Raw genomic sequence first — 576,716 nt, 5'->3', positions numbered from 1 at the left:
TTAGTAGGGGAGAGTTACTACCATATTGGCCTAAGGAACCATACTGAGTGCAATAGAATTAGTTTAGAGAAATTATTTCTGAAAAGAAGTGTAACCCTTCTGATTATGGCAAATATTTTGGTAGATTCACACATTATAGTCCTTCGATGTTCTATTTGCTCTTGTTCTGTTAATCTGATTACTGCACATTTCAAGATACTTTCTTATTGGCATTCCCAGTTTGAAATATTCAGCTATCTGGAATCCTCTGTTCTCAAATATTATAATATAATATCCATGATTTAAAAACAATTTCTTCATTGTTTTGCTTAAAGCAGCCTTCCTCTTTTATTGAAAATACTAGGCTACAAATAGAAACCTAATGCTTTAAAAGCAACAGCTTAATTTTGAAATTAAGTTTAAATTACAGAGGTTCTACTAAAATAAAAAGGGGAAGATTGCATCCAATCTTATTAAATGTTACATTAAAATATCTTAATAATAATATCTATTTAAATATTTGAAGCTCAAGCTGGACCTAAAGGAAACTGGAAAGAAATATACAAAGGAGAATGCCCAGAGCAGGGAGTTACTTTGAATGCTAGCAATAAAAACTAATTACTAGCTCGAATGACACTAAATTCTACCCACCGTTCCTGTCTATTTAAGTTCATCCTATTATTCCTTTTTCATTGTAGCTGTTCTTCCAAGAAAGACTAGCCACTAAAGCTTACCTTCCTTCAATTTAACATATGTCATTCTTTAGCCCCTTGGGGAATCACCTCACCAATCCAGTGAGCCTATTGTGTAAAAACCTTTGTGAGCTTCTATTCTGAAGGATGCTATATGAAAGTACATATTGCTGAGAGGGTGTTTTAGTTGGCAGTCACTGGAATTGTGCTTTGTCTGTGTTCCTGTAATGAAATTGAATTGTTGGTACTTGACTCAACATAAATGGCAATTTAAAACTGTTTGGAGAAGCTGAAGAAAAAGACTTTTGGAGAAATAAAACAATTTCTTTTTCAAAATAAGTAATGTTTTTGTTGTTTACACACACACACAGTTTAATATTTAGCCTCTCAAAGAACTTAGGATAAGTGGTTCCTTTTTTCAAGGAAATTTTGGCTTAAACTTAATCACAATATATTGCTAATGTATTTATTTTTGACCCATTTGCATAAAGGAAGTGTCCTAAAAGCAATTTACTTTCAGACTGACCATCAAAACATGATCTTTTACATTAATTTCTTATGCATAAACAGTATAAATAAAAATTTACAGTCATTACTAAGCCTAAATATAATTAAATGTGTATAACACAAAGAATTTTGAACTTGTATCTGAGAAGTACGAAGTGATTTTAGACATCAATCTTTTAAAGTGATGGCATTTTACAAAGAACAGATTGAAGCACCTGATATAGTAAAATGATATGCAGAAGCTTAGAAAATATGGTTAATAATAAAGAGAAAAAAATAAAGAGAAAATTAGACGAATGAAGCAGAAAAGACATAAAATGATTAAGCATACTAGTGGCACTACTGAAAATGAAATATTATTCTACCATATCTTGATTAAGGTGTTCTTTATGGAACACATATCTTGTCCCATCACTTTTATATTAAAATGTTTAGTGACTCCCATTCTTATTAGGATTTTTCCAGGTTTCTTTCCATGTCATCTAAGGCTTTTGGTTTTCTGGTTCCTGTTTTCTCCACCATACATGCAGTTGATCTTTCTATTCCAGCATTACTATAATGAAGAGAAATCACTCAGCCTCACTATCTACTAATTGTGTTCCTTGTGTCAATAATCCATGGTCTTCCTTAGTCTATTGGAAAACTTCTGTTCACCCTTCAGTACTCAACTAGGACTGCACCTCCTCTTGTATAATTCATCCAGATTCCTCTAGATAGAGACAATCACTTTTTTGTGCTACTGGGCAGGTAGTTTTATCAGTCGTTGAATCTTTGTAATGTAAATGTCAATGAAAACTTATTAAATTAATTGAATTTTACATTACCTTCTTTATTAATTACTGAAGGTAGACTCATCCATTACCCAGTGTTTCTCATATTAAATTCTTAGAAAAATAATAAATAAACCCAATCTCATCATCAATTTTAGGGAGACGGTATTAAAACTTTGATTTTTAATTTTCTGTAACTTCTTTGAGATGTATTCCATTTTCTGTTATGAACTCAATTCAAATTTAGGGAATTCTGACCCTAAAAATGAGCATAAACTTTTTGAAAACTAGTTAGAGTCTAAGATTGGTAAAGCATGTCTTCTTGGTTTAAGGAAGAAAAGCTTTAAAAGGCTAACTGAATCATGTGATTCCTTGAACATTAAATATCACTTATAAAATATCATTTGGTGCCTTGGGGGGTCAATGAATCCAAATCATGGCGACTAAATTTCTCCTCAACTGCAAGTGAGCAGTACTTAGTCTTCTTCTACACACAACTTGAAGTAAAATTAAATATATATTCCCAAATTGTCCTCTAATTAGGGCTGCCCTTTGTGTAAAGTATTTAGGGCACTCAGATTATTAGGAGAGAGTAATTCTCTAAATAGCTCTACATAGTAGCTATTAATGTTAAATTCCATTATATCATCTGGCTCTTTGGGAAAAATGATATTGATGGGCCATATTCTGAATATATAAATCTTTTTAGAGTTTTATGCTCCATAATGTCCTTGAAAGTTTTATACAGCTTCATTCTTTATTTCTTTGCCAAACCTAAATCTTGATATAAACACAGTGAAATACACACAAACACACACATGCACACACACACAAAATTCTGTGTACTTGTGGGCGTGGAAGAAAGATGGAAGGCTTTGAGACAAATGATCTGTACAGTAAGACAACACCTGGTCCTTCCAGCCAAACTGTTTCCTAGGTTTCCATCCCATGAACTTCATTTATTTATTAAATCATCAAACACAGGGTCAGATTACTATGTTATAAACAATCTTGTTTGAGTAATAGTCTATCAAATTTAAAATGCAAATGTCTAAATTGGTAATTTTTTAGATCCTTATGATGATGCCAATTGAAATTTGCAGTCATTTTTATTTTTGTAACTATCTTTATACTTTAACAATCACATATGTCTAGAAAAGTTTACTCTGTTCTTTTAGCATTGTAGGTTATTTCGTAGTTAGGCGAAATGTTGCTCTGCTTGAGAAGTGTGCTACTTAAGTTAACTATATTGTTTGGACAATGTGTATGTCAGAATTTACTTTTAATTATTTTTGTTTCCCTAAAGTCAAGTATATTTCTGATTAATTATTCTCCTAATAACTAAAAACTGTTGAAATATGTTATTTTTGAACATTATGTCATAATTAGGGTACTCTGGAGGAGTAAAATTATTTAAAATTGGAAGATAAAAGAAAGGAAGGATCTTTTGCATTTTAGTGAAATGAAAATAATTATCAAAATCATGTCAAATCCCCGATTGGATTTACATCCTATTTACATTTACAGAGTAACAAACCCACAGTCCTCAACATTATGGGTAATTTATTTACGTAGTGACAAGTTTAATGTTTATTTAACTTCCCATCTCTGTACTTGCAAGTAACATTTGCAGTAGTATATAGCTCCTGGTAGCATATTTTGTTGCCTGTGGTATTTTATACTGGTTAACATCTATAGATGCTGTCTTGTTAAAGATGTGATTAGAAGGAAAGAGTCCATGTCCATGTCCCCACCTTACCTTATTCCTCTCAATCATCATTCCCAACAGTAACATTTAGGCAACGAAAATGTTTTAACTGCCTATTTTTTCTTTAACATGCCTTTATTTTTGTGTCATACTTGATCAGGGCATCTTTGGATGAGCTCAAGTTCTATGTCTCACAACTGAAGTGCTTGAGTTTCTATCTTACTTTTGAGGGGCTGTGGAATAGAATGATTGGGGCGGGAAAAAATTTGAACAGATACATTTAATCAAATGCACTAGATACATTTTTTAGTGTATGTCTGTCTTTAATTTATTAAATCCCAACTTTTACTCATGTAAAGGCCACAAATTGCCATGTTACATGATACATTGTATTGCTTTTTTCTGTTAGACACACTTGATAATTTTAAATTTTACATGTAAAATAGTTTAAAATACCAAAAAACTTGATCTTTTGCCCACACAATGCTTACAAAATGAACAAAACTGATGTTACTGAAAGTTTAAAATGTCCCACCAGTTAAAATCTTGAGGTGATCAATATTGATAAGAAATTCAGTGAAAACGCACTCAAGTACTTTGTAGCCCCAGGCAGATAAAGTTAGTAGGCAAAAATCATGTAAGTCAACATAGCATTATTTGGAGGCCCCAATAAAATAGGTGTTGCCAACTAGTAGCTTAAAATTGGCTAAAAGATGTTAAGTCCTTACCTGAGCTATCTTCAAATTGGTTAAAACTACTAGGTCTCTCTCTTCTTGAATTTGTCATGACTCCCTCTCGTGGGAAACTGAACTCCATAACAAGTGATACCCCTTTCTCCACTTTTCCTTTGTACTTCATCATACGTCTTACCTTGCTCAGAATCCCCCTACAGCTTTGGGGTAAATGAAACGCAGCTTCTGACACAGAGTTTTGATCCCTTTGGAGGTGGGAAATATCTGTTCTCCTTTTTCCTTCTCATTTAAATAATTTATAAACTTTTAAGCCAAAGAATTTAGTCCCTGATGACTTACTTATTTTTGACAGAGTCATTTTGTTTTGTATGTATTAAACTGTTTGTAGTTGCCTTAACTAATTTGAATTAATCAAGTTTTCTTTTCTGTTTGTTTATTGATGAATTATGTGTGAAATCAGTGGAAACTTAGTGGAGAATTTCATTAGCAGTCTGGAGGATAGGGATGCAAATGTTATATTAATGAAAATCACAGTTAATGCCATTTTAGGAAGTGTTCAGAAAATAAGTGATGGTAGATAAATAATATTTTTTAAAAAACAAAATAAACCAATGTTCAAATGAATTGAGAAGAAATGCATGAAAAAATTTTAGCTGGCTTTTAGACAACTAGAGTAGAATGAGTATTTTAAACCAATAAACCAGTATTCTAAAGAAGTAAACTATCTGATGTATGGTCAATAAATTTAAAATTGGATGTGAATATTCAATAAATTGTCAAAATATAAAATTTTGCATTTATCTATTTGACTACTCTTTAGTAAACACAATCATTTGCACATCTTTTTTTTTTTTTTTTTTGCATTTATAACAGCTGAGGATAAGTTCTCAAAGCTTTTAAAAGAATAAAAAAAAGCCAAATTCTTTTCAAAGAAGTAATAACTTGATGCCCAAGCAGAATAAGTTGCATGATTATCTAGGTGTATACAGTTTTCTATAGAAAAGGAGTTGTTTATTGAACCAAATATTGTAATTAAAGTTCTGTAAGTTGGTTTTTACTGTATCCTCTGGAGACTAAAATACTTGCATTATTGAAATTTATTAAACTATTAGTAGTTAATTATTTGTTGATTTTTTTCATATTGGTGATTTAGGTATATCAGGCAATTAGGCTCTCCTGCTGTCATATGTGTTTGTGTTCTTTGGAGCCACGGGGAGGTGCTGTGCCTGAGTATGATTATTTAGGGTAGCAGGTGGATAAGAGGGCTGTATTCTCTTGTACTTTAACATGTTCATGATGAGACTCAAATGATTTTCAGGAGAATCTTATTTTCCAAAGGAAAAACATATTTTATATATATTTATATGTTATATTTAATATTTTTATTTATATTTAAAATATATTTTATATATATTTATATGTTAAACTACATATTTGCTCAATGAATAACTGAGCAAATCCCCTTTTACAATGACAGGTAGTATAACATGGTGGTTAAGAGCACAGGCAAAGGAATTAGACTGCCTGAGTTTGAATTCTGCCTCTTTAGAGGTGTTTTTTTATCTTTTCTTTTCTTTTCTTTTCTTTTTTTGGACAGCATACTTGAGAGCTGTGTTTCTTTGAGCAAGTCATCCCATGTCTCCATGCCTCAGTTTCTTCATCTACAAAACGAGGATAACAACAGTACATAGCTGTATCATTTAAGAAATGCACAGATATGCTTCTATGACAATAACTCCCCAAATCTCAGTGGTTTAAAACAAACAAACAAAAAATGCTCTTGCTATGTTTACTTTGCTCATCAGCAAGGGGACCCTATTTGAAGTAGTCACTCAAGGACAAAGGCTCCATCTAGACAACGCCTCCTCAAACCGTAGAGGCAGGGGAGGAAAGAAAACGTGACACTGGCTTTTGGCACCTTTGTTCTGAATGACACACATCATTTCCACTTACATTTCACTGGCTAAAAGATGTCACATGGACATGCCATATACCACGAAATAGAAAACTAATCATCTATGAAAAGTTCCAATCACTATCACAGTGACTCATAGGGTTGTTAGGAGGAATAAATGATTAACATTTGTCAGATGATTAGAATAGTACCTGGCACCTAGTAATTGCTATGTATATATTGTTAAATATTAAATTTCATACCATTCTATCTATGATTTAAGACTTTGTGATTCTCATCTGAAAACAAGTATTCTAACTACTGCAATGTTCCTACTTATAAATTAATTTTGATTAGATTACTATATTCCACACATCTAAGATGATGCTTAGGAATAATTGAATATTAAGAGCAATATCATAAGATAATCTAAAGAAAAAGGTCACCTAAAGTTAACCTTTTATTAATTTAATTGACATTGTTTAAATACAATCAATGAAAATACTTTCCATGGTATCAATTTAAATCACTACAAAATTAAAATTTTTGAACAGCCATTTTCATGGAATAAGTTTTATAATTGAAATTTACAAATTCATATTGGAAACAAAAACTAGTCACAAACTTTTTGTTGTGAAGTTCTGCATCAGTTTATTTTTTTCAGAAGCTTTAAAGTAAACATCCCTATCTTCTAGCATGTAAATAAACATCTTACACAGTCATATTCATTAATCAAATTATCTATAGAAAAGTTTTCATTATCTTACCATTCTAGACCAAACAACATTGTAATCATTCCACATTTATTATAAGTTTATGTTTTGTAATGAGTCTTGTAGTGAGAACAGAGTATCTAAAATATTTTTGAGTTGTTTATTTCAATGCTATTAAATGGAAGTACAATATTCTTTGTTGGAATAGAGTTGAAATAGAGTCTCTTTGAACTGTAATTAAATATCTATTTTAAATGCAGCCAAATTAAACAGAAGTTTAAATCAGAGCCTAAATTTTAAAATTGGCCAGTTACAATAATCAAGCAAATTAGGGTTTTTCAAAGGATTGTGCCTTAAAAAGTGCAAGGACCATGGGATCCTTAATGAACAAACCAGGAATTGAATTTTATTCCTCCCTGGAACAGATTCTTTCTTCTAATTAGTCTGCTGTATTAGAGCTGTTGCTCCATATGGATTAAAAATAAATGAATAGCCTCTGCATCATCTTTCCCTCTGAAAGTTTCTTTTACCCAAAAGTCTTTTTGCCAAATATTGTTTTAAATTATGCCTGTCCAATTTCAAAGAAAAAACACATTAAGAACATTTAGATTTTTCTGAATCTCAAGTTCCTATACCTTTCCAATCTGTTCTCCAGCTACAAGTTGAAAGTCTAATTGGAAAGCTCCCATTTTTACTCACTGTCTATCTTATTTTATACACAAAGCTTCATGTTTGAAAGACATTTCCAACATCAAACCTCTGCATTTACTAAGTAAAGCATGTGAACATAAAATAACCGCCTTTTAGAGATGCTGATCAGCAAGGGACAACTAAAGCCACAACAGCATGAGCTCATAAACATCCATCCAATAAAAAAGGTGTTGAATGTTTTAGTAAGTCAGTACCAGCACATCAAGATTATGTCTATTTACTTTTTGAGGCTTTTTGAATTAGACCTGCATTATGCCTTAAAGTCACCCTAGGAATCTAGTTAACCAAATAGGGAACACTGTTCTAATTTCCAGGGAAATAAAATGTAAAATTATTAAGTTAGATAACTTTACTGAGTATTAAATATATGCTAGGTAATTTGGATGCCAAAATCCTCATCACATAACTAAGAAAATAGGCACAGAAAGCATAATTAAATTTCCCAGTGGTGCACAACTTGTAAGTAACAATTGTAATAACCCTGCTGTTAGGATTCTGATACAAGCAAACTGATAATACCTTAACACTCAAGAACAATTTCAAGGTCCAAATCAAAACACTTCATTCTTTTATGTATCCAAATGTCTATTTCAAAAACTTCCAAACCTACCAAGAAGTCAAAAGATTAGTAAACTGGATACCTAAATACCCATCACCGGTTATTTACACTTTTGTCACATTTTCTTTCTTCTATTTCCAAGAAGATATTTGGCTGAATCATTTGAAAGTAAGTTGTACACATCATGACCCCCAAGTATTTCCATGTGTATATTCTAATGACATTCTTCTACTTATATGGCAATTCTATTACCACAACTAGGATCCTGCATTGCTTTTGTCTTAAATACCTATTTAGCATCTTTGAATATTAAAGGACAATCCCTCCATTTTGGCCTTTCTTTTGTTTCTTTTTCATGAAATTGACTTTTTTCTTTATTTTAAGAATCCAGCCTAATTGTCTCATAGAATATGCCATTATCTAGATTTTTCTGAGTACTTAGTCATGATTAAGTTAAGGTTAAACCATTTTGGCAAGAACACTATAGCTGATATTGTGTACTTCCTGTGATATCACACCAGATTCTCATGATAGTTTGCCTCTTTTTTGAAGACGCTAGGTTTAATCACTTGATTGCAGTGATTGCAGGATTTCTCCATTGCAAAATTACTTTTTATCACATGAATTTATTAAATTATCTGTAGGACGTAACTTTGAGACTATGTAAATATCCTGTTCCGCAACATTTCACACAATGACTTTAGCATCTTCTGATGATCCTTGCTTGAATCAATTACTGCATTAGTGTTTTCAAAATCAAATATTTCATTTTAAAATAGTAATGTTTATGGGCAGTAGAAATACCTAAGGCAGTTCAGGATTGGGGCCAAGCAATATGTGCATAGATATGCATACACATAGCTTCCAAATCTTAAACAATGATGAACACATATTTCTCTTGAAAATAGAGTCCTTGGACTTGATTACAGAAAATATTTTTTAAAAAATATAAAACAGGTAAAAAATACCACAATTTACTTGCTTTTTAAGTAGTATCAGATACATTGTTGGGGTTGGTGATTCAGGTGTTAACTCATAAATATTGTTATAAATTGCAATAAAGTATCAGTTGATAGAGCTAAATAAGGAATTTATAGTGTGGCAGCATGTGTGACCTTGAACCTAATTTCCCCATCTGCTAAACTGAGAATAATAATAATACCTACTTCATAGGTGTTATTGTTTTGAGGTATTTAAGCTATTACATGTAAAGTACTGAACACATTTCCTGGCACATAACAATGATTTTTACATGTTATTATTTTTGCTATATTACATTGTCCTGTCACCATGTGATTTGCTTTTGTTTTCATATCAATGACTAATATGAAAATAAGGATTGATGAAATAGAGACTACTTGCAAATCCTTCCTCCCTACACGTGCTATTTCATGTGATGGATTTTTTCCTGCTTATGTTGTTTCTTACCTTAAGCCCCCTGTTCATTGTTTTAAATGGCACACACAAATGACTTGCATTGTTAAATATCATCATTTAGAGGGTTCTGACACTACAACTTTATTTTACCCTTATGGTAATAACTCTGTGATGTCATAAATACAGCAGTTATAAACAGAAATCCCTAAATGGAAGCCAGTATTCTAAAGAAAGAAATGTACAAAAGAGTAATGATTCCAGAAACAAACATGGAAAAATTAAATAAAAACCTGCTATTAAAATATTCCGTTTGATCATATGAGGTGGCATTTCTTTTCAAGGGTAGAAAAGTAGACTTATATTTAATTCTTTATTTTTGTCTTAAAAAAGTTGCATGATAAACTGAAATAGATGTTTGCTGTATGCACTGGAAATGTAAATGCGTTTGCACACGTATCTGTGTGTGGTTGGAGGAGGCTGTGCAACATCCTGATACAGGACTCTGTTTTCAAATTTAGACACGTTTTCTAAACTTTGAATCCTTCCTATCTAGAGCCTTGTATCAAGGGAAAGCATCATTGCATAAACTGTCTCTACCATAGTATTTGCTTCTGTTTAACATATTTTGAGTTAAAATGGAAGAAGTCATGGACATGAATTAGGAACTTTAACAGTCCCTCATAGACAAGTAAAGTGGCTTGCTTTAACAGTAACCCAGGCATATAATCATTATACATCTAGAGACCAACTACAAAGATTGCTCCTCAGGAAGGGATAAAGGGAATGTGTGATATTTCTTTGTAAATGATCTAGCTCTTGTTTTATTTGCCTCTTACTTTGAACCATTTCTATATCAAAGTCATGTCTAGTTATGAAAGAGCTTTGGGGGGATTTCTGACTGACAGGTACCATTATTAATAAATTGCCTCAGAATGTAAAAATGTGACCCCGCAGGTGGTTCAACCACATTGTTTGCAAACTGTGACTAAGTATCAAATTCCAGGGTTTTATTTTTTGTTTTTTTGTTTTTTGCCATGCACACCATGGAACAATACAGTTCCACAATTTAGTGTTTTGGTACTGATTGTGTCAGTCATGATTATAGATACAGCTGGGAATGAAGGGAGATGAATGCGGCTGTGCAATTGGCTGTAACCAATCTGACCCTCCTTGATCCTCACGTCTCAAAAACTTGTGACCTCCCGTAGCCTCTTGCATGATCCATGTATGTGGTTAGCACTGCCTCCCTACCAACCTTTTCATCAGTAGGCTTTTCAAGCCATTACTTTGCTTTGTAGGCTTACCAAGGCATTCGTTTTGAGCCATCATAAATAGGATCTAACAGTTCAAAGTTTGCCCAGCACAGTGAGAAGTGTCACTGTGATTTTCTTAGAAAAGAAGGTGAGATATGTAATCAAACTTTGTAGAAATTATATATTATAGTATAAGTGCACATTTGAATTAGAAGAGGGCTACAAGAGAATGGAATAATGGGGTGAAAGATAAAAGATCTATTTTATAGAATCTATTATATTTCCAGGATTCAGTTTCACAAGAATTTTATTTAATCCATCAAGATCCAGTTTTCAGGTGGTCCATGACCTTTTTTGAAAGAAAAAAGAAAGAAATGTGCATCCAAAATATCATTTTACTTAATCCAAATCTTTCATGTTGACATGAGAAAAAAATATCACCAGAAAAATATCCTATATATACAGAAAAAAAATATGATTTTCCAATGGATTTCTACATGCTCTTGTACTTTGAATGTTTAATGAATTTAAGTTCTCCTGATTTATTCCAGTTGTTTTAACAGTGGAATATAAAGATATATCATTATACACAAATGTCAATATTTTATGAAAGGGAAGTAGTCATATCAGTAGTCTATTTTGATATGTATTTAATATAAAAGATTATTGTCTCTTTTTTTTATGTATTATATATTATTATAAAGTAGAAACACCTTAATGGAAGTAACCGGACCTAGAATCAGTGATTCATAGCCATTAGGAATCAAGAGAAAACAGGCATTCCACTTTCTCTGGGAGATAAATTATTCCCAACAATAAAATTTCCTATTATGTCTCATTCAACTTTATACTCCAGTGACTGTTTTCTCCACTGTCCTTTAAATGTGATAGTTGCTAGAATAGACAGTCATAATCACAATCATCTTACATTATAAAAAGTATTCCAAGTAGGCTGCTACCAATTTTTCTCCTATTCCAGAAATTAGGCAACACAGGGAAGAGAAGGCAGTCTCTCCACTTCTCTGACAATGTCTCTGAGTTGTGATTAGGCTTTTTTTTTCCTTTCCCTCTGCCTCCTAAACAAATACCCACTCACGGACACACAAATGCACATGCACATAAACATTTGTGAATTGTTTATGAATACCCTGACCTATTCCAAGGCCTTTTTCCTCCACCTTAAACGTTAAGATTTGGGGGCAATGAAAAGTTACATCCCCTCAAGTAAAGCAAGGAGAAACTCTATTTAATTGTTTCCATTATGTCAAAATAAAGCTAGTCTTTTAGGTGCAGATATCCTGGGAAAGTAGTCAAAAGGCTTTTAAGAATACAAGTGCGGAGAAATACAAATACTTTGAAAGCACTAAATGTGCAGGGTTAAATGCTCCCCCAAGCAATTTGCCACTTCCGCATTAATTCAGTTTGTAGTAACATATAATTAGAATCTCTAATACCTGCATTTTCCTTTTCTTTATGAGAAAAACATGTGGTAGTGCACAGAGCAATGAATACACTGGGAAGGGAAGTCTTTGTGGGATGGTTTTACTTCTCCTGCTGAAAGGCCACCACTACTACACTTCCACCAGAAAACACTGCAAAATAACACTTTATTCCTTTATTAGAAACTAGCACCTCTCCTTAAAACTAAATAGGTGCTTTCATGTAGCATAAGTAATTTTCTACTTTACAGGTGTCAAACAAAGTAGCCTGGGGAGTATGCAATCTGGGTTGGGAATTAAACCCAGGTTGCTTTCTTAATAGTATAATACATAACCATATAGACCTGAGCCTGGCATTAAAAGAATGTCTTTTTTCTTGAAAATTATAGAAGAAAAGGGCCTGCAGATGAACAACCACAATCACTTCTTATAAATGAAAAAAATATGTTGTTTATGGTTTTATATGGTCTATTCTATGCATGTATATTAGTGTATAAAAAGTATAAAGAATTTGTTTTTCTTTACTAGCAAATGGTTATGTAATATAAGAAGATAAAATTAGTTTACTTTTCAGAGTCTTACATAGGATAAACTATAACCAGCTTGAATTTTTTGTTTACTTCTGGCTTATCAGTGGGAAGATTGTCTTTAAACTCTGCTATGGTAGACCTAATTCTACTCTATAATGTGATCTGCATTAACAACTTTTTCCAAACAAAAAAAAATAAAATTCTTAAGAGGAGAGTAAGTAAAATATTTGCATTTTCTTAACTAAGATTGATACTCCTGTAGTTTAAACCTCACAATAGAAGAAACTTGGAAACCAGTGCAAAAGTCTCTGAGAAGGGAATCAGTTACATCTAAATTAATGCTTCAAGAATACCTGTTTCCACAAATGATATGCCATAGTGTAGTTTTCCTCACCACCTTTATTGAGTCCAAACAGATTTGCTTTATCCTTCTTATTTGGGAATTATTAAATCAAACACAAAGAAACTGAGTTGTTGATTTTTTATAACCCAAGAAGACTTCAGATAGCATTAGAGAGAGGGGTGTTGGATAACCTTAAGGAGTTGTTTGGCATGTAAAATTAACAATCACAATGGGTGATTTCTATCTTTGAGTGAGTGATTGAGTTTCTTGGAAGAGAGCAATCTTCGACTATGAATCTCTAGTAAATCCTAAGTTAATTATTAATAATGTCAAAGTTGCTTTCCTCTCAAGTATCTATTTTAAAACTTTTGGCAGTGGTAAAATGCCAAGTAAGTGACACAGAGGTATATGTGAAAGGTGTTCTCTGGAGTTGTACAGTATGGCAGCTCTGGAAGATTATAGAGGGCTGGGGAAACAAGAGTCCAAAACCGAACATTGGGCTATTATGCAACTGTGGTTTTGAAGGCCACAGTGAGGAACTGAGAAGGAGGGTGATATATACTTGACATGTGTGTTACTTCCGAAATCAAGGTATAAGTTTCTTCTAAAAAGTGAATGGTCAGTAATGCCACATGCCACAATGATAATAATCATGGAAGTATGTGAGAAAAAGGCACCAAGTTAATTTATGTTATATGAAATAAATGGAGCTCCAGGTGTAGGTTCTGAGTAATTAGAAGCATACAATCCCTGGTAACTATTATTACTTTTAAATTACTTTTAATAAGGAAGAGTAAGATGAAAGTCAATTTTAGAGCCCTAAGAGACCAGTAGAATAGGAAAGTGAGGAAATAGCTGGATTATACATGGTTGAAAGTTGAGAGAAATTAATCCAAAATGAATAGTAGCCAAAATATCTTTTGGTTGTTTTGTTTGTTTTTATTTTTTAAAATAAGATTGCCTTGGTCATTATAATAAAGTAAATCAAATAAGACATAAATTGGCTAGGACAAGGCCTGGCATACAGGTGCACAGGGGAAACAAACTTTTTGTTTACCATGTGCCATGCTCAGTTTCATAAATTTTGCCTGATGTATCTTATTTAATTATCTCAAATCCTTATGTCGTGGTGCCACTGTAACAGAAAGGGTATATCATCCTGATATATCTATTTCATATAAAGAAACTAAGGTCCAAAGGGGTTAACTAAACTTCTCAAAAGTTCTCACCTAGAGCATTCTGTCTGACTCTCTTCCACAATGCCATATTAAATGTTAGAAGCTCCCCCATCTATGTATTTATAAAATACAAAAGAAAGAAATTTGTGGAGTGTAATAAGGCAAAGTTTATAGAGAGTAATTTCAGAGGAATGCTAGAAGATTCAGTGTAAAGGAAACTCTCAATAAATGTTTGTTGAAAAGTTAACTGATAGGTTTTTCATACTTACCTTTCTCTATATAATGTAATTTATAGTCAGAATTGGACACTCAAAAGTAACAAAGCCAGATAAAAAGATTGTTATTATTTGATATTATAAGCATACCAGAATTGCCATAGCTTTGTAAAATTTTGAATTTCCCATCTGGAGTTTTAGTACACCTTTAAAAACTTCTGTTAGAAACTTGAAAATGTAAATAATCAAGATTTTAAAAATTTCAAACCATAACCATCACATTTTGTATTCTCTTTGAAAAAGAATATATATGCCTGTCATTTATACAAATATTGGACACAGAACATAATGCTACATTTCTTTTGTTAACTTGCTCTGGACAGTGATACAAAGGCTCCAGCAAAATCATGTGTAGCATATACTCATCCCGTGTTATCTACTACTTACTCTGTTAACAAGTTGTGCTAACTGCAAGCCTGCTGAGGTAATTTTTGCCTTGAATGAGGAAATGGGAGGATTGGAATGTGTGTCCCAGATAATTTATCTAAGGCAAAAATAAATAAAGATTATACAGATCAAAAATCAGTGAAACTGGTTATTTTTCTTAGCATTTCTTCTTAATGTCAAATCTTCAACCAGGAATTGTTTTCCAGATATGTATATCTAGAAATAATTCCTGCCATTGAGTACACACATCCATTTTCATTTCATATGGAAAGTGAGCCTGTCTTCCACAAAGGACACAGCCTCAAAGTCTCATCCATTTATTGCATATGGCTCCATTTCCAAGATATCTGGGTGCCATACATTACTCCCTGACAGGTTAAATATGACGGCTCAGCATCTAGAGATTCAGGGCTAAAACAGAAGACATTTGCCTTGAACACCCACAACTTTTGATTGTAGAGAAGAAATGCCACAACTGAATTTTTCATTTTAAAAGTAGACAGTGGGAGACCCACAGTAATTATTAAGAGCACATATCTTACCTACTGGATAGGAATAGCAGAAAATCCCTGTCCTGACAGCAAAGTAATCTTTCAGTCCCTGCTTCTGTTCCAGAATCTTTAGTTCCATCCCCAAGAGAGGAACTTTCCTCTCTGATTTTCTTCCCAGACGTATCTGAGTTGGGGATGATGCTCATCCTGGAGGATCCATTGATGCAAGCTTGGAAGCCGAGAGATTTCCACAGATGCTGCCTACCCAGATTTAGTGTTTAATTGTTAGTATATTTTCCTTAAATTTTAGTACGTTTTGGTCTGTCTGCTTTTACTCAATTCATTCTCCTGAATCCAGGGCCAAAATAAATTGTTTAGACATAGTCCTTAAGCTAGGATGGGTAAACAAAGCCTGCAATTGGATCTTTGCTAGAAGTTTCACCCCCTTGATGAAAGCTGTGGAGGAATGTCTGGGCTACCAATTGTATCTCCCAATAAGGCTGATGTTTCCATGCTGGCACATACACTTGCCTCAACTTGGCAAACGGGAGTTGGCTTTTCCAAACCCGCTAAGCTCCAAATTATGAGGGTGGACTCAGTCACCCTGAATGTCAGGTCACAGGCAGAGAGTGTCTGTATTAACAAAGCCATATTTTCTTTCCTTTTTGCTTTCAAACTACCCACCTCAGGTCTAACTTCATTATTCTCTTTAATTTTCTTTTCCAAAAGCCTCAATAAGTCAATAATCACAGGCCAACGTTCTGATTTTTTTTCCTCATCATTCAACAGCAGTTTAGTCTCTCTTAGCACACTGTCTAACTCCCAAAGTAGTTCAAGCAACAGTTTGACTAAATGTTTCCCCAAATCCTAACTAGGGTCTCTAAAATGTCCACGCAGGAAATTGTTGGTTTCTTGCTCTTCTTCATCTAATCACTAAGCGATGCTGCAGATAGATGTATGTGCATCAACTCAATACTGTTGCCCTATTCCTGATTTGTATTGGCACTTATTGATGGTTTGGGAATCTTATTGATGATTTGATAACTCTGCATTAGAACATCAAACTTCGTGTGATGTTAATCACTAAGTATGCAGAGTTAAGAAATACTTCAGGGAGTAAAAAGACAGAAAACAGCGAGAAAGCTAATGTTCTCACAGATTGTATTTCATTCTAACCAGAAGGACCGTTTCTTATTTCTAGTAGTATAGGAATTAATACTGTAAACATCATTGAAATTGCTCCAGCAATTGGGTGCCAGCTGTTATAATGATAAATTTCTTGAATACCAACAGCTTTTGTCTGTTACCCAATATGTTAAAAGTATCAATAAAAAAATCTTGGGCTGCCAGATGTGCAGGAAGGATCCAACCATAATGGAATTGGGACTGGAAGAGCTTTACAAGCCTCAATAGAACATCCAAGACAACCAGTGGCTGTACTTGCTTTATAAATATAAAGTGTCTCAGAAACAATATCAAAAATTTTAGTGTCATATTTATTTATATATTAAATATATATTTATATATTTATGCAGAATAGACTTGGAGCTGTTACTTTGGTAATATATAATTGTGACACACTGAGTTTAATGTCAACATTGAGGAAATAAGATTGACAAAAGGTGGTAGAAAATTACCTATAATATACCACTAATCTCAACTTGCACAGGCAATGCCCAGTTATAAATTTTTGAATACTCTTGAATATATTGTAAATATTTTGCAGGATATAATTTTTTTCTTAACTTGTTTTGGTTTGAAAGGTTTTGGATGCCTGCAATTGTATCTGTTCTGTTTGTAGAATGAACATTCTTTCATCCTTATCCTGTATTAATTTACTAATGTTTTCTAGAAAATTTTTGTTGGTATATGGGAGCAGGAAAATAGGTAACACATTTTGATTCAAGTGCACCTAATGCTTTCCCTACCCGAAGAGTACTATAAAGTTTCCAAATGCATTTACTTCACTGAACAATAGATCCTATGTTATACAGAGGCAGGATATCTCCACTTTGTGTTCAGCACATATATTCCTCTGTACAGTTTTATTAAATTTGATATATTAGTGCTTAGTGTTGCCATGACTTTGGAGATGTGTGAATATTTTTCCTACCAACCTGGGCTAGACTACTCAGAAGCCAGGTGTGTACCATTCAGCTACACAATTGCATACTTCAGAATCAAAAGGGGGAAATGAAACCATAAAAGCTGCATAGACAAGGAAGCTAAATGCATTCTCAGGGTGCATCATTACACACTTCAAACTCACAAAATCGGCCTCCCTCCTGCAAATACGGAAATCAGAGAATGCATCACTTTTACCTCAGGAAGTGGTACAAAGAGATTAGAGTCACTATAGCATTTTTTTTTTTTCTAACAAAAGTGAGGACACATCCAAATACCTAGAAGGTCAAAGTCAAAATAAATTTTGACTCTATTTTATCTAATCAGAGAATCTCCTGATAACTTTTTTTTTCCTTCACTTGATTTTATATATGAAACAGAAAGATGCTTTCTTTGAAGAGAACTCCACCACCAATATTTCTAATCCTCACAGTGTGAGACATAAAAATGAGACCGTTACTCTTAGTTCTTTTTGCTCGTAATGTCTCGTTTTTGTAACTTGTTCCTTTGGAATTACAAAGGGCAGATTTTGACTTTGACACTCTAGATTGTCACGTATGATCATAGCGTTATGGCAGTATTCGCAATATCATTCACATGTTAATTTTCTTCATCATACTTATGAACTTTGTTTCTATATAGCTCTTGGGTACAGCTGAGTAATTGGAAAGCTTTTGTAGAATCATGCAAAAGACCTTCAGTGGAAATGTTCCTGGGCCTGTTATCAGAAAATGAAGGTTCTTTAGATACATCTTCTGTTAATCTACAAGCTTCTTAAAACACATTTAATTTTCTATTATTTATATTTCTATTCCTAGGGCTTAGTACAGTTTCAGTCCCATAGAAAGCATTTAATAAACGTAAATGTAATTAGTGTCCCTTGTCGTTTTGTGTTGTTATATAAAGTTGTATATAGAATTACTAAGAATTCTGGCGTTATTTAACAACCGAGCCCTCTGGAAATACAGAAAGTTATATAAAATTAAGGTACTGAAAAGTAAACAAATAACTTTCTAGAATTTATTCAGTAATGGTTTTAAAGGTTATGAACAGTATACTCATAAATCCCTGAAACAAAACGTGCTTTAAAAACAGCATGGATAAAGATCTATTCATCAGAAGGAATTATCCTGTAATTCTCTTAGCCTTCAAAAAGCACAAAACAATTTCCTCCCCTTTTTAAAGAGAAGTTTAGAAGCAATGAGGTTATGGTTACTTAACTACCAACTTCCCCCAAAACATCTAAATCCAAGAGGGCTTAAGAAACAGGTAAATGTTTTAGAAAAGCCTTTTAAGCTCAGGTTTCTTACATGAGCTAAGAACCCACCTGTCAGCTAAGAGACTTTTCCAGGGACACTGAAGTTCAATGTTTTGAGATCAGGAAAAGTCTGTTCATTGTATTCCTTTTTTTTTTTTTAGAGTGGTCCAGTGTAAAGGGATTGCTTTACCACAAAAATTCTTTGTTTTTGAGGCCGTATTTTAGCATAGGAAATAAATTGAGTTCTATCTGCATTTAGCATGATTCATTTAAATAGGTTTTCCATTGCACAGGTAAACTTATCTCACATGTTTTTAATAGAACAGCCTGGAACAGCAAGCCTTGAAGAGCAACATCTAATGGTATCATTAAAATGATTGTAAACATGTCTGTTGTGGCAGCTGTGAACTTTCTGTTGATATCCATTCAAATTGTTAGGTAAGATCAAACAAATGCAGAGTTTTAATATGTCGAATAAGACTACATTCTAACAGTTTCTGTTTTTAAAGAGACCTGCTTCTTTAGAAGTCAGGACAGCTATAAAAAAGCCAGACTGCAGATCAGATTCAAAGTCAAAACTCATTTTCTCTGATTAGAGCAGAAATCTCTGTAATTGTATCATTTAGCAAATTTCCAATGAAAAGAGATCAAGCAGGGAATAATATGGATTTATCAAAAATTTACCATAGAAAAATGCAGGTATTAAAATAAGATGTCAGTGGGGGTAAATATATCTATTAATTAACTATAATTTTTCCTTGACAAAATTTGGTATTTTGGGTCATTAAATTTAATCTATTCTCCTAACCTTTTCACATCTTCATCACTATACCCCTTTCCTCTAATTTAATAGTTTATTCACAATGATTTTACACCAAGTGTAAAGGTTGTTTAAAATTAATTCTAGGAAAGCCAGTTAAATTTGAAGTTTTCAAGCAAAAACTTGGCATTGGTTTTCCCACTAGCAAATGTAGACTGCTCTGGAATTGTTCCTTTAATAGGTTTTCTTAATATTAGCAGACAATTGTGATTTAAATATCTATTTTATATTTATGGAAGTAGAAAAATTGTGAAAAGAATGTGTTTCACAATTATAGCTAATATCTATTAAAAACTTCATAGATGTTTGGTGTTGTATAAAAATTATATAATTTAACCTCTCTGGGTCCAAAATCACAGGCTAATTAACTAAGATGGTTAAAAAAAAAAAAAGCGCCTTAACTCTTAAGTATTATAATATACTGCGTGTACTTTTCATTTAAGATAGTGCTAGTTATAGAAACAATTTTAAATTTGTGTAAAGATACTATGGGTGCTATGTTTACAAAGATATAGAGAAATAGAATATACTGCCTGTACTTTTCATTTGAGATAGTGCTAGTTATAGAAACAATTTTAAATATAGTAGAGGTATCATGTTTACAAAGATATAGGGAAAATTGTGGATTTTTCCCCCATCTTGTGGAAGAGAATGATGCTCGCCTAATATTGAGTTTCTTCCCCTATATTCCTGAGTATCCTTAGAGTTATGTTGGACTACATGACTATCTTCAAGAACAAAGAATGAGAAGAATATCATGAGTCTGATTTCTGGGCTAAAATAGTGAAAATACCAGGCACCATTTTTCAGTCTTTCTCTTCCCTTGCTGAGGTGACTGGGAGGACTTGTCTTGTGGAGCCATAGCATCAAAACAGCATGGATTGCTGAGTTGCTACAAGGAGAAAAACATCTAAAGAGTTGTTTAGATAGACAATGGGTTTAGATAGACAATGGATTCTGAATAAACCAGAAATAAGTCTTTGTTATGTTGAGCACTGAGCTATGAGCGTTATCTGTTTCTATAACATAAACTAGCTTATCTTGACTACTGTAGAAATCAGTACCAGAAGTGGGATGCTGTTTTGTTTGTTTTTTTTAAACAAGCAAACAAACAATGTATCTTGAATCAACTTAGTGATCCAATGGATGGTGAGCAGAGAGAGAACTGAACTGATATAGTGGCTGGAAAGATGGAGATTCATTTCATGCAGTAGCAAAATGATAAAACTCTTTTCTGTAATAATGTGAGCAGAAAATCATGTATCCAACAAATTTCTAACTCTGGTTTAACAGTGGGATGTAAATAATGTGTGTTAGTTGCTATTTGCTATATTTGGTAAGGTATTATGAAAAAGAAATGGGCTCAGTTTAGAATTGGTTTGTTTGTAAGCAAAAGTGAAAGGCGTAAAGAAAGTCCAATGCAAAGCCTTTCAATGTTGGGAAAATAATTTCTTCCTGACCTTGGCAAATGATAAGAGTGAAAAAGTCTGCAGATAAATGCCCAGTAATATATTTCTACTGATTAAATTGCCTCAGAGCAAAGAGTAGGTTAAGAATGTACCACTAAATAATTTGGTACAATGACACAGGGCAAAGAGCAGATTTAGATGTGCTTTCCTGGGAAATTCTAGTAGCCACTAGATAGTCCTCTTATATTAAGTGAATGAAGAGTGGAGTGAAAGAGTAAAGAGATACAGAAGATAGAGCTACATATGTTATGGATACAAGGGGATTATATTAAAAGTTCACTGGGTTTTTGAAAGTTGTATGGTAAAAAACTATGAATTTATACCAAAAAAGACTGTTATGGACTTAAAATTACTCTAAATTCCAAACTCCTTATGGACAGGAAGCTGGCTGGGAAAGTTCATAAGACACCAAGTAGAGAATATCCCTCCAAACTCGCTTTAGAGAATATCCCTCCAAATGGGGCAGGAAAACCATAATGATGGAGCCAGAAGGCATAGAAAACAGTGGACTCTCTAGGGGATCTAGAAAGCAATATATGTTTCCAATGGAAGAACATTCCCCATCCTCCAAGTAGGAAGCTTCTCAGTGCCTATACTATGGGACCAGTGAAAATGTATCTTCCATTCTTGCCCTCTCCTAATGGTATCTGTTTTGTTTCTGTTCCACCGTTTTTACTGAGTGTTCATGAGTGTGTATATGTGTATGTGTACATGTGTGTGCATGTGGAGCGGGTCCACTGGGTTTTTAGATTACATGTCTCTGAATCAGAAGTAGTAACATCTGAATCTGATATAGAGATTCTACCTATTATCCATAGACCTGGGTGATCTTGGAAACAGGGACTGGATTGATCCTTAGAGTTGGCTCACTTGCTATGGTAGATTGAATGATATATTCCATAAACAAACATACTCTTAAGCTTAATCCATTCCTGTGGGTGTGAACTCATTTTAAATAGGACTTCTGAAGATACTTTAGTTAAGGTATAGCTAAATGAACCAGGTTGGCTTTAATCTTGATTAATGGAATCCTTGATAAGCAGAATGAAATTCAGACAGTGAGAAAGCCACTAGAAGGAACCAGAAGCTGGAAGTCAATGGAAGCAGAAGACAAAGCAAAGTAGAGGACTTTGCCAAGTGCATTGCTGTGTGACAAAAAAAGTAAATGATCCGAAGAACACTGGTAGCAGTACCAGAACACCATAGTCTTCTGGAAGAAAGCATTGCCTTGCTGATGTCTCAATTTGGGCTTCTAGCCTCAAAATTATGAGCCAATAAATCCCCAATCTTTAACCCAACCCATTTTGTGATAAACTGTGATAGCAGCTGGGAAACCTAAAGACACTTGGGAAGCAGTTGAGTGTGTTTCTTTGTGAATTAAAGGAAACAAAAGATACTTGGTGACCAAAAAAAGTATAATACTCACCAAATATTCCATTTTCTCCTCTACATTTCTTTGCTCCAGAAGTTAGAATCTGGCCAACTAATTAGTCTTGGCCAATGAAAGGTGAGTAGAAAATCACATGTCATTTTCAGGCCAAGCAAGTTGGCTCAGGTGTGATTCTCCAATGTCTATCTTTCTCTTACTTGACAACAAAGGGTGCCTTGTGCTGAGATGATACAATCACAAGATTGAAGTAGCCTAGATAACCAAGTTGCTGCACAGAGGAGAAGGGCCTTGGAAAGTTACAAGAATCCATCATGCATTTGTAGGAATGAGAAAAAAAAAAACACCTTTGTTGGGTTACGTCTCTGAGTTTTTTGTTGTTGTTGTTGTTGTTTTACTGCAGCATGCCTGAGTTTTTCTTGATTAACACACTACTTTTACCACATGTAATGTAAATTATGGATAGACAGTGCTCCTTTCTGTTTTAAGATTCAAAAATTTTTGACTAATACTTCTTAACAGGTTTATAATTGCTCATTTTCATTTTATTATGAAATCTATTTCTCTTCTACTCTTATGAACTCACCATATTAGAATTCCTTTCTACATTTAGGATTTTGTAATAAATAGACCTAAAACAAAACTTAAAAAGTACTTAATATACCATAAGAAAATCAAAATTAGTGTGAAACCTTCAGGTGACAATTATTTTTAATTTCCCAATGTCACAGAAAAGTGATCTCTGCCCTAACATCTTAGGAAAAATAAATGGAACAAGGAACCAATGAGTTATTTAAAGGACTCATTAACTTTCATCTGACCCTATTTGTAATTGAGACAGTTGTGTCCTAGAAGTACCCTCCAAGAAATGATTAATGAGATTTCCAAACATTCTAAATTGAATGGCATGGAAGGGAGTGAACCTGTGCTGTAGCCAAAGCTCTGTGAGTCCCAGGCTTATGTCTTCAATAATTCATGATAGTGTCTAATACTAAGCATTGAAAAATGTACTTATTTTTCCTAAAGTTTAAAGAGCTCAATACACTTAAGTTAGTAAGCAGGTAATTTTATCAGCTTTCTCTCTAAATTGATCCAAGTCAAACAGGTTGAAATATAGAAACCTGTTAATCTCTCTCAAGATCATGACAGATTTTCCACAAATGCATTCACTAGCACAGAAGAATTCATTTATTAAACATTTTTCACTGTTTTATTCTATGAACTAGTTAAGACCTTATCTATACCATACAAGGTTGAATGGCAATCTCTTGTATTTGATCATGGTATGACTCTTTTGAAAAAATCATAATTAGACCCTTTCTTATTTATTTTAAATAATGGGATCTGAGGTGGAACTACCAGCATTAGTAATTAAATTCTCTCTCTCACTAATGTAGATTTGCTATAGATATAATTTTGAAGTGAAATGTTAACAGTTAATTTAAGAAAATGTTAATATTGCCATGTCTTGTTGCAAATGAACTAAGAATTTTTTTTTTTCAAATTCCGACTGCCCTTTGGAAGTTTCTTTGTAGTTAAAAATTAACAGTCAAGAACATTAACAGTTATTATAGTTTATCTTTATAAACAATATCCTCACTATTGAATTTTCCATCTGGTAAAGTATAAAAATTAGTTATTATGTAGTGGGATATTCAATTATATTTATCTGATTTATTTAATATTTTCTAGCATAGAAGTGTATTGGCTTAATATACTTCTATTAATCATAGTTTATCAGTTTCTTTTACAGGTATTACAAAATAACTTGGGTTTTCCAGTTCATTATTCAAATTAATAGCTTAGTATCAAACTTATAATTAATTTATTTCTATGTAGATTTTTTTTTTTAATTTCATGTTGACTTGGGCTAAAATTTTAGAGAGAATTATATATGGGTGTGTGTGTGTGTATGTGTATATATAGAGAGAGACAGACAGACAGATGGGTATTAAAAGACTATTTTAAAAACTTTGTAAATATCTGAATAAAGCCAAAATTTCCTCAACTACTACACAGACCTCAAACCTGGCCTCTTACCTTCATCTCTCCAATTCTTGTTCTTTTAAAGATATATGAGTAATCTTCCTAAAATATCAGTTAAGTCCTGAAGCTTCTTTTTCTTCATGTATTACCCCAACACTACAAAATTCTCTGCCACCATCTAAGCCTCTTCATAGAATATTCTCAAAATATCCAGTCAACTGTAATTGTTGCTAATTTTCAAGTTGTGACTTTTGCTTGTCAGGAATTAGAATTTAGCTTAAGCAGTAAGGGGTGGGCCAGATTGCTCAGGCCTGGGATTGGACACTACAGCATTATATAGGATGATGAGTCCAGTGTATGTAAATAGAAGATCAAAGTGTAGAATTTTGCAAGACATATTTTATGAGGAGTAGGAGAGGTGAATTGGCAGAAATTGAGTACTTTTAGCAATATGTTCAATATTTCTCTGTGTTTTGAGGTCAAATGAGTGTCAGAAGATACTATCTGAACTTACACTGTTTTGAAAAAGATATTGGTGACCCATTCTTTTTTTTCTTTTAAATTCATTTTATTGAGATATATTCACATACCACGCAGTCATGCAAAACAAATTGTACATTCGATTGTTCACAGTACCATTACATAGTTGTGCATTCATCACCAAAATCAATCCTTGACACCTTCATTACCACACACACAAAAATAACAAGAATAATAATTAAAGTGAAAAAGAGCAATTGAAGTAAAAAAGAACACTGGGTGCCTTTGTTTGTTTGTTTGTTTCCTTCCCCCATTTTTCTACTCATCCATCCATAAACTAGACAAAGGGGAGTGTTGGTGACCCATTCTTAAGGGACTCTCCATGACTGGGGACAAGTCCACCTTTTGCTCCACCTGAAAACAACTACCACCAGCGTCAGCGTCCATTATTATTGGGATGATGCAGGGATTCCAAACTGGACTACACTTTCGAAAGTGGGCTTAAGGTCTGTAGATTACCATCATGACTGACTTGATGCAAATCAGAAAACAATTAAAATTGAGGTCCTTATTTTCTCCTGACTATGCCCCCAATCTCTACACTCAAATTAGAATTCACCTCTCTTAATTGGGTTAGAAGTTAGCTTTTTGGTAAAGCGTAAGGAGCAACATGTTCAAAGTTAGAGGATTTCTAAGAACAGAGAAACATGGTACATAATTTGATTCCATCCTATACCAGTGATATTGTAGGCAAAGTAATGGCCCCCAAAGATGTCCACAACATAATCCTCAGAATCTGTAAATATGTTTCTTTGCGTGGCAAAAGGAACTTTGCAGATGTGATGTGATGAAGTTTCCCTTGAAATGGGAAGATCGTCCTGGGTTATCTGGTTGGGTCCAATCTGACTACATGAATTATTATAGGCAGAGGACCTTTCCCAGCTTTGGTCAGAGGAAGATGGCCATATGAGGAGGTTTTCATACCCCATTTCTCCTTTAGAAATGTAGGAGTCCGTGTGTGGGGACTGGAGAGGGGCCCTTAGAAGCTGGAAAAGGTGGAACCACGGGTTCTCCCCTAGGGTTTCCAGAAAGGAACGTGGCCCTGCTGATACCTTGATTTTAGCATTTGACTTCTCTGAACTATAAGATAATAAATTTCTGTTGTCTTTAAACGACTAAGTTTTTTGGTAATTTTTCACAGCAGCAATAGAAAACTAATACCCATGCCAAGTCCATTCCTTTTTCTTTGAATTTGTTCATGATCACAAAGTGGCCTCACCTTTCCACTCCATATCCAATGTGCATTGCTCATTCAGAGCTCTGGAAAACTCTTTGACTTCTCTGACTAGACCTCTCCCCTTTTACTCCATTTACTCTAACTTCATTTTTGAACTATTGTATCTGTAGCCATAATATATAACACAACCCTGAATTACCATCCAGAGGTTTTGTCCATTTTAAACTTGCTGCCAGACTATATTGTAAACATATCTCAGGTATGATTTATCTTTATCATTCTTTTCTATTGTGCACCTGGAACAATGTACATTTTTATCACTCTAAAATCATTTGGAGCAATAAAATTAGTCATTTTATTCTTCTTTTTAAGGGAAATGCCCTTTCATTTTCATTTATTCCATCTTTATGATATTTTGTGATAAAATGAGTAATTGAAAGATATTACAGAAGGTGAATCTCATTTTTGGAAGAACATATGCTGGGCTGAATAGTCTTAATGCACACAAAACTTGCCAGGGAAATTTCTCATATTGCCAAATAGCTCATAGAAACAAGTTTTCCAAAGTCTAATATGCTATACTCAGTACCATTCTGCAACCATAAATTTCATTTACATTTTAAACATTTGAATCAAAATAACCCCAAATTAGTTGCCAAACAAATCTATGTTTTTAGCAAATGTGTATGAATCATGCTGCAAGTGTTTATGCCTTACTTGTCACGAATTGTCCATAATTGGAAAGCACTTTGAGCAGAAAAATATGAAGACAAAAGCCACCAGTACTTTGAAGTTTATTGGTTACAAAAATTGGGTGGTTTGCCCATATTAATTTTGATGAGCACAGAGCTTAATTTTTCCCTGCTTCAGTTTTGTCACCTCATTCCAGTTATGAAATAAGCTGGTGATTTTTAGGATACTTTTCAAGACCAGACCACTTCGTCAAATGGAAGCTTTGTTCTTATAAATAGATACAATTATGTTCATGTGTTTGGTAGATGAATCCAGTGGTATGCGTGTTGAACAGAATCTGTCATGGGTAGTTTCCTCAATTCTTTGGATTTCACTCTTGAATTTGATCAATGGGGACAATTCAGTCAGAAAAATAATTTTTCTAGATGACAATACTTTCTCATAAATAACCACTTCATCTTGCATGTATGGATTTAATTATGTTGGAAAAGATTTGGAGATTTGAACCACAGAATTATAAAGTAACTCTTAACTATTATAAAACTTAAGCTTCCCTCTAAATTATTAAAATTTAGGACAAATGCTTGAAGATATGGTCATAGGTTTTATTTTTTTTATTCATTAGGACAAAGAAATTAAACAATATTGCGCTACATATAATCCTTTAACAATTTACATTTTGAGTTTTTAATGCGTATACTGTAAGTTATATAAACAGGTATTTTACATATAAGTTAACTTTATACATATTCTTTAGTTTCTTTATAAACTGAAGAAACTTTAGATTACTCCTGAATATCAACAAATTTATATTGTAGATTGCATGATATTATGGACAACTCCATTTCCCCCAAAATGTTGGGAAATGCGATTTTATGCAGAATTGTTTGTGATGAAGTATTTTATCATCTTCTCTTATCACTGCGTGAGACTGAGATTATCATCACTGGTGTTCTGACCTGGAACAAGGGAGGTCTTTGGGGTGCCTGGTCAGAGGAAGCACCTGAAAGCCTGATGTAAATTATTCCCTAAGGAAGCACAACCTACCAATGGAAGCATAGCTATGTGCAAGCAAATAGCTTTCAATCAGTGGTAGCAAGAAGAGATCCACCAATGTGGTAGATTCAATGTGTACCCAAATTTAGACATGTTCTTAATCTTAGTCGTCATTTTTGAGTGTGAATCCATTGTAAAAAGGACCTCTGGAAGACATTATTTTTAGTTGAGTTCAGCCCAAGTGGATGAGGGTGGGTCTCAACCCAGATAAATGGAGTCCTTTATTAGCAGAAGAAATTCATACTTCTTCATACTTCATTCTTAATTCGTAAGACCAACTTCAAACTTGAGGGTTGAAGGAATATACTCAAACTCTCTGTGGGAAGGGCTGCAAACTCATGTGCCAAAAGGCATGAAAATGAGGATGGAAGGAGAAATGGGACCACTAATACAGTGTACCACACAAACAATTGAGTTTTTATTTGAAATTGTAATCTAGTTCAAAACTAAAATATTAACCTGTATTATTAACCATTTGCCCATGGGGTACAATGATGCATCTGATTTCCCCGGGGCAGGAGAGGGATGCTGGAGACTTCTTGCTTTCTGTTCAGGTATTTTCTTCCTATGAAATGATATTTCTTGGGTTTTTTAAAAGCCTCTTTTTAGTCTCTCTCGATTCAGTTTTTGGCACTGAAACCTCACAGTGAATAATTCACTAAACCAGTCACCACTATATCCACCCACTCAACCTCATACCACAGCATCCAAATCTGTGGCTGCCATGTCACATAGGCATGAAAACTGTAGAATCTAGAGTTCCTATTCAACTTGTGCCAAAAAATCAAGGCTTAAAGTTTAAGAGCATTTGAGAATACTTGTCTGGAGGAAAAAATAACTTAATTGCTGAGACTGTTACTCACAGTGAGTTAAGTGGAAATTGAAGGACTCATAGCCCAGGAGTATGACTGAAGATAGAAAGCTGGAAATGTCTAAAACAGCTGAGGGGTGAACATAGTTTGTCTAAAAAGATAAGGAAGCTGAACAGAGAGTGAGAAGACATGAGCCAAATTTACACACAAATAGTGGAAACAATCTGTGAGTATCCAGCCTGGGAAGAAGTGAAGGAGATAATAGTGCTCTGAGTGGCTAGTGATGAGAGAACAAAGAGGCTACTGATGCCTGAGAGAGATCAGTGAAGTGTCCGAGGTGTCATAGAAGAGTTCATTGGCAGTAGATGGGAAAGGTTTGATGTGTGTATGTTTGTGTTTTAAAAACGGTTTACCAAGAAAGTTCAGGTTTTGATAAAGGTTCACATATAGAAGGTTTTTGTTTGCTTGCTTTGTTGTTCAGAGTATTTTAAAACACAATCCACTGGACCATCCTGGAAGGAGCAAAGGAAGGTGTTCACCAAGAAGCAGCCCTTTCTTAGGTAACTCGGAGGAAAAATTTATCTCTAAAAGGCATATGAGTCTTTGTTTTATGTTTGACTCTAAGTGAAATTTAAAACAGTTTTAAGATTATTAACAACTTTATATTCTTGTAGCCAAAATCTTCAAAATAATAATCTAAAAGCAAAATGAAAAATCCCAACTGTACAGAATATTGTTTTTCATTTTTCATGAGCTGTAAGGCTTATCTTGATACAAAAATTAAATGTCTATAATTAATGGTTGTATGGTTTAATATTTTATTTTCTTATACATTAATTCACTATAAGCTGAAACCATGATCTGAACAATTAAGTCCTAAATACTCATCCTATTTCTCATGAAAATCCACAATTTTGTGTTAGGGAATTACTTTTTAAAAAATCTAAATAGGCTGCATCAGGGTAGATACCAAAGATTATTACCAATTCTGGATGTTATTAAGGTAACTGTTCATATTCTACTTGTTCTAAAATATTTAATTTGTCTAAATCTCCCATATTACCATGGAAAAAAGGCTCTGGGACATGTTACACATTGCCCAGTAGTAACCACTGACGTGCTGGCACAGATAGGCATATCCAATTCTGTAACAAGTTTCTGAAGGAACAAGACAATAAAGGAACAAAGTACTTTTTACTGAAAAGAGGTTCTAACGATGACTAGTTGTATGACTTAGAGCAAGTTTCCCATGCAAGGATGGAAAAAGGAATTTGACACACACATATATATAGGCCAAAATATCAAGCCTATACGTCTGCACACAGATACACACCCACAGTCCTATCCTTCTGTCTGTCTATCTAATCTGTCCCCACCATCTATCTGTTTAGGTATTACTACCTACAGCTGATGTTACCATGGAGAAACTTTGTACCTGAGAAACTCGACCTCTGTCTGGGAGCTTGCTGTAGTAGTTCGTGGTTGATGTAGCTATCTTGTTATGTCCATCAACTTTTGTCAATAAATTAAACTTCACATCCTACAACTTCATCTCCATGGATCTGCTTCCTCCCCTGTAGAGTGAAATTGAAAATACATATTATAAAGGCATTTTTGAGGATTAAATAAATTGATATATCTTAAATGCCTTAAGAGGGCAAATGTTTATAATTAGAAATTGGGCAACTGTTTATGATTAGAAATTGAGATAGAGAATTGAAAAAATAAAGGAAACTAGAGTTGACCTATGACTAAAATATGAATTCAACAGAGCATTTTTTTTTCCTTTCTAACATTTGAACCCTACCTACTCTAGGTTATGCTGGAAATTATAAGTCATCTATGACTATTATAGATAGTCTATATTTTATTTTGGGAGGTACCTGTTAAACTGTAAAAATCTGGAAGGAAACTTACACATTAGAAAGTACAAGGTATTAGCATATGTGGATGAAGATTCCTGACTAAAATCTTCTGGAGTCATGGAGTATGCCACAATATTGGGATGAAGTTCATGACTTACAGTTCATATGTATTGTCACATTTAGCCCTCATACATTTTTTTAAAAATTTATTTGCCAAAAATTGAAAAAGACAAACAATAAAAAAAATTTCAAACAAAACCAAAACAAAGGAATAAGAAAAATGAATAACCTAAACTAACTACATTGCTTCCAGCATGTTCCTTTCATCCCCCGAGAAAGTAACAAACAATAACCAAACAAAGGAATAAGAAAAACAACCTAAAATAACTGCATTGCTTTCAGCATGTTCCTAACCTACCCCTCAAAAATTAGCCAACCATAATCAAAGGAATATGAAAAACAGCCTAAAATAACATTGCTTCCAGCATGTTCCTACCATACCCCCCAAAATTAACAAACCATAGTTATTCCCAAGCATTCCCGTAACATTAAGATTACCCTCCATAATTATCTGTTCTTATTAGATTATCATTCAACCTTCACTAGTTGCTATCTATCACTAGGTCCCCTATATTCTACATATAAAACATATATTTCATATTTCTCAGAGTTCACATTAGTGGTAACATACGATATCTCTCTTTTTGTGCCTGGTTTATTTCGCTCAGCATTATGTCTTCAAGATTCATCCATGTTATCATATGTTTTGCAACCTCGTTCCTTCTTACTGCTGCATAGTATTCCATTGTGTGTATATATACCACATTTTGTTTATCCACTCATCCGTTGAAGGGCATTTAGATTGTTTCCATCTCTTGGCAATTGCGAATAATGCCACTATGAACATCGGTATGCAGATATCTGTTCGTGCCACTGCTTTCAGATCTTCTGGGTATATACCAAGAAATAAAATTGCTGAATTGAAGGGTATCTAGTTTCCTAAGGAACCTCTAGAACTGTCTTCCAAGTAGCTCTACCATTATACAGTCCCACCAGCAATAAATAAGAGTTCCAATTTCTCCACATCCTCTCCAGCATTTGTAGTTTCCTGTTTGTTTAATGGCAGCCACTCTAATTGGTGTGAGATGATATCTCATTGTGGTCTTAATTTGCATCTCCCTAATAGCTAGTGAAGATGAATGTGTTTTCCCGTGTTTTTTAGTCATTTGTATTTCCTCTTCAGAGAAATGTCTTTTCATTTCTTTTGCACATTTTATAATTGGGTTGTGTGTACTATTGTTGAGTTATAGGATTTCTTTATATATGCAAGATATCAGTATTTTATCAGATACATGGTTTCCAAATATTTTTTCCCGTTGAGTTGGCTGCCTCTTCACCTTTTTGTCAAATTCCTTTGAGGTACAGAGCTTTTAATTTTGAGGAGTACCCATTTATCTATTTTTTCTTTCATTGCTTGTGATTTTGGTGTAAGGTCTAAGAAGCAACCTCCTAATACAAGGTCTTGAAGATGTTTCCCTATATTATCTCCTAGGAGTTTTATGGTACTGTCTCTTATATTGAGGTATTTGATCCACTTTGAGTTAATTTTTGTGTAGTGTATGAGGTATGTGTCCTTTTTCATTCTTTTGGATATGGATATCCAGCTCTCCCAGCCCCATTTGCTGAAGAGAGTGTTATGTCCCAGTTTTATGGGTTTGGAGGCCTTATCAAAGATTAGTCAGCTATAGATCTGGGGGTCTATTTCCGACTTCTCAATTTGATTCTATTGATCGATATGTCTATGTTTGTGCCAATACCATGCTGTTTTGACTACTGTGGCTTTACAGTAAGCTTCAAAGTCAGGCAGTGTAAGTCATCTTGCTTCATTTTTCTTTTTTATGATGTTTTTAGCAATTAGAGGCATCTTTCCCTTTCAAATAAATTTGACGACTAGCTTTTCCAAGTCTGCAAAGTAGGTTGTTGGAATTTTGATTGGAATTGTATTGAATCTATAGATGAGTTTGGGTAGAATTGACATCTTAATGACATTTAGCCTTCCTATCCATGAACACAGAATATTTTTCCATCTTTTTAGGTCCCCTTCTATTTCTTTTAGTAAAATTATGTAATTTTCTATGTATAAGTCTTTTACATCCTTGGTTAAGTTTATTCCTAGGTACTTGATTTATTTAGTTGCTATTGAGAATGGACTCTTTTTCTTGAATGTCTCTTCAGTTAGGTCATTTCTAGTGTATAGGAACATTACTGCATTAATCTTGTATCCTGCTACTTTGCTAAATTTGTTTATTAGCTCAAGTAGCTGTGTCATCAATTTCTTGGGGTTTTCCAGATATAAAATCATATTATCTGCAAATCATGACAGTTTTACTTCTTCCTTCCCAATTTGGATGCCTTTTAGTTCTTTGTCTTGCCAAATTGCCCTGGCTAGAACTTCTAGCACAATGTTGAATAACAGTGGTGAAGGTGGGTCTCTTTGTCTTGTGCCTGATCTTAGAGGGAAGGCTTTCAGTCTCTCACCATTGAGAACTATGCTGGCTGTGGGCTTTTCCAAATATGCCCTTTATCATATCGTGGAAGTTTCCTTCAATTCCTACCTTTTGAAGTGTTTTTATCAAAAAAGGATGCTGGATTTTGTCAAATGCTTTTTTGGCATCTATTGAGATGATCATTTGATTTTTCCCTTTTGATTTTTTAATCTGTTGTATTACATTGATTGATTTTCTTATGTTGAACCATCCTTGCATGCCTGGAATGAACCCCACTTGGTCATGGTGTATGATTTTTTAATGTGTCTTTGGAGTCTATTTGAAAGTATTTTGTTGAGAATTTTTGCATCTATATTCATTAGAGAGATTGGCCTGTAATTTTCCTTTCTTGTAGCATCTTTACCTCGTTTTGGTATTAGAGTGATGTCAGCTTCATAAAATGAGTTAGGTAGTGTTCCATTTTCTTCAGTGTTTTAAAAGAGTTAAGATTGGTGTCAATTCTTTTTGGAAAGTTTGGTAGAATTCCACGGTGATGCCATCTGTCCCTGGGCATTTATTTGTGGGAAGTTTTTTGATGAGTGTTTGGATCTCTTTGCTTGTAATTGGTTTGTTGAGGTCTTCTATTTCTTCTCTGGTCAGTCTGGGTTGTTCATGTGTTTCCAGGAAATTGTCCATTTCTTCTACATTATCTAGTTTGTTGGCATACAGATGTTTATAATATCCTCTTATAACTTTTTAAAATTTATTTGGGATCCACAATAATGTTGTTGTCCCCCCCCCCCATTTATTATTTTGTTTATATGGGTCTTCTCTCTTTTTGATTTTGTCAGTCTAGCCAGGGGCTTCTCAATCTTGTTGAGCTTCTCAGAGAACCAACTTCTGGTTTCATTTATTCTATTTTTTTTTTTCTATATGTCATTTATTTCTGTCTTAATCCTTGTTATTTCTTTTCTTCTACTTGGTTTAGGATTGGTTTGCTGTTCATTTTCTAGCTTCTTCAGTTGTTCCATTAGTTCTTTGATTTTAGCTCTTTCTTCTTTTGTAATGTATGCCTTTAGAGCTATAAATTTCCCTCTCAATACTGCCTTCACTGCTTCCCCTAAGTTTTGATATGTTGTGTTCTCATTTTCATTCATCTCTAGATATTTAGCAAATTCTCTTGCTGTTTCTTCTTTAACCCACTGATTGTTTAGGAATGTGTTGTTTAACCTCCAGATATTTGTGAGTGTTCTAAATCTTTGATGATCATTGACTTCTAATTGTTTTCCATTGTGATCAGAAAATGTGCTTTGAATAATGTCAATCTTTTTAAATTTATTGAGGCTTGTTTTGTGGCCCAGTCTATGATCTATTCTGGAGGAAGTTCCATGAGCACTAGAGAAGAATGTTTATCTTGGTGATTTGAGATGTAATGCTCTATATAAGTCTGTTAAGTCAAATTCATTTTTCACATTGTTTAGGTTTTCAGTTTCCTTATTGGTCCTCTGGCCGATCTATCAATAGGAGAGAGTGATGTAGTGAAGTCTCCCACAGTCATTGTGGAAACATCTATTGCTTCCTTCAGTTTTGCCAATGTTTGTCTCATATACTTTGGTGCACATTGATTGGGTGCATAGACACTTATGATTGTTATTTCTTCTTATTGAATTGTCCCTTTTATTGGCATATAGTGACCTTCTTTGTTTCTTATGACATCCTTGCATTTAAAGTCTATTTTATCTGAGATTAATATTGCTGCAAAGATGGCCACTGCAAAGATGGCTGTACGGGGCATGGAAACTTCCCACTTCTGCTGTCCTCCCCCTGCAGCAGCATCCCATTCCTGGCTTGGGGCTGCTAGCTGCAGGTGTGTAAAGGGCTATCACCCACACCAGATACTGAGGCGGGTGCCTGGGGCATGGAAGGCACTCCCCACTGTGCTCTACTGTAACTCTCGCTGCTGGCTCCCTAGCCAATTTCTGGATTTTTAAACTAACCCACCATGGCGCAACTCAGCTGCCATTTCCCCAGCAGCCTCAAACATTCACATGATTCTGAATACAGCCTCTCAGTTCTGCAAGTGCACAGTCACTGAGGATGTAGAAGACCTTCCCAGCCAGTAGAACCCTGTAACTACTATTCTGAAGCACTTTCTGTCTTTTATCTAGTGTTTTTCACAGAGGAGAATTTTGTTCCATCTCTCCTAATCTGCCATCTTGGATCCCCCACTCCCTCCCACCCCCACCCCTCCCACCTACATATTTTTTTAAATTTTTATTTTGAAATAATTTCAAACATATAGGACAGTTGCAAATACAATACAAACCCCATACAGAGAACGCCAACACCCCCCCACACCCAGATATCCGTATCTACCAATTTTACATTTTGCTACCTTTGCAGTACCTTTCTTTCTCTTTCCTTCCTTCCTTCCTTTCTCTCTCCCTCCCTCCCTCTCTCCCTCCCCCCTCTCTTTCTTTCAACTGTATCTATTAGCTTTCTATCAATATCTGTCTACTCATTTATCATCTTCTGAACATTTGAGAGCAGGTTGCATGCATCATACTCCTTGAACTCATAACACTTCCATGTACATTTCCTATGAACAAGGATATTCATTTATGTCAACTTAACTGCAGTTAATTCAAGAAAAGTAATATGGATATAAAGTTTAAATTCAATATTCCAATTTTTCCTTATGCCCCTTTGAGCTTTTCTCCTCCATTCTTAGATCCACGCCAGTATCATACATTGCATTGATTGTCCTTAAATCTTAATTAACTATTTTTTTAAAATTAACTATACCAAAAAGAATTATTTTTAAAAAAAGATATACAATAAAAAACATTTCAAACAAACCCTAACAGGGGAGTAAGAAAAAGACAAATAACCTAAAATAACTACTTTACTTCCAACATGTTCTTACTCTACCCCAAGAAAATAACCCAATATAGCAACATTTCTGTGAACTTGTTCCTACCATACCCATCAGAAATTAACAAACCATAGTCATTCCTGGACATTCCCAGAACGTTAAATTTACCCACGATAGCTTATCTGTTCTTATTGGGTTATCATTCCCCCTCATTAATTGCTCTCTATTGCTAGTTCTTCTACATTCTACATTATAAACCATTTATTTTAGGTGTATGTTGTTTAGCCTCCAGGTGTTTGTGAATTTTCTAAGTCTCTGATGGTTATTGACTTCTAATTGTATTCCATTGTGGTCAGAGAATGTACTTTGAATAATTTCCATTTTTTTTTTTTTTTTAATTTATTGAGGCTTGTTTTATGTCCCAGCATATGATCTATTCTGGAGAAAGTTCTATGATCACTAGAGAAGAATGTGTATCCTGGTGATTTGGGATGTGATGTTCTATAGATGTCTGTTAAGTCAAATGCATTTATCAGTTTGTTTAGGTTTTCAGTTTCCTTATTGGTCCTCTGTATGGCTGATCTATCTATAGAAGAGAGTGATGTGTTGAAGTCTCCCACAATTATTGTGGAAACATCCATTGCATCTTTTAGCTTTGTCAGTGTTCATCTCATGTATTTTGTGGGACCATGATTGGGTGCATAAACATTTATGATTGTTATTTCTTCTTGTTGAATTGCCCCTTTTATTAGTATGTAGAGGCCTTCTTTGTCTCTCCTTACATCCTTGCATTTAAAGTCTATTTTATCTGAAGTTAATATTGCTACTCCTGCTTTCTTTTAGCTGTAGCTTGCATCCTTTCACTTTCAATTTCTTTGTGTCCCTGTGTCTAAGATGAGTCTCTTGTATTCAACATATTGATGGTTCCTATTTTTTGATCCTTTCACTTTCACTTTCATATAGGACAGTTGCAAATACAATACACTTTCAATTCTTTGTGTCTTGTTATGCAACATATTGATGGTTCCTATTTTTTGATCCATTCTGCCAATCTATATCTTTTAATTGCAGAGTTTAATCCATTTACATTCAATGTTATTACTGTGAAGGAGTTTCTTGAATCATCCATCCTATCCTTTGGTTTATGTTTGTCAGGCATATTTTTTCCCTCTCTTTCTTAATGTCCTTTAATGAACCAATATTGAATCTCTTTAGTACTGAACCTTTCTCCATCTTTCTCACTCCTTTCTTTGTTTCTCTGTCAGTAGGGCTCCCTTTAGTATCTGAAGAAGGGCAGGTCTTTTATTAGCAAAATCTCTCAGCATTTGTTTGTGAAAAATTTAAGCTCTCCCTCAAATTTGAAGGAGAGCTTTGCTGGATAAAGTATTCTTGGTTGGAAATTTTTCTCTCTCAGAATTTTAAATATGTCATGCCACTACCTTCTTGCCTCCCTGGTGGCTGCTGAGTAGTCACTACTTAGTCTTTATGTTGTTTCCTTTGTATGTGGTGAATTGCTTTTCTCTTGCTGCTTTCAGAACTTGCTCCTTCTCTTCAGTAACAGTCTGATCAGAATATGTCTTGGATTGGGTTATTTGGATTTATTCTATCTGGAGTTTGCTGGGCATTTATGCTTTGTGTATTTATATAGTGTAGAAGGTTTGGGAAGTTTTACCCAACAATTTCTTTGAATACACTTCCTAGACCTTTACTCATTTTCTTTCCCTTCTGGAACAGAAATGAGTCTTATATTTGGATGTTTTATTTTATATATCATATCCCTGAGGTCCATTTCAATTTTTTTTTATTTTTTTCCCCATTCTTTCTTTTGTTCTTTCATTTTCCATTCTGTGGCCCTCAAGGTCACTGATTCGTTGTTCAGCTTCCTCTAGTCTTGTAGTATGAGTGTCCAGAATCTTTTTAATTTGGTCAACAGTTTCTTTTATTTCCCTAAGAATATCTATTTTTTTATTTACTTGTGCAATTTCTTCTTTATGCTCTTCTAGGGTCTTCTTCATGTCCTTTATATCCTGTCCCATGTTCTTCTTCATGTCCTTTATATCCTGTGCCATGCTGTCACTGTTTGTCTTTAGTTCTTTGATTAATTGCTCCAAGTACTGTGTCTCCTCTGATCTTTTGATTTGGGTGTTTGGGTTTGGGTTATCCATATTGTCTGGTTTTTTTCATATGCTTTAAAATTTTCTGTTGTTTTTGGCCTCTTGGCATTTGCTTTACTTGATAGGGTTCTTTTAGGATATGTAGGACTATTCACAGACTTACCTCTAACTTGTCAGATCTACAGCTTGGTGGAGTACACTGTCTCTAACCAACAGATAGTGTCCACGAGTCACCTATTCCCCTCAAGTCAGTTCTCCCCAACTTTGTCTTTGTGGTGTGTGGGGGTCTGATTCTATTGGGGTCCAATTGGTGCACCAAGTTTGGGTGTGTTGTTGGTGCTGTCCACCCTGAATGTGGGACGTGTGTCTGAGCAGTTAGGGAGGCAGGGCAGCTTTAATAATCAAACCTCCCAGGTGTTCCTGGAGGTTTAAGGCTGTTGCAAGAATCTAAACCTTCATTTCAGTCTCACCACAGATTGTCTCTGCCACTGACCCACTAGTCCTTGGTATTGGTGTATGGTCCCTGGGATTTCCAAGTGGGTCCCTTTTCTAAGCCATGCCCTTCTAGGGCCTCTGCTGAGGGAAGATTGTGTTACATCATAAGTGCATGCCATCCCTCCAGAGAAATTCTGGGCCACCGGGCCATGGAGGTGTGTTCCCAGCCTGCTGTAAGGATGGCTGCTGTATGGGGCATGTTAATTTCCCCCTTTTCACACAGCTCCGCCTTACCAGCTCCAGGACAGTTAGCTGTGGGTGCATGAAAGGCTGTTGTCCACGCCCGATATTGTGGCGTGTGCACATGTTGCTGGAAACACTTCCCGTCACACTGAGTTTTTTGGCATGGCTCTGGGCTGTGGCTCCGGCTTCAGGCAGGAACATTCCTAGCCCTCCGGGAAGATGGCTGCAAGGGGCATGGTTATTTTCCCCTTTTGGCTCACCTCTGCCTTCCTTGCTCTGAGACAGTTAGCAGCAGGTGTGTGAAAAGCTATCTTCCATGCCAGATACTGAGGCGTTCACACAGCCCGTTCCTGCTGCACTTCACTGTGCGGTTCTCGCTGCCGTATCTGCAGCTGCTGTTGGGGTTTTTTTAAAAACTAGTCTGCCTCCAAATGCAAACCCTCAGTTTCTCCACACCACAGCATGGCTGCTGGATATCCAGCAAGCTCACTCACTCACTTCAGAATGCAGACTCCCAGTTTCACTGAGTACACGGTCCCTGTGGATTTAGCAGACCCTGTCCAGCTGGTGCATCGCTGGAACTGGTGTTCTGGGTCACTTTCTGGCTTTTATCTAGTATTTTTCATGGAGGTGTTTTTTTCTTTTTTGCTCTGTCTCTCCTAGCTGCCATCTTAGGTTCTCTGCCTACATTTTAAACACAACTTTCATCATTTCATGTTTATGATTAAAACCTGCCATGGCTTCCTTTCTCTACAGAGTAGGTTAATTGTTCCTTAGATTGCCATCCCAGGTTCTCAGGAATCTGGCTACAACCTGCCTTTGTGAGGTTTTTTTCCTACTTCTGTCCAATAAGATCCTTTGCTTCAATCAGACTATCCTTTTCATTTCACCCACAATTCCACAGGACATTCCAGCTTCCTCAGCTTTGGTTTTCAAGCTCCCTTCCCCACCTTAACTGGCTTCTTATGCTGAGAAAACCTTATTTATTCTTTAATAGGTTCAGGCTCTGCCTACCAGCATTTGTAGATGATCCCAGCCCATTATTATTCCACCATTGCCTCAAAAAATTAATATTTATATTGCCAATTTTTATTCATAGTAAATTATTAATTTGATAATTAGTAATAAAATTTGAGGCTATTTTCTGTTAGTGGAAATTTAATATGAGTGTTACAAAAGGTACTATTAAGTTGGTAGATTATAAATTTTAATAAACTAATAAAGTATTCTTTGAGATATCTTACATTGTTATTCTTTTTCCATTGAGGTATATAGTCCCAACTTATTGAAAATGAATAAGAAAGTAAGATGAGTAATAAAATACTATATTATTACTTGAGAGAATGAAGGAAGTACAATTTCATATAGCCCCAAGTGCTACAGCATACCTTCCAAATAGTAGGAATTCAAGGAATAGCCCTTTGCTTTTGAAGTATTAATAGTTGGTAATGACATATAGTTGTACAGCTTTTCTGTATAAAATATACCATTTCTCAATAGCTGTACCACTCACTCTTCTGTCTATGAAGTGAGTTGCTGCATGGTGTGTCACAGGGATACAAGCTCGGGCACGCCAAAGACTTTCAGCAAATGACCGCTGTTACTTACATAGTACAAACGGTCTGAAAAGAGCAGGGGAAGAGATCCCACCATGGCCACGCCCCCAGGGAGGACCCTGCTTTGTGTCAGAGAGGAAAGAAGCTGTGCTGTTTGAGTGCTGTGTACTTGTATATCCCAGGGCAAGGGGCCCTGTCACTGAGCAAAAAGCCTGTATCAAGCAAACTTTGAACAGAGTTCTTACCCTGGCAAGCAGGTTCCCAGTTTCCAGGTTTATGGTATTGTCAGGTCATTCTATTAGACATGACATCTCACCCAGGCTGTGAAACAGAAACATATTAAAAAAACATCTGCACACAAAGAAAAGGGGGAAGGGGGGGCAGTAAGCAAGGGCTTGGAGATGGCTGCTAAGTGTTTCCATGACTTCCCCACCTCTGTCCCAGTAATTATCATCTTTTACATAGATCTTTCTCTCTGCTTTGATGTTTGCTTCAAATTTTTGTCTCCCCAGGGCAGCCAGATGACCATTTTGAACTGTCAACTGATAATTTGTCACTTGTCTAAACATTCAATGGCACCCTTGCACAGTTTAAAAAAAAAAAGCCAAACTATTCATGTGGCCTTAAAGTTTTGGCCCTAGCTACCTCTGACCACTCTTCCTACTAGTCACGTCACCTAGCAGTGCTTGCCTCCTTGCAGCTCCTTGTACGTGCCCCAGAATGTGCCTCCACAATTATCGGCTCACCCCTCTTCTCATCATGTCACCACCTCCTTTACCCTGACCATTATAAAGAAAATATATCTCCATCATTCAAAATCCACTCACTCTGTCTTAGTTTGTTTTACATCACCTATTATTACCTAACATCATATTTTATATATAGTATTTATCTGTTACCATTTAAAAGAATTACGTATCTGTGAGTGTACTGTCTGTTTTGTTCACCATTTTGTCCACAGTATTTTTATCCCTGGTCTGCACCTGGCATATACTAGCTGGCCAAGTAAACTTTTTAAATAGATGAATTAACATTTTCAAATGGCTAGACTAGAACTATGCACATTGTCCTTTCTTGTCTGCAGAATTAAGGTAATGAATATGATATTTTGTAAAAGGAGTGTCTGCTCTAAGCATCCAAAGATCTGGCTCTTCTCTAGTCCCAGCTCTCCTGTTTCTTGGAAAATTTCATAAATACTCTGAGTCTCAGTTTCTCTTTGTAAAATCTTTATACATAATACCTGCCTTTGTTCCTACCATTTGATGTCATGAGGCTGGTGAGAAAAGTACTTTAAATACTAAAAGTCATTTTCAAGAGCACACTATTATTAATGCCTGGTCATGATTTAAAATGATTCTTCTACTTGGTTCCAAAGAAAGATGATAATGCACATTTGGTAAAAATCCCCTAGTAATAAACCTATAAAGAGCATAAGATATTAAAATAATTTTTTAAAAGTTCCCAGACATGCTAAACTTATAAAATGTCTGGCTCTGTGTTGGCTTGAGGTTTTGCCTGGACTTCAAATATAGGTTTGTGGGTTAAACATGTCCATCTATATATTTATTGAATTTCATTGGGAATGGAATTTTGGCAAGTAGGCTTTACTATTTTCAGTGAAAGCAACAATAATCTATTAGTAAATGGAAGAATTAACATTGTGCTATAGTAATGTCAAGTTTTAGGGATGGAAACATATTTGAGATAAAATATAGACTAAAGATACATTATCCAGATCAAATCAAATACACACACACATACATATACAGGGAGAAAGAGAGACTGGGAGAATAGTGGCCAGATAATAACCAGTATTAAGATAATTTAAACCAAAAAAAAAAGTAAACATGGGCAAAATTAACACCCCACTTAAATGTTTAACAGTTTGTTTTAAATATTATAATTAATGTATAATTCAGTAGCAAGTACTGACTATTATGATTTGGCCACATCGTAAGATATGCATTGGATTCAATGTTTTGAGGAGTAACATAATCTCTGGATTTTCATCTTACAATAAGATTTTGAATTGTATGACTCTGTGACACTACGAAAAACCAAAATTCTGATTTACCAGTGTGATTTTTAAGTGATTCACAAAATAACTACTTTCTTTTTAAGATGATCTTTATCTTTGCAACCCTCACTACCAAGATGAATAACATGGTTTCAATTACAACTCATCTACAGAAGACAAGACTTTAATCCCATAAGTGGGTTTGACATATAGGTCACCTTCTATTATGTTGCATAAAAGGATTTGCATATCATGAAAAAATTACTGGGTCCTAGTCAGAAGCTCAGTGTTTTGGTGAACAAGGTTCAATAATGTACAATGAATAAATTTTCATACTGTTATTGAAGTTGTAAAGAAAAATTAACTTTTTTATATCTTTTAAATATGACATTTGTAAATAAGCTTAAATATTTTGTTATGAGCTTAACTTTTCAAAGCACCTATAACATTGTATAGTACTTCTTTATTTACTCAATCGAAAAAATGGGGTCCTTGGAGGGGATTAATTGTATGTTAGTTATGCTTTTATATTCAGTAACTTAGCATAGAAAGCATGTGCAATTACTAGTTATGGATGAAATGTGACTCAAAAAGTCCAATATTGTATAACCTTTTATTTTGAAAGATCGTTTTAAATAAACAAAATTATAGGCTCATCTAAGGGAAACTTTATGGCCTCCAGAGAATTAAGTCCAATATCCTTCACTTACCCTTTAAGGCCTTTCATAGTTTGATTTCCTCTTATATTACCAATCTGATCTCCTTCTACTCCCACATGAAAGGTTTCTTCTCTAACCCTCCTGGTCTACTCATCATTCCAAATGTGTCTCTTTCTTTCTCACCTGTATACCTTTGTCCATTCCATTTTTCTTTTCTGGAATGTCATTCCCCCTCAAAAGGACATCAAATTCTTAAACTTTTCATTAAGCTTCAACTTGCTTCTCTTCTTCCCTCTCTGAGATGGCTGGAATAGTTACATAGAGCTAGACTAGATCTTCACATTCCAGAATATCTGTAGCATTCTGTTCTTTGAATATCCAGTGTAATTTTGGCAAAGCTATCATTGGGCAGTTATTTTATAGGAAGGTATATTTTATTTATGAATGTATCTTAGCTCTTCAAATATATTTTAGTATACTTACAGACAAACTTAAATTATGTACATCATTTGGGAGAGTTCACAGGCCTAGTTTGAGACTGCTGATTTTAAAGGAAATTGTGTATAATATAAAATGTGTTTACTGGCCTCTGTTCCTTTACATGGCATTAAGTATTAGGATTAAAGACAGAAACATTCTCATAAATTATCATTCCACACATAACCTCTATTTTTTAGAAGTTTATTAGAAAATGTGTTTATCCTTACTTTTCCCTCTGTTCCTTAGCAGTTTTGCTGTCAATTCCTTTGTATACCCTGTAAGAATGTTAGAGTACTATGGTCTGAATGGGGAGAAATAGAGGAGAGATGAGTTAGTAGAATCATAGATGTCTTTCAGAGGGATGTCGTCAAGACCTTGGGCAAGTTACTTAAATTCTCCTGGACTCAGTTTGCTTGAAAATTAAACTTGGAATGGTTTGAGACTATCTTATTATATATGTGTTTTTAAGATTAAATGAGTTATATGCAAATTCCCTTGAACAATGTCTCATGTAGGACAAACTCTCAATGATTCTCTGTGTATCAGCATCATTAAGTGAGAGCACAGTGAAAAATCATATGTAACCAAGTAAATAAATTGGAATTATTATTTTTGTAAGATTGAATTTGGAATAACAATTCATCTGCTAGTATGCCTGTCATCTTAAATTGCCTCTGAAACTGACTTATGGATTTTATTAAACAGAAAAGCCTTTTCTTGGTGTTTTATGGTTGAACCAAGTAAATCTCTAGGGGAAATAGAAGTAATTCCACTTAGAGAGCTCATGTATTGAGGCAGAAAGTATATGTGTTCCATGTTCTTGCTTGATTGAGGGCAAAGCATGGTTGTAACCTACAGAGTCATACAAAGTGAAGCGAGAATTGGGTAGCTAGAATACATATTCTACTGTGGTAGTTTGTGCAGAAACTTAATTGATTGTATAGCAGATTGATATAGACAAGTACTTTATGATATTAGTAAATGAATACTGATTATGCCATTATGATTTACCATTTTCATATTAAACTTTTATACCATTTATTATACTTCTAATTATTTTATTTAATACCTAAATTTCTCCACTAGACTATCACCTCAATAAGGGGATAAGACATACCTGCCTTAGTCAAAATTATATTCCAGGGACCTAACTCAGGGCTGTGATAACTGATAGGCCCTCAGTAAACATTTGATGATGATACAAATTGTCATTGTTGAAGTACTACAATGTACTCCTCTGGCTAACTCATAAGAGGAAGACTAGGGTCGTGTATGTCACCAGAAGGAAAGCTAGAGGATAAAACTTGAACTGTACAACAGTGAAACCCAGAGTAGACAATGACAGTGGTTAATTGAAGAAATATAAAAATTTTTACATGAACTAGGATATATATTTGTTAATACAAGGTGTTAATAATGGGACAATATTTGGGAAAAAATACAATTAATACAAACTAAAGTCTATAGTTAACTGTAACATTGTCTATAGGTAAAAGTAACATTGTAATATTCTTTTATTAATTGTAACAAAGGCACAATATCAAAGGTAAATGTCAACACAGAGGGATATAGGGAAGAGGTTACGGGATTTTTTTTTTTTTTTTTCCAGAAGAAATGGGAATGTTCTCATATTGATTGTAGAGGTGCATACCTATGTGATTATACCAGGGGCCATTGACTTGTACACTTAGGATGGATTTTATGGGGTGTGAATAAAACTGTTAAAACATACACACACACCCCTACATAACTCTTTGTCTCTATTTCCTCAAGTATAAGATGGGAATAACAATAAGTGCAGGGAAAGCAAACCAAGAGCTCTAATACCAAGACAATTCTGAACATAAAACCACCCCCAAATTAGCTTTTTCTGGTCCCAACCTTTTATATATGTGGGATTTCCTTCCAAACAGGAGTGCTTGAGTAAACAGATTAAGACAATATTCTCTCAAGCACATAGGCTAAAGTGAACTCCTCAGTACATATCTTATCTGTCATTACGTTGTTTATTTTTCTGTGACACAAACTCCCCCCAAACACTTGTCAGATCCTGCCTGGAGGGTAGCACTGACTCTATCACCTGTAGTTCTATGCCCTTTAGCATTACTTAGATAGCATGTGTTTGTTGCTCCCTTTTCAGTGTGGCAATGCAGATAATGGTAAGACTAGGCAGTTGAGGGTATAGTCAATGTATAGTGCAGGCTTGATCAAGAATTGTAAATTCTTGGTCAAATGCATTCTGTGGTTTTAAATATCCTCATTCTTGTGGTTAAAAGAATGCAAACAATTCTACAGTTCTACCTGTTTGTGTGTATTTTCTTGCTCTCTCTTTTTTTTTTCCTCTCCTTTCTCAAGGTCTACTTCTGTTCTCAGGGACTGTCTTATCAATATAGTTTATCCTGAATTTATTAACTTCTTTTGGTTCCAAAAGTTACCCTTCTTTTCTTTCTTTCTTTTCTATAATGAATTTTACCTCTAATCTATAATTACTACTTTATTAAAAAACAACTCAGTAATGCAAATAGAAAACTGATTTTTGTTCTTTTGGAAAAATGTTTTTGTTCTTATGTCATACGTGCAGAATACATTTTGAGTGTTAAAATATTTAGTTTCTTATGCCATACAACAATATTGTAGTCTTGTGGCTAAAATAATTAATATAAAAATTAAAATAATTATCCATTAGACAAAAGAAAAAGCATATATTTCTGAAATCCCAAAGGATAATATATTTCTAAGTATAAATGACAAGAAGAAACCATAAAGAAAGATGCAAGTACTTAATACAATAAAAGTTTTCATTGAAGATGTTTTTATATATTTATGCCTATATATTTCTTCTAGTTAACCAATGTTGATGTGCAAAACATAAATTAATAGAACATATTTTCAGAGAATATGATAAAATGCTATGTTAATATATAAAACTTATTGGTATTAGGACTTTGTTATATTCTTAAAAATCATTGAGGGCCCTAAAGTTGTTTTGGTTATACCTGTCAATATTTCCTGTAGTAGAAGTGAAAACAGAGACATTTAAAATGTTTCTTACTTCATTTAAAATTATAAGTTAATTACATGTTAATGTAAATGACATATATTAATAAAATATCTATATTTCCAAAACAAAAACAAATTATTGATAAAGTAGCATTGTGTCATATTTTTGTACATCTCCTTAATGTCTGCTTAATAGATGAATTCTCATATCTGCATCTGCATTCAATACACAGTGATTGCACCTGTCCGTAATCTCTGGAAAAATGAACTGTATATTGACTGGAGAATGAGAATGAAAGAGGCAGACTACATCTTACATATTATGAAAGTAGTTTTGACCACTGCAGACCCCTTGAAAGTTTCTTGAGGAAGCAGAGGGTTCCCTGGACCACACTTTGGCCCAGACCAATCAGGACCACACCAGGAGCTGGGATTAGTAAAAATGTCACAAAAACAACATGACTTGCATGAAAATAATAATAATGATAGGTTGGGAATATGAGGAAAAAATATCCCTTCATAGACAATGGACCATAGTTAATAGTACTATTTTAATAATCTTTCACCAATTGTAAAAAATGTAACAACTTAAAAAATAATAGACTTACAAAAAAAAGTGCTATCATCAATTGTAACAGATTTTCTTTATCAATGCAAGTGTTGGTGGTAGGAGATATATGGGAATCCTGTATTTTATGCATGATTGTTTTGTAAACCCACAACTTCTCTAATAAAAAATTAAAATGAAACAACAAAACAGCATGACTGCTTCACAGTTAAATAGGGGTAGAATGGGTGTTGTTGAGGCAATTACAATGTTCCCTAAACCATAAAGTTTATTGTTATGTAGCCATCAAATTAGGCTAACTGTGTGTAATTAAATGGAAACATGTTTATATTATAAAATTAAACACAAAAAGATACAAAATTACATGTTTCATGTAGTCAGTTAAAATATCTAAGGATACAGTTTTATAATATCTGAAAATTAGATCTAAGTAAAGCTGTTAACTTTTATTTTTTATCAAAGTACTGGAAACAAAAAACATTGATGAAAATGTACCAAGAAATTGTAAGTGATAGCCATTGGGATGTGGATGTGTATTTCCAAATGTCTAATACTGAGAACGGTGAGAATCCAGTCTCTCTCTACTGGGCAATCATGGAATTTTAGGCCACTGAACTGTCTTCTCCCAGGGATCCTCTTTCTCTCACTTAATGAATCAATTCTTTGTTGGTTAGAGATATTCCAGAGTAGCCATTTGCCTAATAATTCATTTCTTTTATGTTTGATGGATGGGATTTTCAATAAGTTGTGTCAGGAACTTGTCAGATGATGTGGCTTTGCTGAAAGAGAATTTCAGCAGATGTCCATAGACTGACTCTCCCATTGCTACTTTGCTTGGCTCCTAAGGCTGCTTGATGATCTGTGTCAGGACACCTCATTCATTTCCTTCCTCTGGCTGGTGATTCAGTGGTACACTCTCACACTGATGTTTATTGTGTAGCTTTCTCATTGTGTCCTCATCCCTTTGATCTCAGCACATTTCCATACCTGGATTGATGAATAAGCACCTATTTTTTGCAGGCACAGTGCAGGATCTGGGTGCCCAGCCCTGTTGTTGAGTCTATACTGGCTTTTCAAAGTGTGGTCCTCTGACACTTGGTGGGTTCCCATAGCATATTATGGAATCTGCTGACAGATGGACTGCTTCTGAGGCAACGCATATGAAACAAGTTTGTGGACATGAAGTATATAAATTTTAAATATAAGAATTATTTTTTTCCACAGAAGTCTCACTATATTCTTTATAATCATTCTATTCTTAAAATTTGTCCAAGTACTATTGTTTTGGTTAGCTTGTCTCAGATAACATTCATTTATGGTATTATTTGTCTCATTAACCCATTTTTTTCACATGTGGACAATTACTTTATGTTGTTTGAATTACATTTCTATATTTATTGTGTTACACTGTTAAGTGGCTCCCTTACATAAAAAACTGGATAAAGATATCAATTTCAAAGGCAGTTGGTGGGAACTAAAAATAACCATGAAAATGCTACAGCTTTATGTAATAATGTAAACACAGGTAGTTAACAGAATTATATGACAAATATAGCATAGGATTTCATATTTGCTAGGCATGTGAAACGTAAAGGGTGTCAACTTGTACAAGAACACACAACTGTTAGGTGAGATTAGAAAGAATGACAAGAATGATCTGACAGGGACATATTTGCCCTTGGTAACTGACATGTTCATTGCTATACAACTGTGTCAAACAGCATCTTGGAGTTTTCTGATAATAAGTACTCAAAAATGCTTTGCAATATTATTGATGGACCTATAAAAGCCTAGAAAAATAATAAAACTAACGTGTTGAACATTTATTATGTGATTGGAATTGTGAATTCTGTGAGGTAGGCACTATTATTACTGACATTTTATGAACATGGAAACTGAAATTTTGAAGAGGTTAAGTAACTTAAAGTCATCTAGTTATTTAGTGGTGAAGGAATGGACTGTATTCAGATTACCCATTCTTAAATGATACATATACCACCTAAAAGTACATGAGCATCATTAAAAGATGTACTTCTTGTAGTTAAACAAAAAAACAAGTAAACTACATTCAAGAACTCAGACAGCTAGCTCTAGCCAAGTACACCTTCCAGTTCTCTCTTCTAGGATTCTCTGCATAAGAAGGAATGATGAATACAGGCTCCTCTCCAAGTCCTTCAGTTAACTGCCCAAGCCTACCCCTAAAGATTCTTCTCTCACTCTTTTGGTGATGGTGTAATTTACTTCCCCATGAATTCACACTAGGAAGTTTTCTTGGGATTCTCCTTTTTGTACAATGCACTTGTTCAGAAGGCTTAGCTTTCACCTCTGTCATAAGATTCATTATTATTGGGAAATCATTAGCATGAAGATTTCTTCCTAGACTTTCCTATTTTATATTAATCTTTCTCCCTAATGATGTCTATTCATTCATTTTTATTGAATTTTGAATATTGCTTCATATTTAAAAGACCTAACTTCCATACTCAGTAAAAGTATATATATTGATTTTCACATATGGATAACTTCATAGATGCAGTGGTAGAATGTCTTCTTCTGTGTCACAGTTCTCCACTTTTATGTTTTGTTGTTTTTTGCATTCTGACCCTTCCCACTGGTTTCTATTTTGTATCATTCCTTCCATGTAATATAAATGTTCTGTTTTTTTCAAGTCTATTTATTTTGTTCAAACAAGACAACAAGGTTTCTTAAAAGAAATAAACACTGTCGGCATTTCCCTAGAACATGGTCCTTAGTTTATCTCTCCTTTGGGATCAGAATCGTCAGTGGAAGTCATCATAGCCATTGTGGTTGTGCTTAGTGACTACTTAGGAAATGGTGAAAAACAGATTATTTCTTCCCCAGATCTAAGAGTTCAGTTCCAAGCTCTAAGAGCTTCTCCTTATCTTTTAGTTTTCTTACTATTTCCTGATATCCACCAGGAACCAATTAATACCAATTAACACTGTCCAAAAATCAGAGCACAAGATCTTTAAGAATTACACAACATTAATTAAACCCAACTTCTGTGGAAAGAATAAATCTTGGTTCATGCCAAATCTCCTAAGTTTTATGTAGGAAATTTGATGTCCTAGGTTTTCTTCCTCCCTCTGTGGTTTGGCCACCTGCCAGAAAAGGAAATTACGTTAATTTTTAGTTTGTAAAACTACCTCCATGTTCTCCATAATGATTAAACAGATTTCTTCCTAATTAAGTTCCTGGTTAATTCTTTACATTGGTTGTGGAAAAGTTTCCTGTTCCTTGAATTTACTCATCTTTTTCTATTATCTTTATGTCTGGCTAACAGTTTATTAACCAAAATGGTAGTAAACAAAAGCAGCTATTTTTTCCCTCCTGACATACTCATATAAAATGAGAAAGATAGTCATTTATCTATGTTTCCTCTCCCTTCAGTTCTTCTTTCCTTCATTTTTGTAGACTGCATGCTTCTTTACCTCATTTCTCAAAAATTTATCGTCAGTTACATTTGATGTGGGAAAGAATGAGGGACAATCGAGTTCCAATTTTTTTTGAAGAATGTCATTTCATTCCTTATGCTGAGTAGATGACAATCTGGAATACCCTGTTTTGAGTCATTCCTACTTTGTTTTTCTTCTGACTTATCACGGGTTTAGCAAAAGACCAGTATGTCTATATAGATTAAAAACACCTGTGAAATTGAGTTGTCTCACAATCAAATTTGTAATAAACAGATGAAGTTGTAAAATATTTTCAAGTACTCAAGTGAAAAGACAAAATACAGATAAATTATAAGCTAATTTTGAATTCCTGCTAACAAAATTCTTTAAAAAATTTATAGCTGTATATTTTAAAAATTCAAGTTTTAATTCCTGATGACATGATTTTTAAAGGAATATCTATAACTGTACATGTTTAAATATTTGTTAGTAAGGATTAATGGCCAAAATGTATGGTTTACTCCATTCTTGTTTGAAGTTAAACTCATTTAAGAACACTGTGTACATTAGCCACCATCTTCATAATAAAGTATATATTCTAGTCTCATTCTGAAATGTTCCAAGTAAATTTGGGGAAATAACAAATATGTTCACACATTGGCAAATATTATTTATTGTAATGTAATACCTTCCAAATCTAGCAGAGCAAAGAATTGAAAACTGAAGCTGTTAGCCTGTTCAGGGATTAATTTGTTCACATGAAATAGAAGAAAACCTGCCATATAATTTACCCTGTGTGTTTCTCAGATAGACAATAAAAATTGAAACTACATCTACTTTGTGTGGCTATTAAACTTTACATAGAAATTCTATTTTTTAAAAAATCTGCAGCACAATATCTATATCAGGAATTTCACAATCTATCATACTGCCAATCATATAAAAACTTAAATATCATTTTGCAGACCTATTGGAACTAAATTTTTGATAAATTTTTAAAAAGTGATTATAATAAAGTAGTGTTTTTTGTGTGTTTACTTAAAATGAAGACAATTTCAAAAATAAAAATAAGTAAAACAGTGAGACTAAACCCCATAATCGAAATTCTTCTGTAGTTAGATTTTATGGCAGGTGTAAAACTTATTTTAAATGAAAAAAAAAAAAAATCCTCAAACTTTCAAACTGCGTATTTTTCTCATTAAAATGCATGTTGAAAAAGTTTGATTTCACAGTGATTTGGTTTTACTTTATGGAATTCAATTTACAATCATTTAGTTGATTTCTACTAAATCAATAAATATAATTAAAAAACATGTTTCAGACACTTCCATGTTTAAATTGTATTTAAGTTTAATTTGTAAGGTCAAGTCCTTGTTATTTTCCTATAATATGGACTAGGTTAAAAAGTAGAATACTGTTTATGCTCTTCCAAATAGAGTAAACTCAAGTAAATAAGATCTACTTTTGAATTTGATGGTTAGACCTATATTAGAATAAAATTAATTAGCATTGAGATACCATAGATAAATGACTGTCTTTCTCTAAATTATCTTCAAAAAGGGCAAGTTAAAATCATTATGTTACATATGCTATAACACCAAATCCCTATGAATCATTTTTAAAACACTAAAATAATTTTCAAAAGAAAGTGTATTTTTAATGTTAAAACTTCTACATTTTTTCTGCGCAGGGGTAAATGAATTCTGTAAGACGCAAAGAATGAATCAGAGAAGTAGCAAAGATCTGTTAACTAACATTGCCATATCTTGTTAAAACAATTTCTGGAGTCTTTGTCCAGGATATTCCCTTTCATTCTAAAATATTTTTATTTATGCCTATTTATGGCACTATGAAATCCATGCACACATCAGCCAATCAGGTTTTTCACTCAGATTTTATTTATCAGTGAAGATGCCTTAGGAAATTATATATTCTCAAACACTCTTAATTGGTCTTTTGTACCTGGTCTTTTTGTTTAAAACACTTTAACTTGGGCTCATATTTTTTCAACTTTCTTCAATTTGCTCCTTATTTGATTATCTTAGATGCAGCAGACAGAAATTTTCCCAAGTATAACAAAATGATATGGACCCTTGAGCAGATTTTGAAAATACTCAAACACACACACAAGATTAGAATGAGAAATTATGGGAGAGAGTAATTTAAAAGTTAGCCCTAGACTTGGTAAGTAAGGCTTTTTATGAAACATTTATGTAGGTTCTAATTAATAAATTATTACAGAATCAACTTCTTGTTTTTCTTTACAATCTTGGCTACTTGAATTTAGAGCTTCAATATTGCCCTGTCCTTTCTCTGAGGGGTTGATATTTTATCAAAGAATATACAGTGTGTGCATGTGTTTACTCTATTGGTGATGAGTGTCCCATGTTCCGTGCATACTGTCTTACTAAAGACTCATTGTGAGCCTTTAATATCTTAAAGACATGTTAGCAGAAACTGAACACAGAATTACAGTGATAGACCACCATTTTTCACTTTAGAATCCAGAGCTAGGAGGAGAGAAACATGCATTTTGTCTAGGGGAAAGATATATCTATACTTGAATATGGCTTACATTTCTAGTTTTTTGAATAAGTGAAATCATAGTATCCTACAAAACAGAAATTAAGCAAAGCCAAGTCCTTCAAAAGAAGCTTTGTTTATGTTATACCAAACTTGTGAAACACTGGGGACATGGATTCTGGTAAAAGCGGTTGTTTCTGCTCTCACAGTGAGGGCATTCCTATTTAGAAAATTCTATTCTGTGTACTTAATTTCCCTGAGAATCTTAACTGGAAATGATCTTTGATGCCTTTAGCCAGTCCTGAAGGTCTGGTATACAGATGCTGTATTCCATGCTGAGGAAGTTACAGTGGTAAATTAAATTTGTGACTTGGTTGGGAGAGTAAAAATTATGATAAAGAGAATTTTTATGTCTTTTTTGGAGTAATAACCTGAATTTAGAGATTCTAAAGCATTTTTATCTCCTCCACTTCCCTACCATATACCAACTATACATCTATGTGCTTCTTGTGTGGTGCATACCTAATGCAATGACTTAGAAAATTAGGCATCTGTGAAGAATTACATCTAAAAAGGCCAGCATCATATTCTTCTTAGACCAGAATGAAAAAAATACTTATGATATAATTGACAGAATAGTTTTTTACCTCACCCCAAAGTAAAAAAAAAATATTCCACCAGTAATGTGTTGTCTCTTTCAGTATTTGGCAGGGCAAAACATTGTGTGCATATGATTTAACAAAAAGTGGGGCATTTATTTATTCATTTACTGTTAGTTGGCTACGTATTTTCATTTTAGAGAAAAAATCTCTTAAAAGAAACAATACTCTAAATGCTGGTAGTTTAAGTGGGGGGAGTGAGGGAAAGGAATAGAGAGTAGAAGAAATTAGAAGTCACTAAGTAGGAAAATGGTAGAGATACACACCCTCTTACAATTTATAGTAAAATCCATTTTCAAATGCTATATCTCTCTTGTGTAAAAAGGGAAATAAAAAACATTTTGTTTACTAAAGGAGTTAATGCAAAGCCATCTTCCCAGTTATAAGAAATAGCATCAGTTGAGTTGAATACAAATAGTTGGTCTAAGTTTTCTTAGCTGTGTAAACCAAATAGAGAATAAGCAATGACTTTCTAGTGAAGAAAACACATTGCCAGTACTTTCTGGTATATCTAATAACTTGTGGATTTGTTAGTACATCATTAGAAGTTTTGATTTAATTTTGAATTGTTTATAATATCATTTTGATGAAATTTTATTTTCAGCTAGCGCATAGTGACATTTTTATTTCTCTATTTTTTCAAGGCATTAAGCCTGCAGTATATGACTCGAGAGTAAGCGTTAGTGTGTCAAGGTAACATATGTTCTCAATAGGTAACTGACACATAAAAGAAAAATGTGATTTAATGATGCAATTTCAGTATTTGTAACTTAACATATGGTTTCAGAAGAAGATAAAATCAACAAACAATATAGACCTAAAAGCTCATAGATAAAACTACTTCTTTGGTTTGATTCCATGTTTAATGACATTTTAATGTTGCTGTGATCATCAAGGCTTTCTTATCCTCCCCCCAAAAATATACTATGGAAAACAGGCAACATTTCAGAATTTGATTTCAGATTTTGTGAAGAGTATAGCATGTAAGTTTCTATTCTAATATGGCAAAGAAAATGAAACACTTTTTCTTCATATTTCATATTAATTCACTCATCTGTGCTGAGCTATGCTTTAGCCATCTGAATTTTTATATCCACTATATAATATATGGTATGTAGGATCACAGAAATATATTATACATCTGGAAAATATACAAAGAAACAATGTATCTGATAGATCAGAATCTTTTTGTAAACCTAGTCCCTTCTGGATTGCTTTTGTTTAAAATTTCAGGATATTCTGAAAACTGGTACAACTGATGACCAAATTTTTAAAACACCTCTAATTTTTTAAAGCAAGCAGTATATGTGTGTGCATCAGTGCTGTATATTTAAAGTGTATATATGTATAATATATACTTATTACAGATTAATTTGAAATTAATTCTTACCAATCCAGTCATCCTTGTTAGCTTGCCATAAGTGGCATATCAGTTTCCCCTTAATTTGATGTCTGTAGATATTCGTGGATGTAAAGAATGATGAATGAATGGCATGACAGTCTGATTTCAACCTGCTTACTTCCTGATAGTCTCAGATGTTTTATAGGATGCAAAAGATGTTACAGAATTGCATCCTCCTTCCTACTCCCACTTCCCACCTTCTTTCCCCTTCACCCCCCCCCCCCCCCCCCCCCCCCCCCCGCTTTGTGGCCATGTTATATGACCACGGCCATGAAACAGCCTCCATCTCATACTCAGTCTTGGTCCTTAGTATACTAATTATATGAGCAAGCAACTTTTTTCCTCATTATAGGATGTCTTCTACTTTAAGAGTCTGGTTCAAAATTGGAAGTGCCCTTCATGCATTCTGGAATTGGGAGGCAAAAGATGTCAAGCTGGATCATATTAAAGATCAGAAAACCCACACAAATTACAGGCCAATGCCCCAATTTACACTTGTACAAACATTGTACTGGGGTCACGGCATTTGGAAAAATGAAATGTAGTAAATTTGAGAAGCTATGTCCTAGAGAGCTATCCGAGGTAACATTATCAATAGAGAAAACAAAGGAAGTCTATAAGTGTACCTGTTTGTGCGCAAACAGATGCTATGTATGAGAGAGTGCTTGAGAGCATTTAAATCATTCTGAATGTTGGCACTCACTTTATATAAGCACTGTGAATAAATGTTTACCCTACACAATCTTCTTTTTCTAACATGTTACTTAAGGTGTGTGGGTGTGTGCATGTGCATAAGCATGTGCATACACACATCCTTCCCTGAGTTCATATAATTTTGTGTTTATACTACTTATCTTCTGCCTGGAAAATAATGTGGTTTCATAGGAGGATAAAATTATATACAACTCATGATACCTTCAGTCTCTTTTCAATCACTAATAACTCTACAAAGATGCCAAGTGTCATGGCAGATCAGATTGACTACTTTCATAGGTTACCTGCATTTTTGGGGGAAACAATAAATGAGAGATAAAGACATTTGGGAATAAAAATTATGAAAATAAAATAACCATGTTGGTTAAGGGTTAAGTGTTTCTTGCCACATTTTGGCTCCGAATCAATCCTTGGTTACTAAGCAGCATTATTAATGATACTTTCTAAGAATAAATTTAGACTTTAACATGGTAGAGCAGAAACTGCATTTTAATACAAGGTAAAAGATACACAAAGATGAATATATCCAGTGTTACTAGTGAACACATCTTCAAAAGTGGGAATATAGAATGCCATGACCCCAGTACAATGTTTGTACAAGTGTAAATTGGGGCATTGGCCTGTAATTTGTGTGGGTGAATTTCTAATTGCAAAGAAAATATTTATAAAGTGAAGTTACTAAACACATAAAACTTTTGTTGGATTTTAAAGAAATGTTATAAACTATTTTTGTTGGTGAAAATGTTCTACTCTACATATGATTAAAAGGAATTCTTGCCTCTCCTACCACCCCATCCCCACAAATGACTTGACCAGGCACTGCAATATATAAGGCACTATGAAAAGTTACTGGCTAGTATTTTGTGGTACAAGGAAGGAGGAAATGTAGTGTGAACAAGAGCAATAGAAATCCAAATGGGAAATATGGATTGAGATGAGGAACACGTTAGTAATCTAAGAAATAGAGATTGATAGTCTGTTAAATGAAAGGCCATGAGAATATATTGATGTGGGACACAAAAGAGATATCAAGGTTAAATCCTAGGTTTCTGATTTGTATGACAAAAAAAAAAAAAGATGGAAATGGATGTAGTGAACACTAGTAGTTAGGTCAGTTTTAGTAGGGGACAGGACAGTGAGAACATTATTTCCATTTTGCATACATTGATATATCCTGGAAATGTCAAGTAGAAAGATATATAATTCTAGAGCTCTGAGGACCAGGCTGGGCTGGAGACAGTGTTGTGAAAAACTGTAGTTATTCATTGAAGTCATAGAGATGCATGAGAATGTCTAGAGAGTATGGTGGGAAAATAAAAGATGACCTACAACTAATTCTAGAAGAAAATATCAGCAGGGTCTATGCTGCTAAGATGCCAGGTAAGATGAGGTTTGAAAAATATGCTGTTGGAATTATTAATATGGAGGCCATTGAAAACATACATGGTACTATTTTGGTGGAGCCAGATTGAAGCAGAGTGAAAACTGTTGCCTCATACTGACATTTTTCCTCTGGCTGTAGTGTCTGCCCACATCTTGTACACTCTGGAGGCTATATTCTTCCAACCGCTTTTCATCTACGAATGCTCACTTCTTCAGAAAAAAAACCTTTTTGAATCTTATCAATTAGGTCAAACTCCATATTATATTCTTTAATAGAGCTATTTATCATTGCTTGAATAATTTCAGTGCTTTTCTGGCTAATATTTGTCTCCTTTCCTGGAATTTAGTCTCCATCTGCTTTTGTGGCTCCAAGTTCTTGTATTCCCAACATATACCACAATTTCGGATATTGTAAGGATTTTTTAAATATTTGATGAAAAAAAAAGGGAACTAAAGAAGGAAGAGTGTGCTGAAACTATGAAGTATATGAAATCACTAAGGGAATAATTGAAGAGCAGGAATCCAGTGGGAATAAATAGATTTTGTAGAAAAATATGAAGCAGATCATGTAATTCTAATACAAAAGAGTGCCTCATTAAAAACATAATTAAGTAAAATATGCATGTAGTGAAGTGAACAACATTAATTATACGACTTCATGTGTGTGTGTATGTGTATATACACCCATGTAACCATCACCAAAATCAAGATAGAGAACATTTATAGAAACCCCAAAACTGTTCTATCACGCCGGTTCCCAGACAATTACACCCCAAATAAACCATTCTGACTTTTATCACTAAAAATTAGTTCCCCTTTTTTTGAAATTCATATAAACAGAAACATACAGTATATACTTTGGGAATCTGGCTTTTACTCAGCATAATATCTGTGAGATTCATCCTGATGTTTTAATGGTTATGTCTTTTTTTGAGGAAAGGTAATCAAATATAAATCTCAAAACATACCTTCAGTAATTCTATACTGTAATTTTTATAGGACCAATTTCCTTATCCAAAAAGGAAAACAGAAATCCCAGCTAAGGGGAAAAAGTCACCATAAGTATAAAATTTCAGTTCATCAATACTTTTGGATTGTGTTATAGACAGTCTTTTAGAATACCAATGACTTGCTGATACAAATATTATGTATATAAAGTGTTCAGACTAAAGATCATCTAATGAAACTAATAAATGACTAAAATGTGGGAATTAATTGGAAAAAAAACAGAATATTCTGTTTACAAAACTGAGAGAGGACCAATCAAGTATATCCAGAAAAACAAAATGTTGTAAAGCTAACTAATGTATATTTTTAAATTAGGCATTTGGCTTGAATTCTATGTATGCTTTTGAACTTATATATAGCTAAAGAAAAATGTTCATGGTTTTATATTTACCATTGTTATATCATAACAAAATCTGACAGACATAAAATTAGTACATTTGGCTTTATTTAACAAATGTATAATCAGAGGTGTATCAATTGTAGAAGACACATATAATACTGAATGAATTTACCTTTTTCAACCTAGAGTGGAAAAACTAATGTAAACTTTGAATGCATATTGATAAATATTTGGCATTTTTCATATATAATATACTCACAGAAGCAACAGTTTCAATTTAAAATCCTGTAAATTTTATTTATCTACTTCAATTATAATGTTAAAGTATTTAGATTTGATCAAAGCCTTATAAATTTTTGCATTGGCTTTATTGAAGTATAATTTACATATAATATAATTCACCAATTTTAACTGTTTTCCTAAGTAGCATTCCAAATTTCAGCAAAGGCAAAATTCATATCCTCATCAAAAATTGGGTTTGTCGATATTTTCCATTTTTCATAAAACTGAATGTGTAGTTTTCAGCATGTATTGCATTACTTTACATGGGGTTGGATTTTGTTCTGGGATATGTTTAAGTTATTTTGAATCAGTTTGATTCTTTGGAGGCTTCCTTATAAGCTTTGTTAGTTATGTCCAGAGCAAACTTTATTCTAGGTATAATTTAACCCTACTACTAAGGTGTGATACACTTTTAAGGATTCTAACTGATGCCCTATGTCCTAGGAGGTCTTCCCACTCTAGCTGATGGAAACATGAATTTTTTTGTTCACTCTGTTTTTAGGCGGCTCTTTCTCCTTCTTCTGTAGTCTGCTCTCAAATATATTAGTACATCAGTCAGTAGTCAGCCAAAGATATGAGGATAACCCTCTGCAGATCTCAGAACTTTCTCTCTCTTTCTGTAACTATCTGCTTTCCAGGAATTTGGCTTGCAAAGTCTAGCTTCCTTGGCTTGTCTCGATTCAAAAATGTTAGTCAGTACTTGGGTTTTATTTTAAGCTTTGCACTACAGTCTGGACATTGCTCTCAAGCAATAAGTTGGTGCAATTATAGGGCTCACCTAATTAGTTTCTCTTCTCTGAGGGATCACAATCCTGCACCACCTATTGTTTAATGTCTGAAAACCATTGATATATGTATTGTGTGTGTGCATGTGTGTGTGTGTTTCTAGTTGTTAAGGCAAAGGGGTGAATCTAGTCCTTGTTACTCCACATTGGCCCGATATATTAGTCTTTACCTTCCATAATATTGGAAGTATTGTCAAAAATCAATATTGAGTGTATTGACAAACATTTCCATTTGAATAGAATGTAATGCCAGGAATAGTCATAGTCTAATATATTCTAATGATTCTTCAGGTAAGTAATAATGTGTTTTCCTAAGGAAAGATTGCTTCCTTCTTTAAGTCATTTCTGTGTGAAGACTCCTAACTCTCTGTCTGTATCCTGAGTGGCCCTCTCCTGATTCATATTATCAGCTCTTTATTGATATTGCCACTTAGCTGTGCCATAAGCACATCACAGGTGTCTCAATGTCAGATTATCTTCATCAGATATGTTTTTCCTTAGAGAACCAACAGTATTTGGCAGAGGATGAGATGGAATTCTATAATCATTCTAGACTACTTAGTTTGAGTAACTGGCTGAATTAAATTATCCTTAAATGTGCATCCTTCCCCCTTGAGAAGCCAGGGGAAAATGTGGAAGTGTTGGACTTCCTCACCGGATTGTTGCTGATGTTCTCACAAACACTGAGGACTGACGGTTTGGTATGCCAAGCCCTCTATCCTGGGGCTTGCCCTTACGAAGTTCATTACTGCAAAGGAGAGGCTAAACCTGCTTATAATTGTGCCTAAGTGTCTCCCCCTGAGTGCCTCTTTGTTGTTCAGATGTGGCCCTCTCTCTCTAGCGAAGCCAACTGGGCAGGTGAACTCACTGCCTCCCCTCCTAGGTGGGATCTGACTCACAGGGGTGTAAATCTTCCCGGCAATATAGGAAATGACTTCCGGGGATGACTCTGGACCAGGCACTACGGGATTGAGAACATCTTCTTCACCAAAAGAGGGATGCAAATGAAACAAAATACAGTTTCAGTGGCTCAGAGATTCCAAATGGAGCTGAGAGGTCACTCTAGTGGGCAGTATTACACACTATATAAATAAACCTTTTCAGGTTTTAATGTATTGAAGTGGCTAGAGGTAAATGCCTGAAACTATCAAACTACAACCCAGTTGCCTTGACTCTTGAAGATGATTATATAACAATGTAGATTACAAGGGGTGACAGTATGATTGTGAAAGCCTTGTGAATCACACTCCCTTTATCCAGTGTATGAATGGATGAGTAGACAAATGGGGATAAAAACTAAATGAAAAATAGGGTGGGGGGGATGATTTTGGTGTTCTTTTTTACTTTTATTTTTTATTCTTATTTTTACCTTTTCTGGTATAAGGAAAATGTTCAAAAAATAGATTGTGGTGGTGAATACGCAACTATATGATGGTACTGTGAGCAGTTGATTGTACACCATTGATGATTGTAAGATACGTGAATACATCTCAATAAAACTGAATTTTAAAAAAATGTGCGTCCTTGCTTCCCAGCTGCCTAGCTTATTATAGGTAATTTAGTCAAGTCATAGGCAAATTATTGAATTCTCAATTTGTTTCCTGTATGATCCACTATGGAACTCTTTCTAAAAATTACTTCGTATTATATAATTCCTCTACTTACTAGCCTTCCAGTGTTTTCCACTGCCTATGGGAGACACTCTAAACTTCTGAATATGGCATCCAACACCCTTCACAATTTGACAATGACTTATAGTTCCAGTTTCAAATTTCTCTAACTCTAGTCCTCAAGAACAGCAAAATATGGTGGTTAAGTGTATGAGCTCCAGAGTCCAGGGTTTTATTTATTGGCTATGAGACCATGCACAGTTTACAAAAATGTGTTGGGTGCACTTAGGCAAATGATTTAGGTGGCAACAATAATGCCAAAATCACGGGCGTGGGAGAATTAAATGACAGAGTACATTCCAAAGCATATTACATGATATCTGATACATGGAAGTATTCATTAAAATACTTGCAACATTTATTATTAATTCACAATTAACTACTTTGAGTTTCAAAAACATAGTAAGCACAATCCTGAGGCCATAATTTTTCTCATGTAATTCCCACTGCCTATATGGTTATTTTTCATTCTTGTGCCTGATAAAATTCTTGTCATCATACAAGGCTTGGTTAAAAATCAGTCATCTTAATAGTTCCTTCCTCACTGTCTAAAGGTAGAATTACTATTTTCTTCCTTTGCATCCTTTTAACTCAATGTTCATTCCCCAATTACAGGAATCATATTGTTAACTATAACTACATTGCTAGATTGTGTGTTAATTAAAGAGATGTGAATATTTACAATTAAGATGAGAGTATTGACAAATATTAAACTATGTGTTTAAATACATGCATATATGTATATATATGGATAAATGTCTCTTTATTCCTGTACTTCAAGACCTCATATTCCTTGCAATGGTCATTAAGTTGGAAAAAAAAAAATAGACTTTGAGGGACTGTTCTTTTTCTGAAACTTTTAACTTTCTTCATTTTCCATTCAATTCATTCCAAAAGACAAGGTTCTTATGCTCATAGAACTCACAGTGTAGATGTTAAATAAGCAATCAGAATAAGAAAAAGAAAAATTTAGAAAGATTGTATGGAAGCAAAGAACACAAGAATCTGATTTGAGAATTTAGGAAAGGATTCCTTGAGGTGGTGAATCATATGCTTACATGTGAAGGATGAATATAAATTAATTAATTTGGTGGTGGGGAGGAAGGAAATACAGTAGCATAGGCAAAGACTTAAGGTGTGAAGGAGGATAAAGTTCTAAAAGCTGCAATAGATATTTGCAGTTAAAAGGGAGGTTTCTGTAATCATACTGCTGGTTGCATATCCCTAAAGGGGTGGGGGGGCTGTGGTGTGTAGGTAACACGATCAGGTCTGTGGTTTTAAAAATCACTTTAGTGGCAGTATGGAGACTGCATCAAAGGATGACTAGAGTGAATGGGAGAATAAGGAGTCTAGTTTAGTCATCCAGATGTGAGATGATGGGGTACTGGATGGATAGGGACAGTGGAGAAGAAGAGTATTTGAATCAAGAACTATTTAAAAAATAATATCTGCAGAACCTGCTGATGGATTAAATGTGTGATGAGGTAGAAGGAAGAGGAAAGAGTGATTCCTACATTTCAGGCAGTTAGATTCATAAACTGGCATAAGGATTATCAGCATATTGACAACTTGCTCATAATGTATGCTTTTTAATCTAAAAGAAATTATCTCTAATTCTTTGTCATTTAGTTGGTGTGCCAGTTTGGGTGTATTATGTCCCCCAAAATCCCATGTTCCTTAAGGCAATCTTGGGTTGGGGGAGACTTATTACTGTTGATTAGGTTGGAATATTTGGATTAAGTTGTTTCCATGGAGATGTGACCCACCCAACTATAGGCGATAACTCTGACTGAATTGTTTCCATGGAGGTGTGGTTCCGCCCATCTAGCGTGGGTCTTGATTTAATCACTGGAGTCCTTTAAAAATGCTGGCACAGACCCAGATGCCAGCTGGCTTAGCTCAGAGATGCTTGGAGTTGTGGACCTCTGACATTGGCTGCAGCTTAGAGAGACATTTTGGAGATGGCCTTTGAAAGCAGACTTTTGCTGACACTTTGCCCCTGAGAAGCTAAGAGAGGACATATGCCCCAAGAGCAACATTTTGAAGAAAGCACAGGAGCTGAGAGGAGCTGGAACACAACCTGGAATCTGCCGACGCCAGCCACAAGACTTCCCCGCTAACAGATGTTTTCCACATGACAATGGCCCTTCTCCAGTGAAGGTAACCTATTGTTGATGCCCTACCTTGGACATTTTATGACCTTAAGACTGTAATTTTGTAACCAAATAAACCCCCTTTATAAAAGCCAATCCATTTCTGGTATTTTGCCTAATGGTAGCATTAGCAAACCAGAACAGTTGGTGATTTCTGAAAAGCAGAAGACTTAATCTTGATTTCAGTATATCCTTTGAAGATAAAAGAAATATACATGTTGATATTTAAAAGCAGTATTAAAATCCCTAATATTTTGCATTCAGAAATTACTTAATAAATTGGTTAGAGACATGATCATGCTAACTGCAGGGACAGCCAGAGGCAGAGGGAGAATGCATTTACCATATAGTTTATCTAGTAATATTTGTGTCTGCATGAAGTGAAATGGATAATCTATTTATCAGATTATTCCAGCTATCTGTCAAGAGGACTATTTATCAAGTGTTCCCAGGTTCTTTGGAAATTGACTCCATTCTCTATTTTACTTTGCACATGGAGATATATCCATCATAAAATGAAAGCTAAGAAAAATTGATTTTCAGAAGAATTCTGATTACCTATTTATATTCTTTTTTTTTTTTAATTTGTCCTCTATATCCAAAAACTTGGCCAAGTTCCCAAAGAGCCAGAACAGAATTAATTAATGCATTTTATTTTATTTGAAAATTTTGAAAATTTACACTCTATGCCCACCAAGCAACAATTTCCCCTTCCACTCTCTCTAACCACTGGTAACCTCTAATCTACATTCTGTCTCTATGAATTTGCTATTTCTAGATATTTTAGGAAATCATACTGTATTCGTCCTTTATTTCACTCAGCATGTTTTCAAATTTCACCAATGTTGCAGAATGTCTCAGAATGTCATTCCTTCTTTGGGTCCAATAATATTCCATTTTGTGTATGTACCACATTCTGTTTATCCATCATCTGTTGATGGACACTTGAATTGTTTCCACCTTTTGGCTATTGGGAATAATGATGCTATGAACATTGGTGTACAAGCATTTGAGTCCCTCTTTTCAGTTTCTCTGGGTATATACTTAGGAATGGAATTGTCGGGTCATATGGTAAGTCTATATTTAACTTTTTAAGAAACTGCCATACTGCTTTCCACAGTGGCCATGCCATTTTATATTCCCACCAGCAATTCATTATAGTTAAAATTTCTCCACATTCTCTCCAGCAATTATTATTTTCCATTTTTTGATAATAGTTACCCTTGTGAGTGTGAAGTGGTATCTCGTGGTGGTTTTGATTTGCATTTCCCTATTGGCTAATGATGAACATCTTTTCATGTCCTTAGTTACCATTTGTACATCCTCTTTGTTCCAATTTTTTATGAAATATATTTTTGATAAAAATTTATGATTTTGCTTTATTCATGATTCAACTACCAGAAAAAACTTTAAATATTTATTCCAAAAAGTTAGATAGATAAATGTACACACCATATATATATGAATCCAATGCATTTTAAGCAAAAATACTGAGACAATTAAATTGTTTTTTTAGTATTATAGTTTATGTGACACAAATGTAATTCCCAATATGTGTATATCTTTCTAACTACATCTAGATAAATCCTTCTTGCATTTAGTGTAGTTCTGTGCTTTGTAAGCTTAATGGCCTAGCATAGATTAACGATCACTAGAGTTAGAAAACATCATTCAAGTACAAATGTTATTCTCAGTCAAGGAATAGAGAGCTAATTGGGTTATTAATCTATTTTGAAATTTACACAGGAACATGCCACTCTCAAATTTTCTTGTAAAAGGATTAAAAATTCATAGTTTATAATTTCATTCCTATAAATATTCAATTAAATAGTCATTACAGTGAATGGTCTTCTCATGTTCAAGAATTGTATAAATGTATTAAATAAATATTTCTTCTCCTTTATAAGATTTAAATAATCTGACAATGAATATCATTATATCACACCATGGTAATTTTTGAAAATTTGTCTCCTTAAACTTCCTTGAAATTTCTTTCTAAAATGATTTTTTTTTTTAATTTCTAAAATGACCTTAAAAATCCTAAATGATTATTTGAGAATTAGGATCTTTTTTCCAAAATTAATGCATTTGAATAAAATAGTTTTTCTATGAATATCAAAATTTTCTTCAGGGATACTACAATTAATATGTTCTTTAAAGATATTGTGAATATAAATGGCCATGTTAAAGCTTTGAAAACTATTGTTAAAATTGAGACAGGGAACACTCTTTATGGACCTACTTCCGAACATTCTTCTATTTGCCAAATAAAACCCTCAATTTAATCAGAGTCTCTGAATATTTGCCCTCGTATTAGTTGTGGGAATGAGACCCAAATGCTCCAATCAAAATAACCACTCTTATATTTTTTGACTCCATTCCTCATATGCTCAGAACCACAACTATGGGGAAAAGTTTACGGACATACCCTTTCCATAGTTCTTGCCAAACTTCTATACAGTAGGAACTTTGAAAATGAGTGCCAAACCCTCACGTTCCTGATATAGCTTTGAACAGCTGCAAACCCTTAAGCTTCAAGTGCAGCTGCCTTGAGTAGAACCATTGAAAGGACCCACAAGGCAGATTCAGGAATTGCATACATTCAATAACTTTAGAACAATAATAAGGGTACGTGATTATATTAAGGCCATTTGACAAGAGGGAAATTGCACAAGCAGGCTCTGATTGACCTTGCAAGGAGATTCTGGTCTCCCTTATTGTATATTCATTAGTCCCCCAACAATCTACTTTTGTCAGGATCATGTATTTTCTTCAACAAATAAACCTACACAAAATAGAGTGCAATTACATGGGTTCAGTTGGTGCCTGCTCTCTGATTTATGATTTTCTAAGGGAATGCCATTGGAATAGTTAATTCCTGCAAAGTCTAAAGCAATTCTTGCCACCAAATTCTTACTAGAGACACTAGTGTGCATATATAGACATATATATATATGTATGTTGGTCCACATATGTGACAATTTGGAGAATAAAACCTACTGTAGACATCTATATTAAAACAAGGGGCAAATTCAAATAAAACCCTGTATCTGGTAGAAATAATTTAAAACGTGTTTTTTTGTTTTTCAATTTTTAAAAATTAGACTTGGCCAATACAGTTTTCTTGTTCACTTTCAAAGAATGAAGCAATTTCACTTAATATTTTAAAACTTTTCCCTTTTTTCTTTTAAGAAGGTTAAAAACCTGCATTTTTTTCAAGTTCGAACTAATTGTATTCAACTGAATGAACACTATCAGGAAGGTCCAATGAAGAGAGTAAGTTGGCATTATTTATTTATTTTTTTTATACAAGACTTGCTGAATCTCCATCTCTGTCATTTATTGCCATTGTATCCATTTATGTTCATTTTCTATGCATAAATTGCTCATTTCTTCAAACAAAGAATAAGCCTGGAGGTAGAAATAAGTAAAAACTTGAGAGTAACGTAATATGAGGTGATGCTAAAGTGTGTTTAAACTCTTAGGGCATCATGAGTTTCAAGCTAAGAAATACAAAGGATATTAACATATTTAAAAAATCAACTCCCCATTGCCTGCTGTAATGCAGAGAGGCAGAATGTGAATACTTAGAAGGGAAACATAATGCTAACCAATTATTTGTTCATGGTTTAACTTCTTCATCCACCTTAACCTTGTTATAATTTAAATGAATAGGGAAGCATACAGTTTTTGTTACTGAAGCTTTCTTAATGGATGTCTTATTCTCTTCTGTGGTTTACACCAGCACAAAAATTCTCATTCCTACATTTAATCGCTTACCCACCATTGGGGAGTTGGGATATGTAGAACATTTTCAAGATTGGATTAAAATATGGCTTTGGGGGGGGGGGGAAATAATATATATCCAAACATCATAAGCAAGCACTAGCCCAAGTTTTTGCAGCAAAGGTTGGTGAAGATTATGGACCTCAAACCTCAGCTGCACTTATGGATCTATGGAGATTCTTTATTATAGGAGTTTCCAATGATCAGAATGCAAGCTAGCTTCATTCATATTTCAACAGTGATCCACTACTCCAAGCCTATTTCTATTAAATTGAATGTGAACCTATTCCTAGATGAACTTTAATCTCGAGCTAATTAAGAGTCAATGCTTCTCAAGTTCAGTAGGCTTCTGTGACTTGCAATATGGTTTTGAGGCCCTGCTAACTGAAGCCAACAAAGAGCATGGCACCTTATGAATTATGTGCCAAATTGCATTTTGGGACACACAGTGAGAGGTGACTTCTGTGAGTTTAAATCCCTTGTTTTCTCATACAGTATCTGGTTTAATGGAGGGGTGACATGGATATAGATATAGACATGGATCTGTGTGCTTTTTTTGTGTTTGTGTTTATATTAAACATGTACCAACCAAAAATGTGCTAGACACAATAAAACATAATTTTAGTAGTTTTGTTGCCAGTTCTTTTGGAATTTCATGACATAAAGTAATTAATTGAATTACTTAACAATACCAATCACTAAAACTTGAGCGCTATGTGCCAGACACTTCTAATTTCTTTATATTAATCCACATATCAATGGTATGAAGTGGTACAACTTAACCCCATTTTGCAGGTGAATTAACTGAAAGTTAAGAAGTTCATGTAACTTGCCCATAGTCACCTGATGAGTTACCAGAATTCAAACATTGGCAGTCTGTGTGGCAGTCTGCACACAAACCCGTTCCTAACCACCACACTGATCTACTCTAGTAACAAAGATAGCTTTAAGTCTAGGGAAGGTGTTGGCATGATATAGCTATCAACTGTGCTATACTTAGTAAAATTGAATTTAGATTAGGCCTCCTGAAGGAAATTGAGATGGCATGTTTTTTTCAAACTTCATCCTAGACAGTTACAATCACCCAGTAAAGTGTGTGCATGTGTATGTGTGTGTAGCATTTATCCTTTCATAGACCTACTCTGGGGACATTTCTCTCTGATGCATTTTCTTAATAGAACCCCCTGTTTGTATGTCTGTGTAGATAATAATGTCTCCCTGGATTTCTGGTTCCTCCTCTTAAGGCACATTTCTCCCACAGGTTTATAGAACACTGTCCTACTGTATGTAGATAAAATGGAGGTTGAGAAATGCAGTTCATGTTTTCATTCTTACTTTGATTGAACATCTGCTCAACCAAGACCAGCTTTTTTTAGCAGCATCTACTCATTACTATGGTTACCGTGGTATCTACTCTATTTTAGGCCTGTATCTATTGGCGTGTGGCCATTCTCCCTTTGGGAAAAAGAAAGTTTTCCAGAGCCAAACTGGCCCTCTATTCAGTAAATATGGTAATGTCTGCCTATGCGAAGTTTCCTCTCCGCCCCTTTCCTTTTATGTTTGGTGTTCTGTTTGGAAGAGGATCTTTCCATCCAATTTTTTTGTGTGGACTTAACTACACATTTTCTACTTAATTACTCCCTCTGTTTTGAAGTTTCCTCTTAATTGCACTCATATAGGGTTTGTTTCTATGGTCATTGTGATATTTAAATGCTACAGTTGCCTGCCTATATTCCTCTGTACATGGTACTTAGAAAGAAGATGCTCTTGGAGATCATTCTTCTGCTGGATTTTAGCTACACTGTAGACCTGCACTACCTGATATGATAAATAGCCCTGTGTATGGCAATTGAGTTATTGAAATGTGCCAATCTGAATTGAGAAGTGCAAATTTGGAAAACTTAGTATGAAAAAAGAATGTAAATTAGCTCATTAAAATTTTTAGATCAATTGCATGTTGAAATGGTATAATTTTTGTTATATTGCTTTAAATAATATATAGTATTAACATTAATTTCACTTGTTTTCTGTTTTGTGAATGCTAGGAAATTTAAAATTAAATATATTGCTCACATTATATTTCAGTTAGTGCTGTTGTAGATCATGTCTGAAATTTGAGATAATGTCAGTAAGCAAAGAACAATAATACATCCATTATTTGGGGGTCATGTGTACATTTTGTCAGCTATCATTTCTTGGCTTAAATGCATGTATCCTTAGTTCATAAATACCTGTCTGTTTGAATTCCCCAAAAACAATGTGAATTATATGTTCTTAAATTTTTCAGCAAAGACTAAACTTATTGTGTGTGTATGTGTATATATATATATACATATGCATATATATGTGCATGTATACACATATATGTATGTATGTATATACAAACACATATATACCTAATTTAGTCATTTAGCTAACAAAGTATTATCCTTCACAACTGTAGCCTATATATAACTAACATAAAGATGCCTTTTTTAGCAGTGAGTGTACCTTCATATACAACAAAGACAAAATACACATGTGAAAGATCTGAAGAATAAAAGTATAAGGCTCAAACATTTTATTATGAAGGGGGGATGGCCCATCTATATATCAAAACAAATTTTGAGTTAAGTACAAATGAAAGTATATTTATTTTTTAAGTCTATTACCTTAGGTTCTCCATGCAACCAACAGCAACAAAAAAGTTTATAGTGAGGTAGACGAAAGAATAATTAGGAAACCCTAGTAATTTAGAGAATTTCTCCTCCCATCTCATATTTCCATAGGATAGACCTTAATTATTTCAAGTAATTAAAGTTTATCAGGGTGAGTCTAAGTCAGTAAGAAAATCCTTCAGTATTTACAATAAAATATGTATATATACAATATTAGAAATGGAAATACATTTTAGAATCATTTTCACCTAAAATAGTCAAAGTAAATTACTATAATTTATTTAATTTTATTTTTATTATTTGTTTTATTTATTTTACTATAATTATTTTTGAAACTTCAGTTTTCTGGGAAATGTTCTCACCTGTAAAACCTCATTCCGGGTAAAAAGTAGATTAAAATTTTCTCTAGAATTAACTGTGATATTCTTCCAATATTATCTTATAATCTACATCATATAAAAGATATTAATGAATCCATAAACATAAAATTTATTTGTATAATATCAAATGTATAAATAGCAAATAAATTTGCACATTTATGTATTTACTCCAAAATGAATGCAGACATATGGAATCTTACAGACAGAACTTTAAGAAGCAGTGATTTAGTTTTTGTCTTTGATTACTTACTGCCTTTGAGTTAATTGTTTTTTAAGAATAAACAGTTGTTTTGGCATTTAGTCAATTGTGAGAAAAGAGAGACATAGATATTCATTATTATTTTCAGTACATTTTGTGGACTTGTGGAATATGCCGAAATCTATTCAATTGGGGAGATGACACAGGAAGGTGAAAATTATGTGTGAAATTTGAAAGTCAATTGCCTTTAAAGTTTAAAAATAACTTCCCTGGTGTCCCATGGCTTAGAATTCATTTAAATTATAACAGATACTTAGTCACTGGGTATGTATAGCACATGTCTTTGATGAAAGTCACAAGCTGAAAACTAAAAAGAACTGTCACCACTCACAGGCATTAATGCCTTTGAAAATTTCCATTTTTCAAAACATTTAAAAATTAGACGACTTCCCAACCTATCTTCTGACTTCCCGGTCTTGGAGCTGTAATATTCTTCATTCTGTTTTTACTCTGGAGTGTGAGTATACCACAGCAGGCAAGAAGAGTTTGAAAATTTGGGATAATTTATAAGCAGTCTTTGTACCTTTCTATTAATGAGGCAACAACCCTCACCTCATCTTTTTGTTTGTTTAGTTTCAATTTCTCCTGTGAGTGCAAAGGATTATGTTAAAGAGACAAATGAAGTGCATAAAGAGTATATAGAATTTGTGTTGCGGTGTGAAATTTTAAACATCAACATCTTAAATTTAAGGTGTTTTAGGGTTGAATATTAGCCAACAGTGTGTTTTCTTTCTATTGTAGTTCTTATCATCTGTTGGAAATGTAAGCACCAGGTTAGGGAGGAGCAGGGGGGATTTAAAGGTTTTTGCTAAGAGGATCTTGATAGTAGCCTCTACTGAGACTTTTTAAAGATTATGCTTTTACAAAGTATTTCTAAATTAACACTCACATGCTTACATAGGTGCCAATGTTGTTTTCCCATTTTGCATAAGAAATACCCCATCAAGGCCAGCATTTTGTCTTAAAAATAAGATCAATGGGAATACTTACAGGACTAATTAACAGAGTCACTAAATCAAGGCTTGAAATAGAGGTCAAGACAGGATTCTTAGCTTGAATCATCAGTTTCAAGAAAATGAAATTACATTGTTTCTTTTTTTCTCTTCCGAATATTATAATGATCCATAATCCTAAAATGTCATTTGTATGTTATTTAACTTGCCTGAAGTGAGCAAAAAACACTTAAAAATAACCTATTTGGGTGTAGCAAACCTTAAATAAAGTTAATCAATATTTGAGAACCATAGATAGTAACTTTGGGGTGAGAGCTAGTAAATAGTTATCTCTTTAAGTATTTTTTTCTTCTACAATTTTTTTCTATGAATCACAAATCCAAATATATATACCAAACATATCTACACCTATTTCATTAGTAGGGTGTATGCAAGCAGACAAATATTTCAACTTATCAGTGCCTTGGGTTGATTACCTCACAATCATGTGTCAAAGTTATGTTCTTTTAACTCCTGTACTGAATTGGCACTGGCAAACTAAAGGAAATTAGTTTCTTTACTTAAGACAGTTTTAATTGTTCTTCTTAATTTTAGCCTGTACTTTGACTGCTTAATCCAGTTTGGCCCAGGAACTAATAACTTTATGCTTAACTTGGGAATTAATAGACTTTAACTTATCTAGATATTTAGATTTCTGCAGAGCACTGCCTAGGGCATCCTAGATGAGAATTACAGGCATCTCTTTCCTTTGGAAGTGTTTCTAGTGATGGGTGCTATGAAAAAATAAGAGGTTGATTACATTACCAAGTAGAATGGTACTTGTGATAATTATTCACAGTCACATTGATCACATTTTAATGTGCAGCAGATATGATGTCATCTTTTCCTGGAGATGAGTCATTGGGACACAGAATTTCAGATTTATTTGTAATATCCTGATAGGGACATCTGCTTTGAGCCACTTGTAAAATTCATAATGCCACGCCAATACTCACATTAGCATGTGGCATCATTCAATGATCTATATACAGTTTCTGGATTCTTTGTAGGAACTCTCTCCAAAAGGATATTCATGGCTGAGTAATGGTAAAAACAAATTATTCAATGTAAGCAGAAGATAACGCAACCCTGTTAAGGATAATTTTTTTTTTAATAAGCTGGAAAGAAACCACTAGGAGTCAGCTTTTATTGTTTTGAGTTCTGTATGTTTTTTCACACAATTACATACTTTTCCCAATGTGCAAGCACATTTCAGTAATAACTAGGAAATACCTCTCTGCCAGTGGGGTTGAACAGGCTCTCATTCACATTCCTATTTTATTTCGGCAGATTGGACTTCCTTTACTCTCATTTCTCCTTTCTGCCACTAATGAAGCATGCATGCACGCACATAGACTTCTTCCTCTCTTATTATTTGCCAGCTGCAATGCTGAAATGCCAAACTCTAAAATGTGTTCTTTCAAACAGCAGCAGCAACATCTGGATCTGTGAAACTTTAATCTTGGCTTGTTTCCTTCTTTTCCTTTTTGGCTTTCCAGGCACCTGTGGATGTCCTGTAGATTCACAATGACATCAAACCATACTTGGAAATCTGATTCTCTTGGTATAATGAACAATGATTAGCTAGAAGCATATAAAACAACAAACTGCTAGTAATAAAGAACAAGTTTGATGCATTGTAGGTAAGAGGCAATGAAAACAACTTAAAAATCAAGAAAATTTTAAAGCAGTTAACATAACCTAGAGTCACCTGAATATTTCTTTTCAAACTTTATTATAAAATTGTAGGTTGGGATTAAGAGCACTCAACAGACTTTTGTCTAAGCTGGAAGGCTCATGTCATAAAATATTAAGCCTTGATTTCAAGGTAAAAGAATATTGGAAGGAAGCCAAAAAATTCTTCCAACTACCCCTGGCAAATTTCTTAATCATCATAGATACTTATTTTTTTTTGATATTCCAGAGTTCCTATTATCTTTTTGATCTCCAAATTGAATGACTGCAAAGTGGGATTTGGAGATTATCTCTGAATAGAAATCAAAAGTTCTATAAAGTACACCATATCTGTCATAGGTATTGACTACATGAAAATCCATAGACTTCTATATCTGTCATGGCATTCAAATATAAAAAGTGAAATATTGACTTGATCTTCAAAAGTTAACAGTGTTTGATCCTGGCCTTTCTTTCCATGACATGGAATCATTGGTTTATATCTTGAATGCCTTGGTTAACCATCCTCAGATATGAATATCAAAGAGATAGAAACAGAATCTGATCCATTCCTATACTTTCACTCTCTTTGATTTAATAAAATTCAAACCATTCTGATCTCAGCATATGAAAGAAGGCCCATGGTTTAGTTAGTTGTTAGCATGAGTTTCATGAAAAGTATGAACTACTGTGCTTGTAAAATTATAAAATATCCCTTTGTTTAAGTGTGCAAAGAATAATTTAAACTGTAGCTACCACACCCCGTGTACCCCATACAAAAATGAGTGGTAGAAATCAATAAAAAGTCAATGGTGGAAGACCATTTTGGGTAGTAAAGGAAAAATAAATTAGGTAATATTCTTTCAATGATAAAACAGATAAAAGGGTATATTATATACCCCTTTCCACTTCACTTACCCACAAAATTTTCCACTGATTTATTCACAATGTATTCACCTAAACACATGATCTTCCTCAGAAACGTTTAAAAATCAGTGAATTTCATTACTTAAAGGTATATACGTTTTGTGGTCTATTGTTTAGCTTTTTGTAGTTGTTTGAAAGTTCTGATATTAGGCTCCATAATTGTTCAGTAGTACTTTTAACGCGTTAAAAGTCATTTAGACAATCCCTCGCACTCTTCCTTTCCAACCTGGTCTAGGCAGAATGGCTCCCGCAAAGAAGAGTGCTGAGAAGAAGGGCCGTTCTGCCATCAATGAGGTGGTGACAAGGAGTACACCATTAACATTCACAAGGGAATCTTCAAGAAATGTGCCCCTTGGGCACTCAAAGAGATCCAGAAATTCACCATGAAGGAGATGGGAACACAAATATATGCATTGATGAGAGGCTCAACAAGGCTGCCTGGCCCAAAGGGATACACCATATGTTTTAGTTTGCTAAAGCTGATGAAATGCAATATACCAGAAATTGGTTGGATTTATTAACTTACAAGTTTACAATTCTGAGGCCATGAAAATGTCCAAATCAGGACATCAACAAGACAATACCTGGACTCTGAAGACAGGCTGCCAGCATCTTCAGCTCCTCTGTCACATGGGAAGTCACTTGACACATCTGCTGGTCTCTGCCTTTTCTGCTGGGTTTTGTTGCTTTCAGCTTCTGGCTTCAGTGGCTTCCTCTGAGCTTCTGCATGTTTCTCTCTTTTAGCTTCTGTCTCTCTTAACTTCTGTGTGTCCTTCTCTCTAAGTTTCTCTGGCTTTTCTCTCTTGGATTCTCTCTTATAAAAGGCTCCAGTAAAAGGATTAAGACCCACCTGGGGCATGCCTCAGCTGAAATAGCCTAATCAAGAGGTCTCACCCACAATAGGTCTGCACCCACAAGAATGGATTAGCTCTACGAACATGATATTTTCTGTGGTACATAACAGCTTCAAGCCATCACACCATATCTGTGCACAATAGTCCAGAAATTATAATGAGGATGAAGTTTCCTCAAACAAGCTCTATACATTGGTTACTCATGTGCCTGTCACCACTTTCAAAAACCTGCAGTCAAAGTAGATGAAAACTAAGTGCTGATTATCAAATGAATGTATAAAATAACTACAAAAAAAGTCATTTAGTGCATCCATTTTTTTTATTTTTGAGGTAAGTGAGAGATACATGTACCCTGACTTTATGAACTGTGCTATAAAAATATTTCAGATTATTTCCTAAAGCATACTAATACCATATAAAATGTTTCATCATCATTTTGAGTACTCAATAAAGTACATTTTAGTAGACCAAACATAAAATTAACAATGGAACATCTATATGGGGTATAAAATATTTATTCCTGCTTAATATGAACCAGTGATGTCTTAAAATAAATTGAATATAACTGGCCTTTTTATTTTACTTGGGTTACTTCTTACAAGAATCGGTGTTTTCTGTATTATACCTTTCTCCTTCATCATTAGATAGGACTGTGGGCATCTGATATTGATCATTATGATTGGATCCAAATCCTGTTATTAAATTAATCATCTAGTGGTGTCCATCAATTCAGCCAGCAGGTTCAAGTGATACAGTCATTGATGCCAGATTTAACTGTAGCTGCCACAGATTAATTTTAATGTTCACTTTAGCATACCAGTTTGATTGACAATAGAAGGTGAATATGCCTTGGAGTTGAAGACTTTAGTAAATATGGGTGATCAATTTTTAGATCATTGACTTTTGAAAATAAACAGCAAATTCTGTAAATCTGTCAGTTATATTTAAATTTTAAAAAGTTTTCAGTGATGTTCTCTGTTTAAAATTTAAATTTACCCATACTAAAAACTGTCTTTGAAATGATAGGTTTTGAGTTGGCATGATTCACCTAAGAATGAGTATAGGAGGAGGTGTTCTTTTTGTAGCCGGAGGTCTGGAAGCAGGGGTTGTATGTTGCCCACTGTGATATGGTTCATTAGCTTAAAATTATATATTGTTTCCTAACATGCCTATTGAAAGTTTTTGTCCTCAGCATAAAAATTATTTTCTTACATTTTTCAATTTGAATATTTTACAAAATTTTAAGACAGAACATATGTAAAAAATAGAATCATCCAGTGAAAAGTTTCTCATAATGATGAGAAAATGTAAAAAATTTGGATTTCAATTAACAAATGTATTGTGAAAAAATGAAAAGAAATGACATGAAAAATTATGAAATGGTCATGTATGCCTGAGATTACATATATCAGTACTGTAAAAGCCAAACTAGGATAGTTATTTTCAGCAATTTTTCCCATGCAAACCAAAGTTCTTAGGTGCTTTTGCTAGAAATTTAAGACTTATTTTCACAAAAACTTGTATTAAGCTAAAATTAAAATGTGTACTTCCTTAAGTGAACAAACGAAATGAAAACAGAAACTGTAAAGATTTAATACTGTTTGCTACAAATACAGGTATTTGCAGAAATGGATTCTATATATGCAATGAGTGTAAAAGTACCTGTTTGGTACTAATTGTTCTAAGACTTTTCCAAAGATATTTCCCGTTAGGACAGTAAATTTTAATATTAGAAACAGCTATTAATATTCTTCCAGCATGATTGTTCAACTTCTACAAACCTCTTCAATATTTATAATGTAATACTGTTTTCTACTGTTTGGTGATGGCTGACTTTGTAGAAGGATCTATAGGAGACAAATTCTGGCCCAAATTTGCTAGAAAAATGATAATAAATTATTTCAGTGTAAAGGCATTAATTCATGTACAGGCCACTGTACATGAATAATATTCTCTCTTATATTTTTGCTGAAACACATGTTATATATTGTTGATTTAAATGATTGTTGATAAGGGAAATATAGGGTAACACTAAATTTTATAGGGGGTTGGTAGACAATCCTATGGCTTTCATCTTATTTCAGATTCTCATTGTTGTTCAGTTGGACTATTGTAACAGGTATCTGATCTGATTTCAGCTCATCTTCAAGGCTTCTGGGAGATTGTCTTCCTAAAATTCAGTTGTCTTCATGTTTCTCCTCTGCTTCAAATTTTCCATAAATCTTCTATCACAAGAAAAGGCCTTCTTGATTTTGTCTCTTCCTCTCAATCCTCATTTCTCTCTTACTTTTCTAATTGAAATTTATGTTTTAAAATATAGAACTATATGTAATTCCTTGAACACTCAATATTTTACTGCCTCTGTGTCTTATACATACTGTTACCTCTGCTTGGAATGCCCTTTATGATTTATATACCAGCCTCTTCACTATATCTCATGTACCTGGCACAAACTAATTTGTTCTTGAAAATCCCAGGTTAAAAATTACTTCTTCCAGGAAAACTCCTCTGAACCTCTTAGGTTGATGTTAATCACCCCATCCTCTGTAGCTGCTGTTTACTTTTATTTTTGTACCCCTTTGCCTTATGTATTTACACACCTTTTCCTTCTATGGGAGTTTGGGTTCCTTGAGGGCTGGGATTGCATTTTATCCATGTCTTTGTTTCTTATATCCAGTAGAGTATTTATATTCTTAGTTAATATTTGTTAAATGAATGAAGGAAGGAAGTGACTGTGTTAAAATGAATAAAAGTACAATAAATGATATTTTTGTTCTTTAAAAATGTGCCACAGATTGTAGAAATAGATTAGCTATAATCATTCATTTCAGTGTGGAAAAGGGATATCTCATCAGAAGAGAAACCTTCAAATATTTTATGTACCACAAGTAATGTTGTGTTTTGCACAAAGCCAGAAATGTTTCTTGTAACTGCCTCAAAAAAAAAAAAAAAAAAAAAAAACCTTCTGAAAATTGCCAATTATTATTTTCTTTCTCTCTCCTTCCTCTAGAAATATTTGCTAAACACTTACTATATGTCAGCAACTTCTCTAGGACATGATGGTTTTTTGTTGTTGTTGTTTTTTAAATTCAGTTTTATTGAGATATATTCACATACCATACAGTCATCCACGGTGTACAATCAACTGTTCATAGTACCATCATGTAGTTGTGCATTCATCACCCCAATCTATTTCTGAGCATTTTTTAACACCAGAAAGAATAAAAACAAGGTTAAAAAATAAAAGTAAAAAAGAACATCCAAATCATCCCCTCCTTCCCACCCCAATCTTCATTTACTCCCTGTCCCCATTTTTCTACTCATCCATCCATACCCTGGGTAGAGGGAGTGTGATCCGCAAGGTTTTCACCACCACACTGTCACCCCTTGTAAGCTACATAGTTATACAATTGTAGGACAGGGTGTTTTAAATTGGTCATTAGGGTTGATTTACAGTCATTATACTCTTTGGTGATGGTGCCAAGGAGTTTTTTTTGAAGTGTAAAGATAAGAGCACTGAAAATATGTTTTTTCTACACAGGCTGACATAAAAAAATAACTGGCTTCTATTATTTTTGATCCTTATTCATTTTACTCATTTCTTGTTCTCTGAGTATTATTTCTAAAGATTATACTGGCTTATTCTTTATAATATACAAAAACACTTATTTGTATGAAAGGAATTAATACACAATCCAATAAAAAAGAGACAATTTAAAGACATATGGAGCCTCCCATAAAGACTTTGTTCTTAAATCTCAAAATTGTAATCTACCAACCATCTTGCTAGTACATTAGAAAATGCTTAAAAATGAACTTTGTCTAGTATTATTCGTCTCAAGGTAAGTGTATGCAAATAGTATGTTTGCTGTCATTAATCCTATTTATTTTGAATTTTATCCCATGCTAGCAAAAAGGAAAACAGCTTTGAGGGTTGTTGTCCATTTATCAAAAAGACCATATTCCATAGTTGCTTTTCTGTATTGAAGTTTGCTCCATTTGGGCTTGAAATCTGCAATTAAATATTACATTCTTTGCATTAGCTAGCAGTCATAAACACAAAACTGGGGCTATTTCAAAGCAATGCTACCTTGAAAAATTAAACTCATATATCTATAAAATCAGATAGTTATAATGCACATTTAGTGATTTTATAAGTTTAAAAAGAACTCCTGTATAGAGTTATTCTAATAGATATAAAAATCAAGAATATTTCCACACACTTTCATACCGATCATGTACAAAAAGAAAATCTGTTAGGAGTTATGCATGTGTTATTTCTTTGATACTGCCATGAATCTATGTGAAAGACCCTAGTGTTGTTTTTGGCATACATCGTAGGTTCAGTGTTCCCCTGCTTCTTTGGCTTGTCTACTGTTCTTTCTCCTCCCTCCCTCCCTTTCTCTCTCTCTCTGCTTCATCGAGTGACGTCTTTCCTCCCTCTCTCCATCATTACTATTACATTTTTCATGACAGCTTTCCCTGATTATTCCAGTGAAAACTGACCACTTGCTTCCTGACTGCCATTACTTCCCTAATGTCCTGGAATTAAGTGATTTAATTTCAGAAGATCCTTTGCAGTTGTCTCATGTGTAAATGCTCACACACACCAGCACACACCCTGGAAATATTGTAAATCCACTGATAGCACAGATCAACTCATCAACAGATTTTGTCCATTTCAGACGAGTTATTTTTTAAATGAGTCTATAATACAGTGCCTATAACAACCTCAAAACTATTTCCAACACCATGATAGAATGTTTATCTCATATGGATGTTCCCAAAATGGAATAAAAAACAATTAAATAAATAAACATAAACATTTAATGTACATGTATCACTCATAAAATCCCAATTTTTTCAGAGGGAAAATGGTACAAAATAAAATGGATTATGCTTTATTTTTCAACTAACCATAGAGTTTGCTCATGGGATTTACTTATATACTCCAAAGCAAAAATAAATAAAAAAACAAATGATTCAACAAAATACTTGTAATTTAAAATTCATTTTAAAAACTCAAATTTGGTTTATAAAATTTCCCCTGAGTTTATATGATTAGCTACTTTAGATCTCTGGTAATATTGAACCATTTCCACTCTGAAAGCTCTAGCCCAGACAACCATCATTTCTCCCCTGAACTATTGTAAAAGGCTTCTAAACAATCTCTGTGCTTGCACAGGCAACTTCCGCAGTCTATACTCCACCCAGTTGCCAGAGCAGTTTTTTAAAAATATGCCAGATCACACCATTCCTCTGCTCAGAATCTTCTAGTTGCTTACACGACTCTCCATGGTCTGCCATGTCCTTCAGGTTTTCACGGCTTTACATGATAAGACTCACTTATGCCTCTCTCATTCCATCTGCCACCATGCCCCTTGCTCACGCCAGGCAGCCACACAAGCCCCCCGCTGTTCCTGGAATACTTCCACCTGTACCCTTGAGTCCTTCTGCCTCTAACTCTGCTCATAGGTATCCTGGGACTGGCTTTCTCCCTGTTCAATTCGGTCTGCAAATGTGATCTTAGTAGAAAAGTTCTCCCTGACAATCCTGTCCTAAATAATACCACCCATCATTCTCTTTCCTTTGCACTGCTTTAGTAGTTGTTATTTTCTTTATCATATCTTGATTTATTTTTTCATGTATTGTCTATCTCTTCTTCCTAGAATATAAGTTTCATAAAGACAAAGCTTTTGCCTGTCCATTGTCTTTTCTCCAAGGTCTAGAACTGGACTTGCCCCATAGTTGACACAAACTAAGTGTTTGTTAAAATATGGATCTGTGTGTGTGTGTGTGTGTGTGTGTGTGTGTGTGCGTGTGTTAGTGTGTGAATTCCCTTTGTTATAGGTCTGTAAGTATATAATAAAAGTAAATTTTTGCATATGTAGCATTTATTTATCACATTAGTTGTGCCACTTGTGTTCACAATCTTTATTAAGAGATGAATGATTTTTTTTTCTTTCCACTATATTATAAACTCCTGGCAGGATGGAGGATTGATTATATCTTATTAATTATAATATTTCTACAATGCTAAGTACATGCTTTAAACAGTTACCAATGAATAAATATCTACTGATGTTGAAATAATTGATTTCTATAATTGGTAATTGTAATGAAGTAAGGTCAATTACAAATCTTTCTTACCATTTCAGCCATATTTTAGTTCATTTATCTAAACATATTTTGATATGTACTTTATTTTTCATAAAGCTAGAGTGATTTTAAGACCATACATTTCATTACAAATTTCAGTCTCTTCAAGAAAGAAATTCAGGAATTATTTTTGAATTCATGTATTTTGGTATCTAGAATTTTAATTGGTAGAATATAATTGCTAGTGTATAAGTATAAATAATCATCATTTGCTATTTATCTATCAGCCAAAAACAGCATTTGTTTTGTTTCAACCATATGTTCTTCTCTTTTCGCTCTATAACAATTCTGTTTTTGTGCATTCATTGGGGCTGGCAGATACTGTAAGGGTTTGGATTCCAGAGCAATTCAGCATTAACTTTATAACCATGACCAATGTCAAATCTGAACTCTATCTAATAGAAATATTGAGTAATCTCATGTTAATCTTATCCATGTACTAGCTCTGACTAGCACTAATGGACAAGGTTTGATTGGAAATCCCAGTAGAAAATTGTTGTCCTATAGAGTTTGCTGTTGTAAGAAACCACCCTATGGATATATCCCACCCGCTTAAGTCAAGCTGCTATGGCTCAACAATATTTGAAAGGTTTTCATATACCCAGTAACTTAAAAATCCTTGACTCATGATGCCAAGAATGTAATACTGGTAAGCAGTTGTTCTTCAGATAATTTTTATTTATATACACGCTTTGACATTGTACTGATTTACCCTTCTTCAAAATAGTTAGGAAAAGAAATACATAATTAAAAAAATTAAAACATTTAAAACCACTTTTAAAAATTATACAACATACTACTACTCTCTGGAAATGAATAAGCAGACTTTGTGCCTGATTTTAAGGTAATTTAAAAGAAGATATTTGATATAAATATTTTTACTGTGCAGATGTTGTCTTATAACAAAGGAAAACTCACGGAGTATTACTTGTAAAAAAAAAATTAAATGTTGAATTAAAAAATAAAATCCTTAGCCTGTGTTGCATAAACCTTGAAGGATGGTAATCAACCATGATGCGTGACTAAGGCACACATCTGTCCATGTGATTTATGACAGAATATAATCAGAGAATAAGCTCTACATTTTTAAAGAACTATGGTTCATTGTAAGAAGGGATCATGTTTAGTATGGAAGCATGGAAGTATTTTTCATTTATACTATTTCTGCAGGCTTCTTCCTACTTTTTTTCCTCCAGATTTGCTCCTTTTTACTCATTACAGGCTGCAAGTATCCCCTTGTGAACTTCCACTCAGGAAATGACATGATTTCTCCTCATCAGAGCAATGTTTTCTTTTTAAGAAGGGAACAGTACTTATGCTCTACTTTAGCTGAAGGTGGTCTGTCTGTCATACTTGGCATGCTTGATTACTGTAGTGATTAGTGCCAAAAGAACACATAGATTAAGAGCTTTGCTAAAATGAATATTAGCAAACTTTAGCAACCTTACCACAGCGAATTGTGTCTTTTGAGAGAAAATCAAACTCTCTTGAGATGTGATGGCTTTGATTGGCATAAATGTTACAGGATAGAGACAAATGCACAATTAGTTTAATATCTATCAGTAGCTGATCTTCAGAGATCATTTTAAAGGAGAAGACTTAGCTTTGTTGGTAATATTGTGGAGTGTTTATATGTGTTTAATCACATTCAGTAGGTGATGATTACATTTAATTTTTTTTATAACCTGAAAAGGGGTATACTATTATTTCCCTTATTTTACAGGTGAGGAAACTGAGGCCATAGGTGTCATTTGCCAGAGGCTACCAAATGAGTAAAATGGTGAAGTCAGGTTTCCAATCCAGGCTATATGACTTGAGCAGCTATGCTCATAGCTTCTGTGCTGCTGTGTCTTAGCAGTAGGAATGCAATTCTCTTCTCACGTGCAAACTCCATCGGGAAGCCTCTACTAAGTTTAAATGTGACTGAGGTGACTTTCCTTTTTTATTTTGTTTTTCTCTAAATCCTCAAAGCCTTTTTTTTTTTTTTTTTGCTATTATTGCTTTTATTTTTTTATTTTTTTTAATCATCATTTTATTGAGATATATTCACATACCACGCAGACATACAAAACAAATCGTACTTTCGATTGTTTACAGTACCATTACATAGTTGTACATTCATCACCTAAATCAATCCCTGATACCTTCATTAGCACACACACAAAAATAACAAGAATAATAATTAGAGTGAAAAAGAGCAATTGAAGTAAAAAAGAACACTGGGTACCTTTGTCTGTTTGTTTCCTTCCCCTACTTTTCTACACATCCATCCATAAACTAGACAAAGTGGAGTTTGGTCCTTATGGCTTTCCCAATCCCATTGTCACCCCTCATAAGCTACATTTTTATACAACTGTCTTCGAGATTCATGGGTTCTGGGTTGTAGTTTGATAGTTCCAGGTATCCACCACCAGCTACCCCAATTCTTTAGAACCTAAAAAGGGTTGTCTAAAGTGTGCGTAAGAGTGCCCACCAGAGTGATCTCTCGGCTCGTTTTGGAATCTCTCTGCCACTGAAGCTTATTTCATTTCCTTTCACATCCCCCTTTTGGTCAAGAAGATGTTCTCCGTCCCACGATGCCGGGTCTACATTCCTCCCCGGGAGTCATATTCCACGTTGCCAGGGAGATTCACTCCCCTGGGTGTCTGATCCCACGTAGGGGGGAAGGCAGTGATTTCACCTTTCAAGTTGTCTTAGCCAGAGAGAGACGGCCACATCTGAGCAACAAAGAGGCATTCAGGAGGAGACTCTTAGGCACAAATATAGGGAGGCCTAGCCTCTCCTTTGCAGCAACCGTCTTCCCAAGGGTAAAACTTATGGTAGAGGGCTGAACCCATCAAAACACCAGTCCCCTATGTCTGTGGTGATGTTAGCAACCATGGAGGTGGGGTAGGCGAATACCCCTGCATTCTCCACAGGCTCCTCAAGGGGGCACTACATCTTTTTTTTTTTTTCCTTCTTTTTCTTTTTTTTTTTTTTTTTTTTAACTTTCCCTTCTTTTTTAAATCAACTGTATGAAAAAAAAAAGTTAAAAAGAAAACAAACATACAATAAAAGAACATTTCAAAGAGACCATAACAAGGGAGTAAGAAAAAGACAACTAACCTAAGATAACTGCTTAACTTCCAACATGTTCCTACTTTACCCCAAGAAAGTTACATAATATAGCAACATATCTGTGAACTTGTTCCTACTATATCCATCAGAAATTAACAGACCATAGTCATTTCTGGGCATCCCCAGAACGTTAAACAGCTTATCTGTTCTTCTTGGATTATTGTTCCCCCTTCCTTAATTGCTCTCTACTGCTAGTTCCCCTACATTCTACATTATAAACCATTTGTTTTACATTTTTCAAAGTTCACATTAGTGGTAGCATATAATATTTCTCTTTTTGTGCCTGGCTTATTTTGCTCAGCATTATGTCTTCAAGGTTCATCCATGTTGTCATATGTTTCACGAGATCGTTCCTTCTTACTGCCGCGTAGTATTCCATCGTGTGTATATACCACATTTTATTTATCCACTCATCTGTTGAAGGACATTTGGGTTGTTTCCATCTCTTGGCAATTGTGAATAATGCTGCTATGAACATTGGCGTGCAGATATCTGTTCGTGTCACTGCTTTCCGATCTTCCGGGTATATACAGAGAAGTGCAATCGCTGGATCGAATGGTAGCTCTATATCTAGTTTTCTAAGAAACTGCCAGACTGACTTCCAGAGTGGCTGAACCATTATACAGTCCCACCAACAGTGAATAAGAGTTCCAATTTCTCCACATCCCCTCCAGCATTTGTAGTTTCCTGTTTGTTTAATGGCAGCCATTCTAACCGGTGTTAGATGGTATCTCATTGTGGTCTTAATTTGCATCTCTCTAATAGCTAGTGAAGCTGAACATTTTTTCATGTGTTTCTTGGCCATTTGTATTTCCTCTTCAGAGAACTGTCTTTTCATATCTTTTGCCCATTTTATAATTGGGCTGTCTGTACTATTGTCATTGAGTTGTAGGATTTCTTTATATATGCAAGATATCAGTCTTTTGTCAGATACATGGTTTCCAAAAATTTTTTCCCATTGAGTTGGCTGCCTCTTTACCTTTTTGAGAAATTCCTTTGAGGTGCAGAAACTTCTAAGCTTGAGGAGTTCCCATTTATCTATTTTCTCTTTTGTTGCTTGTGCTTTGGGTGTAAAGTCTAGGAAGTGGCCGCCTAATACAAGGTCTTGAAGATGTTTTCCTACATTATCTTCTAGGAGTTTTATGGTGCTTTCTTTTATATTGAGATCTTTGGTCCATTTTGAGTTAATTTTTGTGTAGGGGGTGAGGTAGGGGTCCTCTTTCATTCTTTTGGATATGGATATCCAACTCTCCCAGCCCCATTTGTTGAAAAGACCTTTATGGCTCAGTTCAGTGACTTTGGGGGCCTTATCAAAGATCAGTCGGCCATAAATCTGAGGGTCTATCTCTGAATTCTCAATTCGATTCCATTGATCTATATGTCTATCTTTGTGCCAGTACCATGCTGTTTTGGCAACTGTGGCTTTATAATAAGCTTCAAAGTCAGGGAGTGTAAGTCCTCCCACTTCGTTTTTCTTTTTTAGAGTGTCTTTAGCAATTCGAGGCATCTTCCCTTTCCAAATAAATTTGATAACTAGCTTTTCCAAGTCTGCAAAGTAGGTTGTTGGAATTTTGATTGGGATTGTATTGAATCTGTAGATGAGTTTGGGTAGAATTGACATCTTAATGACATTTAGCCTTCCTATCCATGAACATGGAATATTTTTCCATCTTTTAAGGTCCCCTTCTATTTCTTTTAGTAGAGTTATGTAGTTTTCTTTGTATAGGTCTTTTACATCTTTGGTTAAGTTTATTCCTAGGTACTTGATTTTTTTAGTTGCTATTGAAAATGGTATCTTTTTCTTGAGTGTCTCTTCAGTTTGTTCATTTCTAGCATATAGAAACATTACTGACTTATGTGCATTAATCTTGTATCCCGCTACTTTGCTAAATTTGTTTATTAGCTCTAGTAGGTGTATCGTTGATTTCTCAGGGTTTTCTAGATATAAGATCATATCATCTGCAAACAATGACAGTTTTACTTCTTCTTTTCCAATTTGGATGCCTTTTATTTCTTTGTCTTGCCGGATTGCCCTGGCTAGCACTTCCAGCACAATGTTGAATAACAGTGGTGACAGCGGGCATCCTTGTCTTGTTCCTGATCTTAGAGGGAAGGCTTTCAGTCTCTCACCATTGAGTACTATGCTGGCTGTGGGTTTTTCATATATGCTCTTTATCATGTTGAGGAAGTTTCCTTCAATTCCTACCTTTTGAAGTGTTTTTATCAAAAACGGATGTTGGATTTTGTCAAATGCTTTTTCAGCATCTATTGAGATGATCAATTGATTTTTCCCTTTTGACTTGTTAATGTGTTGTAATACATTGATTGATTATCTTATGTTGAACCATCCTTGCATGCCTGGAATGAACCCCCACTTGGTCATGGTGTATGATTTTTTTAATGTGTCTTTGGATTCGATTTGCAAGTATTTTGTTGAGGATTTTTGCATCTATATTCATTAGGGAGATTGGCCGGTAGTTTTCCTTTTTTGTAGCATCTTTGCCTGGTTTTGGTATTAGATTGATGTTAGCTTCATAAAATGAGTTAGGTAGTGTTCCATTTTCTTCAATGTTTTGAAAGAGTTTGAGTAAGATTGGTGTCAGTTCTTTCTGGAAAGTTTGGTAGAATTCCCCTGTGAAGCCATCTGGCCCTGGGCATTTATTTGTGGGAAGATTTTTGATGACTGATTGGATCTCTTTGCTTGTGATGGGTTGGTTGAGGTCTTCTATTTCTTCTCTGGTCAGTCTAGGTTGTTCATATGTTTCCAGGAAATTGTCCATTTCCTCTACATTATCCAGTTTGTTGCCATACAGTTGTTCATAGTATCCTCTTATAATTTTTTTAATTTCTTCAGGATCTGCAGTTATGTCACCTTTTTCATTCATTATTTTGTTTATATGGGTCTTCTCTCTTTTTGATTTTGTCAGTCTAGCTAGGGGCTTGTCAATCTTGTTGATCTTCTAAAAGAACCAACTTTTGGTGATATTTATCCTCTCTATTGTTTTTTTGTTCTCGATGTCATTTATTTCTGCTTTAATCCTTGTTATTTCTTTTCTTCTACTTGGTTTAGGATTGGTTTGCTGTTCGTTTTCTAGCTTCTTCAGTTGATCCATTAGTTCTTTGATTTTGGCTCTTTCTTCCTTTTTAATGTATGCGTTTAGTGCTATAAATTTCCCCCTTAGCACTGCTTTTGCTGCATCCCATAGGTTTTGGTATGTTGTGTTCTCATTTTCATTCGTCTCTATATATTTAGCAATTTCTCTTGCTATTTCTTCTTTAACCCACTGATTGTTTAGGAGTGTGTTGTTTAACCTCCAGGTATTTGTGAATTTTCTAAGTCTCTGATGGTTATTGACTTCTAATTGTATTTCATTGTGGTCAGAGAATGTGCTTTGAATAATTTCAATCTTTTTAAATTTATTGAGGCTTGTTTTATGTCCCAGCATATGATCTATTCTGGAGAAAGTTCCATGAGCACTAGAAAAGTATGTGTATCCTGGTGATTTGGGATGTAATGTCCTGTAGATGTCTGTTAAATCTAATTCATTTATCAGATTGTTTAGGTTTTCAATTTCCTTATTGGTCTTCTGTCTGGTTGATCTATCTATAGGAGAGAGTGATGTGTTGAAGTCTCCCACAATTATTGTGGAAACATCAATTGCTTCCTTTAGTTTTGCCAGTGTTTCTCTCATGTATTTTGTGGCACCTTGATTGGGTGCATAGACATTTACGATTGTTATTTCTTCTTGCTGAATTGCCCCTTTTATTAGTATGTAGTGGCCTTCTCTGTCTCTCAAAACATCCCTGCATTTGAAGTCTATTTTATCTGAGATTAATATTGCTACACCTGCTTTCTTTTGGCTGTAGCTTGCATGAAATATTTTTTCCATCCTTTCACTTTCAGTTTCTTTGTGTCCCTGTGTCTAAGATGAGTCTCTTGTATGCAACATATTGATGGTTCATTTTTTTTGATCCATTCTGCGAGTCTATATCTTTTAATTGGGGAGTTTAATCCATTTACATTCAACGTTAAAACCGTGAAGGCATTTCTTGAATCGGCCATCTTATCCTTTGGTTTATGTTTGCCATATTTTTCCCCTCTCTCTATTAATATCCTTTATTGTACCCATACCGAATCTCTTTAGTACTGAACCTTTCTCCAAGTCTCTCTGTCCTGTCTTTGTTTCTCTGTCTGTAGGGCTCCCTTTAATATCTTCAGTAGGGCAGGTCTCTTGTTAGCAAATTCTCTCAGCATTTGTTTGTCTGTGAAAAATTTAAGCTCTCCCTCAAATTTGAAGGAGAGCTTTGCTGGATAAATTATTCTTGGCTGGAAATTTTTCTCACTCAGAATTTTAAATGTATCGTGCCACTGCCTTCTTGCCTCCATGGTGGCTGCTGAGTAGTCACTACTTAGTCTTATGCTGTTTCCTTTGTATGTGGTGAATTGCTTTTCTCTTGCTGCTTTCAGAACTTGCTCCTTCTCTTCTGTGTTTGACAATGTGATCAGAATATGTCTCGGAGTGGGTTTATTTGGATTTATTCTATTTGGTGTTCGCTGAGCATTTATGATTTGTGTATTTATGTTGTTTTGAAGATTTGGGAAGTTTTCCCCAACAATTTCTTTGAATACTCTTCCTAGACCTTTACCCTTTTCTTCCCCTTCTGGGACACCAATGAGTCTTATATTTGGACATTTCATATTATCTATCATATCCCTGAGGTCCATTTCGATTTTTTCAATTTTTTTCCCCATTCTTTCTTTTATGCTTTCATTTTCCATTCTCTCATCTTCCAGGTCACTGATTCGTTGTTCAACTTCCTATAGTCATGTACTGTGAGTGTCCAGAATCTTTTTAATTTGGTCAACAGTTTCTTTAATTTCCATAAGATCATCCATTTTTTTATTTAGTCTTGCAATGTCTTCTTTATGCTCTTCTAGAGTCTTCTTGATTTCCTTCATATCCCGTACTATGGTCTCATTGTTCATCTTTAGTTCTTTGAGTAGCTGCTCTAGATGCTGTGTCTCTTCTGGTCTTTTGATTTGGATGCTTGGGCTTGGGTTATCCATATCATCTGGTTTTTTCATATGCTTTATAATTTTCTGTTGTTTTTGGCCTCGTGGCATTTGCTGAACTTGATAGGGTTCTTTTAGGGTTTGTAGACCTACTGAAGTCCTTATCTCTAATTTATCAGATCTACAGCTTCGTGGAGTACTTTCTCTAACTAACCAGCAGGTGGCGTCCACGAGCCAGTTCTCCCCTGATTAGCCTTTTTGGTGAGTGGGGGAGTGAGTCTTGTGGGGCTCAATTGGTGTACCAAGCTTGCGTGTGTAGTTGGTGTTGCCTGCCCTGTATGTGGGGCGTGTTTCTGGGCAGTCGGGGAGGGGTGGTGGCCCTAACAATCAAATCTCCCTGATGATCCTAGAGTTTTAAAGCTGCTGCAATAGTCTAATCCTTCAGTTCAGTCCTGCCACAGTTTGTCTCTGCCACTGACCCACAAGTCTTTGGTATTGGCGTATGGCTCCTGAGACTTGCAAGTGGGCCCCTCTTCCAGGCTGTGCACCCCGGGTCCTCTGTTGAGGGATGACTGTGCTATGTCACAGGTGAGTGCCGTCCCCCCAGGGCAGTTCTGGGCTTCTGGGCTGTGTAGGGAGGCTCCCAGTCTGCTCAAATGATGGCTGAATGGGGCTTTGTTAATTCACACTGCTCCACCTTCCCAGCTCTGGGACAATCAGCTGAGGTTGCAGGGAAGGCTAATGTCCACGCCCAGTTTTGTGGTGTGTGCCTGTTATTTGAAGCACTTCCGTCACACTGGGTTGTCTGGGGCAGCTCTGGGCTATGGGGCTGGCGATGGGCAGGAGTGTTTCCTGTCCACCAGGATGGTGGCTGTGAGCAGACACCCCCCTTTTCTTGGGAAGTTGTGGTGTTTAGTGAATTTTCTCAGCCACTGGATTATTGCCTTTTGTCTCAGAGCTCTCTTAGTTCTGCTCTTGACTTGACGTGCCCAAATTGCAATTCTTTGAAGCTTTCTGTATTGGGCTTCTTAGAGTAATTGTTTTAGAAAAAGAAAAAAGGATTAAAAAAAAAAAAAAAAAAAAAAAGGGCCCTCCTCAGAGATCTAATGGGTTATTGAAATGCTAATAGACAAAGCAACCAGGGCCATTAGGGAAAGGTCCACAGGGCAGAGAGATCAGCTTTTCTTCGGGATTTGCATATGCGCCTCAAGGCCTGAGCTCCGCCCTTCCCCTTTCTGTGTTCACCAGAACTCCAAAAATCCTCTGCTTTTATTGGAGTTTTTCACGTTATTTTTTTTTTTCTATGCCTGTCTCCTCTCTGCTGGGCTGGCAGCTCTCAGATTCTCTGGTGTCTGGTCTCAGTCTATCTATGGTTGGAGTATGAATCAGTAGAATGAGTTTCTGAGAAGGGCTACCACTGCAGTTCTCCCTTCTCCTTCCCGGAGCTGACAGCCCCTCCTCCCACGGGACTGAGCCTGGCAGGGAGGGGCGCGGGTCCCCTGGCCGCAAAAACTTACAGATTTCGCTGATCTCAGCAGTTCGACATTTTCATGAGTGTTGTATGAAGTATGCCCAAAGTCAGATTCCTCTGTGGTGTCCAGTCCACGCAGTTCCTGGCTTTTTACCTACTTTCCTGGAGGAGTAACTAAAACTTACAGCTCACCAGTCTGCCATCTTGCCCCGCCTCTCTCAAAGCCTTTTTAAACATCTTTCTTAAACTATGGATATGGTTTCCTTGAATATAATTACATAAAAATGATGAAGATAATATTAAATGAAATTTTATTGAGCCTTTACTTTTGACAGGCATTTGTTCTACAAGTACTGTTTTAGTTTACTAATGCTGCGGAATGCAAAACACCAGAGACGGATTCGCTTTTATAAAAGGGGGTTTATTTAGCTACACAGTTACAATCTTAAGGCCATAAAGTGTCCAAGGTAACACATCAGTAATCGGGTACCTTCACTGGAGGATGGCAAATGGCGTCCGGAAAACCTCTGTTAGCTGGGAAGGCACGTGGCTGGCGCCTGCTCCAAAGTTCTGGTTTCAAAATGGCTTTCTCTTAGGACGTTCCTCTCTAGCAAGCTTGCTCCTCTTCAAAATGTCACTCACAGCTGCACTGAGTTCCCTCTCTCTCTGAGTCAGCTCATTTACATGGCTCCACTGATCAAGGCCCACCCTGAATGGGCGGGGCCATGCCTCCATGAGAACATCTCATCAGAGTCATCACCCACAGCTGGGTGGGGCACATTCCAAGCAAATCTAATCAGCACCAAACCATCTGCACCACAAGACTACATCAAAGATAATGGCGTTTGAGGGACACAATACATCCAAACTGGCACAAGTACTAACTCATTTAATCTCACAACAGCATTATGACATAAGTAGTATTACTGTCCTCATTTTATGTATGATCAGACTAAAATCATATGAGTTAGTTGCAGAGTGTTGATTTGAGCCCACACACTTTATATCATGGAGAGTGATGGCAACTTGTTCATCTTTGTCTCTGAAGCACGCTCATCAAGTAGTGTCCTAACATTTTATTTTTGGTGATAATTAAATCCCATCTTGTTTCAGAAATTATGTAAACATAAGGTAGGACAAACATAAGCTAAAAGCACACTTTAATTAGTTACTAAATATTTGGTGACATAAATATGTAGTGATAAGTTTAGAATCACCATGGTAGAGAAAGAGAAATGAAAATTATGAGATGAAATTAGGATTATCAATTTGGATTGACCTCATAATAATATTTCCTCCTCTATAGACTATTCAAAAACATTGTTTTTTCTAGGTAAAGTGAAATTTAGGACAACGTAATTGCAGTCACAATTATGATCACATAAGAGCTGTTATGAAGAATAAATTCAACTAGAAATATATTTGGCCAATGTTACATAATTCACCAATTTTAACAGCCACCAGGTATTCAGTAGACCTGTAGGACAGACACTTTCATATATCTTCTTATCTAACCTTCATCATAGTCCCCTATGGTGATTATAATAATACTCATTTTCCAGAAGAAAAGGAGGCTCAGAGAGTTTAAGTAATCTGTGCTAGGGTGACACAGGTAGTAAATTGGAGAAAGTCTGTGTGATTTCAAATTTCCTGCTTTCTCATTACAACAAAAATCCTCATCCTGTATAATCCTACTTTCATACATAATTTACAGTTTTGCTGTGAAATATAACACACATGCAGAAAAACCCATAACTTTTATTTCTAAGACATGTCATAGGTTTCCCTTATGATTTAATAAAGATACCTAAACTGTTTATTTTTGCAAATGGAATTTTATTGTCCATTTTACTTTTTTAAAACCAATCCACATATCCAAGTACATGCATTCAGTAATATAAGTAGCTGATGCTAGCAATATGAAATTAAAAACTTTGCTAGACATAGGAAACAACTTCTTAGATATGTTTAATATAATTTTAGAAATTCTGATTGGGAGGAATTCCTGCTAAAACTCAGCAATTTTTTTAGTGCGCTGGCAGGAACATTTCGTTTTTACTGTATGCCAACAGATGAAGCACAAAGTCTACAGTTGGAAAGATCAATATAAGAAAAACAACAAAGGTAATAATTCATAATGCCAGAGACAACACATTACTTTCTTCTGGCAGCAAGATTTATATGTATTTCCCCGGTCAGGCATTGTGAGTACTAAGATGTAATTCCAGTTATCAAGTGGTCCTGAGTGTGGTCAGGAACATCAGTGATTACATACTCATAATAATAGCAGGCCCAGGACACAAGACAGAGAATAGATTTAGGGCTGGTGTCAGACATAGCAACAGACATGTAGTTAAACTGATGTCTTTGCCACTACTGGGATCTGGACTTGGGTTCCCCTACCAGGATTCTTAACTCTTTTCAGGAGTATAAGGACCCCTTCCTAGAATGATGCTCTCAAAGATCATAAAATAAAATAAGTAGTATTGCAAAGAAAAGCAATTATAGAGAAAAACAGTTGGGAAAATATTAAAAGGAACAAACTTGTGGTTTAACAATATATATGCTTTTTTATTAATGCATGAAATAGTATGATCTAATGGAACAATTTTAAAGAAGTGATGAGTATAAATGGCATGCTACGATTTCTGAAAGAAGTATAATGTGATATGAAAATATCTGTGATTTCTTTTGGTGATAAAGTTACAAATATTGCTAATACCACTGAGGTTTGTTACAAATATTCACAAAGGAAAGAATTGAGAAATTTCAGTCAGAGGTTGGTGAAAATTGTTTTTTTTTTGTTTTTTGGAATTTCTATTCAAAGTTCATGGATCATCTGAATTTTACCCCAGCCACTTGGTGGTCTAGGAACCCCAAGTTAAGAAGCCTTAGGACTCTTTGGAATCTCTTTTCATGAGTTAAATAAATGATACACTGAAGTGTATCTTTGATATCGGCTGATTCTTTGATGCCCCCTCCCAGCTCGTTGCCCCTCACTTAACCTTAAAAAAATACATTTGCATATTTTAATAACATTGTCAAGCACTTCCTCAGGCTCTAGCATCATCAGGCTCTGTACACTGTAGTCTGTGTCCTTCCAGCCTCCCGTCTCCCCCGAAATGTACCTGATCACAATTTGATGATAAAATACCGCAGAGCCTCATGATTAAGTACTGAGTCTTTAAAAAAATCAGGTCAAATAATCTCATAAAATTCTGCTATTGATTGTCCACGTCCATTGGGCTTTCTCACCCTCAGTTTATTACCTAGAAAGTGAATTAAAAATGCCTAACTCACTAAACTGTTGTAAGAATTAAAATAGGCAATAGGTGTAAAGTGTTTTGAATAGTCCTCAGCTTGTAAGAAATGTCCAGTAATAGTAGCTTCTGTTATCTTTACCTCTGGGTGTTGGTGGCTGATGCATGATAAATTACTATACTAACATGATAGTAGATTAGGAGATGATCAAGCCATTGAAATTAGAGTTAATGGTTTATTCATCCTTGTTTAATTGCATTATCCGGTGAATATGTAATATTCATGAAAATCACTTACATAAATATATTTAAGCAAAGCGTTTCCAAGACCATACTGAAATCATGGTAATGATTTCCAACTGGTTAGATTTCAAAAATATTGGTTAGGTGATATTGGTTAGGTGGTGGGACTGTGTCTTATCACTCAAGTCACAACATCTAGGTGGCTGTATAAAAAATATTGTTCAGCAATGCCATGTTATATGAAAACTGTTTTACCTTAACTGACCTATTTTCTGTTTTCTACATATCTTATTGGGTTCAAAAAGAAAGTAATAATTTATTCATGTGATCAGTGAAAATCAAAGATGACAGAGCTTTGAATGATTTCCTTATTTAAACTGCAGTCAAAATTATATTACAAATAATTTGATTAAAATTTAGTTGATGATAATCAATTTGGTATTAACATTTAATAGCTAGAGAAATCATGTGAACAAAATATGAAAAAATATATTTATATTTTTACTGCTACCATTTTTAAAAACATACCAATTTACACTCAATTCCTAAAAATCAGTTTTTGCTTATTCATTTTAGTGGATGAGGAAACTGAGGTTCACATAGACCTAAAAGCCATTTGATGGATAACACATTTTGCTTATTTCTTCATTCATGCTATGTTTCTTTTAATGTATAAAGATGTAGCAAATTTTTCTAGATCTGTTGACTTTTAAGAAACAGATTTATCTACTAAAATCATATTTATTTCAAAGCTTGTTTAGAAACCAGTTATTTTCAGTTCAATTTTGCAGTTTCAAGACATTCTGAAGTAGTTGAATTTTCACAGACTATGTCCTAAGAAATGCTGCCCACCAGAGAACAGTTATTTCAGTTAAATAATTTATTGGCAACTCAGCTACCATAATAACTGATGAAATATGTTGAGACAAGAAGTAGTCAAGTATAGTGAATGTGATATGCGTTGTGAATTTTCAAGGAGAAAGAGTGGATGCCAGGAAAAATGAAGGATAATAGCTTTTTTATTTCATAATAGCTATGAAATAAAAGTTATATTTGTTTTTAATATTTTAAGCTGCAAAATGATAGCAATATGTGCAAGGAGCAATTTCAATAATATATATGTTAAAACAAAAGAGACAAACTATCCTATGATAAAGCTCTATATAAAAAAAAAATAACCAATTACCTTCAGGACCTAGGTAGGGTGAGGGGCAAAAATAAATGAATTGTGATAGAGTGTGCTGTCACTGAATACATAATATCATGGGTAACTATTATATAGTCCATATTTAACTTTCTTTACACAGTACTCTTGTATCTGGAAAATCACAGCGTGAAATCAAGGAACTTAAATGAAGAGGAAAGAGTAATGGTGAATTCTTAAGTTTACTGTATTAACAGTCATCATGAGTGACCCAGTTTTGTTTTGTCTTTTTCCCTTCCAAGGAAAGAAACTATATATTTATTCCTCAGGTTTTGTATGCAAGTCCCTCAAGGCTACATGTAGCTAATGCTTCTTTTGGACAAATGTAGCCTGAGGGATGGAAAGAATTTTTAGGGTCCACAAGCTGAATCTCACATGAATATGGAGAAGTGTCCTATTAGAATGATGGGTACTGGCTAATAGTAGAACTTTCTAATGTGTGTGTGTTTGAGGAGGGGGGAGAACTGCTGATATCACGAGCTTCATTCTGGGCATACTGGTTTATTTGGAGCCTGCTACTTGTGAAAGCTTCACCTTTTCCATTTTTAGAAAATGTGAGGCAGCAAAAAGGTTTTTGACAAACTGCAGATCCTGCAGAGTTTAATCGGCTTGATTGTGGGCACACCACCACCTCTACTTGCCCTATGTTTTATTGACCACCTAGCATTTTTGGAAAAAGTTTCTGCTCCTGAATTACAATTGTAGAATGAAGTAAAAAATATAATTCTGGAAGATTAAAAATCTGCTTTATGAAAAAGTCATCGACAAGTAATAGGAAAGAAGACGCATAGGAGTTCCTAAATGGTAACACTCTCAGTCTCTCTCTCTCTCTCTCTCTCTCTCTCTCTCTCTCTCTCTCTCTCTCTCTCTCTCTCTCTGTGTGTGTATGTGTGTGTGTGTGTGTGTGTGTGTGTGTCTGTCTGTCTGTCTGTCTGTCTGTCTCTCTCTCTCTCTCTCTTATTGTTTCCAGGCATGCTTTAAACATATGGACTTGTAACACCTATTTTACCTTATTACTGGTTGATTCAGTGGTAATATACTCTGTATGATGCAAAAATTTTGTATTTTGGTAGATTTGTGGATTTTTATATGTGTGGCTGCGTTGTCTGTGTTATGAGATAAGTCTTTTACTCAGTTTAACAATTTTAAATTGTTCTTACATGAAAATATGAACTGATTTATCTTTAAATAGCTCTTCATATCATTGGTTTCAATATGTTTACAATGATGCTACGTGTTAAGAATTGTACATAAAATTTAGGGCAGTGGTCTTTTGTAAAAATTGAATAATGTTACTCAGTTAGCCCTTCTCAATTAAAATCAAGACAATTAGAAGATGGTAAAAAAAAATTAATTAGAAAATGGGGAACTTTTTATAAATAATGAAAAAAGAAAATGAAGTTAAGGAAAAGGACCCAGAATTATCAAAATGAAAGGAAAAAAAATTAGTAATAAATTAAATGCCAGAGGGTGTAATCTCTAAATTTTTATGCAGTGCATACATTTAAATTGAATAATAAGATTATTGAATACATTTGTAATTAAAAACTAATAGCATCGAAACATCTTAATATTGTAAGACATAGCTATCAGGGTAAACTATTTGTTATTAAAATAAAGTTTTCTATAAAATATTGTGAAGACATTCTTAAACATAAACCTACTAATGCATTGCTGAAACATTTGCTAATTTTAATCATTTAGGACAAGTATTTGCCACTTTTCATCTGTATTACTAAGGGAGGACGAAATGTGAGAGGATTCTCTTTGGCTTGAGTCACCAAAGATTGGTGACAAAGACAATTTAGATTATTTCTAATTATTCATTCCCTGTCTATGATTTTATGACTTAATATTCCTGGCTGGTATTTTAAAAATTGGAGTTCAAGATACCATCTCTTGTTATTGCACCAATCATCTGAGGTGACAGCAGAAGCAGATAGACTTTCAATTCCTGTGATCTTCCCTCCATGGGGCTTGGGTCTTCCTAGAATGGTGATTTCATTAATAAATCAAAGATTTTCAGAAATTAAAAATAATTTGGGAAACATTTCAAGTGCTGTCCAACCTAATTCTCTGGTTTTTGTATATTATACCTACGTAGTATCCAATCCCACCACCTAGAACAATTAGTTGAAAACAAAATACACCACTAGATAGTATTTTTTTCCAGCTAATTTGTTATTTATTTATTCTTAATAATTCTATATACTGGATTTATTATGGATTTAAAAGAAATCAAACTGTTTTCTCCCATAGATTTGATTATTCTGTTCTCCCTTTCATATTCAGGTAAAACCAGTTTTTTACTCAGAAAAATGACTCTAAGTCTTGACTGCCAATTCCCTGGACTCTCTGCTGTCTAAGGCAACAGGGCATGAGTCCTATTTAAAGCAGGTGTTTCTTGACTGAGCAAAAGTCACTATCATTTCTGACATGCTGTTTTCTTTACGCCTTTATCTTCTGTGTATTTTCTACCATATTGTACAATCAGTGAGGCTAGACTAAGTTGTACTATGGTAACAAATGATCCCAACATCTAAGTGGCTTATAAAAACAAAGTGTATGGCTTGCACAAGTTATATATCCATCATGAGACAGCTTAGGCTCTGCTCCATCATTCCAAAGTGAAGAAGCAGCCCCTAGGTGAGACATGGCAGAGAGAAAAGAGCAAGAGCAGAACCATGAGCTGGCTCTGAGAGCTTCTGGTCAGATGTGGCACATGCTACTTGTGCCACAGTTATGTGTCATTGCCCAAAGCAAGTCATGTGACTCATTCTAAAGTCAATGGTGCCAGAAGTCTACTCCTCCTACAAGCACAGATCCAGCAGGGCATGGCAAAGTCTGGTCCCAAATATGTGCTTTCTGCTTTAACATGCAGAATTCCTATCAAATCACAGGATCAGAACAGTCTAGAACATCCTGGAGAACTAGGAACTAAAAAGACCATTTATTTGCTCTCTTCTTGTGCTGGTTTGAAACTGTTATATGTACCCCAGGAAAGACTTTGTTCTTTAATGCAGTTTCATGGGGGCAGACTTATTGTGAGTGGGATCTTTTGATTAAGTTATTTCCGTGGAGATGTGGCCCCACCCAAATGTGAGACCTTTTGATTAGATTATTTCTATGGAAGTGTGGCCCTACCCATTCAGGGTGAATCCTGATTAGTTTACTGGAGTCCTTAAGAGAGCTAAGAGCCAACACAGACCCAGACACTTGGAGATGCAGATGGAAAGATGTTTGGGGATGCTATGCTAAGAGATGAAGCCCAGAGTATGCCCCTGAGAAGCTAAGAGAGGGCCCCCAGACACTTAGAGAGTAATGCCTTGGAAGAACAAGCAAAGATGCACAGGAGCCAAGAGAGAGAATATAAGAGAGACCGAAGCCCACAGACATTTTTGAGAAAGCCATTTTGAAACCAAAACCCAGGAGCAGAGGACCAGCAGATGCCAGCCATGTGGCTTCCCAGCTGACAGAGGTGTTCTGGATGCCATTGGCCTTTCTTCACTGAAGGTATCCTCTTGTTGATGTCTTAGTTTGGACATTTCTATGGCCTTAGAACTATAAATTTGTAACCTAATGTATCCCTTATATAAAAGCCAATCCATTTCTGGTATTTTGCATGATGGCAGTTTTAGCAAACCAGAGCACCCCTCCAGCCACCCTACACACACACACACACACACACACACACACACACACACACACACACACACACACCACAGACACATAAACATACACACATGTTTCTAATTTACTGTGGTGGAACAGCAGCAAGATAATTTTATTCAGAAATAGGAAGAAATGAGGCACAGCAGTCATTGTGTGGATCATAGCAAATATGAAATTATAGTAGGCAGGTGATTTGAGGACCCCTTTTCCTATTACAGGGAGTGTTCCTTGATTGAACCCCAGTTCTGCTGCCTGAAAGTGGTTCCCTAAGTCTATTGTTTTCTCTGGCTCTTAGCCCCATCTCTAATAGGTCTTTCTTTCTCATTATCCTCCCTCCTTGACATTATCTGCAGAGGGCATGGGAGAATATGCCTCTTTTGATAGCTGAGCAATTTTTTAGCTTGCTTTTTCTGCAAGTAGAAATTTGGCAGGCCCAAAGATTATCTTCAATCTTGAACAGTCACATTCTTTTTTCCAGGCAGATGGATCATTTGGCAGTACAACTGTCTCAAAACATAGTAAGCTTATTGTTAACAGACTTTTATTTTATTCACAATCATGTACCAACATCCACACCCACAACATTCTCTCTAAATTGAATTACAGGTACCTTGAGCTTCGTAGGCTCTGGAAGACACACACCATTATTTATTCTATTTTCTCTGAACCATTCTGTCCAACTGCAAGTATTTATTGGCAGCTACCTTGATCTATTTAGAGGTTTTAACAAAGGCAGTGACAATCACCCCCTGATTTGTTCTTTGCTAAGAGGCTAACATATGAACAGCCATTGTGACTCAAAACTGCAGGACTTTCTCTCTTACTAGATGGAGACAAGAAAGAATTTCATCTTTAAATATTGCAATTCCCTTTCATCCAGTGTTTGGTTTGCTAAAGCTGCTGAAATTCAATATACCAGAAATGGATTGGCTTTTACAGTGGGGTTTTATTAGTTCACAAATTTACAGTTCTAAGGCCATGAAAATGTCCAAATGAAGGCATCAGCAGAATGATACCTTCTCCAAAGAAAGGCCAATGGCATCTGGGGTTCCTCTGTCACATGGGAAGGCACATGGCAGGAGTTGACTAGTCCTCTCCCAGGTTTAGCTTCTGGTTTCCGAGGCTTTCTCCAAAATGTCTCTGGGCTTCTGTCTCAGCTTCTCTCAGCTCCTGTGGGTCCTCCTTGCTTCTCCTAGGGGCAAACTCTGGATAACATATCTTAGTTTCTCTCAGCTCTCTCTAAAATGTCCCTGCCTTTGATCCTCTCATAGAGGACTACAGCAAGGGGATTAAGAGCCAACTTGAATGGGTAGGGTCACATCTCCATGGAAACAACCTAATCAAATGTCCCATCCACAATAGAACATAGGCTTTTCTGGGGTACATAATACATTCAGACCAGCATATGCTGCTTACAAACTAGCCACTAACCATGAAGGCATGACAGTAACTTGAAGCTACAAGCTCATTTAGAACATACCTGCTTTCCAAGTCATTGCAGTTTACAGTTTTACCAAATGTTTCTCCACTGCATTATATGAATCACCACCTCTCCAGACTTCAATAAAACATTTCTCACCATTCATGCATAGTTCAAGAATCAATACCTTTTGATTTAGAGTTTTGTTGTTGTAATACTCTAAGTATCAAATTCCACATAAGTTAGTACTGGCTAAGTTAAGTTGAGGTAATTAATGATCTGTAATCTTAGAATAAAGGTGTGTATGAGATTATTATAATCATTTTTATTTTAGAATACTTTAAAATTTTCATTCACATGTATCTTATAATATACCCCCATTTACATTCATAAGTAAAGTACCGTAAAAAAGATACATTATTTTACACAACAGATCACTCACATTATATATATTTTGTATGATGATTTCAGCTCTGCTCCATCACTTTGGTGCCCAGATTTAGGGAGAAAATAGCCTGTATTCCAGCAAAAAGAGGCATAGTAGAACCACGCTTTGGCACCTATGGTTTCTGCTCAGAAATGGCCCATGCCCCTTCAGTCACTTTTTATTGGCTGAATTAAATTACATTGCCAAGTCAAAAGGGTGGGACGTATAATCTTCTTAATAGGAAGAGATACAGTAGGAGAAGATGTAAATATTTTGACAATAATACAGGTTTACGTATTTGTCTTAGAGGAGACAATGCTTGAAACTTTGTAGGATTTGAAATTCAGAGACTGAGACCTGGTACTTACGGCATATGTTAACATGCCAGATGCTTAATGTTTCTGGGTAAGGAATATTTTTTAATGGAATTAATGCTGCTAAATATTTGACTTGTTGATATTACTAAGATGAGTATAATACAGATGTTCACTAATATATTAGACATTCATTGGAAAAAACATTAGAGTGCCTTGTAATATGCAATGTACAAGGTAGGTAAATGGTTGTCTATGATTCTTATGTTCCTGATGGTTCAAGGAATTAAATCACAGATTTATAACACTTGATGCTTTAATTAAATTTTTGCCTCATTATCTAATTGCATTACTAGATGGACTCACTACACCTAATGTTTTCTGAGGAGTTGTTGTAGACACTGATTATCACAGACAGTCTACAGACAAGTGTGAGGTTTAGAATAAATTTGGGAAGCTGGGGGTCACACAGTTGCAGGGAAGAAATGTAGGGTGTTATATTTGTAAAAAGATTATTCTCATTTCCCTCATCATAAACACATAGGGGGAATACAGCATACACTTCTAAACCTTTCTGTCACAGACTCCCTCAACACACACAGGAAAAGGTGCTCAGATGAAAGTATAATACAATTTTAAAAGCATAGTTTTATCTGTTAATTGAAGGGAAAATGGAATAGGCTATTCAATTTAAAAGGCCAGAAAACAATTTAATAAGTAATTTAAACACGAAACCCTGTTGTTGAAATGTTCAAGGCTATGTAAGAGGCAATAAGAAATGAATTTGATTTATCCCCAATGAACTTGTTATTCTTTTCCCCACAGAATTACAAAATAAATAGTTTGAGAGGCCTTATAGACTCATAATTTCAGTCAGTATGATTTTTAAAGTTTTACTTTCAAAAGCAAATTCTTTCAATTGTGATGGCAAATGAACTTCATAGAAAATAAATATTGTAAAATAACTCACAGTTGATATTCTCAAAAATAATAACAATCCCTGATGAAGTTAGAGTCAAAAGTGGCCAGTGTGGTTAAATAGATCTGGTATTTTATTCATAATGTTTCAAAGAGAGAAAACTATTAAATCTACAGTGCAAACAATTTTAGAACAAGAGCTATTGCAAGCATCAGGAAGCCAGAAAAAAAATCTTTTACCAAGTGTTTACAACTATGATTAAAAGATAAAATTAAAAGAAAAACAGAACTATACAACACTGTGTATCGTGTTATACACGATGGACTATAGTTACTAGTACAAATATAAATATGTTCTCTGATGAATTATAACAAATGTATGACATTTATACAAGTTGTTAATAATAGGATGGTATTTGGGAAAAAAATACACCTAATATAAACTATGGACGACAGTTAATTGGACTATTTTAATAACCTTTCATCAACTGTAGCAAAGGTAACTAATGTTTAAAAAATAGTACAATTTTAAAAAGTGCTATTATCAATTGAACAAATGTTCCATACCAGTGCAAGGTGCTTGTGGTGGTTTGGTGTATGGGAATCCTGTACTTTATGCATGTTTGTTCTATAAACCCATTAACTTCTCTAATAAAAATTTTTTAAAAAGAGAAATGATTGAAAAAAAAGGAAATAATATAAATTTAAAGTCTAATAAGGGATCATATAAATTCAGAATAAGGGATGTTATATATATACAGAATTGGTGGTCATAGATATTCAGAAGGTAATAAGAAATTCAGAAATAGTGATAGTACTAAGCATTTAGGTGATTTATGTTTAAAGTTCTATAATTAAAACTGTAATAAAGCATATACAAATCAGCTAAGGATTCTCCAAGAAGTGATGGTGTGTATCTACCTGCTCATACACACACACACTCATACATTCTTATACATATGTGTTGTGTAAATAACAAGTATTTTTAAGGTACATATAAATGTAAATGATGTGTATAAGATATAGGTGAATGAAAGTTTTAAAGTATTCTAATATAAAAGTGTTTTTTAATAATAATTTCACACTGAACACTGACATTGAAGGCATGTGGATTCTTTCTGTCGCATAAGTATGTACAGTTTAAGCGTCTCTACAGCCACTTGAAGATGTGGGTACTAAATGGGGACATTTTGAGGAAAGTGAAAGAATTAAAGACATAACAAAACTTGATTAAAAGCTTGTTGGAACAAGTTACACTGAATTTAGAAAGTAATGAACATCCATGTAAAACAACTAAACCACCAAAGTAGTTAAGAGTTAGCATGGTTTGTAATGCAAGGATTTATTAAGTTCATTCAAAGAGAAATGTTTAAAAAAATATATCACTGGATTTGGATTTCTTAGATCAAGGTCCAGCTGTACAACTCCCGAAATGTGCAGCCTCTCTTGGAGATCCCATGCTCTTGAGTATAAAATGTGAAAATATTAAAATGTAGCTGAACAACATCAAAGGGTATGTCTGAGGAATTATGATATGTTAAAGTATTTCATAAGCTCAAAAGCACTTATTTTTAACATGTGTGTAAATTCAAGCATTTAAGTGTGGGTGAGTACATAATTGTTCACAGACTTTGTTTATTTTCTAAGGGGAAAATTCTTTCAGTGTAAACCTATTTTTTTCATAAAAGCTTTTAGAAATCATCTGTTCCTCCTGGGCTCTCCTCATGAACTCATTAAGACCTAAAACTGTCCTAAGAAATTTGTCCAGACTGGTTTAAAATCTACCAAAATACGCACTCAGAAATTTAGAAGATTTCCAATTTAGGACGATTGCATTCATTTACTATTTGTATATATGTTGCAATGTCATTAGAAATTAAGATGATGAAGTTTTTAGTTTTAGGTCTCTATTCTAAACTATTGACAATCAATGACAGTTTGGGATTTAGAAATTGCCTACTAAAAGGATAGATATATACAAATATTTTGATCAGATTATGTTTATTTTCAGCCTATGTCAGTACCAGTAAAAGACTTGTTTTAGGTCTTCTCAAGCCCTAGGTCCCATTCCTTTGTTTTGGTGGCTTCACCTCATAGCACTTTAAATATTTTAAAATCTTCTCTCTCCCATATTAAATATATACTTTTTGTTTTAAAAATTTGAAAGGACTTTATAAATTTCTCCTTTCATTTCATTATGATATTCTGTGATTTTCAAAAATCATAAGAATATTTGTCGATACTTGCAAAGTAAGAAAATCTTAATTATAAAGAGGTTTCAGTTTAACAATTAATAAGGTTGAGAATTTATATTTAACAGGCATTTAATTAAATGTTTCTTAATTTCTGATTCATATATCTTTCGCCATAGTTTAGAGGCCGCCAGATTTTTGACAACTTGAATCTTTTTCTGGGCCCCCAAAAGTTCACAGCCATGTAACCATGAATGCCCTTGTAGTCTGAACTGGATCTTTATCTTATATGCTTCCAAAGCATTCAGTATATATGAACATCATACTCATCGCATTGTAATACAGTCATTCAATTACTTGTCCAACTCCCTCAGTAAAATAAAAGGAGGTAGAAGCATATTCATTCATTTATTCAAATACGTGTATATAAACATTCGTTCAATTTTTTTTTTTTTTTAATACTCTTTCCTTTTTGACTGCTACGCTGGCAGGTACTCTTCTAATCACTGGAGATGTAGTAGTAAACAAAACAAATCCCTGCCCTGCAGAACCTCATATATTATCTGTGTACCTAATTTAATTTCATATTCCGAGAACATAACACATTGTCAGACATGAATATGTTTAAGAAATATTTTAGTGCATTGATAAATAAATAGAAATATTAAAATGACATACATTAAAGATAAACATGTTTGAAGTTACTTAAATTTACAAATTTTTAGTACAATTTAATTATTCAGGACAACACATATCTTCAATTCTAATCAGAATTACTTGGAATTCTGAATGTTAAATTAATTTAAACCAAATTAATTAATTTTTCATTTGTTCACACCTCTTGCTTAAATTACATAATCTTTCCCATCCTGTCATGAGAGACAGAGAGAGGGAAGGATAGTGGGAGGGAGGAAGAGAAAGAGATTTTAAATTGGGAATCATCTATTCTAGAATTACTAATGACAGTTTTAAGTTGTTCCCATAAATTTGCCCTGTTATTTTTAAAGAAAACTCCCTGTTTAAGTTTCAATTCAGGTATCTCCCATTAAATCATTACTTAATGAAAACAAATACAGCAGAAAGAAGAATGCTTTCTTTGTTCTTAGTAGATTCCTGTAGAAATGAGCAGCCATTAGATTTGTCAAAGTCAGGACTCCTTTAGAGTTTCCCGGGATAGCACCAAGATCAAAGAAAAAAAATAGATAAGATAAAGAATTACACTCTATTTGCAATAGGAGTGTCCCATTTAAGTTTTGCCTGTTACTATCATCTTAGAACAAGTTTCTAAAAGTATGCTTGTTAGGAATCTTTACCTGATACTAATGGAACCTCTTTTGGCAAGTTATTTAATTTTTTTGGAGGAAAATTATATGGTGAGAACTGAAAAAAAAAGATCTGTCAGTGTGGATCAATTATTCTCTATCTGCAGGTATCTGCTTGGTTCCTATAATCTTCCCAGAGATAGATGGAAAAACTTATCTGTGCCAGCAGATATTCTGCATTTTCAGAGAAGATAGATATTTTATTTCATCAAACAAATATATTTGTACAGAAGTTATTACTATTGAATTATACTAAACTCCATGTAGTAAAGTAATATTTTTGACCACCAGATAGATTGCACTGTAGTCAATTTAAGATAATAAAAGTATGTGAAATAGTAAAACGTTAATTGTGAAAGGGAGCTACTTCAATTATTATATCAAAAGCTGCTTTTACAGTATTTTTTTATTTAAGTAACTCGTTGTTAGACTATAAAATTGTGTTCATGATGTAGGTATTTCCACTGTTTGCAATATATATTCTTATAAGTTGAAATTTGATCATGTTACATTTTGTTCTTCATTCTATTATGTTATATTATGTTCTTCCTCTTCACCTCCCTCCCATCACTCCTCTGACCCATTATTTGCTGACTCTCTTGATGTTTCTTGAATATTCTATATGTAACACCTCAGGGCCTTTGTATTCATTGGTTCTTATGTCTAGAACACTCTTTCCTGGATATCAACATGGTTTCCCCCTTCAGTTCTCAGATAAAACTGTGACCAACCCCAAAAGGACTTCTTCAACCATCTCAATCAAATTAACACTTCCAGTCACCTTTTATCCACTATTTTAGAGCACTTACCATTGCCTGCCACTGTATTGTGCATTTGTTTGTTGTTTGGTTTATTGTTTGTATAAAAGGTCAGGCACTTCATTTACTTTGCCACTGCTGCCTAAAATAGTGTCTGGTCCATAGTAATTGCTCAATTACTCATCCTCTATCTTCAACTACTATTGTGTATTTTCCCCTCACATTCTCTCTAAGTGAGCCTTGTTCTCCTCTAATTACTCTGTTTCTCCTGATAAATTTCAAGGGATGGCTATTTCCCTTGACACCGCACAAGTCAGTGACTTTGGAGATGGGCTGATGTTCTCATATTCTCTTTGCTCCTTAGTGTCACTTCCAGGTAAGTCTCCTTCCTCCTCCCTAAAATCCCAACTGTGATCACATACCACGTGTCTATACTACCTGCTACTACTCCTTGTAGAAGTCATCCACTGACTTCTGGTCACTGGCTCTCATTCCCTTAAGATTTTAGCTTTAGCTTATTTCACCCTCTCCAACTACATTCCTTTTATATATTATGATAATTTTAATATTGACATAGATGAGACTTGGATGCACTGCCCCTCAGTTAACTGACTCCTCTTCTTCAAAAATACTGTTTTCTACCTTGTCATTACCATTCAGTCCCATAGAAAGACTTGTCATTTCAAAATCCCCCAAAAAATGGCAACTCTGTTGTAAACTCAAATTTCTTATATTCCTCTTTTGATCACCACATTTGATGGTTTCAGTCCGCCACCTCATTTTTTTTTTAACCCTTACTCCAGCAATCATTCAGTCTCAGTGGGAACAAAAGTCCTTTTATCCTCCTACTTTTATACTGTTCCTCACACCTTACATGTTCTTACTTCTGTTCTGACCCAACATAAATGTAGGATCAATCACTATAGTCATTATCATGTTTACACCCTCAACTCCTTACCCCTCCTTTGCCTCTTTGCTCTTCCTTCACTAAACCCCCTCTTTGGTTAAATGCAGTTTTCCTACTATTCTACATCTGCACCCATAGGCTGAGTGTGACAGGAGGAAAACTTATATTCATGCTGACAGATTTCACTTTAATTCATGACCGTGGATTTCATGCGCATCTTTAACACTGACCATGAATTATGTCCTTGTCCTTTTCCTTCCCCACTGTTCTAAATAGCTATTTCATACTATCTCCCTCTTCTTAGAATTCCAAAGCCTCCAACATACCCTTGACTTATGACCTTGCTTCTACTTCATCAGGAAATTAGAAAGCAACAGAATGATTTTCTAGATGCTTCCGCAACACATACACACTTATCTGTGCCCATATAGTCTGTCTTCTTTCATGTAACCATAGTTCGTATACTTCATATACATATAGTACATATACTACCATACTATACTATCCCCAAGCTGAACCTGTCCACTTGTTGACCAATTCCATTCCCTCTCTTATAGTGAAATACGTCAGTCTAACAATTCTGTACTCCACTTTAGCCTCCAACTACTTTCCTATTTTTCTCCTTCCCTTTATAACAAACCTCTGAAATTCTTTAGATTAGATACATATCTCTTCCTTCATGTTCTCTCTCTAACTGCCACTCTGATTAGACTTTTGTTCCTACTTCTTCCCTGAATCTATTCTTTTCAGAATCACCCTGAAAAGATGCTTGTAAATCAGTGCTTGGTCCTCTCCTCATTTTACCTATCAGCATCATTCAACGGAGTTGATCAATTTCCTCTTTGAAACCCTTTATTTGTATTCAGGATATTACATTCTTGGTTTTCCTCTTACCCCTTTGATTGATTCTCCCCACTCTCTTTTGCTGTGTATGCCAAGCCTCTTAACATATTTGTCTACACTCATGTTTATCTACACTCACACTCTTGGTAATATCATCCAGGCTAACAGCTTTAAATACCATGTGCATTCTCATGACCCCAACACTTAATGCTCCAATCCCGCTTGGTTACCTGAACCATAGAGTTGTATATCCAAGAGCTTGCTCTGTATTTTCCTGGGATATCTATTAGATATCTCATGCTTAATTTGTCCAAAATGGAACTTCTGATAGTTCCTTCCAAATCTGGACTTTCCATGATTTTCCCCATTGTCATGAAGATGGATTCTATTATTTAAGTTGTTGGAGCCTAAAAATTTGGGGACATCCTTCACATATTGCTTTCTCTCATAGCCATTATCCAAATTGCCATCACATTCTGTCTGCTGTCTCTTGAAAATACGCAAAGAATCTGGCCCCTTTTCACTACCTCCACTTTCATATCAGTACCATCTATCAGTATTAGAGTAACTAATCTAGTTGAAAGTGAGAAAGAGGAAGTATACAATGGTCTAGGCATAAATAATAGCAGGTTGTGAGAGAAAGCCTAGTATGGTTGAGTTTGGAAAAGGACATGAGACCAATTCTAGATGTAAAGGATATTTCTCTCATGGTGATTATGTCAATGGTAGAAGAAATCGCAAGGAAGGGCTATTAACTAAATATGTGAAGCAATTGAAGAATTTTAAGGAGGAAAGGGACTTCATATAAAGAAACACATTGACTGCTATGTTATCTAATCTGCCATTAAGGGAATCTAAAATATTGGGGCAATTTCTCACAAATATAAGAATTGAAATTAGAAAGGAACCCATGAATTCCAAAATGTTTCATAGTGATACAAATAAAACAAGTGGATGAGTTTCAGCAAAGGAGTGGAGGCATATTTTATGATGAAGCTGTATGATATAGAAAAGAAACAGACTGTGTGATCAGATAGATTTCTATTTCAATTCTAGCTTAAAATTTAATTAATTCATGGACTTGATCAAGTCAGTCATCTACTCTACTTGATCAAGTTCTCACTTACAAAAGGTGTAAATAAACCCTCATAAAGTTGGGAGAATTAAGTAAAAAATAAATAAATAGCACATGATATATAATAAATGCTAATTTAGGGCATAAGCATTCTGAATAGTTTTTTTTCCTCTTCCTTGTAAACATGGATAAATTTTATTTATCTTTACACTTTTGGTGTTCTGGATTTTTATTAGAAAATAGGCAATGTGGGAGATTATTTTTTGGTAAAGCTGTTTTTATGAAATAATTTCAGCATCTTGTGATGCATGTATCCAAGGCATGTTTAGCATGGTATTGGCATTCAACATTTCAATATTTGTGCATCTGTTCAAGATAAAATCATCTTGTTTATATACCTGTACACATAGTATAAAAACTTGCTTAAATCAACTCTCTGAATTTTTTCTAATCCTATTGCAAAGAAAGGAATCTATATATATCTGTGACATAAATGTATATGGGATCATGTAGTTAATATTATAATATGGAAGTATTCTGTCTGCTTCTCAAAATTGCACAATACAAACACAGGATTGGAAATAACTATTAGAGAAAAATTCAGAATCTATCTTGCTGGTTTGCTTTTATGACATTTAATAAAATTAATAAGGTTAATACATAACTAATGAATCCCTCTAGCAGAATTCTTATATTTTTATGTGTTTTCCCAATTGTGAAAGTATTATGTCTTTGGCCTAGATTTCAATTGTGTTTATTTGTTTTCTGGAATGTTTTCCTTATTTATTCAAATGTGATAATATTCTGTAGCTAATGTTATAAAGTATCTATTTTAATAAAACAAAATCATTCAAAGCATATTTTCAATTTCATATTTGAAATGATCTGGTTATTTAAAATTTCCATATTACAAATATGATATATTTTCTTTATTCAAAAAAATATTCTGTTAAATTAAAATCTGGTTACTTGCTAGCAGCACCATGAAATTATTGTTTAGCCGAGAAGTCATAGTGAGCCTTTCATCATCAGTGGTTAAAAAATGTTAATGACATCATAGCCTATGGACAAATCAATAGAGCATGTTATTGTTTCAACTAATTCTCAAATAAATCAGTTATTCTTTAGCAAAGTCAAAGACTAATTAATGAATTATTTTAAATAACCTCAAATCCAATTAGTGATTACATAGTGTAATGTATTTGGAGGCACTGGAATGAAATATTTGTCAGATTCATTGTCTACTTCCCATATACCTTTTTCCTTCCTACATTACATTTTGCTATTTAAGATACTGAGGTTTCTTGAAGAAATTTATCTTGACTTTTAATTTAGTGAAGCATCAATTAATTGATTGGTAACTGATGTATATTGAATTCTAAGAAGGAATTTGTTTATTTCTACAGGGTACTTAAAGTGTCCAGGTACTTAAGGTAACCAGTTGGACTGAACAAATGTACCTCGGAGATTAAGATTTTTCTTGAAAGAAGGTAAATGATTTAAAAATACGCACATTTTATACATGAGTAAGTTTGGATGAAAATTTAGTTGTACCAATACATTTCTTTGGCATGTAACGTGGAAGATAATTTTTAAAAATTGAGAGCACTTTCTGTTTCTAATGATAGACCCTTCATTTTGTGGAATGCTTTGTGTATTTGAGGCCCCAACATTTCAAAAACATGGTTTGCAGGGAGGCGATGTTTCTATTTCAAAGTGTCAAGTTTTGGATTGCTACTATTTTCCTCTTTCTTTCTTTCTTTCTTTCTTTCTTTCTTTCTTTCTTTCTTTCTTTCTTTCTTTCTTCTTTCTTTCATTTTTTAATCCTCATACTTAGAAATTAGTCTGGGTTTGCCATGTCCCCCAGGAGCCAAAGAGCAGAGGTAGCTGGTGGTATGTAGGCAGATTGCAATCCAGAAAGATTCTTTGGCTAGCCTGCTCCTTCTACATTTCCTGGACCACATATGTTTACTATCAACCAGAATCCATTCAAAGGCTCGAGGGCCAAGCACAGAAGGGGGAGTCAGTTTTTAATGTGTTGCATTATCTTTAATTTTGATCTAAGATGTGAGACTGAAATAGTACCCTTAAAGTAAAATATAGTTAGGAAATCTGAATGTATAGGTATTACTTATTTTAGCCCTATTGAACTGTAATTTTTTTCTCAAGATTCATTTAGTAGAATGAAATGGGAAGAAAAAAAAGCAATGTTAGTCTTACCATTCTACTATGTTTTACTTATTGCTATTTGGAATAAATGAAAGAGCAAGGGATTAAAAAACTTCTACTTTAAGATCTATGAATAGTGTATAGGATTGTTAAAAAAAATGGAATTGAAATATCTTCCATCCTATGTATCTTTGAATAGAATAAAATTAATTTATCAATTTTAATTTTATTTGATTAACTTAAGACCAAAGAGTTCCCAATTTTATTGGGTCCTTTTGTATTTAACTAGAGAAGAATTTCTACTTAATGTGAGCAAATTCTTTTTTCCACTAGGTTTTTCATATTAATGTCAAGAAAAATAAGATTTCTATGACAATTTTCATTAAAATTACTATATAGGAACATTATTTACATATAGAAATATTTATCACATATAATAAAATTTCTATGATTTGAGATGTAAATTGAAATTGTTAAAGTTGACATCAAGTCAATATGGAAGTTTAATTCCTTTACAGGGGATAGAACTCATATATTTAGTATTGGTAAGGCAGTAAAAACTTCAAAATGAATTTTGTATTGCTATTTCTCTAACAGATGAGAGAGAGAGATTGATTCATTTTATGGCTAGTTTAATTTTCTGACTTCCACAATTGTAACTTCCTGGATGCTACTTTTTGTTAGTGCTACTTTTCTTTTTCAGCAAATAATAATCTTCTGATTTTCCAATTACAGTTGCCTCCAAGGGCACCAATAAAGCAGGCAAGGTCCACAAGGGGAATTTCCTAGGTACTAATTGAAATCTGTTCCAAATTTATTAAGGACAAAATCATATATAAGACCTGGTTTCAACACCATTGTAATCATTGCCTTTAAATGTATACTGTAAGATCCAGCCAGTTTTTAAAAATTAATTTATAAAAACATCAACAGTGTATATCAATGGGTTTTAAAATACTGGATACAATTTACAACAAATATATTGAACTGAATAGTAGTTGATAGAAATCAATGCATATTTATAAAAGTCAGAGCAGCAAATTTGACTAAAATCTTGTGAAATGTACTTCCAGATAGTGCATCTAACAGTACTATTTGCGGAAGTGAACATATGATTCTTTGTATTGAGTGATACAAATACAAAATAGGTTAGATAAATCTCAGGTGGTTGGAAACTTTGGTTTGGCCTTCTCAAATTGGAAACCTTGGGCCACATGTTTTACTGATGTCCATTTTAGTGAAAGGTTTACTCTTATCCCTTAATTTCTCACCTTTTTAACAGCAGTAACATGAGGGAGACTTATGAGCATGTCAAATATATTATAAAATCTGTAATATAAATAACTGTTTTTTAAAGTAGATATATATTTTAGTTAGCTAGCTAATTATATATAGATAAATGAATTATTTGCTTGGGAAAGGCCAACATAGCAAGATCCATAGTATGTAATTTTCCTCTCCTGACTCATGGAATAAATAGTTCTGCCATTAATGACTATTATGTATACATGACTTCATATGTGTTCAATTCTAAACAAATTCCAGATTAAAAATATACAAATATCTGATTAGTTAGGTCATGACAAAGATTTCAAGAATTCATTTAAAAAATTAGAAGGTAATTAAAGGAGCTTGTAGTTAAGAAAATATGTCCTGAATTGGGAAGAGAAGGAAATGAAATTAATTTCCACATCAGCTAAAAAAAGAAATTGAAAATGTGTACATGAGGAGTAAGATGAAACGAGAACACTAAGAAGATAGACAGTATATATATATATATGTGTGTGTGTGTGTCTATATATATATATATATATATATATATTTTTTTTTTTTTTTAATTCCACTCTAGGATTGGGTAGATACCTTTATTTTTACATGGCCATTGAATAACTTTGATCTGGTTTTGTAGGGAGGTGGTGCGATATAGTAGAAGAGATTATATTCCAGATTCAGATAGTTCCGGGGTTCCAAACTGAATTGCTGTGTGACCTTGAAAAAATTACTTTGCCTTATTATGTTTTCTCATCTATATATTGGGACTAGCAAGACTAACACTAACACTAATTTAACTTCCTTATAATTTTTACCTATTTTGAAATAACTTTTATGATTTTTTATAAAAATGGATTTTGAAATTTACTTGTGTTCCCCCTTTTGATCCTTTTTAAATCTACTTTATATTTACCTTATTTTTCAAAGAGAGTTCTACTCTTTCACCATGGTTGTTTAACTATAAACCTTATTTTTCTATTCTACACTGTAAGCTTTATGAAGTGAATAGTGTTTTGTTTTTCTCTTTGTGCTTCTCTGCAATTTAATGGGAAGGACAATTCTTTAGTTAGTGAGTAAAAGAATGAATGAAAACCTTTTTATATAGAAATTTTGCTAGTGAGATGAGTTTTTAAAAAAGCTATTTAAAACATTAAAGTTCTCTGCAGGATGTCAGTAATTAAGAGACATTTTTTTTTCCCCAAATGAGGAGTTCTTTTGACTTAATATGTTCATCTATTAATCTAGCTATTACTAAATTATGATTTTTAAATAGATTTTCATAGTTTGTAGCCTATTTTTTTTATTTCAATCTGTCTTTTAGCCACATCTAAGATTGTTCGGGAATTTTACTATCTTTTCCTTCCACAGAATTCCCTAGACATTTTTTTTAAAGAAAGAGAGACGGTCGGTTACTTGGGTAGCTAAAAAATTATGATGGAACTGAGCTCACATTCCACTTTAGTAACATGCAACTGTGGTGGCCTGGGCACTAGCAAGCTCTCACCTCATCCCCTTGGCTCAGACTTCAGTGCCACAGGTCAGAAGGAGTGCTGAGAGGCTTGGCTCTGCTCATGGGAGAGTAATAGACATGTCTAACCTCTACTGCACCCAAAGAGGTTGGGATCAGAATGGATGTGAGTAGGAGAGGAATGTCACCTACCCCTTTGAAAAACATCATTGTCTGTATATTCGTACAGATCCAAACTCAGATTCAGACTAAGTAGTTTATGTGTGTGTGTGTGTGTGTGTGTGTGTGTGTGTATTTTTTTTTTTTCCTGGCTATTAATTCCTTCTTTCCTTAATCTATTTTTTATTTATTTTTTTCATTTTTGACAACCAATGCTAAATGTTTTTTGGCCTCCAGAATTGAAGAGCCAGAAGGCACTTACAAGATCATCCATTGTTTACGTGAGAAAACAAAGGCCGAAGTAAACTTAATGGGAGTTATAGGGACTAAGAATCCAACTCCTAACTAATTCTAGAGATCTTTCCGTTACATGAAAGTATCTTGTTAACAACATACTCCTTTTACTGGACTTTCTTCCTTGTTCTATGTTTTTTTATTGACAGTTGCCATTATTTATCAGCAGAAGCAGCAACATTTATGTTTGGATAAAATAAACAGGTGTCATATTCTCCTACACAGAGAAAAGTCTGGGTAAAAATAATGGCGTAAGAAAAATTAGACACATGAAGTACACTACTTCAGGGAACCACTCTGGGAATGGGGTTTTATGGTTGGCTAAATATTTGTTGATAAATGCTGTGAAAGGAAAAAAAAAATTCTGCATAGAACTTTTGTCTGTTAAACCTGTTGAGGTAAGTATAATTTATTGGCTGAAGCCTTTCTATGTATTTTTTGTCAGCTTTCTTGAGGAATAATTCAGGTAAAATAAACTGCATCTATTTTAAAGGGGATCAATTCTATGAATTTTGACAGTGATATGTACCCATGAAACCACCACCTTAAGAAAGCTGTAGAATATTTCTATCATCTAAAAAGATTCCTTATGATTCTTTGCTCTTTTGAAACTATATATTTGCTTGTGTTTTATATAAATAGAATTATATGGTGTATATTCTTTTATGTGTCTCACTTAGAATAATGACTTAATGATTTATCTATATATTTGTGTATAGAGATAGTTCATTTCTTTTTATTGCTGAGTAGTATTCCATTAAATGGATATACTACATTATATTTATATATTGAGTTGTTTCTATCTTTTAACTTTTGTGAAGTAATCTTCTATAAACATTTATGTCCAAGTCTTTGAGGGGACATGTTTTTTCATTTCTCTTGAGGAAATATGTTGAAGAAGGATGTCAGGGTCATTTTGTAGGTATATATTTAATTTTTAAAGTAAACAACATATACTTGGAAGTATATGAGAGTTCTTACTGCTCATATCAGGGGTCTGCAAACTACAGCATTTGAGCCAAATCCTGTTTTTATAAAATTATATTAGAATCCATACACACTCATTTCCTTACAAATGAGCTGCTTTCATATTAGAAAAGCAAAATTGATTAGTTGTGACAGAGACAATATGCCCTTCAAAGGCATATTATTCTATCAAAGGCAAAATGTACTATCCAGCCCTTTAAACAAAAAATTTTCTGATCCCCTTTTTATGTCCTTGCAAAACTTCTTTTGTTAGTCTTTTAAAAGTTTAGCCATTTTAATGTGTGTGTAGTTGTGCCGTTTTGAATGTATTATGTCCTCCAAATGCCATTATCTTTGTGGTCTTGTGGGACAGACATTTTGGTGATGGTTGGATTTGCTTGGAATGTGCCCCACCCAGCTGTGCATAATGATTCTGATAAGATGTTCCCATGGAGGTGTGGCCCTGCCCATTCAGGGTGGGCCTTGATCGGTGGAGCTATATAAATGAGCTGACTCCGGGGGAGGAAACTGAGTGCAGCTGGGAGTGATGTTTTGAAGAGGAGCAAGCTTGCTAGAGAGGAACGTCCTGGGAGAGAGCCGTTTTGAGGCCAGAGCTTTGGAGCAGATTCCGGCTGCCTTCCCAGCTAACAAAGGTTTTCTGGACGCCATTGGCCATCCTCCGGTGAAGGTAACCGATTGCTGAGGTGTTACCTTGGACGCTTTGTGGCCTTAAGACTAACTGTGTAGCGAAATAAACCCCCGTTTTATAAAAGCCTATCCATCTCTGGTGTTTTGCATTCTGCAGCATTAGCAAACTAGAACAGTAGTAGTATCTTATTGTGGTTTTAATTTGCATTTCCCTGATGGCTAATGATAATGAGCATCTTTTCATCTCTGTATTTGCTTTTCATTTCCTCTGTATAGCTTCTTTTGGGAAGGATCTGTTGAAATGTAAGCTTTAGTTTTAGTTTTTTTTTTTAAGTCTATGATCCATTTTGAGTCAACTTTTATGAATGGTGTAAGACAAAGATTATGATTAATATTTCTTCAGTGCCGATATCTAGTTATTCTGACATCATATGTTGAAAAGATGTTTGTTTGTCCCATTGAATTGTCTTGGCAGCTATGTTGAAAGTCAATGTTCCATTGGACTTCATGTCTATGGAATTTTGCCAATTCTAGAGTCTTGATTTTTGTAGATATATAGGTCTTGAGATCAAATGGTATAAGACCACTGACTTCTTTACAAAAATTTCTTAGAGTATTTGCTTTTTCATGTAACCCTACCCACACCCACCCCCTTAAAAAAATAAATAAACTCCCAAAACTTTGAATGGGATTTTGTTGAATCTATAGATCAATTTTTGTTTCTCTAGATATCTTACCATGATTTACTTCTAATGTAATTCCATTTTGGTCAGAGAACATACACCAGTTTCAGTCATTTAAAGTAATCAAGATTTGTTTTATGGCCCAGCATGTGTTCTTTCTAGATGAACCATCCAAGTGTACTTGAAAATAATGTGTATTCTGCAGTTAATGACTGTGATGTTTTATAAATATCAGTTAGGTCAAGCTGCTTCATAGTATTCTTTAGATCCTCTATATTTTTACTGATTTCTTGGGAATTCAGATGTTATTATAGAATGTCTTGTTAGGATTCTACAATTTTCGATTACTTCCTTGAATTCTGTCAATCATTATTTTGCTTACGCTGTGGCTCTTTTTATAGTTTCATACATATTTATGATTTATATGTCTTCCTACTGAATTGACACTTTTATAATTATGCAATGTTTCTTTTTATCTTTGGTGATGCTCTTTCCTTGATGTCTACTTCAACTTCTGTTGATATAGTCATTACAGCCTTTTTATGCTAAATATTTGCATCTATTCACTTTCTACGTATCTGTTTAGAGCTACTGCTGAGCATTTAATGCATTCTAATTTCTGTTCCTTTGTATATAACTTGCCCTCTCCCACCATCAAACAAAATTAAACTTTTAGGACCTTCTTTTTATCTTGATATTTTGACATGTAATAATATTATTCCTCATTGGGATTTTGTTTTCATTGTATTAGACACTAAGCATATCATCTCAACTGAAGGCCCATATCTTCCATTCATGAGAAAGTTTCTTGTAATATATATATATATACCCATAAACATATATAGCATATTATACATACATATACTTATATGTAATTTCTTTCAAAGTTTTCTCTGTTCTCTCATTCTGTTAATCATAAAAAATCCAATAAAGCCTCTTGAATTAATCTATTGATTTTCATTTACTTCTATTTTCCTATTTCTTGTTGTAGTTTTTACCTTGTGGCAGCTTTTCCTAACTTTTTCTTCCAAACCCCCTATTGGAGTTTTTATTTCAGTTATCATAATTTTCATTCCTAAGAGCTCTTTCCAGTTTTCTTTTTCTTCTTTTTAAAATCTTGTTGGTTTGATTTTAGTACATTACATATTTCTTCTTATTTCTAGAGAATATTGTTTTAGTTTGCTAAAGCTGCAAGAATGCGATACACCAGAAATGGACTGGCTTTTAACAATGGAGATTTACTGCCTTACAAGTTTACAGTCCCAAACCCCAGAAAATATCCAAATTAAAGCATCAACAGGATGATACATTCTTCATGAAGAATATCTGCTGGTATCTGGGACACCTCTGTAACATGGGAAGCACATGGACAGAACCTGGTGGTTCTTCTCTCCTGGGTTTTGTTGCTTTCAGCTTCTAGCTTCAGTGGCTTCCTTCTCAGCTTCTCTGGGGCTTTTTCTGTGAGCTTCTCTTAATTTCATCTCTTGGCTTCTGTATGTGTTTTATCCCCTTAAGAAGGACTCCAATAAGAGGATTAAGACCAACCTTGAATGAGGTGGGTCACATGTCAATTGAAATAACCTAATCAAAAGTTCCCAGCAACAATAGGTTTGCACCCACAGGAATGAATTAAAAGAAGATGGCCTTTTCTGGGGTACACAACAGCTTCAAACTACCACAAATATTAATTATAGTTTTTATTTGTTCTTCATGTTCCTTCATTGTCTTTGTTTCCTCCAAGTTTTTTTAATTGAATATTTTGGGGGGTTTTTGTTCATCATTCATGCTTTTGGCTTTCTTTAAGGGTTGATTAATTTTGTGCTTTTCATTGGTGTTTATGATTGAGGTATCAAAATCCTTTTAGAAAGCTCTGTGTGAGGGGGAGACATGGAAGGAATTTTGAGGGTATTTTGTGAATCATTAAGCTGCACTCTGTAGTATACAGAGAGCAAATGAGACCTTTCACTATTAAGTGGGGATTGTAATTCTCTTCTTCACTGCTTTATTTATTAGTAGTTACTCAATATGTTGACTGATTAGTTGAATTTGCATTTGAGTATGATAGATACTGCTTATTTTCATAGTTCTTTGATGATTCCAATAAAATTTGAGAATGTCATGCTATGAAGCTGACTGACTTGTATAATATGCACAGACATGCTTTGAATCATCAAAGGCATCCATGGTAATGCCATCATGTCACAAAGTTGTGAAAATATTATCCTCGATTGTGTTAGGTGACTCACTTTCAAAATCATAATGAAAATCCTTGATTATAAGCAAGAATTAAGTGTAACCAGTAAGTGGCACACTGTGTAATACAGGAAATCAATGTCTAAAACTTTGGCTTGATATCAAAGGCCATAATTACAAATCTGTTTACTTACTAGTTGTTTATTTTACCAAATAGAGCAAAATTAAAACTGGTAGAGGTTTTAGAGATCATTTTGCAAAATTTCTTTGGCTATACAAATGAAAGAAATGAAAATAAAAAGGCAAAATGACTAGTTCCAATCACACAGTCAATAGAAAGTTTAAGTAAGAAATCACATTTTAAAAACTTAAGACACTTTTTCTACTGCAAACATGTGGACTTCATTTCAGATATTCCCGTCTTAAAAAAATGTATTCTTTTGAAAAGTTTTGCCTCAAGCAAAAGTTAAATGATAGCATTCACATTTTGTGAATAAGGTAAATTTTTACCTCTACAACTTGGTGACTTAATGCACAAATATCCAACAAAAATAATGAACCTAAATGAGTGTCACTCATGTAACAACAAAAATGATACTGACAGCATTTTGATTAATGTCTATTTTGAATCAAGAGACCATTGTCTTATAGACATATTCTAGACCAATTGTTAGTCTAGACTCTGAAGTCAGATGGAGGTGGCTTCTAAATTAAATCCTTTCATATCCCACAGTCTGAGATCATGCACATCTGAGATATGTTAGTTGAAATTCCACACATTCCTCAATTGCCAAGTTTGTATGGAATGAACATGAAACTAAAAGTAAAGAAAATAAGAAAAATTAACATTAAAAAACTTATACTACACAAAGGTCTTACAGTCAGCAGTCGGTAGAAAAGAGCCCCCTGCATTCTCCACTCACAGATTTAAACTTGAAGTTCACTTATTCTTAGCTTGAAATAGTCATTGGGAAAGCAGGAAAAGGAGTTTCAAGACTGAACAGGCAAGGGAGAACCTAAGATGGCAGTTAGGAGAGACAGGGCAAAAAAACACCTCCATGAAATATACTAGATAAAAGCCAGAAAGTGACCTAGAACACCAGTTCCAGCAATGCACCAGCTGGACAAGTTCTGCTAAATCCACAGGGACCGTGCACTTGGTGAAACCGGGAGTCTGCATTCTGAAATGAGTGAGTGAGCCGGCTGAATGTCCGACAGACATGCTGCTGTGTGGGGAAACCATGGGTTGGCGTTTGGGGGTGGACTAGTTCTTTTTTAAAAAAACCCAAAAACCGCTGCTGATATGGTGGCGAGAACCACACAGGGAAGCACAGCAGCTACGGGCTGTGCGAATGTCTCAATATCTGGTGTGGAAGATAGCTTTTCACACACCCACTGCTAACTGTCTCGGAGCGAGGAGGTCAGAGGTGAGTGAAAAGGGGCAAAAAACCATACCCCTCACAGCCATCTCCCCAGCGGGCTGGGAATGCTCCTGCCCAGCGCTGGAGCCACAGCCCAGAGCCGCAACAAAAAACCCAGTGCGATAGGAAGTGTTTCCAGCAACACGTGCACACGCCGCAATATCGAGCGTGGACAACAGCCTTTCATGCACCCACAGCTAACTGTCCTGGAGCTGGTAAGGCGGAGCTGTGTGAAAAGGGGGAAATTAACATGCCCCATACAGCCATCCTTACAGCAGGCTGGGAACACACCTCCATGGCCCGGTGGCCCAGAATTTCCCTGGAGGGATGGCATGCACTTGTGATGTAACACAATCTTCCCTCAGCAGAGGCCCTAGAAGGGCACGGCTTGGAAGAGGGACCCACTTGGAAATCCCAGGGACCATACACCAATACCAAGGACTAGTGGGTCAGTGGCAGAGACAATCTGTGGTGAGACTGAAATGAAGGTTTAGATTCTTGCAACAGCCTTAAACTTCCAGGCACACCTGGGAGGTTTGATTATTAAAGCTGCCCTGCCTCCCTAACTGCTCAGACACACGTCCCACATTCAGGGCGGACAGCACCAACAACACACCCAAACTAGGTGCACCAATTGGACCCCACAAGAACCAGACCCCCACACACCACAAAAACAAAGTTGGGGAGAACTGACTTGAGGGGAATAGTGGACTCATGGATGCCATCTGCTGGTTAGTTAGAGAAACTGTATGCCACCAAGCTTTAGATCTGACAAATTAGAGATTGGTGTCTGACTAATCCTTCATATCCTGAAAGAACCCTATCAAGTAAAGCAAATGCCAAGAGGCCAAAAACAACAGAAAATTTTAAAGCATATGAAAAAACCAGACTATATGGATAAGTCAAACCCAAACACCCAAATCAAAAGATAAGAGGGGAGACAGTACTTGAAGTAATTAATCAAAGAACTAAAGACAAACAATGAGAGCATGACACAGGATATAAAGGACACAAAGAAGAGCATGGCACAGGATATAAAGGACATGAAGAAGACCATAGAAGAGCATGAAGAAGAAATTGCAAGAGTAAATAATAGATGATCTTATGAAAATAAAAGAAACTGTTGACCAAATTAAAAAGATTCTGGATACTCATAGTACAAGACGAGAGGAAGCTGAACAATGACTCAGCGACCTCAAGAACCGCAGAATGGGAAATAAAAGAACAAAAGAAAGAATGGGGAAAAAATAAAAAAAATCGAAATGGATCTTAGGGATATGATAGATAAAATAAAAGTCCAAATTTAAGAATCATTGGTGTCCCAGAAGGGGAAGAGAGGGGTAAAGGTCTAGAAAGTATATTCAAAGAAATTGTTGGGGATAACTTCCCAAACCTTCTACACAGTATAAATACACAAAGCATAAATGCCCAGCGAACTCCAAATAGAATAAATCCAAATAAACCCACTCCAAGACATATTCTGATCAGACTCTCAAATACTGAAGAGAAGGAGCAAGTTCTGAAAGCAGCAAGAGAAAAGCAATTCACCACATACAAAGGAAACAACATAAGACTAAGTAGTGACTACTCAGTGGCCACCAGGGAGGCAAGAAGGCAGTGGCATGACATATTAAAATTCTGAGAGAGAAAAATTTCCAACCAAGAATACTTTATCCAGCAAAACTCTCCTTCAAATTTGAAGGAGAGCTTAAATTTTTCACAAACAAATGTTGAGAGATTTTGCTGATAAAAGACCTGCCCTACTTCAGATACTAAAGGGAGCCCTACCAACAGACAAGCAAAGAAAAGAGAGAGAGAAAGAAAAATTTAACAGACATATATAGAACATTACATCCCAAATCACCAGGATACACACTCTTCTCTAGTGATCACGGAACTTTCTCCAGAAGAGACCATAGGCTGGGACATACAACAAGCCTCAGTAAATTTGAAAAAAATTGAAATTATTCAAAGCACATTCTCTGACCACAAGGGAATACAAATAGAAGTCAATAACCATCAGAGACTTAGAAAATTCACAAACACCTGGAGATTAAAAATGAGGGAGAGATGAAAACATTCTCAGATAATCAAAAGCTGAGGGACTTCATCACCAGTAGATTAGTCCTATAAGAAATACTAAAGGGAATTGTGCAGGCTGAAAGGAAGGGACACTAAACAATTGACTGAAACCACATGAAGAAATAAAGATTTCTAGTAAAGATCACATGGTAAATAGAAATACCAATACTACTGTATTTTTGATTTGTAACTCCACTATTTACTTCATACAGGACCTAAAATACATAAACTATAATGATAAATCAGTGATTTTGGACTCAATGTAAAATATGTAATTTTTGACAAGAACTACATAAAGGTGGGGGAATGGAGGAGTATAGGAACATAGTTTATGTGTCTTATTGAAGTTAAGTTGGTATCAAAGAAAACAGTGTTGTTTAGACTTAAGATGTTAAATTTAAGCCCCATAGTAAACACAAAGAAATTATCAGAGAATATGATCATAGAGATGAGAAGTACAGTATAGGTTACGAGAATTGGGGAAGGGGCAATGGGGAGTTAATAAGAAATGAGTATAGGGTTTCTGTCTGGGGTGAAGGGAAATTTCTAGTGATGGATGGTGGGAAGGTGATGGCATTGCAACATTGTGAATGTGATTAATCCCACTAAATGGAATGTTTGGGAGGGGTTGGAATGGGAAGATTTAGGCTGTATATATGTTTCCACAATGGAAATAAAAGACAGTCTAAGTAGATAATGACGGTTAAATGCCATAGATGATCCTGGATGAGATCTAAGAAGAGGGGAGAAAAGGCTCAAAAGGACACAGTTGGGACATAAGAAAAAAATGAAATACAGATTGTAAGCTTTACATCAATGTTAAATTTCTTGAACTTCTTAACAACACTAAATGCGATTACATAAATGAATATTCTTGTTCATAGGAAATGTATATGTGAATTATATTATTTGTTCAAGGATGTGTGCAGCCTGCTCTCATATGATCAGAAGACAGAGCAATAGATGATGGATGATAGACAGGGAGGGAAAGAAAGAAATGGTAAAGTGACAGAATATTAAAGTTGGTAGATCGGGGTATCGGTGGAGGGGGGTTGGGGTATGCTGGAGTTCTGTGTATGGGTTTTGCATTATTTTTGCAACTGTTACTGTAAATTTGAATTTATTTCAAAATAAAAATAAAAGACTGAACAGGCAATTAATTCAGAAGTATTTTCTGAACAGCTCTGTGCTGTGCACTAAGCTTTTGTCTGTGGAGAACATATGAATATGAGATGTGATTCCTTCCCTCAAGTATTTGGCAGCTTGATTGAAGATGTACTCTTTTTCACCACTTTACTAGGTTAACAATGATTTCCTAAATATTTAGAGTATTCCAGGTATCGTGATAAATTATTGCAGTAAATGATGAGTAAAAATAGTGTTTTATAATCCAGAGAATGCCATCAAGTAGCAGCAATATAAACTTTTAATAAAATACAGTAAGTGCTAAGATGGCAGAGTGCCCACTTCTCAGCCTTTACTTAGCCTTCATAGAACTCCCATGACAATAAGATAGTAATTTAATTTATTTAATTATGCTGATAAATATAGACGAATAACTAAATGGAAACCTGGACAAAGCATGTAAATAGGGAATTACAGCATACCAAGCTAACATTTGCAGCAAACATGAAAGGATGCTCAAACACATAAGTAGAGAACTGCCAACTACAGCAATAGTGAGACACCTTCCTTCTTCCACCAGGTTGGTTAAAATTAAAAAGAGGAAAGCTAGTCAGTGCTTTCTAGAATGCCAGGAAGTGGACACTCTCATTACTGGAGGAACTCCAAATGGCCATGAACTCATGAAAAGTAATCAACAAATACCTGTTCAACTAAAAATGCATTTATTGTAATGAAACAACCAATAAACAAGCAAACAAAAAATCAACAAAGCAACAAACAAATAAGAACAAATGTAAAATCCCCTCCAAGAATATGTAAAATGTTCATAATCGTGAAAGAGTGAGGAAATGTGATTTTAATCCATATTATGCAATACTACATGTTGAATAAAAGCATGGGTCAGATCTACAGATGTGACTGTAGGGTTATTTATGATGTACGTTATGTGAAAAAGCCATTACTACTAAACTGTATGTAATACTGTTTTTTGGTGTTAAAACAGTAAACATAGATTTGTTTCCATCAATGTGTAAGAAAATATGGAAGGGCACATCAGAGGCTGTTGTTGACACTGGAGACTGGAGCATGAGAAATGGAGCAAGTAAAGGGATGGTTCTTTAACTTTTCCCCTTAAAGAGATTTCAATATTTTTCACTGGTGAAGGGACCACAAATTGATTTTGTTTGAAAATATATATTAATTACAAGAAACATATATAGAAATGCTGTAAATAGTAAAGTGAATATACTTGAAATTTTTTTTGAATTACTAATTACTTGTCATTTTGAACCGGTGGCTTTTCCCCGTTCATTCATATAGATTATCAAGAACATGATAACGTTACTTTTAAAACAAAGACATTTAAGAACAAGAAAACAGAATTGCTTTTTAAAGAAGTTTTGTATCTAAAAATTAATGTGGTATCTTTCAACCTATTAGTCAATAGGTTGGAGTGGATATATTGTCCTGTTTTACAAATGACTTTCTCTGGTTCATACAACAAAGATGAGAAATACCACTGATTAATGTTCAGAAAGAAGTCATGATATACATATATCAAAAGGCAACTGTGAAAAACTTTTGGTAATGGCTGCTAGTGATGGTAGCAGAACACTGTGAGTGTACTTAATACCACTGAATTGTATACTTGAAAGTGGTTAAAATGGGAAATTTGGTGTAGGATTTATGTTACTACAAAAAAATTTTTAATTGCATATATATTTAAAAAGCAACCATGAGAAAGCAACCCCAACTCCTTTGAGAAGGTACCCTCATAGAAACTGAAATGCTGCTAGCTTGCCTCTGAATAGGTAATTCTGTTGTCCCATTGAAGCACACTATGGCTAAAGCTGCTTGGATTATGCTTCACAGCAATGATTGGTCCAGATGCTCGAGTACTGACTATTATTGAGGTTTTTTTTTTAATATTTTCACCTTTTATTTTGTCTCATCAAGTAAGTAGGAGGCTGAAAACAAGGGGCCCAAACACCAGGTGTGTAGCACAAAGACTTCTAGGTAGCAGGTGCCTCTCAGACACCCTGTCTTCCAACCAGCCCTCTGGCATATCCAAAAAATGTGCCTTAATTATAGATATGGAAATAATTATTTCTCTGCTTCAACCATCACACTGCCAAGGCTGAGATTTTTATAAATAATGTTTTGCCCATTGCATTTGTAAACAGATATTCCCAGTTTTGCTGCAAGTGTTTTCAAATTACTGCTTGTATATAATTTGTGGCACGAAATATATAAATTCTTATTCCCATACACACATTAATATATTCACCAGCATGACCTTTTCTAACTAGTCAACATTAAAAACTTTTGTAGAAAAGGCCAGAATTTTTTATGATATAAGTAACCAATAAACTATACATTAAATATTGACATTTAAAATACATCCAAAGGCCTTTGAAGATACTCCCACTTACAATTTTTTAGTAGAAAGAGATGCAAATTAGCATCACCTTTATACATTCTTTCTTTGCACATTCTTTCAACTACCAATTTTTGTGGATCATAAAGCCATTAATATTAACTTCTGTGATAAAGTTTGCTGAGGAGAAATTGGGATTATGTTTTGGTTGATTGTAATTTGTGCATTTCCTGCCTCCTACATATTTTTACATGGTATTGCTTTCAGTTAAATAATTGAACATTGTCACCATTTTTAGATTAAATGTTCTAAATATTTTTAGTTATATCTACTCAAGTCATTAAACTAGACCAAGGTTTTCACCAAGAAATAGCTCCATGTTGTGATGATGGATTTTTTTTTAAAGCAGGCACTCAGTATACCTCAACTCTGGATAAATTGTTTTAAATAAATTTATGAAATCAGTCATGATGTATAGCAGCAATTTTTAAATCAAATCTTACTAAAACCATGCATCATGCCAAACACATATTCTGCTTTCCCATTTTACTTTCCAAATGAGCACAGACAATTAGACAGTGTTTAACATTTATCATGCTTATCTTCACAGCTGCAGTGGCACTGAAGGTGACTAAGAATGGCAAGAAGAGATTTTTGTAAAGAATTGAAAATAAAGGAAAATAACGATTGATTCTCCTTTGCTTGTTGAGTGGTCAGAGGTAGATAAGAGGATTTGTTGTGAGGTCATCAGTCACAATTGGATGGTAATTTGAAAATGGATTAGTTTAGAAGTAGCAATTTCTGCTCCATGGGTTTCAGTGAAAAAGTCTGCCTAATTCTGTAAGAGACCTCATAAACTGGCAGAGATCAATGCTACCTAATGTGCCATTATGCACTGGGCACACTTCAGTGATTACAGCACAGCTGTGGTTGGGTTTTGCTTGGTATTTCTTTAGCACTTGCACCACAGGTGCTCCCCATGATTATTTTGCCCAAAGGGATAAACTCTTTAGGGAATTAAAATGGACAAGTGGCTTTTTTTCCTAAGAAGCTTTCACTTTTGAACTAAGGAATGGCCAGTGTCAGATGTCAGTAATGTCAGTCCAGTGACAAATACAGACTAAACAACTTATACAAAGGAAATCACCCTCTATTATAGGACTGGTTGGTGTGCTTGTTTTTTAAATTTTATGTCATAGGACTGCCTTCCTTTGTAGCTCAGAAGAACGTGGTAATACAAATTCTAAATTGGAATCATTCAATATTTTAAAGGTTAAAATTTCATATTAAAAATTAAGAATAGCTTTAAGTTTTTTCTTTTAGTTTTTCTTACACACCATGGAAATTAGTTGGCAACAAAGAATGCAAAGGAATTTAGTCAAATGAATTTATAAAAGAATTTGAACTGAAAACCCTTAGCTTCTTACGCTTTCTAGACTTCTGCACTGGTTGTTTTCAAACATGTGTAAGAGCAATAAGTAAACTATTAAGGATAGGTAAATAATTCAAAATGCAATCTGTATCATGTAAATAATTCATAAATTTCACTTTATACTTTAAACATAGGATTATTTGGTAATATTATTTATCTGAATTTTTCCATTTTCACATCACTAGATAGGATATGACATAGTAAGAGAAGGCATGAACACTTTCAGGGGTAATGCAACACAGAAACAAATTTGAGTAAAATTAATGATCAATTCCTCGGTACAAGTTTGAACAGTATCTGACATAAAGTTTATACCATTTAAAGTTCTTTTTTTCTTTATGTAAGATAGATGTCAGTTAGAGTTAACAACCAAACTTAACAGGAGAATCAGGTTTGACTTAGGTACCTCATCTATTATAGGTAAAGGAATACAATGCAGTGATTAGCCAACAAATACTCTTAAGATTTTAGAGGCCACAAAAAAAGAAAAAGGGGTATCCTATCTCCAAATTAATTATTCATCAATCAGCTCTGCTAGTGTAAAATCTTTTCAAGAGGGGACATTCATCTAACCCACAATTAAGTGTTAATCTCTAAATGAAAAATTTCCTGGTGAAAATAACATAGTAACTTAAAAGAAGTTTATTACATGAAGCAAGAGTGTCAGTAGTCCCATTTAATACTAGCAAAGCATTATGTTCAAATTTCAAATGGATATTTTTTAAAAAGAGAAAAAGAGCTAACTTTAGAAGAGAACTGTTGCCATGGCAAGGAGGCTCAGAATATTCTGAGACTCCTTGGAAGCAATTTGGACAAATAGAATAACTTTTTAACATATAAAACAATCTATAAATGAAATGAACTCTTTTGAAAGGTGTTATAAAAGGCTTCCCTTCTGCAGAGATATTTGAGCTTAGAGAGATCCTTGGATTCTGGATTACCATGACACAGGGAAATGTTCTTTCACCTTCCATGGCCTCATTGTGTTAATTCATAAAACGAATGGCTTAGACTAAATCACTTTTGTCCTGTTTTAAATGATAGGTATTACTTAATAGATGTGATTTATTTGGGTGTATTGGGTGACCTAATTCTTGATTCACTCAAAAATTCAATATTTTAATAAAATTTGCATTGAACTTACTTAAAGATGCTATAGATATAACTATTTTATGTTAGTACATTTTTAAATGATAAAGTTGGGTGCCCTTGATGAAATAGGGCTCCACATACTGCTTATGTATGTGTGGAAGAGTGGAGATTCCCAGAGAGATGTTGCAATATAGAAGATAAATTTCTCCATTATCATTTTCTAAGCCCCTCATTGATCCTTGTTATTATCATTTGCATATACCATCGTGAGTCTAATAAAATTAAGTTAATTACTTTTACTGCCCAATAAGAATTTTCTATCCAAGGCAGTCAAATGACATAAACTGTACCTGCAGATATTATGGCAAATCTGTTGCAAAAGAATAGCATTTGAAAAAGGATAGCATTTGAGGTGCTTGAGGTAATTGGTTTACACAATGGCACACTCAACAGAAAACTGGAGGTATTAGTTTTCTCCAAACCTGCAGCCATTTACTACACATAACCATAAATATGGGGAAAAAACTTGTTTTTGGTCCACTTTTCAAGGTAAAGAATTCCATAGATGAGGATAAAAATAAACAAATTAAAGAAATTTTTGTAAAAATGTAGTAAATAAGTTAAAAATTTGCATTAGTTGAGAGCCTGCAGATAAAGAAAAGCTTCTGTTAGAATGGTGGCAGTTGAAAGTTCCTAACAATTCATTCTTCCAATTAGAAAATCTTCTCAAAGATATGTTTGAAATTATTGAAAAATAGAAGGGGGATGTTTCATATTTAAAACAAACGGAATATACTTAAAAAAAAAAAAAAAAAGATGAAAAATCACCTTAAGAGAAAGCCCCTTCGGAGAAAGCAAAAAATTAAGATATAGAATGTCATGAATTTTCGGAAACCACCCGGGCTGGGAAAATGTGACGAAGAACATAAAGTGAGGGTCTCAGGCCTGATGGGACAGGAACCATTTGGTTGTGATATGTTTGCTGTTCCGAATTAAAAACTATATCTTGGGAATGGAGTTTGGATTAAGAGAATGGGTAGAAGAAAAGATAGATGGTGATACATAGGGAAAACAAAACTGCTGGTCCTTTTCAGCTTTAAAAATGCTATGATTCAATGTTTAAATAATTTAGAATGAAACATTGAGAGAACATAGCTAGTTTAGTTATTCATAATGAAGTAAGGTAGCTATAAATTTATTGAGAATTTTTTTCATTGGGTGATAAAATAACCTGACTCTGGTGATAACTAAGATGGAGCAGAACTTAGGACGGTGCCCAGTATGTAGTTGGGATCAGTCTTTTTTTAATAAAATTTTTCTAATAATTTCAATTGTGCTAGATTTAACACATAAGGGACGTCCTTGGAGAGAGGGAGTAAGTGTGTGGGTACACTACGGAAAATAAACAGATGAATTTGTGATAATTGCATAAATATTGGATGCAATGTGTAAATTGTTTCTCTTAAATATTAAATATAGGTCATTAGCCATATGAATGGCATCAAATATTAAGACACTTGGAAATTCATTATTACCACATTTTGACATGTTGCAAACATAGTCCTTTGAATTAAAAAAAAAAAGCTGAAACAGACAGTATGTACCCAGGATTCAAAAACAGTAGAGCATAGCATTAAAGAATGTTGGCTCTTGGGTAGGCAGAGGGCTGGGTTTTTTTTGTTTGTTTTATTTTAAATATGTTATTTTCACCTTTTATTTTGTCTCACCAAATAAGTAGAAAGCTAAAAACAAGGGACCCGTATACCAGGTATGTAGCCCAAAGACTTCTGAGGTAGCAGATATGTAGCACAATGAATTCTGAGTACATTGTGTGCTATTTCTATGAATTTTTGCTCAATTTCTCTAAGCCCTATTTCTGTAAAATGGAAAGAAATAATATTTCCTAAATCACAGAGCTATTCTAGGGAAAAATGAGATAAGCCATTAATATAATAACGGCACATAGTAAGTGTTCAAGGAATGCTATCTGTTGTCATCTAATAAACCAAGAATCCTGTCCAAATTAAAGGGAAGGTATTGAAGAACTCTGAATACCATTTTCTTTTTCTTTCTTAGAGATTTATTTATGTTATTTATTGTTTATAAGAATATATTATTTTGGATAAAACCTTTTTGGCAACTCTTGAACTCATTTTTAATGTAAAAGGTATTATATATCAAAATGAAATTCCAAGCCCACTCCTTCATTTATCTGCATTACTTTCCATCTGCCCAACACTAGCTTGCATTGATTGCATTTTTCCCCCAGTACCTCCTTCAGTTTCTGGCACTGAATTCAGTGAGCATGCAACATGTGACTGAAAGAGTTTGATTTGGACGTGTGTCAAACCAAACTTACAACTGCTTCTTCGATGTGCCTCATATTTATATCCTTTTCTTCTCTTAAAGTCAGAATCCAGTGTAATGCATTTTTAGTTTGGCTGCTGGGGGTGGGGGTGGAATTAAATTTTTTAAACAAAGTTTAAAGTGTCAAATCTCAAACAATCTGTATCATTATCATTTATGCACAGAATTTGAGGAATATGCTGTTGGTAATGTAAGCAGCTATTTCTTTTTTCCTTTTCAACAAATTGTCCGTTACCAAAGAAAATATTCCTGCAACTTTTTTTTTTAATTGAGATTATTCACATACCATACAGTCATCCAAAGATCCAAAGTGTACACTCAGTTGCCCCCAGTACCATCATACAGCTGTGCATCCACCACCACAATTAATTTTTTTCAATTTTTAAAACATTTTCATTACTCCAGAAAAGAAATAAAGACAAAAAGAGGAAACTCAAATCCTCCCGTACCCCTAACCACACCCCCTCCATTGTTGACTCACAGTTTTGGTATAGTACATTTGTTACTGTTGATGAAAGAATGTTTAAATACTACTAACTGTAGTATATAGTTTGCAACAGGTATATATTTTTTCCGTATATGCCCCTCTATTATTAACTTCTAGTTATAGTGTCATACATCTGTTCTGGTTCATGAAAGAGGTTTCCAATATTTGCACAGTTAATTGCAGACATTGCCCACCACAAGGTTCACTGTTTTATACATTCCCATCTTTTAACCTCCACCTTTCCTTCTGGTGACATACGTGACTCTGAGCTTCCCCTTTCCACTGTATTCACGCACTATTCAGCGCTGTTAGTTATTCTCACAATGTGCCACCATCACCTTTGTCTGTTTCCAAACATTTATGTTCAACCTAGATGAACATTCTGCTCATAATAAGCAACTGCTCCCCATTCTTTAGCCTTGTTCTGTATCCTGGTAACTTATATTTCATGTCTATGAGTTTACATATTATAATTAGTTCTGATATCAGTGAGAACCTGCAATATTTGTCCTTAAGTGTCTGACTGATTTCACTCATTATAGTGCCCTCAAGATTTCTTCATCAACCCATTTTTTTTAAGACAGTTTTGTTCACACACCATGCATTCCATCCTATGTAAACAATCAGTGGTTACCTGTATAGTCATGTATTTATGTATTCACCACCATTACCACTATCCATATAAGGATATCTCCATTTCTTCCACAAAGCAGGAGGAAGAGTCAAAGAAGGTAGAGAGACAAAAGATGAGGGAAAAAGAAAGGGGAAAAAAAAGCATGACAGCTGGGAAGCAACAAAAGGAAAGATAGCATTAAACTAAAGTAAAATAAATTTTGAGTCAGACAACCTTACCAATGCCAGGAGTCCTATACCACTCCCTTATGTCCCCCTCTTATATGCATTTAGCTTTGGTATATTGTCTATATTACATTAAAGGAAGCATAATACAATGTTTCTGTTAATTATAGACTCTAGCTTGCATTGATTGTATTTTTCCCCCAATACCTCCCCATTTTTAACACCTTGCAAGGTTGACATTCATTTGTTCTACCTCATGTAAAAACATATTTGTACATTTTATCACAATTGTTGAGCACTCTAGGTTTCGCTGAGTTATACAGTCCCAGTCTTTATCTTTCCTCTTTTCTTCTGGTGTCGCACATACTCCTAAACTTCCTCCTTCAACCACGCTCACAGTCATCTTTGTTCAGTGCACTTACATTGCTGTGCTACCATCACCCAAAACTGTGTTCCAAACCTCTCACTCCTGTATTTTCACATCTGTCTGCAGTGCTTCCTTTAGCGTTTCCTGTAGAGCAGGTATCTTGGTCACAAACTCTGTCATTGTCTGTTTGTCAGAGAATATTTTAAACTCTCCCTCATATTTGAAGGACAGTTTTGCTGGATATAGGATTCTTGGTTGGTGGTTTTTCTCTTTCAGTATCTTAAATATATCACACCACTTCCTTCTTGTCTCCATGGTTTTTATCGAAAGATCCGCACATAGTCTTATCAAGCTTTCTTTGTATGTGATGGATCACTTTTCTCTTGCTGTTTTCAGGATTCTCTCTTTGTCTTTGACATTTGATAATCTGATTTTTAAGTGTCTTGGCGTAGCCCTATTCAGATCTATTCTGTTTGGGGTACGCTGAGCTTCTTGCATCTGTAATTTTATGTCTTTCAAAAGTGATGGGAAATTTTCATTGTTTATTTCCTCTATTACTGCTTCTTCCCCTTTTTCCTTCTCTTCTCCTTCTGGGACACCCGTGACATGTACATTCAAGCATTTCATATTGTCATTTAATTCCCTGAGATATTGCTCATATTTTTCCATTCTTTTCCCTATCTGTTCTTTTGTGTGTATTTCAGGTGTCTTATTCTCCAGTTCCTAAGTGTTTTCTTCTGCCTCTTGAGATCTGCTGTTGTATGTCTCCATTGTGTCTTTCATCTCCTGTATTATGCCTTTCATTTCCATAGATTCTGCCAGTTGTTTTTTGAACTTTCGATTTCTACCTTATGTACGCCCAGTGTTTTCATTATACGCTTCATCTCTTTTGCCATATCTTCCCTAAACTTTTTGAATTGATTTAGCATTAGTTGTTTAAATTCCTGTATCTCGGTTGAAATGTAAGTTTGTTTCTTTGACTGGGCCATTGCCTTCATTTTTCCTAGCGTAGGTTGTAGTTTTCTGTTGCCTAGGCATCTGGTTCCCTTGGTTACCCCTATCAGGTTTTCCCAGACCAGAACTGGCTCAGGTCCCAGAAGGAGGAAATATTCAGCAACAGATTTCCCTGAGGTTGTGTGTTAGAAGATTAACACACCCTGTGAGGCCTCAAGGTGCTGTGCTTTTCCTAACCTGCCCAACAGGTGGCACCTGTCAGCCTGTAGCTCCTAACTGGTGTAAGGAGGTGTGGCTCCTTTAATTCTCAGCTTAAGTTGTTTCTGGTTTGATTGTTTCCCCCCAGGCCCTGGGGTCTGGTTCTGAAAGGAAGGCAAGTAGTAGAGCTGGGCACCACCTCTTTCTTCTTAGGGAAGATACACCCCTTAGGGAGTTTTCATTTGCATTTAAATAGGTTCTTTGTCTCTCGGACTCTGCTATCTCCACCTTTGTCTGGGTCAGAGACCTGAGAGCTGAAAATGGCTGAGGCTTTCTCCATTGAGCCTCTCATGTTAAGAGAGAGAAAAAGGAACAGTAAGCCCCCTTTCAGGGTCAGTCCACAGCCCCCAGTTTCACCTGTCAGCCAGAGATAGCACCCAGTCCTCTGGGCTCCCCCTCCCAGGACAGAGAAGTCCCCTGGCTCTTCAAGGTCTGTCATCACTAAAAGCCTTTGTTTGCTTGCATTGAGCAGTCCATGTTTGCCAATTAAAACCCCAGTTGGAGCTGGCCTGAGGTATAGTCACTTGTTCAGAGAGTTCTGCTCTCTATCACAGCAAGGCTTTGCAGTTTGGGCTGCTGTGGGGGGAGGGGGTTCCTGGCTCGCATCTGCAGTTTCTACTCACAGATTTCATGCTACAATCTCAGGCATTCATCCCAATCTGGGTTGGTGCACAGTATGTGGACACTCACTTTGTCCCCCAGCAGTTATTCCAGATCATTTACTAGTTGTTCTTTGTTGTTTATTTTTTGCTTGGGGGGGGGGGCTAACTAATTTCCACTCCTCTCTATGCCACCATCTTCTTCCATTTCTCCCTGCAACTTCTTTTATGAGAGCCCTATTTACAGCTAAAGACAGAACAAGCTAAACATTCCTTAAAACTCCCAGAAAATAAAAAATGATAAAGATTTTAATGCTAGCATTTATATTCATCATTAAAATTGTTGGCATCGTCAGCTTTTGCATTTTAGTATTTAGTTGAAAAAGAAATATAGTAACTTCCCTTTTAAATGATTTGGGGTTTATTCATTCCTATTACAATAACCAGGTGTTTTAGGAATTTAATTTTGTGTGTGTAGATTTGTATGAAAATATGAGCATCTATACACGCTCAAGTATTTTATACCTGTGTTACTTTTGTCTCCTGGAAAAATCACTGGTAGAGCATAAAATCAGAATTCTTTAAATTTTCTTTTTGTTTAATGTCTTCCCATGGGTTTCAGGCACCTGCTATATTGTCTTCTGTATTTGAACAGTAAAGGAAGTAGACTCATTATCATGGGTAGTTTGAAGTTTCTTCTCTGAAATCACTTGGGATTGGTAGATAAGCAGTCTAAGTAAAATGGGAGAAAAAAATTTTAGGACCATGCCACCACAACAAAAATAATAAAATAAAAAGTGTTAGTTACATTATCAAAAAATAAAACAGTACAAGAGAATCACAGTATTTGCCCAGCAAAGCACACATTGAGACCTTCTGTTTCCACTGTTGGTGTCCATATGATTAGATTTTCATCTAATTGCAAGAAAACACAAACATCAGCAAACACTTTACAGGATGTTTTGTGATCCCACTGTGTTAAATGGGACTTGAATTTGTGTGCCTAAAGAAAACCCTCTGTATGATGTGTTTGTTTGGATTTTATTCCCAGGAACTTAATAGACCCATAAATCAAAAAAGAAATATCATCTTGAATATTGGAAAAGAATTTTGATAGTGGGATTAAAAAATAAGCACATTCTCTCCCTACGTGACCCTTGATATTAATAGTTTTTACAAAATCATTCAGTTTATAGAACATTATGACTAAAGGGAATCTAGCATTCTGTTTGAATTGCTTAATACTTTTTACAAAGACATTCAAGCTGAAGGTCAGGTACTGTTGTGAGTTTTTGATGATTATAAGGAAGTGAAACATTTCACCATCCTAAGCTTGGCTATCTACTTAGCCCCCAGATTTTGTAAGCAATGCCTTATGATTTTAAGGGATGATTGTCATCTAGAATAGATTTAGGGCTGTACTTCATGTTTTGTCCATGTTTTAGCATCTCAGATTCTACTTATCTGAATGTTCCTAGATCGTAACAGTTCAAGGAAAGAATAATGCAATATGTAGAGAATGGTAAGAGAAGAAAGCATTTGACAATCTTTGAACCTGTTTGAATACTTCTTTTGTAGATGGTCCCTTTGCTGTTCCTTCTAACACGTCGGCCAACAGTTTAAAGCAACACCTGCTCAGAGACAGATACACATAGCGTTTACCTTAACACAGAATTTAGGTGCTCGAATTTCTCTTAAATTTAGACTTACCTATCAACTGATCACCTGATATCCTTTTTTTTGTGCAACTATGTGGATTAAATAAAAGAAAATAATGCTCTTTTTCAGAGGTGATATTAACCTTAACCCTCTCATTTAAATATTTTGTATATAACATGTGGCAACATATCTGGCTATTCTAAATGAATGTATCCCTATTAATATAGATAATTAGTGATCAAAGCATTAATTTCCTCTTCTAGTCTTGAACAATTAGCAATTCTAGAGCCAAAAGATTAAGAAACAAGCAAAGGTTAAATAATTGTCCACTATCCAGGAGAAAATTCAGGAAATGAATTTAAAATAAGTTTTTTCATCATTAAAAAAATACAAAGTATACAATTAAATAAAAATATGACCTTTTTTTAAAGTCTCACATCTTGTTTCACTGGATCTTAAAGCTGTGTTTACATCTGCAAAATTAAACCTTCAGTGAAGTAATGACCAGTGAATGAATAATATATGCAACATTTATTTTTCAGACAGGTAAAATCCCTTATTATTTTAATAATCTATATGTCTAGCCACACTTTAATAAGTGAATTATTTGGGGGGGGGACTCATATTATCACAATAAGAAGCTAGCTTAATACTTTGTTTCTATCATGACATTTTTGGTAATTTATTCTTAACCTCTTTTACCTGCCACATCCAGCAGTTGTCAAATTCTCTGCACTCTTCTATAAAATGTCTGTCCCTGTAATTCTATTCCATTGATCCCAACTACCTTTAGGTCCTCTTTATGTTTGATTTAGTAAAGTGGAGCAACAGGAAGGAGTTAAAGATTATTTTGAGCATTTTCAAGGATTTCAAGGCAGAAATGATGATGGTGACATTAACAGTAATAGTGAAAATGGAAAATTTGAGGCAAAGGATAGACTCGATTTGACCAGGCTGGGCTTGAAACATCCATTTAGAAACTCCAACAGGCAGTTTGACACACGCATGTATTTGCATGTGCAAGTATTGTGGATATGGTCAGCAGGTGTTTACTGGTATACTGATTCTAGAATGGTATGAATTTGTATATTCTGAGAACAAATATTTAAATGTTCAGGAAGGTTTGGAAGCCAAGCAACTCATTACAATTTGTAACCCTCCAACCCCTAAACATCCACACATATGCACACACATGCACAATTCTTGTAGACTAACAATTGATATTAACCTATTAAAATAATGAGATGTTCTGCTGAAAAGAAATCTGTTTACATAGTTTTATCTACTATTTCCCAAATTTATTTTATCATGCAAGTGTTTTCAGAGAAAGAGAGAGACCAGCTATTACTGTATAGAAACACACAAAATTGTAAAGAATGTTTCCTTTAGGAAACACTTGGTTTAAGGGAATCTAATGAGTAAAGAAGAACATTTAAAAAAATGAGGGAAGAGGTTTACAAATTATGGATGGGAAGATGGCAGAAGATGTATTAGGATAGGAAGGAGTTCATTGTGTTTGGTAATAGATGGGGAGAAGTCAATTGAGAGAACATAAAATGTCAAGAAATGAGGAGGGGGAGAGAGAAGATCATGAAGATACTTACAATACATACCAATCTAATCATTAGCAAAAAAGTGAGTTCGTTTAAAGAGCTTTTGGTGGGAAGTGTCTTCTGGAGTTAGAGATAAAACTGTGGCAAAATTAAGGAAATTGGAAATAAAGGTAATGCAACAGGTAGTCAATTAGGAAAGTAGGAATGAATAAAAGAATTGTAAATCAGCTATGAGGATCCAGCAGTGGTTAGAAAACAAGGATTTACTGTGGAGCTACCTGAAGTTGGAAAATTTATTCTGGAAAAGGTGATAACCCTTTGTGGGAGCAGATTTTGGGGTATCTTTATATATCATTTTGGCAAAGTAAGGGTGGTACAGCCAAGGGTCCCGGTGATTAGAATGCTAAGAAAAAGATCATTTAAAATGCATGGTCAAGAAATTCCAGTGTTTTGTGATTTCTGGGTAGCAGTTCAATGGCAATCTCTCTGTTTTGTTTTGTTTTAATATCCATTAAGATACAGAAGAAAGTGTAAACTTCTCAATACTATCAAAAGCATCTTTATAATAGCAGTGAACATTTGAATTCTTACTATTTGAGCCACACATTGTTGTATGTACTGACTCAATCTTTGCAAATATTTTATTACACTCCCTTTATAGCTGAAGAAATTGAGGCGGGGAAGTTAAGTAACACACCCATGGTATTGCAACTAGTGAACAACAGAGTTGGGATTTAAACCCAGTGAATCTGGCTATAAAGTCTCTTCTTTGAAATACCACGTTACATTGTCTGATATCATATCCTATGAGGAACTGAAAATTATTACAAGTTGGAAAATTATAGAGTGAATGAAAGCAACCTAGTCTTTTTACCTTTTCTTGGGGTGGGGTTTGTGGGGGTGTGGGGATATCTTTCCAAGCTAGTCCCATCCACATATAGCTCAGGCATGATGCTCACTTCATTGTCACCACACTGACAAGATCTTGACTCACGTGCACCCTGGGACAACAATAGATATACCCTGCAGCCCTTCCGGTGGCTCCTTTTCTCTTCCAGTGATTACTCTAGGGTGAGACTTTGGTTTCTGCACTCTGACATCATCTACAGACAATCCCTGTACTGCTCCCTCCTTCTTCAATCCAACCCCCATCTAGATAGGAATTGAGAAGTAAGAGGGCAAGGGAAATAATCCTTGTATCACAATGGAGTTTATCTAAGAGATAACACTTTCTTGACAACTGGAGTAAATGCTAATGAACTAAAAAATGCTTTCCAAAACTTAAGTGCAATCACTGGGAAAACTGAGACATGACATGACTTATGCCTTCCACACAGCAGAGTATTTAAAATCAAAATGAACATAACATATTTAAGAAAAATAAAGGTGATGTCAAGGGAGCATGAAATTTTAAAAAGGCTGAAGAAGAAATATATCTGTGAAAATAGTAAAGTAAATGGAAATTTTTCACATTAATAGATACAGTCTCTCACTGAGGCCAAAAAACTAAATCCAGTGACATACTGTTTGAAAGATTAAATGTCTAAAAATTGGTGTTACAAAAATTTGTTTTTATATTAATTAAAAGTTACGAGTTACAAAAACTTGTTAAATTTTACAGAAAAATAATGGGTGAAACTTTACCAGGTTATTAATAGTCAAAGAAAAAAAGGCATTGGAGTTATAAGGTTATTTCTCTACAGAAATTTTTTTAAAAATAGGTTTAATGGGGACAAAAAGTTATTTTTATTTTAGTAAAGGATACATACATAATTCACAAAAAAGACAATGTAATTTTATGTCTGAAAATGTATTGCAGTGGTATAATGTTCCATTAAGAAATGGTAACTACCATCAAGGAGTTCATATTTGAGCTCAGGAGACAATGTGTACATGCTACAATAGATGTATCCAAAGGATGCTGTGGAAGCAAGAGCGAGGATCACCTAATTCAGACTTGGTTGTCAGACAGTGACTGAAATGATTTTTCAGGGTGGTTAGGAATAAGCAACATAAATATGAGATTACTTGTAATTGTGATGAGCACAAAGCAAGCCAGTATTACACATTCTTTGTTAGTACAGTGGCTTCAAAGTTCTGATACATTTCTGTTACTGCAAGGTTTTATTTATCTTATATTGTTTCATATAAAAGACCCTTTGCTTGTTTTGTTTTGCTTTCATCTTTGTATTAAAACTACTTTTACTTAGGTAAACATGGAAACTTACAGAAAAATTGCAAGAATAGTACAAAGAACCCCCATGTATCCTTCACCCAGAGATCTCATTCAAGTTTTGCCAGTTTCCCAGGCAATTACCATGAGCCAATCCAAACCCTGGTGGCCCTTTGCACTCAGCGGTCATTGTGTCTCTCATCTCCTTAGAGATCCATTCTTCAGTCTTTCCTTGACTTTCACAACCTTGACATTTTTTAATATTACATGGCATTAATTTGTAGACGGTGCCTCAGTCTGAGATTTTCCAGTGTTTCCTCAAGATTCTACCAAGGTTATGCATTTTTGCATGAAAACACTGGAATAAGGCTGTGTCCTTCTTTGCATCCTATTGATCTGCTATGAGGCTGATGTGTTATATTAGTGGTGTTAACTTCGGAAACTTCATTAAGATGTTCACTGTCAGTTTTCTCCACTAAGAAATTACATTTCTTTTTTCCTTTGTACTCAGTAAGTATTTTGAAGGGAAATATTTTGAGAATAAGTAAATATCCTCTTCCTCATACCACTTCTTCCAATTATTTTAGAATCTGTTGATACTTCCTGATGATTGCCAAGTGATTATATTCTAATTTCATTTATTCCAATGACTTTAGTAGGTGGCACTCTACTGTAAGGAATAGTTTTATATTTTCCCCATTTATTCAATTTATTTATTTATATTAGTGTGAACTAATAGGCTTCTATTTTATTCAGTGTATTATAATCATTACTTTAAGTGCTCCAGATCTGGCTAGTGGGAGTCCTTCCAGCTAGATCCTTTGTAATGTTGACATATCCAAATAATTCTTTGAGCACTCCATTATTATCTGGCACAACACAATGTTCCAAGCTCATCTTGTACTTTCTCTGCTGCAGCCCTGAAATCAGCAATTTCTCCAAGGAGCCCTGTTTCATTTCAGTTGAAAATAGTATGTAAAAACCTAGATCTGAGTGTTAGCTGTACTCATTGTTATTGGGGTTTTGCTGCCTATAAGTCTTTAGAGTGGACATAGCTAGGAAATATGTGTATGTATTTTACACACACACACACACATATATATATATACTTAGATTTACATGCGTTTTTCAATCTGTAAATATATATATTAAACTATGACTTCATACCAATAGATCCAATTTTAATCTAATATCACTCAGGTCTGTCTAATGACTTTTATACTGAAGAAGAAGAGAAGAAAGGGAGGAAGGACAGAGATTAAAAGGCTTTTGTTTTTGTTGCTTACTTTTTGAGACTTTACCATACTTACAGAACTTTTCAATTTAAGATGTGAGAGGGATGTCATTTTGCCCAATCCCCTCTTTTACACCTGAAATAATTGAGATAGAGGGAATTGAGACTACTTGCCAACACAGCACATTTAGGTAAATATAGAGTCACAAGTTGTACTCAGAACTCTTAAGTGGTCTAATGCTTTACCCAGCAAACTTTATTTTACATCTAATTAATGAAAAGGAAATATAATGACTGTGACTTAATTATTTAGATTTCAAATTTATTGAGAGACTTTTATGAACTAGGCAGTATGTCATGAATTGAATCATTCAGTCTCTTCAATAAATACATGCAGTAGGAATTGAAAATACATTTTACTAATGAAGAGAATGATATTCAACACTAAATGAATTGCTTACAGTCTAATAAGAGCAACTAAGTCTGGTGAGCTTGATATTATTTTAATTCACAAAATATCTATAAAAACAGGGATAGCTGCTGGTGTGAATCATGCCAAACAGTAATTAAATTATAGTAACCAGTGATTTTTAAAACTATATTAGGTTGTGGGAGTGACTAAAATTTTACCATTTAAAATTTTATCATTTTATTTGTGAAATAATTCAACTACTCAGTAAAGTTGTTGTGTGAAGTATCTACTATATGATGAAAATTGTGATTTAATTGAAGATTTAAAGAATATGAAGTCATACCATCAAAGACTTAATGTTGTACTTGGGAAAGGCATATTATCAATACAAGATAATATATTACTCTACACAACACATATAATACAAGGAAATGGTTTATGAAATATTACACAACACCATGGAAGTAAGGATTAAGGAGCCAGAAAGTTAAACTATTGTTTTCAAGACTTCAAAGAACAGAGAAGCATAAGTGATAATAGGAATTTTTTTTTCCAAACAGTGAAATGAGAGAAACTGATTGGAGACAGTGTGTTCCATGAAGTTGGGGCCATGCTATTTTTTACACCACTTTATCCCCACTACTTACCCTGTTGCCTGGATTAGTGTAGATACTCAATAAATATTTATTGAATAAACAAATAAAAGAATAAAAGTTGAGTAAATATCAAATAGCATCCCATAGCTGAAGTTTAGGGCATGGAATGGGAAGTGGTAGAAGTCAAGCCTGAAAATGTTAGTTGAGGCCGATTGTGAATGTTTTGAGCGCCATTTTACATTATCAGGACTTAATTCTGTGGGTCTAGAGCAGCATCTTCCAATAAAAATGTAATGTGAGCCACATAAGTAAAATTTTCTAGTGGCAGCATTAAAAATTATCACTTTAACATATAATCAATATTAAAATTATTAATAAACTATTTTACATTTTTCTACCATGTGTTTGAAATTCTGTATATATTTTATACTCACAGCTAATCTCAGTTTAGACTAGCCACATTTCAAATGCTCCATAGCCGCATGGAGCAAGTGGTTACTGTATTGAAGTGCACAGGGCTGGGGCCTTGCTACTCAGGGCATAGTCCTTAGACCGGCAACCCCTGAGAACTTGGTAGGAAGGCAGAATCGCAGGCTCCACTACAGACCAACTAAATCAGAATCCACAGTTTCTCCAGATCTGCAAGTAGTTTGTATGCACATTATTGTTTGAGAAGCACTAGTCTAAAGGACTCAGCTCTAAAGGTAGGTGTGTGATTCTCAAGCAGTATGCAAGAAATGGGAGTTCAGGAAGATTAGGTTACAACTTCTAACTCTATTAATTTTTTTCCTTAAAAGTATAAAGTAAATTAAGCTTTACAAATATGTAATATTGTATTCACATGTGTGCCTTTATTTGTTCCAAATATCAATTGTCTCATGTTATTAATGTCTGGTATTCTGAGGCAAGAATTGAAGTGCCACAAAGGGGAAATGTGAATATTGTCTATTATCTATGGCTGGTAAATGTATTTATGGGTTTTATTATCTAGTATATTTCCTAGCATTCATTAAACCAGCCCTCACAAAATGAGCCAATGGCTATAAATATTTTTGCAGATACACTTTTACAAATGTAAGAAAACAAAATTAAGATGCCAAAGCTGACCCTTTCAATCCTCATAGAAAACTCCCTCAGTCTCAATTATAGCTAATAAAATCGATACAATCAGACCTACTAAGTACTGATATGATTTTTTTGTAACCTGTAAAATTACCAAAATAACTGTTTGAAAAAAAAAAAAAAATACTTGAAGTATAAATTAACACCTCAATAGTTAAAGATAACTTAGCCCCAAATATATATTGTACCTTGAGAGATGTCCTAATGACATCTCAAAGTAATTATTAAAGTCCTCCCTCTTGCTTCCAAGAAAGGCCCTGTTTGGAATAGAAATCATTTGGTCACTCTGCTTATCACATGCTTTTAAAATTTGTCTTTTGGGTGTCTTCAATGTATATAACCTATAAGTACAATAAGTAGCACATTTACATAAATTAAAAATGCATGAATATATTTTATGGTAGATACTTAATATTTTTTTCAGGTTATGTTAGAGAGCACACCATGAAGACTTGAACTGTGAGAAGCTGGAATATTTCCCAGGTTTACTTTCAGCTCAACACTTTAATTGTTCTCGGCAACCCCTTTCAAGCTGGGAATATGTGTTCTCTCTCACACTGATACAAAGTGACAGTGTAAGCAGCAAACTGTGTACTTCTCTCTACCCTCTCTCTTCTTCCCAGTCCCTTAATTGTGGGAAGAGGGAGAAATAATTGTTAGGAATTTCAGAGAATTTTCCTGCATAGCACTTGTCTACCGACCAGAGGAAAGGCAGACTCAAGAGGAAGGAGCCACTTCACCAAGTTGAGAAAGGGTGGCCTGAATGGACTTGAAGGCCCATTTGCAAACCACAAAGTGGATTACATACCTATAACATGGGATAAGTTAAATAAACCCTGGAAAAGACAATTTCATGTTTAAACAGAAAAAGCAAAAGATAAAATTTAAATGGTTAAAAATGTACGCTACTGTAGATGAATAGATGTTTATGTAATCTGAATGTCTTTCGGGGCACTAAGAGTCTATATGAAGCAGATAATAACTTGTCTAGGTGTAATGTTCCATTCCATGTAAACTATACTATTATTTTTAAAATTTAAATTGAGGAAGCCTGGATTGATGGATTTTGGAGAATGTGCTGTGAAAGTTAAGTGACCCATAGAGTGAGACAGGCAAAACTTTGGAGGAGAGGTCAACTGGAGCAGTAAATAGATGCCTGTGGAATGCGGAAATCAAAGCCACATAGGTTATCCATTAAAAATGATCCTCCGTGGTGGAGGGAAAAAATAGAGCAGGACACAAAACCTACAAAAACATAATAGGCATTTGTCAGGGTACATTATCAAGAATTGAAATTGCAGGCATGTCTATTCTAATAGAGAATGTGTAATCATTTGCAATTGCCCCCTGGACATCCCTCACCCCACCTACAGAGATTTTATTATTTTGCACCCAGTGATAGTTTAGAAGGGGGTAACATATCTCAAAGTGTGATCATTGGGACACTAGTTCTTCAGTATGCCTTGGGTGGAAGGTACCACATACAAGTAAATGTAGAAAAACTTGTATACTCTGTAACAGTCCTAAAATTGACATTGCACATTGACATGTGGAGGACTCTTAGAGTTCCTTGCAGTACCTAAATTAATTCTTTAACTTTGCTTATTCTATAATAACTAAGTTTCTTGAATTTCAAAATCTTTGTTTTGAGTAGTATCTATTAATATTACAGGAAGCTAGTATTCTACAGAAGATATTTTGGGAAATGCCGGGCTAAAGGAATCTAGCTGATGAATAGTTATTCCTAGCATGCTGCTAGTTTTGACATAAATACCTAAGTTTAAAGAAAAGTAAAGGTAGTATGGGAAAAGCATTTCAAAATATCTTAGTTAAATTTAGATTTCCACTGTTATTATTTGGGCCTTTCTTTTATCTGAAATAATGCTAATATTTTCATTTTTGCATTAATGTATCAGGAAAGGACCTGGTTGACAAGAAACCTGACAAATAATATCAAAATATCCTTGAATACAAAGCTTGTGATTCTATAAAGGCAAGGATATAGGAAAATATATTCATTTAACTAAGCCCCCTGTTTTTTGTATGAGATATACTCTCAGAAATGCAATGTAGAAAAATTATCACTGTTGCTGTTTGAATGAGATGATATACTATTGTCAAATAATTGTATTTCCATTTCAACTCATGATTATTTATTTCTTAAGGTGGGAAAAATCTGAACTGGAAAAACAGACAGTTCCCTGAAGGATTGCTTGTTGGTACCTAGGGACCAAATAGTATAGTTTTCCAGATGCTCAAAGATAATGGTGTAACTTGACCTGCTTTTACTAGGGTTAACTTGGTAAAAGTGTGGGGAAAATATCTTTCAGCACTGGACTTTGTAGTGTACTCTCATTTGCAATCAATGTGAATGATGCAACTTGAAGAATAAAATAGGCAATAAGATTCATGAAGGAAAACAGTTTGAGAATGTCCCAATATGTTGTAACCAATAAAATCTTATTTTGTTGTCTAATTCTTCAGAGCCAAGTTATTCTACCCAAAATCATTTAACTTATTAGAACATTTCTTCTATTATTTCATTGCTGTTATTATTCAGCTGAATCTAGTATTGATTACTTATAACAATGGATATGAATGGCACATTATATAATAATAATTATATAATAATTGGGTTGACACTTTATTAGAGAGGCAAGCATCTGGATGTATTATGTCCTTAATTGTCACCAAAACAAAACTGATTCCGAATTCCATAAAATCTGCAACAGGTGCATGTGAAATTGCACCCAGTGCCAATATCTCTTGCTTTCTTTCCACAGATTATATATTTTCTTTGGTTTTCAGTCTTTTACTGTGATAAATTGTTATGGCCCTATTGATATAATATCTTTTAATCCTCCATCAAGCTAACAGAATGTTTTGCTTCAATTACTTCATTCATTCAATCAATGAAGAATTGGTTATTGTGTATCCATGCCATGCCAGGCAAAGTGCTGGATACTGGGTTTACAGGACAGACATGGTACCTGCTCAAAAAGATCTTAAAAACTGGTGAGGAAGACAGACAACAAGTAAACAGACCAAGCAATAGCCATTAGTAATTAAGAAGAATGTTATTAAGTATACATATTATTATCTCATACCAAGGGCAAAAGTTGAATTATGAGAAGCATGTTGTTATAATTAAACTAATATTTGCATTTTGGGTTGTGTGGTTTTCTGTATTTCTGAGGATGATTTCCCGACCAGGTTTCAGCAGCATGACCCTTGAAAAGTGCTGACAGATTTGTGCTCAATCACCAACCCCACCCCCTCCCTGCCCCCAGCATCTTTCATGGTTAAGGTTAAAGGCGGGGGCCATGGTTGTCAACTAGAGGACAGATGATGGCTTGTGTAAGTTTGCATGTAACTGTGTTTATTGGTATCACTCCTAGGTATCAGAATTACCTAGACATTTGACAACATGTATTTATAACAAGACTCAGAAACCAAATAAAATGTCTCTGTAAGGCTAAGATTTCCCCTTTATTCACATACTTGTTTCTATTCAAGATTTACTAAATACGATTGTTCAGAAATTGTAATTCTGACTTGGGAGAAGCTACTCTGGCTAGAATTTAAAACTGCTGAACTATGTTTGTTTTGTGTGTCCAATATCTCAACATCTTAAATGTGTATGTATTTGTGTCTTTGAAATCAGTATACTCAAGGAAGTAAAATAGAAAGAGAGGCACAGAGAAAATCAGAGTGCGAGTAAGAACCCAAGATGATATTGTCACAATATGTGGTCCCTATATATTTCTAATGGAGTATAGTGATTTTTAAAGTTTACTGTGATAACAAATTGCTTCAGAAGATGAATGAATGGTAGAAGCAGAGAAATTGGATCCTACTAATCTGAAAAATCTCAACCTATTCAACAGATGAACTGGGAATCCCCAGAGATAAAAAGATGTAATCAACATGGAAGTTATATTTTCTAGAAATTGCCCTGATGATAGAACCCATGAAATGTGATTTAGGTCCATAAACTGTGCTGTTTTCTGTTTGATATTTTTAAAATTTTTAGTTAATATATTATTTAAAATTTTGATATTGGCAACTATTTGATTCCCTTAAAAATAACACTTAATCATAATATATCCCTGAGACTTATCCTGAGATATAACAGGAAAGCAAATGAAATCAATAAAAGATGCATGCATATAACCACAGAAAGGAGGAGAGATTTTGGCCTCAGATCCATAGACAGCAACCTGAACCTTCAATAACAGTCAGAGTCATCACAGTTGCTGGGACTAACAAGGGGAATGGGATTTATTTCTCAATTCTGTCATCTTTTCTCGGTTCACCTCTTCCTTTGTATCCTCTCTCACAGCAGGTCAAATACATGCTGCAGAAATTCTGCAAGGCATACAGATGTTTGTATTTGGCACACAGGTGTTTCTGTTTTTATTTTCAGTCATACCAAGTGCAAAATTTTAAAGGAAATAAGCTATAAAAATACCTCTACCTGGTTTGCAGAATTAAGCCTAGAAAAAAAAAAAGACGGACTACCACCCTGGCTTCCATGGTCAGCCCAAGAGGCAGGTAACTCATTTGGGAAGATTTCTGAGCCTAATCCTTTGAAAATTGATCTTACCTCAGGGGTACACCAAATCATATTCTTCCATCAAAATACCCCTGCCTTAACCCACACTTGCTCAGCAAGTTTTTGAAAGAGAGAAAAACTTTTATTGTTTTGAAATAATATGATTTAATTCTAAAGAAAAAGCCTTATTTTTATTTTCAGAAGTTAAATTATGCTTCTTTCATAAAGCTACTTTTTATTACAAAATGATTAATATGATGAGTTGACATACTTTATGACAGTTGATAAGGAAAAGAGTTTATATCCACAGAGACACTAAAGTAAATAGCAATGAAATATCAAACAACCAATATTTTGGGGGAGAAAGTGACACTCTACATGAACTTACCTATAAAAATAAAATAAGATTCAGTTATGTTTATCTCAATACTTTAATTAACATACAACATGTTGCAGAAGAAAGAGGTTTGATTTATGAGATAGGTGACCCCAATTTTAATCTGTGTTCTCCCATCAATTAGCTGTTTTATCTTATGAAATTCCCCTAACCTTTTTTTATTTAAATTCAATTATCCTTCAAGTTGGAGAGTTTGACTGCATTATCTCCCAGGTCCCTGTAAGCTCTAAAATCTCTATGAAGCCAAAAGGCCAACTCCACATAATCCCCATCTCCATCAGTTTACATGCCTCTATCTGGCCAGGTTTTTTCAGGGTTCATGTGGGTTAGTGACACGGGTGTTGTATCCAAGGATAAACTACTTCAGATCTGTATTTCATTTTTAAGGCTTTGTTAAAATATATTTTAAAATTTATTTATCACATAATTAGCATCAACAATTCCACCAAATATGTTAGGCAGCAGAATGTTCTATGATGTATGATGACACAGATTGCTAAATAACCCATTATATATATAACTTTATTTATAGATATTATATATATCCATATTGAATATGTAATTTGGGCAATTCACAAATCCAGGCCATTTATTGATTCAGAGTAAAAAAAAAGTAAAAAAAAGAAGTAAAAAAAAAGAGAAAGGGGGAAGAGAGGGAGGGAGGGAAAGAAAGAAAGAAAAAAGAAAGGAAATAAAGGCATAGAGGAAGAACAGCCTTCTAATTGTGCAGAAAGGGTAGCAGCGTCACTGTGAGGTTGCTCATTGGTCAACCATTTGCGTGAGAAGCAAATTGGAACCATTCGTCTGCCTTGAGCTGGAGTGGCAATCCTCAAGAGTGGTGTGGATATACTGGGGGGTCATGATTAGTTGGGAGGTGAATTTCAAGTAATTTGATATTTGTTAAAGGAGCAAACTTTGCAAATGATTTTCTTTAAAGTAAATCAGAACACATTTGGGTTAAGCCTATAATAATAGCCCCCTGGCTTCCATTTTGACATTCTATCTAGAGGGGAAAGAACGGGTGGAGTAACAGAGGGCTGTAAATTGTTCATAACCCTGAGACTGAGCGCCTCTCCAGCTGAGAAAATCAAGGAAACTCTTTGGATAAAAGTTATGCAAATCCATCACAATTTATCCTAAAGAAAGGGTAATTTATTGGGATAGGGCTTACCGCAAGCTTTATTGAAGTAGGCACTCAAAGACATTCACCCAGCTTTGCTCTTTCATTTTCACACGGGCCTGTGTGAAACTTAGTGCAAACCTTGTATTCCACCAAGCTGGAGGTGAGAGGGCAAACGTCACAGCTGACATCATCCCACCCTGGGACTGACTCCAAAGGGAAAAACATAGTTTTCTTCCCCAGCTTTACTTCTTTAGCTGTATATTTATTGACTGATAGATATTCCCGGAAAATACTCTTTCTTAGTCCTTTTGATACAACTTCCACCTTACACACTAATCACTATGGCGATAGGGTAAAGTTATGTATTCAGAGGACCAAAATGACAATGATTGATAATACACCAGAATCAAATGGGATGGTGATAAGTGTCCAAAATCAGGGATTCTCTGCTGATGTGAATGCATAAAAGTTTTTACATCCCCCTAATTATTCCCTTGATTAGCATTTAAGTAACAGCAATTAATATAGTTACATAGTTATCAATTCTATTTTTATAGCTGCCCTAATGCAAGTCAAATATAGTTTGCATATTTATTACGACAAACAAATCAGACAGGTAACAAACAAAAGAAGAAATTAATACACCAATCAGGCTGCTTACCACAAGAAACATAAACAAGAGTTTAAATGATGTAGTAAAGAATAAATGTTTGTTGCCACAAAATTACAACATGTGCTTCACAGCTATGATTAAATCAATATGATTTTATTTGATTAACTATTCCATATGTGTGTGCCTGTTAACTGATATTTGGTGATTTTATTTAGTATTCTAGATATTTAAATGGCCATTGAATCATTCCTATTTTAGCTTTGATTTTTCAAACTATTTTTTGGCAGACACAGTCACATAGCTAAAGATCATTTTATTAATTATGACATAATGTATGTCATTTATATTAAGTATGTGCAAATTAGAGCATATATTTTCAATGCAGTTTTATTGAGATATAGTCACACATCCTACAGACCTTTAAAGTACACAATCACTGGCTCACAGTATCATCCCATAGTTGTGCATAAAACCCCATGATCAATTTTAGAACATTTTCATTACTCCAGAAAAAGAATAAAACAGAAAATCCAAATCCTTCCATACCCGTTATCCCCCTCATTATTGACCCATAGTATTGGTGTAGAACATTTGTTACTGTTGATGAAAGAGTATTAAAATATTACTGTTAACTATAGTTTCATAGTTTGCAATATGTACATTTTTCCCATAAACCCCTCTATTATTAACGCCCTGTAATACTGTCATACATTTGTTCTAGGTCACTGAAGAACTTTTTTATATTTGTACAGTTTATCATGGGCATTCTCTGCCACAAGATTCACTGTTATACATTCCTTTGTTTTAACCTCCAACTTTCCTCTGATGACACACATGACTCTAAACTTTCCCTTTCCACCACATTCACATAGCATTCAGCACTGTTAATTATTCTCACAATGACATGCTACTGTCACCTCTGTGCATTTCCAAACATTTAGTTCAACCTAGTTAAACATCCTGCACATATTAAGCAACTGCCTTCCATTCTTTAGCTTCATTCTATATCTTGCTATATATTCTATATTTTATGTCTATGAATTTACATGTTGTAATTAGTTCATATCAGTGAGATCATGTGATATTTGTCCTTTTGTGTTTGACTTATTTCATTTAACATAATGTCCTCAAGGTTCATCCATGTTGTCATGTTAAAGCATATATATTTTTGAAGTCTAGGTCTACAAAAACATACATACTTATTCTAGGGAATAAAGTCATCTTTAAAAACCCAGAAACTGTTGTTTGCAAATCATATTTTATGCTCTGTTGAGTTAGGTAAGGGCATTCAGTATAATAGTTACTTCACATTTACTCAGTGTCAAGCAAAAGTGCTACATTATGGGAATTAAAAAATATTTTTAAATGATTTTTAAATGATTAGTGCCATTGAAAGTTAATAATTGTGCATGTGTGTGTGTGCACACGCTTGGTTAGAGAGGTTAGGGACAGGTGAGAATCATGAAAACAGATTTATTTTGGATAATATGTTCAATAATATATAAGTATTACAAAAGATGGCAGAATATATATATGGTGTGTATATATATATAAAAAAATATATATATAAAGGTATATATATATACACACACACACACCACACACACCTTTGCTAAAATAGGTAAATTGATTTGATAGACATTTTTAGCCAATGTGTGAAAATAAAATTAAGAATATGAGGTGACTTTCAGAAACTTGACTTTTATTTGACTTGTAAGGTATATTATTTCTATATTTCATAAACAATCTGTACCTGTGATTTGATAGGTACATCAGTGATTAGGTAATGCTGATATTTAAGGTTGTAAATATTCTCAGTAGGTTCTTATGTGTAATATTCACAACATTCCTTAAACATTCTAGCAAGTCCTGTAGTGAACAAACCTCAGCTAATTTATCATTCCTACTTTGTCAATCACCAGCTAAAGCAATTTCCTTCCATTTGTGTGCCAGTTGGCACCTTGATTTTCTTGTCAATTATGTTTTTAAATTTTTTGAGTTGTATTTTGGCCTTCCATTTATTGCGACTTTAGGTAGTACTCCTTTCTCACTAGATGACTCATGAGACATTTTTCTTAACTCAAAAATGTAAATCCCCCCAACTTGCCAAAGGGTAAGGATTTCATATTCCGCAATCATAGATCCATGCAAAAGCCCTTGATTTTCAAAGACACTTTCTCTTTCCCTTCCTTACCTATACTTCAAATTGCTGAAATATAAGCTCTTATTTTTCCTGTTACTGTGGCACCATTAGAAATTTTTTTTCCAAACTCTATTTTAAGCTATCCCCAAATTGTTAGTGGACACTCATTTCTTGCTAAGTTTTGTTTAAATTCTTTGATGCAGCACTCAAAAAAAAAAAAAAAAAAAAAATTCATGCTGTGATCCTTATAATTTTCTCACCTTGTTTTTCACTATTTACTATATATAATCTGCATGGCAGTTACATCTCCTGTGCTCTCAGGTATACATGTGTCTCATCTAAGCAGGACCATTTGCTCACAGGAGACAGAATAGTCAGAGGTGGAGAGATGGAAGGGATGAGGCCTGTTACTAGATTATTCTCTTAGGCTTGAAAGAGTAATGCAGGTGGGGCTACCCTGAAGTGAGTTTTTCCATCAGTCATGCAGGCATGGTAGACACAAAATAACAAAAATATTTAGTCATCATTCATTCAAGATATCTGTTAATGGGGTATTATAGCTCTAAGACTAGCCAAAAAAAAAAAAAAAAAAAAAGCAGAACACAGTTACAAATGATACAGCTTAAGTAAATTTTGGAACACCAGGCATTAAACAGTGTCTAAGGATCCATTCCATGGCTTGCTGGCCTTCATTCTGGGATGTGGTCAGAAGACTGTCTCTTTGTACTCAGAGAAAAAGAGACACAACAAGATAGAGCAAAAACAGTATTTTAGAGGGTATGTGCAAGGGCTTTGGAATCAAAAGTATGTGGTTAGACGTGATTACAAACTCAGCTTTGTTGTTAATTAGCTCTGCTTCCTAGAGAGTTTCCTTAACTTTCTAAAACACAGTTTTTAAGTTTTGAAACTTTAAAAACAAAACGCAAGTAGACGCCTTGGTCTTTGAAGTGGGCATTTGGGGATTCAGCTTTTGGCAGAGACCTGGGTTGCTAGGGAAATGATCAAGTAGAACAATGACTGGGTTAGGAATTCAGAAAAGGGATCAGACCATAAACCTGGTTCAGCAAATTGGGGCTGAAGTTTGCACAACTGTCACTCTGATAAGAATCTGTGAGCCAACTGGTCAACAGTGAGATACTATGACCCAGGACAACTTACCAGGAGGCAGTGACTTGGCACTAAAATGCCTCTGCAGAGTGAAGCAAAGATGGAAGAGGACTGAGTGTGTCCTCGTTCAAATCAGGCTTAAGCAATCTAAAAAGACAGCTACCCCAAAATTAAGAACTGGATTTTATTTTTCTAGGCATGAATATGGCTCATTTTCATGATGAAAATTGCTTCAGGGACATTGGAGTTCAATTTGGTTGAGATGAGCCTCTCAGATCTGTACACATGAATGCATTTTATCTGAACCACATGTATCCAAAACTGGGTTAGAAATCTAATGAAAATGCATTATCTTAATATATCTGGTATCCTTGAATTTATTGCTCTTACAGAGGCCAGAGAAAAAAGCCACAGGAGTAATTTTTCTTACAGAATTTTGGCTCTTGTACAGTCATACTTAGCCAGAAGCATGATGCATAAATATTCGGGAAAATTAAAGAGAACAGGAAAAAAGAGTTATCCATATTTTTTAGGCCCCCCAAATAGTTTGCTTTAGGTTACTAGTTACTTTATTCAAATATTTACGTTCTATCCTAACACATTCTGGAATCATGATATTGAATTGTCTAAAGTATTCCCCTGCTGCAAATGGCTGAGAAAGTATTTGTAAACTTGTATTGTCAGGAAGACTGACTTATGAAAATCTAAAATATTCGTTATCTTATCAAAACAAACAAAAAGATTGAATTAATATAAGGAAAAGAAAAATATATAATATCATGATCAGTAGTGAAGGATCAATCATTCGTGTCACTTTTTGGTGATAGCTGTGGTAATGCTGACCTGTTCGTAATTTGTTTATACCTTAAATTGTTTATACCTTCATGTATGTATTGTTTTTCATTTAACAGTTTGAGATATGCCAGAATATATTTTTGATTCCATCATTCAGCTCTCAGTTTCAATGTCATGAAGAAACTGTTCACCAGTTGTTACTCCTGTTTAGAATGGGCTGCATTATTTCCTTTTAAGGCCAAGAGCCGTGATTTTCATATACTCTCCAATATGCCCTCCTTCTTTAGTAAGCCCTGGAAGAGATGTAGAATAAAGATCTCCTGCTATTAAACATTGTAAAACCTGATGTAGGATGTCAAGACCATGGGACATGTTTCCAGAAATAAATTCCAAAGGCAATGAGAGAGAGGGAAAGACAGAAACAGATAGTGAAAAAGAAAAGAGAGACAGGGAGCTACAGAGAGACAGAGAGGATGAAAATTAAAAAATGAAAGACTATAATAATAGCAAACAGGTATAAAGCATGCACATGAGCAAGACACTGTTATACATGGTTATATATATATATATATAGAGAGAGAGAGAGAGAGATTCGTTTAATTCTCATAAGAACACTATATTTGAAACTTTTATTAACCCCAATTCATAGACACAGAGGGATGGAAAATATGAAATATCCTAATGAGGGTATTTTGGGACTAGCAGAGATGAGCTAAGAAAACAGAACCACATTTCCTGTTGCCATCATTAAAATCACAAGCTATAGAAAATGGGATTTTGTAGCTCCCAGGTAAGGACCCCTGACCTTGTCCTCTGCACTACCTGCAGCGTCTTTCAAGTGCGAGCCACCTGGGACTTCTGAAACTCAAATGCTCTTGCCAGCACGTGTCTGGTCATGATCCACAAGGTTAGATAAGAGCATAAATTCATCACATATTTGCATAATACAATATATTTCAAAACTTTGGGATGTCTTCAATATATTGAAACACTGGGAAAATTATCACCAAAGGTGTAATGAAAGGGAAGATAGTGTAATAAAATAAAAGTTATATTTTTGGAAATATATAATTGCCATAATTTATGTTTGTGATGCCAAATTTAAAAAGGCATAAAAATTTATAGTCTTATACCCAAATTTATAGCTTCTTAAACACAAGTTCTTCCATTTCCTCCACAAATACACCACGTTTTTCTCCCTCAATGGATCATCCATGAGATGTCTACACTTTCTGTAAGCTTGATTTTGACACTCTGAATAAACCCTGGCAGAGTTTCCACAAGTTTTTATTCTGCACTTTGCATAATACTTACCTGACCTGTAAGACTAATGGACTATGAACAGGAAGAAAATCTGCCAGATGTTTGCCCTATTTTAGGCCAGTCTACCCAGGTCTGGTAAGAAATAAATATATCTTTAAGTTGAAATGTCCTATTGGTTGGTTGTACTTTTAAGATTGTTGTTTTATCACTTAAATATCTACAGATGAATTTAGTGCTATAGATATAGTTGTGGATATAGATTTCTTTAGTTCTCCTCTCATAAATTATTTAATTAACAAAGAGCACCTTATTAAAAGTTTTAATAACTTTCATTGAATACATACATTTGTGTGATTATATAGAAAAAATTAAAACATCCTGAAAAGTATGATGCTCATTATGTAAAAAGCATGCTTGCTAAAGTTTCTTCATTGAAATAATACAGTTATATGATAAAGGTAGCATTAAACTTAGAGATGATATGCAATGTAAGTGTATAAAATCTTCAGAGGCAGGGTCAAAGATATATAACCATTGTTTGCAGATGCTTTTGATTCATAGAAACCTGCATATTTTAGGGAAAAATGCTTCATGTGATGGGAAAGTGTGGGTAGTGGAGACAGCATAACAGTGAAGTTTGAATTTCAACTTTGTCCTTATGAATTTTATGGAACTTAGAAAAGAAATAACCTTTCTGAGCTTCTGCTTTCTCACCTGTTAAAGGAAGGTAACAATTTTCAACTTTAATGAATAACTGTGAGGATTATAAATTATGTTTGTAGTTTATTTCTGTACCCATTATAGTGCCTGGCACAGATTATTTATTGAATATATTATAGCTATTATTATTATGGAGAGAGTTGTATTTTTTTTTTATTTTGTCTATAAAGCTCTTGAACAATTCTGGGTTTAAACATTTCAATAGTTCTCATTTAATTTTATTCATTCATTCATTTATTCATTCACATATTCATTCAGGTATTTATTGACTACCAACTACATGTTAGGCACCATTCTATTTATTGTAGAGTCATTGAGGAATAAGAAAATGTCTTTGAGAAAAACTAGGCACAAGGTGACATAGAGCATCAAGAGTTCCTGTTTTGTATTGGAATCCCCAGTAAGCTTTGAAGCAGCCCACGCTCCCTCACCAGAGAACAGCAGGACACCATGTACTCATCTTATGGTATATTCTGTTTCCAAGTGTTCCACTTCCTAATAGCGTTTTCCTTTGTTAATGTTTTATTGACGTAACATAAACAACTCTAAATTTCCCATTTTAACCACTGAATTGGGCTCATATCCCAGTTAGTTTTTCCCTTGCAGCACACTTTAACGTCTTCTCCTACCTAATCTCCTCATTCACGTCACCGATATTTCCTCCTGGGCAACATTTGATCTCGGCAAGGGAAGAATCCCTTCCTTTCCCAGCACCATAAATATTCATGTTATCCTTTCTAAAATAAGTATGTAAAATTTACTGCAGGATGGTTATATCATAATTCATTTATTCCTGTTATTCTCCATGGCATAGTCAACCAACTCCCCATACCCTCTCCCAAAACCCCATATCCACATACACAAACATGCATATTATACATACGTTTCATCTGAGGTGTCATTCTTACATACCTTTGGGCCCATTCCTGTTCTCAGAATGGATAGGGTGGAGGAATGGAGGAGATAGAAAACTTGTGTCCTTTGTGGTACTTTCTACTGGAGGTGACATAGTATCCAGATCAAGGACGTAAGAAACAATTTCTCCTTAAAAATTATACAACTTACATAGAATTAATTTAAAAAAATACTATCCCACGTAACATAGTCTCTGTGGTATAAATGGAGTGAGAGAAGTTGTTGATAGACTTCGTTGATTAGTTAAAAATACATGTGTTTTTTTAAATACTCAAACACTTAATTTTAATCTTCTTGGGAAAACTAATTCATTTAAAAGTATGTAAAATATAGGTATCTTTAAACACTGGCCTCTAAAACAACGATCATCATAAGATATCTTATTTCTTCATGATAATTTTAATTTCTTGGTCATAGAAAACAGTTTTGTGCAACAAGGGAAACAACAGATGGCAAAGCCACAGCTCTAAAAAGAAAAAAAGAATAATCATCCCTTCTGGTTTGGATAATCCCTAGAGTTTTGGCTTTGGAATAAGCCTAGTTTCCTACAGCAATACCTTAAAAAGAATGAGGTCTGTGGTTGGAATTTATGACTAGAAGTGAGGAACCCTGGGTTATAATTTTGGTTGTACCATTTGCTCATTGTGTCTTTGAGCAGTCAACTAGCACTGATTAATAAATAAATATTGTCTTGTTTCTAGGGCTCTGAGAAAAGCATACTAAGAAAATATTCATTGTCACTAGAAGCATTTAAAATATTGTTATCAAAGATCAGATGTCCAAAAAAAAAAAAAAAGCATAGAAGAAATAATTTTCACTAGTCTGAAAATTTGTAAAATCCTGCAGAAACCAGGAGAGATTGTCTTGTTTTCTTCACAAGGATGAGAGAATTATATTGGAAGTGTAGAATTATCTTCTCAGAATACAGCATATAAATCTTTCTTTGGATTACTATTTCACATTTTCTCTTTCCTTTGAACTTTTACACAGTACGAAAGAATTCCTTAAGAGTTCACTAGAAACACCACATTACTGAACATCCATCTTTGAATGCCCATTGTACACAGGAAGCGAGGTGAATTTAATAAAATAGTCACAACTAAGCGAGGGCAGCATCTCACCTTTGAAAATAGGAGCTTAATAATGAGACAACTAGTTTGGGAGCTCTGACCCCAAGAAGGAAAAATTGAAGTAAATGAAGTGCTGGATGTGAATCTATAAGATGAAGGAGATGGGATCAGCATGTGCTGAGTCTACACGAGACGGTTGTCGGAGAAGAGGTAGAGGACGAGTCTTTGACCCCGTATCTCAGAGCTTTCAAATGAGCAGGTGTCCTCTCTCGTGTCAGTATAAAGAATCTGATGCTACCTCAGCATCAGATAAATCACAAAAGGTATTTGCAACAGCATTTGAATTATCACAGAAAATGTGTGAAACACAAGAAATAAAATAATTTTCTATTTAATGTCTAAAATAGGAAGATAAATTTTTATCACATTTTACCTGATTTGAGTCTACACTGTCTTTTATTTCACTAGTTTATTAAGTTGTTTGACTTATAACAATCATCTCATCTAAACCATTTTCTTTATATATTCTGAAGTCAAACATAGTAGCAAAAAGTAGTGTCTGTATAAAAATTCTTTCTGGTTTTCTGTTTTCTTTTCATTTTCATATAAGGAAAACCAATACATGCGCAGTTGATGAATCAGATTAGGGGAAATCATAACAGGCTCCCCTGATCATCTCCTGAGGGTTAATGTTTCAGACCAGGTATGCATTCTTGTCTTAAAACAAATGACTTGAGTGTTAAAGCTAGTTTGCACATGTTTATGCATCTTAATACTTTAAATGTTACATGATTACATTGTATTAAATTCCAAATATACACCAAAGGAAATTAAAGAGAAGAGAGAGAAGCCTATATTTTAGAATGTATTATGGCACCAGTTTCCTAATCTCCTGGGGAAAGATGTAAGCTTTAAAACAGGTACAGTGATAAACCAGCCTTACAGTAGATTTGAACTGCAGATGGGTTACTTATTACAAGTTCAAAGAACTCCACTAGAGTCTAAAATAAAATAAAATAATTTAAGTGCCCGGCCTGTTTTTGATGAGTGTTTGACATTTATTACTTCCTTTTGGTTTTTTTTTTCCCCTTAAAAAAATTCTTGTGTGATTTAGGAGGATCAAACTGCTAGCTGCTATAGAATCCAAAATTAAGTTAGTCAGAAAATGATATTCCCTTGTTACCATTTGATTCATGGACAGTTGTAGAGACACCCTCTTTTCCCAAATGATTTCAGACAGTTCTCTAAATCCCCCTTTCAACTATCTTGGTTGTCTAGATCTGGAATATGTATGTAATGGGAAAACTCAGGAATAAAAAGAAGAGAAATAATATATTACCCTTCTAGATTTCAATTTCAGCATCACTCCAGCTCCACCAGGAAGAGAATAGTAATCAGATATTCAAACTGGAAGTGGTAGTGCCTGGCCCATCACACTCAAGTTTCCATTCAGGGGGAAAAAAAAATGCATTCTAGGGTTCAGAATACTTTTTATTTATGTCTCATAAACAAGTTTAAAAATAACACCAAAAAAGGATGTTGACCATATGCCGCCTCATAGTTTGTGACTAATGGGGATAAAGTTACCAAAGTTCTCTCAAGCCTTTTGAACTTGAGAGCCAGTGTGCATTTTCTATTCCATCGTACAATATGATAAACAGTAACCCCTTCATTGCTATTCTGGAGTATGTTGTAGATTCCCTTTGTTCAGAAAATATAGTATATCACATCCTTTTTATTACTGTAGTTAACTCAGATACTTTCAAACAGATGTTTAAATTCACTAGGCTTTTGTTTTCCTTATTTGCAATATTTTTTTTCAGTACTTTTAGATAATATTATGATTGAAAATCATGGGATAAAATTAGTTGAAAGGATCCCCCAAGTCTCAAAACAGTGATCAGTTATGGTGGATTTTAATGGGGCCTTAAGAATAGAGTTCTTATTTGAAACTGAGTTAATAATAAATCACAATCTTTGAATAATGAAATAACATCTATTATTATAAGACATATAATATGTCTGCATACCCTATGTATGCTTCACAAATTCACATAACTTTTATCAAGTGCTAAATATGGTGAAGCAACATTCTTCCAGATACCTTAGCAGGTTGTTTCATGTACATGTTATATTCACAGTTTTTCTCTCCATTTTGTATACAATTAAGCAAATAAAGGGACTGCAAATGTGTTCAACAAAGCATACAGAGACATAAGCCTGGATGTGGCACAGCCTCATCACAGCATCATCATCACCCCATCACCCCTAGCATCTTTAAAAAACTCCAGATGCTAATTGCATACTGCATTCTATCTTGGGCTTTGGGAAAGGATTATAAACCTCTTGATACTCAATACAGCTGAATAAACTGAATAAAATGTGATTGAGGCAGGAGTGTTTCATCTGCCATCACAAGAAAAAAAAACATTAAAATTTTAAAAGTCTTGCCTATTTTACTATTTGGTGATTGTTTAAAGAATTAGAAAAGGGCTGTGCAGTATTGTGGAGCATTTTTGTTTTTGTTTTTCAAAAAGTGTCTTTGGTGTCTCTCTATATGCCTCGTTCCCTTTCTTGTTAGCAGTTTCAGCTCTTGGAATGAGACTAATGATGATGAGACTGAAGTTTTCTAGACTAGACCAAAGAGAAGTGACAATGTGGATGCCAGAGGTATTACCCAAAGGATATAATTTCAAATGGTTCTTCAGGTTTCACGTATCAACAGAATTGTTGTGGGGTAGCAGATGGGTTCCCTTGCATTTCTGGTTAGAATTCCACAATCTTTGTGAAACCTTGGTTAAGATTCAGTGTGGAAGGAGCTTGGCTGTGTTGCCTTTGGAGACAGATGACCTGGTAAGAAATCCTGTGTAGAGACAGGATTAAGCTTTCCACAACCTCATTCTTTATGTTGCTCTTTAGTCAGCTGTAACATGGGGCTAGAATGATTGTGAAGCTATGAATGTATTACATATATACCTATTAATATGGTAAGGGTCAATAAAAATTAATTGCTATATCTGTTTGCTATATTAGTATTGATAAATTAACGTTTGAACTAAGTCAGCCCATGGACAAAGACTCAAAGATGGAGCCAGATACTTAATGTTCCCAGGTAATTCACTCCAAGATAGTCATCTACTTTCACACTAAGGCTTTGGGGCCTCATCTTAATTCTATCTGCTTTCACTTAGTATTTGTTCCAAGCAGTCCAAAAATAGAACTTGACAAGCTACAGATGCTTCATAGATAAAGCAATTGTCAAACACTATGTCATTAAAATTTATATTAGACTATTACAAATAATGTTGTCATGTAGCTCTTATAGATGTCTTTTGGTACTTACGAGCAGCCTAACAGATGTGTTTGAACTGTTCATAGTAGCTTTCAAAAATAGGCAAAAACTAATCCATGATGATAACAGATTAGTGATTACCTTTTTTGGGAAGTGGGATAATGACTGGGAGGGAACACAAGGCAAACTTCCGGGTAATCACTTGTATCTTGATGGGGTAGTGATTACTTGGATGTGTCCACCTTGTGAAGATTTGCTAAGTAGACACTTCAAATTTGTGCACTTTACTATATTTTCATTCCAAAATAAAAATGTTTCAAAATGTTTGAAGAAGACATATATATAATTAAAGGCTTCCAGGAAATGCTTATTTCCATGAAATGCAACACATCCAGTAGATTGATCTCTCTACTTGCTCAGTTGTTAAACTTTATTTCCCTTTCTTTACCATCCTCCTTGTTTAGCTTATAATTCACTATCCTGCTAATATCTCAGTTCCCCAGCCCAAAAACACTTCCTTAACATCTTTCTGCCATACCTCAGCCTTGGATCATTTGAACATTCTGCCATCTCCATGAATACACTAGATCAACTAGAGAAAAATCTCAAAACGATGTGAGTTGGTAATAGTGCACATTCATGATGACAGCTTCAACCAGGCTCAGATGTTGCTCAACAGTTGTTCTTGTTTCCCTCGTCAATTCTCTGCAGCTCTCCGCAGCAGTTATTTCAAAATATCTTTATTTTTCTCAAACTTTCTTTATCTTTCTCAAACTCCCAGCCTTCTCCACCCCCCTCACTTTCTCCTTCTCTCTGAGATAATTTAGCTTCCCACTACAATGGAAAAATAATAACCATCAAATGAAGATGATCCCACCTCTGCCATCCGATGGATAGATGTCACTGTCTCATTGCCCTTTATGTTCTTTTTCCCTCCCTGTGCAGCAGCAGATGTTTTTGTTTTCCTGTTTGACCTGTGTCTGATCCTCATTCTCTATTTCCTTCTTCAAGATCTTACTTTTATATGTCCTCACTCGTGTATCTTTGGCTTTTCTTTCTATACAAGATAATTTCTAATGGCATTTCACAATAATCATCTTTCTAAAACTTCCTTCAATCCCACACCCTCCCTCAAGCTATTACTTCCCTTTATCTCTTCTTCCTTCCGTGACTAAATATACACATATTATGTATTTATATTATATGCATGCATATATTGTTACATACATAAATAAAATACACATACATAAATATATACTACATAAATCATATATCTATATCCAGAGAGAAAGAGAATATGTTGTTTATACTTGCATATTTCTTATCTCTACAAAACTCATCTCGATGAAGTTGTAAGTAACTGGTAACTAGGTCACTTAATCTAATAGACACATTGTGACCCTTATCATACTTTTTGTTCTTTTGGCTTTTCTCTCCACCAGACTGAAAACTCTGTAAGGACTGGAGCCAGATAGTCAATGCAAGATTGCTACTCTTGCATCTCTAACTGCCTCATAGTGGATGCTTAGTAAATATTTACTTTTTGATTTAATTGATGTTATAAAAATGCCTATAATGTTCTTTACTAGAACTTGCATTTAGGAAACATTGGCCATTGTTAAAAGCATAATTCTGTTACTTAAGCACAAATGAAATATCCACTAAATCTCTTAGATCCAAAACTTCTTATTCAACATTACTTAAATTTGAACTTTCAATATTTTAAAATAAAACGGTGATTTTATATAATGCAATTTCCATTAGTAGAAAGGAGAGGAAAATAAAATAATGCATTTTATATCATATCATCCAATGTAGTTTAATTTTTACTGTACAAAAGGGGCTCTTTATATTTGTATGTCATACTGAATTACTCTTCAGGTGAGCACTTACTTTTCTAATGTATATTTATGAGAAAATCTGGTTTTCAATAAATGATAAATGTCCTTTAAGCATTAGGAAAATATCTGAGGTAATCAGTAATTTACTCTGACAGTTTTATAACTTATGAAGGAAGCTTCCCTTTCAACAACTGATCTTGAATATATAGCCTCTTTGTTGTATATGCGACAGAGAAATCAACATCACATCTTGGAAAAAAACTCATTTCTTCTGTGTTATTCTTCGGTTTGCGTTTAAATGGAGGTCAGAAGCCTAGTATTTAAGTATGGATTGTTTTTTCCATCTTGATTAGTGATTGTCAATCCTATTTCCCTATTGCTGGACTGTTAAATTATATAATGGTTCACTTCAGCAGCACCACAGAATCACTGCCCATTAGGTAACAGTCAAGTCCCTAATACTGATCTTACTCCTGCTTAATACTTAATTAACATCTCTGCAGAAAGTAATGATATTCAGGAAGGAGGATGGTTCAGAATATTTGCTTTTCATCCACTCCTTGCAGGAACCCAAGAGTCTATTCCTGCATTAAGTGTAATTTTCAGAGAGTTGCATATCATTTTGACTCCTAGTAGAATTACTTTGCTTGAATTATGGAATATAATTCTAAAAGCCATATTGTGCTTGTGGTTTTATTTATTGCAAGGTTATGTGGCATCAGATTCATCAGGATACTAAGAACGCATTTTTCTTGTTTCAGTACCCCAAATAAGTATACTTACTTTGTGCAATTGGTTGCTTTTCATTTTGCGGACCCTGAAACACATTCTTGATTATATTAACCCTCATTATTTGAGAAGCAGCTCACAAGAGTGAAAAAAGGAGGTCTGATATTTCTGGTTGTTCTAGGTTAGTCAGAAGGGTACTCCTAATTCTTGCAAGGATCCTGTAGATCCAGAGTCAGGAAATCCTACCCTTGCTCTGGGGGATAAAACAAACTGCTTTTGCTGCTCAGGGGAAGCCCAGGAAGTTGTGAGACTGAAAGAGTCACGTAATGCTAAGTTTCGTGTACAGAATCCATGGTTTATGCTGGACCTCTTCTTCAGGGATAACCTTCCAAACTCTAAAAGAAACAGCATTTTCCTGAGTCAGCCTTCTGGCAGACAGTCTCCCTGTCTTCATTAAGCATAGATGTCCTCACTTACGGATAAATGAGAACACGCTGCTTATTCTGGAGTCATTTCTTCTGACCATGTGTACCCTCTTCAAGTCCTCCTGGCCATTTGGAAGCAGACCCTTGGCTCCCAATCACATAAATCAGGCTTCCCGGCTTCTAACCTGCTGGTTCTCTGGCAGAAATTCCAACCCAGCTGCTCTCCTGATCACTAACAAAAGCATAGCACCTTGGGTAAGCAAATGATGCTTTTGGTTTTGATCAGTGTTCCTGAATATCCAGAGAACAATAACACTGATAGAATTAAAGATAGCCAGCTGCACAAAATAAAGCCATAAGTATGTTAAAATCTGATACACGTTTACCTTGTTTGTGCAACGGTGAATAGGCACAGGTTATATTTAAAACTATTCACACTGTGCTATCCGTAAGATAATAAAACCCTGAAGGAAGAATAATTGCTATGAATTTTATCACTATGATCTCATCGCTATTTAATAGGAAATGTTCAAATATTCAAGACAATATCTACATCCTGGATATGGGCATATAGGCCAAACTGAACAGAAAATAAAATTAGGAATCAAATATTCCATATTTGACAAGTAAAAATTGGTTCCTAATAGATTTTTTTAGCAAGTGATAATATCAGAATAAACTACTCTGGAATAATTTCCTTCATCACTTTTTATTTTTTAATAGCATATTGTTAGAAATGGTCATTTGAGGAAAGGTTCCAATACTTAGAAATAGTGAATTATCAACTTATATTGAATTGTGAAACAGATTAAAATGAAACTGTAAAGCGCCAAGCTTCTTTCAGCTTAAAAAAAAAAAAATCACATTGGCCTGTGGCCAAAATACTTTCCTCCCAAATGTCATCTTTAGAACAATTTTTTAAACCCACTGTGACCACCTCTCGCTCGTCTCAACTCCCAGCAGGCTAAAGCAGACCTCACATAGTCCCACACAGATGTAGATGGGAGAAACTGCTCATTATCAATCAACGAACACAAACAAGGTTGAAGACTGCTCAGTTGCCCCTGTTAAAGGTAAAGAGGCTTAAAGCCCCCAAAGAGTTTATTATTCTGGGGCTGAGATCGTCAAAGTCATTTGACTTTGACTTGCACAGTAGCCACAAAGGTTAAATTGAGGTTAAGTTTCCCAAACAAAATGGAAGCAATTAAACAGTTAAATAATGGTGCTTTATTTTTTTTGTTTGTTCTCAACCCAGAAACCCAAAAAGTATGACTATAGCCAAAACGTAAATTTTTGTATATCTCTAAATAACTAAAGTGATATATGAGAAATTGCCCATTTACTTAATTATATGTTTCTATGCACTATTTTGTCACTAAAAGTCATAACAGAATAAGTCCAGCCAGTAACTGATAAGGTTATAAGATTTCTCTGTTTGCAATAAAATCTGAGAGTTTCTGGAGTCTATAATTTTCTACTTGGCAGTAAAGAAATCAGGACTTCTTGAAAAGGGATAATAATACTTATGTCTGCTAGAGTATGGTCAACAAGAAAGAAAACCAGTCATAGAATCATAAGACCTGGGCATAACTCTTCTCCTCCCTTACAGTCTTATACAAGCATAACCTCTGATATCATTTTATTTTATATAAATCAGTTTCATATTCATTATCCTATGTAACTTCTAAAATAGCTTTATGAGGTAGAAGGAACATTTTACAGATTTTTTTTTCTAAAAGGAAACTCACAAGGATTATGCGACTTGCTACAAACCACATATTTAATAGGCCCTGGTGCTAGACTCAAAATTCACTTCTAATTCCAGACATTACATGATGTCAGGCCCGGAACCGTATCCTTTTTGGTATCATGGAGTATTTGTTTTCTTCTCTAATATTTTTTTTAATGTGGTTTAGATGGTATGTGAAAAGAATAGCTTTCTAGTAGTAAAAACAGTAGCTGACATGCTTCTTACTGAATCATGTGGGTATAAAAAAGATATCTTAACCCATCACCATGGGGAGTGAGAGGCTTGGGTACGTTGATTGTACATCAATACGTTGGCAAAAAACTGGTAAAAAATAATTTGGACCATGATCAACACAAGTCCCCTCCTTTCTTAATTCCTTTTCCATCTTGGCCATAATTGCTATTCTAAGAATAAATATTCCCCTAACTTAAGTTAGTCTAAAATAGTTTCAATTTAGAGAAGATCAATAAAAGAGGAGGGGTGGATTGGAAGAATGGCTCCTTCAGAGGACTTTTAGATACTGAGCAATTGTCAGGTACAGCAGCTGAGATTGGATCATGGCTCCCTGAGGAACCAGCTGACTAGTGTCCAATTAAGTGCAGAAAAGTACTTTGTTTCTCTGAAACAGGGAAGGGAAAAACAGAACTTCATGAAATATTGCACATGACTTGCTAAGTATGGACACACCCAGGTCTCTGATTCCACATGAGGTTAGAGCTGAGATCACAGATGTCCAGCCAAATGTGGCCTTCCACTGACCCAGCTCATACCACAAGGAAAGAGCCAGTCACTCTGGGGAGGATTTCTTTTTTGGTTCTCTGAAGCCCTACACTACCTTATAGTGGAAACACCAGTCTATGGAGGATCTTAAAGAACTTTTGGTAGTATCTCCTAGGTGGAGACAACCCCCACGCACACTCACACATGCACAGGCACAAATGCTTTATAATTTTTTTAAAAAAGCTTCAAAGAGTGGAGTTTTTTTAGGTTGTATGCTAAAAGAAAACCTTTTAGCACTATAAACAATCCTTGACATGTTGTTTATTGAAACACATGTCTGAAAAAAACATTTTAACTCTTCTAGATAACTAGGCTAAGGAATGTAGCTTTTGTCATTAGAATAAGTTAGAGACAAGATTCTAGAGTAAACTAAATATATGTCTGCTGACTCTCAAGAAATGGCGAGTACTCAGCTTATGGTGTAATATTTTCCTGACCACATGCCACAATCTCCAAGCACTTGGGAAGATTCCCTGTGATTCCCTTTTATAGATGTGACAGTATTTGTTTGCTTTAGCACACATCACATACAAAAAGGGATGCAGGAAGCCCTTGTCAGAGTGGTGCTGTCAAGATTTTGAAGTACTTTTAAATGCCACTTCAATAATTTTCCCTCAGATAAAATAATAACAGTTTTTTAAAAAGCCAGACTGGAAATTATTTGAAAAGAAAGCAGAGGACTGAAGGGAAAACCTGGACAGGAGAATACTAGGATTAATTGTACTGTATTTAAATGTACTAAGTACTAGGTATGGCTGTTATTTACAGGAAAAGAGACCACAAATGCCAATGTTATCTTGAAGTGATAACGATAGGTAGAATGTGTGATTATTTATTTACTTATTGGATGGTGAGAAGGGAGTATCTGACTGCTTTTTATTATCCAACACAAAGCAGAGAGGAGTTCAGTGCATACCTTCAAAAACAGCCCTAGCTGGTCAATTCATGCAGATGTAATCTTTGCCTAAGGGATCTTGAAGAAATAATTTAAACTCAATACATATTTTACCTTCTACATGCTCAGTCATCACCATCTGCAGTTTTTACTAAGTTTTCTATGACTTAAATTTGGGAGCAGTAGTACTACTTCTGGGACAGTTACCTGGTGGTAGTGGTGATGGTGGACAGTACCATGGTTTTCCTTAGTCTAGTGGCTCGCTGACTTTATTCAAATAGTTTTGGAGGGAGAAACAGCTATTTAGTCAACATCTGCAGATAATTTCCTTCTCTTCCTCTTCCTCTGTTTTACTGGTCAGTCAAAATTTTTTGTTGTATATCAGAAATTTTTACCACTCTATTGACTTACCTTTTCTTAAGTAAAAGGCTGGTTATTGAAATTTATTTTGTTTAAAAATGTGATAACTTCTTTTCCCAATTACAGATGTTATATATATAAACTTAGCGACATCCATTAACTCTAGAAACAGAGGAGAGAGAAGAGTGGCTACCTTTTTACACTGTTACTTTTTCCATTTTTCCAAACTCCAAACATAAGACAGATCAGGAGCAAATATGTCAGGATGTTAATACTGGTTTTATCTTCATGGTGGATATGTAAGTGTATGCTAGACAATTTTTCTATATATTTGAAATATTCATACCTTAAAATAAATCAATAAAATCTTATCATAGACCACTAGAGATAAAAATGAGAAAACTTATTCACCTATAGAGCTACCAGCCAGAATTAACTACTCTAAAAATTTAAGAATGTTTTTCTGTGTGTATTTTTTATGTACCTTGTCATAAAGTTTATTGGTTTGTTTTACTTTTCACAAATTTTTCTCCATATACCATATAATTTGCTAGTTTACTTTTTTCTTAAGCATTTAGATGTCACCAAATTTTACCATCAAAAGCATTTCTGATGTTAATTATACTTAAAAGCCATGGTTTAAGAGCATGTCACTATATTTCATTGTATCATTTTGCAATTATTAAACTCGTTCTCCTATTATTGGACATTTGAGGTTTCACTCATATTCTACTATAAATAGCACTGTGATAAATAAACTTGTGTAAGTTATTCTGATGATTTCCTTAGACTAATCTCTAGTAGTTAAATTACAGGGTCAAATGCTTTATAGGTCTTTTACATATATTCATATCAAGATGTTTTCTAAGATGGTAGGGTTTGTCCTCCCACAAGAAGAGTATCCTATTGTTTGTTTATGACTCACTTACCTGAACTGAGAAATACAGGGTTTGAGATTTTTACAAATTTGGGGGCAAAAACATTAGCCCACTTTTATTTGCATTTCTTTGATTGCTTTTCAGGTTAAGCATCAAGTTTTATGTATCTTTCATAATCTCTTTGAATTTCTGATTTAGGAGGTTGTCTCTCCATAACCTTTGTGCTATTTTAATTTTAATGTGGGGTACAAGTAAGTTGTTTTCTTTACATATTTGAATAACTAAGCCTTCATGGTATTTGTACCAAAACAATATTCACAGTTTGAGTTTTATTTTATTTTATTTTAAGCATACAAAAATTTAAGAATTTATGTTGTTATTTTTTTTCTTACCAAATTTTCCATTCCTTTTACGCTTTTATATATATATATAAAAGTATAGTTTTCTAGGGCTGCTGTAACAAATTACCACAAACTTGTTGGCTTAAAAGAAGAGAAATTTATTCTCATGTGGTTCTGGAGGACAGAAGCCCAATTAGTTTTACAGGGCTGAAATCAAGATGTTGGCAAGTCCACACTGCCTCCAGAAGCTTTAAGGGAGAATCCGTTCCTTGCTTCTTCCAGCTTCTGGAACTTCAATCCTTGGTTAATGGCTCTTTACTCCATCTTCAAAACCAGCAACTTCTTCAAATTTTTTTCTGCTTCCTATCATCACCTTGCCTTATGTCATCTGGGTGCGTGTCTACTCTCTCTCCCTTCTTCTCTCGTAAGGACGCTTGTGATGGCATGCAGGGCCCACACAGATAGCTTATGACAATCTCTTCATCTAAAAATTCTTCACTTGTCACTTCTGCAAAAACTTTACCATGTAAGGTAACATTCACATGTTCCAGGGATTAGGGAGTGATATCTTTGGGACCATAATTCACTCTACTACAGTCTTCTTTTAAAAACCATTCATAAAGGTTGAAATAGTTACTTCCGTATTTCTTCAAGCCTCTTGTATTTCTCTCTCTCTCTCTCTCTCTCTCTCTCTCTCTCTCTCTCTCTCTCCCTTGCATTAGAATCTGATGTATCTAAACTAGCTTTGGTATTTGTTTTATGGTATTTATAACAAATATTACTGTTTCAGTTTCAGGATCCTAGAGATAGAGTTAACATTTGGGTGTAAAGTAGATGACTAAAAGTACTTGATAAGCATTATGATGTTGTCATATTTTAGTTGCACATACTTCTTTTAATTAAAAGGCTCAGCTAACATACAGGCTAATAACAGTGGACTAAAATTTGGTTTCTTCTGCTTACAAAATTACAGAAAAGTAATTCTTTTCTACCATACAGAATCCAGCCTTGATATTTTACCTGGGAGAGGTTATTTTTTTATAACCTCTTCCTCCTTTATCAGAATATTCTTTAACTTGACATAAAGTGTTAACAGTAGTGTTTGTGTATGCCACTATAGCATTTGGGAAAGCAACTTCATCCAAAGATGACCCTATTAAAGTCAGCAGTGTAGCTTTTTCTTTAATTTTTACTCTGATTCAGTACTTCAGATCTCACTGTATTCTTAAAAATATGTAAAAATATTCTAACCACAGTTGTTTTCATTTATGATCCAATTTTTAAACTATAAAAAGAAATTGCTACCTGTAAAATGTAATTGGTACTGCATTTTTAGTCAGAAAGATAACCAGATGCTTTAAAAAATGAATTCATTATGCAAGATTCTCAGAAATTGTTCTGTGAGTAATTATTCTTTCAAAGTGTTTAGGGGATGCATTGCCTATGAGCAAAAGAGTATATTTGCAAAAATTTTTTGCTTGAGTTTTGGGACAAAATGTCTAATATTTTATGAATTAGAGAATAATTTTCAAAAGAGGACTAAAGTTTTGATTGAGATACCCAATAATACACAACCATGGATTCTTACAGATTATTCTGAAATATGTAAATCTATTATTTAAGTTGAAAAATATTTTATTTTAGTGCTGCCCTTATAACACATTTTTAAAATTTACATTCTTAAAGTTTTTGGACTTGATGCATAGCTTCAATTTAGATCTCACAGACACAGTTAAAAACTCTATTTAAAAAAGTACATGTACTTTTGCAAATAGGTTTATATTTGGAGTAAAATTGTTTTGGAATACAAAACTGTTGTACTAAGACTTTGCATTTCTATATATACTTGTAAAAATAGTTATTTAATATTCTGTATGAATGATTTTCAGTAATTTTTTCATAACCTATCATTCCTACCTTTCCTCCATGTAGATTTGAGGCAGCTGATTGAAATAAATAAATACAAAGTAAATGAAGGGGTTGTGGGGGATAAAAGTGTTTATTTTTGAGCTGGTTATTAATATGTATTTGTTTCTGCAGTTGTTTGCTTTGAATGATATGCCAAACATAATTTAACTGAAGTTGTGATATGTAGGTATTATCACAAAACAAAGTAGTCTAAAAATCACCATTGTCTAGGAATATGCCAAAGTGAAAATTTGATTACTATTGTTGTCCCATCCAGTAATGCTCCAACATATATTTTAAGTAAGTACAGTTGGCACCACATTTTATAATTTGCCCCAGTATGCTATGGCTAGTTGATTATTTTCTCAATTTTTCATCTAAAAGTAGCTATCACATTTCAAGTTTTATCTTGAAATATGTTTTAAAGTATTTATAATATTCAGATTCACTATAGTATTTTCAAGTATATTAGAACCTGATTCACAAGAAATATTTCCCTGTAACCAGAACTACAAAATTAAGATACTAAATTTACTCTCAATTCAGTCATTGCTCCACTAGAAAAGTCACCCAACTACCACTTCACTCTGACTTTTTATAAGATCTTACTGTTGAAGTAGTACATGATCCAGTAATTCACATTTTCCAGAGCAATTCAATATGAATTGCATCATCATAGATTTCTATTCTGACAGCAGTCAAATAGGAATATGATGCTGCCTAGTCTCCCACAAAGGATTGAGTTAAGCAGGTTATACCTGATGAGAAAACCAAAATGGAATAATAATATGTTACTTGAATTTTGTCATATAGCCAATTGTGGGAGAGGGAAAACCGGAACCCTGACTTCTTGCCTTCTAGATGTCACCGTTAGTAAGTAGGGCACCAGTTTTAAACCCTTGTCATTTGGCCTGAAAATCATACCAATTTTAGCCTCTGATATGCCCTTGGAATGAGAGATTTGTTGAAACTCTGCCAGGAAGAGTAGAGCTTCAGGGCCTTCTGACTCTGGAGAAATAGTTTTAGAGTTAGGTGAAGCATATTTGAATGTGCAAATTAAAGAGACAAGACCCCAGTTTGTCTCATAGTTTATTTTTAGTCAGTATTTCATTTTCTTTAATCATAGCATAAAAGTTTACTAGCATCTAAACTTATATTTTAATAATTATGTGTATGTGTAGTTTTTATTTAAATAATGTAGATGATGAAATGGTTATTCCTCAATAATCAGCTTTCAGAAAAATATAGATCACTGATATCTAGCAGATCATTTCCTTTTCATTTCCTCTAGAAGGCTAGTTCATATAGTTGTTTGCCTGCAATGTGATAAACTGTTAACATAGCTACTATACATTACTCACTGTCCTGCACTGAAGTTCAATCAAAATATACAACCAGCATCGCTTTAGGATACTCTCAGCTACTTTCCTAAAGAATGACCTTTGCTCAAGCAAATCTGATTCCCTGATACTTCCCACACAACTTTGCTGTTCCTCCAGCTAGATAGTGACCTATGATAATATTCTCTTTTGTGTGTGTAAAGTTGTCTGGTAGACCTTCAATCAGAAACGATTTCTGTTCTCATCTGCATTCCCATAGCACTTCATTTTAAGCATTCCTGAAGCATGTTTCTATTAATTGGTTTGTTTGAGTTTCAGTGCAGTGTGGCAAATATAGTACATTATAGTGACTAAAGGCATAGCTTTGGGAGAATGATGGATTAGCTGGGATTGAAGCCCAGGTGTGAACCCTTCTTTGCTGAGTAATTGTGTTCACAAGTTTTCTGGCCACATTATGCCTCCCTTACATTAACTGTACAATAGGAATAGTATTGATGTCCACCTTGCCAGGGTTGTAAGAGTTAATAAGTGTACAACACTTAGAGAAGCAGATGGTATGTTATAAACACACAATAAACGTTATCTGTGACCTTCTCCCACTCTTCCTCCATGTCCTCCTTTTCTTTTCCTTCTTCTCTTCTTGATTACAAACTTCTTAAAGATATTCCCCAAATACTATATCTTCTACATTGTATTAACTCAGTGAGCAATGTGACTGAATGAGGGAATGGATGTTTACTTAATAAGGAACTTCACCAGTAGGTATAGACTAGTTCAAATGTTAGTCATAAGCTCCCAAGTTTGACTTCAATTGCTCAAAAGATGGTGCTCAGAAATTGAGTTCTCTGTATCCATGCATGTTTGTCTTTTTTTTCTCTCCCTTTTGTTTTCAGCTTCATCAGTTTCTTCCTACATTTAATTGCTAATTATAATTCAGGTGTTAATTATTTTTAAATTATGTTCTTTAAATTATTGTTTTTCCAATTTATTTACACTGCCATTATAAGTTTGAGTAACTAAATTCATCTTCTCCTTTTAGATATTGTAAATTTTATTTTAAATAGACTATGTATCATTCTGCTTTATAAGCAAAAACCCATATAAGTTACTGCTAATTCTTCCAGATAATTAGTAAAATCTATCCTATTTAGGATGCTGCTGTGTTGAAGGAATTCACAATCATGTGAGGGTTGACCCATTTATATAATTAACTATAATGCCCAGCAATTATGGGATGTTCTCTCATAAACAAAAGGGGAAAAGCAGTTCATTCCAAGTGGAAGAATAGAGCATACCTGAATTTATTTTGATATGTTGGGAACAAGACAATCAAGGGAAACAGTGCAAAACCAATGATTGCCTGTATTTCAAGTGAATTCCAAACTCTGTCTCTGCCTTCAAACATAAGTGAATGTCATAGATGGAAAATCCAGGCATTTTAAGAGAATGGTGTTAGTCATTTGTAGCTAATTAATAGAGTATTTTGGAGATGAATAAATTGTGTGTGGGAAGTGAGGATGCAAGGGAAGGTCGAAATGACATCTTGGAGGAAGAGCCTAGAATGTCAAACTAATGTATTAGTAATTTTCTTTGCAAAGTGAGACATCACTATCAGAAGTCAGCAACTTAATTTTCATAACTGTGTGACTGGAGGCAAAGAGAGTTATAAAGCTCTATTAGGAGGCTATTTTGGATACCTAGGAGAGAAATTATTACTATCTAAATTAGGCCAGTCGAACCAGGAGAGTAAAGAAAATAGATCATTCAAAACCTTACTATATTTGCACAATGAAAATATGTGAGAGGCCCATAATCAATACAGATGTGGTGCCTGGCATTGAGGAAGAGGAAGGTCAATAATTCTGAGATTCTAAATCCAGGTAAAAGAGAAAATAGAGACTCACTTAAATTTGAAAGCATAAAAAAATGAAAATTTGGAAAGGAAATTGATGAATTCTGATATGAACATATTGGGTTTGAGGTGACTTCATGTTTGTTTTGAGCAGTAAACAGCAGAGAGTTAGGCATGTTTCTTTGATGTTTAGATAACAATTTGGGAACCATCCAAAGTTATAAGAGTTTGTGGAGGGGAGGACATTAGTGTAGAATATGCAGAGTGAAAGCATGGCTCCTTAGGAAATGTCTGTACTTAAGGGACAAATAGAAGAAAAGGACATGGTGAAAGAGCTAGGTTGCATTGGTGTAAAATATGGTTTAATTAAAGACAGTGGATTCTACCATGCCTGATGCCTCAGAGGGTTGCCCAAGAAAAAGGCATCTTTGTGTTGATGATAAACTCATTGATAATTGATAATCTTTACAAGAATCATTTTAGTAGAATAGCTGGAGTTAGGAAAATTAGATTCCAGTTTGTTTAAAAAAATTATTTCTAAATTATAATTTCCTCAGAATTAATATAGTTTATTTCATTATTTCTTTTTTTAATAAAAAATATTCAATAATTTTTTTAAAAGGTAGGAATTTTAAGTTATAATGAAATGTATGGAGAAATTAATAAGAAAAAAGAAAGCCAAATCATGCAAAATTTCAATAACAAATATAAATTATTATTATTAATTTAGTAGAAAGTCTTTCAAACCTATCTCTACTTATTCATATAAACCAGACTTATTCATATAAACCAGAAGATTATATATGATTGTATATAATCTTCCACTTTATAATGTTTTGTTTCATTCAGTGATATATTTAAAAAATCTTAATATAGATATGTATTTAATAGCTTCATGTTTTCATTATACATATATAAAATAATTTATTTAACAAATTCACTATGTGTAATTAAAAACATATATTTGTACACTTGTCTGATAATTGCCTTGGATAAATTACTAATAACAGAATTCCTCATTTAAAGAAGACATATTTTAAATCCTTCTCATACATATTACCAAATGCTTTCCTAGAATGTTTCAATCAAGTTGCATTCTAGGAGAGTTGAGGTACAAGCCTTCCTATAAATCAAATGTAGACTAATAGGACAGCAAAAACAGCAATGGGCTATTAACTGATGTTAGCTAGCATTCATTTATAATAGATATACTACCCATTGTTCTTGACCTTCTTCATCGATGCTCAAAATTCAGGAACAGAAATGCAAAATCTGACCCTAGATTTGAAAATTGAAATGGCATACATGACCAGCAGAAGGACACAGTAAATGTGGAATAAATTTGCAAATGTGTGAAGTTCATGATAGAACTGCCTGGATTTTAAACCTAAGTGGTGTAAGGAGGCACTGAGGGCTGGAGAAGATCAAAACTCAAAAGAACAAGGAAGAGTAGTGATGAAGACATGCATGTATATAATAAAAGTAGTCTTTGGAGTTCACATGCTAAGCTCTATGGGGGTATGGTACAAAGGTTCATTAACCTGAGTGTTAAGAAACAGAACAGAGAAGGGTAGTGAAAGAATATTGGGATCAAAATGGGCTTAAGTCAATGAGAAAAGAGAAGAGGTTCATGATGTTGGAGAGAGAACTGAATAGCAATAGTCTTCATGCAGCAATGAAGAGTAAAGAGAACACTGCCCCTTCTTATTCATCATGAGTATGGGCTAGTAGGAGTTCTAAGTTAAGAGCATTGAAAGTCAGATTTCAGTTCAGGTGAAGAAATGTAGACAGTAATGTGTTTACTTTGTGTGCAGCTTTTTATTGACTTCTTATCTTGCATTATGGTTTGAGGGCATCATTAAAACAAATAAATGAACATAGAAAATCCAAAACTGTGTTTTGCAATATTCATAAAAATGGGACTTTTTGGAGAGCATCTGTCAGAGTCATATCGTAGTCACAATATTTTTATTTTTTATTAATTAAATATATCTCATGTATTTGAGCAGCTGTTTAATGCTGAGTTCCAGCCAGGGCCCCGAACTTCACTAGATGTACTGTTATATCTTCGCATGGAAGAATTTGCTACCCCAAACATCAGGTCATTTAGTAAAAAAAGCAAAAGATATTATACTAAAAATATTATACTTCTTGATTTGGTGTAGTATAATTAAACCTGTGAGAAACAGAAGGAAACATCTATTCACTCCAAATATTCAGTGAATGAGACAGTATTATGGTGTTATTGAACATTTCATTCCATGATTAAAATGTTTCTCAAGTCTTTTAGATGATTTTGGCTCACATTTTTCCCCATTAAATTAAATTCTATTCATTGACAAAAAGGCTTCTTTTTTTTTCCATTTTTTTGGTCATGTGCAAAAATTGCATACTTGTAAATTTGTATATGAAATTTTATCACACAACTCTGTCATAAATAAGTAGTCTACACTCATTGTATCAATTAATCCTCACAAAGAGTGGAATAAATACTATTTTCCTTGTTTTTTGATGAGTAAAATTAACAAACAGGATAAATAAGTAGACTAAGACCACACAGGCAATACGGATGAAGCTATTAGGTTTAAAATATGGATAAAATATTCTTTGCTTTGTGGGTATAGTCAGCAGAAAGTATAATTGTTACACAAGGGAAAAAATAATGTGCAAGAAAAGTTTTGTGCTTGACCAATGAATATATTAAACATCAAAAATTAAATTAAACTGAGTAAAATATTATATTATTGAGAAATTCCAAGTTGCCCTGACATTTATCTTTGGTCAGACTAAGTCTTTTAGTCAGCAAATGGGCCATGGGAAGTCTTCAAATTTATGGAAATAACCTGAAAAGGAGTAGAGCAATTTCAAGGAACCATTCCAACTTAACCACGTCATTTTCCTAGGGATAACACAATTTTCTTTATTAAATTATATTAAATTAATCCTTTGTTACTTAGACCATCTGAAAATGGGACTTGATAATGTCAATCACTATGTGGGCTCTCCACTAAAGAAAGAGCTGAATCTTGGCTCAGATGCATGGAAAGAATCTGTGAGGTGGTACTGAGAAGTGAAAGCACCTAGACAGTGAAGATGACTAAATGTTTATGAAATATCAATCTGTGTTTGTGTAAAGCATTCTTTTGCATTTAGAGAGAACTTGGAGGTATTTCAAAAAAATGAATGAAAATAGAAACATCAAGTGAGTTCTGTAAGAAAATTAGAAGGAAAAAGAAGAAATCTTAAACCTCTCTCAAACAAATTCTGTGAGATTGAATACAATGCTCTCTTGGATATCAGGGTTGAAATGAAAAGATGTCAAAAGAAATACTGTTAATAAAGAAGGGTAGCATTACTTTTATTTACACAGGAATTTTGTATTCTTCAGTTGTTGGGTACAAGTTTGTTACTTTTGTTTAAATCTTCTATATCTTTACTGATATCTCTGTGAATATACATGTGCTTTTGCACATGTATGAGTCTGAACAATCTATCACTCAGAAAACTTAAAATCTGGCCATGGATTTCTCTCATTCTTTTTGGAAACCTGGGCAATTTGGCTTTCTGTTTTTGAAACTATGCTTTTAGTTGCAAGCAAGTTTTAAAATGTCTTTCTTTTGGAACTGATTATTTGTCTTATTTGGTGACCTTCCTTATCTTAACTGGTGCTTTCTACTAAAGACTATTCTGTCAGATATTAATAAAGCTAAACCAATTTTCTTTAATTATTATTTAATTGAATTGAACTATTATTTATCAGCTCCTCTCTCTCTCTCCCTCTCCCCCTCTTTCCCTCTCTCCCCCCACTTCTCCCTCACTCCCCCCCCCCACCGACTCTCTCTAACTCTCTCTGACTCTCTCTGACTCTCTTTTCTCCTCCACTAAATACCAAGTCTAAGAATCATGGCTAAGAATAAAGGCTAAGATTTCTATTGTATCCATTCCGGAAAAGTATATTTTTCTATTTCCTAAAATGAGGGATTCTCCTTTCAGGCTTTGAGGTTATTTCCTACCCAGTGAGCATGGGCCTCCTCTTTGCCTCCAGTCCCTCTACATCCCAGCCCATTAAAATGCATGCTCCTGCTTAGCAAGGATTGGCCGAGACCCCCAGAACACTGATATATCTCACAAGAATCATGCTTTTCCATCTTTCTGTCTTCAGAGGATTTCTCATACTGTCCTTTATTTAATCCAGCTTTTGTATTTGTGCCACACTGGGAAACTTTTCTCTGGATATCTAATATGTCATGCTAGTTATCTTTCTTATAGTATAGGAGGGCTCTCCTTAAAGACTGAATGGGGAAGATACAGTCTCATCCTGTTTTAGTATGTTAAGATGCCATTACCACCTTGTTTATAGCTTCCATTTCCAGAAGAATTATCTTCTAAGTACCTTTCTTCCTTCTGATCTTCTGATTGATGGTGACTGACAGTCTCCCTCCATCTCTCTGCTTGTCACACTTCATAGATTCTTACTCCTGGCTTACATCTTATAGTACTACAAGATGCTCCTCTATATCCTCCTCTCCCTACACACATACCCTATGGGGAGATGCATATGTATAAGCTACTAACTATGATCCAGGCACTGTTTTGAGAACTGAGGGATTAATGCAACTGAAACATGTTTTCTGAAATTAATATAGTCACAGAAAAATTCAGAAAATAGATGTGTAAATAAACCATTTCAATGCAGTGAGATAAATTCAAATAAATATTATGTGGATGCACCAAGGTTGCCATAATACACTATGTCTTGGAGATTCATGAATGATCTCAGGAAAGAAGTATCAGTTGAAATGACTTCTGAAGTATAATTTGGGTTTCCCGGTCAGAAATGCAGTTAGCATGGCATTCCAAACAAAACCATTAAATTGTGCATGCATACCCAACTGTGATACTCTAAAATTTTTGGTAAATTGTAAATACATTGGAATAACTGAAACAGAGTAGAAATGGTAAAATCCTAGATGATAAAATTAGAAATACTGGCATGAACTAGATTATAAAAAGCCCTCCTTATAATTCTAAGGGATTTGAACTTTAGTTTGTAGATAAAATGGGACCATCGAAATGTTTTGTGTAAGGGAATAATATGAACAGATGACTTTCAAATTCGATAACTATGTAATCATGGTTACAAGTTTTGAGATTATTGCAAAGGTATAATCAAAGGAAATTGAGACATCAAACTTAGCCAGTGGTGGTAGGTTTAGGAGCAGAAATAGACAAGGCATGATGAGATGGTAGAATCAGGAGAATATAGTATTTGATTAGGTAAAGAACTGGGAGATCCATGTGCTGACAAAACTGAAAGGACACAATTAATTTTGAGGTTTCAGAATTATACTGCACGTTAGAGAAAAGTACAACTCAACAAAGGGTCCTTTATTTGAAGTATGATTAGGGCTTCCCATTGAGAAATGCAGTAGCATGACATTCCAGACAAAACAATTAAGAGTGTCTTAGCTTTGCCCCTGTTGAATTTGATTTCCATAAGGAATGCCTATGTAGATTTGTCTTCAAAGCAGATATAAGTGGATTTTAGAGTTTGAAGGAGAGTTTTAGACCAAAGATATTAATTTGGAAAATGTCAGAATATACATAATAATTGAAGCCATAATGATGATCAGGAATATCATTTTAAGAAATTTTAGGCTAAAAAGAGAAGAGGACCAGTGATAAAACCTAGAGAAAGAGTGAGGAGATGCAGTGAAGGTTACCCAGTCAACAAAGATGATGAAGAGTAGAGGAATTCATCTGAGAAGGAGGAGACTCATTCAGTGAAATCTCTATGATGGAAACAAGGAAGGGAAAAGTTTCAAGTAGGAATTTCAAAGGATCGCAGATATCAAATACCAGTGTGCACCAGTTCGGATATATTACGTCCCCCAGAAAAGTCATATTCTTTAATGCAATCTGATTAGTCTGTTGATTAGGTTAGAAATTCTGATTGAATTATTTCCATGGAGGTGTGGCCCTCCTCATTCAGGGTGGGTCTTGATTAGTTCATTGGAGTATTTGAGAGAAGCTAAGAGCCCACACAGACCCAGATGCTTGCTGATGCTTGGAGTTGCTAGGAGATGCGGACAAAAGGATGTTTGGAGACAGTAAGCTAAGAGATGAAGCTCTGAGTTTGCCCCAGAGAAGCTACGAGAAGACCCCCAGATGCTTAGAAAGAAATGCCCTGGGAAAAAGAAGCAAAGACACACAGGAGCTGTGAGAGAGGAGCTAAGACAAAAGCCCAGAGACATTATGGAGAGAGACATTGAAACACAATCTGGGAGCAAAGGACCAGCAGACACCAGCCACTTGCCTTCCCAGCTGACAGAGGTGTTCCGGGCACCATCAGCTGTTCTTCAGTGAAAGTACTCTCTTGTTGATACCTTAGTTTGTACACTTTTATGGCCTTAGAACTGTACATTTGTAACCTAATGAATCCCCTTTGTAAAAGCCAATCCATTTCTGGTATTTTGCATAATGGCAGCATTAGCAATCTGAAACACAGAGACTTCAAAGAAGATGATAAATAGATAAAAAGGAAGTGTTTAGGACCAACTCAGGGTATTTGAGAGTACGGAAGCCTGATATTGGACATGGGTCCAGGTGACTTTTCTTCTAAGATTGTGACATAAGCAGAAGATAGAAATTTGTTCCTGGCAAAAAGAGGATATGTGAGGATCAGGAAGTTGTGCTTTACTGTTTCTGTTTTTCTTTTTATTTCCATAAGTTCAGGAAATTGAATATGTTTGGTGACTGGAAAGGAAAACCCCAGGGAGAGGAGAAAGGTATAGAGAGAAAATAAGGGAAGAGGTTATTCAATAGGTGTATTTCAAGGATCACAGACTAATAGTTTTTATTTTCTTTATTAGAGAAGTTGTGAATTTACAAAACAATCATACATAAAATGGAGGATTCTTGTAAACCACCTCACTACCAATACCTTGCATTGGTATGGAACATTTGTTACCATTGATGATAGTATATTTTTATATTTGTACTATTAATTAAAGTCCATGGTTTCACTTAGGGTTCACTGTTTGTGTAGTTTGTATAATGCAGTTACATGGATTTTTTTTTTAATTTATTTTGTTTCCATACCATAGTTAGTTACCAAACTAGCATTTCCCCCTTTAATCATATTCAAATATATATGGCAGTGCTGTTAATTATGTTCACAATATTGTGCTATCATCACCACCATCTATTACCAAAACCTTTCCATCATTCCAAAGAGAAACCCTGTACATTTTAAGACTAAATTTCCCATTTCCTATCACCACCCCATTCCCTGGTAATCTATATTCTAGTTTTTGACTCTATAAGTTTGCTTATTCTAATTGTTTCAAATCAGTGAGAACATACAATATTTGTCCTGTTGTGTCTGTCTTATTTCATTCAACATGATGACTTCCAGGTTCATCCACGTTGTCTTATATATCAGGACTTCAATTCCTTTTTTTTTACAACTGAATAATATTCCTTTGTATGTATATACCACATTTTGTTTATCCATTCATCAGTTGATGGACACTTGGGTTGCTTCCATCTTTTGACCATTGTGAATAATACCACTATAAACACTGGTGTACAAATACCTATTTCTGTCCCTGCTTTCAATTCTTTTGGGAATATACTTAGTAGTGGGATTGCCAGGTCATATGGTAATTCTATACTTACCTTTCTTAGGAGCCACCAGCTGTCTTCCACAATGACAACACCATTTTACATTCCCACCAGCAGTGAATGAGTGTTCCTGTTTCATGGCATCCTTTCAAATACTTCTGTTCTGTTTTTTTTGTTTTTTAATAACAGCCATTCTAATAGGTGTGAAATGGTACTCATGCAGTTTTGATTTGCATTTCCCTGCTGGCTAATGATATTGAGCATCTTTTCATGTGCTTTCTGGCCATTTGTATATATTCTTTGGAGAGATATCTGTTCAAGTCTTTTGCCCGCTTTTGAATTGGGTTGTTTGGCTCTTTGTTGCTAAGTTAAAGGATATTATAAATATAAGGATAATATATTATTATATTAATCATTTATCATATATATGATTTCCAAATATTTCCTCCCATTGTGTAAGTTATCAGTTTAGTTTCATGATAAATTCTTTTGAGAATCAAAAGTTTTAAAGTTTGATGAGATCTTGTTTACTTTTTCTTTTGTTGCTTGTGCTTTTTGTGTAAGGTCTAAGAAACCATCACCTGACACAAGGTGAGAAAGATGCTTCCCTATGTTTTCTTCAAGGAGTTTCATAGTTCTAGCTCTTACATTAAGGTATTTGATGCATTTGAGTTGATTTGTATCTAAGGTGTGACGTAGGTGTCCTCCTTTTTTTTTCCAAGTGGAGATCCAGTTTTCTAGCATCGTTTGTTGAAGAGACTATTCTTTCCCAATTGAGTGGTCTTTGCTACCATGACAAATATCAGTTGACCTTAAATGTGAGGGTTGATTTCTGAGTTCTCAGTCCTATTCCATTGGTTTATATGTCTGATCCTGAGACAGTACCATGCTCTTTTGATTACTGTGGCTTAGTAATAAGTTTTAAGATTGGGAAGTGTGAGTCCTCTGACTTCAGTCTTCTTTTTCAAGATGAATTTGGCTATTTGGGACCTCTTATCCATCCATATAAAGTTGACAATTGGCTTTTCCAGTTCTGCAAAGAAGATAGTTGGAATTTGATTGGTATTGTTCTGAATTTACAAATTGCTTCGGATAGTGTTGACATCTTAATGATATTTATTCTTCCAATCTATGAACATGGAGTGCCCTTCCATTTATTTAATTGTACTTAATTTCTTTTAACAATGTTTTTAGTTTTCTGTGTATGCATCCTTTATATCCTTGACTAGATTTATTTCTAGATATTTATTTTATTTGCTATTGTAAATGGTTTTTTTCCTTTATTTCTTCTTCCAATTGTTCATTGTGAAGAGAAACACTACTGATTTTTAGGTATTGATCTTATACCTCACAACTTTGCCGAATTCATTTATTAGCTTTAGGAGCTTTCTTGAGGATTTTTCAGGATTTTCTGTATATAGGATCATGTTGTCTGCAAATAGGGAAAGTTTTACTTCTTCCTTTCCAACTTGGATGTCTTTTATTTCTTTTTCTTGCCTAGTTACTCTGGCAAAAACTTCCAGTACAGTGTTGAATAACAGTGGTTACAGGGGCCACCCTTGTTTTGTTCCTGATCTTAGAGGGAAAGCTTTCTGTCTTTAACCATTAAGTAAGATTTTAGCTGTGGGCTTTTTATATATGCCTTTTATCCTAGAAATTTCCTTCTATTCCTATAGTTCTAAGTGTTTTTATCAAGAAAGGTGCTGGATTTTGTCAAACGCCTTTTCTGCATCAATTGAGATGATCATGTGATTGTTTTCCCTTCATTCTGTTAATGTGTATTACATTATTTGATTCATTTATGTTAAACAAATCTTGCATATCAGGGATAAATCCCACTTGATCAGGGTGTATAATTTTTTTAACATGCTATTGGATTCACTTTGCTAGTATTTTGTTGAGGATTTTTGCATCTACATTTATAAGAGTTATTGGTCTGTAATTGTCTTTTCTGGTGGCATCTTTATCCAGCTTTGGTATCAGAGTAACGTTGGCCTTATAAGAATGAGTCAGGAAGTGTCCCATCTCTTCTATTTTTTGGAAGAGTTTGAGCAGAATTAGAGTTACGTCTTCTTTGAACATTTGGTATAATTCCCCTAGGAAGCCATCTGGTCCCAGACTTTCCTTTGTTGGGAGGATTTTGATTACTGATTCAATCTCTTTATTAGTAATTCATTTGTTGTGATCTTCAATTTCTTCTTGAACCAATTTAGGTAGTTTGTGTGTTTCTAAGAATTTGTCTGCTTTGTCTAGGTTATCTAATTTATTGGCATACAGTTTTGCTCACGATATTCTTACATTCTTCTGTATTTCAGTAGAGTTGGTGGTAATGTCCCTCTTTACATTTTTATTTTTGTTATTTATAACCTCTCTCTTTTTTTCTTTGTCCATCTAGCTTTAGGGTTCTCAATTTTATTGATCTTTTTGAAGAACCAACTTTTGATTTTGTTGATTCTCTCTACTCTTTTTTTTTCCTAATTCATTTATCTCTGCTCTAATCTGTTATTTCCTTCCTTCTGCTTGTATTCAGTTTAGTGTGTTCTTCTTTTTCCAGTTCTTCCAATTTAGAAGTTAGGTCTCTGATTTGAAGTCCTTCAAATCAGAGCTATAAATATACCTCTCAGCACTGCCTTTACTGCATCACATAAGATTTGGTATGTTGTATTTTCATTGTCATTCACCTCAAGATTTCCTAATTTTGCTTCTGATTTCCTCTTTAACCCACTGGTTGTTTAAGAACATGTTTAATTTTCACATATTTGTGAATTTTCCATTTCTCACTCTGTTATTGATTTCTAGTTTCATTCTGTTGTGGTCAGAGAATATACATTGTATGATTTCAATAACTTTGAGTTTATTGATATGTTTTGTGACCCAACATATGATCTATCCTGGAGAATGACCTATAGTTCATTTGTGAAGAATGTGTATTCTGTTTTCATTGGGTGCAGTATTCTCTTTACTTCTGTTAGGTCTAGTTGGTTTAGTCACTCATTTAAGTCCTGTACTTCCTATTGATCTTCTGACTAGATGTTCTGTGCATTATTGAATGTGGTGTGTTAAAGTGTTCTACTATTAATGTATAACTTTCAATTTCTCCCTTCAAAGCTGTTAGCATTTGTTTCATATATTTTTGAGCTCTGCTGTTAGGTGCATACATATTTATAATTGTTGCATCTTCTCGTTGAATTGTCCCCTTTATCAGTATAGAATGACCATCTTTGTCCCTTGTAACTGTTTTGGACTTAAAGTCTGTTTTATCCAATATTAGTATAGACAGCCCAGCTCTCTTTTTGTCCCTACTTGCGTCATATTTTTTTTTCCATCTTTTCACCCTCAACTTACTTGTATCTTTGACTTCAAGGTGAGTCTCTTGCAGACAGAATATAGTTGGATCATGCTTTTTTATCCATTCTGCAAATCTCTGCCTTTTGACCAGAGAGTTTAATCCATTTACAATTAAAGTCACTACTGACAATACAGGACTTTCATCTGCCATTTTCTATTTAGCCTTTGTAAGTCTTATATCTTTTTTGTCCCTCACTTCCATTAATGCCTACTTCTATATTTACTTGCTTTTTTGTGATATACCATATTGAATGTCTTCTCATTTCTATCTTGGTATGTTGTTCATTTTTTCCTCCTTGTGGTTACTATGGTGTTAAAGTCTAACATCCTAAATATATAACAGTCATATTTGGTTTGATAATAACTTGATTTCAATACAATGCACATATACTTTTCCTATAACCCTGTTCCCCACCATTTTCCTTTGTACTAGTTACCACTTATATCTTTGTACATTGTATGTCCAAAAACATAGATTTATCATTACTTCTTGTGCAATTGCATTTGGCACCTGTAGGAAGTAAGAAGTGGAATTATAAAATACAATACAATACTGGCATTTATAATTACCCAAATGGTTACCTTTACTGCAGGTCTTTCTTTATGCTGCTTTGAAACACAGTCTACTGTCCTTTCCTTTCAGTCTGAAGAATTCCCTTTAGCATTGCTTGTAGGGCAGGTCTAAAGGTGATGAACCCTCAGTTTTTGTTTATCTGAGAATGTCTTAATCTCTCTCTCATTTGTGAAGGAGAGTCTCACAAGATATAGAATTCTTGGTGGGTATTTTTCTTTCTGTACTTTAAGTATTTCAACCCACTGCCTTCATGCCTCCATGGTTTCTGATGAGAAATCAGAACTCAATCTAATTGGGATTCCCTTGCACCTAACATATTGCTTTTCTCTTGAAGCCTTCAGAATTCTCTCCTTGTCCTTGGCATTCAATAGTGTAATCAATATATGATTAGGTATATTGTTCTTCATGTTTATCCTGTTAGAGGTTCTCTGAGGTTCTTAGGTGTAACATATCCATGTCTGTCTTTTGCTAAGTTTGTGAAGTTCTCCCTCATTTCTTTGACTATTTTTTTCTGCCCCATTCTCTGTCTCTTCTCCTTCTGGAATTCCCATAATGCATATAATTGGTGGAGTTGCTGGTGTATCATTGCTGCCCTAGGCTATTTTCACTTTTAATATTTCTTTTTTCTTTCTGCTCCTCAGCCTGATTCATTTCAAATGTCTTGTCTTCAAGGTCACTGATTCTTTCTTCTGCTGTTCCAATCTTCTCTTGAAACCCTCCTGGATATTTTTCATTTCAGTTATTGTGGTCTTCAACTCCAGTAGTTCTGTTTGGTACCTTTTTAAAATTTCTGTCTCTTTACTTAGACCCTCATATTGCTTTCCTAATCACCTTAGTTTTTTCTCTGTACTTTCCTTCATCTCCTTGAGCATTTTTTAGGTCATTTTTTAAAAGGCTTTGTTTGGTATGTCCACAGCTTTATCCCATTCATTGGTGTTTCTGTATTTTTATCCTCTTCATTTGGATGTGCCATCATTTCCTTGTTCTTTGTCTTGTACTCTTGTTGCATACAGTACATTTTAATATTTTAAAATGTTAATTCTGGGATTTATTCCCTGAGATATCTGTTTGTTGTTTTGTAACCAGAGATTTTCTTGCACTTCAGCCCTCGTGTCAGGAAGATATTCCCAAGGCAAATGCAAGGTGCAGGTTTTTCCCAGTCTTTCTGGGCCTCTTACTTGCCCTGGGCCCTTGCTTGTTAGTTGTCTTCAAGTTCCCCTGTTATAGGAGTTTTGTTTCCCCTCTGTTTCCCAGGAGACAGACCTCCCTCTCCCAGGTGGTTGAAGCCTTTGTCCCAGACCTCCATAGTTTTTTATACTTCTTTCATTGTCTCAAGTTGCTTTTGCCTGGGGAGAATATTCTGCAAAGAGTGTCACCCAAGAGAGGATTTTTCAAAGTCAGTCTCTCAGTCAAAACAGGGCCAGTGACCCATGAAGGAGGCAGAGACCAGCTCCAAAGTACCCTTGGGAGGGGATCAGGAAGGATGCTAAAAACTTCTCCAATGGCTCCCCAATGCTGAGCTTTCCTGGTCTGCCCCACAAATGCAGTCCTTCTGTTAACTGTTCCCTGCAGCCCTGAGGAAGTGCTGCACCTTTAAATCTCCACTGTCTTCACCCCTGTCCAGGGAGGGTTGAAATAAGGGCTGCAGGGAACAGTTAACAGAAGGACTGCATTTGCTGGGCCAGGCCCCCAGTGATCCAAATTTGCTAATCAAAAGCCATGATCAGTGATTGAACCTGCTCACTCTGTTTTTGGGGAAGTGATTTTTTGTCCCTTTCTGTCACCAGTGAGCTAGCTGGGAACTGAACCCCAAGGTGGCAGGCTGTGAGAGAGCAATTTACTTAATGTAGTTTATCAGCGCTTTCTCCCACTTTTCCCTGGATGCTGTACAGTGTTTTTCTGTCCTCTGGAGCTTCAAAATAGTTGTTTCACACAGTTCCTGCCTGTTTAATAGTTGTTTTGGTGGAAGGACTGAGCCCTGGAACTCCTTACTCTACCATCTTCCCCGGAAGTCTCTCCAGACTAATAAGTTGCATGGATAAACTCAAAGTGGGATTTTATTATTTTGACTCCATGCTACGGGGACTCTTCTTTTAAAGACTAACATTGATATAATCATAGAAATGTAGGATTTGAAGGCATTAAAATCTTTTAGAGGCCACAAAACCCCTTTAGGATAGTCACAAGAAAGTAGGAAATATTTTAAAGAGCATCCATCTGGGTAAACAAATTCTGCTAGATAACATGTCCTTCATCAGCAATTCAAAATTAAATTGAATTTGATCATGAAACTGGAAGGAGAAAAAGCATATGCTTATCTATGAGGCGGTAGTAACTGCTGTTTCGTTATCTCTATATATAATAGAAAAATTCCTCTAGGGAGACCTTTTTCAGAATTTCGTTTGTGATTTTAGTGATATTAAACTTTTAAAAGATTCTTTACAATTGTCCATGCCAATCAGCATCTGAATTTATTGTCTTCATTATTAAGTGAATATGCTACTACTCAAAAGGAGACTTGACAAAAATATAATATAAAACTTTTGTGTGTGTGTGAAATTTAATTCAGAATTTTAAAGCAACTTTAAACTATACCTATGTTTGAATATTGTTACTATGAGGATCTATGCTGCTAGTTACAAATGACAAAAATAGATGTGACATGAAAGAAAATCCCAAATACGTCCAAAGGTAAGCTATGTACAACACATGTACCATGCTGTAAGAGTCAGGGTCCTGAAAGAAAACAGCTGGTGCACTTAAATGGGTAATTTAGCAAAGTTTAATAGAGGAACAATTTACAAAAGTGTGGCCAGTGCATAGGGAAACCACAAAGGATAGTTCTGTGTCCCAGACTTGTAATAGAGGGTGCTATTACCAAACATAGGATCGAAGGGAGCAAAGAGGAATTGTTTGCCGAACTTCAAAAGGGAGACAGAAGGGATGTGGAGAGCCCATGAAATCCTCCAGGGAGGTAGTCAGAGAAATAAACAATCCTTCTCTCCTACATCCCTCTTTTCCCCGACTCTGATCTCCTTCTGGGGCTCTCCTTTAGCAGACCCCAAATAGAAGCCAAAGGAAACAAGAGCCAATTGACCGAGTTTATATTGATACTGTAAAGCTCCCTAGCCACAGAAAAGAGTGGACAAGATCAGAGAGAGGATTTGAAGAGGCAAATAAAAGCTATCCAGCACATATATAGTTTACTTTTTAAAAATAAACAGTGATATAGCATTTTATTAAAGTCAGATTTTTATTAATCCTAATCAATAAATGCTAAATAAATAATTGAAGAATATCATGTTAATAGGATATTATAATTATAGCTTCCTTGAGGTTCCCAAATCTTGGTCTACTGCTGGTTAAAATGATATGTTTTCTCACAAGTGAGACCCCCACCATACTCTCCTGTTCCCAATCCACTCTGATTTCTCTATCATCCCATTTTTTATTATGTATATGCCCACCTTACTCTGCAAGCTGCCAACCTCCACCATATCTTGCCCTCCCTACAGGTAGATAGCAGAAGGGCTTATCAACGGAATAAAAAGACACTGGGTATTTTCATGATATTTTTATTTTCTCCTCATTTTCTGTTCCCTTGTTTTACCAATCCCACGTGAGCTTTCACCTGTCATTCACCCACCCACCACCACCACTCCACATGCACACCACTCACCAGGTAACTAAGAAAGGAGAAATTATTCAGTGACGGAAGCTTCAAGCTGGGCAGAGGGGCAAGTTTCTATAGCAGTCTGGTGATGGGATTATTTTGGATAAGCAGCATCTTTCAGTTCCATGCAAATCACATCCTACAGGTGGTCTAACTCTGTAAGTAAACAGTCCACTCCCTAATCTACTTCCCTAGGCAATGGGACTAATAGCTTTAAATAAACACATGTGGAGAGGCCTATTCAAAATTATTGGGAAAACACTCATGAGTACAGGAGTCCCATTTTCAAGAGTAAAATTAACTTATTAATAAAGTGGCCTTGATTTACTAAAGTGCAGTCAATCAAACTGAAAGGTTGGATTGGATTATTTTTCAAGACAGCTATTTCATTGAAATCCCTTTTCCTTTAGTTTTGTCAATTGTCATATGTCATTTATTGAAAACAAAAGTATATTTTTAATGTTAGTGCTTCAAGAAAGGAGGTAGAAATTAAATGCTTGTCAAGTACAAGTTAGGATCACAAATCTTGCCAATTTTGAGAATGAAAATATCCTGATAAATCCTTTAATCTCTCTTGAGAAAGACATCATTGTGTAATTACTTGTATTTTCTCCTGTGCTGTCGAATCCTTTTTTCTTTATATAAAGCCCCAGTGAAAAGAGAAAACTGGTTTTCTGCCAAAACCTGTTTAAATTGTAACCTATGTAGTTCATTTTAAAGCACTCATTTATCATTCACAAATTAACCTTATACAGAATAGCTGCTCTCAGTTCCATTGCCTCTGTTCTACGAAGAATAAACTTTGAGCATTAAGCAAATTATGAGGATTGAAACTGTGAAGCATATTTAATTCAAAGACGGTTTTTAAATGGCATCTCTATAATTTTAGGCAGTGATAACTGACTATAAATCTTCATTTCCCAAATGCCACAGCCATTAGGAATAGAATGATATGTAATTTGTGCTAGATGTTTTTAAGAACCTTATGCCAAAATCATCTTGCCTTCTTTTAGTTTAGAATATCAGTTTTTGGGAAGTGAGGATCAGATGTTTATTACTAGAATGTAGCTATGTATATACCGTACAGAATGATTTTAAATGTTTGGTTCTTTGCTTTTTCTTTAAAATGTTATTACCACCATGATGTTGGCTGTAGATCTTTGCCCAACTAATGTGTGGCACTTTAAGATAACCCTTATTTTAAATAATAAACAATATCGAAAAATCATGGTTACACCAGTGAGCAGTAAGCTATATTGAACAAATTATAGATATGATTTTTACTGCATGAACAACTTGTTTTGGAAATGATGCCTTGTAACTTTATTGTAGACAAAGTATAAAAGTGCTTCAAAAATTCTATGGAATATTTGAAAGTCTACATTCTCCCAACCTCTGGTTTTTGTAAAACTTTACAGGGTCTATTGTACATTTAAAGACATTTTTCTTTAAGGACTTTCTTATAGGGCAGTCCATGGCAAAATGTGTGATTTCTGACACCTTTTCTGTTCCCAACAGCACCATTCCGAATTTATGTTCCCTGTCCTGAATCCTGTTCTCTAGGGACACCAACAATAAAATATCTCATTTAATGGTTAATTTCTGATTCTCTACCCTGTGAATACTGAACATTCTTAAATATTTGGAGAGAGATTTCTTTCTTAGACTTCCTTCACTGTGATTTACTATATTTCTAAATGCTCTCACACAATTAAAACCTACCTTATATACAATATGTATTTTGAAATTGAATAAGAAGATACATTTTATATGACTTTCAATTGTACTCTCAAGGGAGATTTACCCTGAATCCAACTAATAAATAATGATGTTTAAACTTGGCATACAAGACTGTTTAAGTGCTTCTCAGAAATTAGCCCATTAATCTTCACGAGGCTGCTTGTGAAGTAGGCAGCAAGTTATCTGATTCTTTCCACTTTCTTCTAATATCTTACTCCAGCTGCCTAGAATTCGTCTATGCTATTATGTCCATGTCTTTCCATGAGAGTTGCTTGCGTGCGTCTCTGCAGAATGGAGCACACCTGAGTGTCTCTGCATCCCCTTCAGCGAGATGACCCCGGAAGGGGACTTCACACCCCGTCTGTCAAGGTTCTGTTTCGATCGTCAGCCACATAATTGGTGCAGGGAAACAAACTGAACACATTGGTGGGCTCTGCGTCCTTAAAAATGACCTCTCTATCTTATAAACAGATCTTCCTTTCTCTTAAAGGAAACCTTGACCTTCTGAATTCATTCTTTGCAAGTTGTGAAAGAGATATTCTACTAATGGGAGAACAACAAAACTTAAGGAGCTGCTTTGATTCTTCCTGAGTCATTCAAAAGTAATAACCTTGCTTCCCTCAAATAGATAAATTTGTTTTGGGCATTTTTAATGTCTTACTACATCTCTGAGTATATTATCTTTGTTTCACCAAGATCAAGCACAGTGTGTGAAATATGATAAAATATTTACTTAGTTGTTGAATTATGTGTTGTTCGTATGTACAGAGCTAGAACCTACTGTTCAGGGTCCATCTCTCTTTAAAATATATATGATGCTTTTCTTGAATGATATTAAATCTGAAACTGAGAATCAAGAGAGATATGATTAGAAGTCACTATTTACAAATACAATGAAAAATTAAAACAAACATTCTTGTGATGCACAATAAATGTTATTTTTAAATATTTCCCATTAGACCTATAAGAAACCTGTTCTCATTCTATACTTCCTGATTCTTTTCTTCCCAACATTCTTTCTTCTAATGACCTAGAGTCCCTGCATATGTATCTGAATAGAACATAAAGCAGGTTCATCTTATTTTCATAATAGGGGTTGGATTATTGCTTATTAGATCCATTGTTGATGGCTCACAATTCCCAAACATTCAGATTCAAGAGGAAACCAATGATTCAATTAATTTCTACTTGGGTAGTTACCAGCTGTGGGGAAAATTTCTGCTAACTAAGGATTGAATTATTCAACCAGAGAGTGACGAATGAACAAGCATGAAGTCACACCCCACTCCCAGTGGGTGATTTCACAACAAATATTATTTATTTCATTAGTGGTACTTGGAAGGGTGCTCAAGGTGTCCTAAATCTCTCTTTCTTGATACTCGCATCGCCTAAGAAAGAACTAGAACAGAATGGACTTTGCCTTGTTTAATGGATTGTGTATGGTTCACATTATATTTTCATGGGAATGTTTTAATTCTGTGCCAATGCTCATTCATCATCGTTGTTTGTTTGGTAAAACCTAAATACAGCAAAAAGATTAAGTGACCTTTTTACCCTTGATGATATATTTACCAGAAAATTTCTTATAAATAACCAAATCAAGAGAATTTGAGGAGTTGTGAAAATCACCTAAAATTCTTTTCTGTCACACAAAGAATACAATTAGTACTACAACACTTGGAATTATTGCCCTTTTTTTCTGTAATTTATAAAGCAAAAAAACATGAATTGCCTTAGGGGCATTGCCCCTTACTTGGGTCATACTTATGGTCTCCTGTATTCTTTGGTATAAATTAGTCATCTTTAAATCAATGCCAAATAGAACACGAACAAAAGAAGATATATGCTGCCTTTAAATGAATCATATAGTTAAAAGGGGGAAAAGTGCATGAGAAAATTACAATCCGTTTCGTTAATGTTTAAGGTCTGAACAATGTACAGTTTTGGTAAATCATTCCATTATTCCTGTATATATATTTGCCACATTTCTATATAAAACTTCTTTGAGATATGGCTTGCCCATGTAATTTATTCATTTATTGGTCTTTGTTTTAGGCAAGATTTCATTCTTTTAATTAACCTTATTTATACCTGGACATTTATTTCAACAAAAGTATGTAATACAAGTTTCAAGGTTTTCTACCAGTAAACCCTGCAACTGGGTTCAGTTAAGATACGAATTCTATTTTATTTCTACACTATGATATTATCTTATGGTTCCTAAAGTTCATGAGATCTGAAATTCTCTAGATGTCATGTTAATTTTATTATCTTTATTACCAATATTGGTTTCATGTGTTCAAACCTTATCTTTTCACATTGCCCTTTGGAGTCTGTTTTATGGTTTTGTAAATCCCCGTTATAACTGGCTAAACCTTACACACTGTATGTTGAGTTAAATTCTGAAACATAAGTAATTTAGATTTTAGGTTTTTTGTGATACAATTTCATATTCCATCAAATGATTTTATTGTAACCTAAAGTATAGAAGAATCATGATATTTGGAAACAGATTATCAGTTATATTTGAGTGCAGAGTTGGCTAATGTGTCTGTTAATCACAAAGGCAACAATTTACAGATCAATGTAACATGTTGGATGTGTTAGAGTAACACATGTTTATATGTGTGTGTATACATATATATATAAACACACATCTATACTATGCATACATCCTTCTCATAGAAATATTAGGGAAATCTTGCTTTAACTATGATACTTTTCTTACTGTCGTCATTCCTTTTACCAAAGATCTTCCCATCCTTGTCTTCAGTCTACCTTTTAATGGAGGTGAAAATCCCTAAGCAAGCCACACCTGCTTTCTAGGTTGCCCATGCTGAAGGAGCCCACTATAAAATGCCTATTACATAATGTGTTGAGAGAGTATCTCTTATAAGATTCTATATTTAGAAGGATTTTTAATTGAATTAATTTGTGTCTTTGGCAAAAGTATCACCAAAGGAGCTTATTGAAAACACAGATGATTATGCCTTTGGATCCTGATTCAGAAGGTCTGGGGTAGTTTCTACATATTTGTATTTTGAACAAGCTTCCCCAGCAGTACCAATGCACAACCCATTTTGGGAAACATTGCCCTAGCACACAGGTGTCACACATGGTAGGCATTACATGCATGAAGATTGATTTAGTGGGTAAATGAATAAGGCTGAAAGCATTAATTTAGGTCCAATAAACATTTCTACACTGAAGCTAAACATATGCTTTAAAAATAACTGTTGCTTATATGAAATTTGTACATTGTTTTTTGGGAAAATATGTCCAATACTCACAGTAAATGTCAACTTTTGGAATCAAAATTAAACTAATTCCTTATAGGATGCTTTGTCAGCAACAGTCATTTCCAAGCATCTCAGTTATACCAAACTACCTAAGGCAATATGATACTGGTTTTTTTTTCCCCTATTATATTGCAACTGATGAATTGTCCTGCTTTGGATCTATTTTTGTGTGTCCAGTCTTCCATTCTTTTATTTTGATGCATGTAAGAAAAGTCTTGGTAACCTGCCTTGCATCTCGGTATTCATCATTAGTAACCATGTCACTCTTCTTTATCCATGTGTATAAGAGGGGTCTGGAAACAGGATGTGAGGTTTGTAGTTGCAAGGCTAAAATATTAGATATTTTAGTTTAATTATTGTTTGATTATTTTACCATAGGATAACATGGGACCTAAGTATCAGAATCGGTGATAACTTACAGCTCTTTCTTACTTGACTTGTATTTGCTTTCTTGAGGAATCTCTCAAAGGGAAAAAATGAATTTTGACAGCAATGATTAGATTGGTATAACTAAGTGATGTTGTAGGGGATCATATTCCCATAGCAGACCTCTATAGCATTGATTTACATAACTGGAGCCAAGGTTCCTGGGACGTTCCATGACTGGTTCCACAAGTGCTTTTATGGGAACTGGGATTATCCTGCTCAGAACTTTAATAGTATCTCCGTACATTTTCAACATCCATTCAGAAGATGTTGCATACTTTATTCCACACTGAGGACTAGTTTTAGGGACCCTCTGCCAGACAACAGGAAAGACCTCCTCTTCTTTGCCACGCTCTACATTGTTAATTAATTTTATTAGGAAGTGAGATGAGAATACAGCATTCTTAGAGATAATAAATAATTATAATTTATGTACAGTCAATCTCCTTGAGAGAGCATTGAGTGCTTTGTGGACCCCAATGCCAACATTTTTTGGTAAATAATTCCTCTGTAAGAAAACCCTATTCAAATTATTCTATTTTGAATATGTCATCTGTTTCCTGCCAAGATCCTAAGACAATCATGACCTCAACATAATTAAAAGTAGGTGAGACAGAGTTATATGATATGGAGATTAAATATAATGTTTCTTCACCACTTAAAGTAGAGTTGTTTCTTCTAAGTAATGAAAATTTAGAGGGACCAGTCATGGGAAGTTAGTATCATGCTAAATGTGAGCCTCTATATAACCATATACTGTTTAACTCTCAAAATATGCCTTATTCTCTTTAAGAAAAACTTATGTTGATTTCATTATTTAATGAAGGACAGCTCAATACATTCAAAGTGACTGACTTCTTAAGGCGACAACATAACTAGCAGATACAGGGTTTTCAGTATTCAATTTGACATTTCTAAATATACCTAGAAATTATGAAGTGTAGTCTCAAATGTATAAAGCCTTAAATGGCTACTTCTCATTAAAGATAAGTAGTTTTTCCTAGAGTATTTTATCTCTTTTGTATTTATCTTTTTCTATTACGAAGCAAGAGAACTAGAACTCTTAACCTATCTGAATGCACAAGGCATGATCATTATGTTCTCATATGAATTTTACCAGGTCTAAGAATTCTAATTCTCTTCATTAAGCTTTTTAGACTGAAGTAAAAGAACTTAGTTGTTGGGACACAACTCTTCTTTGTATACAGCTTCTTAATTTTTCTATTTATCATTAATATCGAAAACCTTGTCAATAAGTAACCAAGCTCTTCAATCTGAAGATCAAGGAATCATATATGTTTCAAATTATGTGAATTTGGAATAGAAAAAAATTTAAAATGGGCCTTATCTAAGAACTGTAATATGATCTTTGTGTAGGCTAAGACAGACCACTAATGTGTGCCAGTCAGTTTAGGCTTTAAAGTGTTGCCTTAAGAAGCAACCCCAAATCTCAAGATGTTTATTTCTTGCTCACTTTACACTTTATTGTGGGTTACCTCAGCTCACTTACAAGTCTTCTCCATTTGGGGGCCAAGTTGAAGGAGCAAAGCCCACCTGAGATACCGTGAAGGGCAAGAGAGATGATAGAACCATGGGATGCTTCTGAAAGCTTCTGCTCAAAAGTTGCATCATTTCTGCTAATATCTCATTGGCTAAAGCAAATCAAATGATGCCCTAAAATCAGTGGGGCAGGGCATTGTAATCCTTCATAGGGAGAGGCAGCAAATAATTGGGAATCATATGTCAATTTGCTGTTTGAAAATATTCTGTCCTAGCGGTATTCTGAAATACATAGAATGTCTAAAAGCCCACCATACAAATGCAGTACTTGGATTTTTTTTTCTCAGGTGAAAAAATTAAATTATCTATAAAGTGACATCTGGACATTTTGATATAAAGATAAAAGATATTAACATTCTGTGAGAAAAATGTTTTTTTCCCAACCTGATTTAAGGGGAAAAAAACACAAAAACTTGTAGTTCTATTTCACATCTTCATAAGCACACATGCACACACACAGACACACACACAGACACACACACACCTATCTATCCTTAATGACGAACTACCTTAAAAGTTAGTTTATTAACACTGAGTTAAAAGCAGAAATCTTACTATCGGTGTTCTGAAATTTATATTATTACTACAGCATTAGACACATATTCTTAATAATAACAGTATTCAGCAACTTTAATAAAAATATCTAAGTACCTGAGATTTGGGATTAGGATAAAATTTGCCAATAAACATTGCTTTATTCTTCTAGAGATGAAACCAAAATCGTATATTAATGTACAGAAAATGTTATATATTTCATTAGTAGCATTTCTCTAAGATAAAATTTTCATTTCATTTTGAGATTTATTATGACATTTTCTATATAAAATTTCTATTTTCTCCATTTTCGGTCATCATTATTAAATATTCCTTTATTACTAACCATTGTGAGACTTTCTACAAAATATTCAGCTAATTTCAGAGGAGTTTTACTAAATTATTTTTTAAACATCTTGAGTATTTGTATTTTTAAACAGTTTGCATAACACCCATGAATGGGAAATATTTTGAAGTTATTTCTATAAAACAATAGTAACTGAGAACTAGTTGGCATGTGAATTAGAAGCCCTGTTCAAAGTTATAAAATTAGGTGTGAAATTATTCATAGCTCTATTCTTATTTGAGAGAACAATGGTTTCTCCAAAAGGTAAGGGGCAGATCTAAACTCCCAGAGAATATTTTTAAAAGGAATTTTAAGCCTTGAGTTTATCTCCCTTTCTTCCGTCCTTGGTCCCTCCTCTTCTTCTCTCCCTGCTCCCCCATTGTCTCTCCCTCTTGTTTTTAAAATGCAACCCATGTAAAACACTGTGCCACATGGTGAGTTAGCAAGATTATACCAGAAAATTTAGAATGGAAACCGGATATTCTCGTATAGAGCCAAGGATGTTCTTTAGCATAAAAATAGACAGGCCTGCAATTTAGAAATAATATTATTCTCTTTTTAACATAGGAGACAGCTCATCTCAGCACATCATCATTGTATATTTGAGGTTTCAGTCTTCAATGCTAATTTCTCCTAATCTGGAAATATTTTGATATTTTTAAGTTATTAGAGAGGTGGGAATTTTAGTACAAATGAATTAATTCATTTTTGCTTGAATTACTTATGAATGACATTGAAATCTCTGAGTCTATCAAAAAAAAAGCAGCATTCGTATTACTGCATTGAATATTGGTTTCAGGACGATATGGAATACACACTGAAAACACGTTACAGCTGTGCCAGTCTTTTTGCAATTATTTTGAATAGTTGGCTATTTGCCCCATTTGACAGTTTGTGAACATGGTGAATAATTTAGCATTCATGCTGCTGCTGTTTTGGCACAATTAACAAGAACTGCATATCTGCTGCTATTCAAACTGATTGCAATATGGAGGGGAAGAGAATCAATGCCTTAATGTTCAGTTCTTTGTATTCTATTTTTCCAAAATGGTTTGCAAAGCAATGCTAAATAAAACATAATGGTGACTACTTTGTGTGATGACCTAAAAGCCTCCGAGGACTTCCCTTTTTTTAAATTCCTGATACCAATTTAGATCTGGTATCTAATTTTAGAATTTTCTTGGAGAGTCTGTCAACTGGAAGTCCATGTATTCCAAGCATGTGCAAAATATTTACGGACCTCTGTGCAAAGCCAAAGACTCCCATGTCAGTATGTATATCATTGTCCATTTGTCATCCTGCCTAACATGACTCACAGGCATTGCTGTTACACAATTTCTTTCTTACTCTCAGTGGCATTACTTGAGGTTAGTTTTCTGTTGTGCTGTATTAATCTGACCCAAAACTGTAAGTATAATTTAAGCTGGAGAGGGGATCAGGTTTTGAAAAAAATACTTTTAAACGTATATTTATCACAGATTCTTAATACCTTAATACAAAGATTTACTTTTCCAAGTGCCCTCAAATCTATAGAGAAATCTGAAGAATAAATTATTCTTTACTATCTGAGGATTCACTTTTAAATAAAGGAAAAAAATAGTGTTTAACAGCTGGTTCATCTGCAAGTTTCAAGTAATAATAATAAAAAATTGAAACCTGACACAGCAATGTTGTCTTAGCCCTGTTAGAAAGTATTGCATGTTTTCCACATGGTGTAGGAAAAAAGAAATGTTCAGAGTGAATGAAAAAACAAGTCTATTAGTTTTCCATGGCTGGATGTGATAGAATTCATTCATTCAGTAAATATGTTGTGCCCTCACCATGTACCAGGTACATGCCAGGTGCTGAGGATGTAGAATGGAACAGCTGAACCATGGGACGTATTTTCTATTGGGGGAAGACAAACAGCACCCACATAAATAGGTAAAATGCTTGTGCCAGATGGTGAGAAGGGCTGTGAAGAAAAATTACTTAAAGTTAGAGAAAAGGAAATAGGGTTACAGTTTAAAATTGGGTTGGCAGGGAGGGCCTCCTAGAGACTGTCACCTTTGAGTACATAGATGAATTTGGTGAGGGAGTGAGCAGTTCAGCATGTCAGGCAGATGCAGCAGCATCTCTTGGCCTTTGTTTATTTATGACCAAGAAGGCAGAGCTTAGAGTCTCTATCCTAGGAAATCTTCTTAGGCAAGAAGAGATAATGCATTCTACATAATTCAGCTACTCCATTATGTACAGAAGGGCAGGATAAAATATTCTCTTATTATCATAACAGTTTTGTGAGTCTAAGACGCTATCATTTTTTAAAATGTACTTGAAAGAATAACAGTTTGCCTCGGTTTCACATTGCAATTGAATTTCACACAAAAAAGCCTTCTATATATCTAATATTGACACTGTGCTATTTGAATAGATATACTAATAGTAACCCCATTGAGAGGTAACTATATAGAGGTAATGTTAAAAAGTGCAACATGCGCTTTGTACTCAAATATCAAATAATTTGCCCAGGCATAAGATTCATTGTCAGTTAAATGGGAAAAAAAAAATTGCATCTTCCAAGGTGCTTTGAAGATTCATGTTTTTGTATGAAAGAGTATCTAATTCAGTGTCTGATTTATAATGGGCAATCTAAACTGATACATGTTATTACTGTGCTGGACCTAAATTAACCACTGAGGATGTTATTAATGTGTGATAAGATACTTAATTGTTACAAAAACCATAGTGTGCATATTTTCATGACATTATTATTACATTTTTAAAGAAATATTAGTTTTATTTAACTAGTTTTCACAGCTGAATATTTAATTCTATAAAAACTTTACAGATTGTACAGTTTATATATAGTTCAAACTACTTAACAAAAAACATGGGTCCCACAGATACAAAACTACTGTACCAATCGATCCAAGGTCGATAACACATTATACAGCCCTCTGTGTGGCCGGGGGGGGGGGGGGGGGGGGGGGGGGGGGGGTATTATTATGTTAATATCATTATTATTGCTTATAAGGAGACCTTTCAGAGCCAAATAAAGGGAAGTTAGTAACATTCTTGAATGTTGAAGGGTGTGATTTTAAGATAGTCTGATGCACCTATTTTTACTATAGTGTTTGGGCAATCTCCCTTTTACAGCTGTTCACTGCCATAATAAGCTCTGAGTCTTTCCTCTAGGTGCCTCCATGGAAGATCAGCCTCCTTGAGATGTGCACATTTTCATATTTGCCAAGCAAATATAAAACATTCAGACAGATTCAGTTCAAACCTTTTCTTCCGGGAGATATTTGACCTTTAAGAGGTGATTTTACATCATTACTCCAGAGCACTGGCTGGTTTAATGTTTACGTCATATAAGTCAGTTTCATTCCCCAAATTTTCAAATTCTTGCTTGGAATCTTACTCCTGCCACCTCGTGCCATAAGTAGAAATATTACCACCAATTCTACAAACATTTTGAATATCTAGAGAGCGAAATGTGTACAATCCAGAGCAATGCCTTATCATCCTCATTTTGCTGTAGTTTTTACCAATGTGTCATTTATGGTTATTCATATGTTTCAGCTGTCCAAGAAAGCCTTTATTGGATGCCTACTGTGTGCTTACTGCTGAGTTACACAATGCCTTCCTTAGGTTGCTTAATTCCTGTCTTTGAATAGAGGAAGTTGATCTTTAACAAAATCATTATAATATATTTTGAGATTCTAATATAATCACCAAGACTTGAGAGTGTCAAGATTCCAGAAATGGGCCCAGCTAACTGCCTAGAGTTTGGGGTAAAATGTTCTAAAAGAAGGTGACATTTGAGATGAATCATGAAGGATGGGAAGGAATTTATTTAATAAGAATATCTTGGGATTTCTTGTATAAAAAAGTAGATTTTGCTATTTCTAATATCAAATACCCTCCTACAATTTTCATGACTATACTTAAAACTTTCTGTAACTTTGGACATTTTTGTCTTCTTTATTTGCATCTGCTGCTCATCACACTGTTCTCAAGAAATTCTGTTTAGGGTAAAATGAGGCCTAATGGCAGCAAACATAAAAAGAAGTATGTTATTAGATGCAAATGACAGAGAATCAGTTTGAATGTTACAGTCCCAAGTGGTTTTAAGTGCAGCTAAATGTCCTCTAAGAAAAATCAACACTGATATTTGTATTAATTGGTATTGGGCTCAGAATTATATAATTAAAAATAAGGACAAGCATAAAAATTAATAGATAACACTTCTTAAGTCAGAATTAAATTCTATCGTATCTCATTCCCTGGAATTGAGTATACCGAGAAAGAAGGATGTAACCGAAAAGAAAACTCAAACATAGAAAAGTTTATCTTTAATTAAAGCAAGTAACCAAAGAAATTACCAGTTTTTCTTTAAATATATGCATGGGTTTGCATTGAAGGGGAAATGGAACTTCATTAGGAATAGTTAGTGAAATAGAACAGCCCCAAACAGTTTATTACTATTTATGTTACTGTAGTTGATTTAACTTATTTTTAATAGAATTTGAAGTTGCTTTCAGTAAACACACATACATATGGATATAAATACAAAATTGAAGTAATACTGAGAGAGAAAATACAAACTTGTAAAAGAAAGGGAAAGGTATTCTCCAGCTACCAACTAGAAAACTAGAAGAAGCTGCTTTTTACATGTGAGCATTAAATTTCATTTTAAACTTCCCATCAGCCAAGGTTAAAAAGGAAATACTTTACCACTGACTGATAAAAAGGAGTGTATCAGTTCTTCATTAGAGAAAAACTTTTCCTGGCACTAAATTCAGGGAGTAATTTATCATGTGCATAATTATTTGCGATGTTGACTAGTATAATGAATAATTGTTTTGCAGACATTGGAAGAATATTTTTCATATGACCATTTGTTATATCAACCTGCAATAAAAGCTAAGGGCATAATATTACACTGCAATCAGTGAATCGATTTCTGTGAGGATCCTGTAGAAACACTTGGGGAAGAACAGAGAAATAAATTAAATCCAATTGTTTGGAAGAAAAGGGAATTAACTTCCCCAATGTGGAGATGATAAATGTAAACTGCTATGTGTTCTAAATGGTTTCCATTTTCAGAGTAGATGGTTCAATTTTCATGATGCATTCAAAATTTTAGGATAAATAATTTTTAAATGCCATTTCATATTTGAGAAAGTGAGAGAGCTGATTAGTCCCATGGGGTTTCTGTTCCCATTAACAACTCTGTTATTTCATAGGGTACCAATAATTTTCATCCTACTGCTTCAAATAGGGTATGCATTGCTGATCTTCTCCAGCCCACCCCCTACATTCGTCCGCGTTTGAATGACTGCCTTAAAAGTGTCTACCTCGATGTCCATGACATTTCTTTCTCATCTCCTTCCCCATCTTGGGCTCATTTGCCTATTTATGCTTCTCCTTTGTCGCCTGTTGTTTTCTACAAATGAGGGCTCTATTCTAAAGCCTCCTATTTTTCCTCTTCATCGTTTTTAACTCCTGCATATATCCAAATCTTCATCTCTGGCATTTGGGTTTTAATTTACCAATGTGCTTATGTTTGTCTAAGACACATATTTGGTCATCTCAAAATCAACAAGGTCAAAATTGAACTGCCTCCTCTTTCCTCGTGCATATCGGCTCCTCTTCCTCTCTAGCTGCTATCAATGAGTCTCTTCATCTGTGCCAGCATCCAGGGAATTATGGAAAACATGGTGAAATCCCACTTCTCCATCGTTCTGTCTGTCCAACTTCTCATGGGACTAGCAGCTTTGCCTCCTTTGTATTTCCTAAACCAGTCTTCTCTTTTCTTGTTCCACTGCCATAAGTAGGGCCTTCATCACTCTGATCGAGACCATCACAATAGAGACCAATCTGACCTTCTTACTTCTGTGTTTGTTCCTAGTAAATGCATCCCTCACACTGCAACCAGGTGCATTCATCTAAAGAGCAAAGCTGTCTGTCGCATTCTCTCCTTAAAATCCTTCTGTGACTTCCCATCACCTGTACTAGAATTGCAAGCATGACTATAGACTGATTTGGCCCCTGCCAACTTCTCCTACCTCTCCTCTTTGCAACTTACACTGTTAGTGGCAAATTGCTCCCGGTCTCTACATTACACACACTCATGTTTTGTGGTTTTGTACTTTGGTAGAGACCCTAGCATGACCTCCTCATCTTTCTTCACCTGCTCTTACTCATCATTTCAGACCCAGCTTGGGCAGGAAGCCTCTTGTGAAATCTCAGTTGGGCTAACTGCCTGTCATCTGTGCCATCTGAGCAGTTAGTATGCTGTATTTGCATTTGCTTTTCATGTAAGTGCTTCTCTCAAAAGATTTGGACCTCCTCAAGGACAGGAATCACATCTTATTCATTTTAGCCTTCCCTATAACAATTAGTTTGCATATGGAAACAATAACTAAATATCCACAGATGTAAGCTGAATTTAATAAATATCATCAATAATATTGTTTTCTATCAAATATACATGTCAGTGTAACTGGATGAGAAGAATGTATCTGGAATATGTATGTTACAATCTCTGTAAACCCTCTCTGAAGAAGATATTTAATTTTTCTTTCCAAATGATTGGAACAGAAATCACTCAGAGAAATCTTAACTTCAACTTCTTCTGCATCATACCAATTAGCTTTAACATCAGAACCACGTAATTGATGTTTATTTGAAAAACCTAGCTCAGATTCTAGCATAGGAGATATGTTATACATATTTTTAGTTAATAAATTAATATTTTTGATATTGGACAGTCAGGTACTTTTTGAATGCTTTGAATTAGTGTTCTAAAACAGATTTTACTTTCTAAAACGGAAATTAAACTTTTACTTGGAGAAATGTGAATCATTACATTTTTACTCCTAAATAAAATAATTAAATAATGTCATTAAAATTTTAGGTGATAGGTTTCACATTATGGTTTCAAAATACATTTTAGAATATATTTTCCACACTAGAAAGAACTGAAGGTGGAATTTTTCTTGTCAGGCAAACTCATTTGTAGAGAAGAATATCGTGGCTGCAAGAAATTCATTATCTAATGACACATAACTGGCTAGTACCCAAGCTGGAAATAGGGCCCAGGTTGGGTTTCTCTTGTCACACTGTACTGCCTCCTTATTTGTTGTTTAACAATGTAATCCATGCATTTGGGTTAAACATCAGCCTGTGCTTGCATATGTGGGCATGTGCACACACACACACATGCCACTGTATGGAGTGGTGAAAAAACTGGAATCTTTTTTGTTGTGGTGGTTCTTAGTTGGACCACTGAGGAATTTAGATGGCTCATCTCTAAAACTCTAGAATCATTAAGAAGTTAATATTAAATGTATTTTTTCTGTTTTGGAATTTCATTCCAGATTCTATCTACGTAACAAAATGCAGGTAGTTGAAAAGTAGTATTTCATATGCAGTATGCATGAAAAACAACACTAAGAAGAAAAAAAATAAACCCAAGTGTTAGTCATAAAAAAGGAATTTTTTTGATATTTAAAACTGAATCAAGGTATAAATAGTCCACTAGCGCATTAGTTGTAAAACAACATACTATTTAGTTGTTGAACATTATTTTCAAAGCACTAAACATACACAGTATCCATTTCTTGTAATGAGACTCAGGTGATAAAATTTACTTTTTAGACCCATTTATGAAGTAGTAATCAGAAACTTGCAATTCTCTATATCGTAAGAGTCTGATTTCTGAAAATAGCCTTTATCACATTTTCCAAGACTGAAATCTGAGAGTAATTCTTCAGAATAAGGAAGTGAGTCAAAGCCAACTGCTCTACTTGAACTTGAGATGCCAGCAATCACACAAGTTCCTATCATTCGAGAAAGGTTATGACACATTATTGGAAACTACCTCAGCCTAACTAAACACTTAAAAAGATTTGAGTAATTATCTTTTGTCTATTTTTTTAAAGCTTATAATAAAATTGCATCTAGAAGATTGTTGCTACATACTTATAAAAGGCTAGTCTTTCGTTGCCTTTCCAACTAAATTGCAAAGTCCTTGATGGCAAGGAATATGTTCATTTGTCTTTGAATTCTTACAGCCTTAGCACAATGCCTGACACCAAAAGTTCAATAAATGTTTGTTGAATTACATTTAATATGTATGCAAGTTGTATGTGATGTATGCATTTATATATACATATGTATGTATATGGATATTTGTCAGTATATGCGTATATATAATGCTACTTAACTGCAAGCCCTTCACTGTTTTAAGGTCCTCATTACATATACATATAGCCTTGTTCTCTCTAGCAGTATTTCCTTAGTATAATGAAATTGAAGAGAAACAAACCTCTCCCACCAACAGTCCCACCAACCTTGACACTCCTGGAAAAGGGAGGCGTGTTTTCCCCACACCTACTTATTCAGGGACAGGACTTACCTCTCAATTATTATAACACTAGGTATTTGGCTTATATGTTTGAGAACTGGGCAAAATGAAAGCCATTTATATCAAACCTTTAATGAAATTCTATTATTTAGAACTATTTCATCATCCTACTACAAAATCCCCTTCTACACATCTCAAAATGGAACATAGTAATTTATTTAGTTATTTAAAGTATTTTAAAACTTTAGTAAGCCAGGTTTTTTGTTTTTTCTTTTAAATTTCTATTCTGGGATTTATTTTTTAAACTGATCTTTGTGGGTTCAGGAATATGTGGTGTTCTTTGAATCAATTTTTGACAGAATGGGTCAAGTTCTGAAACTCTTCAGAATTTCTTTCCATTCCCATTTTTGCTGTTCATCTGATTATAACAGTTTTGAGAGCCAGCTTTGTCTCTTGCTGCCAACCCCATCCTGCATCTCCCAGGAACCATGACAATAGTCAGGAAGTCATTCAGTTACTTTTATTGAGGACCCATTATGTGAAAGGGATTACACTAGGAACCTCACAGGAAACATACTATATGAGCCTCCCCATTGAAGGGATCCTGTCATTAAAGAGTTACTACCAGACGAATATGCATGAAACATGCGCTTTAGGACAGAACACATGCGAAATGACCCAAACAAAATGAACACATAGAGATTTAGATCATATATATAATGTAGTTGAATATAAAGTTGCTGTTGGGATGACTACAGTTATGATAAATGATTTTGGAAGACTTTGTAGAGAATAGTATGTAAGGAGGGGGATAACCGAATTAGAGAGAGTGTGAGCTAAAAGAAGGAAATATTCATTATGGTGTATTAATTATAACATTTTACATGAAACATATCCATTTTTTAACTGTATATAGTCACTCATTTTTACCGTTGAAGGAGGAAAGACAGTGGAAAGTATCACTAAGCCCAACTGAAAGAAAATACAGAAAATATGAAAGCAAATGCAATCAGGAAAAAACCCTTTAGAGTAAAAATTTTTCTACAATTAAACCGAGCTTTTAAAATCACCCAATCAAATGTGTTGGCTTTATTTCTTTTTCTTTTCTAGTACTAGTAAAGTATAAACTTATTGTGGAGATATTAACATTGAAATAAATCAGAACTGGAAAGAAAGCTATAGTCTCAATCATGTAATTTTTATGAAATTTTTCTGAAACTGTATGAGGCAAAGGAAACATGATCTAGCAAACAGCCCACCACTGTTAGACAGTTGAAGTGCCACATCCTGCATCTTGTTAAATGTAACTCTATCTTCTCTATTTCAGCAGAATGGTCTTTATTTTCATCCTGGCACTCTAGTCTTAAAGTAGACTAAAGCTTAAGTTTGTTTAAAGCTACAACATGATTATTCCTATAAAGTAATTAGTGACATTTAAACCACCTTCTGATAGACTAAATTTAGTGGGAGACTAAGTGGCTTTCCACATTTATTTAATTCACATTTGAAAATGTTGTAGAATACATTTGAAACAGCATTTTTGAGGGAGTACAATAGGATGGCCTTTTAAAATTTGGTACAGGATTATAAAACATGTATTTAAAAAGATACTTAACATATCTCCCTACATATGGCTAATCTCAAAAGATTGCTATAAACTGATACTTATGCAAAAAAAGAAATTATTATTCTGCTCAGATTGTGACAATTTTATTTTTGCAATTAATTTTGCAATGTTTTGGGACTTTTGATAATTACTATGAAAAAATATGAAACTGGACATAATTTGTTAATTAAGATATCCATAAGTATTCTTGTGAATCTAAATATTTTGTTGCTATCCATTTGGAGATGTGAGAAGGTGTCCAAAGACAGTTGTATAATAACTTGTCGTCGTCATTTTGAGCCAGTGTATTTTAATAATAATAAGGCTAAAGAGAGAGAGATTGTTCCTGCTGAAACTATTATAGTAAAACATTCCAGCAGGTTGGAAAATTAACTTATTTACCAGCCAATCAGGATTCCCTAGTGTTCTAAAAACAGCATGAAACAGCACAGTTAAAATACTAAAAAGTGCTATTGACATATGAGACGTAATGACTTAAAATATAAATAGTAGCAGGAGATATTCCCATAATAATTGTACAGGTGTTTCACCTGTTGACCTAAACTTCTCTGCCTCCTAAAGTTAAGTTGACATTTATCTGGGAAAATAATTTACTCCAGAAATATAAATACTAACTCATGACGTTTGCAACTTACATTATTAAAACCCACTCACATGTGGAGGATTTAGCACTAGTAATGGGCCCTCTACTAATTTGAGATTTGATTTACCATAAAAGATACAATTCTTTCTACATTGTGTGAACCGTGAAAGGTGGAGAATCTCAAATCCACATCTGGCCAAGTGAGTCACCAGCAATTTGTTAAGTGGTGAAAAGCTGCTCTCCTTCAATTTGCAGCTGCCTGCAGTTGGGGGGCTGATTAGGGAAGGCAGCATCATGCTTATTAGTCCAAGTCATGGTTTCTCTGCTTACTATTGCCCTTTCTACTCTTCACATTTTAATTTAATCTTATTCTTTACAGGCAAACCTGCTACACTGGAAATTTAAATTAAGGACCTTTAAAGATTTAACATATAATATTTAAAGGACATCTTTTAAAATCATAAAATCGATAGCAGCTTAGATCCTTCTTCCATCTTCATTTAACATCTTTAGTGTTAGTGCCTAACTGCAGTGATTCTCAAAGGGGTGCTCCCCTTTTCCCAAGAGGGCATTGCAGGGTCATCACTTTCTCTCACCAAAATGGACATGTTGTCTCTGGACCACCATATTCAATTCTGATGCTGTCTGAGCCTCTGCAACTGAAGAGTGAGTCTGACTCCACGGAGCACAGAAGTGTAAACTAGTACAGAATACTCTGCCTCTCTTCCTGGAAGTCACTGTATTGGGCAATGTCAAAAATGAAATCTGATTAGATCCTCACAGCCACGATGGAAGGTGGGGAGGATAAACTTTGTTTCTAGACAAAGAAACTTAAATTTTAATTGGATTGCTCCATATCATGGTCTTGTGATTTCAGCTTAGGACTACTGATTAAATAGTAGGGGTATTTTCAAAATCGAATACGCCTCCCTTTCTGGGACTTCTATAACTACCACTCAATTTTTAAAATAAGAAATCTGGGATTCATTACCAGATGTTGATTTGGAAACACTGTAGAATGATCATTTTAATTTACATTTATATTAGCAATACACTGTAATAGTTAGCCGTAAGTCTGAAGAGAGGTCTTCAATCTGAAAAGAAATACTATGATTATATATAATTAAATAATATTAATATAAACACAGTGAGGTTTTCCATGCTTTGAAGGAGAGCCCAAATGTATTTTGTGAACTGTATTATGGTAACTTTAGCACATTTTAAATAAACAAATTAGAACTCGCTCAAATGCCGTTGCCTATGATCTAGTGCATGCTTAACATAACATGAGGGAACTAGTGCAATTTTATTTTGCAAAGAAATAATATCTATCAAATTATTTATTAAAATTGTGGGATTTCTGGGGCACGATGTTTTGCCTATCTAGCATGTATTTCCCTGACTCTTTATTTAATTAATTAATGCATTCATTGCTAGATTAAGCTTTGCTAAGTGCCAAGTGCAATGCTGAGCACTGAAGATAAAATAATGAGAAAAAAGTTTTCATTCTCTTTGAGCTTAGAGTCTACTGAGGGAACAAATAAAAACATAAAGTAATGAGTTATGTTAGAGGTATGTTCACAGCATTGTGGCATCCTAGGGGAAGGAGCTCCCAGAAAACTTGTAAAATATTGTGAAAAGATATGCAGGCCTTTAAAAAAAAAATTAAAGAAATCTTATATCCTGAGTCCCTAATGCAAAACCCTGATCTAGGCAGATTATCTTTAGGGGACTACCATAGTTCACAATCATGAGTAATCCAACAAAATATGTGGACAGTCTGCCGTCAGCTAGGGTCTTCCACAATACTGAAGATATTACTAGAAGGAATGAAAACAGATACAGGGATTGATGAAAAGAAAATAGCTCTCTCTTTATATATATTTGTGTGTGTGTGTGTGTGTGTGTGTGTGTGTGTGCGCATGGTGTGTGTATATAAAAGTTAAGCACTGGTTACTGGGAATACATATCACTATCTTCGAAAAACTTGTAGTTTGTTTTGCTTAGCATATAGTGTAATGACTAGCACCTGGGAAAGTGTCAAATTTTTTTTGAATGAATAGATGAACATAAAAAAAAACCAAACAAAACAGTAAAATGTTTCTAAAGGTGACTATATGGGAGAGTAAAGAGGGCGCATATTTAAGATTGCATCTCTGGAACCAAATTAGGTGTGCTGGATTGCGCACAATGTCAAACACCAACAAACTCAGGTTAACAGACCAAGAGATAGATTACCAAATTTAGCTTGATTCATTCAATTTTATTTTTCTTATTTCTCTAAGTGTTTGTCATTTTGGCTTAACAATTGACACAGATTTCATAGTATCATTGAATCTGCAGTGATTCTTTGATATATCAAAATGAGAACACCAAAATAACGAACTCAATAAAAACCAAGTGTCGTTTCTACCGAGTTACACAATGAGAAATACATGCACCATCTAAAAATCACAGGTACAAAAAGAAACCAATATATTTTTTCTTATGTATAATAAACATGTTAGGACAGTTAATTGATAATGCTTTAGTTTAGATAATAGAGCTAAAAGCTATGTGAGAGCACAATTTGACACAATGTACATTATTTTATGCCTCAAAAGGAGGATTATAAAATGCTATGAGATATTCGGGATTTTTAAAGTGCTTTAAATCACCAAAGCCATGTATCAACTTAAAGAAAACAAGCAAGGGGATAGACACATAATCATTTAAGTCCTCAACTCAAGTCATTTTCAACCTGGATCTGTAATTTCAGATTCAAGGCTAGACAAATCGGCCACTGTCTCTCTTCTCATTGGTAAAGTGGGAATGAGAAAATGAATTTCTGTTGACTGATTGACAAGGAGATTAATTCTATGGATATGCTCTGAGGAAACATGGGGAAGAAGTTGAATTTTCATCATTAATTATTTGTAATAAAAAAACGTTAAGGCGTTTTCTACCTTCCCCATAAAGTGACAGCTGCTCCTGTAGCCAAGGCAGTGAAATGAAACCGGGCATATAATTCTAACCCTACCCACACACCCAAAAGAAAAAAAAAAAAAAAAAAAAATGGGGAGGAGTGTAGACAAGACCAAATGAGGATGAATACTTGAGATGAAATGGAATATGAAGGGAACATTTGACATCTTTTCTAACTCTTGCAATCTGAAGAAACCTGTGCCAAAAGTGAAATGCACTGTACTTTTTTAGTCACAGTACGCTAAACAGTTGGTTTTGCCATTATAATAAACCCTTTTAAGTAGCTTTCATTCTGGGTTTCAGCATTTCTATTCCCTATCCTTAGCAGTTTCAAACTCTTTAAAACATTAAAAAAAAAAAAAAAAGCCCCATATAGAGACTGTGGGGTAAATTTACATCTGAGGTGCAACATTCTTTTCAGTGGATAACAAAGGGAAACTATATGCATCTGCTTTGCCTGAGTCAGATGTAAAGTAATCCTTTAAACAATGTAGCCTGGTTTCTTCACTTTATTCATTTAGCATAAATCAGCTTATTTATTTATTCAATGAGAAGATGTGTGATATGACTTTACTGAGGGCAAATAATAACTTCATATTTTGAAACACTCAACAGCCAACCTGCTCATTTCATTTGTATTCCACAGATGCCTCATTTTTTCCTCCTCACTGCCTAGCCTGTACTGATCAGGATTAACAATGGGATTTTTGTCTCACTTGAAAACTTTTAGTCCATTTGAGTTGAGGTGGAGACACTCTCACTTAAAAAAAAAAAAAAATCAAACAGGTATTTTAAGAGTTTTTTTTTTTTTTAATAAACTAATATTCAGGATAAATGCATTCACTTATCGGATAATCTAATAAAGAAGCTCTAGTGATGACAAGCTCCTTAAACAGATGAAAAAGGAAAAGGGAAGAGCCCATCTTTAAAACATTTTTAAATGTTGAAAAATATGGAATTAAGAAGTTGAAAGAAAAGAGAGGAACGGTAGAAGTGATTAATTTGTTCCTGTAACTGGCTTTTAGCCACTTATGGCAACTTGGATACTAAACATAACTTACAAAAATGTATGCAACTCTTCTCTTGTCCCTCTCCCCCAACCCCCACTCAAATTTACTAACCTAATAAAACTCACCTACCAGCCTCACAAATCAAATTCTCAAGAAGGAAGCTACCGCCAACCCTCCACCCCCATCCCACCCGTACTCACTACTAAAGGACTCTCTCTGTGATATCTGATGGCTTTAATTGTTTAGGTTTTCCTTAAATTCTGCAGCCACAAGTATGTGACTGTTTGGCCTGATTCTAGTCACCTTCTGCATTGATTTAACAGTTATCACTTCAACTCATATGAAAAACAAGGAGTCTTTTATCTTCTGAGTGCCTATTTAAAGTATCACAGACATTGATTTTGATGACACCAGAGAAAACAGGAAAACACAAAACTGTTTTCCTTTTTTCAAACTGTTACAAATTCAGTCCAGAGGAGGGAACAGTTTGTTTTACTGAAATCTCTATTCATGGGGAATAGGAGGGGGTGAAGGTGTCTGGAAGAGTTAATACTTCCTCAGAGATTGAATTCCTTTTGCATTTTACCAATTCCTGCTCCCAACTCACGATTTCCAATGTGCTTATACTAAAAGCATTCACAAAATGGGGTCAGATTATGAAAAGTTTAACTTCATTTTTTAAACATAGCTTTTAACCTGCCACTCCCAGCTCCGAGAACTACCTCAGTAGTTCTTAAATAACTATCATTTTTGGCTAGAAAGAATAATACATCAGCTATTTAGTTTTCCCAATTAATGGGATGTCTTCTGATCTTCTAAAGCATTTTTTCACCCACACAATTCTTTTTTAGAGAGATAAAAAAAAAGGTTCAAATTCCCTGTACCAGGAAAAAAAAAAAAACCCTCATTAAAAATAAATTTCCAACATGAGAAGTCAAAGCAAGTGCAAATGTTCTACTATTTCAATTGTTGTAATTCTCTTGATCATGGGCGTTTCTCATATACTAATGAAACATTCCCTTGAAAAGAAAAGATAACAGGAAATAGCAGATATTGTGTGGATACCATATATGTTTTTCACATGACTCAATTAAAAAACACCTTGGGGAGTGTACTGAAATTTGTTTGTATTTTTATTTTTAGTATTGGTTTCCTTCTTGGTATTTCTTAGGCAAACTGGTTAACCAACTCATTTTGAAATTCCACATAACCTCATTTCTTTTCAAGAGATTACTTGAAGGGCTTCCATGGATGGCATGCAATTTGGAGTAGTTCCTCTATCTGACAACAATGAAGGTGAGATAAGAGAGAGGTTGCAGAGAAAGGCAAAAGTGTGCTAAATCAAGTGCACCATAACTAAGTACATTTTATCCACTAACTCTTTTGAATACACCTAAACCATATTTTCTCTGTATATCCTTTTATAAACAAAGACAGTATTTTCGCCTACTACTTCAGAAAAATTCAAGGTATCTATAAGCCGGGGAAGTATTTGGAATAGCATCTCACAAATTAGAACAATAATTTCTGTTGTTAAAGTGCAATGATTATTGCCATCCGAATTTTTTTCGTAATACATAATAATAAAATCTATATGGTGGACATTTAAAAATATATATGTTGGTTCCATCCACTACATGAAGGGTTTCCAATGGAGAACATTTCCAATGGAGAAATACTTTAATAGTATCTTTTATAACTCTGTTTCTTTATTGAAAAAATAAGAGCTAACCAATGTGTTGTGAAATGGGAAGATTTGTTCCTCTAGAAAATCACGTACACCACCCAGAAAACTGCCACTCACAGAGTTTTAAACTCAAAGGTCTTTGAAATCCGTCTCAATATAGAGTGGGTGAGGTTAAAACCTACTGATTTATTTGACAGAAATGTATACAACTGCATGATCATCAAATTAAGCACCCACTCAAATTTGACACTGTGGTAGGAGTTAATTGTATATGAAAACTTGAAATTTAAGAAGATATTAGGAACTCAGTTGAAAATAGAGATATTTAAAGCACATGCTGTAGATTGTGGGTTAGAAAATCACTGAAATTAGAGAGACTGCTTTGAGGAAGAAACAAAATAAGAGTCATTCTCCTTAGACCTTAAGTAAAATTCTATGTTTAAAGGTCAATATTCAACTCCTTATTTTTAAAAAGTACTAAAAGATGTCATAATAACAATGGTTGAAGTGGTGAATCCCAGCTTAGGCCATGGATTCTGAGTAGGGGGTGATGTTCCTTGGAGGGGTCCTCAAATCCCCTGTAAGACCTTTCACACACGCAGCCGGATTCTGATAGGTTCTGATAAGTGCCTTCCTGTGTCCACCTCAGTCAGCGTTGCTTCCATGTTGAGAGACTAAGTGGGTCAAGTACATATTTAACCTTGATTATCCTACAGGTGTGGTAAGACCAAAATGTGAACCGGTCTGTGTTCATTTAACCCTAAACATAGTCAATTGAGAAAGGAATAGAAACATGTTTCCAAATACTTTCGTAAGGATTTTTCAGCCATGTAGTTTCTTTCTTTCTTTTTGAATTACAGTTAAAACATGTAAGTGTGGCGGGACTTTTCTACTATTTTATCGCTTCTTTATCCTGGGACAGTTATGCTTACCTCAGGGACTTAACTGTTTTCACATTTTTTTTAAAATTAAAAATCTACCCAAAATATGTGAATCTGATTAAACTTTCAAATATCTGAAAAACAGTGACAAGATCATAAAAAATGTGGAGGGCAAGAAAAATATCAAATATAAATAAGTACAGTGAAGTCCTTTAAAAGTTACTTTTGTGTGTACATGATTGTGGGAGTGTCTGTGCTGCCAAATTCCAGGCATCAAAATTAATTTAAATTATTTGTTTTACAAAATAAAATAACTCTGTCCTGATTTTGTGGTTCAAAATCCAGATTAAATGTCTTTCTTCTCCATGAAATCAATTCAGACACTTTTTAATCTGAATTTTACTTACAACCTTTTATTTTTTCTTGGAATACATCAAAATGTTTCAGAATCAGACATTCTACAAGTGAAATGGATACATTTCTAAATTGCTGATCCTGTTTAGTTTTGATAAATAAATCTACTCTCCCACTCTAGGTAACAAGAACTAGAGGAAAAAATACATTTTAAAAAGGCATTTAAAACTATACATTAATGAGAACATTGCAAATATTTAAGATTTTTAAACTAATTCCATGTGATATTTCAATAGGATAATTCATTAGTCCAATCCTCTAAATAGTCCCAAAGTGACATGAATTCCTCTGCAGAATGAATGTCTATAGAGGGTAATCCATGGAAGACAGACAAGCCTCTTGTCATTTGTAGCTTTAATCCATTGCCTAGGGCGTGAAAGTGCTTAGGATAACAAGTGTGGGAATCACTAAAATCAACATTATTTTTGGATTTTATTTTCTTAACAATACTGACTGATCAATAGGCTTGCGGAAGCTGACAAATACAATAAGGTCAGTTTGATGAGTCAATCTAGTGAAGTAGAGAGAATCCCTCCTCCCCTTCCTCCTTCCTTTAAATCCTGGCCGTCCTCCTCCTCCTCCACCTCCACTTACACAAACACACACTGGGGCGGGCGGGGGTGGGGGAGGGCCAAGGGAGGGAGGGAGAGCTGCTTATTCTCTATTGGTCTGTAGACGTTAAGTTAGGAAAGTTGTAGAGGCAATGCTTAGATCTTTATGAGAACACTAAGCCACTTTCAGTAAGTGTTTATATTTTTAATTGCAAGACTCACCCTCTCCTTTCAAATGAGAAATTTCCATACTGTTGAAGTGGAGTTCTTTCTGTATTTGAAGTGGATATGTTGTGTAGAGGTTGGCTATGGGGAGCAGAGAGCTTTGGGAGTAAAGAAGGGAAAGTTCTGTTAATTTCTATAACTCCCCCCCCCAAAAAAAAAACCCTGAAATTATTAGCTTTAGAGAAAATTGAAAGAAAAAATGGAAGAGGGAATTTAAACACCTCAGACAATATGCCTGTCTAGGAAAGGATAACTAATGGTGTTTGTAAGACTGCCTAGATATATGCATATATGTCCCACAAAAATTTAGTAACCCCTCACCAGTTGTATGAAGACACAGAGATATTCTCTGTATGTTGGTCCTTGACACTCAGCAGGGACTTTTGCAAACTTGGTAATCTCCCTTTGCCCTTTAGAACAAACCTAGGAAAGTGGCTTTAATTAATGAGATGTGAGGCATTAAAAACGTTAGCCAGAGCATTCCAGAAGCTGGAAAACCATAGCTGTTTTTAAATTCTGAGTATCCTTTTGAGAATCCCCTGTTGTAATTTATAATTCTCAGTGGACCTATATTTGTCTTGAACTGATTGTTGAAATGGGCTTTACTAGGAATTTCTTCACTGAAATTGCAGTGGGGCGGGAGAAGGGGGTGGTTGAGCCTAGGGGTTTTGTTGGGAGGAGGGAATGATCTCTAACAAGGCTTTAAAACCTTCAGTGGTTAAAGTTATATCGATGGAAAAGGATACACACGTACACACACATAATATATAAATTTAGCAGGCTTATATAATAAGCATGAACTGTAAATTCTGTAGGTAGCAGAATTCAGATTTTTAAAATAAAAATTGTACGAAAAAAAATGGCTATAAAAGAACGCTTGCCTTGGGAAGTAAATTTATGGCTACATGCCTTTCACAAGCTCGCTGGAGGGTTCTGCTCCCGGCTCTAATCTCTACGAGATGTTTTTTGCATGTGTTGTGTGACAGGAGGGAAGGGGAGTGGGTTGAGCTCGCCTGTTCTCCCATTGTCAGCCAGTCTAGTGAGTGTTGGGAAAACCTGTCTGTGGGATCTTGTGTCATCTCTCCCTACATGTGTACAGGAAAAGTCCGCGCTGCTCACGGTTCCTCTCTCTCTCTTTCTCTGTTTTCCTTTCATTCTGCTTCCCCGGAGCCGAATGAAGCAGAGAGCAGGATTAGAGTCCGCCACCGGCTATCAGAACAGCGTAGATAAAAGGAACTGCTTCTTAAGCACCACTGCAGCAACCCTTGTTAATTTTTTTTTTTTTTTTTTTTTTTCTTCCCACACAACAGTTGTGCCTCATTATCCGGTGCCGGGTTTGATTTTTTTTTTTTTTTTTTTTTTTGGGGTGTGTGTGTATAGGGTTTGAAGTTTCTGGGCTTCAGTGACTGTTACAGAAGAAGAGGTGCTAGTGTTGCATTGAGGTCTTGATTGTCTGCATTTATGAATGAAACTGACCTAAGTCACCTGTTACCTCCAGTTTCCAGATTGTTTGAACTTCTCTGGCCGCACAATACGGGAGGGAAGCCTGAAGCGGCATAGGGACCTACAGCGTCTGCAGCATGGGCTGTTTTACTAGGATTGTCTGTCTGATCTGGGGAGTATTACTTGCAGCAAGAGCAAACTATCAAAATGGGAAGAACAATGTGCCGAGGCTGAAATTATCCTACAAAGGTAAATCTTTGTTTTTTTTTCATTTATTTGGCTAGATTTCTAATGCCCCCTCCCCCGTTTTCATTCCCTGAACTCCCTCTCCAACCCAACCCCTCAAACCTTTAGTTTAAGCTGGAAACCTTTGTGACTGTGTCTATCCTTCAGAGATGATTTAAGCACTTTTTTTTTCTAATAAAAGCATATCTCTTGTTCCATTTCTAACAATTTAACTGCAAACAAAGAACATTTAATCACATTTGCAGAGAAGAGCGGCATGCCTGGTCCATGCTGATCTGTGTATGCAATCATATCTCACGTTTTGTTAATTTATCAGACTTACATCTATTAAAATATTTTTAAAAACCCTAATGTACAAATAGACTCTTTTGAGATATGCATGCCTCACCTATAATAATTGCTTTGACAAACTGGGTTTTCTTAGTTCTAGACATTAAATAGTTAATCGTCATCATGAATATTCAATTTGTTCAAATCTGACAATCAGATGCTTAACATAAGCTGTAGATCTCGGTTTGCCAGGAGAATATAAACCGAAGAGAACAGACTAGTTTTTCCACAGTGTGTTATGATTGTACAAAAAGCTGCGTATTTGGCTAATTGGTGTAAAGCTAAAGCCTTTGAAAGAAAATGTTATTTAATTCCATAGGTACTTCAGTGAGAATTGAGGAGACACCATTCTAGTAGCTTACCTAGTTGTGTGAACTTCTCTTTATAAAAGTACAAATTTAAGAGAGAAAAAAACAGCTTTATCACATGGTTGCTAGTACTTTTTTGGTTACAGTTTAACATGCATGCTTGTTTTTTTAATGAAGATTTTAAAGAATGTATTTGTTCTACATTTGTCTAGATAGAGTTTATAGATACTTGTGTAAATTAATGCTAACATAGATTCCCAAATGACAAGTATAACTTTCAATGACAGAATATTTATGTAACTCGGGTATTGTTAAATGGGTTGAAGATTAAACTGTTTTAACTTAAGTAGATTTATTCCCTATGGTGTTGATTTCTTATGATTCTCAGATTTCTAGAATTGGGGGAGGGGCTGTGGGAAGCTTCCAATTATGTTTCATTTGTAGCCTATAATATGAGAGAAAATTATTTTTCTATCTATAGAGATTTCTGTCTACTGTACCTTTCTCTTAAGCCAGAAAACATTTTCTGTAATTTTCACATAATGGTAAATTTCTTTCTGAACGTTCAAGTGTGAATGAGGACCTCACATAGGGAAGAGATATAATTTTCACACTTTGAATTAGAAAATTAAACACCTATTAAATGTGTTTATTTAGATTTAATACTTAAGTAGAAATATATTCAATTGAGAAATATATTTCTTGGTTTAAATATCTTCTTGTGTATTAAATTGGGAATAGATTTTAAACATCAGCAAATAGAAATGCAACTTTACTTGGTAAGCAAGATTTTAAAAATAATCATAACACTCATTAAAAATTTAATTAATTGTTTAGTACAGGTTTACTCAATAATTGTCATTAAATTATTTCCATAGGATATGATATTATGGAATCTGTGCTTTAATCAGTTTTTGCTTTCTATTTTCACTTCTTGAAAGGGTCCCATCACATAATTCCTGGGTTGGTGGTCCACTTTGACCAAGTTTGTATTTCTTAAGAGTAAGTTTTACAAGCAACTTTTGTTCTTGAAGATGTGAATGGCTATATGCTATCATTTTAGAATTACAGGTTTGAAATCATGAAATACATAAAAATGCAGAATAAAATTTGAGAATTTTGCTTTTTTATTTTGCAAGAAAATTTATTTCCATTGTAATAGATTGCTGTCCATTATAGAGATGCTGACTCTTTCTATATATTAAAGAGATGCTGTTTAATTAGTGAAGCTCTTTGTTATATATACATGCCTTAAAATTGTCTGATGAAGCAAAATGTATATATTGACAAGATGTATATATTTGACCCTGTCTTCATAAACCTTTATAGTAAAGACATCCATTAGACTTACTCTGCTTACCTTTAAATTAAAAACTGCCTTACAGCTACCTATCAATTCTATTGATATACCTAGAGATGGGCAATTCAGTAAAGTAAAATGTGACTGAACAACAATAAGAAGAATAAAAAGGATGGGTCAAGCAATTTTTCCTCTGTCATTTTATTAGTCTGTCATTACCTTTTTGTCTCTACATGTATACTTGTTTTGTGAAAGCAAATGCCTGGTAGCCAATTGTTAGTACTTTGTTTCTAAACTATAATGCAGAAATTTTTTTTTTTTTGAGCTACTTCTTTTTTTCCCTAATTAGATGTCAAACATGGTTAAACTATCCACTGCATTGCCCTTAAAAATGTTCCAGCATGATTCATGAAGAGTTAAATCCCTGCCAACCCTAATTTCCCATGGTCACTTGTTTTCAAAGATCCACCATTAACTCTCTCATTGCTCAGGATGCCAAGAGGAAATTTCAGGCAATCACTGTGCTTACTTTCCACTTGTCATCTTGCCTGGTAGGTGATGAAAGAGATCGGATATGTTAAATGAGAAAGAAAAAGAAGTAAAAGACAAGAAGGCAGCCTTTGTAGTGGGTGTACATACATATCTAATAAGATACCTCTTTACTTTCTAGGAAAAAGAGATTGAATAGTTGTTTTCAGGACCATCTGGAGAAGTGATAATATTAGAAAAATGGGGTATGCTGGCTTTTCCTGTGAACCAGTCTGATTTAGAATCCTTGTGGGGGAAGCAAATGTGAGAACTCTGCAAATTTCACAGTCACATACACATTATCCTCAAGAAACATTCACTCAGAGTTACTTTCACCTTCCTTAAGTATATGTAATATAGCTAAATGTTAATGCTTCTCTTTGAAATTGGTGCATAGCTTCTATTCCCCCATCAAAAGTAGTCAATTTTCACTTTTCTCCTGAAATATCAGAAAATCATTTAATATCCCATTTGGAATATGTAGTACAATATGGTCTTCAACAGAAAAATGTATGGAAATCACAAGGAAATAGCTTAGGTTTTGGGTTTTAAATGAATGACAAATGTTCCATCACTCAAAATAATGAGTTTTTCAAGGACATTGTGCTTTAGTTTTAGTAGAAATCAAAGACACATTCACTTCTCAATGTGATGGTGATCATGAGAATCCAAAGGTTAAATCAGTGCCTTTGACCTTACCTTCATAGGGAAGACTTTTAGTAAGTAGGGCTTAAATAAATGGTAAATATTTTAAAGTCCTTCTTTTACAATTTTAAAGATTGATTTTCAATAGTCAAGTTGTTGAATTATTGTCTATGAAATTATCGGTTAAGTCAAACATTCTCATGCATATCTTTCTGATACTAAAGGATGATGTTTCTCTAAAATTCCAAAGTAAAATTTGCAAAAGTTTTTTCTTTGCCTTTTGCGCAGTATTTAATGATCACTTCAAAATTAACTAACATGAATAATCATTTACTAATTAAACATGTTGACTTCTTTCAGAGATTTTACTTCTACCAAAGTAGTATTTTAAATATGTATGAATGATATAGCTTCCCCTAAATATTTAATGGTTGAGAACAGTAATCTTGGCAATCTACAGGTTGGAAATTACAATGAAATTATTTACAAATAAAATCATTATTAGCTTAAAATGACGTTCCTCTTAAATTATATGTGTGTGTGTGTGTGTGTGTGTGTGTGTGTGTGTGTGTGTAATTATATAAGATAGAGTGGGTGTGATCTTTCAAGTCCCATGAGAAGTTTTCATGATAGCGTAAATATTCACGTGATAATATAAGAAAGAATTTGTCTTATACTGAGTATTTCTTCAGAACCAAAATATAACATTTCTAGGGATGGTAGGGGAAAATATGAATGAATGAATGCATGAATGAATGAATAAATAAATCTGTAAATATAAATATATATACTCACAGAGCAAAGAAGTTATACATTCCTTGCATTGCTTTTTCTCATATGCAGTCAGTCACTGTGTATTTGGCACTAGGTCTCTGAATTGCTGATTCTTATTTACCATGGCCTTTTCTTCTTGAGTCTATTCACTTTAATAATCATATTTTGCTTGAATTTAAACACAATGAAAACTGGAACATTTTATTCATCCATTCAACAAGTACATACTGGAAAAAATAATAAAAATTAAAAATAAAACAAGCTCTCAGTTACACATCTTGTAATCCAACCAGGTCAGATAAGCTGAGGGCTAGTGAAAGTCTCCAGTTTGTGGCTTCACTCCTTAAAGATTCCAACCAGACTTTTGCAGTCACACTTTATGCAACATAGACTTTGGGAAACAGGAAAATAACTGAGACCACAAAACCATTCCATGTAAGCCACTGACCCACCAACTTGTGATAACGACATTCATTCACTAACTTAAATCTAAATACTGAAAAGAGAATTTTTCCAATTCTAACATTTTATGTCATTTTTCTCTTCATATATGTTATTACAAGCACCCACTACTGTCAGTATATATAATACTGTCAGTATATATGTAATACCTATTTAGCCAACTAACTAGATGTCGAGATCTACGTGATAATTTCTCTTTATTTTCTGATTTTTAATTATTGAATATAAATCAAACCACATAATTAACAAATATCGTGTGTTTTTTCCATCAAAATCTAAATTTTATGTCAGGAATTAATGCAATTTAAGGAACTTTCAGGAATAAAATTTAATCATAATTAGTTAATATGATTGCATATGTTCCTAGTAACAAAATTGTAACTTAAAACATTGGTTGTAAAGTGTGACATATTTATCCTTAGTGTGAATATGTAATTGTATTGGAGAATAAATTGTTCATCATGTTTTCTTCTTATTTTTCAAATGTGTGCTTCAACTAACTTCTTTTGTAAAGTTATCATGAACTTTAAGTGGACTATGAAAGACTCTATAGCTTGACTTCTTTTCACAACTTTTCTTATTTAAACCTGAGTGGTACCCATATGTATCACAGTTCCAGAGGTCAAAATACCACACAACTGCATGTTTTGGAGAATTTTAAAATCTAAAGTCAAGATGATCATAAATAGAATTCATACTTGAATCTTTCTAAAATCTACCAGAGAGACTAGTATTAAAATGAATTTTGAATAGATCATTGACAACTTCCACATGCAAAGTCTGGATATTAATTATATTGTGGTACATTACAGGTTTCAACAAATAAGACATTGTTTTTATCAAACCATCATGAAAAAAGGTTTATGATTAAATGAACAATTGTTGCATTTTTGAAGTTCTATATAAAATCTTCAAAACTTGTGATACTATTGAACTGAAATTAGTGCATGTCATTAAAGCATATATTTTAAATGATTCGCAGTTGTAAAAATGAATTAGAATAAGTGTGAGTCTTGGGATGAATTTTCATCCCTTATGAATTCTAAGGTACTATTTAAAGGAATTATTGTGATTTGTAGTTCTATGCTTCCACTAATAGGTGGCACTAGCAATTTGTGGCAGCGCTTTCAATAGTTTGAAAATGGGCAGGCTGCTAGGATAAATACACACAAGGTGATGTGTGGAGGCCAAGCTTGGAAAAACTGGTACAAGAGGCATGAGATGTGGGATGCACAAAACAGAAGCATTAGCTAAAATGGAACTTGCTAAAGATTTTGATGTCCAAGTCTTTGCATACGTTTTTTGGTACATTTTGATCCTGGAAAAGTAAATGGCTGTAAGTAGCAAAATAAATAAATTTTAACTCAAATGAAAATTTACATGTTAAGTTGCTCTGTAAAATGCAATGCAAAATAATAGTACCAAACAATTAGAATGACAGAAGGAAAGATTCCTGCCCTTTATATAGATATATACATATGCATATATGTATGTATTTTTTAAGTCTGAATCACAAAGTGAGCTTAACAGGAAAGGGGTTGCCTGCCTTGGAGCACACTATCGCCATCATTTATAATTGGAGAATAGCTAGTTGAGAAGATAATATTTAGAAAATTACATTTGGTGTATTTCTTTTTTTTTTCTACTTTTGCTTCATAGGGTATTTTGAATTATCATCATAATTAAACATATGGAAGAATCAGTAAATTCTATCTGACACAAGTCTGACTGTCTCCAGCTACTATCTCCTTCTATTGCTGAGATATAAACATCGGTATAAATAGGGAATTCACACACTATTTCCAAACAGTAACAAAGCTGGACTCTGTCAAACCCAGGATAAGAAAATATACAATTTACAATTGAATTAGGGAATGAAGATAAGCAAAAATAAAATTCTGTTGATAAATATGAAGAATACTTTGGCCTTAGTATTTTCTACAAGCTGTGGTAAAACATAAAGGGACTACAAATTCACGAAGTCTTGTTATCTCCTAATTGAGTCACTAAACCTGCTTTTCCAGCTTTTCTTTGCTTGGAGAGATGTGGCCTGGTAAACAATGTTGACTAAACCTTACAGTAACTTAATTTGTTGCTGCAATCATAAACATACCTTTAGATAAATATAACACCCACTTGAGTTTTCATAAGCAAACTAAAAAAAACTTGGTTGTATGGAATACTTCAAATGACTTCTTTAGTCTGTAAAACTTCTTTATGTGAATCATCTTTGTTCCGCCAGATTGTAAGGTTCTCAAAGTTGGATCTGTATTATTTTTTCATCTTTATATTCTCATTGGCTAGCACAGTATCACTCATTGTTGAAAGATTTTGCACCTCATTTGACATATCGTTTTTTAATTAGTAATTTTATTTACAAAGCTCTATACCCGCCAAACAGAAACTCCACCTTACCCCTTCCACCATCCTCTGGAAACCTCTAGTATACTTTTTATCTCTGCAAATTTGCTATTTCAAGATATTGCATGTAAGTGACATCATAAATATTTGTCCTTATGTGCCTTGCTTATTTTACTCCACACCATTTTCCAAACCAAAAATATGCTTGTCATTGAGTTAAAAAAATGCAAATTTATAATAAATTGTTTCATTTTAAGTGAGTTGTACATTGTAACACAGTAGGGAGTGCTACCTGCTGGGGTAGGAGGTTATCAGTTGAAGCATTGAGAGGTATACAGAGGATGTGAGAGCCATGAGATCTCCTTCTGATCCAGGCTTATACTAGTATGGAATTCAGAAAGTATCCAGGTCATGTTTGTTTGCCTGCATGTAAGAGATGGAGAATATGTAACAATACATACATCAAGGCTCTAGGAACCAGGCTGAGGAATTGTTTCATTTGTGTGAAAGTATACCCTGACCTTCCTTATTCTCTTAGAACATCTCAGTAAACACAGCCAGAAAGGAAAGCAAGACTAATCTAAACCCAAATTGTGCTTTAGGAAAAATGCCTCATCTTCAGTGTCATTGTATCTGAATGTTTATGTAGAACAAGTCAGTCCTGCCAAACAAAATTGAACATATACTCCTTTAACATTTTCAGTTGACTCTTTTACACTGCCTACACTTTGGATGTTATCCTGACTTCCCTCTCTGACAGCTTGCTAATATTTAGCATTTTGGAGCTTTGCTTGCTTCCTTTCCCACACTTAATCAAGAGTGCCAGTTGCTCATTGTCATTTGCTCTTACTCTCCAAGCCAGCCTCCTACCCTTGGCCGTGCCGTCTCCAACCTGGGAGCCCCAACCACTTGCATCCTCCGCCCTATTTGCTATAATATGCAAATCATATGCTATTAAGTGATAGCTTTTAAAAAGTGAGTAACAGCCTAATCCAAACCCTTAAGGAATCTATTTAGGCAAAGCTAAAAAAGAGTTGTTTACATCTGAGGCTGACTTTTCATGATATGTGACAAAAATTTTTAAATTTTACCTTCAAATTTGAAATTTAAAGAGAATAAACTCGGCTCCACTATGCCCATCCTTTAAAAGTTAGTTTAAATGAACCTAGATTTTCATCAGCTATGCAAGTTTCAATTATTTATGAAAATCGGTTATTACAATTAATAAGTGTTTCCTACTTGCATTCTGTGTAAGACACAGCACACAATCCTGCATGTCATGTTCCCTACTCAGAAAAATAGGTCTATATGCCATAATAGTATATACATTTAAAATACTAAACAAAACTGTAAATACATCTGTAAATACACAAAACAAACCAAAAAACCTTTAAAATAGTTTGTGATTGGTGTCTCATGAATGGATACATTCTTGGATAAATAAATGTGTACAGTAGTACTTCTGAGGAAGGCGGTATCACATCTAGTTAAAGACTTCACAAGGGCTTTTTCAAATAGGACACAGGGAAAGTAAGCTTTGAAAGATAAGAACGTGAGAAAGCAAGAATAAGGAAGTGTGGTAATCACTGCTATCAAAAACTGTATCTTCGTATTTTTTTTCTAAGAAAACACTCATGTGTTTTTTATGTGATTGATATAATATAGTTATATACTTTCTTCTGCATTCAAATGCAGTAAGGAAGTAAAATCTGTGTTTCAACAAGGGGAACTTAAAGTAGCCACATATCAGACTAGGGATTTCGTTAGTTAATATGCAGTTGTCTATGATGGAAAATGGGAGCAAAAGGGACATGGCATATACTGGTAAGGACTTTTTCACAGTGGTCATTTAGGCTGTTCCATCTTTCCTTAGGATTTGTCTCTAAAATACATGAGCCAGGCTTCTTTCTAACCGAAGGAAGGAAGAAAAAGACGTCGTTTGGGTATCCAATGTGGAAAACTCAGTCATTACACTTCTTTGAAATTATAAAATATACTGGTTTAGAATGCTGTTTTCTTCTGGTTTTCATTAATTCTTATTTTTCTGCTTTATTATTTTGTTAACCAATGCACCAAGTTGTTAAAAGAGCTAGTCCTATTTTTAAAATCATGTTTTTGCTTCTTTATTTTTTTTTTTTGTGAAGGCACCTATGGCATTTAAATAATAGGTACCAGGTATTAAAATGCCTCTTAAATGTCTATTCCTATTATAAACCACAAATATCTAAATGCAAAGATGTATATTGCATATATTTTAATTACATGTAGTGTTTTGTCATCATTTATGGTGTTTCTCTGGCTCACATAAGAATAACTTAGCTTCAGAACAAAAAGTCTAGTAAAATATAGTCCATAATATACCAGGCAAAAAGCAGGTTCATGGTATTTTGCATCACAAACTGCAAAAAGTGACTTCTGAGATTTTGGCAATAATACTGTAATTTCTTGTACTTGCAGAATTGTGTATAGATGAAGAGTTGCATACACTGATTTGTTTTTCTAAGTTACATTACATTTAATTAGGAATTATAGAAAGTGGAATACCAATCATTGGAGCCTAGGGTTGCAGTGGAGAGTTGTGGAGAGGGGTCTCTTCCTTTGGTTGATCATATCTTAAGTGGTGCAGGATTGGCTATGATCTTCTAACCTTTAAGGGCTGACCACCCTTCCCAAGCACCTTCTGTTGTACAATGTCTAGCCGAGTTCTCTGCTCTCTCGTAGGCATTGCTACTCTAGAAAGTTTCCAAGATGCCCCTTCCAGAGGCACAGAACTCAGTCTTGCCTCCATAGGTGCACACATACATTTCTATGCACACCTCCTCCACCTCCAGGGTACAAGCAGGATACAGATCCCCCCACTACAATAACCTTCCATTTTTTTTCTCCATGCTTGAAATAATTTAATCATTTTTTCCCCTGATTCTGTCCACTTGCCCCTTTTTCTCAGGAATTATAGTCTTCAATCATATTTTCTTGGCCCTTCAAAATAAATCTCCTTTGAGGCTATCTTTTGAAAATAAAATCCTGTTAATTCTTCCTTGGGGGTATGGAAAAAGTATCCAGGCCTCAAAGATAAAAAGCCTCTATGTCCCTCTTGGGAGGAGGTTAGGATCCTTGCATTTTTAACGGATAAATCTATAGCTGCGCAACCAAAAGGAACAATTTCTTAATTAGGTTACCCTGCCACTTTTAATTTCCACTGTTTCACTGTTTCCCCCTAATACACAAATACACTTAATGATTTTAATAAGACATCATGCCTAATATAGAAATGTATCATTCTTAAATTTCAACATAAATGCTTCAGTTTTACATCTATAAACCATATTGATTAAAGGGTAATATTGAGTCTCCTTGACCCTTGAAAGGGAAGAACATTTCCCAAGCGATGGCCAGGTGGAGTAGCAGCAGGCTCACACAGCTGGCACATGTGTGCCTGGGTTGCCCAGGCAGCTCATCCTTGTCTGTCTGTGCCACTATCTGGAAAAATCACTTTCCCGGATGCGTTAAGTTCTGGAGACCAGCTGTTAAGCCAGCTGAGGGCTGCATGTATCTCTTCACCCACCCAGAGGGCACGAGATATCTCCACTTGGATGTCTTACAGGAAGGTCCAACTAAACTTGTTCAAGACTGTACTCACTGCCCTCTTTATAAGTTTGTTTGTCTTCCATTATTCCCAGTTTAAGGGAATCGTGTCATTTTGCCCCTTGTCAAAGCCAGTAACAACTTTGCTCCTTCCCTCGCTGGCCCAGCCCATGCTTAACCAGCCCCAGTGTCCTGAAGAATCTAACGCTTGAGTCGATCTCTCAAATCTGCTCTCCTCTCTTCCACTTAAGGTCAGGCCCTCATCATTACTTGCCTAATTATGGCAATGACCAACCTATAAATGGTGTCTCTCCTTTTCTGTCATTCTCAGTTATGATTCTTTCTGAAATTGAAGTCTGATCATATTTTCCCACCACTTAAAATTCCTGCTGCTTAAAGAACAAAGCTCAGACTCCTTAGTGTGACCTGTAAGAAAGATTAGCCTAAAGGAGTCCTAGGGACAGAAGGCAGTATTTGGAGGCTCTTGCTGTTGTTCAGATATGAGAGAGTCAGTGCCTGAATGAGGACCGTGACAATGGAAATGGGAAAGAAAGAGTGGAGATGAGAGACATTGCAACACTAGAAAACTTAAGCTTGGTAAAAAATCGACTGCACATACAACCCTTAAACAATAAGGCCTTAAATTTTGCAGCTGGGAGAGTGATGAAACTATTGATAATAACTGGAAAGTGAAACTTTCTTCACCTTGAAGTTACCTCCATGCACCAACAGAGCCTTACTTTCTCCAAACTACACCTGTGAACTTTCCTTCCTGTGTCCATTTCCCAGTAGTGGTACATCCTCCCACCTTGTCAGTTGTTTTCTGATACTATCCTGTTCAATAAACATTTAGTTGAGTATCTCCTTTGGCAAAGCTTTTGAAGAGACAGACAGAGAGGTAGAAATATAATATGCAAATGTCCTGAAGACATTTAACATTTTGAAGGGGAGAAGACACAGGTTGTCAAATTTTTAAAAGTATAGCTGTTCTTTATCCATCTTATATTCCCAGTCAAGTTAAACACAGAGTCTTGTGCACAAAAGGCTCTGATTTAATACTTCTTGAATTAAGTGTTTTAAAGAGTAAGTGAAGAAGCAGTACATAATCACTCCTGGTTATAGGGCTGAAGGAGTCGAGGCGGGGACATACATATGATGGATTGGAATGCAAAATGTAGCCAAATTTAATTTTATGGTTTTTAAAATGAATTAGTGGAATATTTGATTGTAAACAAGATTATTTAAGGCAACAGAAGTAGTTTAGATAGAGAAAGAAAGAGAATTTTAAAAAAGAAGTTAGAGGATTTAGAGTTTTGTCTAGATGATGAAATGTAGAAGTTTACAAATGAGTGACATGTGCAAGCAGTGTTTTAGGAAACTAGAAACCTGGGAGTCTACCTTCAGTTTGGACTTACTGAGTCATCATCTGAGATGCTGAAGCAAGATTCTGAAACAAATGGCTGTAATCTGGATTGGGCTTACACATAATGACCTTGTGGGTTATAAGGCCTTCAAATGTGGACATGTAGCTTATCCTTATTTACATAAATCAATACATTATTACATGTCCAGGAAATGTCAAGTGACATTAAACAACAAAATAAACCTCTGCAGGTATTTATGCTTTAGCTCAAAATTTAAAAATCCACCAATCGAGCATTATTTAGAATCCCGCTATCTACCAATACTCTATTCCATCCCGATTTCATCAAATTTCCTTAGATTTATGGAAGAGCACATATTTAGAACGTCTGGCCAGGAATCTTACTCACCTTTATCACGATGCCATTCTGTGGGCAAAGCGAGAGATCATGGGTGACAATAACTTTTTCCAGTTCGTTAACTGTATTGTGTGGGTTCATCACTCTTTAGATGAATTTCTTCTTTTATGCCCCCAGGTCTGGTGTAGAGATTCACTCCTTGACACCTGATTCTAACTAGATAAAATTGAAAGCTGTGATCAGGCAGAGCAACTACTGCTCAGACTCCAGTTCCCTATCAGGCTCTCCTGCACTGGCCCAGAGACGTTTGAGTTTCTTCATTTCACCGTGTGTTCCTCATGCTCAATAGAGACACAGATGTCTTCTGCTTTCCAAGAGGCTGATTCAGAACAGAATGAAAGCTCCCTTTGCACACTCTGAAAGAAGAGACATCTTTTCTCTGTCATTTAACCTCCTAATCTAGGCAGTTCTTCAGAACAAAAAATTCTTACATACAAACAATTAAAAAAAAAAAAAGCTTCTTTCTAGAACCCATAAACTCACTTAGCAAGTCAGGGTCAGTATCTGTTTTGTCCACTCTTGTTTCACCGGAACCTAGATACTTCTCTGATTGGTTTTGCTCTTTTAACAGTCAAATTGGAGAAAACCTTCTACTCTATGAAAATACATGTGTCCAAAACTATATAAACATCAGCACATTAATTTTGAAAGAATCTGTTTAGCCCATTTTGAGCAAATACCATGAAAGAAAGGGAAAATTGTGATGTTAAATAGTTTCTTTAGTACAGATCTCAGTCTGTAACATTGAGCTGCACCACATGTAATGCACTCTGTGGGCCACATTCCACAACTGGATGCTCCATTATTCCCACTACACCATCCGTTTCTTATAATTTGGTTTTCTTTATAGATGTAGATAATGTCTGAATGTCTCTCATGTGCCCATCATAAAGAGGCAGATTTACTACCCTTTCATATTTCCACAAGAATAAAATTTCATATTCTTATAATATACTGAATGAAAGCACATATTTAATTACAAAGAAATATATTGATAATATACATTACTATTGTTTAGTGGTATTGAAAGGTAAGTCATGCCGTGTGTAGAGTATTCAAGTATCTGCTTGGTGGCCCACTGAAAGTTAAGGTTTGAAGAACTTTCAGGGAAGACAGTGGAGTAGGGAGCTACAGGACTCGCTCCTCCTACAGAAATAGCCAGTGGACAGGCAGAAATTGTTGGAAACAATTGTTCTGTAGCTCCAGAGGCCAGGGGAGTAATGTACAACATCCAGGGAAGAGTGGAATGAATAGACTGAGAAACTACGATAAAAAACTGTAACTCGCTCTGTGGCAGCTGCTGGCACTCATCCCCCACCCTCAAGGTGAGCCATTCGGGTCCAATCCCTGGCTGGCTGCTGCAGTTGGAGAGGGCCATGAAAGCACTCTTCCCCAAGAATGAGGGTGTGGGGGGGGGTATCGTGACTGAGTACCAATCATGGCTTTTGATTGGCAAATTTAGATTGCTGGTCTTTGCTCTGGACTATGCTTGAGCCCCCTCTGTACAGGGACACCACACCCCTGACATGGGTGAAAGTGGTGGAGGTTTAAAGATGCAGGGACTCCCTAGGGCTGTGGGGAAAAGTTTGCTGATGAGTGCCATCTGCTGAGTAGGCCAGGAAAGCACAGCATGGCATGTGTGTGTGTGTTTGTGTTTGTGTGTGTGTGTTTGTGTGTGTGTGTGTGTGTGTGTGTGTGCTGCTTTGGCTGGGAATTACTGACTTGGGAAAGTCCTCTCCAGGGTCACCCTCCTGCCAGAATTTGCCCTTCAGGCAGAAGGAGCTAGAGGCAACAAAAGGAGAGTAAAATAATAATAATAATAATAGATACAAAACAAAAACAAACAAGATTCCTGGAGAAGGAACAGGGGAAATGAAACTTTCTCCTGAGGGTGAAACAATTGCACATATAGTGCCATCTTAAAAATTGTACTGCATATCCAGGACAAGAATCAGATGAAGAGTTGAAAAAATCAGATCAATTAAACATGTGCAATTCTAAAGGACTGGGATAAGTTGAACAAAGCATCAAAGAAGGACTTTAACACAGACAATCAACAATAAAACCCTAGGCAAGAGAGAGAAACTGACCTTCAGCATAAACCTATCAATATAATCAGAAGCCTAGACATCAGCAAAACGTTACAAGCCATGCTAAGTAACAGGAAGATATGGCCCAGTTAAAGGAACAAATTAAAATTTCAGAGGAGATACAGAATTTGGAACAACTAATACAGGATGTTCAAACACATCTCCTAAATCAATTCAAAGAGGTGAAGGAAAATATTGCTAAATAGAAAAGGGTATAAATAAGATATTGGGTGAGCATAAAGAAGAAATTAAAAGTATGAAAAGAAATATAACAGAACTTATGGGAATGAAAGACACTATAGAATAGATTAAAAATACGCTAAAGGCATACATCAGATTTGAACAGGCAGAAGAAAGAATCACCAAACTAGAAGATAGGACAATTGAATTCTTACAGACAGAGGAACAGATAGAGAAAAGACTGGAAAAAATTAAGCAGGGACTCAGGGAATAGAACAGCACAACATAGACGAATATGTGTCATTGGTCCCAGAAGGAGAAAGAATTGAAAAGGGACAGAAAAAATATATGAGGAAATAACGGCCCCCAATTTCCCAACTCTTATGAAAGACATAACTATACATGTCCAAGAAGCACAACGTACTCCAAACAGAATGAATCCTAATAGATCTATGTGGAGACACATACTAATCAGAATGTCAAATCCCAAAGCTAAAGAGAATTCCTAAAGTGGCAAGAGAAAAGTGATTTTTCACATACAAGGGAACCGCAATAAGATTAAGGGCTGATTTCTCATCAGAAACAATGGAGGTGAGAAAGCAGTGGTAAGATATATTAAGGCAATGAAAGAAAAACTGCCAGCCAAGAATTCTTTATCTAACAAAACTGTCTTTCAAAAATGAGTGTGTGTTAAAATATTCACAGATCAACAGAAACTGAGAGAGTACACTACTAAGAAACTGGACCTATAAGAAATACTAAAGGAAGTTTTGCAGGCTGAAAGAAAGACAGGAGAGAGAGGCTCAGAGGAGAGTACAGAAATAAAGATTATCAGTAACAGTAACTAATCTACAGATTAGTTGAGAAGGAAATTTATTTCTCTAAATGCCTACATTAAAAAAGAAGAATGCACTAAAATCAAAGACTTAGAAAAAAATAAAAAAAAAATCAAAGAAGACACCTGGAGGAACTAGAAAAAGAACAGCAAACTAATCCCCAAGGAAGCAGAAGGAAAGAAATAAAGATTAGAGCAGAAATAAATGATATTGAGGATAAAAAATAATAAATTATTATTTAATGAATTATTAAAATTTATTAATAAATAATTTTAAATTATTTAAAATTAATAAAACCAAAAGTTGATCCTTTGAGAAGACCAATAAAATTGACAAACCTTTAACCAGATTGACAAAGGAAAAAAGAGAAAAGATGCAAATAAATACAGTCAGAAATGCAGGGTGGTGGTGGGGGATTACTACTGACCACACAGAAATAAAAAGTGTCCAAACAGGACACTTTGAACAACTGCATGCCAACAAATGCCTGGATGAAATGGACAAATTCTTTTCTTAGAAACACACAAACAACCTACAATACTTAGAAGAAATAGAAGATCTCAACAGATAAATTACAAGTAAAGAGATTGAATCAATCAAAAACCTCCCAACAAAGAAAAAGCCCAGGATCAGATGGCTTCACAGGTGAATTCTGCCAGTCATTTCAAGAATAATCAATATTCTGCTCAAACTCTTCCAGAAAACTGAAGAGGAGGGAACACTACCTCAATCATTCTATGAAGTCAACATTACCCTAATACAGAAGCCAGATAAAGATACTACAAGTAAAGGAAATTACAGACTAAATTCTCCAACAAATATAGATGCAAAAATCCTCAACAAAAAAACTCAGAAATTTAATCCAGCAGCACATTAAAAGAATTATACACCATGGCCACATGGATTTTATTCCAGGTATGCAAGAGTGGGTCAACATGAGAAAATCAATTAATGTACTACACTGCATCTGTAAATTGAAGGGAAAAACCACATGATCATCTCAATTGATGCAGAAAGGGCATATGACAAAATTCAGAATCCTTTCTTATGAAAACACTTCAAAGGATAGGAATAGAAAGAAACTTCCTCAACATGAAAAAGGGGATATATGAAAAACCCACTTCTAATATCATATTCAATGGTGAAGATGGAAAGCTTTCTCTCTAAGACCTGGAACAAGACAAGGATGCCCCATATCACCATTGTTATTCAACATTGTGCTAGAAGTTCTTGCTAGAGCAGTTAGGCAAGAAAAAGAAGTAAAAGGCATCCAAACTGGAAAGGAAGAAGTAAAATTTTCACTATTTGCAGATGACATGAGCCTACATATAGAAAATCCCCCAAATTTTATAACAAATCTACTAGAGCTAATAAGCAAGTTCAGCAAAGTGGCAGGATACAAGATCAATACACAAACATCATCTTTTCCATAAACTACTATAAACTACTCATATAAGCAATATGAGAAATTCAAGAAATCCAGAAAAAAAAAAGCCATTTACAATAGCAAGTAAAATATTAAATATCTAGGAATAAATCTAACCAAGGATGTAAAGGACTTGTACACAAAAGATTGGTAAAGAAATCAAATACCTAAAGAAATGGAAGACATTCATGTTTATGGATTATTCTTAAGATGTCAATTCTACCCAAACTGATTTACAAGTTTGATGCAATCCCAATAAAGACTCCAACCACCTACTTTGCAGAACTGAAAAAGCCAATTATCAAATTTATTTGAAAGGATAAGTGGCCTAAATAGCCAGAAACATCTTGAAAAAGAACAAAGTTGGAGGAATCTTACTTCCTTACTTAAAAGCAAATTCCTATACAGTCGTTGTAACAGCATGGTACTCGTATAAAGATAGGTATTTTGACTGATGGAGTTCAATTGAAAGTTCAGAAGTAGACCCTCACATCTATGGTCAATTGATATTTGACAAGGCTGCCGAGTTCATGCAACTGGAACAGAATATTCTCTTCAACAAATGGTGCCATGGGAACTGGATATCCATATCCAAAAGAATGATAGAGGACCTGTATCTCACATCTTATACAAAAATGAACTCAAAATAGTCAAAGACCTAAATATAAGAGCCAGGACCACAACTGCCAAAAGATGAAGCAACTCAAGTGTTCATCAACTGTTGAATGGATAAACAAAATGTGTACACATACAATGGAATCTTATTCAGCTGTAAGAAGGAAGGAAGTCTGGATGCATGCAACAACATGGATGAACCTTGAGGACGTTATGTTTATTGAAATAGGTCAGTCACAAAAGGACAAATATTTTATGATATCACTGATATGAACTAATTATAATAAGCAAACTCATAGAGTTAGAAACTGGAGTTTAGGTTACCAGGAGATAGAATGAGTGTAGAGAATGGGGAGCTGATTCTTAATTTGGGCAGAATTTCTGTTTAAGTTGATTGTAAATGTTTGGAAATGGATAGTGGTGAAGGTAGCACATTATCATGAGTATAATAAACAGTGCTAAATTATATGTCTGAATGTGGTAGAAGGGGGAAGATTTGGGTCTTGTTTGTCACTAGAAGGAAAGTTAGAGGATAAAACATGGGACTGTATAATGCCATGAACCTGTTGTGGTTAATAGGACAAATATATGAATGTTCTTTCACAAATTGAAGCAAATGTATATCACTATTTTAAGGTGTTAATAATGGGTGGCATATGGGAAAATACATTAATGCAAACTGAATTATAGTTAACAGTAATATTTTAATATTCTTTCATCAGTTGTATTAAAGATACCACACCAATGCAAATTGTCAATGTTAAGGGGGTAGACGGGAACATTGTATTTTTTACATGACTTTTATGTAATTCTGCAACTTCTCTAATTTAAAAAAAAACAATCATTAGAACAAAAACATTAGGCTAAGTGAAAGATAACAGACAAAAAGTACTACATATTGTTTGCTTCCATTTGTATAAAATGTAAATATGAATAAATCTATAGAGACAGAATTAGACTAGTGATTATGTAGGGCCGGGGAAGGACAGAGGGATTGAGAGGTGAATGCTAAGGGGTATGGTGTTTTTTCTTTTAGGAGTAATGAAAATATTCTAAAATTGATTGTGGTAATGCCATGCACAACTTTTTGATTATACTAAAGGCCATTGATTTTATACTTTGAATGGATTTTATGGTATGTGAATGTATCTCAGTAAAACTGCTTAAAAAAAGGTTAATTTAATGTTTTGTTTTGTTTTGTTTTTCAAATTTAGCCAATAGTGTAAGAATTTCACAAAGGACAAGAGGAATCTTAGCACAGAAAGAAAGCTTTGAATTGGTTCTGGAAGTTTCTAGGTGCGAGGATATGGGCATGTCATTAGACTTGGCATCCTCAGATTTCTCTTTCTATGCTGTAGGGAGAATAGCTGCATTGTGGTAGCTATTACAGTGATAATGAGAATAGATAGGCATTGCATAATTAGAAGATATTCAGTAGCATTTAATTTCTCAGAGTGGATGAACAATTGCATGGGGCTCACTCGGAATGGGTTTACATGCATGAGTTCTCTAGCTGTTACTTGTTTTGTGAATAAGATTAATAGTAATAAAACAACAGCAACAAAAAACCACAGTTGTTATTTTTGTAGTGTTCTTCTTTCCAAGACATGTCATATAATAGTGTAAATGTATAAAAACATAAAGTTTTTAAGCATGAACTAGTCAGTGAAGATAGGAGGCTTTGTTAAAAAAATAAAAAATAAAAAAAAAGCTAGTGTTTCAAGTTAACGACTGATGAAAAACTAAGTCCAACATTAGGCCTTTCATTCTTATTTAGGTGAAGCTAAACATCTTGACTGTTAACCTATGGATGGATACTATTTTAAGTGTAATTTTAATGGAATCTGCGTGCGCATATACTTATAGCTATTGATGGGGATAAAAGTGGAGTTGAAAGCAGACGGTGATTCTTAGGTCTTCTGTCTCCACGTACTTAACTGAGCCAGGCTGAGCAAGGAAGCACCTGTTTCTTAAGGAAAGGGTTGGCTTCATCTCACAGACTGTAAGTTCCAATTCATGTCTTCAAAGTGAACCAAAGCCAGTCATTTAATATTCAGTAGAAATAACCAAGAAATGACTAGTTTTATTTGCTCCCATGCTTACAGCATATCCTCTCAAATGGTGTAATGGTTACCTAGAATATTATTTTGTTATGACTAGGTCTATGAAGACACAACATCCTTCATGACAACTTAAGGAGCATTGAATCCACATAGGAATTAACACAATATTCTGATTTAGTATGTCCCTGAGTATGAATGAAACATTGTAGATACAAAGTCTGAGTCTTTCTGACCAATTCTGTGAACCACCTGTGATCGTGAATAATCCATTGGGGAAAGAGGATATTGAGTCACTTAAGAAAATAAACTTTCAGTCTGCGGCTAGTAAACAGAATGAAGAGCATGTTGAGAGTAACTTAAAGGGGCTTTTGTCTAACAGAAGACACTTGGAAGCTAGACTGGGAAATCTAGACGTTGTTAGAAGGGGCGGTGACACTAAACACAGTTGGCTTTTAGAGTTTTTTTTTCTTTTGGAAGAAAGAATTCTTTGGAAAACTATATGTACAACCATGAATAAATTTCTTAGGTACTATAGACAAAGAAGAATTTTATGTCATTGTGGTTTTAGCCATATTACAATGCTCATAAACCATTTTACCATATGCCAGACATGTGGAAGTAATCAGTATATGTAAATGATATGTGAAGGTGAGGTATAGTTTTAGCTTAAAAACTTAGACTGTCTGTGATTGTAAATTATAACCACATCAGAAAGAACAACTTGCCTATAAATAGTAACTTAAATGTAAAAATAATCAGTGATGAATTCTTGAAAATGTTAGTGTTTTCTTAGTAAAGTCCAATAAATGTAAAATATAATGCTACCTTGTGCTGTTACAATTTTTAAGGAAATAATATTCAAAGGTGAATATTACCTTAAGTAATTGTTAAATTGTAGGTAGCTGTAGTTAAACATAATTGCATCAGTCTATCTCTGAAAAAACACTTTTGTCAAGCGTTGCATTTTAGACTGAGCACAGTTATCCTTTATTAAAATAAATGTTTCCCCTCCTTTTTTCTTTTAGCATGGTATCAATTTGTTTTTTCCCTATAATATATTCATCCTACATATGTATTTCATAACATTTCATAAATTTTGTATATATAAAACTGAACAAATCTCTAAATGAAATAGGTATATTAAAAACAAAGGTTTTCAAATTAGACAATGAAACGCTTAGTCTCAATAAGATGGTGCTGTGCCTCTTTTAAAATACTTTTACCATCTGCTATATGTAAAGCCGGATATTAAAATAACACAAATTCAAAGTAGTGTTATTAACTTTACACACACAGATGCACACGCATACTTGCACAAATGAGAGGAGGGAAAGAAAATGTAGCAAAATAAAATAAATCAAAGATGAATATTTAGGTATCATCATAACACATTTTCAATGGAAAAAAGCATAACATCATGCTTTGTTATACTGATATCAGGTCTTCTCGGTTTTCTCATAAAAAAAAAATCAAATATAATATCAAATAAACAAAACCCCTAATTCTAACATATATACTTACAGGGACTAAGAAGTGTATCATTGTAGCTTTACTTAGGATACAGATAAAATTCCTGAATGTTTAAGAGAAACAAACAGCCCCAAAACTTGGCTTAACATTCCATCCTTCATTCATAGGTATGCTGGGCCAGGGGCTTGGCAAGAATAGGAAATATCCCGTGTGGAAGGATCTTACTCTCTAGCATCAACCCAGACTAATTAGGTCTTACTCTATCATTAGGCTACTTGAAAAAAATATATGAAAGTTCTCAAAATTATAACCAATTCTACAGTCTACTCGACATATGCCAGTTGTCATTTCGTGTTTATTTCATGCAGCAATAGTGGAGGAAAAGGAGGAGAAAGAGAATAGCCAGGAATAGAGGAGTTTAACAGAGAACCATTGTGCAGAGATGCTACATGTGAAAAGTGCTAGAAGAGAGAGAAATTGTAAAACTCAGGTGTAAGTCACTCTGAGAGGGCTGTGTGTGTGTGTTGTTGAAATCTGGCCTAGGGTTCTAGTGTAACTCTGATTATTCTTGATGTGTCTCTCCATACTCTTTCTTTTTTTTACTTAATTTTCTCTCTCATTCAGGAAATGTTTCTTTGAAACTTATGAGATGATTTCAAGTGAATGAAGATTTACCAAGTATAATTGTACACCAATCAATGTATTGTTTATTAAGAACAGAAACACACAAAGGATTCATCCCTGTTCTTAAGAATGTCACAACATAGAGCTGGAGAAAATATACAACTCAATAACAAGACAAATCTATTTACCGTTCAGACATAAAACAAAAAGCTATGAAATTTAGAGATGGTGATGATTTTTAATTATTCCAAGGCATGCTATATGCTATTGAGCATGAGGAAAGTGTTATTTAAAGGGAGCTATATTTAAGCTGGGCCTATAAGGCTGAGGAATATTTTGGAAGAAAAAAATGAGAAGAGCTTTCTGGTGGAAGAATATTGTCTGGAGGCATGAAGCATTTGTGTGTACAGTATATTTGAGAAACAGCCATTTAATTTAGCCTTAAATGGAGTGGAATGGCAGATTATGAGGCTATGGGAGCCAATTCTGAAAATCTGTGCATGCCAGTAATCAATGATACTTTATATCTTTGCTCATTCTTACAATAAGTACTAATGTGGAGTACAGTGAAGTGCAATATATACTATGGGGGATGCACAAATAAATATGATATGCTCTCTGCCCCAAAGGAGCTCAGCTTCATCGGGGAGTTAGGCAAGTAGGGCAAAACACACAATGTGGGGCAAATGTGTAAAGATTGGTCTATCTTAACAGAGAGCTATGGTAATTCATAAAATGGAGAGATCATAGAATGGCAAGGGATCAGGAGTCTTTATGTGATAAGCATTTGAGGGGAGCATCGAAGAGCCTTTGGCGGGCATGGAGGGGAGAAGGAGCAGGTGAAGAAGTAGAATAAATAACGAGCAGGAGAGACAGTGTCAAGGGAAGTCATGAAATGTTTAGTAGTTTAGTTTGCCTAGGCATGTTTAATAAAAGGGTATGAAATAAGTTTGGTACTAATTGAATAACCATGGGCAAGTAACTTGACTAATCAGAACACCTAGTGTGTACCACAAAAGAGGTTTTCAGTTACTGTTTATTTTCTCTCTCACCCTTCAGTTTCCAATTGAATGATTAAACAATTGATAATATGCCATCATCTTTAATTGATATATTTAAGTACATTCCAGGTGCAAGATACCAAACTCAGAAACACCATCCAATTGGAATCAGTAGAGCATAAAAGTTAAGGGAAATCTGAACTTAATGTTTGTGTGACCTTGGACAGGAAACCTCACTAAAACTCAGTATTTATCTATAAAATAGGGATACTAAGAAGATCTACTCTTTTGGGTTGTTGTGTACATTTCATCAGGCTTGGATGGTGCCTTTTTTTAATGTATCATGGATGATACATATGGAGCCTTCAGCAAAATGCTGGCCTGTTAAGTGCCCAGTAAATATTAGATATACTGTAAAATAGCTATAGATAATGTATGCGTCTATTATATTTATATAGATGTCTATAATATAAAAATGACACAATATGAGATATCAGGCTAAGTGATTAAAGCACAGAATAAATGTAATAGAAAAGCAAAAGGGGTATTCTTCACAAAGTAGTGAAGTAAGAGCTAAGGATCTAAGGAAGCATGTAAGAAAGGTAAGTCAGTAGCGGAAATAATGGTGTAAGTATTTGCATAGATATATCCTATTATATTTGGGGAGAAAAAGACAATTTGTTTGACTCCCTTTTCTCTTCTATTTTATTAACTATCAAATTGAATAAGCCATTTCATTAAATGGGGCTAAACTTGGTGATATACATACTAGTTGTCAGAATTTACTTCCTTTTATTTTTCCTGTCTTCTGAAAAGGTGGTGAGCAATAAGAAAGATATATAAAATAGAAGAGACTTAAAGACCAATATTCCAGTGGTTACAGCTAACAATGGAGTCATTTTGACATAATTATCTATCCAGAAGTTTATCAAGAGAATTAAAGAGATAGGAGTGAATCAAATCAGAAGAGTAGAACCCAGGGGAAGAAATATATGTTGTGAAGTAGGATTTAAGAAGAGGAAACTACTTTAAAATATATCAATTAACACTTTATTTTTCTTACATCTCTTATTTATTTGAGACTGGAAACAGCACTAACTTACAAAATTATTTAAACTTTTGTAGAATATATTGAATTGCTGGATAACAGTAATTACAGAGTGGCACCTTTCATCAATGTACTTTTTAAAAAGTAAACATAATAAATAGCATGTATAGAACACAACATCACAAATTAAGTTACCAGTATTACCAAATGGTAACATGTTCCTGTAATCTCATTAAATTTCATTTATTAGTGAAATTGACCTTAACAATGTTTGATTGCTTTTAGCTCAGTAAAAGAGCAGAAAGGGTTTTCCCTTATGGGAAAAACTGGCAGAAGCTGTGGCTAAAGGACTATGGTGATAACTTAATATCATAGTGATCTAGAAGAATAAAATCCATGGCCTATCAAGGGGACCCAAAGGTTCCCCAATATCTTATTGTATGTATTCTGATACATTATATTCCAGGTATACTTCATGAAGCGTAACAGCTGTATACAGTAAAAGAAGGCTATGAGTTGGATGTCCTTAAGTTCTCTCTTTTAATATCACAATTCGAAAGGCATTTCACTGCAATATAGGTCTACTCTTTCAATTATTTTCATAGAAATGACTCTCATAAAAATGAGCTTTATTTGAACAAACATGTTTCATCATGATCTTTTTACTTTTTAAGGTAACACTGTCTTAACTTTTTCCTCAGCTTTTCTGAATAATAGAAAAATAGTCTGAAAATACTTCCAAGAAACTTGATAGTACCCCTGAAGTAGCCTATTGTATTGTACAAGGCTAGACATTATTATGAAATAGCAAAAGAAACTTAGATATACCATTTTTGCAATTTCTAGAGTCAATTATCTTCCCAAATGAAATTGAATGTTGCTCATTTTAGGCATAATCTGTGCTCCTAGAAAAGATAGCTCCAGACTGAATTATTTACTTTCATCAAAATCATTGCTTCCAGTATACAAACTAACATTGTTAGGGTGTCTTGAAAATGTTGAGTGAGAATAGAATCTTAAGAATTGCTCCCTGTCAGATATGAAACTACCATTAAATCCTTAAAGAAATGCATTGACATCCTTAAACACTACTCTTAAGTCATAGATGCTAAGCATGTGAAGACAAGCTGTTCACTTGGTCTACAAGTACAGATACCTTCCTACCATTATCTTTGAGGAAAAGTGCTCATTTTTAAGCCACTCTTCAAGAACTTCATAGACATTAATCTGGCATCCAATGGTTTGCCATGCCATCTTTCATATATAAATAAGCTCATGCATCTTAGAAGATAGTAAATGATTTCTTATTTTTTAATAGTTATACATCAAACTCATGGTGTGTTTTCTATTAAATACAGGAAGCAAGAACCATTTGTGGTAGAAATCCCAATAGAAAACATATTTACATTCCTCTGATCTCTATTCCAGTCAGGATAATAATTTATTGACTTGGCTGGTCCTTTTCTTCCAAGTTCTTACTATTCACACTAATTGGGACCTTTATTTAAATTGCTCCAACAATTTACAACATACCACAGAATAACCTCTCATTGTGTATTTTGTACCAAGATTTGTATCCAATGAAATATAAGAACTGCATCCTAAACTATTTATAATTTCCAGGAAACAAGATATTTTATGTTTTAAAAAGGGAGCAACTGAATAGAAATATTGTTCTTCAAAAAAAAAAGTTGGGAGTTTTAATTCAGAATTACATATATAGGTTTTTACAGATTTATCATTTCCCATGCCAAATAAAGTGATAGGAGTGCTGTGAAAATTTAATGCTTGTTAGTGTTTGGTGAATCATTATGACCATAAATAAAAACTGCAATAAAACTTCAGAGCATTCTTTTGTGGGGCAGGCAAGGTTCACATACAGTCTGCTCTTATGCCTACTTCCAGACATTTGGGATTCGCAGATCAAGCTTTTAGTAGCACAGAGATCCACCTGATACAATGTTTATCAGACTGTTTGGTTCAAAACAATGTATTTAATAATCTAGAGAGAAAAGAGGCTGTGGTAGGTTTCCAGCAAAAACATTTGTCAGCTATCATTTAAATAACCAAAACCATTTATCTGTCTCATACTGTGCCTTTAAGTCATCCAAATGACTTGGAAAGGAAGAAATTTTATTTACAAGACAATTCCAATTGTCAATCTTAAAACCAGTATCCAACATAACACACAATTCTGATTACTAAACTTTCACATGTGCCTCTTAATGGTGAAACCTCCTGTCCCAAAAGAAAGCTACAAGGAGAAGCTGATATATAGGATGTCTATTTGGGATCAACCCTCTACTTCCTTTTTTCTGAGGATGCTTTGCATTCCCTAACATTGATGAATACTGCTGTTTGTATAAGGCTAGCTCTAAAATAACTGTTTTTAAGTTAGTCAAAAATTAACTCTTATGTTTCTGTAACAGTAAATAATGATGACAAAAAATATCAATGGTCACCATTTAATGGATAGTTATTATTAGCCAGAAACAGTACTAATATATTTATGTAAACTATCTCATGTAATTGATATTTTCCATCATTTTGTCTATGAGAGTGCCAATACCCAAGGTGAAACAAGTAGTAAGGAGAAAAGCTAGAATGCCCATGTTTGTCTGATACCAAAGCCTCTGCTTTGTATGTGTATGTGTGTGTGTGTGTGCATGTGTTTATTCTTTACTTTTATCACCACCATAGATTGAAGGTGATCTGATCCCAGATAATAGGAAGAGATCATTGTCCAAAGGCTGCAACTGTTCAATTCTGAACAATCATTACAATAGAAAAACAGAACAAAACAAAAATAGACTGAAATCAGAGTCCTCATAATTCTTGATATAAATTGCTATTATTTGGGATGAGATGCTAAACATTTCAGAGAATGTTGCATTTCCGAGAAGTTAACTAGAGACAATTTTTCTTTTACTAACATAAAAAACGTACAAATATCTAATACCTTTTGGAACAAATGAATTTTTTCCCCTAAACATATGGGCTACGTATAAGAATGAACAATTAAGACTACAACATGAAAAATTCAAATGAAGATCTCTATTCATTCTGTCTCTTTATTTATAAAATCAATGGATTTTCAAAAGAACCTATCACTGTTTGATAATACTTGGCTTTATGAAGTGAATCATAATGTATAGATTTCCAATAATGCATAGCTAATCATATGCCATTACATAATTAGATTTACCGAAATAACAAAGGCAATATATCTAAAACTAATTCTTGCTAAAGCAGACAGTTCTTACGTCTGTTTTTTGCCATTGCTTAATTTGTTTCAGCATACAAACCATTATTATAGATTTCCAGAAAATTTTATGCAAAATTCAAGTGAAACTCCTATATTGAGGCTGGTTGAAGCTGAAATAATGCACAACCTCCATGTTCCACATGATTTACTCTCTAAGCAATAAATTCCTTTCCAACACCCAAATATCACCCCAGCATTGTTGGCAACTTGGACCTGTTTAAAGTAAAGGTTCCTAAGGTTTGGCAAACTTTTTTACAAATGAATTAAATCGGAGACTGGAGTTAAGTGTCGTTTAATTTCAGCTACTATATTGGAGGCATTACTTCTCAGCATAAATGAAATGGCAAGCCTTTGTGAAATGTTAAGAGGCTCGTCAATCTTTCAAGAAGAAAGAGAAAAACAGCGTTTTGAAAATCTGGCTGCTCTAGTTTTACAGTAAGTGATGAGTCTTCTGTTCAGAGATAAGAACAAACTGGCAACTATGAAAGCCAGAGGTTATAGTTTTGTTTTTAAGTCAGCTCTTTCATGAAAAGTGTTTTTAAGTAGTGACCACATGAACACTTGGAATACTTAATTATAAAAATAAAGCACTATCATGAATTTGTAAACTTGTAAAGGAACTTTTAAAGGAAACAGACATCCATTATCTCAGCATTTCTGGACTTCAGGATTTGATTTCATATTTCTGCTTTTGTGCATTTCAGATGTTGTCTCTTGGGACTCTCCCTCTGTGTGTACCAACTTGAATTCATGTTGACTTGAGTTCATTAGCTCCTCTTCTCTCTCACACAAACTTCTCTTATCCTTCCTCTCTCTGTGTTTGGCACCATCATCTATATAGCTGAGTAGAAGACTTGAAGTCATGCTGGGTTTCTCCAGTATATTGGAATGTGTTTGACTGCATCTTCCCAATAAATAAATAGCAATTTTTATGGAGAGTTTTTGGAGACAGTTCAGTGGGCTACAATGTAAGGCTTTTACTTTTTTTTTTTAATGATTAAGAGTGATACTTTAAAAGATAATATGGCAAAATAGGCCAAATACCCTAACCGGAGAGAAGCCTGGTACATGGATAATAACTAAAATGTTAAATAATAACTATACTTTGGCTTCAGAAAAATGATTGCCTCTCACTTATTTTGCCTTTGAAAATATAGCCACAAAGTGTTGGGGAAACAAAACATATACTTTTCGTTGTGGAATAGGGACACAAGCAAATTCAGAATTTTCATAAAATTGATTAATATTTCCCTAAGACTCTTCCAGGAACATATCACAGAAACATATTTTTCATATTAAAAGACTTTAATTTCCTTTGTGTTTCTTTCTATAACTTAGATAGTTTCCAAAACAAAAACAATTGAGTAAGTCAGGGGTTGGCAAAATAGGGCTTTTGAGTCAAAAGCAGCCCCTTGTCTGTTTTTGTACAGTCCACAGGCTAAGAGTTTTTACTTATTTAAATGACTGAAAGCAAAATCAAAAAAGAGAGCAATATCTTGTGACATGGAAACTATGTGAAATTCAGATATCAGTTCCATAAATAGGGTTTTGAATTTTGTCAATAAAAACTGTCAAAATTTGTACTTGCTTGTTATATGAGTGGTACCTATCCAATATGCCCAGCATCGCCTCTTGGCCTGCAGGGCCTAAAACATTCACTATAAGGCGCTGATAGGAAAAGTTTGCTGACCCATGAACTGAATGATACCTGGAAATGGCTGAGCTGTTCATTTTTGCTTTTTTTAGAAATCAGTGGAAGGCCAATTTAGTCCCAGTGACTGATTGCATGAGAAGGGACAGAATGAATACATTGGTCTGGTCAACTCAAAAAAATGTAGAAAAATTCTGATACAAAATTTTAAAAGAGTATGTTTGAGAGTTAAGAACTATAGTAAAATCTTGCTTTTGGCCTTTTGGCTTTAAAACATAAGTTGATTGGCTAGTCTTTCCCTTTCTGATCCTTGTTTGAAGCAGCCTAATATGATTTATACTGTTAGCTTGATAGGGCAGAAAATGCAGAAAACTTAAAATCATGATGCTCCCATTTAATCAAAATACAATAATGTTTGGTAAAAAGATCTTTAACATATTTAGCCTTAAAATAATTTGGTCCTTTCTTTTTTTAAATCATATTTTTAAAATTATAGAATATAACATATAAACATAACAATGATAACTTTCCAAGTGCAATTTAACAACTAGTCAGCAAATTTCAAAGAATATTGTAGGTTACAATTCTACAGTTTCAGTCATTTCCTTATTATGAAATATAACATATATACAAAAAGATAGTATCTTTCAAAGTATGATTTAACTAGTGGATATATAGGAAATTTCCAAAGTTATTATCAGTTATAGTACCATAGTTTTACTCATTACGTTATTTTGAAATCTAACATATATACAAAAAGGTATAGCATTCAAATTACAATTTAGCAAGCAACTATATAACAAATTTCAAAGGATGTTATGGGTTACAGTTCGACCATTTCAATTTTTTCCTTCTAACTATTCTAATACCCTAGGAAACTATTATATAAAGATTCAGTATTCATAAACCTTTGTTAAATTCCATCTTGTCTGTTGCTACCCCTCCCTCTAGTTTACTCACTTTCCCGATCTTCAGGGATGTCTAGGCAGGGACCACCCTAAGTTGTTCATGTTGAAAAGGGGTGTCAACTTTATGAGAAAAGGGGACATATCTAGTTGATGTTCTTGAAGAGGCTATTGCCTCTGGGTTTTGCAACTTAGCTGGCATAGGGGCACTCTGAAGGATTTAAGTTTCTGATGAATAAACTTAGTGAGTGAAACTTTTATAGAGTATGGTCTTCCTACTAATTATAGTCCCTAGTAAGCAATGTGTAGATTTTTCCCATATACCCTTCTGTTGTCAACTCTCTGTGCCAGTGTCATACCTTAGAAGTATATTATGCAAGCACCTATCTGTATTTGTGGTGCTGATCTGTGGGAAACATGCCTTTAAACAACCCTTTCATTCCTATTTGCCTTCATTACAGCTCTGATACTTATGATCCCATTAAACAAAAAATCATCACCCCTGTCTATTACCACACCTTTGAACTCATCATTAAGATATCTGAACATATTAGATTATGATTCCCCCTCACCAGGTATTGTCTATAACTAGGTCCCCAATATTCTTACATTACAAGACATTGATTTTACATTGTTCAGATAGGTCATAGAAGTAATAACATACAATATCTCTCCTTTTGCGTCTAAGTTATTTCACTCAGAATTATATCTTCAAGGTTCAAACATGTTGCCATATGTTTCAAGACCTTGTTGCTTCTTACTGCTGCATACTTGACTCTTAGTAAAACTCTTTAAAGTATAAGAATTGTATTTTATTTATTAATCTTTTTATTATTTTTTGTTTCATTTGTTTTTCCAAAACTTACATGTAGCTGCTTTTTTGTGGTTCAAAATATTATTTATCAAGAATTATATGATAAAGCAATAGAAGTCAATTAAATGGAATACTGATATTAACCAGAAATTGCCATATTATCCTAAATTGAAGGCATTATGTTATTATTTTGAAAAAATGAATTTTCTTGTGTTTTTGTTTATTTGAAGGTGGGGCACTTTTTATTCCTTATCAGAGCAAAGATGTTAATTTACATGTTTATATGTTTATGTATAATTTACAAATATTAAAAAGCTTCACTTAATTCCAGCTATTATAAATCCCTCACATCTGAACACTCAAATTGCCAATGATGAAGTACAGTCTTTCCCTACTCTCAAACACCATTAGGGAAATAAAAGGTTATGTATTTCATTAAGCCAATTATACCCTTTCGCTGCATATGATGTTATGTTTTAACACTGGACCATCACAACATGAAACTGAACACTAAATTCATTTTTGTTGAAAATTTTCTTTTGCTTCAGAAATAAGCAGTAGGTGTTGATTTTGCACTCTAATCGAAGTAACTATGCAGGGGATTGGATCACCATTCTTTATAATTCACTGTGATGGTGTATTCCATCACTGGCAGCTCAATTTCTTTCTTTCACCATCTGTTTCTTTTTTTTCTCTTTCTGCCAAAAATCAATAGAACTCAATGAGCAAAACTGAGCTTTTCAGTAACCCAACCATATTGGGATTATTTTGTTCACAATACATTGACCTAGTTCTTACACTGGTCCAGTTAATTAGGTAAGCCCTCTGTTTATCAAAATGCACATTTACTAAACTGTAAACATTAAATGAGTGTTATAAAAGCAGCCAAAATGATATTGTTTCAACAGTCAAGATTTTAAGATGGCAACACTTGGCAGACATAAAGCCACACACTGTCTGTTTCCAGTTTGTAAATCCCTTTATGCAGCAGAAGTTTTTCATGAAGATCAATTGTATACATCCAAGCAGATTTCAGAATTAAAATTTTCACATGCAAGGAATAGTCTGAAAATCTCCTTAGAAATTTTAACATATAGATAAGTATCTCTCTGAAGAGACGTCTATATTCAGAATACCCTGAAATAATTCTGGTCGCTCTGATCCATTTGAAGACTCTACATGAAGTTTTTTGCACACATACCAAATTCATCTCATTATGGTTATCACAAATATAAATAGAACAAATAGCAGAAAACAAATGTGAGAAGGCATTTTCTAAATAATCCAAATAGTTTATAGTGTTTAGTATTTTGCAGCTTTATTAGCCTAAAAGGGACCACGAGAAATGGCTAGTCAGTTCCATTTAATAAAAGTCATTGTGCTATGGAACCTTTAAGCACCTTGAGAAACTACAGTAGCTGCATTATGTGGAGACTTTAATTATGTTTATTTTATATATTACAAAAATATATCTTCATTTTATAAATGAACTCTTAAGACTTTTGTAAATAGGAAAATGAGCAAGATGTAAAACAATGTACATACGAGAACATGTTATTACAAGGTCGTGCATGGTAACTGAGAATGCTTTGTTGTGTTTGCCTTCTCTAACTACATCAGGGCTGTGCTAACAAAGCTGTTTTTACCTGAAGTCTCATTCATCTTGGCAACCTGAAAACTGAAATTGCAATGTGCTTCATGATACTTAATTTGTCATTTTCTCTTCCTCTCTCTTCCTCTTTTTGTCTCTGTCTCTTTTTAATATTTACTTTTCTTGCTAGAGCTCTCATTTGCTGCAGGCACTTTATTTTTAAATAAAGGCACAAAGGAAGAAGAACAAATCTTAATATCTGTTAAATGTGAAGCTATGTAATGAGAGGAATGCTATCTGCCCTACAGAAAAACTTTAAAGATTCATACAAAGGAAGTGTTAACCAGTTATGGCCATTTATAACTAATAGCATTTTATTATATTTTAAATCTGTTTCATCTTATGTGCCTTAATAACATTACACTTCATAATTGCATCTTTTGTTAATCTTACTTCCAAAGGAAGTAACATTCTTTAAGTGATTGATTGTAGAGTACTCATCGTGACCAAATAGCAAAGCATGGTATTTTGTTTTTTAAAACAAAGAAGAAACTTCTGGGAAAAAAACCTTCTTTCTTAATGTTTAGGTATCTGAGTTCCACTATCTGAAGAACAGAAATTATGGTAATTTCTACTAAAAAGCAGTAAACTTATTATAATTAATTTTAAAAATCCTTCACTACCACTTACATTTTGCTCCAGTAAAGAAGGCTTACAATGAAGAGCATTTATGTAGACACAAATGATAATATGCAGTACTCAAATTTTATAATAATAAATATTAGCAGTCCTGTAGGCCAACTTATTCATTTTATTAATTACAAAATTGAAACCTAGATGATTCATTGGCTTTCATGCCTCATAGTTTGTGTCAGAGACTGGACTAGTATCTAAGACCTAAACTTTAAGTTTTTCAAGCATTTTGTGATGCTTTTTTTCTGATGCTATTAATCATGTAGACAATTTTTCTTCTTTTCATAGATAATATATGAACTTTGGAAACTTAGTGCCCATATATTCTTCTCCATATTGGGAAGTGTTTTATTTAATAGCAATAGAACAGTTTACTATTTAAAATAGAAATATTATTTTCATCACAAATATATTGGGGGTACTCAACACTGTGTATAAGAATCACCTGGTGAGATTTTAAAAAAACAAACAAACTAGACACTGGTCCTAACACAGGATCAATTATATACACCCCACCACTTTTTTAAGCTCCTCAGATGATACCAGTGTACTTTCAGGGTTGCGGTCACTGTTCTAGTGGGTTAGTACAATACAAACTTGAACTCTCAAGAAAATAAAGTCATATATGGGAGCCAAGTAGGAAAGAAGTGTAAACTACGTTCTGATAAATGTAGATAATGAATATAATTTTAAAAGTTCAGATTAAAATATCAACTCAAGTAGCAAGAAAGCTTAGATATTTTGTGTATCAGTAAGTATGTTGTTAGCTATCCCAATAAATCCTTAAATGGATCCCATCAGATTTTCTGAAACAAATCTCATATATTAATGATCTCATTTGCTACTGGAATAGTATAAGTTGATTAAAATAGTTTGTAACTTCCATAACTAGATAGTCATCATTCTTTTCCCTGTAGGTAGAGAAAAATGTGATACTCTTACTTCAAGCATACACTTATATCTTCTGCCAGTTAATTCCACAGTCCCTTCCTTCTCTTTAATACTTCTGGGTATATTTGTAATATTCTTGTTATGTTTATTTATAAAAGCATACAGTACTACAGAAGCTTAACTTTTTAATGTTTAAAAAAAAAGACCTTTTAAAGTTGTCTTTTAACAAATCCGAAATACTGGATAATTGTTAGAAGTTCAAACAATAAAAAATGAGTTTGCTACGTCTGCCTGTGGGCTGCAAATAACACAGTTTTTAAATACATCATAAAGTAATTGAGTAGGGAGGGAAGATGCACATTAAACTAGTTTGATTTTTGTGTGAGTCATTTGAATGAATGGAAAAACAACCCCTTCAACACATTATTTTGTCTTACTCCCTCTTTGTTTACTTTTCATTGTCCCTCTTCAGAAGCACTGTTTTCTAATTGAGTACAGCCTGGAATGTAGAATTCCAGAATTTTATTCCATTTGCGTTGGAATTAGCCTTGACCTTAAACCACAGTGCCTTTATTTATTCTTAAATTTACTCACTAACTCAGTTGAGTATGACGTAGTTTTAAACTGTGGGAATAAAAATAGCAAATATGTTCAAACAAAAACTACTGAACTCTGTTATTACCTATTTATTCAAATAACTTATAGCCACTAGTTGTTGGTTTACTCTGTGGCCCGCTCCTATATATCTTTTATGTTTAGCTTTAAACCGTTGAAATCATCATTACAATGCTTTTCAAAAGTAAGTTATTTCAACAAATAATATTTATGATTCTTTTTTGTTTGTTTCTTCTATTTAAGTTTGATAAAGGATATTAAAGCAAATTTTATTTTAGTCCTTTTGGAGTGATACTAAGTTTCAACTAGGATATATAGAATTGAGAATTCTCAAACTATATATCTAAATAACATAGAAAAATCCGTACCAGATGACTGTCATTTCTCTCTGTCTTATTCTATTAACACTACTGACAAGTCCTGTACTGTATTGCCTACCTCATAGTTTCTACTTATTTGTGACCTTTATTGTCATTGGTTCTTCTTACAACTTGTCTTGTGTGTCTGCGTTTTTGCCTTACTCAACTCTCTGTGTGTCTCATATTCACACTCCCTGAGAGAGTGAATTTAATCTTTTCAGTTAGGATTCAGTAACAGTGTTCCTACTGAAACAATGTCTTGTGCCAGGCTGTGTCAGAGGCGTATAGAATACAGACTTTGGGTCTGGCAAAGATCCTTAATCCATTAAATTCTGATTGCCTGATATAAAACATGGCAGCAAATTACATGTAAGACTTCTGTTCCTATATTCAAAGGCAAGCTAGGGTGTGGTGGACACTCAAGTTTTAAAAACTCCAATCCATATTCAACTGTCACCTGGACACCCCCAACCAGATGTTCCATAGGTATCTTGAGGACCATATGTGATCTTTCTGAAATTGTATGATTATACCTCTAAGAATAATTTATATGACCTCAAGATTATGCTATACATAATCATACATAAGGGATGTGAATACTGGAAAGATCTTGGATTTCTGAATCAACAAGGTTGGGTTAAAATTCAGCTCCCACAACTTACTGTATTGATTTTGATCAGTTACTTCACCACAAAAAGTCTCTTTTTGCCTGTCTATAAAACAGTTAGTGGTCTTTATCTTTAAGAGTACTCAGAACTTGAGTTTCCAAAGGTCTTACCAGCTCATTAGTACATCTAATTAATCTCTTATATTTCCTTGACTTTGGTATACAACTGCTCATGCATGCTCCCAGCATTTATATAGCAGCTCTCTCCCTAAGTATTTACAGGAGTTCCCAGAGGCTGTCTCATACATTTTCAACAATGATCCCTATCCAACTAGCATGAACTGTCCATCAATCAATGCTGTACTGTAGCTGTGCACCTCCACTCCCATTGGCCCTTGCATGGCTGAAGCTTTGCTAAGCCACCAGGCTCTGTGGCCTTTTCTGGAACTCCTCATCAAGGCATTGCCTCTTAAGGCATTGAGGTATCCAAGGTTTAGGTTTTTGTGGGTACGATAAAAATAATGCTTCCCTGTGAGTCTGCCTTAACATTTTGTTACATAGAGAGTAAAGCTGCTGTTTCTAAAAGTATTTTAAGTGATACACATTTCTCAAATTTTACTTAAACCTCTCTTTTTTCTAAGAAACCAATGCCAGTCCAGAAGACTATGAGCCAAGAGTCAAATTTAATGACAACTTGCTATAAATAGTATTGTCCCTCCTATTTTATCCCTGAGGTTTGTTGTGAAGTTTGTGTATCTTGATTCCCTCTTCCTGGGGCTTTAGGCAAAGGAAGGGTCCACCAGCTCCAATTCCTCCAATTTAGCTGAGTCTAGATCCCGTGTTTGGCTCTAGCCAGGCATGCCCCTAAGCCCTCCTGCCCTGCCCACATCTGCATTCATAAAATCCTACTGTAGTGTACATTAGGCATCAAGTTTGCTGGCCACTCACAGAAAATGATAGCACACAGTGGTTTCTATAGTGACTCTTTGTTATTAGAGAAAAAAATGGAATCAATAAATGGCCTTTATGAATGAACTCTATAAATAAAAGAGCTTCTGCACACTAATTTAAATATGCATTAAAATATTATATTTATAGAATTCTATAGGTTTTAGATGAAACTGACTTTCCTTGTTCTTTTAGTAACATTAAACTCAAAATATAAACATTTTATTGCAAGTAATCCAATAAGGCCTTATGGTAAATACTGAATACTTAAGCAGGCTAAACTCCCAGGACTAGGGATTTAGGGTCAAGATTAAAATTAGTACTGAGGCAAGCAGTTTTCTGATACAGTGTTGTTGCTTTTAATGATATGCTCTATCAATGTGCTAGAAAAATGAAGCATTAATAGCCTTAAATTCACTGAAATATTAATTATTCTAGAATATTTGACAAAGATAATATATTCATATTCATAGCCTCTCTCTGACTATTGGTGTGGCAACACTTTAAATATCTATTTGGTTTTTATCTTAAGCATGCTGCATATGCAAAAGTATCTTACATATGAATGAGCATGCTTTTCCCACATCTGTTCTGTATCAGCTCCAAAATTAGATAATAGTAATATAGCAGTTGTCTCCATAAATCAAGTTAATTCCACAGTCTCCAAAACAGCGAAAGATATACACTGTACAATGAAATCATTTCACACCTCACTTCAAGCCACCTATTTCACAGAGCTGGCCAACTGCTTTTATAGTCTGTTAGAGTAAAAACCTTCTCTTTAACATGGTTTTCCTAAGGTGGAGCCAGGAATCCTGATATCCCATGAGAGTGCTCTGGATGATTTGTGCAGTAGGCAGTATATGTAGTCTAAAGATTGCTTTTTCACATTTTAATTTCTGAATTGGATTTAAAGATACACTTCATTGTAAAGGTATTCCCCTCTTCTACTCTGCAAAAGAACATCTCGTTCTCCTGATTTTGACCAATAATTCTGTTGGAGCAAGCAGGAGGGGCTATTGTGGTAAGATAGTCCTGACACTTGCTAGCTCTGCGGTTATAGCCATGTTTCTTTATCTCTTCGAACAAGTTTCCCCAGTAGTAAAATTGGTGTATTAACTGCATGAGATTATTATAAGGATAAAATATATCAGGGGTGTGAAGAGTACGTGGCATAGAGTGGGCCTAAATAAATGTTCATTTTCTTCTTTATTCCATTAAACGGTCTATGGTTAAGTACCAATATACAGCACAATCCTGTTGATGAAAATAAATGGAATCACTATAGTCCTTAAGAATGTATTTTTACCCAAAGCTTACAGTAACTCAAATTGAGGTTTAAAAGGTCTTGAATTACTTCCAAAATAAAATTAGATTGTGAACCAATGATATTTTGAGAATCTACTTATTATCCTTATCCCCATTTTTATTCTTTCTAGTGTGAAAAATTGATGCTTTCCCTTGTGGGACTCTTGTTCACACTGGTCTCAATATTTCTTTCCTGAATTTCGAACAGCAAAAATGTTCAAATTATGAAACTCGCAATACTAAACCCACTAGTACACAATTGTCCACAACCAACTAGCAGCAAATAAGTCATTTTCTAAAGCTGATGGTAAAATTGTGTCTTTCCAGTCTTCAGATCATTAGAAGCATTAATGCTTAGATTGCGTCATGAGCTGAGAGATTCTAACTATATTTTTGACAGTTTATTCTGTGATTGAATTATGGCATCATTAAGTAATGCACTTCTCAAACTGCAAATTGCCTTAATGCTGGAGTGCTTTTCTCAAACTGGTGTGAAGAGGTGATGTTCTAATTTTATCCATTTTATTCCTCCCTCCCCCCATCACAATGTCAGCTCCCTTGGAAATGACAGAGCTTTATGTAGAAGTTTTGCATCTAAAGTGTTTTACTATTTAACAGGATTTATGTGTAATATTTCCTGGGGAAAAATGTATTTGTAAAGATCAATGCTTCCAAAAAACTTTATCTTACTGTCATATTAACTACTTTAAAAGGAGTAATGAAAAAGTGTTCTAAATTATTGAATTTGCTGCTCTTGCAAGCTGTAGCAGTTGCTGGTGAACTATTTTTTTTGTCATGGTAGAAATAATCCTTCATAATTGCGATAACTATATTAAAGACTAAAATATGGATTAGAATTTTATGACTATTGTGCCTTTAAGGCTTTAGTAAAGAATTTGAAATGGCTGTTCACTGCGTAAAGTTTTGAAGATTGCTCTAATGGTTTTCTATAAACAGCAGGAAAGCAAGCATAAAATACAGTTCCTTTCCTTTGAAAACAAAAATTGAAGAGTTAAGTTCTTGCGTCAATGAAATTAAAAAAGTCATCACCCATTAGGTTCAGCAAACAAAGGAGGCTTGTTTTATAATTACATGCTTTCATAGAGGTCAATTAAACAAAATTAGTCCATGAAATCTATTTTAATTTAGAACTGAATTGTGATCCATTACACAAATTTAGGAATCACTTGTCATCTATAAAGTCTTATATTTACAATTTTCTTCTTTGCAGTCACTTTGTAGAATTATGCATATTATTTGGAAGAGATAAGATAAAAAAATCCTAGGAAAACAGTAAAAGCAGTGCATCACAGCAATACTCAATAATCAATGAAAAAATGATTGGCAATGTAATTTTACTTACTGTTTTTATTTATTATTTATTCTGTCAACGATTTTTGTGCACCTACAATGTGCTAGGTATTGTGTTAGGTATAGGACACACAGGGAAGAACAGAGATATGGCAATACCTGAATTGTGCTTATGATCTAGTTAAAGAGAGGGACAGTAAACAAAATTATGGCAAGAATAAATATATATAGTTCTCCCCATTATAAATGCTATAAAGCAAAGAGGATGTCATGAGAGAATCTAAGGGTACGGTAGATTGTCACATTGGGGAAGACATCTCTGAAGAAGTGGCATTTAAGCTGAAACATAAGGTTCAGGTTAGCAAAGTGGAGAGGAGGGGGAGGATATTAGAAGATTCCAGACTACTTTTATAGCATCAGCAAAAGACCTAAGACAGAAAATGTGGTAAGGGAGGGAGGAATAGATAAGAGACTGGCCAGATCACAGTAGGGACTTAGAACCATTAAAGATTTGGGATTTTATCCCAAGTGGAATGGGAAACACTTTAGGAAGTTTGAGCAGAGGAGTTGCACAATGTGATCAGTGTTTTGAGAGGGTTCTTCAGTTGTTGTGTGTGGAATGCACTGAATGGTGGAATAGAACTGGGGAGCCTATTTAGAAATCTGTTGCATTAGTTCAGGTAAGAGAGGACAGTGTTTGAACTGGAATAGAGGGATATCATTGGAAAGGTGTATGTGGGCTTGAGATACACTTTCAGGGTAGAATTAACACCAAATTTCCAAATTTGGTAATTCCAACAACTGTGTACTTTTCTGTCAATTTCCCTAAGATAATTTACTCAGAATTTTTACATTCCTTGAGCTAGTTATATGCTCCAGATCTAACAAACTGCTATTTTCACTCACTCACATGCACACAAATCCATTAAAGTAGGTAAGAATGCAAAACCCACGTTTTAATTTTTTTCCTAGAAGATCTGCTTCCCTGAATCCCCTTAACCTTGATAGATGTTAGAAAGTATGTGGTCATCAAGGATGTTAATAGAAAACTTTTTGGTGAATTCTCAAATTAGCATTTGACAGGCCCTGAACACAAGACTTTCGAGATCCTTACAGATGTTTATTCATCTCTCAACAAATAAGTATGGTATTTCAAAGGATGTAGACATTTTACAGCAAAAGTTAAGGGCTGATACGCCTGCATTTTTGCATGTAAACACACATTATAAAGTATTGTTACAAGGATTTGAGTTAAGTAGGGGTACAGCAGATTTTAACACTCGAAGGAATGTAAATGAGCAGTATTCCTTCAAATGCCATTCGGAAGGGTACACTTTTGCCATGCGTATATTCCAGGTAATGTTGAAATGCATAGAACATTTCAACACGTGATCAAAATGTCCCAAGATGGAGATTTACTATGTTGATTGCTAATTTTTCAGGATTGTGAGGGAAAAACAAGTTTCTATACATGTATTTTCAGTCAGTGCTGGCATGGCTCATAGACAGGCGATTCAAGATCTGACCATCAAAGTGTAAGTGAAAGGTTATTACAAGTAAGGATTTTATAACAATGTATTAATAGCCAGCTCTGGGCTTGATAATGTTATACATGGTTGCTTTGACCAAAGAAAGCAAGAAATTCTTGCAAGGATTAACATTTACAAACCAGGGTGGAGGATTATGACTTCCATACAAATAAATATATAGGGGAAAAAAAACTAAAGCTAGAACACACAGATGGTGAAAACACAATCTTCCCACATACATTTCATGTCTTTTTGACATGTATATCTTCACTGTATACAGACTTACGTACATATAAACTTTCCCACAGAAACATGCTATGTATGTAGATTTGGAGTGTATATTTTACAAATAATTTCTTCACGACAAGCCAAGCAATAAATATTAAGCAAAATGATAAAACTATCTTTTTTGTTGTTAATATCTGTGGCTCACTCAATTATGCAACAATAATCTAAATAATTTTTTCTAATGGGTTATTTGAAAATGCTTTCAAGTCATAAAATGGTCCAAGAATGAAATCATAGCATTTTATTAAGTGTCAAGCTTTCAGGGGTTCATGATTACCAGTCATGAGGAAAAAACTTTGTAAGACTATTTTTTGTGACATGCATTCACAAAAGGAGACCTCAAAATTGACTTGGGTCCAAATAGTCCAAGTATTTGTCAGGAAATGAGCAAAAAACAGCATACTTTGGTCAGGTGTACACACCAGGAAGTCAAAAACTGTAAAACCCATCATTTCTTTTTTTGTGATGCATACTATAAATACTGGTAACCTTGGATACTAGAGGATGATATGAAAAAACATAATAAATATCTTGTTATAATTTACAATCATAATTGAAAAGAGTTGTCTAGGAACTTTAAAAAATTGGAACCATTATAACATCTTCAGAAAAAAAGGGCATTAAAGATATTCAGACATTACATCATTCTTTTTCTTTTTAAGTTTGCCTGAGAAATATTTAGGGGCAGGTATTTTACATGAGGTCTAACAGAGGCAGAGAAAGATGTGGGACCTTGCCAGTAGTTCTGTCATAAATCAGGCATAGAGATAAATATAATGTTCAGAACAAATCTGGGTAGTCTGAATCAGAACAAATACTGAATATTCTGCATTTCCCTTAACTCTACACTTAAACTGGATTTATTTGAAAGTAAAAATAATCTCAGCAGATCCCTGTTAGCAAATAGGAAAACACTTTAAACACTGTTTTATTAGAAAAGTTACAGTGGAAATATACTTAAAACATTTTAACTTTGACCTTCCTTATCCTTCTCTACATAATTAAAATATGCTGATGATCACAAAGAAGAAAAAGGAATGCAAGCCAGCAAGCCAAGAAGACTATAGTCTGTAACCTCTCCACACAATGTTTGATACAGGTTGACACAATTTACACTATTCTACCAAAGAGAGAGTCCCAAAGTGGAAAAGGTGGACTATTTGAGGTCAAGTGTTTTGTCAAGTTGTTTGGGGAGAATGAGTCACACCTGCCCAAGCACAACTTCTTAAAATGTGGAAGTCTTGGACTAGTCCAGCATAGAATTAGATGAAAGCTAAAAGACATCCGAATTTTCCCAGAAACTTCAGAGTAAATAAAAAAAAGTAGCTATGAATAGCTAATGGGATTTGAACACACTGGTTCTAATGAAAAGAGACAATATTTTATGTTGTTCTGGGTATGCTGATCCAACCAAAGGAAGAATCCTGCATAATGAAAATCTTGCATGGAAAAGAGTGTTGATAGATAGGTCTTGAGTTGGAAGTAGGAGGTCACTGGTTTATATCCTGAGGAGAAAACCTGGATGTATTCCAGGAAAAACAGCTGCTTTTATAAAACGTAATGTCTTGCACACAAATAGAACTAAACTAGCTACTGTCATTTTAAGGATTCCACAGGTCTCAGAGAGGTGGATATTTGGATTCAAGCATTTCAGACATGCTACTTCAGCATGAAAATATAATTTTCCTTGAAATAAATCAATAGCAGAAAGACTCGGCCAAAAGCATACATAGATATAGATACATTTTAATCTGAAAAAGTGTCTCAGAACTTTAGCAAATAAAAAGTGACTTATGTTTAATTTTAAGTTCTAGACATATGATTGAAATTCTAGGAAACCATCCAATTTTTTTTATTCAGACAGTGTGTATTAATTGGTTTCAGCTGAATTAAATAGTATATTTGTTGCATTGGTCTCATCAACTTTATTAGTGTTTTATTTACATTAAATAGACCGTTTTTGCTTAATTAGGAAATTTGTATTTTTAAAAATAAATGAAAAATATACTAAAGAAACTGAGAGCATGGAACATCTTTATTATAGTACTGAATTACCCTCCCAAAATAGAGAGGAATTGCAGAGAGCACCAGAGTGCAAAGAAAGTGCTTTGTCTGTATTCATTTTTCAGAATAATTATCCTAGACAATGTGTATGATTTAAATTAATTCTCATCAAACTACTTTTCCCAAAAAATATTTGTACATCTCAATATTTATTTAGATGTCCTAGGTAGCATTTTTAATAAACAGTTTGTTTATATAAACTTTTTTTAGTCTCTAGAGTATTAGAACAGCTAGAAGGAAATAACTAAAATGGTGGAACTGTAACCCATAGCATTCTTTGAAATTTGCTCTATAATAACTTGCTAAATTATACTTTGAAAGTTATCACTTTTCTGAATATATGTTATATTTCACAATTAAAAATGTAAAAAGAAAAAAAGATTTGACACAAATAGTATCTCTCTAAATGTATTCCTTGAAAGCAGGAGTTCTGTCCTATTAAAAAAAAATAATGGCTCCATGTTAAAGAAGGTTGGGAAACACTGGGTTTTACAAATTTCCTTCAAGTTAGACCTCCCAAAGTCTTAAATATGGTAATTGTGGAGTATGGTATAATGAAATTTGTGATTTTCCAAACTCATTTTCTCATGGAACCCATTTTACCACGGAGCATCAAAGCAAACTAGTGTTTTATGGAACATACCAGTGTAGGATCATTCATATCATTAACATATGTGTTGTTTTCATCAGACAAAGAGACAGGATCAACAGACTGCAATCTATACAGATAGTGTCATGTGAAAGTCTGGAAAATATTTTCTAAATTTGTTGAAATATTTAGGATTTTAACCAATGTGTTTTTCCTCTTCAGCTTTCTGTTTAACCAACTGTAAAAGATGGGAGAAGGTGGAAAGAACATAAAAAGCTGTATAATTAACATTAAATCTCACTAAAGTAACATGGGTGAACCTCAAATAGTGTATCTGTATCAAAGGGGAAATTCATGGTAGAATTGGATTAAGTTACAATACAAAAATACCTTTCAGACTGACCACATAACTAGTTAGTATATGACCAGGTTAAGAATCCATTTAAACAACGAGATTAAAGTATGCTTCTTTTTATATTTTATGGTCATTCCTTTGAGAAGAAATGCACATTTTTTATTCTTTTGTTGCCATCACATGATTATAAGGTAAGAGTTTTAAGGTCAACGATAATTCTGCTGCAGTGTATATTAAATCAGTGTGTGTACTTTCTCTGAAGGTTGCAAGTGAACTACTGATAGTTCAAATGCTTCTCCTTTCTTTGATGTCTACAATGATGATAACCAACTGTACGTATGTGGATGATGTGCTTTTCCTGATGGATTGTCTTCTGACTTCAAGTCTGTTGATAATTGGTACTTTCGTAACAACAGCATTTCAACTACCTGAATCAAGTCTTTTCATAGCAATCTCACTTACTGGTTCCTGACAGCTAATGAAGTGGCAAGCAGAGCTGATAAAACTCCAGAGCCTATCAGAGAGTTGGATGTAGTGTTTTTTAGATTCTGATTTACTAAATGAGGTGAAACTCATTAAGTTCATCAAACAAACTCAGCTATGAACTTTTAAACTGATTTCTTGATTTTTTTTTTTTAATTAGAAGTGATTTCTCCTACTAGAATGCTTGAGTTAGAATTGGGAAAAACCAGAAATTGTATCTCAGTGGTCTGATTCTACGAGTTTCTATCACCTTTTGCCTTTTTCAGTAATAACATTTAACCTAATAAGAAACAAATGCCTGTTTAATAATTCCTTTATGAGAAAATATAAAACAAATTTTAAAATATCTTGGAAATATTATTAAAAATTGTATTGCTCCCTAGGGCTTGCAAAATACTTAATCTCAGCTTTTAAAGCAAGTTTGTGGTGATTGTGGAAGAACATAGGTTATTTTCAGAATGACTGATTAAGTCAAGGGTAGAGTTAAAAAACATTACCTATTAGGTATCCTCAAAGAAATAAACATTCCAATTTCAAATATATAAAAAATATTTTTGATTATTTAATCCAAGGTTTAGTAATGACTGCTGTTACAAGGAAGTGATCGGGGGAGATAGTCTTTTTTTTTTACTGTTACATGCAAATAAACAAGTATTAGGAAAATGAAAAAATTAGAAATCAGTCACCTCAGATAATGTTACATGACTCATTGCTCATATTGAACTGTTTTGAGGGTTTCCTTGGAATTAATAGCACTCGCACTTAATTCCTCTTTCTTTATGTGTAGCAGCAAATTTTACCCTTGTTATTCTCTGCATTCAAACTCATGGGAGTGTCTCCTTTTTAATGTATGTTGTGGCCAAAGAATTCAGAGGGGATCATATTTCACTCTATAAACAGCATTTATTCCTTGCAATTCTAACATTATAAGTTTTTTTTTCCTTGTTTTTACTTTTGTTTCTTTTTGTAAAAGAGAAGCAATTACATTTTTTGATATGGAGGTTAGAGAAGGAAGTTTAAACAGTAATTGGTTTATGCTGCTTCTTGTCCACTCTTGAAGAAAAAGCAAAACTGAATCTGAATTAGACATTGTCCTTGTGAAAATAACGTCTGTGTGTCCTGCTTTAGTCTAGAGAATCTTTAGTGACTGCTGTCCTGTCCAGCTCTGAGGTGTGCTTGATATAATGGCCCAAAGAGAGCAGGAATTTTCAAGAAATGTGGGATTTTGGCCTTCTCCTAGGGAAACACAGTTGTCTTTGGAGGTCTTAAACCAGATCTGGCTCACTTTATAGTTACCTTCAACCTCAGAACATTTCTAAAAATGACCAATCCTAGATGTTATATTTACTGCAGAAAAGGTTTGGAAAAGAAAAGAAAATGATTTAAACTTGTCTCGTGTTTATGTAAGATTAAATGGTTGCATCCCCCCCCCAAATATTCAAACTAAATTATAGAATTAATACCATCAGATAATTTTCACAATAAAAAGTTATTTATTGGATATAGCAGGACTAATTTTTTTTCCCCAAATTTTCTGTATGATAATCCCATTTTCCCACCTTTTATTTGTGTTGATTGAAAAGTTATAAAATGCCAATGAATTGTTAGGCACTAACTTCACTTAGGCATTTGTCTCCCATTGCTTAATAAATTTTTCCCTGTTTAGCATTCTGAAGTGTGTTCACTGCAAAATTAAATGCACTATTATGAAAGAAGAGTTTATAATGCCACATCGTAAATGGGGACTTATTGTCACTAAGGTTAGAATATACCCAGAACACATTGCAGGGTTTTCTATAGAGATTCTTTGAGTTCAGTGGCTTTAAACACTGTCCTCTCCCACCCTGATCCCCACCCTGGAACTTTGATTCAAACAAAATCCTTTTATGAGTAAGCCAGAAGCCTTTATAACCACACTGTATCTGTTCTAATTAAATGAGGGAACATATCTGGAAATGCCATATGAATTTTCTCTGCACTCCAACCCCCCAAAAAAGAGACCAAACAAATGCAAAAAAACGACTCTCAGGTGAATAGTTTCTCCTTTTTTTAATGAGAAATTTAATTGCATTTGCTTGTGGCCCCCAGGCACTGTGCAGTTGACCATGAGAACCAGAGGATGAAGAGACTAGAAATAGTGAGGGCAGCAGGATATACTATAAGTCCTCTCACACTATCACACACTCAAAAAATATCTGTTTTTATCCAAATAATCAGTAATCCATTTATTAATTCATTAGAGAAACATATACAACAGCACCTACCTGTGAGCCAAAGGGGTTTAGGCATTTCTATCCCCAGCCACACACATGGTGTCCTTTGATTTGGGTTGCTTTGTTTAACCGTTGAGTATGGTCCATGTGAACTCTTGGGCTTCCTCATGATCACCTCTCTCCCTTTCCACTGTAAAAATTAATTAGATTCTTGACTCAAATGAAAAAAAAAAGGGACATCCGTGAACACGGAATCAAATATATTCTTCAGTATTTTCAAACTTGCAAGAATAAATTTTCATCAGTGAATAAGAAAGAGATCTTTCCTCCTACAAATTTGTCTTGGGCTGGAAATGGTTGAAGAAAACTGGATGAAATACTCAATATTTTTCTTTAATTAAAGTCTGTTTTTTCTCAGCACTAGAACAATTCAATAGATTATTCTTAAGCATTTTTTTTTTTTTGGAAAATGATCATATTGGGAAAACGCAACAGATACTGGGTGACTGAGTGGTTTATCACTATTTAATTCTCCATTTGTGAATATTTCCCACAGTTTTGCTACTGGGAAAATGAGGCATACAATTTGTAAATGTCAGAAAACGTGTTTTCTTACAGCCATGTGGAATATGATAGTTATTTGAAGAACACACTGAAACTTATACTATGGTATTTGTAAATAATTGACCACGACTGCCCGAAAATCAGTTTTCAACTGTATTAAACAGATAAGTCCCCACTTTTCACTTGCTAATGATAGCAACAGGCATTTAATGACTACTTGCAGGTTGATTGAATGGAATGAATGATAATAGAGAACTGACTTTAGAGGATTCCTATAATTTTATGACAAAATAAAAAAACAAAATTTAGATCTCTAGATTACTAGCCCATCATTCAAAGCACTAAATTAAACCAATATGAATTTTAAAAAAAGGATCTATACTTTAATTCTCTCTTTTTTATTAGAGAAGCTGTGGGTTTACAGAACATATCAAGCATAAAATACAGGATGCCCATATGCCACCCTGTTGTTAACCAACCTTGCATTGGTTATACTTTAATTCTAATTTTTACTGACTATCCACACAGAAAAGAATGACCTATAGCAATATATATTTGCATTAACCATTTTTGTCCACTTTGAAGCATTTAGAAGCTTTGTATAATGACATTTAAACTTTTACTGCTATTCTTTCAAGAAGTAAAAATTAACATTGTGCATTAGTTATTTATAAATATTTTGCAACTTTTATCTTTTAAGTGTGCACTTGTGTCATAAACAGTTATCCATATCAGGAGCAGGCAGCGAAAAAAAAAAGGAGAAATGTTAAAGTCACAGTTTTCTAAAATTTTGTTTGGAAAACATTGAACTGAGAGACAGGAAACCTGCTTTTAGATCTCACCTCTCTGATCATTAAGGAGAAAGTCACTTACGCTCTTTTGTAAAAGGAAATTGTCAGAATTTATAGTGTAAAGATACTTCTGGATCTCAAATCGAAATATTAATTAATTACCTAGTTAACTGTTTCTGCCACATATACTTTGATCCATATGGCACCTGCTAATTCTCAAGGATTCATGGGAGAGATGGCTTCTAACTGTACCATGAAGAAAAGAGAAAATAAACTAGGAAGCTGGAGGGGGCAAGCCAGGTTTAGAAAAGAGTAGATTGGCCCTGTCATATAGAATTGTGAGAATTTATAGAAAAAGGCATAAAATAAGGTAGCAAAGGAAGGTTAGGAACCGTGAATGCTTTTGTTAGTGAGACTGGGCTATGTTAAAGGTGGTGTGTGTAGGTGCTATTTTTTAATATATAAACATTACACTCTGGAAATATGCTTTGGTTAATTTATATGGTGGTGACTTGAAGAATATATTAAAATGAAGAGAAATTGAAGATAGGAAACCAGATAAGTGGCTGTTGCAGATAGTTTTTGTGTTTAATGCTACTGGTAAAACAACTCTGGAAAAATTAATTCAAGAGATTATTATATGTAAAAACAATTATAACAGTGCTTAGCACAAGGAACTCAATAAATATTAGCCATTTTGTTATTATCTTATAGCCAGGTTGTAAATAATTTTCAGTTTAGATAGTATAATTTAATTAATTATTTGAATTAGACATGTAACTAGAAAAGCTAGTGCATAATTACACATATATATTATTACATTTGCTTTTCTTATATTGTTTGCATTTTTTGATAAATATGTTTCAACTAATACTTATTGAGACATTTGCTTTTATCAATCAGGATGAGCTATATGCCAGGAATAGACTCCAGGGCCAGGAATACAAAAATAGGTAAATATGGAATATTTTAACTCTAGTACAGAAGCTAAAGAGATAAACAGTGACTAATCTATGTATGTGCAAGGTGCTGTGTTTCACAAAGGAAGGTGTGATGAACTCTCCTTTAGTAGGTCAGAGAAGAATTCACAGGAGAGGCGTAATGTGGATTCCAAAAAGTGAATAGATTCACCTAAGTAGGCAAAGATAGAAAACTACAAGGATGGGAAGCATTATAAGTAGTGGAAACCAGAGACAGCATATAGTTGAGTTGTTTGGAATTAATCTTGGGGTTGTGTGTATGTGTAATTATCACACACACACACACACACACACACACACACACACACAATGTTGGAGAATGAGCCAAAATTTAAGTGTGGACAATATACAGTTGCCAAATCACACAGATACTGGAAATACCTAAGCAGGTTTTAAGGAGACAGGTGACGTAATGTTTGTTCTTTTGATTTTCATTTATGACTTGTTTGAATGAATCTCATTATTAAGAAGCTGTTGTTTCAACAAGTGTTTTATTTCCTTAAAGCATGCATGTTTGAGAATGTCTAATGGTGCCTCTCTTACTTGAAAGATGACCTGTTGGGTATAAAATTATTGAATCATGTATTTTTTCACTTGGGCATTTGTACAAATTGCTTCTCTGTTCTCTCTTCAATAATGGTTGTTTCAAACAAGTATGAGGCCCACCTTATTACTTCATTAATTTTTCTACATTGATTCCAAATGTATTCTTCCCTTATTTACTAAGTTCCATAATTGATTCTCTGTGAGCTTAGATTCTCCTGTCAGTGACCTTTCAATCTGCTGATTCAAGTCTAATTTTAGTTGAGAGAAGCCTCTTAATATATCTTGTATTGTTTTATCCACATATATTTAAAAACTTTTTTTATTTTGAAATAAATTCAAACTTATAGAATACTAGCAAAAATAATACAAACCCCATACAGAGAACTCCAGCATACCCCTAACACCCCCAGATATCCAGATCCACCAATTTTAACGTTTTTTTCCGCACATTTGCCCTATCATTCTATCTATCCATCTTCATCCATCTATCAATAAATCCATCATCTATCTTTTATCTCCCTCTCTCTGTCCCCCTTCCCTCTCTCTGTTTAACATTTGAGAGCAGGTTGTACATATCATACTCCTTGAACACATAATACTTCCATGTACATTTCCTAATAAAAAAGGATGCTTGCTTATGTAATCACCTTAAGTACAGTTAACAAGATCAAGTAATTTAACATTGGTATAAAGGTTACTTTCTATATCACAATTTTTTTGATTGTCCCACTAATATCTTTTTGAAAAACTCCTCCATTCTTAGATCTATCCAGGATCACATATTGCAAGTAATTGTCATTGTCTCTTCAGTTGCTCACCTTCTCCCCTCCCTCCCTCCTTTCTTCTTTCCTTCCTTCAATTGTGGAAACATATATGCAACATAAATTTTCCGATTGCATCCCCTCAGAAGCATACCATTCAGTGGGATTAATCACATTCATAGTGATGGAGTACCCTCACCAACATCCATCCACCCCACAAAGAAACCATACACCCATTTTGCATTAACTCTCCATTGCCTCTTCCATCTGCCCCTGGTAACTTGTACTCTACTTTCTGGCTCTGAGTTTGCCTATCTATTTTCTGATATTTTCTTTGTGGTTACCATGGGGCTTAAATTTAGTATCCTAAGTCTATTACAGTCTTGTTTGGTTTGATAACTTAACTTCAATTGCACACACAATTGCAAATTTAGATAGTTCTTGTCACAAATTCCACATTTTTATAGTATGAGTCCGAAACCATTGATTTAGCATTACATTTATGCATTTGCCTTCTAGAGCCTATAGTGAATAAAAAGTGGAGTTTCAAACCAAAAATACAATAGTACTGATGTTTACCCTTACTCATGTCATTATCTTTACTGGAGATCTTTGTGTGGCTTTAGTCAATTTTCTCACGTCCTTTCATTTCAACCTGCAGAACTCCCTTTAGCAATTCTTGTACAGCTTGTCTAGTGGTGCACACTCCCTCGGCTTTTGTTTATCTGAGAATGTCTTAATCCCTTCTCAATTTTGAAAGGCAGTTTTGCCAGATATAGAATTCTTTGTTGGTATTTTTTTCCTTTCACTACTTTAAATATGTTACCCTACTGCCTTCCTGCCTCCATGGTTTCTGTTGAGAGATCAACACTCAATCTTATTGAGACATACTTATATGTGACATGTTGTTTCAATCTTGGAGCTTTCAGAATTCCCTTTATCTTTGACATTTGACAAATTTAATTATAAGACATTGCAGTGTGGGTCTTTTTGGGTTTATCCTGTTTGGAGTTTGTTGAGCTGCCTGGATGCTTATATTCATGTCTTTCATTAAATTTGGGAAGTTTTCAGTCATTATTTTCTTCAAATATTCCCTCTGGCCCCTTTTCTCTTTCTGCTCCTTTGGGACTCCCACAGTGCTTGTATTGGTATGCTTGATGTTGTATCACAGGTTCCCCAATCTCTATTCACTTTTCTTCATTCTTTCTTCTTTCTGCTCCTCAGGCTGAGTGATTTTAATTATCTTACCTTCACATCCACTGGTTCTTTCTTCTGCCAGCACCAATTTGCTCTTGAACCATTCTAGAGAATTTTTTTAAAAAACTGTTACAGTGGTCTTCAGCTCTGTTTGGTTCCTTTACATAATTTCTGTTTCTTTGTTGATATTTTCTTTGTGTTCCTCTATTGTTTTCCTAATTTCATTTGGCTCTTTGAGCATATTTAGGACTATATTTTGGACTCTTTCTTTGGTATGTCCCAGGTCTGGTCTTCCGCACTGATAGTTTCTAATGCTTTAATCTTCTTATTTGCATGGACCATCACTTCCTGTTTTATAATATTTTGTTGAAACCTGAATATTTTGATATTTAATGTGCTATTGTTCAAATTGAGATTCTGGTGCCTCTGTTCCTTCAGTTTGTGTCCAGCTAGTGTCATGACAGAGATTTTCTTGAATACCAGAAGTTAAAAAAAATAAAAAATAAAAAAGAAAGCATCTTTCCTAGTTTTTGCAGATTGGCCTGTGCATGTGCTCTCCTTCAGGGCTTACCCATACAATGAATCTAGAAAATAGCTCTAGGAAAAAGCATACAGTCTTCCCTGGTCCTTTCTGCGCATATATCTTGTCGTAGACCAGTATGCATGGCCCTATATGAATTCCTCCATTTTCATGGATGAGAATGTCCCCTCTTCCCTAAGAAACAACATCTCCTCACCGTTCCAGGCACTGAAATGTATGTCCTAGAGCTTGCAATCCCTTGACTAGGCAGCCACAATTGGTCTGCTCTAGCAGAGCTTTCTGCATGAGAGCACTATATGCTGCCTCTACACGCATGGCTAGTTCTGGGATGGTGAGCCATGATGAATGTCCTGTTTCAGTCCTTCATGCTGCCACCAGACAGATGAGTCAGACATACATGCTCCCAATATGTGCATGAGGATTATTCTGCTCCTTCCTGAACTGGGATGAAGGATCTGCAGTGGGTGCAAGGGCCCACTCTGTGCTGAGCTGCTGGGTGATGAGAGAGGGCCCAGCGAGAGTGCCACAAGATCCTATTGTTTTTATGATGCCTTTTTCTTGCTTGGTCCTCACCTAATTATTGCAATCCTTTAACTGTTTTCTGGAGCTTTAAGGAAGGTATTTATGACAGGTATTGATGGTCATTCAAAGCTTCTGTGGGAGGATGGAGTATCTTACTCCACCTTCTTGATTGAGGCAGGGGGCTGTCCATCTATGTTTTATTTGTTCTCTTCTTCAACAATGCTTTATTTCCTTTATCTCTCTTTCACACCTTCTCATTAATCAATTTCATCTTTTTATTATTTAGTTTGAAACTGTTTTTATTATTTAGTTTGAAACTTCAACAACCGGAATTAGCCCTCTGTTTCTTATATCCATCTTTCTTTTTTTATATGGTTTTCATTTGCATTTTGGTGAAATTCTTTCCTCCTTCTGCAGTAAGGGAGTGATCTAGAGGATTTCACAGCCTATAGTTGCTGTTGTTTTGACTTGAAACACACTTGCCATGTCTTTAATGTATTTTCCTCTGGGAACGCATCTCACTGCATTTTTGAATATTTTAGTGATTGGAGTTCCAAAAGAGAAGCTCTGTGGAATAGTCTGGTTTTTATATCTTCCACTCCGCCCTGCACTCTACAATGGTGTCCTTTAGAAGTAAAACATATAAACAGTAAATACCGTGTGTGTGTATGTGTGTGTGTGTGTGTGTGTCAGTCATTAGAACAATGCCTGGCATATAAGTGTTAGTTATGATGAGTATGATGATGGTGAAGATGGTGATGATGTGCCTGTTTTGCCTCTTGTGCTTTTCCTGTATTTCTACTCTTTATGGGTATTTTCCATAGCCAGATAAGCTCCTAGAGCTTGTTTCTGTAATGGAATGATACAATTTATATGATTTGTTAATTTTGTCTTTACAAAATCTGTCCTACCAAAATTTATGGAGATTTGTGCCAGATCTCAGCATCCTATCTCAAAATATCTCAGACTGACTACATATGATATATTCTCTTAATAATTTGTGGTTTGACATTGCATTGGTGTTGTTTTTTTCTCTTCATTTTATATGATTATTATTTCTCTCATTTTTGGTTTTTTGTTTTTTAAAATTTTCTATGAATAGAGTAAAAATGCACATGTCTTAGTCTCTCCTCTTTCACTAGAAAAAAGTAATATTTGTTTTGTGGAAAGGTTATTCTGCAGACAGTGTATAACATGTTTTTTTGGCATAAATCTGGAGAGGAAGTTTTATTAGAAGTGATTACATAATCCATGGAAAAGATTATGAGGTATTGAACTAAGACAGTGGCAGTGAGTATGCAAACAACAGAAAATATAAGAAAAATTATTACAGTATTAAAATTGTAGTCAAGATTGTATCTGTTGATGATGAAGGGGTTCTGGCTTGTGTGATTCCTTGGATGGGTGATGTTCATAACCAATTTTAAAACATATAGAAAGTAATGATGTCATTAATGGAGACAGGAAAAGAGAGTGAGTTCTATTTGAGTCATGCAGACTCTGAGATATTTGTGCAACATCTAAACAGAGGTTTCTAGTAAGTCTTTGCTTGGCCTTTTGGAGAGAAGTCTATCTGGGGAGATACACATTTGAGACATGTCAAAATACTAGTAGTAATGAAAGCCGTGGTTACAGATAAGATTACCCACAGAATTTGTGGGGAAAAAAGACCAAGTATGGAGAGAATAAAAGAATATAAATATTTAAGAGAGTTAATTAAGGCAAGTTATGTGCTAGTTAGAGGTAACCACACTTCTTAAGAATCACTCCTTAATATTACCCAGAATGTACCCTTCTTAAAGGCAGTATGGAGAAAGGCAGAAAGAGCCCAGTCTCTGCTGTTAGATGAAAATGACAGATATCTTGACTCCAAATCATAATAGCTCTGTGATGTTGGATGTTTACAATAGCCCATCTGAGTCAGTTTCATGATTAGAAATAAATGGAAATGAAAATGTCTGTCTCTCAGTGTTGTTTTGAGGCTTTAATGAAATACAGTTCTAAATCATCCAGGGGTGTTTGGCACATAGTAGGCACTTAAACCTCCTTCCCCTTGTATCTCCTTGTTTCTACCTTCTGGTCTTTATCCATGTTCTCTGCATGGGATGTTCTATCACACCTCTTTCTGCTCTTTAAAATCCTATACAATTTTTAAGGCCAGGTTTAATTGCCAAGTTCCCCTATCAAAGAGTTATCCACTCCTCCAAGTGGCATGAATTTCTCCCTCCTGTTAACTTATTAGCTCTTTGTTACCCTCTTTTTTTGTTGTTTGTTTGGTTTTTGTTTTTCTGCAGGTATTTTTCTCATCTTTCAATCAAGGTTTTATTCACCTTTATACTCCACTCACTTCTTAGCAAATGCCAGTGTTTTAACATATAGCAAGAACAATATATGTTTGTTGATAATTAGTAGGAGATGTTACTAATTTTCTCTATTAAATGGTAAAAAACTGAAATAGCAGATTAGATTATCATTTTAGTTTGCCAGAGCTGCTATGACAAATACTGAACAATGGGTTGGTTTAAACAATAGGAATTTATCCTCTTATGGTTTGGGAGGCTAGAAGGCCACAATCAGGTCTTGACAGGCCATGGTTTTTTCCCAGAGTTTGTAGCATTCTTATGCTGGTTTGCTGTAACCCTTAGAGTTTCATGGTTTGCATCTCTACCTGTATCACATGACTTCTCCTTTTGGATTCTAATTCTATTTCAGGATCTGTGTCTCTGACTAGATTTCCTTCCCTTAACCATATGGGTTAAGGCCCATCCTGACTCAATTTGACCTCATCTAAATAGGGTCTTCAAGGATCCTATTTACAAATGAGCCCATACCTTAACTAATAATAACATCTTCAGAAGTCCTATTTACAAATGATTCCATATCCATAGGACTTCTTGAACATGTTTTTTTTTTTGTGGTAGACATTATTAAAATTGCCAACAATTATTAACAAATTATTTTCCACACATAGCTTTTGCATTACAAAACTGGAAGTTGGATCAACGTTACTGATAGTACTGCTCTCGATGTTTTAGAAGCACATTTGAAGGCAAATGTATTTTGCCCCTCTGTAACAAAGTATTTCAGGAAACTTGGGCCTTGTACAGGGACTAGAAGCACAGAAGCTGCACTTGGGCTGGGAATTGATCTTTACTTATCTAAGCTCAAATATGGGAAGTTCCTACTTTGATCAAAGAATCTGTTGTGGGAAATGTCAAGTTAAAAAGCTCATTATCCACATCAACTATGAATGGGAAACAGCTGTCAGAGAAGACTACTGGCATAAATTTAATGGGATAGAGATCCTAGAGATCAGACTGTGGGAAAATTCAAAGAGGGAAGTGGGAAGAAGAACCTAGAGAAATGTCCTAGACAAAGGTGGGGGCGAGGGTTTGTGTTTGATAGAGTGCTGTGGCTTCTGGCACAGGCTGGAGAGAGTAAAGATAAAAAGTTACTTTCAGACTGGGGTGTGTAAACTTGATGCAAATTTTGGGTGTTTATTGCTATTGCAATTAAAAGATAGGTTTTCTAAGCACATTGAGCAATACTTTCCAAACTTTGTAAATTGAGAGCATATATTTAGCATAACCAAATAAATAAAAGAATGTAGGCCCCCATTGATGTTGATTTTCTCTATGCAATGGCAAGATGCACTGGCTGGCAGAAATGCAAAGAGTAGAGTTCAACACCCACACAGCTTATCTTAGAGCAGTACTTGCCAAACATAAGTCTTTGAGCAGGTAGCACTCTGCTGTGTCATGAAGCTTTAAAAACTGGTCCTTGGTGAAGTAATAAAAATGAGAAAAGTAAGAAAACTAATGTGGGTTTTTCCACAATGTAAATTAACTCATTTCTAATGAATAGCCTTTGTTTGTTTTGTCCTTTTTGCCCTTTTTGTCTCCTCCTTTTTGTGTGAAACTATGATGATACCAAATAGAACTCCTTTTGTTGGTTTGTTTTATAATCTAACAAAAGTTTCCTACATATTTTAGAACCCATTTTGATTTTGGAAATTTTTCTGTTTCAAGAAATTTTTTTAAAAATCTGGGAAGCACTGAACTACAAAATAAAATTTTCTGACATTGCTGAACGTTCCAAAATTTACAAATATCTGCAAGTTGCCATACTTAGCCAAAATGTTTTGGCATAATATAGGCCCAGCCTTTGACTGCTTTAAATGGGATCTTTGTTCTATGAAAAAGACAAAGTTCAAATCTTGGGAAAGAGACTTCAGCCTAAAGCTATCAATTATAAAGGCAATTGATTTGAGTCCAGCAATTGGTGGAATCCCATTATCCTTCTTGTTATAAAACTTAGACTGGAAAAAGAAGAGAGAGGGAGAGGGGAGAGCAGAGAGGGGAGAGGGGGAAATGCTTTGGAAGTCAGAAATATAAAGAACAGGGTGGCTGTTGTTTGGAGTTGAAGGTCAAGTATACGGTAGTTCTCTCTCTTTCCTACTATAAAAAGTCAAGCTCTGGGCGGTCTTGCTTACTAGAAATCAGTATTCATTTCACTGCCTTTTTGAGAACCTGACCCAGTCATTGTAACGTAATCATCAGTATAAATCTGTGTTTATCCTAAAAATAATCAGAACACTGCAGGAACTATGTGACTTTATTATGTAAGGTGAATTTATGACTTTGGCACTACATTTTTCCCATCTTTTTTCTTTTTATATATTAAATGTATAAAGAGAATGTTAGTTTATAAAATAGTTTTTTCAAAATCTTAATATACTGATAGTGAATGCTGTAAATGTCTTTTTAAATTTTCTTCTTTATTGAAACAAAGCTACATTAGAGAACGTAATGAAACTCAGGAAGAAAAGGCAAATCTGAAAATTGTCAATAAATAATTAGAATAAAAGTTAGAATTGACTCAGGAAAGAGAGTGATTCTTCTATGATTATTTGGTACCATATTCTGATACCAGAACAGATAAGTTATAATTTCTGATCTTCTTTTGTTGCATTAGATTAAATACAAATCTATGTAATGGACTTTCTATATGTGTCTTGAGTTTCATAAAAATCTACCTTTTTGAACCAGATTATAAGACAATGTAATCTTATTTGTAATTGAAGACTGCTTCTTGAAATTATATGCAGATTTTCATTGCCAGGCCATCTATCTACTTTTGCTCATCATCTACACTGTCTCCTATCGCATAATAATAATGTTGATAATAGATAACATTTATTGAGCACTAACAATGTGTCTGGCTCTCTGATCAATATACCTTCCATTTTGTCAATAAGCAAATCATAGAGTTGCTAAATTATTTGGCAAATTCAATATAAACAGAATGCTTGCTCAATCAACTTCCCATATTTAAGAATACATTATTCATTAGATAATGCTTATTTCTGTACTGGCACCTTTGATTACAATCCTACTTCTTCTTCACTTTATGTTTGACACAGTATGTAGACGTTGAATTAATAGCTCAACCAGAGAAAAACTGATCTATACCCAAAGAGAATTAGTGCCTTTACATGCTTCAGTTTACTCAGAGTCACCATAGTTAAATTGATTCCATAGAAATTTAGGTTGTTCTTTAAAATAATATTTGGCTGATTGTTTGAACGTGAACGTAGGCAAGATGTAGAAAGGCAGAAGGGATATTAAATGTCTCATATTACTGAATATTTATTTTAGTTTCCAATACTAGTTTATGTCATTGTACTTTTTAAAATAACAGATCCTGAAAAGGAACACCTAAAATTCCTAGGGAGTTCATTCAAAATTCAAGTGATTTAATATCAATTGCAGCTGAGTGTGTCTACATCCAGGAAAAACAAAATCATAAATTTAAATAAGGAAGATAGACTCTCAGCTAGATTTTGAGAAAAAGTACCTGATTTTAGACCAGGTATTTCAGGTCTGGAAAGTTGTGAAATAACCCAAGCAATCCAAAATTTTTATCACTTGCTGCTGTGAGGAACTCTAAAAGACTCTTCTCTAAGCTGTAAAGCAATGTAAAAAGTCCCTGTTAGAGTGGAACATGTAGAGTAATTGGAGTGAAAGGAATGATGAGGCAATATTTTGTATATTTGAAATCAATGGAAAACAGCTGCTTACTAGTACTTTAGGAAAATACTGTCTTTTTTAAATGAAGTGGTTCAACAGTAATATTTTGAGAGTATAGTGTTTTTCCAGAGTGATTTCACACATAAACCACCAAAAGCTTTTCTCTGAGTTGTCTGTATGTAGGAACCAATAATTTTCCCTGAATTAATTGACAAAATTCAACCTGTTACATATTTTTAAATTGGATGAATATTGTCATTGTTTGGAATTCATATTACAGAAAGTTATCCTTTTTATTATTTAGAATTTATGACATAGAAATTGGCAAACAAGTGAATATTTCATTGTGCTGAACCATTACATTTAATATTAAGGTAAATCAAAGAGTATATTATATTCTTTTTCCCTTTGCCGATGTTAACAATTTGGCATGTTTGACAACATACATAGAAAAGTACTGTTTTCTTTCTACTCCATGTGGACCACAATTTCTTACTCTTGGTCAAGAAGATTAAACATACTACTATTTAAGCTCTACTTATATAAACAGCTCATCTTGGAGTGCTTAACAGGCAAAGTTCTGTATTAGGCTCTTTATATACATTATCTAATTTCACCTTCACAATAACTCTTAAAAAAAAAAGTTGTTTTATTAACCCCACTTTTCCGGTGAGAAAACTGAGGCCCAGAGAAGTTAAGGACCTCGTCCCAGTTGGCACACATAGCAGATAAGTTCTGTGATGGTGTTAAGTACAACTGGATGACTCCAAGATCTATAGCCTCTGTAATTATCTTCCTATAATTCCTACCACTTTACTTTTGGAGAGCTTCCTTATTTAGTTTCTTATGTGTTTCCAATTAAAGCCCAGCCTTGTTTCCCTTAAATGACCCTTCCATTGCTTACAGTCTCCATGTACTTGTCTTGGTTTAGACTGAGCTGCATTTGTTTGTTTGTTTTGAGTTCACTGGGTAACCATAGATTATCCTCTCTGGCACTAGGATAGAGTTACAGATTTTAGAATTGAGAGGATAGGTGAAGGACATCTTATATATTTGATAAACACATATCCTTAACTGGCCATCCAACCATTCAATCAGTGCTTGAATGGATCTAGTGATATAGCCCCTACCCTGGAGGTAGCCACTTCTATCCTCACACAGCACAGTGATTAAAATTTCAGTCTTCTATTGAGGAAAAATATGGCTCTCTGTAGCACTGATCCTTTGCAATTTTTTTGATGTTCGTGATAGACCTAATATTTCAATTCAGATATCATCTAGTGGTTTCTCTGTTTTTTCTCTATCAGGCCTAAATGTTCTCATTCATTTTCAGCCATGACTTACATTTTATTTAACTCCCAAATAAAAATCTTTTCCTTGATCCATTTTTTTCTTTCTATCATTTTATCTTCCCTCTGTTTTTCTTTTTAATTTTTATTTTTGGTGTGAACAACCCAGTGTTATATTATTTCTCCTAAAGAAATCAGAAAGGCACCTTATAACATTTTAACAAATAATTCTTGCAATTAGTGTATAATGTAGGTAGATAGGCAGGCATTCTATTTAATGTTCATTGAAATGGTGCTATGGAAAAGAAACCATGGGAGTTGTGGATGATGAAAATATTGATTAAATATTTCCTGACGTCAGGGAATATGTGTTGTTACAATAATTGAGAGAGTCAGAGGTGGGTTCTAAGAGGAATTGAAGCAAAATGCTACAGTAGAAATTAATTCCATGAAAACTCCTTAGAAGTTGCATTTGAGCTAGGTTTTAAGAGTAGATACTATTCTCTCAAGGGGACCTGTAGTTCTGGGTGTCAGGAGCAATGGCAGCACAGGCCATGAAGTGGAAGAGCACAGAGCATGTTTTCTTGCATGACAGAGGACATGAGGAACACTGGGGTCAAAGTTATATGGGGGATTTAAACTTCATCCTCTGTGAAAATAAGATTTTTAATTATAAAATGGAGGAGGCAGTAAGAAAAGTAGGTAGCTTTGGCAGATTATCACATGGCAGCTACATCCCAGATCTCAGGGCTGAGACCAAGGGAGAGTATACATGACAACTTCCTCTCTTTGGAAAGTACATTGCACCTATCATGGAAACGAATGAAAGGGATCCTTTCAAGTGTGCACTGGGAAAACTTGAATCAGAGATGCAGGGCACACAGTTTTAGAGAATCTTCCTTATTTTTATCCCAGAGAAAGAAAAAATATATACATCTTCATTATGATGTTTAATTTCATGGGTCAACTTTGCTAGGTTATTATATATTTAAATATCAAGAGATTTATTATAGGAATTGTCTCATGATCACAGGTTTGGCAAGTCTGAATTCTGTAGGGCAGAACACAAAACAGAAACTCTGAGGCATCACCTGTTGTATTACCTGGGAGAAACTGGATGATTGAAGAAGAGGAAGAAATTCTTTCTGACTTCTCAAATTCTCAGTTCTGGCTTTAGGATCTCCAACTAATTGAATGAGGAGACTTCTCATTGCTGAGGGCAATCTCCTTTTTTGATTGTAGATGCAATCAACTGATTGATGATGTAAATCCATCTATGCCATGCCCTCACAGTAACAGTCAGGCCTGCTTGACAAAATAGTTGGACACTATAATCTAGCAAAGTTGACACATGAAATTAACCATCATTTGTATATGTATAAATATATATTTTGATTGAAGCAATATGATATAAGCAGATATTTAAAGAAAACCACTTTGATGGTTACCAATATTACCGTCTTAATATAACAATATAATATAATGTTATTTTTTATCTGAAAATAGTTCCTTAAGTTAAAGTATAGATCTAAAAGTTCAGTATTTGCTTATTCACAATAAAAACCAATTGGACAGTGAAATATTGAGGCCAGATGGTAAATTTGATTTAATTTTATTTAATTCATATTTTTATAAAACCCTCAACTCAGCTTCTGTGTATGTTAATTCCAAAATATTTCAAAGGGTTTAAATGATGGAGTCAATGATTTCATGGCCATAAAGACAATTAAATCTCCTTAATAACACAAGAATTCAAACCACCTAGGAGGTTAAATGAAGTGTTTCCCTACACTCCCTCTGCTCTGTCTGCCCCTGTGTTTACCCTTCTTGCTAATGGCTTGAACCAAATGAAATCACTTAAACGAGACTTTTTAAAATTATGAACATTTTATATAGTTTATTAACCATTGTAATCCATCAATGTAAATAGATCCACCTGACCAGTTTGTGTGGACAAGGTATTTATTGTTCCTTTCCCCTCTAGGAGTCTGCAACCTTGAATACAAAATCAGCAAACTGATGGGTATAATTTCCATTTCAATGAAATGTAAAAAATTTGGTTCTTGTATGTTTCTTAGTGCCATGAGAAATAACCACCAATTGATAAATAGCTGGCAGTAGTCAGATTACCAGGTACCAATAACCTATGCTCATGTACGACTTCACATTAACACACAATGTCTTGCTTTGTTACCTTGCAGAAATGTTGGAATCCAACAATGTGATCACTTTCAATGGCCTGGCCAACAGCTCCAGTTATCATACTTTCCTTTTGGATGAGGAACGGAGTAGGCTGTATGTTGGAGCAAAGGATCACATATTTTCATTCAACCTGGTTAATATCAAGGATTTTCAGAAGGTATCTTTATTCTAATATTTGTAGTTTTAAAGCATCAAGTTATACAGAATTCTCTAGCTTATTAACAGCATAACTGACAGAATATTGTTTCAAATTAATATTTTATGTTTTCACATGCAAATAAAACTAATGACCATAACAGATCATTGAAAGCAGTAAACCATAACAAAGAGGAAAACATAGTATTTTCAATGACTCATTATGTGAAATACTTGCTTAAGCTTGTCCTTCTATTGTTATATCATTTTATCCTGCATGAATGTACATCTGAACTATTACAGAAATACATCCTAATTGATTTCATATAGTATGCATGTGTGTGTGTGTGTGTGTGTGTGTGTGTGTGTGTGTATGTGTGTATAATTTATATATCTCTTTACATTGCCCACGATTGCAAGGGCCATCAAGCTATAGCCCATGGGCCAAATGTGGCCCATTACCTGTGTTTGTAAATAAAGTTTTATTGGAACACAGCCATGCTCATTCATTTACACATTGTTTATGCCTGCTGTCATTCTACAGACAGCATGCTTGGGTAGTGATAACAGAGATCATCTGGCCCACAAAGCCTACAATATTTACCAAGTGACTCTTTAAAAAAAGAAAAGTTTGCCAAACCCTGTTCTGGAAGATCAGTTTTCAAAGTGTGAAGTTTTTGCAAATGTGGTCAATTAAAATCTTAGCTCTGCTATATATTTCTATTTTGCCTTAGAGACAGGTACTTACCTAAAGGTGATCCTCTTCTATTGTAAACTTTAAATAAAAACAGATCACCTGGCCTCTCCAGAGCCAATGTGACGAAAGGGCTATGGAACGGGACTGCCCAAAAAATGCACAAGCAATTCAGAAGGGGTCAGGGTATAGTTAATTGTATTCATAATACACTGACTACCCTTGAATGCTTTTATTACATAGACTACTTTGTAAAATGCTTGTGGAACAAGTGAGGTGATGATTTTGAAACACAGAGACAAAAAAACAGTCCATAAAAAAGAAAATACACAAATGAAAAGCTTAATGGTAAAAATGAAAACATATTCAAGAATGTTTAGAGATATCATAATTATGACATGAACCTGAAATGCATTTATGATACCTATTTTAAATTATTTAAATATATCCCAAGTTCTTGTTTATAAATCTGTTGTATTTTGCTTAATTCCCTAGATTAAATATCACAACCTTTGTCCACACTTATAACTTATATAAAAATATATAATTTTTATTGAATTATCTAGAGGTTCCCAAATAAGTGATAATTGGTCATTTTGAGACTAGAAGCTTTTCAAAAGACATGAATGGTTAACTGCCACTGTCTCTGGATTTTACATGACTTTTTTTTTTCTTTACTTTTTTTTCTGGAAATAACTGTTACTAGAAGAGAAAGATGAATAAAAATGTAAATTGGTCTATAACAATATAGATAGGAGTGAGTTGAATTGCTCAGAAAATGTTATATTAAAATTTAGATGAGATTATTTGTGTTACTATCATTAAGGGAAATGCATCCACAGTCCTTCAAGTCACCAGTAAAGCTTTAACTCATCGACCACTCTTGCCTATCACACCATATAGGCACCTTTGGAACAGTAAAGATAAGGTATTAAAGATTAAAATACAAACAAATGTTTCTCAATTAGTGTAAGTTTTGCCCATGGAGTAGGGGAGGGGTAACTGTTTTAAGGCTCTTTGTGTCTTTATATCCGCCTTTATGTCTCTCAAAGTACACAGTGATACTAGAAACTGCTTTCCATTTAAAAAAAAAAAAAAAAAAGAAAAAACTTCCTTTCTAAGATGGGTTTTCTATTCCTGTCAATTGCTCATTCTAGCATGCCATACTGAGATGTGGATCAAGGAGATGAATCCAAGGCACCTCAACATCCCAAATCTTGAGAATTTCAAAATCTCTATGTTTTGAAAGAAAAATAACTAATTAAGAAGAATATGAGCCGCTTTCTCTGCCGATTTCTACCCCTCTTTCCTGGATTCTCATCGCCCCTCAAAATGATCTCTTCCAACCCAAGTCACAGTACTTTCCATCCACACTGCATGGATTTATTGACCATATCTGTTTTTGTCTTGCTCAACTTTCACATATAGTAGAGACTAATGGGTAGAAGGAGAGTTAATGAACTTGAGTTCATAGTGAGTTTAGACATTGAAGTCTAAATTATAAGGTCCCTGCAACTAATGCTTTATGGAGTTTTCTTTGTCTTAATTGTTACAACTTGGTGTAAATTAATATATAATGTTGGATCTGTTAGCGAACTTAATTAGTATAAAACAATTTTTCTTCTTTGCCGTTAGATTGTGTGGCCTGTTTCTTACACAAGAAGAGATGAATGCAAGTGGGCTGGAAAAGATATACTGGTAAGTATATATCTACTAAATTATTTCAGTAATTGCATAACCAATGTATCATTCTCTGATCTATTATTGTTTAGTGTTCTATTTTCAGACTTGGTCATTCAAGTAATAGAATAATAATTTTAACTTTGAAATTTTGGGTAAAGAAAGTGTGTAACAATATTTCTAAATGAAACAAATTTGTTCCCTTTTGACAATATTTGAATGGAAAAGATAATTAACAAAGTGCAGTTTTGTAGCATATTTACTTCCGTTCAGCAAGTCAACTTCTTTGTGCAAGTTGGTTTTCATATGTAAATTGTCTTGAATAATAAAAAAGTTCTCTAGTGTGTGTCTTCATGATTCAAACACCCTTCCATTCTTCTTTCCTTTCTAGTGCATTCCTTTTCTTTTCCTTTCCTTTCTATCCAGTTTCCTTCCCTTCCCTTTCCTTTCTCTTTTCTTCTTTCCTTCCCTTTTCCCTTATGTTTTCCTCTCCTCGCTGCCCTGTCTCTCCTTTATTCCATGAACTCATTCCTTAAATAAATATGAACCAAGAATTACTATGTATCAGGCATTGTTCTGAGCCCTGTGGGGTCAAAGAAAAACTGTGAGCAATCCCTATTTTTTACTATTGTAAATAGGTAGAGGTTTTTTCCTTAGGTAAACTTTGTTGGTAAAATAATTGGGCAACTGGCTTGAGGTACAGCCACATGTTGGCACAGAGCAAGAAAAGAAATTATAATCATGTAAATCAAAGGAATCACAGAATTTTTAAAACATAATTTTACGTCTTAATTTTTGATGTCTAAAACACACACAAAAAATAGTTTAAAATTAAATTTGTCTGAATTTCAAAGTATTACCATTTAGATGAAATATATTCTATGTGCCTAGAGACATAAGTCAACCTACGTATGTACATTCTTATTTGAATATTAGGATATAATTTTATTTTCAACCAAGGATTTAAACTTTATTTTTCTATAACTGAACATGTAGAATATTTTCCCCACTGGTTCTAATGTGGATTATGCGAATTTCAATGGAGAAAAAAACTTTAGTGTTTGACTACTATGCTAAAAGTATGTCAAATTCTTTCAGTTTATTCTAGAGATTAATATTTAACCCAATATTCCTAAGACATTATGATCTTTAACTGAAATATGAGCTTTGGGATTGGGAGATGCTGAGTCCATTGGTAGAAATCATACTGGAGCTTTTACATACAGGACATTCATTTTTACATTCTCAGATCAAAATACCCCATAGTTAAAGTTAAGTAAACAGGAATTAACAATAATTAATATTGTTAATATTTTTTGTATTTTATATTTAATTTAATTACATATTTATAGGTAATTAATATTTAGTGTATTTTTTTCACCTGTAAGGAAAATATATTGAGACTATATTGAAATCAGTTATGATGATTTAGGCTAGAGATAGCAAATAGGTGATATTTTCTAGGGACAACTTGATTGACTGGGAGCAGCTGCCTAAACTGGTCTGTGTGAGTAGAAGGATGTAGAGGTGGACTCTGAGTTTATGGGAAAGATGCCTCAATCTAGTAGGAACATTGGCCACTGATGAAGGAAGGTAGGTAGATGAAGGAGCACAAAGCACAGGTATTCACCATCCTTAATTTATCTGTCAGAAAACATGGGAAATTCATCCTTGAAAATTAAATGCTAAATATACTGCCTATATGTTGTACTACAACTTCATAGGACATTAAACATTTTTCTGGTTATGTGAAACTGGACCAGGAAAAACAAGGGTGTGTTTCACTTTCAAATTTTATAGTTCCCCAAACTGATACATATTTTGGAACTTTTGGAAAGGAATAAATAGACAGAAAATGGCATAGGATTCAGAGAATTTAAGAATTTTATACTGGTATCCCCCAGATATAAAACGGACTCAGAAATGTGTTTAAGTCCTTTTATTCTTTCTGGAGTTTAATGTCCCATCCATTAAATGCTATATATTTTACAATTGTGAGAAATACGTTTTAATAGTTTTTTTGTAAAAATTATTTGAAAGATAGAAAATACTTAACAAGTATTAGGCAAATGTATACATGAACAAAAATTTGTAATTGATATCAATGTGTCATAGGTACCATTAGCAAATTACAATGAAAGGCTTCAATGTGATATTAACTGTTTAAATAGAAATAACTATTTTACCTATATGCAGCTATTACTTTTAAGAACACAGGCTTTCTATCTATTAAAGTATAACAACTGAAACAGAAAAACTTAAAATTATGAAGAGTCCTTCCAGTGCCAAACACTGTGAAAATTTACATAGTATTTTGTAAATGTAGTTTTAACAATAGCTCTGTGGAGTGGGTATTGTTACCCCCATTTTACAGATGAGAAAATATAATGATTCAGTAAATTCATTCAAAATCCTTTTTTTAAATCTTCATTTTATTGAGATATATTCACATACCACGCAGTCATACAAAACAAATCGTACATTCGATTGTTCACAGTACCATTACATAGTTGTATATCAAAATCCTTTTACTAAAATTTTAAGAATGTCCTGAGTACCATGTTAGAAGTGGAGATCAAAATGTCTTTGAATCTGAAGAAGTTGTTGATAATTGTGTAGAACACATGCAGTAGAGCTTGCCCATTAATACACAGCTAATAAGTGACAGAGCCTGGGACAGATCCCTTACCTTCTCTGGGCTCACCAAGAGTGTGGCCATGATAACAACTACCTCGCAGAATTTCTGAAGGCTCAAACAAGCACAAGTAAAATTATTACATAGATTGTTATGCATGATACAAATATTCACTATAATTGATATTATTGGTATATGTCCTACAGACTTTTGGACAATTGCTAGGTGGAAACATTGTCAATGGAATTAGTTTCGTCCTCTATAATTATCATGACCACTGCAGTGCTGCACAGTTCAGAAATTGATTGAATCTGCATGTTGAAGGAAATAACCATGCTTACCTGTCAAATTATCTGGATTTCATACTAAGCAGTGAAGCCAAATACTGAATATATTTGATTTAAGGATTGGATCAACTCTTTCTATTGCTAAGAGAACAGATATTCTTTTGTGTTTGTGGTTTTCAAAATTCATCTCAATGCATTTCCCTATCTTTTATGGCCCATCTCTCTCTCTCTCTTGAAATGATTGCTCTTCAGTGGCTGACAATACTGAAACTGAGGGATTCTGGTCTTAGGCCACATCCAGTTAGTTCAGCAGCTGCAATAAAGTCATAATCCCCATGGAGCCCTCTGGGTTAACCCCAACCATGACTTTACAGATTTCCTCTCTAAAAGAAGGGCAACTTTATTGTATTTTCCAGACATACTGTAACTTTGTGGAACCAAGTTTAAAGGAACTAAGACATAAGGCATTCTGCTAACATCACCTGATAATTGCATAGTGCCATGTCATAAAAATTCTAGAAACTTATAAATCATGTCTCATACATTATAGTAAAGATAGGCAGTTATGTATGCATTTAGAAATTTAAGTTTTTGAAAGTTTATAGTTTTAAATTTTTGAAAGTAAATAGTATGGTGGTATTAGGTATACTAATTTTTAAAAAAAATCAACTAATTAATGTAATAGTTCAAAACTTTTGTGCTTTGTTTTTCCCAGTACATTTTACATTAAATCAACATAATTTCTGTAGATTTTGATTTCTCTTCTACAGGGAAAGTACAATATTATTCATATATTTTAGTTCAAGGAAAATGTATTTTCCCTCTAGCTCCACTTAAACACTAAAATCGATTTCATACTACTTTTCTGGTAATCAGTCTTGTTCCTTTAATATTGCTATTCATTGACTTGTTACTCAAGATATATTTTAGGCATTTAGAATACCCGTTATTCAAACCGATTTTAATTTTCAGGTGCCCTTCAATATGTGTCTCGATTCAATACACTCAAATAGAATACATGGCATTTATTGTTATTTTTGAAAATTAGTTTATAGAACCGTTTTTCCATTTCTCTTTTAATATATGATTATAGAAAACAGCCAAAAGTTGACTTCCTGGGATTTGCAACATCATTTCTTCCTTTATAAACATAAGAAAATAAGGAGCATCATTATTTTTAACAGTAATTCTGTAAATGACCACTTAGAAAGAAAGATTAATGGTAAAGAATTTTTTTTTCCCCACTCAACACCTGATTTTTGAAGTGATACATGGATAGTTTGATTGAAATTCTGCACTGCATCTTGAGTAAATAATATTCAGCTATGACTTATGGACAATATTTCTTTTCAAAGAGTTCATGTGATGCTGAAAACCACAAGAATGAGTCTTGAATGATTTTTTGCAGCCGTCAGGGCTCCAGGATAGAATTGTAACCAAAATGAGAACTGACCTAAACATTTATAAAAAAGTAAACTAAAGACCTCCTTGAGTGTTCTCTCTCCATGGTTTCTGGAGTCTGGTACCCTTCCTTAATGGTTTTAGTATTTTCTCATGAAATCCTCGGGGAGAAAAGCTTCTTGACACAAACCATCTTGGGGAAGTGCTGTCTTCAGATGCAAGAATACAAGAGGAAAAGTGGGGCAATAACACTGACTAATGTCATGCCTCTTGAGAATAGGCTGTTCTTAAGTCTGGTTCAAGGGCAAGCTTCATTTTCATGGTTAACATGGCAGTCACCAGGACGTCAGGACATGCCACAGGATCACCCCACGTAATTCCCGAGTCACTGAGTGTGGTATCATGCTGAAAAGTGAATCCTCTCTCCACTCTCATATGCAGCTGGGAAGACAAAACCTATCATTATTCTTTGCTCAATTTTGCATTGCACACATATGTCAAATCAGCAGCTGGAATATGACCAGCTAAGCTTGGACTTTGTGGTAAGAAGGGAATCTACAGCCCAGGACATATTCACATACTCCCTGTACTGTTTTATGTTATTATTATTATTATTTTTTTTTTTTACTGCTGGTAATGACAGTTCTGACAACAACATTAATCTAAATATATATATATATATTTTCCTTTTGGAAGTGAATATAAAAGCTATGAAGCATGTCATCATACTATGCCTTCTTTTCCTGGTGCTGTGAGTTCTAAGCTTTTAAATTACTACGGCATTCCTCTCATTGGAGAAGTGAAATGTTCATAAACTTTTACACTGTCATTACTTGAGAAAAATTATATATGTATACACTATCGCACAGTTAACCTGAATAAGGAGGTTGATGAAATTCAGGCATCTCTCTTCTGATTCCTATTATCTACCTTTAGTCTCATTTAAAAATATTTTCCAGTGCTTTAGATCCACTTTGTTATTCACAATAACATTTCTATTGATGGCTTAACTGTCTTGACCCTGTTTTGCAAATAAAACTGAATACATGCTAAGCTGGTAAAAGAATCTGTTTCAAATCAATAACTCACTGAATCTTCTTTGTTTATCCTACTAAACCATCTCTCTTTGCACTAAGTTTCAATAAAACCAAATGGCAACCGTATGACTGTTAGAAATAATTTGAACATAGTTGGAAATAAAAATTTCAACCATCTGAGAGGAGAAAAAAGCAGATTTTCATAACATCTCTTCTCTTGGATACATTTCAAAGTGTAATATCTTGCACCTGAACTTTGGGACTTTTTGTAAATGTTAGGGATATTTTTTATATTTTTGTACTTAGTTGTTATGCAATTTAATTGCTGCAATATATTATAACATGGTCATCAAATGTATCCTAGCTCCCATTGCAGGACCTCAACAACACTTATTTCTGCCAAATGAATGCAACTGAGAATTTAAGTTACATATGCACCTTAACTGGCAGTATAGTCCAAACTGGACGTTTACTCTTGACTTACGCTTAGTTTTCCAAAGGTCAAAGTTGGCAGGAACTTTCAATCTTTGGATTTTATTTTAGGCACTTTGAGGCAAGACACAGCTTTGTTAAGTGGATAGTTAGAATTGCCTCCTAATTTGGAAGCCCACAGAAATCATAAGATTTCATTAAATCTCAAAATTCTTATGTCTAATAGTTGGGAAATCATTTTCCTTGGCTCTCAGTCATTTCTGCACATTTTACAAGTAGAGGCACTGACTGCCTTTGTTCCAGACTATTTTTGGTGATATTTTGTATAGTGAAATATCTTGGAAGATAGTGTCTCCCTATGAAACAAAGGTCTATTGCAAACAGCCTTGGGGAGTAGAGCTAGTGTCTTCCGCTGGAGCAAAGGTTTGCTTACCATCAACATAATCTCTCATAATCCCAACTTAAGCCCTGAAGGGCTAAGGGCCGACGTGCTTGTACCTATTAAATACTTGGATTCCCTAAACTGGGGGTTCCTCTGCTAAAATGAAACTCACTGCATGTGCAGGTGTCACTGGTCCTCCTCCCTTGGCCAGAGGGAATTGGGCCTTGGGGAACCAACACAAGAAATGCTGATACATAGACTACTGCTATTTCAATGAGTAATAGCATCCTTTGTCTCTGTCCTAGGAGTCAAGTATCATTTTGCCGACATCCATGAAACAGGCAGGCTAACATGTTGTCTTACAAGTAGGGAAAAATATCAAACCCTTCGTGACACCACTGATTATATATTTTTGGACATTCTAGATAATCAAACAAATGAAGTCTATAGTCAGTTTATTCACTTTAAAAATACTGTCCCCATGATGAAATGTGATGACACTTTGGGAACAAGATGAAATATAAGTGAAAACCTTGTCTTTCTAAATGTCACAGAAGTGATGGATTTCCACATGTGTGTGTGCATTTCTGCTTGAGAGTAAATATCAAGTAAACTAAACTGAGAGATACAGCTTAAATTCAGCATTTGGAAGTAATAGTAATAATTGAGACCTTGTTATAAGACTGATACTGTTTTAAAGGCATCAAATACAGTTACTCATATAGGTACCCATATTTAGTAAAGAAGGTACTCGTTTCATTATCTCACAGGTAAAGAATAGAGATCAAGGGCCCAGATTTTACATCTACACTTGAAATCTGTTTTCATATTTATTTTCTATCATTATACAAATGGTATATTTGGAAAGCAATTGGACCAAATAGAGGCATATCATAGGTAGAAGTTACATACAAATAAAACTTCCCACTGAAATATTTCAGGGACATTAGGTTTTGTTCATATTTTGAGTTAATATATTTTACTATTAAAGCAAATAGAATGGTAACTATGTATGTCTGAACTGCCATGGACAAAATCACAGATAAATTAACTTATTTTTTAAGGAAATCTTTAAGTTAATGATTGGAATTTAAATGCATTTTAAGTTTATAAGGTTAAATATATTTACAAAGTAAAACTTACAATAGGGACATTTTATGAAAATTTTTGGAGGATCTGGAGATTTTGAGTTGTGTTCCTTTTGACTGGAAATTTCAATTGCATTTTTAAATGGCTGAAATGAAGTTCTAATATTTGGCACTGGTTTATAAATTATTTAGATGTGATTGGATCAGTGTACATACTTTTAGAGTAAAGTAAGCATTTTATCCTCTGTCAAATTCATTAGAATGATTTCAACATTTCTTTTGGGAAAAAAGATTTTGGCCAGTATCTCCTGACTTCATAGTTAGAAAGTTGTTCCAGGTCTAACTCATAGTCTTCATTTGCTTTTTGATTCTTTATAGTGCTTGACAATTTTTATAAATGGATTTCTATTTATTTCTGAATGTATACAGATAATATTAGATTTATTATCCGTAATATACAGATAATATACAGATTTAACGTGAACTCTGGTAATATTTTTCTCAGATATGCCTTGTCTCTAGGCAAATATATGTCTTCAAATTTAGGTTTTTTTTCTTTAAATTGATTCAGAATTGTAGCAGTAAATTATCATTATCATTATGTCCACAGTACATCATGAAACTTTGTCAACATTCTGTTTATATAATTTTAATTATAAGGTTTTTCTGTTTACTGCATTTTTAGTGGCAGTATGGGCAACATGGTGTAAAAATTAAGATAGCTCTATAAACCTGGCACTGTTTCAGGAGACTTCAGAATCTTGGATTTTTTATTGTTTTTTTTTTATTTTTTTATTTTTTATTTGTTTGCTTTTATGTGGCTTTATATACCACAGTTTTAAGGAGGAGAAAGTATCACTGTGCTAACCCCTCCCTAAATTTTGGAATTCCCCTCCTTCAAAACCAAGAGCCAATAAATTTCCATCGTTTAAGCCAACCCATTTCATGGTATTTTTCATAGCAACCTGGAAACTTAAGACAATGCCAGACAGACAAAAATCATTTTTAGTAATAGGCAGAGGTTAGAAATCAAGCATTCCTCTAAAATCTGAGTTTCATTTTGGTTTCTCCTTCCTCAAGACTACATTTTATGCCATTAAAATGCAGTTCATCTCCTTTAAGTGGTTTCTATTATAACAAATGCATATGTGATGGAATTAAATATGCCAAATAACCCTGTTCACAATAAATCTCTTAAAATTGCAACTCTTATATTAGGTGTAAAACACTGACTTAGTTCCTTAAGGGTTTAGCACTTTGCATAAAATTGGAAATCATAGGATATCACTATGTAGCACTTTGCATAAAATTGGAAATCATAGGATATCACTATTGAAATCAAAGTAAGGATTTCAACTAGTTAATATTTTTCTTGGTTTGGCAGGAAAAATATTTAGGATGATTTCCCAAAACATTTTGCAATTGTCTTCTTCATGTAAATAGGCAATAAAGTCATGTGAGGTACATATTTATGGATCACAATGAAGTAATGCAAATGATTGGTACAATTTTGATAAATAATTAGAGTGATAGTACAATATAAAAGAAAAACATACACCTATAATAGATGCTGTCAGCTTCTCTGTTCCATATGGAATTTCAACTTGAAAGTGTTCAGAATTCCTTTAAATGGCAGAAAAGAATTTCATGGGCAGCTTTTACTACTATCATAGTCAATAGTGCCTATGTGGATAATCATTTTTGACCAAGTTTGAAGGTTTCATGCAATTTGAAAGAAAAATATTTATATAATCTTAAGAAATATTTATAGAACTTCAAAACAAATAGTCATTCCAAAGGGCAAGAGCAGTCAAATCTGGCACTTAACTGAAATGAGAATTTAAGTAAAATGATTTGGTAGCCTTGTTTGGGCAGCCTTCATTAAGTTTACCTAGTCATTTAAACCACTTGTAAATTTGTTTTTTAAATACCATAGAATAAGAGGTGATAATAGTTCAATTAATGTCAATATGCATACATACTTATATAACTAGCCATGAAAAAATGTCTATTTTGTTGTCCTCATTGAATCAATATTTTAAAAAATTCTCTGGAACTCAAAAAAAAAAAAAAATGAAGGCATTAAGGTGGAAAGGTCAGCTGGTTTTATGATGTCATTATTCTTCTAAACAGTGAAGGTAAAGATGTCTCCCTGAAGGACAGAATGGTCCACTGACCATATTCTAAGGTTGATGCTAAAAAATTCCAAGTCCCATATTCAACAGTAAGTGGCTAAATATTATAATTAGAACTTGCTCAAATCTTAGTATTACTAGAAATGCGTCTTTGAAGATGAGAGTTCTAACATCCTTTAGTAAATGTCAAAGTATTAGGAAGACATGATTATGGATGATCCGGTCGCAGCTGTAATAGCACAATGTTGAAAGAAAGAAAGAGAAAATGCTATTGTCGGGTAGGTATGAAGAGCTTACATAGAGGGAAGGATAAAGTGAGTGACAGGAACAATCTCATGGATTACTGCTTTGGCACGAAGATTCAAGTATTCAGCTAGCTTGCCAAATAAATTGACCAGAGAAAAAGAAAGTCAACAGATTAACTTCAGGAATTAAGCTTATTAATGGATTTTCATGCAGAAATATGTACACCCATCATGATAGGAAGGAAAATGCTTCCTTTGCTTTCCCAGCTGCTAGATCATACTTTAAAATATTTCTACATCAACTGATGGAATACATTTTTTTTTCTTTCCAAATGAATGCTCTCTGCCCTAAGGCAGTGCTGTACTATACCCATTGGTTTGGGGCTGATTTATATTTATTTGAACCCTAGAACAAGTATTATTTTTTAATTTAATGGTGAACAGAATATATTTGAATAGAGATTGTGAATGTTCACAATCTTCTCTTTTTTATTTCTTCTCTTATTTAGAGTAAAATTTCACTGCAACATCCATAATTTAAGAATATGTAAGGAGATAATTGGAATTGGAAGTAAGTCATATACTTTTGTAGAAAGCATAGTTACCAGAAGTTAGTTAAAAACACCTCAATTCTGTTTTAATTTTCATGCATGGAGCAGTTGTTTTGACAGATGGATGGACTTTATTTTTGTAACCATCTGGGAAAACTCTGCATAACACAGTCTAATCATTGCTACATATCTGTAATGTTTGTTTTTGAATCACTGTGCATTTGGCTCCTATAGCTTTTTCTAGGGGTAGACGTTTTCTTTCTAATTTATTTTTCCAAGCTAATCTCTCTCTGTGTAACTCCTCTATCCATCTGAAGTGAAAACACTAAAAAATTTCAATGTAAATGGTGTGTTATGAAGGGAGATGAATTATTGATCCTCAGGTGTGGCCTTCACTTTTGCTGGTTTGTAATTGCTTCACATTTAATTCTGAGCTAAGTTACCAATGTATAATGCAGTTGTGCTGGAGTATATTTCAGTAAAGTAAGAAGTCAGTAAGGTTCCAGGACTCTAGGGGTGCCAACTTGGTGCCAAACATCTCCATGTATATCAACTTAAGTTCCAGAAAGGATCAAGGTTTGAAAATTGAATTCATTTTGAACTGATTACATTCTCTTTATTACGTGTTAAATCTGCCAGGGCTAAGCAAAGTAGTGCAGTAGTTTAATGCCAAAAAGTACATTACATTCTTAGTTTTAAGAATCGTCATGGTTCAAGAAAAGGTCAGAAACACTCTTCTGTCTCCCTGGAGCAGAAATGTGTGAAGTGTGTTTCCTTTTTCTGCCACACTTCCTTCTTTTTTAGAGGAATGTCCAAGCTGCTTCCAAATAAAATGAATATCCTGTTTTGGAACACTGAAAACCTTGGCGGCAACAAGCTAGAGAATGGAAGCAAAGGAATGACAGGATTGATATTCTTTTATATAGGTTTAGCATTTAAGAACAAATCCTGACTAACAATGTTTCCTTCAAGTGTTTGGTTCTGCTCTTTCCAGTTCTTTTCATTCACTTTCCTCCTCTAATGTTTTTGATGAGTCTCTTCTCAGCTATTTCTAACCAATTTCATAAGTATTTCCGTCAATTCTTTTGTTTCACTTCAAGTGTCTTACCGCACTGTAAACCCAAGCAATTTCTCTGTTCTATTTGCATCTACATTCACTTTCAAAGTACTACTGAACTAGCCCTTGGGCATGGCAACAATACAACCTGCTGCCAACTGGGGGAGTTCAATGTGGAAATGAATGTGCTCATTCCAGGCCTTAGGCCAATAGGGTGGGTCTAGTTGCTCTGTAGCACAGATAGAGTCTGTTATCAGCATTCTCAGTAAAGCCGTTTGCCAGGTTTCACAGCTATAGTCCCGTGATTGATATTTTTCCGGCAACTCTGTAGAGGCATAGATGTCATATTATACTGCTTCTTCTTCAGCAGTTAGTAGGGAACAAATTAAAATTATGATATTCAATGTGGTCTGGTTCCATAGTTTTTCAGGAACCCAGAGAGTTTTTCTATCATTAATTATAATCTGCTAGTTTCCTAGGAAGGACCAACTGAGTCACTGAAAACTTGTGACTCAGTTATCCAATCTCTAAGAGATAAAGAGCCCATAAATTCTATGATGTGAGGATTCATAACTATTACAGAGGTGACATAAGCCTTCATTTGTGTTCACAATATTTGAATTCACAAAATATTTCCTTCCTTTTCTACTGTGGAGAACTAAGGTCGATTCTCCCATTTCTAGAATGCACTTAAGGGTACTGATGGGACTACAGAATTTGGGTTTGTATGCACAATTGCATGCATATCTTTAAAGGCAACATGTGCAAGTGCAAGCCCTGTTCTTTCCTAAAATGAACAAGGCATCCATCTGGGTCTGCTACTATTATTTATTAGAATATTCATTTGCTTACCAATATATAATATATACACAGCCAATTTCTTGGTCTCAACATATGGTGTTGAAACTGGTTATTTATAATTTTGAGTGCTATAATATTGAGCCCACAATCAGGGATGGATGTCTTGATGTAAAAGCAGATTATGTGGCCACCTACATGTTTCAAAGGAAGAGAAGCCTTAAAACATTTTCCTGAAAAACCTTCTTTGCTATTGACTGAATTTTTTTTAAGAGTACACATAAATCTTTGGGGTAATACTCATGAATGCCTCATTTGTAAATGAATTTATCAGATGTTTCCCTCTCTGCCCCGTGTTAGTGCTCTGTTCTCTTGGGGGAGGGGGAGAAATTGTTCAGAATGGGGAGTTTTTTGCTAAGAGTTGTGGATGTTAAGTTTTAGCTGTCTCACTGTTTTACCCTGGATTTCTTCCGTTTGAAGTGAAACATGGATGAGATTCCATATATCCTTCATGCTCAGAAATTTTTCTTCATAGCAACTTCAAAATCAGTTGATTTTAGAATTTAATTTTACATGTTAAAGTACGCTATCAGACAAAAGAAGGAATCAGAGCTAAGTAGCAAAACAGTAGAAGAAATAATGTCTAATTTTATTTACTCCCCAAACTACTCAGCAGATGTTAAGAAAGTTGAGGCACATGTGGAACTCGTGTATTTTACTTTAAACTGATTAAATTCACCTTTAGTACAATGTATTCACCTTTAGTACAATGTAGTCAAAGGATAGTGTCAGGTTTTATCCCAGAAAAATAACAGTGATGATAGACAGCAATTATTTGAATTTAAATATCAGTTATTCTTTACAAATTTGGTTGTCTACTCCTTATTTTATAGGGGCAATAAAATCATCAGCTGCAAATACAGAATGCATAAGTCTTATGGAAATGTACTCAAATTAGCATAACATTTTAGTTATAAAGTCTGACTGACTTGATGGGCCCAAATTCACGCCGAGCTTTCATCTGAAAAGTCACATATTACAGAGTACGCAGAGTTTGAGAGCATAACATACTCAGAGGTGCCAGGACCAACCCAGTCTTCTATTATGTTTGCCAGTCTTGCTTGCACTATATTCTGCTTTTGATCTTTATCTGTTTATAGTCTCATATTTGTTTCTTAATTCCAAATGTTTATAGACAAACAAAACTAGTTAGGAAAGTCTATGACTAATAACAAAATGATTTTAAATGCAGTTTTATTATTTAACAAATGAATGCTTATTTCCATATTTTCAAAATGGATATTACGAATTCCCTGATAAACTCACATTTTCTGCTTTATGTATGCGATTTTAAGGCATGTTAGTGGTTGATAGGTCATAACATTTTATTTGAAGCTATTGTGAGAGGTTTTTCTTCTTTTTTTTAACCATCATGTTATTTCCTATATCTTTTTGTTTTTAGAATTTTTTTTTTCTCTGAGAGAGAAGTTGTAGTTTACTGAACAATCATTATAAAATACCGGATTCCCATACACCACCCTATTATTAACACCTTGCTTTGGTGTGGAGCATTTGTTACAATTGATGTTAGCACATTTTTATAATTGTACTTTAAACTACAATCTGTGGTTTAACTAACTTAAGGTTCACTGTTTATGTAGTGTAGTTCTGTGGATTTTAAAAAAAAATTTTATTCTGTTACAATACAGACAATTAACATTTTCCCTTTTAATCACATTCAGATATATATTTCAGAGCTGTTAATAACAGTCACAATGTTGTGCCACCATCACCACATTTCATTAATTCCAGATAGGAACCCTGTACGTTTAAAGCTTCAACTTCCTATTCCCTATCCCCACCCTGTCCCCTGGTAACCTTTTTCTAGATTCTGACTATGAGTTGCTTATTCTACTTATTTCATACCAGTGAGATCATACAATATCTGTCCTTTTGCTTCTGGTTTATTTCACTCAAAATGATGACTTCAAGATTCATCCATTTGTCTTTTTTTTCTTTTTACAATATTGATAAAGATTCCCCTATTTAAAATAATATTTTGAAAGAAGTGAGTCTTCCCTGCTCTGGATTTTTTTAGAAATATAATAATGTAGTTTATATTCTGTACATTAGATTTTTTTTTTCTCCAAATCTTTCCTCATCAGGGGTCAAAAGAATAAGATTTCTGTTTGTCTATAGAAAAACAGTTTCCTTTACAGGATCCATAAATAGAATATAATGTATAGCAAGAATATAAACAGCTATGTCCAGTTTATTTCTTAGGTGATATTTTATTCTGACAAGAAATGTCTGAAGTTCTAATAATAAACATCATATGCACATGGATTAAGAAGTGACAGAAAAAATATGATGAGAATCTTCCTCTTACAATAATTATTCTTTATCTGAAGTCATTTGGGTGGGGGTCCATGTATGGGGGTTCTGGGTGTTCATGAACCTCATGAAAATATGTACTAATTATACCACTCTACATAAAAATCCTTCAGACCACAGATATTCCCAGCTCTTATGTTTTCTCTATCCCATTTTAAACACACCCAGCTTGTCTTTGAGACTGAAGGGATATTTTCAGGGAGAAGTGGCTCTACCTTCTTAGGGGCTGTAGAGCACTTTAGCAAGCAGCTCTACTCAAGTTCATAGTCAACTGATGATGTTTAAACCTCATGTTTAATAGGTCATATTATATTTTCTTTTCTTAGTTTTTCTAAAAGTAATTTCAAAGCTGAATTTTGCAAGGAAACTTTCTCCATTGTCTTGTTTAGATATTTATCAATTAATCAAATAACTCAGTGTTCCCCTCATTCCTTAAAAAGTCATCTGTAATTTCTGGTTATCTATAACTTCCATCTACTTTTCTGTAAATAAATTTGAAATAGTTTTAATCAAAGAGTTACGGAAGGACATATTTGGCACTTAAAATGTAAGAACTGCATTTTTAATTCATGTAATATGATCACAACTACAGAATAATAAAGAAGTCCTAAAATTTTATGAAAGGAACACAAAAGAAAAAAAAATCTGTTCAAGCATGCCCAGCACCCTAGAGGTCATGCTATAACCCCTAGAACTCACTGGTTTTTCTTTTTTTCTTACAGAAAGAGTGTGCTAATTTCATCAAGGTGCTTAAGGTTTATAATCAGACCCACTTGTATGCCTGTGGAACGGGGGCTTTTCATCCAATTTGCACCTACATTGAAATTGGACATCATCCTGAGGTAAATCTGGCTTTTGAAAAATGGTGTTTGTCCATGACCCCTTCCTATTCAAATGCTTCATTACTAATTTCCGCAGCTCATTTAGTTTCTGGTTCACCATTCAGTGGAACCTACTTCAAATTCAGATGCTGTTATTAATTTTAATCTGTGAATGCAAAAAGAATGAGACCATCACTCAATAATAACTATGGAACAGGAGGAAGGAAGGAAGAAAGCATTTGTTTTCACCCTGGATTACAGGCCAACCCATTCAGTATGTGCAGCAGATGTCAGCAGGCTGAATGTGGACTGTTTTTTCCTTCATTCGTATACTGCCAGCTTTCTCCTCCATTTCCATCCTCAGCCAGAAGTGTCTGCCACCCCAGTTGTTTTCTTCTGCCTGGGGATTAAGAAAAGATGCCATACATGTACACAGTGGTCTGATCTCACGTCTGACCCAAATTATTCACATTTGTGTTCTTGCTCAGCTATGCTTTGTTTCTATATTATTGGTTATTATCTGAGTGGTATGGAAAAGGGAAAAGTCATGTTTCTTTAATTCTTCTACTGCCCCTAAATATGTTTAGTGAGAAAATTTAGTGAGAAAATGAAAATGAAATAAATTTAAGTAACATTAAAAGGAAAATAATTAAAGCAAATGTTGCTAATATTGAAAGCTGTTTGATACATCGGGCTTATCAATAGCCTTCAATTATAAGCCCTGTTATATTTTTTGGCACAGAATCCAAAGAAGAACAAAAGCATTCATGTGTTGAGAAAATCATTTGTGACAGAATTTTCTTCCAAACTGGAATCAGAAGTACTCAACAAATAAAGAATTTGTTCCTTGAAGATTTCTGAAATTCTAAAGATAAAATCTCATTGATATATTGGCTACTTTATAAGTTAACTCTTGACTCCCTCAAACAATTTTTAAGATGTCCTTTTGATCCCAAATATTTTGTGTTGAAGTTACCTTAGAGATTATGTGGTTTGTAGACTAAACAAAATTATTTTTTTTTCTTTTCCTGATAAACCTGGGAAGCTTAAGACACTTTCTCAAGGCCTCAACAGATGAGGTCATTATCTCTCCTCAGCCCATCCTCTGGCCTTCCCCCAAATCTTAAGAACAACTTTAAGAAAAGACAGTTCTACATAAGTTACCTGGAAGTTGTTGATGAAATGACAAATTAATCTCTCGTACATGGTCCTAGACATGTCTTACACTTAATTTTTTTAGTACCTTCCAGGTAATTTCTCCCTCCATGCTTCCTTCTTACCTATCTCCTATAGTAATGGAGCACATCTCCTAAAACGTGGCAGGGGGTGACTGTCCCACTTTTTTGTATTCTGCAGATAACTCTAGAGAAATCCTTCCACATAATTTTACACTTTTAATAACTGCCACACACCATGCTGTTCTGTACAGGGAAAGGGAATAAAGATATCTAAGCTCCTAGCAAAGGTTAGTGGAAAAGATGTGGACTTTGGTGTCACGTCTGTCTTCTGATCTTGCTCTACAAACTGTAGCGCTGTAAAGCACTGGGAAAGACTCTTTCACAATATGTAAAACAAGACTAAACCAAATCTCTTTGATGTTCAGTGTCCATATATTTTGAATGAAAGGTTGACTTACTACCTCCAGCTGCCTTCCTACCTTCATAGTAAGACATGACTCACTGACATTGCAGTAGAAACTCAAGAAGTTCTAATCCCATGAGTGTTAAAAGCATGTGCTCTGGCTCCCCACATTGGGACTGGAGCAAGCTATTTAATTTCTTTGTATCTCAGTTTCTAATCTAGGAAGTGGTTGTGAAAATCTCTACCTTAGGCAGTTGTTGTTAAAGAGTTAAACATAGCCTGATAGGCAGTAGGTCTGCATCTCAGGCTGAAACCCAGTACTGTCTTCATTGCTAGAAATTAAGTCTCATCTTGCCCCTTAAATGTGCTCTACTTCCTCAGGAGTTGTCAAGTATGGATCCTGGGTTCTTGTTGCTGGGTGATTCTGCACTTATCTTAAGTGCAGATTGTGAGAATTAAATTAAGTTTAGCTTTCACACAACAAGATGGACATTTAAATTAAAATGTCATATGTTGCTCTACATTTTTATAATTTTTCCCAGAATCCTGAACTTTTTCTTCTTTCAGGAGTTGCTGTTTAACGGGGTTAACAGCACGTTATGCCATCACCTTATCAACTAGTTATTGCTGACATAGGATTGAGTGGGTGAGGGTAGGGTTGTATGGGTTCTGGAGCCAGGCCATTTGCCCAATAATCTCCTTTATTCAAATAATAAATAAATAATGTGTCTCATGGGAACTAGTTTGAGGTGGGTGATAGGGAAGCAAGTATATTTCTGAAACAAGCCTTTGAGAAAGTCCCTCCTTCAGAAGCTCAGTGATCTTGATTTGCAAGAAAAATATAGATTGTGAAATATTGTTCTGGATTGTGTAGGAGGTCAGAGCAAAGATGATGATGTAATTACTTGGGGGAATTTGGAGTAGTCTAGACAGGCAATCCAGGAAATTCTGGAAAAGATATTACTAAGATATGTTGTCTAGACTAAATCAAATTCAATTTTCAGTGCTTAAGTTACTTTATGTGAGAATCTGCTTTAAATTGATCTATACTGGTACTTAAACTACCCTTGGATTTAAGGATTTTTTTTTTTTTTTTTTTTTAAGTTGAGAGGGAGAGGCAATGCATGCTCATGCAGTTAGGAAACGAATAACAATAATGACGGGAGTGGAAGAGAAAGGAATAAAATAGCAATCAGGACTGGGGTCAGGATTGTTTGATTAGAGTTCATAATCTCTCATAAAAATTGGTATTCATCACCTTTTATTTATAGGGGTGGCTTTTCAGATCCAGCTAGGACACATTTTCCTCCTGGATTCTAGTTTAGAAGTAGCATGTATACTTTGCTGTTACCTGCCTCACAGTATAGGAAATAAGATGTTTCCTTTTAAAATTTTTATCTAGTCTTTACATATTATAAATAATTTTATCATAGAAAAAAGACATTTTAGATTTTGCTCTTACTGTGGTTTTCATGAACATTTTACCATTCAATGTTTTCTTTGCCATGTTTTTACTTTAAAATAACTCATTGCCTTATATTGAGTTCCCAAGACTATTGAAACTTCATTGTTAGAAAATGACATTATGGACTTACCATTCCAGATGGCAGAAAGCCATGGAATTAGAGACCTCACTTTTGAAGGGAATCCGGACTTCCTTCATCATTAAAGAATAGCTGCAAATATAGGAGGAAATGAACAATACCTTTTGAGTAATGATACAACAGTTTGAAAAATAATCAAACCCTCCTCCTGGTATAGTTTTCTAATTAGGAAAATAGACCTCATTTTCCTCTCAAAGCATTTTAATAGCAGTATTTATACTCCTGAATACTGTATTCCAAAATATACTCTTGCTATATAGTGTCTACCTTCTGACCACACACAGTATGTCATTGATTGTTGTATGAAGTAGATTTTCTGTTTCCTGTGGGATGTGTGGGAGTTGGTAGATTTTATTAATTAACTCCAGTTCAGTAGATGTGTGTCAATCAATTGTTGGGTATCTGCCAGTAGCACTCGACACTGAAGATAATTGCCAAGGAGGTTACATACTCCTTACAGATGTGTATGTTTATCATAAAATGCATGTGGAGTTCACGGGAGAAAGGATTCAAAGCTACAGTACAGATGAGTTTTGAATTTGAGTTCTCAGCATCCCTGCCATGGCAAGTGTAAGTCAAATGGCAAGTGTAAGTCATCCTTAGGAAGCAGAATACTCCCATGTGGCTTATTGTATATGATATTCCCCTTCACATTTACATCTGTTAATAAAAAAGGATGAATTTAGGAGGAGAGTAAATTTTCAAAGAAGTCTCTGGATGTTTTCTCAAATTCCAAATGGACCTTTTCTAGTTATTGGGCAGAGAATCTGAAGAAAGATGGACCCAGATGAGAACTGAAAAGTCTTAACTCTATAAATACTCTCATAATGTCATGATCTCAATTTATGATAGAACCAAACGAACATTAAGAAATGCATTGAAGCTTGATGGCTATCTTTAAGGTCATTTCTACAATGACAACTAATATATCTACATGTAAAATAAAATGTTTTGTCAGATTCTTCCCTTCCACAAAGAATAGGAGTTTGGTGTTACACAAAACCTTGAATCAAATGCTCTTTGTAACAGGCCTCAAGGCCCAAATGCTATTTAAATGGTAGCTAATTTTCCATTGACTAATTTATACATCTAATGTAAGCCCTGCTAATTGAGTTATCTCTCTTTAATTCATCATGCTATTTAGACCAGTGGAGCACAAGTTTACTTCTAAGAAGAGATGCTAAAGCTGAGAAATTCATATATCTTGACAAAATAACAAGGAGGTACTCTTGGGTAGGTGGCATCTTTCCATCTTTCTTAGCTCCTGAATTTGAGACTACATGTACTTTGTAGTAGGCTAACTTAGGTGGGAAACTTCAGGATTCCTTGACAATTTCTTCTCAGGTCCTCATAATCTACACCAGAGCAGAGCATTCCTCATTCGCTCTACCAACTTGAGCCAAATGTGATTAGAAAATACAAAATGACTTCTAGATTTTTTTCTTTCCTAATCTTTTAGTACTTGAGTCAAATTGGGAGGTGGACCTTTACAAGTTACTATGCATAATAAACAATTCTACCATTTATATTTCAGATTAAATAGAAAAATGCTCTGCTGTTTGTATTTGAAGCAGAGCTTCATAGTTCATAAATTCTGAGTAACCTCTAACAGCTCACCAGGGTATAATCCCATAAACTATTAAAATTCTAAACTCTAACAATTATAAATAAGGGTATTTCTCAAAATTAATGTTACTAGTAGCCAAAACAGATAGCAGAGGGATATTAGTTATAATTAGATACAAGGCTAGGTAGGAAAATATTTCTTAAGAGTTGAAAAGAGAGAGATCAAAAAATCCAAGCCAGCATCCCCAACCTTTATTTAAATTGCTTCAGGTCACCGTTTTATTTTTTGGCTATCTTGTCGTGAATATTTGATATGTAAACACCATAATTATGAAGTTATCATTGTTTTACCCTCCACTACTTATTTAGTTCAATTGTAAAAAAGTTTGTTTTGGTATTTCACAATTTTGTATTCCTAAGAACAATGACAGGTAAAAAATGGAAATGTTAGCATTCAAATCTTAACTTGTAGGTTATTTACTTTCAATCTGTTAGCAGATCTAGTTCTCTTATTTCCAGAAGAAGAATTGAGACAAAATTAAATAATTTTCTTAAGACCTTACTGGTACAGTGGTATCATTATCAGTCATTTATTAAATGATTATATCATCTATGGTTCTCAATTTTTGAATAGCATTTGCATTCACAACAGATCAATGCCATTTTGTTATCTCTCTCTCATGAATTACCAATAGCTAGTTAGTTCAAAGATGTTCTATTCACTGGAGCGAGCCAGCCACTGGAATTGTATACTTCCAAAACTACTCTTTCTCTTAGTTTCACCCTCTTTGATTGGTTTCTCTGCTCTCATGCCCTATGTAAGTTATTTTAAGAGGAAATATCTATCCACTAAAGCTTTATTTGTTATCAATATTGTATCTTACAAGAAACACAAAGAATAGTATGGGACTCTCTGTCTTCTTACCTGTTTGGTCCCTTTTCATGTTCTCTTTCTTTCTCTTCTTTCATCCTGCCCCTTCCTCTGCTCCTAAACTCTCATTCTTCCGTGATTTCCTTTAATTGTCTCCTGGCCTAAATTACTTCCTTCTGGAACCTAGGTTTAATATGATAGAAATGCAGCTTTTATATGAGGGTGAGACAGGTGTTAGGTTTGATATCTTTGGAACTTCAGTAAAATTAGACTGAATTTTCACAGATCAGAGTATGTCTCTTCTTGCAATGTTTCTCAAATTAGCATCAAGTTATCTCCCAGATTAAAAAAAAATCGTTATTTTGACAATCTGAAAAAATAATGTAAGTACATTTTGAATCATCTTGATGACCACTCACAATAATGTAAAAGCTTAGGGTTTTAATGCCCTCATTTGTTGTAGATTTATGATCAGTTGGGTGCCAAGAAGACTCCTTTAATTTTCTTGGGCTAATGAGAAAGAAACAAAGGGAGACTCAATATGCAAATGATGTATTACTGCCAAGTAAAGGCCAAAATGAGGTCAGAGTGGGCTGTATGAAGGAAGATTTTGCTTTGGTTCAAACAGATTAAAGTGGTGAGAGCATTAAATCATCCAGAGTACAGACAGAGTAGGGTAGAACTGCCAGCCCCAAAGACTTCTGGATGCTAGGATCATGTTCCCACTGGAAGAAGAGATTGTCTGAACCTACAATGACATCATTGTTACTTTGCATTAATATTGATCATTTTAATTGAATTTGCTTTCTAGATTTGTTGTACTGATTTTAAGCATAACAGTGTATACCTAGCTTTATGGCTTTACGAATGTAGTTACAGTTAGATAGTAGCCAATGTAAGGTGATTCTGACAGCACAATAGGAAAATACCTTGCAGAGCTTTTTTTTTTTTTTTTTTTAAAGCAGATAATGTCACCTTGTTCTCACACCTTCCAGAACCAGAGCCTACTAACCTGGGGTTCAAAAACAAGTGAATATTTCACAAGGGAGACCTTTCCCTGATTTGAGGAAGTGAGTCAGAACTCTCTTAGGGCAGATAAATAGAAAAGTGTGTTTTAATAGTCACACACAGACACTCTTACCCTATATTAGCATCTTTACTGAAAGTCACACAGATTATAAGTGACATGGCTGGGATTAGGACCCTTATTTTTATGTTGTTCCCATTATACTCTACATTAGGATTTTTAAGAACAGCTCTGCTGAATAGAAATAGATTGTGAGCCACATATGTAATTTAAATTTTTTAGTGGCCATGTTAGAGTGAAAAATAAACAGAGTAAATTTATTTTAATAATATATTTTACTTAATATATCCAAAATATTATCATTTTTCTACATGTAATTGGTATATAGTTATCAATAAATATATTTACTACTTTGTGCTAAGTCTTTAAAATACAGAATATATTTTACGTTTATGGTCCAACTCAATTCGAACTAGCCACATTTCAAGTGCTCGACAGCACCACATGTCTGGTAGTTACTGTGTAGGACAGCACAGTTCTAGAAGGTAAAGCAAGAAGAGTAGGTAAAGGACAGGTGATCATGTGCTGGCATTTATACAAGAAGTTTAATATCTTGTAGTTAAAATCTGCCATAATTGCTCTTGATAACATCACAAACTATTTTACATTTTCCCCATTAAAACATCACTGGCACAAAAACTTAATGAGCTCTAACTGATAGAACTGAAGTATAGCCCAACAGATCTGACATAAGCACAACTGAACTCCAAGAAGGTGGGAAGAGAAAAGGGAAGAATCATTGTTCTGCGATCTTGAAAAGGTGAATATGATGTCACAGCTTGCTTTGTATCAAACAACTATGGAACACCGGGTTGGAATTCATGCAGGAATCACACACACCCTCATGCTTTTGTGGAATGACCTACCCCTGTGGATCTAACAGTCTTGCTGAGGAAATCCAAGTTGCTACGGTGTGTTTGTACTGACTTTAAATGCAATAGGAATTTAAAGGAATGAAGAGCTTATGCAGTGGAGTGGGGCCAGGGGGTAAGGGGAAGTCAGGATAGTCAGTTGTGGTCTTAAAAAGTAGGTGTACTGGGTCTTAGCATTGCACAATGAGTTGATTTGGACATGATAAGAGCTTGGAAAATAAAAATAGCAAGCAAAAGCCGGTGATGTAAAAAGGAAAGACTTCCTGGACTAGAGATTTCAGTTATTAAATATGTTTGAGAAAATACTGGGAAATAATAGAGGCAAATAATGGAGGCTTTATGTTTATATCTTGGTCTCTTCAGATGTGTAGCTACAATTCTGCTCAACTGTTAAAATCAACGCCCAAATGACCTTGGAAGCAATTTGTATTCAGGTGAACAATTCTCCAACAGAGATAAAATTGACTATAATAGTAATAAAAGAAGCATCTGCCATAAGCAGAGTCCTGGTAGATGTGGTGAGGAATACAAATGCAATGTCTGTCATTAAAGATCTCACATATATGCAAAAATCTACCAGCAATTAATAGTTATTGAGAAATTTATATATGTCTGGTACTGACTGCTTTGAATGTATTACTTCACTCAATCCTCACAAAATCTGATGAGGTGGTTCCTTAGTATCCCCATTTATTGAAAAGAAAACTGAAATTGTAATGGTTATTTTGTAGTGGACTTACAGCGTGCATGCAATTCAGTGTTTTACGTCTGAGTCCATAACTTGCATTCTTAGAAGTGCTAGTAGCATGCGGTGGGAAAGGATAAAATGTTTATTCTGATTTAGGGGAATAAGTCATTTTCTTCCTGAAATTATTTTGTATTTAACAAATATTTATTGTGTGCCTAGTTTAAACAAGGTGATGGGTGTAAACAAGGGAATGTTTGTTGAAAAGAAAGAAGGCTATTGCATTTAAGCTGGATTTTGCAAAATGGGTGAGGTATTGATGAATGTGGAAGATAGTTGAGGCTGTGGGAAGAGTGGATAGAAACACAGAGGGCATAAAAGGAGGCCCTGGTCTGATAGGGAAATGGCAAATAGCCCAGTGTGCACAAAGAATAGTGATTTTTTTAAAAGGAGTCTGGGGAGAGGATCAAGTTGAGTTTAGGGAAGTAGGTCCAGAGCTATGCAAGTTTTGGGGGAAAAGGTTACTACTATTGACAGAACAGATTTCGAATCAGATTTCTGGTGTCACTGTGAAAAAGAAATGAAGGCCATTCAGGCAAGTTCATTTTGAGATGATGGCAAAAGTTGAGTAGTGACATGAGGAGACCCTAGGCTGAGATTGGATGAAAGAGACTGAGTAATATATTAAAATTTTTATAGGAAAAACAACAGAAGAAATTAAAATAACATCCAGATCTCATAAACTATATTAAATACAGCTGAGGTGACTACATTATTTAAACTCCCCAGTGAAAAACTGGTTTTTCAATTCTTTTGCAATATACAAACACGTTTTGCTACACAGCGTGGCCCATACACACTCAGTTTTCAGTCTTGAATCTACACATTATCTGAATTTATATTGCGTATAAAACATCATATGCTAAGTTATGAGAGTTTCTCACCCATAGCATATCATAAAAGCATGGTTTCTTCATAATTGTAAATACAAAGAATATTTTGAGTAAGGCATATGTGAAAGTAATTAAAATGTACCATGTTTGAAAAAGAAACAAACTACTAAAGGAAAAATAACATATAGCACAAAAGAGCAGTGAGTTCTGTACTAAGGCATGCTTTAGCTTTAATATTATATTGCATTATAACTTATACTAATTTTGTGAAACACTCAGAACATCGAATTTCAAGTAAAGTGAATTAGAATGCATTATCAAGATATGTCTTGAAAGTAGCATTAAATTCTTTGTGCTGAAAATGTGACAGTGCTTGTCAACTCGGTAAAATTCCATGGCAAATAGTCTATAAAAAAGATATGTCCACAGTATAGCCTAGGAGTCATGTTTCAGTAAAAGAAGTACCAGGATACCCCACAGAAACAGCCACTTTCTGTTGCTACTAACTTCCTCTCTATATAATCTAGGGATTGAGCAAAGATAAACAAAACCCACCTATCTTTACTTCCCTTTATGTATTCAGGAGAGTGAAAAATCAAGCATGCCCTCTTACTTTTTCTCAATATTATAGTCACGTAATATTTCAAAAACACAGAAAAATATGGATACAGTATATATTTGGATAATCCCCATAAATTCCCATAATTTCTAATAATCAGAAAATAGTTATTTTATATGACACGCAAAGGGTCAAATTATCACAAGATGGGCACACCCTACTCTTTGTTCCATTATCCTTAAAATAAAGGGAATTTATCAAACTATTTCTGCCATAATGTTTGAAAAAAATCTATATTTTCACTTTAATTTTGTGCTTATGATTCTTTAGAAATTATACCTGGAACAAATGTATTTGGGGAAATACATATTTATGTGAAAGGTCATCCTTTAATCATTGTCTAGAAAATTGAATATCGTAAGTCACCAACTTTCATTTAACACAGTTATTTCTATCTTCGTATATTTTGCTACTATGCTTGAATAATTTAAAATCCATTTGTATATAAGTGATAGAAAGCTTGGTAATTGTACACCGGTACAGCTTTGAAAGTTGGACACTTACATGCAGGGTATATCATTTCAAATTGTCAGAAATCAAACCACATAGGGTATTTTCCATTTTTATTTTATTTTTTGTTCCAGTCTGCCATTCTAATTCGATTGTGCATCTTTGGTCACTGAAAGCAATCTCACGAATTGCTGAGTGGTTCAAAAGAGAGTCTAATGGGATCTAAAATCAATTCACAGGTCTGCCATCGATTCATCAATTCGCTGACTTTTGCTGCCACTGAAATGACATTAAACCAGTTGCCTCAACATTTTTATACTTTAGTATTTCTCTCGTGATAAAAATTATTTATCTCATTTTTTTTTTTTGCATATACACTTAAGAAAATTGGTTACTGTGAAGTACAAGACCAGCTTGTATTTCAACCAATTACTCACTTGAGATAATCTCAGAGGTTTTTACAGAGGCTGAAAGTAAGGATCTTTCTAGGGTTGCAAATGTGGTTTTGTATACATGCCAGCGTTCAAGCTCCTTAAGTGCTTTTTATCCTGGTAAACTTTTCTTCTTTATACTTGTAATATATTTTGTTGGCATTTAATAGCTGTCTTACCTCCTATTTGACTTGCTAAACCTGGAACGGTTGGATAGTGTCCCACATCTACTTGCCCTTTAAAGGCCTAAATCTTGGGGTCAAACAGGATTTTCAGTCAGTGATGTCTATTCTTTGTATTTGGTCATGCTAAATAGCAATCCAGGTACTACTTTGACACTACATCAGGTTTTTTTTAGTAACAACAATATAGAAATATTTCTAAATTGATGCTAAAACTTCATAGTATCTTGGCATAGGTAATTTTTTTTTCTCTAGAAAGATGTAATAATTTTTGTGACAGGGGAATAGAAAAAGATTACCTAAGTATCAGTTTAAATCTGCAAACATCCAGAAAACATAACATGCCCTTGTTTATAAAGTGCATCACAGGCAATCAACAATTTCCAGTCTCCTGATTAAAATAAACTTCAAGTGAAATGAAAAGACAAAATGAAATTATGTGTTTGCTTCCTAAAACAAAAATGAAAATTATTTTCAACTGTGCTGGAATATTTTGAGCTGGAATATTTTAGTATAAAAAAATAGTTTGGAAAATTTGATATATGCATAGGTACATAAACCTAATATTATACTGAACCCAAAGCTCAAAATATTTGATATCTTACCTTTTAAAAAAAAAAAATTATATGTCCTAAGATAGAGTGAAACTATAATTTCCATAAAATTCTTGCTCAAAAACACATGCTTATAAAATATTATGCCTTGCAGTGGCTATATAGTTCCTCTAAATCCTATCTTTCATTTTAGAATATAGAAAATTGAAACTCAGATTTATTAAATAATATCCTCAAAACCAAAGGCAACTTAGTGGGTAAAAGCTGAACTTAAATCCAGTTCTTCTGAATTCAGAATCCTTTTGATTATACTACATTGCCTTCACTCTCACTTCCAAATATAAAAAAGGAAACCAAAGCCACAATTTTCCATGTACCTCAAGTTGTTTATAAGTTTTTTTCAAACTAAAACAAATCGAATAAATTTATATTAGTAATACAAGGTAATTGTAATTATTTTTAACAAAGTTTTCTTTTACCTTTTATGTCTTCATGCATTCATGGTCTGCTTATATGCTATATCATGCAATTTCAGGGGAAGATTTTATAAATAATTCTTTCACAAAAGTAAAAATTACCTATTGAAAATGAGTCAATTGCCTCTTCAAAATAGATAAAAATTGAATATTGGTTCAATACTTCATAATATTTAACTTTATTCTCCTAAAAGTAGCTGGATTTAAGATGCTTTCTATTAGTTGAAGCCATCAACACATATCAAATATTATCAAAGAACATAACTGAAAACATTAGGGAAGCACATTGCACACAAAATCATGCAAAATTTCACCCACACACCTCTGCGTACAATGGACAAGAATGACTAAATGCTTTGATCTCCCTGGATAACATGAAAGAGGAAAAGGGAAAAAAAAAAAAAAAAAAAAGGCAACATCTGTTAGAAAAAAGATTTAACAAACAGGGTGGAGACCAGTTGAGTGTTGACATACAGCATCAGAAAAGAGCAAGAAAAAGATAAAATGCAGAAACAAAGTTATTTATGGTTAAAAAACTCAATAGGCCCAAAGAGATAAACCCTGACTTAAAAGGAAAAAGATATTCAAATAAATGCAGTTTGATTTATACTTGAATAATTTAAAATTCCTTTACTGAGTTCTCTACAAATGCTTTCTGTGGGAAGAAAAAATATGTAATATACTATAAGTAACTATAGATACTATATAAGTGATATGTATTTATAAAAATTATCTTTATATGTCTGTGTGTGTGTTCATATCCATACAGATACTGCATGGCTACATCTTTCTTTCTTTTTCTTTTTTTTCAGTTTTATTGATATATTCATATACCATACAATCATCCACAGCGTATAATCAACTGTTCACAGTACCATCATATAGTTGTGCAGTCATCACCACAATTAATTTTTGAACATTTTCCTTACTCCAAAAAAAAAAAAAAAATTAAAATAAGAATAAAAATAAAGAACACCCAAAGCATTCCATCCCCCTCACCCTATTTTTCATTTAATTTTTGTCCCTACTTTTCTACTCAATCTGTCCATACACTGGATAAAGGGAGTGTGAGCCACAAGGTTTTCACAGTCACATGGTCACACAATGTAAGCTACATAGTTATGCAATCATCTTCAAGAATCAAGGCCCATGGGTTGCAGTTCAACAGTTTTAGGTATTTCCTTCTAGCTATTCCAATACACTAAAAACTAAAAAGGGATATCTATATAATGCATAAGAATGCCCACCAGAGTGAGCTCTCGACTCCATTTGAAATCTCTCAGCCACTGAAACTTTATTTTGTTTCATTTTGCATCCCCCTTTTGGTAAAGAAGATTTTCTCAATGCACGGCTACATCTTAGACAAAATTATAAAGGTGTAATATAAAGAACATAAGTCATTTAGACTGCCTAAACAAATATTTGGAAATATATACTTTAGTAAATTTTTTATTTATTTTATTTTAAAGAAATAAATGTCTCTTGTGGGAAAAGTGGTTGTTTTGAAATGCATCAGTCCTATATACAAATAGAATTTGCCTGGGCTTTCTCCATATCTCAGCTATCACAAATATCCAAAACTAAGATATTTCATGGATACTTTATAAACTAGGGACCTTCAGGTTTATGGGTTTTTGTATCCTAAGGTTTTGTTGTTGTTTGTTTTATTCTAGAATTGGTGTCATATTATTATGCTGATACAAGTATAGATTTCACAATTGTGTAACTTAGTATTTTTTAGGATTCTGAACATCGCAGAGCAGTTCCCAACTTTATGTTTCGTAGAATACATACATGTAGTGCTCTCTCATGGGCCATGCCCATCATTATATGCATAAGAATATTCTGGAAATCAAATAAGTGAAATAAAAACATTATAGTCTAGACTTGAATCTACCCTTATTTCTTAAAACAAAAAAAAAAAACTAGAAAGAAAATTATTGAAATTATATGTATTTTCATGATTAAATTATTGAACTTATATGTATTTTCATGATAAAATTAATCAATTTGTGGGCAACAGACTTTAAACCTTTTATCCATGTGCAGGGCCTTTATATACCATTTAATTTCCATATAATATCTAGTTTCCTTTTGACTGGCATTAATGATTAACTCAAAATTTTAAGACACTGAATAAAAAAATTAATACAAATAAAATTTAAACATTTTATTTTAACTGAAAATACATAAATATATATTTATTTTTGCTGGAAGTCCAAGACCAAATATTTGCCAAACCCCTAATAGTTTAAGATTGCTAGTTTTATTTTATTTAAAGAGGAACACAAACTTAAAGACCCCTGTGAAGACTCCTTCTAGGTTTTTAAGTGTATTTTTATTCTAATGTTTTATATTCTTGACTTACATTTTCATTTTTTAAAATGATATCTTTCAGAGAGCCTAAAGTTTCATTTTGACAAAGACTCATTTATCACTTTGTTTTTTATTTTTGATTTAGTGCTTTATTTTTTGTTTTTGTCTTGTATGAAGAATCTTTAGCTACCCAGGATTGTGAAGATTTTCTCCTATGTTTTCTTCTAAATACTTTATAGCTTTATCTTCTTTATTTAGGTCTGTGATCCATTTTGTTGATGACATGAGGTAAAAAGCAGTGTCTTTTTGTTATTGCCTTTAGCAGGTATTTCTAAAACATTGAACAAAGATTTAACAGAAACAACAATTTTCCTTGTTTTTATACTTATAATCCTTATTGTTATGTTATTATATGGACAAATGACGTACAGAGTTTGAGAACAAGTACTTCTGATACAACTCAACTGGTGGGAACAGAAACACTTTGTAGAGGGTATGGAAAGCTACTTCAGAAGTGACGAAATGTAGGCCTGTTAAGAGAGCTTCTATTCCACCAAACATGATAGAGATTCTCAAGTCAATAAGAAGAAATCCAGTGTTTGCAAAGGAACTGAGTGTCTTATGAATACGGGATGGCCCAAAGCTATAAATAAAGGAAAGAAGGAAATACCAAAAAGATTCAATGTAGTAGTGAGAAGGAGGGAAGGAGCATAACTTTAAAAGAATGGAAGTTGAAAAGCAATTTGGATGATGGTGAAAGGCTCAAATGTCCCAAAGAAATCACGAGTTTTAGCTTGGTGTGCTGTGGCAAACATATGACAAGGGTCACGGTATTGAGTTCAGGAAAGGTCAGAGGAAGCTAATCAAGGGCAAAAAAATGGCAAGAAGCTATGCTCTTAGATTTACTGAGAAGAAAGTAGGAAATAAAAAAAAAAGAAAGAGATTTGCCTCGAAGATCATGGCTGTGCATAAACCAGATTCTCAGTCTTAGACTTAATGGACCTTGCTGGACGCCAGCTCAGGTTTAAAGGTTCCCAAGATGTACAGTCCTGGAGCAGTCTTCTGGAAAAGCAAGTTGGAGCCTATACCTCTGTTTAAAGCATTCCCTTGTCTCCTTTTAATCCTAAGACTAAGAGAAATCTGCTTTTTCTTCTGGCTCCTTCTGTCTCTCATCCTTGTTTTGGACCATTCTGGGGCTCTCTCCTAACCCTCTGGTCATTAAGTTTCTTTTCATTCTCAGTCTTTCTTCTTCTAGGATCTTTGCACTTATTTTTCCTGTTACCTGGATAGATCTTCCCTGACATATTTGCTTTGTTAAATCCTTCTCATCCTTCTGATCTCAACTCAAGCATCACTTCATTAGAGCAAGTTTCCCTGAACTTTCTGTATGGTAGATAATATTACCATTATATACACTGTCATAGCAACATGGATGAGAAGGTAGACATGTAAATAGTTACATATATTGTGATGAGTGCTGAAATAGTGCTTAGAGAATTTGCCTGAAGTAGGATATATATTTGCAGTTAGGCTTCAGGTTACATAAACTCCCTGAATTGTTCAGGATCATTTCCTATCTCTCAGGGGTTAATAATTCTTGTGTCTTTCCTGTGCAAAAAGCCACAGAGTGTAAAATAGATTAAGAACATGAAATAAAAGGTCCCAGTCAGCTTGAACTCTTAGATAAGTAACATACAAGTAGTCTCTGTCATGCAGTTGGTTTTTATAAAATGTTAAATGCTAAGAAAGACTATCTCAGAAGAAAAAGATTGTGGAAACTCCATATTTCAATATGAACCATTTTATACATTTTACATACATATCACCAGTTTTCATGTCAGGGATAATTCAAACTGATTAACAAATAACTTCCCTGAAATTTTAGCTCTTTTGATTTTTTTTTTTGTTGGTATAATTGTTTTATCCTGCATATGCATATGACCTAAGCAGAGAACAGATATAAATGAATTTTTCACAAAAACGTTTACACAGATATGCTATTGAAAGCTATTCTACTCTTAGAGCTCTTATGAAGCCAATAAGGAAAGAAATACTTGCAGGAAATACACAATCACATGGATGGAAGGGAGGGAGGGAGAGAGAAGGGAAGGAAGGTGGGGGAGGGACAGAAGAAGGAAGGAATACACCTCAAAAACCATTTAGGGAAAGCCAGTCTGACTGACAATGGAATTTATTACATAAAGATAGCAATATAGTTATTGATTTTTATTTTGAGCCCTTTGTTCCAAACAAAATAGCAAGTCTTTGTTTGCAGACTTCAGAACTCTGAATCAGGTGTGAAACTTAAGGACTCTTTGGGTCTTCTCACTCGTTTACCAAACTGAAGAAAATGCTACACGTTTATGTTAAAGTCTGCATTTCATTCCTGTGAACTGACACACAGGAAGCAATAAATATAATAAGATGTAATGTGATATTCAGCAGCAGCTCTCTTCCTGACAGTGTAGGGAAATGGGAGTTTTAAGGTGAGAGGGCAAAGGAGACAAGTAAAAAGCAAAAGGCAGTAATGTGTACATGCTAATATTAAAAAGATAATAACTGAAGGTAGTAGCATTACAAGAAAACTATGCACCATTGTTTGAGTTTCGAATTAAAGCTCTCCAAGGATAAAGGAAAATACTATTTTAGTAAAATAATTTACTTTCATCTTCCACCATCAGGATTTCAATTGGCAGGAGATGATACAACCTGCTTAACAATCAGGTATTTCAGAGGCTGAGCAGTTTGACAGAGAGCAAGTTGGCCCCTCTTCTCCCTACCTTTTATCTGTCTGAACAGCATGTATTTGGCTTGTGTAAAACAATAGTTTCCTACTTAGACAGTAGACCGTGAGATGACTAGAATTTAGAAGTGATAGAAGGGATTGAATAATGCTTAGAAGAGTGTACATAATTTAATAATGCAAACCACATGTCTGTTGGAAAAATATATCTGACATTTTAATATTATGAAATTTTGTTCATAGCTTACTGATTTGGATCCTAAATAAAACAACTCATAATTCTAGAATGCGAAGTATGTTAGCAAAAAAGAGTATTATAATCAAAAGGACTCTGCTTAAGCTCTTCACAGACTAGTTATTAATAAGCCAGTACATTTCTGGATGTTCATCTTGAGAATATGAAGATAATACCTAAAAATCAGAGTCAAAGTAAAGAAGTTTTCTCTTAAGTCTGGCTGAGTTGTTAGAAACCACTTCAGAATCACCACAGTGTTATTTGAATTGAGATATAATTATATCCTTTTGCCTCCAAGAGATACTATCAAATGTGTATATACTAGTAAAGAACTGTGCTGAAAAGATTCTGAATTTTGACACTAAATACTTTGGCTTTCAAATCTCCCAGGCTCAACCCCCCTCCACCAACTCAGCACTCCCTGTGATAAAATGTGTGCATTTAGTTTAGAGTTTGTTCAAGTTAGATGTGAAAGATAAAATAGTCTGTTTAAAAGCATTTTCTTTTGTCAGTCTACACAATTTGTACACAATGATGTACACTTGAGAATATTTGTTAACATAGTAAATGAATAACCACCAGGGTCTACATAGTTTTTATGACTTTAAATGCATCAATTTTAAAGAAGTCTTGTTTTTATAGAAAGATAAGTTAATTAAAAACATACATTTGGTCCCATTTGATTTATTTTTATTGCTCCTAGGTATAAGCTCTAATGCCAGCTTGCATTATTTGTTCAACTCTGAGTTTTCTTTTCTTTGCATTTTGATTGAATAGTTCCTCTTTGCAGAGAAAACAGGCTACTATCATATGGTAGTTTATTCCTGCACATATTTAGGCAAATCTTTTGCAAGAATTGTGTCACCTGCTGATTGTTTAAGGCGCAACCAATAAAGAACAGATGTTTCAGAAATGGAAAGGAGAGTAGCTCATGGTTTAGCAGCCTTTAGCACTTTGCTTGGCAAGTTCCTAGATTATCATTAAACATGTGTTGCTCTTTTCTTATAAAATATTAAAACTGACTGTATTCATCCCTGAAATCCTATGGTTTTATAAAGTTTTCACCAACTTTTGAAATCAAATTGCAGACATGAGCACTACGTGCAGTTATACCTCCACAGCTACCGAAAAAAATGAAAGTACTCTTATATAATATTTTGTATTATTTTATTATTCATAGAATATATGGGATCTAACTTTAAAACATTTCAAATATTTCCAAACATAATAGCTCTAATCTATTTCCTATAAAAGGGCAGGTCTTATATTAAATAATTAATGATATTTATAATTAAGACTAAGATATTTTTAAACATATTGTCCTAAAATGAATTTTTAAAATCTCTTACTTTAGTCCCTATATGTCTATGAAATATTTTAAGTTTAAAAATCAATATTGCATCATCAGTACATTTCATACCCACTAAATCTTAAAGTTTGAGGGCACAGAAGGCTTCCTTTCCAGTTAATAAATCTAGGTATTTAATACAAAGTATACTTAAACTATGAATTGTTTATGTGTGTGTGTGTATGTGTGTGTGTGTGTGACACTAAATACACACACACAATCTCATATACTAAATAACCCTTAAGAACTGCATAATTATGAAAGAAACACTCAATTTGTGAAATGAGCCCTAAAATGAATTTACCATAGGAAGTGTTAATAACTGCTTTGAAAGGATGATTCTGTTTTTATTAGATGTTTAGGCAAATTATAAGATTAACATTGTGTGATTTAGCTATGTATCATTTCAAAGTAATTGAAAGTTATGGACATAAATTGTTCTCTTCAATACTATAATTGCACACAATCACTAATTTTAACATTCCCTATTTTTATATATAATATTTATAAAATGGTACATGTCAAAATATTAATAATTGAAAAGGTTTTATAGATTTGTACCTATGAAGTTGTAAAATGTTCATATTTGTTTAAGAATTCACTTCCACTAAGGACTTGATTCAATTAAATAATGGCAGTATTGATACTAATACTGATGACAACGTAACTAACATATATGGAAGTATGTATTCCCCTGCATGTGTACTACCAAACAGCACCCTGGTAGCTGAACTCAATGAGCTCTTGGACTTTCTGTTCCTATTTAAAGGGAAATATTTTACTCTATTCCTCTGAAAACATGCTGCAAAATAGTGCTTGACTTGAGTTATATGTATGCATGTATACACACACACACACTTTTTACTAAATGGAGATCTCTTTCCTAACAGTTCTAAATTGACTCATCATCAAATCTTAGGAGGATTATTACTTTAGTGTCATTTTACTCTTAGTGTAAGCTCTAAAAGGTTAAGCAAACAACTTCTTTTAACAAGAATAAAAATTCTTTCTACCATTGTTTAAAATCCTGAAGACATAGTAGCACAAAGAATATCCAATGTAACAACAGATCCTCACTATTAAGGAGGGATAATTGAACATGTTAATCATGCTGCAAGTGACTTAAACATTAAGTATTTTTATACTTAATTATAACTTATTTTTTATTAGAGAAGTTTTAGGTATACAATAAAGTCAAGCAGATGTACAAAGTTCCTATATATTTCCCTCCCTCTTTAAACACAGTTTTTCCTATTGGTAACACTATGCATTACTGTGGTAACTGTTCTACAGTTGATGTAACAGTATTATTATATTTATAGTATTAACTATAGCCCATAGTTTACATCACGGTTCATAGCTTATGTTCTGTGATTTTTTCTTTTTAATTTTTATTCTGGTAACACATATATAACCTAAAATTTCCACTTTTAAACAAATTCAAATAAACAATTCAGTGGTGTTAATCACATTTTCAGTGTTCTGTTACCATCACTATCATCCATTTCCCACAATTTTCCATCATCCCAAACAGAAATTCTGTACCAAATAGACATTAAAGCCCCATTCCTTACCCCCACCTTGACTCCTGATAACCTGTATTCTAGTTTCAGCCTTTGTGAATTTGCATATTCAATTGCTTCATATAACTGAGATCATACAATATTTGTCCTTCTGTATCTGGTTTATTTCACTGAACATGCTGTCTTCAAATTTCATCCGTGTTGTGGAATGAATCAGAACTTCATTCCTTTTTACTGCTAAATAAATACTCCATTTTATATATATATATATACTCCATTTTATATATAATAAATACTCCATTTTATATATATATAAATACATATATAATATATATAAATACATTATATATATTATATATAATACACACAAACACACCACATTTTGTTTATCTGTTCATCTGGGGTGGACACTTGGGTTGCTTCCATCTTTTGGCAATTCTGAACAATGCTGCTATGATCATTGGTGTTCAAATACCTGTTCAAGTCCTGCTTTCAATTCTTTTTGCTGTATACCTAGAAATGAGAGTACCAGGTCATATGGCAATTCTGTACTTAACTCAGGAACCACCAAACTTATTTTCCACAGCAGCTGCACTAATATAACATTCCTACCAAGAATGAGTGTTCTTATTTCTTCACATCCTCTCCAAACTTGTTATTTTCCATTTTTTAAATAGTAGTCATTCTAGTGAAATGGTTTTGTGGTTTTGATTTGGATTTCCCCAATGGCTAATGATGTTGAGTATCTTTTAATGTGCTTATTGGACATTTGTATATCTTCTTTGGAGAAATGGGTATTTACGTCTTTTGCCCATTTTTTAACTGTTTGTCTTTGTCATTGAGTTTTAGGGTTTCTTTATATATTCTGAATATTATACCCTTATCAGATAGGTAGTTTCCAAATATTTTCTCCCATTCTATAGGTTGTCTTTTTACTTTCATGATAAAGGTCTTTGATGTACAAGTTTTTAATTTTGAAATCCCATTTATCTATGTTTCTTTTGTTGTTGATGCTTTGGGTATAAAGTCCAAGAAACCATTGCCTAACACAAAGTCCTGCAGAGGTTCCCCATGTTTTCTTCCAGATGTTTCATGGATTTTGGTTCTTGTATTTAAATTTTGATCCATTTTGAATTAATTTTTGTATATGGTGTGAGGTAGGGGTCCATCTTCATACTTTTGTATGCCACCATTTATTGAAGAGACTATTCTTTTCTCGTGGAGTGATCTTAGCACCCTTGCCAAAATTCAATTGGCTATAGATGTGAGTGGTTAATTCTGAAATTCTCAATTTGATTCCATTGATCTATATGTCTGACCTTGTGCAAATACCATGCTGTTTTGATTACTGTAGCTTTGTAATAGGTTTTAAGCTAACGAAGTGTGAGTCCTCCAACTTAGTTCTTCCTTTTCAAGATGATTTTGGCTGTTCAGAGTCCCCTACCATTCCATATGAATTTGATGATATGCTTTTCCATTTCTGAAAAGAAGATTGTTGTAATTTTGATTGGGATTGCATTGAATCTGTAAATCACTTTGGGTACAACTTACATCATAACAATAATTAGTTTCCAATCTATGAACATGGACCGTTCTTTCATTTATTTAGGTCTTGATTTCTTTTAGCAATGTTTTGTAGTTTTCTGCGTACAAGTCATTTACATCTTTGGTGAAATTTATTCCTAGATAGTTGATTCTTTTAGTTGCTATTGTATATGGAATTTATTCATTGATTTCTTCTTCAGATTGTTCATTACTAGTGTGTTGAAACACTACTGATTTTTTTCATGTTGATCTTGTATCCTGTCACTTTGCTGAACTGGTTTATTAGGTCTAGTAGCTTTGCTGTAGATTTTGGGGGACTTTTTATATATCAGATCATGTCATCTGCAAATAGGGGAAGTTTTGCTTTCTCCTTTCCAATTTGGATGAATTTTATTTCTTTTTCTTGCCTAACTGCTCTGGCTAGAAATTCCAATACAATGTTGAATAATAGTAGGGATACTGGGCATCCTTGTCTTATGCCTAATCTTAGGTGGAAAGCTTTCAGTCTTTCACAATTGAGTATGATGTTAACTATGAGTTTTTCATATATTTTCTTTATCATATTGAGGAAGTTTCCTTCTATTCCTATTTTTCTTAGTGTTTTTATCAAGAAGTCATGCTGGATTTTGTCAAATGCCTTTTTGGCATCAGTTGATATGCTCATGTGGTTTTTCCTTCAATCTATTAATGTGGTGTATTATATTAATTGATTTTCCTATGTTGAACCACACTTGCATACCTGAGATAAATCCTACTTGTGCATGGTGTATAATTCTTTTAATGTGCTGTTGGATTCTGTTTGCTGGTATTTTGTGTGTGTGTGTGTGTGTGCCAGGTTTTTGTTTATTTTTTTTTAATAGAATTAACAATCTTAGTTCATATGAAGTTATAAAATCTTATATTTTTTCAAATATGGAAATTGCTTTTTCTAATAAATGCAATACACAAAGTGTATATGGAAAATTCAGGTGAAAAAACAAACAAACAAAACATTAAAGGATAAGGAAGAAAATAACAACCACACCATAATTCCACCTTTAAAGATAACTACTGTTGACATTTTGTTGTATATCCTTCCAAACATTTTCTATGCATAAACACACACACATATACACACTTTTATAAAAGTGGGATTAAACATTTGTGGTAAATTAAATATGGCTGCTAATTTTTTGCCACTTTTCTTATTGAAAGGTGGGGTCTATTTCCCCTGGAATCTGGGCTGGGTGTGACACTTGTTTTAACCAATAGAATATAGCAGGGGGGTAACACTAGGTAACTTCCAGGGTCAGCCTTAAGAGAGCTCAACTTCTGCTTTCATCTCTTGGAAGACTCTTTTCATTACTCATCACCATGCTGTGAGGAAGCCCAGCCAGCCACACCCAAGGCTACATGTAGGAGAGAAATGGAGCTTGCAACTGAGAACACCATTAGGGCTCCCAGATGACAGCCAGCACCAACCATAAACCAACCATGTGCATGAAGCCCTCTGGGACCTCCCAACTGTCTCAGAGCACAAGTCGATAACACACGATGCAGAATTGCCCAGCCAACCCAAAGAATCATAAGTCATAAATTGTCATCTTAAGTCACTATGCTTTGGGGTAATTTGTTAAAACAGCAATAGATGACAAAAAACAACACATAATAACAGCCAATGCTTATAATGTACTTACTGTGTGCTAGGCAAAGTTATAAATGCTGTTTACATATTAACTCACATAATCCTCACAGTAACCCTCTGAGGTAAGCACTCTGATTAGATATTATTATTACCATTTTACACATGAGAAAACTGAGGCACAGGGAAGTAAGTAACTCACCAGGGTCACACAGCAAGTAAGTGATGGGGCTGGGATTTGAAGTCAGGCAGTCTATTAGGTTCGAGAGTTTGTTGTTTGCTGGTATTTTGATGGGGAATTTTGCATCTATATTCATAAGGGATATTAGTCTGCAACTTATTTGAAGTTATTATTTGAAAAAATATTTCTTTTCTTGCAGTACCTTGATCTGACTTTGGTATTAGGGTGACGGTTGCCTTATAGGAAATGTTCCCTTCTTTCCATTTTTTCAAAGATGACAAGCAGGATTGGTGTTAATTCTTGTTGAAAAGTTCAGTAGAATTCCCCAGTGAAGTCCTCTGGTTCTGGGCTTTTCTTTGTTGGGAAGTTTTAAATGATTATTATTGTCAGTCAAGATCTTCTGTTTCTTCTTGAGCCAGTGTAGGTAGTTTGTGTGTTTCTGGGAATGTGTACATTTCATCTAGGTTATCTAATTTGTTAGTGTGTAACTGTTCATAGTATACTGTTATAACCCTTTTTATATCTGTAGGATAGGTAGCAATGTCCTCCCATTCATTTCTGATTTTAGCTGTTTGCTTCTTCTCTCAATTTTTTTCAGTCTAGCTAAAGCTTTTTCAATTTTATTGATCTTTTAAAGAACCAACTTTTGTTTCTGATTATTGCTATTGTTTTTTATTCCCTATATTATTTATCCACACCCGAATCTTTGTTTTTTCCTTCCTTCTGCTTGCTTTTGGTTTAGTTTACTCTTCTTTTTCTAGATCCTCCAGTTGTGAGGTTAAGTCGCTGATTTGTGATTTTTCTGCTTTTTAATGTGGGGACTTAGAGCTATAAATTTCCCTCTCAGCAATGCCTTTGTTGTTTCCTGTAAGTTTTGGTGTGTAGAGTGTTCATTTTTATTCACCTCAAGATATTTCTTAATTTCCCTTGTGAGAAGTTCTGTGATCTTTTGGTTGTTTAATTTGCACCTATTTGTGAATTTTCCAGTTCTCCCTCTGTTACTGATTTCTATCTTCATTCCATTATGGTCAAAGAAGATACACTGTATGATTTCAATATTTTTAAACTTACTGAGGCTTGTTTTATGACATAACATATGACTTCTCCTGGAGAATAACTCATGTGCACTAGGGTAGACTGTGCATTATCCTGCTGGTGGATGAAGCTCTTTCTTATTTATTTCTGAATTTTCAAATTAATATTCCCTATAATAGTTCTTTTCATCTAGTTGGGCAGTAAGGTGTGGAGAAAATAAGATCATGCATTTCATAACACTTTTCTAAATATGTTCAATTTTATTAGTCAAAGGATTAGTCATTCTATCATAAATAAATGTCAAATATTTATAACCAATCAGCATGCACACACACAATACCATTTGTGCCATTTTATGATAGTGGTAAATAAAGTGGTAAATAAAGTTGAGCTGTGTAAGAGAGTGAATCCTGCTCTTGTGTACCTTGGAGTCTAGTCAGAGATATAAAACTGGCATAGATAAACATATTTTCAACAAACACACTTTTTTGTGCTCCATCTATACTGAAACCAACATTATGGATTAAAAATAGAAAGACACCTCTGATATGTTTTCTGGCCTTGAGAACTGCATGGCCAATTGGGAAGCAACTCATGTATAGCATAACACAATGGTCAATGATAGCAGAGTTATGTACAATGTTCTACTGAAGCCCTGTGGTGATCTGAAGCTGTATGTGCCCCAGGAAAACAAGTTTTTAAATTTAAACCATTCCTGTGGGTGTGGACTCATGGAAAGTAGGACCTTTTGATGAGGCTACTTCAGTTGAGGTGTGACCAACTCATTCAGGATAGGTCTTAATTCTAATACTGGAGTCCTTTATAAGAGAATGAAATTCAAAGAGAGAGAAAGCCATGGAAGCAATAAACTGAAGTCAGCAAAACCCAGAGGAGAAGAGAGATGCCAGTAGACATTGCCATGTACCTTGCCATATGACAGAGGAGCCTAGGATCAGCAGCAGCCAGCCTTTGGGAAGAAAACATCACCTTGATGATGTTTTTACGATGTCTTGATTTGGACATTTTTCTGGTCTCAATACTGTGAGTGAATAAATTCCCACTGTTTAAGCAGCCTAGGAAACTAAAACAAGCTATAATACCAAAATATCCAATTTTGCAAAGAAGTATTTGAAATAGTTCCATAAAAGGTCAAGGGAAGAATTGGACCATTTCAGAAAATAGAACCAACACTGCCTGGCACAGAGGAACACAAGTATAACAAATGCAAAAACATGGTAAGTGCAAAAGGTTTCAGATAATAGAGGTCAATGGGAATGAAGTACTCATGGAAAGTTTCAGAGGAAGGCAATAATAGCAAAAACATTAACAAAAATAAACTACTATTTATTGAGTTACTCCTAAACCATTTTCTGCCTAACTTCCTTTTATCCCTGAGATCTCCACTTAGTTGTCCTTCTCTCAAGAAAGTCTTCTTTGGCTACCTCATTCCCAACCCCCAGCTAATTTAAATCACCATTGTATATTTTCATATGATATTATCTTTTAGAAATATACATTAAAATTTAATGAATGTGGTAAAATTGTCTGTCTTCCCTACGAAATTAAATTCCTTGAGGACTAATACTATACCTGTCCTCCCCTATTCTGTAACCAAGCCCCTGGCATGAGGTCAGATCACAAGAAAATACTGCAGAAATGTTCAAATGCTATGTCAAGCAAGTTATTGTATTTAATCCTTACGATAGTCTCAATAGGAAGGCAGAATTTTGTTTTGTTTTGTTTTTGCATTTTATAGATGAGAAAGCTGGGACTTAGAGAAGATAAATAACCAGGACAAAATCACACTTCTGGGGTATCACAGAACCATGATTTGAACTCTGGTTCTTGTAACTAACTTCTTACAGTAATTATGTTAAGCTACTTGAAAGTCAATTCTGATAATGGCCTGGAAGGAAATAGATAAATGGATGGTACAAGGTAAATATTTTCATTAAAAAAACAACAGAGAAACAAAAACATAAAATTAATAGCAAATACACTCTGTTGGACAGTAAAGAGACTATTCTGAATAAATCATTTTGCATACTAAGAAAGAGGAAGAAAATTAATTTGGACAGTTAGGATTAGGCCAAATTGTGAAGAACCTTGAAATTAAAATTACAAGTATGAAAAAATAGAGAGCTGCTGAGGATTACTGAGTAGTGAATTAATATGCTGAAAACATGATTTATAAAATGTTAAACAGCATGCTAGGGGAGTGTGTGACAAGGTAATTGGATAAAAAGGTATAAATTTTCAAGACAGCTAGGAAGCTAAGCAGAAATATAGTTTTGATGTGATCATAACCAATACTTGGACAGTAAGATGGAAGAAAAATATAAGCTACTTTGATAGAAGGATCAAAAAGATTTAATACTTGATACCTAATAGGGAATAAATAAAATAAGGCCTAAGGTACATTCTACATTTTGAATGTGAGTCACAATTAATGGTGAATTCATTAATAATTTAATTTTTGGAACATCATCAAGAGAACTGGCTTGATGATAGAGTTAGGAGGAGAGAAATACAGTGCTTGGTTTCCATTTTAATGATTGGGATGGGACATCTAAGCAAGGTTCACATGGACAAGTGAAGACATGATCTTGAGCTAAAGAGAAAAACAGAGATGTAATGAGGGAGATATGAATTATAAATTCTGAGTGATACTTTCCACATTTTTGGAGAAATAAAATGCAAGAAAACCAAAGACTAACCCTCAGCAAAATGTTTGGAGAAAAAAGGGAAGGGTGTGATAAAGGAGAAGGAAAGAATATAAAGGAAATAAGAGAAAACAAATAGAGGTAAGGGTAATTGTAGATACGGAATAGAGTCAACAATGGAAAATCATACCCTGAAATAGGCATTCAGAAATTGCATATTCAAGAAAAAATACCTTGGGGAAATGCCATGGGAGTGGAATGGGCAAGCCATTGGTGCTTTTTAATACGGCCCTTAAAGCAGAAGAGTGGAAATGGAACTCAGAATAAAGTGTTATTGAGGAAGGGATAATAGACAAAAGACAACTATAAAATGAGTGAAATCTGGCTGTGAAAGGAATCAAATTCAAGGGGAGAGGATGTAGGTCAGCAAGATAAACTAACTGTGCAACCAGCTAAATTTATCTTTATGGGTTTGAAATATATTTCCCAATTAATCCTTTGTAGAAACCAGGACTTATCTTTGTTTCTCAGCTCTATCATTTTTTTACACAGGCCTCCAGTTATCAGTTTGAGCATATGAAGAAACAAGTTGTTAAGACAACTTGCGGTAGAGCAAGATTAGAAATAATAGTTCCTTGTTCTCAGAATATTTTTCTCAGTACACAACCCACATCTTTCTTGCCTTGACTTTGTAAAATCACATGTTTCATGTAGCAACAATCTGAACAGTTAAGCCTACTATCTTCTATTATAAAACTTTGGTCATGCATATAATTATTGTAAATCCCAGCTCTGTTAATTATTAGTTGCAGCCCCCTGGGCATAAGCAATCTCCTTAACTATAAAATGAAGAAAATAACATCTGCCTCATGGCTCATTTTATAAGGATTATGAATGTGATATGAAAATAACAATAATAAAAATAACAGCAGCGAGTTTCAATGTTAGCTTCACGTAGGAGAAAACAGACTGAGGGAGATTGAAGTCATAGTCACACAACTACGATGTGGTGGATCCCGGACCCAAACACCTGTGCTCTAATTCCAAAGGCTGCTAAAGCATCTAGCACAGGCCCTGGCATCTTCCTATATGCTGAACTTGTGCAGCTGCGATGGTAGCACGGAGAGTGCTCACAGGGGTGGCAGTGGCAGCAGTGGTTGTAGCAGCCACATCAGCAGCAGCAGGCTTTTTGCCTTGGATGTAGGCACTCTGGTTCTGGGAAGTTATTACAAAGAGCACCCACAGAGAATTTATAATAGCATTAGTGGTAGTGAAAGCAAGAAAAACAGCAATGTTCTGTCCCCTTCCCTGATCCTGTGTGGTCACCTATCTTTGGAAGCTAAAGCAATTATTATGTGCCCAACAAAGGCAAAAAAACAATGTGTGAGGTGTGGGTGACATATGTTTACATTCAGTTGTACTTCTTCTTTCTAAAAAGGTGGATGTGTCAAACTTCTGACACACAAGCAGCCAATTCTTGTTGAAAAACCATTTGTATATATCTTTTCCATCTTGCTTTATTTATTTTTAAAAGGGTAAGGAAGACACACATGCACAAAATAGAACAGAATGAGAGGATGAAATCAATTTTATGGTATAAATAGTCCGACAAACATATTCCATATTTTCTAAGGGACTGTTCTCTGTTTAGTGTTAATGGACATTTTTGCCAACAAAGATTTTCAAAATTTCAAAATTTACATTTGTTCTACAGTTTATGACTTCAGAACACAATTCAGGATATTCCTCTACTTAGTTCTTATCGTATTTTTGCCTTTCCCGATCTTGCAGCAGCTTCTCACTTCCATCTGTGTTCACTCAGTGCCCTAACCCCAGCCCACCAGTTACTTTTATTCCCCAGAATTTTATGGTCAGTTTCAAAGCACTGTGTAATGTGATATCCTCCTACATCTATGTCCTCATTTCCTATGACACCCCTCTCATCTTCCCTTTCTTCCTCCTGAACTTCAGGACAGCCCCTTGAAGTTAGCCAAAAAAATCTCATTCCAAATGTAGAATCCTCCCTCACTGATACTGACACATCCTCCTCTTCCTTCTTAACATCCCTTGAGAAACCCACATTGTTAGTATCATGTTCCTTAGATACTTTCAGATTTCAGCATACAGTGTGTATATATTTTTTTTCTAATGGCATTTTCTTTGACTCAACTACAGTGAGTAGAAGTTACAAGTAGTTTCTCAGAATATTGGACATTATATGAGCGGGGTGCCTCTCTAGCTACATCTATAATGGAAAAAATCAATTACTTTTGTGAACCAACATCCTACCTTATTTTGCTATTGTTCAGAAATTTTGACTTAATCATCAGGATATTTGAGATAAATGGGTGTCGTGGTTTTTATTTGTTATCCAGAAAGCTGCTTAAATTTTCTATTTTTCAATATGTACCACTACTTTAGCATCTGCTAAATTTGAGTGTCTTCAAATAAAGAGAAGTCGGCCTTCTAATACATAGTGTATCAGGAAACACAAATTTAGATGAAGGGAGACTTCACTCAAATTCCAGAAATATTCTTTTTAATTTTTGAAAACTACAAAATAAGCTGCTCTCCCAAGAACGTGTTTTGCCTCTTTTGGGAGGACATTTTATAATAATACATAAAGCAGCTCTCTATTTTATTCCTCTGCATGTTTAACATACTAAATGAATTTCCTTCCAAATCCTTACTATTCCAAATTAGTCACGAGGCCTTCTAGATAAAGTGGGCTCAAGGAATGATTTTATGATTTATGGAAAATTAGTATAACCAGATTGTGTCATATGTGATTTCACCTAAAATTTTGTTTATTCTTAGTTCACTTTCTCAATTCAACTTTCCAGAGAGCTAATAGGTCTCCTTTATGTTTTCAACTTTTTCTGAATGAGAATTTATAAAGCAACATGTACAGCATTACAATGAATTGATTAGAACATAATTTTCCTAGTATTCCATTGTCATCTTGGCTAATTTTAAAGTTACTTTCAAAGAAAGTATAAATATCATTTTATCTGATAACTATTTGGTCCTTTATTCAAAATATGAATAATAATTTTAAAAGATGGCTATGGAAACAACAGCCAGATAATCATTGTCTGAATTTTATGTTCAGTTTGTTAAAGCATTATTATGAAAACAAAGAACATGAATAAATAGATAAATACTTTGTCATAGAGACTTATAAGTAATGAAGAAATTGAGAACTGTAGCAAAACTGTCAATGATTAAGTTTATAAACTTAAATCAGACTCAAAGATCAAAAGACAGTAAACACATAAGACCAGATGAAATTGCAGTGAAATGGGTTTTGTACACCTAAGCTACACCCACCACTTGTATGATCACTGATGCTCAGCCAAGCAAAATTTTGGACTGGAACCATGTCAACAAAAATAAACATAAGCTAATTAGTAATGGCACTTGAGATACAGCTTGTATTGTATATAGAGTAATGCTTTTGTAGAATTAACTATGGATTTTTGAATAAATGTTGCAACAGTAATCCACAAAGGTTACCATGGAAAGAGGCAGGATTGTTTAGTGGAAATGATTCAACACTGAGATACTGAATAATCACTTAATCTCTTTGAACTTCAGTGATTTTTATCTTTAAAATGGAATAGTAAAACCTATCTCAAGGGATTATTATATTACATAAAATATTAAACTACATAGAAGTCATGACCATCCCTTCTATAGTTTTACTTACATTTATGTAAAATTTTATCATACAAGTTTTTAAGAAATATTATCATTCCTAATTAGTATTTCAGGCTAAATATATTTTTTGAACCCTCTCTTGTAAAGTGTCCACAATTCTAATGTCTTTTAATATACAAATCAAAGATAGAAAATAATATCAGAAATTGGTTTAGCTACCAATACAATTTTAAGTGATCAGTTTTCAATCAAATTCGGATTTATCTTAATACCTTGGTCTTGCTGAAGACAAATATTCTTTGAATAATGGACCTGGTTTACATTTTGTCAGTGTTTTAAAAAATATTTTGTAAATTTTTTTGAAGAGCGATATCTAACTGCTTGTATTCTAATACTAAATTCTGAGGATGAAACGTCTATTTTCTAATTATTACATATAGCAATAGCAATTGGACTTTATAGACTATTTAAGTGATCCTGGAAATAAAATTCAGACAAGATATGAACATATTCTCTTTTAGGTGAAGATGACTCTGAGATTAGATTATGATGTCAGCAATATTTTAATTTTGTCGTAAAACCAAAATTCCATTTTCTATTAAAATGAATGCCTTGAATTCTTGTGAGTTTGAATTAATACCAGTAATTTGTAGCAATTCCTTGAGCTCAGGTGATAGCAGTATTATTGACTTTGCCTGTAGATTTTTGGTATTCTAGACTTTCCTAAATTTCCTTAGTCACCTCTTGAAGAGGACCTCAAGACAAATAATTTGCAAGTTGGACATAAAGACCTTTTTTTTTTTTTTTAATCTTCATTTTATTGAGATATATTCACATACCACGCAGTCATACAAAACAAATCGTACTTTCGATTGTTTACAGTACCATTACATAGTGGTACATTCATCACCCAAATCAATCCCTGACACCTTCATTAGCACACACACAAAAATAACAAGAATAATAATTAGAGTGAAAAAGAGCAATTGAAGTAAAAAAGAACACTGGGTACCTTTGTCTGTTTGTTTCCTTCCCCTATTTTTCTACTCATCCATCCATAAACTAGACAAAGTGGAGTGTGGTCCTTATGGCTTTCCCAATCCCATTGTCACCCCTCATAAGCTACATTTTTATACAACTGTCTTCGAGATTCATGGGTTCTGGGTTATAGTTTGATAGTTTCAGGTATCCACCACCAGCTACCCCAATTCTTCAGAACCTAGAAAGGGTTGTCTAAAGTGTGCATAAGAGTGCCCACCAGAGTGACCTCTCGGCTCCTTTTGGAATCTCTCTGCCACTGAAGCTTATTTCATTTCCTTTCACATCCCCCTTTTGGTCAAGAAGATGTTCTCCGTCCCACGATGCCAGGTCTACATTCCTCCCCGGGAGTCATATTCCATGTTGCCAGGGAGATTCACTCCCCTGGGTGTCTGATCCCACGTAGGGGGGAGGGCAGTGATTTCACCTTTCAAGTTGGCTTAGCTAGAGAGACAGGGCCACATCTGAGCAACAAAGAGGCATTCGGGAGGAGGCTCTTAGGCACAACCATAGGGAGGCCTAGCCTCTCCTTTGCAGCAACTGATAAAGACCTTTTAATTTTTAAAATCAAGGAACACCATTTATATGCAAGGTCATAAACAAAAATAGCTGAAAAAGGAGTATATTTATTTTTCAAATAGCCTTTGCTTTTGAAATGTTAACAGTTATATTAGGACTAACATCCATCAGGATTTACTACTCTCCCATATACCAAACTCAGTCTTCATTATCTTTCCCACTCTTTTCACCTTCCATTTCTTACTACTCATTTTTGTTTTCTCCTTTGGAGCTAGAACAGAGCTCAAGTAAATAACACACAGTTTTAAATGAATGAAACATATAAAACATATCCTACTTTTCAAGAGCATATACCTCCTGTTTCTGATGTGGTCTTGCACATATCAGTAGCATGGACTCAGGTTTGGGAAGTGGACAATGTTGAAGACTTTTCAACAAATTTTTAAGGTAATATGGTTACATTGGTTATTAAGATGAATTAAAACAATGTTGAAGGAAGCAGTATGAAAGCAAAACTATAAGGCGAACAGAAATTACTGAAAGTGTAGTTCTTATTTTTAAAGGTTCTACTCTTCAACCACCAGTGGGGCAAATCATCCTCAATCTTGTCCTCAAAGATGTTAGAAGGAAAAAAAAGGAGGGGCCAGAAATTAAAGCAGAGAAGAGAGTCAATCTGATAATGAAATGGAACATGTATTTTCTTAGCTTTTCAGTATACATTACTGTTGTTGTGTGTGCATGTGTATGTTTAAATAAGTATAAACCCAGTAACATGGTTAAGAAATATCTGAAAATATAAAATTTATAGTATCAAATAATATTTATTTATATATGATAGTAAATATTATATAGAATATATGTAAATATAGGTATATGCCTATGTGTATATGTGTATATAAGTATATACATATTTTGTATATAGTATATATTTTTATGCATTTATAGATATCACATCTTCAGCATTTTTTATATCTGCATGTTCCCTTCCAATTTGTCCATTTGTGTACATATAAATGGTCATATATGACCATTTCATATATGATTCATTAATATTTTTAAGAGCAGGTAATTTTCCATGTTTTTAGTGGTATTTAGAGTAACTACTTAATGGCTATGTTATTTCCATTGTGATAGTGTACCACTGTGTACTTAATCTCAAATCATTGAATCTTATGTAAATTTAGGACTATGAACTCTTAGTTCATATAATTTTATTTCTGTCTTAAGGATTAGTTACCCTGTTTACTAGGATAAAAGATACAAGCATATTTTGGCTCTTGATATTTGATGTGCTGCTATTTTAGAAGAAGAGCTCTAGAAACTGTCTTTGGCAGTTTTTTTTTTTTTTTGTAGGACTTCACCAAAAGCTCATTTAAATTAAATATTGTCCTGTTGAAATTTTCTTGTTGAAAATTTCTGATTTATTGGCTGCAAATTTGTAAATCTCCATGGCTTTAATAGTTTGTATTTCCTTTATTTTTGGTAAAAATCAAGTTTTTTTTTCTTATAGAGTTTTGCTGCTTTGCTTTTTATCTATCTTGTCAGTTATCTGAGTTGATCCTTTGTCAGTTATTTGAGTCTCACTGCTTTTTTAAAAATAGTGATATTCTTTAGAGATTAATCCTTTATCATGGATAAATTTACTATAAAATTTCATAGTAATTTTATTTCTGATGATGTTCAGAATTTAAAATTATCAGTTAGATTTTAAATGGTATGGCTTAGATAATCAGGTTGAAGAACTTACCACAATATGCTGATTTTCTCTGTAATTCAACTTTTAAGACCATTAAAGAAAAGAGGGGTATGGCTTTCAGACTATAAATATGTGTCTTACCTATCAGCATTGATCAAACATAAATGGGACCAGTTTTTAATTCAACAATGCCTGGACAGGTAGAAAATACAACTTAGCTAAATTTTTCTTTCCTATTATTCCCACATGAGTACATTGTTCCATCCAAGCCATTCTACTAACTGTCATCTGTACATTCTTGCTTTAACTTATTTACATTATCTCCTCTCTCTCTCCTTTTTGAACTTGTATAACACAAATATGTAAGAATACATGTAATAACTTATAGTAATTAAATTTATTTTTTACTAACTCCCAATTTTTATATCTGTTAATATTGCTCCCACATCTAAATTTTAATGACAGGGATTAAAGTATCTTACTTTTTTTTAAGAACTGTAGAGGATCATGAATAAGCTAAAAAAGATGTTATCTAGTTTCAACTACTCTTAAAGTAACTTATAAGGATTTATCATGTTTTCCTTAACTGAAACTATTTAGAATGATAATCAAGGCCCAGTCCATGTGAATGGTATTTTTAATACCACATTTTCAACAGTAAACACTCTAATTAATAAACCAAATTAAAATGGTTGCTTTATTTTGTTATGTAATTATAATTTGATGTGTTTGTGACTATAATATTTGTTACGTGATTATATTTGATGACAAGCCTGGCTTATAGGCCAAAACTGAAATCTACCAATGACAGCGATATATTTATAAATAATTCAAGCATTCATTATACTAGATTATAAATAGCAACTCAAGAATCAACTCTACATGTGGTATAGAATGTCTCTATGGTGATTAATTTGATAGGAAAACAAGCCATCCAATATCTGAATGCTTTTCTAAGAACTGCTGTGCCTCTATTTTGAGGTACTTAAACATATCGCCTTGCAGCTTGACTCTCAATAACTCTGGATAATTGATTTAGGCATAAATATTTGGAACAGTACATTTTTAATTTTTTTCTAAGTAAAACAAAGATTATTAAACAACAGTGTATATATAGGTCAATTTAAATATATAAAAAGTAATGAGTGAAATGCTACAGAGATTTATGATACGATGGCAATTAGAGTTTCAAACCACTTTGAAGTTCCCATTAACTTCTATGTTCAACGATGATTAATTGATAAACCACATAGTAACTCTATCACAAAATATGAGAGCATGACCGCAACCCTTCTGAGGTCTTTGTTACTTGAAGTAAATCTGAAGACAGAGACAATTTAGATGATAAATGTAATGCCAACACTAGTGATCAAGTGAATTGCAACGCTCTATACAGATTGCAAATTCAAGTGTCCATAGTAGATGACATAAAAAGATGAAGAAGGAAATGTAAAAGAGTTGGTACTATATAGAATTTTCCCATGAAAAGAACTTAAGTCCCATGTAAAGGCATGCAAATTCAAAAGTTTCAAAACTTTCTGTCAATTAAACAAAATGTGTCTCCAGGCCACATTCAGTCCATGAGTAGCTAGTTTGCAGATATAGTTACAAAATGATATCCACTTTAAATAGAGATCCTGTTTTATTTTAATACATATGCTAAATGATCATTGTACAAAATATTACAAATAGAAAAAATAATATAACTAGACAAAATAACCAAATCCTGCAAGCTAGAGACTTATTTTAATGCATTTCCTGCAAGTTTTTCCCATGCATCTTTTCATAGAAGTCATACATATTGCTTCCACAATGATATTGCAGGCATTGATTCTATGTATTAAAACAAGTTTAATGGAAAAATATATATTAAATTCCTGCATCATGATTAATGGTATAGATATACCATAGTTAGTTTACCATTCCCTTATTACTGGCATCTTTCTCCTATTTTTTCATTATTCTAAATACTACTGTATGAACCTCTACTTCCTTTAATGTTTTTCTTATGTGTGCTTTTTTTTTTTTGTTTCCTTTAAGATATACTTCTGGAACTAAAATAACCAAGTTAAAGTATATTGACATTTTAAATGTTCTTTCTAATTCCAAATTTATTTTCAAAAAAAAACCAGGAGTTGACAGGATTGTCTCTTTCCTATAATTCCTTTGCCAAAATAATAATTATTTTTAAAATCTTTGATTATTTGCTAAAAGAATACCATATAGTTACATCATTTCATTATGGCAACACTTGAATGACAAGGCTTTGCTAAAACAAAGTCTAGTATAAATAAAATGTTAATCCTTTGGCCTCATCACTTCCCAGATGGAATCTATGAAAAATAGTGAAGTATCTTAAACCACATGAGTAGATTCCAAAAATTCTTACAGTGCATATGCTCCTTTCTGTTGACATATTTACATGTAGGTTTATACAATTTTCTAGTAATGTATAATCCTGGATGTGACAAACACATTTATGAAAAGAAATAGTAAAAAGTAATATTAATACTTTCACTGTTTGGATTAAAAAAACACTCTGCTGCTACACGAAATTATAAGATCACATACAAATAGCAACTATATTTTGAATGTAGAAGACTTAAAATTCACATATGGAAAGATCAAGTGAATTGTTCCACTATTTTATTTTTGTGGACCATTGGTTTTCTCTTTAACTGGGCTTGCTTTACCAGGTTCCACCGGGGCAAAGCATTGTAGAGTAAATTGTTCATGTTCTGGTATTTCTCATTCTAGTCAAGATAGAATTTTCCCTTTCATTGTTATATACCTTGGGAGTTAACAGGCTTTCATAGCTGAATAATTATACCATGACAGGTATGTGATATCTGCATAAACTCAAATTAAGCTCCTATTAAAAACATAATCTGCATGAAGTATGAAAACATATGCTTTCTGTTTTGCTTGGGTTTTACCATTAAGTTTAATGATGAGGAAAAGCAGATGAATTATGTCACTGATGTTTGTTTGGGGAACCCAGATAATTCTGGTCGCTTAAATTCATGAGGGCAAATCCTATTTAATCCAGCTGTAAGGTTTGTATGTATGTTCATGTTGCTAGTAAGAGGGGAATGAATGAAGTGATACTAATGTTTTACAAACTTAGAAACAAAGTAACTTCTTGTATTTTCTGTAAACAAAGGTAGAAATATGTTAATTCCTTCTACTACTCTTTAATATATTAAAATAATATGAAACATTAAATATACTAATCTTTATCATGGTAAATTCAGTATAATTAATTCAGGGCCTAACATGCATAAACTTCAGAAATTACAAAGTTGATTTGAGATATTATATAGAACAAAATTTTATGTATGATGTATATTCATAAAGTAACATGACTGTGCAAATCAAGTGCAAGAAAGGTTATGTTTTAATAATCTCTGCATTTATTGCTAGTTCTGCAAACAGTTTACCTGTCTCTGTTATTCACTAGCTGTGCGACCTTTGGCAAGTGATTTTTTTCTCTCTTGTTTTTTGGATGCTTCATCTGCATAATTGGGATGATCATATGATACAATCCAAGGAGTTTTAGTGAGGATAGATAAACAATGTACCTATGAAACACTTAGGTGAGTGTGGTTAGCTGATAATTACCTAACAAATATCAGCTATTAATATCATAGAAAAGTTATTAACATGTATCCTAGCAAAGGTGTACCATTCATAGAGTTTGTGATTATTAAAATAATAACTAACTAAACTTATATATGGTTTAAGGATGCTTCCATAGTTTAATATGCATTATATCTCCCTAAGTCTTTGGAGCAATTCAGTGAAGTATTCCCATTTCATAGAGAAGGACATTAAAGCTTCAAAGATATTATAAAAACTAGTTCTAGACCACAAAATAGTGGCAGAATGTAGGTTTCAAAAATTCTTAGACCATAATATTTTTACTAAATATACCTAAAAGTTCAAAGAACAGGAAAATTTTGTGTCATAGAAAAGCCATATTTTTGTGGTAACCAATTTCAGAGGTAAGACTTCTGCTATACTAAAGACAACAGAAATTGAGCTCATGAGTCTGGGACCCAAAAGCCCTTATTGAATTTCAACCGGTAAAGGAATTTTCTGGGAATATTGTCTACCTTCATGATAAATATCATCCTTTTTTCTATTTTGGATCCTAATTCTCCAGAAACAGAAGTTGTATTCAATAAAAAAATCTGCATTGATGTAACTAGAAATTGATCATATATCCATGCATATTAAATTGGACTATATTTTCAATAATTGTAACATTTTATTAATTTAGGTAAACTGTATTTTTATCAAAACAACTTTCATTTAGTTGGCTTTGTAGCTGTATTTGCTGAGAAAATTTTCCTTTCAAAGGTGTATATTTTTAAAAATAATTTAGCATCACATATGACAAAATTTTCTACTTAAAAGCAAATAGTATAGTTACTGCACATCTAAAACTATTCAAAATTATAAACCAATGTGAAAAAAATTATTATTAGTATATTCACACCTAAAAATCCATACAGGTTTCTACCTTTTCCTTGAATTTATCATTTTACTATGGTTATTTTTCCAACTAACAGTCATTTACTTGCAGCAATTTTTTGTTTCTTTTGTTGTAGGAAAAGTTGAAACTCTATCATAATATGGCTTTAAATCACAGTTAAATCTAAGTAAGGGCTAACACAATGCAGTTGGAGTAGAAAATTTTACTTGCTATATTCACATAGCATTACTTTTTGAATTTCTCAGCACTCAGTTACAGAGACAAGAGTTACATTTTCTGTCTTCCCACAATGTATATCATTAAATAACTATTTCTGACAGACTAATTTTTATGAAGCTTATTATTAATAATTGCTCTTATATTCTTTTGAAGAGCCAAGGACTCTTAATAGCTCTTAATTTTGAAATAACTGTGGAAAATAAGGACATTTCATACAGGACAGGAAGCCAAGTTAGCATGACTAGATTAGCAGACAGATTGGGGTAGTTCAACAGTTGAATTTCTGAAAAATAAGTGATTTCCAAAGAATAGTATGTAGAGAATAAAAAAGGAACATGGAATTTTTTTTTTTTTATCATCATTTTATTGAGATATATTCACATACCACGCAGTCATACAAAACAAATTGTACTTTCGATTGTTTACAGTACCATTACATAGTTGTACATTCATCACCTAAATCAATCCCTGACACCTTCATTAGCACACACACAAAAATAACAAGAATAATAATTAGAGTGAAAAAGAGCAATTGAAGTAAAAAAGAACACTAGGTACCTTTGTCTGTTTGTTTGCTTCCCCTACTTTTCTACACATCGATCCATAAACTAGACAAAGTGGAGTTTGGTCCTTATGGCATTCCCAATCCCACTGTCACCCCTCATAAGCTACATTATTATACAACTGTCTTCGAGATTCATGGGTTCTGGGTTGTAGTTTAATAGTTTCAGGTATCCACCACCAGCTACCCCAATTCTTTAGAACCTAAAAAAGGTTGTCTAAAGTGTGCGTAAGAGTGCCCACCAGAGTGATCTCTCGGCTCGTTTTGGAATCTCTCTGCCACTGAAGCTTATTTCATTTCCTTTCACATCCCCCTTTTGGTCAAGAAGATGTTCTCCATCCCACGATGCCGGGTCTACATTCCTCCCCGGGAGTCATATTCCACGTTGCCAGGGAGATTCACTTCCCTGGGTGTCTGATCCCACGTAGGGGGGAGGGCAGTGATTTCACCTTTCAAGTTGGCTTAGCCAGAGAGAGAGGGCCACATCTGAGCAACAAAGAGGCATTCAGGAGGAGGCTCTTAGGCACAAATACAGGGAGGCCTAGCCTCTCCTTTGCAGCAACCGTCTTCCCAAGGGTAAAACTTATGGTAGAGGGCTCAACCCATCAAACCACCAGTCCCCTATGTCTGTGGTCATGTTAGCAACCATGGAGGTGGGGTAGGCGAATACCCCTGCATTCTCCACAGGCTCCTCAAGGGGGCACTACATCTTTTTTTTTTTTTTTCCTTGTTTGTCTTTTTCTTTTTTTTTTTTTTTTAACTTTCCCTTCTTTTTTCAAATCAACTGTATGAAAAAAAAAGTTAAAAAGAAAACAAACATACAATAAAAGAACATTTCAAAGAGACCATAGCAAGGGAGTAAGAAAAAGACAACTAACCTAAGATAACTGCTTAACTTCAACATGTTCCTACTTTACCCCAAGAAAGTTACATACTATAGCAACATTTCAGTGAACTTGTTCCTACTACATCCATCAGAAATTAACAGACCATAGTCATTTCTGGGCATCCCCAGAACGTTAAATAGCTTATCTGTTCTTCTTGGATTATTGTTCCCCCTTCCTTAATTGCTCTCTACTGCTAGTTCCGCTACATTCTACATTATAAACCATTTGTTTTACATTTTTCAAAGTTCACATTAGTGGTAGCATATAATATTTCTCTTTTTGTGCCTGGCTTATTTCGCTCAGCATTATGTCTTCAAGGTTCATCCATGTTGTCATATGTTTCACCAGATCGTTCCTTCTTACTGCCGCGTAGAGTTCCATCGTGTGTATATACCACATTTTATTTATCCACTCATCTGTTGAAGGACATTTGGGTTGTTTCCATCTCTTGGCAATTGTGAATAATGCTGCTATGAACATTGGCGTGCAGATATCTGTTCGTGTCACTGCTTTCCGATCTTCCGGGTATATCCCGAGAAGTGCAATCGCTGGATCGAGTGGTAGCTCTATCTCTAGTTTTCTAAGGAACTGCCAGACTGACTTCCAGAGTGGCTGAACCATTATACAGTCCCACCAACAATGAATAAGAGTTCCAATTTCTCCACATCCCCTCCAGCATTTGTAGTTTCCTGTTTGTTTAATGGCAGCCATTCTAACTGGTGTTAGATGGTATCTCATTGTGGTCTTAATTTGCATCTCTCTAATAGCTAGTGAAGCTGAACATTTTTTCATGTGTTTCTTGGCCATTTGTATTTCCTCTTCAGAGAACTGTCTTTTCATATCTTTTGCCCATTTTATAATTGGGCTGTCTGTACTATTGTCATTGAGTTGTAGGATTTCTTTGTATATGCAAGATATCAGTCTTTTGTCCGATACATGGTTTCCAAAAATTTTTTCCCATTGAGTTGGCTGCCTCTTTACCTTTTTGAGAAATTCCTTTGAGGTGCAGAAACTTCTAAGCTTGAGGAGTTCCCATTTATCTATTTTCTCTTTTGTTGCTTGTGCTTTGGGTGTAAAGTCTAGGAAGTGGCCTCCTAATACAAGGTCTTGAAGATGTTTTCCTACATTATCTTCTAGGAGTTTTATGGTACTTTCTTTTATATTGAGATCTTTGGTCCATTTTGAGTTAATTTTTGTGTAGGGGGTGAGGTAGGGGTCCTCTTTCATTCTTTTGGATATGGATATCCAACTCTCCCAGCCCCATTTATTGAAAAGACCATTATGGCTCAGTTCGGTGACTTTGGGGGCCTTATCAAAGATCAGTCGGCCATAGATCTGAGGGTCTATCTCTGAATTCTCAATTTGATTCCATTGATCTATATGTCTATCTTTGTGCCAGTACCATGCTGTTTTGGCAACTGTGGCTTTATAATAAGCTTCAAAGTCAGGGAGTGTAAGTCCTCCCACTTCGTTTTTCTTTTTTAGAGTGTCTTTAGCAATTCGAGGCATCTTCCCTTTCCAAATAAATTTGATAACTAGCTTTTCCAAGTCTGCAAAGTAGGTTGTTGGAATTTTGATTGGGATTGCATTGAATCTGTAGATGAGTTTGGGTAGAATTGACATCTTAATGACATTTAGCCTTCCTATCCATGAACATGGAATATTTTTCCATCTTTTAAGGTCCCCTTCTATTTCTTTTAGTAGAGTTATGTAGTTTTCTTTGTATAGGTCTTTTACATCTTTGGTTAAGTTGATTCCTAGGTACTTGATTTTTTAGTTGCTATTGAAAATGGTATCTTTTTCTTGAGTGTCTCTTCAGTTTGTTCATTTCTAGCATATAGAAACATTACTGACTTATGTGCATTAATCTTGTATCCCGCTACTTTGCTAAATTTGTTTATTAGCTCTAGTAGGTGTATCGTTGATTTCTCAGGGTTTTCTAGATATAAGATCATATCATCTGCAAACAATGACAGTTTTACTTCTTCTTTTCCAATTTGGATGCCTTTTATTTCTTTGTCTTGCCGGATTGCCCTGGCTAGCACTTCCAGCACAATGTTGAATAACAGTGGTGACAGCGGGCATCCTTGTCTTGTTCCTGATCTTAGAGGGAAGGCTTTCAGTCTCTCACCATTGAGTACTACGCTGGCTGTGGGTTTTTCATATATGCTCTTTATCATGTTGAGGAAGTTTCCTTCAATTCCTACCTTTTGAAGTGTTTTTATCAAAAAGGGATGTTGGATTTTGTCAAATGCTTTTTCAGCATCTATTGAGATGATCAATTGATTTTTCCCTTTCGAGTTTTTAATGTGTTGTAATACATTGATTGTTTTTCTTATGTTGAACCATCCTTGCATGCCTGGAATGAACCCCACTTGGTCATGGTGTATGATTTTTTTAATGTGTCTTTGGATTCGATTTGCAAGTATTTTGTTGAGGATTTTTGCATCTATATTCATTAGGGAGATTGGCCGGTAGTTTTCCTTTTTTGTAGCATCTTTGCCTGGTTTTGGTATTAGATTGATGTTAGCTTCATAAAATGAGTTAGGTAGTGTTCCATTTTTTTCAATGTTTTGAAAGAGTTTGAGTAAGATTGGTGTCAGTTCTTTCTGGAAAGTTTGGTAGAATTCCCCTGTGAAGCCATCTGGCCCTGGGCATTTATTTGTGGGAAGATTTTTGATGACTGATTGGATCTCTTTGCTTGTGATGGGTTGGTTGAGGTCTTCTATTTCTTCTCTGGTCAGTCTAGGTTGTTCATATGTTTCCAGGAAATTGTCCATTTCTTCTACATTATCCAGTTTGTTGCCATACAGTTGTTCATAATATCCTCTTATAATTTTTTTAATTTCTTCAGGATCTGCAGTTATGTCACCTTTTCATTCATTATTTTGTTTATATGGGTCTTCTCTCTTTTTGATTTTGTCAGTCTAGCTAGGGGCTTGTCAATCTTGTTGATCTTCTCAAAGAACCAACTTTTGGTGATATTTATCCTTTCTATTGTTTTTTTGTTCTCTATGTCATTTATTTCTGCTTTAATCCTTGTTATTTCTTTTCTTGTACTTGGTTTAGGATTGGTTTGCTGTTCATTTTCTAGCTTCTTCAGTTGATCCATTAGTTCTTTGATTTTGGCTCTTTCTTCCTTTTAATATATGCGTTTAGTGCTATAAATTTCCCCCTGAGCACTGCTTTTGCTGCATCCCATAGGTTTTGGTATGTTGTGTTCTCATTTTCATTCGTCTCTATATATTTAGCAATTTCTCTTGCTATTTCTTCTTTAACCCACTGATTGTTTAGGAGTGTGTTGTTTAACCTCCAGGTATTTGTGAATTTTCTAAGTCTCTGATGGTTATTGACTTCTAATTGTATTCCATTGTGGTCAGAGAATGTGCTTTGAATAATTTCAATCTTTTTAAATTTATTGAGGCTTGTTTTATGTCCCAGCATATGATCTATTCTGGAGAAAGTTCCGTGAGCACTAGAAAAGTATGTGTATCCTGTTGATTTGGGATGTAATGTCCTGTAGATGTCTGTTAAATCTAATTCATTTATCAGATTGTTTAGGTTTTCAATTTCCTTATTGGTCTTCTGTCTGGTTGATCTATCTATAGGAGAGAGTGATGTGTTGAAGTCTCCCACAATTATTGTGGAAACATCAATTGCTTCCTTTAGTTTTGCCAATGTTTCTCTTATGTATTTTGTGGCACCTTGATTGGGTGCATAGACATTTACGATTGTTATTTCTTCTTGTTGAATTGCCCCTTTTATTAGTATGTAGTGGCCTTCTTTGTCTCTCAAAACATCCCTGCATTTGAAGTCTATTTTATCTGAGATTAATATTGCTACACCTGCTTTCTTTTGGCTGTAGCTTGCATGAAATATTTTTTTCCATCCTTTCACTTTCAGTTTCTTTGTGTCCCTGTGTCTAAGATGAGTCTCTTGTAAGCAACATATTGATGGTTCATTTTTTTTGATCCATTCTGCGAATCTATATCTTTTAATTGGGGAGTTTAATCCATTTACATTCAACGTTAAAACCGTGAAGGCATTTCTTGAATCGGCCATCTTATCCTTTGGATTATGTTTGCCATATTTTTCCCTCTCTCTATTAATATCCTTTATTGTACCCATACCGAATCTCTTTAGTAGTGAACCTTTCTCCAAGTCTCTCTGTCCTGTCTTTGTTTCTCTGTCTGTAGGGCTCCCTTTAGTATCTCCAGTAGGGCAGGTCTCTTGTTAGCAAATTCTCTCAGCATTTCTTTGTCTGTGAAAAATTTAAGCTCTCCCTCAAATTTGAAGGAGAGCTTTGCTGGATAAAGTATTCTTGGCTGGAAATTCCTCTCACTCAGAATTTTAAATATATCATGCCACTGCCTTCTCGCCTCCATGGTGGCTGCTGAGTAGTCACTACTTAGTCTTATGCTGTTTCCTTTGTATGTGGTGAATTGCTTTTCTCTTGCTGCTTTCAGAACTTGCTCCTTCTCTTCTATGTTTGACAGTGTGATCAGTATATGTCTCGGAGTGGGTTTTTTTGGATTTATTCTATTTGGAGTTCGCTGAGCATTTATGATTTGTGTATTTATGTTGTTTAGAAGATTTGGGAAGTTTTCCCCAACAATTTCTTTGAATACTCTTCCTAGACCTTTACCCTTTTCTTCCCCTTCTGGGACACCAATGAGTCTTATATTTGGACGTTTCATATTATCTATCATATCCCTGAGGTCCATTTCGAGTTTTTCAATTTTTTTCCCCATTCTTTCTTTTATGCTTTCATTTTCCATTCTGTCATCTTCCAGGTCACTGATTCGTTGTTCAACTTCCTCTAGTCTTGTACTATGAGTGTCCAGAATCTTTTTAATTTGGTCAACAGTTTCTTTAATTTCCATAAGATCATCCATTTTTTTATTTAGTCTTGCAATGTCTTCTTTATGCTCTTCTAGGGTCTTCTTGATTCCTTCATATCCCGTACTAGGGTCTCATTGTTCATCTTTAGTTCTTTGAGTAGCTGCTCTAGGTGTGTCTCTTCTGGTCTTTTGATTTGGGTGCTTGGGCTTGGGTTATCCATATCGTCTGGTTTTTTCATATGCTTTATAATTTTCTGTTGTTTTTGGCCTCGTGGCATTTGCTGACCTTGATAGGGTTCTTTTAGGGTTTGTAGACCAGTTGAAGTCCTTATCTCTAATTTATCAGATCTACAGCTTCGTGGAGTACACTTTCTCTAACTAACCAGCAGGTGGCGTCCACAAGCCACCTGTTCTCCACAAGCCAGATCTCCCCTGCTTAGCCTTTTTGGTGAGTGGGGGAGTGAGTCTTGTGGGGCCCAATTGGTGTCCCAAGCTTGCGTGTGTAGTTGGTGTTGCCTGCCCTGTATGTGGGGCGTGTTTCTGGGCAGTCGGGGAGGGGGGGTGGCCCTAACAATCAAATCTCCCTGATGATCCTAGAGTTTTAAAGCTACTGCAATAGTCTAATCCTTCAGTTCAGTCCTGCCACAGTTTGTCTCTGCCACTGACCCACAAGTCTTTGGTATTGGCGTATGGCTCCTGAGACTTGCAAGTGGGCCCCTCTTCCAGGCTGTGCACCCCGGGTCCTCTGTTGAGGGATGACTGTGCTATGTCACAGGTGAGTGCCGTCCCCCCAGGGCAGTTCTGGGCTGCTGGGCTGTGTTGGGAGGCTCCCAGTCTGCTCAAATGATGGCTGAATGGGGCTCTGTTAATTCACACTGCTCCCCCTTCCCAGCTCTGGGACATTCAGCTGAGGTTGCAGGGAAGGCTAATGTCCACGCCCAGTTTTGTGGTGTGTGCCTGTTATTTGAAGCACTTCCGTCACACTGGGTTGTCTGGGGCAGCTCTGGGCTATGGGGCTGGCGATGGGCAGGAGTGTTTCCTGTCCACCAGGATGGTGGCTGTGAGCGGACACCCCCCTTTTCTTGGGAAGTTGTGTTGTTTAGTGAATTTTCTCAGCCACTGGATTATTGCCTTTTGTCTCAGAGCTCTCTTAGTTCTGCTCTTGACTTGACGTGCCCAAATTTCAATTCTTTGAAGCTTTCTGTATTGAGCTTCTTAGAGTAATTGTTTTAGAAAAAGCAAAAAGGATTTAAAAAAAAAAAAAAAAAAAAAAAAAAAAAACTGCCCTCCTCAGAGATCTAATGGGTTATTGAAATGCTAATAGACAAAGCAACCAGGGCCATTAAGGAAAGGTGCCCAGGGCAGAGAGATCAGCCTTGCTTCGGGATTTGCATATGCGCCTCAAGGCCTGATCTCCGCCCTTCCCCTTTCTGTGTTCACCAGAACTCCAAAAATCCTCTGCTTTTACTTTGGAGCTTCTCGTGTTGTTTTCCTTCTATGCCCGTCTCCTCTCTGCTGGGCTGGCTGCTCTCAGAGTCTCTGGTGTCTGGCCTCAGTCTATCTATGGTTGGAGTTTGAATCAGTAGAATGAGTTTCCGATAAGAGCAGCCACTGCAATTCTCCCTTCTCCTTCCTGGAGCTGACAGCCCCTCCTCCCCCGGGACTGAGCCTGGCAGGGAGGGGCGCGGGTCCCCTGGCCGCAAAAAACTTACAGATTTCGCTGATCTCAGCAGTTCCACGTTTTCATGAGTGTTGTATGAAGTATGCCCAAAGACAGATTGCTCTGTGGTGTCCAGTCCACGCAGTTCCTGGCTTTTTACCTACTTTCCTGGAGGAGTAACTAAAACATACAGCTCACCAGTCTGCCATCTTGCCCCGCCCTCGGAACATGGAATTTTACAGTGTGGAAAATCCCTGTATTTATGAATGTAGGGAGCGGAAAAGAACAATGGAAGAAGCTAATGTAGAAGTTCAGAGTGATAGGATCACAGAATCACACCATGTTAGAAATGGAAAGATCTTTGCAGATTAACTAACATGGGGCCTCTTGTCATGGATACATGAAGAAAATAAACACTTCAGATAGTTTATAGATAAAACATACACTATCCTCAGCTTCAGGTTCTGGGGAAAAAGAAACAATAGCTTTTGCTGCAGTATCAAAGGGGATTCTGACCTAAACAGAAATGAAGAAACATGAGTTACACAGAAGTAAGTGACTTGACCAAGTCCCACCATACAAAATTCCTTTAAACTGCTGTACTATGTAACATGAAAATATGTAATTTTCCCCTTCCCAGGCTATGGCAATAGTTCTTTACCTGTCACCAGTCTCATATGCCTCTAAATCATCCCACACATCACTACCAAATTCATCATAATACTGCACTTCTTTGATGCTGTTGTTCAACTAAAAATTGCACTGTGTCACTGACACCTTCTGAATACAGACCAAGTTGCTTATTCTGGCAGAAGAAATGTTTCACAGTTTGGTCTCATATGTATTTTTCAGTCTTATTTCCTAATATATGTATTCAACTTTGTGTTATTCCTCAAATATGGATTCTGTTTCTTTTCTTTGTTTTTTTTCCTCATGCCATTTCCCCTTATAGAATAATCTGCCTCCCTGCTTTACCCTTCTCTCTCTCTCTCTGGGTTCCTTTGACCCCCTGTCCCCCCCCCCCCTCCACACACACACCTCCCACCAAAATACATCTTTCAAGTTCTAATTCAAATAAAGCCTTACTTTTCCCCATTTTGAATTCCTGTTGTTTCCAGTTTCTACTATTTTAAAGTACATCTCACATAATTTTTGTGACAAACTCACTTTTTTATATAGTGATTAAAAACATGTGTTTGTAAATACATCTGTTATCAAATTCTTACTCTATCACTTATTAGTTTTGTCACTTTCAGTACTATATGTAACATTTCCAAGCCTCAGTTTTCTTACCTATAAATTGGACATAATCATAGCAGGATTTTTGTGAAGATTAGAAATCTTAGGACTCGTTGGAACTTAATATGTGTTCACTGTTAAAATAGCTGCTAAATACTTTATAAACCCTTTACTATCATGTGCATGTAATGTAGTACTGTTATATATTTGTTTTAACTTCTCATATCATCTTTGAGTTTTGCCATTTGACTTTTCACCTTTATATTCAAAACATAATTTTTAATTCTTACATTATAACAGCTCAATAAGTGTTTACTGCATCCATTAATATTATGTTAGTGTTTTAGAAAATAAATGAGTAAAGTTTCTAAATTGAATATAAAGAAGAAAATGCCAACAGGAAATTGTTTTTCCATAAATAGAAAATTACATTTAGCAGTTTCAAACATCTCCAGTTTTCTGTTCCACTTGCCTGTATCCCAGAAAAGCTTGGTGTAATTTCTACTGAGTAAAAATTGAACAAGTAAAATAACTCTTCTGGAATCATGGGAGATGGAGAAAAGACATTAGATTGATAAGAAATATTTGTTTAGTTCTGCATAGGAATATACTGATAATTACACCCCTCAATGAATAAGGTGGCTATATTGTGAGGTGTAATCTTATTGATATGCTTAATATGAAAAAATAAAGAATTCGGAGGCCCTCCTAAAATTAAAGAGGAACAGGGATGTAATGATAAAGATACCATTAAGGTTATATTGTTTGTCATTAAGTTTCATTTTATCCTTTTATGTCAAGACTAAACTCATACTGGAATGGTATAATAAGTATCAATAATATACTAATAACAACACATAATATTAAAAAGTCAAAGAGTATTGTGTTTTCCAAAACTAATTTTTAAATTTGGTTTAATGTTTCAATTGTGTTGTCTGGCTTGTACTACCCAATTGTGTTCCTTTCTGTGTCATATTCTTAAATCATTAACTCCTAGAGGCTGGGACATATTGATCCTTGGATATAGTTTTTTCATATAGCCCCTTCCAATCAGTCACTCAATCATTTACTTACTCATTCATTCTCTCATTCTCTTATATGGAGATGATGTTTGTCTCTTGCCTCTATGGAGTTTAGTGGGGAAAAAAGAAAACACACACTGTTGATTATCAATGTGGAAGGTAACAAATATCAGCAGAAAGATATTGATAGATTACTATGCAATTTCCAGGTAGAAAATATTTTCTTTTGGCGAAAAATGAATGGACATTTAATGGATTGGATAGCATAAACTAAACTTTAAGTGATAGGTAAAATTGGGACCTGCATAGATTAGGGAACAGTAATTCCACGTGAAAGAAGCATGGTAAGTAAGAAAACAAAGGACATGCATTTGATCATCTGTATTGCCAGCAAACCTTACATAGCATAACTTCTGGCTTGAAAAGAAAAAAACAAAGAACTAGAGCTTTCAGTATAATCCCTCCTTGTATATATTATGGACTTTTTCTACAATGTTTGTGGTCTGAGATAAGTTTTCTCTCTGGGATCTATTCGATTTCTGGCTCTACTCTGAGCTGCTAAGGGAATCGGGCTCAGCTTCTAAAGCAATGCTGTCCACTAGCGCTGTCCTCAATAATGGAAATGTTCTATATCTGCGTCTATCCAGTAGCAGCCATGAGTCAAATGTAAGTATTGAGCACTTGAAATGTGTTTAGTGCACCCGAGGAACTGAATTTTCATTATTAATTAATTTAAATTTAAATACTCATATATGATTAGAGGGCACAGCATTGGACAGTGTAGATCTAGAATCACCTACTTAAGAAAATAACTTCTGGATGAATTTGATCCATGGAAGGGTCTCCTTTGGACAAAGCAGTGTACCACAATACTTCCTGCGAGATTCCATTACACCCTTCCTTCGCAGAAGCCAGCAGTTCTGCCCTGTATAGTGATTGCTGTTGTGTTATTCTGTAATTCAGATATACACAAAGGAGAACTAATAAATTATAGCCTCTCTCTGAAGACTTCTCCTAGGAAACAACATTTGCATTTGGTCTTAAAGGAAAGGAAGTTGACTCTAAGGTTGGTGGCTGATGGTGAATAGGAGGAATGGACAGCGAGGAAGAGGAAGGGATTTCAGATAGAAATGAGAAAGACCATGGCATGACCAGGGAATATTTGATAGTACAGAATAACTGGCACAGGGAATATTTGATAGTACAGAATAACTGGCACACAAGGAGCCTTGTGAGGAGCAGGAGGAGAGAACCAGCAAATTGAAAAAATATAGTAATATATATTCTTGAAATACTGTCCAAGTATTGCTAATCACATATGTATGATTTTTTAATCTTTCCCTTTTTTTTTTTTTTTTGCTTTTTAACAAAACATCTTTTTGTTTTAGTCATTAAAAAAAACAACTAAAATCACAACTTTGCTTAAATTTATTACTTGGACAAGATTGAGATTTAGGAAATTTATTGCCACGATATCACCAATGGTTTATAATTTACAAGACTTTGGATTAGACATTAGCCAGTTATTATTTCCTCTAATGCCTTACCTCACCATGGTCTAATAACATTCAGGAAATCCAAGACACAAAAAGGAAAGAGTGGTCTTGAAAGCTAAATATAGTCACTGAAAACTGATGCAATCATGTAATAAAATATGGCATAAGTTCTATGATATGCTCATAATATCTGCTAAAGCAATTAGAATCCATGCAACTAGATTTCCTTTTAGATGTATTGCTGAAAATGAAAACTGTTTCAGCCCATACAAGGCATATTAGCTCTGCAATTTAATTGTGTACATTGGTCTTAGGATTTGTCTTATTACTTGCATATGTGACCTATTTATCACTCTTCTAAAACAATCACTGGGTAGCGATCAGTGTTCGTAAGGCATTCCTAGCAGAGCCAGACAGTGACCTAAGTGATGTATCATATATGACAACATAGAATATTAACATACAATTTTATTAGTACAGTGTTCTTTGAGAATGCGTCAGTATCTTTGATCATATCTACTAGGTCTTGCTCCCTAGATAACAGAAACACCAGTATTGGTATCTCTGAATCAGTTACATTAAGTTTATCAGACATATTAACAAAGTGGTCTTTTTTCATTGACAAATTTATACATTTAATGCTATTTAATGATATTGTAACTTTTAGAGATTCCCAATAAAATATGTTAATGGATTTTTGGTTATGTTCATTTTGAAAGAAAATCAGAGGTTAGGAAAAAACACTACCTTTTTTTCTAATTTAAAAGCTGTTTTTCAGAAAACCTTTTCATTTAGACTGTCCTCTCTCTATAGGAAAGAACAATTCTCAATACATTGAGGGAGATTAAAGCATTTACATCTATTGTAAATCTTCTGTCCTAATTTTTACTGATGAAAATATAGCCAGGATTTCCACTTGGCTTGAGAGATTTCTATCAGTGTAGATGATTTTATTGTGGCAACTATAAACAATGGAAAAGGGAAGGTAATGAGTATTTTTTGAGGGCCTACTAAATATGTGTTATACACATTATTAAAAATAAATCTTAATATCAACTGTATCCTCCTTTTACAGTCGAGGAATCTGAGTTTCAGAAGAGTTCAGGGACTTGCCTAGGCCCAGAGCTAATAAACGGAGAGCCAGGGATAACACCTAGTTCTGTCCTATTTCAACGCCCTTAGGTCCCATTACTACATATAATGGGTATGAATTTTACACTACAAACATCTGTATGTAAGAAAGAAATGCCATTTTCCTTCCCTATCCGGAAATCAAATTATATTTATTTCAGCCTTGCATCTCACTGGGCTGGAAAGGAAATTCAATTTGTGTTACTCCTCCATAGTATCATACAAGAATACAGAATTACATGGTAGGTACCCAGAAATTTGGGTAAGAGTTACATTTAAAGGAAAGATACTGTGTAACAGTGAAAGAGGCAAGGAATCTAGTATTTATATATAATGTACAAAAAGGAGGAGAGGAAAAGACCAGCTTTGAGCATATTACCCCACACCATGACCAAGGATAGTTTTTCATTTTCTCTTGAACCATAACTGACATGATTAACCTCTCTTCCTATTAAGTCAAATCTTAGACCTTGTAAATCAAATATAACAGGAGGTTGGAAGTATTTCTCATCTACTTTGGCATTGTCTGATTAATTTTGGACATTTTATCCCATTACATAAAGTATCCCATACTCTGAGGGATATCTTCATCAACATTGTAAAATGTCTTAAGAAAACAAGAAGCTTATAACACTTTTTTATAATAATGTTTTCAACCACACCACTATTTCTCTTGGTGTTTCCTCTAACCAGTGAGAAATAACCATCTAAACGAATTTTAATATTTCCATGATTTGTGGCAATAGGGTATAGAAGTTTTGCTAAGTATATTGATTTTTTGACTATTTTCTATTTTTTAATCAAAATATATCTAAATATTTCTTAAGAGGTTCTTGGATGTTATTTAGCATATGTCAATCTTTTCTTATATATTATAATCTTAATATTCAAATGCCTCAACAAATTTGTATTTTTAAACAAGTCTGGAATTTGGTGACATAACTGCCCTTAAAAATATTTCTTTCACAATTACACTAGGAAAATTTACAATAATGGCAACAACTTTTTGTTAACTTTTTGTATTACTTTGTTATAGTGGTAATAAGATCAGTATTAAAAGAATAGAAATAAAGTACACTTGTATTTTGTTTTGCTGCTTTAAAATCCTTTATTTATTTCTGTAATCCTCATTGGATTATTTATTTCTTATCCCCATTGACTCTTAGTGACCAGAAGCTCAGAGATGTTAAACGGCAACCAAAGAGCCAGAGCTAATCATTGGCCTGTCACTACAACTTATTACAGTTCTGAGAAAGCCATAAATTATTGCACAGTATAAATTTAGAACTAAGGGAAAGAATCATCATTGCTACGGGATACTTAATTACCAAATACAGAATCAATGCAAGGAGAAAATAGAATCTGTAATTCTCACCCACAATAAAAAAAATGGGGAACTCTTTTCGTTTGCTTCCGTTTTCACTTTCCCTCCCTATTTTAGCTGAGCTACAAGAGTCATAATTTAAAACCATGCCATTAGCGTCATCAGAAATATTAAATGTTAAATAAAGTGATTCCTACAGACCATAAAATGAACACCTTTTATTATTCTAAGATAGAAAATTCTTTTATGTGAACAACAGAGAAATTGCCAAAAAAGCTATTTTATTTCAGTCTAAGGACAAGTTAATGTGCTACTGAAAAAAGCATACATATTCTGACCTAATTAATTCCCATGGCACCTGGTTTTGAAAAGAGTGCTCAGAAATGTCCCCAAATATACTCCCCATTGTCACCCACCAGCTTCAGTGGGTAGGTACATTCTGACCACAGGGTCTCGGGCGTAAGTTAGTTACACCTTTATCAAGGCTTTTATTACATTACATTCCTGCACATGTTCTACATTGGGATGAATGTATATTTTTATATGTAGTTAAATGTTCAGTCCTGATTCTGGGAACATGGGCCTTACTTGGACAGACTTCCCTGTGATAAAGCCGTGTGCCCTCTGTACTTCTTGTTCTAATTGCACCAACTCCAGGCACACCTCCCCTAACATACAGTTTGCTTTTCACTACTCAGAGAGGTAGTTTCAGGTACCTTACAGCCTACCAATCTGAGTAACTTACAAGTGCTTGAGAAGCATGTAAACATCAAAGTTATAGGGGACACAAAGTGGGGGAAGTGACTGCTATGCCTACTTATGATTTCTTTCCAGAAAGTATATGTAGTAAGGTAAGATAGCATACTTTTTTCCTTGATATCCAAGATAGTGAATTGCTACTTTTCTTGTCTGTACAAAGGAAGACGTCATTTTATTTAAATTTAAAATTATTTTTTTCTAGAACCAGTAGAATAGCTCTTGACATACCTACAGGATAAAATGATCACACTCATCACACTCTACTCTTATCACGACAGGTCGCATTCTTTACAGTTCATTTATGCAGTGAGACTTGCAACATGCCAAATGCTACTAAAAATTATGAAGCCAAGGAGATATTTGGCTAATAATTGCCATGTTTTAATTCCACTTAATTGATTTTGCCAACTACAAACTTTATGCAAAAGAAAATACCTCTTGCTTTTGGATGTAAATCCTCAACTTCTCTGAATAACTGATATGTTAAAAATACTTTTTTTTTTTTTTTTTTATCAACAGGACAACATTTTTAAACTGGAGGACTCACATTTTGAAAATGGCCGTGGGAAGAGTCCATATGATCCTAAACTGCTGACAGCATCTCTTTTAATTGGTGCGTAGTCAACAATCAAACAGTGAATTTTCTAGAGATAATAATCAGGTTCCATGTTCTTTCAGATCTATCAAGATTTTCCATTATTAATCGTAAATATTTCAGGAGTATATCAGTGGTGATATGGTCAAATATCTTGAAAATGAAGAAAAAATGCTAAATGTTTTGACAAATACACTATCTAGTCTGTGATTTTTTTTTTAATCGAAAAGGTTTAATTGTATCTAATAAATGGCTGCTCAGTCAATATACATCCCCACTTGAACTTTAAAATTTTTCATTTGTGAGAAAATGTTTTTGGTTTTCATTTCATGAAAATGGTGTTTAAATAGGGAAATTTGACGTGACAGAAAGGAAGAATCGGATTCAGTCTATCCTGTTAATTATAATTCCAAAATCTGTCACACGCTCAACATTTATACAACTTAAGTAGTACAATCAGTCTAAGTGATAGTACAGTTGGCAAGAGACCACATTGTGTTGCTTGTGTTGACACATCCTATCTTGTTGGACATTTTGGCCTAGTAAAGACCTTTTGTATTCTCCTTTTATGACTTTAAGTTTTGTGTTTTAACTATCTAACAAAAGGTTTTATGTGGTTTCCTTTACCCTTTTCTCTAACCATCTTCTTTTCTAGTTTCCTTCTTTTCTCATTTCCTTCATTGCTGCCAATGGGTTGTGAATGCTTAGGCATATAGTTCAGGAGGATACAAAGGTAGAAGGGGAGAGAACTTCAGTCTGTACAGAAAGATAAAGAATAGTTTCTACACCATTATACCCACCTCTGAACTTGGGCTAACTAAATAAACAAACAATAAGTGATAAATCATTAAACAGTTTTTAAAAACTGAACATATCCGCAACCTAAAACACATGAGATTCTGGACCATTATTCTGTTCCTGAAAATGTTTTTCATATAAACATGTAGAAATTATGTATTTTTTTCCTCTTTTGATAAAATATAGAAAGTAATCACTTGCTAGCATAATAAAAATAATGGTGAAACTTTTCAAATGTTAAATTTCAAATTAAATTTTGAATAATAAATCTAGATTTTTTAAAAGTTTAGGTTATTATCTGATTAGCACAAGTTTATAAAGTTTCCCCAGTCTTTTTCCTTTTACAAATAACTTTTTCTTACTCAAGAAAATAAAACCCTACACATCTTCATTACAACATTAAATTGAAGATATATTTCTGCCTAGTATTCTCTAAAGTGTTTATCACCGTGTTTCACTGATCCCTGTAATATTAAGAATAAAATTATTGCAGCATGAATTTTCTCCTCTATTTCTTTTCAAATGTAGACAATTTTAGTCTATTTGATTTACTCATGTAGCATTTTAACAAAAGTTTAAGACCTGAAGGAATGCAGCAAATTTAGCACACTTATAATTTTCCTATTCATGGAAGGCCTAGTTATTACATGTGGATAACTTCCTTAAGGGTAGGTACATACTGAAATCTGAAAGTTGTCTTAAACAAAGGGGAGGAGCCATACCTTGTTAGAACTTGCAGCCTATACTTATTTAAATTGCATGCTGAAAAAAAAAGATGGCTATTCTTGAAAAAGCAATATATAAAATTGTGCCTAAAGCAACTTTAATTTGTGGTATGTTTCTCTGTAGGGATTTGCTTGATTATTTATTTTAATATGCCATTGACAAAGGATGATGACAAGTAGGTATTACATAGTTCAGATGGTATGCACCCACACAAAGTCCACAAAGAATATGAAACTACTTATTTTTGTTTTTTTATTGGAATTTCTTTGAAAAACTAAATGAGGGAAGTTCAGCAAGTCAAGGAGAGAATGTCTGGCTAAAAAGAACAGTAGGCATTTCAGAAAATCAGCCTTTAAATGGAAGTCCAGATACTTACCCAATATGGTAAAATAATTTAGTGCAAGTTTCAAAGGTATAAAGATAGTACTTATTGACAAGAAATATTATTCAAGCTACAATAAATTAAGTTCTGAATCAATTGAATAAAAAGATACAGAAAATGAATCAGACCATTCTAGACCTGATAAAACCCCTTAATACCTCCAATACCATTTTAATTCAAGAGCTGCACTCCTTTTAATGAGGCTATTTGCTTCCTTTCTAATGATGCTATAAATTCTTTGTCTCACAGTACATTTAATTCCCCTTGTTGGGTTTTTCTTGGCATTTCTCTTGTGCTTCTTTAAAAAGAATGCTCAGTAATTTAATGGAGCTCTTTAACACATATATATTTTTTCTACAGCACCTCCAAAATTATTTCACATACAAGGGTAACAGCTGTCTCTGAAGTACAGCTTGTACATTTTATGTTAGAGATTGGGCCTTTGAGAAAGTCTATCTTCCCCAGATATTTTGGATCTATTCTCCTCTTTTCAGCACATAAGATAGAAAGTTTCAAGGTAGTACAGGCTTTATCCTTCCTCAATACTAGGAAAATAAATTCAGGTGTGGCACAAGTAATCTGTAAACTGGCCAGATAGATCTTGGCAGCAGATACTTATTGTACCACCAATTCTTCTATTAACCAACGTCAGCCAGTTGTAAACTAATAAAACCAGAAGAAAGCATAAAAAGTTAGTTTAGAAAAACTATCGAGGTTTAATGTAGTCTCTTTACAAAATGCCATGGGCTTTAAAAACTGATCATAAAAGAAAATTATGGATCCTCTCCTGAGCAATTCATGGTCATTGAAGTAAGTCCCCAAATTCTATAACATGTCCTAAGTTTTTCAAATCATTTTAGAAAAGTTAATTTTAAATCTCCTTTAATAAAGATCATTTTCATCAATATGAAACTGCTCCATTATTTCTTTTTAAAACATTTTTTTTATTTCATCCACCTGCAAATAATTTTATGACTTTCTTTAAAATTTCTATATTAAACATTGCAGTTGCTCTGCTCAGAATAAATGCCAGGTGTGAACACAATGCAAGAACAAAACCCAGAATTTTCCTCACTTATTAAATATTACCTCACATTTTTGTGACCTGAAATAAATAGTCCTTGAGAGCAGTTTTATGTCCTCATTGAAGCCTTTCCCAGGTATTGTGGCACAAATAATTTAGAAATACTCCATCAGTAATAAATATTATTGAGATCTATTTCAAAGGTCTGGGACTTTTAACTAAGGTTTATATTCTCAAGTTGGAATTCTGCCTTGCCCCAGGAAAGAGCACACTTTGGCATTAGAAAATGCTCTAATTTATTATTAGATCAAGTGTATTACTCCCTAAATTAATTGAATACAATTGAGTAAGTTATATGAATCTGAGATACAACTTCCTTGTACATAAAATGGCATGGCCAGGCTAGTTCCACTAGTGTGTTGTGAGGATTAAAATGACAACGTAATAATAGCACATTATTATTTTGGGTGTGTGCATATTTCTGGAATATATGTAGAAGGAGAGAGGAAAAAAAACTGGTAACAGTGGGTGCCTGTAGGGGGGCTGGGAGACAGATTTGGTACCTTATAAATTTTATATTTTTAGTTTTGTGCTATGTGCACATATTAAGTCTTCAAAGTGTTAATTTAAAGGACAATTTAAGTTTCAAAAGATAGCATATTATATTTATTGGTACAAAAAAGTTCCCAATAAATGTAAAAACGTAAGAAGATTATTACTCTTCCTATCCCACACCCTTCCAACCCTCCTATCCATGCCATATGTGTGTGTGTGTGTGTGTGTGTGTGAGTGAGAGAGAGACAGAGACAGAGACAGAGACAGAGAGAAAATATGAATCAGGAAGAGGGAGAAGGAGGAGAGGGAAATAAAGATTTTCCCCACTTCTGTTTCTAATTATTCTACTATTCTGGGAGTAGAATTTACTTAAGGTGTTAACAACATAATGGTGTGGTCTTTAGGTTTGTTTGATTTTTGCTGACATCCATGTCACACTTTTCACCTGTGGTAGTAATGCTACAATTTCACCAGGAAATTTTTTTTTTCACCTCCTGTTTCTCCTTACCACACCCTTCGTAGGAATTGTAATCTAGTATGTTAACTGATCTAAGCCATGTTTTTTTATTTTATTTTGAACAATGAATAGAAAGTTCAGAGGCTATATGAACTTCTGCATAATATGAGCTTCTCTGTTACCTCAGCCATGGTGAAAACGCAGCTCCCTAAATGGTTTTTGTTCATCTCAATAAAGAATGCATTCCTTAGAGACAGTTAAGAAAGAATGGCAGTGTACTCAAATAGCAACTTTCATTTTTTACAATTTCTAGATGGGTGGATACCTCTGTCAGCACTAATTTATCTTAGGTCAGTGTATTATTTTTAAGACATCAAACACCCCATATGGTATATCTTGAGAAGCTCAAAAACCTTATTGGGCAGAATATCCATAACCACTGATATATGTATAAAACAATTCCTTGAGTATATTATTCTACCTCTTTAATAAAATTAGACAAATGTCATGTTTACTTTCACTAATAGCTTAGAATATATGGACAGCCCAAAAGTATGTATGTGAACCACAATGCCATTTGAATCATTATCACGTAAGTTTCACCAAATATACTACTTCAGATTTTTAAGAAGAGTTCTTTCTAGGGTCAGAAAACTAGCAAATTTACACTATGCTCAGGAATCAACATATGACTTGATAACTTCATTAATTACCTGGAAATTACAAAAATGTTTGGCAAGTAGGCTTTTTTTTTTTTTTTTTTTTGGTAAACATATCTGTTCTCCAAAAATAAGTCAAATGAGATCTAGTACATTTCAGATAACCACCAAATGTAATGAGTCTTCAAAACATGGTAGAAATGCTCAATATTAAATGGAATGTACTCTGGATTGATATTATATTTCTGCTTAATGAGCATGCAAGAATAGAATACTCTGTCAAAGTTGGAGGCGAAAACAACAAAGAGGTCACATCTTTTCTGAAGCAATCATCCCTGTTCAGGAAACCTGATCTAAAAGAACAGTTATTGACACTGAGCATTAACGATATGAGAATGTGTCCTTCATAGGCACCTAATCATCTGGTGCCCTCCGGCTCATAGAAATCACCCTGACTTGTGCCAAAAATAATATTCAGATGGGAGGTAATTTCCTATAGCTAGAGGCAACTGGAGCCTAAACTGAAAGCCTTGCTTTGGCCTATAAGCCATTTGTTTAATTCAATTCTGTTTTAAGTAATAAGTTGAGCCAATAGCTGTTCTAGTGAGCTTTTCTCTGAACGATCGTCCCATCCTTTGTCAAAAGAGAAAGAAAATCAGCCCTGCTGACTTTGCCTTCATTTGTACTGATTTATACCTTTCTCACATATGGAGAAAAAGAGTGCAAATAACTTATCAAACAAGCAAACAAATGGCTGAAAGAAACGAACAAGTTTCTATATATAAGTAACAGTTTCTTCTGTTATTTCAGCCCCTTCCTGTATATAGTTTACGTAATAATAACCATGATTGTGGAACTTGCTCACGGTAAAACAAGTTGAATAGCAAAAAGAATGATAAACCATTAATTAATGGCATTCTTTACTTTTCCATTTCTGATTAGACTTCCTGGAAGATATAGTCTGTCTGCCTAGACTCTGATAATGAAATTGTTCAGTTTTTTGTCTTTTGGTTGCACTGCTTTCACTTTTCCTGATGTTCATTACCTAACCTGTGGTTCATAGTCAATGAGTTTCAACTAAAAATTTAATATATTTGATTTTTTAAGGGAAAGAGGACACAAGGCATCCTTTGACAGGTATTCCAACATGAAAATGTTTGAAATTGGCATGAACATTTTATGTTGCTTTCCCTATATATTTTAACTAATACTCACTTATTCACATAGACCAAGAAAAATCTTTCACCTGAAGTTTAAAAATCCATCATTCTATTTATCAAGTATTTGCAAAACAATGAAATATTAACCTTAATAGAAATGTTACAGTGATTTAATATAGCTTAATATTAAGGAGACAATATACATTTGAATGTTTCTGCCTTTGAAATTTACAGATAGATTTTCATAGCATTTTTGTGTTTTTAGAACAGAGTTCTTTCCTTGTCTTGTGGTAAGGTAAAATATTATTGCAGCAGATTATGGTTAGGACAAGTCAGATTTGAAATTGATATTTAATTAAATGAAGAGAGTACAAGGTGATTTTATATCCAAAGATACCATACTCTATTAGGATAACATATAAGCATTCTTCATTTAACTGTTAATTTCCACTGTATAAACTGCCTAGCCATCTTTTTTATTACTCTTGATTCACAACAATAAAGATTCAGTTATCAGTATTTTATAACTCAGTTTCCAAGATAAGTAATCTTTCTATTAATGCTTAGGATAGTAACTTGGATTTGTTGAGTAATTGTCTGTGTAGCTCTTCTCCTCCACTCCAGAGATTCTCCAAAGCCAAGTCGATTCAAACACATCAGAGAACTACAAGTTCTACCAAAGGAATTTTGGGGGGAGTTGGATTACTGAGAATGCCTGTTTTATATGGCAAAGCATGTATTTGCAAGTGGCAACTGAGGATGCAAACAAAGGATACTATAAAAGCAGAAGAATAAGAGTCACAAAATCTTTTCCATTTATCTAATAAATACAAAATTCTCTTGGAAATGTTAGAGGATTATGCAAATTAAGTTATAATTTTTCTATGACCTCTTTATTCTCTGAATATTTTTCAAATCAGTGAATGCAAAAACAAAGTGAAGTCCAAAAGGGAAATAAGATTATATTTCTTCTGTAAACCCACAACTTATCTCTAATAAAGAAAAAAAAAAAAAAAAGATGCAAGTTTCACTGCAATTATGGGGACTCTTTGGAGAAATTTTTATAACTTTGTTTTGTTATGTATATAATTCACTGAAAACGGGCAGGCAACTATGCATTTTCTGGAAGAAACCACATAGGCACTTTCAGTTTAAAGGAAAGAAAGGGTAATTTTGACAAACTTCATTTATTAAAGGGTGGTATGGTTTAGTGTAACAGGTTTGGGATTAAACAGGCCTGGGTCTGAAACTTCAGCTAGTCATTAGCTAAACAACCTCGGGTTTCTTGAACTATAACATAAGGATAGTCATATTTATGTCATGGGGTTGTTGACAGAACCAAATGAAATAATTTGAAAGTGTTAAGCCCAGCACCTGATTGCCTGACAAGCATAAGTGTTAATCAGTAAATATTAACTTCTCTTTCTCCTCCCTTTCTTCCTTTCCTTTCAATTTTTTACCCTCTGATTATGACTCTTTCATTATTAAATTCTGCCCTAGAGTTAATTTAATTTAAATAAGAACCTGTTAAAGAAAAACAGAATCTTAAACTACAGTGATTATAACCTGAATATGTCAAAATTGCCCCTGCTTCAAACATGTTTATGTTATATCTTAGAGTCTTGTTTTTAGAAGACTGTATAATATCTTATACTGAGTTAGAACACTTCTTCACTTGATATATTAAAAGGAACTACTTGTTTTTAGAAGACTGTATAATATCTTATACTGAATTAGAACACTTCTTCACTTGATATATTAGAAGAAAAAAACTTAGAAAGGAAAATGCTGGTCCTTAATTATATAAAAAAATCCCATTTATTCAGATCTCACTAGTAAAGAAATATATTAGAAATTTAATTTTTACAATTAAAACAATAAGCAAGATTTTGTGATGATGCCCTAGTTTACTAAAAAAGGTCATTAGAAACATAGTAACTTTACACATATAAAAGCAAAAATAGTTTGCATTTTGCATTTTGTAAATTTGTCATTCTAGTCATAGTAGAAAGGAATAGAATTTCCTACTTTATCAATGTTCACTGAATCTGATTTCATTCAGCTTTTCTCTAAGCTAATATTAAATGAGTAGTGAGACTCTTAATCAGTTAATGATCATTTGGGAAAATACTTCCTTCAGTAAAGATATAGAATGAAAACTAATTAGTTTTGGATAATAATGCAGAGACTATTTTCTTTAGGGGATGGTCACAAAAAGAAACTTTGTATCTGTTTTATTTTGATTGATTTAATTGTATTAAAGGATGTTTATGTGGTTTTATTTTATTACACCACAGATGGAGAATTGTACTCTGGAACTGCAGCTGATTTTATGGGGCGAGACTTTGCTATCTTCCGAACTCTTGGACACCACCACCCAATCAGAACAGAGCAGCATGATTCCAGGTGGCTCAATGGTAGGTGGTGTGTGCAATAATGTATGCATGTGACATGTGGAAATGTATTAAGTCATTGGAAATATTCCCTTTAAAATACAAACAATACGACTTGAGTTTTAGTATGCTGTTAAGCTAATGGTGGTGACTTCACGAGGTGGGTGTGAGAAAGTTGGGCATACACAAAAAGAGAGAGATTAAAAATTCAGGAAAATATTTGCTTTGTGCCAAAACTGAAGTCTCTCAGTGGTTAGCTATGGAAAGGAATAGATCTGGGCTGGAGCCACGGAAGGGAGGCAATGGAAAAAGATAAGATGACTTACCAATCCTGTCCTACAAGGAAGGACACCACAAGAGATCTCACGGTGCAGTTTTTATTATTTTTTTGTTGTTGTTTTGTTTTTTAACCTCCACATCTCTCATCATTCAATTGAGAGCATCATGTAAGTTACTGAACATTTTAAAAAACTGAAGTTCTAATAATATCACATTGATCATGTTTTGAAATTTTCAAAGAGCTTTTACATCATTATTTCATTTTGATTCTCCTTTTTCCGTCCTAAAACCTCCTCCCCCATTTTTATAGGTGAGGTAATTAAGGCCAATATCTTGTCTAAGATTACATCTAACCTAATAGAAGATTTGGAATAAGAATCCAGTGTCTTGAACTTCAGGCACTGGCTTTACTACTCGATTGAGAAGTTGTTGTTGTTAAGTGTGTAAATAATGCTAGAATAGCATAAACTGTACAAAATTGTGTATGCGTAAAACAAATAAATACTCTTATTCAGGATTTTCACCAAGGAGTCCTTATATCTCCTACTCCCCAGAGTTTTATTTATTTATTTATTTTTGAATATTCACTTACAAATTCATCAAACATTTTTATAAAGATCCTCACATTATCATCATGGTTATTTTTCTTATTAAGTAATTATCCCTGTTTATCTCTGCCTTCAACTTTATAAAATGAAGCTACCGAGTCCCTAATCTCCCAGTCTATGAACTTTTTCCCATTTCCACATGTCTCATTAATAACAATAGTGCTCACAGTTAACGAAATTTTCAGTAAGATGCTTGATTATCTCCCTCTTTGAACTTCTGCCACACTTGTTTTGCCTTCCCTTACTTTTGGGGAACCCCAAAATTCATGAAGACCATGAGTTTTGTGTGACAATCTTTGTTCTGATCTATCCCAAACTCCAAAGTGAATATTAAAAACATAAAATGTTTACTTTGGTCAGCATCTTTTCCCTCTTGCTGCAACATTTCTGATTGTCCTATTATTTTTCATGTGTTAGTGAAAAAGATGTATCTCTTACCTTCCAAGTTTGGACTTTCTGCCTTTGCTTTAAATTGCATTGGTGGTCTTCCAGAAATTTACCCAATTTGCATTTATTTAATTGTCTTTATCTCCTCTTCCACACTAATTTCTTCCCCTGGTTCTAAAACTTGCTCGTCTATCCTGCCCTCTCTTAATCCTTTTATTTTTCCTTTGGCCATGAAGTCCCCATATGTCTATTTCCATAGCATGTTTCATACTTGTTTACTCAACTTTTTCACTACTTTCAGCCACTTTCAATCTAACTTTTACTCAATAGTTTATTTTGCCCTTCCAAAGGTCACTAAAGGTTTTCTACTGCCTTATATCAATCTCTATTTTAGACAATCTCTTCTGCAGTATTTGTCAGTGATAACCAACCCTTTCTCTTTACATAGAATAACTTCTCTTAGCTTCCCCTATTTCCTACTCTCCTAAGTTTCCTCGAAGTTTGATATCACCTTTTTGTTGTTATCTTCTTAAATGGAGATGATTCCCAAGGTCATTAATGATCGAATACAAATATTGTGGCACCAAAAGAGCTTGGACACAGGATCAAATACCCTGAGGGAAGGGAAGGTAGAATTATACCTGGGTGACTGTCTGTAAAATTGGTGACTTCATCCGGGAAAACAGAAGATGTTGCAAAGAAGAGAAGTCTATGTCTAAAACTATAAAAGAGAGCCACTCCCCAAAAGTCCAAAAGGCAAATTTGAACTGTCCATTGTCAATTATTACGCTGAGATTTGTGGAGGGAGATGAGATTAAGTACAAGAACATTTGTTGCTAGCACCGGAGAAGATAGGATCCCAGGGGATTGTACTTACTTTTAAGACAAAAAGAAACATGATTTGTCATAGAATTGGTCTAGCTTAAAAAATCAAGAGTAGAATGGACAACATGGTCACTTAATTCAAATGGCTTATGTTCGAGTGTAAGAAGCAGACATTCCAGTAAGTAAATGCCAATACTGTGTATGTGTGATAATATGCTGTGGGACTACAGAAGATAATTTGTCTACTTCTATCTGGAGGAAATAATTGGAATCTTATGAAGCTAACATTAATATCAGTGTGCAGATGAACATGAAAAGGAAGAGAATGAAGCTGGTAAATAATTTTAGAGATAAGTAGGCATGAGTGGATGAAGCATTAGTGAGTTGAAGAGTAGGATAAGGATTTGAGACTTACTGCTTTAATATATAAACATGGTTTAGTGTCTGACTAGGTATAGAGAAATGACAAGGATCAAGAAATTAATCATGAGAAATGTCGATGATCAAGAAATTAATCATGAAACTGAGATTCTAGCAGGAGGAATGGGTGACCAGTGATACCAGTATCAAGCATATGGAAGACCCAGGGTGAGGATGGAAATAGTGAATTAAATTTTGGATATGAGCTACCAGTTGTAGTAAGGGTATAGAAATAGGTGCGTGTATGTTTGCATTTATGTATATGTGTGTTATTTAGAGTATAAAAAGAAGTTAAAGCTGGAAATGGGTGTGGCTGTATTACAATAAAACTGTATGTACAAAAGCAAGTGGAGGACCAGATTTGACCCAGAGCTGTAGTTTGCCATGGTTATAAGGGATCCATGACCAAGTCCCAACTTCTTAGCCTGCCTCACCTCCACTCCATGCTTCTACGAACTCTGTTCAATAGCCATAGGAGAATGCTCACTCTCTGAAAATGCTACACTGTTTACCATCATTATGCCCATGCCTCCAAGTCTAGAAAGATCTTTCTCCTTTTACATCGTTAACAAACATATTAATTCTTATAGGCCCAACATAAATGTAAGCTCTTCTGTGAAGGAAAAATGTATTGAAATAACTGTTTCTCTGTTTCTTTTTATTAGCATTTTGATTTTGAGTAGCATATTTTGTTATGTTCAATTGTATGTGTATCCCAATAAACCTCCAAGCACAATAAATTGAACATAGTTTATATACAAATATCACTATAATTATTTCAGAAATATTTTCGTTTTCAATATGATCATTTACTAAAAAATATGTTTAGGTTGAAAAAGTTTCCTCTACTTATCAAGGAAACAAAAATTTGGGAAAGCAAACCTCTTAATGCTGATATCTGGTCTATTCTCATACTAGAATATTTATGTGGGAGGGAAATATTTTTTATTCAGAAAGAAGGGGCTTTGATCTACTAAGAACTATAAAGGGCATACAGGCTTTCACTGTCCCTGAGAAAGAAAATCTCATCATAAGACGGAATAATATAAAGTAGAATATAGTATCCATTTCATTTTTATGATCTTAGAGAAAAAAGTCAAGTTAAAGCTGTTTTTGTGCTGCACAGTCACATGTTGACAGCTGAGTCTGAAGAATTTACACTGTGGGAAAACATAGTTATTGTCCACAGCTCTGTACTGCATCTCTGAAAATGTGTAGCTCATTGGAGAATTCAGTTATCAGTCTCTCAGCACTAAATGTGAGAACTGATTTTTCCAAATTAGCACAAAGGCTACATCTGACAGGGTGCAGAAACCAGAACTGCTGCAAGATGGAGGATGCAGACATGTTTGAGATAGAACCAAGGGACTGTGTATCGCAAGCCTCATGAAATTAAATACCATGCCAGAATAAAATTGGAAACATAATGTTTATACATTCATGCATAAAATAAATGAGTTTTGAGGCATCAGCATACACTACACATTCCTTCATGCTGCTAGAAGTAATAAAGTACCTTGCAAGGTACTTCCTGAAGGATCTTCAGGGTTACTAAAACTAAACTTGGGTAAAGGATTTTCTTTACTGTTCTCAAATCAATTCAAGTCATTTGGAAGAATCAGATGGTCTATTTCAGATGAGTTTCAGTAAAGACAAACAAAAAGAAAACAGTTGTCTAGAATTGGATCTTGAAACATCTTGATTTTTTAAATTGGGATTTGACTGTTTTTATAATTATTCACTAAAATGTGCATTTTTGTAGTAGTGTCAATAAATGTTTAAATTTAGTTTCATTTTAACAGGCTAGATAAGGAATGAATAACTGTTTGAGATGAAGAAATTTGAGAGACGGAATCTATTGATTTGCAACATAATTGCTTTCTTTATCCTCATCACTTAAATAAGCCTCTCATTTAAAGTTGCTAGAAGTCAGACAACTTCTGATTTCAGAAAATTTACTGTCATTGGTTTACATGGACATGTCCAAACTCAGTATTGTGTGTGTGTGTGCGCGCTATATAAATTCTCCCAATACAGTATTGTTTCAAACTTCAATTCCCATTTTGAGTACTAATCATATGGAAATTGAGAAAAATTTTTCTATATATTCATAGTAAATAAACAAATAATATGAAAGGAAGGCAATGATGATGTTTAAACTACTGTTATGGTTATGATTTCTTAACTTTTTCTATGTAAATAACACTACCTAGTGTGGTACATATTAGCCGTCCATGTGGTTGGCTAGCCTACATTTATTTTTCCAATTGATGGACATAGTTACTGACTGACGGAGACAATATTGTTTATTTCTTGGACTAATATTGAAATGCTATATGATTTGGAGGAAAGACTATAGTCTTCAGAGTAAGAAAAATTATGATTTCACCTCGACTTTGGCTCTTATATGTAATGGCAGGACAATACTACGATACCACCTATTGTTGTGAAAAAAATGATAATGTGTAAAAAGCACCAAGCAAATGCTTATCACATAGTAAGCACTTAATAAATGTCAATTATCACTGTATCCTCTACCCCTTTCCATTGGGTGGAGCATGCTTTGCAAGCTTGGTCAGACTCATTCTGTGAGTAATTATATTTGAGTCAGGGTGAAAGGGCAGCCAGAGTCAGGTTTAATATATCAAACCACATGGATCCTTGAGAGAGCCAAGGCCTGGTGCACACAAACAGACCTAATTATAGTTCCCGGAGTGTGAGGCTTTCCCACTCATTTCAGGAAGACCTGTTTTCTTTTAGTGGAATTTCCTAAAAGGATAGTGCCTGTGGATAGACCAACCCACTTGCCTTTTTTCTGTAATTGAAATAGTATGCAAGCCATCATTCCACTTCCTTTCCCTTGTAACACTCACACCAGGATGGCCTGCCACTAGTGGAATCAGCATTGTTTCCTCTGTGGTCACGCACTAGGATATTTCATGTTCTCCTAAGATGCAAATCATTCCACCAAATGCAATTTTAGAAGAAGAGATCCAGGAAATAGGTCTACAAATAAATCATGAGAGCACAAATTAAAACTACTTGATACCAATCTCAATACTGAAGCTATCTAATCTCGAAGCACTTGACAACTCTTTTGATAAACTATTTTAATTCTACCATCATTGGAGGCATAAACTGTGTCCGAGTATTCAACTAGGTATTTTTTAATAAGCAGACTGAATTATCTAGTTTCGTATAACGTCAGATTTCTTAATAATGCCATTTTGGATTATTTCTCTGGCTTAAGTTGGTAATATTTTGCTGACCTTTAGAGAAAAAAGAGTCTGTAAGCCTTACTTTATGGTTTGTGGAGCAGTTGAGTATTATAGCAGCTGAGTGATCATTCAGTTAAAACAATAATAGCAACAACAACAAAAGTCCTCTTTAGTTTTCATAGCCTATGAAAGAAGGAACAAGAATATAGTATTTTTTAATGTCTATCACATTTTCCATGAGTTACACATTGTATTCATTAGATAGCAATTCTGGGGTATCAACAAATAAAACTGACAATATATGGTTATTTTTCATGAAATTTCCCTGAAGCATAAATGTGTTATAGTTTAAAATAAGTGCTCATATCTATACCTAAACACAACTTAGAAGCAGTCTGTTTTGTCTTCTCTTGAATCTATTATCCAGAAAAATTTTCATCGTAATAAAGAATGCATACCTTCTTCTAATATAATCCTTTCAAAAAAAAAATGCCATTACATTATTCTACTTTGTAAATAAATGTAATAAAATCCCTAAATACGCCTTTTTTTTTCATAAAGAGCTGGAATCTTCCAAAATATACCTTACCCAGGCCTATTTTCTATGTTCACGTTTGTCCAAGGAACAAAATTACTTTTAACCTATTTTGTGTGAAAGTACACTGCACTAAAAAAAAAACTGAAGAAAACTTTGAAATCAAAACTGATGAGTGGTAATATGCTGATTGTCCTCCTTTCAGGCTTCTAAGAAAATCTATCTGGATAAAATTGCTAGGATATGATATTTTACTTTTTAAAATGTTAGTCTAAAAAGAATAATTCTCAAATATGGCATATTTGTCACGCATTTTGAATCACAATTTAGTAATTAACAATCAGACGGTGAGAGTAAAAATATGACATTTATGAATATTATTACAATTGCTTAAAATAATTTCACTATTTAAACGGAATTTGAGTAACACTTATAAAAACAAAATAATAACTTGGACAATTCTTTAAATTAAAGCCAGCTTCTCTTTTTCTCTTGGTTCTTTAAGATTTTCTCTCTTGTCTCACCATCAGTTTGATGAATACAGAGCCTGTCTATACCAATTTCCTCTTCCAGTGTCACTACATTCAGAGCTCGGTGGGTCTCAATAGGGATTTACTGCTGACTTGGTAATCTGGGTTCATATGTGCAGTGACATCAAGCAAGAGATTTACCGAGAGAAGTGGATGCCGTGACAATGCGTGTAACCATGGTGTGACCGGCCTCCCTGACATGGCTCTCAAAAGCTTTCCCTCTGTGAAAACAGAAGCCTGTTTGCAAATTAATTAGTTTCTGGCGGCAGCTTGATTGTTGACCCAGAGTTTGTAGAGTGGAAAAACAATCAGATTAGTGTGCTCAGGGTAAAAGACCAGTGCGCACTTGTGTGTGGCTTGCTCAACCATTGAAGCTATGAATGGAGTGAAACAAATTCTTTTCTGAGAAGCCTAGGCAGAGGTTAAGTGTGATGAGCCTCGAGCCCCCCAACAGCAGGGGCTGAGGAATTAAAGGATTTTAGCCAGATAAAGCTGAATGACTGGAAGCAATGCCATCGAATTTTAATGGCATGGATAGTTTTGACCAAAAAAAGGCACTTGTTACATTCTAATCTCTCTGAGTGGAAGGAATAGGTTTACAATATTATTAAATGTAGGCTTGACACAAATACTTTCAAGGTGGAAGATCTGACTTACCATGTCTCAAAATGTAATATGTGAATGAAAAGTTATAAAGTAACCGGTCTTTCAATGTTGATAAAATACGTTTTTTAGTATATTTACCCCAATCAATTTTTGAGGTGTAATGTTAACTGCAAATGCCCTATAAAATTAATCTGGATTCAGAGAGAAATGTTGATTCATGAGAATCTATTCTGCTATTTATTTTTACAAATATCAAATTTGATAATTATGCCCAGAAATGATGTCTACAAGTTTTGGATAAAGAATTCTCGATGCTGTTTTGAATGAATAAAATTTGTTTTAATCACAATGTTATGGTTTTGGTTTAATTTTATAAGAGTCCCTAACTCAATAAACCACATATCCTTTTTAGACACAATTGGCACAGGCCTCCCCGAAATACGTCTCTGATGGCAATCATCATACCTTCCAGTTCAAAAATCCTTTAAGTCTCTCAATTCACAAGTGAATTGAATCCAGATTTTGTTACCTGTCAAGTTCTTTAAGATCTTATCCTAAATGTCCTCTCTGGTATTAAACCCTACATATTCACATCATATAGTATTGTTGATGCTTAAATTTGCTATTTGTTTCATTCTCCGAATGGATTTTAAATGTCCCCTCCTTTGAATCCCAAGAGCATGTTGTAACTGCACATGGGTGAGTGTTTGTATTTATCACAGGGCCTAAAACCCTGCCTTACACTATTGGATGTCCCAAATAAGAAACTCCGATGAATCTGTTAGACAGACTCTGGAGTCAAACTGCTTGAATTTATATCCCAAGTTTTCTATCTGCTACCTATATGAGTTTGGGGTAATTCTCCTCAACATGCATTTATTTTTGAAACAGGGTTAACACTTGTCTCATACTGTTTTTCTGAGGATGCATCTGATAGTCCATGTAGAACAGTTAGAACACTGTCTGACAATATGGGAAATGTTCCTGGTAACTGGTTTGCTGCTGTGTTTTGTACATCCCCTCTCCATACAGTGCCCAATGCACATTTGGAAAATTAACACAATGAAATAGTCTGAAGTTTATTATTGCCTCTTTTAATCTGCTCTCAAGCTATTTTGTTTTGTTAAACTAACTACTCTTATTAAATGGGTACTTAGTACACCCAGGATAGATGAAATATTTAGCTTTGGTAATAAAATGTAAACAATTTTTTTTTTTTTATCAAATTGAGCTTAACAAAGTTAGCAAATGAAACAATGAAACCATGAATGACAACCAAGGCTAAATCTCCATAAAATATGTATTTGTATTAAATTGGCTCTTAAAGTACGATGCTTATCATCTAAATAAAGAAACCATCAGATTGATTCTCTGTTGAAATTTTTCCAATACAATGAATGGTTAAAAAGACATCAACTGTGTTTATGACTCTAGGAAAATCACTTATCCTGCTATTCCACAGCTTAACTTTTAAAAAATGTTTTATTCTGGGACTTTGTCCATAGCCATTAGATTTGTGGCTAAGAGAATCGAGTCTGTGGAACATGACTGCCTGATTTGGGCACTGGCCAAAAAACTGTAGACAGCTGATTTAAGCTTTCTGTGCTCAATTTCCCCTTTTTTAGACTAGAAATAATAATGGTTCCTCCTGTGTTTGGTTGTTATGTGGCTCACATATGAGTTAATTCATGTAAAGCACTTGGAATCTTAGAACGGGTGACTAACATTGCAGAAAAAAAGGGAAACAAAACAAAACTCAGTTAATGTTAAGCTGGTTCCACAATATTATATAAGAATTTCAGCGACTAAGACAATATAAATATCTATATATATCAAGTCACTAAAAGTGTACTGAAATACGCAATCTTCCTTGACTGAGCATCCACACATTTCTAGGAAAGCAGTGAAAGCAGCTTAAGGAAAACAAAAGCAGATGAAGTGATAGTGATCTATGCCATTTCCTAAAACTGAGTTTATACATACAGGACTTTACTTATTACTAAGTTACTTACACATGACAAAAGGCATTAAATATTATAAATATCATATGTGAACTAAAGACAAATTATAAAATCTTATCTAGGAGTCTTTAAACTTTTTTCCCAATAACAACTAGGATTATTAAGTGTATTGAGATGTCCTAAAAGAACATTTTCAAAGTCAAAATGTTTGTGTCACTATATGGTTTAAGAAAATAGATAAGAGAAAATTAAAGCCCTTCTCCTAACGCACACTTGCTTTCAGCAACGTATCAATTTCCTATGGCACATTTGGGTCATTACGTAAATGTTTCACTATATACTGTATGCCATTATAATTATGGTGCTGTTATTTGAAGACATATTTTGAAAATAAAAATATACTTTTGAAAAATTACAATTTCTTAGTATCAATTTCATAAGTTAATACAGTTATAATTTTTATTCATTAGAAGTGTGTTTTTATTATTTTGCTTGCTGATTTCCTAAATTATAACTATTTTTGGATTTAATGTGGGCTGATAGCATAAGGGAACCATCAAGAATGTGCCTCTTCAATATGTTTATAAATTTGTCTAAATTCATATAAAGCCAAATAATCTCTTTTGCTCATTTAATTACTAATGTAAAAAGTTGCCAGAGCTTCAGTGTCAAAGAGAGCTATCCCATTTATACATTTATAAAATTCTAACATAAATGTGTATGGGAAATCAGTGATTGCAGATTTAGTGTTCCCTTTGGGATCCTCACTGCCTTTTCAACTTAGCATATGGTAAGATTTAAATTACAGCTAATGCAGAGTTGTGTTTTGGGCTTATACAATGTGTTATGACCTGTTTATAGTTTAGTGAACTTTAACCTCCCTGATCCTGAAAGGTAAGTAATGCCAAGATTGATATAAAACTGATGACTCCACTTAATTGCTTAACACTCATGGGAGTCAGTCATTGTTTGTTTATAAAATGTTTTTAAATACATTTATGAATAAGTGAAGAAATAGTACTGATGTCCTGGAAGGAGGAAAACATTTCATAAGTCAAAACAAAGAGAAATGAATTCTGAAGCTAGGAAATGAAACACATGGGTTATTACAAAACCTTACTCATTTGGAATGAACTGTGGGGAAATCTAGTCATACTGACAATTCAAATTTTAGAATGTTTTACAGGAGCTTGGATGAATCAACAAGGTATGGGGTATCTTTGATCGATGACGTAAGTGTTTGCAATAGTCATATTAAACTTTTTGATTAAAAAGAAATTATTAAAGTAGTAGGAAAGTGTTGCCCTCCATAAAAAGGCTGCTGATTGACTTCCCCATTGTGTTGTTACTGTTGATTTCCTTAGAGAGAGAGAGAGAGAGAGAGAGAGAGAGAGAGAGAGAGAGAATCACATTCTTCCTAGATGATAAAAAGATAAATATAACCAACTCAGATTATAACTGAGAAGTTAGAATTTAAGAGATGATTACAATTACTGAATAATTATATAGATATTCCTTTTTTACCTTCTGGTATATTGGAGTAGACAGAGGGAAATAACTGAAATCTCTGAACTGTAATCCAGCTGCCTTGATCTCTGACAATGATTGTATAGCCTTTATCTTGTGCCCTTGTGATTCTAAAAACCTTGTGACTGACCTTCACTTGTACCCATTTTATCCAGTTTTCGGCTTTAGAGTCTTATGATTGCTAAAGTCAGCCCCTAATGTTTATTAATGAAGGGACTTGGGTCAGCCCAGAACTAACCCACCCCAATTCCAAAGTTATCTTGATAACCAAAGCTGGATCTATCAAAAATGGGCCTGCCTGACGTGCAGTAGCTTAGACTAACCTATAAGTGATCCATACCTCACTATAATAGTGAAAATCATGCCCATCATATTAAAGCCACCATATTCTTACATAGTTCTGTGACTAAGCGTGTGATCAATCTGCACATGCTCAATAATTAGATCACCTCTAATTACATCATCTATAGCCATTATGCTCATTATCTCAAAACCTGCCCATCTTTTGACACTATAAAACTATCAGAATTACTGCAGTATACAGAGAAAGATTTTTAGGCTGATCAGCCATCTATCTGATCTCCTGCATCGCACCCAGCAACAACCTCTTTCTCTCTTTGAAACCCCAGTGTCTCAGGAACTGTTCATTTGAGCACATCGGGCAGAGAATCTACTGCTTTTGTCCAGCATCAAGATCAAATAACCAATGCCCAAGTTAATAATTATAAATTTAATTGCCTCTGAAAGACCTTGAAACAATTGTGTGTTAATAATCACAAAATATGAACTAATTTTACTACTTTTTTCCCTCTTTCTTCATTTCTAACTAAATCCTGAGTGGGAGGAACCTGCATAAGGCAAGCAGAAAGAGTGGCTGGAGCTAGGAATTTGGCAGCAAGAAGTAGAAAAACAGTTATACCATTAGCAGGTTTTGATGCTGTGTGTAAACTGATAGTGATCTAGCCGAGGCAGTACCAAAAAGAAAGTAGCCATACCATGGAGATTTGCAAAATCTTTACCAAATTTATTGTTGTTTTGGTAAAATTTGCCATTTTAATTGTGTAAAAATGTGCTGTGACTCCATTTATCAGTAAGCCACTGCTTGTAAGCCATGCATGTATTCCCATACTGTCCATGGGAAAATCAGAGGTTATTAGCAAAGAGTGATCCTAGTATATTAGTAAAGAATATTCTGATAATAAGAGCAACATGAAACTTTTCCTTATAACACTTTAATCCAACTAAGAAGCTGAGTAAGTCAATACTATTATGATTGATTCCTTGAAACTACTAAATATTCTCCAGGATAGGAAAACATGGATGAACATAAGAAGGAAAAATATCATTTAAAATATATATATCTTTCAACTGTTTAGAAGGGGTCAACAAAGAAAGATGAAAGGAAGGAAGGAAACAAGGGGAGAAAGAAAAGAATAATTCCTTATGGCTAATAAACTTTGTCATCACTCATCTATAATTAAACAACACCTTAACACTTTAATAAAATTTATAACATCACAAATTGAAAATAAAAGTTCACAAACTACATCATAAAGTTTCCTATATAAATGCTTTAGTGATCTTAATCCTGACATTTGCAATATAAACTAGACATGATGTCTATTAAAGAATTTTTTTTTTCAAAAACCTGCATTTAAAAATGTTATTGGAACATATTTTAATTTCTGAGATCACTCAGATTGCTGTTTTATATGTGCCCATATGTGTATCAGCAAAATAATTAAGATACTATGTAATATGTTAGAGGTAACATAGCTACATTATTAATGGGAAATTAAAAATAGATCACTGTTAGGCAGAAATTAAACTATCCTTTTTAACTTACTGATATGCACTGCCTTTCTTTTTTTGTTTTTTAGAGACTGTTTTTGGTTTGCCCAATTTAGTTTCTTTTCATCTCTCTCAACTGTGTTCTATTTATCTGTACATAAGCTAGGTTTAACTATCACCCCAATTACTTACATAAAGTTCTAGTCTCTCCTCCTTCCTGTGCTACTCTTTTCAAAGTCTTCCTAGAGCGACTGATAATAGCAGAGACAATGAGCTACATTTGTTAACTACCAATATATTGACCTGGACAACTTTCATTTTCACAACACATTGAGCACCCACTAGGTGCCAAGAACTACATTGGGCACCCACTAGGTGCCAAAAACTAATAGGAAATAGAGCTGAGAGAGATCCTTGTCCTCCAGGAGAATACATACAGAGCTTTTTACTCAAAAGGAAAACCTTAGAATGCTTAGCACATCTACGGGATCATATGAATGTATTTCCAAGGTATCTTCATATTTTGAAACTATTGTTAATCCCTAAGGTAAGGGTAGGAGGGCAATATTTATTTTCTTTTTATTGAAATATAATATTTTTGATCCAATTAATTTTCAGGCTTTCAGAATATCAGAACCACAGATTTACTGGAGACTCAATTTAACATGATAGAAGGACATGACAATTTTTTAATGAGGCTATCTTGTGTCCTCATATAGGCAGTCTCTACTTACAAAATACACAAAGACTGAGTTCACAAAGACAAAAAAAAATTGGAAACGTGTTTTATGTTTTGATGGGAATCATAAAAACTATACATTATCGGTAGATAATATGACTGTCGATTTTTAAATGATATTTTTCAATGACATACATTCCTAACTCCAAAAATATATTTGGAACAAAAGTCCCAAAAATGATTGGATGAAATAAAGATTGTTGGTTAGAGAGTATAGGCAAGGAGTGGGGAGAAACCAGGAACCAAAATTTTTTACGTTTAGAGGTTTAAGCAGATTTGATAACTGATGTCCTATACTAGAAAAGTAAATAAGTTCTCTTCAACTGTCTTCTGAGCATAAAAAATAATGAATTAATCATTTTCCAATAATCATGGCTCTTGATTCAATATTTTTCTTAGAGTAAGAGGGTTTCATTTTGTTTTAAGATTTTAATTTTTAGTCTGATTATCAAGAGCAAAGGTTAAATAGGAGCACCGAAAATACATGTTCCGAATAGTTTTAAGTATTTTAATCATCTTACTTGATTTAATGCACTATCTGCTATAGAATTTTTACATACCAATAGTTACACTGCAACCCCTTCTTTATTAATGAACAAAAAGTATTGTCTTTTTCCAATTTCTTTGGGTTTTATTATATAAATCTTTGAGTTGCTATCGTTGCATTTATTTTAACCTGCCTTCCTAATTACGTATCATCTGTAAGTGTTTTTCTTGGCCTTGGTAACAAATTAAGGATATTATTAAGAGATGGGGAAATACATTATCCTTGGTGCTTTAAATCAACTTTAAAAAAATTATTTATATATAATATTTCTTGTTACATGGTTTAAGACATTTCTTCCAATTAATATATAATTATTCAAAACTCAGTAGAGTATTATCCAGAAATAATTGTCCAAGGTATTTTAATGCTTCTTTCAAGGAATAATGTAGAAATAGGTCAACTAGGAAATAAACTTAACTCAAATTTAGTTAACCTATATTAAAGACATTGAAAACCATTTCCACAGAACTGTAGATGCTGCTACAGTCAGTATTATAACAGAATATTTTTTTAAATATAATGATTAAAAGCAATGATTTAAAAAATGGTATCCTTACATAAAGAAACAATTGAAATAATCATGAACAACAGAAATCCTATATTTGTGTAATATAATGATTAAAAGCAATGATTTAAAAAATGGTATCCTTACATAAAGAAACAATTGAAATAATCATGAACAGAAATCCTATATTTGTATATGTTTTATAGTCTTCAAAATGCTTCCTACAACATCACTTTCTTCTCCTCCAAACCCTGTGAAATAAAAAACTGAAACTAATAAAATTGAAGTAACTTACCAAGAGTTATTAGCAACCTGTTATTTAGTGAAAACAGAGACTAAATTCCATGTCTTCTGAATCTCAGTTCTCTTTCCACTATGTTCATTTTAGCTTTAACCATTCTAAAACTTTGCCTTCTATTTCTTTTCTTTGCAATATATCTTAAATCTAGGAAATGTTTATCAAGTTAGCTACAGACAGTTGGAACATATACATGCATATTGTTTAGAAAGCAAAGATTTACTTAAGTTAAGGGATGCTATCATACAATTGATCAGAGAATGAAGAATTGTGCTATTTCTGCCTTTCTCATATCACTGAAAGCAGCTGGTATAAACCCTTGCCCCTAAAAGTGTGGCTTTTGGACGAGAAGCCTGTACATCACCTGGGAACTTGTTAGAAATGTATAATCTCTGGCCCTAGACCTACTGATTTAGAATCCATTCCCTTTTAAGATCCCACATTAAAATGTGAGGACTAGACAAAACCATCAAAATATATTATGTCTTTGATTTTTAAAGAACAGAAATACATAATGGCTTTTGTTTCATTATACCTCAGTAGACTATCTTATGTCTCAATTTAAATTGAGATTAGCAAGCAAGAATGTAGGTGCATGTGTGTGTGTGTGTGTGTGTAATTATTACGTAGACTCAATTTACTGCTCATGATATAGTCTAATCCAAACTATCTGCAATTCTTCTGTCATTGGTCTTCTTAAAAATAGTGACTGGCTTTCATTTAAACTGCACAGATATAAACACTGGCTAAATGTATCCTTTGAACAGGTAGGATGCATTTTTAATCAGCAATCACTGACAGGTCATCTATGTAAGGCCTGGGACCGTAAGACCCACTTTACACTACTTAAATCAGTCTACTGAGATAATGTCAGTTTAATACAGCTGCTAGCACCTTTATGATAGCCTACAAAGTCTTCCACAACTTCATATCCAATTAGAAATTAAAATTAAAGAAATGCAGTAAAGATGGTGACTTCTTCGGTTCCTAGGAAGCCTCAAGGTAATTTAAAAAAATTTTAAAAACTATTTTCAGACAATGTTAATTTGAATTTATTTTGTTCTATATGCACTCTGGCTTTTACTGGAGCAATGTAGTATATAAAATGATATGTGATAACTTATTTCCCTCAAACATAATTTTTGTCAAAAATCTTAGTAAAGTAAAACTAAGTATATTTTTAATACAAAGGAACAAAATAAAAACCAAATACACAACCATAAATTATACATTTTTGTTTCAACCTTAAATTTTATGTTGTAACTATAAATTTTAAATTATATATAAGATAATAACATATATAATATTGTCTATCCAATACAGAAAAAGAAAACTCTCTAAATTTCATTGCAAATAGGTTCTTCACTATTCAGGCCAAATAGATTTGATCCTAAAAAAACAACTCACAAATGAATGGAAGCTGTTTTTGTAAAATAATAATTATTCATTTTCATTATTGATATTGGTAAAGTATAAAAGAGGGTAGATGAGGTTAGATTTGGATTATTAATTCTTAAGGAATAATAAAGTCTTGAAGATAAAGCAGAATGGTAATAAGAATTGTTTTCCACAAAATCTAATTACTATGAAAATTATGCTGTAATTTATCTGCTTTTCTGCCTTGAATTTCCTTCCCCATATAATTAGACATTTTCAAGAATCAAAACTATTATTGTCTCCTAAGAACAAAAGCCACAGAAACTGCTAATTATATCACAGTTAAGCATGCTTTTCTTCCTTGAAGAGATCTTGAATTTCTGGGAATTTTGTGATTTTCTGACCAGGGCATGACAGAAGTAAGTGCTGAAGCTCCACTGATGTTGCAATCAGGATAATTAGGCTCTAGCTTTAATAATATTAATGTTATTAGAAATTTGCCAAGTTCTGTGTCAAATAAAAATTGACTCAAATATTCCCTGGTCCTTAAATCATTATTTTAAAACTCAGGCCACATTCTTATAGATATTTCCCTTCCACTGGAACCCAATCAGTGGCAACTCAGAGGACAAAGCAATCTGCAATACAGTCCTTTCATGAGGGCTTGCAGGACAAATGTGCCCTAGGAAAGGGGCAGATACCAAACATGAACTTTCTCCATTTCACTTACAAAATTGACTTTGTATTTCCCAAAGTGAAAAAAAGAAGTGAGATTATGTACTGGAAATTTTTTGGCAAAGTTTTTTGATTATATGAACTTATTTTCTGAATAAAACTGTTACTGGAATTCAGCAAATACCAGTTTCACCATCTGTAGCTTCTGACCTACTTTTTCAGAGAGAAAAAAAAAAGTGAAGGAGAAATTGAGTATACAGCTATATTTTAAGAGACTGTAAAAGAAAAAATTTAACTTGGTTTTTCATATTTGCTTTTGTTTTTGGTTCCTTTTTTTTTTTTTTTTTTTTTTGCCATACTTTGCTTCTATCGATAATTTATCTTTGAAACAATGTATTAAAATATGTGGCTTATGAGGGGTGACAATGGGATTAGGAAAGCCATAAGGACCACAATCCCCTTTGTCTAGTTTATGGATGGATGAGTAGAAAAATAGGGGAAGGAAACAAGCAAACAAACAAACAGACAAAGGCACCCAGTGTTCTTTTTTACTTTAATTGCTCTTTTTCACTTTAATTATTATTCTTGTTATTTTTGTGTGTGTGCTAATGAAGGTGTCAGGGATTGATTTAGGTGATGAATGTACAACTATGTAATGGTACTGTGAACAATTGAATGTACGATTTGTTTTGTATGACTGCGTGGTATGTGAATATATCTCAATAAAATGAAGATTTAAAAAATAAAATAAAATAAAGAAAAAATATATGTGGGGGAGAAATTTGTATGAAATCTTTGAGGAATGTTTCAGAGCATAGAAAAGGATGGAAAGGTTTTCAAGTGTTATATAGGTTGATAATATCACTGATAACATTATGATCAAAGAGGAAAACTAGAGATGAATACATTTATGAATATCTAAATATTCCAATTAAAATCATAAAATCAATTCTAGTGTTATAAGGATAATTCAGTAATTGGAGATCTCTTAATTCACTACATTAATGTCGTAAACATAAAATATTAGCTTTCTCTTGCTCAATGTTGAAAAATTAGTTAAAATCAAACTAATTTTTCCTGATTAATTTAAATTCATTAGCTAGGCGTAGAAGGAAATTTTCTTAACAAGATAAAGAAGAAATAATTGAACTCCAATTAAAGTTCTTATTGCATAGAAAGACATTATTAATTCAGATAATATGATGATTTTCTGAAAGATTTGAATATTTACATAATTTTTAAATGTTACCAGTAAACCAAATATGACTGTAGATTGGAGTAAGATTTGAAAGGAAGTACTGGCATGTTTTTCTTCCTTCTCAGAGAGATTTAAATCATGCCGGTACTGTGTCTTTTTGTAGTGTTGATTTTTTTTTTAGCTCATTGCTTAAGCACGGAAGGTTTTAAAAAATAAATCACATACACTTACATGCACTTGTTTCATCTCATTTAATAAAGCAGAGTAAACACACTCTAAAAATTTTGATAAACTTTCTAGCAAAGGGAAGCAATATGGGTTAGGAAATGCCATGTGTCTTGAAATTCTACCAATTTTCACTTTTAAGAAAAGGTTTTAGTGTCACATTATGGACAAAGTAAGATCATGTAAATTACTTATCATGGAGTAATGGCCATTCTATACAGAAAGTTCTATTTTCTTTGAATATAGCAAATGTGCTTTGCTGCCTTGGTTTTCGTCATCCAAGTTTGAAAGTTATCATTTAAATTGTATTGTATGCAAATGTCTTATTACTTTATGAAAATGTATTACATTGATAGCATTTCTCTAAAGAGAAAAGTTTATTTTGTACATATTCCATTTAATGTCCCTTCATGTTGGCATCACTTGTACTGACAAAAGAAATTATTATTATTACTATAACTATCTTTTTCTCCAAACATTTTTGATTTTGTAGACATAGGGGGAAAAAACTGTTAAGTGTAGAATTCCCACTATGTCTTTGAATGTTATCCAAATTAATATCCAAATTACTACCTGCAAGAATAGACATGTGTTTGTGTAACCATTATGAAGTAATAGAAAAATTCCTTCTGGAAATTATATCTTGCATGAAATTTCGGCTGATATTCTCAAATAAAACAAACTAATCTAATCATAGCCTAGAGCTTATGCTTAATATAATTCAAAAGCATATTAATATAAATGATGAAAAGATAGTTTATGATGATGGATGAGAGCATTCACAGTGGATTAATTTACTGAATATGTAACACAAAGAAGCATCTATAAATATCACAGCTTCCTTCAGTGAAGTGGGAATAAATAACCAGAAATTATATAAGTATGCCTAAAAATATATTACAGTTGAGGTAACTGAATTAAATCTAAAGACATAAAAATTTTTCTAATCCATATATAACATTATAAAACAGACCTTTAAATAATTGCACATAGTATTGTTGTTAATATGAAAACATCATATGCAGCTCCCAAAATCTGCAACGTAGAGTCACTCTAACATGTAAAAAATAAGGGACATAAATAGTATATCATTGCCACACTGCAACACTGAGGAACTGCTTCTTGTATAACCTGCTAGTAAAAGAAGACACATACTTACAAGTTAAAAAAGTGAAGCCATAAGGCCACAATTTAGTAGACAATAATTGTCAAACCATAAATAATAACAAAAACTCATATATCCATTCGGTTTAAATCAGATTAAGATGCCAAACACTCTCCTTAAAACCTATATTGTGCTAAGCACTATGTTCCTGAAATTTGAAGTTTTCACCAAGATAATGAAATGATTGTAAGAAATACCTAATGAATACATCAATCAACAAAGAGAGACAAAAACAAAACCAGACAGGATTTATGTTCTTAGAAAATCCCATGAACTTTACTTTTTACCAATTTACTTTCCAAAAGTTATTCAACAATATGTAAGCCTTTACAATACAAAGCTGTTTTGAACAGATGCTGTTAAAGACTATAATATTTAAGTAAAAATAATGTACCTGCTCTCCACATAGAGAAAACTAACCACACGTTAAGATTATACCAACTAAATTTGCACCTCTATGAAAATGCATAGTGAAGTTTGGAGCCCAATTGTTCGAATTTGTTTTGCTCCAGTTTAAGTATAGGACTCAGGCCCAAAGGTAAGTATTAGGCAAAGGAGATGAATAATATCATTTGCCATCCATAATAACAGTTATTATATTTACATACTGTATTTTCTTTACTTTACTTTAATCCTTTTTACACTTAAGCTCATCTTTGTTGAAAGTTAAGTAACCCTAACAAGTTTTGCTTCAGGAAACACAGAAGTTTGTGTGTTTTTTTGTTTTTTTTTTTTTTCTATTATTTTGCTATGAAAAATTTCAAATACAGGAAAGTTGAAAGAATCTTATAAAATTTCAAATACAGGAAAGTTGAAAGAATCTTATAGTGACCCCCCCAACCTCCACCTAGATTCTATAGATCAATAATTTACCATAATTTCTAGTATATCTATCTATCCATTCCTTTCTCCCTATCCATCAATCCATCTTTTTAAGTGAATTTCAAAGTAGGATTCAGACATCATTACACCTCTTTCATATCATTAGCACTGATACGTTAACATAAACAATAATAGCTTATGCATCTTTCTGTTGAGAAATATGCAATTAGATTTGAAAGATATTTAGGAAGGAAATGAAAATAAAACTTGATGATTGATAAAATGCCAATGCTGAGGAAGTAAAAGTTAAGCCTAATTCTAGGTTTCTGAGTTGAGTGACTTGAGTAAGGGTGGTTGCTTTGAAAAAGATGAGGTATCTGGGAAGAGCATGTGGTGATCACAGCGAGAGTCAGGTTATTTTGAGGTGAGCTAACCATGCAATACTACATGGACATGGGCAGGCATAGGAGAGTGGTCTGGAAAGCAGGGAGTGGAATTGATTATGATAACCAAGGTTTATGGAGAATACTTTTTCTCTATTTTTTAATCGTCTTTTCTTTAAAAGCAAAATAGACCAAAGTAGGTTATACTTATGGCTATGTATACCATATACTTAATTTATATTTAACATAATTCAAAAAGATAAAATTTTAAATATTGCAAAAGCAGCTTATAATGACTAACAGTGTAAATTAATTTAGTGGTGATCACATACAAGGAAGCATCTATAAATATTGCAGCACCCTGAGTTTGGCTTGACTAAGAATAGAGCTATTCAAACCCCAGCATTCTGGAGTAAAGCCTTCTTTACCTATTTACTAAACCCATGTGTCTTTTCCTAATTCACTATAAAGAACAAATGGTATTTATGCTGTCTTTTCTGTTCTCTTAACATGTTTTGATCTTCTCTTCCATTATGAACACCTGAGGTTAAAAAAATAAGGGGGGGGGTGGCATCTTGATTTGCTTGTTTCTGCCCTTAATCTTTCACTTCTATTTTCAGAAGGAAAAAAAGATATTTGTTTTCTGTTGACTGACGTTTCTGTTTCAAAATGATTAATGATTTCTGGTGAGCAACACATAGTTCAACAATGAGTAGAGGCACCTGTGGGATAACACTAAGGACAGTTCATATTTCATGATGGCATACTGTTCTAAGTCCATGTATATTGACTCAACTAGCTCATTTGATCTTCACAGTTTCTCCATATTATCACTGTATGAATGAGATCTTGAGGCACAGAGATGTTAAGTGGTTTGCTCATGGTCACACAGCAAGTAAGTTGTTGAGTTGAGCATAACAGCAACAGCCTCATGACCACTGGGCAATTACATTACCTTCATACATGTGAATGCAGTTTACAAACCATAGGCCAATATAGGAATATAATGGAGTTCAGCTGAGTTCAAATTAGCAAATAATTTAAAGTGTGATATACTATCCTAAGAACTGGAGGGGATTCAGAGATGAATGACATAGTCCTGCCTCAAGAAAACATAGTGAAGAAACAGATGTGTATCATTGTCTTTCTTTGCCATTCTGCTATGACAGATAGCATGCAATGGGTTGGCTTAAACAGCTCATGGTTTCAGAGGCTAGAAGCAGAAAATCAAGGCATTGTCAAGGCCATGCTTTCTCTCTCAAATCTGTAGCATCCTGGCTTGGCTTGCCACAATCCATGGGATTCCCTGGCTTGCATCTCTGCCTCCAGTCACTTGGGGATCTCTCTGTTTGTATCTGCGTTTCCAGTTTCCGCTGGCTTCTGGCTTTTTCTGACTCTCTGCCTGCATTTCTTCTGTTTCTAAAGAACTTCAATAATACGGATTAAGGCTTTCACTGATTCAATTGGACCTTACCCTAACCAAAAATAATAACTTCAGAAGTTTGGAAACATGAGTTCACACCCCTAGGAATGTGGATTGACAACATATTTTTCATTGGAGTACATAATTCAACCTACCACACACTATAAAGGATAATCTAGGGCAGGTGGGGAGGTATAATTACTTGAATGGAAATTGAAACAAAAATATTATGGAAACCCAGAGGAGGAATTTTTACCTGAAGAATTTAGATAAAGCATTTTTGGAAGGTATTTAAATGGCCTTAAAAGATAGGTGGGATATTGACAGGCAAGTTGTGTAGAACCATTCTCCAAACAGAGATTTGTATTAATAAAGTCATTTATGAATGAAAATTCTGTACAATTTAAGCCTCATCTTCTCATTCACTATCCAGGTTTCCTATTTGAAATGACGGAAATGGTTTGCTAATGGATGGTGTTGATGGTACACAACATAGTAAACATAATTAAGAGCACTGAAATACATATCTGAGTATGACTAAAGGGAGAAATTTTAGATAGTTTATATGGTATCAGAATAAAATTTTTAAAAAATCCTTTTAAGTACACTATGTAGGGAACCTAAGTTAAACCATGGACTAAAACAGTACAATTATAAAAATGTGCTATCATCAATTGTAACAAATGTTCTATATCAATGCAAGGAATTAATAATACAGTAGTATATGGGAATTCTGTATTTTATGCATGATTTTTTTGTAAATTCACAACTTCTCTAGTTAAAAAAAAAATAAAAGTTTAAAAATTAAAAAAAAAAATGCAAGTTCTCGGAATCCAGAGTGACAAAACAGTAGGGCACAGAGGGAAATGCAATGATAGGTGAGCCTAGAATTATGTTTGGGGACTGGGTAGTGGAGACCTTGAATGCATTTTAAAGGAGTCTGAATTTGATTGTGTAGGCAATGGAAAACTGTAAGAATAATTGACTGTGTATTTAGAATTACAGTATAGGGATGACTGGAAAGTGAAATGACTTGAGGCATGAGGCTCTTTTAAGAGGACAAACCAATACTTCAGGAGAGAGATGAGAGAACTTTAACTAGGATAAAAGCATCAAGGGAAAAATACACTGAAAAAATGTATTAAGGATAGAACTGATAGAAATTGCAACTAAATCAATATAAATAATGGAGATGAAAATGAAAAGATGAAAGTGGGAAATATTTTCTCCTCAATAGCAGGGATTTCTCTTATTCAGAGAAATTACCAGGTAATTAATTTGATTTGACAGATAGAGTTTGAAGCACGGCACTCTACAGTGATGTTTGGGTTCATCACATTTATTTATGATTGTAAGAAATATCCAGAATGCTTTTTACTTCCTCCTAAGTCATTTGCCTTCATTTGGGGAAAGCTGTGGACAGTTTATTTGGTTATAATCCTTGAGTTCAAATAGCATGATTTCATAGAGGCAGAGAAAAAATAGTATTTTCCACTGTTTTTAAAATTAATGTTAAAAGCTTTTTTCTTTATTGAAATAGTATACCAAATAATCAAATAGTATATAAGCACATTACAACTTGGAAAATATATGGGTGCCCAACTTGATGCAATAGAAAGAACTCAGCTCTTGTTCATGCCCTGTATCTACTACACTAATTGTACTTTGGATATTTGCAGGGTCTGAGTCTCAGGGGTTTTTTCTAGGATGAGTGTTGATTAGAATAATATAAAGCACATGGAAGGGCACAAGAAATAGTCTCTCTTCTTTTCACTTTTTTTCCATGCTCATCTTCCATCCTAATCAGCCTTTTTCTCTCTCCTGATGTGACTCATCTTGAACCCTTCTTGGGGATCAACTATCCCAAGGGCGGTTCATAGTTTCCTAGCCAGCCAAACATCAGAAGATTTTTCCCTTCCTGCTTCTAGGCAACCAGAGGTTTTCCTATTCCACAGCCACAAAAGAGTGATACATCCACTCGGCTTTGGCTATTAGGTAAGAACATAAGATGACTTTAGACTGCATATCCTGCATTCTAGATGTGGTTGAAGTTCCTATTCATAATCTATTGATTCTTTGAGTCCTTTTCCTTTATGTTTTGGCAAAGCCAAAAGAGGAAGAAATCAGTCACTATGGCTGCCATCCTGGTGTGTTGGCTGTCACTTGGTGTTTTGCCCCTGACACCAATTTCCCCGTTAGTTTGTAAGTATTTTGAAGCTTGAAGCTGTGATATTGGAAATATTAATAGAATTTTACAATTTACGTAATTCACAATTGTATTTGTCCTTCCCAGTTTCCTTTAACAAGCCCAGAGCTTCCTTATCCAGCATCCTGGATTTTGATTCAATTTGCTTTATCTAAACTTATGTTAACATTAACCTTTAAAAATACATTTTTACAGGGTATTTCCCAAAGTTTTACAAACAATGTTATGAAATAATAACAACTAGCAATTTTAAAAGCAAATTGTCAGGCATGTGTGTGTGTTTTATAAATTAGAAAAATGTACATATTTATTTTCTAATTTAGTTCTCCCAGGACCCCTTTGAGATATGTGCTGACATAAAAGGAAACTGAGGCTCAATGATATTAATTGATGTTTTGAAGTTACAGATGTGGGGTAGCTTGATTTCTACCCAGTTTTCTCTAGCTTCTATCACAGAACAGATTTTATATAAGTTCAGTGAAAAGAGAATTTGCTTTTTATGTCAGTAATTAAAGGTATGTATACAGTAATAGTTTTCCTTTCACAAATAATCATGTCAGTGGGATCATCTTTCAAGTATGCATTAAAATGTGTGTTTGCATGTTTTATGAACTACATACATTTTAAAGCCTTCCTTTTCCTCTCATAGATGAAGGTGTCTCAGTTGTTTCAGAGAGATAGATAATTTGGATTGTTTTTCTCTTATGCTTCTAATCTACTCTGGAACCTCTTAAGAGGGCTTATGAGATGACTTGACTGTTTCCAAGTGTGAAACTAGCTAGACCTTGCAGCAATCATGCAAGATAGTTTATACTCATTAATTTCATGCTTTTTCCAAATGAACTCTCTGTATTTTGTATCTTAAATTCTAAATTTATAGATACTCTAAAAGTCTTAATTAATCATTCTGTAAATCTAATTCATTTTCAGTACAATGTTTCTACAATTTTAGTTGTGTTTTTGTTCTTTGGGGGCTTGTGGTCAGAAGGGACAGGTCCAGCTAAATGCTGGTCAAAATGTTGCCATACCAGAGATGCAGAATGATTCAATGATAAGAGCAGCAAAATATGTTCATTATTTAAATAAGTTTAAACTGCCAAATGAATCATAAAGGCAGCCGCATGTCCTGTGCCAAGGTGTCATTTTCATTAAGTGTGAGATTGCACCTGAAGGACAGTTTAATTTGCAGCTGCTAAAAATATTTCAACAGAGTGGTACTGTTAGAAGTGGCAGGTGGTGCCCAAACGTGAATTTTGCAAGAAATGCCTTCTGCGGGATGAGGTGTGGAAGAATGTCAAGGGAGGGGTAAAGGAGATAAAGGGGAAAAGAAAGAAACAAAAAAAGTGGTGTATTTATTCAGCATTCATTGCTATTATCATTACTAAAGATTCCATGCTTCACGTGATAACATTGGCCCCAGATTATTAAATGTGATTATTTGCTCAGCTTCTACATTGTGCTCAGGGCATTGCAAAAGTACCACAGTACCTATAAAGTCAAAGTTTCCCTCCCAAAGACACACTGTTTAAGCTAGCTAGATGAGAGAATCCTTTCCAACACTATTTACCTTTTATAGTGTTTACATTGCAGTTTTATGCTGGCGAGAGATTAATGCACTTTGATCTTGTTTGAATGGATTTTGCCAATTTCTTTTGATGTTCAGCTTTTTGTTTTGTTTTGTTTTGTTTTGTTTTGTTTTTTTAATTCCAGAATGACTTCCTGCTTCCCCTTGCAAGGAACATTTTCAAATTGTACACACTTCAACAATTTTGTTAAATCATTGTCACTTGGGATTTTCTGAACTTTACAATGTGGAAAGGTATCTAGCGGTACTGTAACTGTTTACATTAGTAAAAGATTTGTATATATGTGTCTATTCTTTTTGATGGACTTGCCTCCATTGAAATCAAGAATTTGTATCTGGAGACTGGAAGTAGGCAGGCTCTGCTTTAATGGGTTGCAGAACACAGATGTAAGAAGAGTAACTAATGCATTTAGGGTTTTCATTTCTGCTTGCCATTTCATGGGAGTAGCTGGAAGTAGAATAACCATGAACTTTCATAGGCTCTTCAAGGGATCTAATAAAGTGGGTCAATCTGAACGAAGTCTGGTAAACCTTTTCCATGGGGAGCTTGTGATGACAAGGCAAGTTATTGAATTGCTTGTACTTTCTCAGGACAATGGCAATGTCTGACCTCCAATATATGCATTGTTTTTGCTTCATAAAACGGAGAGACATGTTTTATGGTATGTAAATCCTATTGATGAAATCTAATTTTGAAAAATTGCAAACAGGTAGTTAATTTTATTGCATTACTTATCTAATTCAAGAGAATATGATCAAAGGAAGAAAAATCTTCTTCCGAGTTAAAAGAACATTCATATAATTTCAAAGAACATTTTAAGAATTTAGCTTTTTGGATGAAACTGACTGCCTCTGAGAAAGATTTGCAATTTATAGAAGAATAGCTAAGCAATTCCTTAACCAGGAACAGTTTTGAGCCTATGGTGAACGCAACTCATTCCAAAAACTTTAGGGATAAGAAACTAGTCATATTTTATGGATCCTAATTGAGGAATATATACCTGGTGCCATGGAATGGTTTGTATGTTCAAAGGTGCTAGAGAAGAAGATGGTTTGAAGGAAGGTGTGACTAGAGGCAGAGAAAACAGGTTGAAAGCGACTGCCTGAAGAGAAGAGATAAGGGCCTACCTTTGGGCAGTTGCAGTGGGAAACATTCACAGTGAGTTTAAGGGGATGATGTTGCTATATATAATTGCAGAAGGGAAGAAGGAGGGAGTAATTTAAGGCAAATGTCTGTCAAAATACAAGTATGAACATGGGGATAATATAAGAGTTATTTTTATTAAAGGGGTAGAAGCAAACTCCCCAAGTTAAGGGAACAGCACACCTAGGAAGATAGCAGGGAGGGTGTGTTCTAGAATGGTGAACAAGTTTGCTAAGGGATTAAAGAAGGGAAGAGTGGTCATATGTCAAGGCTACTTAGTGGCTGGCACTGAATGCCCTTAGTTTATTTTCTGTCTTAGAGACACTATGAATTATGTAACTGACAAGGCTTCCTGTTTCCCTCATATGCCAAAGTTTGTGACCCACCTCAAGTATATGTGTAGATGTCTGTGATATGGACCTTTTAGCCTTATTACTGCCTCAGAGTAAGCTTACTCTTATTTGTCCTTTCTGTTGCCACATTTTAATTTATGCTACTTGTCATATCCTGAAATCTGTTCTGGAAAATGCATTATAATGCATTCATACTTATTTCTGCAACAGATAACTCAGAGGAATAGATAATACAGGTAGAAGACCAATTATATGATTTTAAAAATATACCCATAAAGTAATAAAGACATGAATTGTATTGGCAGCATTAAGAATATAAAACATGAAAAGGAAGTCAAAATGATAGGAATAAGGAAGAATAAATTTAGAGTGCAAAGGAGATGGAGGCAATTTGAGGTAAAATGACATTTTATATCTAGGTGTTGATGAAGACATTGACCAAAATGAAAAAGGTTAAGAGCAGAAGCAGTTTTGAAAGGAAAATTGATGAGTTCCATGCTAGGCATGTTCAATAGTGAGATATTTAGAATTTTTAAGCCCAGAATTAGATCTAGGAATAAAAGGGTAAATAGGTTGGCAATACTTGAAGCTATGGACATGAATAAATTCCCCGTGAGAAATAAGAAAAATAAAAGAAAATGTAAGAGTAATTACCCCTTTTATTTCCCACTGCATTCTTTCTGAATCCCTCTTTCAGCTTCTTTTAAATAGTTTTTGCTTGATCTGTTTACTTGTTGGCAAACAGTAACCTCCTTATGGGCAGAAAACATTCACCATAATATCCTCCAACCTTCCATAGGCCAGAAAACAGAGTATGTACTTAGTCAATGTTGGATAAAAGAAAACATGAGTGGCGAGTGAGTGCATGAAGTATAGTGATATTTATTGGTTCAATATTCTGTGAACACCGAACTGAGCACCAACAGAGAGAGGGCATCAACTTAGATGTGAGGAGAGATCATTCTTCTGAGACGAAGGCAGAAAAATGAAATTTGGTGGTGGAAGGAAGGGAAAGGATAGAGTTCTTATCAAATGGCCTTCATGACATCATCAGGACAGCAGATAACCAGGCCACCTTTGGAGAGTAAAGCAAGGGATGACACATTGGCTGGTTTGAGGTAAATCAAGATGTTTTGTAATAGTTGCTGATGATAAATCTATAGTGAGTCACTGGAAATAAATAAAACCATTCTTGAGCAACACTGGGAGTCTTGTTTGGGATAATTAGCTTGCATTTATAGCAGATCCATTTGCTTTGATTACATGACTTTCTTCATTCTTGCTTAGGAATAGGCATAAAGGGAAAAAAATGTCTGGGATTTTATGAAGCAGACACACTAGAGATTCAGGATGCCAAGAAATTCTAGGATGGTAGAGAGAACAATAGAAATGGCGGATTATAGTGTCCAGAATGAGTGAAGAGAATTGAGAAGCAAGGGGACTAATGGACAGAGACAATGAGAGAAAATGTATCACGGGAAGGGAAGGCAAAGTCCGTTAGACTGAAGAAGAATGAGCAGTTTCTGACCAAAGAGAAAATGTTCTAAATTTGAAATCTTAGAACAATGTTCTTTTTAAATTTTTTGGAAGATATGAATTAAAATGAAGAGCTATTTTCTTTTGAAATGGGAATCAGATGTGTTTATAAAGTATAAGAAATAACCTAAATTTCTTGAAGACAAAAGGGATTGAATAGCTAAGCTGACCGTTTTTTCTTTGATATTTTCTTTTTCTAATTTAATAAATTTGGTTTTCATTTTCTACATATAATTTTCTTTTTGTTTTTGCTGTATCTGCATCAGACTCTTAATTTACCTAAAAATAAAAGCCCTGCTCCTGTTGTATCAGATATTGAAGCAGAGGACAGGATTGAAGTCCCGTTCAACAACAGCATATTTGATTATTCGTTTGGTTCATGTCCCTAGAGTCCATATTTGTAAAATAAAAATTATCCTCACATATTTTTGAGAGACAAAACTATGATTCTTGATAGGCCTTTTTTATTTCCCCAAACAGGTTAGTAGAACATAGCATCTATACAAGAATATCTTGTTTTGTCTGTTGTCGTTTTTGTGCTTCTAACATCTCTTTTGCTAGCATTGTCGCTTCCTGAGAGCAAGGAGTATGTCTTATTCATTTTGTTTTCTACACAGTGTCTTGCACATATTTGCAATGTAATAAAGAATTAATTGAACTTAATTACTTGAAGTTCTTAAGTTATTCAGGTATTTATGTGAACAAATATACCACTTTGGGTGGTAATATTAGGCTAAATTCTCTCTCCATTGCTCCAGTATTAAAGTAGGTTGCATGATTTTTGTTTTTTATTAAAAATGTTGTGTGTTTACAGAATAATCATGCATAAAATACAGGATTTCCAGAGACTACCCTATAATTAACACTTTGCACTGATGTGGAACATTTTTACAATTGATGAAAGCACATTTTTAAAATTGTACTACTAACTACAGTCACTGGTTTAAATTACATTTCACTATTTGTGTAGTGCAGAACCAAAGTCTTTTTGTTTAAATTTGTCTACAAAAATCATCAAAATGGATCAAAGACATAAATATAACTGCCAGAATTTCCAACTCCAAGAAGAAAACCTAGGGAAGTATTTTCAGGACCTTCTGTTAGGCAATGGTTTCTTCTTAGACTTTATACCAAAGCACAAGCAACAAAAGAAAAAAAAAAATAGATAAATGGGACTTGATGAAAATTAAAACTTTGTGCCCCAAAGGAATTTATCTTGAAAGTAAAATGACAGCCTACACAATGGGAAAAAATATTTGGAAACCACATATCCAATAAAGGAGTACTATCCAGAATATATAAAGAAATCCTTTAACTTAACAACAAAAAGACAAATAACCCAATTTAAAAATGGGCAAAAACTTGAACAGACATCTCTCCAAAGAAGGTATAGAAATGACCTTAAAGCACATGAAAAGAAGTTCATCATCATTAGCCATCAGCGAAATGCAAATCAAAACCACAATGAGTTATTTCACACTCATTAGAATGGCTGCTATATTTTTTAAAAATGGAGCATTGCAAGTGCTGGAGAAGATGTGATGAAATAGCAATACTCATTCATTGCTGGTGGGAATGTAAAATGGTGCACCTTCTGTGGAAGATAGTTTGGGAATTCCTCAAAAAGTTAATTATAGAATTGTGATACAACCTGGCAATCCCACTTCTAGGGATATACCCAGAAGAATTGAAAGCAGGGACTTGAGCAGATATTTGCACACAAATGTTCATAGCGGCATTATTCACAATTGCCAAAAGATGGAAACAACCCAAGTGTTCATCATCCAATGAATGGATAAACAAAATGAGGTGTCTGCATACAATGGAATATTATTCAGCCATAAAAAAGAATGGAGTTCTTTACATTTTTAAAAATTTCTGTAGCTGGATTATAATGAGATTCCCAAATTTAGCCTGTGATGTTAGTTTCATCATGATGATAATAATATAATACATTTTTTATTGTTTCCCACATTGTTTTACATACATAAAGTTTAAAACAGTTGTATTTATTTTTTTATCTTCATTTTATTGAGATATATTCACATACCACACAGTCATACAAAACAAATCGTACTTTCAATTGTTTACAGTACCATTACATAGTTGTACATTCATCACCTAAATCAATCCCTGACACCTTCATTAGCACACACACAAAAATAACAAGAATAATAATTAGAGTGAAAAAGAGCAATTGAAGTAAAAAAGAACACTGGGTACCTTTGTCTGTTTGTTTCCTTCCCCTATTTTTCTACTCCTCCATCCATAAACTAGACAAAGTGGAGTGTGGTCCTTATGGCTTTCCCAATTGTATTTATTTTTATAATAACTGTTTATGGAAGACAAGGTGAATAGAACTAAACCCAATTTGAAAATTAGAAACCTGAGCTCTTAGAGCTAGGGGAGTCTTGCTAAAGGTCACAAAAGTTGCAAGTGGCTGAATTGGGTTCTTTCATCTGTAGGTGTATGTTAATGTTGGTTTGTGTACTTACACATACAGACATGCTCATGCACTCCTAAGGGGCCTGACTTCATCTATGTGGTAGTAATTCTTTGGCATGTAACATAATAATCCCTACTATGTTTCATTCATTATTCTGCTTACCATTTCTCATGAAAAAAATACATACACACAAATATATTTATGCATATGAACAAGTAGAAATGTGTGAAGAAAAACTTCAAACAAACCTTAAGGTTAAAGTAATGTATTATTTTGTGGACCTTTAAAAACAACATTGCTAAGGAATACCACTTTAAAATTATTCTTTTATTCCACTAAAGCACAGCAGCACTTTAAATATGAATAGGTAGTATTTCATATGTTTTGCATTACTTATAGAGTCTATATAATTTGGCTGAAAAGGATAGTGACGTGTAGCCCTGTGAAATATACCGAGTGCATGGTCCCAGAGCGAAAGTTAAGAGGAGGTTGCAAGCACAGAGTACATGATAATGATGATTAATCACAGGTGTGAAGATCAGGACTAAATAATTTGGACTATATGTGGATAAAACTAGTTTCAGGGTTCTGCTTTCTTTCCTGGTCTCTTAGGTATGTTGCTGACCTGAGTGTGCCTATTTCATTGTTAAGTTGGTAACATAATATGCCACAGGAGTGAAGGTAGATTATTTTAAGAATTTAAATGCCTGCGATGTCCTAAGTGTTTTCAGTGAGATAAACTCAGCTTCTTAGTACACTACATGTTAAAGCCATGGCTTTTGCATATTTTATATAGCTTGTATGAGCCACACTATATTAGCCCAGATAGTCACAAAAGTGGTCCTTGAACTGGGGCTCTGAACATCATTGATTTACATTCTGCATAATCTAGGCTGTTTCCTTTTCTCCTGTCTTCCTACTGTCCCTCCTTGTATAGATATTCACTGTGTGCCAACTATGCTTTAAGCTCTTGGGTCATAGAACAAAACAAAACACATTAAGAGTCCCTGTTCTCCCAAATTTATATTCCATTGGGGTGAGAAGGAGACAGACAATAAGCAAATGATGAGAGAAATAAGGGTGGGTATAGATGGATGACTATATAAGTGTGTGTGTGTGTGTGTGTGTGTGTGTGTTTATATATATGTATGTATATATATGTATGTGTGTGTATATTTGCATGTATTTATGTATGTATGTATGGAAATGTATTATACCAGATGTTTTAATACTGTTCAGAAGAAAAATAATGCATGACAAGAAATAATGACCAGGAGTAAGGGCTTCATTGCTTTAGATAGGATAGTCAAAAGTGGTGTTTCTGATAATGTAATATTTGAACAAAAACATGAGTAAAAGCAGGGATTCAGCCTTGAGAATATAGGATGGCAGAGAATTATACAGGGAGAGAAAATGAAGCAGGACTAAGAGCTCTTGACATGTTTAAGAATCAGAAAGGGGTTGATATGGCTGGCTAGGAGTAAGTAAAGCTAGAGAAGGAACGGTGGGAGAAGAGAAGTGAGGGGTAGACACATCATAGATGGCTTCTGGTTATTGGAAGGATTTTGTATTTTATTGTGAGTTAGAAAATGATTGGAGAGCTAGAGAGGGAAGTGTCACATTGGAGGTTGACTTTGGCTGCTGCGTGGAGAAACAGACTGAGATTTGTAAGGTGGAAACAAAGAGACTAGTTAGGAATCTATGTTAATAATTCAGGCTGGCAACAGTGGCCTGGAAGAGGGCAATATTGGGAGCATGATGAAAAATGGGGACGAATACAGATTTACTGATGGATAGGTGTATGTGATGAGGACTGTGAGAAAAAGAGAGTACTCAGGGGTGACTCCAAGGTAATAGTCCAATAATCCTAGTAGAATTATGTTGCCATTCACTGAGCAAGAGAACAAGAGAGGAGTCACTCTTTTTGTTTATATGAATCTCACCTCTCCCTTACTGACCAGGCTTTGCTGGAAACTGGAATAAAACAATTGGTAGTTTGATTTAAGCTATACTGTACTTAAAAGGAAGAATAATAATGGTGATTCCAATAAGCAGTATTTCAGAGTACATTACAGTTTGCAAAGAATTTTAATATCCTGTAATACCTTTGCAATGTGGACCCATTGAAGATTTCTGCACCTACTCCTAACATACCAGATAATGTCAGTGAATGGTTGTTGAGTTATAAGGTGATTTGTAACACCTTTTATAATGAATAAAGAAACGTTCACATGTACTGAAAAAAAAGTGAACTAAGGAAAAATTAGTTTCTTGAAATATATCAAATACGAGTTGAGAAAAGTGAAAATGGACTGTAATGAATGATATCATTTATTCAACTATGAATTAATATATATGCTCTAATTTGTCTCTCAGATCCAAGGTTCATTAGTGCCCACCTCATTCCAGAAAGTGACAACCCTGAAGATGACAAAGTATATTTTTTCTTCCGTGAAAATGCGATAGATGGAGAACACTCGGGAAAAGCCACTCACGCTAGAATAGGTCAGATATGCAAGGTGAGGTAAAGAAAAAGCATTGAGGAGGAGGTCCTTGTCCAATCACAATTTTTACTTTTTTTTCTTTTCCACCCATGTGCAAATAAAATGAAAATCATGGCTAAGAAGCTTGACTGGCCACATCAAATATATAGATGGTAAAAATAATTGAAAACACATTGTAGCTGTTTATGAGTAATTATTCATAGCAAAGTAATTATTCAAAGCTAGAAGTTGTGATAATTTCAAATAAAGTGATCTTGGTTTGAAATTCTTGAGAAATCTATTTTTTTCTTAGTATAATCTGAGCGAGCACAAAGACCTTCCTTCACATCTTTGTATTCTCAGACCTAGCAAGATTCCAAGAAAGTACAAGTTTTGAATGCATATTTGCTAGTAGAATAACTGAAGTATTAATTTAAACTTGAGAGAACAAATATTAAAGCTTGCTTTTAGAAAGAGATTATACCATCCTATGCATACACATGCAGACATACACATACTTTTGAAGCTCTGAGCTTTATTTCTCTGAGGTATTTCATTTATGTTGTGGCATAACATGCAATGTAACATTGCATATGATGTTAGGTATATAGACTAAGGGAATTGCTCAATAAATACCTATGGATTTATTAGTATTATCAGTGTGAAGATCTGAAAGAGCTTATTCTTTCCTTTATACAATATACAATGTAGTATATATACAGTGTGAATGAAACCAACTGTTAGCATGTATTAAAGCAGCTTTCATCTCAAGAAAATAAAAAAGCCAGATCCAATCATTTTCTTGAAATCTAATTCTTTCCTTTTAAAAGTATCATGAAATTTAAAAATAATCAGATATTTTTGGTGGCCTCTTTCCTATCCCAGTTATTATCCAATTACTTATCACTGGTATATTCAGGTATTGGAAAATTAAAAGTTTTTAAATTTCAAGCTGGAGTGTACAAATAAAATGGTGAAAATATGAGGTAGTTTTCTCCACAAGATACAGATCATCATATTAAAAAGCACTGTTTACAAGGGTTAAAAAAATCCCTCACAGTGTATAAAATTATATAAACAAAATAGGAATCAATGTTATATTTTTGAGGGAAGCAGTTTATGAACATAAAATATTATTTTAAAAGACTGCCGTTGCCAGTGAATACATATGATCAAAATAGAATTCATTAGTACATTTAGACTAAAGCTAAATTTTATTTGTAGTGAGGAGATGCTTTTTCAAAATGTTTTCTCTGGAATGAATTTCCTTTATCAAGGTTTATGTAAATATTTTCTCTACAGGCTCTTTGTAAAATCTTACTATGTATAAATTATGCAATGCTGGGTTACTTTTATTTGGGGAGTACTTTCAGTATAAGTTATAAGGCATGCATTTAATCTTCCATCCAGTAAATTGCTGGTTGAGTGCCTCCTATGTGCCAAGCACTGGCTGTGAAGCAGCCTAAGTAGAGGATTAAGATATCAGGAACACAAACATGTAGGAGAGAGAGAGAGAGTTACACCAAAACAGAAATCTGGTACCAGGACAGAGAAAGTGAAGTGGCTTTTTAATGCTAAAAGACATTTATTGGGCGTAGTTATTTGAATAAAGTTCGAGTGAATGATTTGACCATCAATATAATAAGAAGTTGTACTTATTCATACCTGATCATTTAAAATGATTATGGAACTTATAGAAAATGAAGAATCGTATTTTGTGTCTACATTGAGAAACAAGAAAAAGAGAACTATTTGGAATTACCATTTACATGCATAATTTCTAAAACTGATGCCTGTTTATTTCAGAATGACTTTGGGGGTCACAGAAGTCTGGTGAATAAATGGACAACTTTCCTCAAAGCTCGTCTGATTTGCTCTGTGCCAGGTCCAAATGGCATTGACACCCATTTTGATGAGTTGCGTAAGTAGCTGGTATATTTGTATGGAAAATGTTTGTTCAGACTTTGCAATGACCGGCAAAAATGCAACTTTCCCCAATTTTGTTTTCAAACAGAGGATGTATTCCTAATGAATTCCAAAGATCCTAAAAATCCAATCGTGTATGGAGTCTTTACAACGTCCAGGTAAATAAAGTTTTACTATCATAGAAACGTCATGGCCTTTAGTTGCTTTTCAGCAACCCATAATTTATGCAAAGAAATTTTGAAAGGAACAATGTTGCTTTTCTTGGGTTGAGACAGGTTATGACTTAAGTAGTGGTTTTCTCTCTTTTTTTTGCAGGGAGCAGGGGCGGAATAAATTTTAGCAAAGAATCTCATCACGATACATTATAATAATGATATGGTTTGAAAATTTGTCAAAACCATATATAATTTTGGTTTTAAAACTGAATGAAATGTAGAATATTATAAAAATGTAAATCTGAGTTTTGCCAGTAGTTTTAGTGATAGATAGTAAAAGTGGAAAAAACTTAACTTAGAATTTGCCGTTATGACTAAATCAATTCTCTCTACTCCACATACATACTCCACTTAACCTAGAATTTGCCATTATGACTAAAGTAATCCTCTCTACTCACTATTCCTCACTACATTTTCCTGCACTCATCTCTGCAACTGAAGTAGAAATTTGAAGGTCTGGGGAAAGCTGATTGTTCATGAACAAAACTATTAAATCGCTTTTAGGTGCTTTTTAAAATCATTACTTCCAGTGATGAAGAATGTTCCAATTATAGTTTTTTTTTTTTTCAAGTGCTTTAAGTTGGTATATAAATCTGATTTAAAAAAAAATTTTTTTAAAGACATAACTTGGTTTTATATTGGCCCCCTTGTAATCTGGATTTTTAAAATCATATAAAAAGATTCAATTAAAAAAAAAACTAAGCAGTAAATGAAAACCATGTTTAATTTTATGATTTTTTCACATATAATCTTCTCTGCTGCACAGGACTGTGATAGCATAAAGAAAAAGATTAACCGCAATGTTAACATTGGTTTAGTATGTAAATATTAAATCCATTACAAATTGCTTAGAAATGTTTGCTTAATAATTTTAAAAATGTGTAAATTGAGAAACCCATATTATTAAAACTATTATACAATTTCCCATACCTAAATATTTCTTCCCCTTTAGTAAGAAAACAAAAGGACATCTAAAGTAAAGAATGGGAGGCACAAATTAAATATTAATCAATTTCTTCTGTGGTTCTCCAACTCAAACATACATCAGAAAACCCAGAGAGCTTATTAAAATGCAGGGCCACCCTGAGTTTCTGTTCAGTAGAAATGGGATGGGGCCTGAGAATTTGCATTTCCAACAAGTTCCCAGGTGAAGCACATTAACCACCAGCTTAATGGATAAAATGACTTCATCTCTGTATTTCAATGAGATGAATGTTTGTGGGTGAGTTTTAACAGCTGTAACTTAGTAGTCAGATCTTTCAATCGTGAATGATTTCATACATATATGTAAGCAAAATGTGTAAATGATTTCAAATATATGTAAGCAAAATGTGTAAATGATTTCAAATATATGTAAGCAAAATGTGTAACAATGGAACAGGAATGTAACAAAGATTACAACATATGATGTGTGAAACAAGTGTTAGTTTATTTATTCTGAGATACTGTTATTAATTCTACAAACATTTATTGAAGTTTAATGTGCATCAAGTACTGAACAATATGCAATTGACATACCAGAAAAGAATCCAGGCATGGTCCCTTCCCTCATGAAGCTTGAGGTCTAGCAGACATTGTCCATATGCAAAAAGTTTACAATAATAAACTTTTAGGAACATATGTTTTTCATTTGGTCTGACTTATATGTAATTTTCTATGGAGGAGATCAGTTAAAAGATAAGCATTCCAGATTTTAAATGTGCACAACTGTTTTATATCTTTAGAATCCCTTGTCTTAAGGTTTATTTATTTAAGCAAAATAAAATGGAAAATTGTGGCAGCTCAGTGGCAAACTTCCATGTTGCTTCAATTACCTGATTTTTGTCTCACAAAATGATGGGGATAATTGCTGTAATTCTCCTCTTTGACTAGGGTATAATAGCTACTAAGTTAAAATCATTTTCTGTATTGGAAAGAGATGATTTTAAATGCCTTCACAAAAATCAGACAGTTATTTGATCTAATATTTTTAGTGGCTTGGGAGTTAAAAATAATATAATGTAACACATTATTTGACATTGGCTATTCATTTTCTGCACCAATTTCAGCTTACAAAATAAGTTCTCACACATTCTTGATTGTTTCAAAGTTCCCTGGTTTCTGTCATGAAGCTTGCAGGCTTAACGTATTACCAAAGTTTATATTTTCATTTCTAACTGATATCAAAATAAAATGTATGATGGTAATATATATATCGTATGAATACTAAAAACAGTTTCATTCATGGCTTTTACATTTAAGAAATCATAATTTGTTCTCTCGTGTACTATTAAAATATATACTGTGTGTGACTTAAAAAATCCCAAACTATTTGAGATTGCTAAAACTTCATATTCAAGTTTTGAAAGTTGGTATCTGAAACTTTAAAACCCAATATCCACAGAGTTCTCTTGGCATTGTATGAAAGTCTGGCATTTTTGTTTGTTTTCTGTCTCTTTAGTAACATCTTCAGGGGATCAGCTGTGTGTATGTACAGCATGAGTGATGTGAGAAGGGTCTTCCTCGGTCCATATGCTCACAGGGATGGTCCCAACTACCAGTGGGTGCCTTTTCAGGGAAGAGTCCCCTACCCACGACCAGGAACTGTAAGTGGCCCAGGTTTCTAAAGTATGAATATTTCTGACCAAGTTTAAAAAAAAATTTCAGCTAGATACAGACTTTAAATACAGATAATGTACAAGAAAGATTCCAAGGCAATGGGAGCAAGGCAAAGATTTGCTGTGATTTCATGGAATTTCACATTTAAAAACATATTCTTTACAGATTGTATTTAAGTTCAGTGCTTATCATTTATTAATACCCATAATGTTTGAGAAATAGAAACTGAATGGCTAGTCTTATTTATTTTCTTTTCTAAATGGGGTATAGTGGAAAGGATCTTCATAGAGAAAGAGGTGAAAAAATTAAGAGTAAACGTGGACCCATTCTCTATGATTGTAGTGGAGGCTCAAGGGTTGCAAACTAGATTGGAGAAAAAAATAAAATCTAACAGTATCCTCCCATGGGAATGGGAAGCACCACTCAAGTATGTGAACAAGAAATTTAAAATATCTCAGAAGACAGTACAGCCAAGATATTCTAATAGACTCTGCTACTGACTCAGCCAAGCTTGCCCTCTTTCCTCTAGCTCACCTGGGCACACTCAGGCTTTTATACATATATAATGTATATATATATAAAATACACATTAGGGCAGAATTCAAAATAAAACCAGCTTTGAATCTGAAATTCAGAGAGGGAGGGAGGGAGGGAGGGAGGAAGGAAGGAAGGAAGGAGGGAGGGAAGGAAGGAAGGAGAGAGGGAGGGAGAGAGGGTGGGCGGGAGGGAGGACGGAGGGTGGGAGGGAAGGAAGGAGGGAAGGAAGGAGGGAGGGAGGAAGGAAGGAAGGAAGGAGAGAGAAAGAAAGAGACTTAGATATGGTAGGAATGGTGAAGTGGTTGTCAAATTCATGGCAAAGGTAATAGAATATCTGGATAGAACCATCCATTCAAAAGCAATATTTTCTAACCGTAAATAATCTCTAAGGAAATAATCTCATATGACGAGAAACTATGCATTTGAAGTATAGCCATTACTACAATTTTACTTCAATCTGTTTTCCCCTAAGTTCAAGTAACATACATGATATTTTAAATACTCTTGTTTGTCCTGCATTGCTAAAATTATGTATAATGATAACTTATAGGTTTGCATTTTACAAAGATTACACTTCTAGCTTATGGACCTTTCAGACAAAAAACAAACAAACAACTAAATAAGCTTTCAGAAGTATAAATGAACAAAACGGAATATCTATTGATTACAAGGAGCCAAGTTGGATTTTTTTAAAAACTAAGATATTTATGGGCTTTATAAAAAACTAAGATATGTACTCCATCTCTTAATGGTAATTGTTTTGGGTAGACAACTGTATAACTCTATGGCTAAGTAATGCCAGTGTGTTACAAATATAAACTGACTCCGGTTTAGTTTACTTCATTACAACTAACTTGATGAAATTTCTTCTGTGTGATACACACTGCTTCCAGTTGGAGCTACAAACTTGAATTCATTTCTTGATTTGAAGATATGAACAATATATTCATAATTAATAATAGCAATTAGAATATAAAATTATTGTGTGCCAGAAAATTTTCTAAGAGATTTATGCTTATTAATGTATATAATTCCCAATAACTCAAGCATTGTCCTTATTTCACAGATGAGGATTCTGAGGCAGAAAAATTAAGTAATACAGCCCAGACTCAGTCCATGCAGTTTGGTTCAAGAGCCTGCGTTCTCACCCACTATTCATACATAGTCCTTATAACTAACATAGGAAATTAAGCCAGAATATGGATCAGGTGCTAAAGTCACATAGAAGCAGAAAGTATTGCCTAAACTAAGAGTTTAGGAAAGGACTGCAGTAGGAGATGGCTGGCACCTAACTCTGTGAATAAAGTTCTCCTGAATGAGTTTATTAATCCCCAAAGGTGTCATATGAGAATACCATTCCATCAACACTATTTGGGGGAAAACATATTGAATGACCTCCAAACAATGTGTCCATACAACAGTATTTTCTTTATTTCAAAGAAAAATTTATAAGTTAAATAGTACTAGAGACAAAATAAAAGGACAATAAAGCAAGGGAATAAACAAATTGTAAGATAAAAGTATAAAATAAATAATTCCCATACTTTAATTTTCAATCACACATTTCTAAATTTTTGTAAACTATTTTAATGGTAGTAGAAGAGCACAGGAATAATTTTAATGTAATGAAAAATGTTTTATTATTATTTCCTTATTTTATGTAGATATATTTGTATAACATTAAGTAGGTAATCTTATAATTTTTAAAAAGTGAACAAAAAGTAAATCCTTAAATCTTTTAACTGTTATGTTATTGTATTGCATACACACACACTTATATACTCTTCTCACTTAAAACAAGTTTAGTTATTTCATTTCTCATGAATTATTAATGATCTGTATCAGGGTAATGGCAAAGACAGTTGATTTCTCCTTTTAAGCCTCTTGTAAGATCAGGAACTTCTCTGAATTACATTTTAGCTCCCGAGCTTTTACATTAAATGGCAGAAATTACTTAAATGTAAGAACAAAAAGCAAGAGATTGGAGATATTATAGTACCTGAATGCTTGTACTTCATAATCAGATACAGTGAAAAGAGACACAGTGAAATCTGAATTTTCTCATTGGCGTTGCATTGCTTTCTGTGGAGTGTTTATATCTAAAGGTAATTTTATGCCAGTGCACACCAGTGTTTCTCTATGGCCATCATCTGTTCTGCTTGACCATGATTCCCATACTGCGGGGTCAGTTTCCGTGTCATGCAGTTTGTATAATACTTTGAATAACACCTCTGCTTATCTCTAAAATTATTTTAACTATTTAAATTATTTATGGTACTTTATTCAGGGTTTATATAACAAACAAAGCAATGAAGAGTAGTTTATATTGACTTTTAGTCTGAAAAAAGCATTTGTACTTTTGTGTGATACCATAGGAAAAAAATAAATGTATCTAAGAAAATATTCTAAGTTTCTCTAATGAATAACTACATTTGGTTGTAACATGTTCCATTCATTATTTCAAATATTAATATTTCAACTATCACATAAATAAAATATATGGTGGTATCACAAATTGAGACATCAAACTCTTCCTATACACTGAATTCACTGGATGCATTTGCAATTTTCATTATAATAAATGGTAACATAATTAATTCCCACTGAGAATTAAGATATGTTTAGGGAATATATACTATATATTGCATCTACTAATTTAAGTGAAAGTATTATTTTTTAGTTTATTAGTTATGTAATTAATAAAAAATCTTTTAAAAAACTTAAAAAAATAAAAAGAATTCCTAGACCACTTAGGCTATGTGTTATGATACAATTTATTACTCTAATCCTCCAGATTTTAATCAAAAGGTATTCTTCCCCTTTATCCTAACAGTGTCCCAGTAAAACATTTGGCGGATTTGACTCTACAAAGGACCTTCCTGATGATGTTATAACATTTGCAAGAAGTCATCCAGCCATGTACAATCCAGTGTTTCCTATTAATAACCGACCGATAATGATCAAAACAGATGTACATTATCAGTTCACACAAATTGTAGTAGATCGAGTGGATGCAGAAGATGGCCAGTATGATGTCATGTTTATCGGAACAGGTAAATGTTTTAACTTCTGCACTAAATTTCCTTCTAGAACACTGTTTTACTGATTATACTCAGAATTGAAAGCAGATTTTATATTCACTCTCAAGCTATAGGTAACCTTTTAAAAAATGACCAGAAAAGTTGAACATTCTACTATTACAAATATATTATCTTTTTAGGTAAGTTGACATATTAATTTAAAATAAATTTCCTTTTTAATAAAAGTTGATAAACGTAATTCGGTAAAGCTAATTATTAGCTTATTCAGTGTCCGTAATTAAATCATAACTCTTCTCTGGCCAGTGGCTTTTTAGAACAATGTATTGCTCAAAACCATGCCTTGAAATCCCCAAGACATTTAATAATGGTTCCAGAATATATTGCTGCAAAATTTATAAAATTTAAATTACCATAGGGGAATTTAAGTTTTGGCAACAAAATTTGTGTTTCTGCCATGCAAAGGAAAGGAAAAAAAACTTCATGAGAACAACAACAAAATTAACCCAAGGAATCATCAGATCCATTTCAGATCCATTTCCATAGCAATTTAACAACATATTTTTACTAATTATATGATTAGAAACAAACAATTTGCAGGCATATTTTCAGAATGAATTCCACTCCAATTATTGTATTTTTCTTCTTCTCCCATTAATAATAATACTGTTTTTGAAAGTACTAGCTACAAATCTGAAACTTGCTACTTAGGGTCAGATTCCAAGGTAATAAATTCCTAGTCTCCATTAACATTGTTAACTGACATAAATCAATGGGCAACCAAGTGAATGCTCCACTGAAACCTGGTATAATAACATTTATTTTCCCTTGGTGAGAAACAGAGAAAAAAATTGCATTAACTACAGCCAGAATGGCAACTTGTGCAGTAAGTGCTTTAAAGACTTAAAGTTTTATAATGAAATTGTGAATACTCATGTTATCAGGTGTAAAAGTGTCAGGTTCTCAGTAATATATTACAGTCTACTTTTATGGGTGAGAAAGTTTCTCTATCAAGTAGAAGGATCCCAAGGAGACTCAGGGTCCGATTGCTTGCAATACTGTAAAAGCCAGTGAATTGCAAGTATCAACTCTGGTTATAAATATCGTTAGAATATAGAAGATGATAGTTAAAGATGCGGTTGGGTTCAAGAGATCTGATACTAGAGTCCTGAGTAGATTCACATAATTTCCATTAAATCTTTCCTTTCAGTAAGTATCAGTCTATCATACAATGTCAAATTATAAATGAATCTGCAGAGTAATTTAAGTTTACTCAATAATGTGACACTTGCCTTCTTCCTCACCTCTGACTTACACTTGTTGAGAAGTTCCTCACTCATTGTCAAAGCAACAAAAGGTTGTTTCTGGCTATTTGGCCAAAAAAAACCCAACCATAAGCTTTTAATTCCTCTTGGACTCAAGCTGGCTTTAAAGGCACCAATTTCATGAGCATGCAGAATGTCTGATGATGTGGATGAGTATCGGTCAGCACAGACCAGGATCATCTGTCAGCAAAGTAAATTGATTACAGTAATTTTATCTTTTAACTAAGTTGCACATCATAGTATATTGATCCTAGATGAGTAATCTGATTCAATTTGTGTGAAGTTCTTTGAAATACTACTCTGTAAAACTGATCTGGAACACAGATAACCTTGGGTACCAGAGACCTGATCAGAGCCCCTGAGTAGATTAACATAATTTACCTTTAATCTTTGGTGTTTTAAGTAGCCTAAGGTCCTATAAACATAAAAAGATCCTCTTAAAAGAGGACTTTTAAAAAAACTTTACAAAGGATACATGGCAACCTTTATTGATCTGACACAGCACATCAGGCAGGTCCCTTGAAAATGGTTATTAATGGCATGAATATATTGGATTATTTTCTGGTGTAAATTATTCTTTACTGGTAAGATTGTCTTTTCAAATAGTCTGATAAATTGATTAAAATGAAGCAATTGAAGCTAAAAATAATTGATCAAGTTTTGTCAGACTGGAATATTGTAGAGTTGAACTTTTTTGAACTTAATAAGGCCCTCTTCCTCATACTATCAAGGTATAGGAACATACTGGTAAATACTGGAAAATTAATATCTTCTGAACTAAAATTGGAGTAAAAGTGACAGCTCTTGTCATTAAAACAATTTCTCTTTAACAGTGAAAATTAGAAAAAAAATAATGTTTGGAATACTATAAAATGTATTAAATTTAAATTTTTTTATTTTATGTTTCTGAATTTTAAATTCCTTTAGTACTCCAAAATTAATTAACCAAAGTGTGAATTATTGAAAAAAAGCACCGTAATAAGTAATGCTAGCTGTTTTTTGGAAGGATCAGGTTATTGTCATTTATCACTTACTGGTCATTTAGCTATATTTAGGGGCCTTTAAATATGGAAGGTTTTCAACTGACAAGAGGAAGAGCAGCTGACACTCTGAAGCTCTGACTACTTTTGTTGTTTAACAAAATTCCTTGCATTTTACCTCTACATTTCGTCTTCATGGTAGAACCATGATTTCATAATAAAAGTGGAAAATCCTGTCATGTCAAACTAGCAATTTATTTCTAGGTATATTTTTCTGAGACACCTGATAATTAAGGAGATATATATTTTTAATAATAAAAGTAATTAACCCAGCCTAGCCAACTTCTGTAGTGATGATTACATTTTTTTTTAAATGTATATATCTTCAGGATAAAACCTCATTCAAAGCTTAATATATTTCTAAAAATCCAGTTCCTTTCATTCCACTCTTAAAAGCTATCTAACTGCATGGCATTCATTTGAATATATATTTTACTAACTTCTGACAAAAATAAATTAAAAGGAAGATGGGGATAAAAACGGTCTTTTGAACAAATACAGATCCTATCTGTTAGCACTAAACTCTGTTCAGATCTATTTAAATTGTGCTCTTCTCCCACCCCCTCTTTCTTTCAAAGATGTTGGGACCGTTCTTAAAGTAGTTTCAATTCCTAAGGAAACTTGGCATGATTTAGAAGAAGTTTTGCTGGAAGAAATGACAGTTTTTCGGGTGAGTGCTGCTTAATTTCAAGTGTCAACAAGTTCAGTTTTACATTGTTTCCCCAGGACAGCTGCACACTGAACTTGGTATGGACAAGTAGTCCAGCATACCCTTCTAATTAGCTTGTCAATTAGAAAGCCAGACACTAGTCAAAATAAACCTTGAAGCTTTCAATACTAGTTAAATCTAAAGATGTAAAGAAATATATTCTTGGCTCATATTTTGTTTTTTCAATGATAAAATATATGATTTGCACTTTATATTTTAAGTTAACTCATTGAACAAACCATTTTCTCCCCTAAATTCTGCTCTTTTACACTTTATGGCATAAGTGGGATGGTATGTGCCTTCCCTGAATGTATTCAGGCAGAAATATTCAGAATGATAGGGAAATGAAGACATCTCAGTCCTTTTAAAAGACTATTCATGAATTGTATTCTCATAGTTCCTTAAAGAAATCATTTGCTAGCAAAAGAAAGTTTGAAATTTTTATCTCACTATAGCAAATTTGTTATAACAGATTACTTTGTCTACGCACATGGACACTGGAAGAATAAGGGACACTATATGTAAATCAGCAAGGTCAGTGCCAGGCACTGTGTTCAAGATTTTATTTTTAATATTGTTTTAGTTTAGCTAAACTGAAAATGAGTAACATTTCCAGTTGCCTTCTCTATTAATCCTCAGTTTTCATCTTAAGGAGAGTAAAAATCATCACAATTCTATTATGCTTTTTTTTTTTTAAATCAGGTACTTTGACCCTATTTTATTTAAGTCTGGTATAGTGATGGCCAATACTTATTTACCGTATCCATTGTTTTGTTCATATGTAGCATATTAGTATTTACTCATTTACCTATTAGCCTACATATTCCAAATGTAAATGATCTGAATGGACTATTTGGGCATATAGAGTCTATCTAGATTTAGCAAACAAATCTTGGGTACTGAAGGGTGGATAAATAAATTGCTGTATTGTGTTCATTATTGTGCCTTCAGAGCCCAAAATATGTGCTCAATTATATTTATTAAATGAATGAATAAATGAACAAGTATTGGTGGAGAAATGAAATTGGGGCAAGTCAGAAGTTAAAGGTCTTCCTTAGAGAGACAATGCTTAAAATGAGATGCCAGAGTATGAGGAAGATAAACTGGGAACACAAGTTATCCTGCTGCTTATGTCCATATTATTCTTTGGTAGGAAAAAAAAACTATACCAATTACATATATTTATTTTGCCACCACTGTTGCAAATGGAGTCACAAGAGACACTAAAATAATATGTTATCTTAAGAATTTCTTAATTATTTTCCAGTCTCTTACTCTTGTATTTGTCATGGTTCCTTTGGCTATTGCCCTTGAGTTGTCATGCATTTTTAAAAGAGGTTTCATTCATTAATTCATCTGTTAACAAATATATACATTAGTACCTACAATGGCCCTGGCACAATGCTAATTTCTGGTGATACAGAGATGGATACTATAAACATGCTCACTGACCTCAGGCAACTTACAGTCTTATGTGTTATACCTCACAGTTTCAAGGATTCAATTCATTATTAGTACAATTACATTTTCTCCTGTAGAATTGTATTAAATGTTACCATGCCATTTTAAACATCATGTTCTTTTTTTTTTTTATCATCTAATAGTTTTCTGGGATATCATGAATTAGAATTTTTACATAATTTTGTAGTTGCCCTATAATCTACCTAAGTTTAGTTCCTCATATCTCTGGGATTTTAAGTTGATATGCAGTGTTCTTCAATACAATAAATTTTTCAATTGGAGAGTATATTATTTAAGTTGATCAATTAAATTACTTTTAATAAAATCATAAGTCAATGGAAGCCAACAATTTTGAAAACACAAATATTTAATATCTATTAGATTTTGTTGACATTTTGCAGTTTCCAGAGAAATACATAAGCAGCTTATACCTGCTGTATCTATTGAATGACATGTGTGGTATTTAGGATAATATTGTGCTAGTATGTAAATGATTATTTATGAGTCTTTGATTTTGTAAAGAGATTATTTGCAACATGGAACACATCTCTTTCCATAGATAACTGTCATTCTTTTCCATATTCTCTGCAATGCATTATTGCCATTACTATTTCTTTGGCACTCAAGTAGACAAAATATATTTGGACAGAGTTTAGAGAAATATTTACTTTCAACATTCTATTCTATCAGGAAAAGTTCATACACATATTGTGGTCTAGCAATTGGAATATTTCACTGTCACACTGTTTAATTTTACCACGGGAGGAAAAAAAACACAACACATTAAAGCAATTGCCATATACAGTAAAACAAGCAGAGAAATTTTACAGTTTCAGAGTTTCTGTTTGAGCCTTGAAAGTCAATCCATTTAAAATAAAATAAAATAAAATAAGGTCACCCTGAGCACTCTGATAATTTGACAAGGTAAATAGACAGGAACAAATTTGGGGCTGTGGTGTTGGATTTTTAAAAGGGAGACATTTAATATGAAGCAGCCAGTTCATTTTACCATAATATAATTTCCATAAGACTATGTTCATTATGTGTCTCTGCTAGACTGAATAACCAAACCTCATCTAAAATCCTGAATTAAAGCCAGTACTGTGGCCATAGCATTTTGAGGTTGGTTAAGGAAAACACCCTGGCTAATCACAGGAACATTCCAGTGGTTACTATTACATTCAAGGTACTTTTATTCTGGATGAAATCAAACCCCAATCAGAATATAGAAAGAAAAATATTCCTCAGTAATAAAATTTCCATTTTATAGTAAAATTTTTAATAGGTGATAAAGGGTGAAATAAAATTGGCATTTGGGATAGGAGTCCAGAAATGACTTTGAATTGCCATTATTCAAAATGGCATTTAGGCATTAAAACATGAAATACAATTCCAAATATTATTTGCAATCACAGAAATGAATTTGAATCATATGTACAGTGTGATTCTTAGCACGTTGGTTAAAGTCAATTGAGCCTCAGTGTCTTCATCTCATCATCATAAAGGAAGATTGTTCTTCCTTTAGTGTTTTTTTTTTTAAATAAAGATTACTGATATATGGTAGCTTTTGTTACTGGTTATAAATGAAAATCTTTAAAAATGTTTGAAAATTCCATGTCTATTCCTTATTTTTTTAAAATAAATATCCAGAAGATATAAAAGCCTGTCAGTGTGGATTTTCTTTCCAGACCAGTCAGAGAAGGTTTTACTTTTGAGACAGACAAGTGTTCCATCAAGTCACAAGACACTTACTACAATGGGATTTATTTATAGTCCTATTGACTACAGAGGATTACAAGGCAGTAACTTCCACAACACATGCATTTGAAACCAATTTATGCAATATTCCATGAACAGCTGAGCAAACAAATGAAAGAGTTTAATTTTCATTCAAATTTAAAACATAATTGATGCTTTCCAAAACCTAGCTTATTAACTCATTCTAAAGGGGTGTCCATGTGCTTAGCATTTAGTAAACTGTGTAAGATTCTCCTGGGAATAGCAGGTTGAAAAGCTTTGAAAGTGTGAAAGTTTAATACAGACTAGATTAAAGTATCTGGAAAAAAAGATGTTAAATTGGAATCATAGAAAATCTTGAAAGGATGCTAAGTTTTTCATTTCATTTTTATTTGAACACCAATTAAATTTGCCATTGAAACCAGTTTCATGGAAAAATGCCTATAAAGTTAAATGTTTTAAATGGAAGTCATATTTACTATCAGCTATTATTCAGAAAAAAAATCTTATTTAAATGGATGTCGTCTTTTATATATCGTCTATTAAAGTTTTGTATATCGTCTATTAAAATTCAACCACAGGCAGCAAATAAGAAAATGTTATTAATTTTCTGGTCCATAAAATAAATAAGGTTCCTTTAATTAAGGGATTCTAGGATATCAATTTAAGAATATTTAAATCATAATATGACCAATGGAGTCCAACGTGTATTAGGATTTGTTTTGTATTTTCAATTTATGTATGCAATAATTCATTTTCAGCTGCCATATAGATACTTGGTTTTTTATATTGTCAATGAACATGAATTGTATTAATAGTAACCAGCTTCATCTTTAAGAACTTAGACATAGCTAACTTTTTGCTTAATTAACGCTAGTTGTCAATTCTTCTCTAAGGAGCACTTTCCTCACACCTTGTCTATAAAATTTATTTCATGCAATCCTTCATGAAAGCATGAAGTTAGCTGCTGACAAAACCACAATACTCACTTTGCACATGAAACACTTGGAATTGAGGGAGTTTCTGTGGATAATTTTTCTAAGTCTTCTAAATTTTCTTTCTTGGTTAATTGATTCCAATATTGTACAAATCTAAATAAATATCTTCAGCTTTGTCTTTTAAGGCTGTAAATCTGCAGTGTATATTACCTTTGATTTTTGAGATCTAACACTACTGTATTTTAAAGATCATATCCCTGCATACATAAAATTAGAACATGATAGACATTCATTTCATCATAGTTGCTTTTATGATTGATGCAGATTCCCATAGAAAACTATTACGTTTAATGTTTAACATCATTCATTTAAGCTATAAAAATGGAAAACTATTGGAAATCTCTCAATTTTCCCATTTAAATTAACTTACATCCTAAATCATTTGCCTCATTTGTGTCTCAGGCAGATTTTCTTAAATTTGTTAAGAAAATCCTTTTATTAGCTCAAATATCAGGGTTTGAGTTGGAGGTGTGTAATTCTGAAGCACACAGAGGGTAATCAAAACCAGTAGGGAAAGGAGGTAGCATCTGAAGAACAGTGGAAGAACATGTTAGGCAAACATGTTAGGAATGCCTGGAAGGTGAGAAGAAGATGGAGAAAATGGATACGAAGAAATAGTCAATAAAGAGTTCCAAGGCATAACTGAATTTAATAGAGGAAATAGTCAAGAAGCAATGAGTGGTCAAAAGTGCCATATAGAATAAAAGAAGTTCAGTAAAAATAATATAGACCAGAGTGTCCATCTGACAATACCCTCTTCATTGGTGGTTTCTTCTTCTGAAAATAATAGGCCATCTCCCTAGAGTAAGGGGCAGACACAGTGGGCTGAGGGGTGAATGTGATTATATGGGAGTTGAACAAGTAAAGACCGTGAGTATAAAATATTTAGTTTGTTTTTCAAGAAATTCTAGCTGTTCCTGAAGGATCAAGAAAAGGCTGTTCATAAGATGGATACCTTCATCATATAAACAAAGTAGAAGGGAGGAACCTTGCATAATGAGATAAGGTGAAGAGAGAAGGGGAAAATTGATGAAAAATTCATTCATTCATTCAACAATTATCTACTGAAGAACTGTTAATACCAGGCACAATTCCAAGGTGCTACAGATGCAGCAGTGAACTAAAGAGCCAAAATCTTTGCTCTCAAATGGAGGGACAGGAAGACCCAAAAGAAGCCTCTGGTGAGGCGCCTCATACATGTCAGCCTTGCCTGTACTTTCTGCTGTGAGTTTTCCGCGTTCTGCCCTTCTGCCCCAGGGCTTCTCTGACAGCAGCATGAAGACAAGTGTCACAACTGGGGATGTGGTACATTTAACACCCCAGGGTAACCAATGATAGAAGCCCAAGAATAAGTATTTCTCTTGGTACTAACCTCAGCAGACAATTTTGAAAGCCATTTTCTATAATTCTCAGATTTTCTCTCATTGGTAACTTCCTTAACTTACTCCATATTGGTGGCTCTTCCTCTTTCCTTTCATTCTGCCAGTTGCTCCCTCCTACTGCCTACTACAAACAAGATCTTACCTCAGATTCTGCTTTGGGCTATGTGGGGCAACTCACAAAACACAGGATAAATAAGTAAAATATACATCAGTCCAGATAGAGAGAAGGGCTAAAGAGAAAAATTGAAGCAAGAAAAGGAAATGGGAGTGTGTAAGAAAGGGAGAGAGAAAAAGAAAGGCACCTTTGATTAAATACTTACTGTGCGCCAAGCACATTTGTAAAGTGTTTTACATGTATTAACTTATTTAGTCCTCTCAACAAATGTATGAGAATGAAACCATGATCCCCATTTATCAGATGAGAAAATGAAGGACAAAGAAATTAAGTTCCTTGTCCAAGAGCACAGTTCTGGCCAGGTCTGAGTGACAATTTGAAATCCAGACAGACAGTTTGACTCTAGAGTCAAACTCTTTATATTCTCTTCAGGGTCCAGCTTCATTAGCCTATGCAGTGAAGCCTTGTAAGGTCATTCTACTTACTTAAGCCTTTTACTCATCAGCTTCCTCCTCTGTGACCGTCAAACAATCTCATTCTAAGCACTGTTTGTCTTTGATTAAAGGTATGATGGAACACAGTGCAGCAAGCGTGAATCTAAAAGGAGATAAGTTAATGCGTGCAGGTGTATAGCCTTTTGGTGGTCTAGATTCATCAAAATAGGACTTATTTATTCCTATGTGCATTTATGATTAAGATGTGAATTGGTGATTACCTTCCTACTTATTTATTACTCCTCTATATCAGCCTTTCGATAGAAATTGAAGAGATTAGATTCTCTCTCAAACACCTGGAGTGTAGGTCCTTCCATTTTAAATAGTCATTTTATTAACAATAAAGAAATCTCATCTCAACAGAGCTCTCACAGCCCCTTACAGGTGGTAACTGGCCTAGTGCTGTCAACTCAACATTGTTGGAGTTGGTCTGGAACTCTCAACTAGGTTACTGATGCTCTCCAGTTGAGCATAAAGAATTTCTGTTCAACAGAACAACCACCTCAGACAAGGCTGCCCTAAGACATGATGAATCAATACAAAAGCAAGAACACTCTAGTCACAACTGACACAAAAACATAAGCATTGTCCAAAGCCCCCAAATGACCAAATATCCTCTTCTCCTGGCTAATATGTATGATTGCTGCTTCTTTACCAATCACAGCTTTAGCCTTGATCTGTTCTTCCCTCCTTCTAAATAAGATTTAGGAAGATACTGTCCTGGTTTGCCAGGGTTGCTATGACAAAAGCCACAGATTGGCTGGCTTCAACAATGGGAAGCCATTATATTCTCACAGTTTTGGAGGCTAGAAGTCCTGCATGAAAGGATTGGCATGGCTTGCTTTCATCTGAAGTCTGTAGTGTTCCAGCAATCCTCCATCACATGGTGATCTCTTTCCTGTGTCTGCTCCTCTGATTTCTGCTGACTCCTGGCTTCCTCTGAATTACTGCATCGGCATTTCCTTTGCTTAAAAGGACTTGAGTCATATGGATTAAGGCCCACCCTGATTCAATGTGGCCTCATCTAAATAGGATTTCTGAAGATCCTACTCACAAATGAGTCCACACCTTAACTAATGATAACACCTTTAAAGGTCCTATTTACAAATGGGCTCACACCCACAGGAAATCAGATTAAGATTTAAACACGTCTTTTGTGGGGTACATGATTCAAACCCCAACAGATACATAAACATAGAATTATGCCTGCTTTTTGAAAGTGGCCAATCCAGAACAAAGACTTGCTTCCTTGAACACTTCCTCTAATCACCTAACATAAGACCCAAACATTTAAGACCTTTTCAAGACCTTACTGAGCAATCCCATGGTACCCTATGGTGTGTGTTCTCCCTTACTGTTTCAAGCACTATACTCAACCTGGTCAACTACAGGTGTATTCCTGAAGGCCTTTGGCTGGAGGACACTGACAAGCTCTGATTGTTTGCTTCACATATTTGATATTTATCTCTGTAGTTTCCTTCATTTATATTACTTCAATTATATTACTTCTTGTGAGAATTGAAGTTACATCTGTGAGAACTTATGTCAGTGCCTTGTGTTAATAAATGAGTTTTGTTTTTTTTTTTTTTTTTAAATTACACACACATATTTCTTTTTCTTCTTTAGGAACCAACTACCATTTCAGCAATGGAGCTTTCCACTAAACAGGTACTATCATTATGTATTACAAACAATATTCTATATTTCATTAAGTTTCAAATGTTACGTTTTATATCTATTTATGATCAAATTTTATTATTTATTTAAAATTGTTCAAGAAAATAGATCAAGAGAAGAAATACCATTCTTAATATGTACATATTAGCTTAATTTTCATTTCCCCTTGGTTTTTATCAATCTCATATGTTTCTTCTAAGTGTGTATCCTGGGTCATTATTTCTTGTAAATTTTCATTTAGAGCATTTCTTTTCTGGGTATTGTAAAATAATTTACTCAATAGTTGTTTTCATCTTTTTTGATTCTTCACTCATTCTCTCACTCTCTCTAAAAAGTGTGTGTGTGTGTGTGTGTGTGTGTGTGTGTATACACACACATACACAAATATATATATACATACACTTTAAAAAATAACATCAGTGGATTTCAGAATATAAATAAATTTATAATTTAATTTTTAATTATTTTTAATTTTATATATAAACAAATCACCTTTTACAGGCTAATAAAATTATGTACTGGGCAATATATGTTAGAGAATCTTGACTTCAATGTTAATTTTACTTGTCCATGTTTTTGTGTGCTAGAGAAAGCAACATATGACTTCAAGTTTGTCTAAATATAGAAAGATAGCAGCAAAATGGTAACTACCAAGTGATAAGTTTTAGAACTCCACAAAATCAAAGTTAAAGGGAAATATGTTAACAGACCTCCTCTTCATATCTAATGAGTGCTTTGGAGAGACACTTAAGTAAAACAAATGACTTCTAAATGCTAAATAATAATGCGTAAAACAAATATAGTTTTAACTTCCAATAAATTATCTTTTTCCCATAAAAGTTATCTAGACTTTCTAATATAGCAATGGTAACTACAAAAATGAAATAAGCTTGGATACTGAGTCAAAGCTGATTATTAATTATCCAGGTATTTAAAATGCCAGAATGTAGTGAAAATTTATGTAGAAAATTTGTAAAATATTAGAAGCATTTCATAAATCTTATTTATAAACTGTTTACATGTCTTATCTTTGATCATGCTTTATCACCTTAACAAGACACTAAAATACTATGCCAATAAAATTCTGTATGTATCCTTTCCACATAGACATATCAAAATAGATTGATAATCTCCAAGACATTTAAAGACGCACAGAGTGCAGATATTATTGACATGTACTGTTATCTTACACCTCCTAAGTATGTGTTCACCTGTTCTTGTAATCTAAAAATTGTCAGATGTTGGCAAGGAAATCCGGGGATTTCCAGGATGTAAGCTAGTCATGGGATATTATTTCTGTAATGATTTTTAAAATTATTTATTTATTCTTTGCTAGGCCTCACAGCCAGTCTTACATACCTTCACATCTAGTTTTGTAAAACACCCCTTTTAGCTTAAAAATTTTTAAGCTATATTAAAAAATGTTATTAAATGCAACACATTTCCTAACAAAAAAGCAAAAACAGTTTATCAATTTTAAATTCTATGGAATTGATAGAAATGTCCATTATTATATTCCTTTACCTTCCTTTACCATTGCTGGAAGTTTGATTTCATTCAAAGAGGACTCAATTTCATGCAGTGAGTTATGGACATTTTAAAAGTAAGGCAGTAGATTCAAGAGTTTAAGTAGCACAGCAACTAATTTTCTGGATATATGGACTTTCTCCAGCTTATGGCGCACAACTTGTTAAACAGAATGGTGAGAAAGCCTGTGGTGATGTTAAATTGGGCAGAAAGAGCACATCAGGTTATTTGTTAGTGATTGAATTATGCTCAATGTTGCCTGCAAGCCTTCCTATATTTCATTTGGATAGCATAATTATTTTTGCACATCATTAATATTATTTCAGAATAAAATTAAAATGAAAATGAGACACTGAATTGTGTAATCATTTTTGGCATTTGTATTTCACAGACTTTGGGTTTCATTACAATAATTTTAGTTGCCTATTTTTGGTTTTCTATTCTTCCCATATATTCTCTCTTTTTCTCCTAAAAGGATATGGCCTAGTTAGACAATAACAGTGCCTTTTCTACTCAAATATCATGTGCTTAAAAGATTTTTAAGAACCTAAAAGTATGCATTTTACTCATGCTTCCTAAAAGTTACTGAACAAACATAGAGATCTTTAAATTATGTATGATGAACCTGATAGTGTTTCCTTAAAATCATTATGATCACGATATAGGGATTGTCATGTCCACATTCACCAATGCCAACAATGTTTATGGACACTGTTCCCTATTTTAATTCCCTTGTTGCTTAAATATCATGTAAATTTTTATTTTTTAGTGAATTGAAATTGTTTGCCTTCCATGGAATCTAAATTCATTAAAACAAACAAACAGAGGCTTGTATGCTATTAGAAAAAAGCAATAAAGTATTGAAAGTTAAAGGAAGTTCTTTGCTTTTGTTCAATTCTTTCTTAATATTTTTCCAAGTCATGGTCGATTGTCATCACGTACTAGTACCATAGATGCTTTAAGAGAGATACAAATCACCTAATTTTCTCACAAGAAAGAGTTTAAGAGGAATTGTGGGAAGACGGTAGAGTAGAAAGTTCTGGGAACCAGTCCCTCCATCAGAACAGTTAATAAATAAGCAGGAAATGTCTGCATCAACTATTTTAAAATGACCGAGTCCAGCAGAACCCTATGCAGCATCCAGGGAAGCGCAGAAGAAAGGGGCTGGTAAACTGTGGTGAACACCAGTGAATGACTCTCTCAGCATGGGAGTAACCATGGCTATCCCCTACTCTCGCGGCAGGCAGCAGTGGGGTCCAGGCCCTGGCGGAGCTTACTAGTGCCAAACCTAGTTCCCCAAGATCTGCAGAAGAGAAGGACACAGTCCGATCTCTGGTCACTGCTTTTGATTAGCTACTTCAGATTGCTGGGGGTCTGGCTCTGGGGCTGTCAACTGATCCAAGCTGCCCCTGACAAAGACAACAGAGGAGAATCTTCCTCAGAGCTATGGAGCACAGTTGAAGAGCTACATTTGCCAGGAAGGTGCCAGTCAAGGAAGCACAGCTTTGAGAAGTCATACAAGAAGCTCCTGGCACCCTTCCCAGTCCCTCCTTCTTTCCCTCCCAGGGCAGTTTCGAGGTGGCCAGCAGTCCATTTGTGAGTCCCTGAACTTGATCCAGCAGCAAAAGACTGACTTGCAAAACTCCTCCCTTGCATGCCCCACTCCCAGCAGCTTGAGACAACAAAAACAGTGTAAGAAACAAATGAATCAGGTAGCCTGAGGCACAAAGCTTGCCTACTTTAAGTCCTGAGGTGGAACTCCTGAGAGAGAGAAGTTCTGTTTCTTGGAAATTAGAGGGGGCATTCAAACTCTTGTAACTGTCCTAAGGCTAATGTTAAGCACAAGTCCACAACAAGAGCAGACCCAGAAAAGACAGGGAGGACCCTGCCCTTTGCATTTACCTTGAGCTGACCTTCCTGGTAGGAGGGCTGAACTCTAAAGGAGAGCGCCAACCAATGTAAAATCAACTTGCAAAGATGGTGAAAGGTGCTTTTTGCTTAGGTTTGCTTGGTTTTGTAGGTCCTGACACTCAAGAAAATCTCTGTCATACCACTAGCTGAATACAAAATCAAGAAGCAAATGTCTTAGGGAATAAATCCCAAAATTAATATTTTAAAATATTAAAATGTATGGAATGCAACAAAAGATTACAAGACAAAGAAAGACGAAATGAAGCCTATTGAAAGGAAGAGGGTAAAAATCCAAAAAACATCAATGAAGGAGACCAGACTGAGTACATACCAGAAAACAACATTAAATGAATGATCTTCAATATGCTTAAGGAGATGAAAGAAAATAACAGAGAAAGAACTAAAGTATATCAGGAAAGAAATGAATGAACAATATGAGAATCACAATAAAGAGATAGAAATTCTAAAAGGAACCAAACAGAAATACTGGAGTAGAAGACTACAATAACTAAAATGAAAAATTCCCAGGAGGGTTTCAATAGCAGATTGGAGCTGGCGGAAGAATGAATCAGTGAACTTGAAGAAAAGACAATAAAATGAGTCAGGCTGATAAACAGAAGGAAAAAAGAATCATACAAAGTGAAAATAGTCTAAAAGATCTGTGGAAAATAATCAAGCATACCAATATATGCATTATGGGAGTCTCTGAAGGAGAAGAAAGAGAAAAGGGGGCAGAAGGAATATCCAAAAAAATAATACAGAGAACTTCTCAAAATTAGCAAAAGATATGAATATGTGCATTCAAGAAGCCCAAAGAACACCAGACAGGATCATACTGATCAAACTGTTGAATGGCAAGGACAAGGAGAGAGTTCTGAAATCTGCAAGAGAAAAGTAATGTGTTATATACGAGGGATTCCCAATTAGGTTAAGTTCTGGTTACTCAACAGAAACTATGGAGGCAAGAAGGCAGAGGCTTGAAATACATAAAGTACTGAGAGAAAACAGTTACCAACCAAGAATTTTATATCCGGTGATACTTTCTTTCAAAAACTGAGGGAGAGATTACTGCATTCCCAGATAAACAAAAGCTGAGGGAGTTCATCACCACTAGACCTGCCGTACAAGCCATGCTAAAGGGAGTGCTTCAGACTGAAAGGAAAGGACACTAGACAGTTGTTCAAAGTGGCATAAGGAAATAAAGACCTTCAGTAAAGGTAACAATATGGATAATTATAAATACCCATACTATTATATTGTATTTGTTGGTACAACTCCACTAATTACATCCTACAGGTGCTAAAATACAAATGTATAAAAAGTAATGATAAATCTGTGGTATGGGATATACAATGTACAAAGATAATAATTTGTAAGAAGTACAAAAAAGTGTGGGGAGATACAGGGATATAGGAACAGTGTACACGCTACTGAAGTCAAGTTGCTATCAAATCAAATATGATTGTTATATATTTAGGATGTTATGTTTTAATGACAAAGACAATATATGAACAATATACCTAGAAAGAAATGAGAAGGGATTCAGTATGGTGCAATACAAAAATCAAATAAACAATGAAATGAGGCATTAATGGAATAACCAGGGACAAAAAAAGTATAAGATATACAAAGACTAAATAGCAAAATGGCAGAAAAAAGCCTGCATTATCAGTAGTGACTTTAAATGAAAATTGATTAAAGTCTCCAGTCAAAAGGTAGAGATTGGCAGAATGGATTAAAAAAAACAAAAAACAAAAAACAAAAAACCATTCCCAACTCTATACTGTTTAGAAGAGATGTATCTTAAATTCAAAGACATAAGTAGGTTGAAAGTAAAAGGATGGAAAAAATATACCATGCAAGTAATGACCAAAAGAGAGCTGGGGTTGCGATACCAATATCAGAAAAATAGACTAAGTGGGAAACTGTTACGAGGGACAAAGAGTCATTATATACTGATAAAGGGGTCAACCAGAAGACATAATAATTATAATTCTATATACACCTAACAGCAGAACCCCAAAATATATGAAGCAAATACTGACAGATTGAAAGGGAGAAATAGACAGTGCTACATAAATAGTAGGAGACTTTAATACACACTTGTTAGGAAAGTCACAGACATCTGTTAAGTGACCATCACTCAGATCTCACCTACCCTCATCTCCTTCCCTGGGGAAGTCACAAACACATGCTAGGTGGCCATCCTCTGGCCCTCCACTACCCCCACATCCTTTTCTATTTTATGCCATACCATAACTCGGGGAAGATATTAAATCTAATGAAAAACTAGGCAAGACCTTAAACCTGGAAATTGGGAACAAGCAACCCCAGATATTTATGAGGGCAGGAATTCTCAGTGGCAGGGTCCCTTCCACACTCAAACAGTATAGATTGGTCTCTCTGTTCCAGCATGAAGTCAGGTGTGTGGAGTTGCCATGTATCAATCCCAAAACCCAGAGCAGTTTTCAGATACCCTGGGAGACTGGCCATGATGGGACTTCCTTCCCCTGCTCTTTTAGATTTTTTATACTAAGTGAGTAACTAAGAAATATGCCCTTTCTGGACTCTTTATTCTGCACAATAAAGGGATCATTTGCTGAAAGTTGCTGTTGTGTCCTGAACCTTTGTCCCCAGACATACTGCTGTAGTAACTCACTCAACTTTCAATAATGGAACAGAACATCCAGACAGAAGATCAATAAGGAAACACAAGATTTGAATGATACTCTAAACCACTTATACCTAATAGACATATATAGAACACTTCACCCAATAGCAACAAAAGACATTCTTCTTAGGTGCACATGGATCATTCGCCAAAGACCATATCTTAGGCTATAAAACAAGTCTCAATAAATTAAAAAATAATGGAATCATCCAATGAATCTTCTCTGACCACAATGGAATGAAGCTAGAAATAAATAACAAAGGGAGAAATGAAAAATTCACAATTATGTGGAAATCAAGCAATGTGATCTTAACCAGTGGGATAAAGAGGAAATTACAAAGGAAATTTATAGCTATAAATGTTTACATTAAAATAGAAGAAAGATCTCAAATTAGTGACCTAACCTGAAAGCTGGAAGAACTAGGAAAAGAAAAGCAAACTAAACCTAAAGTGAGCAAAAGAAGGGAAATAAAGATTAGAGTGGCGATAAGTGAAATAGAGAATTAAAAAAAAAGAGAGAAAATCAAAGAAAACTGAAGTTGTTTATTTGAAAAGATCAATAAACTTGACAAATCTGTAGCTAGACCTGTGAAGAAAAAAAGAGAGGGGACGCACACATAACTAAAATCAGAAAAGAAAATGAGACATTACTGAAATAAAAAGGACTATTAAGAAGTTAATATGAACAACTGTATACCAACAAATTAGATAACCTAGATGAAATGGACAAATGCCTAGAAACACACAAACTACCTACACTGACTCAAGAAGAAATGGAAGATGTCAACAAGCCAATAACTAGTAAAGAAATTAGAATAAGTAATCAAAACCTCTGAATAAAGAAACGCACAGGGCCAGAAGGTTTTGCAGGGGAATTTTACCAATCTTTCCAAGAAGATTTAACACCAGTCCTGCTCAAGCTATTCCACAAAATTGATGAGGAGGGAATACTCCCTAATTCATGCTACAAGTCTAACGTCACCCACATACCAAAGCAGATAATGACACCACAAGATAAGAAAACTATAGATCAATATATCATGAATATAGATACAAAAATGCTCAATGAAATACTAGCAAACTAAATCCAACAGCACATTAAAAGAACTATACACCAAGATCAAGTGGAATTTATCCCAGTATGCAAGGTTGGTTCCATATAAGAAAATCAATTAATGTAATACACCACATTAACAAAAAAATCCAAATGATTGTCCCAATTGATGCAGAAAAGGCATCTGACAAAATCTGGCATACTTCTTAATAATAGTGCTTATAAAATGAGGAATAGAAGGAAACATCCTCAAGTTGATTAAAAGACATATATAGAAAACCACTCTACTTCCTGGTGAAAGACTAAAAGCTTTGCCCCTAAGATCAGGCATAAGACAAAGATGTCCAGTGTCACCACTTTTATACAACATTGTACTGGAAGTTCTCGTTAGAGCAATTAGGGAAGAAAAAAAAAAGGCTTCCAAATTGGAAAGGAAGAAGTAAAATTTTCCCTATTTGCAGGTGATATGATCCTATATACAATCATGGATTATACACAGCAAAGCTCCTAGAGCTAATAAATGAATCACAATCAAAATACCAATAGCCTTCTTTGGAAATGGAAAATCATCAAATTTATACAGAAGGGTAAAGGGATCCAAATAGCCAAAACCATCTTGAAAAGGAGAACAAAGTTGGAGGACTCACTCTTCTTGATCTTAAAACTTATTATAAAGCCATATTAATCAAAGCAGCATGATACCTGCACAAAAACAAACATATAGACCACCGAACCAATTAAGAGTTCAGAAATCAATGCTCACATTTATGGCCAACTTATTTTTAACATGAGGGCAAAGAAAGAATAGTCTTTTCAATAAATGGTGCTGGGAAAACTGGATCTCTGTGTGCTAAAGAATGAAGGCGGACTCCTACCTTATAACATATAAAAAATCAATTAAAAATGGATCAAATACCTAAACATAAGAGCCAGAACTTACACTCCAGGCAGAATCCCTAAGGGAGCATCTTCAGAGCTTTATGTTCAACAATGGTTTCTTAGACTTTACATCCAATGCACAGCAATAAAAGAAAACATAAATAAAGGGGACTTCATCAAAATAAAAAAATGTTTGTGCATCAAAGAACTTTATCCTGAAAATAAACAGATGACCTACACAATGGGAAAAACTATTTGGAAGCCATAAGGATTTAAAATTGAGAATATACAAAATCCTTCAACTCAACAACAAAAAGACAAGCAATCCAATTTTTAAATGGACAAAAGACTTGAATAGACATTTCTCCAAAGAAGATACACAAATGGTCAAAAAGCAGATGAACAGTTGATCAACATCATTAGCCATTAGGGAAATGCAAATCATGATGAAATACCATTTCACACCCACTAGAATTGCTACTATTAAAAAACAAAATGGAAAATTACAAGTGTTGGAGAGGATGTGGAGTAACAGGAACATTCATTCATTGTTAGTGATAATGTAAAATGGTGCAGTCACTGTGGAAAAGTTTGGCAGTTCCTTAGAAAGCACAGAATTATCATATGACTCACAAATCCCACTACTAGGTATATACCCAAGAGAACTGAAAGCAGGGACTTGAATAGATATTTGCACACTGATGTTCATAGCAGCATTATTCACAATTGCCAAAAGATTGAAGCAACCACAGTGTTTAGCCAATGAATGAATAAACAAAATGAGGTATCTACACACAATGGGATATATGCTGGTTTGGATGTTATGTACTCCATAAAAGACTATATTCTTTTAATCCCCTCTTGTGGCGGCAGAACTATTGTGGGTGGGATCTTCTGATTAGGTTGTTTCCATGGAGATGTGACCCCGCCCATTCAAGGTGGGTCTTAATTAGTTTACTGGAGTTCTTAAGACCCAGATGCTTGGAGATGCAGACAGAAAGACATTTGGAGATGCTAAGCTAAAAGATGAAGCCCAAAGTTTGCCCAGAGAGCTAGAGAAGGCCCCCAGATGCTTAGAAGAGAAACACCCTGGGAAAAACAAGCAAGGATGCACAGGAGTTGAGAGAGAGACACTAAGACAGAAGCCCAGAAACATTTTGGAGAAAGCAACTGAAACAAGAAGCTAACCCCGGGAGAGGCCCAGCAGACTCTGGCCATGTGACAGAGGAATCCCAGATGCCATCGGCCTTTCTTGAGAGAAGCTTTAGCAAACTGGAACGGAATATTATTCACCTGTAAAAAGGAATGAAGTTCTGATACATGTGACAACATGGATGAACCTTGAAGACATCATGTTGAATAGAGCAAGTCAGACACAAAAGGACAAATATTGTATGATCCCACTGATGTAAAATAATTAGAATATGCAAACTCAGAAAGAGTCAGAATCTAGAATATAGATTTCCAGGGGATGGGGTGGGGGTAGGGAATGGGGAAATAACACGCTTAAAATATACAGAGTTCCTATTAGGGACAGTGGAAAAGTTTTGGTAATGGATGGTGGTGATGGTAGCACAATATTGTGAACATAATCAACAGCACTGAATTATATATTTGAATGTGGCTAAAAGGGTAAATTTTAGCTTATATGTATGTTACCAGAATAAATACATATTTTTGGTAAATTTTAGCTTATATGTATATTACTAGAATAAATACATATTTTCAAATCCAAGGGACTGTACAATACAGTAAACCCTAAGTTAAACCATGACTACAGTTATTAGCACAATACAAAAATTTGCTTTAATCAATTGTAACAAATGTACCACACCAGTCCAAGGTGTTCATAATAGTGTGGTATATAGCAACTCTGTATTTTATATATGATTTTTCTGTATACCCACAACTTCTCTGAAAAGATAAAGAATAAGAAAAAGCTTTACAATATTTTCATTTTCCTCCTAGAGATTTTAACCACCATTTCTTAATGTGTCCTAGTTTATAACATTATTCATTATAATAATAAAAATTGAATACAGTAAGTATTTAAACCTCTAGTTATATATACCATAATTTCATTTTATCCATTTAATGGAATGGAGTAAATATGGAGTCAACAATATTTATCAGAATAACTGCTTCCAAAATGGTTTAGGTTTTATTGCATTACTTCTTCCCTCTTATTTTCATTTTTTTTGTATTAATATAAGTAAATTTGTTAGCTTTTCAAGCCCAGAAATATTTTCTACATTAACACTCCATAACCTTAATAATTTCCTAGATTATAATAGATACTTTAGTCTTCATTCAACTTATCCATATGTCTGTATGTGTATGTGTGTATGTAGCTAGCCATATATGAAAGAAGTTTTCTGGAGATGCAGTTTTGATTATATCCATTGTTGTCTGTTAGATGATTTGTTATATGCAAGAGCACAAATGGTTCAGAGAGCATTTTTCCTGTAACTTACTTTCATCTATATAATAGAACAGTAAAATACATTCCTGACATCTTTTCCATGTGTGCTCTTGCATGTTTCTATATGTATACAACTTTTATTTATGGCTTACTATAATTATTCAATTCTGTAGCCCAATAAAAGAGAGTTATGGCACCTTTGATAGTCAGATACAGAGAAATCACAAAATAATTTTATTTGTATTATCCTTTTATTGACATCACTTTGCAGCTGACATGCCATGTTGACTCAACTTTGTTTAAGGCATTTTAAAAATTTCACTGCAATCCTGAAATTTTTTTTTTTTTTAATAATCTTCTAGCTTCTGTCCCTTTCAGTAACTCCAAACACCTCACACTATTTTGAGAATAATGGCATTGTAGAACTTTTCATCTGGATGCATAATTTAGAGATCTAGTTAAGCATACTCATTTTATAGAAAAGAAAATACAGTCTTACAAAATTGTGTGAATGGTCCAAGATCACGGAGTTATACTGAGAGAGCCCAACACCATCTTTGCTTTTAAGTTAAGTAGACTGCACCAGCCACAGTATAACTGATCCCCCTCTTTAATGATCTTTCTAATGGGAAGAAGTTTCGTGGTTGTGTTTAAATCTTCCTGGAGGTAGTGCAAGAGCTACGTTGGTGTTGAGCAGAAACTCCTTTCAAAGGCAAGCACCAAAACTTTGTCCTTTCCCTTTTCGTGATAGGGCCAGCTACATTGCAAGCAATATGTAGACCTGTGAGTCTGAAGGAAATGGTGCCTGCCTCATTCCCAGCAGGAATACATAGCAATGCAGATATTCCTGTTAATAAAAATGATAAACTGTAGAGGTAACAAAAGAAAGCTTTCCAAGAACAAAAATTGAAGGTTTGACTATTACATCACTCAATGCACTAGCTTTTCTTTTTTTTTTTTTCTAAATCTTCCCTTGGTTTTATACTTACTAAAGATACTTGTTTCAGTCAAATATTTAGATTTTGATCTTGCTCTATTTTAAACTGGTCCATTATCTTCCAGGCCTTTGAAAAAATAAAAACTACCAATATTGGGACTTTTTTTTTTAACCCACAATGTAAATTTATCTTTGATAAGTTATGAACAAATAAAGAAACCTTTTCTTCAGAAAAAGAAGATTCAATAATCAAGACAGGCTTTGCCATAACGGTAACCCTCTTTCCACAGCAACAACTATATATTGGTTCAACTGCTGGGGTTGCTCAACTGCCTCTGCACCGGTGTGATATTTACGGGAAAGCCTGTGCAGAGTGCTGCCTCGCCCGAGACCCTTACTGTGCCTGGGATGGCGCTTCGTGCTCTCGCTATTTTCCCACTGCAAAGAGGTAGGAAAAATATTTAAAATAAATACAAATGTTTATTTACCTTTCTCTATTTTGCTTATGGAGCAGCTTTCTTGAAATAAGGACATCACACTTTGCTGATGCATAAAAAGTTTTAAAGGGTTTTCCTTTTTCTAAAATAGTCAAAACTATAGGAAAACTGAAGGAAAGTTGGATACCAAAGGTAATGGAACAAATGTTTGCAGTAAATTACAGAGGAAAATCTATCCCTAAATGTTTACATTTTGAAATTATAAAATTTTTCAATTTATTTTTGCACAGAAGGAACTGAGGGCCAAAGTCATAGAGAAACTCATAAACAGAATTTGGACCAGGTCTCGTGCCCTTTGACCTTTTGTCGAAAAATGTTCCTTTTATTCTATCAGCATCATTCTGTCTCATTTTAAAATTTCAATAAATTAATTTATGTTTCTGGAAAAATGGAAAATCCTCCGAGAAAGGAATTTATTTACCATTAGAATCTTCCAAGTAAAAGAAGTAAGTATAAGAAGTAATACCTTACTTTTTTGTCAGTGATATGTGTAATACTGATCAACATCTCAAAATATATCTTTATTTGACCCATCGTAATTTAAATGCCACTATATTATCATTCTATCATCTTGCAATTGCCGTGTTTGAACTTGAAATATAAAACCATGCAATAACACACACACACACATATATATCGTAAGTATACTCAATATTCAAAAATACTTTTTAGACATACTTGAATAAAAGTATGCTAGATATACCTAGAAAGTTATCAAAAACAATATTACATTTAGATAAACCATAACTATATATTCCTGTATACTAGATTAAATGCATTACAAAGGAATAGTTATTCAATCATTAAATTTAGTATTATATTCAGCAAATGCTTTTATACAGTATGCCTACAGAGAACTCCTAGACATATCCTAAAATTTGTACACAAACTTGGTTACTATCACTTAAAAAATTAACAATTTTTAAATTTGACAAAATAGGTATCTTGACATATTCTCTACTATACACTGATGGCTCCTTTTCTCTGTTGATATTTCCCAAAGGTTAAGAAATGAGCAATGACAGATGAAAATAATGTAAAATACCTTGCTAATAAGAGTCCAAAGATTAATAGCATGCATGTAAATCTATTGAAACATACACTAGAAACCAGCGTTATTAAGCCACTTCATTTTAGGGACAATATGATTTGTTTTGACTTGAACTAAAGCTAATGTTTTCAAAGAAACTATGACTTTCAAAGAAGCTATGACTATGACCATTGATTTTCTATAGCTAGTGAGGTGTTTTCTAGCACATTCAGATCATTTTTAATGTTTGGAAAAGTATTAGGGGAAAAATGATCCTAATGTCTACTTAAATATTTTACTTACACACTGGAAATAGCGTTGATGGTAGTGTTCAGTCAATTACAGTTTAAATATATCATATCATTCCATATGCACTAAAGCAGAATCTTTTTAATACTAATATTAGATGGATATATAATACTAGCTCATACCATATAAGAAATACGAAAAATTTTCTTAGGCCTTCAACGTTCAGAATTAAGGCGATAGCAAGTTTGTGTTACTTTCATATACCCATTGATGATGTTGGAATTTTAAATTTAAAATAAAAATTTAGTGTGGAGATATCTTATTGAGCAAAGAACCATGGATATTTTAATAATGTACAGGTTTTGCAGCAATAAAATTAAATTATTTAGGATTAAAATTGTATCCTTCCTGAAAGTATTTAGCACTAGGGGGCTTTAATGTTAGTCACACAATATGGAATTTGTGTTTGAACTAAAGATGAGTATTTCCTTTTCATGTGAAAGCATATAACATTGCCAATTTTAAGCTTTTCTTAATAAGAAAGACAATGAATAAGAAAATTATAACCACATCAATAGTAAATTGAAGACTGTGTATTGTGTATTTGAAATGTGTTTATGGCATACCTACAATTCAAGATTGAAGGAATTATTGTTAACACATTTTTGTTGTGCTTCACAGATTTTACTAACTCCAATTTCATGTGTCTGACACTAGTCTTTGAAAAGGATGTTTAGGGGCCTCTCATTTTATATATTCTTTGTGATGGCATTTTTCAAAAGCCTAAATGGCGGTGAAAAATGCCTTCCCAAATGTTTTGTGGTTCGTGTTTCACAAGTTCCCTTGTTGGTTCAATTTTGAAATGTGCAACATCTGTTTGATAGTCTCACTAATTCTACAAATAGAAATCTATAAATACTTTGGACTTCTAAATTTATGAATACAGTAACAAATTCCATATTTCTAATTCTCAGTAGCCTTCTGAGAGTTCTTTTCAGGGATGGTAACTAATTTTGCAGCAAGACAATACCCATTAAAATAGATGCAGAAAACAGTTGGGCAAGTGTCCCCAGTCTTTTCCAGTCTGTTACACATAGCCAATCTCCATTTTAGCTACTTCCTCAAACTACATATTTCCCTTTTTATACAACAATGGCTAAAGCCTAGCTCCTCCTTCCCAGTCAACCATCAGCAAAGTGGAGAGAAGATGCCCGAAATGTTCTGCAACTAACAAGATCTGGATGGTTCAATATAGGAGCAATTACTTTTGATTTTTGTAAGCATTTGGCTTTTCTGTAAGCTTTGGTTAATTGATCTCTTATCTTTTACCATCCTCTGGTAAACCAAGGCCATGTTCCTAAGCACAACAGTTGTTGTTTTACTCCTTTTATTCATTTCATAGGTAAATTGATTTACATTCATAGACATGTAATCATAAAAGAAACTGGTTTTAAAAGAAAAAAAGTTGATATAGTAACCAAGAAAGAAAATTAAAAACTAACTTAAAAATAGAATTCTTGTTCTTAATTTTTTTTTAATTTAACAAAAGTCTGTTTAAGGAATTATGTATAAGAAAATAATGCATGAGAAAAAGTGCATTCATGTCAATTTTATTTTTCAAGCTCACTCCATTAAAAACCAGAAAAAAGGTTACTTTACTGAAGAAATGGGTTATTTACTCTAAATTTTGAAGTTAAACCTACAGATATTAGATGTGAGATTCTTATAGTATGATATCCAGTAATGCAAAACCATGACTTCTCTGCTATCAATACTTCAGAAGACTTTTAACACATTCTTACATTTTTTCCATATTGGTCATCTTGGCTATTGCTCTTATTGAAATAATGAATTACTTTTAAGAAGTGTTTTAACTGGTTGTAGATGCATCTCTTCCTATAAGCTCCTGGATTCTTTGATATAAATTTTTTATTTTTCTTCATTCTTATGACAAATTCCAGAGGGAACAAACAGATACAATAATGCCTTTTAAATGAAATTGTTTCAGACGCACAAGACGACAAGACATAAGAAATGGGGACCCACTGACTCACTGCTCAGACTTACAACACCATGGTAAGTCACACAGTTTTCATCTTTCAGCCTGCTAACACTGGGATAAAATCATAAGCAACAATGCATATCCATACACATTCATGCGGGTGCACACTCCTCTCCCAGAATTCTCAAAGAAACTCAATTGAAGAGAAAGAGAACTTAGTGGAAAGATAATTCTAAATAACACAAAGTAGTGAATTATATTTTATTATCTTAGGTATGATAGTAGGTATAATAGACTCTCACATGATTTGAGATCAACTTTCCCTTTTATTAACAAAAAAGAAGCCAGGTTTAAGTAAGTGCTTCTGTACATAGTAGCAACCTAAGATCTTATGTAGCAAAAATATTAATAAAAACATATAAAAGAAGAAAAGTAGTCATAAAGTAAGTCATACAAATTTTTTATTTATATGCTGATGATATATATATATATATATATATATATATATATATATATAGCCCCAATATATTGTTATTGGGTATGCTAAGATAATTCAGTTGTCTCCACAATGAGTTTACTAGTGTATTTCCTTGAATTGGACATTTTGGACCAAGTTCGCTTCCTAAAAGATACCAAGGTCTGTTTAATGTCAAATTAGCTTATTTAATGCTAAAATATTAACTGATCTTCCTTTCAAATGCAGTAAAATTGTAGGGATTCCCATCTACCCCCATTTGTATCATTTATGAAAATAAAAATGAGGCTTTGCTTCCCTCTACTGGGGAAACTCATCAGTGACATCACTGCTCAATTAAAAATGGCTACATGTTTTTTTAAATGAGAACACTGTAATTGAACAAATTATCCTCTTAAATTGGTGCATTTTACATTAATCCTAACATTATGTCTAATATTTTTTATCAGTTAACTTTGATTTTACTTACTAAGTCTGTGTGTCAAAATATTTATGTTCCATGAATATTATAAAAAGAAATCACACTGCACAAATAACATTCCCAGCAAGCATCCCCAAACCTTATCACTTTTATCAAATACACGTTTTCCTTATTGTGTATTCTCGATGTGCCAGAACTCGATTCATGAACATTCTCAGGGATTTTGTGCGCAATGGCAATGCCAGGAGACAATGGCCATGAATGGACCCCTATTTTTTTTTAATCCTATATGCCTTCCAAATTTTCTCCCCAACATTTTCCACTCTTTTACTCACCTAATTATAAGCAAGAAAGACACCATTAAATCAGAGTAAATGTTATAAGGTCAGCCTGAACGTCACCCACAGGTATGCCGTGTTGACACGCCTTTGACATATACTCCTTAAATTTTTTCAAATGGCATATTTTGTTTGGACAATAAAGCACTCACTAGTCTTCCATGAATATATTTTTATGTAAAGACATTAAATAATGAAGAGAATCATTCCAGAAATGCAGTATTAGCCATTATTAATTCATTATACCAAAGAATCTATTTAGATATGGAGAAGTTAGTGATGATAACTGGAAATAAAAGAAACAAGAGGAAGTAACTAGTGTTTATGAACAATCTGTTTGACTTTATACTACATATCAGTAAGGACATTGTTATTTTGCTGTTATATCCCTAGGGCTACAACAGATACAATATAATGGGTATTACAGATATTCAATAAATATTTGTTGAATTAATCTAAGTACTTGTCTTATTGCTTTTGCTTTTCAATAGATATTTGAATTAAATGGCATATATTATTTATTGTGAAAAAAGCTTTGTCATACATTGTTATTAATGCCATCAAATTCACATTCAGAAATAGAAAACCTTTTAAGGAGCATTGTTATCAATCAATCAATTAACTAATAAATATTGGTTTTACACTACTATGTGTAAGACACTATGCTATGTTTTGAAAGTTGCTACAGAATTTTATATATATATATATATATAATCTTATTGATACATCCATTTGTTTAGCAATCCAGTTCCATTGTATATCCAGTTAGTTTCTAAATAATATTATGTTGGAGTTATGAGTGTACATACATACAGGAGAAATTATCAAAGGAATTTTTTTTTTTAAGTGAGACCGTGGCTAAATAAATATTGTGGATTGTTGAATGAATGGGCTTTGGAGAGTGCTGCAGATTTTAAAGATGTGTTATGATTAAATTACTCAGAGACAAATAGAATGAGAAAAGCCTGTGAAACTTTGGTATATAGAATTTCTTGGCTACACAGAAAGTAAAACAAATGTGAATTTTTTTTTTCTCCTGATTTTTCAGTAGGAATGCATACTATTGGGAGAGGAAGGAATTGCTGTGGTTCAGTGTTACATGGTCTTTTTTTTGTGTGTGTAGGCAATTCTAAGTATATGTTAGCAATATATGGGAGGAAAGGCTAAAATAGCCCAAGAAGCTCTGCAGCAATAAAACATTCTATTTTTGAAGGCCTCTTTGTTCCTTGTCTTCTTGTATGGCTAATTGACCAAACATGAAACACATACAGTGTACATTATAGAGAATTTCACGTGTTTGGAAATAAAGCTATTTCCATTCCCATTTGGCCAGACTGTGCCTCACCATTAAGAATCAGTGCATTATCTTTGAATAGGTGAGGTCAATATTTGGAAGTAAAATGGGCAATAACCCATAGCCCAGCCATGTTAAATCATGTATGTTGTCTTGCTAATGTCACTTCTCACATTGAATAAAATATAGGTGCTCATATGGAAACATATAAAGATATGAGATGTTTTCACGGAAAACTGCTAAGCAACATGAAACTAAATTATACACTTCAGGCTGATCGTTTCCAGCTGTAATGGTAAATATATTCTGTAACACTCCATATTTTAAATATACTGAGGTTTTAATAAAAAGACTATATAAAATAACTCAGAATTAAGGTGGAAGACTTTGCACTTTAGATGAAACCTTTAACACTCAGCGCTCTGCTCCCTCTCATGTACAAGCTGCACTAGCAGTGAACCTGTTCAACTGAAACACACAAAAATCCAGCTCCACTTCCCTTGATCCTAGCACACTCTCCTCCATGACTGTTGTCTGCTCACCTAGGCTACTTTTAGTAGAAAACCCTAAATACACACGTCGGCAGGTCTTCTTGTCTTCCCACTCACACCTCATACAGGATGTGAAAGAGAAATCTCAGGTTATTTCCAATCTATTCCCTTCCCTAAAATAACTGGTGCACACAACTGAAGATTGTCTGACTTTGCATTCAAGGAAATGTGTGGCCAATTTACCTTTAAACTGCATCCCACTCCCCCTTTTTTTGTAAATAAGAATGAACACGCCAAGATCTAAATGTCCAGAAAGGAAAAAGCTACAACCTATGAAACAATGTTTTTAAATTTGTTTATGCTCTAACATCTTCTTAGATTTTTAAGTCTTTGAAATATTTCATGTCGTATCTTTTAGTTTAATGGCATCAATGAATTTAGCTTCCTATTAACTCTTTTGGTTGTTCTGCATGCATTTACTTTTGAGTATTCCACAGTAAAAGTCCATAGATTTCAATCTTTTTAATTATCTCTAAAAGTAGCCTATCTCAAGTCATGCCACTGTTGGCATCAAAATCATTCCAAACATCTTGGGCAGTGCTATCTTAATGACCTGCAAGAACTACAAACTTAGGATTTATAGCACTGCTCATATGGTCTACAGTGCCTTAGTCTCTTCATGTAGAAAATCTAGCTCTGAATCTGAGTACTTCGGCCCCAACAGGAGCCTAAAGATTTGATTACGAACAACGATGCCAGCCTTTAACATCCAGAAATTTCACAAATTATCACGTTTTATCAAATCTAAGATCTCAACTGAGTGTAATATACGCTGTTATTCTATGTGCTGCTAAGAAAGAAACACTGCCCAAGAAAGGCAGTCTAATAGACAAACCCATCATTGAACTGGTGAACCACATGATTCAGTATCCATGTAATTGAGTAATAAACTTCTTCATAGAAGAAGATAGTAAGAAAATGTTCCTGTTTTAACCAAAATCAGTGAGTGGAGAAAAAGAGAGGAGGCATATTTTGAATCACAAGATGGTACTCATGAAGGTTCACTGTGTGAATTCACACAGTCAGGGTGGAACAAAACCTCAAGCAGAGACCTTAATACAAGTGGTATTAGGTTGGTAGGGTCCCAGGTGACTTGGTAAAAGAACAAATTCCTTCTGGAAAAAATCAACTTCAGTTCAAATCATAGGCAATTGTAAGACATTTTGATATCAGAGATGATAAAGTATAAAGGAGTGTGCATCCTAGAATTAATTCGTTACAGAATTATCTTCTATGATTTTTGTAACCTTTTCTTGAAATCATTTTCACTACCAATAATCAACCACAATAGCTCATATTCTGATAATACCTTTAGCAAATAATCTAATTATCCATATTATATGATTTTGAGACACACAAATGCACATTCACACATACAACCTGAATAAGAAAATGAAGAGGTTTGAAATACTTTGGGCTATCATTACTCGCTTGTTGAATATATGCTTCTTTTGATATTGATCCTTGCTTAAGGATTTTTAGTATGTCATCAGAGATCATCTGTTTATATACCTCTATTTTAACTGTTCTAAACAGAGAGTTTTAAGCATGCTTATTTAAAAAAAAAATTCAAAACTCATGAGGAACATATATCATTAAAATACAAGATGGTATTTTCATTATTGTTTATGGAAGTTTTCTGTTTCGGCAAATGGGTGTTTTCCATCTCCCATTATATCTCTTGGGAAAAAGTAAATTAAATATTGAAGTCCATGTTTCCTGATTTTTTAAGTAAAAATTCCTATGGTAACTTTGCTCTGGCATGCAGATTATTTGTGCTTTCTTTGGTAATATATTTACTCTAAAAGCACAAAAATAAAACATACCAGATGTTCTATATAGAATAAAATTACAGTTGATATCTTCATATTGGTATTGCTTTTTAAGTAATTGAGTTTTGACCTGCCCAATACTAAGCAGCACTGTAGTCTATGAGTTCACAAGAAAGCAGGGTCAACATAGGCAGTGTTAAACACAGTGGACTTTATAACACACCACTTAATTTCACTATATTTTAAACTAATAACCTTTAAAAATAAAATACTAGTGACTCTCCCTAATAAAATAACTACTTAAATGGAATAAAGTAAACATAAAACGACTCTGTCTGTCTATCCATCTACCTATCCACCTACTGACAAGCACAATACTAACCCACAGGAATCGGGGGATTCAAGGATGATTGTAAGCTTCTTGAATTGCAAAATCTAAACAGTATATCCTGGTAGATAAATACCTCCCAGTATGCAAAGACAAATCTTAATTTGGGGGATAAAACAAAGTAACTTCAAATTTAAATTGATTTTAGCAAGTTAATAAATTCTAAGTTTAATTTATTTCTAAGTCTCCATTAATTCAGTCCATTTTGGACTTGACAAGTCAGACCCACTAAACTTCACATCGACTGGTCATAGATTTCTGATTAAGCACATGGTCTTTAATACACATATATGCATGCATTTCTAGGTACATGGATGCATGCAATCATGCATTCAACAATCATTTATTGAGAACCGAGCTGATATAACAACTCAGTGTTGGAGTAATGTTGCACTAAGCATTATATTGATAGATTTTTTTTTTTTTTACAAAAACATGATCCATGTCATATAGTTTACTATATACTGTAGAATTTGTTTTATGCGCAATACAATATGTGTCATCATTCAATCAGTTGTTAACCACCTTAATGGTCAGGATGCAAAAAGAATTGAGAATATTAAGTAGAAGGCAATTAATTCAAAATAGGATGATGAATATTTTATCTTCATTTAAAAAAAATTTAAAATATGTTGTCTTTCCAAGTGATACTAATTCATTTATTAAATGCCTTTTCAGTCACTGCTACATAAAGAGGTGTTTTTCATCCACTTGAAGTCAACCTAGGGTATTTTCTCCTGATAAGGCATCTGTTGTAATTTTAGAGAAAATCGTCTAGAACCCAGTAAGGAAAACCTAAGTAATTATGTTTTATATAAGTAGCACATACCTACAGTTTTCTGTCACCAAGAACTGTTGGGCATCATTTCCCTCCCTGCTTTGTTGCCCTTTCACACTATTATTGACACAAATGTTAAAATTACAATGTGATGAAAATTACTGAATTAGATTTCTCTTTGCGTAGCTGAGCAACTAGTATATTTATTAGATATATTAGCTAAATATTTTAAATAATTTGCATCCATTTGTCCCTCAAAATATAACTTTTGCTTTTATATTTTTACCTATGATAATCAGCCTTTTAATAACAAAGGGGAAGAACATCAAAAATGGTAACAGAGATCAAAACACCTATCACATCTCAGTCTTTCTACCTCACACTCAGTCTCACTACCTCATATCTCAGTCTTTCTACATATCAAATTCTCTAAGATTGTTGCATTATTTACATTTCAATCTTAAGAGATATTTATAGGGTTAAAATGGAAAGTGAAATAAATGGAAAGCTGATATGTGATGCCTTCTGTTTCTGCTATATTGGAAGAGAATCAAATGCTAAATAAGGCCTTTAGCAACATGATATTTCTGGCCAAATGATGGATATCAGACTTTGTGTTGTTACAAAAGGAAGCAATTTATTTAACTTCTTTCTTTCCTCCCATTCTTTCTGGTTTATTAGCCTCATTTCATTTCATAAATTATCCCACTAAAAGAGGAAATGATTAATTGAAGATTGCTTCCTTAAAAACATTATTTCTTGTCATTAACAGCTGCAACATATTGTAACATTATGTTATCCAAACACACTGTGGTGCTTTTAAAATAATTTTAATGTTTTGTTACTTTCATTTTTTTTTTTTTTTGCTCTAACTGTTCAGATTGTTGAGCTCATGGGAATTCATTGTGTCAATTTAACTACACCCGTCTTATGTATTAGTTTTCATGACAAAAGTTTGCATTCATTAAAAAAGTTGCTAAATGTGAAATGTATTTTAAAATGGTTACAGTTAGCTTGTTTTCTTTCTTGAAATCTACAAGATTACCCATTGGCCTGACCACCCTTTAGAAGTACAGGTTTCCATGGAGATGGGGGAAGATATTCATGTAACTTCTGAAATCTCTTTCTCTTTTTATTCTGTATTGCATATTTGGAACTTGTAACTTTGAAGCATGATTTGATTAGTCAGTGCCTGTTCCCACTGCATCTCCAATCATATTTGCAACAGTTATTAAATTTTACAAATTTAGAAGATTTGAACGGTTTTCATTCACCAGCAGACTAATAAAGTTTTCTGTTGTAATTAGGGTTATAGTTTGTAAACACTTTTTGATTAATTAAAATCTCACTTCTTTAAAATTATCAAGTTATGATAAAATCAAATTATGATCTTCAGGATATCAAAGTTTATAACAGTTCCTTTTTAAAATTCAATCTAACATTTACCTGCATTTACCATTCAACAAGCATTAGCTAAGTGTTTGTGAAGGTCTTTGTGCCTGGATTATGGAACACACAGTATGGAGCAAGATAACCAGATTAACAAATAGCTGTAATATAAGACTACAAATGCTCTAAAGAGATACATAAAAAGAAATTTTTATGGAAGCACAGAAGGGGAAATGCTTTTTTGATAGTTGTGGTGGAGTAGAGCTGATGTTGGGAGAAAGACGATAATTTTCCTTAGCATGGATTCTTAGTAGGGGATTTAAGTACTGAATTCACGATTGAAACTATCACAACAATAGCAATAAAAATAACATCGCCAATAATAATTATGACTATTATAGCCAGACAATATATTATTTTTATATGGACATATTCTAGAGACAAAAATAAGATATTAAAAATAGTTATAAAATTTTGTCTATAATTGATAAATGACCTATCTAATATTATTAAAATAATTTGCAATTTTTTTGTTAAAAAAAGAAAATAAAAGATAGTATAAAAGGAACAGTGATTCCACACAGGCAAAGCAGGTATACTGGCAGATGACAAAACTAGGCATGCACAAAGGCATATTTACCAAGTTATAAGGGTAAGAACAAATTTGCCTTACAGCTTTCAGTCAGCCAAGGTAAAGGAGAAAATATAATCTAATGATGATTTGCAAAGTCCATTAAAAAAATAAATAAAGAATCCATTGTTCAAGAAAATCTGAATAGTTCCTGAAAACTAAGATCAGGAAGAAAAAATTCCTAAAGTGAGCAAAGAGAAAACTGCAATGCAGTGAACACCATACTCAAAAATACTGTGATATAAACAAAGTGGTCAACTCCTTAAGGTGTTTTTTATAGGCTCATTCAATATAGGTCACCAAACAATTCAATAAAATCAATTATCTGGTAGGATTAATACCACATAAGCAGCTCTCAGATCAATAGCTTAATTCAGAAAGACATTTTAGATTACCCTTACCCTGAATATGCAAGATTACTTATCCTTTGGGACATCTTTAATCAACAGTATTCTTCTTAATTGAGCTTTTGATTTATATTGGTAAATATGAGTTCAATGAAAAATACTTAGACCACAGCTATTCTATGCTGCCATTTCTATGCAAGCCTTTTGCTTTAGTAAACAATCAAACTGACAATATGTTTGATATCTCCAGAGAAAATTGAAGAGTTCAAGTTATAAGATGAGAATCAAAATACGAATCCTATTTGTAATTTTTTAAGAGAGAGAAATGCACATTGCTGTTGGACCTCCAAGTTTTCCATGTTGTAGGAAATCTACAAGCGGCTGAGTCAGAAAAGGAAATAGATATTTATTGTCTTCTAATCATTCTTTCTGAAATATTATTTGGGCATCTATTTATAAATTGCAGGTGTGGGGAAATTAACAGAAAATCTTTACAGGTTGGGTATCTGTCTATAAAGTGGCAGGTGTTGGGAAATGAACATAAAAATCTTTACAGTATTTGGGAGCTTGCCTGAGGCCACTTTAAAGTTATGGTCCTAAAGTAAAAGTTGCTGATGGTAGAACCATTCAATTCCATAGTAACTGGCAGAAACAGATACATTCAGTGCAAGTTAACATTTCTGTGATTGTTGTTGATGGCAACAGAACCTAACAAAACATCAAACATAGAATCTCAAACCAAAGAAGTACAATTGTACATCTGTAAACTGACCATGCTTAGTTGTTAATATGACAGGATTTCTAGCTACAACTAGCTTGGAAATGTTTCCCTTTCTTTTTGTTTGGACAAAGGAGTGAGAGAAAGGGTCAACTTAGAAGGGAAGGCAACCTTAATATATAGGCAAGAGTAGCTACACAAAGAATTTAACAAAAGGCACAAAATCAAAGAAACAAATTAGCCAATTGAGGTTTTTAACTTAATCAGGTGGAAAATACCTGAATGTCAGGGTGTTTCTTGAAGAAGACCATGAAATACTGATATATTGAACTAAAAACTACTTGGTATAAATTCTTTGTCAAATCAAAAACCATCTTCTGTTAGATTTTTTGGATAAGTAGTAGATAAAATGAACTTTTTTTAAATGTAAGAAAACATTTACTATTAAGATAATTCTGTCTTTTCTTTTTATTTTTTAATACGCTGGGAAGAGATAAAAATACAACTTATTTTCCAAGATCATAACGAAAGATTTAAAAAAGCTATACATATGGATCAGCCAAAATGATTAAATTGATTGGGATGACAACAACTCAGACCATGATTTTTAAAAAACTGTACCAGTGCTGTTTTACTTATATTGAAATTCTTCTTTCCTAATATAAAATATTATTCTTCTTAGCTATGCATCAACTAATATATTGAAGGATTTAAACAGAATTCTATGTTTGAGAGCAATAATTTACTTAAATCTTAGGTTTCTATAGTAACTTAGACAGGTATGTCCTTGAACTTTATGTATTTGGATCTTTACAGCAACCCTAGGTGAGAGAGAATTCAGTTACCATGATAAATTTCTACATAAGAAAAGATGGCCCGGGAGGCATGGCTGGTGAGCGAGAAGCCAGTGGTAGACTACATGTCATTTGTTTCTAAATCCATTGGGATTTTTTTTTTCTATGCTATGCTGTCATGTATCTTATGATTTATTCATATATGTAGATTGAATGAAAGATGCATGAAATGTCTATTCCTAAAAGGAAAAGAATTCATTGGTCAAAAAATTTTAACTGCATTTTTTTTTTCTTTTAATTGATGCCATACACTTTAATTCTGTTGATTATTCCTTTTAGGCAGAACAGCTCTTAGTTACCAAAGTCTTGGGCAAGGCATATAAAATTCCTTATTTTTTTGGTGACTAGATTTAATTTCCAATTCAAGCTTCCCTTTCTCTAGGGTGGCAGAAACTTCATAGAAGTCGATCAGCTCCTTGAATGCCCCCCACCCTCTTCCCCAGTATTATCAAGGTGTTGAGGAAAGCACATGGTCCTCGCTGTCCTCTGTTGAGTGTCCCATGAATGCTGAGGAGCAGCTGGATTGGCCACTGAATCATCTGGTCCTTGGTCATCATCTCCACAGTGAGCCCTGGAGGTGTCTCTGTTTCTCAGTTGTATGAGCCCTGGGAGATCTCACTGCTACTCCCATGGTATGTGATGGTCCAAGGAATCTTTTTTCCCTGTTTTGCCATATACTAGAGCATAGGTATCTCTGTGAGACAACTCATGGGCTTGTCAACCTGAAGTCACTCTTCAGGTGGTTTCTCTCTTGGGTCTTGCCCTGGTGCTCTACCTTTGGAGTTGAGAAACTCTGGATCTTACAAACTGATTTCAGATATTGCAGCCTCCCCAGGAACCACCTGTATCAATACCCTCTGAACTACAATTTAGTGGTAAGAATTAACAGTAAGAGATGTATTCAGTTAGGAGTAAGAAATGTATTCAATGAAAATGTATTGGCTTCTCTAACAAGGCATTCTTACTATTTGTGGTAGTTCCTGAATCACGGGAGATTTTCCAGCCCCTGTTGGACATAGCAATTCTACTCATCTCTATCTGGGGAGGAAGAAGTCTTGCAAATTAGCACAACAACATGTACCATGTTTATTCAGTTCAAAGACGGCATTGATTGTAAAATGCATTAATAATTTCAGAGGAAAAAAACTTATCTTCAATGTAGATAACTGATCAGATACACAAAGATATACATCTACAGTAGGAAAAGTACATGTCTCAGAATCAATCAAATACTGTTTTTTCTTTATATTTTGGTTATTTCTTGGTTTTTCTTACTTTCAGGGGCTTAAGTATGAAGGGACAGATATTTCCCAATATTAGAAGTGTTTCACACATAGGGCAATAGAGGAAAAAAGGCACTGAGACTGGCATTCTTGGAAAGAGCAAATCAAAGCAGACGGTCAACAGCAGGCAGAGCGAGAATAGGAGATGATGAATATGGGTGAATATACAGAGATTGGATACAAGCAGGGTTTGAAAAGTTTGAAAAGCTTTAAACCTAGTAAGAGCAAATTCTATCAGCTATGACAGACCAAAGTACTCAGCCAATTATGACAAGAGTAAAACTGTCAAAGTGATATCAAATAAAAAGAAGAATCATTTTTTTTTTAATTAAAAATCTAGCTGTTTGGAGTAGAGTGTAAAAAATTTTTCATCTGTCCAGACTGTCAGCTTTCTATGCATGTGAAAATGTATTTATTATTTTCTAAATTAATTTAATGAGTTCCAGATTGTGCAGGATGTCATAATGGAAACAGGATTATACAAGATTATAAGGAGTTTTTTCTCTAAATGAGTTTTACCTAGACTCCCTGTGTCGTCTTTTGATCTTAACTGTGTTTCATTTACCTCACTGAAGGAGGTTACCTCAAGGGTAAAATAATAGAAAGTTAATCAGGAAACAGGTTTCCTTTTTGCTGTATTTTGTTATATACTCTTGCCATATTCCTTAGCCTAATTCTTGAAAGTAAATTTAAAATAAGGACAATTGAAACCACATTGCATTACAGCTATGCATCTTTCTTCTGAGCCATCCTAAACACTTCATACCAATTGATCTTCAGAACAAACCTGTGCATTATTTGAGGTTTACTGGTGGGGAATATAAACTTCCTGAACTCTACTTTCTGTAAAATATTAGGTAAATATTATTTGTTGATGAATTTAATTTTTACAGATAAAAAGCCACAAAGAGGTAAAATAATTTCTTTGAAACAGATAATCCTTCCCAAAGGCCCACTCCAACTACGTTTCTGCAGAGAATAATGCATTAAAATCTGGACTCCCTATCAGAATGCAGAGTTCTACAGTGAAAATACTTTCATGTAGAGTATCATTATGGCATATAAGGATGTATAGTTATGCTGCACACGACTGGCTTTGTTAATGTAATGTTATTCCAGTAGACAAATCTCTGCATAAGAATCATATAATCCATACTGAAGTGATTAGTATATTTAGGTAGTAATTTGGATTCTGAAACCTTACATTCTTGATATTTCTCCATCTTCAATCAATTTGGAAAAGCCTTCCAACTTGGCAACAAACTTGTCTCCTAAATTTCCAAATAAATATTTTGGAAAGTTGAGATTATTTCTCTGACTTTTTCCCATTTTCATTTTCTCATCACCAACCAGATAATCACCATGGCCGCAGCTTTGAGGAAAAAATCATCTATGGAGTAGAAAATAGTAGCACATTCCTGGAATGCAGTCCAAAGTCACAGCGGGCTCTGGTCTACTGGCAATTTCAGAGGCGAAATGAAGAGCTAAAAGAAGAGGTATAGGAATGAAATCGACTATAACTTTTCAATCTAATTTATACTAACAAGTGTCCTCACATGATTGACTTTGGGAGTGGAGCAAACCTCTTTTTTACTTTTATCCTTTTTTTATCCCATCAATAGCTCATACACTAGACTCATTCATTGAAACCTCATTTTATGATAGGCTTTGTGCTAGGAGCTGGAAAACACAGGTAAACTGGGAGGAGCTTCTGCCCCTGAAAGAGTTCACAGCTGGTCTGGGATATATTTTTGAGTCATTATTTCTTACTGTGGTTATCAATAAAAGCAATTATGTTATCTATCTATACTTGTGCACAAAAATCATATCCTCCCCCTAGTTTTAATTTTTATTCAATTAATTCTTCTACCTAAACATAATTTCCTTTCCATTAACTTTGTCCTCAAATCAGTAGGAGAGGTTGGGGGAAGGTAGTAGAAGATTTAGTATGTATGAAGGGTCTGAGGTCCCAGTCTCAAGTCTGAGGTGGACTAACCATGTATTGTCAGGCAGTGCTGCAAAATCAGAGAATTCTACACGGAAAATCTCAGTGAATAATCTGAGCATTAAATAATGGCAACCCAACTATATAGTTGATTTATAAAGTGTGTTAAATGGAGACAATTTTATAAATATACACTGAGTATAAAGGTAAAAATCCTCCATTATCTTTTCTGATATTTCAAGCAGAGCCTTTAAACTATGTAATCCTATCATGCAAATGTTAGAGTTACCAGCAGGGGCTTTCAGGGATCTCTGTTATAAACCATATTCAAAATAAAAGCAAGATTAGATATATTCAAGAATGTGTCATATTTATGCCACATCTAAGAGCAAGGGAATTGAATAGTTATTAAGCATGTAATCCTGGTTTGTTTGTTTTTTCTGCCTTTTTTCCCCCTGTTTTTTCCCCAAGTTTTTCTCATTATAAAACATTCTAGTGCCCCCACTGTTTTCTAGTATGGTGGTTCTGTATTTCCATCGTCAATATTTAACATTATTTTTCTCCCATATTTACATACCTACTTTTGAATTTATAAAATAAAGTGTACCTTTGTTCTTTCTTTCAATTATCTTGAATATTTTTAATTATTTCACTAAAAAAATTCTATGAAGACAGTAGTACAACCAATATTTTGTATATACATTAAAAATAATTGACAGGTTTCCTTTTTCCCTGATGGAAAATGAGGTCATTTCTCTTAAATTCGAAATTTTATTAGCTATTCAAATGTGCCTCAACACATAAGTTAAATTTTACTGACACAGGGTTCCAGAACTTATATTTGCTTTAAATGTATACATATTTTACTCCCAGATTAGAGAGGATGATCATATCATCAGGACAGAAGAAGGCCTTCTACTGCGTAGTCTACAGCGGATGGATTCAGGCAATTACCTCTGCCATGCTGTGGAACATGGGTTCATGCAAACTCTTCTTAAAGTCACCCTGGAAGTCATTGACACAGAACATTTGGAAGAACTTCTTCATAAAGATGATGATGGAGATGGCTCTAAGACCAAAGAGATGTCCAACAGCATGACGCCTAGCCAAAAGGTCTGGTACAGAGACTTCATGCAGCTCATCAACCACCCGAATCTGAACACAATGGATGAGTTCTGTGAACAAGTTTGGAAAAGGGACCGAAAACAACGTCGGCAAAGACCTGGACACACACAGGGGAACAGTAATAAATGGAAGCACTTACAGGAAAATAAGAAAGGTAGAAACAGGAGGACCCATGAATTTGAGAGGGCACCCAGGAGTGTCTGAACTGTATTACCTCTAGAAACCTCAAACAAGTAGAAACTTGCCTAGACAATAACTGGAAAAAATGCAATATACATGAGCTTTTTTCATGGCATTATGTGGATGTTTACAATGGTGGAAAATTCAACTGAGTTCTGCCAATTATCAATTAAGTCCATGAGTAACTTTCTTAACAGGCTTTCTTCCTAATACCGACACCTAATAGAGGTCAAAATTGAACACAGATGTTGGCTTTAGCAGACTTAATGTTTCCTATGAGATTTCACTACACAGGTTTCACTTTCTTCTTTGCCTGAGAAATGAAAATGTCATTTGCTATATTGCCATCTAAAGAAGAAAAACTGCATCAGCAAAGCCATTTTATTGAACTGAAAGTTTTAAATAAACTGCATGGATTTACTAAGCTGATGAATATTCCAAAATGTGGTTGGGTTCAAGGATATTTTTGTTGACTAGCACTCTTGTTTATATGTACTGGAGGAGTAAAATGATACTGAATGAAATGGTCTGTGGAAATGTTAAAAAAATGTAAACCATCCATCATCCAGAAGAAAAATGGAATACACTGATCTACTACTGATGTCTTCTTTCAGCTTTGATCTAAAGATGTATTTTATTAAAACTATAATTTAAATGTACCATGACAAATATGCAGTAAAAATTAGCTCTTTTCTAAGCTAGAGTAGGTTTTTGTCTTACAAATATTGTGCTATATAGTTTTTGTTTTAAAAATTCCATTTGTGTGCTCCTTTTTTTTTTTTTTTGACATCTTCTTTTCAGTCCGTAAAAGGGAAGATGTTTTAGCAACACATATACATCATTAACTGTTAATTCCTAAAACCTAGATATAAATTATTCTTTATTTCTTTGAGGAAATCAAGTGAATAAGAGCTGTCCACATTTTCCCTTCTCTAAGTATTATCTAAGTTAATTTTAACCTGCATAATATTCTCACAAAAACAAACGGAGCATTGAACCGGCAAGAAAAAGGGAAAAGCAAATTGATTTGTTAAATGTATTCAATTGAATCTAATGGCTCAATGAATGGAAAAGGAACTGCATAGTTCATGAAAACAATAAGCATTGTCTCAAAATAGTGTTAATAAGAAAATGTCTCTCAATTCTGTGCTTGAATTCCCCCCTGCATGATATTTGAGACATAACGCTCTCTTGATTCCATTGGGAATTACATCTTTATCACTTAACTTTTTAAAAAAGAGAGAAAGCATATGTAATATTCAAAATCAACATCTTAAAGGCATTTTTACAACTCTGTTTACATCAGCTATTTCCTGGCTGCCTCTTATCTCACCTTGTTTAGGACAATGATTTGTCTTCAGAACACATGATTCTTTTCATATCAATCAGAGCAACTTTTATACAAACTATTGTGTAGGACACAACCCATACTGAAAAAGTGTAAAACTCTTTGTCTCTTGCCACATAAGGATAAAAGTATGTAAAAGATTATTAATTAAGGGCTTGTCTGCTTCATTGTTCTAAGATAATTTCTTGAGAATCAGTGACTTCAAGATGCGTAAGACCTTCAGCATTACAATACAGTTTCTTTTATACTGCATGCACCTTCCCAAGGATCCTTCCCTAGGCCCTTCGACATGCACAAGAAAGGCAAAGAAAAACATCTTATTGCTAATTAATGAAGCAGCATTGAAATTCTAACTCTTGTGGTCTTAGAATTCTAATTAACTCAACATTAATTTCTCACCTCAGACTACAGTGCATTTTTTAAAATTCCCTATCAACTGAAATATTTCACAGATGGAAACTCATGTTTCCGTTTTAATGAATGCTTTGAATAAACAATTTGTTGATGCTTATTTCAAATGAAAAGCCTAAAAATATTCTACATTCAATCGTAGACTCCACTGACTAATACGGTGTTGTTTTTAGCCATATATCCTCAAAGGAAGCTGAACTGTTAAATTATTTGAAGGACCCACTCCTTTACAAAAAATAGTGTTTGAAATAGAAATTTAAAAACAAAAACAGAGTACTCCATATATCTTAACTGTATTATCATATACATCTTAACTGTACTGAAATGCAGTGTTTCATTTCATTCTAATTTTGCAAGCTGATACAAATTAATTTGCAATAAAATAGTATCTGATTTCTTATTAGTCCTCAAACATAAATGATTTTAAGGGATATAGATTTAATGATAACTTCAGAGCTGCTTTCCTACATCTCAATGCATTTTTTAGCATTATGAAATATCAATTGTAAGAAAGTCTAGACTTTGATTAAAAGAAAAATAAAACTACTGGCATGTGTTTATAAACCATCAAAGAAAATTATAGCTATAACTTACAGGTAAATAACTAAGACACAGTCCTAGTCTTCTGCCAATGTGTATTGAGATGGGGCAGTTTGCACGAAAAAAGAATAGTCTGGCATATGCATGTATCTTCAGAGATGAAATTTTGTTCAGAGACTCATATGACCTTAAACAAAGTATGACAGCAGTCTCAAGGTAGGAAAAAAAAAAAGGTGCAGCACAGCAGAGAAAACAAGGCCCAGTCGAAATCAAATGTAAAATGTAAATGCACACTTTTTATGCTTATTTTTATGTATTATTTAGTGATTTTTCAATGGTATGTATTTAATAGTTCAATTTTTGCTACCTACACATTAGGCAAAAGAGATGTAAATAATTTTACAAACAAAAAGAACAGTGTAAAGTACAACTTTCTATAAGTATCCCCATTTCAATGTGTTCAACAGCATTCAAAATGGAAGATTTTCTCACACAGGTGACAAGGTGGTATATGTGCTATTTAAGGGCAGAAGATGTGTGCCCATCCACTACGCATGTTTTTTTGCCAGATAGTAAATATGTTCCATATCTGTATTTATCATTGCATTTCAGATGGGAACTAGAAAACTGGAGAGAAAACAATGTAATGAAACTGCTGCTGTAAATTATTTCTTTTAGCATGTATTCAGTTGCTAAATACACATTTCTTTAAAGAAGTATTTGAATTCAGATGTCTTTACTGTGGTCTGTAGCATATGGTGACCAGGAACAGCTTAGAAAATATTGAGAACCAGAGTGTGGTTGCTATACAGTCGGCTAATGGATTTCTCCACTGTAGTAGTCGTCTGTACAGTTGGTCTACATTCATGATGAATTTATGTCCTTTAAATTAAATCTTACTATTTCATATGCCATACCCAAATAGGAAATATGGAGATGAAATTCAGTAATTTGCAATTATCATAATTTGTTTGGTTTCACTCAGGGTTTACAAAGATGCCCAGCAATAGTCATTGAAATTGCCTAAAATGAAGGTCAGAGGCAAGCATTTTATAAATAGGGACTCATTAGTATAACATTTTGAAATTTGTGTTTCATGAATTCAGTTTTTAAATACAAAACATACCTGGTTGAACAAAAATACTATGCACTTTGCATTCAGTTTAATGGCAATCTATCAGGTTTTATGGCTTAAGGATACTTAAATAGAATTCAATATTTACGTATTTTGTAATAACATGGTTAGGTACAAACTGGCATAATGCCAAGGCATCCACACTTTTTATTTTTAACTGTGATGGTAATAAGTATTTAAAATTGATGGTGTTTTCAAAATACACATTTCAGTAAAGAAGAACATAGTATTTTTCAAAAAAATTGGCAAAATCCTATTAGTTTATTTGATTCCTAACCATTTCCTTATGCTACATGATTAAAGAAACATCCCCCCCCCCCCTTTTTTTTAAGGTTAATAGTACATGGAAGTGAATGAGAGAACGAAGCAACCCAAATGGTGCTTCATATATATTTATGGTTAGTTTCACAGTTGCCATAACCAAAGAAAACAGCTTAGCTATGCCTTTCAAACATGTGGGTACACAAAGACAAAGGTAGAGAAAGGTACCAAACTATACCATACAAAAAGATGACTCTCAATATAAAGAAATTCGGCTTCTTGCCCTTTAGAACCAGATTCCTACCCAATCAATTAAATTCACTGATATATCTTCACCATCTACTATATGTTAGACACTATGCTAAGTGATGAGGATACTAAAATGAGTGAGACATCACTCTTATCCTCAAAGATCTCACAAAAAGTAAAGGAAACAGAGTGACATTACTTAGCCATCATCTTAACTGGCAAGTCTTCTCTGATCTCCCTATCCCCAGATCAAGTTACCATCTTCTCTAAGCAAAAATCTGTGTCTTGTATATGCTTTTCATTGCCTAACTTATCACAGTGGTGTAATTTATTTATTTACATCCCTGTCTCTCTAGACTGTAAGCTCCCTGAGGGCAGGGTTTGTGACTAATTTATCTCTGCTCCCAGTGCCTAGCAGTATGCCTGGCTCATAGGCAGAGCTCAATAAATCATTGCTAAAAAGAACCAGATTACAATGTGACAAGTGCCAAATGTGAACTCACAATACAAGTGCTATAGGAGCACACAGGAGAAAGATCAGGAGAGCTTTGGAGCAGTTACATGCCAGTTGTAAAATGAAATATCAGTCAAATTTGCCCAGATGAAGACAGAGAAGAGCAATCTGGGCAGATGGACTAAGGAAAAAGGAGGAGAGGTGTGAAAAATGTTTTTATTTTCTGGGAACAAGTATTCCAGATGGATAGAGCACAGGATTCATTAAGAAAAGCACAATGGTCTACAACTATAAGTCAAAATGGTATGTTTCTTGGGATTTTCCTGGATTTTGATTTATTGCCCTTTATTTGAAACCCATGCTCTCATCATTGGTACATAATTTCATACACTCACTTCCTTTCTCTCCTCTGCTTGCTCTCCCTAGTCTCCTCTCCCCCTTAATGTAGACTTCCTTTATATTTACTCAGATGGAGTCATAGCACTGGGAAGTGATTCCTACAACCATCTTCAGATTCATCTCTCTCTATGCCATAAACTCTCTGATTCAGTCTACTATGCTTCAGCTGGGATTTGCAATTTCACAGGCAAATAGATAGGAGAAACTGTCTTCATCACGTTGACCCCTCTGTGCTCAAACTCAGTTACGACTTTTGGTTATATTTCACATATCTACAGCATTGCCTCACTCATCTAGTATTAGACTACTCAGCTACCAGGTTCTAAAATTATCTTTATTAGTAGCAAGGTGGCTCAAAAACGAAAGTTCACCAAAGGAAACATTAAAATATGGAGTCCAAATTTGTTCAATGGGTACTCCAGATGGAATAATTCATAATTACATAATGCTGCAACAAGGTTAGCTCACATAGTTGACAGACAAAACTCTTTTTTTCCTTACAAAAAAAGAAAGAAAAAGTCAAAAAGAGGAGGCCTAGCTGCATCTTGAATCTGTCATGTCCACCATTATATTAAAGTCAAGCGTTATTTTCATACAACAAAAGAATGTATTTTATTTCTCTTAATCTAAATATTATACTTGTAGACATAGTGTTTATTTATACAGTACCTAAGCAAGTTTTCATAAACATGTTCAAGTCATCAAAATTTGGGCAATTTTGAAGTCTCAACTTCCATCCTCCCTTTGTGAATCTCACTGAAGCATGAGACCTCAACTAAATTCATTATTTTAAAGGCATTTCATCTGTATAGCCCAGTTCTTAATGTTTTATCAATAAATAAATTGCTGAGAGGCTTAAACTTTCAGAAAAATTTTGTGTCTCAAATCAAAGAACATTTCCACTTTAGGATTCTCTTTTTATTATACCTCAATTTTCAGGGTATTTAAATCCATGAATCTCAAAAAAGAATGACAGATTTATTAGTCTTCCAATAATTTTGTTTTAAATTGCTGATAAACATTTACAAATTATTATAGTTCTCTATATACCATTTAAAAAATCCCCCTTGGATTCAGATACTTACTAATATCGGTACAACTATGTACTAAATTTCCATTGTTGCCATCTATGAATTTCAGAAACATTTCTCATTTTCTCCTTTGCATTACTTTTGACCCTGGCAAAAGTCTATTGAAATTATTTAAACTTAACTTTGTTTGGGAAGCCAGTTATACTATTAAATAATGAATATTATTCTGCATCAGAACAAACAAAATGTGATATCGATATAGAGAAATATACCATCAATGAGTGTATGGAATTCTTAGAAATGTGATATTCAGAAAAGCAGGAATAAGTCCTTATTCCAGAATTATTATGCTGTGACCAAAACAATAGTCTTGTCATTAATTTTAAAGACATGCCATTGAGGTATTTCCTTAAACTTCTTAATCAGTCCAGAATTTAAAAAGGAAAATACCCTAGAATACAAAAATCCTAAGCATTAAGAAAGTACTATGCACCTTTTCTCAGCAGAAATTGAAATATAAATTGCAGTAGTGTCTCTTTCTCTCTTTAAGCTCTTTGTTATCACATAGAGTTTATTAAAATTGTCATCTCAGGTAGCCTTATCATTATTGAGAAGCAACATTCTAGAACTTTTTTAAAGGAAATGTTTATACATTTTTATAAAATTATCTGAGTGACTTCAGTACATATCAAACTAAAAACAGTAACACTTTATAATATATTGCTTTGTATAATAATTTAGTAATATTACATTAAATAAAATCAATATAAGCAGAACTGTAGAAGCATTAATAAAGCCTGTTCTAAAGTTACTGCTTGGTGATAATGATACTACATTTTTTATATCATTTTGTAATTTTTAAGGTATTTTCAAAATCTCATTTGATCTTCTTTATATGAAGTAGGACAGTTTTATTATCCCAAATTTGTAGGACAGAAAATAAGTGTCTTAATTAGATCTAAAATTTAGCGACTTTTAAGCTCCAGATTGCAAACTTGTCTTTTGACCCAATTAGAACAGAATCTTTTTGTCACCACATCACATGGTACCAGTGAGAGAGAAAAAGCTATCAGTTATACTGAATAAATTATCATAGCAATAAACATTATTTTAGTTTAGATCATCTAGAAACAATGTATTTTCAAGGAGAAAAAATTATTGACTTGGACATTTAGTAACTTAAGGTATTAATTAATATGGAGGATTAAGGAATGAATGAAAAGTTGGCCAAGGATTCAATTGCCGAAGAACTAGATCAATTTCATAAACACTTTTTACTCAATTGCTACCTCCTAGAACATAACAATTATCAATACCTAGGTCAAGTAAATGCCAGAAGAAAATCCTATGTAGATTCTCATTCTTCAAAAATAGTAATTATAATCATGCCAAGTATATGTGTTTAATTAAAATATATATTTCTGAAGTAAAATCCATTTTTACTTAGTGTGTATGTCTAGGTGAATTCATTTAAAACATCAAACCAAAGGATTATAACAGAAAATTTCAGACATTCTAAATTTTATGGATATTTTGTGGAAATTCTCAGTTCTCCAGACTGCCATTTGGCTGTGAAGTTCCTCTGCCCCAACCACTTGCAGGGCAGACCTTGTTTCATTGACTATCCCAGTGGAAGTGAACTGTAGGGGCCACAATTTCCTTTGGAAGTGTCCACTATAATCTTGTTAACTTCTAATTAAAAATGGCATTCCAGAAATTCATGTTTGTTCCTAGTCTTCTTTAGGTATTTAAACTCTTTAGAAGATTATTTCAAAATTCAAGATTCAGTATTAAACATAGATTAGGACTCTCAATTTTATGGTGATGTTTCTTTTATCTCCTGTTGCATTATTGTGTCACTTCTACCATGTGGTATTCAACTCTGTGATATTCAATTAAAATAACTTGTGAAAACAGGTCAACATTGTAATATTCTAACAAACTTTTCCATATTATTATAAGCCTATATTCTCTGGATAGTCTCTAATGAAGGAAAGCATTCTTGTTCCCCACTACTGCCACTTCTAAAACTTTGTGCTGAAATCATGACATAATACAAAGAAAACAAAACTTTCATGTGTTTTTTTGAAGATTTTGTCATCTTCCCTATTCCCTTTTTATCATTTTTCAAATTATATACTAACTTCCAAAATTCTCTTTCAACTTCTGCATTATCTGGTACATTTTTCTTTCCAGTTAGTGATCCATCTCACAAAATTCAATATCCTGACCAAGGACTCATGTAACACCTTGATTTCACAGTAAAATGACTCACTTAATCCCAGAGGCCTCTCTTCAGTCCTCCTTCAGCCACCGGCCAGAAGGGTAGCAAGTTGATTCATCTTCATTTTGAACTCCCTACTGTGAAGATCTCAAAATCTAAAACTACATTGTGAAAAATATCATACACATAAAAACATGTATATAACCTATGTACTGTGAAATGTACATCATCTACACTCCAATCAGCAAAAAAATGTGGCCATTTTGTTTCCTTCAAAACTCGCACATCCCTCCTTGATCACATCTCTCCTCCAGGAGAATCAATAACTTGGATTTACTGACCATAATTTTTTTATCTTCAAATGCTTTCATTCCTTTGTTTCCAACCTTTTTTTCTTTATTCTTCCTTATTGTGGCACTATTATATGGAAGAAATAAAAATGAACAAGAATCGGCAAAGCTGGAACTCATGGAAGCAATTTCATAGATCAGGAAGATTTTAATGGCATGTAGCAATAAACGTTCAAAGATAAGTGGAATCAGCTATAGGCAGGTAGAGCACAGTTTCTAGGGGCTTGGGCATCCAGTCTTCTGACTGTTGATGTATCAAGTGTTAAGTGCATCCTAAGTACCAGGCACATATGATATTGTTGGGTTTCAAAGATAAATAATAATGAGTCACTGATTTTGAGAAACTCACCATCTATTAGAGATAAAAACAAAATGCAATATAGAAAGTGCCATGAAAGTGGTATTGTAATAGTGTAGTAGGAGGAGGAGGAGTCAGAATTGTAGCAGTAACGGTAGTAGTAATATTGTTTCCAACATCCTGTTTTCTTTACTATTTACTTTAATCATTACAACGTCCCATGAACACTATTTTTGCCATGATTTTATCTATAAGAAACTGAGGCACAGAGAGGTTAAATAGCTAGCTAATTCACACAACCAAAAATATTAGAAATAAAGTTCTAACCCAATGATGACTCATGATTCCTTGTGTTTCCAGAAAGATAATGAGTTATTCTAAATATTATTTAGGTGACCATGTTATATGGCAAGAGATAAATCTTACATCAAAAAAAAAACTTAGAAGATGCAGGAGGGAATGGGATCCAGGTTCTCAGAAAGAAATGAAGCCTCTTTTGCTAAGGCAAAATAATCAAGAAGAGCAGCTAAGAGGTGGGCTCTGGAGGACAATAAACCTGGTTTTAGCACAAGCTCTACCCTTTTGGTGGATGTTTTTGGGCAAACTTTTGTTACTTCCCTAGGCCTCAGTCCTCCCATCTATAATAACTGCAATGATTGCATCTGTAAGAGAGATGATAATTTGTACACGGAGTGAGGCTTCTACTTAACACTGATATATAATACATACTGATTACACTGATATATGTCTGCTTTTCTCCATTTCTGTCCTTATAATGGTGAGAAAAATAAGGTCTTTCTTGTTTCCAAAGGAAATGCTCTTGATTAAATCTATTCCCACTCCCTTCAGTCATTTATCCCCTCACTTTTGTCTCATTCTCTTATACCTAAAATCTCCCCCACTTCCCCATCCAAAATAATAATTGCAACATAAAAATAATTTCCGTCAGCCATGCTATTCATTTGAGTACTTTTCTAATCCTCGTATTTTCCTATCAAAATTCTCAAAAGAAATTCTAAAGGATTTCCAATTAAAGATAAAAAAACTAGGCTTAAACAAGCCTAGTTTGACTCTTTATCCTCCCCAGATCCCTTTAAATTAAGATCCCAAACACTGTATCTTAACTTCAAACTAGGTTACCCTTTAATTCCTAATTTTTGGCACCATCATAACCCCAAAGAACATGTGAATTAGACAATTATTTTATACCAAGTAATCACTTGTACAATTTTTCAATACAGAGTTTTTAAAGTTAGCGTATTAGAACTTAGAAAGGAGACAGTTCTCTATACATTATCTCATAAAAATACCTTCCAGAAAACAAAGTAATTCTTTTACGTGAGCACAACAAAATAAAGTATATTACACATAGTATGTTTTTCAGATGTAAAAGCTTGGAATATAGTCTAAGCAAATGGCAAGTCTTGGTGAAGGACCAACTTTCATCAAATAGAATCAAACTATAAAAATATATAGTACAGAAGAAATTAGAATTCTTTTAATAAGATATAATTCACAGGAAGAAAATGCAAGAACAGACATTTATTCATGGTCTCTAAAGAACACATGAAAAAGAGCACTACCATAATTTACACCTAGAAAGATAATAATTTATGCAAAATTACTCCCTTTAAAAAGTAGAGATGAAAAGAGACACGACACCTCAAAACCCTGCCAAGCTAAGAATGAACACAAGAAATAAACCATATGTGTTGTGGGAGGCAAATCTACAAAGAAATTGTTAGGCAAAAATAAGACCAAACTATGACATGATCCAGATGTTCACTAATATGAAGGTCTCAGCAAAATCTGACGGACTTCAAGGTCTGGTAGGAAGGGTAGAAGTTCCAAAAGTGTGAATACTGATTGGCTCCAATTATTTGCTAATTGTCTTTAAAAAATTACGTTGTGTTTGAAGTATTGTCGTCTTTCAACTTCAACTATCTTGGAAATTGATAAAACGCAGCATAAAGAGATGAAACAACAATGCAGGCTTTGAAGTAGAATCACTCTGTTCATAGGAAGTTTAAGAGACCATTTAGGTTGGCCCTCCAGGAAAGACTTCTGAACATATTAAGCAAGCTGGAAAGGGGTAGGGGGGGACTCAACACAAATACTTTACACTTTATATAGCGGAAAAGAGCATTAAGTTAAAAACTCAACAAGAAGTGCATATTCACAGTTGTCAGAACTGAAGATAATTTTCAGAGAAAATTTGAATTAGGCTTTCTTGCTATCCCTTGAGTGTATGTCCACCCTCTGGGGTTTCTTCTAGGCTCTGTGTTTCTCAGTGCTTCTGATCAGCCCTCCTATGTTTAAATGTCTTGCACAGAATACCACAGAGATCCCTGTGCACCCTCAATTTTCATTTATTAGTGACATGATCACATAAAAGATTTAACATAACATTAAGGGATAGAACTGGAGAGAAAGTGCTCAAAGATAAGAAATTTTAAGAGCATAACAAGCAGAAAAATCCCAAATGCTATCAAGGTAGGAAGAAAGAGAGAACAGGAGCAGGGAAAAGTGAGGTTAAGTAAGAACATTGATCTTCAAAGGAAGTAAATGCCTAAAAGGAACAATGATATCTCTTTCATTAACAGGGCAAATGAGTGGGTTCCTGTTTACTTACTCTTTTTATTCCTCTAGAGATCCTAATCTTGTGTACTGTCCATCTCTCTTTATCTTTTCTATCTTGGTCAACAGTTCACTAAGCCCAAGCCAAGCTCAAAGTGTGGACCACTGACTTCAGCATGTCCTGGACCTTATGAGAAAAACAGATGCCCAACACCCCAGTTGTACTGAATCAGAATCTGCAATTTAGCTCAATTACTTAATGATTCATGTATACATGAATGTTGGAGCAGCAGTGCTTTACGCCACTCTATCCTACAGGTTTGGATCTCATTCTTTCAGCGCCACCAATTTAGATCATTTGTATTATATCTCATGGCTGATTCTACAAGAGTTCACTGGCCCGATGGCTCCACTAAGGCTTTCTTCTGTCTGAGTCCTAAGAAGGCTTGCCTTCCTCCAAGGTCTCCTGGTAACAGGCATTGGGGTCTGACATTAAGGTGTGAGGGTCATGGAATATCAGGTTAAAATTACTTAGTCTATTGATGAAGAGAAATCATTTCATATTGCTGAGAGTGACTGTGAGAGAAATTGGCAGAAAAATGGATATTTAGGAATATTTACCTGGCAATGGTATAGGCTGGTAAGGGTATTTCACTTAGAAAATATCCCTACTATTCAGCTTTTTAAGTTGATACTTCCTGTCCATTTTGTTAAATTAGGAAAAAAAGAATATGGAAAACCTCAGCAATAGAAATATTGGCTAGCTTATATATTCTCAGGAGAGGAAACAAAATACACTGGAAGAATATACTTTATAGATAATATTGTCCTCTCATTTCCCTTAGAATTGCTAAGGTAATAAATGTACAAATATTTCTGGAATGATTTCGTATCAGTCTTCCTGAAGTTTGGCAACAGTGTGAGAGTGGCTGTTTGAATTTTTCAACCATTTTTTTTTCCCAGCAATTTTATAGTATTTTAATTCTATGAAAAGCATACAGGTAATCTACATACTTCCTATAAAATGGAAATACTCAACTTAACCAATAGAAAGAATTTTTAAAATTCAAACATGCAACTCAGCCAAAACAGTTATCAAAAGCCGTTTCCGTGTAATATTTTGGTGTCATTAAAACCCCAAAATGTATAGAGCCAACAAATAAGAGCACAATGAACATTAACAATATACATATGTGTAGAAGCCATATATTTCTAAGATTTATTTTTCACTTCATGCTGGGTGGTCTACTACTGCTTTTTACACTACAACCAACTGATCCCAAAGTTCAGGGTTATTGAAAAGCATCATAAATAAAATCCATGTGTGCGTTGCTTAAGTAGCAGATGATATTTACAAAAGTTTCAGCAACTTTCCCAGTTCACTACCAGCAAAAAGCACCAATGTCTACCATTACTTGTACAATCACAAATGTTTTCATAATGTTGACTTCACCCCTATAATCTTTCCTGGCAAATTCAAGTATGGCTGTGAAGAGATGAAATTATTTATGTTGCATTCACTGTCACCTGTCAAAAAACAGACATTATCTGTTAAGGCAGCCTGTGAACTCCTTTTTGGGCTATCCATTGTCGCAGATCCACTTATTCTTAGCAAGCAGAATATTTGTCCTTAAAAGAAAAAAAGTTCTCCATTATTTCTAGAAAATAGTTTATTGATTAGCAGAAGCAGTGTTTGCCTATTAAAAATTCCCTCCAAAATACCATTAAGAAGTGAAATACTGGATGTTTTATGTCAAGGAGATTCCAGGAAGCAGGTACCTTAAGTTAAAGCTCAAGGGAGTTGCCAGCCGTGGAGTTTGAGAAGTACAGTTTTCTCTTAAGCTCTTTGTAAATCACTTTAAAATACTGCTGATTTGCTAATGTGTAACACAGACTTCTAAAATTTTGGTGGGGGAAATGGATAAATTGGGAGCAATAGGAAAAGGAGTCAGGGTGCAAACTGAGGTACAAGAATGTTTCTAAAGCAGGTATGTTATGCTAATTGAGCAGTTGTGCAAGACAAAATAAATACACTACCAAAAAGGTGCGGGTTTACTGTTGCTGAAACACAAAACGTACACATTTCATTTTGTACTCTTAAGTATCCAGTTTCTCAATATGACTTAAGATAACAACCTATGTATTTATTTTAACAAAAAGGATAATTTTTGGATAAAGTCTCATATAGCATCAACACTTCCCTAGGTCATTAGTCAAAAGCCTAATGATACAGAATTTAAAAATCCAAACCTCCACTGAAAGCCAATAATCCTCTCCAGTCTCAGGTCTGCTCTGGTAAGTGTGTTTTCCTGAGGAACATTTGTGGTGGCTTCCCTGAGGGCCAAAAGAGCCTTTAAGGAGCTGTGTTCTTGGTTCTGTGCAGTGGAGAATCCAAAGTTCTTTACTGTATAAATCCTGTGCTGACCACCACAGAGTAATGTCCCACAGCTTATGACTTTTAAATGTGTATGTAATTAGTCAGGGCTTTAATAAGTCAGAAATGCTATGAAAGTGGTCAGCATGGTGGGAGAACTAGACTTTCCAGGAGACTCCTTATACTTTCTACTTTGGGGCATAAGAGAGTGTCACACAGCACCCAACAAGGGCAGACAACTGGGACAGGAGGACTCTGGCCACTTCTGCAGAGGAGGATGGCTCCCCAACCCAAAGCAAAAGAGGTACGTGGGGTTGAGAGGTCACAGGAAACACCAGAAAATGGTAATAGGGAGAGAAGAGAAGAGGGAGAGAGGGTGAAAGCATCCAAGTAACTAAATCTACCTTCTTTGCTTTTGGATATCTGGAACTTCAAAAGGAGAGTTACAGCGCAGCTAGAGGGAAGGTAATTTCAGAGTTAGATTCACTTATCCTGAACTATTTTACCTTGGTGTTTAAAAATTGTGTGTGTGTGTGTGTGTGTGTGTGTGTAACTATTTTAACAGGGCCAAATGAATAGCCCTCCCTCTATTTATTCCTATTTTAAAACAAGTGACTTGTAGAACCCTTATTTTCAAAGCTAAAATAGCTTGCTGGGAACCCAGAGTCTTTATGTCTCAAGCACCTGCCCACCTTCCTAATCTTTGCTCCTCAGACAGAACTGGTCTGTAGAATGGATTATAGCTCTTTTTCACTGGGAATGTAACGTGGGGAAAAAGCCAACAACCTCATCTTTTCCACCTAATTCACAGGCAACTCACTGGAACAATACAATTCCATATGGCACTTCAGGGTTGAAGGTTCCTACTAGAAAGGCCTGAACTTCAATACTGTCTGTGCCCCTGCTGCAACTCACCTTTAGTTTTTGCTGCTCCTCTAGAGCCAACCCAACTCCAAGCCTCTGCTGTGACGTGTCTGCACTTAACCTAATCTGACGGTGTCAATATTTCCTGAAATTCTTAGAGTCCATCTCTGCCGATACTTGCATATCCAGCACCAAATGCCTGCACCAGGCAGCCACAGCAGTCCCTGGTGCCTCTCACTGGTGCCCTAAATCTCCTACTACCTCAGCCTTCTCACCCTTAACATATTCTAGTTCCTGATATGTTCCATATATTCAAACAATAGTAGCAACAAGTCTACACAGCTATTTAAACATGTCTTTAATAATCATCTTTGGGAAAGATGGAGATTTGTGCCAAAGGCTTTTTTTCTGTCTAAAGCTAGAGTACTCAGATGCAATCATCATCATCATACACATTCTGGAGTGCATTGTTTAACGGAAGCACTGAAAATAGGCCTCCAAGTCTTCCTTTGAACCTCTTCCATGTATTCCAGAGAAATGAAGAAAAACCAAGTAAATCCATTGGGATATGCTACAAGTATCAAGGGACAGTTTCAAACAGATCTGAAAATGTGATTCTAACAAACTGCCAAGTTATAGATATTAACATAAATAATGTAATTGCTGTAAATGAGGAAAATTCAATAAATCTAAATGATTATATCAAACAGTAGAAGGGACAGATTTCGGGGCAAGAAGGATCTGCCCCCAATTTTCTCATCCAGATTTCTGCCACCTCTGCCTGCCTGCACGGTCCCTCTTACCCTCACTTTCTCTTTCTGAGAGACCACCTCTTCACCTCTACTCATGAACGTGTATACCAGGCACCGAATACTATGGTTAGTATCTGAGAACATGTTTTAAATGATACCATCCCATCCCCTATCATATATTCACAAAATCACCATACTCTTGCATGTTAACTTTGAGCTCTATTAATCAAAAACAGATGCACATGACAGACAATTAACTACCACATGGTGAGAAATGATAAAACAATGAAATATGCATTGTGGAAGAATGGATACTGGGCTCAGGAAGATCAAAAGAGTCAATATATCTCATTTATTCTTTCAAAAATACATGCTAGGCACAGGAGAGATAAGCCTGACTTCTAGGAGGTACTTGGGAAGTCACAGAAACACTTAGTAGCTATCTTTCAATCCTCTCCTATCCATCCCTTCCCAAACCCTCCTCTTTTCTACTGTGTGCAGATGTTTCCACTCCACAGCCCAGTCCCGGGGAAGATGTTAGTTCTAATGAAAAGACCTGACCATACCTTAAACCGGGAAACCTGGAACAGCAGCCCTAGCTGCTTATTAGGGCTGGAACTCTCACTGGCAGGCCCACACCCCCTGTAAAAATACCGGCCCTTGAGCAGCAAAGATTTGTCTCTCCTTTCCAACAGAAGCTGGGGACAGGCTGAGCTGCCATGTATCCACTCAGCCTTCCAGAGAGACTGGCCCCGATGGGATCTCTTTCCCTGCTCTTTTGGACCCTTTGTGCTATATATGTAATAAAGTGGTCATTTGCTGAAAGTCTCTGTTGTTCCTCAGCCTGTGTTCCCATGACACACCACATAGCAACTTGCTCCACAGGAGTTTACAAACCCATCAGTTGAGATGAGAGTGGCTATTGAAATATACATATGTATGTATACATACATAATATATGTAATAGAAAATGATAAGCATCTTAAGAGAAGAGATTTACATGCTATGACAATTCATAGATCGTACAGTCCAAAGGAAATGCAGAAGTAACTTGGGAGCAGCTCCCTTTTCTCAGGCAGCCCCATTATTCAGGGAGATGGCCAAGTAGTGAAAAACTTCGATGTTAAAGGTCTCATCCCCTTATACATTGCATTTCATACTAAAAATCATGGTCTCTATGATGTATGAAGTTAACATAAATGTTTCTTCATGGTAATTGAAATATTTATACAAATTTGCTCATATAAAATATTCTTGTGTAAATATTATTGATATTTTAGAAACAAATATTTTGGCCTAACTTTCTCTTTTTCAATTTGTCCACTAGTAGCTTCTATGACCTCAAACCTATTAATTCCTTTTTAATGATTGCTTTGCTTTTATGTAGAAATGGTCCTAGGGGTTTGGATTACTTGCTTCTTTCACATAACTCTAACGTTATGCACAATTTATTTTTAGCTAAGTGAGAAAATCCTCAGGAAGAGTTCCTTCTTGAGAATGGGTTTGTTTTGGAGAGGAAAACATCAGCAGTCTGTCAACTTTTCAAATAAAGACCTCTCAGGATATGAGTATCTAGGGGTTTTGCAAAGGCTATTTTCACATCATAAAATGTCTCGGTCTGAATTTCTTGGCAACTTTTGCTTTTGACATTTTATTTTTAAATTCAAAGACATCTCATTGTGTCATTATCTTGAAGAATGTAAAGTTTCATGAGTCCAGATAAGTATAGAAACTTAACAAGACCATTTTAGTCATCCTGCACCTGCCATCTTCCCTGGAGACCCACACCTGTGTGATTTCCCTGCATAAGGCGAAAGCTTTTTACAGATCCTACTGCAGCAATATCCAACTGTTATGGAGTTGTGAAACTCTCTCATTTTTTTATTATTTTTAAATCCATTTCTAATATTTTGGGAAAATTTGAATAAACTTAAAATTAATCTAATATTTTTTACAAAGCCAAATTGATGAAATTAAATAGTGAGCATAAAAAAAATACATTGTTAAGTAATTATTAACCTTTCTTTTAAAATTGGACTTGCATTCCTTAGCAAGGAATTGCTTCTGTACATTGTATCCCCTGGTATATGGATCTCTGATCCACATTATCACTGCAGGGGGACCTATTTCATTTATTCTTTCATTCATTCAGAAAATGTTTAATGAGCACTAGTCAGGCATATTTCTAAGTGCTGAGAATTCAGCAGCGAAAAAAGTATTAGGCAAAATCTTTGCACCCAAGGCTTTTACATTTAGTGTGTGAAACACACAATAAAACATTAAACAAGTAGATATCTAGTATATCTGTTTTGCCCATACTTTTCTTTATCACCTAGCAAAGTGATCTGTACAAGTAAGTACTTAATAACTATTTCTTGAATGATAGAATATAGTCTGGCTTTGCTAAATGAGAATAACAATAGTTATCTCAGAGTTTTTCTAAAGATTAAGAAAGATAATGCATTTAAAGTGTAAATCACAGCACCTTGCATGCACTAAATGGTAGAAAATGTTAGTTCACTTCAGCACTAAATTACGTACAATGCATTGTAAGCATTATAGGAACTGAAGGAAAGGAGTTTGCTGTGTTCCGGTAGGTACTGCCATACAAGTTCAGTGGAGTTGGCTGGACCTGAATGCATCATGAAGGATGAAATAAAGACAGGTTTTCCCTTCTTCACCTTCAAGGATGGTACCTTACAATTCACAATTGGAGACAAAGATGGAAAGGGGTATGGTATTGAGTTATGTATCCCAGGAAAAATAATGTTCTGAATCCACACCCCTGTGGGTATGAACCCACCTTAAACAGCACTTTTGAAGATGTTAATTTCAGTTAATGTGTGATAAACTGAACCAGGGTGGGCCTTATCCAGATTACCAGGGGTCTTTCAAAAGAAAACCACACAGAGGAGCCAGAAGCCAGAGGTCAGCAGAGCAGAGAGCAATGAGAAGACATTGCCATGTGATCTGAGGCAGAAATGCAAGCCAAGGAATCCCAAGGATTATGGCAAGACAGCTCCAGAACACTACCAGTTCCAGTAAGAAGCAAGTCTTCCAGCCTCTGTAATCGTGAGACAATGAGTGAGTGTTGTTTAAGCCAACTCATTTGTGGTATCTGTCATAGACTGGCAAACTAAGACAAGGGGTAAGAGATTTCAGCTAATGATTTGAATCAGTCTGACAACTGACGGTGATAGCTTTGTAAAATGGGAATAGGTCAATATTATTGTGAAGGCTAAAATAGTTAAACAGGCAATTTCACAGCTGTGGCTGAATCAGGCTTTTCCATGTGGCTTCAATATACAAACCTGAAGTAGTGAAATTACTCAGAATGGCAAATGTACCAGGGATAAAATGCATCACGAATACTAAAATTGACCATTATTGATATTTCCACTATTTGTACCATAAGCCTTTCCCTTTATCATAGTAAAGTTTTGATTATATGTGCCTTAGTTCATTCATTTAACACATATTGAAGGCTCTAAGGGTGCCAGAAGACATGCTTATATTTTGAACTTGGATTTCACACAACTCCTTCCAAATGAGACAGATATCTCCGTATGTTATCATGATATAAATTCACTGACCCTTAAAATCCTCCCATTTAAATTGGGTCTTGTTATCCAATCATGTAAGAGGTTTAACTTGAAAATTCTAGGCCGTGAACATAGAATCAAGTGGAAACCACTTAATGCAGGGCTGGCCTCACTCAGTGTGAGTCTCAATATCTGTCCTTCAAATTAAAAGCCTCCGGGAAAAGAAAAGGCACATTGTAAATCTATGATAGTTTCCATCAGTGTCAGTTGGTAGAACCTAACTAACGCTATTCCAGGTTGTAATTATATGAATAGAGTCCAAGTGTTTGGCATATGTAGACTTCATACACAAATTTAGTTCATTTACCAAATTCTCCTATTTTTATTCAAAGGAAAGCAGAGCCATAAATCACAAACTTATAATTCTTTTTTTTTGCTGGAGAACCCAAATAAACAAGTAAATAGTACACTAGCAAATACTGAATAATTAAACCTGCATCCAGAAAGTATTTATTTAGCTTCTAAGCCTTACCTGTTAGAAACAATACCAGACAATGGTATGCTTTTCTTTCTTAATTTTCTCATTGGCTATAGAGAATAAAGCCTAGTAGAAGAGGGGAAAGAAAGTAACATAAAATCCAATGAGTAAGTGGGATGGATTAACATGGCAAAATGTTGACAATCTACTTATTCAGGAACATTTTCCTAACAATAGCTCTTTTCTGCCACTACCTCTTAGCTAGGGAATCTCAGTGGAGTTGAATATTGTATTTTCTTATTTGGATTGATTCCCCAAATTCTTTGTTAATTGAGAAAACTGACAGTGCATGAATTCTCCAAAAGACTGTGGTTTCAAATGGAAGATACATTTATAAAACAACTTCAATCCCCCTACTTTTGAAATGAGAAGCCTATTAATCTTAATTACATATTATTATAACACACAATATTTTAAAACTAAATAACTTTAAAATGAGTAAAATCAATTTTTTTTTTTAAAAAAAGAGATTCCCATTAGGGCATAACAACAATTATGTTTTTAAAATGGTGAGTTTTTCTCCAAAATATTTAAACCTTGTTACATTTAAAAGATAGTGTGCTCCTTCCTCATGGCTAATTCAGCTCCCAAAGTTATCCTGTTAAAATGTGCAGTTATCTACACGATAAAGATATCTAGTCTCTGAAATACTTGGGCAAAAGTTGGAACCTGGTATTAAACAAGCTGGGTAACTACCTCAATTCACAGTATTACAACTCTCCCTCAATTTTATGAGTGCTTTATAATTAATCCAAGAGTCTGTATGACCTTGAATCACATTTATAGCACGTTAAGTGCAAAAATGAAATAACAGCAAAAAACAGAAGAATACTGAAAAATTATATGCAAAAATATGCATAAAATAATCTCAAAAGGATTGCTAATTATCAAGTACAATTTTTGGAAAGAATGTGGAATGCTATAAAAGCTCATAAATCTATAATGATATGTGTAATAATTTCCATATATTTCAAAGTCACTAACCAATGCAATCTCCCAAATTATCAAATATTTTAAAAAGGAAACTTCAACAAAACAATTTTATTATAATTAAAATGTAACAATCCTTTAAAATGTATTCTTCTCAAGAAAGATAGAAACATGAGAAATCTATGCTGCAGATAAGAAAACAAGATTTTCCAACAACAAAATTTGGCTGAGGAAATGCTTTTTTAGCTCTATCACAGTCAGGTAACTTCACTCAAGCTAAGTAATATATGAAGAAGCAGTAGCAGGATTACTTCCGTAGTTAAATATAGTGACCCCAATAGGATAAAAATACGATGAAGTGGTTGGGGAAATGCACTTGCCGTACGGATTAGTCTCCTGTGAAACAATGGCAGCAGGCAGGTCAGCCTGACACTGAACTAAGACAGAGTGACGAATTTTAAGCAAAGATTTCACACAACACACAAGACAAAAGAGGCAAAGTATAGGTCAGCTTTTATAAAGGATGCAAAATCAACAGAAAAGCCTTGTGTGCTCAGTTAACCATGACCACAGGAAGTTAATTGCCTCAAATCATGAGGCCTTAATTAAGGCACCATTACCCTCCCAGTAAGAGATCACCTCAGCTCAGATGAAAACACAGAAGAAGCTGACAGCGAACACCAACCAAAAAAGGAATAACAAAAAACAAATCTTTATCTTTCAAGGGCATAGACCATATAATTTTTTTTATATTTTTTTGTCTTCAGAAAAACTTTCCATATGCTGCTGTTCTACCATATATATATAGTCTCTGCATTTTCATCTGACTGACATCTTAACTGGGTAATGAGCAATTTGAAAGAAAAAAAGAATGTCTTATTTATTTTTATATCTACAGCTTCTATCCTAGTTCTAGGCACACAGTACACATTCGGTAATTGCTTAATTGATTTGTAATTAATGGAAAGTACTATTAGAAACATATCAAACTTTGTCTTAACAAATATATTGATATTAAAATCAACGGTGTCATCTTTGAGTATGAATGACAAATGGATGTGTAAGTGAGGTGTGTACATACCTTTATGTATACGTAAATACATACATACTGTAGAATCAAGTATATAGAACTTAATATTATATTATAGAGCTGGACAAAAGGCACACCAAGCACACACTATAGTCTTCTTTCCTCACATTAAGCCTTAAATCTACAACAAAGTTGTTGTTGTTGTTGTTTTTTAAACAGTAAATGTAGGGTCATGCTCAGGAATGGGAAGGAAAATTTCAGAAGATTGAAATTATGAGGAATTCCTGAGAGATTTGATACAAAATGTAATCAAGTAGAAGAATATCAACTTGGGAAACTTTTGGAAGAGAATGATTTTTTAAAAAGTATCAGATCAAAGCCACAGGAATTTAATGGGGGATGCCTGGAGTGGGAGAGAGTTGGAGCAACCACAGCAGGATTAATCGGGGTACCATAAAGGGAAAAGTCTATCTGCCAGGCCAAGCACATTTTCTGCTCCTGTGACATACTGTGCCACACGTCTCTCCAACTACACAAGCATTAGCTTTTGTCTCCAGGTAGGGGCAAGCCCAAGGATGGAGACAGAAGACAATGCCCTAGGCATCTGGCAACAGAAAACAGAATCTAGAACAGAAAATAGAAATAGAAAAAAATGAAAAACAGGCACAGAAGGAAACAGCAGAAACACCTCTATCCTAAGGCTAATCTTGCTCTTCTCAGAATCACTGAAAACTGTGAGGAGTAAAAGGGCAGCCATAGTTTGAGCTCTATATCTCCAGACGTACTTACTAAGCTAAGATAGCCAAACACCTAGAAGAGAGCTCAACTACAAATAAGAGCATTTTGATAGAATCACCAGATACCTTGAGAGCACCAGCTCCATGAAAAAGAAACTACAAACAGGATGCACCAGAGAAAACAAAATGGACAGAGTAATGATTTTTAACCACTGTTGCATTGGTAATCTCTAAAAATTTTTGAGGTCTAGGTCTCACCCTCAGATATTATTATGTAATTTTTTCAGGGTGCTGCCTGGGCAGCAGGATTTTTGCAAAGCTCCCAGACTGATATTAATGTGCAGCCAAGGAAGCAAACCTCTGTGATAGGTCATCAACAACAGAATTTAAAACATATATGTCAACACCTCATAGAGTTAAGAGAGAGATTTCATTTATGATGCAAACCATGCTATTCAAAGATCCTTCTAAGATTTATGATGTTATCTTCCTCCTCTGCTGGATTTCCTATTACCTCTTCCTATTACTGGGGGAGAGAGAAGCTTTAATAAAGAGAGGCTGTAGTGAGTTCAAGGCATCTCTAAGGAGTATCCTAACTAATCAAACAAATCAAACAAAGGCCACAGAAGGAATTACATTCCCATATTCAATAAGGTCCAGTGTTTGGTACTTACATATTTACAGGCTCAAGATCTTGATCTGCCTGTTTTCCAGAGTTGACGTAATCAGGGATGCTGACTCTAGTCTGCAAAATAAAATGTGGAAAGCAGAATGACAATTTATTAATTAACAATGAATTTATAACTGCCAGTGAGGTAGAAAAACATACAAAGTTTTTAAAAAAAGTTTTTTAAAATTTAGCCTTGAATCAGAACAAGGGGAATTTCTCATATGACTCAGATGTTTGTGGCACCATGTTATGATTTTTGGAAACATCATTTCTTTATTCATTAAAACTTAAGAATTTACTGAATTCCAATTATGTGCACATAAGCACATAGACAATGCTTCTTATCTCAGGGAGTGCACATTCTCATGGTGAGTGGAATGGAGCCAACAAATAAATAGGTAGATAAATTAGGAAAAAAAAAGTGAGTGATCAATTGTAGATAAAGAATTAAAAAGGGAATGGTATGATAAAGTCAATGAATGACATTGATTCTAGGATTTGAATGAAAATAAAGAACCAGTCACAAAATATAGATGAGCAGAGAGAATGTTCCCGATAGAAGAAATGGTAACAGCAAGGGCTGGAAAAAGTATGGTATGTTCAAGGAATCAAAATCAGGACAGTGTTGCTGGAGCTCTGTGGACTAAAGGTAGATGGGTAAGAGATATGATTAGAGAGAAATTCGAGTTGCATGCTACATAGGGTTTTATTTGGATTTTAATTCTAAGTGAAATCTGGAAATGTTAAAAAAATCTTTAAATGAGCAGGAAATGGATTTAATCCCATTCAGTATTTTCAAAAATTCCACTGGTTGCTGGGGTGAGAACGTAGTTTATCAGCTTTTCAACTAGCTTATGGTCATTAACTTGGGCACACCATGCCGTTTCTAGACCTAACTCAGTCCAGTTACTAGTGTATTTACGTACCAACAAAGTGGCAGTAGGAAAGATTAAGACTGTTAAATGAGGAAGACATCAACACAAAATTATTGGCAACCCTCTTCTGCTTTCATCTTTTTATCCACTCTCATGATGCGCAGATACTGATTTCTCAACTGGGAGTCAAGTTAAGAGCTAAGATTTAGGGTTTATCAGTTGGTATAATGATAATTTTTTTGACCTAAGAATAATATTTATTCTTTCACACAGAAAGAAACAAATAATTAGTAGTAATATTCCCAGCTAACTATGTGTGACAATGTGAGATTTCCTAAGAAATGACCAAAAAACAAAAAACAAAAAAAAACAACAACAAAAAAAACTAGTTTGAAATGATAGGTTCTGAACATCCAGTCTGAAGGGGGAACTATATTGAGCTTTGTAAATAAATAATCACTACTTGTATAAAAACTTACATGCTATTGATCCTAATGTTTACAATCAATGTGAAAATCTCTAATGTATAGTCTCATGATTTATATGACCATTAAAAGGAAAACAAATGGCAGGTAAGTGTCTTGTTTTAATAAGAAGCAATGATAAAGATGTAGATGGGTAATATATATTGTGCTCAAGTGAATTTCTCAGCACATAAAGTCAAGAACAACAACTAGTGAAGGCATGGTTTTTGGTCACCTACTTCAGGGGAAGAAAAAATCTGGAGAACTTATGTTCACCTGGCAAACTTGCTCTCATCAGCTAATTTTGAGAACAGGAAAAAGGAAATTGCCCCAACCAGCCTGACATGGGACAATGGAACTGTCTCCTTATTGCTTAAACATACAGTATTGTACTGAGCCATTTTGCTGTTTCCATCTCACAAAAAGCAAACTCAGCCTCAAAGACTAGTGAAGATATTGCAGAAGGAGGATTTATTGAGCTTCACTGCATCTTGAAAGGATTAGTTGCACCTGCACATAAAGAATCTCAATCAGTTCAGATAAACAGGCTAAAGGCACATTCTTTATTACACTTCTTTCAAGGGGATATATTTGACTGATACTCTTGACAAGTTTAAAATCTCTAGGTTCACTGTTGAGGAGCAAGAGTGCCATCTTCTGGTAAACAAATTGAAAACATACAAAGGGCTTTTTAAAGAAATTTCTTGGAATGAAAATTATTAAAGAATTTTCATTTATTTGAAGCAGAATTAGAGAAGTTGAAAATATTTCCTCCTTAGGATTTTATTCTTCTTCAAAATGCTCAAAGTGAAATAAGAACGTACTCTATAAAGGAAAGTGGAAAGAAGGGGAAAAGGACAAGAGATGTTGTTTGACAAAAACTACCAGCAAAGTTCTAATTTTACAGTTAAGAGGTTTTTTTTCACATGAACTATTTATCTTTTCTTATAAATGCCTTCAAGTAAATTATCTATTAAACAATGTAGAAATTTTTGATGTTCTCTACTCAAGGATATTAATGTTCCCTACTCAAGGATACTAATATCAACATTTAGAATTAGAGCAAGCATATATTAAAACTATAACAAAGCATAATAACTTTATTAGAGTTAAATTAATTCAATAATTTCTTTGTTCCACTTAAAAGATTACTCCATTATGCAAGGCAACTTTACATTTTTTTCTTAATTCCTTACCTGTGATTTTAATAATATGCTTTAAACATTAATAAGTTAATTTTTTGTTCATCACTAGGTTGAAGCAATTCTACTTGGTCTACAAAATGTACTTTGCTTGGAACTGTACTTACCAATTTGAGAGCAACTGCTCTCCTAAGCTTGTGGTGGACACAGCCAGGCCCCTCTCAGATCCCCCTTCGAGGAGGACTTGTTGACCCAAACTTCGCGTGCCAGCCTCATCAGAGATTCTTCAGCTGCAGCACACTGCCTCCCCCAAGACTGAGCCTGTCCCCCACCACCCACATTGAGGCTGCTGGAGACAGGAACAGAAAGAGCAGCCATTACGGCCTAACTTTGACTACTCTAATGGGCCATCTTTGCTCCAGAGCTCTTGGAGGAGTTGACTTCTTTCAACCTTCATAGCTTGATTCATCTACCCAACCCTGCTTCCATCCCCTCCCTTTCACAGGTGTTGATCCTAAAGGCATTCCCTAATGAACATGCAGCAGGTTAAGTCCATCTCAGAATCTGCTTCCAGGGCAACCCAAACAGAAGCTTCAGCTGAAGGTCAGCCTCACCTTGCCACTTACTTTGTTTTGAACCACTTCTATGGGGAAACAAAACTTTATTCTTTAACTTAATAAAATATTGCCTCCTACCAAAACTTATCAAATACATAATTTACCTTTCATTAACTGAAATAATACAAAATAATATAAAACATGTATGCCTTTAGATAACTGAAATAATAATACAGTTTTTGGCCATCATATCTATTTTATATCCTATTTTATATGCATATTCATAGATATGTGTGTATGTGTAAAAATTGTAAATTGTAAAGCCTGAATGGTTAATTGGTGGATCAAGGTTTTAAATTCTAGCTGGTGTAATTATAGGATATGGAGACATAAAATAAATGTATTAAGGTAATATGTGCCATAAAGAATATGTGCTCTTAATAATTTGAGGTGATTGATCTGAAATGTTTTATCTTCACAAGTTAATAAAGTATTACTCAGTACATGCTGTTGAAAGAAAACAAAACAAAACAAGGACTAGAATTTAAGATGGAAGGAAAATGCCATCTAGTGGTAAATACTAATCAAATAAGTTTTATTTTTAAAGTGCTGAATTCCTTATTGAGTGTCTATTACATGCTGGAAATTGTGCTAGGCCCGGGATACAATTAAAATAAAATGGGTATGAATAATAAATAAAATGAGTATGAGACCTCTTCAAACAGATACATTTTTAAAAGAAAACAATTACAATAATTGCATAATTAATAAATAAAGATGGAACAGATGGTGAACAGCAGGGAAGAAGGTGGTTTAGTTGTCAAATACCACTTAGTCCTCCATTACTAGGAAGTTTCAATCTTTTCATTTATATTCTGTGTATTAAGTGAGTGGTTTTGTTGCTACTGATGCTACTTTAAATATTTGAGGCATGTGAGTGTAAGAAACTAGGATGTCAAATCTTAAATAGAACTCAGAACTAATTAAATTGTCTAAAGGCATCCTGGAATATTGATTTATATACACAGCAGATCTAAAATTGTAGGGAGCAATTTTGCAGTTATTGCAAAACAACAAAGAAGAAAGACAAAGCTCATTGTATTAGTGGCAGGAGGAATTCACAAACACAAAATTTCAGAGCCTTCCTCCCACTATAAGAACACCATCTCATTGGTGTAAAAAACATATAACTCATGGAAATCCCCATATTCCCATCAATTAGATGAGCACTGGGTAAAAGAAAAACGTCAAGATCTTTCAAGATCCCACTGCCTCCATTATTGATGTTCCCTGTCCTCTTTCAATGTTTTTCCAAGGATTTGCTCTGAAAGGCAGCTCGAAAATTGCTCCTTGACAATATCAATCTCCCAACCACACTTTCAAAGTTCTGGCCTTCATATAAGTTGTTCAAGTTAAGGTAATGATGGTTGTTGTAAAAGATAACTCCTGAAATCTCAGTGACATAGTATAATGAAAGTTCGTGGGTGTGTGTTTCTTTGCTTACTTTTGTCCTTATAAAGTCCAATTAGACGTGGCTGATCAAGAAATGGGGAGAGTATTGTGGCGAGATGACACAGCAGGGAGCTCCAGGACTCAGTCCTTTTACCAGAACAACTATTAAACAGGAAGAAACTGTCTGAACAACTATTTTGAAACTCCAGAGGTCAGAAGAACACTGTACAGTCTCCAGGGAAAACAGGGAGGGAGAGGCTGATAAATTACTGTGAAGAGCAATAAATCACTCTCTCTGTGCAGCAACTACCATGAGTGAGCACCATCCCTCACTCTCGCAGCAGGCTACGGTGGGTCCAGCCCCTGGCTAGCTTGCTGGAGGCAGAAACCGACATAAAAAACTTCTTCCCCAAAACCAAGGGTGGGCACAGCCAATCACTGAGCAAGGCTTTTGATTAGTGAATTTGGACCACTGGGGTCCCAGCTCTAAGGGCAGCCATCGTTTCAACCCACCTTGGACAAAGGATGCAGTGGCCTTTGTTTCAAAGTGCCTGGATAATGGCAGCGGCAGCCACTGTTTCAATGCTCCCTGGACAGGTTTGGCAGTGGTGGAGACTTAAGGACACTGTGCTTCCTCAGGGCTATGGAGGAGAGTTAGTTGAAGGGCTGCATTTGCTGGGCAGGCCAGGAAGGCTCAGCTTTGGGGATCCATGGGAGAAGCTCTTGTGCCCTTCCTGATCCCCTTCCCAGGGCACTTTGGGGCTGGTCTGTGCCCACAGTGTGAGTTCCTGAACCTGTTTTAGAAAGACTGACTTGGGAAAGTGCCCTCCAGTGTGGCCCACTCACAGAAGTTGCCCTCCAGGCAATATGATACAACACACACACACACACACACACACACACACACAAACAAATAAATATATAAGTAGGTATTAATGAAAGAATTGAGGAAGGAAAAAAGGTGTAAGACTTGCAAAGACTAAGTAGTGAAATGGCAGAAAAAAGTCCCATATTATCAGTAGTGACTTTAAAAGTAAATGGATTGAACTACACTGGTGGGGTGACATGTTCAACATGGCAACATAAACAGTTACTGAAAACTCTTCTCCAGAGATTCAATGAAAAAAAGGACAATTCTGAACTGTTTGAAACTCTGGAAGAGGATATAGACTGGGTAAGGACCCTGCAGATCCCAAACCGAAGAAAGATAAGAAATATCAGGTAGAAATCTTCTGTTCCAGACCAGCCAGTCGTCTCCCCACCTCCTCACTCATGAGAAAGGCACAGAATCAGCAGATGGGCCTGTGTCCCCTCCCACCAGGGACACAGATTTAAAAATCTCTCACAGCAGTGAGATATACCCCCACTGTTTGAAGACCCAGGGGACAGGGGAGGACATTTCAAGGCCCAGGTCAATGAGGGACAAAGAGACTGAGAAAACATGGTCAGAAACTACGTTTCCAGCGCTGGGTCTGAAAGCCCTTCTGTCATCCTTGAGAGAAGCTGTAGCCAGCAGCTGTTTCCTTGCCTTGGAGACAGCTGGAGTACTGGGTCAGCTGAGGGACTACTCTGCCACAGATGTAGCACCACATTGAGCCAGATTTGGCTACAAAGTAAAGGCACAGGAATCCCCTAGTTTCAGCTCACCTGCGTAAGCAGCCTGTGCTCAGAGGGAAAGCAGCCTCTGAGGAGGAAGTTACTGAACAACGACATCTGCTGGACAGTCCAGAGAGTGCAAGAGAAGAAAAACACTTTAAAACAAATGCCCCAGACATTTTCTTAGGATCACAGGAGCTGGTCTACATGCCCAGCACAGGGTCAGAAACCTGGCCCTGTTTTGGCTGAGAAGTACAGACAAACCAACTGTTACATCAGGGCTCCAAATCAAACCCAGGTCTTGCTGACTAGTGGAAAAAGAGCATCACTGGAAGCTAGCAGACCTATATTACCACACATAGTGAACTTGCTGGGGTGTCCAGTGCCTACCTCCATGGTGGGCACCTGATTTGGGGGGGAAGGCTGCAAGGCAGAGCCAATCTGACAACTGGCTGACAAGAGAGACAAAGAAAAGATATAGAATAAACGCTAACAGGTAAATTCACTGCCCTCCCTCCTATGTGGGACATGACGCCCAGGGATATAAATCTCCCTGGCAACATGGGACATGACTCCTGGCGATGAGCCTGGTCCTGGCATCGTGGGATTGAGAAAGCCTTCTTGACCAAAAGGAGGAAGCAAAATGAAATTTATTCTTATGTGTTATGTGTTATATAGATGTCCCTTTTCTGGATTTTAGTGTATTGGGATAGCTAGAAGGAAATACCTGAAACTGTTGAACTGCAACCCAGTAGCCTTATTCTTGAAAATGATTGTATAACTAAATAGCTTAGACTGTGTGAATGTGTGATTGTGAAAACCTTGTGGATCACACTCCCTTTATCCAGTGTATGGGCAGATGAGTAGAAAAATGTGGACAAAAAAGTAAATGAATAATAGGGAGGGATGGGGGGTGGTGGGATGTTTGTGGTGTTCTTTTTTACTTTAATTTTTATTCTTTTTTTGTGGTAATGAAAACTGTTCAGAAATTGATTGTGGTGATGAATGCACAACTATATAATGGTAATGTGAACAACTGATTGTGCCCTGTGGATGATTATAAGGTTCATGAATATATCTCAATAAAATTGAATTAAAAAAAAAAGTAAATGGATTAAACTCTCTGATCCAAAAACAGAGATTGGCAGAATGGATAAATAAGCATGACCCAACTATATACTGCCTGCAAGAGACTCAACTTAAAAACAAAGATATGAGTAGGCTGAAAGTGAAAGGATGGAAGAAAATATACCATGCAAGGAGTAACCAAATGAAAGCTGCAGTAGCTATACTGATATTAATAACATAGGCTTTAATTCAAAAACATTTACTAGGGACAAAGATGGTCATCATATACTGATAAAGTGGACAATTCAGCAAGAAGGTGAAACAATCACAAATATATATGCACCTAACAGCAGAGCCCCAAAATATATGAAGCAAATATTGACAACCTTGAAAGGAGGAATAGATGGTTCTATGTTAATAGTAGGAGACTTTAATACACCACTTTCAATAACAGATAGAACATATAGACAGAAAATCAATAAGGAAATAGAAAACTTTTATGATTCTTGAAACCAACTAGACCTAACAGACATATATAGAACACTTTCACCTAACAAAAACCAGAATATAAGTTATACTTGAGTGCAAGTGGATCATTCTCCAGGGTAGAACACATACATGTTAAGTCATAAAAAGTCTCAATAAATTAAATTTTTAAATATTGAAATTATACAATGTATATTCTCTGACTTAGAAACCAATAACAGAGGGAAAATGGAAACTTCACAAATATGTGGAAATTAACATACTCTTAAACAACCAGTGGGTGAAAGAAGAAATCAGAAGCAAAATTAGGAAATACATTGAGGTGAATGAAAATGAAAATACAACATACCAAGGCTTTTGGGATGCAGTGAAGTCAGTGTGAGAGAGAAATTTATGGCTCAAAATGCCCCCCTTTCAAAAAGAAGAAAGACTTCAAATGAGAGACTTAACCTCAAAACTAGAAGAACTAGAAAAAGAATAGCAAACTAAACCCAAAACAAATAAAACCCAGAAAGAAGGAAATAACAAAGATTAGAGTGTAGATAAAAGAAATAGAAAAAAAAAAAGTAGAGAGAATCTACCAAAAAATGGAGATTATCTACAAAACAAAAGCTGGTTCTTTGAAAAGACCAATAAAACTGACAAACCTTTAGCTAGTGTGACAAAGAAAACAAAAAGGATACAAATAATTAAAATAGAAATCAAAAGGGGGATATTACTACCAACCCCACTGAAATAAAAAGGACTATAAAAGAATACTATGACCAACTGTATGCCAAATTAGATAACCTAGATGAAATAGACAAATTCCTAGAAACACACAAACTACCTGCATTGACACAAGAAGAAACAGAAGATCTCAACAAACTAATTCCTAGTAAAGAGATTGAATCAATAATCAAAACTTCCAAACAAAGAAAAGCCCAGGACCAGATGGCTTCATGGGGGAATACTACCCAACATTCCAAGAAGATTTAACAGCAATTCTGCTAAAACTCTTCCAAAAAATTGAAGAGGAGGGAACACTCCCTAATTCATTTTACAAGGCCAACACCACCCTCATAACAAAGCCAGATAAAGATACAACAAGAAAGGAAAACTACAGACCAATATCTCTTATGAAGATAGATTCAAAAATCCTCAGCAAAATACAAGCAAACTGAATCTAACAGCATATTAAAAGAATTATATACCATGATCAAGTGTGATTTATCCCTAGTATGCAAGGGTGGTTCAACATAAGAAAATCAATTAACATTATGTACCACATTAACACAATGATGGAAAAAATCCACACATTCTTGTCAATTGATGCAGAAAAGGCATTTGACATAACCCAGCATCCCTTCTTGATAAAAACACTTAAAACACTAGGAATAGAAGAAAACTTCCTAAACATGATAAAGGGCATACATGAAAAACCCACAACTAACATTCTACTTAATGGTAAGAGACTGAAAGCTTTCCCTCTATGAACAGGAACAGGACAAGTATGCCCACTGTCACCACTGTCTTTCAACGGTATACTAGAAGTTCTTGCCAGAACAATTAGGTAGGAAAAAGAAATAAAAGGCATCCAAGTTGTAAAGGAAGAAGTAAAACTTTCCCTATTTGTAGATGATATGACCCTACATATAGAAAATCCTGAAAAATCAACAAGAAAGCTCCTGGAGCTAATAAATGAATTCAGCAAAGTAGTAGGGTACAAGATCAAGACCCCCAAATCATTAATGTTTATATGCACAAGCAATGAATAATCAGAAGAAGAAATCAAGAAAAAAGTTCCATTCACAATAGTAACTAAAGGAATCAAATATGTAGGAAAAAATCATACCAAATATGTAAAGGACTTCTACACAGAAAACTATAAAACATCGCTAAAAGAAATCAAAGAAGACTGAAATAAATGGAAGGACATTCCATCTTCAGGGACTGGAAGAGTAAATATCATTAAGATGTCAATCCTACCCAAAGCAATTAATTGATTCAATATAATCCCAATCAAAATTCCAACAACCTTCTTTGCAGAAATGGAAAATCCAATTATCAAATGTATATGGAAGAGGAAGGGAGCTTGAATAGCTAAAACTATCTTGAAAAAGAATTAAGTTTGAGGACTCACATTCCTGATCGTAAAACTAATTCAAAGCCACAGTAATCAAAACAGCATGGCTCTGGCACAAGGACAAACATATAGACAAATGGAATTGAATTGAGAGCTCAGAAATCAACCCTCACATTTACAGCCAACTGATTTTTGGCAACGGACAAAGACCACTCAATTAGTAAAGAACAGTCTCTTCAACAAATGGTGCTGGGAAAACTGGATCTCCATTTGCAAAAAAGGAGGAAGGAAGGGAGGGAGGGAGGGAGGAAGGAAGGAAGGAAGGAAGGAAGAAAGGGAGGGAGGAAGGAAGGGAGGGAGGGAGGGAGGGAGGAAGGAAGGAAGGAAAGGAGGAAAGAAGGAAGGGAAAAAAGAAAGAGGACCTCTACCTCTTAAAAGTCAACTCAAAATGGATCAGAGACCTAAATATAAAAGAAAATGTAGGGAAGCACCTTCAGGATTTTGTGTTAGGCAATGATTTCTTAAACTTTCACCCAAAGCATGATAAACAAAAGAAAATATAGATAAATGGGAACCCATCAAAATCTAAAATTTTGCACCTCAAAGGATTTGATCATGAAAGTAAAACAACCACCTATATAATGAGAGAAACATTTGGAAACCACGTATCTGACAAAGGTTTAATATCCAGAATATTTACAGAAATCCTTCACTTAACAACAAAAAGACAAACAATTCAATTTAAAAACAGTCAAAAGACTTGAATAGATATCTCTCCAAAGAAGATATACAAATGGCTAGAAAGTACTGCAAAGAAACTCAACATCATTAGCCATCAGGGAAATGCAAATCAAAACCACAATGTGGTACCATTTCACCCCCATTAAAATGACTGCTATTAAAAAGAAAATAGAAACTAAAAAGTGTTGTAGAGGATGTGGAGAAATAGAAACACTTATGCATTACTGGTGGCATGAAAACAGGAGCAACTGCTGTGGAAAACACTTTGGAGGCTCCTTAGACAGTTAAGTGTAGAACTTAGACTGGAGAGGGAATATATTTCTGTGAAAGTCCTGCAGGGTACCGGACTTATGGAAGGTGTGCCATCTTCAACTCATGCTTTTCAAGGTGAGCTTGGGCTTCAAAATCCAGCTAGTGGTTGGGAAATGAGGATGGAGATCACACAGAAAGTATGGGCTGTGTGTAGAGGTTATACGCATCATTTCTACCAGCATTCTGTGTCCAGGAGCCAGTCCACATGCCGCACCTTACCTCAAGGAAGTCTAAGAAATGTTGTCGTTAATTATGCCCAGGTGGGAAAGGAAAGAGAACTGGTGAACAGTTACAAATCACTGTCAACGTTTCAGACATATATTCAGCCACTGCTTTATTTGTGAGTAGCAAGAAAACAGCTATGAGTTCTGTTTTCTTGAAACATGAAAACAGATTTAACAAAATCTTCTTCAAAACAGTTTTAAGGCTAATACAAATAATTTATATGGTAATGACTAGCTTAGTGTTTGGCATCCAACAGATACCAAAGTTTTTAATTTTTAATCATATACCTCTATCCCCAAAGAGTGCTATAAACACTTAAATCCTTCCTAAATGACTACTTAGTTAATTTTATGAAATATTCTACATCCCTGGAATATTCAGATCAGTATGTTTTCCCTCTACTGTAACACATTCCCATATTTAATAGGAGGTGTTATACACAGAGCTTAATGCAAAATATTGGCTCTAAATTTGGGAATTCTAAATGGGAGATCAGGCCACATGGGGTATTTTTTACATCTACTGCATCAACATAGGTGGGTGGCTTGCTCAAGCTGAAGGAGATGTACAGGAAGTATTTTCTGTATAGGAATGATCAGTTATAATATTGAAACTGGATGCATAGGCCTGGGTCCTCACTTATGCTAAATGCTTGGAAATGAGGATATTGTATTATATAATTGAAGCTGTGAACTAATGCATCTCATAGCCTAAACCAATATCTGAATTTTGTTTATATGTCTCATCTCTCCATTAGAAGAATTTTCATTGTTGTTAGGGTATTTAGGGTATTGATTTATGTAATAATATGAGTCATCCATAGAGATACCATTACTTCTTTTACTCATTTGACTCAAAGCTCAAATCTGATACCATTATTCCATTTACAAACTTTTCCCATCACTTTCTCCATAGTCAGGGATACATTAATTTGATCCCAAACTATATTCCCCTCACCATTATTTCTGCTACTCCATCCTATTCATCCTGCTGTACAAACTAAGATCCACTTCTATTATAATAACTGTTATTCTCCCATACACACCACCACCTGCCATGCTTTTCTGCCCTTTCCCAGGAAATGTTTTTATGCCTCTCCATAGTTTATAATTCTAGCTCAAATAGAACCTCTTTGAAGCCTTCTCCAACCATTTTTCCCCCTAAATAGTCTCTCCCTAGGCAATGCTCCTACAAAGTTACAGTGCTTTCCCTTTGTATTTCTTTATTTGCAAACCTGCCCCAGTACACTAAAAGCACTCAAGGAGACCACTTTTTCTGTGATGTGCCTGCTTTAACATCAGGCTTGGGTGTCAGATACATGTGGATTGGGCCAGTGGTCAAATTTTAAGGGATTATGGAGTCAAGGAAAAACTAGCCCAGTGCCTCTCAGTTTAATGTTCATACATATCACCTGGGAACTCGTTATAGTTCTGTGTCAGTAGATCTGGGTTAGAATCTGAGCTTCTATATTTCTAACAAGCCCTCAGGTGAGGCAGTGCTGCTGGTCCAGACAAACAAAGTAGAATAGGGCATGCCACAGAAAGATACCTAAATTCAGACAAAAACAAATCAATAAACGAAAACAAAACTCACTGTTCTGGGATGTCTTGAGTCTGTATTTAGGTTGCCTGCTATCTGCTTGGAATTCCTCATCACAGTAAACTTAGCAAGGCCTGATTATATAATTCTTTCCACAAATATATTCTCATTTGCCAGTGCCTGACCCCAGATAAAGAGTTGTTAATAAATAAGTAAATGGCTGCTGAATCAATGAAAATGAATGAAAAATGAATTTATTATTACATCAAAAAAGTGATGGGTTTTCTTTATTTTTTGGAACATAGTTTATCTACCACCATGTGCTATATCTGCTCAGGCACATTCCTGCTGTGTGTTGCTCTTTTCCCATATGCTGTCAATGAGAGCATCAAATTATTTTAATGATTCAAAAAAGATGCTAGGCAACTCCTAATTTTCTATTTTATAAAGCAGTTTATGAATTACAGAATTCTGGTGTTAGGATGCATAAACAAATAATTCATAGTGCAATTTATATAGATAAAGACAAAGTAAATTACAATGTGTAGAGCCTGGCAAACTAGTAATGTAAGCGCATAACTTTGGAATGAAATGTTTATGGGTATTACATTATTTTATTCATTTTTATCCTTCAGGATTTAGGTAATCATATTCAGGAACGAAATATTCTATCTGCACTCTGACTGATAGAACTGAGGGGTGGAGAGCAGTCTTGAAGTCTTCACGGAGAAAATGATTTAAAGAACACATCCATTAACAGATCATTTTCAGCTACCCAATATTTTTCCTTTTGTTCTGTGGAACAACGATAATGGTCATAATCCTCTTCAAAGATACCATGGTCAATTTATTATAAATAAAAGGTAGGTGACAGCTTCAACCAGCTACTAATTGAGAACCTAATCCCTGCTATAATGAGTTTTAGTAAGGAACAATCATTTTCAAAAAATAGTTTTAAAGCCTGTAAGCACCAGTATCTCCAAACGATAGATCAGAAAATTAAAGGATACATTGCAAAAGATGAAGGAAGTAAAAAATATTGATATATTTCATCACAAAACTAAAGAATACATTGCAAAAGATGAAGGAAATAAAACATATTGACAACTCAGAACCCATGAATCTCGAAGACAATTGTATAAAAATGTAGCTTATGAGGGGTGACAATGGGATTGGGAAAGCCATAAGGACCACACTCCCCTTTGTCGAGTTTATGGTTGGATGAGTAGAAAAATAGGGGAAGGAAACAAACAAACAAACAGACAAAGGTACCCAGTGTTCTTTTTTACTTTAATTGCTCTTTTTCACTTTAATTATTATTCTTGTTATTTTTGTGTGTGTGCTAATGAAGGTGTCAGGGATTGATTTCGGTGATGAATGTACAACTATGTAATGGTACCATGAACAATCGAATGTACAGTTTGTTTTGTATGACTGCGTGGTATGTGAATATATCTCAATAAAATGAAAATTAAAAAAAAACATATTGATATATTTCAACACACAATTACTTGTTAAAAAATTGGAATGTTTGAGTTTGTTATCATCCTTCCCTCTCACACCCAGGACTGGGTAAAACATCTTAAAATTGGGAATACATCCTCCAGAACATCATAAGCTGGGTAGTTAGAAATGAACACCTTCTATGTTCTTATCCCTTACTTGTTCACTCCACTGAGTAATCTGTATTATTATCTATAGTTACCTGTTGTCTCACTAGATCAGTGGTTCTCAAAGTACTTTCTGTAGACCCACAGGAGACTCAAAACCTCTTTCACAGGATTTATGCAGTGTGTATCATATAGTAGAGTTTTCCAGAGACACCATGATATGTGTAGTATCACAACAGAAGCTGATATAAGAACCCAGCTATTTTCTATTGTCAGCTATTACAGAAATTTTTTTAAAGTAAAACAATGCCAGTCTTCTCAATAATCTTTTGTTTTGGAAATTATAATTTTTTTCATAAAATGTTATTTTTGTGAACATAAATAACATGAAAATAAATACATAAATATTTTTTACATTTTCTCAGCCTTTCAATTTCTAAATACATATATATATATATCCCACATTAACATCCAGTACCATGTATTACATTTAATCATAATTATCTCTTTAGTTTATCTTTCTGTTCTTTAAACTGTAGATTTATACAACATAAATCTCCCCCCCCCAATCCCTTCCAAGTACGTCCTTCAGTGGGACTAATCACAATGTTGCTGTTCCCTCCCTCCTCTTCATTACTACAACATTCCCTTCACCCCAAACAAGAACCCTACACTCATTTTGCATTAACTCCCACTGCCTCTTCCTCTGCCTCCTCACCCTGGTAACTTGTACTTTACTTTATGTCACTATGGGTTTGCATATTCTCTGTCTTTTTTTCTTTGTAGTTACCATGGGGGTTAAATTTCACATTCTAAATCTACATAACGGTCCCATTCTTTGATATCAAGTTAACTTCAATAGCATATAAACTATGTTCCCATACACCTTTATGTAGTTCTTGTCACAGATTACATCTTATACATTATGAGTCCAAAACCATTGATTCATCATTACATTTTATGCATTTGCCTTTTAGATCTTGCAGGAAGTAAATCTGAGATACAAATCAAAACAAAAGAACTGATATTTATATGTACCCATGTCATTATGTTTCTCTGAGATCTTTATTTCTTTGTGTGGCTTAAGTCAATTGTCTAGTGCCCTTTCCTTTCAAATGGTAGAAATCCCTTTATACTTCTTATAGGGCTGGTTTGTGTTGATGAACTCCCTCAGCTTTTGTTTATCTGGGAATGACTTAACCCCTCTCCCAATTTTGAAAGACACTTTTGCCAGATGCAAAATTCTTGGTTGGCAATATTTTGCTTTCAACACTTTAAGTATATCTTCCCATTTTCTTCTGGCCTCCATGATTTCTAATGAAAAATAGGCACTTGATCTTACTGAGGCCCTCTTGTACATTACAGGTTGCTTCTCTCTTGCAGATATCAGAATTCTCTCTTTATCTTTGGCATTCAACAGTTTGATTATAATAGACTGCTGTGTGGGTCTATTTGGGTTTATCCTGTTTGGTGTTCATTGGGCATCTTGGATGTGTATATTTATGTCTTTTGTGAAATTTTGGAAGTTTTTAGCCATTATTTCTTTGAATATTCTCTCTGTCCCTTACTCTCTTCTCCTTCTGGGACTCCCATAATGTGTATATTGGTACACTTGATGGTGTCCCACAGGTTCCTCAGGATCTTTTCATTTTTCTTCATTCTTTTCTCTTTCTGCTATATGGACTGGATGATTTCAATGGTCTTATCTTCAAGTTCCCCAGTTGTTTCTTCAGCCAGCTCCAATCTGCTGTTGAACCCTCTAAGGAATTTTTAATCTCTCTTACTGTGGTCTTCATCTCTGTTTGGCTCCTTTTCATAATTTCCATCACTCTATTCCTATTTTCTTTGTATTCATCAACTGTTTTCCTGAGTTTCTTTAGCTCTTTGTCCATGTTTTCCTTTAGTTCTTTGAGCATATTTAGGGCCATATTTTTAAAGCTTCTTACTGGAATGTCCCAGGCCTGATAGTTTCTAATGCTTTATTCTTCTCCTTTGCCTGAGCTATCACTTCCTGTTTCTTTGTTTGTTTTGCAACATTCTGTTGAAGCCTGGACATTTTGATATTTTAATGTTATTGCTGGGATTTGGACTCTGAGGTTGCTGTTACTTAAGTTTGTACCCAGATAGTGTTATGACAGAGATTTCCTTGAATGCCAGGAGCTAACAAAAACAAATAAACAAAAAAAGTTAAAAAGAAAACACCTTTCTCAGTATTTGCAAATTGACCTTGTGAGTGTTCTCCTTCAGAGAACCATGTGTTTTGGTTTGCTAAAACTGCCAGAATGCAATATATCAGGAATGGGCTGGCTTTTACAATGGGGATTTATTAGCTTACAGATTTACAGTTTTTAGGCCATGAAAATGTCCAAATTAAACCATCAAGAAAAAGATACCTTCTCTGAAGAAAGACTGCTGGCATCCAGGATTCCTCTGTCAGATAGCAAGGCAAATGCTGGCATCTGCTGATCCTTCACTCCCAGGTTTCATTGCCTTCAGCCCCTGATTCCAGTGGCCTCCTCTCTGAAGTTCTGTAGGTCCTCTCTTAGCATCTCTGGGGCTTTTCTCTCTAAGCTCTCTCAGCCTTTTCTGTCTTTTAACCTCTCATAAAGGACTCTAGTAAAAGGATTAAGACACACCTTGAATGGGCTGGGTCACATCTCAATTGAAATAGCATAACCAAAACGTCCCACTCACAATAGGTATGCACCCACAAGAATGGATTAAAAGAACATGGCCTTTTCTGGTGTACATGACAGCTCCAAACTACCACAATATGCCTAGAAAGTAACTTTGGGACAAAGTGTAGGGGCCTCCCTGATTCTTTCTACCCACGTGTCTTCTCTTACATATGCAAGTTTGGCCCTAGGAATTCCCACATTTACATGGTTCTGAATATCCCACCTTTACTAGAAAAGTTTCCTCACAGTCCTGGGTACTGCACTCAATGTCCTATAGCCAGCAATCCCTGGTCTCAGGCATCCACTTGCGTGTTCTCCCACAGCATTCTGTATGAGAGCTCTGTGAGCCACCTTCCACACACAGGGCAAGTTCTGGGATAGCAAATCCCTCAGGCCCCAACCACACAGACTGTGCCAGACATACATGCAACCAGTGTATGAACAAGGGTCACTCTGCTCCCTCTGGCACCAGGACCAGGGATTGCACTGAAAGTGCGGGCAGGGTCCGTGAGGAGCTAGTGGGGCATAAGAGAGGGGCCAGCCCTGGTACCATGAGATCCTACTGCTTTTAAGTTCCCTTCTTCTTGGTTCAGCACTTGTCCTGTTATTGCAATCCTTTAACTGTTTCACAAAGCTTTGAGAAAGATCTTTCTGCCAATTCATGCTGGTTGTTCCAAGCTTCTGTTGGGGGACAGAACCCTTCAGGGTCTCACTTCACCATCTTGACTAGGGCAGGCACTCCTTTACCAACTTATAAAAAATATATTTTTATATCCTGTTTGTGTTTTGATTGCACTTTTTCAAATCCTCAAAAATATATTTACAGCTTTATAATGGGGAGGGAGGGTAAGGGATAGACTTTTTCTTTAGAGAAAAACCCAAGTTTTCAAGTGTGTTCAAGATATTCCAAAGATAAAAAATTTGTGGCAAAATACCAAAGCAGTCAACAACTTCAGGTGCCATGGTGGTAGCTTTTTCTTTAGTGATATTAATATGGGGAGTAGCTGCTTAAGGTACTTATTCTGCGTACTTGTTGGTTCAGTAGAATGCCTGCAGTCCTTTGTCTTCACATATCACAACTGCAGCATTGTTATGTGACGGACTGTTTGTTGGTCAATGAATTTTTTTTCAAAGACAGGCTACAGTCATCCCATGTTGAATAAAGTCAATAAAGCAGTTAAAAATCACTCATAGGTTTTCCCTTGTAAAAGTAGGATGGAGTAATTCCCAATGATCCATATTTATCACATGGTGTAAAACAACAGCTATGAGCTTCTGATTTACTTATTTGATTTATTGATTTACTTATTTGATTTATGGATTATTCTGTTTATATTTTCTCATATTTTCCATTAATTCTTCATAAAATTTTATATAAATAAATCATGCTTTTTTTCATTTTGACATTTTCCAAGTGCTTACGCACAAATGGATCTAATTCAACAATTAACTCAATAACTCACATTAAGTTTCCATTATGTGAAGAACTCCCCCTTTCCTTCTTGACCACTGAAGACAAACATATTTTCTCTGAAAATTTAATAACTTAAACTATGTTTCCAGTATTTCAAAATAAAATAGAATGTTCTTCAAAAGTTGGTCCAGTTTGACTTACATTCTAGCGTATCAAACATGGCCTTCTTACAGTGAGTGGAGGCCTCATAACCTTTGAGAGTTCTCAATATATTCATCCTGTTTAGTGCTCTAAGTAATGTCTGTCTTGTTGAGAATGGTTTACATAAAGTAAGCTAGGCAAACTTTATTTCTGGATAACGCTACCCAGGATCTCTTAGGTTTACTTAAAAAAATGTTATTTCAAAATATTTGTTTGAAAATCATATTTGTAGATTACATATTCTATTTGATCTTCTAAAACTCTTAATGCGATCATGATGCTGAAAAACAAGTTGCTTTTCTGTAAGTAGTTTTGAATTAAGTTACTGCTTAGCATAGCAGACAATAATAAAGATGAAGATATTTCCCAAAGTCAATGGATTCATCAATATGAAGTTGTTGCTCACACTTGTGAACGCTCTGTAGACTGTCTTAACTGAGAGGATTTTTTAAATTATTAATTTCTTCTTCTGTCTGCTTTTTTATTTCCTTTTTGGAATCGTCCTAATTTTCATAATTTTTTAAATCTCTTATTATTTTATTACATATATTTTCTTGCCTACCATGATGAATTTTTCTTTCTTCAAGATTTAGACCATAAAGTTTTAGTTTCTGTTTTGAAAACTAAATATTTTGGAGCTTCTGCCTGTCTTCTTTATTCTGGTTAACATTGTTGGCAGCTATTTGGACAATTTTTCCAACCATATTTGAATATTTTACGGCCAAAAATTCGGGAAAATAAATTAATCTGATGTTAAGGCATATGAAAGAGCAATTTGGTGCATTGCAAAATTCAGTGGATTGCAAAACTGCTGCTATGTTGAATTAAGCCAAAAATTGTATAATCAAATTATGCTTATACTACATACATTAATTATTTATAAATATGCATAGGGGTTTTTATCACTGGAACAACTTATTTCTTCAGGCCTCTTTACTGAACCAGTGGCAACACTGCATAGCATTTCATACAGAATCGCCAGGCTTAGGGCAATATTTGTCAGATATGCTTAACAAGGTACATAAAACATCAGACTTCAAACAGACAGCTATATCTGCTACTTTTTTGTATTGCTACAGTTGTGCATTCTATAAACACAGAAATTATGATAAATTCTATTTTTCAAGATCCCCAACAAAAAGGAAAAAAAAATGTATGGTGCATTTATGATGGTATATGTATAATTATATATTGTTGAGTATATTCCTGATGGCAGAAACTTCTATACTTGACAAGGCATCAACGAGAAACTAATCCTCCATTTGAAATTTTATACTCCTGCACTATAAGATGTTCCAGAACTACGTTTGGCTCTGTGCTTTTCAAAGTTTGTTTCTCCTTCACTACCCTCCTACTTCCAGTGCTGACAACCATAGTACATCTTCATATTGCCATATGCCCTCTGACTCTCAACGTTTTGCAATGTGATTCTAATTGAGTCAGCACAGTGGGCAGTAGGATTATTGAACAAAGTCAGTCCTTCTCTGGAATGGCTACCAAAAGTAGTACTCAGAAGTGACTGAACTGCATAAATACAGTCTACTAAACCCAAACTAAATGTATCCCCAACTCAAGTTCTCCTGAGCCAGATCCTAAATATGGTATCACCACTCCAACACCACCAGAAGAGGGGAAGAATGGCAGAGCCAAAGTCAAAAAGGAAAGCAGTGCTTTAACCAATTGTATTTAAAAGATCTTACCTCTGTAATTTTTACAAAAACACACAACCATGTGAACTCATTCATAGAGCTTTTCTCAAGACCTTGAAAAGAGCTTGTGAGAGGCCCAAAAACTCAAACTTTATTATCTTTATGATAAATCTTCCTCTGACTTTCCCAAAAGACTTCAGCAGGGCAGACAAAACATTAACATATGAAACCATTAATGAAGACATAAACAGCATATAAGTATGTCATAGAATGAGTTAATAAAGTTTACAGCCTTCTGCTAGAAAAAAAATCAAAGCTGATATTTACTGTGCCCAGCAATATGCCTACATTTCCTGCAACTCAAAATATAAGTAGCTTGACATCAAAAAACAGTGTTTCAGTTCACATATGTCTGGCTCTACTGTCCTCTCCCTTCCCACTGCATACACTAGTTTTCTCATAATGCTAAATGAAAGAAGTCACAAAAAAATCACATATTGTATGAGGGTATTTATGCATGTCCATAATAGGCAAATCTATAGAGAAAGAATGTAGATTCGTGGCTGTCTAGGGTTGGGGTGTTTGGAAAGAAATGGGTAGTGACTGCTAATGGATATGGCGTTTCTTTGCGGGGTTATAGAAATGCTCTGAAATTGATTGTGATGATGGTTGTGCCACGGTGTAGATATTGTAAAAGTCATTGAACTGTACAACTTAAACATGAACTCTGTGTGTAGTATGTGAATTATATTTTAATAAAGTAGAAAGAGAAAGAGGAAAGGGAGAGAGAGGGAGGGAGAGAGGAAGGAAGGAAGGGAGGGAGGGAGGGAGGGAGGAAGGACCATATAGGTAGAGCCACTGCAGTTGGCAGTTGGTGTGCCTAGACCATATGCATAAATGCATTTAATAAAAACTTTCAAATGGATAGTTAATCAAGGAAATATCTAAGTATAGGATGCATTTTCTAGATAATTTTAGGAAAAACATTTCATCCTATTTGGAGCTATAGATGTTTCATTACAATTTAAACAATATGAAAAAGCAAAATAATAAAAATAAGTTATGTAGTATTTTACTCTTTATAGAATTGTTTGGTGTTTTAAAATTTATAACATTAAACATTAAACTAGATTTTAATTATAGTATTTAATTTTTGGTTATTTCATTCCACTTAGGCTATGATCATATTTTTAAAAAACACTTATTTGGTAAATCTTCCTATAATGAAAAATTAAAAGCAGAAATCCACATTGATATGAAAAATTCCATAGGAGGAAAAACTCCAAAATCATTTGCATAAAATGTTTGATAAATCAAGTTGTATTCAGACATGATAACGAATACAATGTTTGAAGAAACAGAGAAAGTGCACGAGAAAAGTATGCAACTGGAACACATTTGTTCTTCTAATAAAGTTCAGTGTAATATAATTTATAAGGATGCGTTAAGAGTACAATTACTCATAATTTTCTGTCTATGGAGGCTAACATCTTAAACATAAAGTTGGTCAAAATGATTGCTGCAATCTGCCAATCGTTTTCAACATTTCAAGTCAATGTATTCTTGAGATTTTCTCAAGTCTGAGTCCTTGGCTTAAATTTCCTTCTGGAAAACATTCCACTGAAAAAATGTTTTCCTGAATTATATTCCACAGTGAAAGTGGCTGCCTATGTAATATTTTAGCATTAGTATATGACTCACACAGAATTTGAAAGTTTAAATGTTTGAAAAATGTATGTTCCTGCACTATCATGTAAAACTTTTAAAAATATGACTCTGTTTAATGAAGAAATTGAATAATTTTGTTTTACATAAAAATCAGCATTTCTTCTTATATATAAAAACTTATTCTATTTGTTGATTGTTTTTCATTCCTACTTCAGCCAAGTTCGATTTTAAGTAACTTGAACATTTGGCATTTGGACAAAATTTGTATTTGGTGCCCATCATAGTATCTTTCAGCAAACAAAAATGTCAAATTAATATGCAATTTTTGCAAGTGACCAGAACTTTGATGGAAAATTCAAGAACCAGAATGTAACATTTTTCCATGTGGTCAGAATTGGGTCAAATCTTTTATATGGATTTATGATCAATTTTGAACCACTGAAAAGTTAAGAGGCAGAATGTGACTTTGATGAAAAAAAAGTACAAATAGTAAAACAGTTAATATGAAGGAATCACATGTGTATATTATAAGAAAGAAATGCATTGGGCCTTAACAAAGAAAGTTTGTGGAGTCATATGGAAGAACTTGTTGATACATTAAACCTTAAAACCTTTACCAAAGGAGATGGAGGTGTCCCCTTTTTGGAAATCTAAATGATAAAGTAGGCTGAATTTTACTTTTCAGATTTAAAACTCATGTAGTCAGGAACAGAACTGCCAACCTTTTGCTCTGAGATCTCATTATTCTTTGAAAGGTTTGTGAAATCCCAGCCCTTCAATTGCTTTCTGGTGCTTATCTCCTGTTAAATCCCATAGGCATAGTTTCCTCTCAAGCACCAGCCCACTTAAAACAAAGCAGTAATAGGAGTTGCCAACTCATGAAACACAAGGTCCAGCATTAACCTAATTATATGCTGCAAACTCTTATACATCTGGGGGCAACTCCTTGGCATCTAGCCAGCATCACTGTAATTTAACTTTTCAAAGTGACATCCCCAGTTACTTTAAAATGTTTACCTCCTAAAAGCTGGAGATGGAATGTGGCCATCACAAAGGAGCAAATTCACAAATGGATCAAATGCCCCTGCTCATGTTAGCCAGCAAGTCCTCATCAGTGGCCAGAGCCCTGATCTCTGATTTCTCTGAACTCATATTTTCTCAGTAATGATGTGGTCTGGTGCGTTATGAATCACTTTGAGATGATGAAGTCATATATGCCTTGCTTTTTCTTTCACAGAGCATTGGTAAGCATTTTTTAAAGGGAAGTTTTACACAAATCTTTGAAATTTCTGGCAAGGAAATTAGGCAGACATCTGGGAATAAAAAGCAGCATCACTTATCCCCATCCAAAATGTAGTTTTTCTTTATGTCTATACTTTTTTCAAAAGACAATATACAAGTTCCTCTTAGCCTTAAGTCTTTCTTTAGCAAAAGTGCTTGAGTGTTCTATGAGTTACCTTCTTTCTCAGAAAAAATGAGCTATGTTTTTGTCCCATCCCTGCATTTCAGAAGGCTACAATGTGGTGGAGAGCTGTCACATGTGTTAAATCTATAGCATTCACTGTTGGCAAGAAAATATAATATGCACCCAATAAGTAGAAATATAAATATAGCTTCACAAGGAAGTTAGTCAATAAGTGCACTTATTCTACATCTGTTGCTGCTGAGTTTGGTTAGTTTTCCCTTCTGGTGGTTTGTATTCTCTGTCTTCTGATATGTCCTCTTTGGTAAAGGCTTTATGGGGTGGGTTTCCTGAGCTGATATAAGATTCTTTTCCACACTCACTGAGCAGCTGCATTGATTGATCTTAACAGCACCTTCAAAAATTCTACTGGAAATCTTTTCTTGGTTGAGGTTTTAAGATATTGGCTATATAACTAAATAAGGAGTTCCATATTTCAAAGTAGTGTGTTTGGAAGTATGCCCAGAGTAAAGAAAACATTAATAGGCATAAAAAACTAGCATATGGATGCTATAAGAAGTATAATGGAAAATGTCCAAATAAAGTAGTGGAAACTTCCAATCAAAGGGTGCAAAGGCCAGTAAGAAAAATATACTCTCTCTTAAGTTTCTGCCAAAACCAAGGGACGATCCAACCTATAGAGTAAATTCAGCAGATGCTGGAACCTGCAAAAAAGAGCACTAGTTGCACCCAATTTAGTTTAAAATAAGATACTGTACATGTCTTAATTAGATTGCAATTGTGTTCTATGTTATTTGATCTAAGGATCTATTAAGACCTCCTTAAATTAATATAATTACTTGTATTCAGTTTTTCACAAACAAGGAAAGACACATGGTCTTACTTCCTTAAAAAGGCCAATCTAAAAACGTAGATCTACAATATTTTCTGAGCTCAATCAGTTGGTAAATGTTTTTAAGTTACTATAATGCACCTAGATATATGCTAGGAATATAAGAGGAGAATAAGGTATAATTGCTTCCATTAAGGAGTTTAAAAACCATTTAAAAATGATAACAGGCTAGATTTTCTTTGTCCATGCTGGGGCAACATTTCAAGGTTTTTGATTATGAAGATCTTTTGTTTCCAAATTTAAAAAGCACTTCCTATTTGGAGTCCAGAATATAAATGTTAAATTAATTAATTTTATTGGATGTACAAAGCTTTTAGGTAAGGTTGTTATGATACAGACATAAACTGCAAAAATATTCTTTATATTTTTTTCATTCATTTATTCATTCATACTTTCAACAGATATTTATTGAGCACATATGTATCTGATTCCATGATGGACACTGGGAAAATAAAGATGAATAAGACACTTTCAGTTTAGTGGGGATTAAGACAAATAATAGCATCATAGTTATAAATGTTGTAAGAGAGATATAACCTTAGGTGCTGCTAGGACACAAATGTACATGTCACTTAAACAATCCAGACCAATCAGGGAAAGCTTCCAGACATGAAAAAAAGATACAGAAGTGAGATATAATTTAATAAGCATCAACCTTAGAAAAGAGTCTAGAATAAGCACATTTTATAAATAAGAAGATCCCAGAAAGATAAAGAGATTTGCTTAATGTCACAGATAGAAGAAACAGAGTCAGCTAGAATACCTTCCCCATCCATTTTTAAGTCAGAATTGAAACAAAGTACAATTATTTTATTTGGTTGTTCTGTCTTTCAAGGCTCTTAAATCAGTTTACTCCTAGAATTGATCTCTTCCCCGAAACCTCCACCACCACTCTCATGTCATTGACTTGCTTATATGTGTCCTTAGAAAGTCCACTACTCTGGAGTTGACTATTTTATTCGTAATTTTGTCATTTAATATGTTTCTGCACCCCCCATATTATCTCTGTACTGGTACTATACACAGTTGGGTTTTACTTCCTTACCCTATAGAATAACCTTTGTCTTCTAACTTTCAAGTTTGGCTTATTTACATCTATTGCAATAACTGACACATTTGGACTCACTTTCTACCATTTTTATTTTGCAATCTAAATGTGTCTCTTTTTCTATACTTCACTTTTTATCTTTTACATTATTGCATAATTGTTTTCTTTTTCTTTTTAATATTTCTTTTTGAATAGAAACACTTTTGAAATTTTATCAAATGTATATTTAATTTAATTTCTAAAGTTATCCTGTATCTCAGGCCCCTACGAAATAAGACAAAGTATTTAGAACGCTTTTTTCCTTAACTCTCCTTTCATGATTTACATGCTATTGTTTTAAGGAATTTTCTCTGATTTTTAACTTTAAAATTTAGACGATACTATTATTATCTTACATAGACGATAAGTATTTCAATTTGCTTACATATTTACTTGTTTCTGCTGATTTTTCCTTCTTACATCTCAGTTTTTCTCAGGTCATTTATCCTCTTCCTTGAGTATAAGCATTAGAAATCCTTTTATTCTAGATCTACTGATATAAATGCTTATTTGAAAATGCCTTTATTCATTGTGGTTTCAGCTTACTATTTTTGTATTTGTTGTTCTGTTGATTATTTTGTTTTGTTTTATTTGTCCATAGAGATTTCTTTAACTTTCCTATGAGCCCAGCAAAGGATTTAATATGTGTGTGTTGTGATTTATTTAGGGTCTCACTGTTTTATTTCAGGGGACTCTTCATATACCCAGACTATGCTGCACAGGAATAGATGTTTCAGAGGATTTAGGTTAGGATGATTGGTACAAGATGTGGAAAAGAATATGTGTAGACCTAAAGTGCCACCCAGGAAAGGAAAGTTACATAGGAGGCCGAGTACAAGTAAAGGAATTAGCTGCCTAAAAAGGGGGGAAAGGAGATAGGATTTGTAAGACAAATCTTGTGCATATTCCTGTAATATAACAAAGGTTTATGACACTAGATCACGGACACCAATAGACTTACTCTCATCACCTGATTAGAAATCAGGCAATTATACTACAATGTTTTAAACACAAACCTAGTTCTATAATTATTCTTAACATAAGTCTACAACTAATAATTCTCTTAATACTGTTAACTTTTAAAGAGTTTACTTGGAAAGAGACCCAATGGCCATGACTTAACTAAAGAAATACCAGAATTCTAGCCTTCCTAAAATAGAGTATAAACCCTCTCTATCAGGCTTAAACTTCTTCTTTCAGATCTGTTACATCTACTCGTCAACTTTGACCCTCGGATGGGATTAAAAAGTCACCCTGCCATCTGCCACTGTTTTCATCCTGCCTCCTGAGATGAGATTTCAAAGAAACCCATACCAAGGCTACCAGGTGGGACACAGACTGAACACTTTCTAGTTCAGCTCATTACTCAAAACATTTCTTATACCTCACCTTTGTACACTCCCTTACATTGTTCATGTAAATAAGTGCTTCCTCTATAATGCAAATGACTTAAAGGAAAGTGTGTTGTCTTATTTGCCTTTTCAGTCCCCCAATATCCAGCAGGACTTAGCATGTGTTGTTTTGTTTTTTTTTTCCAAAGAGCAGATACTCAACAAGCACATTAATGAATCAATCATGAATTGGGAACTTGACTTCACTTTTCTTGAAATACCCATTATCCTCCTTCCTGTGGTTACAGGTTTTTTATTCTCTGGGTCTCAAATTAAATGTCAACTCCCCAGAGACACCTTCCTAAGTCTCTCCTATAACATAGTACTTCCCACCCGAATAGTGTCTGAAATGCATGATCAGATGTAGCAGTGAAAATGCAAATACAATTCTGCCCTCTCAGACATTTCTTTGTAAATAACTTGTGGGCTATGTAAATGTAACTGCATTACATTCTATACACCTTTATTTTATGGCGTGCTGTATATTTACATAACTATCATTTCTCTTTATTATAAAGAGCACACTCCTGTCAGAAATGTATACTTTATAAATGAACCAAGACATCAAGATAATTAATTACTTAGTTTCTAAAATCATTTGCTTGCAACAATAAACATTATTTCTACTCTAAAAATAGAAACAGCAACAGCACAAATATAATTGAATTTGGTTTTTTGTTGTTGTTGTTTGGGTTTTTTTGTTTTTTGTTGTTGCTGTTAAAAGCACTTCATTCAGTGTTCTCCAAAGGGCATTCTGCAAACATGCTACTATTTGTCAGACAACAAGTCGCATTGACTGAAGAAGGAAAAAAAAAACAACAAAAAGAAACAAAACACAAGATAATTCAGTGGTTTTAAGAATACATATATTTGGCTTCAAATATTTATAAATGGTGTGATTTTACTTGTTCTAATTGGAGCAACACAGAATTGTCTCAGTTAAATAACTTGAGGCTTTTTCAAAAGGTGAAAGAAGTCTAATTCTACTATCTGCACATGATTTACTATCACTATATATAAATGTAAGGTTTCCCATACACCTGTTTCATAATCCTCTATCAAGGATGACCAATCAAAGAATTTAAACGTCTTGGCAGCTTCAAGCCAGCTGCCATCCTCAAGGAGCCCTTCCTGGAAAAAGCTGTTAGTGGGCAGGAAGACTGCCATTTTTCAAAAGATTGAAGGCATCATAGAATGTTCTTTTCCAGCAAATGAGTTGTTGTATGTCCTCAAACTTAACACTAATCTAAAAAAGTCTCTTCTGCTTTATTTGTACTTGCAAATATTTACATAAAACTGAGCTTTGAGGCAAATCAAGGGTGCCATGATGTGAATTTTCTCAATGGAAAAGGTTGTTCTGCTTTAAAAGTTGAGGCGCATGCTTGATTCATATTTTATCATGTACACAGTTTAAATGAAATAGGCAACTAAAGTTCTATGAAAGAATTGACATGTACTTTCTTTTTAAACATTGTTCAATACTCTCCATTCACTTCCCCCTTTTTTCCTCTAAGAATGTGATAGGTACATTCGAAATATGGACTCTATATAATCTATATAATTCATATCAGAAGTTTACCCATCAAAAGCTTCATTTCCTTGACTATAGTAAAACATTTAACCAATGAAAGTATACAATTGTTCATTCAAAAGGCATGCTTTATATTCAATTAAATTCTTCTGTAAGATAATAGAAAACAATACAATTTAAATAAAAATAGAAGTTGTGAAAAGTAAAAGCTAGATATTTTAATTCCCTCTCTTAAAATTCTAAACTCTGAATTTATTCTAAACTATCAACTAAGATTAGAATGGAGCTCTAGAAGTGAAGATTTTAGATAGCAAATGCAGTGATGTAGCCCTGAAAAAATGAGTTTCATACAATAAAGAAAGAAAAAGTTTTTTGGGGTGGGTGTCAATTCATCACAGAGCCGATGGAATTTTCCCAAAGGAAAAATGTTCAGTTAAGGTAAGTTTGAACAAAAAGTTCTTGATGAGGATCAGGTTAAAATTTTAAATATTCTTTACTTCTCAAAAAAGCCACAAGAGCAATATTTATTATGTTTAATTGTTAAACTCTAATGTACTAATAAACTTCATACATAAATATTTTATTGATTAGTAGTAATAATTGGTATTTATTAAGGATCCACTTTCTGCCTACCATATGTGGTAATACTATAGTATTAACAATTTGCATGTTATTAAGCATATTGCCCAACATCATATTTCTAGTGTGAAATGGAGCAGGAACGAGAAATAGCATGGTCTTACTCCAGAACCCTCATTGTTGGCCACTATCCTATACTGCCTCCATGTGGATGATCATATCTTCCATATACTCACCATCACTGTGAGTATATGGAAGATATAAACTAAGTCTTTAGAAATATTATACATTAAGAAACATTTTCATAATTATTTCTCAATTATTTTTATATCACTATTATGTGCTTTACAGACATTTGAAAGCAAAGAAAAAGGATGAGTAAGGAAAAAGCAGTCTAGGCAGGCAATAGAAACAAACAGGAATTTCAAAGCCACTTAAGTGTATTGTTAAATAAGCCTATCTTGAAAAGCTTCTAAACAGAGAGCAATAAAAGAAAAACAGAGAAGAAAAGAAATCGGGTTCACATTTCATTATTTAATGAACATGGGCCCAACTGTTCTCTTTAAATTGATTTGGTATCATACCAGTCATGTTAGTCAATCTACCTACCCCATTCATGGCCTGTTCCAGATCAGCTACCCATCTAGAGTTTCTGAATTTGTCTCTCCTGGTATCTCATTACCCACAGCCCTGGATATTGCTGTTTACATTAGGATAGACATACAACCCACAGATAGAAGAGGGATTCATAAACTGAATCAAGCCAATCAGATTATTTCAAGAACACAGAATGAAGTCAACCAATGATGTATGACAGCCAATTATATACTTTGGGGTTAAGGATGCTAGCTTTGGGTCATTTAAGTTTGATTAAAAAAAAATAAAAGCAGAGGAAGCTAGTCTACTGACAAAAACAGGAAAACAGAATAAATAAACAAAGGGGACAGAAATGGGAGAATTTGTAGGCTCTGAGAGACATGGATTAGGTTTAATTCCTGACACCTTGCCAAGGTTTATGAGACCAGTTTCCATTTATGTTTGTTCCTCAAAGCCTCTGAATCTTGATTTCTTACAGTAACACTTCCTACCTGGAATTTTCTCAAGTAAATCATGACTACTTGCAATTAAAATTGCCTTCACTACCAGGAAATTATTTTATAGTCATCGACAAACTAATCTGAAATATTATATGGAAAAGCAAAAGACCCAGAATTGCCAACACAATACTGAAGAAGAATTTTTTCCACAGATTTGTGTAATTTTATTTGCATCTTATAATGATTTCTTGAGTCCCATATCCAACCAATTTTATAAACTCTATCAGGAATGAAATTAAGGTGTCTTTTATACTTTTCATAACAAAAAAAGCTTAGATCTCTGATGAGCAAGATTCACTTTTTTAGGTAGAGGCCCTGCTTCTTCATTATCTTCAGTTTTAGATCTAACAAACACAAGTGAAGAAGCTGGATATCTGTTTAGCTTTTGTTCATTCACAAATTCCAAGTCACCACAGATACTCATCTTCTCAGAGAGAACATACTACTAGTTGTGCAACAAATCCAGAGCAATGCCATCACCAAGAAGATAAGAATAGTGGTTAAAATCCACCCAGAATTAAGAGAGAGGCATCTTTAAAAGCCATCACTTTCTCCATCTTCAAGACAGCTCTATGTGCTTATAAACTCAATTGCAGATAGTACATTTTGCTTAGAGATGATTCTTTCAAATCTGTAGGCTCCTGCTCCAACTGTGGTGACACTACCAACTTCAAGACTTATTATAAATCTACAATGATGAAGACAGTCTGGTATTGATGAAGAAGAGGCAAATAGATCAATGGAACAGAAGAGAGAGCCTAGAAATAGATCCATACAATAGTTATCTGATCTCTGACATGGGAGCAAAGAGAATTCAATGGAGAAGGAACAGTCTTTTCAACAAATGGTACTGGAACAACTGGATATACACATTAAAAAAAAAAGTATCTAGATACAGACCTTACACCTTTAACAAAAATTAAATAAAATAGATCATACACCTAGATTTAAAATGCAAAACTATACAACATCTAGAAGATAGCATGGGAGAAAATCTAGATGAACTTCCATTTTGCAATGACATTTTAGATACAACCCCAAAAGCACGATCCATGAAAGAAAAATTGATAAGTTGGATATATTTAAGAGATTAGAAAGATAAACCACAGATTGGGAGAAAAGATTTGCAAAATACGTATCTGATAAAGGACTTGTATCAAAAAAATACAAAGAGCTCTTAAAAAATGTGCAAAAATTCTAAATAGACTCCTCACCAAAAAAGATGGCAAGTAAGGATATGAAAAGATGCTTAACATCATATGTTATTAGGGAACTACAAATTGAAACAACAATGAGATACCACTACATTCCTATTAAAATAGCTAAAATCCAAAACACTGACAACACCAAATACTGGTGAGGGTGTGGGACAATAGGAACTCTCATTTATTACTGGTGGGAATGCAAAATGTTACAGCCACTTTGGAAGACAGTTTGGTAATTTCTTGCAAAGTTAAACATGGGCTTACCACAAGATCCAGCAATTGCCCTCCTACGTATTTACCCAAACTAGTTGAAAACTGATGTCCACACAAAATCAAGCACATGAATGTTTATAGCAGCTTTATTCTGAATTGCCAAAAATTGGAAGCAAACAAGATTTCCTTCAATAGGTGAACACATAAACATACTGAGGTTCTTCCCTACAATGGGATATTATCCAGTGATAAAAAGGAAGGAGTTATAAAGCTACAGAAATACATGGAGGAACCTTAAATTCATATTGCCAAGTGAGAGAACTCAGTCTGAAAAGGCTACATACTGTGTGGCTCGACCTATGTGACATTCTAGAGAAGGTAAAACTACAGGAGACAGTAAAAAATCAGTGATTGCCAGGAGTTGCTTGGAGGCAGGGCATAGGGGGCCCAGAGTTGTTGAAAAGTTCAGCCGCAGTGCGTTTTTAGAGCCTTGAAACTTCTGTGTGATACTGTATTGGTGGATACATGACATTATGCATTAGTCAAAACCCATAGAATTATACAACACAAGGAGCAAACCCTCATGTAAACTAGGGACTTTAGTTATTAATAATGTTTTAGTATTGGTTCATCAATTATAACAAATGTATCACATTAATGCAAGATGTTAATAACAGGGAAAACTGGGTTTGTATGTGGGTGGAGGAGATGTATAGGAACTCTCTGTCCTTACTCTGTAAGTTTTTTGAAAATCTAAAACTGTTCTAAAAAAAAAAATAAAGTCAAGTAAAATAATTGCATTACCCCAGAGGAGCTGGGGACAGTGCGGCAAGTGTTGGCCTTCCCCACCTGGGCTATTGCTGATTTTCCCGCAAACATGGAGGACTGCCAGTTTAGTGGGCCCAGCCCTCGATCTGGGGGCCTTCCCCTGCGAGGCTAGTTGCTGCAGGGGAGAGGCTAAGCCTACTTATAATTGTGCCTAGGGTTTCCCCCTGCCCATTCCCAGAGGGCTTCTTTGGTACTCAGATGTGGCCCCTCCTCTGTCTCTAAGCCCACTCGGAAGTGAACTCACTGTCCTCCCCCTTACGTGGGACTTGACACCCTGGGGTGTGAATATCCCCAGCAATGTGGGAAATGACTCCTGGAGATAAGCCTGGACCCAGCACTGTGGGATTGAGAGAATCTTCTTGACCAAAAGGGGGAAGAGAGATGAAGCAAAGTAGGGTTCCAATGACTGAAGGGTTTCAAATGGAGTCGAGAGGTCACTCTGGAGGTTATTCCTATGCGTCATATGGATATCACCTTTTAGTCTTTCATGTGTTTGAATGGTTAGAGGAAAATACCTGAAGCTGTCAAACTGCAACCCAGTGACCTCGATTCTTGAAGATGATTGTGTAACTATGTGGACTGCATAGTGTGCCTGCATGACCTTGAAAACTTATGGCTTGCATGCCCTTTATCCAGCATATGGAGAGATAAGTGGAAAAGGGGGACAAAACTTAGATGAAGAATAGAGTGGGATAGAGGGGATGGAAATCTTGAGGTGTTCTTTTTTGCTTTTATTTTTATTTTGGAGTAAGGAAGTTTTGAAAATTGATTCTGGTGATGAACACACAACTGTCTGATGGTGCTGTGAATAACTGATTGTACACTGTGGATGACTGTAGGGTATGTGCATGTATCTCAATTAAAATGTATTTTAAAAAAAATAAATGAACAATGGGGGGAGAAGGGGAATGGGATGTTTTGGCTATTCTTTACTATTTTAATTTTCATTTTATTTTTTGGAGTAATGAAAATGTTCAACGTTTGACTGTGGTGTTGAAGGCACAACTATGTGACGATACTGTGAACTGATTGTGCACTTTGAATGACTCTATGTTATGTGACTATATCACAATAAAATTGCATTTAAAAAATAATTGCATTACTAGAATAAAATAAGGAGAGTTAGGCCATTTCCATGTTCTTATTAGAAAATGGTTTACATATAAGTAGCAAGGGGTTACAAATGGAAAGTCACTATATATAGCACTCTTTTGTTATGAATGGACAAATTGGCTCCCTGTTACTAACCCTGGGCTGAGATGCTCCCCAACCAGGCTTCAGGTCAGGAACTAAAACCTGGAAGGGGTCACAGTCTGCCCTGGGGCTTCTGACCAGAAGACCATCTAGGAAGTAGATGAGGTATCAGAGCTTCTCAGTGTTCATAAAAGAGAAGAGTCACACTGCAATTAAATACAAAAGCATCCATGGTGTTTTGTTTATTTAAAATATGTTCTAGCAAGGAGTTATGTTTTCCCCCCATCAAGTAGATTTTTAGATGGATGACTTTAACCCATTGCAGTCTACATTATGTAATACTACTTCATCATTTATTTCCTTAATGAGAAGAAATTGTATTAAAATACCTTTTTTGTTAAAACTCATTCAATTAATATTTATTGACACCCCAACCTACGGTGGGTGCCAAGGGATTAAAGGAGAATTAGGTGTAGCCCCAGTCAATAACTAACTTACAATTTAGTGGGAGAATATTGGTTCTGAGGTATAAAAACATATTAAATAATTGAATGATGTCTTAAACCTTGATAATAGCTTATTTGCATTTGTTAAGAATCATGTTATTATCAAAATTAGGTTAAAAGTTTTATGCAAAAGATAAAATGTTTTTTGCTGAACTGAGATGTTAAATTTATCTTCATTAAAAATTCTATGTGAAACATAAGACTACCCAGTGAAAATGAACTTAAAAACAAATCTAATATTTAATCGGGTGATTAATGAAACACTTAGACTAAATTACATCATCTCATAAAAATCCACTGTCAGATAAAAATAATATTCAATGCATTTTCTCCTTAGGAATTCTTAAAGATTAAAATGTTTATTATGTAATTGAGGATTCTTTAATCAAAACTGATGAATTGTGTGCTAAATCACTATGTGAAAATAAACACTTAGCATTATTTTAGCTCAAAAGAGAAAATTATTAGACATATACAAATCCTCACTGCATCAATACTTATCCCAAAACCTAACATATAGTAGGTGTTTAATAAAATTTGTTGAATAAATTAATAACTCAAGAGTAAGAATTTTCTACCTGCTTTCTATGCTAAGCAATAAACACAGTGGAAGAAGAGAGCTTTTATTTGAAATTTTGTAATTAAGTTATCATTCTTTAATTAAATCCTATTAAAGTAAAAGTATTTTCCAAGCATTTTAAAATTAGTTTCTTATATTGGATATTTGGGAAAATAATACCACTCTAAACAATTACTGTATTTATTTAATTCTTTACTTTTTTTACTTTGCTTTCAAAAAGTGGCAGTTATTTTATAATATTGCTAGTTACAAGGAATCCAGGTAATTTATTATAAATGTATCATTTGTGCAGGGGCATATGGAACCATTTCATGGATGACCTTGTTAAAAATTCTGGACTCAATAAATAAAGGATAAATATCCTTTTCTTTCACTCTCAGCCAGCTCAAATTGGAAAGGCATGACTGCTTTCAAAGAAAAATCAAGCAAACCTATGGTAGACATCCTTTATATCAGACAAATTGTTAGAATAATTTCAAAGGAGATTCTTGATCTTCAGACATGAATCAGCCAATTAGAGGACACAGTTAAAACCAAATGCAAATAAATTCGTTCAGTTTTCTGAAATATCTAGGTTATTTATCTCTACGGGCAGAAGTGGGAAGAGGAGTGTATAAACAACAAATAGGTTTAGTACAGGTAAATTAGATAATTAAATGTAGAGATAAAAAAATCTGGAAAAATAATGATTTACTTACACTTCTAAAATCCACTGGCATTTCATAATCTTTTCCATTTCTAAACAAAAATGCATTGTTTGTGAAATTATATAAGTAATTTATGTTCATTATAAATGGAACCAGTGTACCTCCACATCATCCTTCCATATTTTCTAAACAATGGAAACTTGAACTTTGTATGAAGTGGTGCCTTTCCCATATTTCCTGAGGAGTTCCTACATGTACTTGCCATTTCTCATTCTATACTATTACTCCTCCACCTAGGTTTGAGGATAAAATATAAACATTGCAATCTAGAAAATAATTCAAAGGAAACTGAAGTCATAATTTAAAAGTGTCTGACAAAGAAAACTCAGGCACAGATATATTCACTGATAAGTTTCTACAAATATTAAAGGAACAAATGATATAATTTTTATACAAACTACTCCAGAGAGTAAAAAAAGAAAGAATACTTCCTAGTTCATTTTATGAAACCAGCATAATCTTCATACTAATGTGGTAAGAACATTAACAGAATGGAAGATTTTATTTCTCATGTATACAAATGCAAAAATAAAAAACAATATATTAATAATCAAATCCATTCACACACACACAACACACAACATTCAAGTTGGGGTTACTTCAGTAAAGTGAAGTTAATTATCATTCCAGAGACAATTAATGTAATTCATTATATTAACAATAAGAGATCAAAAACATATGACCACCTCCAGATGCAGCAAAAGCATTTCATAAAATTCAACACCTGGAGGAGGTGGGGCAAGATGGCAGCATAGGGAGGTGTGGAATTTAGTTAGCTCCCTAGAGCAAATAATAAATAGACAGGAACAACTATTAAATAGTCTGAAACAACTGATGGGGGGGTGGGGGGGTGGAATCTGTGACCAGACAACATTGTACACCAGTCAGGAATGGATAGAACACCTGAGATCACAGCATAGAACTGTAAGTGAAGCTTCCTAAACTGCGAAGCTGGTGCCCCCACCCCCACCCCCCCACTGGCACAATACACTAAGTTGCAAAACTTCACTGTGGGAAAAAGAAGCAGTCCCTTCTGTGAGCAAGGGAATGTAGCTCAACCAAGCTCCAACTGTGGTTTTAATTGACAAATTTTGACTATGAATACATGCTACTAGTACAGATAAATGCGGGGCAAGCAGGAAAGGAACCCAGAGGTTTATCCTGGCAGAGAGGAGGAGGGGTTGATGGAAAAAAAATACATAAATAAAAACAGAAGCTTTTGGAGTCCACTATGCTCAGGATACTGGCAAAGGGCTGTGTCCCAAGAAAGGAGCACACAGAACCAGGTACCAACTGCAGTTCTTGCCTGGTGAACTGGAGCGCTGGGGACTGGCTCTGAAAAGGGGACTTCTTGCTTTTTTTCCACTTTTTTTTTCTCTCATTCTAAGAGCTTATTAGAGGAAGCCTCAGGCATTTTCAGTTGTCAGCACTGACACAGGCAAAGGTAGAATTAAGATAGAGAATCAAAGAAAAAAACTCAAGTGTAGAAGACAATTCCCTAAGGGCTTATCTTCCCTTAGAAATGGGTGGGTGGAGTCCCGCTCAAGTGAAGACCCTCCCTCAGAGAACTCAGAACCCAGGGCCAGGGGGAAGGAAAAAAAAACTGGAAACAGCATAAGTTTGGCTTCTGACACCCTCAGTCCCAGGGTCCACTAGGAATTAAAAACACTGCACCTCTTTACATTGGTAGGAAGCTGTGGGCTAAAAAGCACCACCTTCTGGGCAGGATAGGAAAAGCACAGAGTCTAGAGGCCTCACAGGAAAGTCTGACAATCTGCTGGGTCTCACCCTCAGGGAAATCTGATACTGAATACAGCCTCTTCCTGAGACCTGGACCTAGATGATCTGGAAAAATCTGATTGGGGTAATCAAGGAAACCAGATGCTTAGACAACAGAAAATTACAGATCACACTAGGAAGTGTGAAGCTATGGCCCAGCCAAAGGAACAAACTTGCACTTCAGCTGAGATACAGGAATTGAAACAGCTGATTATTAAGGAAATGAATCTCCTAAATCAATTCAAAAATCAAATAAATGAGTTGAGGGAAGATATAGCAAAAGAGATGAAGGATATAAAGATGATATTGAGCAAATATAAGGAAGAACTCAAAAGTTTGAAAAAAACAATTGCCAGAACTTATGGGAATGAAAGGCACAACAGAAGAGATGAAAACCACAATGGAGACATACAATAGCAGATTTGAAGAGGCAGAAGAAAGGACTCATGAACTGGAGACCAGGACATCTGAAATCCTACACACAAAAGAACAGATAGGGAAAAGAACAGTAAAATATGACCAGGGTCTCAGGGAACTGAATGACAACATGAAGCACACATATATACATGTCATGGATGTCCCAGAAGGAGAAGAGAAGGAAAAGGGGGCAGAAACAATAATGGAGGAAATAATCACTGAAAATTTCCCATCTGTTATGAAAGACATAAAATTACAGATCTAAAAAGTGTAGCATACCCCAAACAGAATCGATCTGAATAGACTGACTCCAAGACATGTAATAATCAGATTATCAAATGTAAAAAGACAGAAAATTCTGAAAACAGCAAGAGAAAAGCGATCCATCATGTACAAAGGAAGCTCAATAAGACTGTGTGAATTTCTCAGCAGAAACCATGGAGGTAAGAAGGCAATGGTATAATATATTTAAGATACTGAAAGAGAAAAACTGCCAACCAAGAATTCTATATCTGGCAAAACTGTCCTTTAAAAATGAGGGAGAGTTTGAAATATTTTCAGACAGACACCGAGAGAGTTTGTGAACATGATACCTGCTCTACAAGAAATACTAAAGGGAGCACGCAGACAGATAGGAAAAGACAGGAGAGAGGTTTGGAGATGAGTATAGAAATGAAGACTATCAAAGGGTAAAAAGAGATAGGGAAAATAAAAATAAAATAAGATATGACATATAAAATCCAAAAGAAAATCTGGTAGACAGTAGACATTATGTTGAGTGAAATTAGCCAGAAACAAAAGGACAGATACCATATGGTCTCACTAATATGGACTAATGTTGATGAGCAAAATTTGAGAGTTCAGAACACAGGTTATCAGGAGGCAGAAAGAGGGCAGAGATCAGGTATTTGATGCTGAAGGAGTACAGAAGGTTCAAAAGGATTGATTGTAAAATCCAGAAATGGAAAGCACAATAATGGATGATGGTAGCACAATATTGTAAATACACTGAACAAAGATGACTGTGAGTATGGTTGAAAGAGGAAGGTTAGGGGCATGTAGAATATCAGAAGGAAAGACAGAAAATAAAGACTGGGATTGTATAACTTAGCGAAACCTAGAGTGGTCAATGATGGTCTTTAAATGTACAAATATAGGAATGTTTTTAAAGAAGGAGAGCAAATAAATGTCAACATTGAATGTGTTGAAAATTGGATAGTATGGGGAAAAATACAATCAATGCAAACTAGATTCTATAGTTAACAGTTATATTGAAAGATACTTCCATTAATTGTAACAAAGGCCATATACCAAAGCTAAATGTCTATAAGAGGGGAAAATAAGGGAGTGATATGGAATTCTTGGTAGTGATGATGTCTGAACTTTTCATTGTATTTTCTTTTTCTTTTTCTTCTACCTTTGTATTTGCATTCCCTTTTTCCTCCTTTTCCTCTTTCTCTGGGGAGGAGATGGAAATATCCTCATATATGCATTCACCATAATTATGTGATTATACTGGAAATCATTGATTGTTTACGTAGGGTAGAGTCTATGGTGTGTGAATAAAACTGTTAAAAAATAAACAGAGGGTTACAAGTGCTGGAGAAAATGTGCAGAGAGGGATGTACCTATTCCCTTGTTGGTAAGGAAGTAGAATGGCACAGACCAACTGGAGGACAGTGTGGTGGTTCCACAGGAATCTAACTATGGGGTTGTCATATAGTCCTGCAACCCCATTATTGGGTAACACTTGGGAGAACTAAGAGCAGGGACATGAGTGAGCATTGCACGCTCATGTTTATGGCAGCCATATTCACAATTCACAGTTTATGGAGGTGGCCTAAGGGCACATTGACTGATAAATGGAATGGTGAACTGTGGTGTATACATAATATGGAATATCAAGTGGCAGCAAGAAGAAATGAAGTTGTGAGGTATGCACCTAAGTGAGTGGGCCTTGAGGACAGCAAGTTAAGTGAAATAAGCCAGAATTGAAAAGACAAACATTATAACACCTCACTAATATGGACTAACTATAATGTGTAAACTCTGAGAATAGAATATGAGAGCATGTGTTATCATGGGAAGGTGTACAGTAAATGTTCCTAGGCTATAAGCTCTTACAGTAGTCACATTGATTCACGAGTTGTACTGGTTATCTCTAAATTCTGAGATGCTGAGCTGTTTTTGTGTAACCTGGTTGATCTCTGGAACTTGATGAGAACTAAGGTAAACCAGACTAAAGGGAAAAGGATGATATTGACTGTTTTGAAACTTCAACTTCTGGGTAAGACCAAAGGAAGGGATGTTTATTTGCTGCAAAATCTATACTTTCTGTAGCATGCTATATAATTTAACTTGTATGATCAGTTTATTCAAACACCATAATTACATGGAACTTTGAATAGGGGGAAAGATCTGGTTGGTTTGTACAGGGTAGCATGAAATGCTGATACATCCAGAGTAATTTGGGCAGAGAATACAAAGCATTTGCAAAGCCCCCTTGAGGGCCTGGGGGAAAATGTGGAAACATTAAACTTCCCCACCTGGGGGAATTCCTGATATTTTCACAAGCATTGGGGATACTATTGTAGTAGGCCAAGTCCTCAATCTTGGGGCTTGCATTTATGAAGCTTGTTACTGCAAACTTATAATGATGCCTAAGAGTCACCCCCAGAGAACCTTTTTTGTTGCTCAGATATGGCCTCTCTTTCTAAGCCCACTCAGCAGGTAAACTCATTGCCCTCCACCCTATATGGGACATGACTCCCAGGGGTATAAAACTCCCTGGCAATGTGGGACATGACTCCTGGGGATGAGCCTGGACCCCATATCATGGAATTGAGAAAGACTTCCTGGCCAAAAGGGGAAAGAGAAATGAAATAAAATAAAGTTTCAGTGGCTGAGAGATCTCAAGTGGAGTCGGGAGGTCATTCTGGAGGTTATTCTTAGATATCCCTGTTTAGTTTTTAGTGTATTAGAATAGCTAGAAGGAAATATCTGAAACTATTGAACTGCAATCCAGTATCCTTGATTCTTGAAGATGATCATATAACTATATAGCTTATATAGTGTGACTGTGTGATTGTGAAAACCTTGTGGCTCACACTCCCTTTATCCAGTGTATGGACAATGAGTAGGAAAAAGGGGGACAAAAAGTAAATGACTACCATGGGGAAAAACTAGTATGAGATGTTTTGGGCATTCTTTTTTACTTTTATTTTTATTTTTATTCTCATTCTTATTTTGGGGAGTAATGAAAATATTCAAAAAACTGTGGTGATGAATGCACAACTATGTGATGAGTGAATAACTGATTGTATACTTTGGATGATTCTATGGTATGTGAATATATCTCAGTAAAATTGCATTTTAAAAGAATTAACACCCATTTGTGATAAACATTCTCTAAGAACTAGGAATAGGACAGTTTTGCCTTTATCTGGTAAGGGTATCTCCCAAAAAATCTACAGATAACATCAGACTCACAGGGGAAATATGTGATATCCATTCTCACCACCTCTCTTCAATATTGTACTGAAGAATCTAGACAACTCTATAAGACAAGAGAAAATAGTTAAAAATGTAAATATTGGAAAAATAAGTAAAATTGCTTTTATTACAGATGACATAAGTATACCCACAAATATCAAAAGCATCTATAAATATCTAAAAACTTAGTATTAGATCTTTGCTTAGAGAAATTAAAGATATAAATAAATAGATTTTCTTGCTTATGGCCCCAAAATCTCAGTATTGTTGATATCACTTCTCCCAAATTGATCTATAGCTTCAATGCAATAATAATCCAAATCCCAGCAAATTTTCTTTTTATGGAAATTGAAAGACCTTCTCTAAAATTCTTATGGAAATAGGAATTACCTAAATTAGGCAATAGAAACTTTAAAAAGAGAATGTTTAAAAGGATTTATACCTCCAGATTTCATACTGCAATACTAAAGCTGCAATAATTAAAGACAGTGGAATATTGGTGCAGAGATGGGCACCTGACTTATGACAAAGGAACGACTGCAATTTCAAATGGGGAAGGGGTAAGGTAAATTTTTCATCAAATGGTGCTGGAACAACTAGGTATCTATTTAGAATGAAAGAGAGACAGAAGGTAAGGGAAGGAAGGGAAGGGCAGGGAAGGGGAGGGGAGGGAAGAGAAGGGGGCAGGAAGGAAGGGAGGGAGGGAAGAGAAGAGACTTGTTTACATCTCTTTTCAATAGAAAACAATGCTTGAATTTATTCAGCAGTAAACTCAGGTATTAACATTTAGAGTATTTAATTACTTGGCGATGGTTATTAGAAATTTTGCAAGGCTTTTTCCAACACCTGCACTGTCGTTTCTTCCAAGTTAAAAGTGCAAAAGGCAGGGAATATTGGAACATAAAGAGAATTCATTTATGCTGTCATGCTCAGCAGAAGACCTGACAGCTGTGATGAAGGACTGAAAATTTTCAATTGTGCAGTGATGGTGGGATGCTCAATAATGGGGCAAAGTGCACACACCACAATAAACTACTATCTATACAATCTATATAGTTTGTCAGCCACATTATAATGATGAACTCAATAAATAACTAAGCTACACACTCTTATTTCTGAAAATTCCTTTGGTATTTTTATAACCAGAATAAGTGAAATAAATTCCTTAGCATTTATTATAACTAGAGCTCTATGAAATAAAAGCTTGATGCTGATTTTGCCTTGTTAATGTATGAGTTAATTTTTATTTACAAAATTTTATTCCCTACTTTTAGAAGCAGCTTTTAAAAATAGATCAGGTAGGAATTTCTAAGAAATATTCCTGCCCACCCAAAGCTTTGTGTTGGAAAGATTAGGAAGTCCCATACTGGGCACTATACTCCCAGTACTTCTAAGGGAATGGAGGATCTCCACAAAGTGGCAGTAGATGATTACAATTCTGAGAAGCACAGCTTGATGCCTAAAAAGGAAAAGACCTGGAAGAAGGGAGAATTTGACCTCAAGAGAGCAAAGCATCCTAGGAAGTTGAAACAACCTCGAGTCAGGAAGCCCCTTCTGGAGACACTTTGGATCCATTTTAGACACACCAGAAATATTGATGCCTGGCAGGTACAAAAGCTGGCAAAATGCCTGGACCTGTCACCAAATCAGGTCAGGAGCTGGCTCCAAAGAAAGAGTTTGTATAAAAAGTGTTTCCAGAGAGGGGCAAGATGGAGGCATAGAGAGGAGTGGAACTTAGTTAGTCCCCTGGAACAACTAATGAACAACCAGGAACAACTACTAAATGATTTGGAATAACTGCTGGGGGGAAACCATGACTGTCCACACATTGTACACCAACCTGGATTGGGAGGAATGCCTGAGATCACAGCATAAAATTTGTAAGTAAAAACTGCAGACCTGTGCCAGGAGCCCACACTCTCCCAGGGCAGGCTGGGCTGCAAAACCTCACTGTGGTAAAGAGCAGCACTCCCCCAGCAAGTGAATATAGCTCAACCAAGCTCCAACTGGGGTTTTAATTAACAAATGTAGACTGCTGAATACAAGCTACAAACCCCCAACAAGCAGACAGAGGATTTTAGTGATGACTGACCTTAAAGAACCAGAAGACTCATATGTCCCAGGAGGGGGAGCCCCAGAAGACCAGGTGTTACCTCTGGCTGACGAGTGAAACTGGGGTGCTGTGTACTGGCTCTAAAAGGGGGCTTTCTGTCCCCTTTTCTCTCTATCAACCTGAGGGGCTCAGAGGAGAGAGCCACAGCCATTTTCAGTTCACAGTGCTCTGACCCAGACAGGGGTTGGAGACAACCGAGTCAGAGAGATAATTCAAATGCATATGATAACTTCTTAGAGGTTGTATCTTCCCTAAGAGCAAGGAGGTGGGGCTCAGCTTTCCCTTCATATCCAGACCCCAGAGCCTGAGGGAAAACAGCCAAAACAGAAACTGAAGGGGCCACATCTCCTTACACCAGTCAGGAGTGACAGGCTGACAGGAGCCACCTGCTGGGCAGGTTAAGAAAAGCACAGTGACTGGAGACCTCACAGGAAAGTCTGTCATTCCTCTAAGATACACCCTGAATATAACCCCATCCTGAGACCTGAACCCATTCTGGTCTGGGAAAATCTGATTGGGGCAACAGAAACCAGATACTTAGACAACAGAAAACTACAATCCATACAAGAAAAAACAAAAATTTGACCCAAAGGAACAAACTTACACCTAATCAAGATACAGTTGAGATATTGTTTCACTTTAATGAAACAATCTATTAAATACTTTCAAAGAAATATGCTAAATCAAATCAAAAATCAAATCAATAAGCTCAGAGAAGATCTGGCAAAAGAGATGAAGAATATAAAGAAAACACTGGGTGAACAAAAGGTAGAAATCGAAACTTAAAAAAACAACTGGCAGAATCTATGGAAATGAAGGGCACAACACAAGAGATGAAAAACACAGTGGAGACACACAACAGCAGATCTCAAGAGGCATAAGAAAACACTCAGGAACTGGTGAACAAGACACCTGAAATCCTCCACTCAACAGAACAGATAGGAAAAAGAATGGAAAAATATGAGCAACGTCTCAGGGAACTGAATGACAACATGAAGCACATGAATGTACATGTCATGGGTGTACCAGGAGGAGAAGAGAAGGGAAAAGGGGCAGAAGCAATAATAGAGGAAATAATCAATGAAAACTTCCCATCGCATATGAAAGATAGAAAATTACAGATCCAAGAAGTGCAGTGTACCCCAGACAGAATAGATATGAATAGACCTATGCCAAAACACTTAATAATCAGATTATCAAAGTCAAAGACAAAGAGAGAATCCTGAAAGCAGCAAGAGAAAAGCGATCCATCACATACAAAGGAAGCCTGATAAGACTATGTGTGGATTTCTCAGTAGAAACCATGGAGGAAAACCATGGAGGCAAGAAGGAAGTGGTGTGATATATTTAAGATACTGAGAGAGAAAAACCACCAACCAAGAATCCTATATCAGGCAAAACTGTCCTTCAAATATGAGGGAGAGTTTAAAATATTCTCTGACAGACAATGAGAGAGTTTGTGAATAAGATACCTGTGCTACAGGAAATACTAAAGGGAGCACTGCACGCAGAAAGGAAAAGACAGGAGTGAGGTTTGGAACACAATTTTGGGTGATGGTAGCACAGCAATGTAAGTACACTGAACAAAGATGACTGTGAGTAGAGTTGAAAGAGGAAGGTTAGGAGCATGTGGGACACCAGAAGGAAAGAGGGAAGATAAAGACTGGGACCAAATAACTCAGTGAAACCTAGAGTGCTCAATAATTGTGATAAAATGTACAAATATGTTTTTACATGAGGGAAAACAAATGATGTCAACCTTGCAAGGTGTTAAAAATAAGATGGTATTGGGGAAAAAATACAATCAATGCAAGCTAGAGACTATAGTTAACAGAAACATTACATTATGCTTCCTTTAATGTAACAAAGGCAATATACCAAAGCTAAATGCCATTAAGAGGGAGACATAAGGGAGGGGTGTGGGACTCTAGGCATTGGTGATGTTGTCTGACTCTTCTATTCTACTTTAGGTTAACTCTGTCTTTCCTTTTGTTGCTTTTTATCTGTCATGTTTTTTTTTCTTGCTTCTTCTTCTTCTTTTGTCTCTCTATCTTCTTTGACTCTTTCTCCTCCTTTGCAGAAGAAATGGAGATGTCCTTGTATAGATAGTGGTGATGGTGGTGAATACATAAACATATGACTCTATAGGGAACCATCAATTGTTTACTTAGGATGGAAAGTACTGTGAGTGATCAAAACCATCTTTAAAACAACAACAAAAAAAAACCAGATCGATGAAGAAACCTTGAGGGCACTACCTTGAGTGAAATAAGTCAGACATATAAAGACTAATATTACATGATCTCACTGATATGAACTAATTATAACATGTAAACTCATAGTCATGAAATATAAGTTACCAGGATATAGAATGAGGTTAAAGAATGGGGAGCAGTTGCTTATTATGAGCAGAATGTTCAACTAGGTTGAACGTAAGTGTTTGGAAATGGACTGAGGTGACGGTAGTACGTTATTGTGAGAATAACTAACACTGCTGAATGGTATCTGAATGTGGTGGAAAGGGGACGCTTAGAGTCACGTATGTGACCAGAAGGAAAGTTGGAGGTTAAAAGATGGGAATGTATAAAACAGTGAATCTTGTGGTGGACAATATCCATGATTAATGGTACAAATATTAGAAATCTCTTTCATGAACTAGAACAAATGTATGTCATTATAACTAGAAGTTAATAATAGAGGGGTATATAGGGAAAAATATACCTATTGCAAACTGTGTTCTACAGTTAGTAGTATTTCAACATTCTTTCATCAATAGTAACAAATGTACTATACCAATACTATGAGTCAATAATGGAAGGGGGGTTAGGGGTATGGGAGGATTTGAGTTTCCTTTTTTTGTCTTTATTTCTTTTCTGGAAATAAAGTAATGAAAATGTTCTAAAAATTGTAAAAAAAAATAATTGTGGTGATGGATACACAGCTGTATGGTGGTACCATGGGGAACTGATTTGCACTTTGGATCTTTGGATAATTGCATGGTATGTGAACAATCCCAATAAAATTTAATTAAAAAAAAAGTGTTTCTAGAGACAGCAGAGATCAGCTGGATATGTATTGGACCTACAACCACAGCAACAGCAATACCAGCTCAAGTTTATGTCTGGAACAAAAGCCCAGAGTTTCACAATCCGTGAGACAGAACAGAAACAAAGTCTGTGGAATGCTGTCACTAAGATCCTTCTCTGCATAAAAGACTTTCTAATTAACTTCTCGAGATACAAGTCTTTAGAACTTGCTCCAGTGTCTTCAGCCATCAATTCTAGTTCTTCATATGCCAATTCTGTGTATTTATCAGCCCACCTAAATACAAAAACAAACAAAAAATTTCCTGCTTTGAATTCCCATCTCCCAATTGTTCTCCATCTTTTTCAAAGTCAAGTTTCTTGAAAAAGTAATCTGCATTCTCTACCACTACTTTTTATTTTTTTAAAGAATCATTTTATTTTTTTTACATTTTCCACTATGAAATATAACATATACAGCACAGTGACAACTTTCAAAGTACGATTTAACAAGTAGTTAGAGAGCAAATTTCAAAGAATGTTACGGGTTACAGTTCCACAATTTCAGTTATTTCCTTCTAGCTATTCCAATACCCTAGCATCTAAAAAAAGTATTAATACAAAGATTCAGTATTTGTAATCTTTTGTTAAATCCTATCTTGTTTGTTGCTACCTTTTTCTCTCATTTAGTCAGTTTCTCGATCTTCAGGGATATCTAGGGGGTGCCCAACCCAACCTGTTCATATTGAAAAGGAATGTCAACATTATGGGGCAGTAGGCTGCATCTAGTTGATGTTCTTGAAGAGGCTGTTGCCTTGGATTTTGGGACATATCTGGCAGAGGAAGACTCTGGAGGGTTTATATTTCTGAAAAACTTAGTGAGTGAAACTTTTATAGAGTTTCATATAGAGACCTAGGTATTTTGGGGCTACTGTTGGTTAGGGCTTGGCATACTGTGGCCATCCAGGATGTCTATCTGGAGCTACTGCTACTTTCATATTTTTAATTCACTCTACTCAAAAAATTATCAGTCACCAGTGAAAAGACTTTACTATGAGACGTTACCTTTTGTGGAAAAATTTTTTTTGTAAACTAGTTGACTTTTTTTTTATGTCATAACTTGGCAAAATTAGAATCCAAGGTTGACTTTGTTTTAAAGTCATAACTTGGCAAAATGAGAAGTTTTCAATTTTTTGTTATCTTCCCTTCCCTACCTGCACATCTGATATTGACTCTAGGTTTGCAATGTTGTGTTATGTGAATTTATTAATCTGTAAAATAACCTTTAAAAAGCTGATCTATTCATATAAAATAAAATAAGATAAGATAAAATAAAATAAAATAAAATAAAATATCAAATATTTCCCCATTTTTTTATGGACCACAAAATCTTGGGGTGTGCATAATATGAACTGCAACTTCTAAAATTTCTAGCCATACTATTTTTTAAAAAAGTAAATTTCAAACTTTTAAAAAGTAAATAATACATCAACTCATAAATAGGTAAAAAGAAAAAAAAAGAAGAAGAAGAGAACATTTTAGTTATGTTTGTTGAATAATTTAGGGGATTTCTTACTATTAGTGATTAATAACTTTAACAGAATATTTAACAGTTACTAGACTGTTATTATTTTTATTGTGGGCTAAAGTCTGAGGATCCTTTCAGATTAAGCAGATGGGCCCTCAGTAAGCTCTACCTCTCTGTGTAAACACATAGCACACTCATACAAAGAATCAGGGACTGGATCAGAACCCTAAGGTGAACAAACATTACAATATGGGAAAAACATACACATAACACCATGGGTACATGGAATCAGAGAATGTTATATCCACTTAAAATATGCTAAAATCAAACTTTAATTACTTCAAACTTCCCAGAATAAAAAGCTGGTGCCAATTATGTGTACAGAACAAATTGCATGCTCTATTGTGAGCACTGTGAAGAGCCTCACAGTGGCTATTTTTGAAGATAAATTAAATGAAATCACCATAGCTTCTATTGAGGTTAAAAAATTAGAAATTAGTTGACCTTTCCATATCTAATTTCAGCTCCATGTTTAAGTAGTCTTAATTTACAATGAAAAAGAGCAGAACAAAAATTTGCCTACTGTTGCCCTATCAAGTTTATGTTTATGTTTTGACTGTCCATTTTTATTTGCATATAAACTTCACAGAAGATCAAATTCTGAATTACAAAGAAATTCTGTTCATCTTATGAGACAGATAACTTACCTTTTACCTAATAATTCCAAATCTTCCTTAAATGTACTAGAAAAATTATTATTCCTGCTTCAGCATCTAGATTGTTTAAATAAGTACAAACCCATATACAACTAGTCTTTTAACTTTCCATTAATTTGACTGACACTTGGATTAACATAAATGCTCTGAAATACGTTAGTATTGCACTAAGATACTTTACCTTTCTAAAATTATGAATAGCAATGAGACCACATTAGATAATAATAATGATGTTTTCTATCTCTTGGATTTGTAATGTTACTCAAGAAATTCTCACATTTAATATGAGAATAATTATTAAAATCATTAGACTGAAGAGATTACCAACCCTAAATAAATATTCCATCTAAAAATTATAAATAATATATTTCCTGATTGTTGAGAGAGGTGGGGCAAGATGGCAGACTGGTGAGCTGTATGTTTTAGTTACTCTTCCAGGAAAGTAGGTAGAAAGCCAGGAACTGCGTGGACTGGACACCACAGAGCAATCTGACTTTGGGCATACTTCATACAACACTCATGAAAACGTGGAACTGCTGAGATCAGTGAAATCTGTAAGTTTTTGTGGCCAGAGGACCTGCACCCCTCCCTGCCAGGCTCAGTCCCATGGGAGGAGGGTCTGTCAGCTCCGGGAAGGAGAAGGGAGAACTGCAGTGGCAGCCCTTATCAGAAACTCATTCTACTGATCCAAACTCCAACCATTGATAGACTGAGATCAGACACCAGAGAATCTGAGAGCAACCAGCCCAGCAGAGAGGAGACAGGCATAGAAAAAAACAACACAAAAAACTCCAAAATAAAAGCAGAGGATTTTTGGAGTTCTGGTGAACATAGGAAGGGGAAGGGCAGAGCTCAGGCCCTGAGGTTCATATGCAAATCCCGAAGAAAAGCTGATCTCTCTGCCCTGTGGACCTTTCCTTAATGGCCCTAATTGCTTTGTCTCTTAGCATTTCAATAACCCATTAAATCTCTGAGGAGGGCCCTTTTTTTTTTTTTAATCCTTTTTTCTTTTTCTAAAACAATTACTCTAAGAAGCCCAATACAGAAAGCTTCAAAGACTTGCAATTTGGGCAGGTCAAGACAAGAGCAGAACTAAGAGAGCTCTGAGACAAAAGGCAATAATCCAGTGGCTGAGAAAATTCACTAAACACCACAACTTCCCAAGAAAAGGGGGGTGTCCGCTCACAGCCATCATCCTAGTGGACAGGAAACACTCCTGCCCATCGCCAGCCCCATAGCCCAGAGCTGCCCCAGACAACCCAGTGTGACGGAAGTGCTTCAAATAACAGGTACATACCACAAAACTGGGCATGGACATTAGCCTTCCCTGCAACATCAGCTGATTGTCCCAGAGTTGGGAAGGTGGAGCAGTGTGAATTAACAAAGCCCCATTCAGCCATCACTGCAGCAGACTGGGAGCCTCCCTACACAGCCCTGTAGCCCAGAACTGCCCTGGGGGGGATGGCACTCACCTGTGATATAGCACAGTCATCCCTCAACAGAGGACCAGGGGGTGCACAGCCTGCAAGAGGGGCCCACTTGCAAGTCTCAGGAGCCATACGCCAATACCAAAGACTTGTGGGTCAGTGGCAGAGACAAACTGTGGCAGGACTGAACGGAGGGATTAGACTATTGCAGCAGCTTTAAAACTCTAGGATCACCAGGGAGATTCGATTGTTAAAACCACCCCCCCTCCCTGACTGCCCAGAAACACGCCCCATATACAGGGTGGGCAACACCAACTACACACTCAAGCTTGGTACACCAATTGGACCCCACAAGACTCACTCCCCCACTCACCACAAAGGCTAAGCAGGGGAGAACTGGCTTGTGGAGAACAGGTGGCTCGTGGACGCCACCTGCTGGTTAGTTAGAGAAAGTGTACTCCATGAAGCTGTAGATCTGAAAAATTAGAGATAAGGACTTCAATTGGTCTACAAATCCTAAAAGAACTCTATCAAGTTCAGCAAATGCCAAGAGGCCCAAAACAACAGAAAATTATAAAGCATATGAAAAAACCAGACGATATGGATAACCCAAGCCCAAGCACCCAAATCAAAAGACCAGAAGAGACACAGCACCTAGAGCAGCTACTCAAAGAACTAAAGATGAACAATGAGACCATAGTACGGGATACAAAGGTTATCAAGAAGACCCTAGAAGAGCATAAAGAAGACATTGCAAGACTAAATAAAAAAATGGATGATCTTATGGAAATTAAAGAAACTGTTGACCAAATTAAAAAGATTCTGGACACTCATAGTACAAGACTAGAGGAAGGTGAACAACGAATCAGTGACCTGGAAGATGACAGAATGGAAAATGAAAGCATAAAAGAAAGAATAGGGAAAAAAATTGAAACGGACCTCAGGGATATGACAGATTATATTAAACGTCCAAATATAAGATTCATTGGTGTTCCAGAAGGGGAAGAAAAGGGTAAAGGTCTAGGAAAAGTATTCAAAGAAATTGTTGGGGAAAACTTCCCAAATCTTCTAAACAACATAAATACACAAATCGTAAATGCTCAGCGAACTCCAAATAGAATAAATCCAAATAAACCCACTCCGAGACATATTCTGATCACACTGTCAAAAACGGAAGAGAAGGAGCAAGTTCTGAAAGCAGCAAGAGAAAAGCAAGTCACCACATACAAAGGAAACAGCATAAGACTAAGTAGTGATTACTCAGCAGCCACCATGGAGGCGAGAAGGCAGTGGCACGATATATTTAAAATTCTGAGTGAGAAAAATTTCCAGCCAAGAATACTTTATCCAGCAAAGCTCTCCTTCAAATTTGAGGGAGAGCTTAAATTTTTCACAGACAAACAAATGCTGACAGAATTTGCTAACAAGAGACCTGCCCTACTGGAGATACTAAAAGAAGCCCTAAAGACAGAGAAACAAAGAAAGGAGAGAGAATCTTGGAGAAAGGTTCAGTACTAAAGAGATTCGGTATGGGTACAATAAATGATATTAATAGACAGAAGGGAAAAATATGACAAACATAAAACAAAGGATAAGATGGCTGATTCAAGAAATGCCTTCATGGTTATTACGGTGAATGTAAATGGATTAAACTCCCCAATTAAAAGATATAGATTCACAGAATGGATCAAAAAAAATGAACCATCAATATGTTGCATACAAGAGACTCATCTTAGACACAGGGGCACAAAGAAATTGAAAGTGAAAGGATGGAAAAAAATATTTCATGCAAGCTACAGCCAAAAGAAAGCAGGTGTAGCAATATTAATCTCAGATAAAATAGACTTTAAATGCAGGGATGTTTTGAGAGACAAAGAAGGCCACTACATACTAGTAAAAGGGGCAATTCAACAAGAAGAAATAACAATCGTAAATGTCTATGCACCCAATCAAGGTGCCACAAAATACATGAGAGAAACACTGGCAAAACTAAAGGAAGCAATTGATGTTTCCACAATAATTGTGGGAGACTTCAACACATCACTCTCTCCTATAGATAGATCAACCAGACAGAAGACCAATAAGGAAATTGAAAACCTAAACAATCTGATAAATGAATTAGATTTAACAGACATATACAGGACATTACATCCCAAATCACCAGGATACACATACTTTTCTAGTGCTCATGGAACTTTCTCCAGAATAGATCATATGCTGGGACATAAAACAAGCCTCAATAAATTTAAAAAGATTGAAATTATTCAAAGCACATTCTCTGACCACAATGGAATACAATTAGAAGTCAATAACCATCAGAGACTTAGAAAATTCACAAATACCTGGAGGTTAAACAACACACTCCTAAACAATCAGTGGGTTAAAGAAGAAATAGCAAGAGAAATTGCTAAATATATAGAGATGAATGAAAATGAGAACACAACATACCAAAACCTATGGGATGCAGCAAAAGCAGTGCTAAGGGGGAAATTTATAGCACTAAACGCATATATTAAAAAGGAAGAAAGAGCCAAAATCAAAGAACTAATGGATCAACTGAAGAAGCTAGAAAATGAACAGCAAACCAATCCTAAACCAACTAGAAGAAAAGAAATAACAAGGATTAAAGCAGAAATAAATGACATAGAGAACAAAAAAACAATAGAGAGGATAAATATCACCAAAAGTTGGTTCTTTTAGAAGATCAACAAGATTGACAAGCCTCTAGTTCGACTGACAAAATCAAAAAGAGAGAAGACCCATATAAACAAAATAATGAATGAAAAAGGTAACGTAACTGCAGATCCTGAAGAAATTAAAAAAATTATAAGAGGATACTACGTACAACTGTATGGCAACAAACTGGATAATGTAGAAGAAATGGACAATTTCCTGGAAACGGATGAACAACCTAGACTGACCAGAGGAGAAATAGAAGACCTCAACCAACCCATCACAAGCAAAGAGATCCAATCAGTCATCAAAAATCTTCCCACAAATAAATGCCCAGGGCCAGATGGCTTCACAGGGGAATTCTACCAAACTTTCCAGAAAGAACTGACACCAATCTTACTCAAACTCTTTCAAAACATTGAAGAAAATGGAACACTACCTAACTCATTTTATGAAGCTAACATCAATCTAATACCAAAACCAGGCAAAGATGCTACAAAAAAGGAAAACTACCGGCCAATCTCCCTAATGAATATAGATGCAAAAATCCTCAACAAAATACTTGCAAATCGAATCCAAAGACACATTAAAAAAATCATACACCGTGACCAAGTGGGGTTCATTCCAGGCATGCAAGGATGGTTCAACATAAGAAAATCAATCAATGTATTACAACACATTAACAATTCGAAAGGGAAAAATGAAATGATCATCTCAATAGATGCTGAAAAAGCATTTGACAAAATCCAACATCCCTTTTTGATAAAAACACTTCAAAAGGCAGGAATTGAAGGAAACTTCCTCAACATGATAAAGAGCATATATGAAAAACCCACAGCCAGCATAGTACTCAATGGTGAGAGACTGAAAGCCTTCCCTCTAAGATCAGGAACAAGACAAGGATGCCCGCTGTCACCACTGTTATTCAACATTGTGCTGGAAGTGCTAGCCAGGGCAATCCGGCAAGACAAAGAAATAAAAGGCATCCAAATTGGAAAAGAAGAAGTAAAACTGTCATTGTTTGCAGATGATATGATCTTATATCTAGAAAACCCTGAGAAATCAACGATACACCTACTAGAGCTAATAAACAAATTTAGCAAAGTAGCGGGATACAAGATTAATGCACATAAGTCAGTAATGTTTCTATATGCTAGAAATGAACAAACTGAAGAGACACTCAAGAAAAAGATACAATTTTCAATAGCAACTAAAAAAATCAAGTACCTAGGAATAAACTTAACCAAAGATGTAAAAGACCTATACAAAAAAAATCCATAACTCTACTAAAAGAAATAGAAGGGGACCTTAAAAGATGGAAAAATATTCCATGTTCATGGATAGGAAGGCTAAATGTCATTAAGATGTCAATTCTACCCAAACTCATCTACAGATTCAATGCAATCCCAATCAAAATTCCAACAACCTACTTTGCAGACTTGGAAAAGCTAGTTATCAAATTTATTTGGAAAGGGAAGATGCCTCGAATTGCTAAAGACACTCTAAAAAAGAAAAATGAAGTGGGAGGACTTACACTCCCTGACTTTGAAGCTTATTATAAAGCCACAGTTGCCAAAACAGCATGGTACTGGCACAAAGATAGACACATAGATCAATGGAATCGAATTGAGAATTCAGAGATAGACCCTCAGATCTATGGCCGACTGATCTTTGATAAGGCCCCCAAAGTCACCGAACTGAGCCATAATGGTCTTTTCAACAAATGGGGCTGGGAGAGTTGGATATCCATATCCAAAAGAATGAAAGAGGACCCCTACCTCACCCCCTACACAAAAATTAACTCAAAATGGACCAAAGATCTCAATATAAAAGAAAGTACCGTAAAACTCCTAGAAGATAATGTAGGAAAACATCTTCAAGACCTTGTGTTAGGTGGCCACTTCCTAGACTTTACACCCACAGCACAAGCAACAAAAGAAAAAATAGATAAATGGGAACTCCTCAAGCTTAGAAGTTTCTGCACCTCAAAGGAATTTCTCAAAAAGGGAAAGAGGCAGCCAACTCAATGGGAAAAAATTTTTGGAAACCATGTATCTGACAAAAGACTGATATCTTGCATATATAAAGAAATCCTACAACTCAATGACAATAGTACAGACAGCCCAATTATAAAATGGGCAAAAGATATGAAAAGACAGTTCTCTGAAGAGGAAATACAAATGGCCAAGAAACACATGAAAAAATGTTCAGCTTCACTAGCTATGAGAGAGATGTAAATTAAGACCACAATGAGATACCATCTAACACCGATAAGAATGGCTGCCATTAAACAAACAGGAAACTACAAAAGCTGGAGGGGATTTGGAGAAATTGGAACTCTTATTCATTGTTGGTGGGACTGTATAATGGTTCAGCCACTCTGGAAGTCAGTCTGGCAGTTCCTTAGAGAACTAGATATAGAGTTACCGTTTGATCCAGTGATTGCACTTCTTGGTATATACCCGTAAGATCGGAAAGCAGTGACACGAACAGATATCTGCACGCCAATGTTCACAGCAGCATTATTCATAATTGCCAAGAGATGGAAACAACCCAAATGTCCTTCAACAGATGAGTGGATAAAGAAAATGTGGCATATACACACGATGGAATACTACACGGCAGTAAGAAGGAACCATCTCGTGAAACATATGACAACATGGATGAACCTTGAAGACATAATGCTGAGTGAAATAAGCCAGGCACAAAAAGAGAAATATTATATGCTACCACTAATGTGAACTTTGAAAAATGTAAAACAAATGGTTTATAATGTAGAATGTAGGGGAACTAGCAATAGAGAGCAATTAAGGAAGGGGGAACAATAATCCAAGAAGAACAGATAAGCTATTTAACGTTCTGGGGATGCCCAGGAATGACTATGGTCTGTTAATTTCTGATGGATATAGTAGGAACAAGTTCACAGAAAGGTTGCTATATTATGTAACTTTCTTGGGGTAAAGTAGGAACAGGTTGGAAGTTAAGCAGTTATCTTAGGTTAGTTGTCTTTTTCTTACTCCCTTGTTATGGTCTCTTTGGAATGTTCTTTTATTGTATGTTTTTTTTTTTTTTAATTTTTTTCATACAGTTGATTTAAAAAAGAAAGGAAAGTTAAAAAAAAAAAAAACAAAGAAAAACAAGGAAAAAAATATGTAGTGCCCCCTTGAGGAGCCTGTGGAGAATGCAGAGGTATTGGCCTACCCCACCTCGATGGTTGCTAACATGACCACAGACATAGGGGACTGGTAGTTTGATGGGTTGAGCCCTCTACCATAGGTTTTACCCTTGGGAAGACGGTTGCTGCAAAGGAGAGGCTAGGCCTCCCTATGGTTGTGCCTAAGAGCCCCCTCCCGAATGCCTCTTTGTTGCTCAGATGTGGTCCTCTCTCTCTAGCTAAGCCAACTTGAATGGTGAAATCACTGCCCTCCCCCCTACGTGGGATCAGACACCCAGGGGAGTGAATCTCCCTGGCAACGTGGAATATGACTCCCGGGGAGGAATGTAGACCTGGCATCGTGGGACGGAGAACATCTTCTTGACCAAAAGGGGGATGTGAAAGGAAATGAAATAAGCTACAGTGGCAGAGAGATTCCAAAAGGAGCCGAGAGGTCACTCTGGTGGGCACTCTTACGCACACTTTAGACAACCCTTTTTAGGTTCTAAAGAATTGGGGTAGCTGGTGGTGGATACCTGAAACTATGAAACTACAACCCAGAACCCATGAATCTCGAAGACAGTTGTATAAAAATGTAGCTTATGAGGGGTGACAATGGGATTGGGAAAGCCATAAGGACCACACTCCACTTTGTCTAGTTTATGGATGGATGAGTAGAAAAATAGGGGAAGGAAACAAAGAGACAAAGGTACCCAGTGTTCTTTTTTACTTCAATTGCTCTTTTTCACTTTAGTTATTATTCTTGTTATTTGTGTGTGTGTGCTAATGAAGGTGTCAGGGATTGACTTAGGTGATGAATGTACAACTATGTAATGGTACCGTGAACAATCAAATGTACGATTTGTTTTGTATGACTGCGTGGTATGTGAATATATCTCAATAAAATGAAGATAAAAAATAAATAAATAAAAGAAATCTATTGTCAGATAAAAAGAAAACTAAGAGGATTCTTTGCCAGCAGACTCATATTATAAGAAATGCTAAAGGAAATTCTTCAGGCTGAAAGGAATATGAAACAGAGCTTCAGGAAAGAATGGAGAGCATCAAAAATGATCAAAAATAATAAATGTTCGTAGCTTGGATAAATGGGTCTATTTTATAAATTTAAGGTGAAAGTTACTGCTCTAAATTCATAGCAGGTGCCTTAATTTTTGCTTTGAGTCATACCATTCCATATCAGAATTTCCCTTGATTTGTTATAGAAAATTGGCTTTAAAATGTTGGTTTTTTTTTAAAAAATGTAAGATGTCTTGATTAATTTGACTGTTAAATTTGTATAGATGCAATCATTTTACATATATAAAATTACATTCCCTTTGTATTTCATGTGTAATTTACCAATTGAGTGCATTTTATATTAAGAATGGATTATGCATGTTTGAGTAAATGAAAACTGTATCTTATTTGATTTGTCCTTTAAAAAAATAAAGTTCCCTGAGTATTTCCAAATATATATATATATATATATATATATATATATATATATATATTTCCCAACACTTCCAAGAAAATTGCCCATTAGAAAATTTCTACAGGACACAAGAGTATATTTTTAAATGGCATATGAATTACAGTCTAAAAATGTGATTCAGTGATTCAAAAATTTAAATAAGTTGTCTCCATTTGCTGATTGCTGATTTTGCAAACAACTTATTTGAGATTTTTCCAACCTGAAATTAAAACTTCATGCATACTTTCTGAAAAATAAAAAAGAGTAAATTGTTTTTCTTGTAAAATAAAACAAATAAAATCTGCTTGTAGAACTGAATGAAGTTTTTGTAGCTTGCATCATCTGGCATACTTGTAAGTAGGCAATAGGGTCTCTGTGGCTTATAAATATAACAGTGCTCTCTACCTCCACCATTCTCCAAGGAATCCTTTTCAAGGATTCTACCTCCCTGTACTTACTATCGTGTGGCAAAATGAACCATTCACTCATATGCACTTTGAGAAGTGCCTGTAACACCATACTTAGGACTTTGACATCCAGCCCAACCCCACAGTGAGGCCAGTCCCTGAAACTTATGGAGGCATACCATTTGATCAGATGGTGGCTATTCAGCAGGTGGCAGAACAATTAATGGTGAACTGTTTGTATTTCCTTTCAGTTGCTTCAATCTGTACTGAATTGTTAGTGAAATCAAAGATAATTACCACAAAGAAGGGAAAACAAAGCTGACACAAAAGATGATATTTTGCATGCTCCAAACAAGAGGTTGGAAACCAGTGGTTATGAGATAAAGCTGGTCTGAAAATGTGATGTGGTGTTGTTTGAGAGAGTTGGGCTATAACATGTTTACAAAATATTTAAATCCATCAAACACAGATTGAGATGTTTCACATGAAAGTTCAGATTTCCAACTTCTTTGGAAAAGCCAGACTCTCAGGCAGCACTGGCCCTGTACACACACATAGCAATTTTAGGCTGCTGCTGAATGGCACACACCTTCATACGCCAAGAATGAGCGCTCCCATTTTCCTACCACTCTCACAGAATACGCAGATGTCTTCACATCTGGCAGGTTCAATCATTTTTGTTGCTTGCCTAACCTTTGAGGCTTCTAGATTGGCAATGCCTGGTATATGGGGAAGTTAAACCCTCAAAAGGCAGCTTCACAGCAAGCACATTCCCATATGACTCATATTTCTAACATCTAGCATTTCACTCGCTACCCAGTTGTTAAAAAGCTCATATTCAGATGGATTGGTCTAACCTCATGCCCATCTCCCTGTACTTCATTTCATGAGTGTCCGGCGCCGCCCCGCTCGACCCCTGTTCCCCGGCCGGCGAGGGGAGAAACAAGGGATGAGAGAGAGAGAGATGCAGACCACGCAAACTGACCTGGCTGGAAGTCACGACTCGAGCCACACGGCGGTTGCGAGAGCAAGTCTTTTACTGAAGCTAGATAAGCATTCTCTGTTACAAGTTTCCACGCGGGGCAGAGTGCCTCGCGGGAGAGCAGCCTCGATGTGGCCGTCAGGTACGGCTCCTAGTGGGCTGTCTCTCCGAGGTTCGCTTGGGCAAACTCTTAAGTACTCTACTCATAACCAATGATCTAGCGCCGCGCATATGCACTCAATTGGCAGATAGGAATAGTGAGTGTGCACGTCATAAGCGGAAGCAGGATATGGGCGCCATCTTGGCTCATTCGATGGGCGGGGGGACTTTGGAGCAGGTTTACAGCGCATGCGCTATGCCCGTCCCGGGAGACGGCTCTCCACATCTCCCCCTTTATTATTTATATCGACCCAGTGTCCCCAGTGATGAGTGTGCTCCCGTGAACCCAGATGGCTCACAATTTGTTCCGGTGCTTTGGGGAGTCTGGACTAGGTCTCAGCCATTTAGCGGCGGAGCCTCTAGCACCGACCAGAATGCTCACCTCATATGGAGACAGGAGAGTCCGTGAGCTGGAAACAACATGACTCTCCCTGCAGTGCTTTGCTTTGCAACTGGGGGACAAAGGCGGGGGCAGGGATAGCATTAACCAGAGTCGGAGGTGTCACTAGGCGTCCCTATGCATTGGCTAGAGTCAAGTCTGGCCACAACTATGACTCTGCCTTAGGGATCTACCTGAGACAAAAATTATGACTGCTGGCGTCGCCCGTTATACCCGGGACACAGCTGCGCGCTTAGCTACAAACCTCGCTCCCGAGTGCCCCGCCCGAGGCGGCCAGGATGGGGTATGGCCATCAGAATGGTCGCTGTTGGGGGTATCAAAGGTGGAGGACATAGCCATCATAGTGGTAACACGGTACTGCCGCGCTTGAAACAGGCGTTCTAGCAAAGATTTAACAATGACTAATCCCACCAATGGTCCCACCATCAAGAGAATCCAATTAGTCAAATTGGGCCAAGAGAACCAAGAGGTGACTTGGTCCCACAGATTTTTTACAGTCTCGCCCAGTGTGGAAAGGTCGAAACTAACAGGCTTCAATTTCCTAATGTTCTCAAGTCCCTGAAGGTCGGATTTCACTTGGTCGGAGAGATTGGTGAAGTTGGGGAGATAAGTGTCCTTGAGCCACTCGGCGACATCTTGCTGCTCCTCTGTCAAGTTCACCCTAACCGGGGTGACACAAAGCCTCCCGAATAACCATCGGGTATCACACGTCTGCTGGAGAACTCTCCAGAGTCCATCTATTTCTAGTCCAAGTTCATCTATCTCTGCTAGGAGTTTCTGAATGGCCTGGAAATTTAAGTTCAGCATCTGATTGTGGCGGCGTAGCACGTCTCGGGTAAGGTATGCCTCTTGGACGCCTAGACTTAGAGAAGGGGATATTGTTAAGTGAAACAACTTGAGAAACAGGGCCAACCCAGTCGGTTGCCTTGACGGGGAGCCAGACATAACTTGGGCGATACACTAGGATAGCGGGGCGGCGAGGCATCCGGGTCTTTGGAACGGTTGCAGACTGTAGGAGCAAACCCCGGAAGGAAAAGGCACCTTTGAGTCTCATTTTTACTCAAGATCCCTTCACAAGACTGGCGGCTCTTCCCTGTAACGTTAAGAAATTCAAGCAAGACTCCCTTACTTAACTCGCCATTACCAGTTTCACAAGTAGCATTCGCCGCAACTGTGGTGTTGACAACCTTGACAGAGAGGTTAGCAAAAGAGAGGATCAGTGTGTCATTGGTGAGGGGGAAGGACTCGTTGAAGCTTGTGGCAGAAGGCAGGTGGTGGAGACCTAGAGACAGGGTACGAGTGAAAAACACAGAAGAGGCGGGAGACCCAGCAGAGAATGGGGCCAGGGTCGGGGGATGATGCCACAGGCCCCAAAGACCACTCTCCTGCGCTACCACAGTTCCACTAAAAAAAGAAAAAGGCAGATTAGAAGGATTGCTATAGGAGAGCAAAGAACAGAGTTACCGATCCTCTTTTTGGGCAACCGCGGGGTGGTCAGTCCTACTATTATCGTCTTGTCGGTCGTCGCCATCATCAGCAGGGTCGGAGGCTTGGTCTAATGGTTCAGGTTGTATATTCGTTGGCGTTTCTGACAGCTGTTCCTTGGCTTCTTCAGGTGATGTCACGGTTCTCACCAGTCTTTCCGGAACCCACACTGGTTGACGTCCTGGTTCCTGGGGAAAAACACAAACAGAGCCTCTGGCCCAGCTGAGCACCGGGTCAGGGCCTTTGTGGCAACGGCCACACGGCCTGGTTACTGCACCTGGTTCGCCAAACCGTTGAGTGGCAGGGGGCTGACGTCTATTGGGACAATCTCTCTTAAAGTGCCCTGATTGGCCACAGCCATAGCACCCGTTAGACTTTGCCCCTAAGGTTCTCGGGCCTTTTGTAGCCACCTGTAGGGAGCTAGCTAGCATGGCAGCTAGACCTGCATTAGTTAAAGGGCTGCCAGTATCTCTACAGAGCCTGACCCACTCTGTCAAATTTTTTGCTCTGTTTTGTGCCAGGATAACTTTGCACTCCTTGTTGCACTGCTCAAAAATCATTTGCTTAACCACAGTCTCTGCTACTCCTGGATCTGAGAAGATTCTCTCAGCCGCGGTTTGCATCCTGGCTACAAAATCCGCAAATGGTTCTGTGGGGCCTTGGTGTATATTGCTGAGTGAGGCCTGAGCCTCTCCCTTACCTGTTAGCTTTTTCCAGGCACCCACAAAACAGCGGAAGATCTGGGCGTAGACCTCTTGTGGGAAACCCGTTTGGTTCTGGGCATGGGCGCCTCTCCCCAACAGCATGTCAGCATTCCACCCGCCACGTCTCCCCGCCGCATTCCTTGCGGCCTGCTCTTCAGCTAACTCCTCAAACCATGCTTTCCAATCTATGAATCGGCCTGACGGCAAGCAAGCACGGGCTAGCTGAAAAATATCTGCGGGTGTATGATTTAGAGCAGAGAGGTTCTCGATCATGTTCAAGGTATAAGGGGCATTGGGGCCATACTGATGGACGGCCTGCCTCAATTCCCTCAATAGTTTGTAATCATATGATTCGTGCTGATTGCCACCTTGGGGATTGATAATAACCGGGTACATTTCTGAGACTGGCTGCGGCTCAAGTGGCTGGTAGCCACCCAGCATGCCAAAAGGTCTAAATGTTGTGAAAGGGTTCCATCTCCAGAAATGTCTCCCACCACTACCTAATGGCAAAGGGTCCTGAGGGCCTGTGTACTCGGGCGGGGGGTACGGCAAAGGTTGCCCCTCCCCTGACCGGCCCATCGGGGTTTCCGGGTCTGGCAGCAAAGGATAATTACATTTACTGGGCATGGCCACTAGAGGGAGCTCTCGGCGAGGTCCTTTGGTGGGACCGCCCAAGGCGTCAGTTGGGAGCTGGGGTGTCCCTGGGGGTGCAGCGGTAGACATTGGCGGGGCGGAAGGCCGCACGGGTGTGGCGGGAGGCTCCTCCCACTCAAGTAGCGGGGATGCTTCCGCCTCCTCGTCGGTATCGCTATCTGACTCTGAGTCAGAGTCACTGGACTCCGGCGGTTTGCCCTTATAGGAGCCGTCCGCTGACGAAACTGACTGGGTTTCTTGGAGCGCGCACCGTGCTTCTTGCAAGGCAGAGGACGGGCTTAGGCCGGCAGCCGATTCTAGTTCAAGGACCGCACGGACGGTCTCCCATATGGGTACTAGAATCGGGTCCATACACACGCCCGTCTGGCGCGCTCGGTCTATGTCGCGACCGAGCTTCATCCAAGAGGGTAGGCTAAGGCTGCCGGTGCAGGCAAACCAAGGGGCAAAAGTATCAACATCATCAAGAAAACGCTGAAGGGAGCTTTTCCTGACCGAGATACCCCGTTGTTTCAAAAGGTTCTTTAAGGGAGCTAAGAGAGGTGAACTTCCGGACTGCCCCATGATTGCAGTCGGCACTATACTTCAGTCACTCGGAGAGCTCTTCCGAGTCCCCCGGGGTCACCTGAAAACCCACGGGCCCTAACTATCATGTAATAAGACGCACTCACCTTCTCGCGTTGATCAGGCGCGGGAAGTCCGCCGTAAGCTCGATGCGCAGCGCTGCTCTCCTCACAGAGGGACCGTCGAGAGCGAGGCAGGAGGAGGAGCGTTCCCCGTACGGGCCACCACTTGTCCGGCGCCGCCCCGCTCGACCCCTGTTCCCCGGCCGGCGAGGGGAGAAACAAGGGATGAGAGAGAGAGAGATGCAGACCACGCAAACTGACCTGGCTGGAAGTCACGACTCGAGCCACACGGCGGTTGCGAGAGCAAGTCTTTTACTGAAGCTAGATAAGCATTCTCTGTTACAGGTTTCCACGCGGGGCAGAGTGCCTCGCGGGAGAGCAGCCTCGATGTGGCCGTCAGGTACGGCTCCTAGTGGGCTGTCTCTCCGAGGTTCGCTTGGGCAAACTCTTAAGTACTCTACTCATAACCAATGATCTAGCGCCGCGCATATGCACTCAATTGGCAGATAGGAATAGTGAGTGTGCACGTCATAAGCGGAAGCAGGATATGGGCGCCATCTTGGCTCATTCGATGGGCGGGGGGACTTTGGAGCAGGTTTACAGCGCATGCGCTATGCCCGTCCCGAGAGACGGCTCTCCACACATGAGCAGTGCAATTCCCCAATTCTGAGACATTCCTTTAGGACTAACACCAGGGCTGGGCTGCAGCAATGCATGCATAATAATGTTATAAACTGGGAAAGCCTAAGTCGAGGGCATTTGGCTGCTCTTAGTCTCCCTCTAAGGTCCAGTGAGGGCTTGGGCCCTCCAAAGCAAGTTTATTTACAGACCCCCTTTCAATGGAAGACACAGGCACATCTGTTTATTATTCCAGCCATCCAGGGTAAAGTTGTTGAACCAAATACACACATGCACACACATACACATTCTTCCTGAAGCAATAAAATAATAAAATATCAATTTTTAGACAAAATAATTTTAATACACAATGAGGAGAAAGAAAATAGACTTCTTAACTTTCTCATAATTTATAAGCTGTCTCTTTCCCAATAAAGCTAGTGCTTTATTTTTTGAAGCTGAGTTTAGTGTCCATTTTTAGGCCTAAGAGAATAAGACGGTTGCCATCAGCTGAAATATGATTCTCTTAGCGATGGTTCCTTGGCTATAGAAAGGAAGGCTTTGAGATAGTTATCCTCATTATGACTAAATTGTACCCTAAATTTTATCAGTTTCTGTCTGGGAATAGTTAAAGGGATAATTTTATTCTCCCAGTTACGTAAATATCAAGACAAATATAATTCTTAAGCCATCAGCAATGTTAAGAAAAATGATATTATTACTAGTTGCTTTGAAAATCTTAAGCCATAAAATGTAATCATTAGGTATCTATTTGGAATAATTCTTGAATAGCATTTGAAATTTACATTTCTTTAGCGCAACTTTTTTGCTACATTTACTTTTCAAATTATTTTCATTTATTAATAAAATCCTTATTGAACATTAAGTGCCAAGTATCATGTTGAGAGATGTTGATTCAAATGTAAATAAATCACAATATTTACCTAAAGTTGCTCACAGTGAACTGAGCAGATTTTATATAAATAAATTAAAATGTAATATAAGTATATATATATATATATATACACACACACACATACACACTCATGCAGCTCAAATGCTACATGCTCCTACAAATCATCTGGAGAGCTTATAAAATATGATTCTGATTCAGTATATCTGACTCATTTATATTCCTAACAACCTCCCAGGTTGATGCTGATGCAATGTTACTTTGAGTAATAAGAATATAGGCATGTGCTTTAGGGCAAAGAAATGGGATTGACACAACTCCCCAACTTGAGTTGTGTTTCAACAGATGAGTAAGAGTTTACCACACATGGAATGGGAAAAAGGGTATTTTTAAGGGGGTGGGGGAGGGTGGGTGGTGGGAACAGACAGAACCTTAGAAGCTCCAGAGAGCAAAGAAACTTCTAACAGCAAGTACTCCAAATGTGGTTCAACTTTATAGCACAGGGTAGTGCAAGAGGCAGCTTCCTGACATGCTTCAATAAGTGCTGTAGAATAGGTATGGTATCCTTCTTAGAGGAGGGTTCCACAAGGTTAGATACCCCTAGGGAAACCTGAGAAGTAGGAGAATTTGTTCTTGAAAGTCCTTCATCTTCACATTTAGTTCCTTTCTTCCTTCTCTACATTCTCTCCACACTTCTCACCCCCACCCTTAGTTTGTGGCCGGTGCTTTCCTACCAGCAACTGCTCTCATCCTAGCTGAAGAACTTAGGTATTTTATTAGGCCTCTAAGATTTCCCTAACCAGGAGTGTTTATATAGAACATGCTGGGAACTGACATACTTGCTCGATTAAAGGAAAAAGGATATTCTGATATAATAATGGACAATAAATTTATAGAGTGTGGCAGGAACGTTAGAGATTACTGTACTTGGGACATGAATTTACTGGCTTTCTATTACGCCTTACTTTATTTTCCAAGAAGTGAGTGGTTACCCAGTCTGCTTTCAGAGTTTGAGGCAGAGTATGTATATGTGTTTGTGGTGAAAATTTGGGGATACTTGAACAGACAAGTGTCTGTATTGTTCCAGCATTATTGGGGGAGATTATCTCAAAGTGCAGCAGAATTGATTAGAGACATTTCAATCATTGTCTTTTAAGAGTCCAAATGGGGCTGAATTTTCAGTATATCATCATTAATGAGCAATAGGTTCATTTAAAATTTAGACTTAAATGGCAACACTTCTGTTTCAGAGACTGATAGTTGCCCATTCCAATATCCATTCTTCTCTTCTATCTTGTAACAAAACTTTGATTACATTTCACAGCCTCCACTGAAGCATAGTAATACCATAGATCTAAGTTCTAGCATCTGAGGGTGGAGGTTTGAATCAGAGAGAACTTGGTGGAGCTTTTAATTCAGCCCAGTGTATCATTTCCTCGTAGGTACATTTTCAATAGCAAAATCTGATTCCTTACTATGTGTCAAGAACTCTTCTTTTTGTTTTATGTTTATGCCTGGCTATGTGGACCTCTCTAACATGGCAGCTTCCTTAATCAAAAAGTATAAGCCAAGAAAGCCATGAAGATAGTCTGCTAGAAGAGGAAGTCACAATTTTTGTAACCTAATCGCAGAAGCGACATTCCCTCACCTTTGCCATATTCTTCAGTTAGAAACAGTTTACTCAAGGGCAGAGTGTTAAACAAGGCTGTGTCATTACATAAGGTGGAATGGATCATTAGGAAACATCTTACAGGCTGCCTAACATAGAATAATTTGTTGGGTTTGTCCTAAAATAACCAGTTAGTAATTTTATTTAGCACAAAGATTTGAAACACTTTTAGGACATAACTTATTATTTTGTGATTTTAAATTTCATCTGGCTGATCATATTTTTTTTAATTCAATCCCTTTCACGATATAAAGGTTGGGAGAAAAAAATACACTATAGGAGGAGAAAGTCTCCCATGAAATCAGCAGCAGGAAAATCTGTAGTCAGTTTTGCTCAAGTCCAAGAAAATTAAAGGGCAAGAAGTCTTTGTTTTTTGGCCAAACCATAACTCTCTGGAAATTTAATAGACAATAAATAAATGTATGCTAAAGTGTGTAAGAATATGTCTAAATCATTTAGACATTTGTTCCTCACCACCGTTCTTCAAAGCCTTGAAATTTTGCCTTTTTGGTGGTTTGGAGTTAAAAGAGTTTCTGTTTTCCCTACTCTCTTTCACAAATAGACTGTAATATAATCAGTCAATTCACTGGTCTCACTGGTTACTCTCTACTTTAAATTACTAATCTTAATGACATGCAAGGTTTATTTCTTATGTAGGTGAAAATGAAGTTGAAATTAAAATAATGATTACAAATCTTTTAAAGTCTAAACTTTCTCAGTTATGCTTAAGAATATTTAAGCATGCTGCAGATCTTTAGACAAATAAGATGCTGTATTTCTAACCCTGATATTTAAAAAATAATTATAATTCCTAGAGGAATTTGTCCAAGGTATTGTAATTTTCCTAGAGGAATTTGTCCAAGGTATTGTAATTTTAAGGTGAATCTGTTGTAGTGATCTTCAATGTCCTCAGTTTTTCTTCTGGAAGCTGCTCCTTCCCCCTTTGCTCTCACTCTATTTACTTTTTTCTTTTACAAAATAAGAATAGTAATACATGATTTTTTTCCCCTGCTCTTTTTTTTCTTACTTTTGCATATTACATTAGTACATGTTAAATTAATTAGCTTCCAAATGTTCCTCTGTATGACTGTACCATAATAAAATTAACAATGTTAGAATCAATTGTTTCTGATGTTTTATTGTAAATAACTGTAATAATACAATTATAAAGTCTTTGCTTTGGGAAGATTCCTCAAAGGGCCATTAAGAGTTCGTAAAGAATAAGAAGTTTTGTTGAAACAGGCAAATTTCCTTGCCAAAGGACACAACAGATTTAGCCTCTACCAGAAATAACTGAGGATACCTTCTTTTCCATCCCCTCACCACACTAAGCATTTCTATTTTTGATTGTTTATAATTTGATTGGCATTCTTTCTATTATTGGTAACAATAAATGTTTATATGTATAGTTGTTAATCATTTGCATTTCTTCAGTTAATTGTTTATCATTCACTTAACCTTTTTTAATTTTCATTTTGAGTTTTCTGGTTTATAAGAGATTCTAGTATTAGTGTACTGAAATCTACTGATATTTTTATTTTCTGTTTTTTTTTCCCTAGAATATATCCTTCTCCATCTCTAGAGCCACTGAACGTCACCTATATTTTATCCATTTTTTCACTTTTTTTGTTGTCACATTATTAGCAAATAAATCTAGCATGTAAACATATATTTAGCATATAAATGCACACACATATAGTATGTTATGTGAGAATATGACTTGATTTTTTTTTCCAAGTGGACAAATACCTTAGCACTATTTGGTGAATATTCAACTGATTCTCTATTGGTATGTAAAAGTCTCTCTCTCTTCCCTAGGTGTAGGCAGGCACACACACAGACTCTTTCAATATCTTCTGTCTAATTAGTTTGCCTTATCAAGTGTTTTACATGTATGTTAGACATCACTGTTTAACTTATAGCTTTACCATGTACTTTAATTTCCAGTAGAAGTTACCATGATTGCTCTTCTTTTGCAGGCTATCACTTCACTGCCTCCTGTATTTGTCAAGACAACCAGTTGCAAATGAGAGAAATCAAGTTATCCTAGCTTAAGCATTAAAAAAAAAAGAGAATTATTTGTGCTTTTATCTAGGACAGGTTCTAATGGTATCTTCATGTTTCCATTTATCTATCTCTCTCCCAAACTTCTCTCTCATTCCTCCTCTGCTGACAGGCTTGCTTCACACCCTGGGAGTATACAGGCTCTGACTAATCCGGGCTTCTATCAGTCCGGATAGTCATGCTGGAGGATAGGGATGGTCTCTTTCTCAATGCTTGTACATAAAGTCCCAAGATGTTACCAGATCCCTGTGCCAGTAACTGTGGCCTGAAGGATGAGGGACTATTAGCCAAGCCTGAGTCAAGCTTCTACTTCTAAAATTGGGACAGCGTTTAGCAATTGGGAGCCCCATCAGAGCCACATGGATGGGGAGAGCCAGCTTCCCAAAGTCTGGGAACCATTTCCAGATGAAATGAAGAAGAAACAAGAACAACAAAACAAGAACAGGAGATGTCATGACACAGCTATTGGAGTGAATATATTAGATTTCAATATCCAGCCTAAGGAGATTTTTTACATTACCTATTTTGCATGGATTTTATTAACTTAATGGAATAATTTGCATTTGTGAAAGAGTAAGCTGAAATGACAATGTAGGAAGTAATTTTACTTCCTTGAGTATTTATTTCTTTTCTGCTGTTCTGGTGAGATTTGGAAAATTCATATATATTCATAATACTTCTATAACAGCAAAGCAAATCCTCCACTTTTGTTGTGCACCTGAATAAATTATGAGAGTGAACTAAAGTGAAGTGCCAAATAACAATACCATCACACAAAAATACTGGTACAAAACAACATTCATGGGCTCCAAATTTTAACAAATAGTCAGCAACAGAAAGGGAAAATATCTGAAGGTAACAGCATCAGGTTAATTTAATGAATGCTCACAACTTGAAGGAGCATACTTTATTTTTGAAAATTAGTGTGGTCTTGTTATTATGGCAATCTTCAGCAATTATTACTTAATTTGTATTGGATATTAAAGATTAGGTAGGATAATAAAGACTGTCCTTGCCATTGAAGAATTCATTATCTCATCGGGGGTTACTACAAAAAAAAAAAAAAAATTCACCAGAGTAGTAATATACACCAGAAAAATAAAATTTGACAACAATCTTTACAGTGTACAACATGACAAAGTGCCTTATTGTCCCTTTGTACATAATGACATTTGCAAATGTTGTGTCTAACTTTGCCATAAATTTCTATGAAACCATAACCAACTATTTTCAGCCTCCTAGAAGCTAATTTTGAATATTCAGTTTGTAAAAGGGTGTTATTAAACATGAATTAAAGCAAACCTTGGGTTTTAGAAAATTTCACGTCACTGAAAATTTATTTTCTGTAGAGCTTAGGATTTATTATTTAAAGTAAGTAAAGCCTTTAGATTAAAAATGATTAAATTCTAGTTTTAGTTTTGTTTTCAACCTAGAATTGCAAAATCACATTCACAATTATGTTTTACTTCATGCATTCTAATTTTTACATAGAGAAACCAGGATGCATACATGCAACAAATTATATATACAATTTTTGAAGTAGCTACAACTTAATGACATTTTCTATATTTTTCTTTCATTTCTTACTTTTTAACAAATTTTCCAGTTTGTTGACTACAAAAAGTGTCCTCATCACTAGTTTTCACCTGGTATGTGTAATAACACTAAATGAGAGATCTCATTAATCAACGTGCCAATAATGAGGTGACCCAATTAAATCTAATTATCAGTTTCTGTTATTTTTAAATCTCATCTTTCTCTGCCTTTTCTCCTGCAATTCACCCTGAGAATTCTCTATGGGGCCTAAATGATTTGAAGAAGCTAAACCCCTCCCTCTTATTTGCTTTTCAGTTAGAATCTTGGCTTTTAAAGCAGTCAAGGAAATAACAACTCCAACCCATTCTCACAAATACGCTTCCTTTAGGCAAGGCCCATAATAAAATCCAGGCTACATATAAGGCAATAGTAGCAAAATATTTAATTTTAAAAGAAAGCTGTATTTTTATATTTTTAGCTAAATTTGCATGGAAAAGAAGAGGCATGAGAGTTGTCTTTAATATTAAAATGCTACCATATAGAAAAGGAGAATACAACCATTTTTTTGAGTCTCTTCATTGTGAATAATTAAAACCAGTAGATGAAACGGACATAGTCTATACTAGAAAGTGTTTTCTAACAATTAGAGCTGTTTCTGGTCCAAGTGGTTTTGTGCTTTCAGTTCCTGGAAATAATTAAGAAGAGTCTGAATTATCATTTATTGGATAATTTAAAGGAACAAAATTGGATTGGAGAATCTCTAAATTTCCTTGAGATCTGAGATCTTGGTGATTAATCCTTTAATGTCCAAAAGAGAGTCTTATTTTCTGTGTAGCACAGATCCAAGTATTTTATTAAGATTTCGTATTTGATTATCTAAATTCCTAAGCCAAAACTCTAACACCAGAAAAAAAGTATTATACACATTTTCTTGCAAAATTCATTCTTTGTATATGATTACTCTGTTTCAGTTTGTATTGCTAGCTTGGGTCATTCTATTTTCTTCTCAAAACAATAAGGAAAAAGACATCACTGAGCATGCCATGCAGTCAGAAGAAACATAAAGGAGACAGAATATTGTATTATAAATGCTATCAATAAATTATAAACATTACCCAAGAATACAAAAAAAAAAAAAGCCAATTTAAAAAATTAGTGGCATGTATGCTCTTCAAGAACTGAAAAGCTAGAGGGAAAAATGAAAGATGAAGGAACACTTTAGTTCTATAACTTCTTAAAGAGACTCCATATCACAGAATGTATGGAATCAAAACTCAACTTTTTCATTTGACTTTACTTTTTTAATTTTCTTCAAGTTCAACATTCCTTGTATTTATTTGTCTTGAGCATTAGAAAGAAATAAATAAAAAACTATAAAGTATTTCCACAAAGCCATGATTTCCAATTCCAAAAGGAGGGTTTCAAGAATATGTGCTGCTTAATGGACTATAGATGAGTGATTCCTATGACTCTCTTCTTGTTAAAAGATAATAAGAAATCTTTGTCAACAGACACATCTTTAAATACATGAAAATTACTACATCTAAAGAAATGAGCAGTTTCCTTTGATGCTCCAGGTAAGATGAACTACCTAGAACAGTCACTCACTGCACAGATAGATCAGGCAATTTCATTCCAACTATAACTCTATTTGTTCACTTGCAAATCAAGAATAATTTGGTTAAAAAATAACATCATCCTCAACTACTAACCTTAAGGTCCCCTCTCAAGACTTCACTTCCAATTTCATAATTAATAATGAAGGAAAAGAAAGATTAAATTTGAATGCAAGTCCAAGTTCTTTCTCCCCATCATGCAACTATTTGAAGAAGCCAGAGGTGGGAGCAAAAGAGAGAAAAAGAATTTGTTATATTGTGGGACTTAATATTGGAAGTGCATGGAAGTATAATAGAAACAATTCTGAGTAGAGTATAAAGACATCTGGGTTTTAGTCTTAGCTATACAACAGGTGGCTATGTGACTTTGGAAATTCACTTCATTCAGTTATTAAATTTTATAATCTGTAAAATGAGCGATTGTACTAGATAAACCATTCTCAAAATTCTTTTTTGTCTATGAAACCCTGGGACAGCCATAGAGATAGACCAGTCAGACCTTTCTTCAAGAGAGAACTTTCTGCAAGGAATGTATTTTACTGACAGCCCTGAGCTGCTGCACCATCAGTATCTGCTGCGGTGTCCATGCCAAGGAACTTTCTTCCTGGGTATCTCACCATCAATGGCTGAGCACTGTGTGGGTATGAGAGCTGTGTCATTTTTGCCAAATGTCAGTCCTTTCCTCTGTTGGGTAATTTTTGCTCTTGAGTCTCCATCAGCCTGGAATGACATTCTCAGACTGCACTGCAGTCTGATGCTCTTCCCATTCAAACTTCCTTCCTCCCTTCTGTTTCTTCGAAGGTATGAGATCAGCATTGTGGTCTAGAGCTCAGCCATGTGGTGATCATGAGCAACCACCATCCAGCTGCAGGGAGCTTAAATAATATAGAGCTCTATATGCTAGGCTCTATTTGCACCGAGGCCACACTTTTCATGGGCTGCTTCCCATCAATGATTCAGTGTATTAGGGATGCTAAAATAGGCCCATTCCTGAGTGACATGGGATTCTTCCAAAGTCCAGCTTTGCCTTGAGAACTCCCCGAAGGCCACGGTGAACCTTTTTCTTAGATTTTGTGGTTCTTTAGTATTCTTCCACTCAATGCTTCTTCTCCCTTTCCCTTAGGGTCAGACTTTCATCATGGTGTGATGATTTTCCCACACCATGACTGCTCCAGATCTCTGCCTGTTTCCTTTCACGCAGGCATTTTCCCTAATAAAATCCTTACATCTTCAATGCAATTTTGGCCAACTTGGCATCTGCTTCTCTGAGGATTTAGCCAGACACCCCCCACCCATTCCTGCTTCCTCTCATCATTATCCTTCATAGGCATTTCCCCCAATAAATCTCTTACATTGCTACTTCCCTCCTGGCATCTGCTTTCCTGAGATGCCAAAACTGACAAATCCTTTCTTTGATTGAAATTCAACAGGAAAGCTCAAATTCATGGGATATGACTCTTCTGGCTGAAGCAAGGATTGTAGTCCATAGGGTTCTCCTTACTCACAGTCCATCTCACCCCACCTCTTCCTCCAGTGGGAGTTCCTCTAACATCTTTGGGAAATGTTTTGAGTATAGCTTTCCCTGAACAAACCGGTCCTAACACATTAAATGCTATAGATTTTATAACATCTAAATGTCTTAAGAGGAATCCATATAAGGCCTTTATAGTGTTCCCCCAAATATGAAAGTTTTCCTTAAAGTATCCTGCTCCATGCAAGAGAAAATCCCTTCTGAATTATGACAACTGTTTCTACTTGGAGGAAATTAATTTTGTTTCTCCAAACCTTCAAATTTCAATTGAGTTTATAGAAATAGACTTCCTTCTTCCTATGCCTCTCAACAAAATCTTCCCAGTAGATCAGAAAAAGAGTAACATTAGTTCTAGGATGTTCTAAGGATACACCTAAATAATCTCATAGCTTTGGAAAGTGGAAATCTAACAGCATGGGTACTAACTGGAAAGAACCCACACATGAAATCCATTAACACTAAAGACTCTCTTTCTTTGAGAAAGCAGAGAACTTCCATCTCAAAGGCTACAGACAGGTTTTCATGGCTATGAGAGTCCTCAAGTTGTTTCTTTATCACAGAGTATCAATATTTAAACTTTAAATTAGTTCAGATATGGTAATCCCCTAGATTTTTCATATTTTTACATTAAAGTTAATTCTAATGAGGAGATAATTTTCTAAAAGTGTAATTTTAAAACATGAATTCAACAGTAATCATTTTTAAAATTATCTCCTCACTGGAACACTTTGCCCTTTCTAAAGTTTTTTTTTTCTTTATTAGAGAAGCTATGTGTTTACAGGACAATCATGCATAAAAATACAGGATTACCACATACTACCCTATTATTAACATTTTGCACTGGTGTGAAACATTTGTTACTATTGATAAAAGTTCATTTTTACAGTTGTACTACTACAACTGTGCTAGTCCACAGTTTAACTTAGGTTTCATTGTTTGTGTAGTGCAGTTCCATGGATTTTTTTTAAATTGTTATTCTGTTACCACATATACAACCCAACACTTCCACTTTAACCGTATTCAGATATATATTTCAGTGCTGTTAATTACATTCGCAATGTTTTGCTACCATCACCACCATCCATTACCAGAAGATTTTATTGTATAGTCTGTCATAAAACTGCTAACCAGATCATAAGTCTATAACTGTGCACTAAGTAAAGAATAAATTCAGAAAAGGCAAAGAGTTTTATAATGTAACAAAAAGCTATATTCAATAATGGTTTATTTATTTCACATGGATGAAAGAATAAGGTATTCAATTAAACTGAATTTTCTATATTATAGTTATTTACCCTTCAAATGACAAAAGCCTATTACACACTTTCCTTTCTCTAGACCCTCCTAGTTTGTTGTCTCTAATTTTCTGTGGTTTGGGAAATCAGGCAGATATGTTAAGAATTATATGAGAGACAGTAAGAGGAGGAGAAGAGAAAAAATTATATGACTTTGATATAAAAATCATTCATTTTGGAGTCTGTTAAAGGCAAATGCTTTTTGTATTGAAGGGAACTGAGCAAAGAGCACTTCACCTGATGATTTCATTTTTACTTGTTCACATTTCAGTGGAAAGCTTTACGGTCAGTACCTAAAGTAATTCTCAATGGTTAATGAATACCTGAACCTTACCTTAGGTCAATTCCTATTTTGAGGAAAATGAAATATTTGCTGTGCTGTGTAAAGGTGTAGGGGTAGGCAGGGGGAGGGTTAGGACAGACAAGTGGGAAGAGATAGAAAATGAATACTTCTAAACAAGACATTAAGATGCTTTGTAGAAATGGAGCAGATATATGATAAAACAGTTCCTAAAGAGAACTTCCCTATTACTGTAATCTTTAAGGATTTTCATAAAATAGATAGCAGCATAATACAGCTTGACACTAAGGGCCTTTCAGATTTTTTTAAAAAACAAAGATAAATTTGAAGTTATATGAATATTACTGACCCATGCGGTTCTTCATTAATTTCCTTTTCAGTGTGATGTGGAATGCAAATTGCTCAGACCCATTTACTAATAAGAATTAAAAAGGCTGTTTATGTTCACATTATTATATGTCATCACTCTGGGTTCATTAGAAAGATAAACATGGTTTTTACCTGTGAGTTATAGTCAACTTAGCAGGGATTTGAAACATTAGAGGTATGTGTTCCTCTCCAAAAGAGAAGTAACTGTGCAAGCAATTTTTTTTTTTTTTTTTTTTTTTTTTTTTTTGTCTAGAGCAAATAGGAATTATTACGTCTTTTGTCGTAGCTAATCAGTTGCCTGGAGTTTGACATATGATCCAGTCTGGGTTAGAGAGGTTTGTTCATATTATTCATCCTTTTCTCTAATCTTTTCTCTAATCTTTTCTCTAATCTTTGAATAGTTAAAATGCTATTAATTTCTTAGATTGGTTTTCATTTTGGGTTTATATTTTATTTCCAACACAGACACTATCGTGCCTCGTCTATGAAGTCCTTCTGACTGCAGGCATTCTTCTCTGATCAGAGTTTAACTTTCTTTCTCTATCATTAATTTGTCACTTTCTATCTTTCACTGCAATTTCCTTTGTCTATACACATATTATCTCCAAAGATAGATTTTAAGCTCCCTGAAAGTTTGGCATTATCTGAATTCTCAAGAATCTTTCATTTATTAATTATTTCTATTAATAAGTTTTCACAACATAAATTTTCTCAGCATATAACATGAATTTCTTTATATGTAAATGTCTCACTATAATTACACTTAGAATATAGTCTGATATCAATATAATAAAGTAAGATAGTAAATATAATTTAAAATTACTGTCAACTTTGATGAATCTACACCATAATTTATAAGTCAAATACTACAAAACTCAGAGATGATGGTCAATTACTTGTGTATTTGCATGAATTTTTTTCCAAATAAGTGTATTATATGTGTATCAAAAATGATTTATCATCTAAGGAAAAAGTCTACCTGGAAACAATATATAGAATCAAGGCATTCAGTCTTCCAGCTGTGTAATATTCATTTATTTGATCCTCAGTTTCCTCAACTATAAAATAAGGGACTTTGAACATCAAGAAATGTGGGTATCAGACTCTCTGAGTGTCACATCTTTTAAAAATCATTTGAAATGATCTACTGCCACATTGCTTACTCATTCAAGCAATATTTATTAAGTGCATACTATAAATTGGTCATTTTTATAAGTGCATGGAATACTACAGTAAAGAAACAAGCCTCTATATTGGAGATTACAGTCCTTTTGTATGTGTACATGGGTGTGCAAGCATGTGTGTGTGTGCATTTGCACACATGCGTGTGTGTTTTGGAAGAGGTAGATAAATCAATATGTAATATGTCCAACTGTATAAGAAGTCGAAGAAAAAGAAATCAAGTTAAGTAAGTGGATAGAGAATGATGGAGATGGAGGGTGCTAATTTAGATATAATAGTTAGGGAGGGACTCTATAACAAGATGATATTTGAGAAGAGACTTGAATGAAGTGAGAAAGCAAGCCATTTGACTATCCAAGGAACAAAGTTCCAGGAAGAGTAAATAGCTGTGCAAAGGCACTGAGAAGGGATTCTGCTTGGTATGTTTAAGGAATACCAGGTGGCCTGGTATTTTGACACAGTCCAACCAAGGGGAAAGGCAGAAGAAAACGCAGTTAGAGAGGTAGATGAGTGCCTGACCATATAGGGCCCTGCAGGACATATAAGGAATTTTAGATTATTCTATGATGATAGATATTTGAAAGGTTGGAGCACAGTTGAAATATGATCTGACTTACGCAATACACATAACTTTGAAAATAGACTTGGAAATCATGCAGTGATAAACCTGGTTTATACTGAAACTTAGACATTTAAAACATTAAAGATATGTGTTCTTTTTCAAAGGCCATATATGTAATTAAGTCATATTTAGCAATTTAAATCTTACAGATTAACCAAAAAATGCAAGGATAGTTCATTTGTTGGTTATTATTGTTGCCTTTTTTAAGTATTGCTGACACTGGAGCTGAGTACAGTGGAACTTCAGAAGGGATTAGTGACCCCAGGACCAAGGGGGTGCTACTAACAATGACGGCCCAGTGACACTCAGCCAGCAATGCAGGAACTTTAATCAAATCCTTTATATGGCATAATCCAGCTATATTTTAACCAGCAACCTTGTTTGGTCTCTTGTTTGCAATCACAGAACTCTAAAAACTGTGCACTCTCCATATTTCAAGAGACGCTGCCACCAAATGCAACTTCCACTACCAAATAAATATACATAAAATCTAGAAGAATTTAATTAGCTTTGGACTGGGTGCCCAGTCCTCAACCAGTAAGCCGTGGCAATTGAGGCCCAATCCTCTGTATTTAGAGACTTTTTCAGTAATGTGGGAGAAAACTTAACAAGGCAGGCACCCCAACAATCTCTTCTTGAATTATAGCAACAGAGACTGGGACACAGAGTAAAATACATAGTAAAAATAAAGAGCAGAGAATCCTGCAAGCCTCAGCCAAAAAGCAAGGTAGGGATGATGTGGTTTTGTTTATATGGTAATGCTAGGTTCAGATTTACCACACCTTTGTGTAAATGTAGGTAATATTTTCTGTTTTTCAGATAGTACCCTTCCTGATGCCAAGCTGCAAAAGTGTTTTCCCTCTTTGTTCGTAATGCCAAGTTGGACTGATAGCTTCTAAAAAACCATAATTGTAGATTCCATTGTGCCCACGGGACTCATTTTGCAGGCAGTGATTTGGGTTCTTTTTCCTTGTATATTAACTTTAACTTGTTTACATTGGATGTATGATGCTTTTCTGCTTTGTCAGAATCTCCAAAATTTCTCCTACTATCCAACATTGACTCAGCATTTTCAACTGAAAGAAATTTTGTCCATCCAAAGAAGTTAATCATTAACAGAAGTAACTGAGGGAAAGCCTGTGGCTGCAAACATAAAATCAGTTTAGGGGTATACCATCCCTAGCAGGGAGAACTGTTATCAAGCTCAAGTTAGGGCACAAGGTCCTCAAGTTAACATGCAAATAGCACACTCATGTGCCACGTTAAAAACGTGAATTAACATTATGGAACAAAGACTTAGGAGTGTGATAGCAATTCTCTATACTAACTGCCTATGTGCAGATTTTCAATGAACTAATAGTTGTTAAAAACATTTTCTCTTTCTTGTGTTTTATTTGTTCTGATTGTTAAGTGAAATGCAATTTAATGTTTGTTGACTTTAACAATGAAACTTTTTAATCTTTAAAAAAAACAAAAAAAAAAAAAACAAGGTAGGGATACATGGGAGAAAGGATTGTAGCCAAAGTAATTGTATCAGCACTATTCATTCAATCATTCAATAAATATTTATTTAGTCACTAATATACACAGCCCCTCAAGATACTGTGGTTACAGTAGTGACTGGGACAGAGACACTGTTGCTCATTCTACCAGGGGAGATATTCAAAACCAAATAACAAATGAATATAGCATATAATATTAGACAGTAACAAATATTCTGAAGAAACATGAAACATATAACAGTCTAAGGAAATAGAAGGGATGGAGGGAGGAATGGACATTTTACACAAGGATGTTCAAGCATCTCTGAGGAGATGGCATTTGATCGGAGAACAAATTAGATAGAATGGACTGAGAGACAAGCCATGTAGACTGAGGGTAGGTATTGGAGTGTTTCAACGTAAGTGATTTATTGAATATATGTTTTTAAAAGATCACTTTTGTGTGGACAATAGATGGGGGTGAGGAATTGGAAGTGGAATCAGAGAAACTAATTATGAGGCTGGAGCAATGGTACAAGACAAAGCTGTTGACGGATTGGATCATCACAGGATTGCTGGTGTTACCTTCCAAAGGACTGGATGTAGAATGAGAGAAAGAAGGGAACCAAGAATGACTCTTAGATTTGTCCTGAGCAACTAGCTGAATGAAGGTATGATGGACTAGACTGTGAAGAAGTGACTGGGGGAAAATATGCCTGGTAGACATCCGAATGAAGATGTATTAGATGCCTGAGATTAGCCATATACATTTATCAGTGTTTGAGTACAGGTAATATTGAAAACCTTGGAGCAAAATGAGATCAGCTTGGGGATGAGTATTGATAGAAAGAAGGTCTGAGGATCAATCCCCAGGGCACTCCAATATTCAGAGGTCTGGAAGAGAAGGAGTACCTGGTGTGGTAGAAGTAATCCCTCAAGAGTTGTGTTATCTGGAAGTCAAGGAAAGAAATTTTTTAAGAATCAAAAACTGACCAGTTACTTAATCCTTTGATGGCTGCTCAACCCTAGATACACAATAGAATCACCCAAGGAGGTTTTAAAAACTACTCAAGTCCAGGTGCCATCCTGGATGTGAACTGGGGCATGGGTATTTTTATAAAATGCCCCCATTGATTCTAAAGTGCAGGCAGATTGAGAACCACTGAACTTGACACAACTCCATAGTTCCTCACAGACTACAATCAGTACAGTCACAGAGGAGGAAAGCTTTCAAGAGAGAATCAGTATCTCCTACTTTGAAGAGAGGGCTAAAATATTTGTGGGAAACAGTTGTGGGCTAGCAGGAAGGAAAATCAAAACAACTTTGATTGTGATCATATTAGCCCAAAAGCTGTTAATGTTTTAGATGCACATTTGTAACACCTAAGGAGCTTCTTAAAAAATCCCCAAGCCTAGGCCAATGAAACCAGCATCTCTGGGATGGATGGGGCCCAGGCATAAGTATTTTGGAAAGCTCCCCAGGTGATCCCAATGTGTATCCAAAGTTGAAAACCTCTGCTATAGCTTTATCTTTGTCTTGTGTGCTCCATAAGAGAGACAAGTATGTACATGTATATATTTATGTGTATGTGTGAATGTATGTTATCGTGGAGTTATTATTTGAAGACAGCAGGAATTGTCTGAATGGAAATAAATTATCCTAAATTGTGTAAACTCTAAAGTGATTTTTTCAATGTAGCATTCAGTATAGCTTCTGACTAGAAGTTATATCCTGTTCTAATGCTGCCTTCATTTATTTTCCCATGAAAATAATAACGCATAACTTTTCAGAAGTTAGATTATATCTTTAACTAACATGGAACTATTTTCTTGGTACTTTTATTACTTTCTATTTTCCATTCATCTATTAGACATTGATGTCACTATTTCTTAGCAAGCAAACATGTTGTTTTCCATATTACTTCTTTTTGAAAGCTTCTTTCTTGCTCATGATTTATAGATGTGTAGTAATAGGTAGTATACACAAATAAGCAGCCCTTACACCATCCCTTGACCAGCTCTGGTATGTGTCTATTTTCTTTTCTTCTAGAGTGTGGAGCAAATTCTTGAAAAATACTTTCCTTGTCTCTCTGGTCCTCATATTCTGCCAATTTGCTCACAAAATGTCTCCATAAGTCTCTCCTTGCTCTCATGGTAACGGCTACAAACCCAGCCAAACAGAGGAAAACAGCTTCTTTGGCAGCTTAAAATAAATTTGGTCTCATCAAATAATAAGGGAATGGGCCACACAACTCACTTACATTCTCTGTCCTCAGGGAAATGTGTACTCCCTAGTGTGAGGCACTGGCTCAAACCAACATTAAATTAATCCCTGTGTAAATTAAGAAGACAAGAACATGGACTGATATATGAACAGATAAAGAATTGTTTATCTCCAGTTTCAGCTGACTTACATCCTAAAACCCTTTCATGGGGCAAACAAAACCTTTAAGCAATTTGATTCTCAGCCTTTCTCATCTTTCCAGTAGGATGCCAGCTATCATTTGTCAGATTTTATGACATTATTATCAGATCTGGACTGATTGTACTAACTATTCTCCCAAAAGATGCCAGGCTTTAATCATGTATTAACAATATTTTGCTCCTATTGAAATGGATTTTGAAATTGATTTCATCACACACTGTCTCTATTGGTTTCTTTTTTTTAATAACAGAAAATGAGGCTTATTGTCTTAATATTATTTTGGGATGCATGAAAATATTCCTTTTATTGTATGAACATGAATAAATCATACAGGTGTTTACTGCTGAAGATTGAAAGTCTGCTGCTCTTGGCTTCTGGGTCTTTTTGAAGCTGTGTGGTATAAAGAGCCTCCCACCAGCTTGCTTATTTTGCTGCTATTACTGGCAGGCATAGCAAAGCTAAGACACAGTGCTTGGAACTATGATGTCCTAATGTCCCTTCTCCACTTTAGTTACTCTAGTAGCTTGTCAGATATCTTGATGCCTTCCACATTATACAAGGTCACAAATACATAGTGAAGAACTGTGCGCAATAGTTACTGTTTCCATGATTATGAAACAGGTTCATTCTAGCATTATTTTTTATTGGTAAGAGATTCATAAATTTTTATTCCACATAGGTTACCTAATACAATGGTTGACAGACCAATTATGCTTGAACCAAACAAAGAAATGATGAAAAAAATGGCATCGCACTGTCAGGCCTTCTTGCCCATCTGAGTTTAACAAATCTGGGTGTTGAACAGACTCAATTGACCAGTGCTTCTCATTTTTAATGTGTGTACAAAACACCTGAAGATCTCACTAAAGTGCAGATTCTGATTAGTAGCTCTAGGATAAGGCCTTAGATTCTCATTTTTAAAAGCTCCCAGGTAACACCAAGGCTTCTCATCCATGGACCATACTTTGAATAGAAAGGAACTGCGGAATTCAGATTCTTGGCTTCATACCTCAATTACTAAATAAGCATCTCCATGGAAATCTGATTTTTTTTTAAGTCCTCAATTAATTCTGATGAATAACAACATTGTGAACCACGAACCATGAGACACAAAGTAAAGAACACAACAGGTTAAGTCAGAGGCACTGTCTACTTTCTAACTAATTGTTCTAATATCTCATTTCCTCCTAAACCTTGGAGGAAGCTCATCAAATTAAACACTCTTGAGAATTAGGCTCTTAAAGTAGAGCCTGCTTGGAAATGCAGCGCTTAATTAGGAGTCACCTTTTCCCTCAGCCCTCCCCTCAGTTCGAGGTAGGCTATTTCTCAGAGCAAGCCTCCACAAGCACACGGAGGCAGTGATGCAGGAAGTAGCAGACAAGCTGAAAGCACTCATCTCCACCCCTGATTACTGTGTTCTCACAGCATTTAAGAGCAGGCTTGAATTTAGGATCATTGCTGCAGTTTCCCTAAAGCAGCTAACCCTACCAGGTACAAATTTGTTTTTTTAATGAAATTGAAAACTTTTAATAGTTGCATTGTATTCCATCGAATGGATGGCCTGCAACTTGCTTAATATGATATCCCTAATGTTGAAAATTCAAGTTGCTTCTGCCATTTTCCAAATATCCTATGATACTCATAGTGTAATGAGCACCTTTCTGCACATACTAATTTTTTATCATTTCCCTAAAATATATTTCTGCAGAAGAAATACTTAAATATAAAGATTTTCAAGGCTCTAACAATACAGTCAGATCAAATTCCAGAAAGGCTGAACCAATTTATAATTTGTTTTCATTAGAGAAATTTTGAGTTTATAGAACAATCATGCACAACCAATTTATAATTTTAACAAGGACATTTACAAATGTCTCTCTCACCGCACCCTTGCTAACTTTGAGTGCCATCATTTTTTTAACTTTGCTAACCTAGTAGGAAAAATTGGGAGTTTTAAACTGAATTTCTTTTTACTGACACTGAAATTCAACATATTTGCACATGTCCTAGTCATATGAATTTTCTCATTTAAAATTATTTTTAATATCCTATCTTTATACACTGAACTGGGTTTATGTTTATTTATAGGACTTCCTTGTATTTGAATAATAGTAATAATAATTAAAAATATGGACCAGGAACTGTGCCAAGAGCTTTACATTTTTTATTTCGGGTAATCCCCACAACTATTACCAGGAAGTAGATACTATTATTATCCCTAGGTAACACATGAGAAAAACGGGGCTCTGAGCAGCTAAGTTACCTGCCCAATATCATTCCTTAGAAGCAGAGATGGGATTGACACAGCTGTCCTCTAACCATCCTCCTTGAGATTTAGTGCAAACATGTGTCCTGGCTTGTTGTATCCTTTTCATTTTATTCTTTGGACCTACACTCATTTCTACTTTTCATGTGGAGAAATGTTTCGTGATTTTATCCACCATTTTTGGTATTGTTTTGTATTGCTTTATTTTACTCTTTGGGGTTTAGAAAGTTAGAAACAGCTAGTTTAACATGTCAGTTCACTCGAACTTATGCTTCCATTTCCCTCTAGGAAATGAGACTCTCTGGGGTGATGGCAAAGGTAAGAAGAGCAGTCTAAACTCAAGACTGCCTAAATGTTGCCAATCCCCAGACAATTCACACTGTGCCCATGGATTCCTCTGTGCAATGACAGCGAACATTATTTATTAATTACACCCAATTACAACCAGTAGAAGAGCTTGGATGTGTGTATTAAAACAATCCTCACCAGCACCCTCCAAAAAACAGTAACAAATTAAAACTTGCTGTGTTTGTTCAAAGATCTCCACAAGGTTTGAACTCAGTTCCTCTTCCCTGGGCAGTCTATACCCTGGATGAGTATTTACATAGTGCTGCCTCCTCTTTTGCACATATTAGGAGGGTGTACACATCCATTTGTATTGCCTGTCATTGTAATTTGCAAAGTGGCTTTGTGTTCTGGGCTCCCTTGATTCATTTCTCAATAAAAACTGTACTGAAATCTGGTTTTCGTCCAAGTATAATCACCACAGAATACTAGTGGTGTCAAAATTATGCTAAAAAACATAATTTCCTTTCTATTATATCTTATACTAGTCAGTGTTAATTGCAACACTCTGTTTTTCCTTTGAACTTGTAGGTTTGGTTATTTCCCTAAAATACGTGGCTCAAATCTGTTTTTCCTCACATTGTTAATCTACTTATATTCAAATTAATATTTGAATTTGAAAAAATTAGCATTTAAAAAATATTGTGCCATATCATTTACTTACCAATGGTACCAACAGAGAAATAAAAGAGGTATAGTCTACCTCAACAACTAATAATTTTGTGTCTATATAGATAAACATATTCATCAGTAATTTTTATGTTCATGTACATATTTTTAAAATGAAATTTTGGCCATTCATATTATACATTAAGCAATTATAATTAAATTTTAGATCCGAGAATATTGTGGTTCTGTGTTTTTAAAGGAATCCTTTTTTCTTCATAAAAATACACTGAAATATTCATGGAAGAAATGTTTTCTGGAACTTCCCTTAAAATAATATGGGAAGTTGAGAGGTGGGGGTAGAGGGGAAACAAGATGGGCCATGTGCTGATAATTACAGAAGCTGGGTGAAAGATACATGGGTTTCGTGATATTATTCTATCTACTTTCGTATATGTTTAAAATTTTCCTCAACAAAGGTAAATAACAAACTTAGATTGCACTACAACATATAATTGCCATGCTACAGCCAAATAACTATTTCTAAAAGAAAATGTGTTCATATTTGTCCTCTCCTCATAGACTTTGGCAGCTCTCATTATTCTCAAAATAAACTTTAAATGACTGAATTGGGCTTTATCACCCTATAGGTTCAGCCCTTATATAATTCTTCAACTTCTTGCACCAGAGCCTCCTTCCTTCTCTAAGCTACTGTTAAGTTGATTTATTTGCACATCCTGTGGCATCTTCTTTTCATCTCTGGGTCCCTTCTTCTACACATAATTCAATTTTTATACATAGTTTTTAAAACGTATGGTTTCTCCTTGTGATTGCCCATTGTTTGTAATTTGGTATCCATATTCTGTTCATGTATCTTCAATCTTCTCTAGTATGACTTTCATCTCTTCCTCTTTTACCTTTGTGTTCTTCCCAAGCTTCTTATCTTAGTGATGATATCACCAATTAAGAGAGTATTTTTTTAATTGTTTCATCTAGTGAATTATTTTTAGATGTACCTTTTACTTGTGCATTTTCAGAGTAATTTCTCTCCTCATCTTAATTCACATTGGACCTGACTTGTCCCGGGCTTCATGTAAATGGACTCTGAGATGGAAATTTTCATGCAGAGGTTTACAAAAGTGTGCACTTGTGAACAACACGTCTAAGAATGTGAGAAAATTGGGATTGGGCAGGGGGAGAAGTTGAACTGAAGGGCATATGCAAAAGAGATCTCAGCTGTCCCACAGTTTGCCTAAAGATGGAATGGCCCTTGAGAGTGGTCTGGAGCTGAGACAAGAGTTTCACGCTTCGTACTACCACCTCTGCATTAATAAGTGAGGAAGCTCTCATGGGCCAAGAATATTCCTGAGGAGGGAAACAGCTCTGAGAACTCTGCAGCCAAAAGTCATATCAGCTGGGAGAATACGTGCTTGGTCTGTGAGAGGAAAATGGACAGCGAATCAAAGGATCCACTACCATCTATCCCTTGTACCACTCAGGTTCACTTGCTTCTTACTGCAAGTTTAACCCATTTGGGAACATCCTTTTCAGGATTCCGGTTTGCCTCATTTCTTGGGGAAACTTAAATAAGGGAAAGCTAATGGGACAAAGTACAATCTCGGCTGTGCAGGTGATCTAAGGTCTACATCACTTCCCTCCTTTAGATTCCCTATACTCTCTTGGATAGCATCTCTGCTGCTCTGCGTGGCATATCTGGTGAGGTGACCAAGACTTTTATTCTCGGGGAAAGGAGCCTCCAGTCATAATGTCCTTATCAGGCCGTGGCTACTGCACTTTTCCATTTATCATCACAATCAGGCATGGGGGCACCCAGAGATGTCCCACTGGATCAACTGAGCCCAAAGTTATACATCCCTGTTCCATGATATAACAGTAGCCCTACCTCCTTGTAATGATCAGGGTCAATGACAACTGCCAGAATGGTGATTCCTTTGCTTGTCTGCTTTATTTTAGGCAGGATCCTGACAATTAGGTGGCAACCATAGCTTTAGGTTCAATCGAACTCTTACCCTTTCTCCTGGTGAAAGCATTTTCCCCTCTGGGAGCCACAACCTGCAAATCAAACTTTCTTGGCCTCAGCACCATTGACATTTTTGACCAAATAATTCTTTGAAGTAGGAGACTGTTGTCTACATTGCAAGATGTTTAGCAGCACCCTTGGCCTCTACTCTCTAAATGCCAGTATCACCAACAGTCCTGGTAACCATAAGTATCTCCAGACACTGCCAAATTTCTCCCATGGGGCAAGGTTCATTCCCAATTGCTCTAGACCTACAGAACCTAAAGTTGAGAGAACCGGGAGCACAAGTTCTTCAACTGGGTCACTGGAAGTGATGGCACTTCTACCCCTTAGTTCCAGGATCCATGCATCCTACCATTTCGGAAAGTAACACAAAACAATGTTCACCAACTTAGGATAAACACCATAACTTGGAGGATGGCGCTGCATCCTTGCAGAGTGTCTTTTCCAACCTGGTCTCACAGCAGCACCTTCAAAAGACTACTCTTCACTCTACTTGTCTGGAGCTTCCGAGTAATTCAGGGATGAGGTGGGAGTGGGGGCTAGGAGGAGGAATACTTGGTCTGTGGACTTAGTGGACACATTGTGGGTTGAACCTTGACCAGGACTTCATTTATTACCCAGTCCCAATACAACCAAACTCTAACAGTGGCACCTTGTGGACATATTGGTTCCCTGCATATCAGTGTCAACTCAGACTTTGTGTCCTATTCCCCTCTCCCCAGTACACAGTTGCAAAGCAGATAGTTAAAAAGTTTCTTTAGAAAAGCAAGGGGGTATCAATACCATATACACTCCCTGGGGTACTGCAGGTTCCTTCCTCATGGTGTCTTGACCTCTCCTTAAGGCAATGAATTCCAGTTTTAGAGCTAGCTCAGGTTTTGAAACTACACAAGAATGTGACATGTTATTGCAGAGGCTACCATCAGCTCTGCATCATCCACCTTTGATTTCTTTTGATCATATATATTAATCAATACTCATGTCGTCTCTCCTCCCATCCTGTGCCTAAGAAAACTGTCTTCTATTTTGTCAATAGCTCTCTGCAGGATCAGGATCATGCGCTGCCACTAGATCTGCTGCTCATTATGGTAATTGCTCCCACCTGAACCTGATGCTTCCACACATCCAGCTGGTATCTATTATTTCAAGATCCTTATTACTGTCAGGGGGCCCCATTCTGATCATCATTGTCTACAGTAAGCCTACTCTGTAGAGGATAGCCAGCACTGAGATTCACAATTATACTGATTCCCTGTCACCAACATGTTCCTTCCTGCTCTGATAAATGGAGTCTCCTTTGTGCCCTCCCATGGAACACAGTTGGCTGGTGGTGTTTTTTTTGTTTTGTTGTATTTTTTTTTGCCTTACTCATTATTGCCATTCTAAACACATACACTTGAGTCCTTCCTCTAGCATGTAACTTAAGCCATCATTTTTTCCAAACTTCCAGGGCTATCTCAGTAGCATGTGAGCAGGGCCTCAGGGTCCTTGTCAGGAAGTTAAATCTCCTATTATGGGAGTATTCTTTGTTACCTACTTTATGGCGTTCTCCTTTATCCCACGCCCAAACATGTTCTCCCGTCTTATGCTGGTACCTATTGCCTACATACTGCAACTTCTTTGAGGAATATTCCTTTTCTTCCCTTAGCAGGATCAACACTGCCTTGGCTCAGTTATGCTTATCTCTGACCCACACTATGGGTCTCCTGGCCAGGAACGGAAGTGGGGGTGCATTCTTGGAACAGAGCATGTCTTACAAGATGGGGGCCTCTGCACTGTTTTCAAGAAAGGGGTGAGGAGGAGTGCTAGCCTTTAACCAGGAGGATTGGGCCGCTTCTGCAGGCTCAAAGGGTTCAGGGAAATCTGGAATTTCAGAGTTCTCAAACTTACCAACTTGTTTGTTTTCATTGCAAGTCTCAGGTTTCCACTCCTTCCCAATCAGTGTCTGATCTTGGTGTAACAAGGTCTCATAACTTGCCAGGTATAAGAATTCAATCTTCTCTAGAATTTTGCTCTACTTATGATTAAGTCCCGGTCTTGAGCCACATTTTTTTCTGTCCTCTGGCTACAGAAGATGGGAGTCTCCTTAAAGACAGTCAAAAAAAACCCCTCTGACTTTCACATTTTACTGTAAATTGACAATCTTTCACCTCCAGCCTTTTATTTCTTTCTCTAATGCATGATTAGCTCCCAGTAAAAAAAAAAAAAATCCAATTCCACAGTCTTTAAAATTATTATTTCCTCTTTTTCTCTCAAATGCCTGTGCTATTCCAACAGGCAGTACATTATCTTTCACAAGTGTCCCATACCCATTCAATACCAGTAAGACTTTTCATAACTGCACCACAATAGCATGCCAAGGACAACTGGTACTCTACTGACCATCAGAGATGGAGTTTTCATTATCATCAGGCTGGCAGGTGATCAGCCCCAAATCTCATTTTAGCCTGCTTCCTAGGAATATTCCTGGCACTAATTCTTTTATGTCAGGTTTCCTAGAAACAGAATCTGAGGTGGAGTTTTGTGTACAGGAGGTGTATTGGGGAGCACACTCTAGAACCACACCTATAAGGCTGTAAAGGATACAGGATTAGGCAGAAAGAAGTGCGGGGCCTTTGTTCACCAACTTTTCCAACATTTATGACTCAAGACCCATGTCACTGACCATGGGTTGCCCCTGGGAAAGATGTGTTAGTTTGAATAAGGCAGCTGCATCCCTTCAAGGGCAATTTCCAGAGAGGGAGTCAATGCCAACTTTCCCAGCAACTGGGGAAAGACAAGCCTTGGTCTGAAGGGGATACCTGGGTGACACACACAGCATCCACCATACAGCCCTTTTCTTCCCTTTGGCCTTTGATAAAATCTACTTATACCATGCATGAGTAGCAAAAGCTTATCCTAGTTTGAGAAGCAGAGAAAATACTTACTCTGACACCATTTAAAGTTGAATAAACTTTAGTTCACTATCAAACCAACAGAAAAGCAATGCAAAGAAAACGCACAAAATTAAAGATGCAAGTAAACTGGCAAAACTTCCCACAGACACTATTATTTTTCAGAGACATTTCAATAGCTATGTTTCCACCTTAAGAAGAGCAATTTGTACCCAAAGAAAACAGAAGGAAGGAATTAATAAAGATAAGAGCAAAAATCAATGAAATAGAAAAGATAAAAAAAATAAAGAAAATAAATGAAACAATTACCAATACCAGGAATAAAAGCTTACACAAACACAAACACACACACAGTGCAAGACCAGGTGGCTTCACTGGTGAATTCTATAAAACTTTTAAGGAAAAAAACAATGCTATTCCTACACAAACTCTTTCAGAAAATAGAGAGAGAAGAAACACTTCTCAACTTACATCATGAATCCAGTATTTCACTGATTCCAAAACTACACAAAGCTATCACAAATAAAGAGTAACCACAGACTAATATACTTCATGATCATAGCTGCAAAAATCTTTAAAAAAATATTATGACCAAGTGTTATTTATCCCAGCAATGTAATCTTAATTTGATATCTGAAAATCAATCAACATAATATAGCATGTTACAAGAGACAGGAGGAAAATCATTACTACTTCACAGCTCAGAAAAGCCATTTGACAAAATTTGACAACCATCTTTTATAATTAAAAATTCTGAACAAACTAGGAATAGAAGGAAATTTCCTCAACTTGATTAAGGACGTGCAAAAATCTACAGCAAACATCATGTTCAATTGTGAAAGCCTCAAAAGCTTAAGCATTTTTATGTAAGATCAAGGACAAGGCAAAAATGTCTGTCTTTACTCCTATTATTTGACATTGTACGGGAGGCTTTGCCACTGCAATGAAGCAAAGTAAAAGAAATAAAAGGCCTACAGATTGGAAAGGAAGAAGTAAATTTGTCCTTATTTGTAGATGGCATGATCCTGTTTGTAGAAAAGTCTAAGGAATACAAACACAAAATTAATTGATAAATTTAGCAGGGTTGTAGGATACAAGAGCAATATAAAAAAAGTGTTTATATTTATAAATAATAGCAATAAATAATTACTAAACAAAATTTTAAAATAACTCCCTTCACAATAGCATAAAAATAAAATAGGGAAAATTTAATGAAAGATGTTCAAGACCTGTATACTAAAAAATATGATACATTGTGTGTTGGTTTGAAGCTGTTCGGTTCAATTGAGATGTGACCCATCCCATTCAAGGTGGCTCTGAATCCTTACTGGAGTCCTTTATGAAATGACAAAAGACAGAAAAGCTGAGAGATCTTGGAGAAAAAGAAACACCTCAGAGATGTGAACTGAGGACTCACAGACGCTCAGAGAGAAAGCCACTGGAAGCAGCCCTGAAGGTAACAAAACCCTGGATAGAAGGATTAACAGATGCCAACCATGTGACTTCCCATGTGACAGAGGAACCCTGGATGCCATCAGCCTTTCTTCAGAGAAGGTATCTTCCCCTCGTTGCCTTAACTTGGACATTTTCATGGCCTCAGAACTGTAAATTTGTAAGCTAATAATCCCAACTGTAAAAGCCAACCCATTTCTAGTATATTGCATTCTGACAGCTTTAGCAAACTGAAACATATTGTAAAAGAAAATTAAGGAAAACCAAAATAAACAGAAAAATATATCAGGTCCTTGGATTTGGAGGACTTGATTTTTTTTAAGGTGGCTATATTCCCCACATTGATCTATATATTTGACGCAACCCCAGACAAAGTCTCTACAGGCTTTTCAGAAGAAATTGACATGCGGATTTTCAAATTAATATAGATAGGCAAAAACCTAGAATAGCCAAAACAACTTTGTAAAAGAAGAACAACATTGGAAGACTCAATCTACCTGGTTTCAAGGTTTACTATAAATCTTTAACAATTAAGATAGCATGGTACTAGAACAAAGTTAGAATCGAGTTGAGAGACACACACTTTTATGGTCAATTGATTTTCAACAAAAGTTGCAAGGTAATTCAGTGGATAATTCAATTTGTCAAAACAGTGTTTTGACAAATGAAGGTGGAACAACCACATATTTAAGTGCAAAAAAAAAAAAAAAAAAAGAACCTCAACACTTAACTCACACTATACCCAAATGTTAACTCAAACTGATTCATAGAGCTAAAAAGAAGTGCTAAATTATCAAACTCAGGAAGAAAATGCAGGGAAAACCTTGTGACATTGGGTAAGGCAAATATTTCTTTAAAAGAATTCTAAAAGTAAAAATGTAAATGAAAAAAAGAAAGATAAAATAGACTCCATCAAGATTAAAGCCTTGTCTCTTTGAAAGACATACCGAAGGAAACAAAAATCCAAGCCATAACTGGGTAAAAATGTTTTTAAACCAAATATGTGAAAAGGGGTTATATACAGAATTTATAAAGAACTTTTACAAATCAATAATACGATAGTTTTTTAAATGGACAATATATATGAAAAGACACTTCATAAAAGAATGATCAATAAGCTAATTAATATTCTCAATATTACTGTTTATTAGAGAAATGTAAATTACAACCACAGTGAGATATCATCAGGCATCTTCTAGAATGGCTAAAGTTAAAATACTTGCAATGTCAGGTGTTGGCAAGGTTTTGGAGCAACTAGAATTCTCATAAAAAGATGGTGGAAACACAAAACTTTACAAACCACTTTGGAAAAGAGTGTGGCAGTACCTTATAAAGTTACACATGCATTTACCATGTGACTCGGTAATTCCACTCCTAGCTATTTATTAGAGATATGGAAATATAGGTCCACACAAGAATGTGTACAAAAATGTTCATATCAATATTACTATAACAGGTAAAAATCTGAAGCAGCTAAATTGTCCAAAAGCTGATGAGTGGATAAACATACGAATAGCCATACCATGAAATACAGCTCCAAAATAAAAAGGAATTATATATTAATACATGCAACATCACAGATGAACCCAAAAATATTATGCTACATCCGTGGTTTTTAATTGGGAGCGATTTTCTCTTCCACCCCCCAGGGTGCATTTGTAAATGTCAGTAGACACCTTTGGTTGTCACACTGGGGAGTGCTACTGGCACTAGTGGGTAGAGGATAGGAATACTGTGAAACTATCCTACAATGAACAGAAACAAAGAATGATTTGGTCCCAAATGTCAACAGTTTCAAAGTTGAGAAACTGTGCTAAGTGAAAGTCAAACAACACAAAAGACTGTATGTTGTATGTTCCCATTTAGAGAAAGACAAACTATAATACAAAAAAACAGAACAATGGTTGCCTGGGGTCAGAGTTGGGGACATAGATTGATGAAAAGAGGCATGAAGAAACTTTGTAGTGTAAGAAAACCATTCTATAGCTTAATTATGGTATTGATTACATAATTATATAAATTACCAAAATTCACCAAATTGTATGCTTGAAAAATTTTATTGTTTCCAAATAATACTTGATAAAGAAAAGAAAAAATATACTCCTATAAACAGTATATAAAAATTTTAAAAATAACAGTAAAGGAGATTAAAGATTTTTCTGAAGATTCCATGGCACAGAGAAGTTTAGGGCACATATCATAAAACAAAACTTCCTTAAAATCTTTTTAAACATTCTCTTTTTCCCCACCAGCCCATGCCAAAAGGCAATTGCTACATCTCTTTTATACCCTTACTCTGACTGTAGACTTAATGCTTGGAACTTTTCTAACACTATCTTGAGCTGTTTTCCCTTTTTCTCCTCAACCACATTTATTTCTGGCCATTTCTATCATACACAAGACAACTCTGCTCTCTCGACTTCTGCTCTTTGCAGCCTCATCCATAATCTGCTTTACTAATCAGAGACCTTCCTTGTGATCCAACTATCCTAGGAGGGAGAAAAATGGTGATTATAAATTCTTTGCATTTAATTTTATCCTGTCATATGCTAAGTATATCTCTAAAATTTTCCCCAACAGTAAAAATTAAATTATTTAGCATTTCACTTCAGGGTGAACACTCATCACTGCAACAAAAGATAAACATCAGAATTCATCAGAGTCAATTTAATGAAAGACTGCAAATTTTCAAATCGAATTTAACAGGAAAAATTCAAATGTTATCCACAACAAAATATTTTAAACAAGAGGAATCAAAATTATATTTTAATAAGATTTTAAAGCAAAATTTTATCTACTATGTAGAAAAATACCTACTTCACTGAATATATATCACAATTAAGCAGTAGACAATGCAATAACTCCCACTAAGATTCAATTTTAAAGGGTGATCGTGAACTACAATGATACTTCATCTTTAAAATAGTTTTTAATTGTATTCTGATCTCTGCCACACATATTCTGTTTATTAAGGAAAACAGGAATTTTTATTAACTTGTAGGTGAGCTCAGGTATAACTTTTATGCAAAGAGAAGAAACCAGAAATTGCTATACATAAACAGTATAATTGCTATACATAAACAGTTAGATGGAGTCATAATACCAGAAAGTAATGCGAGAAAATAAACCAGGTATATAAACAGTTTTCTCTAGCATGCGAGGAGGCTGCTTGTCATGTTCTTCCCAGAGGATTTTTAATGCCCTTTTTTCTCATCCTTTCATGATGACTGGTAAGTTGCTTCAGCAGTTCATTGGAACCCCACACAAGGTTTTCTTTCAGATCATTTACCAGTTTTCAAAGCCAGCTGCATTTTTGGGAGGGGAATGGAGTGGGGAGAAAAAAAGTCTATAATACCAAGGACAATTCCCAATAATGTGAAAATATGTATTTAGGCTCTGCCCCAATGAATTGCACTATCATCTACACAAAACAAGGATTGCTTCCTACTTTATCCACTACATTACTTTGGCAATAGGATCTAAAAATATACCACTCAAACATAATGCATTCACTATGAAATCTGATTATTCAGCTATTAGTTTGAGAAACCCTAGAGATTATGATAATGATTGGGTCCAATCACAGTTACAAAGATAAACTCTCTGGAACAAAAAATTCACTCAAATCCTATCAGGCTATTTCATGTATGTGGATATTTTCCCCAAACATTCTGAAATTAGGACAAACTCAGGAATTTTCTAAAATGAACAGATTTTCCATTTTCAACAAAGCACTCTATGACTCTTTTTTTTTTTTATCATCATTTTATTGAGATATATTCACATACCACGCAGTCATACAAAACAAATTGTACTTTCGATTGTTTACAGTACCATTACATAGTTGTACATTCATCACCTAAATCAATCCCTGACACCTTCATTAGCACACACACAAAAATAACAAGAATAATAATTAGAGTGAAAAAGAGCAATTGAAGTAAAAAAGAACACTGGGTACCTTTGTCTGTTTGTTTCCTTCCCCTACTTTTCTACACATCCATCCATAAACTAGACAAAGTGGAGTTTGGTCCTCATGGCTTTCCCAATCCCACTGTCACCCCTCATAAGCTACATTTCCATACAACTGTCTTCGAGATTCATGGGTTCTGGGTTGTAGCTTAATAGTTTCAGGTATCCACCACCAGCTACCCCAATTCTTTAGAACCTAAAAAAGGTTGTCTAAAGTGTGCGTAAGAGTGCCCACCAGAGTGATCTCTCGGCTCGTTTTGGAATCTCTCTGCCACTGAAGCTCATTTCATCTCCTTTCACATCCCCCTTTTGGTCAAGAAGATGTTCTCCATCCCACGATGCCGGGTCTACATTCCTCCCCGGGAGTCATATTCCACGTTGCCAGGGAGATTCACTTCCCTGGGTGTCTGATCCCACGTAGGGGGGAGGGCAGTGATTTCACCTTTCAAGTTGGCTTAGCCAGAGAGAGAGGGCCACATCTGAGCAACAAAGAGGCATTCAGGAGGAGACTCTTAGGCACAAATACAGGGAGGCCTAGCCTCTCCTTTGCAGCAACCGTCTTCCCAAGGGTAAAACTTATGGTAGAGGGCTCAACCCATCAAACCACCAGTCCCCTATGTCTGTGGTCATGTTAGCAACCATGGAGGTGGGGTAGGCGAATACCCCTGCATTCTCCACAGGCTCCTCAAGGGGGCACTACATCTTTTTTTTTTTTTTTCCTTGTTTGTCTTTTTTTTTCTTTTTTTTTTTTTTAACTTTCCCTTCTTTTTTAAATCAACTGTATGAAAAAAAAGTTAAGAAGAAAACAAACATACAATAAAACAACATTTCAAAGAGACCATAACAAGGGAGTAAGAAAAAGACAACTAACCTAAGATAACTGCTTAACTTCCAACATGTTCCTACTTTACCCCAAGAAAGTTACATAATATAGCAACATTTCAGTGAACTTGTTCCTACTACATCCATCAGAAATTAACAGACCATAGTCATTTCTGGGCATCCCCAGAACGTTAAATAGTTTATCTGTTCTTCTTGGATTATTGTTCCCCCTTCCTTAATTGCTCTCTACTGTTAGTTCCCTTACATTCTACATTATAAACCATTTGTTTTACATTTTTCAAAGTTCACATTAGTGGTAGCATATAATATTTCTCTTTTTGTGCCTGGCTTATTTCGCTCAGCATTATGTCTTCAAGGTTCATCCATGTTGTCATATGTTTCACCAGATCGTTCCTTCTTACTGCCGCGTAGTATTCCATCGTGTGTATATACCACATTTTATTTATCCACTCATCTGTTGAAGGACATTTGGGTTGTTTCCATCTCTTGGCAATTGTGAATAATGCTTCTATGAACATTGGCGTGCAGATATCTGTTCGTGTCACTGCTTTCCGATCTTCCGGGTATATACCGAGAAGTGCAATCGCTGGATCGAATGGTAGCTCTATATCTAGTTTTCTAAGGAACTGCCAGACTGACTTCCAGAGTGGCTGAACCATTATACAGTCCCACCAACAATGAATAAGAGTTCCAATTTCTCCACATCCCCTCCAGCATTTGTAGTTTCCTGTTTGTTTAATGGCAGCCATTCTAACCGGTGTTAGATGGTATCTCATTGTGGTCTTAATTTGCATCTCTCTAATAGCTAGTGAAGCTGAACATTTTTTCATGTGTTTCTTGGCCATTTGTATTTCCTCTTCAGAGAACTGTCTTTTCATATCTTTTGCCCATTTTATAATTGGGCTGTCTGTACTATTGTCATTGAGTTGTAGGATTTCTTTGTATATGCACGATATCAGTCTTTTGTCAGATACATGGTTTCCAAAAATTTTTTCCCATTGAGTTGGCTGCCTCTTTACCTTTTTGAGAAATTCCTTTGAGGTGCAGAAACTTCTAAGCTTGAGGAGTTCCCATTTATCTATTTTCTCTTTTCTTGCTTGTGCTTTGGGTGTAAAGTCTAGGAAGTGGCCTCCTAATACAAGGTCTTGAAGATGTTTTCCTACATCATCTTCTAGGAGTTTTATGGTACTTTCTTTTATATTGAGATCTTTGGTCCATTTTGAGTTAATTTTTGTGTAGGGTGTGAGGTAGGGGTCCTCTTTCATTCTTTTGGATATGGATATCCAACTCTCCCAGCCCCATTTGTTGAAAAGACCATTATGGCTCAGTTCGGTGACTTTGGGGGCCTTATCAAAGATCAGTCGGCCATAGATCTGAGGGTCTATCTCTGAATTCTCAATTCGATTCCATTGATCTATATGTCTATCTTTGTGCCAGTACCATGCTGTTTTGGCAACTGTGGCTTTATAATAAGCTTCAAAGTCAGGGAGTGTAAGTCCTCCCACTTCGTTTTTCTTTTTTAGAGTGTCTTTAGCAATTCGAGGCATCTTCCCTTTCCAAATAAATTTGATAACTAGCTTTTCCAAGTCTGCAAAGTAGGTTGTTGGAATTTTGATTGGGATTGCATTGAATCTGTAGATGAGTTTGGGTAGAATTGACATCTTAATGACATTTAGCCTTCCTATCCATGAACATGGAATATTTTTCCATCTTTTAAGGTCCCCTTCTATTTCTTTTAGTAGAGTTATGTAGTTTTCTTTGTATAGGTCTTTTACATCTTTGGTTAAGTTTATTCCTAGGTACTTGATTTTTTAGTTGCTATTGAAAATGGTATCTTTTTCTTGAGTGTCTCTTCAGTTTGTTCATTTCTAGCATATAGAAACATTACTGACTTATGTGCATTAATCTTGTATCCCGCTACTTTGCTAAATTTGTTTATTAGCTCTAGTAGGTGTATCGTTGATTTCTCAGGGTTTTCTAGATATAAGATCATATCATCTGCAAACAATGACAGTTTTACTTCTTCTTTTCCAATTTGGATGCCTTTTATTTCTTTGTCTTGCCGGATTGCCCTGGCTAGCACTTCCAGCACAATGTTGAATAACAGTGGTGACAGCGGGCATCCTTGTCTTGTTCCTGATCTTAGAGGGAAGGCTTTCAGTCTCTCACCATTGAGTACTATGCTGGCTGTGGGTTTTTCATATATGCTCTTTATCATGTTGAGGAAGTTTCCTTCAATTCCTACCTTTTGAAGTGTTTTTATCAAAAAGGGATGTTGGATTTTGTCAAATGCTTTTTCAGCATCTATTGAGATGATCAATTGATTTTTCCCTTTCGAGTTTTTAATGTGTTGTAATACATTGATTGTTTTTCTGATGTTGAACCATCCTTGCATGCCTGGAATGAACCCCACTTGGTCATGGTGTATGATTTTTTTAATGTGTCTTTGGATTCGATTTGCAAGTATTTTGTTGAGGATTTTTGCATCTATATTCATTAGGGAGATTGGCCGGTAGTTTTCCTTTTTTGTAGCATCTTTGCCTGGTTTTGGTATTAGATTGATGTTAGCTTCATAAAATGAGTTAGGTAGTGTTCCATTTTTTTCAATGTTTTGAAAGAGTTTGAGTAAGATTGGTGTCAGTTCTTTCTGGAAAGTTTGGTAGAATTCCCCTGTGAAGCCATCTGGCCCTGGGCATTTATTTGTGGGAAGATTTTTGATGACTGATTGGATCTCTTTGCTTGTGATGGGTTGGTTGAGGTCTTCTATTTCTTCTCTGGTCAGTCTAGGTTGTTCATATGTTTCCAGGAAATTGTCCATTTCTTCTACGTTATCCAGTTTGTTGCCATACAGTTGTTCATAATATCCTCTTATAATTTTTTTAATTTCTTCAGGATCTGCAGTTATGTCACCTTTTTCATTCATTATTTTGTTTATATGGGTCTTCTCTCTTTTTGATTTTGTCAGTCTAGCTAGGGGCTTGTCAATCTTGTTGATCTTCTCAAAGAACCAACTTTTGGTGATATTTATCCTCTCTATTGTTTTTTTGTTCTCTATGTCATTTATTTCTGCTTTAATCCTTGTTATTTCTTTTCTTCTACTTGGTTTGGGATTGGTTTGCTGTTCATTTTCTAGCTTCTTCAGTTGATCCATTAGTTCTTTGATTTTGGCTCTTTCTTCCTTTTTAATATATGCGTTTAGTGCTATAAATTTCCCCCTTAGCACTGCTTTTGCTGCATCCCATAGGTTTTGGTATGTTGTGTTCTCATTTTCATTCATCTCTATATATTTAGCAATTTCTCTTGCTATTTCTTCTTTAACCCACTGATTGTTTAGGAGTGTGTTGTTTAACCTCCAGGTATTTGTGAATTTTCTAAGTCTCTGATGGTTATTGACTTCTAATTGTATTCCATTGTGGTCAGAGAATGTGCTTTGAATAATTTCAATCTTTTTAAATTTACTGAGGCTTGTTTTATGTCCCAGCATATGACCTATTCTGGAGAAAGTTCCGTGAGCACTAGAAAAGTATGTGTATCCTGGTGATTTGGGATGTAATGTCCTGTAGATGTCTGTTAAATCTAATTCATTTATCAGATTGTTTAGGTTTTCAATTTCCTTATTGGTCTTCTGTCTGGTTGATCTATCTATAGGAGAGAGTGATGTGTTGAAGTCTCCCACAATTATTGTGGAAACATCAATTGCTTCCTTTAGTTTTGCCAGTGTTTCTCTCATGTATTTTGTGGCACCTTGATTGGGTGCATAGACATTTTCGATTGTTATTTCTTCTTGCTGAATTGCCCCTTTTATTAGTATGTAGTGGCCTTCTTTGTCTCTCAAAACATCCCTGCATTTGAAGTCTATTTTATCTGAGATTAATATTGCTACACCTGCTTTCTTTTGGCTGTAGCTTGCATGAAATATTTTTTTCCATCCTTTCACTTTCAGTTTCTTTGTGTCCCTGTGTCTAAGATGAGTCTCTTGTATGCAACATATTGATGGTTCATTTTTTTTGATCCATTCTGCGAATCTATATCTTTTAATTGGGGAGTTTAATCCATTTACATTCAACGTTAAAACCGTGAAGGCATTTCTTGAATCAGCCATCTTATCCTTTGGATTATGTTTACCATATTTTTCCCTCTCTCTATTAATATCCTTTATTGTACCCATACCGAATCTCTTTAGTACTGAACCTTTCTCCAAGTCTCTCTGTCCTGTCTTTGTTTCTCTGTCTGTAGGGCTCCCTTTAGTATCTCCAGTAGGGCAGGTCTCTTGTTAGCAAATTCTCTCAGCATTTCTTTGTCTGTGAAAAATTTAAGCTCTCCCTCAAATTTGAAGGAGAGCTTTGCTGGATAAAGTATTCTTGGCTGGAAATTCCTCTCACTCAGAATTTTAAATATATCATGCCACTGCCTTCTTGCCTCCATGGTGGCTGCTGAGTAGTCACTACTTAGTCTTATGCTGTTTCCTTTGTATGTGGTGAATTGCTTTTCTCTTGCTGCTTTCAGAACTTGCTCCTTCTCTTCTATGTTTGACAGTGTGATCAGTATATGTCTCGGAGTGGGTTTTTTTGGATTTATTCTATTTGGAGTTCGCTGAGCATTTATGATTTGTGTATTTATGTTGTTTAGAAGATTTGGGAAGTTTTCCCCAACAATTTCTTTGAATACTCTTCCTAGACCTTTACCCTTTTCTTCCCCTTCTGGGACACCAATGAGTCTTATATTCGGACGTTTCATATTATCTATCATATCCCTGAGGTCCATTTCGAGTTTTTCAATTTTTTTCCCCATTCTTTCTTTTATGCTTTCATTTTCCATTCTGTCATCTTCCAGGTCACTGATTCGTTGTTCAACTTCCTCTAGTCTTGTACTATGAGTGTCCAGAATCTTTTTAATTTGGTCAACAGTTTCTTTAATTTCCATAAGATCATCCATTTTTTTATTTAGTCTTGCAATGTCTTCTTTATGCTCTTCTAGGGTCTTCTTGATTTCCTTCATATCCCGTACTAGGGTCTCATTGTTCATCTTTAGTTCTTTGAGTAGCTGCTCTAGGTGCTGTGTCTCTTCTGGTCTTTTGATTTGGGTGCTTGGGCTTGGGTTATCCATATCGTCTGGTTTTTTCATATGCTTTATAATTTTCTGTTGTTTTTGGCCTCGTGGCATTTGTTGAACTTGATAGGGTTCTTTTAGGGTTTGTAGACCTATTGAAGTCCTTATCTCTACTTTATCAGATCTACAGCTTCGTGGAGTACACTTTCTCTAACTAACCAGCAGGTGGCGTCCACGAGCCACCTGTTCTCCACAAGCCAGATCTCTCCTGCTTAGCCTTTTTGGTGAGTGGGGGAGTGAGTCTTGTGGGGCCCAATTGGTGTACCAAGCTTGCGTGTGTAGTTGGTGTTGCCTGCCCTGTATGTGGGGCGTGTTTCTGGGCAGTCGGGGAGGGGGGGTGGCCCTAACAATCAAATCTCCCTGATGATCCTGGAGTTTTAAAGCTGCTGCAATAGTCTAATCCTTCAGTTCAGTCCTGCCACAGTTTGTCTCTGCCACTGACCCACAAGTCTTTGGTATTGGCGTATGGCTCCTGAGACTTGCAAGTGGGCCCCTCTTCCAGGCTGTGCACCCCGGGTCCTCTGTTGAGGGATGACTGTGCTATGTCACAGGTGAGTGCCGTCCCCCCAGGGCAGTTCTGGGCTGCTGGGCTGTGTAGGGAGGCTCCCAGTCTGCTCAAATGATGGCTGAATGGGGCTTTGTTAATTCACACTGCTCCACCTTCCCAGCTCTGGGAGATTCAGCTGAGGTTGCAGGGAAGGCTAATGTCCACGCCCAGTTTTGTGGTGTGTGCCTGTTATTTGAAGCACTTCCGTCACACTGGGTTGTCTGGGGCAGCTCTGGGCTATGGGGCTGGCGATGGGCAGGAGTGTTTCCTGTCCACCAGGATGGTGGCTGTGAGCGGACACCCCCCTTTTCTTGGGAAGTTGTGTTGTTTAGTGAATTTTCTCAGCCACTGGATTATTGCCTTTTGTCTCAGAGCTCTCTTAGTTCTGCTCTTGACTTGACGTGCCCAAATTGCAGTTCTTTGAAGCTTTCTGTATTGAGCTTCTTAGAGTAATTGTTTTAGAAAAAGCAAAAAGGATTTAAAAAAAAAAAAAAAAACGGCCCTCCTCAGAGATCTAATGGGTTATTGAAATGCTAATAGACAAAGCAACCAGGGCCATTAAGGAAAGGTGCACAAGGCAGAGAGATCAGCTTTGCTTCAGGATTTGCATATGCGCCTCAAAGCCTGAGCTCCGCCCTTCCCCTTTCTGTGTTCACCAGAACTCCAAAAATCCTCTGCTTTTATTTTGGAGTTTTCCGTGTTGTTTTTTTTTCTATGCCTGTCTCCTCTCTGCTGGGCTGGCTGCTCTCAGAGTCTCTGGTGTCTGGTCTCAGTCTATCTATGGTTGGAGTTTGAATCAGTAGAATGAGTTTTCTATAAGAGCAGCCACTGCAGTTCTCCCTTCTCCTTCCTGGAGCTGACAGCCCCTCCTCCCCCGGGACTGAGCCTGGCAGGGAGGGGCGCGAGTCCTCTGGCCACAAAAACTTACAGATTTCGCTGATCTCAGCAGTTCCACGTTTTCATGAGTGTTGTATGAAGTATGCCCAAAGACAGATTGCTCTGTGGTGTCCAGTCCACGCAGTTCCTGGCTTTTTACCTACTTTCCTGGAGGAGTAACTAAAACTTACAGCTCACCAGTCTGCCGTCTTGCCCCGCCTCCTGCTCTATGACTCTTTGCAGTTACTGTTTAAGAAAAAAATGGCATGCTTACGTATCTATAATAAAATCTCAGATTCTAGTCCAGTAACAATGGGCAGTTCCTGCTAATTCAATAAGAGATATTTGCAGAAAATTATCAGTTATCTTTAACATTCTACAAAATAAGGCATATCTACACAATGTTTACTTTTGTTAAACCCATAGATTAAGTTAACACTGGGAAGAGGAAAAGTCAATTCAGAACCAAACATAGGGAGATTACTTTTAATGGATGATCCCTTTCTTTTCTTAGATATGATTATGCCTCTCACCCAGGTCATCCATTAGCAAGACATGTACAGACATGTAAAATTTTATTCTTTTATTCTAACTTAAGGTTTCGTTTTATGGCAGTGAGATTTGAGGTGACACTTTATTTTCATTTAGTTTAACAAACACTTATATAGAGCTAACTATGGTACAATCAAGGCACCTAAGTGCTTTGCTAATATTAACTCATTTAATCTCAGTACAAACCTGTGAGGTAGGCAATATTTGATATCCCCATACTACAGACAAGGAAACAGAGGAAGAATGATTAAATAACTTCCTGAAGTTCACACAGTAACCTATAAACCAGGACTCAATCCAGGAATTCTGGAGTACATACTCTTAAACATTACGCTATGCTAGATAGTGGAAGGATAAGTTATAAAGCTAGAAATTTTTGTATCATGTTATTTTTCAAATTCATAACAAAAGTGAAAATCATTTTACACAATCTTAGTATATGGTTCACAATTTATCTCCTTCTCCTGTCATCATCCTCATGACCCCAGAATGTTCATTGTTAATCCATGAAACTCTATGTCCTTGTACCTAGTATGTCGACTTTCCCTTTTACACACAGGGATGCATAGTGGTTAAACCGATGGTCCTGGAGCTGTGTTCTTTGGGTTTCATGCTGCTTCTGCCACTTACAAACCATGTAACTCCGAGGAAGTTACTTACCCTCTCTGGGATTCCATTTGGGTTGCTGGGAGGATTAAAGCAGTTAAAAAATAAAGTGCACTTGGATATTAATAATAATATTATTATTATTAGTTTCTCTTTTCTGTAGAAATCTCCACGTCATAAGGGTGTTGCAAATTTTAAATGAGAAGTATAAAGTATCTGACACATTGCCAAGCACCTAATAGGAACTGAATAAATGAATGGGAGTTTCTTGTCTCCAAAGTTCAGGCCCTCTTCCTCTTTTTCCTGGAATATGACCACCACCTAATTGGGATCCTTCTTTCCCAACTTTCCAACTAATTCTGCAAATTAGTTATATTTCAAAAGCTAGATTTGAATTACACTAAATCCCATGCAAAGTAAAGTAGAGATTTGTAGTAAGCCATTCAATTTCCAGTGCACACTGCCTCTAGCCTCCTTTTCCAGCCGTATATCCCTACTCATCCTTGTCTTTGTACACAGTGCTTCTGTTACACCAGATGCCAGTAATCATACCTTTTTTGTTTGAATGTCCTGTTAAGTTATTACTCGTAGCACAAAGCCTGTTTCAAAAGTTCTCCATGAAGCCTGTTCAGTTCTCTCATATAAAAATTATTTTGTATAGACACATGAGTTACAATCTCCTAAATAGTTATAATTACCATTTATTATATATTTTAAAATTAGTTGTATACTTATTATTTCATTGTGTAGGAAGTAAATGCCCTGCATACCTCTCTTCCTGTTATGTACTAAGTTCTCAATAAGTGCTTATCACTTGCAAAATTATGGATTGATACTTAATGATTTTTCAAGGACAATTTGAAAAAGGTAGCTATGTCAAAAAATACCAAAGAAACACAAAAACTATATATTTATATTGGAAAATTGGTTGGTATTCAACTTCTAAAAGCAAATTTGGAAAAAAAAATAATATAAAGCAGTTACTCAGTTAATGGGAGCAAGCTGGAAATTGCTATTGCCAAACCATATTTAAGAGTAATCAAGTTCTCTAAATTGAGCATAAGTCTGAAGCATGATTAGGTTAACAAAAAAGAAAAGACCAGTGTTTCCTGTTTTTTGTGGGGGGGGGGAGAGGGGGAGCAGGAGGTGGCGGTGCTGAATTGAAAACAGAGTGTGGGGAAATTTGTAATATTCCCTAGGAAAACAGGGTAACTTTATTCCCTCCATAAAGCCAATTTAGTGCCAAGCCCTTAGCTGATGCTTCAGATCTTTACCAAACCTTTCTATTCCCATTGAGCTTATTTATTCCGTGTCTCATTTCTGTCTTGCTCTGTTCTCCGCTCAGTGGTTTCCTACCTGAAATTTTGTGTTAATAGACATCAGTGTAACATCTTCCCTTATATTAAATGCACATTTCATAGAGCTTTCTGAATTCAGATACTTTTACCAAAAAATAACTAAAGGAAGAATTTCAGTTAATTGTGCAGCATGTTCAAAGCAGTAACATGAGGAAAACCTAATGCCTCGTGGACTTGGAGTAAACAATGAATCAGGGAAGGAACAAGCAAATATGAGTGGGATAAGTGTTATAGAATACCACAAGGTGCTGTGGATTTGCAAAACTAGAGCTCTCAGCCTAGGATAGGAGTTAGAAATGTATCCCCAGGAACATGATGTTTAAGCTTAACCTTAAAACACAATATAAACACATGAATGAAGATGAGAGAGATTTGGATGACAGAATGTGGTCCAGGTAGTGGAAATAGCTCATGTATACTTTCTCTCACCACGAAATGTCTTTCTCTCCTAAAGTGTAGACTTTAAGGTGAGAGAAAGATTAGGGACTATAGAACGCATTGACGGAAGTCAGCCATTTTTGCAGAGGAGACAACGAGACAAAGAATAGGATACATAAAGCTGGAGGCAAGGGCAAGATAATTCAGGGTTGTCTAGCTGCTTTAAGGATTTTACACTCGATCCTAGAAACTCTACCCTCCCTTCTGTTGCAAAGGATGAATTATCCTTTCAATTATCTAAAGCCATTTACTCTAGCCTACCAAAGGCTTTGTTCCTCACCCTCTCACTCTCACTAAATTGTCAATTTTTTCTCTCTACTGGATCATTCCCATAAAAATATAAATATGTTCTAAGAGAATCACATCCTAAGAAAAGAAATTATTTCCCACTAGCTGATTTTCTCTCTTCCATTTCTTAGTTCCACATTCAGCAATTCTCATCCAAAAATTTGTCTATGCTCACCATCTGTACTTTCTCACTAATCCATCTCACTTCAACATAATTATATTAGGATTTTGTCCCCATACAACACTAAAACCACTTTGTCAGAATATTCAGTGACTTTCATCATGCATCCTTCAGCTCATCCAATGGCATTTAACCAGCCTGAACACCAGCAGCTTTAAGAATGCTTTTTAAAACTCCCCCTTTGTGCCGGTTTGAATGTATTGTGTCCCCCAAATGCCATTATCTTTGTGGTCTCGTGGGGCAGACATTTTGGTGCTGGTTAGATTTGCTTGGAATGTGCCCCACCCAGCTGTGGGTGGTGACTTTGGTGGGATACTCCCATGGAGGTGTGACCCCACCCATTCAAGGTGGGCCTTGATCAGTGGAGCCATATGAACGTGCTGGCTCAAGGAGATGGGACGGAGTGCAGCTGTGAGTGACGTTTTGAAGAGAGCAAGCTTGCTAGAGAGGAATGTCCTGGGAGAAAGCCATTTTGAAACCAGAACTTTGGAGCAGACGCCAGCCACGTGCCTTCCCAGCTAACAGAGGTTTTCCGGATGCCATTGGCCATCCTCCAGTGAAGGTACCCGATTACTGATGTGTTACCTTGGACACTTTATGGCCTTAAGATTGTAACTGTGTAGCCAAATAAACCCCCTTTTTATAAAAGCCAATCCATCTCTGGTGTTTTGCATTCCGCAGCATTAGCAAACTAGGACACCCTTCATCTTCAATTGCTGAACCTTTTATACCCTAGCTATAGTAAAGAGTTTTACTTAGGAATGTGCAATCTCTTGTTTTAATGCCCTAGCTAAAAAACTGAGGTGACAAAAATTTCATTTTAATATCCTGTTTCTCACATATTTCTTGAGATAGTTTCCCTCTTTCCAGTTAGAGCAAAGAATCAGCCCACTTTCGAATTTTCATTTGAAAATGTCTTAGGGACTCTTTTCTCTGCAATCATTAAGTTGCTAGGTGTTTAGTAGTTGAGAAAGTGCCAATATGAACTAGTACCCACCATAGGGTCACTTCTTTTTTTTTCTTAACAGGAGAGTTCCAAATATAGGTTCACAGAGGATAGCACTCTTGTCCTATCCCAAGCCTCTTCACCCAAGTAGAGTTGAAACATATGGATGAGAAAAAAATTTTTTTTTAAAAAGGGGCTGTTTTGCTAATGCACATGACAGAACCATTTTAGTCAAATGATTAAACCTATAATGGACAGAACTTCCAAAGTTTGAACAAACCTGCTTTCTGTGGAAGAACCAGGCCCCTTATTAAAAAAGATATCCTGTAAAGTAAATTATAAAAGACTGAAATACTGGAAAGGAAAACAAAGATAAAGTAATTTAAAAAGGATGTTATATTTTACATTCAGGAAAGAAAGGCTGTTCACCTCAATGATTTTTGACTGCTTTTCTTTTGAAATAGAAAAGCCATGTATACTGCGGTATTATTTAACTTTTGACTGGTAATAGAAACACACATACATGTGGACTTTAGTAAGAGATATATCTTTTATGTTAAATAATAATCTTATATATTAGAAAATAAGCCTTTTTTAAAAAAAGCAAGAAAACATTTTTGTCACTGTTCTAACAGAGAATAACTAGAAGGTGTGCTGTTATTAGTACAACCCCCTAAAATTACAGAATTTCAAGTTTGCATAGCTTATAAAATGGACCATCTCAAAATCCATAAGGAAAAATATGGATTATAAAATATCACATAATAGTTTTGCCATATCCACTTATGATTTTTTCCATGAATATTCACAATTAAAGGTCACCAATTTTATTTTAAGCCTCAGAGATATTATAGAGATAAGGATAAAAAAATTATTGCTGAATAAATTTTTATATAGGGAGAGGTTCTGGTTAACATTCATCTGTGATATAATTATGTAAATACTAATATTAATATTGCAAATCTACCATAACTAAAAAACTAGCTGTTTATCTACACTATACATGTTTCATCCCATTTTTTATCAGACACACTTATCTTTAGCATATTGCATAACTCAATTGCTTGTGAGGATTATGGGCAACAAGACACTACAGCTTGTATAGATCATTTTATTTCTATAGTGCTATCATACTCATATAGCTGAAGTGACTTTCTTACTGTTGATATTTCTACATGCGGAAGACATAACTCTTCCTATCTCCCCAATGTATCTGACCGTATGGTATTTTTCTACTAAATAAGAGCCAAACCCATGCAAGCTTTGGTGCTGCCATGGCCTCTTGGATTAATGTAAAGGAAAAAACAATGAATAACTTGGTGAGATTCAGGGGTGGGATTATGAGTGACAGATTAGCAAAGGCAAAGGAAAGATGGATGTGTATGTTATGTGGAGCAAGTTGCTACACAGCACATCATAGGAACACAGGCTCAGGGCACAACAGAAACTTTCAGCAAATGACCACTTTATTACTTACACAGCACAACAGGTCCAAAAGAGCAAGGGAAGAGAGACCTTCACTGCAGAGTTGGGTTCAATAGATGGTAGATGTGCATACCTTCACCGCAGAAAAGAGAGACCAATCAAAGCTGTTTAAATGTGGTATTTATCCTCCCTAGGGGCAAAAAGCCCTGCTATTGAAAATTCCTGCCTTGATTAGTATCTGGGGCTGCTTGTTCCCAGTTTCCAGGTTTAAGATCTGGTCAGTCTTTGTCATTAGACTTAATAATTCCTACAAGTTGTGGAATGGAAAGAGCCTGAAACATTGTTGCAAAATAGAAGAGGATGTGGGGAGGAAGCACCGGCTGGGAGCTGGCCACTGAGTATAGTCCATAACTTCCCCAGCAAGACATCTTGATTACTTTATTTGCAATTTATTATGCAAATATCTATGGTCTTCAAGTGTCTTGTGTTTAAATGTAGCACAGGGTTCTTCTATTTTATCAGATCCTTACCATTTTCTATTTGTTGATTGTCCACCATACTAAATTGCATTTTTCTCTCTATATCCTACTTAGTACCATGGAAATAGAACATTTAAGAACAGTTTATGAATAGCTATCATAAACTGTGTTTTAAAACAAATAGAATTATATCATATATTCTCTTCAGATAAGTCAATATACAAAATAAAATGTTACTCTTAGTTTTCCAGTCGTATATTGTCAAGTAATACCACTTACAAAATACTATTGACAAGTAAACAGATTATATCTTTAAAAACTCAAAGTCAATGAACACAGTTAAGGAAGAGGCCGCTTACCACCTTCCAATTTCTTATTGACCAATGGTGATCCTCAAGGAGTTGGTATGAGGGAAGGGGGACTTGGTTTTGGATTTTTAAGTTTAGAACACATGGGAGAAAATAAGAGTTTTACATTTCTAGCTGAACCCTAACCTTTAGGTGTTGGTCTTTGTTTATTCTTGACAAATGTAATCCTAGTTTAAAGATAAAAAGGCTTGCATGGGCTATTAAAAACACCCTTGAACTTCAAAGAGCTCTTAAAGTCAACATTTTCACAATGTTGAATACATTCATTAAATACAAATAAATGAAACCATGTGCATACAATTAAAAATTAAGGAAAAATACACATGGAAAATGAATTTTAGTCTTTGGCAGACTCTACACTGAGTAGACAATAATGCCACACCATGTCTATGCTTAGTTTAAAATGTAAATATATCTGAGGCAGAAAATCATTTAACAGTCACTAAATGGGGGGAAGAGGGAGGCTTATGTTAACATAACACAAATCCTCAATAACACCAAAATATGTTTAATAATTTTCTGACAGCACAGAGCAATGTACCATATAATGCTACTAAGTTAGATACAGTCTATGCTAAGAGTTTATAATAATTCACAGATATGGTGAGATTAATTTGTTCATTTGACCTAAAAAGAAAAAAAAGCTAATAGACAATGAAATATTTCTAGGATTCATAATGCACTACAAAGTGCATGTGCATTTCAAGACTACGTATGTGGCTGATGAAGGAGAACATAAACATGCCATCTCAAAAATCCATGACAAGAGATAGCGATATGGATGAGGAAACTGAGAGCTCTTTTCTGTCAACTGGAAGTGAAATTAAATCTTATGTGAGATTTAGTTTTAAATGATGAGAAGATAGTGGCTTGGCAGACTTCAGAGGGACATTCCAAGTACCTGGTGCTGTTAATTAAATCAATTCAGAGCACATTTGTTGAGCTATTTTCTTGGACTACTAGCAAACATTCCCTATAGAGATAATCAGTGAGACTCAGGGTTTTCAAGAGACATCTTATGAAGCACTAGATCTTGGGGAGGAATAGACAATCAATTATATTTTCCAGACTCACGTCATTTTATCATCTCTGAATTTAGAAAGAAGTTCTAAAATGGCAGGAACCATGTCCCAGGTAAGTTTAATGAAGGGAGGTTCAAACAAAATGTGGCCTGCCACATTTACTATGTATTTGGTCACACTTCCCAACCAGCGTTTTCTTCTCAGCCATTGATGCAGGCTTCCAGGATTGCTCCTGTTGAGGTTTCCTTTTCTCCAGTTAGGATCCATTTTCCCAAGTTTTTTCTAAATTGTGATGACACAGTGAATTATGTAGGAGCCATTTCTCCATAGATATTGCATTAATTCTTTAAACTTCTTTATTTGGCATCTGATGCCTTACCTCCAAACTCAATCCCTAGGTATTTTCAGGTACCACAAGAATTTTTTTTTACCATAGCCATACATCCTCCCCTCAATTACATTAAGAATGCATATCTGGTTTTGAAATTTTTAATCCCAACACAATTAGATTTCTCTTACATCAGTTACCTAAACAAATGGGTCAGGTATTCTCAATATAATGAATCAATAGTAACATTTTTTAATGTACTGGGTTCACCAGCTCAAACTTTCAGGAACCCAGTATTAACATGCTTTGTCTTCTTTGTCAGAAAAGAATAGACTTGGACAATTAGACTTTGTTCTTTAAGAACATCAAACAAACTTGTTATCAAGGCCACCACTTCACCCATCTCTAAAAGTTGTAACTTTACCCAGAATCTGATCTCATTGGGAAGAAGTGAGATATCCAATTCAGAATCATGCATGAAGTCTCTTTTCTAAAACACTCATGACAGAGTTTCTGATGTTAGTTCAAGGCCCTAAGGGTCTGTCACAATTCTGAGTTACTTTTAATTAACTTAAAGCTGATGTCTGGATATGGAAGAGATGCCCATTACCTCTAGCTGAGTCAAATATTTTATTCTCAAGACTCTCGTCTCAGGACGAGTACCTGGGCATTGCACTGAGATTTAAAGAGGGCAGGACAAACGAGGCAAGCTGACTTTGGTACATAGTTGTTCTTGACATCCTCACATAACAATGTTTGATGGCAATTAATTGATACCTGCTCAAGCAGGTTTCAAGGGAGATTTATAGTAAGATCACACATGAATTTCGTGAAATCCTAAGGTAAGAAGCACAGCTTGGCCCATCACAGAATAAGAAATGTTTGCTGGAAAGTCATCAGGAATCAAAGAAGTTGCTCTCTTGTAGTGGTTGAGAGCTTGGAATCCGGAACCATACTGCATGTGTTCAAATCACAGTTTCTCAACCTATTCACAGTGCAACTTTTGAAACATATCTCTCTGTCATATTTACTCATCCATAAAATAGGGATAATAATAGTTCCTATTACAGGGATTGTTGTAAGAGTTAAGAAATATAAAGCGTTTACAGTATCTGGCACATAAAATGCATTCAATAAAAGTTAACCACACCAATAATCAGCTTATTTGATATCACGACATTAATTATATTACCTTTTGGCAATTATCCCTTCAATACTTATCTTTAGAGAAAGTAATTCCCTCATGTAAAATACTAACAAATTGAGTCAGTCAAAAAAGGAAAAGGAAAGAGCAACTGAGTAAACTGAAAGAGTAACTTGGAACAAAATAGTTCATGATACAGAATATCCATGAAATAGCATTCACACAAAAACAGATTCATCTAAATTGGTGATTTGTTTTATGTTGCACAAACATTCTCCATGATGTCTATCTTCTATGGCTTCAGCATGTATCAATTACAACTCAGTAACATCTGTTTTGTCCTATTTAAAAGTATATAAATAGTTACAGCAACCAAAACTAACATGTAGTTAATAGAATGAAAAAAACCAATATATAAAAATCTGTATGTATTTCTATATATATAGATTGAACACTGGAAGATATTAGAGAGTCCAAAAATAGACTTGAGTACATGTAGTTTTTTCCTACAACATAGTGATAGTGATAGAATTTCAAATGAATAACTGATTGTGGGAAACAGCATAGGCAGCTGTAAAAAATAAACTTAAATCCAAACACACGCCATAGCTAGGAAAAATTCAAAATTGCCAAAAGATTTAAATGTAAAAAGTAAAATCATAATAAAAGTAGAAGACAGAGGGAACAATTCGTTTATAATTACTGACATGGTAAGTACTGTTTAACTATGACTCAAAATGCAAAAACCATGAAAGGAAAGATTAATTAAATATAACCACATATAAATCAAAACCTCACCAAGGAAGTAGCTAAGAGAAATCCAGCAGACCTGAAGAGAAAGACTACCTGTAAGAATGCTATGTGGCCAGGTGACCAGACCAAGGAACATGGATGACAACACATGTGAATGTGGAGAACGAACAAGGACCAAGGACCAGGAGGGAGACTGTGCTTCCTAACAGATATCAGCATAATGACAACCAAGGGCATCCCACAAAGCCATGGCAGTATGTTAGCCTCCTAAAACTGGAACCTGAAAGCAGGGATTTGAGGAAGAAGAAAATCCATAAATTGACCAAGAAATCATAATTTGACTAAGCTACCCTGAAGACACTAAGTTTTCACTACCAGACAGAATAGCAGTTCAAGAAACTTAATTTTATTTTTTTAAGACAATATTCTTCATAGCAAAAAGCACCATAAACTCATAAGACAAAAAAGATCTTAAATGAGATTTAATTTGACTACATAAAAATGAAAGCTTCTTTAAATATGCCATTAATAAAGCTAAAATACAAATAAACTGAGAAAAAGTATTTGCAATGTGTATCATTATATAATACCTCAATATATAAAGAGCTCCTAAAAATTATATGAATAAAGATACACAATGCAAAAGAAATATGACCAAAGGTTAGTCACAGAAGAGACCTATGAAAATTTGCTCTACCTCAGCATATAAATTAGATTCTAATGCTGAACTTCGGCATTGTGGTTTGTTGATAAGTCTGTGGGGAAATAAGCATCCTCGTATATTACTGGAGGAAGTGTAGGTTTTTATAAAACCTGTGGACAATTAAGTGATAGCTATCAAAATTATAAACACATATAAATTTAACCCAACAATTCCACTTCTAGGAATTCATCCTACAGATTTATTTGCATGCATAAGAAATGATGTTTACTTTTTTATCATGAAACATCATTTGTAATAGCAAATGATTAGAAATAGTTCAATGCCTATCAATGAACAACTAATTAAATAGAATATGGTAAATAAACACAATGGAGAGTAGGAAGCTAAGTAAAAGAATGAACAAACATTTTACGTACTAATAATGGAAAGATCTCTTAACTGAAAAATATTCATTACGTATCTTTTTTATACATTTTTATTTTCCACCATATAAATGCATCAACTATTCAAAAAATTATAAAGAAAAAATAGGGCAGTTATGACAAAATAGCATGCAGTGTAAAGTCAATAAAAGTCTAATTACAAAGTTTTTCTCTTGTTCCAGGAACAGTGAAATATTCTGTGTGTTCACCCTCTTCATCATTAAGAAAACTTCCAGTTAAAGTCATACTGTGATACCATTTTTCATCCACTGGATAGATAAAATTCATAATTCGAAAATACACAAATTTCAAAGAGGCTCTGAGGAAACAGACACTCATATATAGCTGATGGAAGTATAAAGTGTCTTCCAACTCTACAGCTTTATCCCCACCTATTTCTTTTTTTTTTTTTTCCTTCAGAGCCTGCCTCCTTTTGTGACAGCTGAAAGTGTCAGCTACTTGCTTTCCCAGACAATCTTGTAGCTAGGTTATGAGCATACCAACTGGTACAGACAAATAGAACCTAAGAGGATGCTGGGAATATTGTTTTGCCTTCCTAATAAAGAACACATAGAAGGAGAATATTCTCCCCTCCACATGATGATTGCAACT

At 34.7% G+C, this 576,716-nt stretch overlaps 1 protein-coding gene, 1 long non-coding RNA gene and 1 pseudogene across 2 annotated transcripts; 2 read left to right on the top strand and 1 right to left on the bottom strand.

Moving 5' to 3' along the window:
* Nucleotides 1–74,368: 74,368 nt before the first annotated feature.
* Nucleotides 74,369–75,225, top strand: LOC119535391 (annotated as a pseudogene).
* Nucleotides 75,226–217,191: 141,966 nt separating this feature from the next.
* Nucleotides 217,192–442,331, top strand: SEMA3A (semaphorin 3A). The gene is made up of 17 exons (XM_037837473.1): nt 217,192–217,463; nt 278,788–278,945; nt 281,253–281,315; nt 296,462–296,581; nt 350,712–350,805; nt 358,846–358,965; nt 392,632–392,774; nt 394,545–394,659; nt 394,753–394,822; nt 397,320–397,464; nt 400,848–401,067; nt 403,996–404,087; nt 411,940–411,981; nt 423,682–423,839; nt 427,176–427,243; nt 439,762–439,904; nt 441,227–442,331. The coding sequence occupies exons 1-17, from the start codon at nt 217,352–217,354 to the stop codon at nt 441,680–441,682; spliced, it is 2,319 nt and encodes a 772-aa protein (XP_037693401.1). The 5' UTR covers nt 217,192–217,351; the 3' UTR covers nt 441,683–442,331.
* Nucleotides 296,395–302,330, bottom strand: LOC119534925. The gene is made up of 3 exons (XR_005217132.1): nt 302,237–302,330; nt 299,737–299,817; nt 296,395–296,960 (listed from the first exon to the last, which is right to left on the bottom strand). It is a non-coding gene; the product is annotated as an uncharacterized LOC119534925 (long non-coding RNA).
* Nucleotides 442,332–576,716: the final 134,385 nt, after the last annotated feature.

Source organism: Choloepus didactylus, chromosome 5 (genome assembly GCF_015220235.1).
Source record: "Choloepus didactylus isolate mChoDid1 chromosome 5, mChoDid1.pri, whole genome shotgun sequence".
Classification (NCBI taxonomy): domain Eukaryota; kingdom Metazoa; phylum Chordata; class Mammalia; order Pilosa; family Megalonychidae; genus Choloepus; species Choloepus didactylus.
Note: the sequence above shows the minus strand (reverse complement) of the source record. Positions and strands in the feature narration are given on the sequence as shown.

Excerpts from the sequence above, each read along its gene's own strand:
- SEMA3A (XM_037837473.1), top strand. The coding sequence starts at position 217,352 with ATGGGCTGTTTTACTAGGATTGTCTGTCTGATCTGGGGAGTATTACTT. Across the intron at positions 427,244-439,761 it reads CTCAGACTTACAACACCATG|ATAATCACCATGGCCGCAGC; the intron begins GTAAGTCACACA and ends ATCACCAACCAG. Across the intron at positions 439,905-441,226 it reads ATGAAGAGCTAAAAGAAGAG|ATTAGAGAGGATGATCATAT; the intron begins GTATAGGAATGA and ends TTTTACTCCCAG.